The 553,078-nt window shown below is 41.2% G+C and overlaps 6 protein-coding genes across 11 annotated transcripts in view; 3 read left to right on the forward strand and 3 right to left on the reverse strand.

Annotated features, from left to right (window-relative positions):
• The first annotated feature begins 38,930 nt into the window (after positions 1-38,930).
• On the forward strand, positions 38,931-380,472 carry PHACTR3 (phosphatase and actin regulator 3). Of its 4 annotated transcripts, none has more exons than XM_058174777.1 (13): positions 38,931-39,047; positions 183,631-183,792; positions 190,981-191,058; positions 204,347-204,520; positions 216,161-216,367; positions 222,320-222,587; positions 227,024-227,271; positions 238,656-238,809; positions 356,067-356,122; positions 369,545-369,606; positions 374,461-374,601; positions 377,774-377,850; positions 379,888-380,472. In XM_058174777.1, exons 1-13 carry the CDS (start codon positions 38,939-38,941, stop codon positions 379,901-379,903), a joined length of 1,752 nt encoding a protein of 583 aa, XP_058030760.1. In that variant the 5' UTR covers positions 38,931-38,938; the 3' UTR covers positions 379,904-380,472. The 4 variants fall into 4 exon arrangements, with proteins under 4 accessions (XP_058030760.1, XP_058030763.1, XP_058030762.1 ...); XM_058174778.1 differs by lacking the exon at positions 38,931-39,047 and adding an exon at positions 78,203-78,282; XM_058174780.1 differs by lacking the exon at positions 204,347-204,520.
• Positions 380,473-388,461: 7,989 nt separating this feature from the next.
• LOC131196135 (synaptonemal complex protein 2-like) lies at positions 388,462-396,358 on the reverse strand. The gene is made up of 6 exons (XM_058178580.1): positions 395,971-396,358; positions 395,791-395,890; positions 394,822-394,880; positions 391,760-391,838; positions 389,500-389,556; positions 388,462-389,396 (listed from the first exon to the last, which is right to left on the reverse strand). The coding sequence occupies exons 1-6, from the start codon at positions 396,003-396,005 to the stop codon at positions 389,325-389,327; spliced, it is 402 nt and encodes a 133-aa protein (XP_058034563.1). The 5' UTR covers positions 396,006-396,358; the 3' UTR covers positions 388,462-389,324.
• On the reverse strand, positions 396,350-445,164 carry SYCP2 (synaptonemal complex protein 2). Its single transcript, XM_058176705.1, has 39 exons — positions 444,989-445,164; positions 441,045-441,100; positions 439,636-439,776; positions 437,692-437,824; positions 437,170-437,177; positions 436,968-437,051; positions 436,552-436,576; positions 436,309-436,394; positions 432,702-432,790; positions 431,286-431,320; positions 430,594-430,736; positions 430,463-430,515; positions 429,976-430,021; positions 426,631-426,726; positions 424,901-424,961; positions 423,929-424,077; positions 423,132-423,206; positions 422,182-422,340; positions 421,983-422,079; positions 420,542-420,714; positions 419,904-419,979; positions 419,730-419,790; positions 418,253-418,380; positions 416,590-416,969; positions 416,298-416,422; positions 414,581-414,614; positions 413,136-413,206; positions 412,989-413,046; positions 411,585-411,640; positions 411,280-411,328; positions 409,963-410,137; positions 406,743-406,807; positions 405,499-405,660; positions 403,227-403,428; positions 401,436-401,653; positions 400,409-400,588; positions 398,359-398,449; positions 397,719-397,862; positions 396,350-397,063 (listed from the first exon to the last, which is right to left on the reverse strand). Exons 2-39 carry the CDS (start codon positions 441,066-441,068, stop codon positions 396,426-396,428), a joined length of 4,590 nt encoding a protein of 1,529 aa, XP_058032688.1. The 5' UTR covers positions 441,069-441,100; positions 444,989-445,164; the 3' UTR covers positions 396,350-396,425.
• Positions 445,165-470,184: 25,020 nt separating this feature from the next.
• Positions 470,185-477,391, reverse strand: PPP1R3D (protein phosphatase 1 regulatory subunit 3D). The gene has a single exon (XM_058177982.1). The coding sequence runs from the start codon at positions 477,389-477,391 to the stop codon at positions 476,441-476,443; it is 951 nt and encodes a 316-aa protein (XP_058033965.1). The 3' UTR covers positions 470,185-476,440.
• Positions 477,392-484,897: 7,506 nt separating this feature from the next.
• Positions 484,898-495,651, forward strand: FAM217B (family with sequence similarity 217 member B). 3 transcript variants are annotated; one of them, XM_058178147.1, is made up of 4 exons: positions 484,898-485,349; positions 487,926-488,031; positions 488,132-488,214; positions 491,245-495,651. In XM_058178147.1, exons 1-4 carry the CDS (start codon positions 485,255-485,257, stop codon positions 492,404-492,406), a joined length of 1,446 nt encoding a protein of 481 aa, XP_058034130.1. In that variant the 5' UTR covers positions 484,898-485,254; the 3' UTR covers positions 492,407-495,651. The 3 variants fall into 3 exon arrangements, with proteins under 3 accessions (XP_058034130.1, XP_058034131.1, XP_058034129.1); XM_058178148.1 differs by having other exon boundaries at positions 484,898-485,344; XM_058178146.1 differs by lacking the exon at positions 484,898-485,349 and adding an exon at positions 485,496-485,997.
• Positions 495,652-525,856: 30,205 nt separating this feature from the next.
• LOC131195080 (cadherin-like protein 26) overlaps positions 525,857-553,078 on the forward strand; it is a gene marked incomplete at its 5' end in the record, with an annotated part of 34,200 nt that continues 6,978 nt past the window's right edge. The window contains 10 exons of the mRNA XM_058176706.1: positions 525,857-525,895; positions 529,059-529,206; positions 531,667-531,833; positions 535,516-535,644; positions 537,062-537,247; positions 537,569-537,825; positions 540,983-541,116; positions 544,220-544,441; positions 546,464-546,694; positions 551,259-551,383. Of these exons, the coding sequence (XP_058032689.1) occupies positions 525,857-525,895; positions 529,059-529,206; positions 531,667-531,833; positions 535,516-535,644; positions 537,062-537,247; positions 537,569-537,825; positions 540,983-541,116; positions 544,220-544,441; positions 546,464-546,694; positions 551,259-551,383 (1,638 nt within the window). The remainder of the gene's footprint in view (positions 525,896-529,058; positions 529,207-531,666; positions 531,834-535,515; positions 535,645-537,061; positions 537,248-537,568; positions 537,826-540,982; positions 541,117-544,219; positions 544,442-546,463; positions 546,695-551,258; positions 551,384-553,078) is intronic.

The following is a 553,078-nucleotide window of genomic DNA, read 5'->3' on the forward strand; positions in this document are numbered from 1 at the left end:
GAGAACTCTAGCATGAGAAAGCCTGTTGAAATCCATTGCTCTCCTTTATCTGCTGAAATGGCTCTGCAAATTTCATTCTGTATTAACATGGACATTAGGTAAAGCCTGAGATGTTCTTGTCCCTGCACCCAGTATGAGGATATTCTTATGGAAAGCAGGTGTATCAATGCATTACTTCTATTCTTGTGGACGACTAGAGTACCATCTCTCATTTATCACCCGTCCTCCAATAAATATAGTACAATGGACAATTTGGTCTAGTAGTTAAGGTGTTAGCTTAGAAACCAGGAGACTGAGTTCTAGTCCCACTTTAGGCATGAAATCTGGCTGGATAATCTTGGACCACCCCCTCCCTCTCTCTTAGTCCAACTCACCTCACAGCAGTGGTGAAATCCAATTTTTTTTACTACCGGTTCTGGGGGCGTGGCTTTGTGGGTGTAGCAGGGGAAGGATACTGCAAAATCTCCATTCCCACCCCACTTCAGGGGAAGGATACTGCAAAATCCCCATTCCCACTCCACTCTGGGGCCAGCCAGAGGTGGTATTTGCCAGTTCTCCAAACTAATCAAAATTTCCGCTACCGGTTCTCCGAACTGCTCAAAATTTCTGCTACCAGTTCTCCAGAACCTGTCAGAACCTGCTGGATTTCACCCCTGCCTCACAGGGTCATTATTGTGGGGAAAATAGGAGGAGGAAAGAGTATTACATACGTTTTCTGCCTGGAGTTATTTATAAAAATAATAAAGGTGTGATATAAATAAATAATATGTTTTAGAATGAAAGCCTAGAAAGTGTTTTTCTAGAACAACACCAAGAAAGTGTTTTTTTTAAAAATTGAAAACAGAGCTGCAGGGCATCCTTCTCACTAAACTTCAAAACATCCGTTGTACAGAACCCTCAACCAACCAACGTTCAACCATCCATTGCCAGGGAGAAGGAGGGGTCGGGAGAAAGAGGCCGTGTCAGCTCCTCCTCCTCCACCTGGCCTGCCTCTGGGACCTGGAGCGGAGCCAGAGAGGAAGGTCCTGCAGAGGGAAGCCCTGACGGCTCTTCCCCCTCACTCTCTGAGTCACTCTCTGCCAGGAGGCCCGTTTCAGGAGCTGAAGACACAACACTATGCTACAAAGCCCCTGACTACAACATCGCTCATGCGAACAAGTTAACCACACTGCTAACATGGGCTACCTCTTGCCCATATCCTCTCATCTTCCTGGGTGACCTTAATCTACCTTCTATTAACTGGATAAAAAATGAATGTACAACTGAACCCATCCATACTACCCTATGCAACGCTGTTACAAACCTTGGTCTAGAACAACTAGTAACTAACAATACAAGACTCAACAACTGCCTTGACCTCATCTTCTGCAACAACACAAACTCAATTTATGGACTACAAATAAAAGTACCCTTTTCCAACAGCGACCACAGCATGATAGACTTTTGTCTCAATATACGCCTTTACATAAATCGTCATAATAATGGTATTCCAAACTACAATTTCAAAAAGCCAACTATGACCTTATAAACTACGACCTCTCATTTCTTGACTGGCAAAATCTGTTCTCAACATGCATTACTGCAGAAGACCACTATAAAGTTTTCCTACTTGAAGTCAATAGAGTCATTAATCTTTACATACCAAAAACCACCACCAAAACCAGAAAAAACAAATTACCCATATCAATAAAAAAACTTCAATCCAAAAAAAAATCCCTCTGGAGAAGAAACAAAATTTATTTATTTATTTATTTATTATTTAAATTTATATACCGCCCTATCTCCCAAAGGACTCAGGGCGGTTCACAGGCATATAAAACATCAGTGTACAAAATTAAAATAATCTTTAAAAAACTTATTCCAGTGCCCTATCATTAAAAATAGAAATATAAATATTAAAATCAATTTAAAACCCCTATAAAATTTAAAATCTAAGCCAGTCCTGCACAGATGAATAAATGTGTCTTGAGCTCGCGACGGAAGGTTCGAAGGTCCGGAAGTTGACGGAGTCCTGGGGGGAGCTCGTTCCAGAGGGCGGGAGCCCCCACAGAGAAGGCCCTTCCCCTGGGCGCCGCCAGACGACACTGCCTAGCTGACGGCACCCTGAGGAGTCCCTCCCTGTGAGAGCGCACGGGTCGGTGAGAGGTATCTGGTCGCAGTAGGCGGTCCCGTAGATAACCCGGCCCTATGCCATGGAGCGCTTTAAAGGTGGTCACCAAAACCTTGAAGCGCACCCGGAAGGCCACAGGTAGCCAGTGGATGACCTCCACCCTGTTAAAGATCTTGGAGTTTTCATATCAAATGATCTAAGTGCCAAAGCCCACTGTAACTACATCGCAAAAAAGGCCTTAAAAGTTGTAAATCTAATCTTGCGTAGCTTCTTCTCCAAAAACACCACACTACTAACCAGCGCATATAAAACATTTGCTAGACCAATTGTTGAATACATCTCGATTGTTTGGAACCCATACCACATTTCTGACATCAATACAATTGAACGTGTCCAGAAATAATTTACAAGAAGAGTTCTCCACTTCTCTGAATACAACAAAATACCTTATGCCACCAGACTTGAAATCCTGGGTTTAGAAAATTTAGAACTACACCGTCTTCGACATGACCTGAGTTTAACTCATAGAATCATTAATTACAATTTCCTTCCTGTCAAAGACTACTTCAGCTTCAATTGCAACAATACACGAGCACACAATAGATTTAAGCTTAATGTTAACCGCTCCAATCTTGATTGCAGAAAATATGACCTCAGTAACAGTGTTGTTAATGCTTGGAATAAACTACCTGACTCTGTGGTCTCTTCCCAAAATCCCCAAAGCTTCAACCAAAAACTATCTACCATTGACCTCACCCCATTCGTAAGTGGACCATATGGGGCGTGCATAAGAGCACAAGCATGCCTACCGTTCCTGTCCTATTGTTTCCTTTCGTTATATCCAATTAATATAGTTATTACATACTCATATATATGCTTATATATTGTATAATTATTTCATGCTTATGCTTATATATACTATGTGACAAAATGAATAAATAAATAAAATAAATTTTACAATAGTCTTGGACCTAGGCTGGAGAAATCCAGATGGTGGCTAGTCAACAACAGAGACACAGAAATCTAGCTTTTCCCCACCACGTACCTGCTCTCATTTCAATCAATATTCTTCCATTTTCAGATTTGTCACCTGCCTCTCTCTCATTTTGGGAGACAGCACACCCTTCTCATCCTTGGTGGTATAATTTGGAAAAACAATCCCCGATCTTCCTTGAAGGAGTGGAGATTCTCTGTGGTAATTACACAACATCTTAGTTTCTATTAAACCGTTTTTCTGCATTTACACAAGGCAGCAATTCATAAACCATGAGCTGAGTCCACATAACACACAAAACATTAGCAATTATTCGGTTAGTGTGTTGGGTGAACATAAGCTGGTTTAATGTGCGAGGCAAATACTGATTTCATATGAGGATATTATGCACATCGAAATATAGTGTTTTTCCTATACACTGAAGCTAAAAATCACTGTATTCAGTGGGGTATTAATGATGCTTCTTATTCAAGAACAATTGTGCAAATAAATCAGAGATGTGACTTTTTTTCCCCCAGGAACTCCGGGCAGCAAACTGGAAAAATGTTCACAATTTAAAATGTCACTGGCTAAGAATCCCTCTGAGGATGGTTGTTGTTGTTGTTGTTGTTAGTATTATTATTATTATTATTATTTAAAAGAACGTCACTCGCATGAAAAAAACAAGGAAAAAAAAACCTCACCTCTGAACTAAAGTAAAAGTTATATAATTCAACATGAAACTCTGACTGGATGGAAATAAAGCTTTCATTTATTGTGTAGTCAAGAAGCTTAGCATTTCCCAATCAAAATCATAATACATAAATTAAACAGCATGAGAAAACAATAAAAGGCTTATCTAGGCATCAGTTTGCACCTGTTTGCTATAAAAAGCAGACACATATTTTAAAAAGATGTTTGAAGTTAAATGGAGATATGGTGCCTATTAGAGAAGAGTGCAGGTGTTCACATAATTCAGAAGAGAGAGAAGGAGGGAGGGAGGAGGAGGGGGAAAGAGAGAGAGAGAGAGAGAGAAGGAGAGGGAGAGGGAGAGGGAGAGAGAGATATCAGATTAAAACTTGCAGAGAAATGATCATCCAACCTCTGCTTCGAGCCACTGATTCTACTTTCAAACTATTTTTCTTATTAGGAAATGTCTAACCTTCAAGATAGATCAGATTAGGAATCCAATCTCTTGTAGATCACTACTGCTTTTATTGTAAAGCTATAGTTACAGAGTCTGAATGTATTTCCCCTCTCCCTCCCCTTTCAGAGACCTAAGGAGGGTTTTGTCTCAGATGTTTTCTCATGCTACAGTTCTGTCCCAGACTCAGGTTTCTTTTTATCTGAACGCTGCCTTGGTAGGGGCTCTTCTTCCGGTCCTCAAGATCATTCGCTCTACATCCATGATGGCGAACCTATGGCACACGTTGCCGCAGCTGGCACGCGGAGCCATATCTGAGGGCACGCAAGTGTTGCCCTAGCTCAGCTCCAGCGCGCATGTGTGTGCTGGCCAGTTGATTTTTAGGCTTTCCGGGCCCATTGGAAGTCAGGAAATGGGCTGTTTCCAGCCTCCGGAAGGCCTCCGGGGGGATGGGGAAGGGCATTTTCGCCCTCCCCAGGCTCCAAGAAATCCTCTGGAGCCTGGAGAGGGCAAAAAACAGGCCTACTTGGCCCACCATGGCATCGCGTGCCAAAAGCAGAGAGGAGCGTGGAGGGGGGCTTGCATGCACATGTGCAGAGGGTGGGGCACATTGAATTATGGGTGTGGACATGCATGTGACCCCCGTGCTCCCCCCGCTTTTGGCACACAAAGGCAAATAGTTAGCCATCACTGCTCTACATAAAGTGGTTTGAGTTGTCAGCTTTGGAAGCCGTACTAGGTCAAAGGCTTTCACACGCTGCCACTTTCTCTGGTGTGGGAAAGTAGTAGAGGGGGAGTGAGAGTACAAGGGGCTATTAGACATAACAACATTCTTCCTGCCGTTCAAGGTCAGGCTGGGCTCACATCTGGAGAAGGAGTGGCTGGAGTGATGCTTCGACATGGGACGGTTGACGATTTATTTATTTATTTATTTATTTATTTATTTATTTATTTATAATAATAATAATAATAATAATATTTTAATTTGTATACCGCCCTTCTCCCGAAGGACTCAGGGCGGTGAACAGGCAGATAAAATATAAATACACACAATAATTTAAAACAACCCTTAAAAAACTGATTTAAATGCCCAAAACGTTAAAAACATACTCCCCTGTAAAATAACACAATTTTAAAAACCCATCTAATAAAAATAAAAATCAGGCTAGTCCAGCCATATGAAATAAATAAGTTTTAAGTTCGCGGCGAAAGGTCTTAAGGTCAGGTAATTGTCGGAGTCCGAGGGGAAGTTCGTTCCACAGGGTCGGAGCTCCCACAGAGAAGGCCCTCCCCCTGGGGGCCGCCAGTCGACACTGTTTGGCTGACGGCACCCTGAGGAGTCCCTCTCTGTGGGAGCGTACCGGACGATGGGAGATAGAAGCCGGCAGTAGACGGTCCCGTAGATAGCCCGGTCCTAAGCCATGGAGCGCTTTAAAGGTGGTAACCAATACCTTGAAGCGCACCCGGAAAACCACAGGTAGCCAGTGCAGTCTGCGCAGGATAGGTGTTATGTGGGAGCTCCGAGACGCTCCCTCAATAACCCGCCCAGCCGCATTCTGAACTAGCTGAAGTCTCCGGTGCTCTTCAAGGGAGCCCCATGTAGAGAGCATTGCAGTAGTCCAGGCGAGGTAACAAGGGCATGAGTGACTGTGCATAAGGCATCCCGTCCAGGAAGGGACGCAACTGGCGGATCAGGCGAACCTGATAAAATGCTCTCCTGGAGACGGTCGCCAAATGGTCTTCAAAGGACCATCCAGGAGCACGCCCAAGTTGCGTACCTTCTCCATCGGGGCCAATGATTCACCCCCGACAGACAACCGCATCTGCAGCTAACTGTACCGAGGTGTCGGCATCCACAGCCACTCCGCCTTGGTGGGATTAAGTTTGGGCCTGTTCCTCCCCATCCAGACCCGACGGCTTCCAGACACCGGGACAACACTTCGACAGCTTCACTGGGGTGGCCCGGGGTGGAAAAGTACAGCTGGGTGTCATCAGCGTACAGTTGGTATCTCACCCCAAAGCCACTGATGATCTCACCCAGCGGCTTCATATAGATGTTGAACAGGAGGGGTGAGAGAATCGACCCCTGTGGCACCCCACACATGAGGCACCTTGGAGTCGATCTCTGCCCCCCTGTCAACACCGTCTGCGTCCGATCAGAGAGGTAGGAGGAGAACCACCGATAAACGGTGCCTCCCACTCCCAACCCCTCCAACCGGCGCAGCAGGATACCATGGTCGATGGTATCAAAAGCCGCTGAGAGGTCTAATAGGACCAGGGCAGAGGAGTAACCCCTATCCCTGGCCCTCCAGAGATCATCCACCAGCGCGACCAAAGCTGTCTCCGTACTGTATCCGGGCCGGAAGCCGGACTGGAACGGGTCTAGATAGACAGCTTCATCCAGGTACTGGGGTAGCTGACATGCCACCACACTCTCTACAACCTTCGCCGTAAAGCGAAGATTGGAGACTGGCCGGTAGTTCCCTAAAACAGCTGGGTCCAGGGAAGGCTTCTTGAGGAGGGGTCTCACCACAGCCTCTTTCAAGGCCGCGGGAAAGACCCCCTCCCGCAGAGAAGCATTTGTAATCCCTGAGCCAGCCTCGTGTCACCTCCTGAGTAGCCAGTACTAACCAGGAGGGGCACGGATCCAGTAAACATGTGGTGGCGTTCAGCCTGCCCAGCAACCTGTCCATGTCCTCGGGAGTCACAGGATCAAAGTCATCCCAAACCACCTCAACAAGACGGGCCTCGGAACCCTCGCCTGGATCTACCCAATTTTGATCCAATCCGTCCCGAAGCTGAACGATTTTGTCGTATAGATAACCGTTAAACTCCTCGGCACGCCCTTGTAGGGGGTCCTCCCGCCCCTCCTGTTGGAGGAGCGAGCGGGTCACCCGAAACAGGGCGGCCGGGCGGTTATCTGCCGACGCAATGAGGGAGGAAACGTAACCCTCATTGCCACTAGGTAGGTCCTACTATAGGACCTAACTAGTGTCCGGTCAGCCTCAGAGCGGCTGGATCTCCAGGCACTCTCTAGGCGTCTTCTCCGGGGCTTCATCTCCCTCAGCTCCTCGGAGAACCAAGGAGCTGGTTGAGACTGGCGCCGGGTCAGAGGCCGCAAAGGCACGACACGGTCCAAAGCTCCAGCCGCGGCCCGTTCCCAGGCCGCAACTAGCTCTTCAGTCGAGTCGTGGGACAGGTGTTCGGGAACCGGCCCAAGCCCCGCCAGGAACCTCCCCGGGTCCACCAGGCGCCTGGGACGGAACCAACGCATTGGTTCCGTCTCCCTGCGATGGTGGGTAGCGGTCAGAAAGTCTAGACGAAGGAGAAAATGATCTGACCATGACAAAGGTTCCACAACTAAATCATTTAAAACCAGATCATTAAACCACTGGCCAGAGATAAAAATCAGGTCTAGGGTACCTCCCCCGACGTGGGTAGGGCCGTCAATTAACTGAATCAGGTCCATGGCCGTCATGGAAGCCATGAACTCCTGAGCTGTCGAGGATGCTACGCCGCTGATGGCAAATTGAAATCCCCCATGACCAGCAGTCTGGGGGTCTCAACTGCCAACCCGGCCAGCAACTCCAACAACTCAGGCAGGGCTGTAGTCACGCAGCAAGGAGCCAGGTACGTGATCAACAAGCCCACCTGAGTTCTACGACCCCACTTCACGAAGAGGGATTCACACCCAGCTATCTGAGGCACAGTGGTCTCCTCGGCTCCAGACTCTCCTTGATGATAACCGCCATCCCTCCACCCCTACCCTGGGCCCTCGGCTGATGGAATGCTCGGTAGCCTGGTGGGCACATCTCCACTAGGGGAACCCCCCCTTCAGTGCCCAACCAGGTCTCCGTAACGCCCATAACGTCCGCGGTCCCTTCCTGAATAAGATCTGAAATCAGGGGGGCTTTATTAACCGCGGACCTGGCATTACATAACATCAGCCCGAGGCCCAGGTCCTGATTATCCTGGCCACTGGTCACGGGAAATTCCTGGGGGGCCGGAGCACGCAATCGCTCGTAAACAGCGAGGGCGAGCCCCCAAAACCTGATGTGGCCCCCCCCCTTCCGTCATATCTGCCTCTCCCACTTACCGTAATAATAGCTCGACCCTGACAAACTGGAACGACACCTCGCCATAACCCCAGGACCTATTAAGTTACCGCCACAACACATGGTGGACCTAGCCCCTTCCTGATGGGCCCATCCACCCCAGAACCAAACCCGTCAGTTTCCTCCCCTTAAAATTCCCTTAAAACTCCCTGGTAAAAACGATTAAAACAGTTCATTAAAATCCCTAAGCCTCCTAGATTTGATGCCAACTCTCGGGGTTCCAAAACCCGTCCTCGAGATGTGCCTCGATAGTGTGGAGGGCCAGACCTGCGAGAGAGGGAATCTCGAGGGCAAGAAGGTCCGCAGTTGAAAATCTTCGCATCAATAAAAATACAGCACAGTCAGCAATCCATCCAAGCCGGTCAAGATGGCAAAATGTCATTGCAGCAAGACTAGAGTCCCTGGCTGGCAAGATGGACAATGGACTTCCAGGATTCCGTGGGGCCGTTATTCTACCCCCAAACCCAAACGGCCCCACTTTCCCAGGTCCAGATGATAAGCCATTCTCCTCCAAGTCAGTCCGTACGGCCTTGGTGTTACAGTCACTCTGGGCCTTGATGTCAGAAAAGGGGGTCTAAAGAGGCCAGCCTCGCCTCAACTCCTCCTCGGGCGAACCTCCAGATGACACATCCGAGGCCCTCCGCTACCCGTCAGCGACCGATCTTCTCCTGTCTCCTCGTCTCTGGCAAATGATGGAGAAAAGTACTCAAAAGTTCTCAAACGTTGATAGAAAGTCCTCGGCCCCTGGGAGTAGGGGAGGCCGTCCGCCGCCGCTGCCACCGCCGGCGGGGGCCGAGGGCCAGGCGCAACCACCGCGCCATCACCCCAGCCATGGCCCACCAGAGGACAGAGGAACGCCGAGAAAACGCCAAGAGCCGAGGGAGGAAGTCCGCCAGGCCCTCTCCGGCATCGATGAAAAAAGTCTTAGCCCCTGGGGGAAGGCCGCCGCCGCCGCCGCCAGACCCGAAAGTCATACAGCGACCGCCACGGCCGCGGCCGCCACCCCCAGCAGGCCAAGGGAGACACCGAGGGAGCCGCCGGGCCGCCGGGGGGGCCACAGGGCCCCCGGCGCGCCGCCCGAGCCACCACAGGGCCGCCGAGCCCACCGCCAAACGACCGCAGCGCCGGGCGGGCGGGGGGAGGCACGGGGGCCGCCGCGGAACCCGCCGAAGCCCCCGAGCCCACCAGCTGTTCCGAGGCTCCGGAGGGAGCCGCTGAGGGAGCCGCCAAGCAGCTGAGCCCCCCACCGAGCGGCCGCTGAGGGAGCCGCCAAGCAGCTGAGCCCCCCACCGAGCGGGCACCGCCCCAAGCCGGCCGTGGAGGCATCGAGACGCCGCTGAAGCCGCCAAGCAGCTGAGCCCCCACCGAGCGGCCGCTGAGGGAGCCGCTGAGGGAGCCGCTGAGGGAGCCGCCAAGCCTCCGAGCCACCACAGGGCCGCCGAGACCGCCGAGCCTATCAGCTGTTCCGAGGCTCCGGTCCCGGCCAGCCCCAGCCCAAACGCCGCTTCAGATGTTCTCCCGGCAGGGTCCGGGACCGAGAGGGCCCAAAAACAGCCCCTCTCGGTCCCAGACCCCCGGAAAGGCCACCAACCGCACCGCCGAAGATCCTCAACGCGCCATCTTATTTATTTATTTATTTATTTATTTATTTATTATTCATACTTTTATACCGCCCTATCTCCCAAGGGACTCAGGGCGGTGTACAGCCATATAAAAACACATAAATATACAAAGTAAAACATTAATCTAAAAAACTTATTATATAGGCCGAATATTTAAAATAGAAATATAAATAATAAAACCCGATTTAAAACCAAATTTAAAATTTAAACATTTAAAATTTAAAAAATCTAGTCCAGTCCTGCGCAGATAAATAGATGTGTCTTAAGCTCGCGCGGAAGGTTCGAAGGTCAGGAAGTTGATGAAGTCCTGGGGGTGGGAGCCCCCACAGAAAAGGCCCTTCCCCTGGGCGTCGCCAGTCGGCACTGCCTGGCCGATGGCATCCTGAGGAGTCCCTCCCTGTGAGAGCGCACGGGCCGGTGGGAGGCATTCGGTGGCAGAAAACGGTCCCGTAAGTAACCCGGTCCTATGCCATGGAGCGCTTTGAAGATGCATGTGACCGGCAGAGGGGTCATGGGGGTGGAGATTTTGGAGTTTGTATTACTGAGGGAGGAACCCGAATCCCTAGTTTCGGTTTTCATCCAGCTGTGCCCATCTACCTATGCTCGTAATAGAACTTTGAAAGATGTTGGCTTCGGAGTCTTTTCTGCAGGAGGGGTTTTCTGGAACACTGACATGAGTTTTTACACATTCATTGGACTCTTATCTTGGTGTACCTTAAGATTATTATTCTATTTTCTGTACTGTGAGCACAGATTTTATCTGCCTTATATGGGACATACTTTCAAATATTTGAAGAGTATCATTTCCAGAGATATTTTCTAATCCTAGGTTGAAACATTGGGTTTTGTTTCTAGTCTGCTGATCATCCTTATTTCCTAGAACCTGTTCTAATTTGTCTGAATTCTCCTTAAATTGGGATGTTCAGGACAGGACACCATAGGACCTTGAGGTGAATTTTGACAAAATGCAATAATAAGTGGAATTATGATGTCCCATGACCTGAAAACTATACCTTTATTGGATACCGGCTAAAATTGCATATTTTGTGTCTCTTTCCTCAGTGAAGATTTCTGGATTTGCTCTCTTATTAAATCTCATGCTCTATTTTTAGATTTCTCCTAACCTAGCAAAATTGTTTTTGCAATTCATTTCTTTCTTCTGGGGATATTAACTATCCCAGTGTTTCTCAAATTTAGCAACTTTAAGACAAGTGGACTTCAACTCCCAGAATTAAAGTTGATGGCTGGGGAATTCTGGGAGTTGAAGTGAACTATCCTATCCAATTCTTTGCCATTTGTTGATTGGTTAAAAGTTTATTTTAAAAAATTTTTTTTTTTATTAAACAGTTTTAAAAAAAAAATAAAAACAAAAAAGAAATATTAACACTTTCTTCTTTTTAACAGTTTCATGTCGGTGATCAATACTTCTACATTTTCTCTCATCTTAATGTATCTTTTATACATATATTTCTAATATATCATATATATACATATATCACTATCATGTATTATATTATTCTGATTATTTTATTTATATATATACTTACATACGTGTACCCAATTTCCTTTCCACAATTTTTGTTTCTTCTTATTTGTTCTTATATTTCTACTCCTAATTTAGCCATTATTTAATCTTTTCTTGTCCCTTTCCCCTCCCTTTTCCTCCAACCATTTATACCATGGTATAGATGGTTAAACATTTATTCTGTCTTCCAACTCAAGTCATTAATACAAATATTCAGAGAAAAAGGCTAAACCTTGCTGGATAGCTTTCTCCAACTAGATGAGGAAATAGCTTTCTTGGAGTAAATAAAGTCTATTATGTATCATTTTAATTGTTATGCCACCCACCCCACATCTAACTAGCTTACTAAATATCATATGGCTGCAATCTTGACCTCTTTTTAACCACAGCTTGCAGACACCCATGATGATGGGGTTCCTGGTAGGTAGTAAACGAGAAAGAGATACTCTCTCTTGTGAATAATAAGTCTGGCGAGATTGATGTCAGGTACAAAACCAAAAATGATCCATGGTGATTCCACCAAGCTGAGCTCTTTATTGTTTCATACCTATAGACCAAATCTTGCCAGACTGAGCACTCTGCTATCTGCATCTACAGTACACTATCTACACACCCTACATCCATGATGGTGAACCTATGGCACAGGTGGCACACGGAGCCATATCTGAGAGCTTCTTCTTCTTCTTCTTCTTCTTCTTCTTCTTCTTCTTCTTCTTCTTCTTCTTCTTCTTCTTCTTCTTCTTCTTCTTCTTCTTCTTCTTCTTCTTCTTCTTCTTCTTCTTCTTAACATAACATAACAACAGAGTTGGAAGGGACCTTGGAGGCCTTCTAGTCCAACCCCCTGCCCAGGCAGGAAACCCTACACCATCTCAGTCAGATGGTTATCCAACATTTTCTTAAAAATTTCCAGTGTTGGAGCATTCACAACTTCTGCAGGCAAGTCGTTCCACTTATTAATTGTTCTAACTGTCAGGAAATTTCTCCTTAGTTCTAAGTTGCTTCTTTCTTTGATCAGTTTCCACCCATTGCTTCTTGTTCTACCCTCAGGTGCTTTGGAGAACAGCCCGACTCCCTCTTCTTTGTGGCAACCCCTGAGATACTGGAACACTGCTATTATGTCTCCCTAGTCCTTCTTTTATTAAACTAGACATACCCAGTTCCTGCAACCGTTCTTCATATGTTTTAGCCTCCAGTCCCCTAATCATCTTTGTTGCTCTTCTCTGCACTCTTTCTAGAGTCTCAACATCTTTTTTACATCGTGGCGACCAAAACTGGATGCAATATTCCAAGTGTGGCCTTACTAAGGCATTATAAAGTGGCACTAACACTTCACGTGATCTTGATTCTATCCCTCTGTTTATGCAGCCCAGAACTGTGTTGGCTTTTTTAGCAGCTGCTGCACACTGCTGGCTCATATCTAAATGGTTATCCACTAGGACTCCAAGATCCGTCTCACACGTACTACTATTGAGCAAGGTGCCACATATACGGTACCGGTGCATTTTGTGTTTTTTTTGCCTAAATGTAGAACCTTACTTTTTTCACTGTTGAATTTCATTTTGTTAGATAGCGCCCAATGTTCAAGTCTGTCAAGATCTTTCTGTAACTTGAGCCTATCTTCTGGAGTGTTGGCTATTCCTGCCAGCTTGGTGTCATCTACAAATTTGATGAGTTCCCCATCTATCCCCTCGTCCAAGTCATTGATGAAGATGTTGAAGAGTACTTCTTTTTTCTTCTTCTTCTTCTTCTTCTTCTTCTTCTTCTTCTTCTTCTTCTTCTTCTTCTTCTTCTTCTTCTTCTTCTTCTTCTTCTTCTTCTTCTTCTTCTTCTTCTTCTTCTTCTTCTTCTTCTCCTCCTCCTCCTCCTTCTCCTTCTTCTTTTTCTTCTTCTTCTTATTCCTCCCCCCCCCCTCCTCCTTCTTCTTCTGGATGAGAAGCAATATGTCTTCAAAGAAAAAACAAGAGAGTCCACTTGCCTCCTGAAAAAGCACCTTTGGGACAACCATGACCTCGATGACTGACGATCTCCATAGACACTCTGCAAGATTAATGCAATCATCTTGTGCAAGTTCTGTAGAACAAGTACTGAAATCTTATAAGATCTCATGACCTTATGAGACTTGATTATATTTCTTTCAGGAATCCAAACAATCTTACAAAGTTTGGTGGTGATGTTGTGATCTAGAAGTCTGCAAACACCTTGTGTATATATAACAAATTAATATTTAACGAAGTTTATAACTGAGGTATGTTATTAATATTATAATGGCTATTCATACCTACGTAGGTATACAGTTATTACATTCCCTCCACCTGTCTTGAAAGGTTTGAGGCAGGAATAAACTTGTGAGGAGGGAAGAAAGAGGGACATAGTTTAAATATCTGTAGGTATACTTTGTTTACTAATAACAAGATTAGGATATTGGCTTCTATCCCTATCAGGATCAGGGAGATAAATTCTCTTCTATTTGCTCTTCTATTTAATTTGATGAAAGAGACTTCCTTTAGACATTCTTTCAAAAGAGAAGAGAAATCTGGAGAAACTCTCATGCACTGGAGCGTGGCTGATTTTGCACTTACCTGTAGGTAAGGCCAAAGAATTTATATGAAACCTGGGTTTTATATAGAGCAGCAGAGTCCAACTTTGGCCTGGTTGGGGAATTCTTGGGAGTTGAAATTCACAAGTCTTAAAAATTACCAAGGTTAGACATTCCTGTTCTAAAGAATCACTTCTCCAGCAGCCCTCAAACTCCCTGGCTTAGACTTCCATTAAAACACAAAAGAAGGACATTCATGGGTCACTCGTCCCCCAATAACATCTGCAGCAAATTGTGATGCTGTCAAATGGAAGTATCCATAGAGAGGGTGCGGTGATAGTTTGGATAGCTATTTGCCTTGGCCGGTCTGAGAATACTTGCCCTGGGCAGTGGGTTGGACTGGAATGGCGTTTCTCAAACTTGGTCATTCTAAGATGTATGGACTACAACTCCCACCTCCTAGAGTTGCCATGGTTGAGAAACATTGGGCTGGTCGAATAGGGACATTTGTGATTGTGATGACGCTACATATTTTCATATTTGGTGGACTTGCAAGAAAATTAAGGCTTTTTGGATAAGAATTTGGTGGATTATTCAAAATGTACTGAAGAAGAAGATAAAGTTCCTGCCACAATTTTTCCTTTTGGGAATTATAACGGATTGTACAGGGATTGAGACTAAATTGATTCTGAATTTAAAAGCAGCAGCAAGACTGTTGATTGGATAATACTGGAAGAAAGAAGAGGTACCTACAATAGAAGAATGGATATTGAAAGTCATTAATTTGGCTGAGATGGCTAAAATCTCAGCTTTTTTAAAAGACAATACGCAGGAAAGATATTTAATTGAATGGAAAAAATGGATTGATTATCTACAAAACAGATATCAGATTAAGAAATATCAGATTGCCTTTGAATAATTAGGAAGTATTATTTTATGTAATGGGGAGGGGGTTGGGAGATGAAAAGATTTGGATGAGGTTAATTGGATTAGAAAGGAAAATTTTACTCTATGTTTGGTTTATGTATAACAATACCTTGTGATTGACCCGGGGAGCCGGGGGGGGGGGAGGGAGGGGGGAAGGGGGTTTTCTGGAAGGGAGGGAGAAAAAAAGGGGGGGAAATGTTTTTTTTTCTTAAAACCTTTTCAATAAAAAAAAAGAGAGAAACATTGGGCTGGAAGAGCTGTAAGATCTCTTCCTATTTTATAAGAAGTCAAGATGTCTTCGCATAGGTAGTCATGGCCACCATTTTGAATTTCTTGACTTCTCCCAGGTGAACATTCCAGTAAAATAATGACATGCATAAGATGAGGTCATAATACAAATGTATTTATTTATTCACTCAATTGCTATAGCTGCCCATCTCAAGCAAGTGATTCCATCTGTATATGTGATACAAGCAGGAAAGCTGCAGAATTTGCCTGAATACAGCCACGCCCTTCTCATCGTCTGTCCCCTCTCTTCCACCTGAGACCAAATGCAAGCCAGTATTTTAGACAGGGATGGATATGACCAGGGATGGGCTTCAAAAATTTTAGCAAGAGGTTCTTTTGCTAAAGGGTTCTCTCCCTCTTTCTTCCCTCCTCACAAGCCTGGTTGCTGGGTGGGTGTGGCCATGGTGGGCATGGCCTAGTCAGCCTCCTGCACCATGAGGGGGGGAGGTGTTTTTGCCCTCCCTGGGCTCCGGAGGCTTTCCTCAAGTCTCCGAGGGGTGAAAATGGCCTCCCCAGGCTCCAGAGGCCCTATGGAGGCCGGAAATTTTTGGCCTTCCCAAATTTCGAGTAGGCCCGTTTTTTGCCCTCCTCGAGCTTCCGTGCGCGCCCTGCACTTACCTGCATCCAAAATGGGCCATGTGGGGACTCTTGGGAGGGGCAGGGTGGGCGGGGCCAGCCAAGAGTAGGTTTTGGGGTTTCTGTGAACTGCACAGAATCTTAGATAGAAGTTCTTCCAAACCCCTGCGAACCCCCAGCATCCCACCCTTGGATATGACATTAAAGAATTGTAAATCTTGAGCTGAAATAAAATATGTTTATTTTCAGTAGCAGAATTCATTCAGTCATAGAAATCAGTGCCTTTCTACCACTCTTTCTAATTCCTCCAGTTTTCCTTCGTTCTTTTTTCAATGACAAATGAGTACAGTTCCAAATAAAGCAATGTTCTATTTGCTTTCTAAGAATGCACTGTATAAGATATATGGAGGCCAGTGGTATTCCTGGATGTAGGTGGTGCAGAACCTTCATGGGGAGTTTTCTATGAGATATTAAATCCAGAGGGTCAACTGCTAGGCCATTGCCCTGTTTGAAGTTCTAGATTTCATCTCAAGGAGTTAAGATTGCATGGAAGTCATTAGTCAGTTATGGATTTATGGTTAAACAATAGAATTGGATTGTAAATGTTGGCACAGTCTTCAAATGATTCTTTGTTAGCAAGTCTTAAAGATTTAATATTAAAGTCAGAAAAACTCATTTATTTAATGAGAAAATATTGTATTTATGAGATCAGCCTTGATCTCCTCCCTTCTGCATTCCCTGAGAGTCTTAACATTTGTTCTCAATAATCTCACAGCACAGATTTTGGAGTGAAGGGAGAGGCGCACAAAGGAAGTTTAAAAATGAAGAACAAACTCTGAGTCCTCCCACACACACACTTGAGTTTTGCAATGTCATTGAATGGACAGATTTAGATATATTGAAGTGTATTTTTTGGACAGGCTCAGCTTGACTCATGGTATCTTATGTGGAATAATGCACTTTGGCTGATAACAGAACAGCTTTACATTGTCTTCTCCTGGGATTTCTTTTTGACTTCCCAGACTAGGCTACTGCCTTGGAATTTCCTCTTGGTCTTTCAAGTTAGTTCTCACCAAGCCTGATCCTGCTTAGCTATTAGACTTAAACTGTTGCTACTGAAACATGCATTTCCCATGCCAAGATGGGAAATCTACACATATTTCCACAATCAAGATGGGTAGAAGTGAGAGGTCGTTGGTGCTCTCTGATCTTCCTTGTTTTCTTGGTGACATTTCATTACACAAACTAGGTAACATCACTAGCACTGTTTTCAAACCTGGAAACAAATATTCCTACAAATATTCTTCTTTACGGGCTAGAAGTGTTCAGTATTACGTTTGACTGAGGTTGAAATTTTGGGGTACTCTTACTATGGACATGTCCTCTGAAGTTCTAACACAGAGAACAGAAACAAGAAAAAAAATTACACAGAACAAAGTACAGAAGATGCAGAACACAAACAATCAGATGATTGTCTCACATTTTTGGAAACGAAAATAAAAATTACATATTAGGGCTTAAGCCAAATATTGAGGTTAACAATAAATTCTATTCAAGTTTTAACATAAGAATCCTACTGGGGCGTATTTTCTCATTTGACAGTCGTTTCTTTAGATTCTTAAAATTGGATGCTCTCACTACAACCTTTGAATAGTACATGACTCTGAGGTGTCATTTCCAATAATTGCAAGTTTTGTGGATGTCGGCATCTATTAATCACCCTGAAGTATGTAGACATATATTATAATAAAAGCATTTGAAAGAACAGCAGAGAGTTATCTTTTAAAACAGGAGTCTCCAACCTTGGTCCCTTTAAGACTTGTGGACTTCAACTCCCAGAGTCCCTCAGCCAGCAAAGCTGGCTGAGGAACTCTGAGAGTTGAAGTCCACAAGTCTTAAAGGAACCAAGGTTGGAGACCCCTGTTTTAAAAGATGGCGCCTCTGCCATTCTGATAAAGGTAAAGGTAAAGTTTCCCTCGCACATACGTGCTAGTCATTGCCGACTCTAGGGGGCGGTGCTCATCTCCGTTTCAAAGCCGAAGAGCCAGAGCTGTCCGAAGACGTCTCCGTGGTCATGTGGCCAGCATGACTAAATGCCAAAGGCACACGGAACGCTGTTACCTTCCCACCAAAGGTGGTCCCTATTTTTTCTACTTGCATTTTTATGTGCTTTCGAAACTGCTAGGTTGGCAGAAGCGGGAACAAGTAATGGGAGCTCGCCCTGTTACACAGCAGCACTAGGGATTCGAACCGCTGAGCTGCCGACCTTTCGATCGACAACCTCAATGTCCATTCTGATACATTCTCCCAATTGTCTATTTCATCCAGTGGTGGGATTCAGCTGGTTTCGGCTGATTTGGGACAGTTTGGGTCAGTTCAGGCCAGTTCGGGCCAACTGCTAGTTAAATTGCTGGCTGACCCCTTCCCTCCCTGCCCCTTCCAGGAGTCCCTACGCATCCCATTTACGCTCCCAGGAGGCTGCAGGAAGGCCTCCTAGGCCCAAAATGGGGCGCGGGGGTGCGGTGCACCCCTGCCTGGTTTCATTCCCAGGGGGGCGCAGGAGGCTGAATGCTGCCTGTCACACACCCCTGGCCACGCCCACTATGGCCACGCCCACCCAGTTGGTGATTAGGGCAGAGAACCAGTTGTTAAGTTATTTGAATCCCAGTACTGATTTCACCTCCTCTGGATTGAAAGTGCCAACTTTAAAACAAATGTCATGTGGTGTAGGACAGGGGTCTCCAACTTTGGCAACTTTAAGACTTGTGGACTCCAACAGGCTTAAAGTTGCCAAGGTTGGAGATCCCTGGTGTAGGATGTGTCAGCCTAGAACGCTTTTTATTGCTGGACAGAGGGGAGGCTTTTCTCTCTCTAGGTAGTCCTTGACCTATGACCCCAACTGGGATCAGAACTTCCATTGGTAACTTAAGTGAGTTGTGCCCCATTTTATGACCTTCTTGACATATTTGTTAAGAGAATCACGGCAGTTGTTAAGTGAATCACACAGTTATTAAGTGAATCTGGATTTCCCTACCGACTGCTTGTCAAAAGTTGGCTTGGAAAGTTGCAAATGGTGGTCACATGATCCTAGGATGCTGCCGGCACCCTTGTAAATACAGGCTGGTTCCCAAGTGCCTGAATTTTGATCACGTGAACTGTTTATTTATTTATTTATTTATTTATAATCCAATTTCTATACCGCCCTTCTCCCGAAGGACTCAGGACGGTTTACAGCCATATTAAAAACACAAAAGTACACATAATATAAATAACAAATTTAAAAACATTTAAAACGAATATATTAATTGGCCAATTTACTAAAACGGGCAAAACCGACATAAAACCCTTTAAAATTTAAAAACTATAATTAAAATATATTTAAAATACATTTAGGCTAGTCCCGCACGATTAAATAATAAAGTTTTTAATTCCCGCTTGAAGGTTCGGAGGTCAGGGATTTGTCGTAACTGTGGAGATGCTTTGATGATCATATGCGAAGAACCGTTTATAAGTCACTTTTTTCAGTGCTGTTGTAAATTTATATTTTAATTTATATTAAATTAAATTTATATTTTATTAATAAATTAATAATTTATTATTTATTATTAATTAATTATTAATTAATTATTAATATTAATTAAATAATTAAATATTTATTTATTTATTTATTATATATAAATAAATTATAATTTAAATAATTAAAAATAATTAATAATTAATAATTAATTAATTATTAATAAATTAATAATTTATTAAATTAAATTTATATTTATATTAAAGTAAATTTATATTTTAATGTTTTAAATTGTTTTAAATTTGGCCACCTATAATATGTTTTGTTTTAATTTCTTTTAATGTTTATACTGTGATTTTTACTTGGCTGTACACCGCCCTGAGTCCTTCGGGAGAAGGGCGGTATAAAAATTGAATAAAATAAATAAATAAATAAATAAATGAATGGTTTTAAGTCAAGGATTCCCTGTATTCTTTTTTTCAGCTACTATCTAATCAGGAGGTCAGAAAATTTAATAATCAGCTTTCTACAACAGTGTCCCGGCCTCCTGAGCAACCATCTCAGATGGATGTTATCGTGGCTGGTGGAGAGACATTATCTGCAGAAGATTTTTCTGTCTCAGGTACATTTGGCTGTTCTGGATTCCCCAGGCTGATAACCTCTTGGCAGCAACTATGAGGTTTCCTAAAACTTCCACATGTTATACTCTATTAGGTTCTGTAATCCTAACAACACTAAAGTAAAACATCCGCTTAGCTAAATTTTTGTGATTCACAATTAGGAGTACACCTCTGTATTGTTTTAATCTCTACCATGACAGCTGCGTGATGGGACACTTGCCTTGGGGTTTGTCTCCTGCTTTATTTGGCAGCTTTCTTGAAGTTGAAGGTGTATAATCCTCTCATATTCCTTCTGAAAGAAGGATAAAATCTATGATTGTGAATGTATTAACAGCGGCTAGAACTGTGTTTGCAAAAAATTGGAAAAATGAGAAAATACCAATGCAAGATGAAATTATTAAGAAAATAATGGAATGTGCAGAAATGAGTAACTGACATTTGAAATCAGAGAACAGGAAGATAAACAATATTATAAAATATGGGATTTATTTTATCAATGGCTAGATAAAAATATGTTAATGAAGTTTGATAGAGACGTTTATAATGTAAGAATTGTTGAAATATACAAAATATAACGTAATATTATTGGTTTGAATTAAGAAAAGGAAACGAATGATACAGATATAATCAATGTAAAATCTAGTACATTTTCTGTGAAGTTAGGGAAGAAATAGTTATAGTTAAACAAAATATTAATTGATTAAAATATTTGGACATATATTAGATTGGTAAAATGCAAAATAAGATAAATTATATATTATGAATATGGTGAAATTGCACAAAGGTTTTTGGAACCAACCAACTGATACGCTGTTTGTATTTTTATTGAAGATGTTTTTATGTATGTTTGTCTAGAAAAATAAAAAAATATTAAAAAAAGAAGAAGAATAAAATCTATTTTACTCCAAATGTTGTGATTGCTCTCTTGAAACCCGTACAAGATAGCAGTGCAAGTGGTTATGGAACACTGCCAGGGCAGAAAGGTATTATAGCCACCTTACAATTGTTGATCTCATCCAAGACACACTAAACCTTCAACTTATGTTAACAAAAAACACCATTGGTGTATTTCCCTCAATTGCTGTGCCCAAACAAATAAATCATGCTATTGGTTAGTGCATGATGGCCTGATTATAACAACAAGAGCCTTGGTGGTGCAGTGGTTAGAATGCAGTATTGTAGGCTAACTCTGCCTACTGCCAGGAATTCGATCCTGACTGGCTCAGGGTTGATTCAGCCTTCCATCCTTTTGAGGTTGGTAAAATGAAGATCCAGGTTGTTGGGGGAAATATGCTGTCTCTGTAAAATTCTTAGAGAGGGCTGTACAGCACTGTGAAGCAGTATATACCGTAGTTTTTGAAGTATAAGACACACTTTTTTCCCTCCTAAAAGAGGCTGAAAATTTGGGTGTGTCTTATACTCTGAATGTAACCCCATGCGGTGCCCAAAATGGCTACCCGGAACAGCTGCTCCCTACTCTAACCCCTTCCACACTTGGCCTGCTTTAGTCACTGGAGCTCCCTCCGACGATCAGCTGTGCTTTTGAAGGTTTTTTTCAGCCCCAACGTGAGCAAAGCGATCTTCCATCTTCCGTGCTTTGCCTGCTCTTCTAATTGTTGCTCCGTCCGATGATCAGCTGTGCTTTAGAAGCTGTTTTTTTAGCCCCAACCAACCCCAACCTCAAAACCAGTGAGCAAACTAATGTGCTGAAGCTGACCAGGCTAAGGACATTAGCCAGATGAATACCTGGTAGGCAGAATCCCCTCCCTATTTTCCTCCCCAAAAACTAGGGTGCCTCTTATACTCTGGTGCATCTTACACACCGAAAAATACGGTAAGTCTAAGTTCTATTGCTATAGACAGTCACTGATTTTAAATATTTATTTATCAAAATGCTCATATCTGGTGACCTGTAGCATAGAGGGAGTTGAGCTCTCCCACAAAATGCAATGTGCTTCATCTTTAACTGTACTGATAAAGGAGAATATTTGTAGCTCTGGGTTGACGTGAAAGGACCTTGGTGCTCTCTGAACATGCTTATTTTCTTGCAGACTGTTCATTACTCAAACTTGGCCCTCTCTAAGGCCTAAATGATGAGCACTGATGATGTTACCTAGTTTGGGTAATGAAACATCTGCAAGAAAACAAGCAAACTCAGAGAGCACCAAGGACCCATCAACTTTAACTGTCCATTTCCATTATAATCTAGTCTAATGTTTCATGAACTTACATCACATCAGTGTGAGGTCATTCTCTGAGGACATCTACAGTAATGAGATTGGTCTTTAAGAGAGAATTTAGGGGTCATAGTAGGTCAACTTTCGTTTCCTGTCTTCTCTCTTGAGAAATTACACTAGCATGCTACCCCTCCTATATGCCTTCTTTTTTATACACTTAAAATTGCTGTTTGACAATTTTGGATGTTGCAGTTCCATATTTAGTATAACTCCAACACATTTGGAGGTACAACAGTTTCAGGAGGACTGCTAAATCAAGTCTAGTTGAATTGCTCAGTTTTGAATTGCCGAATTGCTTAATTAACTATTTCCAAGTTGTAAAATCTAGAAGTCACAATATTAGTTATGAATCAGGAACAATTTCTTAAGGCCTAAATTATTATAATACAGGGATTGATTTTGGAGTGATTTAATCATATACATACACTCCATTCTATTGCTCTCCGCACGTATGATCCTTGCTTGAACTTGTAACTTGCTCTTAAGTCTCCAAGAGATGAAACAGATACAGCATCACTCAAAGAAGATTATCACGATCTTATCAATGTTTTGGGAGAAAGGCAGGACTTTGCCATTACCTTTTCTCAGTGGTGGGATTCAGCCAGTTCGCACCACTTCGGGAGAACCAGTTGTTAACTTTCTGAGCAGTTTGGCAAACTGGTTGTTGGAAGAAATCATTAGGGCAGAGGTTGTTAAATTACTTGAATTCTATTACTGCCTTTTCTGCCCATCCTGGCTACTTTGACATCACATAAATTGGAGAACGGGAGAATAGTTTGGTATAAAGATGAAGGCATCAGGCTAGAAACTAAGAATCTGTGAGTTCTAGTCCCGCCTTAGACCAGCTGGGTGATCTTGAGCCAGTCACTTTCTCTCAGCCCAGGGAAGGAAGCAGTGGCAAACCACGTCTGAAAAACCTTGCCAAAAAAACTGTGGGAACTTGTCCAGACAATCTCTGAGAATTAGACACCATTCAATGGAATAAAAAATCACACACACAATCACCTTTTTCTACTTGTTGCTTCTGACAATGAGTCTATAACAGTGGAAGTCTTGAAGGATCCCCGTTTACAGATTGTTGGAATATCTGTGTTGGTATGGTTTGGTTAAGAAAGTTGGCATGGCTCATGCAATCAATGGACACGTAAGGTCACATGGCTTCTATATAAAAAAATGAAAGCTTCCTTTGAACCGAGCTCAACTCTTATGACATAATGGATATTATTCAGCAACAATATGAAAGTAGATTACCATTGCCATCTAGTATATATTTATTGATTGCTCATCTGGCTTACATCTGTTCATCTGGCCTACATCAGAGTTGGACTAGATGATCTATAAGGTCCCTTCCAACTCTGTTAATCTGTTAAATGATATATGATATATGTTGAATAACTAAAGGGTACTATCAGCCGGTAAATTCTTTTTGAGGATTATCCATTGGTAGAGGTGGAGCATCTGTAATACAATTCCTAAAAAGTTAATGAAAGTTACTTCAATTTGATTAATCAGTGGGTACCACACTGAATTTTAATTGAATTTGAGGGATTTTTTGATTTGTGCACTAGCTATTATGTACTCTGGCAAATTCAAAAATCTCTTTCTATATTTTAAAAGGTTGTGTCAGGATATTTACTTGTTAAGGTAAACTAAAAACCAGGTAATTTTGCCTCCCAAGAGATGTGAGTTTCAGGGTTCCAAGTAACACCCCAATGAAAGAAAACTCAGAGGCTTCAGTTTCCTCAAAGTGAAACTGTTTTATTAGAGATGTCATATTGGCACATTTGGGAAAATCCAAATCTGAAAATTTCCAGGTTTTCTCCATGCAAAGGAAAGTCCAAGTCCCTGCCCAGCACCCACACGTCCATCACATGGTCCAATCAAACACCATCCCAACTGGAGATGCCTCCCAGTTCCAGCCTCCCAGGTGCAGGGCAAGATGTCCTTGACTCTCAGAGAAAGGAATGTTATTATGACTATATATATATATCTATATATATATATATATTTATTTATTTATTAATCGTATTTGTATACCGCCCTATCTCCCGAAGGACTCAGGGCGGTTAACAGGCACATAAAAACACATAAATACAGAGTAAAAACAATTAAAAAACTTATTCTAAAAGCCGAATATTTAAAACAATATAAAAATAAAACCCATTTAAAACCCATAAATTTAAAATCTATATCACCCTGGCTCCATACAATCCCCCCTACCAGTTTCCCACAGTAGGAAATGGGGCAGGCCTGAAAGCCCAACTAAAAAGATGGCTTCCAGGCCTGACAGTGAGAATAAGAAATTAGCTTCATGTGGAATAAGTGTTTTCTAAAATATCTAAAAAATAAAAGATTTTCACTTTCACGTTCCATGATCACTTGCAGTGATCATAAACTAATTATCAGTGCAACATTCATGTTTAAGGGATGTGATTAAGGTAGGAGCAACTCTGGGTATATTGAAATGGAGAACTAAAAGCTAATGATGTGTCATCCATCTTTCATTTATGTGTTTTCTCTGTTGAACACAAAGCCAGAAATAACACTGGGGAAACAACTGGGAATATTATAAGAATGTTTTCCAAGTTTGGGATATGATATCATTAGACCTCCCCATGAAACTACACGTGAGACCTGGAGATTTCATAACAACTGCAATATGATTTGGAATTGCTCTAATTCATAGTGGCGTGTATTTGTATAATCATTTTTTTCCTGTCTAAGGGTGACCTCTTGTGGTTATGCGGTTGTTTTAGTTTTCAGTCACTGAGATAACTTAGATTTCCCCCACCCAGTTCAAATGTGTGTGATCTCAGACATTTTCTGGACAAATCCCTATAGTTTTCTTGGCAAAGTTTTTCAGAAGTGGTTTGCCATTGCCTCCTACCTAGAGCCGAGAGAAAGTGACTGGCCCAAGGTCACCCATCTGGCTTTTGTGGCTAAGGTGGGACTTGAATTCACAATCTCCTGTTTGGTAGCTGATGCTTTAATCACTTAAACAGTATTAAAAAATCTGACCCCCAAACCAGTTTCTCTTTGCCTTCCTATTCCAGGAGCAGAATTTTATTTTTTATTTTTTTAATGAAAAATTTATTTTTCCACAACAAAAAAAGAAAAAAAATCATTCACATCAAACAATTTCAATATGCTGAAGGGGTATTTACATAACTTTAAAAGCATTTTTGTATTATCATCTATTATTTCCAGCATCAAAATTCTTCCATTCTCATCTGAATATATCAACTTTGCCCTAAGTGTCTCTTATATATATATGGCTATGCCTCTTTTCTTAAATTGTGGTAGTGAAGTAAATACTTTCCCTAATTTAGGTTGAATTAATATTTGTTCATGTTGTTTTTTAATAGGGACTTCCTGCAAACATATTATATCCAATTTCAATTTTTCTAATTTATGAAATGTTTTCCTCCTCTTGATAGCCGAATTTAATCCATTTATATTTATTAATATCCATTTTCTCTCTTCCATTTCTATACTTTGTAGTTAGGATTTATCGCTCTGGTAGATCTAAATTCTCGATGTGGCTTGACTTCAACCTCACCTCCCGCAGCACCACCCTCTTTTGCAAGCAGGGCTAGTAACTCTGACGAGCAGAATTTTATTAAGCAAGTTCTTAAATTCTCTATTTCAGGATATTTCCCTACTCACTGCTCAAGGAGGATTCAGTGAGGAGGCAAGTTTCTTGAAATAGAGTTCTCTTCTTCTATATGAGAGAATAGGTATGTGGTCTCTTCCAGTGCTCCAGCTACACCACCTTGCATTTGTTACTTAAAAAAATAACCTCGGATTACCTAAAAAATAATCTGGTTCTGATTTTAAAAGATGTTGAATTGTTTCTTATTTTCATGTAATCACTGTTACTTCAGACATTGGACAAAAATGATCTCAGAAGGATTAAAACCACATGAAACCACTCTGTCAAGGACCTTGGAGTACTCATATCAAATGATCTAAATGCGAAAGCCCACTGTAACAACATCGCCAAAAAGACATTAAAGATTATAAACCCAATCTTGCGTAGCTTCTTCTCTGTAATATTATACTACTAACCAGAGCATACAAAACATTTGCTAGACCAATTCTCAAATACAGCTCATCTGTCTGGAACCCGCACTGCATATCGGACATTAATACAATTGAACATGTCCAGAAATATTTCACAAGAAGAGTCCTCCACTCCTCCGCTCGCAACAAAATACCTTATGGCACCAGATTTGAAATTTTGGGCTTAGAAAATTTAGGACTATGTCGCCTTCGGCATGACCTGAGTATAACTCATAAAATCATCTGCTACAATGTCCTTCCTGTCGAAGACTACTTCAGCTTCAACCACAACAATACATAAGTACACAGTAGATATAAACTTAAGGTAAACTGCACCAAACTCGATTGCAGAAAATATGACTTCAGCAACAGAGTAGTCAATGCCTCTGTGGTTTCATCCCCAAACCCCCAAAATTTTAAACTTAGACTGTCTACTGTTGACCTCACCCCATTCCTAAGAGGTCTGTAAGGGGTGCGCATAAGAGCTCCAGTTTGCCTGTCGCCCCTGTCCTAATGTTCCCTTTAATTGTATTCATTTTATGTATTCAATTCATGCTTATACATATATATTATCTAATACATACTTGACAACAAACCAACCAACCAACTAACCAAACAAACAAACAAACAAACACACGAATAAATAATAAAATAAAAACATAGAAATTTAAAGGGCAGCAGTACTAGCACCACAATAAAGTACAATTTCAAAAAGCTCTAAAGAAAACAAATTGCTATCATGCTAAGAAAAAATAAAATGAAACTTCCAGCATGGGGAGTTTTCAGATGCTAGAATTAATTCAGACACATTTTGAACTTTAGTGTTGGCAAAGTCTCCTGGGAATCCCATAAACAAATCATCTCAAAAGTTCTCACTAGAGGTAAAAATGACCAGCTCAAATTATGCCTCTTTGCACTTTTGGAAGAAATATCCTTCTGGGTTCAGTTCCAAGTGGGAAAAAGACACTGGATTCGTGGAAGTTGCCTGGAAAGAAGGTTTATTGATGAACAAGATCACATGCCTTGAAGATCTTGGGCGAAAAGAGGGAAGAGATGCCGAGACTCCCTGGGTTTTATACCCTCTCTGGCTTTGAATTTCCTGGGGCAACAGGAAGAGTATCCTGGTTGGTTGCTGTCAGAGGTCATAGCTAGCTTTTTAAATTGTCTGTGTGTTTAGTTTGGTTGAATCTTGCTGGGTGGTGCAATGAAGGGCAATTAAATGGCTCTGCCTGAAGGAGGTAGATCTTTGTTATGTTGAATGGACTGGCTCAGGCCTTAATGACCCATTAACAAAAGCTGGGGGGCTGAGTTTCTGCCTCCTTTTTAGGGGAAATAATCTGTCCTTTTAATATTTCCTAAAATATCTCATTCTTCTAGGAGAGGGGTGGGTTTTAACTTCCTACAGCACACCTTCTGCAAAAATCCAGCTCTCTGGAAAAGACTCTTAATGCTGGGAAAGGTGGTAGGAAAGAGAAGAAGAGACTGGCCAACAGCAAGGTAGATGGACTCAGTTACATTGTTGGAAGACCTGAAAAACTAGGTTAGATCATTCTTGAGAGAAATCCATCTTTGTGGTCGCTAAACTCATAAACACATAAACTCGTTCTTCCAGAAACTATCATTTCAAACTATCATTAAACATCATGCTTCGCTTCTTACTACGGTACAGAGCCCCCGACTACGACATCGCACATGTGAACAAGTTAACTACACTACTAACATGGGCAGCCTCTTGCCCTTATCCTCTCATCTTTCTGGGTGACCTCAACCTACCACTTACTAATTGGAAAATAAATGAATGTACAACTGAACCCATCCATACAACCCTACACAATGCTGTTACAAATCTAGGTCTAGATCAACTAGTAACTAACAACACTAGACTCAACACTAGACTCAACCTCATCTTCTGCAACAGCTTAAACTCAATTTATGGACTACAAATAAAAGAACCCTTTTCCAACAGTGACCACAGCATAATAGACTTTTGTCTCAATATACGCCCCTACAAAAATCACCAAAATAATGGGATACCCAACTACAATTTCAAAAAAACAAACTATGATCTCATAGACACCGACCTCTCATCTCTTGATTGGCAAATTCTACTCCCTTTTATGACCTGTAATCCCTTAATTCAGGGTAGAGTTGGGGGGACTGGATGGAGATGAGCATTTACTGATTGGATGCCCTTCCTTACACCCCACAGAATTCACATTTGGGATATTAACTGAATCTTGGAAATAAAGATTAGGGCTATACAGAGCAGCTATTTTCCACCTCAAGACATGGTATCTATCTAGTTTAAAACTGGGGATCCATAACCCTTTTATGATTGGTGGACTTCAGCTCCCAGAATTCTGGGAGTTGAAGACCACAAATCATAAAAGGGCCATTGTTCCCCACTTCTGATCTAATTGGTTGATTGTGGGAATTGAGGTCCACACACTTTAAAGTTGCCAAGGTTGAGAAACACAATTTTTAAAGCAAAAAGCAAAAATAAAAAATAAAAAAATGGCACCCTCTTCATTTGATGGCCACCTGCCATATATCAGTGATGAATTTTTAGGTAAGTGATTTAAATCTAAGAGGGATGTTAGCCATTTAGAAGGAATTGGATATAAATTTGATCAAATGGAGAACACGATCAAAAGTAGCACAATGGGAATCAGCAGAGACAAATGTAATATTCTGCATTCAGAGAAAGCTAAAAAAGTAAAGTAAGAACATAGAATGAACATATTAATAACTATCCTCTTGCAGGGCTCAACTAAATTTGATAGGATTTGGATGAGAAAGAGCTGAATTACAAAATAGAAGATTTGGTTGAACATTGAAAGAAACATTTTGATTACACAAGTCAAACTTTTTCTAGAGGAAGTGATTTTTCAGCTATGTGTCTACATCTATATGTAGATGTGAACTGTTCTCACCATAGATGGTCCAGCTTCAATTTTTCATTTGTTTATTTAACTGCATTTGTAAACCACCCCACGCACTAAGGATTCAGAAAAGTGCACAAGAGTCCAAATATACAACATACAAAACCAGAAGCAAAATCAATGAAGCATATAATCATATAACCTTACGATCTCTGTATAAAAAAAGACTTTTCTTAACTTGATAGTTCTCAAATATAATAGATTGCAGGTCCCATTTGTTTATTTGTCTTTCTGAATGTTAAGGGATTTATTCTCCAAAACTTTTGAAAAATGAGTGCAGAGAAGAGCAACAAAGATGATTAAGGGACTGGAGGATAAAACATACAATTGGGTATGTCTAGTTCAATGAAAATAAGGACTAGGGGTGATATGATAGCAGTGTTCCAATATCTCAGGGGCTTCCACAAAGAAGAAGGGGCCAAGCTATTCTCCAAGGCACGTGTTCTATGTCCCGAAAGCAGGACAAAAAGCAATGGAGTGAAACTAATCAAGGACAGATTCAACCTAGAACTAAAGGGAAATTTCCTGATAGTGAGAACAATTAATCAGTGGAACGACTTGCTTCCAGAAGTTGTGGGTGTTCCAACACTGGATATTTTTAAAGAAGAGATTGGACAATCATTTTTCTAAAATGGTATATGATTTTCTGCTTTAGCAGGTGGCTGGACTAGAAGACCTTCAACATCCCTTCGAACTCTTGTTATTCTGTTATTGCATTGAGTTATAGAATGTTTAACTCTTTAAAATGTGCAGGAAAATCAATTCAACTATTCTCAAGATATGGGATTTCTTTCTTCTTTTTAAACACTGCTACCAACCTGCCTTCCATTGAGGACCTGTATACTGCACGAGTCAAAAAGAGGGCTGTGAAAATATTTACAGATCCCTTACATCCTGGACATAAACTCTTTCAACTCCTACCCTCAAAAAGACACCATAGAGCACTGCACACCAGAACAATTAGACACAAGGACAGTTTTTCCCTGAAGGCCATCACTCTGCTAAACAAATAATTCCCTCAACACTGTCAAACTATTTACTAAGTCTGCACTATTATTAATCTTCTCATCATTCCCATCACCCATCTCCTTCCACTTAGGACTGTAACTTGGTTGCTTGTATCCTTATGATTTATACTGATATTATTTCCTGTTTGCTTGTTTGTAGCCTATGACTATCATTAAGTGTTGTATCATTATGTGTTAAATTTGTACCCTATGACTATCATTAAGTGTTGTAAGTGTTGTACCTTGATGAAGGTATCTTTTCTTTTGTGTACACTGAGAGCATATGCACCAAGACAAATTCCTTGTGTGTCCAATCACACTTGGCCAATAAAAAATTCTATTTGCTTCCTTTTGGGAATTATAACGGATTGTACAGGGATTGAGACTAAACTGATTCTGAATTTAATAACAGCAGCAAGACTGTTGATTGGACAATACTGGAAGAAAGAAGAGGTACCTACAATAGAAGAATGGATACTGAAAGTCATTAATTTGGCTGAGATGGCTAAAATCTCAGCTTTTTTAAAAGACAATACGCAGGAAAGATATTTAATTGAATGGAAAAAATGGATTGATTATCTACAAAACAGATATCAGATTAAGAAATATCAGATTGCCTTTGAATAATTAGGAAGTATTATTTTATGTAATGGGGAGGGGGTTGGGAGATGAAAAGCTTTGGATGAGGTCAATTGGATTGGAAGGGAAAATTTTATTCTATGTTTGGTTTATGTATAACAATACCTTGTGATTGACCCGGGAAGCCGGGTGGGGGGGAAGGGAGGGGGGGGAAGGGGTTTTTTTGGGAGGGAGGGGGGAAAAAAGGGGGAAAATGTCTTTGTTTTTTTTAAAACTCTTTCAATAAAAAAAAAATTCTATTCGATTCTATTTAATACCATTATTATTTGTTTGCACTCTGCTGTACAGTAATGAGAATGCTATTGCTATTGTTGCTACCATTTTGGCAATCTTTCCTCTGGGCATTTTCCCTTTTCAAATGAAAAAAAAGGGGGAAATCAAGCAGCACAGAAGATTGGTTAGTGATATATACAGCTTGCTGAATCACCCAAATGAGAGGGCTTTACAATTTTGCTGATTCATAGAAAACAGCCAATTTGGGATGATTCATTCTTTGCTTTGATTTTGGAAGGAAACTGACGCCAATTGCAAACATGCTTTTCAATGTCTTTCATAATCTTCCCCTCCATTTTCAAAGCACATTGTTTGTACTTTTTGAAAGTGGTTTTTGAACATCCATGGATTCTGCTCTACTGCTGTGTATCCAGGTCACTGAAAAACAAAGATTTTTCTATCTTTACTTTAATTAGTATGTGGATAGACATAAATAGCACACAACACAAATCAAAATGAAATAGGCTGGAATACCAGACTTTAAGTTAAGCTACTTTCTATTAAAAGTTGTTTTTTTTAGCTAGTATTTTTTAAAAAAAATTCTCGTGGCTGTTTGGTAGATGTGTGTGTGTGTGTGTGTGTGTGTGTGTGTGTGTGTGTGTGTGTATTTTACACCAGTTACCCTGTATCACAGGAAAATGCATCCTGTAGTCCTCCAAAGTTTATTAAATTGCAACCTCTGGGCAGGTTGGCCGATGGTTAGAGATGCTGGAAGTTTTAGTTCAACAACATACTTTCAAACTATACTTTCAAACTATACTTTCAAAAATACTTTCAACTATGGACCTCACCCCATTCCTAAGAGGACCATAAGCGGCGTGCATAAGAGCACAAACGTGCCTACCGTTCCTGTCCTATTGTTTTTCTTTTCTTCTTCCTATATATATATATGCTTATACCTCCTAACATTTACTCATATATATGTTTATATACTATATAATCTTTTTGTATGATGTTATGACAAAATAAATAAATAAATAAAAATAAAATAAACATCTGGAAAGTTACAAATGTCTTCCCTCTGGGATAGCTCTGAGTGTGAATATTAAAGATTTAATCTTGAGGTAGAGCTTGATATAATAATGTGCTAACTATAGAATTTGACTTCAGGGGCATCCATGGAGAGGTGGGGATGGATATGTCAAAATCTACATGGTTGTGGTCATGGTGTCATGATCAATGCTCTGCTCCAAATTCACATACCAAAGGAGAGGGGCTTTCATTGCCTATGACAGTGATGGTTAACCTTTTTGGTGCTGAGTGCCCAAAGCGCGAATGCACACCCACGTGCCCAAACCCCCAAAATGCAATGTAAGCGCCCCGCGCATGCACCCTGCCCTATGCATGCACGATGTTCCCCCGCGCATGCGACCCAGCCCCCATGTGCATACGCCTCCCCACATGACCCATTTTGGCTTCTAGGCTGAAAAGGGGGTCCAGGGGGCATGCATGCGAACCCTCAAAATGCAATGCAAGCACCCCCCTTGCATGCGCCCCCCACATGTGCCCTGTCTCTAGTGCATGCATGCTCCCATCCCCCGCATGTGCCCCACACCTCCTGCATGCGTGGCAGAGACCCAAAGACCAGCTGGCCGGTGGGAGGTGTGCGTGGATGCGCGGTGCAGCTGGGCTGGGGCAACGGCTGGCGTTTCTACACAGAGGGCTCTGCATGCCACCTGCGGCACACGTGCCATAGGTTCACCATCATGGGTCTATGGAGTCATCCAGGTCATGGTTTGTTTTTTTAAATTTACATTTATATCCCGCCCTTCTCCGAAGACTCAGGGCGGCTTACAGTGTATAAGGCAATAGTCTCATTCTATTTGTATATTTACAAAGTCAACTTATTGCCCCCCCCAACAATCTGGGTCCTCATTTTACCTACCTTATAAAGGATGGAAGGCTGAGTCAACCTTGGGCCGGGCTTGAACCTGCAGTAATTGCAGGCTGCTGTGTTCTAATAACAGGCTTCTTACAGCCTGAGCTATCACGGCTTGTCCCAAAGGTGCTTTTTCAAAAAGCAACTGGACTTTCTTTGTTTTTCCTTGAAGACATTTCGCTTCTCATCGCAGAAGCTTCTCCTAAAACAACTACTGAAGAACAATCAGAACTAAAGAAGCTTCTGGGATGAGAGGCGAAAAGTCTTCAAGGAAAAACAAAGGCAGTCCAGTTACCTCTTGAAAAAGCACCTTTGCTTTAATTGCATCACCATACTTGTCATCTTGCAGATTTTTGACATATTCCATGTTTGAATCTTGCTCCTACTTATGACTGCTCCCAGATATTCCTTTAACTAAACCGATTGGACTGGGGGAGGAAATTAATTTTGCATGAACTGTATGAGTTTATGAAGCAAGCCTCAGAACTAGTGCTATTACTAATTTCCTCAATAAATAATAAAGGTAAAGATTTTCCTGTCAGTCATGTTCAACTGTAGGGCACGATGCTCATCTCTGTTTTTTGGCCAAGGGAACCAGTATTGTCCGAAGACAATTTTTGTGGTCATGTAGCCAGCATGACTATATGCCAAAGACCCATGGAATGCTGTTACCTTCCCACCGAAGTGGTACCTATTCATCTATTTGCATTTGCATGCTTTCGAACTGCTAGGTGGGCAGGAGCCGTGACAAGGAACTGGAGCTCGCCCCATTGCGCGCAGCTTCGGTCTGGAATCTGGGCCATCAGCTCTCCAGTTGACAAGCTCAGTGTCCTTAACCACTGAGCCCTCATGCTCATAATACATAAATGTATTATGTATAAATAATACATTTTGTTAATTCAGGTCTGGTCATCTCAAGAGGGCTTCACAAGAACCCATCCTCATGAAGTTCTGGCAGTACGCTGTCTCTATGTTGGCTCCCATACTGGAACCTACTTCCTTGAAAAAGTTGAATGGTTTTTCCTCCTACTCACATTCCAGATTATTAAAACTTCCTTATTTTTTAAAACTCCACTTGATTAGACTCTTGTATACAGTATGTCTTCCTCTGCACATTTTGCGCTAGATGATATTGGGAGTTTGGGGGCATTCGTTGTCTTGCCATTTCACTTCTTTGCATAGTCACTTCCCTATCAAATGATTGAACTGGTCAGTACATATGGTAAATAAGTAATAATAGTAACAGTATAAAAAAGTTGGAAGGGATCTTGGAGTTATACTAGTTCAGCCTCCTGCTCAAGCAAGAGGCCATATACCATTCCAAATCAATGGCTGTTCATTCTCTTTTTATAAACCTCTAGCATTGGAGCATCCATAAAAAGTTTTTTCTTATTTTATACACAAACAAACACATAATATGTCAGTCATTCTGTGTGTCATCTCAGTGTTTCTTCAGTGACTTCTTCTCCTTGTTACTCCTCCTATCTTCCTTTTTTACAACATCACTCCCATAATACAATATTTTTATTCTATCATTCTCATTAGAACTGCAGAAAAAATAATTGCTACCAACTTGCCTTCCATTGAGGACCTGTATACTGCACGAATCAAGAAGAGGGCCGTGAAAATATTTGCAGACCCCTCGCATCCTGGACATAAACTGTTTCAACTCCTACCCTCAAAACGACGCTATAGAGCACTGCACACCAGAACAACTAGACACAAGAACAGTTTTTTCCCGAAGGCCATCACTCTGCTAAACAAATAATTCCCTCAACACTGTCAGACTATTTACTGAATCTGCACTACTAATAATTGTTTCATAGTTCCCATCACCAATCTCTTTCCACTTATGACTGTATGACTATAACTTGTTGCTGGCAATCCTTATGATTTATATTGATATATTGATCATCAATTGTGTTGTAAATGTTATACCTTGATGAACGTATCTTTTCTTTTATGTACACTGAGAGCATATGCACCAAGACAAATTCCTTGTGTGTCCAATCACACTTGGCCAATAAAATTCTAATCTATTCTTATTTAATTATTACATTATTTATCTATAACTATTTTCTAACCCAGGGGTCTTCAACCTTGGTCCCTTTAAGACTTGTGGACTTCAACTCCCAGAGTTCCTCAGCCAGCTTTGCTGGCTGAGGGACTCTGGGAGCTGAAGTCCACAAATCTTAAAGGGACCAAGGTTGGAGACCCCTGTTCTAACCAATGATAAAATTGTCCCCATATCTTAAAATATTCTGTATCTTCTCTTTCTTTAATTATCAAAGTTAATCTGTTCATTTCTGCACAGTCTAAATTTTTTCTAATCACTACCCCTTCCGAAGGGGACCATCCACAACTTCTGAAAGCAAGCTGTTCCACTGGTTACGGTAATTGTTCTCACTGTCAGGAAATTCATCTTTAGTTCTAGGTTGCTTCTCTCCCTCCATTACTGCTTATCCTGCCCTCAGGTGCTTTGGCGAATACATTGACCCTATCGTCTCTGTAAATATTGGAAGATGCTATCATGACATCCCTAGACCTTCTTTCCATTTGACTAGACATGCCCGGTTCCTGCAACTTCATCTCAAGCCAGCTTTCTTAAAGTTCAACTATGAGCTTTTTCATGTTTTATGGTCAAGTCAGAAGCACTGGACACAGGTCCCTTCTTTGGCTTCCATCCTTTTGAAGCAGAATCGGGCTTGACCAGGCAACGAGCAAAAATGAAAAGGCAGTGGCAATTTTCATTTCACACAAAATCAAAAGGAGACAGTAGCACACAAGAAGCGAAGAAGGAGCCATTTGACTTATTATATTCCCCAAAGCACTACATTTCCCCTATATTTCTCCTCCCCTCCACCTAGATTTAATGTTGAAGGCTGTAATTGACTGTGTGGTGGCTGCAGGGAGGTTGTGTATGTGTGTGTGAGTTGAGTTTTTTATGTTGTGGATTTTAATGTTGTAAGCCACCCAGGAATTTGTGAGTTGGGTGGCCACATAAACAAATAAACAAACTCACATTTTTAAAAACAGGGGTCTCCAACCTTGGCTACTTTAAGCCTGGAGGACTTCAACTCCTGGGAGTTGAAGTCCGCCAGGCTTAAAGTTGCCAAGATTGGAGACCCCTGTTTTAAAAAATCCATAAAAGGTATCATTCTTTCGTTTGTTATTTGTACTATGTCATTCTATCATGAATCAACGCATAGTAAACAATCTTTCAAGAAGATGCTACCTCCAATCAATGCAGCTCTTTCTTCTTATCCTGGTGCAGATGGAAAGAAGAGACAAAGCTGTAGTTTGGTGGTCTTCACTGATTTGGTAATTCCAGGTGCCTTCAGCCATGACTGCTCTCATTGCTTATCAACGCCCAGGAAGGATAGAAACTGTAATCTGATGCATTTTGAGATTGCCAGATTAGGGGAAGATTGATTCAGTCAAAGAGTTTGAAATCAAGGTGTCCATCTTTTAGCTAATAGTAATATATGCCGCTCAGCTTTTTATCTGGGTGTTCAAGAAGAGGCAGAAACTCAAGGAGGAATGTACAGTGGGTGGAATGGCACGAAGCATTTAGGTGTGAGAGAGGGCAGAGCAAAGCCCTTTCAAAGACATACTATGTCCCCAGGGGTGAAACCCAGCAGGTTCTGACAGGTTCTGGAGAACCGGTAGCAGAAATATTTTTAATTTATTTTTATTACAATTTTTTTTCATAACAATTGTACATATTCAACAGAGCCGTGGCATTGTTGTATATTTCGAATCTACCTTCCATATAATTTCTATATACATTATACACATCTAATCATTAATAGCTTAATTTTCTATTTCTATTGATTGTCCATGTGTACCAAGTTTCCCAGACCGCATATATTCTGAATCTTCTTTTTCTTGTAGTTCTATGGTAAGCCTGTCCATTTCTGCGCAATCATATACTTTTTGGATAATCAGACTCTCTGGTGGTATATTGCTAAGTTACCAATATTGCGCGAATGCAATCCTTGCTGCAGTTCGAATGTGCAGTTCGAATGTGCAAAATCAAGTATCTTGTTGTTGTTTTTTAATCAAATTTTGTCTTAAATATTCCCAAAAGAAATGTTTCTGGATTCAGTTCAATTTGGCATTTTGTTATATCCTGTAACCATCCCTGTATCTTAATCCAGAACTTTTTTGCTTCGGGGCACGTCCATCAGGCACGAAAGAAGGTACCTTGATGCTGATTAATTTCCAGCCCTTTGGACTTAGATTCGGGTACATTTTGGTCAACCTATCTGGCGCTAGGTGCCAGTGGTAAAGCATTTTACATTGATTTTCTTTGTAAGCAGTAGATTTGGTTAATTTTAAATTTTTATTCCAGATTAATTCCCAATTATCTAAATCTATGTTGTGCCCTATATTCTTTGCCCATGCAATCATCAGGTAGCAGAAATTTTGAGCAGTTCGCAGAACTGGCAAATACCACCTCTGGCTGGTCCCAGAGTGGGGTGGGAATGGAGATTTTGCAGCATCCTTCCCCTTCCACACCCACCAAGCCACATCACGCCCAGCAAGCCACGCCACAGAACCGGTAGTAAATAATTAGGATTTTACCACTGCTATGTACTCAGTCTTTTCTTGAGATGAAAGAAAAAAAAAAGGGCTGTTTAGGTGATCTGAGATCTCCTTGTTTTCACCGTCCTTAAAACTTTCCTCCCTTTCCTCTGTTTCCAGGAATGGCTACATTTCACACAACAGGCGGAATCTGGGGGCTGAGCCCCTTTTCTGGGTTCGCCTCGAGCCCGTAAAACTAACCCCCGGTACCTCACCTTAACCACAACCTCAACCAGGCTTCACCTTAGCCCTAGTAGAATTTTGAGCAAGTTGCGCCAACGCTTGATCTTCACGGGACCTGAGTCGACCGGGAGGTGGTGGTGTGTGTGTACATATGTGTGTGTTGTGTGAACGGTTTCCCCGAGTCCAGGAATGCCTCCGCGGAGTCCTCTAAAGGGTTCGCCGCTCTCTCCGGGTCTGGCCTCCGGGAGCGCCATCACTCTCCGGCCCCTCCCTCCTTTGCCGGGGAAATGAAGAGGGGTAAGGACTTCCTTCACACACACACACACACACACACAGAGAGAGAGAGAGAGAGAGAGACGCGCGCACACAGACACACTCGCGCTCTGGTTGCCTCCCTCCCTCCCCCCTCCCTCCTCCTCCTCCTCCTCTCCTCCTCTTTGTGCAGTGCAGGTAAGCTCCGGGTCCTCCTCCTCCTCTCTCCCCCCTCCCCGTGATGTCACACCTACTCTCGCAGGGCATGATGGGAGAATCCCACCGCTTCCCAAGAGATGCGCTAAGAAGAGCGAAAGGCTAAGGCGATTCGCGGCAGAGCTTCCCCGATTCCTATTCGGCTGCTTCATTCCCCCCCCCTCCCCACTCACCTCCACACGCCCCCCCTCTCTTCTTCTTCCAGCCTGGCTGTGGTTCCCCTCGGCTGCGCGGGAGCCATGGGGGGCAGAAGGGGGATCCGCGCCTAGGGGGTGGCGGCGGTGCTCTGCCCAGCCTCTTTCTTCCTCCAGCCCCCCCTCCTCACCCTCCACCTGCTTTTCCCCTCACCTGCATCCCACCGAGGACCTGCCTTCCCTTGAACGGAGAGATGCCCGGGAAGAAACTTCTCCAGCTCCTTGAGCAGCAATAAAGAGCCGGGCGGGTCCCGGGGCTGTAGCCCCCCCCTCCCGCTTTACTGGATGGTGCCAGCCGAGGGCCGGGCAGGGCGCCGGCAGGAGGGGCTGCGAAGCCAGGATGCTCCGGCGGTTGGGGCTCCCGGGCTGAAAACGGGGCCCCTCTGCACCGCAGGCCCCCCTCCCGCCTGGTGACCTTGGATTTCATGCAGGCGCCCCCTCCCCCCGGCCTCTGAAGTCTGCTTGCCTCCCGCCCCCTTCCTCCAACCCCCCCTCCCCGCTCCCCCCCCCACCTCCCATGGCTGCCTCGGAAGAAGGGACCGGCTGCTTGTTCCCCAGAGGCCGGTCCCAGAGCGACCCCAGCATCCTCGCTGACTCCGCAGGCACTGGAGGCCAAGCGCGCCCAGGTAAAGCCGGGGGACACTTGGCGGGGCAAGGGGCCGCGGGCGGGCGGGGGGACTAAGGGTCGCGGGGGCTCCGGGAGATGGAAACGCGGGGGCGGCGGCGTGTTGGGACCGGGCCTATCTGCTGCCCCGCCGATCCCGGCAGCGGGAACCGGTCGGAAGAACATTTGGGATCCCCTTGGCTTGCTACCCGCAGCAGCTTCAGCAGCTTCAGCAGCAGCTCCGGGGCTGAGAAAGCGATGCAGTGCCTGAACTATAAATAAGGTGGCCTGGAAGGAAGGAAGGAAGGAAGGAAGGAAGGAAGGAAGGAGGCTCCGGTTAGGGCTTCGGAAGGCGGAAAGGTCGCCGGAAGCCGTGGGGAGGACGAGGCGAGGAAAGAGGGAAAAAAACCCCTCCAGAACCGCCTGGGGATTTCGGTCATCCCACACTGGGCCAAACCCATCCTCCTCTTTTGTCTGGCTTGTCCGAGGGGAAAGCCTCTGGTGCGGGTTTTGCTTGGGAAGCAGGGAGGCAGGGACTTTTGTCCAAGGAAGCCCAAGGGAGTTTTGACAGCTGGCCAGATTTCCGCCTCTTGCTGAACTGAATCAAGAACAGGGGTTTCCTTCCTTCCTTCCTTCCTTCCTTTCCTCCCACCTCTTCTCCCTTTCCCTCCCTCCCTGCCTTTCCCTCCCTCCCTTCCATCCTCTTCTCTCCTTCCTTCCTTCCCTCCCTCCTTCCTTCCCTCCTTCCTTCTTTCCCTCCCTCCCTCCCTCCCTCCTTCCTTCCTTCCTTCCTCCCTCCCTCCCTCCCTCCCTTTCCTCCCACCTCTTCTCCCTTTCCTCCTCCTTCCATCCTCTCCTTCCTTCCTTCCTTCCTTCCTTCCTCCTCCTCCTCTCCTCCTTCCTTCCTTCCTTCCTTCCTTCCCTCCCTCCTTCCTTCCCTCCTTCCTTCTTTCCCTCCCTCCCTCCCTCCTTCCTTCCTTCCTTCCTTCCCTTCCTCCCCCCCCTTCTCCCTTTCCTCCCTCCTTTCCTCCTCCTCCTTCCTTTCCTCCACCTCTTCTCCCTTTCCTCCTCCTTCCATCCTCTTCTCCTTCCTTCCTTCTCTCCCTCCCTCCCCCCTCCTTCCTTCCTTCCTTCCTTCCTTCCTTCCTTCCTTCCTTCCTCCCTCCCTCCCTCCCTCCTTCTTTCCTCCCTCCCTCCTCCCTCCTTCCTTCCTTCCTTCCTTCCTTCCTCCTCCCTCCTCCCTCCTTCTTTCCTCCTCCTCCCTCCTCCTTCCTTCCTTCCTTCCTTCCTTCCTTCCTTCCTTCCTTCCTTCCTTCCTTCCTTCCTCCTTCCTTCCCTCCTTCCTTCCTTCCTCCCTCCTCCCTCCCTCCCTCCTTCCTTCCTTCCTTCCTTCCTTTCCTCCCACCTCTTCTCCCTTTCCCTCCCTCCCTCCTTTCCTCCCTCCCTCCCTTCCTTTTCCTCCACCTCTTCTCCCTTTCCCTCCCTCCCTTCCATCCTCTTCTCTCCTTCCTTCCTTCCTCCCTCCCTCCCTCCTTTCCTTCCTTACTCCCTCTTCCCTCCTTCTCTTCCTTCCTTCCTTCCTTCCTTCCTCCCTCCCTCCCTCCCTCCCTCCCTCCTTCTTTTCCTCCCTCCCTTCCTCCCTCCCTCCCTCCCTCCCTCCTTCCTTCCTTCCTTCCTTCCTTCTTCCTTCCCTCCTTCCTTCCTTCCTTTCCCCCCCCTCCGCTGCCAATTCACAAGAGGCGATTTTAGGTGGCAAGATCTCTGCCGATCTAGCTGGTTTTAGAAAATGCCAGCCGTATTTGTTCAGCTTAATCAGCCCCATTTCTCACTCGTACCAACCTTCCACAAGGATGCTCAGGGCAAAAGGATAAGAGCTGCTTCCTTAGGAAAAAGGGGGCTCGGCTCCCCCAGCCTGCTGTGGCCTTCAGAGCCACAGCTTAATCACCGCCTTTAAAAATAGGAGCGCCTGAATAGGATTCCTGAATACTAAGGAAAAAGGGGCCGCAGCTGGGCAGATAGGCAGACATGGCTGGCTGCCTTAAATCTCCTGGCTGGATATCACATATTGCTACTTACCTAGGCAAATAATGAATGCCTCAATTTAAGGCAGGGCATTCTTGATTTACGGTGCAGCAGAAAAGGAGAGAGAAGAGGTCAAATAAAACAGAAGGGGATAAGCTATTGGCATGAGGTTTCCATGGAGACAAAGGAAGCAGAATCATAATTAAGCTACAATTTCCACTCTATCATCCACTCTGGTGTGTGTGTGGGGGGAACCACCCCACATAGCAAGAAAGTATAATCTTGAGTAGACAACTGTACCAGAGAATGGACCTTATGTACCCAAACAATGCTTTCTATTTGCAAGCCAGCGAGAATAATTATTTCACCCAGTGCCAGCTTTTCTCCTCTTTTGGAAAGATAAACCTGCTGCCTTTGAAAAAAGAGCCCGTTTAGTCCAGTGGTTGACACACCAAGCTAGTAACTGGGAGACGTGAGTTCTAATTCCACCTTAGGCATGAAAGCCAGTTGGGTGATTTTGGGCCGGTCACTTTCTCAGCCCCATCTCACAGGGGAAAATAGGAAGAAGGAGTATTAGGTACGTTGGCTGCCTTGACTTATTTATTACAACAATAATATAGACAGGATAAAATGCCCCAAGAATGACTCACCCACTTTAGCAAAGAAGCAACCACAGCGGTATGCCTGAATGGAAAGGGCAATCATGATGGGTCTTTGCTAGCCCAGCCGGTTTGAGTAATAGTACTCATTTCTTGGCATTTATGCAGTTTATTATTTATTTGGCTGGAAAATTGGCTTGCATGGCAGGAGACATTGAGGGGCAACTTGCTAGAAGGAACGGCTGGGAACCAAGCTGTTTTGGAGTCAGGAACTTGGTTAAAGGTTAATAGAGGCAAAGGCTGGGCAAGCAACCTGCATGTATAAGATTCTCCCCTCCCCCTCCATAAGCAAGCATAAAATGCTCTGAACCACAAATATCACAGCCGGATTACATTTTGTGTTGCAATCCTTGCTCCTACCACGTACTTTCCATTTTAATTTTTGGGAGTCTGATGGTTCTTTCTCTCTGATATAGATGGTTAATATCAAATTCTGACTGTTTAGATTGATGGCAAGATTCATTTATTATTTATTTATAGGGGTTTCTAGAATATTAGCTTCATATAGAGGGGGGGAAATAAAAGAAAAGTACTTTATAAATAACTTCTTCTTTGTTTTATGTTTTAAATGGCCTACCCTGAATTTCTTTATGCATATTTTCCCTTTGCTCGGCATTTCAACTCAATCTGTTCCTCCTTTGCAATATTGAAATATGAGCCCAAAAACCTGTTTTATGTCTGATTTGAACCAGTGAAACACTACTTCTCTTTTTTATTCCTGACAGTCTTCATGTTGGAGGTTTTTGCTTATTATATTTTGGTCCTTTATTGTGTCCTTTTGATAGCCTTGCATGCCAGAAGATGCAAATGTGTTAATAATGAATACTGACAGCTTTTAAGATCCATTTTCTACAATCAAATAATTTATGATCCTTGTTGCTATGGTTTTGTTTTTTTTAAAGAGAAACTAATGAAAGCAGCTTATGAATCTTTGTAGCTATGCTGGGATACTGAGTCATGGAAACAAAGAATGCTAGTAATCAAATATATTAAGGGTTTTTATTTTATTTTTTGGCTGTAAAGAGCAATAGGTTGTGAATAAGTGGGACCTTTGCAAGCTTAAGGTAGAAGAAATGCAGTCGCCAAACTTCAGTTTCATTTAGTTTTTTGCCAGTTTCCAGGTTATGGAAAACAAAGCTGCCATGTTTGCAAACTGAGTATCGTGATGTAGTGACACTTTCAGGGAATTGCGCTGCTACTTCAGAAAACATGTTGTCTGTCTAGAGTTAAAAAATAAAAACAAGGATCACCTTGGAATCAGCCCACCCCATCAAAAACAAATGCAAGCCTCTGAGGCGGCTTGACTTAAAGGGGTTGTCTTTTCTCCTTGAGCCAGAAACTTAATAGTATGGGTTATCTGTGGAGATTCTCAGTCATCCAGGTCATGGTTGTCTTAAATATGCTTTTTCTAAGCAACTGGACTGTGGTTTTTTTTTGAGGAAGAAGAATAAGAATAAGAAGAATAAGAAAACGTTTTGCTTCTCATCCAAGAGGCTTCATCAGTTCTGATGGTGGGGGATGAAAGGAGAGGTACTCCACCATCCAGTGTCAACTTCAGCATCTACCCTTCCATCCCCCTGGAACCATCGCAATTGATCAGGGGTGAAATCTACTTGCCTTCCCTACCAGTTCGGAAGTGCGTGCACACCACATGTGTGTGCGGACCCTCTGCACATGCGCAAACCCTTCTGCACATGCACAGATGGTAAAAAAACAGGTTACTTCCTGGTTAAAACCAGGACGAGCGGTTAAAAGCAACGACGAGCGGGCGGGTGGGCGGAACCTCGTACTGCGGCTGCTACCGGTTCTCCGAAACACCCGCCGCCATCGCTACCGGTTCACCTGAACCAGTCCGAACCGGTAGTATTTCACCCCTGCAACTGATGAAGCTTCTTGGATGAGAAGCAAAACATTTTCTTCTTCCTCAAGGAAAAAACAAACAAACCCAGATGCCTTTAGAAAAAGCACCTTTGAGTTAATAGTGTGGATGTTTTATGACTGAAGATGTGAAAGGTGAAAAAGCATTTTCATTTTCTCCAAGAAAGGCTATATTTTGCACAAAACATTTACAATAGCTTGAGCTCTTTATCCTTTTTAAAAGGAATGAATTAGAAGTCCTTAGCGGAGCACATAAAGCAATAAATTATTTCATAGTATAGCTTCTCCAATATGTTTTCCAAAGTGCTTCACTTTCTCAAAGCTGCCAACAAACAACAGGGAATTATGGGAACCGATGTCCTGCATATCTGCTAATGTGCCAGCCTCAGGAAGGTTACCATAAATTACATGGAATGAAAAAAAAATTATATGCGCCTACTTCAGAACTTGTAGGTAATAAAACATACATAAAATCAAATAGTTTAGTATGCAGTAGCAATAAATGTTCATCCGTCCATCAATATCTATCATGTCATTTTTTCCATAACCGATGCAATGCCCTCCTTGTATTACAGACTAAGAGTACAGTTTCCCGTCAAGATTCAGGCTTTATTCTGTAGCGATTTGACAGTGTTTAGAAGCTTAAAACAATGCTTGTATTCCCATTTATTCTAATATAATTTCAATAGAAGTCCCATAGAAGGTAATAAACGCAATCAATCAAATGCTAGCATGGTGAAGGCTGGATTTGTTTTATTTGGAAGGATGCCCACAGTAACCTCTAATGCTATTTTGTCAACATCAACTCATTATGGACTGGTTACATATTTGAGACCTGTCATCGTTTTTGATGCATTTTTGAAGCGTGGGACCCTAACAGAATACTTCTGCTTATGTCCAGCTCTAGAGTTGGGAGAGAGGAAGGAAGCATGGAACTGTCTGGCAAAATGATGGAACGGTTACAATATCTGTGCTTCTTTAATTTGGGAGACAACATAAGAAAGTGGCAGTGGTAAAATAACATTTTATACAGTTATGCATAATGGAAACAATGATTCTACCTCCTCCCTCTGGAATTTAGGGTGATTTGTTAATGGTTAAAATAGCTTTAGGGCAGGAAAAAATGGTTTACTGTCAGATTATACAGTACCATTCAATTTGATCGAATGCTATTTCTCTGCAGCTATGCGTACATACGGTATATGGAGGTTTTAATCATGTAAAGTAAGACAAGAAAACCCAACTAGCTATATTGGACGGCAGAATGTACAATGAAACACTATGAAAAACAACTGTCATTGTGTATATGAATTAGGAAGAATAACATGTGATGAAATTATTAAGGAAGTTCTTAATAATGGCTTCTGTAAAACTACTTTATTGCTGCTGAGTTTGCACTTACGTTTTACGATGGAGTCTTCTGAGTGATTGCAATAAGATATTCAAGTTTAGGTGTTACTAAATTCTTATTTCACATGACCAGTATAGGTTTGCTTTAAATTCTCATGATGTGTGAATTATATAACCTTAGGTTGAAAGACTGTTTTGTTTTTTTTTAGGGAAGATGCTGAGAAGAGAGTCTTCTTTTGGTCTTTTTCCAAACACGAGTTAAATATGTTCAATACATGACCAGTACATGTTTAATTTACTGATCGATACATAAAAAATAATAAAGAATTCTATATACCCTTAATTGTTAGAAATCGTAGCCATAACCCTAAAATGGCAAACTAGAAACAAACAGCACTTGGGGAAAAACAAGTACTAGATGTGTGAAAACAACAGTGGGATTTATTGATCATTATAGTTCAGGGCTGTCAAACTCCCGGCTGTTGTGGCCCGCCAGCTGCCATCGGAGCTGGTGGCAGACTTGGACGATGAGGAGGTTGGGGAGGTATAAACATAATTTGGATACATGAAAAGAGTAAGTAAAAAAGGAATATTACGACAGGGACGGTAGGCACGTGGGTGCTCTTATGCACGCCCCTTACAGACCTCTTAGGAATGGGGTGAGGTCAACAGTGGACAGTCTAAGGTTAAAGTTTTGGGGGTTTGGGGAAGAAATCACAAAGTCAGGTAGTGCATTCCAGGCATTGACCACTCTGTTGCTGAAGTTGTATTTTCTGCAATCAAGTTTGGAGTGGTTTACCTTGAGTTTGTATCTATTATTTGCTCGTGTATTGTTGCGGTTGAAGTTGAAGTAGTCATTGACAGGTAGGAGATTGTGGTAGATAATTTTATGTACTATGCTTAGGTCTGTGTAGTTCTAAATTGTCTAAGCCCAAAATTTGGAGTCTGGTGGCATAAGGCATTTTATTGCGAGCAGAGGAGTGGAGGTTGTTCTTGAAAATGATGCTTAGCTTGCCGAATGCCTTCCAACCACACTCAACACACCGTTCAATTTCCTTTATTGTATCACCTTTCAGTGAGATCCGTTGGCCAAGCTATATGTAGTGGTCTACCATGTCTGGTTTTTCTCTAGTTATAATTTTTCTTTCTTTCTTTGGTGAATTTATTAAACATAACCTGGCTCTTTTTCAGGTTTATTTTTAAGCCAAATAGTTCTTCTGCTTTGTGCAGCGCTCGTATGTGTCTTTGTAGCTCTTCTTGGTCTTCATTGTTTTTATAAATAACTTAAAGTGGTAACCATACAACAGCCCTGTGAGATGGAATGGTTGGCCCAGAGTCACCCAGTTGGTTTAGGTGATAGCTTTGACATTCACATCATTCTGACTTTGCGTCATAGTTTTGTTTTGTTTTTTTGCAATATTGGCAGCCTATTTCTCATCAACATTTAATGGGTAACCCTTTGGAGAAGAGCATTAGGTCAGTGTTGGAATTAATGCATTCCACGTAAGAAGGTCTGATTCAGGCCTTGTCCCCTCTAGTTGCTGGTGGGAAGTACCAAGCACCCACAGGAGAAAATATTTGTAGCTCAGAATTGAACTCTGGGGTCCTTGGTGTTCTCTGAACTTGATTCTTTTCTTGTAGATGTTTCATTACCAAATTAGAATACACCATCAGTGCTAGCCTGATTCGGTCAGAAAACAACCAAGCTCAGAGAGCTCCAAATAGCCCAAAGTACTAAGTATTACACATGATGCCAAGTGATTTGTCAGACCCAAAACCAAGTATGACACATGACAATTCTTCCAAACTGAGTTCTTTATTATATTAGACCTATAGACAAAATCTAGCCGGACTGTGAAACTCTACTATCTGTAGCTACAATATGCTTTGTGAACCATTAGGTCAGTGTTTCTCAATTGTGACAACTTGAAGAGATATGGACTTCAATTCCCAGAATTCTCCAGCCAGCACAGCTGGCTGGGAAATTCTGGGAGTTGAAGTCCACACCTCTTCAAGTTGTCACAATTGAGAAATTCTGCATTAGGTAGAGGCTGTCTTCACCCTCTTTCTCTGACACCATAACATCTGGACTGAGTTGCCTCCTACTCCTCTGGAATAATCATTTCATTACATGATTATTGTTAAAGCGAACAAACTGGTTTCAAGGTGGGAATAGGAGGTACATACCAGTGGTGGGATTCAAATATTTTTACTACCGGTTCTGTGGGCGTGGCTTGGTGGGTGTGGCTTAGTGGGCGTGGCAGGGGAAGGTTACTGCAAATTCCCCATTTCCTCCCAATCAGCTGGGAATCCGGAGGCAGATTGGGGCGGGGCCAGTCAGAGGTGGTATTTACCGGTTCTCCGAACTACTCAAAATTTCCGCTATCGGTTCTCCAGAACTGGTCAGAACCTGCTGAATACCAGCTCTGGTACATTCGGTTGGTGACAGAGTCTGCATTCTCTGTCAAGGGAGGACGATGGAATTATAGACGAGGCCTTACAGAATCTCTTTCTCCTATTGGGGAGTCTTAGCGAAGAGAACAGACAGGAAAAAGTGCTTCTAGGGCAGGGGTGTCCAAACTTGGCAACTTTAAGACTTGTGGACAGCAAAGCTGGCTGAGGGATTCTGGGAATCCTGAAGTCAACAAGTCTTAAAGTTGCCAAGTTTGGACACCCCTGTTCTAGGGAGTGTAAGCATTTTGGAAGCACCCATGTGTACAAAAGCTCCATACCTTACAAATGCTTAGGTGGTCTTCTTCTCCCCAAATCAAAATCGGGATGACCAGTTAACTTTTGTTTCTTCTATAAATACTAGCTCTTTGGGGGATTAGATTCATCCTGGCTGCTTTCTGCTATTATTTTATAACGTTCTAGCTACAAGCTAATGTCTGAGTGACAGAAACCACAGGTGATGAGTGCCTCTTCCTTCTCGTCTGTTGGAGGAAAGAGTTCTTAAGATAACCTGCTGTTTTCACTTCTCATTGCCAGCCCATTGGCTTTTATATATGGACCAAAGGGATCCTTCAGGTAGGAAAAAAATGGTACGGCCCAGCCTTTGTCTCATTAGGAATATCTCAAAGGCCCGAATGCATGAAATCAAGGCATGGTAACTTCAATGTTAATGTTAATAGTGGTCAAGATTATTATTATCCCCTTTGAGCAAGGGTTAATTCTTCTTTTGATTGTGGACCTGAAGCTGTGGTGGGTTTCAAAAAGTTTTACTACCAGTTCTGTGGGTGTGGCTTGGTGGGCGTGGCGTGGCTTGGTGGGCATGGCAGGGGAAAGATATTGTAAAATCTCCATTCCCTCCCCAATTTAGGAGAAGGTTACTGCAAAATCCCCATTTCCTCCTGGTCAGCTGGGACTTGGGTGGCGGAGAATAGATGGGGGCGGGGCCAGTCAGAATTTTTACTACCAGTTCTCTGAACTCCTCAAAATTTCCACTACTGGTTCTCCAGAACTGGTCAGAACCTGCTGAAACCCACCTCTGACCTGAAGCCCTGGAGAAGGGACATGAGTTGATTCCGTTACAGTACGGATAGTCCTCCACTAGGACTAGTTGCTTAGCCACCATTAAAAGTTAAGATGGACCTCCCCAGAGCTACTTATGACCCAGGTTCGAAATTCTGACAGATTTCCTCCCCATGATCGCGTGATTGCATTTTGGGCATTTGGCAACCACCCCGCATTTACAGCCATTTGTAGTGTCCCACAGTCACATGACCACAGTTTATGATGTTTTTGTACCGGAAACTAGCATTTACTTCCACGTTCCAGCAAAAAATGCCCCTTAAGGACAATGGATTTGCTTAATGACTGCTGCAAAAAATGTCATAAAAGTGAGTGACACATGGGGACCTGTTCAATGACTGGCGTGACTTACAAGCATAATTCAAGGTTTAATTATAGTGATAAGTCAAGGACTACCAGCACATTACATTGGTAGCTTGGTACACATTGTTAATTAATTCTGGGAAGTGCGATGAGTACCAAAAACGATGAGTATCGAACAAATTTTTCCATAAGGAATAATGTAGTGTGTCACAAAGCAGCCGACACTGACAAGTTCTAGCTTGTGCGTTGAGTATCAAACAAATGATGCGTACCGGGACAAAGTTTTTGCATCAAAATGCGTTGAGTACCAAATTTGATGAGTTTCAAAACAGTTGAGTACCAAGATACCACTCAGGGGTGGACTACTAGGGGTTCACAGGGGTTCAGGAGAACCTCTAGCTAAGATTCTGTGCAGTTCGGAGAATCCCCAAATCCCGCTCCTGGCTGGCCCCACCCACCCTGCCCCTCTCCTCCCTGGAGTCCCCATGCGGCCCATTTTGGATGCAGGTAGGTATAGGGCATGCGTGGAGGCTTTGGGAGGGAGAAAAACGGGCCCACCGGAAGTTCAGGAAGGCTGTAAACGGGCTTGTTTCCAGCCTCCAGAGGGCCTCCGGAGCCTGGGAAGCAGTTTTCACCCTCCTGGACGCTCGAGGAAAAGCCTCCGGAGCCCGCTATGGTGCAGGAGGCCAATTAGCCATGCCCACCATGGATTGAAGGAAAGAACAAGCTACCACATAGTAATGGTAAGGAGGTGTAGTAATCAGGATGTTGTTCTTGATGGAATAGTGGTTTCTGCAGCTGCTCAGTGATAGTTAATCCTTGATTCAAGCTGCATAGTGGCAACCTAATCTTGAGGTGACAGTGTTATCCTGAGGCACTGCAGAGGAATTATACCGAGGCAAATTACCACAAGATGACCTTTGTCTGACATTTTTCTAAGCAGTCACTCCATCTTGGCTATAATGATAGTTGTAGTGTTGCATCACAAGTTCAGTAAATGTATAGTGGCAGCATGTGGAAGCCTTTGGAAGGGTTTTCTGGAACCTTGACATATAATTTATCAAAGAGGTTAAAAACAAAAAGAAAAATCACCTTATGGTGAGTTTGCCCCATAAAGAAAAGAATGCAGGAAGTTCATCCTACAGATGGTTAGAAAACAGAAGCAGAAGTTAGTAAGTTTATAATTAAGAATGATTAATTATAAGCAATATTATTATTACTACTATTATTATTGGATTGCATTTGATTACAGATTAAATTGTATAGAATGATCAGGAGTGAAGATCATATTGTATATACAATGAAAATAATGGCTATAATTGAGGTGCATAATATGTGTATTCAAAAGAAATGGAAGTGTGATGCATAACAAAAGAAAATGTCTAATAAAAATTATATATATTATAATTCAAACACACACACACACACACACAAATGCAGGGAATTCATCCTTTAAGGAAACTTGGCTTAAGGTGTAATTGTTTTTAATGTCATTCGACTACCTGTATAAAGGAATGGTTCTCTTTAGTAGCTAACACAAGAATTCTGCCACAATGATAAAAAAATAAAACTAAAAAATAAAACACAAAGATATCATTTTTCTAAGGATAAATGGTTCTTTATCACCTTTCCCCACAATGCTTTTGGCAAATTAGCTCTAACAACTTTATTTCTTAGCATCTGGCAGGTCATTTGGTTCTTGGATCTGGCAGTCGCTTTGGTCAATGGCAGCCTTTTTCTTGTATTGAATTAATATTCTACAGAAGTTCTTTTAAAACAAAACCCCTTCATTGTGAAGTAGATGAACTTTCACAACTTCTGCTGTGTTTCAGTAAAAGATTCCTTAGGTCTTCTTTAAATCACGCTAATTTTTTGCTGTTTTCTTTATCTTATGGTATGTCTGTGACATAACTACTAATGCCCTGTATAATTTTGTTTGTGAAAGGCACCAGCAAGAGAGTGTATTAGAACTATGCCTTCCTAAATGGCTTCTCATAATGATCCTGTTAACTAGATTCAAGCAGCATGCTAAGCACTAAACTCAGGTTAACAAAACCCAATTGCAGTTATATAGACGGCATCCAATATCCCTTAGAGCCAGTTTGGTGTAGTGGTTAAGACACTAGGCTAGAAACCAGGCGACCATGAGTTCTAGCCCTGCTTTAGGTATGAAACACAGCTGGATGACTTTGGACAACTCACGCTCTCTCAGTTTAATCCACCTCATAGGGTTGTTGTTGGGGGGGGGGGAAATAGGAGAAAGAAAGAGTATTAGGTATATAAGCCTTCAGTTATTTATAAAAAAAATAATAAAGGTGGAATATAACCAAAAAAATAATCTTATGGCTAGATTTTGACCAGATCATATTATAGGCAAAGAAAGTGGATGCTTCACCATGAAAATGCTACATGAAGATGCGACATCAAAAAATAATGTTCCACATTTAGGGAGCGGCTCGAAGCTCCCATATAACATCTATCCTGCGCAGGCTGCACTGGCTTCCGGTTGCCTTCCGGGTGCAATTCAAGGTGTTGGTTCTCACCTTTAAAGCGCTCCATGGCTTAGGACCGGGTTACTTATGGGACCGCCTCCTGCTACCGGTGGCCTCCCATCGACCAGTGTGTTCCCACAGAGAGGGTCTCCATAGGGTGCTGTCGGCCAGACAATGTCGACTGGTGACCCCCAGGGGGAGGGCCTTCTCTGTGGGAGCTCCAGCCCTCTGGAACGAGCTACCCCCAGGGATACGCCAACTCCCTGACCTCCGGGCCTTCCGGTGTGAGTTGAAAACTCTTTTATTCCTTCGTGCAGGACTGGCCTAATAGTTTTAATGGGGATTTTAATAGTTTTTAGTATATTCAGCCCATCTAAATTAATCTTTTAAATCTGTTTTTAATTTTTGTATTTGTTGTTCTTAGTTGGCTGTAAACCGCCCTGAGTCCTTTGGGAGAAGGGCGGTATAGAAATTGAAATAATAAATAAATAAATAAATAAATAAATAAATAGACAAGAAAAATCAAATGCATAGGTATAGTATAGCTGGTACCTGGCTCAATAGTAGTTTGTGAGAGGGATCTTGGAGTCCTAGTGGACAATCACTTAAATATGAGCCAGCAGTGTGTTGCAGCTGCCACAAAAACCAAAGCAGTCCTAGACTGCATTAACAAAGGGATGGAATCAAGATCACATGAAGTGTTAATACCATTCACTAATGCCTTGGTACAGCCACACTTGGAATATTGCAACCAGTTTTTGGCCTCCATGATGTAAAAAAGATGTGGAGACTCTAGAAAGAGTGCAGAGAAGAGCAACAAAGATGATTAGGGGACTGGAGACTAAAACATATGAAGAACGGTTGCAGGAACTGGGTATGGCTAGTTTGATGAAAAGAAGGACTAGGGGTGACATGATAGCAGTGTTCCAATATCTCAGGGGTTGCCACAAAGAAGAGGGAGTCAAGCTATTCTTCAAAGCACCTGAGGGTAGAACAAGAAGCAATGGGTGGAAACTGATCAAGGAGAGAAACAACTTAGAACTAAGGAGAAATTTCCTGACAGTAAGAACAATTAATCAGTGGAATGACTCCCAGAAGTTGTGGGGGCTCTAATACTGGAAGGCTTTAAGAAGAAATTGGACAACCATTTGTCTGAAATGGTATTGGGTCTTGTGCTTGAGCAGGGAGCTGGACTAGAAGACTCCCAAGGTCCCTTCCAACTCTGTTATTCTGTTATCCGTTAAAAAGTTGTAAATCTCTGTGATGTGTTTTTGTGAAACTGACTGACTTTGGTTGAGACGGCTTTCCTTTGGGAGGCAAAAAAAACCTGGCTGACTAGGAGAGGTGAAGCAAAGAATGGCAGAAACCTCTTCTGAATTTCCAACCAAGCTCCAGTACCCATAATGAGATGTTTCTTTGTTGGAGCAAAGCATGTTATACGAGCACAGTAATTGTGCTTGGCTAATTTGGACCTGCGGTTTAACAGATTGCATCAGTGAAATTTCTAAATGTCCCAAGTTGTAAATGCAGAAGAAATTGCTCTCCAAATTGGTGGTTGAGTTCCTTAAAGGTCATGGAGGCATGGCTTTAGGAGAGAGGAAAAAAAATCAAAAGAAGTCTACAGTTTAGTTCTCAGCATCTTCATAAGTGACTGAGCTTAAATTTCAGGCAATTTCTTTCTTTCTTTCTTTCTTTCTTTCTTTCTTTCTTTCTTTCTTTCTTTCTTTCTTTCTTTCTGTCTGTCTATCTATCTATCTATCTATCTATCTATCTATCTATCTATCTATCTATCTATCTATCTATCTAGGTCTTGGCATATTCGGGTCTTTTTCTGTGTAAAGTTGAGAGAATCTTGGCGACATTTCGACAAGGTCTTACTCATCATCTTCAGGCTGGTGCTTGCGGCTTCGTGCTTGTGTGAGCAAAGCGTGGTCAGAGCTGCCGTCTCTCTGTAAATACTGGTGGGGAGGTGGGGAATGTTGCTGTAAGCGGGATGCTGCATCACAAAACCCAGGATGCTGCATCACAGCCATCTGCTCAAGACATCACATCACAGAACTCCAGAGGCCACAGCACCAAAGCTCAGGACATCATAACACAACCTACTACCCAGGATGTTACAGCACAAGACTCAGGAGGTCACATTTCCAGAACTCAGGACATTTCCAGGAAACCCATTACCACTACAGGAGGACACATTCCCAGAACTCAGGAAGTTTCCACACAGCCCATTAACCAGGTCGTTACAACACAAAAGACCACACCCACACAGGATGCTACAAAACAGCCGACCAATCTGCAAACACCCACTCCATCTACCAATCAAGATGCAACCACATAGCTAACCAACCCGCTTACAGCAACACTCCTCACCTCCCCACCAGTATTTATAGAGAGACAGCAGCTCCGACCACGCTTTGCTCGCACAAGCATGAAACCAAAAACACCAGCCTGAAAATGATGAGTGAGACCTTGTTGAAACATCGCCAGGATACTCTCAACCTTACATGGGAAAAGACCCGAATATGCCAAGACCTACATACCTATACCCATGAAAACCGATGAAAACACACACACACACACACACACACACACACACACACACACACACACACACATATATATATATATATATATATATATATATATATATATATATAAATATATATATATATGTAGGTCTTTGGTTATTCGGGTTTTCTCCCGCGTAAAATTGGAAGTGTCTTGGCGACTTTTCGACGAAATCTTATTCGTCATCTTCAGGCTTCAGCTTCGTGCTTCTGGGACAAGACACTTCCAATTTTACGTGGGAGAAAACCCGAATAACCAAAAACCTACACACACACACACACACACACACACACACACACACACACACACACATATGTATGTTGTGGGAGCTTTATCACTTGAGGCTTTCAAGAAGAGACTGGACAACCATTTGTCAGAAATGGTGCAGGGTCTCCTGCTTGAGCGGACTAGATCAGGGGTCTCTAACCTTGTCAACTTTAAGATTTGTGGACTTCAACTCCCAGAATTCCTCAGCCAGCTTTCCTGGCTGAGGAACTCTGGGAGTTGAAGTCCACAAGTCTTAAAGTTGACAAGGTTGGAGACCCTTGGACTCGATGACTTACAAGGCCCAACTCTGTTATTCTGTATTTTATTCTGTAAGTAACTTCAGAGTGGATCCCATCTTGTGGATTCCATATTTGAGCAGGGACTTAATTCTGTCTCTTCTTTGTTTCATTTGCAGCGACTGGATGCTGTCCCTTGATGGCTATCAAACAAATATATATTGCCAAAATAATGAAACCAGGCATTCCAAATCTGGTTTGCAAAACATATGGCACGATCACTAGATATGATATGCAGAGAGATATGAAACCTCTGTGGCTACCTGATAGTCATCTAATTCCTTGCATCCCAGGTCTAGTATGTCCAGAAAAACATTGAAAAGAGTTATTGGAACATCAGACCAATGTGATGTTATTTAATACCATCTAACATGTTATTTGCTAGTTAAAATGAGCTGCAGAGCATCTGCTTAAAATCAAGTGAAATTGAAACAACGAAGCCCCCTAAAGCTCGCTTGTTGCCCTGCAGGGAGGAAACTGCAATGAAGAAGCAATCTAAAACAGCAGGGAAAGAATTAAACACCCCCTTTCTGACACCTCGTGTTTGCTCTTACTCAAGATTGAACGTCTTAATTTTAAAAGATTGGACTATAGTTGCAGTCACCTTGCCAACCCGGCTTTATAACTGCATTAACATATTTTCCCGAGAATCAGACCCTGTCTTATATTTTTTTGAACCCCAAAATAAGCGCTTGGCCTTATTTTCAGGGAGATCTTATTATTTTGGGGCGTGTGGAGCAAGACGGGGCTCTTCTTGCGGTGTTACCTGATTTCCAGCTCTGTCTCCCTAACCCTAACCGGAGGAAATGCCGGGGATCGGCTGTGCATGCATTTAAATATTTTTGGGGAGGGGCTTATTTTCCGGGAGGGGGGGCTTATTTTAGCGCATGTGCTCAAAAGCCCGATTGGGCTTATTATCAGGGGCTGTATTTTCAGGGAAAGACGGTAGAAGAGAAAAAATTGTAACTTCTGGCTTTTTTTTTTTTAATTGAAAAAGTTTTAACAAACAAAAATATTTTCCCCCTTTCCCCCCCCAAACCCCCTTTCCCCCCTCCATTCACCCCCCAGCTTCCCAGGTCAATCACAAGGTATTGTTATACATAAACCAAACATAGTATAAAATTTTCCCTTCTAATCCAATTAACCTCATTCAAATCTTTTCATTTCCTAACACCCCCCATTATATAAAATAATACATCCTAATTATTCAAAGGCAATCTGATATCTCTTAATCTGATATCTGTTTTGTAAATAATCAATCCATTTTTTCCATTCAATTAAATATCTTTCCTGCGTATTGTCTTTCAAAAAGGCTGAGATTTTAGCCATCTCAGCCAAGTTAGTAACTTTCAATATCCATTCTTCTATTGTAGGTAACTCTTTTTTCTTCCAATATTGTCCAATCAACAGCCTTGCTGCTGTTATTAAGTTCAAAATCAATTTAATCTCAATCAATGTACAATCCGTTATAATTCCCAAAAGGAAAAGTTGCGTCAGGAACTTTAGTAACTTCTGGCTTTTTCACATATCCCTCCTGGAGAAATTCTTCCTATAAAGTCTTGTGTTTCTGCAAAAAATCTTGCATTTCGCTCAGCTCAGCTCTGACCTTGACCCAAGCAGCAAAGCGCCCAAAGTCATACACTGTGAGAGTCATTGGGATCAGCTGGGCTAAGAGCCCAGAAATCTTCTGGTTTGATCACAAAACTGCATGGAATGGTTCGGGGGGGTGGAACCCCCTCCCCCCAAGAAATCAGAAATGGTAGCTTGGACAGATTAAGCAGAAGCATTCCTTTGATCAGCAAAATATCTTGAAAAAATCGAAACTGTTTCTTTGAGTCATAGAATTGATATCTGATCTATATATCTGTAGGCAGGATAAGAAAATGTAACACGGGGTTTGTCTCCTGCTCTTTTAATACGGATTGCTATCTATCCATCCTTTTCTTTCTCCAAAATTTACAGTGGGGTTATTCTTAGAAACATACAGTTGAAAGTCACCTAAGAGATCATCAAGTCCAACTTTCGGCACACTGCAGGATTCATTATTACAACGTACCTGATAGATGGCTATCCAGCCTTTGTTTGAGAACTTCCAGTGAAGGGTAGAAACCACTCCATGGGGGTAACCTATCCCATTGTTTATCAGCTCTTACTGTTAAGAAGTTCATCCTAATGGGTCATTTCTCTTTACATCCTTTAAATTTCATCTCATTAGTAATAGTATTACCCTCTGGAGCAGGGGGTCTCCAACCCTGGCAACTTTAAGACTTGTGGACTTCAACTCCCAGAGTTTCTCAGCCAGCAAAGTTTAAGTCTTAAAGTTGCCAAGGTTGGAGGCACCCTGCTCTGGAGCATGTAAGAATAAATCTGAATCCTCTGCAACAGGGGTGTCAAACTCAAGGCCCGCGGGCCAGACCTGGATTGCGGTGTGCTTAAATCTGGCCCCTGGGGCCGGCCTGGAAATATCAAAGGACCGGCCTGCGGTGCCACTGTTGGCTAAAATGGGCCACGTGGCCCCGCGTGGCCCATTTTCAGCCTCCACAGCCTCCTGCAGCACTGCCGGCCAAAAATGGGCCACATAGAGGTCTCCTGAAGCCTCCGCTTGGCCCTTTTTCAGCCCATTTTTGGCCTATTTTCAGCCCGTTTTCAGCCTGCAGAGTGTTGCAGGAGGCCATGGAGAGTGAAAACAAGGTGCAGGGGAGGGCATGTGCAGCCCTCCATGCTCCATTTTGGTTGGTAAAGTGCTGAAGGATGCCTTTCAGGCTGAAAACAGGGCAGAGGGGGCTGTGCGCACCATCCATGCCCCATTTTGGCAGGCAGAGTGCTGCAGACGGTGTCTCCCCCTGCCATCTCCCCCACCCCCCCCGGCCTGCAGAGAAGAACTACAATGTTGTGGCTCCAACCCCCCCACCCCGGGCCTGGCCTCCTGCCAGAGAGTGACTCAGAGAGTGAGGGGGAAGGGCCATCAGGGCTCCCCTCCCCAGGTCTGGCCTCTCTGGCTCAGCTCCAGGAGCCAGAGGCAGGCCAGGTGGAGGAAATAACGAGGCCTCTGTCTCCTGTATCTCCCCTCAGCCCAGGCAATGCTCCCAGACCCAGCTGTGGACAATCAGTCCTGTTTAGATCCCAGGTTTCGTAGACAAGAGAGGCGGGAACCCAAGAAGCAGGGGTGGGCCAGGCCTAGAAAGTGCTGAGTCACGGGGTCACACCCCACAGGGTATAAAAGCAGGAGGGGCTGCTCCACTACTTTGTGATGGACAAATCAAACTGACTGGAGAAAACTTGAGCTGAACTATTTGACTGAGCATTTGGCTTGGAGTGCTGTTTGTTCCTGACTTCCTGGTTGACACGCCAGCATAAAGAAAGATAAAAGAAAACCTTGGCAGATCCTCGCTGGTTTGCTGCCAGAGCTGATAACTGCCGTGCACTAAATTGCCGGCAAATTGAGTCATTTCACGTGCCTCCCAGACTGAAGTGGGGGGACAGAATATACAATGCTGATCTGGCCCTCGAAGAAATCCAGTATGACATCTCTGCTCTACAACATGACAGCCCTTCCGATATCTCAAAGCAGCCATCATGTCTTCCCTCAACTGTCTCTTCTGCAAGTTAAACATACCTAGGATTTTTAACCATTCCTTGTAGGATTTTGATTTCCAGAACGTTGACTATCTTGGTAGCACTGCTCTGGATGTGCTCCATGTTAAAGTTGCCAGATCTGACACCAAGGAATCATAAAAGCAGCAAGGTTGCTGGAAGAACTCTAAAATATGTCCTTTCTTAGAGATGCTATTGGACCAAACCATTGTTCCAAGAAGTTCATAGTTGGAAAAAGAGGTTCCAAACTTAAATATAAGGGGTCCTTGGCAGTCTCTCAACTTGGTTGCTTTCTTGCAAACGTTTCATTATCCAAACTACGTAACATCATCAGTTCTAGTCATGTCACCTAGTTTGGGTAATAAAAAAGTCTACACTAGCACTGATGATGTTGCCTAGTTTGGGTAAAGAAATATCTGCAGGAAAGCTTGGGAAGCTTTTTCTCCGTTAATATTGTACTGCAAACCAGGGCATACAAAAACTTTGCTAGACCAATTCTTGAATACAGCTCGTCTGCCTGGAATCCGCACTGTATATCAGACATTAATACAACTGAGCGAGTCCAGAGATATTTCCCGAGAAGAGTCCTCCACTCTTTTGCTTGCAACAGAATATTTTGGGATTAGACAATTTAGAACTACGCCGCCTTCAGTCTGACCTAAGTGTAGTACACAAAATTATCTGCTACAATGTCCTACCTGTCAGTGACTACTTCAGCTTCAACCGCAACAATACACGAGCACACAATAGATATAAACTTAAGGTAAACCGCTCCAAACGCGATTGCAGAAAATATGACTTCAGCAACAGAGTGGTCAATGACTCTGTGGTTTCATCCCCAAACCCCCATAACTTTAATCTTAGACTGTCTACTGTTGACCTCGCCCCATTCCTAAGAGATCTGTAAGGGGCATGCATAACCGCACCAATGTGCCTACTGTCCCTGTCCTACTGTTTCCATTTATTTGTATCCTTATCCTGTATTCATAATCATGTTTATACTTATATATCTTATCTAATACGTGCTTGACGAAATAAATAAATGAAATGAAAATGAAAAGCAACCAAACTCAGAGAGCACCAAGGACCCCTCATTTCAACCCTGAGCTACAAATATTCTCCTTTATTGGTACAATCAAAATAATGTATCTCAAATACGAATGCACTTTCCATAGGGAAGATAATTCTTCTATAAAGTGTTGCCTTTCTCAAGATTGTTGGCACTCATTAACAGGATGATTATTATTGTTCGTTTGTGCCCCAGGGGACATCATTTATCCTATCTGTAATTACTTCTTGTAAAGTTCTAACATTGGTAATAGTATTTACTATCTACTCTTCTGTCAGCCTCCTTTTGGGATTGCCTTCTCTCTCCCCCACCCCAAACATCAGGATCTTCCCCAGTAACTCTCATCTTTGCGTTATATTTCCAAAGTATTTCAGTGTTAGGTTCATTATTCATGCTCCAAATGATGCCACAATTCAAAGAACACCATCTGGTTGCATGGATAAAAACATCATTTCATGCTGTTTCTGTATGAGTCCAAACTCAGCCTCTATGACCTTCATCCATTTTTTGCATCCTACTTCCAAAAGGATGTGAATTAGCCTTCAGGGACTTTAATGCTCAAGGTTTTCAAATAGTTGTCAAAGTCAAAATGCTCCTGATTGCCCTTTGAGCAGGATTCCTGACTTGCGCAGAGCCCACAACCACCTTCAGCCCAATGGATTTGCTGTTTTTCTTCATTCTGAACCTGGAGAGGAGAATCATTGAAATACACATCTCCTATTCATGATCGACAATTATAATTAAGGAGAGGAATGAGAACACAGGGTGTCTACAATTCTACTGCTTCATCTTGGAGTCCTAGTGGACAATCATTTAAATATGAGCCAGCAATGTGCTTCAGCTGCCAAAAAACCCAACACAGTTCTAGGCTGCATAAACAGAGGGATAGAATCAAGATAACATGAAGTGTTAATATCACGTTCATGCTCCAAATGATGCCACAATTCAAAGAACACCATCTGGTTGCATGGATAAAAACAGCATGAAATGATGTTTTGGTAAGGCCACATTTGGAATACTGCATCCAGTTTTTGGCCACCACGATATAAAAAAGATGTTGAGACTCTAGAAAGAGTCAGAGAAGCGCAACAAAGATGATTAGGGGACTGGAGGCTAAACATATGAAGAACAGTTGCAGGAACTGGGTATGTCTAGTTTAATGAAAAGAAGGACTAGGGGCTAAAAACGAATGAATATAGGTAGGTATAGCGGAGGGGCGGGTGGGAGGGCCCAACCGATGATCGGAGGGAACCAGTTTGCTCTCAACTCACCATCATTGCTACCGGCTTGCCTGAACCGGGGAGAACCGGTAGCAATCCACCACTGTCTAAAACATATGAAGAACGGTTGTAGGAACTGGGTATGTCTAGTTTAATGAAAAGAAGGACTAGGGGAGACATGATAGCAGTGTTCCGATATCTCAGCTGTCACAAAGAAGAGGGAGTCAAGCTATTCTCCAAAGCACCTGAAAGCTGGACAAGAAGCAACGGATAGAAACTAATCAAGTAGAGAAGCAACCTAGAACTAAGGAGAAATTTCCTAACAATGAGGGCAATTAGCCAGTGGAACAGCTCGCCTTTAGAAGTTGTGGGTGCTTCATTACTGGAGGTTTTTAAGAAGAGTCTAGACTGTCACTTGTCTCAAATGCTTGATCAGGGAGTTGGACTAGAAGACCTCCAAGGTCCATTCCAGCTCTATTCTGATCGATCGTATTTTTCATTTCTGTTGAGAATAAAACTCTTGGAAAACTTTGAGCTGAGGGAAAGCATACAAGAGTCCAAGCACGTATACAGGCCATCATTCAATATTAACAGTCGTCAAAGGGCAATGGTATGGCAGACGCATTGGTTGTTTTTCCATTGTCTGAAGTTTCTCTTTGCTGTGGTTTCAGTTGTTTCTACATCTGATAATGTAGATCCCAACTGAATTTTTTTAAAAAAAAAAATCCCTTTCTAGTGGCCAAAATAGCTCAGTGGTGGATTCAATTTTGGTGAGAATTGATGGGCTCCCTGTCCTGTTCCCCATGGATAAAGTCAAGCAAGCATGGGACAGTCATCTGTCAGAGATGGTTTAATTTGAATTACTGCTCTAAGCAGGGGGTTGGACTGAGGGCCTTAAATGGTCCCCTCTCAGCTCATGTTTCAAGGATTCTAAGTCCAACATTCAACATCTGGATTCCAGACACATTCTTCTCCCAGGCTCACACATGTTGATCTTTCCACATAAGAGAGATTCCAGTAGCCAGACTGCTGGTTTGGGAGGAGAAATTCCCTGGAAACTGCTTAATACAATTAAGTCAAAACTTCTCATTCCCTAGAGGCACCAGAGGATCCATGTTATTAGTCCTTCCTGTTTTAGAGGGGCTGGAAAAGACGTATAATTAATTTCTGAGACACATGAGATTGTATAATGGCAGTAATCTTAATGCTAAAGGTTCAGTATTAACAAAGGCAATTTAACTACATTGTGATATCATATATAGAAAATTTCACTTTGGAGCAAATGTGTCTTTGAACTCCACATTGTTACAGTGCTGGAAACTTTTCGTTTTTAACCTAACTGAAAGCAGAGATTTCCAAGAATACAGACTTTGAATCAAGATGCTGCTGTATGAATTCAACCTTCTAATAAATGCTTAATTTGAAAGAAAGCGACACTTTTCTTTTCTAATTGCCAAATATAGGTAGCCCCCAACTTACGATCACAATTAACCCCAAAATTTATGTTGTGAAGTGAGACCTTTCAGAAGTGAATTTTGCCCCATTTTATGACCTTTCTTGACACAGTTATAATAATAATAACAACAGAGTTGGAAGGGACCTTGGAGGCCTTCTAGTCCAACCCCCTGCCCAGGCAGGAAACCCTACACTACCTCAGACAGATGGTTATCCAACATTTTCTTAAAAATTCCCAGTGTTGGAGCATTCACAACTTCTGCAGGCAAGTTGTTCCACTTATTAGTTGTTCTAACTGTCAGGAAATTGATCCTTAGTTCTACGTTGCTTCTTTCCTTGATCAGTTTCCACCCATTGCTTCTTGTTCTACCCTCAGGTGCTTTGGAGAACAGCCCGACTCCAGTGGTGGGATTCAGTCAGTTTGCACCTATTCGGGAGAACCGGTTGTTAATTTTCAAAGCAGTTCGGAGAACCAGTTATTGGAAGAAATCTTATTTTGTTTTTTTTCCACTTTGCAGGGCTAATCCTGTAAGGAAGGCAGGAAGGAAACATTCTGGTGTTATTTCTAGTCTAATCTTTATTGCCCTCCTTACAGAAACTGCCTCTCTGGTTAACCCTTGTTACATTGTAACAGCTAAGGCGAAGCACCCATTGACGTGAGTGATGTTGAGTTGGCCACACCCACATGGTCACATGAGCACCGAGCCATACCCACCCAGCTGGTCATTAGGGCAGAGAACCAGTTGTTAAATTATTTGAATCCCACCACTGCCCGACTCCCTCTTCTTTATGGCAACCCCTGAGATATTGGAACACTGCTATCATGTCTCCCCTAGTCCTTCTTTTCCTTAAACTAGACACACCCAGTTCCTGCAACTGTTCTTCATATGTTTTAGCCTCCAGTTGTTAAGAGAATCACCACTCCAGTTGTTCAGTTAGTAATATAGTAAATCATGAAGAGTAGAGTCACGGTGAGGGTCAAGATGGCAGACTTGACTTCATGACTGAAGTCTTGCACTCTATTTACATAAGTTGCAGAATACACCGCAGCTTCTGAGATCTGGAAAAATGATCTTACAGTAGTGGCCAAAATTGTGGAAACCTTTTGGAAAAAGTGTATTTTAGAGGTTTGATGGCTAATAACACCAATTTTGGGGTGGGGTGGGGAGTTTCAAGATAATCATATCCCACTGCTGGAATGGCCTGGGAATAGCCCAGACCCAATTAAAAATTTATGGAGCCAACTAAAGAAACTTGTTAGTCAGAAGTGACCCAGCAATAAAACCCAGTTAATAGAAGCAATCATTCAATCTTGGTTTCACATTATAACAGCTGCAGAACTAAAAGACTTGGTTCACTCCATGGGAAGCCGTTGTAAGGCCATAATTCATGCTAAAGGTTACCCAACTAAGTATTAACTGACATGATAATTTTTGTATATCTCGTTTTATCTATGGTGGTAATTTTTGTATATCTCGTTTTTTCTATGTGTTTCACTTTTTTTCTTTATCCTGTAACTGCTATTCTAATAGCAAATCCTTCATAAAAGTTATTGCATTGCATTCTTGATTAAATTATCTTTCCATTGATATAAAATTTTATGGTACTACTCCCCCCCAAAAGTTGTGTTATTAGCTAGTTTTAGAAAATACACTTTTCCCCAAAAGTTTCCACAATTTTATTTATTTATTTATTTATTTTATTTTATTAAATTTCTATACCACCCTTCTCCCGAAGGACTCAGGGCGGTGTACAGCCAAAATAAAACACAGAATATATACAATTAAAAGAATTTAAAAAGAACTATTACTGTGCGGCCGATTATTAAAACATTTAAAAATTTAAAATATTATTAAAACCCCAATTTAAAAACAACTATTTATGCCAGTCCTGCTTGAATGAATAAATATGTTTTAAGCTCACGACGAAAGGTCCGAAGATCAGGCACTTGACGTAAGCAATTTTGGCTGCTACTGTACATATAAGGTAAACGCAAAGATGATTTACTGAAGAAGCCTGTTCGCATTTCTCTCCTTGATCATTTTGATAAATAACTCAAGGCAACTAGCATAATACTCCTTCCTCTTCCTATTTTCCCCACAACAATAACCCCTGTGAGGTGCTTTGGAATGAGAGAGATTATAATTAACTATGGAAGCATCTAAAATAATGTGAACAAGGAAAGCAATGCAGAAGGACGGATGAAACCTGACATCTCTTCAGCTATCAAATCCCTTCTCCTGCTCCGAGTAGAAAATTGAACAAAACTGTTCAAAGCTATATACAATACAAGTAGTCCTCACTCTACAGCAGTTCATTTAGTGACTGCTCAAAATTACCAGTGCACTGAAAAAAGTGACTTATGTCCACTTTATAACCTTTGTACCATCCTCATGATCAAAATTCAGATGTATGTCTCATTTTTGCAATCTTTTGACAAGCATCCAGTCCCACCTCCTGCATCCCCAAAATAATAAGACCCCTGATAATAAGGCCAAGCCATAATTTGGGGTGGGGGGGTGTCAGAAGAAAATAAGAGCCTGTCTTATTTTCGGGGAAACACGATAGAGCACTGATAATGTTAAGTAGTTTGGTACTCACCAAACTCAGACAGCACCAAGGGCCCCTCAGAACTTTCAAGTCCTAGATAATGGATGATTGGCTTTCCCTTGCAGAATGGTCATAGCCAGTTATGGAATTTGTTCCAGAAACCTAGTTTAAAACGTCTGGACTGAGGAAATTAGGTTGGAAAGAATGACAGACAAAATTCCTTCTTGATGGAGCTTTGACTGGATAAAAATACACACTGTTGGACTCAGAACAGAGCTGCCTTAATGCTACATCTGGTTTTGAGAAAGCCCTCAGATTTGCTCCCATGATAATCCATCGAAAAATATTTTTCTTTTTTTGCATTCCTAGCTGCAGGGCATCTACTTGAAGATAAAGTTCAGGATGCAAAGTTCACACAACATGATTAAAACCCTAACCCAATTAACCCTTGACTCTCTCGGTGAAAGTGCTGACCCAGATTATGTCCCTATGAATTTTTTTCTCTCCCCCCCCTTTTTTTTTTTGCTAAAAACAAAATAGGAAACTACAGTCTTCCAGCCTTCTTTGTAGGGAGGCTGAAAAAGTGGCCAACCAATGATTATGAGTGACCTTGGATGACCAATTGCTGGTACAGGGGTGGATATGGTAGCCGAGAAAAGGATTGACTGCATCAGTCATGTTGTGCAAGTCCAGCCGATGTAACACAGAATACAGAATAATGGAGTTGGAAAGGATCATGGAGGTATTCTAGTTCTCTTCAAACAGGAGACCCTACATCATTCTGGACAAATGGCTATCCAGTCTCTCTCCTGTGTTATCTTCTGGAGGCAAGCTGTTCCACTGGTTAATTGTTCCCATTATCAGAACATTGCTCCTTAGTTCTAGTTTGCTTCACTCGCTGGTTAGTTTCTCCTTGCTTAGTTTCTAGTTTACTTCTCTGCTTGTTTAGTTTTAATTTGGTTGTTGTGCTCCGCCAGCAGCCTGTGGAGGCTGGGGAGGACAATGGGTCAGTCCTGGAGTCAGGGGAAGGCCCAGATGAGGACTCTGCGTCAAAGGCAGAGATGGGACCAGGGCCATCTGGGAGCGATGCACGGACTCTGGAGGCTCCAGAAGGCAAGAGCAGCTAAAGCAAAAAGGATGACTCGGGAGTAAGGCCAGGAGATGATTGGCCCCTCCCATAAGACTTAAAAGAGAAGCAACGGCTCTTGGGTTCTTTGTAGAAAAGCAACATTGATTCCATTGCTTCTTGTCTCCTGTTTCTGAATTTTGTGGGGTTCTTGCCAAGAAAAGCCTTTGGCAGGGTGCCAAAGAAGACAAAGATTTGTGATAAGGCTGAAGGACTTTTTCTGAAGGATTTTGTTTTGGACTTAATTTGGACTAAGCTGAGAATGAAGTAATTCTCAGCTGTTCTAATAAAATATGTTTGTTTAGGACTGATTGTGTTTGGTAATAACTACCTGGGCCTGGGTCACAACATTGGTTTAGTTTAGTTCTGTGACTTTAACCTTGGTTCTTTCCCTCTTGCAGGCTGTTCACTGGGCCATAGCGATTAACACTGGACTTTGTGGTAACAAGAGATTGAGTTCATTAAGCTACTTTTCAGACCCAGTGGCAAAATGGGAAGACCATAGACCTTTTGGAGAGGAACATGTTCATAGAGAAGTTTTCAAAATTTGACCCATCTGTTCAATTTTAAGCATGAGTTTGAGAAAGAAACTTCAAGGAAAACATGAGTAGAATCCTTCAAGTCCACTGTTATTAGTGGTGTTTGAGGTCCTTCTCCTTGGTAGGTTAATTTAGAGCAGTGTTTTTCAACTTGGTAACTTGAAGACGCATGGTTTTCAAGTCTTAGGCTGGGGAATTCTGGAGTTGAAGCAGGGGTGAAATGTTCTTGATTCGGACCAGATCATCTGATCCGGTAGCGATGGCGGCGGGTGGTTCGGAGAACTGATAGCAGTCTTTTCTCCTTCCATTGGGAACTCAGATTCCCGCAACAGTGTTCCCTACTTCAGATTAAAGTGGCCTGTGATTCATGAAAGCTTAAGAAAGAATAAATTGATTTCTTATTTAAAATGCCTCGAAATTCATTGCTTTTACTGCCATGGCCATCCCTACAGAGCAGTGTTTCTCAGAGTTGGCAACTTTAAGATGTTTGGACTTCAACTCCCAGAATTCCCCTGGGGAAAAGTTTGCCAAGTTTGAGAAACAGTGCTGTAGAGATCCGATGTAAGACAGTTGTGATTTGTGCAGAGTGTTTTTATTTTTTTTTAAAAAAGCAGTGGTGTCTGTGGGCAGTTTCTGCTTTTGCTCTAAAAAAAATGGCATGAAAATAAATAGGATCCTTGATGGAAAAGCTTTTTGCCACGGAGACTTAGGGGAGGGGGCTTTTAAAAATGCATGGGGTATCTGATGAATGAAATAGTTTGATTTCATGCACCAATTGCACCCACAGCATTTGAAAAGCCAGTTGGCAAAATGAGGGCTAAGCATTTTGTTTACTGCTCTCTTTTAAGGAGCTGTAAAGTGTTTATGTTAATTATTAGTTAAGTAAATAGCACATTATTTCATCCTTGCCTATAGCTCTGAAAGGAGATACATCCAAGAGTTCTTGAATGTTGTGGCAGCTGCCAATGGATTTCCTATGTTTATTTATCTGCAACAGTTATTCCATTGTTTCTGACCAAATTGACAGCTTTGCAACATGCAATTAATATCTCAGATTAATAACCATGGACCCATGGAAAATGCCGGTTTTGGTACGGCTAAAATAGAGAGCATCAAATTACATGTTGCCTCAATCAAGTTTTAATAGGACGATCTTCAGTGCCCATTAAGCTCACTGATGGTTGATTTTGTCTTTCAGTTCTTTCTTTGGCTGCTTGTAATTCAAGTTGATTTATTGCACTTAATGCCTGTCCAATCTGTACGAGCCCTTGGGATCCCCTCATTTAACTACATGGAAGAAGTCAATAAGTCAAGTGTTTGCGATAACATAAATATTTAAGAGGGATGGTCTCGATCATGCCTTTGGAATACAGGCAGTTCCCACCGGACAGCCCGCTAAAACACTTGTACTCAGCACGACCGGTAGGAATGAACTGGGTTGCAATCAGATCCAGGAACAAATAAAGTGGAAATCTATGAAAGTTTCCCAATGTGGTTATTTTTGTTTTTGTTTATATATTTTTTATTTGTTTTCTTTTTACATACAATATGCGCTTAATGGACAGCATATTGTCAACTTGTTTACATAGTAATATTTATTAAGTTCCTAATTTCTACCTCTTTTATCCAGCCATTGATAAAACAAATCCCAAGTTCGAAAATATTCTGTGTCGTCTTTTTCTTTTATCTTCAGTGTTAGTCTGTCCATTTCTACAAAGTCCAATAATTTTTTAATTTTTTCTTCTGTAGCTGTTTCCTCGCTTTCCCAATGTTGTGCAAATACAATTCTTGCTGCTGTTAAAATATGCAATATCAAATATACATTCCCTTTATGATCATATTTTTCTGGTATTATTGTTGTGGTCTGTCAGCAGCCTACAGAGTTGGCAACGGAGTTGGACACGATGAGGCTGAGGTGAGGCCAGGGCCATCGGGAAGTGAGGTGTTGTGACTCCGGCCCCCGAGCCTGTCCTCATGGAGGAGGATGACTCTGAGAGTGATGAAGAGGAGCCGACAAGGCCTCCCTCTCCAGGACCTTCCTCTCTGGCACTGTCCCAGGTTCCAGCTGCAGGCCAGGAGGAGGAGCTGACAAGGCCTCCCTTTCCTGGACCATCCTCCTCCCTGGCAACGCCTCAGGTTCCAGCTGCGGAAGATCAATCTTGGATTGACCCGAGGCAGCGACGAAAAGATAAGCGTGCGCAGCAAAGGAAGAGATGTGGCAGGCCCAGAGATTGCTGAGTCACTGAGCCACACCCCACAGGGGATAGAAGCGGGTGGACTTGCCATCTGGCCCTTGTGACGGACAAAAAGCTACCAAGTGTGAACTGCAGATCGGTCATTTGGGAGTTAAAAGGCCTGGACTGTGCAAAGGATTTTTCTGTGAGCTCTTGGCAACGGATTTTGGACGCGTGGGCTTCTGTCTCCATAAGAGATAAGGAACTCGGAACTTGGCAGGCCTTTGCACTGTCGCTGCCAAGTCTGTCATCCACTACAGAAAGTCAGGTCTGTTGTAAATATAAAGGACTGTGGGACACGCGTCTCTGCATCTTCTCTGTGAGGTGGGAAGGGGGACAGAACATGAGGTGTGGATTCCCGAGCCTCCAGAGACTGATAGTAGTGAGGCAGAGAAACAGGAGGAACCTGTTCCTAATGCACGCATGAGAAGAGCTGCCAGAAGGCAAGAGCAGCTCAAGCAGAGAGGACAACTCAGGAGTAGGGCCAAGAGATGATTGGCCCCTCCCATGGCTTAAAACAGACCAGCACCGGTGTTTCAGCTTTGCCGGAAAACAACGTTTTAGCTGTGTCTTCTGCTCTGTCTTTTGCTTCGTATACTTCTTTGTTTTTGTGGCTTCTGGATGTTTGCCAGAAAGGGCCTTTGGCAGCTTGCCTAATTGGAATAAGGTTTGCTAGATAACTGAGGAATTTGTGTTGGGAGGCATTTGTTTTACTTTGAGTTGAATGACGCTGAGAATGAAGTAATTCCCAGCTGTTCGAAAAAAGTTTGTTTTTCCACGGACTAAGTTTATTACTACCTACTTGGGCCTGGGTCACAACAATTATGCCTAACAAAAATAATTCTGGTTTATGATCTGTATGCTGTGTTAATATTTTTTTCTAACCAAGTATGTACTTTCATCCAATTATTTTTTTTTGCTTTTCGGCATGTCCAGCACAGGTGATAGTATGTACCCTGTTTTTGATTACATTTGCAACATTTGACAGACATATTTTAAAACACTTTTGCTAGCCTCGCTGGTGGTAGGTGCCACCTATAAAACATTTTATACAAATTTTCTTTATATTTGGTTGCCATCCTCAATTTATAGTTTGTTTCCCAAAGTTTTTGCCAGGTATCTAGTTCTATATGATATCCAAAAATTTTGCCCATACTATCATTGTCTCTTTCACTTGTTCAACTTCTATTTTTAGGCTTAGTAACAAAACCTAACAAAGTTTTCACAATGGCAACATTGGGGTGGGACAGTGGTGAAATGTAAAATTTGTTACTACTGATTCTGTGGGTGTGGCTTGGTGGTGGTGGGGTAATGTGACTGGGTGGTAATCTGGGTCAGTCACCAAGAACAGATGCTGGAGCTCATCTTCAGGGAACTTTACCTGATGTGTCCTGATGATGGGCTCCAGCACAAGTCTCGGAACACTAAACTTAAATAATATTATAATATAAACTTAAATAATGTGCTGGCTGCCTCCAATTTGGCAGTTCAAATCTCACCAGACTCAAGGTTGACTCAGTCTTCCGTCCTTCCGAGGTGGGTAAAATGAGGGCCCAGATTGTTGGGGGCAATAGTCTGACTCTGTAAACTGGTTAGAGAGGGCTATGAAGCACTGTAAAGTGGTATATAAGTCTAAGTGCTATTGCTATTGCTATAAGCAACTGCACCTGCTGAAATGTCTGGTGGTCTCCAAGGGGAGCCCCAGGCAAGGCAAATCATGATAACCCAGTTAGGAAGTGACAGAGCCACGGAGTGACAGTTTTCAGAGCATGCAATTCTAGGGGAATCTGCATCTGGGATAGCAGCCAAAGTTGAGCCAAAGTTCTTCTGACCATGGCTTTCATTCGCTGCTCCAAAAGGAAAACTGGTGCTGTTCCAAATGCAGTAGGTTTCAGCATTAACAGCAACTCCCTCTTGGACTAGCTTGGTTGAGTCTGAGCTTGTTTCTCCCTATAACCCACAACCAGTGGTGGGATTCAGCCAGTTCGCACCACTTTGGGAGAACCGGTTGTTAACTTTCTGAGCAGTTTGGCAAACTGGTTGTTGGAAGAAATCATTAGGGCAGAGAACCGGTTGTTAAATTACTTGAATCCCACCACTGCCCACAGCCCCATCACGAGGTCAAGGTTTCCACTGCATCTCCCATTTAAGTTGTGATATTACACATATAACTAAGTGTCACTGGCACATTTTATCTATTAGATTTTTTATATTCCATTTTTGCTTTTATAAATAGCTCAAGGTGGTGAACATACTTAATACTCCTTCCTCCTCCTATTTTCCCCACAACAAAAACAACCGTGTGAGGTGGTTGGGTTGAAAGAGACACAGTCACACAGATGGCTTTCATGCCCAAGGCAGGATAGAATTCGTGGTCTGATTTCTAGGCTAGCATTTCACCCTGAATTAATGGATGATTTCACTCAGTGGTTTCATAAACATTGTAGGGGAAGGCTGAACTCTGGACACTATCTATCTATCATCTATCCATCCATATTTATCTATCTATCTATCTATCTATCTATCTATCTATCTATCTATCTATCTATCTATCTTCTCTCTCTCTCTCTCTCTCCATCCATCCCTATCTATCTATCTATCTATCTATCTATCTATCTATCTATCTATCTATCTATCCATCCATCTATCCATTCATCCATCCATATCTATCTATCTATCTATCTATCTATCTATCTATCTATCTATCTATCTATCTATCCATCCATCCATCCATCCATCCATCCATCCATCCATCCCTATCTATCTATCTATCTATCTATCTATCTATCTATCTATCTATCCATCCATCCATCCATCCATCCATCTCTATCTATCTATCTATCTATCTATCTATCCATCCATCCATCCATCTCTATCTATCTATCTATCTATCTATCTATCCATCCATCTATCCATTCATCCATCCATATCTATCTATCTATCTATCTATCTATCTATCTATCTATCTATCTATCTATCTATCTATCTATCTATCCATCCATCCATCCATCCATCCATCCATCCATCCATCCCTATCTATCTATCTATCTATCTATCTATCTATCTATCCATCCATCCATCCATCCATCCATCTCTATCTATCTATCTATCTATCTATCTATCTATCTATCCATCCATCCATCCATCTCTATCTATCTATCTATCTATCTATCTATCTATCTATCTATCTATCTATCTATCTATCCATCCATCCATCCATCCATCCATCTCTATCTATCTATCTATCTATCTATCTATCTATCTATCTATCTATCCATTCATCCATCCATATCTATCTATCTATCTATCTATCTATCTATCTATCTATCTATCTATCTATCTATCCATCCATCCATCCATCCATCCATCCATCCATCTATCTATCTATCTATCTATCTATCTATCTATCTATCTATCTATCTATTTATCTATCTATCTATCCATTCATCCATCCATACATATCTATCTATCTATCTATCTATCTATCTATCTATCTATCTATCTATCTATCCATCCATCCATCCATCCATCTCTATCTATCTATCTATCTATCTATCTATCTATCTATCTATCTATCTATCTATCCATCCATCCATCCATCCATCTCTATCTATCTATCTATCTATCTATCTATCTATCTATCTATCTATCTATCTATCTATCACCCATCCATCCATCCATCCATCCAGGTGGAAATATTTTTGTTTTCCTAAAATAGACTCATCTTTTGCATAGTTGGTGATTTACTTTAAACCAGATCACTTATCAGAAATAAAATTACACAAATTGGCCCCCCCAAACATTTTTACATGTGAAAATGATGTCGTTGCTAATAGACCTTTGTAAAACCATCCCTCAAATAACAGCCCAGGGAGAATGCCATTGAGCTGGAGCTTCTTTGATAAAATGAAAAGAATGGATAAATCTACAGGATGCTAAATTGGAGGTGACGGAGAAAATGATATTTCTGTAGTGCCCAAATCCCTCTAAATTTCTAGTCATGTGATCCTAAAAATAAACAGAGGCATTTTGTCTTCTCCTTGTGTTAAGAAGTATTTATGGCTGTCCATTTTGGAACCGCAGCTGAAAGTTATTTTGATCTGAGTCACAATGAAATTGGCCAATGTTTGTATCTAGCGTGGTGTGATTCTCTAACTAAATGTTACTGCTTTGAAACATAGCAAATAAAGAAGAAAAGTTCCTGTTTCCTCAACTTTCGGCATAATTGAGTGGTTGCCTTAGCATCTTACAATGTCTTTGTAGACATTTTTGAGGCTGATGCATTGGTCTATATTCATCATCATCTCAACAATCAAGTTCATGACTGATACTGGCAGGGAATGACAGAGAATCTAATCTAGAAATTATCTGGTTCAGTAAGATCGTTTACGGGCTCCTTACATGAACTTTAGCATAGGTTATGACCTCAAGTCCCTGTTCCCATTAGGTTCTATGCAGGGGTGTCAAGCTTGATTTCATTGTGGGCCTCATCAGGATTGTGTTTGACCTCAGGGGCGGGTGGGGCGGGCATGGTTAGGGAGGGTGTGGCCATCTTGACATCACTCATGTTGGGGGTGGGGCTGTGGCCCGAGTGCTCTCCCAGCGAAAATGGACTCCAGAGCTCTGTTTTTGACCAAAACGGCCTTCTGCAGCTTTCTGCCAGCAAAAACGGAGCTTGGGGGGGGGGCTTCATTTTTGCTGCAGAGGGCTGCAGGAAGTGGTCACGGCCAAAAATAGAGCTTGGGAGGGCTCTCCAGAGTGCAGTTTTCACTTGCAGAGGCACCACAGGCCGGACCTTCGCTGTTACCAGGGTAGCCCAGGGGTGGAATGCTCCCAGTTCGGACTGGCTCGCGCGATCCGGTAGCAATGGCGGCTGCTGGTTTGGAGGACCGGTAGCAAAAATCCCTGGCCCCGCCCCCCCACCTCTGCTGAGCTGCACCATCAGCAGAGGTTTTTCTTTTTTACTTTTAAAAGCCGGTTTTTCTTCAGCCGAAAACAGCCTTTAAAAGTAAAAAAAAGCTGAGATCTTTAAACTTAAAAAAAATTTTTTTTTAAAAGTCTCCTCTGGTGATCTCACCTGAGTTCCTCATCAGCAGAACCTTGTACTCTTACTTGTAGAAAACATGTTTTCTACAAGTAAGAGTCGAGATTCTAAGGGACTTACCTGATTACTGATGAACGCATGGCTTTTTTCCAAGCCAGAAAGCAGTTTCACTTTTAGCCCAGACAGAATCAATTGCTTAGCTAATCTATTTCCTCAGTGATCAACTAATCTGGCTGGCTTTGCTGGCTGAGGAACTCTGGTAATTGAAGTCCACAATAAAATAAAATAAAATAAAATAATAAAATAAAATATTTGTGCAGCTTTCTGAGATTTGGTGTGTTTTTGTAATGTTTCATTCTAACTACACAAACACACAAAATCTCAGAAAGCTGTATGTGGCATTTTGTGTGTGTGTTTTTTTTAATTTACATTTATATCCTGCCCTTCCCGCCCTTCTCCGAAGACTCAGGGCGGCTTACAGTGTATGTGTGTGTGTGTGTGTCAGTTGTGTTGTGTGTGTGTAAAGTGTGAAAGTTGGTTTTTGAGCTTTTTGTGGCTGTGTGAAGTGTGAAGCGCAGCTGCTTTTACATTGTGTGTGAGTCAGTTGTATTGTGTTGTGTTGTGTGTGTGTAAAGTGTGAAAGTTGGTTTTTGAGCTTTTTGTGGCTGTGTGAAGTGTGAAGCGCAGCTGCTTTTACATTGTGTGTGAGTCAGTTGTATTGTGTTGTGTTGTGTGTGTGTAAAGTGTGAAAGTTGGTTTTTGGTACCTCTTATTGTTTTTTATACTTTGTTTATTATTTTTATTATTTATTGTTATTGGCCATGCCCACCTAGCCATCTGACCACCAAGCCACGCCCATCAATTAAGCCATGCCCATAGAACCGGTAGGGAAAATTTTTAGATTTCACCCCTGGGGTAGCCCCATGGGCCAGATCTGGACCGTGGGCCTTGAGTTAGACACCCCTGTTCTACTGCATAATAGGAAAAGGGATTGGAGGCCATAGCATATTTGAGAGTTATAGTGTCAGTCAGTGGTGGGTTTCAAATTTTTTTTACTACCAGTTCTGTGGGCATGGCTTGGTGTATGTGGCAGGGGAAGGATACTGTAAAATCTCCATTCCCTTCCCACTCCAGGGGAAGGTTACTGCAAAATCCCCATTTCCTCCTAATCAGCTGGGACTTGGGAGGCAGAGAACAGATGGGGGTGGGGCCAGTCAGAGGTGGTATCTATCGGTTCTCCGAACTGCTCAAAATTTTCACTACCGGTTCTCCAGAACTGGTCAGAACCTGCTGAAACCCACCTCTGGTGTCAGTTATGCAGTACTTTCAATGAAGTTCCCGATTACTACTGGATTCCTTACAGCAAATGTCTACGATAGCCATCCTTTTCATAGGCACCTACAGTAGGGAAAAGTTGAAATATAAGTTGGAGTCTTTGGCCCTGAACACCAGGACTGGAGTTTTACAGCTCTAGAAGGACCTATTGATTACCATCATTGGGGTTGACAGGCACCCTGCAGAGATTGGCTGCTGCCAGTTCGCACCGGTTTGGGCAAACTGGTAGTTAAGATTCCGTGCAGTTCGGTGAACCGGCAAATCCCACCATTCACTGGCCCCACCCCTGCTCGTTTTCCAGCATGGTTTTTGGACCATTTTCAGGCTGTTTTTTTGGGCCATTTTCAGGCTATTTTGGGGGCAATTTCAAAATTGCCCCCAAAATTTTGTTTTCAGGCTGTTTTCAGATGGTTTGGGGACTGTTTTTGGCCTGAAAAACAGCCCCCCAAAACAGCCTGAAAATGGCAAAAAAAAAAAAAACACGACCAAAAAGATGCTGAAAAATGGGCAGGGGCGGGGCCATCCAGTGGTGGGATTAACCCCAATTGGCTGAATCCTACCTCTACCTTTGAGGCGAGTGGCTGGGAGGCAGGGCTGGGTGTGATGAGTGACATCACCCACCCAATCACATGACCAACCGGCCATGCCTACCCAGCCAGAGAACCAGTTGTTAAGTTATTCAAACTCCCACCACGGGCACCATGTATGACCATAACTCTTTGCTGTCTCTTGGTCTTGGGCGTTCCATGCCTGCAGAGGGACGGGAATGGTCTGGCCATGCATCCGAGCTCAATCCCAAGCCTTCTTATCTGCTCTTGCAAATGCATCTTTCTTAACTAAGCCTGGCCATTAACTGGTCACCCAGGGAGATGGCATCTGAGGAGACTCAGCATGTAGAATTGAGCTTGTAAAGGATAAATGAGCTCTGGGCGAGAGAAAGAGATTGCTTAGGCAATGTTTTTAGCATAGCTGTTACCAATCCCTTTTATTGTGTTCTTTTGGAGCAACTGAATTAAGGGACCAAGGACCTTCAAAAGCACATAATATTTTAAAAACTGTAAAATCTGTTCCTAGCTGCCTCTTTTGAATAGATGTTCTGAGCCAGCTGCTCCCAAGGTGCAGAATTTTAGAACTGTTTATAGGTAGCCTTCGACTTACAACCACAATCAAGTGCAACATTTCTATTGCTTAAGCAAGGAGGGGGGAGTACTACATAAGTAGGTTCCCCACCTTGAGTTATTTATAAAAGCAAAGGTGGTATAAGTGACTTTTGCCTCATTTCACCACCTTTTGCCATAGCTGTTAAGCGAATCACTACAGTTGTTAAAGCGAATCATACGGTCATTAAATGAATCTGCCTCCCGTATTTGACTTGGCTTGTTCAAAACAAACTGGGAAGGTTACAAACATCCCCAGAGAGTGCAACTCTCATCAATACATGCCAGTTGCCAAGCGTCCATGTTTTGATCACACGACTATGGGGATGTTGCAAGGGTCATACGTGTGAAACACGATCATAAGTCACTTTTTTCAATGTCATTGTAACTTTAAAGGTTTTCTAAACATGGTTGTGAGTGAAGGACTACCTGTAAAACAGGGTTCTATTTAAAATCAGCCTTACTCTCTTGATCAGATGATGGACCATGTAAAACAGGGGTGTCAAACTCGCAGCGTTACGGCGGCGTCACATGACGTATCATGACTTTCCCCCGCTTTCGCTAAACTGGGTGTGGGCATGGCCAGCACATGACGCATCCAGCCCATGGGCCTTGAGTTTGACAGCCCTGGTGTAAAAGAAAAAAAATTCTCCTAAAACAATTCTTGCAACCGGGAATAGATTTTTTTTTTCTTCCCCGTTCAAATTTTCTAGCCGTATTTTAGATTAGTCTCTTCTGCAGGAATCTCCAACCTGCTCGGATTGTCAAGTGCTCCGCTGAAGAGGCCTGAAGAATGTAGAACTCAGCTGGTTGGCTTGAGAAGGCCCCTGTATTTGCAGAGCCCAACCAGAAATACGAGCAAAACTACCTGCAGGATGCAAAAAAAAAAAAAAAAAAGAAAAGAAAGAAAGAAACAGGAGCTATTTCTAAACCCTTTTTCCAGTGTGCAAATAGTACAGGAAATTTCTCTTGGAAGAGAATAGCTTCCCCCGGACAAGAATGTGCTGTAAGGCCTGGCCAAGGCTAATTTTCCCAGCATTATGCAAACAAGTCCATTTAAAGGAGGGCGCTCAATAATGTTGCCGTTCCCTTGCAACGGTTTGGGATGTCAGCCGCCGTAACGTAAGGCCTTTGCGCTCGGCATACCAAGAAGTTGAGGACTCGGGTAAGCGTTGAACTTGCCTCGCTGACAAGCATCTCCAGTCGGGTGCCATAGGAGAAGTGCTCCCACGCTGTTCTGCATCAGAACAAGAACATTATTATTAATAGAGTGCCCGCAGCTCTTTAAAAAGGTAGCAGAGCCAAAAAAAAACAATTCCCAGCTGAGAGAGTTTACAGCTGAAAATTTTGACAGGGGTGTAAGAATAAGAGAGGAGGTAAGGAGAACAAAAGGGGTAGCTAAGAAACAAATGTAAGCCAATGCAGTTCCAGGACGTGACTCATGTTTTGTTTTGTTTTTTAAATAAAAAAAAGTTATTTTTGGTTTTCCCTTCTGCTGTCTCTGATGCCGTGAAAGATCCGATTAAAAACGCCCTTTTCCTTTCCCCAGGGGATAGGTCTGCTCAAATGCAACAGGATAGGTGTCTTCTCATCCTTTCTTAACCTCCGTATACCCGCCAGATGTGTTACTAGGATGTGGTGATGTGTAGGTCATTTTGGCAGCAATGTTTCGCTCAAAATCCAGTAAGATGCCTCAAAGCTTTGCTTCTTTGCAGATTTTCCAGTTTCCTCTTGTACTACGAGGGTTCAGTAAATTGCTTGATACTTAATGCACCAAAGCAGGGGGTCTGCAACCTTGGCAACTTTAAGCCTGGTGGACTTCAACTCCCAGAAGTCCCCAGCCAGCTTTGCAAAGCTGGCTGGGGAATTCTGGGAGTTGAAGTCCACCAGGCTTAAAGTTGCCAAGGTTGCAGACCCCTGCACCAGAGGACCAAAAACTAGTTCTGATTGAACCAGCTTCTCCTTGAGGGAATCAGGATGGTATGTCTACATGTTCCAAAAAAAATACACACTTTTTAGCGCTGGATCAACTCCTGTCAGAGTACAGATAGTCCTCAACTTACAATCATTCATTTAATATAAATAATCACTGAATAATGACTTATAAACGGTCCTTGGACTTACAACCATTGCAGCAATCACACAGTCATAGGATTAAAGTTTGGGTCTTGGAAACCAGCATGTATTTATGACAGTTGCAGTGTCCTGGAGTCATGTGATTTCCATTTGCAAACTTCCCAGCTGGCTTTCGACAGGCAAAGTCAGTGGGGAAGCTGGATTCATTTAATGACCTCATGAGTCACTTAACCGCCTGCACTAATTGACTTAACGGTGATGGTAGAAAAGGTTGCAGAATTGGACATGACTCGCTTAACAACTGCTTTACTTAGCTATAGAAATTCTGGTTCCAGTTGTGGTCATAAGCCGAGGATACCTGTAGAGATATCTGTACTTTGGCCTTTTTTCTTTTTCTTCTCCAGCAGCCCCTTCGCTTCTTAAAAAGATTCCTCCCCAAATTGAAGGATCTGCTGAATGGGCTGAGGCAGAGGAAGCAACAAGGAACAGGTAAAATTTGAGCAGAATTAAATTCTACAAGCCAGGTTCTCCTGCCCCAAATTCTGTAACTATTTCCCCTTTACCTCTGTTTCTTTCTGTTATACCCCAGATCATAGATCAGGCACCTTCTGTTTCCACAGAAACTATTTGGGAGAGCTAGAAACAGAGATGAGATAATCAATCCCTTTTAATTGCTTGCACATTGATTTGAATCAATTTTCCCTTTTTTTCCAATAACGTTCTTCCTCATTAAAAACATTCTTCTGTTGGAAAGATGTGAATTTAGCCGTACATGACACCTGCATCTTTCTCCTCTGTGCTTGAAATTAAAAACAAAACCAGGGCACTGAGATTGTTATGCAACTGCAGTTAGATTTCGTGTTATCGATTGATCAATTTTTATTATGGTCACAGAATGAAGTAATTTCCAACTGTTCGAATAAATTTTGTTTTTCCACGGACTAAGTTTATTACTACCTACTTGGGTCTGGGTCACAACAACCCCTATGATGGTGAACCTATGGCACACGTGCCTGAAGTGGCATGTGGAGCCCGTTCCTCTTCCGGGTTTCTGGCGCTCATGCGCATGCGACAATCAGCTGGCTGTTGTGTGTGTGGTAGTGCCAGAAACCGGAAGAGCTGGTCTTCTGTTTTTTGACGTAAGCATGCACGCCAGCCAGCTGATCGGCATGTGTGCATGCGTTGCAGTAACCGGAAGACTTGCTGGACGGTGCCAAGCATATGCTGGAAATCAAAAGTACCTTATTGGGTGTGCACATGCTCCCTGGGCAGCTCCTCCTCCTGCTTGCAGCCCTGACAGGCATGTGCGGGAAGTGGTCCCTTTTGGGCACTCGATGCCGAAAAGGTTCACCATCACTGCCCTGCTCCATTCCTTACCAATGGCTGTCCAATCTCTTCTTACAAACCTCCAATCATGGTGCACCCACAATTTCTAGAGGCAAGCCATTCCAATGATTAATTGTTCCCCTTCTTGTTATCTCTCCTATTCTTCAAGTATCTATGGAGATTCTCAATCATCCAGGTCGTGGTTGTCCCAAAGGTGCTTTTTCAAGAGGCAACTGAACTTTCTGGGGTTGTGGGTTTGTTTTTTTTTGAAGAGGTTTCGCTGAAGAGCTGAAGAAGCTTCTTGAATGAGAAGCGAAACGTCTTCAAAGAAAAACCATAAAGTCCAGTTGTCTCTTGAAAAAGCACCTTTGGGAATATTCTTCAAGTGCTATATAGAACAGGGCTCTCCAACCTTGGCAACTTTAAGACTTGTGGACAATTTAAAGACTTGTGAAGTTGAAGTCCACAAGTCTTAAAGTTGCCAAGTTTGGAGACCTCTCCTAGAGAATGCTGAGGATGTCTCATTGATCATGCTCCGTGGGTGATGTAACTCAGAGCCATTTGAGATGAATATCTGGAGCTATTCATTCCGTTGAACTTATCTTACAAGAGTGTTGTGAAAACAAAAGGAGGATTGAATGTTTCATTCTGATTTTCCTGTCTGCTGATGCAAGAGCGGTATAAAAATTTAATTAATAAATAATAAATAAATAAACTAGAGTTGGTCTCAAATTTAGAGAGGCATCTGAAATACTTGTACTATTTTTTGCTGTGCATCACAGGAATAGCTCCTCTTAATGTTTTGCTCTTCTAGCTGGCCCGATTTCACGTTTGAGTATTGCAATCCTACTCACATCTCTTAAAACGTTTCTGTTATCTCCCCATATTTTACCATCATCTACTCCAAAAATGGCACAGTATTGGCGTTTTACAGCTTCATGTGCTACTTGCAAAGCAAGAATGGCAAAGTTCTTCTAATGACCAGTTTCAATCCTTTTCAAATGGGTTGGTGAAACGGTGAATGATATATTCATTCTTTGGAGGGGAGGGGATAGGTAATCACCTATCAATGATTTTAGCTGGACTGCAGTGATCAAGTTGGGTGACCATATATATTTGATAAGAATATAGAGTGCAGTACTGCAGGCTACCTGACTGCCAGCAGCCTGAAATCTGGCAGTTCAAATCTCACCAGGCTCAAGGTTGACTCAGCCTTCCATCCTTCCAAGGTTGGTAAAATGAGGACCCAGACTGTGGGGGGCAATATGCTGACTCTGTAAACTGCTTAGAGAGGGTTGTATAGCTGTATCTAAGTCTAAGTGCTATTGATGTAAGTAAATGGAAATCAAGGTCTTGTTGACCACATTTTATCCATTTTCAGCCTTCTATGTACGGCCACAATTGAGCCCAAAATTTCCTTTACTAAGTGAGACAGTTGTTAAGTGAGTTTTTCCCTGTTTTAAGACCTTTCTTGCCACAGTTGTTAAGTGAATCACTGCAGCTGTTAAGTTAGTAACACATGGTTGTTAAGTGAATCTGGCTTCCCCAGTCATTTTACTTGTCAGCAGGTTGCAAAAGGTGATCAAATGACCCTGGGACACTGGAACCATCATAAATACATGCCAGTTGCCAAGTGTCTGAATTTTGATCATGATTGTTGCATCAATCATGCAATAATCATAAGTGTGAGAAATGGTCATAGGTCATTGCCTACGTACCTTTGAACGGTCACTAAACAAACTGTTGTAAGTTGAGCATTACCTGCATGAAAACCATACACCTTAAAAGCTGAAGGACAATACAATTCATGAACTCTAATGATGTATTGGTAGTTTACTGATCCCTGCAGTCTTCAGAGGGTCAAGATTTGGGGAAGTGACAGTATGACATATTGAAAAAGTGAAAGGCTCTAACAATAGCACAAAGGCCTCAATTACCTGGCAGTAGACAAATAACTCATCCATTCTGTTTCACTCTCTTGTTATTAATTAGCTCTCCTCTAACCAATGCATACAATCAATTAAGCCTCTGCGCAGATGTTCGCCTTTGTCTTCACATCCCATTAGCTGACAGTAAGTTTTCTTATTCTAATTAAACAGAGGAGCTGGGCTCTTTGCAGTTAAATGTGCTAAACAGACCTTGCTGAGTTTGCTTTGCCATTGTGTGGTTCATTTATTTATTTTGAAGATTTATATGCCTACCCATATTATAAAATATAACTCTGGGTGACTGACATACACTGAAATAACTCAACAAAAATAAAATAATCACCAACCGCCAAGGTGTCATGATACTCCCATCTGAATATATACATTTCCTTACACTATACACATACGTATGTTATGTTGTAGAATAGAATAAAATAACAGAGTTGGAAGGGACCAATATAGAATATATAGAATAACAGTATATGGAAGGGACCAATATAGAATATATAGAATAACAGAGTTGGAAGGGACCTTGGAGGTCTTCTAGAAATATACATTCTAGAATGTATATTTCTATATTTCTACATGTTTAGCAAATGCCTATAATATGTATACACTCCCATTTGAATACATTGCTGAGCTCAACACTCATCTGGATAGCATTATAAACTTTCTTTGCAACTCATGAGAAGCACTATTCCATTATTTGGTTCACAACGTGGTTTCCAAAGAATTCTCCTTCCCAGCTCTAGAAAAATAATAATAGACCATCATGGCTGCATTTGTACAATATTCATACATATATCAAGCAAAAACTTAGCAGATGTATTTGCAAAGCCAACTAAGCTTGGTTATGGTTTTGATGATTTCAGATCACCTGGTTATTTCAGTGTGTTATGGGGAAAAAAAGGATTGATTCAGTAAATACGTAGATTAAGCATGAATAATTGTAACTATTTTGCATGGAAGATGGGAACTGGGATTTAAGGATATGGTATATAAAGCATTTTCCTTCCAGTATCAGGAAACTATCTGCTATCAGCTTGAGATTGTGGGCATTGCTTTAAGATACTTTAGGTTTATTATAAATTGCTGATACTTCTAAGTTGTCTGTGATAGTATTATGGACCAAATTATAATTAGAATTCTTTACTGGCCAAGTGTGATTGGACACACAAGGAATTTGTCTTCGGTGCATAAGCTCTCAGTGTAAAAAACACATTCATCAAGAATCATAAGATACAACACTTATTGATAGTCATAGGATACTAAATAAGCAATTAAAATTATACTAGGAAACTAAATAAAACAATATAAATTGTAAAGATGCAAGCAAGAAGGTTATAGTCAAAAGTAGAAAAGGAGATAGATAATAGGAAGGATGACAAGAATAATAGTAATACAATCTTAGTAAAGAGTTTGACAGTTTTGTGGGAATTAAGTTGCTTAGCAGAGTGATGGCATGCGGGAAAAAGCTGTCCTTGTGTCTAGTTGTTCTGGTGTGCAGTGCTCTATAGCATCGTTGTTGTTTTTTTTTTACATTTATACCCCGCCCTTCTCCGAAGACTCAGGGCGGCTTACAGTGTATAAGGCAATAGTCTCATTCTATTTGTATATTTTTACAAAGTCAACTTATTGCCCCCCCAACAATCTGGGTCCTCATTTTACCTACCTTATAAAGGATGGAAGGCTGAGTCAACCTTGGGCCGGGCTCGAACCTGCAGTAATTGCAGGCTACTGTGTTCTTAATAACAGGCTTTACCAGCGTGAGCTAAACCGGCCTTGAAACCGGTTTTGAGGGTAGAAGTTGAAACAATTTATGTCCAGAATGTGAGGGGTCTTTTTCTGTGTAAGAAATGGTGTAATACTGAAAATATTCTGATGGAGTTCCATATGTTGGGTCAGCAACTTGTCCCTGATAAGACAAAAAAATAAAGTTGATTTGTAGACGGAGCTAGCAAAAGGAAGGGTGAGAAAAAGGAACTATCCATGGTACTGAACTTCTAGCTTCCAACCACTGATTTTCTGCACAACTTTAGATTCAACAGAATCAGTAGATGTTAAGTCCCTTTGTAGATACACCTTTGCATCTCCCTGGACTTTCTATTGTACATACTACAAATATCTCATTAACTGACATGAGATGTATTATAAATGTCCGAGGAAGAAATTATGTTAGAGATTGTCTCTCGTGTCATTTCTATGTTCAGCTGAATGTGTCATCTTAAATATTCCAATCTTATAACAGAGAGATTTTCTTTGCGATTGCTCTTAAATTCATCTTTGCCAGAACATTTTCCCATGCTATCTTATTGTGAAAGGATGAGCAAAAGCTTATTTTAGCTGTATATTTCCAAATGTGTTTGTTAAAAATGTTTTTGCTTTAGACAATTGCTGCTCTTGTAGATAAAGGGGATTATAAATCTAATAAATGCATGCAGAATATTTTTTTTTCAAGAATAAAACATACAATTCTATGGAAAAGTATAAGTTCCTTTTCAGACTGTCTGGATTTGTCTGTATTTTTGCCACTGAATGTTATTAGAGTTTTGTTTATCTTTTGTGATGTATCAAAAGAATTTTCAGAAATGCATCACCTTAGCTGTTGGAGCTTATTTCATCTATTTCATAATCCAAAAGGGAGAAAAATGTTCATTAAACATTAATGTATAATGGAGGAAAGACTCTACATAAAATGTTTTAAGGGGCTTTGGACAAGTTCATTAAGGACTTTTGTTGTTGTTGTTAGTTGCGAAGTCGTGTCCGACCCATCACGACCCCATGCACAATGTTCCTCCAGGCCTTGCTTTCCTCTGCCATCATCTGGAGTCCATTTAAACTCATGCCTACTGCTTCAGTGACTCCATCCAGCCACCTCATTCTCTGTCGTCCCCTTCTTCTTTTGCCCTCAATCTTTCCCAGCATTAGGCTCTTCTCCAGTGAGTCTTTCTTTCTCATTAGGTGGCCAAAGTATTTCAGTTTCACCTTCAGGATCTGGCCTTCTAAAGAGCAGTCAGGGTTGATCTCCTCTAGAACTGACTTGTTTGTTCGCCTTGCAATCCAAGGGACTTGCAGGAGTCTTCTCCAGCACCAGAGTTCAAAGGCCTCAATTCTTTGGCGCTCAACCTTTCTTATGGTCCAACCTTCACAGCCATATATTGCAACTGGGAAAACCATAGCCTTGACTATATACACTTTTGTTGACAAGGTGATGTCTCTGCTTTTTAGTACGCTGTCTAGATTTGCCATAGCTTTCCTCCCCAGAAGCAAGCGTCTTTTAATTTCTTGGCTGCAGTCCCCATCTGCATATTGGCTGTGTTTACATTGGTTGCAACGCCCTGGGGTCACATGATAATCATACTGAGTTGCGGTGGTGCAGTGGTTAGAGTGCAGTACTGCAGGCTACTTCTGCTGATCACTGGCTGTCTGCAATTTGGCAGTTCGAATCTCACCAGGTTCAAGATTGATTCAGCCTTCCATCCTTCTGAGGTGAGTAAAATGAGGACCCAGATTGTTGGGGGCAATAGGCTGACTCTGTAAAACCGCTTAGAGAGAGCTATAAAGCATTGTGAAGCGGTATATAAGTCTAAGTGCTATTGCTATTTGAAAACTTTTCATCCAGTTTCTGACAAGCAAAGGCAATTTGGGAAGCTGGATTCATTTAACAATGACATGATCCTCTTAAACCACTACAGTGATTTGCTTAACATCCATGGCAAAAAAAAAAGGTCATAAAATCAACCGTGACTCACTTAGCAACAAAAAGTCTGCTCCCTGTTGTGGTTGTAAATTGAGGACTGCCCTTATGCAGTGAAAGGAAGGTTTTGCTTATATGAATCTCATGACTAATTTAAGAAGCAAAATGGTGCTTCTTTCAATACTAGGCTGGTTATACAGCACTGGGGTATTGCATCAAATAACTCATTGTCCTTATTCATAGAACATGTATGTGTTAGTGGGTGTTTCTGCCTATCTGCCTTGCTTGGAGATCTGCCTATCTCCAAGCAAGTTAAAATACTATGACTATTTAAATAGTAGGCATGTAAAGTTTTCAGTGTACCTTGACTTTTATGTGTGTCATAAAATATCGGTTTCCCTCACACCTTTTTGGTTGCATATCAGAAAGAATTTGGGCAGCCTTAGTCTGTCTTGTATGGTTAAAAACCTTCAAGTCTGATTAGTTTTCTACCAATAAAGGCTGGATTAAATAAAACTTTTCTGTCTCTCCTTCTCTCCCCCCCTTTTTTTATTTCTTTGTTTCTCCATTTTTCTTGTTATAGAACAATGCAAATTATGACTGTGTTGCTAGCATTATGCAACTTGCAAAAGGTAACTCGCATGCAGGCAAACCAGAAAAACCAATATTTTTGAAAAATGACAGAATCCAGGAAAGCAACTCGTATTTCCAATAAAAACAAGAAATAAAAATGATATTTTAAATCCCCCTAAAAGCTAAGTAACCAAATACAGCCACTGAACTGACCAAGCTCAAAGATTGTACTTCCTCATATGAATTTATCCTACTATTCAGATAATTATTTCAGGGTCCATCATCTTACAGCTGTTACTTGTTCAAAAAAGTTTTTTTTTACAGCAACTGCAACATAAATTCTCTTTTCTTGTTTATTTGAAATAGGCTTTGGTATTTTCCCCCCCAAACTTGAACCCTTTTTTATAATTTCTAAAAATTGTAATTTCTAATTTTTCCACCAACATTGGCAAGTTTATTTCAGTTTTGTGCTTTGATGTTGTAAACTCTCTGAGTTATTTCTACTCTTTCCATTTGCATCTCTTTAGTTATATTATTCCCTGTCATGGGAATAAAGTTTTTAAAAGACTAGATTCACATGTATAAGGAAAAGAATTTAAGCCAAGCTTAGGCTCGATTGCACTTTTTCGTTCTTTTCTGTTGTTTTGTCAAATTCACAGATAATAAAAGTAATTTTACAGAGGCTTTAGCATTTAGATCATTTTAGTCCTTCAGATCAACAACAACACAGAGATAAAAGCAAAACATTGACAGCAGCATCCTAAATATTTGCCAGTATTAGCACATGCACAGTTGAATAAATCAACAAATAACACACAGTCCGTATTCAAAGGCTGAAGGCAGAGAGTGCCAGCTAAATGTAGGCAGCTGTTGTTTAATCTTACAAAACCAATTTGGCAAGAGTGCCTCCCAGCTCCCAGTGATTTGCACTACCATTCAGGACTACATTCATTTCCATAAATCACAATTAATCAAAAGCCACACATATAAAATCGGAAGGACAGTCTCCCATTGTGTGGGAAAACTCATTAAGTGCAGACCACTCGGAGGCTGGCAAGGACGATTTCCTGAGCTGCCATAGCAAGAAAAAAAGCCATGATCAGTGTACGTCTTGTTTCACAAGACGACATCAATAAAAAGATGAAGGTTAAGGCTGTTGATAGAGCATTCGCTCTGCCTGGACCAAGTCTGAAGTCCAGCCTTTGGCAGCATTAGGAAGAAGAATCATAGGTAGCCGGTGAGAGAAAAGTTCTTTCCCTGCACGCAAAACAGAAGAATGACTTCCAGCCCGAGTTTGGCAACAGAACAGAATATTTGTAGCTCATGATTGAACTGTGGGATCCTTGGTGCTTTCTGAGCTTGGTTGTTTCCTTGCAGACATTTCATGACCCAACTAGGTAACATCATCAGTGCATCACTATGAGCATCCTAGATCAGGGGTCTCCAACCTTGGCAACTTTAAGCCTGGAGGACTTCAACTCCCAGAATTCCCCAGCCAGCTTTGCTGGGAGTTGAAGTCCTCCAGGCTTAAAGTTGCCAAGGTTGGAGACCCCTGTCCTAGACCACGGGTCTCCAAACTTGATAACCTTGTGGACTTCAGCTCCCAGAATTCCCCATTCTGGGCTGGGGAATTCTGGGAGCTGAAGTCTATAAGTCTTAAAATGCAAGTGTGGGGATCTTTGTCCTAGATCAAGCCAACTCCAAAGAAGCCAGAAAATTCCTGGTGGCCTGGCATTCAAACAAATCGGCCATCAACAGACACGCAGAGATAGACAACATCTATATATCTCCCAAAATAAACAAAAATAAACAAAAACAGCAAAAGACCCCTTTGCCAGCAATCAACGCCCATGTGAGCAGAGATTAACACTAGACCAGAGATCAAAAGTAAATAATGCCCCAATCAAGGAACTATCAACATAGACAAACAAGCTAACAGTAAACAACAGCTTAATCAAAGAACCACCAAGGCTACTCCCACCAACACTCACAGGGCAAGCCACTAGTATATAAAAATAAGAGCAAAGCCCACTCCCTTCTAGCACTGATGATATTACCTGGTTTGGTAAAGAAATGTCTGAAAGAAAACAACCCAACTCAAAAACACCAAAGACCCCCAAGTTGGCAATGTTGAGTGGTGAATTCCATTTATATCTATATATTTATTTACATATGAAAATTTGAGACCACTCATCTCTTTACTGTATAACGTTCAACTGATGTCTGGTACTCCTTGGCTAAGCAGGAAAGGAAGCAACATCTGTGAAGAGATGGGGGAAAAAACAAACTATCTTCAGAAGGAAATATGAACAAATGCTGTTTCTCAAGAGAAGATATTAGTGCATTGTAGATTAGCAATTCCATCTTTTCCATCAAGGTTACTTTAGATGCTTACCTATGCAAAATAACAGATAATAAATGGATTTGCTATATTGAATCGTATAGATGGGAAGTGTTGTGGTCCGCCAGCAGCCTGCAGAGCTGGCAACAAAGTCAGACAGTGATGAGGCTGAGGAAGAACATGGGCCAGTCCTGGAGGCTGTCGAAGGCTGGATAAGGGCTCTGCGTCAGAGGCGAGGTGGGGCCAGGGCCATCAGGGAGTGATGTGCAGACTCCAGAGCCTCCACAGGCAGACAGTAGTGAGGCAGAGGAATCGGAGGAGCCTATTCCTAATGCATGCATGAGAAGAGCTGCCAGAAGGCAAGAGCAGCTAAACCAAAGAGGATGACTCGGGAATAGGGCCAAGAGATGACTGGCCCCTCCCATAAGGCTTAAAAGACCAGCAACGGTGTTTGGGCTCTTTGCCAGAAAACAACATTGATAGCTTTGTCTTGTTGCATTTGTTTCATATCGGCATCTTCTGAACTTTTGCCTTTGGCAGTTTGCCTGATTGGACCAAGGTTGGTGATAAGGCTGAGGAATTGTGTTGAGAGGAATTTGCTTTAATCTAGTTTGGACTATGCTGAGAATGAGTTAATTCTCAGCTGTTCTAATAAAGTTTGTTTATTTTTACACTGACTGAGTTTCCTACTACCTACTTGGGCCTGGGACGTAACAGGAAGGACCAGTTTGTCACTGTGGTGTTTTCTTTGCCCAACACACAATTAAACTGTGTCACTTAATATTATTGAATGTGATTATCGTTTTTGAAAAGCTTGTGAATCACTTGGTCTTATTTAGTTAGCCACTCCATAAAACAGAATGCTGGACTAGATGAGGTTTTAGCTTGATTCATGACTTCTTGTGATCTAACTTATTTACCATTCTTAAAAGAGGCATAGAAAGAAGAATCAGATAGACAAAGGACAAACTTAGTGATCCACAAAGATCAAGAAACAGACAAATGGGAGATTATGAAAAAGAAATCATCTTTTTTTGCTACGGAAGACTAAAATGATTACCTATGAACTATAACCCACCTGTTATGACTGGCTTCCATTAACATTCCTATTATTGACGAATGCCTTGCATTTCTGAATGTATTTCCATCTCTGTGTAGGTACTACAATATTTCCCGCTGAGTTGTAAAATAATAGATTGGCCTGCTTATTGTCTCTTGTTAGTATGCGCTCTGGGGCAGCAGCAGGAACCCATGTTAAATGAGCAGAACTGTCTTTCTCAGTTCCCATCACAGTTGGTCTCTGAATTAAGCATTGGCTTAATGAGGAAGAAGCTCTCACAAAAGTAGAGTTATCTAAAACCTCTTCCTTTCATTTTTGTCTAGACTCTTTGTCCTTTTCCATCATGAAGATATAGGAGAATTGCGTGCAGAAGTGTTTGGTTTGGGTATGTGTGTGTAATATAAAAAGTCATGATAATGCCACAACCATGTGATCAAAGCCTCACCTCTTTTGTATGTGCATCACAATTGTGACACTTAAAAAAAGGGCATGACTTCAACTGACCATCTCATAGATGCTCCTGGTTGCAGAACATCCTTGACAGAAGAATGAATCCTAGACCTACCATGAGTCCTGACTTACTTTTATAGTAAGTTTATTAAAAAAATAAATGGGTTTCCAATCAACAATCTCTACAAAGCAGATATGTAAGCCCTTCTAGGTAGACCAGATCAGAAAACAAACACCAGCAAAAATGCCAGAAGTTGATATACTGTGTTTCCCTGAAAATAAGACCGGGTCTTTTATTAATGTTTGCTCCAAAAGATGCATTAGGGTGTCAGGCCTGGAAGCCATATTACCTTGGTGCCTTCAGGATCCAGGCCTGCCACAATCCTACCGTGGGAAGTTGGGAGGGGGGATTGTATGAGTGAAGTAGAATTAGTCATAATAAAACTTTGCAGAGGAGTTCAAGACCATGGTGTCCGACAGCTGGGCTGAGAAGAAAATGGAGGTTGTCTTCTATACATGAAGGAACTGATTGGAGCAGTGGTGGACATATGGGAGAAGTGGGCAAGGTCTTGAATTTTCTTTTGGGTGAAGAAAACCCAGAAGCTCTCAAATTTGGGTTTTCCCAGATGTGCCAATATGACATCTTTAATAAAAGTTAGCTTTGAGGAATTGCAAGTCTCAGAGTTTGATTTCATTGGGGGTGTTACTTGGGCTTATTTTCTGTTTAGGTCTTACTTTTGGGGGAGTGTACTCATCTGGCTGACAATCTTAACTGGGGCTTATTTTGGGGTAGGGCTTATATTATGAACATCCTGAAAAATCATGCTAGGACTTATTTTCCAGTTGGGTCTTATTTGCATGGAAACAGGGTAGTTATATCTTAAAAGCCTGGCTGAGTTTTTCTTTCCCTCCCTCTTATACTTAGGAGAGTCAAGGGAAGTCGGTCTTGAGCTTTTTTCTCACCCCTTCCTGTCTTTCTGGGCTAAATTGATGCTTTTGTTACAAGTTGGTGCAAACTCGCTTCAAGGCTTTGCTTTCTCAAGTTAGTTTTTCATTTCAGCCATTCCTGGATGGCAGCTGTAACATAGCAGCCGAGAGTGAGCTGTGAATCAAGAGTTCCATTTCTCACAGCTCACCGCTATCTCCAGGCAAATGAACAAAATAATGTTGACTTATCCTAGTGGATTGCTACAGGAAAAGCTGAGACAGTGAGTGCAGGGTAAATGGTGAGAAACTGCTCTGTAAATCTTGCATTGTAAGCCACAACTAATCTGTGTATAAGTGTTAAGCCAGCTAAGATGCTAGTTAAGGAGTAAGAACTGAAATATAGAATAGAATAGAATTTATTGGCCAAGTGTGATTGAACACAGAAGGAATTTGTTTTGGTGCATATGCTCTCAGTGTACATAAAAGAAAAAAATACCTTCATCAAAGGTACAACATTTACAACATAAATGATGGTCATAGGTTGCAATTTAACCCTTAATGATAGCAACAAAAAGTTACAGTCATACAGTCATAAGTGGAAAGAGATTGGTGATGAAAACGATGAGAAGATTAATAGTAGTGTAGATTTAGTAAATAGTTTGACAGTGTTGAGGGAATTATTTGTTTAGCAGAGTGATGGTTTTAGGGAAAAAACTGTTCTTGTGTCTACTTGTTCTGGTGTGCTATGCTCTATAGCATCGTTTTGATGGTAGGAGTTGAAACAGTTTATGTCCAGGATGTGAGGGATATGTAAATATTTTCATGGCTCTCTTCTTGATTCGTGCAGTATACAGGTCCTCAATGGAAGGCAGGTTGGTAGGAATTATTTTTTCTGCAGTTCTAATGATCCTCTGAAGTCTGTGTCTTTCTTGTTGGGTTGCAGAACCAAACCAGACAGTTATAGAGATGCACAATTCATGAGAGACAACTTGAAAACTGGCATACAAGCTGCAGGTGTTGCATAGTGATACAGATGAACTACTTTTAACTGATTTTTAAAAGAAATTCCATCCGTCCAACTGTCTGTCTGTCTGTCTGTCTGTCTGTTTGTCTGTCTATCTATCTATCTATCTATCTATCTATCTATCTATCTATCTATCTATCTATCTCTCTCTCTCTCTCTCTCTCTCTCTCTCTCTATCTATCTATCTATCATCTCTTTCTCTTTATCACCTTCCCATTTTTATTATTTGTATAAATAATGTAAGGCAACAAATCTTCCTCCTCTTATTTTCCCCACAACAACCACCCTGTGATGTGGGTTGGACTGAGAGAGTGTGACTAGCCCAAAATCATACAGTTGGTTTTCATAGCCAAGGCAGGACTAGAACTTGCAATCGCCCAATGATTAACCAAAATCATTCCACCAATCGGCTTTCATGCCTAAAATGGGCTAGAACTCAGTCTCTTGGTTTCTAGCCTTAAGCACTCATCCAAAGATGCTTTAGCTTCTCTATTTATGCCTTGCCTGAGCTACAGTAGTAATAATACTTCAATCTCAGATGTTAAAAATACTTTTGCATACATAAAATTCCAGCTTTAATCTTCCAGAAATCCAGAGAGAATTGAGTCTGAGAATTGAAAAATTGAGTCCCAGAAAGAGGTTGCCCATCTGCGTAATATGTAATAATACATATTGGGAATCAATTCTATGCTAAAGTAACTTCATCTAGTTAGACCCATCCTTTACAGAGGGTGGCTAATCATTTGGTTCAAATCCAGTTTTATATGTTCAAGCGGCCTCAGAATTGCACTGTGCTTGCTCTCAATGAAATGGAATTTTTGAACCTACTTAAGGGACTTTTGAGCTGACCTTGGTACTGAAATTTTATTGAAAGGGTTAGAATAAATTACTTTCAAACTATAATTGAAAGTATGAGCTACATAATGCTGGGCATTATGCTGAGAGCACTTGATTTTTTATTAGCTGAAGTAGGCAATATTCTGGTCTAGAATTCTTTTTGAAGTGGTCAGTGATGGTTGCAGAGGAGAAAAACTTCAGAATTCAATATGCAAGTTTTAGTTTGGACAGCTAATTATAAAACTTGTAAATCTGTATTATTGTCCACCCATGTGAGTCTCTGGATAAAAGTGTGGTCAGGTATCACTGGGAATGTAATAACAAGCTTTTTTATATCCCTCAGTATGACACTCTTAGCTATATTGAATATGTGTGTATGTGTCTTCCTGCAATAATAATGAAATTATTAAATTTTAAATTAAATTAAATATTAAATTATTAAATTATAATCTTGCTTGGGCAGGGGGTTGGACTAGAAGGACTCCAAGGTCCCTTCCAACTCTGTTACTATTGTTGTTGTTGTTGTTGTTGTTGTTGTTGTTGTTGTTGTTGTTATTATTATTATTATTATTATTATTATTATTATTATTATTAAATTAGATATCCAGAGGTTAATATTTTTTCTACATGCCTTTTGGAAGAAAATAGCATCTCCACTTTCTCCCACCCTCTCTCTCCCCATCTCTCTCTCTCCCTCTGTGTATGTGCTTGTATGTGCACACATGTATAAAAGTAATACTTTTAGCTAATTTAAGTCCACGTATTTGTATTAAATTTGTATGAAATAATATCAACTAACCAGATAGGAATATATGTTTTATGCTAGTATGAAGACACAGCTCAGAGAACCTTCCAACAAATTTTGTTGGCTGGAAATGTAGAATGTATTGCTATTTATCCCCTGATCAAAGGAAGGTAACAAATGTTATTAAAACGCCTCTTATAAAGCACGTGAGAAGTGGTATCCCTTATATCCAAGGGTTCTTGTTGTGGCTGTGTAGTAATTCAATATGAACCCCTTGGCTGGTTTTTATCTCCATTTAACTTTACTGTTTACAGGATTCACATCTTCACAGTTCCCTTTTGATGCTTGCTTGGTGATCTGTAATAAGAAGTGAAAGCTTTCCATCAGCATCCAGACTGATGTGGGGATGGGAACAGCTGGTGAGCTAGGACAGATGTGCTTCTCCAGGCTGAAGGGGCAACCTAGCACATCAAGGTCAGGTTGGATGAACTGCTGTGGTACTAACCACAAACTGAGGAAAAAGGAGAAGCAGGAGGAGTTCAAGAGGCTAACATTGTTCTTCAGGTCCAAAATAGCACTCTAAAATGTATGTGCTATATCAGTGGTAGTCAACCTGGTCCCTACGGCCCACTAGTGGGCGTTCCAGCTTTCATGGTGGGTGGTAGGGGTTTTGTCTGATACTGAAGCACTTTCCTTTTTTAAAAAATTTAATTGACTTTTTTAAAAAAATTCATAGCATTATTTAAAAACATTTTCATTAGGTTTTCATAAAATTCCCCGTGACAATTTAAATTTCTGAAAATATACTATTTATATCGCCCGCGCATAAGTTTAGTTCACGTTACGTAAGTGAAACTAAATGGTGCTATAGGGAGACCGTAAACAAAAGACCCTCATCCCAGAATAGCTCGCGCATCTCCCCCCACACCACCCAGCTGTAACAGACAAGCAGAGCTGGTAGTCGGCACCCCACCCCCAAACCGAATCCACAATGCGCGAGAGGCATGCGGAGATGATGATATACGGTGCATTACTGTGGAGCTGGTGGGTGGTTAGAAAATGTTACTACTAACAGAGATACAAAAGTGGGTAGTAGGTATAAAAAAGTTGACTACCCCTGTGCTATATCAACATGGGAGGTACAGTTCCAGCCCATGTGGAAAACTGACACATTAATAAGATTCAGAATGTCAGTTTGGTGTAGTGGTTAAGGCACCAGGCTACTAATCGGGGTGACTGTGAATTCTAGTCCCATCTTAAGCATGAAGCCAGCTGGGTGACCAGTTGCTCTCTCTCAGCCCTGCAAAGGAGGCAATGGCCAAATTTGTGTCAAGAAAACGACAAGGAATTGTCCAGGCAGTTGCCAGGTCAAAGCTGACTTAAAGGCAACCCACCTCCCCAAATGGTACTCAGCCTCAGTGGTGAAATTAGAACCAGTTTACTACCGGTTCGCTGGCTGCGTATGCGTGCTGTGCACGCATGCACATTGCGCATGACGCACCAAATTCGAGGTGTGTGCATGCAATGCATGCCAAAAGGAGGCTTGCAGTAAGTAGAACAACGTGTGGGGGAGGGGTGGTCAGCTGTGGTGCGCAATCTTTTTTTTTACTTTTAAAAGTATTGCTTTTAAAAGTAAAACAAAGAGGCTCTGACTATCGTGCGGCTCAGCTGTGATCGTCAGAGCCTTTTTTTAACCTTTTAAAAGCGTTTTTTTAACAACCTCTTCGGCCGAAGAGGTTGTAGAAAAAACGCTTTTAAAAGTTAAAAGAAAAAGGCTCTGATGATCGCGCAGCTCAGCTGAGCATGGGAGAGGGTGGGTGGGTGCAGGGATTTTTGGTATCGGTTCTCCGAACCACCTGCTGCCATCGCTACCAGATCGGCTGATCCAGTCCGAGCTGGGAGCATTTCACTTCCTGCTCAGCCTGCACCTAATACTGTACTGGAGTTGATGTGTAGGTTCATTTTAGCAGCACATCAACAAAATATATGAATAGTGTTCATCCAAGCCTTCTACACAAAATTAACATAATGAAACCATAATTTAACTTAACCAAACTATATAAATAAGCTAGGCTGTATATCAAGGCCAAAAACAGGACCCAACAGTTAGACAGCTGCAAATAATGGCTGTATAGAACAGTGGATTAATGGAGCAATGGTAAACAGGTTTGGCATCCATAGTGAAACTTCCTTAGAAGAGCCAAAGGGAGATACTGTAATTTCTTTTTTAAGAAGTCACCATGGGGAAGAAGGCAACCATTTAACCACTTACTGATTTTTTTCCCCCTCTGGGCAAAAACCTAGAGGAAGAAGCAAAGAAAATCTTTGGCGTTACAGAATAAGATTCTTAGATTTGTAGAATTGGAAGGTGTGCGAGAGATCATCTAGCCCAACCTCCTGTTTTTCGGTAGATGGTTAGTTATTCAACTAACCAACTGAGCCTCTGTGGCTCAGACTGGTAAGACAGTCTGTTATTAACACAGCTGCCTGCAATTACTGCAGGTTCTAGTCCCACCAGGCCCAAGATTGACTCAGCCTTCCATCCTTTATAAGGTAGGTAAAATGAGGACCCAGATTGTTGGGGGCAATAAAAGTTGACTTTGTATATAATATACAAATGGATGAAGACTATTGATAACATAGTGTAAGCCGCCCGGAGTCTTCGGAGAAGGGCGGGATATAAATGCAAATAAAAAAAACCCTTGTTTGAAGTTCTTCAGGGAAGCCGATCGTTCCATTTCATTAAACAGAGATATTCTCAAAAATCTTTCTTACACCTGGGCATGAAAATGCATTGCTCATACCTAAATCAATATCATTGGGAGGCTGTCCTGGATACTCTTTTGACCCGAGAATTATGCCTGGCTGTATAACCCTTATGCATCGATCCGCATATCCATGTGTTGGAAAGTGTTTTGCTACTGCTCACATGTTAAAATGCATCTCTCTCCTCTCTCTCTTTCTCTCCCCCCTCTCTCCATGTGTTTTGCATGAACTGTGCATAATCTGAGTGGATGATCAGATAATAGAAACTTTCTTAATTATGAGGCATATTAATTCAAGGAAAAAATATTAGAATAGAATAGAATAGAATTTTTTTTTTGGCCAAGTGTGTTTGGACACACAAGGAATTTGTCTTGGTGCATATGCTGTGAGTGTACATAAAAGAAAAGATATCTTCATCAAGAATCATAAGGTACAACACTTAATGATAGGAATAGAATAGAATAGAATAGAATAGAATAGAATAGAATAGAATAGAATAGAATAGAATAGAATTCTTTATTGGCCAAGTGTGAGTGGACACACAAGGAATTTGTCTTGGTGCATATGCTCTCAGTGTACATAAAAGAAAAGATACCTTCATCAAGAATCATAAGGTACAACACTTAATGATGGGAATAGAATAGAATAGAATAGAATAGAATAGAATAGAATAGAATAGGATTCTTTATTGGCCAAGTGTGAGTGGACACACAAGGAATTTGTCTTTGTGCATATGCTGTGAGTGTACATAAAAGAAAAGATACTTTCATCAAGAATCATAAGGTACAATACTTAATGATAGGAATAGAAGAATAGAATAGAATAGAATAGAATAGAATAGAATAGCATAGCATAGCATAGCATAGCATAGCATAGCATAGCATAGCATAGCATAGAATTTTTTATTGGCCAATAAAAAACACAAGGAATTTGTCTTGGTGCATATGCTCTCAGTGTACATAAAAGTAAAGTTATGTTCATCGAGAATCATAAGGTACAACACTTAATGATAGTCATAGGGTACAAATAAGCAATCAGGAAACAAAAATATTACGCCTACAGTGAACTGCACCAAGATGGACCAAACCTTGTGGAAGTCAGGAGACATGTTTGAACAGAAGTCTCACTGGATCCAATCTGAGTTGGTCACCAGGATCAGAAGTTTAGTGTTCCAAGACTCGTGCTGGAGGCCATCATCAGGACACATCAGGTAAAGTTCCGTGAAGATGAGCTCCAGCATGAGTCTCAGAAGACTAAACATCTGTTCCTGGTGACTGACCCAGATTGGAACCTGCAACATGATCCTAGGATCAGTGGTGGGATTCAGCCAGTTCGCACCTATTCGGCAGAACCGGTTGTTAACTTTCTAAGCAGTTCAGAGAATCGGTTGTTGGAAGAAATCTTATTTTGTTTTTTTTCCCCACTTTAAAAGGCTAATCCTGTAAGGAAGGCAGGAAGGAAACATTCTGGTGTTGTTTCTAGCCTAATCTTTATTGCCCTCCTTACAGAAACTGCATCTCTGGTTAACCCTTATTACATTGTAACAGCTAAACTGAAGCACCCAATGACGTGAGTGACATTAAGTTGGCCACACCCACGCACCCACATGGTCACATGACCACCGAGCCACGCCTACCCAGCTGGTCATTAGGGCAGAGACCTGGTTGTTAAATTATTTGAATCCCACCACTGCCTAGGCTGATATTTGAAGGAGATCATTGAAAGCAAAGGATATTTGCCTTCATTTGTAGAGGTCGCACTGCTGAACCCATCGGAACCAAACATACCCCTCTTCTTTCCATTCCCTGCATGTGCCTTATCATTTCCTGATGCATGAGGAATGACTAGAAGCAGCAATTGCTAGCGGGCTTGCTCCTCCTTTGAGGGTAGGGGTCTCAACTGAAGCTAGTAATAGAAAGCATCCTCAGCTTACATCCATTTGTTTATCAACTGTTCAAAGTTACAGCGGCATTGAAAAATGTGACTTAAAAACAGTATCCGTACTTAACAATTGTAGCAGCATCGTTCCTACAGCTACGTGACCAAAATTCAGGTGCTCGGCATGTATCTTACAATGGTCGCCGCATCCTGGTGTCATGTGCAACCTTTCCAGCCAGCTTCTGATGAGCAAAGTCAATGGTGAAAAGGCTGGATTTGCTTAACTATTGTGTGATCGGCTTAAAAAACTGCAGTGTTTCCCTTAACAACCATGGCAAAAAAGTTGTAAACATTGGGCCTGGATCCACCTTTATTTATTTATTTATTTTTATTTATTTGTCAACAAATACAAGAAAATAAGTAACAGAGTAGACACAGACATGGACACATGAAAAACTTTTGGCACCAAAAAAAAAGAAGGATATAAATAGGCAAAACATAGCCATAAACACATAGAATGATTACATATAATTGGGAACAGTAGGACAGGAATGGTAGGCACGCTGGTGCGCTTATACACGCCCCTTTAGGGACCTCTTAAGAAACATGAAAGGTCCACGGTAGACAGTTTAAGGTAAAAGGCATGGGGGTTAGAGAGACTAACAACAGGATCAGGTAGATTGTTCCAGACATTTACTACTCTATTGCAAAGTCATATTTCCTACAATTAAGATTAGAGCGAATTACATTGAGTTTAAATCTATTGATGGCCCTTGTATTATTATGGTTGAAATTAAAGTATTCATTTACGTTGTTTTAGCAAAGGAAATTCTGGGTTCAATTGTGGCCAGAAGTTGAGGACTACCCGTAGATGGCTAGTAGTTTTTGGAGCAAGAAAGGGATTGACCGTTCCAAATGAGTCTTGCCTTAAGATGTCTTAAATCATAGTGCATGCTTTTATTCTACAGGCCTGCCTAGTGCTGAAAAAACATTGAAGTTAATTGAAAATTCCCAGGTGAATCTGTCTTTCTCCACAGGCAGAGGACTAACCACCTCCACTCTTATAAATTAGTGGGGAACGGAAAATCAGCTGACATGTTCTCTTCCTTGCCTAAATTGATCTGGCCCAGAAATGATTAAACAAGGCAATGTGTTCTTCTCTGATCACAGTGGACAATGTTTTGAAAACAAGACAGTAAATTCAGTGGCTCTGAAAATAGGCAAAACAGGCCAGTGAATAATTCCAGGAACAAAGTTACCTTATTACAGTAACAAGCTGAGGAATAATGAGACACGAATACGGTTCAATAACCATCAGCATCTCTGTAATTGATTGGACAAGTAATCCTGTTCATCACCTGCCACTCCAGTTTCTGTTTCCATGAAGTTCCGAGTCCCACATACAAGAAGTGAATAGTTTCTATTAAATTGATTTTATGAGATGTCAAAGACAGGTTCTTCTCCAATCTCATTTCTCTTACCTTTTAAGAGATGGTTTATAAAGGTTCTGCAGGTTGAATTTTAAACAATGATTGTCTTTATGTTATAAAAATCCGATGATCAATGCTCCAACTGATGAACCCCACCAAAGCAAGCACCTTCGAGACCTCCAAGCATGCAAAACTTTATTGAGTACCTCATTTTGGCACTGATGAAGGCAAAACCAGCTCTAATTAGTTCCCATGCTAACCCACATAGTTATGATATGGATTTTCTCTTCTCTTCTCCCTAACAGTGCAGGTCACATTGTCCAATTGAAGGTCATTGTTTTGTTATGAAAAACATCTCTGGTTTTGGCAGAGACCTGCCGATGTGTCCTTGGCTCTCATGGCTTTTCTGCTTGAAGTCTGAAGCTTGCATTCCATCTCACCTCCCCACCCCCGGTTCTTTGGTGATAATGTTTCAACGGCATAAATCTTGATAGGTAGTTGATTTACTTTCGAATCTCAGCTATTGAACCATGAATGCAGGGAGTCCTTAGTTCATAACCATTCATTTAGCAATCATTCAAAGCTGCAATGGCGCTGAAAAGAGTGACTTATGTCCGGTCCTCATATTTATGACCATCGCAATATGTCCTCATAATCGTGCAATTGAAATTCTGACGCTTGGCCACTGGCATGTATTTATAATTACAGTGTTGTGCGGTGATGTGATCACCATTTGTAACTTTTCCAGCTGGCTTCTGACAAAGTCAAATGGGGGAAGCTGGATTTGCTTAACAACCTCATGATTCACTTAATAACTCCAACGGTTTGCTTGACAACTAGCAAAAAAGGTCAGAAAACCAGAAGCGACTCACTTAATAAGCATCTTACAAGCAACAGAAATTATGGTTCCAACTGTGGTTGTAGGTCAAGGACTACCTGTATTTCTCTGCAAAACCCCAAAAGATATCACCTTCACAGTTTCTCAGAGGAATAAATTTCATTCATCCCACCTAGTTTCTTTGTTTTAAAATAGAGACAAAAATACATATCCCTAAATTAAGTTTATGTACGTTTATATGTATAAATTTTGTACCGGGCTGGGTTTCACTTACCTTTGCTACCGGTTTGCTCGCGCATGCATGATTGCTTTGCTTGTGCACAGGCCACTTCTGTGCATGCGCAGATCATATTTGATGATGTCCGGGTGGGTGGGCAGAGCCTCCCACTGCCGCTGCTATTGGTTTCCCTGAACCGGGGTGAACCGGTAGCAACCAACCACTGCCTTGTAATTTATAAGTCAGGGATGTCAAACTCGATTTCATTGAAGGCCACATCAGGGTTGTGTTTGATCTCGGGGGACTGGGTGGGTGTGGCCAGCTCGATTTCACTTGTGTCAGGGTGCTTATGATGGCATCCTATGAAGGATGTTGAGACCAGGGAGAGGGCCAAACCCTTGTCCTCCAGAAGAGCCTCACATCTTCTCACATCACACGGAGGACCCCTGGACGGTGGTGCAGGCTGACCGGGTGATGATCTACAACCTGTGGTTGGCAGAGTGCTGTAGGAGGCCATGGCAGCCGAACAGTCCCCCTGAGCTCCATTTTCAGCTGCCACGGCCTCCTACAGCACTCTTGCCAGCAAAAACAGAGCTTGGGAGGGCCGCGTGAGCCCCCTGAGGTCCGTTTTCATCTGTGACAGCCTCCTACAGCAGGGGTCTCCAACCTTGGCAACTTTATGACTTGTGGACTTCAACTCCCAGAATACCTGTCAGCTTGCCTCCGATCAGTGTTTAAGAAAATAAAGACCCAACTCCATCAGTTTGAAGAGATTGGTAATTTTTACTAAACATTTCAGATTGCAAACAAAGCTAAACCAGAACTGAAAGTATACTAAAAACACAGACGTCATATCCTCTCCTGAACCCTCCTCCCACTAGAGTTCAAACAGTCATAATCCAATGTTGTTTTCCTCCTTGGCCACGTGTAGTTTCACTTCCGATATTCTCCCTCTGTCAGTCTTCTGGATGGAATGCGAAGCAGGCAACTCCCATTACATTCACGCATTCAGCTTTGCTGGCTGAGGTATTCTGGGAGTTAAAGTCCACAAGTCATAAAGTTGCCAAGGTTGGAGACCCCTGTCCTACAGCACTCCTACAGCTGCCACCAGGTTGCATATCAGACCCTGGTTGGCCTAGGCCGGGCTGAGGCACCATGGGCTGCTCCTTTGCTGTTTCCAGGGTGGCCCCGTGGGTTAGATCTAAGCATCCCATGGGCCAGATTTGGCCCGCAGGCCTTACGTTTGACACCCCTGCTATAAGTGGGTTTGTGAATTGCTTGGATGAAAAAACCCTACACACATTCAATTACACAGCTACTAAAATCATTGGCCATGCAAATACAAATATAGCCAGGGAAATGGCTGAAGCCAGGGAAAGGATCCCTTGTTGGTAAACAGGAGTGATGATTTACCACCAGCTTCTCAAGTGTTTAGGAACCGAGCGCTTGGTAGCCCAAGGAAACCACAACCAATCACCAGCTGTCAACACAACAATCAACCAATAGGAAGGCATCACATAAATATGACTCACAGAATAGCTCAAAGAACATATTCCAGTAGAGAGAAGTTCCCTCAAGATGGGCTCCAGAATGAGTCCAGAAGTTCAAAAGGATAAATCTCTGGTCCTGGTGACTAACCCAAATTTGATCTTGCAAAAAAACTGCCTACCCATTTCGTGATGTGTAGTCTCAAAGTGACTAGTGAATTTTGATAAATTTAGTGCAAATTTAGAAAAATGTGTAACTCTCTAATGTAACTTCCAGTAAGCATATGAGAGCATATGCACCAAGACAAATTCCTTGTGTGTCCAATCACACCTGGCTAATAAAATTCTATTCTATTCTATTCTATTCTATTCTATTCTGTTCTGTTCTGTTCTGTTCTGTTCTGTTCTGTTCTGTTCTGTTCTGTTCTGTTCTATTTTATATTCTAAACGGGCAAACATCTTCACTCGTTTCAAGAACAAGGTATCTAATCTCTTCATGAAATGGCTAGGAGTTTTTGTCCACATATGACAGTGGCTAAGAGTATTAGTATATGGAGGAATATGGTTTTATTTTATTGAAATGTAATGAAAATGTATGCAATCACTGAGCAGGAGCTGATATGCTTCAGATCATAAAGTGGATGGTGTTTGCATGTAATCAGCAATTCTCTTAAACACAACAACATATCCACCGGACGTTTTACTCCTATTTAGGGATCGTAAAATGGATTATAAGCTAACCAATGAAACTTTTTATACCAATTAAAAGATCTCAGATCATATTAAAGGAAGCTGAATGTGTGAATTCAACCAATTTCATAGAATAAGGCCCCACAGGAAGGTCTCTGTAGTACATTTCAATCAATTCAGTTTCCCAAAGAAATACCGTAAGTGCATTTATATGTTTATGTATTGGTTTAGAACATTTATAAGAGGCCCAGTTCCAGATGGCTCAGGATGGCTTCCAAAAACACATTAATGAAACCCAACCAATAAAATCAACCCCAGCACTTAAAGTGTAAAATCAGCAACATAAAATTGTAAAACTGCCCCACAGCGTTTAATGCTTCACCATAACCAGAATGGATGTGACACGATACTGTTAGTTAAGACAAAGAGGTCATAAGGGGACATGTCAGTTTCCTCCAGCCTCTTCTCAAACTTCTCCAGCATTTCCGAAATCTGGAAGAGGCTTCTGGGTAGGTGTTGCTGTTACGCAGAAATCTTGTCTAGCTTTTGCGCAATAAAACAGAGATGAGTTCCAGAAAGGAGCAAATCCAAGCATCCGGTCTGCTTCTCTTTGCAGAAAGTCACTCCCCCTCCTAGAAGAATGAAATGTTAAAAAGGCAGAATATTATATTTCCCTAGATGAGGAATGGAGAAATGTGTTTTTTTAGAGGCAGGAAGCAGCTCCTCCCAAGCAGAAACTGAGGAGGCACCTTTTAGAAATGCAGATTTGGTGGATCCATTCAAGACAGGATATTTTGAAACTCCCTGCAGCAAAGTCTGAACAAAAGCAGAATGGTAGGATTAGAAACAAGCCCCCTCACTCAAGATCCAAAACAGGATGAAACCCATTAAGCCACAATAGGAATTGCCCAACACGCTTTCAGAATACAAGCCCCTTCATTCCATCACCCCAGAGCAGTTCAAATGTCAACCAAATTACCTCAGACAAGCACCTAGGACAGTGATAGTTAACCTTTTTGCCGTCGCATGCCAAAAGCAGGGGGGGGGGAAGCATGGGGGGGTCATGGGCGCGTGCCCAAAGCCATAATTCAATGCGCCCCAACCCCCGTGTATGCCCCCGTGCTCCCCCCGCTTTTGGTACGCAACGGCATGGTGGGATTGGAAGGACCGTTTTTCACCATCCCCTCCTCCATTTTTCTAGGAGCCTGAGGAGGGCAAAAACAGCCTTCCCCACCACCCTGGAGGGGCTTCGGAGTCTGGAAACGGTCTGTTTCCTGACTTCTGGTGGGCTCAGAAGGCCCGAAAATCAGTTGGCTGGCACGCTCATGCTAGGGCAACACCGATATGGTTCTGCGTGCCACCTGTGGCATGCGTGTCATAGGTTCGCCATCATGGACCTAGGATTTGCATTACCTGTTTTGCATGACCCCATAGGAATCTGACAACGGCCAAAGAATACATGTACTTGCACAGGAACAGGAAGCTCAGATACAAAGCCCAAAAGAAGGTATAAACCCCATCCCACTCTCAACTCCATTTTGTCAGCTGCCCAGAACCACAAACCCATGTGGTTCTGCTTCACCAATAAACCATCTTTCCAATCAGCCTCCATGTTCCCAGTTTTTTTCTCCTGGCTTGGAACTGAACCAGATGGATATTTCTACCAACATTTTTCAATCATAATATTGACTTGTAAATGACTTGTAAATGACTTTAACAGGAATACTTTTCCTGTACCTTAATTGAAGAAAATAACATTCATACTTGAGATGAGCAGAGCTCTAATTGTAGTATGATGGGTTAGTGGGGAAGAAAGTAAGGTTCTACATTTAGGCAAGAAAAACAAAATGCCGTATATGTGGTACCTTGCTCAATAGTAGTAACTGTGAGAGGGTTCTTGGAGTCTTAGTGGACAACCATTTAAATATGAGCCAGGAGTGTGCAGCAGCTGCCCAAAAAGCCAACACAGTTCTAGGCTGCATAAACAGAGGGATAGAATCAAGATCACATGAAGTGTTAATACCACTTTATAATGCCTCGGTAAGGCCACACTTGGAATACTGCATCCAGTTTTGGTTGCCATGATGTAAAAAAGATGTTGAGACTCTAGAAAGAGTGCAGAGAAGAGCAACAAAGATGATTAGGGGACTGGAGGCTAAAATATATGAAGAACGGTTGCAGGAACTCGGTATGTCTAGTTTAATGAAAAGAAGGACTGGGAGTGATATGATAGTACTGTTCCAATACCTCAGGGGCTGCCACAAGGAAGAGGGAGTCAAGTCCAAAACACTTGAGGGCAGGACAAGAAGCAATGGATGGAAACTAATCAAGGAGAGTAGCAACTTAGAACTAAGGAGAAATTTCCTGACAGTTAGAACAATTAATCAGTGGAACAATTTGCCTCCAGAAGTTGTGAATGCTCCAACACTGGAAGTTTTTAAGAAGAGGTTGCATAACCATTTGTCTGAAGTAGTGTAGGGTTTCCTGCCTAAGCAGTGGGTTTGGACTAGAAGACCTCCAAGGTCCCTTCCAATTCTGTTATTCTATTCTAATCATAATTGAAGTTTCTTTTCTTTTCTTTTTAAGGCAGATGGACAGATTTTCTAATTGGATCTTCTTAGCTCTGAAGTTCTGCAAGTGGCATAAGAATAATTCTGTCTAGTGGTTAAGACACCAGATTAGAAACCAGGAGACTGTGAGTTCTAGTCTCACTTAGGAATCAAACCTGGCGGGGTGACTTTGGCCACTCACCTCACAGGTTGTTGTTGTGGGGAAAATAGGAGGAGGAAGCACTGATGATGTTACCTAGTTGGGAAACGAAACATCTGGAATAAAAGAACCAAGTTTAGAGAGCACCAAGGACCTTACAGGAGGAAAGAGTATTATGTATGTTTGCCACCTTTGGTTATTTATAAAGGAGATATAAAAATCTAATAAATAATAATAAAATGGTTTTCTGTTTTTTCAAAATGGGTATCAGAGAGACTCTTTCACTGAAGCAAAAAAAAAAAAAGTTTACTTACAGCACCAGAAAATATCTAAAAAAGACGGGGATGCTATATTTATTTATTTATTTATTTAATCGTATTTATATACCGCCCTATCTCCCGAAGGACTCAGGGCGGTTTACAGGCACTTAAAAAACACATAAACACATAAATACAATATAAAAACAATTAAAAAACTTATTCTATAAGCCCGTTAATTAAAATATAAAAATAAAACCCAATTAAAACCCATAAATTTAAAATCTAGCTCAGTCCTGCACAATTAAATAAGTATGTTTTAAGCCTGCGGCGGAAGGTCCGAAGGTCCGGAAGCTGACGAAGTCCGGGGGGAGTTCGTTCCAGAGGGTGGGAGCCCCCACAGAGAAGGCCCTTCCCCTGGGCATCGCCAGACGACATTGCCTCGCTGACGGCACCCTGAGGAGACCCTCTCTATGAGAGCGCACGGGTTGGTGAGAGGTATTCGGTAGCAGTAGGCGGTCCCGTAAATATAGGCTATAGGCCCTCTATATAGAAATATGCAAATTGGGATACAGCAGCAAGCGATTTGATTGGATGTCAGGTGTCTGTGCCATAATGAGGGGGGGAGGGCGATGAAAAGACTTCAGTTTATTGAAATAGATGACCCAACCGTAGAACTTTAAGACATGCAGACTTCAATTCCCAGAATTCTTTGCTGGCTGAGGATTTCTGGGAAATGAAGTCCACTCATCTTAAAAATTTGCCAAAGTTGGGAAATCCTCAATTAGACCAAAGCAGTGCTCTTTCAACAACTGTGACTGTTGCTGTGCTATTTTGCCAGGTGTAACCATTAAATGGCCTCACTTCCCAGCACCGCATCTTGTTCCTAGTCTTTTAATCACTGTTCTTTATGTCTAAATGTTTCTCTGGTTCTGCTGACACTTTATTTTCCCTGAGAAAGTGCATTTGAGGCATGAGTAATGTGTTTGCTTTTGCTTGCTTTGACTAACATCATATTTTCTGTTGCAAATGCTTTATGATTGCATTCAGTCTGGCTTCTTCCTTCTTGCTTTTATAAATGGCTGAGCTCGGAAGAGATTGAGAATCTGACAATTTTATCTATTGATTAAGGTTTTTTGAACTGCCACAATCATACAACTCTCAGCAGGGTACTAAACAGAGATAAAACCATAAAGATCACAGGGCTTCCTTGGTAGGCGTGGCATTGCACGTGAACCTTCCCCCCCCCCCAGCCACCAAAAAGGGAGGATCTGATTACAGTAAACACAACTCTGATCATTTTAGAATAGAATAGAATAGAATAGAATAGAATAGAATAGAATAGAATAGAATAGAATAGAATTTTTTATTGGCCAAGTGTGATTGGACACACAAGGAATTTGTTTTGGTGCATATGCTCTCAGTGTACATAAAAGAAAAGAAAAAGAAAAAAAATACCTTCATCAAAGGTACAACATTTACAACACAAATGATGGTCATAGGTTGCAATTTAACCCTTAATGATAGCAACAAAAAGTTACAGTCATACAGTCATAAATGGAAAGAGATTGGTGATGAAAACGAGAAGATTAATAGTAGTGTAGATTTAGTAAATAGTTTGACAGTGTTGAGGGAATTATTTGTTTAGCAGAGTGATGGCCTTCGGGAAAAAACTGTTCTTGTGACTAGTTGTTCTGGTGTGCAGTGCTCTACAGCGTCGTTTTGATGGTAGGAGTTGAAACAGTTTATGTCCTGGATGTGAGGGATCTGTAAATATTTTCACAGTCCTCTTCTTGATTCATGCAGTATACAGGTCCTCAATGGAAGGCAGGTTGGTAGGAATTATTTTTTCTGCAGTTCTAATTATCCTCTGAAGTCTGTGTCTTTCTTGTTGGGTTGCAGAACCAAACCAGACAGTTATAGAGGTGCAAATGACAGACTCAATAATTCCTCTGTAGAACTGGATCAATTGAAAACATCAGTTCCTATGGCTGATTTTTGCGCCATCATATAACAATAACATGGAAAGGAATTTCGAAGTGGCATTGAGAATAAGGAAGATGTAAACAAGAGAGACTTGCAGAAAAGGTGAACATAATCCATAGAAAAAGGGAAACCTAAGAAAGACGTTCAAAGCAACCCTGCCTTGATTTGGTTTAGTATGTGTAGCAGTGTTTCTCAATTGTGTCAACTTTAACATATGTGGACTTCAACTCCCAGAATTCTTCCAGCCAGTAGAATTCTGGGAATTGAATTCTACACATCTTAAAGTTGCCACAATTGTGAAACATTGATATAAACCAGGGGTCTCCAACCTTGGCAACTTTTAGCCTGGTGGACTTCAACTCCCAGAATTCTTCCAGCCAGAAGAATTCTGGGAATTGAATTCTACACATCCTAAAGTTGCCACAATTGTGAAACATTGATATAAACCAGGGGTCTCCAACCTTGGCAACTTTAAGCTTGGCGGACTTCAACTCCCAGAATCCCCCAGCCAGCAAACTGGCTGGGGCATTCTGGGATTTGAAGTCCACCAGGTTTAAAGTTGTCAAGGTTGGAGACCCCTGATATAAACAATAGACAAAGACACTTGGTCATGCTGTCATGGTTTAGTTATTCCCCCTTACTACAATCAAGAACATTCCTGGATCCCTTGCCTGTTTCTTCCTTTAATTGTGGCATAATTAAAACTGAATTCAAACATTTTAAAATAACACTCAGAAAGCTAATTGGAGTAACGTAAAACACTCCTGTGGCATCGCATAATTAATTAAAAAAGCCCTATGGAAGCGCTGCATTTAACCTGCTCCTGGAAGGCGAGCAGATTTAGAAGTTATTTAGCTCACAGGGAAAGCTATCCCATAATATGGAACCATATTATGGAGAAACACCTCCTTTTAGCATTGCTTCTCCTCATTGCATTTGGGACTTAAATATTGTTTTCCTAGGATGTTGGACAGATCAATTCTTTAAGCGCGAGCTCAAAACTTTCTTCTTTCACCAAGCAGGGCTGGCCTAATGATTTTATTGAGGGTTTTTTAGTGGGGTTTTTAAGGGGTTTAATTCATTTTTAGAATTTTATATACTCATTTTAATTACTCAGCTTATTGAATTAGATTTTTAATTAATACTGAATTTTAAATTTTTGTGGTATTTATGTTTTATTCATGCTGTACACTGCCCTCAGTCCTCAGAGAAGGGCAGTATAAAAATGTGAAAAATAAATAAATAAATAAATAAATAAATAGTTGAAGAAGGTGATACTGAGGTTGCTTTGTCATCAAGTCGTCATCTACTTTTAACGACCCCATAATCCCTTGCGGGGTGGAGTCCTGCGGGCAACTGAATGGAGCTGAGTGTTTACTGGCCGGATGCCCTTCCTGTCGCCAATGTGGAGTTTTGCTCAGCAGATATATTCTCATTGTGCCCAGAGAGAGAAATATCTGCCTCTACCTAGGATTGAATTCACAGCTTCCTGATTGTGAGGCGAGAGCTCCACCTCTAGGTCACTTACTTTGTTAACAAGTCATAAGGGTTATAAAATTAGCCCTGCAATGTAGTCCAGACAGGAAATCAAAACCATGAGAATAACATTATAAATATTCCTCAATTTACAACCACTATTTTATTTTATTTTATTTTATTTTATTTTATTTTATTTTATTTTATTTTATTTTATTATTTTATTTTATTTTATTTTATTATTTTACTTTACTTTATTTTAGTTTACTTTAGCTTTGCTTCATCTCCTCTCCCCTCCCCTCCCCTCCCCTCTCCTCTCTTCTCCTCTCCCCTCCTTCCCTCCTTCCCTCCCCTCCCCTCTCCCCTCCCCTCCTCTCAGTAGGGTCCCTTCTCAGATGTTTTCTCTACCTCCATTCCTTCTATAGGCTGAGATTTCTCTGGTCTGACTGCTGTCTAGGCAAAGCTGGCTGAGGAACTCTGGAAGTTAAAGTCCACAAGTCTTAAAGTTGCCAAGGTTGGAGACCCCTGGTCTAAGCTGCGGGTTCTTCCTTCTTTCTCCCAAAGCTATTCTCCCAGATCACTGCATACGGTTTTTAATAACTTAAAAAAAAGTAAATTGAATTTAGAAGTCTATTGGCTGACACCCATAGAAGAGGTATTATATGCTTGTGATGTCTACAACCACTTAACACATAGGCTGATACAGTTTGAACAGATCAGTTTAGCATTCGAAAGTTATATTTTTTAAAAGGAGTTTGTGCAGCCTGAGTGCTCAGCATCTACATGGCTCCTAGAAACCTCTAGATGTGGTTAACAATTATTTGATCCAATTACTAAATACATGACTGGAGAAAAATTGCATTAATTATAATTAATTTCAACAGCGTGTGAATACAAATTTAATGAGTTTAAACTGAGGTTTCCTTCTTGTCCCAGTCACTGCTTTCTGCCCTACTCTTTAAAGCAGAGCCATGCTTTGGAAGAAGAAGAAAAAATTCCAAATTGTCAGATTTACCACTGAAGTAGAAAGTATGTAATAGGTTCCTATAAGATGTGATAGAGACTTTGCTAAATTGTTGTTTGCCTTCATTTTTCTTGGGTAGCTAATAAAGGATCTTGTAAACGATCAACTGTCACAGATGTCATTGCACTCAAAATTGTCAAACAGAATCACCACCATCACCATCACCATCACCGTCACCATCATCATCATCAAATCCTAGAGTTGAAAGGGATCTTAGAGACCATCTAGTCCAACCAGTTGCTTAGGGTAAGATCCTTTAGTGCAGGGGTGTCAAACTCTGGCCCGGGGGGATTCTTAGATCTGGCACTCGGGGCAGCCCTGGAAACAATGAAGGACTGGCTCATGGTACCCCTGCCAGTGAAAACGGAGCTCTGTTTTTACTGATAGAGGGTTGCAGGAGGCCGGCCCAGCTGAAAACTGAAAACTGAATATTATGCTATATCTTACCTTGTCTTATCTTATCTTATCTTATCTTATCTTACCTTACCTTACCTTACCTTACCTTACCTTACCTTACCTTATCTATCATCTGTCTGTCTGTCTGTCCATCTGTCTGTTGGTCTCTGTCTTTGTCTGTCTGTCTGTCTCTCTATCATCTGTCTGTCTGTCTATCTATCTATCTATCTATCTATCTATCTATCTATCTATCTATCTATCTATCTATCTATCTCTTTCTATCATCTGTCTGTCTGTCTGTCTGTCTCTCTCTGTCTCTCTCTATATCTATTTATCAACTATCTGTATCCATCCATCCATCCATCCATCCATCCATCCATCCATCCATCCATCATTTATCTGTCTGTCTATCTATCTATCTATCTATCTATCTATCTATCTATCTATCTATCTATCTATCTATCTATCATCTATCTATCTATCATCTATCTATCTACTATCTATCTACTATCTAACATCTATTTCTATCATGCTGCCCATCTCCTCTATAAGGTGACTCTGGGAAGCTTACAAGTTATAAACACGGTAGAAAATTAATTTAAATATTAAAACATTAAAACTACACAGCTTAAAAAAATATTCAACACTATTGCCTGTTAGCGATCAAAGAAATGATCATCCCATCCCATTTAGTTAATAGAGGCAGTGTGGTGTAGTGGTTAAAGTGGTGGCCTAGAAACCAGAAGATAATGAATTTTAATCCTTCCTTAGGCATGAAAGCCAATTGGGGCCAGTCACTCCCTCTCAGCCCAACCCACCTCACAGGATTGTTGTTGTGGGAAAAATAAGAGGAAGGACTATTTAAATAAGTTTTGCTACCTTGAGTTATATATAAAGTCATAAAACGTGGGATAAAAAAATTTAATAAGTAAATAAATAAAAATAATATCAGATACTATTCAGTCCTGCATGTAATTACCATTGCAGAGTTACCAGCAGATAAATGTACTGTTTCAATTACAGCACCAAAATACAAGATGTTCACATGGCTTTAGATCAGGGTATCAAACTCAAGGCCCAGGAGCTGGATCCGGCTCGTGGGGTATTTAGATCTGGCCCACAAGGAAACAACAAAGGACCTTCCCGCAGTGCTTCTGCCAGCAAAAATGGGCTCCTGAGCTCTTTTTTCGGCTGCCAAGCCTCTTGCAACCCTCTGCCAGTGAAAACGGAGCTCGGGAGGGCCACGTGTGGCCCTCCCGAGCTCCGTTTTCACTGGCAGAGGGTTGCAGGAGGCATTGGCAGCTAAAAACGTAGCTTGGAAGTCTGCTTTCACTGGCAGAGCGCTTGGGCCACCACAGACATCCCCGACATGAGTGACGTTGAGCTGGCCACGCCCCCTGCCCACCCACCCCAGGTCGAACACAACCCTGATGCAGCCCTCAATGAAATTGAATTTGACACCCCTGCCTTAGATTCAACCTGTTTGATTGAAATGTGGAAAATATTTGACATTTGGGGAGCCATTTCAGTTCAACTCTGGGGACAAAAACGGACTTACTATTTGATCTATAAAAAGCCCTACGAACCTGTTGTACTCTTCTTATTTCTGTTTCAAAAGATGCTTCCCTGGGACCGGAATTAGAAAGGAATTTCAGGTCAGGGGACAGCCACATTAATCACACAAAATAGCTATCCAAAAATAAGATGCTTTGCTAACCTCTTACCTCAATAGAAGTACATAGCAGTTCCCAATCCTGTTAAGGACCATAACATTAAAAAAAAAATGAAAGAGAAGAAAAAAAGGATCTCATTAGCAGGGACATTTTTTTGGTTAGGCAACCAGCATGGAGCCTCGATAACTGGTGAAATCTTATTTCTCAGCAGAACATTGAAGCATATTGATTAAGCTCAGAAAGTACAGCATGTCTATAGCAGCTCCTTCTAGCTTAGTGCCAGGTGATGCTTAGCAAAAGCACTTGACACCTTGAAGAAGATGGCATAATTCTTCTCTGATGCACTGGGGAAATAGGGACTGTTTAGGATAGGGTTCCTCACATTTAAGATGCATGGACTAAGCATGCTACCTGGGGAATTCTGGAAGTTGAAGCTGTCAGGCTCTGAAACCAAGAAGGATACATTGAGTTAACTCCAAAGCAGTTTCCATTATTGTTTCTCAACTATAGACAGAAGCAGTGATGAAATCTGAACCAGTTCAGTACTGGTTTGCTGGCTGCGCATGCGGGCTGCATGCCCAACACACGCTGCGCATGCGCAATGCACACCACACACCAAATGCGGTGTGCACCAAATGTGAGGTCCTCGTTTTACCCACCTCAGAAGGATGGAAGGCTGAGTCAACCTTGAACCTGGTGAGATTCGATCTGCCAAATTGCAGTCAGCTGGCAGTCAGCAGAAGTAGCCTGCAGTACTGCCACAGCTTCAGATACAGCTTAAGACACTGCAGGAATGCAAGAGTTGTTTTGATGGGCACCAGTTTCATTAGGGATAAAAAGCCAGATAGGTAATTTTGGGCCAATCACTAGGTGATGATGAGTTTTTTGTTTTTTTTAAATTTGCATTTATATCCCGCCCTTCTCCAAAGACTCAGGGCGGCTTACACTATGTTAAGCAATAGTCTTCATCCATTTGTATATTATATACAAAGTCAACTTATTGCCCCCAACAATCTGGGTCCTCATTTTACCTACCTTATAAAGGATGGAAGGCTGAGTCAACCTTGGGCCTGGTGGGACTAGAACCTGCAGTAATTGCAAGCAGCTGTGTTAATAACAGACTGTCTTAGCAGTCTGAGCCACCAGAGGCCAAGAGAGCCACCAGAGTTCTAATCCCATTTTAGGCATGAAAGCCAGCTCCATGATTTTGGGCCAGTCCTCCTCTCTCTCAGCCCGTTTCACTTCAGAGGGTTGTTGTTATGGGGAAAATAGGAGGAGTGGGAGGAGTATTGGTTATCTGTGCCTCCCTGAGTTATTTATAAAAATAATAAGAGGAGGGATAAAAAATAAATAAATAAACGGCACGGATCCACAGCTGTGGCACATATTTCTTGACATTTCTTTACAGTAGGCTGCTGCAGTTTGTTGCTGGTGACGGAAATAAAACGTCACTAGTTGAGAAGGGGACTCTAAATAAATTATATGGGAGAAATGGCGGTGATGCCTCTGCTGTATAAAATAGTAGAGTGAATTATAGTTTTGAAGTGGGTTTGGCATCAGCACTTAGATGACTCAGGGACTCTTCTATCACACTTCTTGTTTCCCTCCCATTTCCTTCTTTTCCATATCTAGGGCGGGGGAGGGAAATAGCAGAGGGAGAATATATTCTTCCAACCAGAACTAAAGATTTTATAGAAACATGGGTGGCGGTGAGGTATTCCTGGGTAGAAATTTTAGGAGGAATCACTTGACTTACAAGACTTTGTTTAGTGACCATTACAGCGACACCGAAAAAAGCGACCCATGACCGTGTTTCACACTTACGGCCATCATAGCATCTCCATGGTCATGTGATCCAAATTCAAATGCTTGGCAATTGACTTGTATTTATGATAGTTGCAGTGTCCCAGGATCATGAATTATCTGAGCCTAGGTGCCGCAGTGGTTAGAGTCAATGGTGGGTTTCAAATTTTTTTACTAAAATTAGTAAATTTTAATGTGGGTGTGGCTTGGTGGGCATGGCATGGCTTGGTGGGCGTGGCAGGGGAAGGATACTGTAAAATCTCCATTCCCTCCCCACTCAAGGAGAAGGATACTGCAAAATCCCCATTTCCCCCCAATCAGCTGGGACTTGGGAGGCAGAGAATAGATGGGTTGGGGCCAGTCAGAATTTTTACTACCAATTCTCTGAACTACTCAAAATTTCCGCTACCGGTTCTCCAGAACTAGTGAGAACCTGCTGAAACCTACCTCTGGTTAGAGTGCAGTACTGCAGGCTACTTCAGCTGACTGCTAGCTGCAGTTCTACAGTTCAAATCTCACCGGCTCCAGGTTGACTCAGCCTTCCATCAGTGGTGGGATTCAAAAATTTGTACTACCGGTTCTGTGGGCATGGCTTGGTGGGCATGGCAGGGGAAGGATACTGTAAAATCTCCATTCCCTCCCCACTCCAGGGGAAGATTACTGCAAAATCTCCATTTCCTCTGGATCAGCTGGGACTGGGGAGGCAAAGAATAGATGGGGGCGGGGCCAGTCAGAGGTGGTACTTACCGGTTCTCCGAACTACTCTAAATTTCTGCTACTGGTTCTCCAGAACTAGTCAGAATCTGCTGAACCTCTGCTTCCATCCTTCCGAGGTGGGTAAAATGAGGACCCAGATTGTTGGGGGCAATAGGCTGACTCTGTAAACCGCTTAGAGTAGGGGTCTCCAACCTTGGTCCCTTTAAGACTTGTGGACTTCAACTCCCAGAGTTCCTCAACCAGCAAAGCTGGCTGAGGAACTCTGGGAGTTGAAGTCCACAAGTCTTAAAGGGACCAAGGTTGGAGATCCCTGGCTTAGAGAGGGCTGTAAAAGCACTATGAAGTGGTATATAAGTCTAAGTGCTATTGCTATTGCTATCATGTGATCCCCTTTAGCGACAAGCAAAGCCAATGGGGCCTCTGTGGCTCAGACTGCTATTGCAGTCTGTTATTAACAGCAGCTGCTTGCAATTACTGCAGGTTCAAGTCCCACCAGGCCCAAGGTTGACTCAGCCTTCCATCCTTTATAAGGTAGGTAAAATGAGGACCCAGATTGTTGGGGGCAATAAGTTGACTTTGTATATAAATATACAAATAGGATGAAGACTATTGCTAACATAGTGTAAGCTGCCCTGAGTCTTCGGAGAAGGGCGGGATATAAATGCAAATTTTTTTAAAAAATGAGGAAGCCCAATTCACTTTAACAACCATGTTACTAACATAACAACTGTGGTAAGAAAGGTCGTCAGATGGGGTGCAACTCATTTAACAACCATCTTGCCTAGCATTGTGGTCGTAAGTCGAGGGCTATTTGTAATAGGTTTTCAAGAAAGAATACCTGGCTCTTAAGCATGATTGAAATCATCTTCCTGTTCATATTGCAACAGGCCCTTCACAGCTCTCCAAACTTCCTAGCTTAAATAGGAAGATGGTATAGCCATTGTCTGTCCAGAAAGTCAATAAAAGCTGTCTAGACTCCAGAGAATGCAATCAGGTTTTGAAAAGAAAACTGGCGGAAGGGCTTTTTAAACATTTATCCTATGGGAACTCACAAGGGAACAAAAGGTGAGTTTTTCTTTTTCTCCCTTCCCCCATCTCAACTCTGCTGTGTGTTGAAGGGTTATGCAAACGAAGATCCGTAAATGTTTGTTCAGGCTGAATGGTGACATTTCCACCAGGAGATATTAGACAAATAAAGCTCCGCCAAGTGCACTTTTATTTCAGACAATAGAGATGGTTAATGTCAAAATCATTCAAATGTATGCTGGGTTTTTTTTCTCTTTTTCCTTCCACCCTCTTTCCCTTTGCTGCTAGTTTATATTAGAGATTGACATGACAGTCATCCGTGTAAGGGAACATTTTTAAATAAAGTTTTTTCTCTTGGCTCTGGGCAGATTTAAGAATCAGAAGGACAAGAGGGAGGGAGATATTCCTCTATTGGTTCTTTCTAACAGAAGATACATGTGTATTCCGACGAATGAAGAAGAGCATCTTAACGTCAAACTATTTTAGTTTTTTTTTTGGCATTTTTTTTGAAACACTAATTAGAAACTCCAAAAAAATACAAAAGCAGAAAAAATACAAAAGCAGAATAAAACTATTACCTCATGGCTCCCACCGACCCGTACGCTCAACAGAGAGGGACTTCTCAGGGTGCCGTCCGCCAAACAATGTCGGCTGGCGGCCCCCAGGGGAAGATCCTTCTCTGTGGGGGCTCCTACCCTCTGGAACGAACTTCCCCCTGGTTTGCGCCAAATATCTGACCTTCGGACCTTCTGCCGCGAACTGAAAACACATTTATTTATTCGCGCGGGGCTGGCTTAAATTTTGTTGGTTTTTTAAATTTATATTATGAATTTTAATGGGTTTTTAGAATTTTAAACGTTTTTAAAGTCTTAGGCCAATTGTGTAATAAGTTTTTTAATTCTAATTTTAATTGTATATTGTATTGTTTGTTTTTATTTTGGCTGTACACTGCCCTGAGTCCTTCGGGAGAAGGGAGGTATAAAAATCTAATTAATAATAATAATAATAATAATAATAATAATAATAATAATAATAATAATAATAATAATAATAATAATAATAAAAAACTAGGCAAGACTACCCAAAAAACATGCATAAAAAAAATAAAACATATAAATTGTCCCTCCCTCCCTTAGTTGGTTGTTTATTAAATCTCTGTCTTTAATAAATCTTAATAAATCTATATGCTTACTCTTAACTGTATCCTAAGGTTATAGTAGCAACAGCCGGTTTTTAGTTGCTTATTTATATACCAAATTTAGAAACAGCTCATCTTTCCTCACAAAACTACTCTGTGGCTATGAAAACAAGACTTATTAGTTACAAATTGATGAATAGGGAAGTTAAGTGCATTATATAACATTTATTAAATATTTTACTTGTTTTATACAATGCCAAGTTTATACTTATAACTTACTTTGGGGCCTTTTGGCAGTAAATAAAATTGAATGGAAAATTTTATATCCCCCCTCTAGGACAGGGGTGTCAAACTGGCGGCCCGCAGGCTGGATGCGTCACTCGCAGGCCACGGCCACTCCAGCTCCACGAAGGGGAAAAATCATTGGTGAAATCCAAATTTTTTTACTACTGGTTCTGTGGGCGTGGCTTGGTGGGCGTGGTGTGGCTTGGTGGGTGTGGCAGGGAAGGATACTGCAAAATCTCCATTCCCACCCCACTCTGGGGCCAGCCAGAGGTGGTATTTGCTGGTTCTCTAAACTACTCAAAGATTTCTGCTACCGGTTCTCCGAACTACTCAAAATTTCTGCTACTAGTTCTCCAGAACCTGTCAGAACCTGCTGGATTTCACCCCTGGGAAAAATGTCGCGAAACATCATGTGATGACAACGTTACGCGGCGAGTTTGACACCTGTGCTATAGGACATTATTTCTCAATCTTGGCCATTTGAAGGGGTGTGGACTTCAACTACGAGAAATCACCAGTCAGCAGCTGTTGTGTACAGTGTTATATACAATGTTGTGGTCTGCTGGTGGCCTGCGGAGCTGGCAGCAGAGTCGGACAGTGAGGAGGTTTGGGAGGATCATGGACCAGTCCTGGAGTCTGGGGAAGGCTCAGATGAGGACTCTGCGTTGGAGGCAGAGAAAGGGCCATCTGGGAGGTATGTGCCAGAGTCGGACCTCAGCGAGCCTCCAGAGTCGGACCTCAGCGAGGCAGAGGAACAGGGGGAGCCTGGTCCCAGTGCGCGCATGTGCAGAGCTGCCAGAAGGCAAGAACAGTTAAAACAAAAGGGACGACTTGGGAGTAGGGCTTGGAGATGATTGGCCCCTCTCATAAGACTTAAAAGAGGAGCAAAGGCCTTTGCAGGAAGCAACGTTGTTAATTCTGTTCAGTTTAAAGTCTGAAGCTCTGTTTGATTCTGGACTCCGTGTGGCTTTGCCAATTAGGTCTTTGGCAGCGTGTCAAGGCAGATAAAGGTGGGTGATTATCAGCCTTATCCCGAAGGACTCTTTACGACAATTTGGGACTCATCTGTGAATGAACAGAATTCACAGCTGTTGCAATAAAAGAGGTTTTTGGGACTACTCATGTTTTTACTGACTCAGGAAGCCTAGGTCAGAACATACAGGTTGGGGAGAGAAACAGGAAAATTAAAATAGGCCCCCCCAAAATTAGATCATGTGCTTCTATACGGATGCCTGCAATTTAAGACCAATCTCAAGAGGGAAAGTTAAGCTGAAAATGTTAGTTAAAAGTATGATGAAGTCTGCCATACAGCCCTTCCTTTATCTAGTACTAACAGATGTGGGCTGCAAAAATCTGGATAATCATTAGATCTTTCTGATATCATTCCTGTGGCTTTCTATACTTTCTATAACTTCTCAGAGTTCCGAAGACCCGTAGGAGTTCCCTCTTATCCTACGCATAATAATTTTAATGGGGTCAACTCAGGATAGGGGAATTCTCAAGGGGGAGGGTAGCAATAGCACTTAGACTTGTATACCACTTCACAGTGCTTTCCAGTCTTCTCTAAGCGGTTTACAGAGTCAGCCTCTTTGCCCCCAACATTCTGGGTCCTCATTTTACCCACCTCAGAAGGATGGAAGGCCGAATCAACCTTGAGCTTGGTGAGATTTGACCTGCCAAACTGCTGGCAAGCGGTGATTAGCAGAAGTAGCCTGTAGTACTGCACTCTAACCACTGCGCCACTGCGGGTTTTACCGCGGGTACTCAACAAAGCCAAGATGGCAGCTTCAATGACATAGTTGCGGTCACAATCTTAAATTGACCCCACCCAGAAATCTTTAGTTCAGTAATAACCAGGAATGCAAGAATTGTATAAGTGGAGAATAAGATGTTTAGCTTATTTCTCTCAGTAAATAACTGAAAATAAGCCTTATCAGTCAGGCATGTATAGAACAATTACTGTTCCAAGACCAGATTGTCTTCAGAGACTCTGTTTTATGGCCTTTGTTTTTGCTTTTCCACCAATGGAACTATCTTTTATTTTAATTTTATTTTTTTTGGTTGAATTTAAGCATTGTTGGTTCATTGTGATGATCTTTATTTAAGAATATATTTATTGTTCTCTATTAAACCATTCTCAGCTCTTTGGGGAAGAACAATATTGATATAAAACAAGCCAATAAAACAGACTAGTAGTTCTCTACGTACCAAGAGAGGCACATATTTTATAGGAGGCCAACAAGATTCCAAATGAATTTTCTTTGAAGAGTGACCCCTAATAAAAACCAGTGTGGGTGGGGGGGGGAGGTCATACAAGATGCTTAATTAGGTTAAGTAAAAACATAGCAAATATATTTGCAGGACAGGCTAAGGCAAGGGGTGTCAAACTCGATTTCATAGAGGACCACATCAGGGTTGTGTTTAACCTCAAGAGGCCAGGGTGGGCATGGCCAGCTCGACATTACTCTAGTTGGGGGCACCTGTGGTGGCCTGAGTGCTCTGCCAGTGAAAACGGGCTCCCAAGCTCCATTTTTGACTGCGATACCCTCCTGCAACTCTCTGCCAGTGAAAACGGAGCTCGGGACAGCCGTGCATGGCCCTCTCAAGCTCTGTTTTTGCTGGCAGACACCACTGTGGACCTTCACTGTTTCCAAGGTGGCCCTGCAGGCCAGATCTAAGCACCCTGCGGGCTGGATCTGGCCCCCAGGCCTTGAGTTCGACACCCCTGCCTGAGCTAAGAAAAGGGTATTGTAATCTTGAGTAGGATTTGTATGTTTGTGCATATTGTGCAAACCCAACCATTTTGGTTCATTTGTGGGCCAATGAATTGTACAATTTGAGAAAATGAATTAATTCAATAACCATAATGCATTTGTATATAGAATAGAATAGAATTTTTATTGGCCAAGTGTGATTGGACACATAAGGAATTTGTCTTGGTGCATATGCTCTCAGTGTACATAAAAGAAAAGATACGTTCATCAAGGTACAACATTTACAACACAAATGATGGTCAATATATCAATATAAATCATAAGGATTGCCAGCAACAAAGTTACAGTCATACAGTCATAAGTGGAAAGAGATTGGTGATGAAAATGATGAGAAGATTAATAGTAGTGCAGATTTAGGAAATAGTTTGAGAGTGTTGAGGGAATTATTTGTTTAGCAGAGTGATGGCCTTCGGGAAAAAACTGTTCTTGTGTCTAGTTGTTCTGTTGTGCAGTGCTCTATGGCGTCGTTTTGAGGGTAGGAGTTGAAACAGTTTATGTCCTGGATGTGAGGGATCTGTAAATATTTTCAAAATATGATATTTTAATGAGATCGATGTCGGCTAGGTTTTCAGTTTCAGTTCTTTGTCATAAGCAACATTTCTGGCTAGTGGTCAGACTAGCCGTGATCGCAACCAATGTCCAGTTTAAACCAAGCATACTCATGTTGAGCATATGATAGATAGGCAGGCAGGCAGGCAGGCTGATAGACAGACACAATTGAATGGAACCACTTATAAATGATTAATGAAAGCAACGTTTAAAAGAATCAAATCATTTTTCATTGTTTCTGAATTAAATCAAGGTGTCTTCTCAGTTGATTTAGTTCTGATTAACATTCGGAGAAGAAACACGGGTCATTGCTGGCAGTCTAATATTTCATGAGATCAGGAAACGGTTCACTTCCAATGGATAAAGTTCTCTATGCTTGATATGTGGCTAATGTCTGGAATTGGTGGAATTTATTTATTTATTTTGTCACAACATCATACAAAAAGATTATATAGTATATAAACATATATATGAGTAAATATTAGGAGGTATAAGCATCAATATATATATAGGAAGAAGAAAAGAAAAACAATAGGACAGGAACGGTAGGCACGTTTGTGCACTTATGCACGCCCCTTATGGTCCTCTTAGGAATGGGATGATGGAATAGATAGATATGGAAAGAAGGAAAGATAATAGTCAGTGCAAGTTGCCTTTTTGTTGCTGTTGTTGTTGTTGTTGCCTACAGGCAATATGATGCCTAAATTCACAAAATAAACAAAACAATTATAGTGTTTATTGCTTTGCCCAAGATAGCATAGGGCAGAAACATGGTTTCGAACATAATACTCTAAAATGAAGACATTGGAGCTGTTTCGAGAAGATATATGCAGATTTGTCAGGGTATCTGACACATATTTTAAGCGGCTTATTTCCAATGATGCTCATTAGGATGGAAAATGTTGATGTGGGGGAAAAAAGTAGAGAAATGTTCTTGAGCACACAAGGCAAGAGTTATGAGTGGGTTTATCATTTGTTTATGTGGTTGCCCTTTGCCTGCCTGCCTTCATAAATTCATTATGAATAGTTTGCTAAGAGTCTCAAGTGCCCCATCTAGACAACTTCGAATTCTTCCAAATAAATAATTAATAGATTTTTTACAACAGAAGCTTATACAGAGAGCCTGCTTGGAAGCTGCCATGAACAGTGGATGCAATGGGGTCAAAATCCATTTCTTTTCTTCTTTTTTTTTAACATTATCCCTGGGATTTTCTTGATAAAGTTGATAATGTAGAAATATATATTTTAATAAGAATATGGAATCCAACTATTTCATGTAAGGCAACTGCAAAAGGAAAAAAAAAGCAAATGTACTTGTAGAACCTTATCAATAGATATATAATACGAAAACCAACAAATGTATAATATCAAAATCAACCCATTGGCTCCTCTCTGTTCTGTGTTAATGAAACCACCTCTACAAAAATTGCATCAAGTTCAGGATATTGCATTTTAGGGAAGATACTCATGAACAGGGACATGTCTGGGAAAGCAACCAAGTTAATAAGGGACTTGGGAGGAAAAACCTTATGCTTAGAACAGGGGTGTCAAACTCGATTTCATTGAGGGCCGCATCAGAGTTACGTTTGACCTGGGGGCGGGCAGTGGGGCGTGGTCAGAGTGGGTGTGACCAGCTCAACATCACTCGTGATCAGATGCCACTTTTGCTAGTAGTTTGTTTTGCTAGCCCTCTGCCAGCAAAAATGAAGCTCATGAGGGCCGCACACGGCTCCATTTTCAGCTGAGACAGCCTCCTCCATCCCTCTCACGCACGCCCCTCCTGACCTTCATTTTCACTGGCAGAGGCACCACGGGCTGGTCCTTCGCTGTTTCCAGGACAGCCCCATGAGCCAAATCTAAGCATCCTGCGGGCCAGATCCGGCCCACGGGCCTTGAGTTTGACACCCCTGGTTTAGAGGTATATGATAGTAATAGCAATAGCACTTAGACTTATATACCGCTTCACAGTGCTTTTACAGCCCTCTCTAAGCGGTTTACAGAGTCAACCTCTGGCCCCCAACAATCTGGGTCCTTATTTTACCCACCTCGGAAGGATAAAAGGTTGAGTCAACCTTGAGCCTGGTGAGATTCGATCTGCCAAACTGCTGGCAGCCGGTCATCAGCAGAAATAGCCTGCAGTACTGCACTTTAACCACTGTGCCACTGTGATATGTTATGTTATGATATGTTATGATATGTTTATCTTGGAGAAGAAAAGGTTGAGATCTCATCCAGGATGACAGTGAAGATGCTTATAGGGAAGAGGTGAAGGCTCTGGTGCAATAAAAGTAACCTGGTTCTAAATGTTAATAAAACGAAGGAGATCATTGTAGAGTTTAGTAAGAGCCAGCATAGTCATCCTCCACTCAGGATCAAGGATGCAGCTGTAGAGGTGGTCGACAGTATTATCTGGGGGTGCAGATATCTAACAATCTGAACTGGTCTCTCCACACATCATTCTTAGTGAAGCATGCAAACCAGCATTAGCATTTCCTGCATTGGATGAGGGGAGCACATCTTTCTTCTTCTGTCCTGACCACTTTTTACAAAGGCACGATTGAGAGAGTTTTCACAAACTGCATCACTGTTTGGTTTGGTGGCATCAGTGCCTCAGATAGAAAGTCCATACAGAGAGTGGTAAGGGCAGCTGAGAAGATTATAGGAGGCTCTCTTCCTGTTATTTAGGATACTGCTTATAAGTGCGAGGTGCTTAGAGCTTAAAGCATTGTTAGAGACCCCACTTCACGTCTGTTTCTGTTGCTCCCCTCTCCGAAGAGGTTTTGAAGTATTTCTATCAGGACTACCAGATCCTGTAACAGCTTTGTTCCCTATGCCATCCACCTGGTATACTCACAAGATTACTTTTTCTCGCCATGTACATGTATACACCCAAACTAGACTGTGTTGTTTCTCTGTGTCATATAATATATGTAGGTATATGAATAATTTTGAATTTATTTATTTATTCTGTCTTGGTTATGTTGTGTATATTGGAAGTGGTGACCCTTTGAAAGCTATATGCAACAAAATTTCATTTTAACGTATGCCGATTAGCGTACACTGAAAGTGACAATAAAGTTATTCTAAGAAATCTAAGTCTATATGAAGGCTCTCTTGAGGGGCTATTATCTAGACCAGCGGTCACCAACCAGTGGTCCATGGACCAAATTTTGGTGGTCCACAGAATAATTATTTGCATTTTTCATATTGCACTAAATCAGTGGTCTTCAAACTACGGCCCCTGGGCTGGATACATGCAATGAACGTTTGTGTTGCTGCAGAGTCTTCCCCTTTAGGGTCTTTTTGTGTAGGTTGGAGGGAGGCAGAAATTCTGACTTGGGGTCTGCTTCAACCTCCTGGTGCGGGGCTTTGGGTGAAGGCTGGAGGGAAGCGCTGCTGGTGGTGAAGAGCAGGAGGGCCCTGTTCTAGTTCCATGCCATGCATCATGGCCTGGAACTAGCTGACCATCTCAGCCCTCTGAGCCTCCAGGTGCTGGTACCTGGCCTTGTACTCCTGCAGGTCTTCCCTCTGTTTGGAAAGCCTATGCTCCTAGTCCTCAGTGAGGTGCTTCTGCTGAGCCTCCTTCTCGGTCAGATCCAATTTGAACTGAGCTGTTTTGTTAACTTTTTCTCATGGCAGCTGCTTAGCTCCAATAACTGCTTCCTATTGGGGAACTAAAGAGCCTGGGCAGGCCAGCAAGGAGGGGCTGGGAGGGGAGGGGCAAGTAGAGACCGGTGAGACACCCCTCAATTTGAGTGACATCGAGTTTACCACACCCACGGAGTACATGACCACCTAGCCATATCTACCCAGCCGGTCATTAAGCAGATTATTAGTGGTCCACGGGATTTAAAATTATGAATGTAGTAGTCCCTGAGGTCTGAAAGATTGGGGACCCCTGATCTAGACCAGGAGGTCAAATCTAGGCAGTATTAGGATGTGTGGACTTCAACTCTTAGAATTTCCCTGCCAGCAGAGCTGGCTGGGAAATTCCGAGAGCTGAAGTCTACATATGTTAAAGTTGTCAAAACTGAGAACCTCTGATCTAAACCAGTGTTTCTCAACCTTGACCGCTTTAAAATGTGGTTGGCCAGGGGATTTGGGGAGCTGAAGTCTCTACATCTTAAAGTTACTAAGGATGAGAAAAAAAAGATCGAGGCGATGGAAGAATTCTTCAGCATTAGTCTGGCGCGATGGCTTTAATCACACGGATGCAGAGTTTGGTGAGACATCAGAAAAATGTCCTAATGGTCAGGATTTTTCAAGTGGAACAGTCTGTCTCAGGAGGTAGTTGACTCTCTTTTGCTGGAGGTGTTTAAATAAAGTCTGGATGGACATCTGATTTGATTTGCTGTGTGCAGTATATATACTGAATAGCTGGATACCCGTGCTTTGCTTTATCGGGCTTGATAAATCGAAACTTACAGCTTGAAAATTAATGAGTAGTTACAATCGGCCTCTCCTTTCCCCTTCTCTCCCTCAGCCTTGCCCCACAGAACCCAACCCTATCCTATCCTATCCTATCCTATCCTTTCCTATCCTATCCTATCCTATCCTATCCTATCCTATCCTATCCTATCCTATCCTATCCTATCCTACCCTACCCTACCCTACCCTACCCTACCCTATTCCCTTTCTCTCCCACAGAAGGCTCCCCTATCCTATCCCTTCTTTCCTTCAGGCTTGTCCCACAAAAACGTCCCCTATCCTACCTCCTTCTCTCCCTCAGCCTTGCCCCACAGAAGACTCCTCTATTCTATCTCCTTCTCTCCCTCAGGCTTGCCCCACCAGTGTCCCCTATCCTATCCCCCTTCTCTCCCTCAGTTTAGTTTAGTTTAGTTTCTATACCACCCTTGCCCCACAGAAGGCTCCCCTATCCTATCCCCTTCTTTCCTTCAGGTTTGCCCCACAGAAGCATCCCCTATCCTACCTCCTTCTCTCCCTCAGCCTTGCCCCACAGAAGACACCTCTATCCTATACCTTCTCTCCCTCAGGCTTTCCCCACAGAAGGCTCCCCTATCCTATCCCCTTCTCTCCTTCAGGCTTGTTCCACAGAAGCATCCCCTATCCTAACCCCTGGTTGCTGCTGTGAAAGTAAAACTGAAAGTGAAACTCCTCTCCTCTGCTTGTGTTTTGCATTTGGAACAGATTTCTTTTCAGTTGGGGAGGGGGAGTAGAACTCCTTAGCATCAAAGCGTGTTAATCATAATATAGGAAATACTAATGCTCTGATGGTCATTTTGAAAAATCCTTTCTTAGTGAGCACCTAGAAGCCAAGAGGAACATACATGGCAAATTTCAAGTTTGTAGGCTTTATGGTTTTGGAGATTTTGTGATTACGGAGTGAGTGCTTTTCACTTTTATATATAGAGATGTGATTTGCACACTGAGCAATGGGTTGAGTTACATGATCTCCAAGTTACCTTACAATTTGTCAAATTAAGCAATTTTAAGATTAATCACTTAATTTTATTTTCCACTTGAATTATTCTAAGCCACTTGAATTAACACATTCCTTTTCAGGTAATTTTACAATTTAAGAAAGTAATTGCATTTGTGTTGTTATGAAAAGGACCTCTCAGATATCTCAATCAATCAGAACAGAGCTGGATGGGACCTTGGAGGTCTTCGAGTCCAGCTCCCTGCTCAGGCAGCTCCTCTGTATTGGATCTCAACTCTCCCTGCCCCTAGTTATCGTGTAAATTATGGAATCTGATGTCCAAGACATTTCATGAAAACAATATTAAGAAGAAAATGTTGCAGCTGAAAAAAACCAGAGTCTGACACGAACTCCTGGAAATAGAAATACATAGAATGTTAGGGTTGGAAGATGTCTTTGAAGTCCAACCCCTGTGCATTAAAATATCCTTAGCAGATGACCATTCAGCTTCTGTGAGAGACCTCCAGTAATTCTGTTTACAGACCTTCATGTGGCACTCTCTTCTACTGGCTAATAAATCATAATTATCTGAAAATTTCTTCTGGCCTCAACCTCCTCGCAGTTTTAACCCACAGTTTCTGGTTCTGCCCTCTGGTGCAACAGTGAAAAAATTTATTCCTACATCAAATAACCAGATATTTGAAGACTGCTATTTTATCTTTCCTCAGTTATCTCTTTTACAGCTTCATTGTTTGTCGATGTAACCTTTTTATATTGCTGTCCAGTCCCTAGAGGCTGATAATGGATAATAAGATATTGAAAAAGAAATAATCAATATTAACAACTGACATCTGGAGCACCGCTTGAACACCACTGGCAATGACAAAATTGCCACCAGTCAATTGCAAAAGGCAGCTTTTGCAATTACATCCTCCAATGATACATTTAATACCATCAAACAACAGCACTTGCCTATTCCTTAGGAAGGATTCAATAAGTGGATAAAAATGCCAAATCCAATTTAATATCTGTCTGACTACATCACCAACTATAATGTATATAGAGATTCTCTATATACTTCATATGACGTATATGATCCAGTACATGGTTGTCCCAAAGGTGTTTTTTCAAGAGGCAACTGGACTTTCTGGTTTTTCTTTAAAGACGTTTCCCTTCTCATCCAAGAAGCTTCTTCGGCTCTGAAGAAGAGCTGAAGAAGCTTCTTGGACGAGAAACGAAACATCTTCAAAGAAAAGCCAGAAAGTCCAGTTGCCTCTTGAAAAAACACCTTTGGGACACCAATCATCTTCATCATAAAAATTGCAAGCATACAATGCAACTGTCAAATGATTGTCATATCATCCCCCAAGTTGAGCAAAAAGAAAGAAAGAAGGAAGGAAGGAAGGAAGGAAGGAAGGAAGGAAGGAAGGAAGGAAGGAAGGAAGGAAAAACAGGTGTTTAAAACCTTATGAAAGGCTAGCAGAATTGGGGCCAATTAAATTTTCAGGGGTAATTATTCCAGAGGTGGTCACTGGCACAGAAAAAGTTCCTAGGCCCAGCCAAATGGCAGAGAAGGAACCTGGACGATGTACAACCTGGGTGTGGTACAGGACAATATAACTGGAGTCCCGTAAATAACCTGGTCTGGGCCATGTAGTTGGCGTCTTGTTGATATGTGTGAAATGGTCTAAGACTGAAAATGTTGCAGTCTGAAATGTAAAGCAATTAGAAGGAATCAGAGGCTGTCACTGCCACCCTGCCATTTATCTGCTTATGAAATAGGGACCCTTTGTTCATTATGTCTGAGTGTGCTTGGCAAATGTCACAGCTGAGAGCATTCGGTGAGCAAAATGCACGAAAATGTAACACAGCAATTTGGCATGGGAAGACAGACTCTGAGGGTGACAAAGACACAACAACAAAACATGAAATGAGATCATGATCACTGGGAAATGAAATTAACTCAACTGCTCAAAACCCAGAAATCGGTGGTGGTGGTAAAACAAAAAGAAAAAAGAAAAAAAAGGAGGAAATGAAGCAATTTTGGTATTTAAAGGAATAAAATTACCAGGCACGAAGATCAGGACCAGACATTTAGTTGCACTTCAAAGAATTATTACTCAAGAATGTAGTCAACTGAAATTCAATACTAAATTGGCAGCAGATGAGGGTTCATGGAATTCAACAGAGATTGGACGTACACCATTTGTGGCAACATAATGATTTTAAGCTGATGATGCACTTAACTCTGTTCCCACCCAGCTCTGCCTACTCTTCTTCTACAGAAATGACTCTACTGAATATTTCCCATGTCTCCATTTGCTCTCCCTGCTTTCATCTCACAATATTGGTACGTTATGCTGATAATGAAATCTCTGCCACACCCCCTGTGAATTTGGTCTACTTGGAATCACATTTCAAGTTTATGACGCATAGTTGGGTTGGAAATCTTCAGTGCTGGCTGGCTGAGAGCACTGACACCATTCCCCCCCACCCAAGTTCTACATAAGAAGTATTACATAGATCTTAAATTGGATTTTATTTTATTTAAAAAACCCTAATATTAAGGGCAAGCAGAGATGCACAAATGGGAATGCCTATGATGTTGATAACAGCCACAGTGGCGCAGTGGTTAGAGTGCAGTCCTGCAGGCTACTTCTGCTGACTGTTGGCTGCCTGCAGTTTGGCAGTTCAAATCTCACCAGGCTCAAGGTTGACGTAGCCTTCCATCCTTCCGAGATCAGTAAAATGAGGACCCAGATTGTTGGGGGCAATATGCTGACTCTGTAAACTGCTTAGAGAAGGCTGTAAAGCAATGTGAAGCGGTATATAAGTCTAAGTGCTATTGCTATTGCAACAGCGTCAAGTGACTTTATTATTATTATTTTTTAAAATTAATTATTCTAGAAAGATTTTGTTCTTTTAGGAATCTTCTAGAGTGCCTTCAGCTTCTTATTAGTCCTTGCGTTAGCCTAGAATAGAATAGAATAGAATAGAATAGAATAGAATAGAATAGAATAGAATAGAATAGAATTCTTTATTGGCCAAGTGTGATTGGACACACAAGGAATTTGTCTTTGGTGCATATGCTGTCAGCTTTGGAAGCCATACTAGGCCGAAGGCTTCCACACACTGCCACTTTCTCCTGTGTGGGAAAGTAGGAGAAGCGGGTGGTAGTATAAGGAGCTATTAGACATAATAACATTCTTCCTGCCGGTCAAGGTCCGGTTGAGCCCACATCTGGAGAAGGAGTAGCCAGAGTGATGTCTCGAGATGGGATGGTTGGAGATTGAAGTATGTGATCGGCAGAGGGATCATTTTGGAGTTTATATTACTGAGGGAGAAACCCGAATCCCCAGATTTGGATTTCATCCAACTGTGCCAATTTTCCTATGCTAGTAAAAGAACTTTGAAAGATGTTTGCTTCGGAGTCTTTTCTGCAGGAGGGGTTTTTCTGGAATTCTGATATATGCTCTCAGTGTACATAAAGAAAACATAAAATATATTCATCAAGAATCATAAGATGCAACACTTAGTGGTAGTCATAGGATACTAATAAGGAATCAAATCATACTAGGAAACAATAAAATAATATAAGGTGTAAAGATACAAGCAACATGGTTATAGCCATAAGTGGGAAGAGGTAGGTACTAGGAAGGATAAGAAGAAGAATAGCAATACAGTCTTATTTTATTTTATTTATTTTTTAAAAATAATTATTCTAGAAAGATTTCGTTCTTTTAGGAATCTTCTAGGGTGCCTTTAGCTTCTTATTAGTCCTTGGGCTAGCCTGATTTTTTATTTTCAGCATCAGGAACAAAGGCCAAATACTGGTTTTGTTCCCAAAGCAACCAAACAGTCCAACCAACCACTTTCATTTACTCAAAGTTGGGAAAAGTATTTTCTACCACGAGCATAGTGCAAAAGAGCTGAGAGCTGAACTATACTGAGTTCATGTAAATCAGTCACAGTGGGAGACCCCCAAATCTCACTTTATTGCAAGGATTTGTCACTTGTGCAAGGAAGGCACATTTTCAGTTGCTTACTGAAACAAGGCTCAGATCTGCCATCTTCCCCTTCAGGATGGAGAATACCGTTGTTAATTCTAAATCCACTGCTTAGCCTGTCATTAGTACGGTGGTGTAATAGAAAACTTTCTTCTTAAACTGAGGAGACAAGACAACGAAGGATTTGAGAAACAAGAATTAATTTATTATTTGCACAAATAGGACACAGACCCCCACTCACGTGGAAAACAAAGGTCTGAGCCTCGAGCAAGGCTCAAGCATAATCTTTTATACCTTTGGTTACAGATATCACATAAGAAAAAGAAGAAGTTATCCGAATTGGTTGTCACAGACAAAAGCCCATATATAGCTATTGGAACAGGTAACAAAGAACAGCATGTAGAAATATTCCTCAGCTTTACAGAAAGCTTGCAACACCACACCTCTGCCAAGCAATATACTTCCGCTTTTATGTGTCACGTCGACTTCTATCTCTAATACATCTTGTTATAATCCTAACAAATAAACATAAAGCACTTGTATTATAAAACATTGGGGTCCTGCTTCAGTGGTAGAGGTGTGGTGGCTCAGTGGCTTAATAATGCTAGAGATGGTTTTTACTCCAGTGGTTGAATCCCAGCATTACATGGTGGGGTGAGCTCCTATCACTTACCTTAGCTTCTGCCACCCAGGTGTTTGAAAGCATGTTATATGCAAGTAGATAAATAGATACCACTTTGGTGGAGAGACGAGCTGGTGCTTTGTGCAGATGGTTAGAATCTTGCTGGCACAGGACCTTCCCAGTTGCAATGCCTCTTTTGAGGTGGCTTCGGTGGAAGGAGAGGGCCCCAGATGAAGTTACAGAAAAGCCACTGGTCTTTCTTTCTGGTATGGAGCTAGCTCGCACCCTGTGATGCACCTTGGAAAGCACATGTGAGTGAACCAAGGAGGACTAGCAGTCTTATGCAGCCAAACAATTACTCTTTATTAGCATTGTAGTCTCCTGGCCAATGTAACACTGCCAATCAATCAATCAATCAATCAATCAGTCAGTCTATCAATCAAGGAAAGAAGGAAAGAAGGAAGGAAGGAAAGAAGGAAGGAGGAAGAAGGATTCCCTCCTTCCTGTATTAGCCTCTTGTTAAGCACATACCTTCAAATCCATATTTCTTCTTAGAGGTTATGAGGAACATCAACCCTCAGAAAATCATGTCTAACCTTACTTTGTAATAATTTATGAAATGCTGTTAATTCAAGAGTCGTGTCAGCCTTGAGACAGTGATGCATATTTGATAAAAACTCCTCTGAGTATTTAGTAGCTGCGACATCATATGCTACTGTAAATAAATGATGGGTCCTGTTGCGGGAATAAGGAGAAAAGAGGTGTAAATGGACATTCAGTAGGAGATTTAAAGTGCTCCTTTCTGTGGAATGGCATCCACAGGCTTAATCTGTTTTGGAAGTGCATATGAATTTGCTGTGTATGAAGAAAAGGGGCAGGGCTTGCATCATGTTGTTGTAACATGACTTACTGTCAGGCCTAGAAACCATCTTTTTCATTGGATCTTCTTGAACTATTTTTTTCTGAGGTTTTCTGTAGGTCTTTGGTTATTCGGGTTTTCTCCCACGTAAAATGGAAGTGTCTTGGCGACGTTTCGACAAAGTCTCATTTGTCATCTTCAGGCTTCAGCTTCGTGCTTCTGGGAGCAATGTGCAATGTGTGATTACAGCTGTTTCTTCCTTTTTAACTGCTAGTGGGAGTTTGAACTGATTGGGTGGGAGCTTGGCTGTGCTCTGATTGGATGGGGTTTTTTTGTGCTCTGATTGGAAGCCAAACAACAGCAATGCAGCTCACCAGCTCAAATCCCCCTGCAACTCAGACTAATCTGAGCACAACCAAGCCCCCACCCAAACAGGACTCACCCCCACCTGGACTTTCCTTTGGGTGGGGAAAACCTGGTAGCTTTCAGATTTGGGTTTTCCCAGATGTGCCAATATGACATCTCTAATAAAATGGAACTTTGAGGAAACTCAAGCCTCGGAGTCTTCTTTTGTTGGGGGTGTTACTTGGAACCCTGACATTTACATCTCTCTGACTCCCATTTTTCTCCCCTATACTTTCACCCATTGTTGCTCCTGGCCCATGAGGCAACTGGTCTTGGTAGTTGAGTGTAAATGGAAAATTTTGATGGAATGTAGTGAGCTGGATTTCCAGAAGGGAACAGGTGTGTTCCAGATGAATAAGAGGCAACTAAGTTTAGATAGCTTGTGTGGGAGAAAGAGGGTGAAGGCAGTCCCTCCCTAATAGTTCTCAAAGTTTATGCTTGATATACCATAGGTAATAGATTGCTTTAGTTTGGCAAGATTCTATAGATCTATAGATGTAAAAAAATATAGAAACCTGTTTGAAAGAACGGAACATCTTTCTTGGTTTTTGGAACATGATCTTAATCTTTCAAAATTGTAGCTACTGTACATCAGAATAGCAGAATAACAGAGTTAGAAGGGAGCTGGGAGATCTTTAGTCCAACTCTCTGCTCAAGCAGGAACCCCTATATCTGTATAAAGGAATAAAATCTGTTTCTATATCCCTATATTTGATTCTATATTGAATCTTTTTCTATACTGAAACTTTCCTAGCACAATTCACTGTGAAAGATTGCTGGTAGAGATTTTCTGATTCATTCAAAGAACTTGACAAAAATGACTAATTGGGCATTGCCACTCACCATGAAGATATGTCCCCATTGGCTCATAATTCCATCAGCACAGTTGAGAAAACTGGCTTAATTTATAAGTGATGCTGAAAGATATGTAACCAAGAGACAGTGTCAATCTTTGTTAGCCATTTTGAGTCCCGTTGGGAACGAAAAGGCAACAGGCATAAATTAAATAAAAATTAATACATAAAACAGGAATGATACCAATTCTGGTATTCCCTGTAGATGGTACACACCAATTAAGTGATATATCTGTGCAAGTCGTTCACTATTTGCAGCATCAGTTAATGAAGATTGACACTAGTCAGCATGGATAGTCCCCTATTTCCATCATCAAAGTGTCCAAATTCTCTATGTTTTTCCATGAAAGTGGGTAAACAGCCTTCCTTATGTGTATTCAACCCTCAGCTGCCTTGAATACACAAGAGTGCAACAGTGATATCACCGTTAGATTTAGTGAAACCCTAGCATTTTCAACCTCCATTTTAACTAGCAATAGCATGTAGACTTATATACTGCTTCATAGTGCTTTACAGCACTAAGTGATTTACAGAGTCAGCATATTGCCCCCAACAATAATATCTATCCGTTGGACCTGATGGACTTTGTGCTTACTTTTTAAAAAAACTCTCTAGTAATCTTGCAGAACCCCTAAGTATAATCTTTAATATAACTTTTACTACCAGTTCCCTTCCCAATCTCTGGTCACTAGCCACAGTCATTCCAGTTTTCAAAAAAGGCGACCCCAGCTTAGTTGATAATTATAGACCAATCTCCCTATGTTGCGTCGCCTGCAAGGTTATGGAATCCATCATCAACCAATCCATTACCTTGCACTTAGAAATACACAACCTTCTCTCAAATAAACAATTTGGCTTCAGAAAAAAATTATCATGCAATTTACAACTTCTCCACTGTAAAAACCTATGGACTACAAATCTTGATCTAGGTAAATCAATAGATGCAATATACATAGACTTCTGTAAAGCTTTTGACTCAGTAGTACATGATAAACTTCTCCTAAAATTAAAATCCTATGGCATTTCAGGACCCTTACACAACTGGATATCTGCTTTTCTGTCAAACAGACAACAAATAGTTAAAATTGGTAATGCTCTATCAAATCCTGTTCCTGTCAAGAGTGGTGTTCCTCAAGGTAGTGTTCTTGGACCTACTCTCTTTATAATATACATTAATGATCTTTGTAATCATATCTCAAGTAACTGTGTTCTCTTTGCTGATGATGTCAAACTTTTCAACACCACTGACAATACATCCACAATTCAAGAGGACCTTGATCATCTAACTGCTTGGTCTAAAATTTGGCAACTACAAATCTCAACCAGTAAATGCTCAGTCTTGCATATTGGAAGAAAGAACCCAATCACAAAGTACATGCTTGATGGACATTGCCTCGCAGATGACCCCCACCCTGTCAAAGACCTTGGAGTTTTTACATCTAACGATTTAAGTGCCAAAGCCCACTGCAACTATATAGCTAAGAAGGCTCTAAGAGTTGTTAACTTAATTTTACGTAGCTTCTTTTCAAAAAACACCACGCTACTGACCAGAGCATATAAAACATTTGTTAGGCCAATTCTTGATTACTGCTCTCCTGTCTGGAACCCATACCATATATCTGACATCAACACAGTTGAGCGTGTCCAAAGGTATTTTACGAGAAGAATTCTCCACTCCTCCGAAACCAATAAAATACCTTATTCCACCAGACTTGATATCCTGGGTCTAGAAAACTTGGAACTTCGTCGCCTTCGACAGGATCTGGGTTTAGCATATAAAATCATCCGTTGTAATGTCCTTCCTGTCAATGACTTTTTTAGTTTCAATAACAATATCACAAGAGCTACCAACAGATTTAAACTCAATGTCAACCGCTCCAGTTTAGATTGCAGAAAACACGATTTCTGTAACAGAATTGTATATGCTTGGAATGCATTACCTGACTCTGTGGTTTCTTCTCATAACCCCAAAGGCTTTACTCAAAAACTGTCCACGGTTGACCTCACCACTTTCCTAAGAGGACTCTAAGGGGCGTGCATAAGAGCACAAACGTGCCTACCGTTCCTGTCCTATTGTTTCTTCCCCTATGTATATATATGTTTATAGTACCTTGTTTCTCCTCATATATACGTTCATATATTATATAACCCTTTATGCAATGCTTATATATATTGTTATGACAAATAAATAAATAAATAAATAAAATAAACAATCTGGGGCCTCATTTTAACCACCTCAGAAGGATGGAAGGCTGAGTCAACCCTGAGCCAGTTGGAATCAAATTCCGGGAAGTCAGCAGTGAGCTAGCCTGCAATACTGCATTCTAACCACTGCGCCACCATAGTTCTTTGTAATGGAATAATAACCTCCATTAATCTTTTATAGGCAGCATATGCATCCTGTATCCTTCTACTCATTTAATTTGATGAAAAAAAAGAAAGAAAAGGAGACCAACTACTTTGAAAGTAAAAGGGTATTTGAATGAAATTCTGATATTATAGTGCAGTGCTTTGTAATTTATTCAGTAACAGTCACTTTATGATGTGGAATGATGCAGTGGTGAGTTTCAATTTTTTTTACTACTGGTTCTGTGGGCGTGGCTTGGTGGGCGTGACATTGCTTGGTGGGCATGGCTTGGAGGGCATGGCAGGGGAAGGATACTGTAAAATCTCCATTCCCACCCCACTCCAGGGGAAGGTTATTGCAAAATCCCCATTTCCTCCCGATCAGCTAGGACTCGGGAGGCAGAGAATAGATGGGGGTGGGGCCAGTAAGAATTTTTACTACCGGTTCTCCGAACTACTCAAAATTTCCGCTATCGGTTCTCCGGAACCCACCTCTGGTATAATGGAAGATTCTGAACATAAATCTACCAAGCTTCATCTGGTAATTTTGGCTATAATTATTTTAACTTCTATATCTAGACCTGTCTAATACTCTAGCTGCAGTCACGCTGCCAATCTGTCTCATATTCATATTACAAACTATTTCCCATTCATTGCTCAGACTGAGGAAATGACCTTTTCCTTAATCTTTGTATAACTTGGCAACTAAAAGGGCTTGCTGTGATGATCCTTTTAATAACTGAAGGTCACAAGAAAAGAAGGAAGAAAACTGGAATGTGAATCTGATCCTGGGTGTCTTGGTACAGGCAGATTGAAACAGCAGAGGCACAAAATGAATTGATTTTGTGCAGCAATATTGCAATAATAAGAGGATCCATTTGTAAGCCTGCAGGCCACTTGTTCTATTAAACTGAACTATTAAACTATTAAACTCTATTAAACTCTATTTCTATTAAACTCCTATGGAACGAATTATTACTATGCTGGTGTCAATCCCAATGTGTTTCATGGAACTTATCCCTAATTAAATATGTGCATTTAGAATTAATTTATTCACTGCATTGGGCCTTAGTGGTAAAAATGATAATTTCATGAAGATCCCAATTAACTTTTTTTAAAAAATTTGAATTTATATCCCGCCCTTCTCCGAAGACTCAGGGCGGCTTACACTGTGTTAAGCAATAGTCTTCATCCATTTGTATATTATATACAAAGTCAACTTTTATTGCCCCCAACAATCTGGGTCCTCATTTTACCTACCTTATAAAGGATGGAAGGCTGAGTCAACCTTGGGCCTGGTGGGACTTGAACTTGCAGTAATTGCAAGCAGCTGTGTTAATAACAGACAGACTTAGTCTGCTGAGCCACCAGAGGCCCCTATGGTAGACTGTCAACTTGGTTCAAAAAAATTCAAACAAAATTTGCACATGACACCAAGTTGACAGAAATAGCCAACACTCCGGAAGATAGGCTTAAGATACATCATGACCTTGACAGACTTGACAGACAGGCTCTATCTAACAAAATGAAATTCAATGGTAAAAAAAGTAAGGTTCTGCATTTAGGCAAGAAAAACCAAATGCACAGGTATAGTATAGGTGGTACCTTGCTCAATAATAGTAATCATGATAGGGATCCTGCAGTGGACAATCACTGAAATATGACCCAGCAGCCAATGCAGTCCTAGGCTGCATTAACAGAAGGATAGAATCAAGATCTATAATATGAGCTAGTTTAATGAAAAGACGGACTAGGAGTGACATGATAGCAGTGTTCCAATATCTAAGAGGCTGCCACAAAGAAGAGGGGTGGGTGGGTGTCAACCTATTCTCCAAAGTATTGAAGGCAGGACAAGAAGCAAGGGAGGAAAACTAATCAAGAAGAGAAGCAACCTAGAATTAACGAGAAATTCCCTGACAGAACAATTAAAATCAGTGGAATGACTTGCCTCCAGAAATTGTGGATGCTTCAAGTTCAACACTGGAAGTTTTAAAAAGAGATTAGACATCTATTTGTTTGATGTGGTATAGAGTTTCCTACCTGAGCAGGGGGTCAGACTAGAAGACCTCCAAGGTCCCTACCAACTCTGTTATTCTGTTCCAGAGGTTTGTAACCTTGAAAGTAATCAATCATGGAAGAATCAACTTTCTCCTTTCCAAGTCGTCTTAGCTTTTAACAAAGTAAAGTAAATATATAGCTTAACCATGACTACATAAAATGCTATAACATGGAACTTGTTACATCTTCATGAAATGATAATTCACTTGCTGAACTGTAGATTTAAAAGGAAAGGATGAAAACTTGTCATACTGAGTTCCTAATGACTTTTCAACATCTCAGTTTTATCAGTTTTCCTGTCTATTTCCTGGTGGTGTCCAATCCACGTATTAATCAAGTCTGATCCTGCTTAGCTTTTTTCAAAATGAGCCAGGGTTAAGCTAATTGAGCTGCGGTGGCGCAGTGGTTAGAGTGCAGTCCTGCAGGCTACCTTTGCTGACTGCTGGCTGCCTGCAATTTGGCAGTTCAAATCTCACCATGTTCAAGGTTGACTCAGCCTTCCATTCTTCCGAGGTGGGTAAAATGAGGACCCAGATTGTTGGAGGCAGTAGGCTGACTCTGTAAACCGCTTAGAGAGGGCTATAAAGCACTGTGAAGCAGTAGATAAGTCTTTTTTTAAAAAAAAAGTTTTTATTTTTTTAAACAAACAAACATATAAACAAACAATACATCCTTAATCACTCAGTGTTTCATCTGAGTACATATTTTGTATCTTCTACTCCCTCCTCCTTCATTTTCATATTATATTTCTATCATACCTTTATATTTTTATTTAGATTATTACATCATTCATCCCAAATTTAATTCATCAATTATCTATCTATCTATCTATCTATCTATCTATCTATCTATCTATCTATCTATCTATCTATCTATCTATCTATCTATCTATCTATCTATCTATCTATCTATCTATCTATCTATCTATCTATCTATCTCTTCTCTAACCATTGATATAATTGCCCCTACTTTAAAATACTCCGATTCTTCCTTTTCTTTAATTACCAATGTTAATCTATTCATTTCTGCACATTCCAATATTTTCTTAATTACTTCCCCCTCTAAATGGATTTTCTCTGCTTTCCAATTTTGCGCAAATACAATTCTCACTGCAGTTACAATATGTATAATCAAATAAGTATTCTCTTTACTATATTTCTCTAGTAAGATACCCTGTCAGCTTTGGAAGCCATACTAGGCCGAATGTTGCTGACATACCCAATAGGAACAGTTCAGGTTTTAAATCAATACATTGTTGTATTATTTCCTCTAGCCATGTTCTAATTTTAATCCAGCAGTTCCTTGCTTCTGGACATGTCCACCACATATGATAATACGATCCTGATATTTGATGGCATTTCTAGCATTTAGCTGATTTATCTTTAAACATTTTTGCCAATTTTTCAGGTGCCATGTGCCATCTATAGAACATTTTGTATTGATTTTCCTTATAGACTGTGGACATGGTTAATTCATAATTTCTTTCCCATATTTGCTGCCATTTGTCTAACTCAATTGTATATCCAAAATTCTTAGCCCATGCTATCATTGTTTCTTTTACCTGTTCTTCTTCTAGCTTAATAATCAGTAAGTAATCATATAATTTTTAAATCATTTTTTCATCTGTTCCTGTGAGTATCTCATCCAGCTCTATCATTTACAAGTAAAAACCTTATAGTTTAGCATCTTTTTCATATCTTGTTTGTATTTGTATATGCATATACCAATCTATTTCAATCCCTTGTTCTTCTATTTCTTGTTTCTTTTTCAATTCCCCTGTCGTGTCCCACTCCTCCGCTGACAGCCGGGTCAGGGAAATCCGAATCAGGCTTGCCTCTGCAGCTCTGCCCAAAGACCTAGCAAAGTCCTCAGAGCAGGCAGGAGACCAGAAAGTGACTTCAGCAAGATAAGTTCGACTTTGCCTGGCTCAGAGACTGCCAGAAAGCAGATCCTTTATATAGGCCATGGGGTGTGGCTCCATGACTCAGCACTCATTAAGGCCTGCCCCTCCCTTCCTTCTGTTGCCTCCGCCTATCCAATCTTCTGATGCGAGGGTCACTCCAATCAGCAGCTGTTGGAAATAAACCCTCCTCAGGCTCACTTGCTGTGGAGGAGGGGGAGGGGTCTAGCTGCTCCGTTTGCCTGGGCATGGAGTCAGGGCTGGGGCCGGGAGATGCTCCTTCTTCTGCAGTTTGTGTGGGCATGGAGCCAGGACTTGGGCCGGGAGGCATACATTCCTCAATGTTCGGGAGCAGGTAAGAAGGCCCCGGCTGCTCTGAGGGCAGGCAAGACACAACATCCCCCTTATCCATTAGTATATCTTTATATCTAAGAATAGTTCTCATATTAATAATATTTGGATGTATTAATACTTCCAAAGGCAGGGCTAGATGAATCAAAAGTTGGAATTAAGATTGCCGGGAGAAATATCAACAACCTCATCTATGCAGATGATACCACTCTAATGGCAGAAAGCGAAGAACTAAAAAGCCTCTTGATGCAGGTGAAGAAGGGGAGTGCAAAAGTTGGCCTGAAACTCAACATTAAGAAAACTAAGATAATGGCATCCGGCCCTCTCAATTCCTGGCAAATAGGTGGGGAAGAAATTGAGGTAGTGACAGATTTTATTTTCCTGGGCTTCAAGATCACCACAGATGGGGACTGCAGCCAAGAAATTAAAAGACGTTTGCTCCTGGGGAGGAAAGCTATGGCAAATCTAGACAGTGTACTAAAAAGCAGAGACATCACCCTGAAAACAAAAGTGTGTATAGTCAAGGCTATGGTTTTCCCACTTGCAATGTATGGCTGTGAAGGTTGGACCATAAGAAAGGCTGAGCACCAAAGAATTGAGGCCTTTGAACTCTGGTGCCGGAGATGACTCCTGAGAATCCCATGGACTGCAAGGTGAACAAACAAGTCAATCCTAGAGAAGTTCAACCCTGACTGCTCCTGAGAAGGCCAGATCCTGAAGATGAAACTGAAATACTTTGGCCGCCTAATGAGAAGGAAGGACTCACTGGAGATGAGCCTAATGCTGGGAAAAATTGAGAGGAAAAAAAGAAGGGGACGACAGAAAATGAGGTGGCTGGATGGAGTCACTGAAGCAGTAGGCGGAAGCTTAAATGGACTCCGGGGGACGACAGAGGACAGGAAGGCTGGAGGAATGTTGTCCATGAGGTTGCGATGGGTCGGACACGACTTCGCAACTAACAACAACAAACGCTTCCATTGTAGATAACCATATTGGTGTTTTCAAGTAATATTTATCTCTAACATTCAGTGTATAAGTCTAATTGCTTGTGCTAGTGCTCTTGTTAATCAAGCTTTGCATTGTATTGGGTTGGGATTAATTGAGCTTTGGGTTAACAAGGCTAAATTGTTCAAAATCTGGACAATCACGAAATGGCATTAATGTCTTAATTTTCTAAATTCTTTTCTTGCATCTAGTAGTTAGATCAGTTGCATCTAGTAGTTAGATCCAGTTGCATCTGGATGTTAGTTCCTAGTATTATAACAACAAACCATTCTCCTGATTTTCTAGTCTTTTAGGGAAAAAAAGGAGATTTCCCAGGATGGAATTGGAGAATGCAAGAATGGTATTTTTACATGGAATTGTTGGGTGTAATTGATGGAATTTCTGAGCCAATTTCTGATTACCTGAGGAAGTATTGCTATCATAAGTTATTACTGGTTTTAGGCAAGCTAGTTTTAAGTTAACATATTGCTGGCCTCCATACTTTCTTGAGCTAAAAAGCTGATAATAAAAATTTAATAAATAAATAAATAAATAAATAAATAAATAAATAAATAAATAAATAAATAAATAAATAAATAAAAAAAATAACTTGATTGTAGCTGGCTGATTATTATTATTTTTTGCATCCTGAAAAAAACAAAAACAAAATCCATGCATAATTCTAATTGCTCTTTCTGTTTCTCAGCATGGCTTCAAGTTATTTTTTAAATAAAATGTTTCACAGATTGAGGGATATTTGAAGTGGTGAAGCTTTACTTTCATGTCGTTTCTTGCTTTGCCAGTTTTAAATATATTGTGTCCCATTTCTGTCTCTATTTTTTTTTAAGCAGCATGAATATTCATGCAACTTTTCCCATAATACACATTTGGGTGTACACTACATATTTTCCAATAGATCGCTTTTTGAGATTATTTTTTCCAGCTGTGAATTGCATCGTAACATTCAGGAAAGTGTAGATTTCAGCAGATAACTGTATTTTGGATTGCGTATAAGCCTGTGAAATGGAAGTGCCGAAATTATAACGTGGACTGAACAAATTTCTCCCTACGGAGAGAATAACCAGGAGCAGACTCAGCGGCTTCACAGAACAGAGTAGAGTATTAAGACCATACTATGTTTTGTACTAAATTCCTAAACACTGACTTGCAAAAAAAAAAATCCCTTTCTCATCCCTTCAAGTTCTGATGCATATTTTTGGGTTGAAACCCAAAATGTTGCATTAATTCTGTTGAAAATTTCCCAGTGGTATAATAACTAATGTTGATTTTCTTTTCAAAGACAGTGGCTTTGTGTAATATTGTATGCTGTTGCTTTTGCGACTGAAATATTGTTTCAGAGCTGAGGAAAAAAGTCTCAAAGACTTGCTGATTTTGGCTGAATTACAAATGGGTCACTTTTTTTTTTTAACAGAAGTAGTTTCCCTTATTAGCCATCTGAAGTATTTCTATTGCTTCCACTGCTGTGGCTTTGAGGTTAGATATTTAGAATGTAAATATGCAGGTCAACATATCTGGACAAAATCCAGAGAACAAATATAGAAAGCAGAACCTGGTCCAAAACAATGTGAGGACAGGATTGAAAAAGGCAGGGGTAGACTGAAATAACCTAGAGGGAAAAAGAAAGGAATGTTCTAAGTAAAATGTTTAATAAACACTCTTCATAAATTCACATTTTTTGGTTCCTCTAGACCAGGGGTGGGGAAACATGGCCCTTTTATGACTCATGGACTTCCACTCCCAGAATTCCTCACCCAGCATGAATTCTGGGAGTGGACCAGAGGTGGGTTTCATCAGGTTCTGACCAGTTCTGGAGAACCGGTAGTGGAAATTTTGAGTAGTTCGGAGAACCGGGAGTAAAAATTATGACTGGCCCCATCCCCATCTATTCTCTGTCTCCCAATTCCAAGCTGATCGGGAGGAAATGGGGATTTTATAGTAACCTTCCCCTGGAGTGGGGTGGGAATGGAGATATTATAGTATCCTTCCCCTTTCACGCCCATCAAGCCACGCCCACCATGCAATGCCATGGCCACCAAGCCACACCCACAGAACCGGTAGTAAAAAATTTTGAAACCCACCACCGGAGTGGAAGTCCACAAGCATGGCTGGCTGAGGAATTCTGGGAGTGGAAGTCCACAAGTCATAAAAGGGCCATGGTTCGCCACTACTGCTGTAGACAGAAGGACATTCCATTGGATTTAAAAATATATCCCCAATTTATTGACACAATTAATTCTTCTTGCCCGCACATAGATTATCTTTTTATTGATTTTTCAGTGTTCTGAGTGTTGTAATTACTCAGGCCCAGATCCTCAGAGTTCTACCTGTTCTGACCTAGGTTCCCTTAACAAGCAGGAAGCAGGAATTGGTCGTGGCAAAACCTCTTTTATTTATTTGAATTACATTCATTCACCGTCAGCAAGGTTTGTCCAAACAGTTTTTCAAAGGAATATTTCTTAACACACTTTATCACGTTTGGCAAGCTGCAACATAACTTGTTTCCAACTGCAGTACAAGGCAAGAATCTCTCAGAGTCACAGAACGAATGAATTGTTTCCTGCAAAAGCCCACTCCCTGTTCGGTCCTCTTTTATTTCCTATGGGAGGGGCCAATCACCTCCAAGGTGTGGCTTTACTCCCGAGTCGACCCTACTTTCTGAGTTGTTCTTGTCTTCTGGCAGCTCTGCACATGCACACACTGGGAATGGGCTCCAGCTGTTCCTCTGCCTCGCTGCTGTCTAATTCCCTCTCTGTCTCCAACACAGAGCCCTTGTCCGAGCTTTCCCCAGCTCCCAGGACTGGCCCGAGTTCCTCCCCAACCTCCTCACTGTCCGACTCTGCTGCCAGCTCTGCTGGCTGCCGGCGGGCGACAACGTTGATCAAGACCACTTGATTGATCAAGTCTTGAGAAACTTCTGCTTGGATTTGATTCTTGCCCCATATGGCAAGTATAATAGATCTCTTTCTCTTGGTGTCTTACATACACCACACTTTAAGTTTGTACCTAATTGGTGAAGAAGGTCTCTGGAGAGCCTCAACATCCTTGCAGTGATATCCCATCCACTTACAAGAGGCTGTAGGGGCAGGACCTCTCTAGCAATTACCATAATAGTTGTTATTGGAAAGAATTGTAGCAATTATAAGAGAAGTGATAGGTTAATTAGTAGTAGGCACTACAACCGTTTTCACTGGGCTAGAAACAATGAAATTAAATGAAGTCTCCAAGCTATGTCTCTTGGCACATTTCTGCAAAACGCTGGGTACTGAAGAACAAAAGCAAAATTTCTATTTAAAAATAATAAAACAAGTGGATAGCTACAGCAGGCACTAGATTTTACCTGTCATGCCAGCTGGTGATGCCAGATCTGATTAAGTTTAAAAATGAGCTCAGAAACAACTTTTGAAATTTATCAGACATAATTGAATGTCAAGCCGAGCACAGCAGTTCCTTATTACAACTTGAAGAATGGAAGGCAGAGAGGAACAAGGGGGAGGAATTCTCCTTTGCACAATGGCGCTTGGATCTCCGAACGAAAGTGCAAATGCCACTTAACAATAGAGCCGTATATGAAAAAAGCAAAAGCAAAACAGGACACAATTTCTCCACTTTCCCTCCACGTATCAATATTGTGTTTGTTCTATTAATAGCAGATCCTGTTTCCTCTTCTTTGGTTGATTTGCCACTTGCTAAAGCTGAAGATTGGGAGGACGAGAGAGTCAAAAGGCAACCATCTGACTATAGCAGGGGTGTCAAACTCAAGGCCCGGGAGCTGGATCCAGTCCAGTGGTGGGATTCAGCCGGTTCGTGATGGTTCAGGCGAACTGGTAGTGAATTGGCTGCCTGCCCCCCTGCCCCTTACAGGAGTCTCCACGTGCCCCATTTTGGCTCCCAGGTAAGTGCAGGGAGGCCTCCTAGGCCAAAAAATGGGGCACGGGGAGGGGCAACACCCCCCAACGGCCCGTTTTTGCTCCCAGGGGGGTGCAGGAGGCCGAGTGCTCCCTGTCACACCCCCTGGCCATGCCCACCATGGCCACGCCCACCCAGCCAGTCATTAGGGCAGAATGAAACTACTGATCCAGCCCACGGGGTGCTTAAATCTGGCCCATGGGGCCACCCTGGAAACAGCAATGGACCGGCCCATGGTGCCTCTGCCAATGAAAACGGAGCTTGGGAGGGCCATGTGCAGCTCTTGCAAGCTCCGTTTTCACTGGCAGAGGGTTGCAGGAGGCAGTTGCAGTCAAAAATGGAGCTCGGGAACCTGTTTTCTCTGGCAGAGCACTCAGGCCACCACAGGCGCCCCCAACACAAGTGATGTCAATCTGGTCACGCCCATTCCTGGCCATGCCCATTCCAGGTCAAACACAATCTTGATGCAGCTCACAATAAATTAGAGTTTGACACCCTGGACTATCGACTTCAGTGAACAAGAATTGCAATGGAGCGGGAAAGGCACCTATCAGATTTGGGAAAATAAACACCCATTAGATTCTAAAATTTAGGGAGAAGGCAATTGTTTCTCCAAATTATAATCTCTCATTAAGATATATGAACCTTCTGCATCATGAAGCTAGTTTTGCATTCCATTTGTGCGTTGTATGGATCTGTGTTCACTTTTCTGGTTCTTTTCCATTTCCATTTTTAAAGTTTTTGTTTTTAATACATAAAGTTTTGCAGGCAGCCAGTTTGTTGTAGTGGTTAAGCTCCCAAGCTAGAAATTAAGAGAATACGTGTCATGCCCCTGTCACAGTCTGAATCCGAAGGGGAAGAGAAACAGCTGACAGAGAGGGAGAGAATAGATCCATTGGCTGTGGAAAAAATTGGGGAAGAGCAAAGTCAGGCTGGGCAAAGCAGGGGAGAGGTAGAACAAGGGAGAAGGGGTTCAGATGAAGACCAAGGCTTACCCCCTCCTCATCCTAGGCAGCACAGGGAGGAACGGAGAAGAGAGCAACGTGGGTTGTGTGGCTTATGAGGGAGGAAAGGGACCCGATCCTCTTTACAAGGCACAGGTGCTGATGGAGTTTAAAAGGAAAGGCAAATGGGAGGGGCTTTTGTCAGGAACAAACACTGAGTTTATCTGGTGTTTCTTTGAATCCTGGCATCATCCCAACTGGTTTGATTTATTGCCGTGCTACTTTACTTGTGGAATTCCTTTTTTGCTTGCCCTGCCAGATTAATTACCTTGTCTTGCCTTGTTGGATTTTTTGTTAGAAGTTTTCTGCTTATAACATTTGGGACTGAAGTATTGCCAGCCAAAGATTATTATAGGTTGATGGAAGAGCTCTCTTCAGACCGGAGAGTTGAAAGGGACATTGGGGGCACAGTTGGTGATAGTAAAGGGACTCATATCAGTTCTCTGGCTGTGTTGCCTTTGTGTTATGCCCTGGGTCATTACAATATGAGTTCAAGTTCTGCTTTAGGGCCAGAGGTGGTATTCAGCTGGTTCGGACCGGTTCGGGTGAACTGATAGTGGCGACCTGTGGGTGGGTCCCCCACCTGCCTGGCCACAATCCTGTGCTATATCGCTGTGGTTTTGATGCTACACGTATGTGTGGATGGTGCGCAAGAGCGAATTGCCCTGTTATTTGATGTCGCATGCATGTACGGACGGCACGTACCAGCAAATTGCTATGTTTTGTGATGCCACATACATGTGTGGATGGCGTGCATTTGTATTCACACTTCCAGTGCTGGGAAAACCGGTTGCTACAGTATGTGAAACTTACCTCTATTTAGGGCATAAAGACAGCATGTGACTCTGAGTGGTGAGCCCATCTTAAAATGAATTAAAAACAAATTTACATGTAAAATTAATATACACATTAGTCGAGGAAGATATCACAATCAATGGTCATGGACAAGATGGCACAAGCACAACCAGGAAAGGACATTCTTCACTTACTCAGAGCTCCAGGCCTGGGCACAGAGATGTGTCTTTAGGGTCTTATGAAAGGCCAGCAGGATTGGGACAATCCTGAATTCAAGAGGGAGACTTTCCATAGGGCAGGTGATGGGGCAGAAAAGGCAAACTTCTTAGCCCCCATGACCTGACAGTTTCTTGGTTTATAGGACCTGGAGCCTGTACGTTCTGCTGAACCAAACTGGTTAGATAGAAACAAGTGGGAGAAGATGTCCTTCAGGTAATTCAGTCCCAAGCCATGAAGGGCTTTAATGGTGAAAACCAGCATCTTGAATTGCACACAGAAGCATATTGGCAATCATTGCAGGCCATGGAGTAGTGGCATCATATATGCCAAGTAACCTATTACTAGTGCAGCTGAAGCTTCCAAATGCTCTTCAAGGCCAGTCCCACATAGAACACATTACAGTAGTCCAGATGGGAGATCCGAAGGCATGACTGATAGTGAGTTGGGATTACCAGTCAAGAAATAGGCAAGACTGGCTCTGTTTATTGCTGGTTTTATTGTAAACTGTTTCAGAAGCTTGAGTATAGGAAACAGTATTATAATATATTCATTAATCAGTAAGATAGAGGATGGATGGACGGACGGACGGACGGACAGACAGACAGACAGGTAGATAATGATAAATGCCAGTTGATTGATAGATAGATAGATAGATAGATAGATAGAGGGGTGGGCTGTTGGGGGTTCACAGGGGTTCGGGAGAACCGCTAGCTAAGATTCTGTGCAGTTCAGAGAACCCCCAAATCCTGATTGGCTCCACCCCACGCCTCCCAGGAGTCCCCACACGGCCCGTTTTGGATACAGGTAAGTGCAGGGCGCGCACGGAGGTTTGAGGGGGGTGAAAAATGTGCCTACTGGAAGTTTGGGAAGGCTAGAAACAGGCCCATTTCTGGCCTTCAGAGGGCCTCCGGAGCCTGGGGAGGCCTTTTTTGTCCTCCCAGAGGCTTGAGAAAAATCTTCGGAGCCCGGAGAGGGCAAAAATGCCCCCCGCCATGGTGCAGGAGGCCGACTAAGCCACACCCACCATGACCATGCCCACTGGGCAGAGAACCCCTTGCTAAAATTTTTGAAGCCACCCCTAGATAGATAGAGCTACACAGACTGACCGACCGACCCAAAATGCAAATCCTCAATAGATCACAAAGTACGTTTCTTCCACCCCCTTCCCTAGTCAATTTTGACAGGGGGAAAAAACCATGAACATAGATCAAGAAAGATGGCTTATGTTTCTGTTTTATTAGGCCTGGAAATGGCTTGGATCTGATGTTGACTGCCTGTAGATACACACTGTAGGCAAAGCATGACTTATGAGTGCTCCGATGACAGCAGCAAAATATGAATTTCATGGTGTCCTGCTTACTTGCACAAACTCCATGGATATTTCTGAAAGCCTTCGGGCTTTTAATAAACAAAGTAGACATGAAGCTCCAGACGACATTTCAATAAATAGCTTTCCCCCCTTCCATTTTTGCTTATCGGTTTGACTTTGTCGGTGTCATTGTAAGAACTGCTGCCAAATAGTTTAGGGATCTGTATTTTGATGACCAAGCAATTTCTACCTTTGGATCAAGGAATGGTGCTTTGATGTGAGAGGGATGAAATATGAGCAATGATTATTTTATCTCCTCTATATTGCCACTGATGCAGCTATGGTTGAAAATCTGGAATTTAGGATAGACAAATGCCTGGTGTTTTTTTTTCCCCCCCTCCCCTTCTACAACAGACAGCTTCGAACATGGACATGTGGTCCTGGGGCTTCTACTCAGATGGCTGTGACCTTAAAATAAGTTGGCATTTACTGCAGGGCAATTTCTGGCTCTCTGAGGCAGATTGTTCAGTGGGGAAAAAACACACCCCAAAAGACAGAAGTTTTATAAGATGATCATAAATAGCTACAGACTGAGGAAGTGCTGGTGGGCATCAGCAGACTTAACGGTCAGTTTGCAAAATTCAGAATATCAGCTTGTCACATAGCCCAGTACCTTTTAAAATGAAGATGGGGGTTTAATAACAGATTCTTGAAAGCCTGTCAAGAGTTTCTCCTGGCCCTCTTTTATAGAAAACAGGACCAAGGTAGGATTATTTTGAGTCTCTTTGTCACAAAAGCTAGTGCCTCCATTATGGAGCGTAATATACTTGAATTGTCTTTCTGAATCTATGTGCAGTTGCACTTGCAAACTATAATAAATGTGCAAGGTTCAGCATTCTGAAAATTGGAAGATGTATCAATTGAGAAGGTAATCCAGGAGTGCATAACCTATAGACCATGGGCCGCTTGCAGCCCATAGGCGCCATGGTGGCTCAGTGGTTAGAATGCAGTATTGCAGGCAAACTCTGCCAACAGTGTGATGTTTGATCCTGATTGGCTCAAGGTTGATTCAGTCTTCCATCCTTCCAAGGTTGGTGAATGGTTGTAAGTCAAAGCAATAGCTAGTGTTCTCCCTTTCTCTAAAAAATTAAAAAAAAGACACCACGTATTTTGAAAAAGTTTGACTAGCCCATAAAAACTGTCATCTCAGTTGCCAAAATGGTTGAATAAATCCTGTTCAAACAAAACTCGAATAGCCTTCTGCTTAGAACCGTGGTTTGTGAATAGCAGAACATGGCCTCAGAACAAGATTTTTCTTCATATGTCAAGATGCATGTTTCACACTTCAGTTAAATGATCTTATACAAAGAGGAAAAGTGTCTAATATACGTCAGAGCTTGATGAAGATGAGAGCTAGCAGCAGCTGAGGGGGAACGGAATCTTTTGCTGCTGAGGTGTTTTTCTTCCTCTTCTCTACTTAAAGACTATTCTATAAAGAGCAAACTATTTATTTTATTATTATTATTTATTCGATTTTTATACCGCCCTTCTCCCGAAGGACTCAGGGCGGTGTACAGCCAAGGTAAAACAAACGGTACAATATACAATTAAAATACAGATTAAAAAACTTATTATATAGTTGGCCTAAAAACTTTAAAATATATAAAACTAAAAAAAACCCTTAAAATTAATAGAAAATTTAAAACCAATAAAATTTAAGCCAGCCCCGCGCGAATAAATAGATGTGTTTTCAATTCGCGGCGGAAGGTCCGAAGGTCAGGTATTTGGCGTAAACCCGGGGGAAGTTCGTTCCAGAGGGTGGGAACCCCCACAGAGAAGGATCTTCCCCTGGGGGCCGCCAGCCGACATTGCTTGGCGGACGGCACCCTGAGAAGTCCCTCTCTGTGAGAGCGTACGGGTCGGTGGGAGGCATGAGGTAACAGCAGGCGGTCCCGTAAGTAGATTGTCTAGTAAGTAACTAGACAATTAGAATTCAAGTGCAACTAACGTATTTTTTTTAAATTAATTCAATATTTACACTTGATACACCAATCAGTCTGGATGGGTGAAGGGACTCATTAGGAGAGATTATGATTTTGAGATTTGGGTGAAAGGTTTGTTTAAAATCATTGACTCAGCATGGGGCAGGTGTGAAGTACTGTATTTTTCGGACTATAAGACACACTGGAGTATAAGATGCACCAAGAATTAGAAGAGGAAAACAAGAAAAAAATAGTTTTGGACCGCCGTGTGTCCGTTTTTTGCCATCCCCGGCCCCAAGGAGCACTCTGCAGGCCTCCCAAACCCTCTGTGCATCCTGTTTTTGCGAAAAACAGTGTGCGCAATGTGCGCAGAGGGTTCGGGAGGCCAACAGAGTGCTCCTGGGGGCTGGGGAGGGCAAAAACACGACGTGTAGTGGGTTGGGGAAAAAAGCCCCTATGTGTCACGTTTTTGTCTTCCCCAGCCCCCAAGAGCACTCTGCAGGCCTCCCAAACCATTTTGCAAAAAACAGGCCTGTTTTTGGTGAAAAGTGGGATGTGCGGGGCAGACCTTCAGGAGGCCAAAAATGGCTGTATTCGGTGCATAAGACACACCAACATTTCCACCCTTTTTTAGGGAGGGGAAAAGTGTGTATTATACTCCGAAAAATATGGTAGGTGTTTTCCATGTTTGGAATCATTTGAACAGAGACTGAAAATAAAATCACCAATTAAAAAGAATTCTATCACAGTCATGGGTTCTTTTTTAAAAATCATACTCAATTTGATTGACCAAGACTCAAAAATGCCACAGAAGCACTGGACTCTGGACAGGTCTTTTAAAAATATATATATATCTCCTTATAAGGATTGGGGAGATGTTTTTATTTTGGAAAAGCCAAGATGTAAAAATAAAATGTGAATCTCACAAATCTATATAAGAGCTGCACAATCATATATAAATCTATAAGAGCCATAGTGGCACAGTGTTTAGAATTGCAGTATTGCAGATGAACTCTGCCGACTGCCAACCGTTCGATCCTGACTGGCTCAAGGTTGACTCAGCCTTCCATCTTTCCGAGATCGGTAAAATGAGGACCCAGATTGTTGGGGGCAATAGGCTGACTCTGTTAACTGTTGACAGAGGGCTGGAAAGCACTGTGAGATGGTATATAAGTCTAAGTGCTATTGCTATATGTGAGTGCTTTCTATTGTTCCTATACAGGTGGTCCTTGATTTACAACAGTTCATTGGTCAGCGTTGTTTACTGACCATTCAAAGTTACAACAGCATAAACAAATGATGATAAATAGTGACTTATAAGCATTTTTTCACACTTACAACCTTTGCAGCATTCCCATGGTCACATGGTCAAAATTCAGATGCTTCGCAAGTGGTTCATATTTATGACGGTTGCAGTGTCCTGGGGTCATGTGATGTGCTTTTGTGACCTCCTGACAAGCAAAATCTTGGCTTGGCTTCCTGGGCTTGGCTTGGTGGGCATGGCTTGGTGGGCATGGCTTGGTGGGCATGGCAGGGGAAGGTTACTGAAAAATGCCCATTTCCTCCCGATCAGCTGGGACTTGGGAGGCAGAGAATAGATGGGGGTGGGGCCGCTCAGAATTTTTACTACCGGTTCTCTGAACTACTCAAAATGTCGTGTCCCACTCCCCATTCCGACGAATGAGTCAAGGAATTCCGTAACAAACTTGGCAACGAAGCCTCTGCAGCTTGCCAAGTTCCTTCGAGGTTTATCAGGGCAGGCAGGAGTCCAAATTGTGACTTCGGCAATAGGGTCCGGTATCAGCAAACTAGATAAGACTTTGCTTGACTCAAGGTTGGAATGCCAAAAGCAGGTCCTTTATATAGGCTGTGGGGTGTGGCTCCATGACTTAGCATTTATCCAGGCCTGCCCCTCCCTTCCTTCTGCTGGCATCGCCTCTCAGATCTCCAGAAGCGAGGATCCTCCCACTTTGAATTGTCTTCAGCTGGATCTGCTATCTGGGAAAGGGAGGGGTCAGAAGGAGTTGGCCCGAGCAATTCCAATACCTGGCTGGCTTCCTGCTCTGACAGCTGAGCCAAAGGAACACACACTGTATAAGTGAAATTTATTGGGCTACTCCTTTCACTCTGGAATCATCTCCGGGCATGGGGCCAGGGCCGGGGGCTGGAGGCATGACAGGCCGTTCATCTTCATTATCAGACTCGGAGTCTGATAACAGGCCTGATTGGAGACGGGAGGGGCCTGGCTGAGGAGAGGATGGAGGACGAGTCACAACACAAAATTTCCACTACCGGTTTTCTAGAACTGGTCAGAACCTGCTGAAACCCACCTCTGGTGCGCGGCCCCTTTGCATGAGCCATGTCCCACATCTGTGTACATCCCCCCGCACCTCCCCAGCTTGCACGCATGCTCCCCTGCCCTCCACGCATGCGCGGCAGAGACTCGAAGACCAGCTGGCCGGCGGGAGGTGCCCGCACGCACAGCGGAGCTGAACTGGGCCGATGGCTCGTGTGCCATCCGAGAGGGCGCTGCGTGCCACCTCTGGCACAAGTGCCATAGGTTCGCCATCATGGCTCTATATAGTATTACTAACAATGATTTCTTCTGACAAATCCTGCTCTGCCTTCTACCTTAATTTTTCTTTCCCTGGGATCCCAAAGGTGCTTTTTCAAAAGGCTCCTGGATTTTCTTTGTTTTGCTTGAGGAGGTTTTGCTTTTCAACCAAGAAGCTTCTTCAGTTCTTCAAAAGGAAGAGCTGGAAGTCAACACAGGTGCCTGCAGTTTTTCTAAGCAGCCTGCCTTTCCGCAACTACTGCAATTATATTGGGAGCAAAGGAATCTGTTTCACTGCCCAGCAGAGCTGTTGAACACAGTACTGGTAGTCCTTGACTTACAACAATTCATTTAGTGACCATTCAAAGTTACAACAGAACTGAAAAAAAATGACTTACGATGATTTTTCACAGTTAAGACTTTCGCAGCATCCCTGTGATCATGTGATCAAAATTCAGATGCTTGACAACTGGTTCATGCTTATGACGGTTATTGTGTTCCAAGGTCACATGACCTCCCCTCCCTTTTGCGAGCTTCTGACAAGCAAAGTCAATGGGGAAGCCAGATTCACTCAACAATTGGGTTACTAACGTATTCACTTAAAAACTGAGATAAGAAAGGTCGTAAAATGGGGGGAAAACCCACTTAGCAAATGTCTCACTTAACAGAAATTTTGAGCTCAATTGTGGTCATAAATTGAAGACTCCCTGTAGCACTATCGTTTTTAATTTTCCAAGGAAAAAATAATCTGTGGTTAAAAAACAAGCAACAGCTTTATTTTTTATAATCTATGAGGTAGGCAAAGATATAGTCTTTTAACTTAAGTTTCTTCCTTTAAAATACCCAATATTCTGACAGCAATATTACATTCCTTGTAGCCTAAGTCCTTCCTGTTACTTTTCATGACTATATCTAGTCATCTATCTATCTGTCTGTCTGTCTGTCTGTCTGTCTATCTACCTATCATCTAATTCATTCGTTCTGTGGAAATATCAAGGATGAAAAAGCAACCTCAGGTGAAATCTGGCAATTATTGATGGACTTGTAAGAAAAATGTCAAGACGACAATTGTTGGAGTGGAAATGTGTTCTTTATAGCAGACAGATAAATGGAAGATAACTGCTTGGTCGGTTCATCCATCCACAGTGTGTTGAATTGAAATGCTTTTGTAGAATGGAATGGAGTGGAGTGGAGTGGAGTGGAGTGGAGTAGAGTAGAGTAGAGTAGAGTGGAGTAGAATAGAGCTGGAAGGGATCTTGGAGGTCATCTAGTCCAGCCCCCTGCTCAAGCAGGAGAACCTATCCCATTTCAGACAAATGGTTCTTCTTAAAAACCTCCAGTGGATGGAGCGCCCACGATTTCTGAAGGCAATCTGTTCCATTGGTTAATTGTTCTCACTGTTAGGAAGTTTCTCCTTAATTTCAGCTTGCTTCTGTCTTTGATTAGTTTCTAACCATTGTTTCTTGTCCTGCCCTCTGGTGCTCTGAAAAATAAATTGACCCCCTCCCTCCTCTTTGTGGCAGCCTCTCAAATACTGGAATACTGCTATCTTGTGCCCCCTAGTCCTTCTTTTCTATAGACTAGCCATACCCAAAACCTGCAGCCATTTTTATGGTTTCATCTCCAGTTTTTTGATCATCTTAGTTGCTCTTCTCTTAATTTTTTCCAAAGTCTCAACATCTTTTTTGTAGTATCCTATTTTGAAGTATCCTATCCGGCAAACAATGCCGGCTGGCGACCCCCAGGGGGAGAGCCTTCTCTATGGGGGCACCTACCCTCTGGAATGAGTTTCCACCAGGACTTTGACAGCTTCCTGACCTCCGGACCTTTCGCCGCGAGCTGAAGACGTACTTATTCTTCCGTGCAGGGCTGGCATAAAACTATTAGTAATTTTAATTGGATTTTTTACGGTTCTAGTGTGTATTTTAACTAATGGGCCAAATTGAATAGTTTTTTTTAATGGGCTTTTTAACTGTATATTGTATGTTTTATTGTGTTTTTACCTGGCTGGAAACCGCCCTGAGTCCTTCGGGAGAAGGGCGGTATAGAAATTAAATCTATTCTATTCTATTCTATTCTATTCTATTCTATTCTATTCTATTCTATTCTATTCTAGTATGGTGACCAAAATTGGTTGCAGTATTCCAGGTGTGGTCCTACTAGGGTTTTGTAGAGTGATACAACATTGGATTGGTGTTCTAATTAATACTGTTGATTGAAATTCAGGAAAGATGCTGTTGAATTTGGAAAAAAGAGCAGAAAAGACCCTTCCAAAAACCGTCCTCCCTCTATTCCTGCTTCCCACTCACTGAGTCGACCTTGAGTGGAGAACCAGTATAAGTTAAGGCACCAGACTAGAAAGCAGGAGACTGAGAGTCCTAGTGGCATCTTAGTTAAGGCACCAGACTAGAAAGCAGGAGACTGAGAGTCCTAGTGGCATCTTAGCCATGAAAGCTGATTGGGTGACTTAGGCCCAATCAGCAGGATGACTAAAAGTTCTAGTGGCACCTTAGCCATGAAAGCCAGCCAGGTGACTTTGGGTCAGTCATTCTCTGTAAACCCAGCCCACCTCACAGAGTAGTTATTGTGGGGAACATAGGAAGAGGAAGGTGTGTTTGGATATGTTCATCACCTTGGGTTGTCTGCAGAAAATAATGTAGGTTGTTTCTAAAAATAATGTCCATCACTGACTTCTTCTGGGATTATTTTTTTTTCAACTTATCCATCTTGTCTATTAGATTTTAGTGGTTACCAATCATGTTTGTCATGCTAATCAATAATACTTTTTTGATAAGACAAAGGCTGTAAGATAACATTAGTTCTTGAGTTATGATGGGTTGCTTAGTAACCATTTGAAGTTATTACAAATCTGGAAAAAGCTACTTATAATACAAATGTGAAGTTCCGACGTTTGCTCCATCCCATGGTCATGTCTCTGCATGTTGGTCATTGGGCAACTGGCCCATATTTACAACTGCTTGCAGCATCCCACGCGTAAATAACCACAATTTTCAATATTTTTTCTGTAAGCTATTTACTTCTGGTTTCTAGGGTGGGAAAAAACACCCCATAGCAAACAATGGGTTTGTTTAATGACCATAGCATTTGCTTAACGACTATGGCATTGGCTTGATGACTGCCCTAGCAAAGATTGTAAAATTGGGTGCAGTCTTGTGATGACAGACTTAAGTCATGACGGTCCTGCTTTACGACCGTCATGACTTAACAACTGAAATTGTGGGCTTAATTACAGCACGTTGTAATTAATGTTGAGGACTACCCAGGAAATCCACCTAGTTTTCCTAGCCATAATACAGAAGTGGCTTGCCATTGCCTCCTTTCCAGATATTTTTCCAACTTCTCCATATAGCTTATAACCTTGAAACTTCTTGGTGGCCTCCAAGTTTTTATCTGATCCAACCTTGCATCATTTTTAAAAGATGAGCTAAAATTAGTTAGGGGTAGCCGCCATGAATCTGTGACAAATTCGTCCTGTCCTTCACCACATTAAAAAAAAAGCACAGTAATAATGAAGAACAAAGGGAAATTTTTGTACTATAATGTAAATTATAGACACTGGCAGACCATCCAGTCTGCAATGGCTCATCAGAGAGATGCTCCCCCATCGGAGAGGCTTCTGTCAAGGGCAGCTAAGCAGGCTGGGAAAATGGCGAATTCAAGAACACAAAGCTATCAAGCCCCATGCAATTTTCATGAGCATATGCACACTTGAATGAAAAGGCTTTAAAAAATTGAAGCCAGATGCAACGCTTTCTAGCACCAGATTCATAAATTAATAAAGGCCTGCCCACCCCCCTCCCCCTCCCCCTCCCCAGCAGCCTGCCTTTTTGGCTTGGTGCCCAATTTACATAAACTACGTTTTTGTAGTGTTTAAATCATCTTCACTGCTATTAAGTCTTGCTCCTATTGTAGGTTCTCTGGCTTTTGTCTTCAGCTAACAACACATGGCTGCCCAGAGTAGGGGGATGAAAAAGATAGTTGACTATGCTGCTTATAAGAACTGCATAAAGCAAGGGTCTCCAACCTTGGTCCCTTTAAGACTTGTGGACTTCAACTCCCAGAGTTCCTCAGCCAGCTTTGCTGGCTGAGGGACTCTGCGAGTTGAAGTCCACAAGTCTTAAAGAGACCAAGGTTGAAGACCCCTGGCATAAAGTAAAGTTTTTCGGCCAACAGACTGGTTGGGTTTAAATCAGGGCTCTCCAACCTTGGAAAACTTTAAGACTTGTGGACTTCAACTCCCAGAATTCCTCTGCCGGCAAAGCCAGCAAAGCCAAAGCAAAGCTGGCTGAGGAATTTTGGGAGTTGAAGTCCACAAGTCTCAAAGTGGCCAAGGTTGGAGACCCCTGGTTTAAATCAGTGTGGAATGGTGGTCAGGATTGGAGCTCAGAGAGCCTCAGCTGGGTAGATCGGATGAGCAACAGGCTGAATGAGGCAAGCCACAGCTACAGCAAGTTGGCCTGGAGGCTCCAGGTGAAGACCAGGAGCAGCTGCCATGGGTAAGCAATGAGGAGGAGGTAGAGTCCACACCTCTTCCTGAGCCAAAGACACATAGAGCAGAGAGAAGACAGGCACAACGCTGGTCAGCTAAACTACTCATGAGGAGGCAACCTTGTCTCTCATGAAGGACTGTGCTGGCGTTGCCTACTTAATCCGGCCTTGAACACTTGGGCGTTGCTGGAGACCAAACCAATTCTTGAATACAGCTCGCCTGTCTGGAACCCATACCTCATTTCGGACATTAATACAATTGAGCATGTCCAGAAATATTTTACAAGAAGAGTTCTCCATTCCTCTGACCACAACAAAATACCTTATGCCACCAGACTTGAAATCCTGGGTTTAGAAAATTTAGAACTCTGCCGCCTTCGGCATGACCTGAGTATAACTCATAAAATCATCTGCTACAATGTCCTTCCTGTCGAAGACTACTTCAGCTTCAATTGCAACAATACACGAGCACACAATAGATTTAAACTTAATGTGAACCGCTCCAATCTTGATTGTAGAAAATATGACTTCAGTAACAGAGTTGTTAATGCCTGGAATGCACTACCAGACTGTGTGGTCTCTTCCCAAAATCCCCGAAGCTTTAACCAAAAACTGTCTACTATTGACCTCACCCCATTCCTAAGAGGTCTGTAAGGGGCGTACATAAGAGCACCAATATACCTACCGTTCCTGTCCTAATGTTCCCTTTGATTGTATCCAATTTCGTATAGTTATTACATACATGCTTATATATATGCTTATATATCGTATAGTTATTTCATGCTTATGCTTATATATAATGTTGTGACAAATAAAATAAATAAAATAAAATAAATAAATAAACATGCCCAGTTCCATGCCTTGTGTGCTTATGTACCCTGACCCTTCAAATTGTGGACTGCTTTCCTGGACTTCGTGTATGCCTGTTGGACTCCGTTACTCAGTGACTCTTGCTGTACTGAGCTTGGAATTCAGACCTGTGCAACGGGGATGGTTTCTGAGGATCCACACCTGCAGAACTCTTGCCATGCATGTGTTCTGTCCCCCCTCGCCTCAGTCCGAGCGATGACTTAATTAGCCGGCACTATCAGCTCTGGCAGCAAACTAGCGAGCATCTGCCAAGTGTCTCTGTTACCTCTCTTGATGAGTCAACCAGGAACAAACAGTACTTCAGCTCTAGTTTAAGCAGTTGATTTGCTTGCCACGAAGGGGTATAGCAGCCTTTGCTGCTTTTATATCCTGTGGGGTGTGGTTCCATGACTCAGTACTTCCTAGGCCTGCCCCACCCTTGCTTCTGTTGTTCCCGCCTCTCCTGCCTATGAAACTTAGGGTCCAGCCAGGCCTGATTGCCATCAGCTGGGTCTGGAGGCGTGGCCTGCGGGGGGGGGAAAGATCAGGGGACGGAGGCCTCATTATCTCCTCCACCTGGCCTGCCTCTGGCTCCTGGAGCTGAGCCAGGGAAGCCAGTGTTCCCGAGGTAAGTCCTGATGGCCCTTCCCCCTCACTTTCCAAGTCACTTTCTGGAAGAGGGCCTGGCTCGGGGGGCGCAGACACAACAACATATGTGTGTATGTGGAGTGTGGCATCACATGGGCCTGGAAAGAAAGGGGGGAAAAAACCCGAAGAGGAATGGTGGGAGATGCTGAGTACTCAGCATACTGTTACTTAATTGACTCCCCCCCCCATTCCAAATGTTGTAGTACTTGAAATCTTGCAGGTTTAGTCGTGTTAAAACATAGCCCACTCAAAAACCTTCCAGCAGAACATTTTTAAGTAATTGTGGCTGTTTTCTTCTGAGCTGGAACAACAAGTCCTTCCCATCCCCTCCCCTCCCCTCCCCCAACCGTTTTGTACACACCCTTTACAACGGCGCTTGACTGTACCAGCGTTTTTCTCGGGCCTGGTGTAATTGTTCTGCTGTGGCTGTAATTTAGAACTGTTAATTGTAGAGTTTTAAACCATTCAAATTGTTGCAAGGAATGGCCAGCTTTACAAAAGACCCTGCATAGAGTCAGGCTTCATTGAATGGGAAACATCAGCACTTCTTTGTCTTTGTGAGCTCTGATAGGGGAGGATGGTGATTGCTTTCCTTGTTTGTTTGCCACCGTCTCTGCGCTGATTTTGATGAGGAAAAAATTGCATGGCCCCCATTATCTCCCTATTCATCCCCAGCTTGCTGTACTGGGGACCCTGTGCGGTTGATGGAATTCTCATCATGATTTGTTGAAGAATTGGAGAATGGTGGGGGCCTATAAAGACTACACAGAAAGAGGCTGCCGTTGGTCTATTTCAGATGGGGACAAAGACCAATCAGAATTGATACGGCATTCCCCTCCCCCTATGTTTGCATTGACCAAAGATCAGTACACACTAGGGGTGAAATCCAGCAGGTTCTGGAAAACCCGTAGCGGAAATTTTGACCAGTTCGGAGAATCGGTAGTGGAAGTTTTGAGTAGTTTGGAGAACCGGTAAACACCACCTCTGGCTGGCCCCAGAGTGGGGTGGGAATGGAAATTTTGCAATATCCTTGTCCCCAGGAGTTGGGAGGGAATGGGGATTTTGCAGTATCCTTCTCCTGCCACGCCCACCAAGCCACACCATGCTCACCAAACCACATCACGTCCACCAAGCCACACCCACAGAACCGGTAGTAAAAAAAATTGGATTTCACCACTGGTACGTACCTATCTAGGATGGTTGTCCCCTTCCATCATGCATGCAGGTTCAGGAGGGACACACATGTAGCAGTGGGGGAGGAAGAGGACACCTACATAGTCATCTAAATCAGCTGAATCAAAATTGTCAGCATTCCAAGTAACATATCCAAAGAAATCAGAACTCCAAGGCAGGAACATGTTCCTCAGAGAACATGTTTATGCATCATATCAGCTCAGCCACTGAAAACTAACTCTAAAGTTTCCCGCGGTTACCATGTAATTAAAAGAGCAAAAGTTTCCCTCCCTAGGTATCACAAGTCACATCGTCCAATTGCAGTTGGCCTCAACCACTTCTGCTCCTCCTCCTACTGCCACCTGTTGGGATGACCATGGGAGAGCTCTTTATTTTGTCCATGAGACGGTCTAGCTAGTTCCCACTCATTCTCCCCCCATAGCGTGTGGCAACTATGAAGTAGTACAAGTTGGCTTCAGCCAGGTTTGATTTAGAGTTGACATTAACTCTGCCAATCAATGGGGTGATAGATGTCACAGCCAGATCACTTTCACATTCCGTGTTTGCATGTCTGCACCACTATAGGGAGCTATGGTGGCACAGTGGTTAGAATTCAGCATTTTAGGCAAACTCTGTCCATAGTCTGGAGTTTGATCCTGATGGGCTCAAGGTTGACTCGGCCTTTCATCTTACCGAGGTTGATAAAATGAGGACCCAGATTGTTGGGGGCAATTTATAAGGTATGCTGACCTTATAAACTGCCCAGAGAGTGCTATAAAGCATTATGGAGCAGTATATATGTCTAAGTACTGAGCAGAGTGGTGGCCTAGAGCAGTGGTCACCAACCAGTGGTCCATGGACCACTGGTGGTTCACGAGAAAATTTTGGTGGACCACAGAAAATTATTTGCATTTTATATATTGCACAAAATACTATTTATCTTTTTAAAAAATTCATATTAGTGGTCCACAGGATTTAAAATTATGAATTTAGTGGTCCCCGAGGTCTGAAAGGTTGGAGACCCCTGGCCTAGAGGAGAGGATGCTTGCCTCCCACTTGAGATCCCAGTCAGAGAGAGATGTTTCTCTCTCAGGGCGCAAAGAGAAAATATCTGCTGCGAACTCCACGTAGGCATCAGGAAGGGCCTCCGGCATGTAAATGCTCAGCTCCACTCAGTCACCCTGACCTCACCCTGAAGCAAGGGATTGCAGGGTCATAAAAAAAGAAGTCTATGTGCTATTGCTATTGCTGTAAAGGAGAATTTGTGTAGTTCAATCTATTCCACAAAACTATGTATTTCTCTTTAGCCCTGGGCTCCTTTTCTATACTGCTATCTGTTGTTGTGTAGTATACCCATTTTCTTTTTTCTTTTTGGCTAACATCCTATTTGATTGTTGCCTGTATAAGAGCGTGAGAGACAGCTACCTCCGTCTTTATGCTAAATGAATGATTCATTGGGAAACACCCAGTGGTGGGATTCAGCCAGTTCGCACCTATTCAGGAGAACCGGTTGTTAACTTTCTAAGCAGTTCGGAGAACCGGTTGTTGGAATAAGAAAACTTATTGCACTTTACAGGGCTAATCCTATAAGGAAGGCAGGAAGGAAACATTCTGGTGGTGTTTCTAGCCTAATCTTTATTGCCCTGCATACAGAAATTGCCTCTCTGGTTAACCCTTAGTACATTGTAACAGCTAAGGCGAAGCGCCCATCGACGTGAGTGATGTTGAATTGGCGACGCCCACCGAGCCATGCCTACCCAGCTGGTCATTAAGGCAGAGAACCGGTTGTTAAATTATTTGAATCTCACCACTGGAAACACCCCCCCCCCCCATATCAAAACAACTTACCTTATGTGAGGCCAGAATTTAAAAACAACATTTAATACAGCACAGTGCTTGAGCCAAATGCTTCGGTTGAGATCGGCATATGTGGGACTGATAGGGGTAGATTGTAGGAGTGACACTGAAATATAATTTTATCATATTTTATTTATCCATATATTAAACTATTGTATTTTATTCCAATCACATTTTAAACTGTATATTTATTCCAATTCCATTTTAAATTGGGTTTTTTTATTGGATTTTTAGTAATAATTTGTGTTTGGAACTCTGCACTTTGATATGATCCATGTGCTAATGGGTCAATAAAGAAAACTAAACTAAACTTTTTTCTTTTTGGATTACGGAGTCTTGGGATCTCTATCTTGCTGATTTTTGACATGCCTCCCTCACTTCATAAACACTGCTGGTCAGGAAAATCCTGAGGAGGTCAAAAACGTCGAGAGGGCAGTTGCAGTGAAGGGTGGGCTTCAAAAATTTTAGCAAGGGGTTCTCTGCCCTGTTCCTGGGTGGGCCTGGCCATGGTGGCCTGGCCTAGTCGGCCTCCTGAACCACACCAGGACGGGGCCCTTTTTGCCCTCCCCGGGTTCTGGAGGCTTTCCTTGAGCCTCCGAGAGAGTGAAAACGGACTCCCCAGGCTCCAAAGGCTCTCTGGAGGTCGGAAACAGGCCTGTTTTCGGCCTTCCCGAACTTCAGGTAGGTCTTTTTTTCACTCTCCCCGAGCCTCCACGCATGCCCTGCACTTACCTTCATGCAAAATGGGCTGTGTGGGACTCCTGGGAGGGGCAGGGTGGGACCAGTCAGGAGTGGGATTTGGAGGTTCTCCGAACTGCACAGAATCTGAGCTAGAGGTTCTCACGAAGCCCTGCGAACCCCCGGCAGCCCATCCCTGGTTCCAGTCATGTGAAGTCATGCCCAATTGATTGCATAGTGGCAGTGGCCATTTTGATTTTTTCCCCTCTCCATGGCTCTCTGCTGCCCATTCCTCATTTATTTATTTATTTATTTATTACATTTTTATACCGCCCTTTTCCCGAAGGACTCAGGGCGGTGTACAGCCAAAATACATCCAGACCATGTAGCTTTTCTGACAGATAATGAAATGTTTTTGAGATAAAGGAGTCTGTTATAAAACCATACCAAGTTCACCTTTCATAAGCCTGGACATCACAATGTGGTGGAGAAAATTAACAAACAAAATGGAGAGATACAACCTAGAGTTAAGGAGAAATTTCCTGACAATGAGAACAATTAATCGGTGGAACAGTTTGCCTCCAGAAGTTGTGGGTGCTCCATCACTGGAGGTTTTCAAGAAGAAATTGGATAAACTTTTGTCTGAAATAGTTTAGGGTCTCCTGCTTAAGAAGACCTCCAAGGTCCCTTCCAATTCTATTATTCCGTTATTCTGTTTCTACTCTATTATTCCATTCCATTCCATTCCATTTTCCTCCCTGTCCTTTGGACATGACCCGGGTCAAACTCAGTTCATCTCTTTCGCAAAAAGAAAAGAGACCAAATTCATGGCCCAGAACTGAATTTTATGGTATCTCATCTCACGCCATTGCTGAGCAATGATTTTTCATGCAATCCAGCCCACAGCAAATTAATTTCCTAATTGCAATATCACAGGATACTTAGTTAAAGGTTTTCCTGAAATCCAACTACTTCATCTACAGCTTTTCCGTTATCTACTAAGAAATTATGCCTGATCGAAAAGGAGATAGTCTGACAAAGTTTGTTCTTGAGAAACCCATGCTGACTTCTAATAATTACTGCTTTGTTTTCAAACTGTTTATAGATTGAATTTGTGATTATCTCCCATAGAATCTTCTCAGGTATCAGCATGCAGCTGACTGGCCTGTAATTTCTTTCACCCCCCATTTTCCCCACCAATCTTGTCCTCATCTGCCTATCCATCCATTGTTCAGGATTAAGATAATACATAAAGGTTCATTAAGAATAGCACAATAACTTCAGGATTGTTGTTGTTAGTTGCGAAATCATGTCCAACCCATCATGACCCCATGGACAACGTTCGTCCAGGCCTTTCTGTACCATACTCTGGAGTCCATTTAAGCTCATATCTACTGCTTCAGTGACTCTATCCAGCTACCTCATTCTCTGTCGTCCCCTTTTTCTTTTAATAATAATAATAATAACAACAACAACAACAACAACAACAACAACAATAATAATAATAATAATAATAATAATAATAATAATAATAATATTTTAATTTGTATACTGCCCTTCTCCCGAAGGACTCAGGGCTGTGCACAGCCAGAATAAAATACAAAGAGAACAGTACATATAATATTAAGAACACCCCTTAAAAAACTTATTCAATTGGCCAAAAATTTAAAATACAGTAACACCCTATAAAAATTTACAAAAATTTAAAACCCATAAAAGCAAATTAAAAATTTTAAAATCAAGCCAGTCCAGCTAAACGGAATAAATAGGTTTTAAGTTCGCGGCGAAAGGTCCGAAGGTCGGATAGTTGACGAAGTTTTGCCCTCACTCATTCCCAGAATTAGGCTCTTCTCCAGTGTGTCCTTCTTTCTCATTAAGTGGCCAAAGTATTTGAGTTTCATCTCAGGATCTGGCCTTCTCAAGAGCAGTCAGAGTTGAACTCCTCTAGGACTGACCGGTTTGATCACCTTGCAATCCAAGGGACTCGCAGGAGTCTTCTCCAGCACCAGAGTTCAAAGGCCCCAATTCTTTGGCGCTCAGCCTTTCTTATGGTCCAACTTTCACAGCCATACATTGCAATCCTTCAGGATGCTAGGAGGCAATTCATTGGCTTTGGAGTTTCAAATTGTTTCATAGTAAATAGAGATTAGAAGCACATATTTCTATTATACTTCATTTATAATATTGTTCTTCACAATTGCTTGGTGGAGCACGTGTGTCCTTTTCTGTGAAGACCAAGCAAAAATTTCCTGTTCACCTCTTAGCATTTTGCCATCTTCACTGATATATGGATTTTTTTTTTCTCTTTCTCTTGTTTTAAATTATACAAATAAGTCCTTTTTGTTATTCTTCCATCTATCAGTCTTCTGAGCTTTCCCATAAAAGTGATTGCTTTCACTCTATTGAGAACTTGGCTCTAGCTCAAGAGCTTTGATTCTTTAGGGCTTGAAGGCAGTGTTCCAGTTACATACTAATACCCAGCTTTTACATGGACAACAATATTTATTTATTTATTTGTCACTTTTCTAGAATAGAATAAAATTAGAATAGCATTTTTTTTATTGTGTGATTGGACACAAAAGGAATTTGTCTTGGTGCATACGCTCTCAGTGTATATAAAAGGAAAGATACGTCCATCAAGAATCATAAGGTACAATACTCAATGATAGTCATAGGGTATAAATAAGTAATCAGGAAACAATATCAATATAAAATCATAAGGATACAAACAACAAAGTTACAGTTATACTGTCATAAGTGGAAGGAGATGGGTGATGGGAACGATGAGAAGATTAATAGTAGTGCAGATTCAGTAAATAGTTTGACAGTGTTGAGGGAATTATTTGTTTAGCAGAGTGATGGCATTCGGGAAAAAACTGTTCTTGTGTCTAGTTGTTCTGGTGTGCAGTGCTCTATAGCATCGTTTTGAGGGAAGGAGTTGAAACAGTTTATGTCCAGGATGCGAGGGGTCTGTAAATATTTTCACGGCCCTCTTCTTGATTCGTGCAGTATACAGGTCCTCAATGGAAGGCAGGTTGATAGCAACTGTTTTTTCTGCAGTTCTAATGATCCTCTGAAGTCTGTGTCTGTCTTGTTGGGTTGCAGAACCAAACCAGACAGTTATAGAGGTGCAGATGACAGACTCAATAATTCCTCTGTAGAACTGGATCAGCAGCTCCTTGGGCAGTTTGAGCTTTCTGGCGCAGAAAGAAAGAACATTCTACAGTATCCATCTCACCTAAATGACTGTTAATTTATGTCTTGTGGGGCAGAACTGTCAAATTATTTAGCAAATAAAACGTAGTCTCCATTATTTGGAAATACGACTTCCAATTATGAAGTTTAAGTTTCAAAGTTAAAGATCATTACATAAGTCTTGCTACAAGATTAGCTATTCTATTAGGATGGTTTCAGAGGTTTGGAAAGCAACAGAAGAATAAATGTAGGACTTAAATAAATGAATATTTTATTATGGTCACCGACCCGAATTGCAAACAAAAATACATTAAAAATAAAATTGAAATAAAAACAAAACTAGATAAAATATCACTGGTGGTAGGTTTGTCAGTGGATAATAAAAGTTTAATTTTACAGCCAGAATAACAAAATTTAGCTACATTCAAGGAGACTGAAATATAGTGATCTGATAACAACTCTGCATAAAAAAGACCAGAAATTCCGGAATGTTTTACGAGTTAAGAAATGCGGTGGGTCCTTCAGTCCTTATAGGAGTTGTAATTCAGCAGGACATGAACTGTTGTTTCAACAGCAACGTGTCCCCCAAGGACACAGTCTCAGTTTATATGCATTTTTTGATCTCACCTTTCCCAAACAGCGGTGGGGGAGTGTTGAAGTGTGCTAAAGTCAGTGCTCTTCAGAATTTGGAAACATTTATGTAGTATAAGTATCTCAGTTTGTAAAAAGGAAACATTAAAAAAAATGTTCTTAGGTAGAGAAGGCTGATCCTGTTGGGTTTCCAAGTCTTTGATATATTGTTTAAAAGAATAACTGAATAACAGTTGAAAGGGACCTTGGAGGTCTTCTAGTCCAAACTCCTGCTGAAGCAGGATACCCTATCCCAGTGATGGTTAATCTTTTCCGGACTGAGTGCCCAGAGTGCATGCCCGAACCCCCAAAATGCAATGTGCGTGTGACCCCCTAGATGCATCCTGCCCCACACATGCATGCATGGCCCCACATATGTGCACATGCATCTGCATGTGTTCCACCCCCCCCACATGCGCGGCAGAGCCCTGAAGAGCAGCTGGCTAGTGGGAGGCATACGTGCATGCACAGCGGGGCTGAACTGGGGTGATGGCTCGCGTGCCATAGGTTCGCCATCACGGCCCTATACACTTCCAAACAAGTGGATGTCCACTCTTCTTAAAAGCTTCCAGTGATGAAGCACCCACAACTTCTGAAGGGAAGCTGTTCCACTGGTTAATTGTCCTCATTGTTAGGAAGTTTCTCTTTAATTCCAGGTTGCTTCTCTCCTTGATTAGTTTCCATCCATTGTTTCTTCTCCTGCCCTCAGGTGCTTTGGAAAATAAATTGACTCCCTTCTCTTTGTGGCAACCTCTCAAATAGTAAGATTACTGCTATCATTTCCCCCCTAGTCCTTCTTTTCTCTAGGCTAGCCAAACCCAAATCCTGCAACCGTTCTTCATATCTAGGCCTTTAATCACCTTAGCTGCTCTTCTTTGCACTTTTTCCAAAGTCTCAACATCCTTTTTGTAATGTGGTGACCAAAACTGGAAACTAAATCAAGGAGAGAAGCAACCTGGGATGAAGGAGAAACTTCCTAACACTGAGGACAATTAACCAGTGGAACAAGTTGCCTTCAGAAGTTGTGGGAGCTTCATCACTGGTGTCCAGTGTTTAATTACTTGGTCCATTGATTGAAGGGTTATGAATGCCAGTTCCAGTTTTTCCTAGCTATAGTGTTTGAGATTGTTGTTACCCATACTGTCTGACATAGGTCTGTAAGTAATAAGAATGAATAATGCACCGCTCCAATCCTTGTGAGAGATATACCTCGAATTTTGTTTTTGTTTTTCCCCCCCTAAATACATGTTGAGAAGATTGCATTTTAAAAGAACAGGCTTACAAAAGGAAGCATCATAAATATTGTCGGCTCTTCCCCACCCTCCCCCAATTTCCTAAGGGACCGATTGAATTTGTTGCCTCATTTGGTTTATTTTAGTTTGCTTGTCTGCAGTTTGTCTGTAGATCATTTACCGCGGTGGCTGAATTAATTGACGGCTGCTTTTCTCTCTTATTTTCCATAAGCTGGCTCAGGGTGGACGGCAATTTTTAGAGCGTTTTGTTAAAGACGTATTGAAAGCTGGACATATACTTCTAATAAACTATTGGCCCCCTGTTGCCTACTCTCCAATTGTATCGGGTTTAATAGGTACTCTTTTTCCTGCTGTGTGTTGCTCCATAGCTAAATTTAACTTATTGTTCAGTTATGAAAGAAAACCCCTAACATATTCTAAGCCCTGTGGAGAAATTGCAAGTTCAAATAGTCCACATTTGCGGGGCTTGAAAATTCATGAGTGTCATTAAAAAAAACGAAAAGAAGGAAAAGGGACCCGGGTTCACCAAAGACCGAAACCAGCTTTTGGAGTAGCAATATCTTTCTTGGCTACAACCACCTTCGGCAGCTCTACCGTCAATCTATACAATTACAAAATGGAAAAGGGATCAAGTTAGAGGAGAAACTGTGTGTCTTTCATAGCCTACTGCTCTGGCAGCTGCTGCCTGGACTTGGCTGGCAGGTAACCGGGGAAATAATGGCGATAGAAGGTTGCTGTTTTTCCTTTGGCAATCCAAGGCTTCATTGTAGAGCTGCTAGTTATATGTGAAGTGAGACAGAGAATAAGCATTGTCTTCTTCTCCAGATCATTTTTTTTTGTTCACTTGGGATGGTTAGCAGTGGCATGGTTAAAATCCTTTCAGAAGGGCCAAGGATGATATTTATCTTATTGTTTAGGTTCTGTGAGGTCCTTGGTGCCCCCTAGGCTTAGTTGTTTTGGTTCTGTTTCTAGTTTAGAATAGACTAGAATAACAGAGTTGGAAAGGACCTTGGAGGTCTTCTAGTCCAACCCCTTTCTTAGGCAGGAAACCCTATATACCATTTCAGACAAATAGTTATCCAATATCTTCTTAAAAACTTCCAGTGTTGGAGCAACCACAACTTCAGGAGGGAAATCGTTTCACTGACTAATTGTGTTAACTGTCAGGAAATTTCTTCTTAGTTCTAGGTTGCTTCTCTCCTTGATTAGTTTCCATCCATTGCTTCTTGTCCTGCCCTCAGGTGCTTTGGAGAATAGCTTGACCCCATCTTGTTTGTGGCAGCCTCTGAGATATCGGAACACTGATTTGTGATTGGTTAACAGCCTGTAAGGTGAGGATAAACATTGCAACCGTGGCCTGTTCCCCAGAGTGATGGAAAAACACAAACCATAAAGAGGTTTTATGTCTGGGTCTGGTTTTCATTTCCTTTTTTAAAAAAAATCTTTCTAAATTTCGGAAACAAACATTAAAATGCAAACAAAAAAGATAAAAGGGAATATCAGGCAAATTAAATTAAAATTAAATTAAATTTAATTAAATTTAAATTTAATAAAAAATAAAAAAATAAAAAATAAAAATAAATTTTTTATTTTATTAAAAATAAAAAAAATTAAAAAGAGACCAAAAATACATCAAACAAACATATAACAAAGGTGAACTCCAACATTTTTCAGATCATAATAAGGATACAACAACCTACAGGTTTAAATGAATAATCAATGCTTTAAATACCTTAAAAATATTAATAATCTACATTCTAAAAAAAATCCTGAGGAAAAAATTATAATACATTGTTCCCTTAATTTTAATCTAACACATAATAAATTGCCAAGTATGAATAGCTATATATTTGAAAAAGCCATAATATTTCTGCAGTCAAGTTAGATCTAGTCCTTAAATTCCAAAGTCAAAAGTTTGTTTTTCTCCTTGTCCTATAAAAAATCAATGGAATTTGGAATTTGGTCTCCAAGTCACAAGAAATCTAGTCAAATTATTGTCTCTAAGCAAAGCAATTTGACCATCTCAGCCAGATCTTTTGGTTTCGATGTCCATTTTTCTATTGTGGGTATACTGTATCAGAAGTGGGTTTCAGCAGGTTCTGACCAGTTCTGGAGAACCGGTAGCGGAAATTTTGAGTAGTTCAGAGAACCGGTAGTAAAATTCTGACAGGCCTCGCCCCCGTCTATTCTCTGTCTCCCAAGTCCCAGCTGATCAGGAGGAAGTGGGGATTTTGCAGTAACCTTCCCTTGGATTGGGAAGGGAATGGAGATTTTACAGTACCCTTCCCCTGCCACGCCCACTAAGCCACGCCCATCAGGTCATGCCACCCCACCAAGCCACACCCACAGAACTGGTAGTAAAAAAATTGAAATTTTGTACTGTATATCCTTCTTTCCATCTTTTCTTCCCACCTGTTTAACTGCCATTCCCAAAATAAAAACTTCAGGTTTCCATTTCACTGGTCTTTTTCTTTGAGTTCAATCCCAGTGAGGAATGTAGCTTTTTTTTAAAGAGCGTCTTTGTTCATATATGACATTTTGCCTAATATGTAGCTGGAGATAATAAGCACTGTTGACTCCCTTGACTTAGGATAGTTGTCTACTGGGGTGATGTCTATTTTTAGTGTTCTTCCTCTATTTGTTTCTCAGAGATAAGGGAGGATGCTGTTTCTTAAAAATAAACATGGAATTTAAGTAACAGACAACTTGCGTATGGGATATTCTTAGCAATAATGAAACCCTTTCATGGCAGAATTTGACAGTTTTAGTGGGGTTGGCTTTTAACATCATAACATCACACTCAGAAGTCCTACTACATTATGCATCACCAGGCCCTATATTCTAGCTCTGGCAATTGTTCTTTGCTGACTTTGGTCTCACCTCTTCTGAACTCTTTAGTCTGTAGATGTGTAATATCTTTGGGTTCTTGGCCCTGGAAATCCACTCTCCACCCTGTCATAGCTGTAGGACATATGACTGATCCTCATATGTTTTATATGTTTTTCCCTCTTCAAAACTCTTCCCAAATAGATTCGGAAAAGGATTTGATAAAGGACTGTATGATAAAATGGGAACAGAATATTCAGGAACCAATAATGTTGGTAACATGGGAGAAAATCTGGGTTAGAAATGTTAAGTTTACACAAGCACAGAATCTAAGGGAAAATTTTTATAAGATGTTTTATAGATGGCACTTAGATCCCAAAAAATTATCATGTATGTATCCTGATATCCAAGCAAAATGTTGGAGATGTGACTGTGATGACGCTACATATTTTCATATTTGGTGGACTTGCAAGAAAATCAAGGCCTTTTGGATAAGAATTTGGTGGATTATTCAAAATGTCCTGAAGTTCCTGCCACAATTTTTCCTTTTGGGAATTATAACGGATTTTACAGTGACTGAGATTAAATTGATTTTGAACTTAATAACAGTAGCAAGGCTGTTGATTGGACAATATTGGAAGAAAAAAGAGTTACCTACAATAGAAGAATGGATATTGAAAGTTACTAACTTGGCTGAGATGGTTAAAATCTCAGCCTTTTTGAAAGACAATACGCAGGAAAGATATTTAATTGAATGGAAAAAATGGATTGATTATTTACAAAACAGATATCAGATTAAGAGATATCAGATTGCCTTTGAATAATTAGGATGTATTATTTTATATAATGGGGTTAGGAAATGAAAAGACTTGGATGAGATTAATTGGATTAGAAGGGAAAATTTTATTCTATGTTTGGTTTATGTATAACAATACCTTGTGATTGACCTGGAAAGCCGGGGGTGAAGGAAGGGGAAGGGGTTTTGAGGGGGGGAGGGGGGGGAAAGGGGGAAAAATGTTTTTGTTTGTTAAAACTTTTTCAATTAAAAAACAAACAAACTCTTCCCAACTCTCTACCTATAGATAGAGAGTTAGGAAGAGTTTTGAAGAGGGAAAAACATACAAAACATATGAGGATCAGTGGCTATCAGCCTTAGTGGCAGTGTGATAATCTTCGAAGGCCATCTGTTAGGGGATTAATCCTCCTTGTGCTTTGGTTGGCCACCATGAGAACAGATTGCTGGACCAGATGGGCCTGATTGAGAAGGGCTCTTCTTATGGTGGTGTTGGCTCCCAGCTTGACTGGCTTCAGGAAGAGTTTGGACCAATCATGGAAGTCATGAGAATCAGTGGTTATCAGCTTTGATGACCATGTGAGTGCTTCTGAAGGCCATCTGGTGGGAGTCTACTGAGTTTCCTCATGCAGTTGGTTGGCTTAAAGGAGAAAAGGCTGCTAGGCTGTTGGACCAGAGATCCAGTCCATCAGGGCATGTTCTTATGTTATTAAACTTAGTTTAGAAGATGCTTTTCCATTGCTATCTTTTGGAATAGCCTTTCCCCAGACTTTTGAATGGTAGCCTCACTGCCAACCTCTATGTAGAAAGTTAAGATGGACCTGTTCCACAGAGCTTTTAATGTGTAAAAATTGTTGGTTTGGTTCAGTTATGTAAGACTGATAGAATAGAATAGAATTTTTTATTGGCCAAGTGTGATTGGACACACAAGGAGTTTGTCTTTGGTGCATATGCTCTCACTGTACATAAAAAGACAAGATACACTCGTCAAGAATCACAAGGTACAACACCCAGTGACAGTCATACAGTACAATAAGCAATCAAATCATACTAGGAAACAATCCTAGTATGGCTTTTTAATTTTTTTTATTGATACTGGAATCTATGAACTTCCAGGAGTCTTCTTGGACAGGGATTGTGTGTGTGTGTGTGTGTGTGTGTGTGTGTGTGTGTGTGATTTTTCTCTATGTATATAATTACTTGGACATACATTTTTACAAGACCAAAATTCTTACTTTGAAATCCAGTGCTTCCTGACAATTTGATTGATGGAAAAATTGACTCCAAATTGACAGAAAAACAAGTGTGAACAGGAAGATCTGGATCCATCAATCTAAACTAATAACTGGCTTTCTCAGGTCAGATAATCTTTGCAGCAACAGGCGTATGTTTCTGCAGCAGAAAAGTTAGTGTCTTTTGTGGTCTAAGAGTTCAAGTTGGGAATTCGATTCATCTGAAATAATCCTGGAGTTGTTCAGAAAGCTCACCTTGTCATCAAGGTGCCCATGTCTCCTCTTTTGTCATCGAGCACAAAAATATCTATTGCCCATAAATCTGGCAGGCAAGGATTCCTGCTGTCGTGAATGAGAGAGACAGCACAAAACAGATGGGCTTAGTGAGATGAGTTTGTTTCTGAAAAAGTAGACACCAAAATAATATTGGCTCTGTGCCTCTTTCTAGTTGACTGTTTGGTTTGGCACAGATCTCTCAACATTACTCTCTAATTTGTGGCCAAGTCATCAGTAGAATAATTGTTGATTATTCAACAATTTATTAACTCCGCCACCTTTGGCATGACCTGAGTATAACTCATAAAATCATCTGCTGCAATGTCCTTCTTGTCGAAGACTACTTCAGCTTCAACCACAACAATACATGAGCATACAATAGATTTAAACTTGAAGTGAACCGCTCCAGTCTTGATTGTAGAAAATATGACTTCAGTAACAGAGTTGTTAATGCCTGGAATGCACTACCTGACTCTGTGGTCTCTTCCCAAAATCCCCAAAGCTTTAACCAAAGACTATCTACTGTTGACCTCACCCTATTCCTAAGAGGTCTGTAAGGGGCGTGCATAAGAGCACAAGCGTGCCTACCGTTCCTGTCCTAATGTTCCCTTTGATTGTATCCAATTCGTATGGTTATTTCATGCTTATATATATTGTTGTGTTTGACAAATAAATAAATACAAATAAAATGTGAATAATCTTATGATCTCATATCTTAAGCAGTGTTTCTTCAGCTTGGCATGCTGGCTGGGGAATTCTGGGAGTTGAAGTCTTAAAATTGCCAAGGTTGAGAACACTATCGCTGTAATACAGGGGCACATCGGTCTGCTCTTAAGTGAAAACTTTCCTCTAGAGCTTCTATCCAGTGGTAGACATATACCATGTCTTATCAGCAGAAACCCAGAATTTTCTGCCTTTTTGCTATTCTCTATTGGTGGTTTGGAGTTTTGCAGACTGGAAATGGTACAGAAAAACAAAGGAAGACAGACAAAAAGAGCTACTCAGGAGTAATGATTAGGGAGCCATTTTAGTGAAATAGTTAAGGTGCTGGCCTAGAAACCAGGAGATTGTGAATTCTAGGTTGTTAAGTGCCAGGGAAATCAGAAGATCCAGGCAGTTCAAATGGATATAAAGATTTATTTTCAAGCTTCAGCTCTCTACAAGAATCTGACTTACTAACAGTCCAAGAAAATTGGTGGTAGATAAGAGTTACAAGAATTCAAAGTGGGTTGGACTTAAGTCTCTTGGGTATGAAGGAACTCATGACTGATGACGCATGTGACTCCTCTTGTGGACTTATCCTGATCATCTCCTACATAGGCATGAAATCTGGCTGAATGACTTTGGGTCAGTCATTCTCTCATTGCAATAGAGTGAAAAAAATAGGAGGCAGGAATATTAGTTATGTTCACTGCCTTGAGTTATATTCATTCTAGGATTGGATTCTCAGTTAATTGCATTCCTAAGAGCTCAGTGATTCCTCACCACCACCCCTTGCCCCCTTGCACATTAGATCTGGCTTTCAGAATGTGGGTATTCCAGGGCAGGGGTCTCCAACCTTGGCAACTTTGAGCCTGGTGGACTTCAACTCCCAGAGTTCCCCAGCCAGCTGGCTGGGGAATTCTGGGAGTTGAAGTCCAACAGGCTCAAAGTTGCCAAGGTTGGAGACCCCTGTTCCAGGGAATAGAACTGTATTCTCTACATTCTCAGGTGAGACATTCTACAGAAACATGTAGAACACCAGAAGGAAACATAAATACACCTCAAATCACATTACTTTATTCTTATTTTGTTCCTTTCTTTTGAGTAAGATAGCTATTCCCCGCCTCTCCCAGACCTCTAAACCTCTAAACAGTTGCTCCTCACAAGGAAACCACATGATAGCAACCTCCAGATAACTCTTATCTTGTGATCTCCTTGTGAGGAGCCACTGTTTGGAGCACTTGTGGGTGATCCCAAGTCCTCTCTTTGTCCAGAGTGGAATTATTAAAGAGCTGGTCTATTCACCAGCTCTGCATTCCATTTCAGTTGTTGGTTCCACTTTTTATGGAGTTGTCTTTGGTCTGCCATTTCTTTCCTGGAAGTCTGCTTGATCAGATATTAGAGGTTATGGCCAGGGGATCCCTTACACAGCCACACTGGAATAGCAGCTGTGGCCCTTTTCAGAATGACATGCCTGGACAATAGAGACTTCTGCCTTCGCTACTAATGAACCTGGATGACTGTAACACATTCTAATTGGTGCTGCCCTTGATGACTACTTGGAAGCTGCAATTAGTTTTAAATAGTGATACTCGCTTGTTCGCCAGAGAGCTGTTACAGCACATTAACAATCAAGTTGGGTCATGGCACTTGCTGCCAGGGGATTTCCAACGATAATTTGAAGTGCTTAATAGAACTCAAAATAACTTTGAAGGCCATTCAGGGCTCAGGTCATGAATATTTAAAGGACCATCGTTTCTAGTCTAGTCTCTTCTGTGCATTTAATCCAGGGGTCCCCAAACCTTTCAGCTTATCTAACCCTTCATGAAGTTTGACATTGTTCACTGACATCCGCCCCAAATATTTATTAAATGAAAATAATAAATACTTTAGCTAAGAGTAGAGTAGAGTAAAGTAGAGTAGAGTAGAGTAGAGAACTTTATTTGGTCAAGTGTGATTAGACACACAAGGAATTTGTCTGATGCAGTACTACTACTACTACTACTACTACTACATAAACTCCTTGGATATACTGATAGACCTTTATGGGTCCATATTGACCAGTTTGGGAAAGCCTGATTTAAATCAAGAAGGAATGCTTTGGAGTCATATCAGGGTTTAGGAGTCTGGAGACAAGTCTTAATTAGAGCCTAGATTCTATATCTTTATTAAATTGAGATTCGTGTGATCGTTTTTCTTTATTTGTGTCAGGAGCACCTACAAATTGTGCTCCTTATTTATTTGTGTCAGGAGCACCTACAAATACACATATCACATTCAACACTGAGCAAATAAAGTAGGTATAAAACAGGTCATAGAAATATAGCACATGTAAAAATATGTGGAATAAATGGGCTTAAAACTAAATGGCATTCACCAAATACCGGGCCATGTCGACAGCATTTTCTCATGCCAGCCATGAGGTCTTCCGCTTTACATGTTGAAGGACATCATACACACCACAGCATGTGTGAGATGGATTGTTCTCCTCTACATTCACACAGAGTATCTGGGCTATGATGTGATGATAGATGATATGATATGTGTTGTGGTCCACCAGCAGACTGCGGAGCTGGCAACGGAATCGGACAGCGATAAGGCTGAGGAAGAACATGGGCCAGTCCTGGAGGCTGGGGAAGGCCCGGATGAGGGCTCTGCGTCAGAGGCAGAGGTGAGGCCAGGGCCATCAGGGAGTGATGTGCGGACTCCGGAGCCTCCAGAGGCTGACGGTAGTGAGGCATAGGAAGAGGAGGAGCCTGTTCCTAACACACGCATGAGAAGAGCTGCCAGAAGGCAAGAGCAGCTAAAGCAAAGATGATGACTCGGGAGTAGGGCCAAGAGATGATTTAAACCCATAAGGTTTAAAAGAGCAGCAACAGCGTTTGGGCTCTTTGCTGGAAAACATTTATTTCTTGTCGACGTCTTCTGCTTTTGAACTTTTTCCAAGAAAAGCCTTTGGCAGTTTGCCTAATTAGACCAAGGTTGGTGATAAGACTGAAGACTTGTGTTATGAAGAATTTGCTTTGATTTAGTTTGGACGATGCTGAGAATGAGCTAATTCTCAGCTGTTCTAATAAAATCTGTTTGTTTTTTAATTGATTGCGTTTAATAATACCTACCTGGGCCTGGGTCACAACAATATGTATATAAAAATTTTCTGGTGAGATAAGGAATGGCTCCACTTTCATGGCTTTGTTCAAGGCTGTGAAGATAGTACCGTTTGTGGGGGTGTTACTATTTACTCATGTTATTTTTTATCCACGTTAATTTACATCTGGTTTTAGGTATTTAAAGTGGGTTAATTTTAAGGGACCATGCTGAGCATGATTTATCTGTTCCAAGCCGTCCAGAGTTTCCACACTAGGGCAACATTTAAATTCTATCATTAACTTTGCTTTCAGGGAAAGTCCTAGCTTCTTTGAAACATCACATGCCAGGATAAAGCATGAGACATACACAAGCATGAGGATGCATATATAATATGGTTGGAAGGGACCTTGGAGGTCTTCTAGTCCAACCCCCTGCCCAGGCAGGAAACCCTACACCATTTCAGACAAATGGCTATCCAACATTTTCTTAAAAATGTCCAGTGTTGGAGCATTCACAGCTTTTGGAGGCAAGTTGTTCCACTGATTAATTGTTCTAACTGTCAGGAAATTTCTCCTTAGTTCAAAGTTGCTTCTCTCCTTGATTAGTTTCACCCATTGCTTCTTGTTCTATCCTCAGGTGCTTTGGAGAATAGCTTGACTTCTTTGTGGCCCCTGAGATATTGAAACACTGCTATTATGTCTCCCCTAGTCCTTCTTTTCATTAAACTAGACATACCGAGTTCCTGCAACCGTTCCTCATATGTTTTAGTCTCCAGTCCCCTAATCATCTTTGTTGCTCTTCTCTACACTCTTTCTAGAGTCTCAATATCTTTTTTACATACAAGTATTTATTTATACAGGGGACGCGGTGGCTCAGGGGCTAGGATGTTGAGCTTGTCAATCCAAAGGTCGGCAGCTCGGCGGTTCAAATCCCAAGTGCTGCCGTGTAACGGTGAGCTCCCGTTACTTGTCCCAGCTTCTGCCAATCTAGCGGTTTCGAAAGCACGTAAAAATGCAAGTAGAAAAAATAGGGACCACCTTTGGTGGGAAGGTAACAGCGTTCTGTGCACCTTTGCCATTTAGTCATGCCAGCCACATGACCACGGAGACGTCTTCGGACAGCGCTGGCTCTTCGGCTTTGAAACGGAGATGAACACCGCCCCCTAGAGTCAGTCTTCGCAAATGTGTGAAGGGAACCTTTACCTTTTACCTTATTTATTTAGACAAGTATTTAACATACTTACAATGTGTAGTCAACAGGAAGCTTGTCCTCATGAGCATTTTGATAGCGAACATCCTGAAGTCGCACAATAAAAGGAATTATTGCCATGAGAGGCACTAGAATTTTCCCTGGGACCACAGAAGTGAGTGATTGAAACTATTTTCCCAAGCAACTACTCCTAAATTTGCCAAAGAAAGCTAGCAAACACGAGAGCAAATCAAAATAGGCAAGGCAACAGATTGAATTTAATAAATAAATAAATAATGAGAAGTAATTGATGACTTACCTTGATTGAACACTTGCAGTGTGAGGGAGAGAGAAACAGGGATGTTAGTGCTTGCAATTCCTCCTTACTGCAAAGAAAGGCAATCATTTCTTAGCTGGGCACTACAAATTTATTTGTTTGTTTATTTTCGGGCCTTCCAAGGAGACGTATTCCGGGATGCAAAGACATTAGCCTACCTCCTTGTATAAAAATAATAACATAAACTCAATTCTGTCATTGACGTTTATGGGTACATATTGATCAATTTGGGAAAGCTTGAACAGAAAACAGGCTATAGAACTAGAAGTAAAAAAAAATCATCTATCTATCTATCTTCCATCCAGCCATCGTCCGTCCGTCTGTCTGTCTGTCTATCTATCTATCTATCTATCTATCTATCTATCTATCTATCTATCTATCTATCTATCATCTTCTATTGTCATCTATCATCTATCTATCAAATCTGTTAATCTCTTTCAGTTGAGTTGCCCAGAATAGAGGGTGAAAGCTTAGAGCAGTCAGCTGAGCCACCTTTTTGAATTATTTTTGACTGAGTCATACTTTTCGAAGACTCAACATCTAATTTTTTTTCTTGAAAGTGTCATGGAGACAAAGCTTGCAACCTGCTGTCCTCAAATCAAACTGCTCTCTGTTTTTCTTTTAAATTTAATGGGGTCACATCTCCTTCTGCTCATGATTTTGACAGGTTCATTATTCAGGAAATTGTTTTTGCACTTGTATAACACCAGTTAATTTCTCTGTTGCATCATGAAGTTATTAGTCAGGAAGCAAAGACGGGTAATGCTGAGGCTAATCTAGGAGGCAGCATTCTAAGAAATTGTAGATATCCCCCCCACCTCACCCATCCATGCATGTATCCATCCATCTGCAAGGTAATATGGTGTATATAAAAAAGGCATGTCCAGTTTTTCCTTCTTCAGTATGAGGCTGTTATCATATCATCATTCTGCCTCATTCATAGTGCTTCACAGGACCTTCAGATATTATCACCTATTTGTAACCCTCCTGTGTTTGGCCATCGTGCCTTCCATCTTTTTCCATTTTAAGGAGATTAACTAACCATGGAAAAAAATATATACCGTGCCTTTGAGTGACTATGCCAGAAGCTCACAGGCAGCAAACCAGTCAGTTTGTCCTAGTCAAACTCAAGGTCTGGGGGGGGGGGCAGATTTGGCCCTGGAAAAAGCAAAGGACTGGCCGTAGTGCCTCTGCCAGTGAAAATGGAACTCGGGAGGGCCACATGCGGCCCTCACGAGCTCTGTTTTCACTGGCAGAGGGTTTCAGGAGGCTGTTGCAGCCGAAAATGGAGCTCAGGAGCCTGTTTTCACTGGCAGAGCACTCAGGCCACCACAGGCGCCCCGACACAAGGCATGAAAGTTGGGCCAGTCCCTCTCTCTCAGCCCATGATGTCCACAAGACTTGGACAATAAGTCAATTCCTGTCACAACCAATAGATTAACACTAAATTGAATTTAAAAAATAATCCTAGCACTTGTGGGAAAAACTCTTAAGAAAAAACATGTATCCCAAGAATATCCCATCTCTGAGTGACTTATCCCATCTAGAACATAAGATGGACAACAGATAAATTGAATAATAATGGGTGAAGCTGGATTTACTTAACTCCATGATTTGCTTAACAATCATGGCAAAAAAAAGGCCATATTAAACAGCTTCTTTGCTTAGCAACAGAAATTTTGGTCCCAATTGTGGTCGTAAGTTGAGGACTATCTGTATTGCACCACAGACAATCAAAAAGATTGCGATTCTTTAATGGAAAGCAGGGATCATATAGGTTCATCCACTCCAGAAAGGAAGCTGTCTCATTGCCCAGGGAGGCCCCTTCTTCCATGAGCTCTACTGAAGAGAAAACAAACATTTTTCAACCATCAATTCATTCCCTTACTTTAAGCCAGAGAACAATATGTCCTATCCTAACAGGTTTTCACACAAATGAGAGGAGACCCAATTACCAAGCTGATTTCTGAAGACATCCTGGCAAGCTGTTAATCTTTGAAATTCATGAATCCATAATTCTACAATACAAATTTGCCTTAAGCATCACACCAAGCGCTTTTCTGAAGCACCACAGACTCCAAATGACCTGGTTCCAGATGGGGGCATTCTATGTTCCATGGGGGCATTCCATGTTCCAGATGGGGGGCATTCCATGCAAATGTGAGCATGTGCGCCTTCTGCACAGGGCCTTCCATGCATGTGCAGAGCACCAAAAATGGGATGTGATTACGTCCAGGTGGAGCCTCCCGCCGGCGCTGCTACTGGTTCGCCTGAACTGATAGAACCGGCTGAATACCACCACTGGTTAGTGGGCCACAAAGAAGATCCCACCTCTGAGTGACGTATCCTACCTAGAACACAAGATGGACAGCAAATAAATTGAATAATAATAATTAATAATGTTCTGGGTATGACCCTATAGAGAAGTCTATGGAGATTCTCAGTCATCCAGGTCATAGTTGTCCCAAAGATCCTTTGCCAAGAGGCAACTGGACTTTCTTTGTTTTTCCTGAAAAGACACTCACTTCTTATTCAAGAAGCTTTTTCAAAGTCCATAGAAGTTTCTTGGATGAGAAGCGAAACGTCTTCAAGGGAAAACAAAGAAAGTCCCGTTGCCTCTTGACAAATCATCTGTCAGTTTTGGAAGATGCAATTTCTTTTTTGCTTCTTAACTGCCACATATTTTATCTGGGGAAGTTGGGCGGGGGTTGTTGTTGGAGCAGTAGAAAATTAGTCATAACAACATTCTGTATTCAAGGACTTTTGTCTGCATCTGATGGAGACTGCCTAAAGATTGTATCCAGTTGAGTGGGAAGAGTTGATTGGACAATGTGATGAACTTGTGGGTGTGGGGCAGGGCTGTGAACTGACAGCTGGATGTAGAAAACCTGGAAGCTTTCAGATTCAGGTTTTCCCAGCTGTGCCAACATGACATCTCTAATAAATTGGAACTTTGAGGAACCTCAAGCTGCAGAGCTTTATTTCATTGGGGGGGGGGTTCCTTGGAACCCTGACAGCATCTCTGTGATCCTATAGAGAGGTTTTTGTACATCCCTAGTCACAACTCTGACTTTCTCTAGCTTGACTATAATATGCTTTTCTAAAAAAAAAAAAAATCATTTTTGACCCACAGAGCACGGGTAATTTTGAAATGGCTGTAGCTATTGGGTGGAGATTTTGTTCAGCTGCAGCAGTAACAACTTATTTGTAAGGAGATGTTACATTTGAACTTGTGTTTCTTTACACATATTTTTAAATATCTGCTATCCAGGGGTGGTATTCACTTACCTTCACTACTGGTTTGCAAATGTGAGCACATTTGCCTTCCGCACATTATGTCCGGATGGGTGGGCGGAGCCACCCACAGCCACTGCTACCGGTTTACCCAAACCGGCTGAATACCACCACTGCTTCTATCCTAATGTTGTGTCTAGACTTGTATGAAATTTAGCTTAATATATCAGAGTTATGCTACTCTTGGACTGAATTATCTACCCTGCAAAAGTGACTTCTGTTTTTCTATCACGTTACATCACAAAGGCTTTGGATTGGTTTGAAATGTTTTGGTATTTTTCCTTTTCTTTTGCTCTTTGCCAAATTACATAAGATGCAGTTCTGTGTTTTTGTTTCTCCTGTTCTGCATCTCTATCCTGTGGCAACCTCGCTGGTTTCTTGATCTGGGGAAAAAAAAAAACCTAAATGAAAAAAAAAATCTTTCTGTGTCTTTTTTTCCATGATGCACTCTTTTATTAATCCATTTTCAAACAAACATAAAAAGGATCAATCACCAAAGAGAATGGAAAAAAAGAAATTACACAAGAAGAAAACACAAAAAAGAGAAAAGAAAAAAACAAACCAAAAATGTCTGTAATTGCAACTTTCTTCTGATGCCATGTGCTGGGATTTTATTAAAGTTTGGAAGCCCACAAGATGTACTGTGACAGGAAGGACATACACACAGGCACATAGCCGCCTCTATATTTTAATTATGGTAAGAGTAGGTTTTATGTCAGATATGATGCTCAGCTGAAGTGTTTTTAGGTTTTGTATTGCATATACTATATTTTTCGGAGTTTAAGACGCACCTTTCCCCCCCCCCTAAAAGGGGTTGAAAATTTGGGTGCATCTTATACACTGAATGTAGCCCCCTCCCACTCACTGGCCCTCAGCCTTTGTCCTCTGCCTCCCAGCAATTTACCTCCTTGCAGCAAGCAGCTAGAAAAAACAGCCCATTTCAGCTTCAGCACAGCCTAATTAGCACAAGTTGAATTTCGGTTGGATCGGCCTCCAGACGACTCTCAGCTGTTTCAGGCTGCAGGGATTGCTATTGCCTATTGCTGCGCGGGCCTCTGCTGCTTGCTGCAAGGAGGTAAATTGCTGGGAGCAGATTTTTTTTTTCTTGTGTTAATCAAGTTATGCTGAAAACGTAAATGAAAGTAAAGCAGGCTATTTACTGTTTGATGCAATGAGGCAAAATTGCTAGGTGGCAGAGGCAGAGGTAGACTTCTTTTTCATATATTCCTCACCAAAAAAGGTAGGTGCGTCTTATAGTCTGGAGCATCTTATACTCCGAAAAATACAGTAGTTCATGTAGTTTTGCTAGTTTTTACTATAAGCTGCTTAGAGTCACATGTGTGAGATGAATGGCTATTCAAATAAAATCAATCAATCAATCAGTATATTTTGCTTCTCTTTAACAATACTGCCCCAGAATTTTCTTGTCTGAAAATTTCTTTTCAACCTTTCGAGGGAAATTGACTGAAAATGGTCATTCCTTTTCAACGTTATTTACTGAACATTGATTCAGAGGGTCATGCATGCTGCAATCACCTTATGTTTGGACTACTGTAATGCGCTTTATAGGGAGAGGCCCTTGAAGGTCACATAGAACAGGGATTTGCCAACTTTATGACTTGGGGACTTCCAACTCCCAGAATTCCTCAGCCAGCAAGTTGTAAAGTTGCCAAGGTTCGAGACCCTTGACTTAAAAGCTACAACAGACCAGAACGCAACTGTGAACAATAATGGGCATGTCTCAATATGCCCATGTGACATCAGTGCATCTAGGTTGCCAGTTAACTTTTAAGTGTGATCCAAGTTGCTAGTTATCATCCATAAAGCTTTCATGGCATAGAGTCCTGAGGGCTATTCCTCCAAAGAGTTCTGCTTGTCCTATATAATTGGAGAGAATGGGCATATTATGGGTCCCATCAATCCATCAATATCACTGTCAGAACTTGGGAAGTGCACCTTTTGTGCCACAACATCTGCCCCCTGGAACAGGATTCCTCCAGAGATCTATAGGTGCTTCTGTTCCGACAGTGTTATAACCTGGCTCTTTCTCCAGGCCTTGGGTTTAGGGGTGGTGAGCTGCCAATCCCATTAGGTAGGGCAGAGCATAAAATCCACACTGCAGGATGGCTAAAACTACTTCTATTGAGATTGGCTCAGAGGTGAAATCTACTTGCCTTCCTTATCAGTTCGGAAGTGCATGTGCCACGTGGAGACCTTTTGTGCATGCGCAAATCCTTCTGCGCATGCGCAAATCCTTCTGCGCATGCGCAGAAGCTAAAAAGCACATTATTTTCTGGTTAAAACCAGGAAGTAATGACACCCAGGCAGGTGGCCAGAGCTTCACTCCGACATCGCTACTGGATCGCTGAACTACCGGTCACGATCGCTACTGGATCATGTGATCCGGTCCGATCTGATCCAGGAGCATTTCACCCCTGGATTGGCTATAATTATAAAAAATTGCAAGTCTGGTTGACTCTTCTTTGTCCTTCTTCTTATACTTCAGTAAATTAGGGAGGTGTCTGCCTGAAAATAACATTTTCAAATGTTATTTTGTTCTGCACTTTAAAAAATCCTTCAGCTCCTTTCCCCTAGGAAACAGTTTCTGTTAAGATCATCTTCCTTACCCTCCACCCAAGCCTTTGATAAGATTTTATGTTAGTTTAAATGTTTCTCTTGCAGATGTACAGTACATTGTTCTTTTCCTTGTTTAATGTCCTTCTACTGTGTCTGGAATTTTTTATGGATTTGGGCATCCTTCCAAACTTGATGGACAGATAGCTGCCAAATAAAATGTTGACATGGAATTCTATTATATATTATACTAATAGAATTCTATTCTAGCCCAAGAAAGGGTTAAACCCAGTGGTGGGCTTCAAAATTTTTAGCGAGGGGTTATCTGCCCAGTTGCTAAGTGGGCGTGGCCATGGTGTGCATGGCCTAGTCCGCCTCCTGCACCATACCAGGGGAGGAACGTTTGCCCTCTCCTGGCTCTGGAGGCTTTCCTCGAGTCTCTGGGAGGGTGAAAACAGGCTCCGGAGGCCCTCTGGAGGCTGAAAATGGCCCTGTTTCTGGCTTTCCTGAACTTCTAGTAGGCCCATTTTTCACCCTCCCCAAGCCTCTGTGCACGCCCTGCACTTACCTGCATCGAAAAGAGGCCACATGGGGACTCCTGGGAGGGGAGGGGGTAGGGTGGGCGGGGCCAGCCAGAAGTGGGATTTGGGGGTTCTCCAAACTGCACAGAATCTTAGCTAGAGGTTTTCCCGAACCCCTGCGAACCCCCAGCAGCCCACCCCTTGGTCAAACCCCTTTCATGCTTCCATATCATGTGGTGTCCCCTGGGAAGTAGGGTTGGTTTTTCATAGAGGGGGACCAATTGGGACTTTAGTAGAGAACCAGAGATAGATTGCGGGGTGTGACTGTTATTGACAGGGGAAAATAAATGTTCCCATTAATACCAAATGAGCTATTTTTACTTGTTAAATGAAATTAGGAGTTAACTCTAGCTTTCTTCTTCTTCTTCTTCCTTTCCTTTGTGTGTTCTGACATTAAAATCCAATTAAGCATTATTTTTCTGCAAAACGACAAAAAAACAACAACCCCTGACACCAACCGATCCTTCGCAATATCAAGCCTAACTAATTGTACTTCAATCTCTTCAAGATGTTTTCCTTTCCTCCACCACTAAAATTGTTTTCTCTCTCCCCCCACCTCCACTTCTCAGAGGAAATGGATCAATCCCCCGCAGTGCGTTCTGAATATCTGGTCTCAGGGATCCGAACTCCTCCTGTCCGAAGGAATAGCAAGCTAGCCACGTTGGGCAGGATTTTCAAACCATGGAAGTGGAGGAAAAAGAAGAACGAGAAACTGAAGCAGTCATCTACAGGTAAGTGGGAGGCACATCACCTGTATGGCAGAGCAAAGTTAATGGCAGGACTTCCTTATAAGTGGGCAGCTGGGAGGCAGATTGTTGTGTATGCCAGCACCATACATTTACATACTTGTTTTCAAGTGTGGCCAAAATAGAAAGGATTCTCTAGGTTTCCAAATACAGCTGTCCTGAGAATTGTGGATTTTATTCTTTAAAGAGCAAATTTCAAAGGCCGGTGCCTTAATGGAAACTACATGGGAAGTAGTTGATACAATTCCAGAAGTGCAGTTGAAGAAACATTTTGGAAGTCTAGGATCGTAAAGAGTCTAGTCTAGTCCCCATGATAATGGGAATTTAATCAATTCCCATGATAGTTGAAAGAGGAAAAAAGCATGTGTGTTACACAGACACAGAGAGAGTGGGGGGGAGAGGGGGAGAGGATAGATGATAATAGATTGGAGAGATGATAGGTAGAAAGAGATAGATAGATAGATAGATAGATAGATAGATAGATAGATAGATAGATAGATAGATAGATAGGGATAGGGATAGAGATAGATAGATAGAGAGAGAGAGAGAGAGAGAGATGATAGATACAGTATATAGAGATAGAAAGAGATGATAGATAGGGAGATAGAGAGATATAGGGATGATAGATGATGATAGATAGAGATAGAGAGATAGAGAGATAGAGAATAGAATAGAATAGAATTTTTATTGGCCAAGTATGATTGGACACATAAGGAATTTGTCTTGGTGCATATGGTCTCAGTGTACATAAAAGAAAAGATACCTTCATCAAGGTACAATACTTACAATACTTAATGATAGTCATAGGCTACAAATAAGCAATCAGGGAACAATATCAGTATAAATTGTAAGGATACAAGCAACAAAGTTACAGTCATAAGTGGAAGGAAATGGGTGATGGGAACAATGAGAAGATTAATAGTAGTGCAGATTTAATAAATAGTTTGACAGTATTGAGGGAATATGGATGAGATAAAGATGGATGGATGGATGATAGAGATAGAGATAGATATGTAAAAGAGAGATAGAGATAATAGAGAGAGAGAAATAGAGATGGATGGATGGTTGGATAGATAGATAGATAGAGATAGAAAGATAGATAGATAGATAGATAGATAGATAGATAGATAGATAGGGATAGGGATAGGGATAGGGATAGATAGAGAGAGAGAGAGAGAGAGAGAGATGATAGATACAGTATATAGAGATAGAAAGAGATGATAGATAGGGAGATAGAGAGATATAGGGATGATAGATGATGATAGATAGAGATAGAGAGATAGAGAGATAGAGAATAGAATAGAATAGAATTTTTATTGGCCAAGTATGATTGGACACATAAGGAATTTGTCTTGGTGCATATGGTCTCAGTGTACATAAAAGAAAAGATACCTTCATCAAGGTACAATACTTACAATACTTAATGATAGTCATAGGCTACAAATAAGCAATCAGGGAACAATATCAGTATAAATTGTAAGGATACAAGCAACAAAGTTACAGTCATAAGTGGAAGGAAATGGGTGATGGGAACAATGAGAAGATTAATAGTAGTGCAGATTTAATAAATAGTTTGACAGTATTGAGGGAATATGGATGAGATAAAGATGGATGGATGGATGATAGAGATAGAGAGATAGATATGTAAAAAGAGAGAGATAGAGATAATAGAGAGAGAGAAATAGAGATGGATGGATGGTTGGATAGATAGATAGATAGATAGATAGATAGATAGATAGATAGATAGATAGATAGATAGATGATGGATAGATATTGAGAGGTATTATAATTCATCTTTTCTTCATATATAATTTGTTTTCAAGTTCAACACAGAACAACCAAGGAATTGTTGGGTTAGTTGAGTACCTCTACATAATAATTCTTATTAGGAAATCTCATCCTTTCTATTATTCTTTTTCTTGTCATCCCACTCAATTTCAAGTGCGACTACAGCGTTTGCTTTTTCCCCCATTTCTTCTGTGTGACAAGGGATTGCCAAATGCGAACGAGTGGGCTACTCAGCTTGTATGTTAAAGTTCCACCACTTCAGTACAAAATAAGATTAATGTATAGGTACAGAATAAGATCAATGGTCCTGGTTGCTTTTCAATCTGTTAGATGGCCTCCTCTGGTTCAAAACAACTCTAGAAAGGAATCTAAGATAAACATCCCCCAATTATTTTGGGGATTCAGAATGTTGCCTTCAGCCATGTGGCCTTCAGCCATGCTCAGCTTCATTGATAAAATTCATCAACCTTAATTTTGTAAAGATTCACAGCTTATATTACAAAGGTTGGTAACTGCTCTACTGTGTATTATGGTAGCCCACTAGATTGACCTTTAGCAGATCAGACATTTTGAAGGCTGCATCTTAATATAGCTTTATTTGCTACATTTCTTCACAATTCTGCAACATTCAGCAAAAATATGTTTTTGGGAAGTGCCTTATATTAGGATAAACTAAGTCATGCAATGTTATCAACTCCAACTATCAGCAGCTCTTTGAGTTTCTGAAAGATCCCTAACCCACAATTTGCTTTTAAACCAAGAAACCTAAGCTGGTGAGACAATATTTCGGAGCCAGTGATCTGGTAGGAATATTGTGAACATTTCATTGGACACTTTCCCAACATGGACATCATCAGAGGAGGTTCACCTGTTCACAAATGGCTGCCATCATGAATGTAAAGGTGTGCAGAATATTCATTTACGAGAATGCAGATTCCTATGCTCGTTTCTGGGTGATTCATTTTTATCTCAGCATGCTTTCTCTTTCTCTTTCTCTTTCTCTTTCTCTTTCTCTTTCTCTTTCTCTTTCTCTCTCTCTCTCTCTCTCTTCCTCTTCCTCTTTCTGGGCAGATACACACTCATCTAAACAAGATTGGGCAACATTTGTTTGTGTTTTATTTTGGAAAAATGTCCGAAGCCTACATGGAGTCATTTCTAACAGAGTTGGTTCTAAAAGCTGGTGCTTTGCTCCATAGCCTACCAACTTTCCATTTTTAATAATTAATTACAGGTATTTATTTATTTATTTATTTATTTATTTATTTTTATACTTTTATACCGCACCATCTCCCGTAGGACTCAGGGCAGTTCACAGACATATTAAAATACAACAATAATAAATAAGCAATTTAAAACCCAATTAAAACAAAATATTTCAATCGCCAAATGACTAAAACGGTAAAAACCGGTTAAAACCCATTAAAATTAACTAAAATATTTTATTCTTAGGCTAGTCCAGCTCGTTGAAATAATAAAGTCTTCAGTTCACGCCTGAAGGTCCGGAGGTCTGGGAGTTGCCGTAACCCTGGAGGAAGCTCGTTCCACAGGGCCGGTGCTGCCACAGAGAAGGCCCTCCCCCTGGGGGTCGCCAACCTGCATTGCTTGGTCGACGGCACCCGGAGGAGGCCCGCTCTGTGGGAGCGCACCGGTCGTTGGGAGGCTATCGGCGGCAGGAGGCGGTCTCGTAGATACCCCGGTCCTAAGCCATGGAGCGCTTTAAAGATGATGACCAAAACCTTGAATTGCACCCGGAAGGCTACCGGCAGCCAGTGTAGGCCGCGCAGGATAGGTGTTATATGGGAGCAACGCGGTGCTCCCTCTATCACCCGCGCGGCCGCATTCTGGACTAACTGGAGCCTCCTGGTGCTCTTCAAGGGGAGCCCCATGTAGAGAGCATTGCAATAGTCCAGGCGGGAAGTGACGAGGGCATGAGTGACCATGCGTAAGGCATCCCGGTCAAGGAAGGGGCGCAACTGGCGACTCAGGTAAACCTGATAAAATGCTATGGTAATAGAGACATTCTACCAGGTGGCATATAAATACAGTAAAATTTAGTATAAGTAAATTGATCCAGACAATACACTGCTTAATAAGCATTTATGTATTTTAAAGAAGAAGAAAAAAGTATAAATAACATTTTTAAAAAATACAGTAAAACAAGTGAGTAATAAAATAGGGGAAAGCCAGGTTGCTGTACTGATCACAGCAAGTTAGAAACATAAAGACTATGAGATCTAGTCCTGCCTGAGGCATGAAGCCAACTGAATGACATTGGGCCAGTCAGATTCTCTCATAATATGAAGAAGGCGGCCATGGCAAGCATTTCACAAAAAATACTAAGAAAATCATTCAGACTTGAGGTGCTTTTTCCAAGAGGAAACTGGACTTTCTGGTTTTTTCTTTCAAGACGTTTTGCTTCACATCCAAGAAGCTTCTTCAGTTCTGACTGGATGGTGGGGAATGGAAGGATTTATACTGCTCCTTGTGGAACACAAACTCCAAAAGCTGAAACCACTTCTTCTACCAACAGAAGCATTGGAACAGGTCACAGAATTTATAAAGAAGGCACAACTAACAACACAACACAACACAACACAACACAACAAGAGCATGTCTTCAAAGAAAACCCAGAAAGTCCAGTTGCCTCTTGAAAAAGCATCTTTGGACAACTATGACCTGGATGACTGAGAATCTCCATAGACATCAACCAGGCTTGTTCATGTAGTTGCTAGGAGTCAAAACTGACTCGAAAACCAAAAGAATCTGCTGACGGAGATATGTCTGCAAGCACACAGACATATCTGGTACCTGAGGGTTGTTGTGGTCCCTCTCTGTATGCATTTGACTCTATTAGCCCAGGAGTTTTGTCATTCTAGATTTCAGAAACACTCCCTCCATCAGAGAAATTAATACAGGTAATCCTCGACTTATCACCATAATTGAGCCCAGAATTTATTGTTGAAAGTTATGGCAGCCATTAAGTGGGTTGCCATGTAGTCAAGCCCCATTTTATGACCTTATGTGGTGATCATTAAGCAAATGCTGCCATCGTTAAGGGAGCCATGGTGTCGCAGTGGTTAGAATGCAGTACAGCAGCTAATTCTGTTGATTGCCGACTGCCAGCAGTTTGGCAGTTCCATCTTAACCAGCTCAAGGTTGACTCCTCCTTCATATCTTTTCTCCTTCTCAAAAACTTTTCATCTCCATTTCCATATCTGCCCATTTCTGTATCTCTCCATCTATCTGTCTCCATCTATTTCGATCTCTATCTCTATCATCTCTGTCTCTAATATTTCTCTTTCTCTCTCTCCATTTCTCTTTCTCCGTCTCTCTTTCTCTCTCTCTGTTTCTGTCTCTCTGTCTCTCTCTCTGCCTTATTTATCTAATCTATCATATATCTGTTGGTCATCTATCCATTCTCTTTGTGTCTCCATCAACATCAACATCATCTCTCTCTCTCTTTCTCTTTGTCTCTCTCTCTTTCTCTCTCTTGTGTGATCCTGTCATAATGGTTTGTAATTTATGTTTTTTATATTTGTAATGATATTAATGAGGAAGAATCACATATAGCCTAACTCGCTCTGGAATGAACAGCTTCACCTGGGCCAGCAAAGTAAAAGATCAGTGTTCCTACAGAGAATTTAGGGCCCATCAGTACTTTATTATGTGCCTCTATGGCAAACTACAAACCAAACTGAGATTTCCTGCTTGCAGTTTAGTCTTTACTAAACTTCTCTCAGCAAGACCTGTTGGTTCCCGTATCCCTCTTTCATCATCCTTCCTATTTTAGTGTAAGGAAGCTATCACCTGCTACCCCAAAATGCTCACCAATGAGCCCTTGGAAATCTATTGGGTTCTCCTAAACTTCTGTAAGGTCTCCACATGTATGTTTTTCTGGTATTGACTGCACCACTGAGCATAGTTGTGCTTCAACACATGGAGACAACTGTAGGACACTCTGCATTTTAGAAATCCCACAGGGCTATGATATGATCTCATGCTTACTATATGCTCACTATATATTATTTGAAGTTGGAGTCATCCTATTATCTCTTGGTCAAGCTAAAAAACTATGACAGGAGGTGGGAAAACCAGTGCCCCCAGAGTGGGGTTTTAAACAGCTGGAATAGTTTTTAGTGATGGGCAGAGAATAAGTGGTATATTAATTATTTTAGCTGAGCTATAAAACCAAGAATTTCCCACGGTGGTGACACAGAAAGGGGCCAGCTTTGGGCTAAGGAAAGTAGCTACTTGCCTGGGGTACCAATGCTGCCTCTCCTTCTGAATCATTCTAAAACTGCCAATCTTTACATTGGTGGGATGTGATACCATCACTCAAGGTACTCAAGGGATGCCATAGGTACCTGACCTGGCACTGAACACAGATAGACAACTTGAGCATCTGCTAATTCCCTAAAATCTTTGGTATGGTCCTTAGATATTTCAAAATTGGTCTAATGGTTAAGGTTTGATCTAGTTTAGTTTAATGGTTAGGGTTAGTTTGGTTTAATGGTTAAGGCACCAGGCTAGAAATCAAGAAATTATGAATTCAAGACCCACTTAGCCAAGAAAGGCAGCTGGAGAGAGAGAGAGAGTTATTCTCTCTCAGCCCAATTCACAGGGCTGTTGTTGTGAGGAAAATAGGAAGAGGAGGAAGATGTGTTGGATAGGTTCGCTGTCTTGAGTTATTTGTAAAAACAATAAAGGTGGGATATAGATAAATAAAATCTGTTTTCAAGTTGCAATTAATAATGTGAGAAAAGAAGAAAATGGTTAAAGCATGATTGAGGAATAATTGCAGTGACTATATTTCATTTTAATTATATTTAAATGTAAATGAAATCAAACTTAATTTTTGCCCTACTCCTATTCCACATTTTGGCCTAGGAGAACAGTGTTGGTTCAATTTGACTATAGAAAGCAAAATGTTTGACTTGATTAATATAACCAGTTTGGTGTAATGCTTAAAGTCAACTGGGAAAAACTGGATTTGTATCCTAGTTTCCTGGACTTTCCTGACCTGACTTGCTTCAAATGTAATTTCTGCCCCCTTCAGCCAATGTTAACATGCTGGTTGTAGGTGGTACTATCCAATTTTGTCTGAAAGATGCAGGTTTAAAAAATGACTGCTAGCTCTAAATGATTGCAATAGTCCCCTGAACTGCTTGATGAAGAATGGAATACAAAAATTAGGAATCATTGATATAGTTTGCATAAAACAGAGGGGGAGGGGAAATGACTTTTACTGGTTGGTCTTCCATTCACTATGCCATATTTCAAGCTGGACATCCTTCATTCATTCATGCAGTCTCCTTTGACGATTCATTTCCATTGACTGTCAACTCTGATGTTCCATGTTGATCATACTCACCCCCCTTTTTGCAGTGTTAGAGAAGAAGACATCCACAAGGCAAAGCCGGGACGAGCTAATTAAGAAAGGCCTCCTGGAAATTATGGAACAAGGCAAGTGAAAGCGGTCTTTGTGGTATTGTATCCCCCTCCTTCCTCTTAGAACCTGGAGAGAACTTTGCTGTTAAATAATGATGCTAGATGGCTTAGCGCACGCAGAGAGGGTCCAGAAAAGGGCATCAGGAATGCGGAGCTGATTCAATATAGTGTGTTGCCTGAGGCGAAGGAAGAGAAATGGCACTCGCTAAAATTCCATTATACAGTTGTTGGTCATGCTGCAGTTGAATTTTATTTCATTTCCTGCACTAAACAGAAGGCTAACCTCAATGGCTTCCTTGCCCCAATTCTATGATTCATAGAATTCTGTGAAGCCGCCCAGAGTTGCTTCAATAGCACGTATAAATTTAAGAAATAAAGACAATAAATGTTTCAGTATTCTATGAGTCTGTTGTCTTTGAGAGTAGGGTCTTAACTGTGATACTCATACATACTCTTCATCTCATTTACACTGTCCAGGATCTGCTACATCAGACCGTTGCCCTATTCTGCTTAAGGGTTTGGAGAAATTGCCGTAGCCCTCTTTAAATTAAAGGGAAAGGTGGAGTGAAGCAGGAAGAGATGGATGTGGATAATATGTTGCATGCTTTGGAGAGAGAAAAGAGAAACACTTCTCCCTCCCTCCCTCCCTCCCTCTTTCTCTCTCTCTCTCTCTCTCTCTCTGTCTCTCTCTCGTTATCCTACAAGATTACACAGGGAGAAATTGAGGATGAGTCAAAGGAAGTGGAGTGCATAGTGAAACTAGAGAATTCGGGTTCAGAAAATACAGTGGTAGCTGCCAACTCCATTAACTTTAAAAATGGAATAGACAAATTTTATGGAGGATAGGATAATAAAGCTCTATGCAATCCTAATGGCTATATATTACTTCTTTATCACAAACAGTATTGGCTTCTGCTTGCCATCTTAAATGATTATCCTTTTTTTATGTTCATAATGAAGGTGTAAAGGTGTCCAGTTTATCCTCTCCCGCTTTTACTACCCCCTTGCTCCTCTCCCCCCCCCCCGGTAACAGAACCTTCTTCATACTGGGACTCTCTAGATTTGATAGAATCACAGTGCTTGCCATCTTTTGCTAGGAGAGTTTTGGGAACCCAATATTGAATTGATTGAAACAAGCGATGGGTTCCAGATTCCGTCTGAAGCTGACAGTGGGAATTGAAGGACACGATTTCACTCTGTTGGGATAATATTTGGAGCCTCATTTTTCTACACTCCAATCTTTGTCCATCCTGCCCATGTTGTGTTGCATTGTCAACTTGCACCCCAAGGATTCACTTCCATTGCAGTCCTGCCTTTCTCAACCTTCCATGTTCTGGATATTTTAATTCTCTCCTGGAAATCTTTTTTTTCCCTTCAAATATGGCTAGCAACCCTTGATTAAGGGACGTGGTGGCTCATTGGCTAAGATGCTGAGCTTGTCAGTCGAAGGGTCGGCAGTTCAGCAGTTCGAATCTCTAGTGCTGCATAACGGGGTGAGCTCCCGTTACTTGTCCCAGCTTCTGCAACCTAGCAGTTCGAAAGCACATAAAAAAAATGCAAGTAGAAAAATAGGGACCACCTTTGGTGGGAAGATAACAGCGTTCCGTGTGCCTTTGGCTTTTAGTCATGCCAGCCACATGACAACAGAGACGTCTTCAGGCAGTGTTGTCTCTTCGGCTTTGAAATGGAGATGAACACTGCCCCCTAGAGTCAGGAATGACTAGCACATATGTACAAGGGGAACCTTTACCTTTACCTTTAACCCTTGATTATTATTTTTCTACAGAAAGGCCCCTTAATTTTGTAAAACCCCAAACACCTTTATAACCTGGGAGATCTATTCCAGATTCACCTCCTGGTCGTATATGATAATAAATAAATCTCCATTTTGAAAGAATACCAAATGCATGGTGCATTATATAAACCTGACAAATGAGGTCAAAATCAGTTGGACAAGCTTATTAGTGCTTTGAATGCAGGTATAATATACAAGCAGTTTTAGAAAGGATGTTTCTTTCCTACTTTCTTGAAGTCACTGGTTGTGCTGTACTGTAACTGGACAATTCTAAAATTCTGTCATCTCATAATGAAGGATCAGAAGTGGAATATTAGCAAATGTTTCTTTGAAGGAGGCTTTGTTGGGCCTGGTAGATATCTTTTGTTTCAAATTAGACTGCCTCTGGTTCCGTAATAAAAAGTGGGATGAGATGGGGGAGAAAACTCTAGTCCCTTCACCATCTTTACGCCCTTGGCAATTCCCTATATTTATGTTTGTGTCTTCCTCTCCACCACCAATTGTCCAGTTGTCATTTTGGGTGTAGGTAATGTGGACGAATTGTTGCTTCCATCTGACGTCTGAACAAGGCTCCCCAGCACGTCTACCAATTTGTGCTGTTTTGTGTCTTTTAGCTCTGTGGTTGTCATTGCATTTGTGTGATGTTAAAGCTAAAAAAAGGGAAAAGGATACGTGGCCATAAAGGAAGGAGATAAACGACTCTAGGAAGGAGGCCAAAGACAGTTAACATCAATTCATTTTTATGGCTGACATTGCAGTGAAAAATCTTGTCCCATGTTGGCTACACAATAGCCAACATGGGACAATGTCACCCCTGGAGGGGTGATGACATCAGACAAAAGTTTTTCCAGTCCTTCTTTGCTTAGGATGGCAAGATAACAATAGCACTTAGAATTATATACAGCTTCACAGTGCTTTCCAGCCCTCTCTAAGCAGTTTACAGAGTCAGCCTATTGCCCCCAACAATCTGAGTCCTCATTTTACCCACCTCGGAAGGATGGAAGACTGAGTCAACCTTGAGCCTGGTGAGATTTGAACTGCCAAATTGCAGGCAGCCGGCAGGCAGCAGAAGTAGCCTGCAGGACTGCATTCTAACCACTGCGCCACCACGGCTCATAATGTCTTGCCTTGAGTTACATCCCCTCCTACTCCTGTATGGTTTCTAGGAAGTTTTTTTTTTTTTTTGTATTTATATCCCGCCCTTCTCCGAAGACTCAGGGCGGCTTACACTATGTCAAGCAATAGTCTTCATCCATTTGTATACTATATACAAAGTCAACTTATTGCCCCCCAACAATCTGGGTCCTCATTTTACCTACCTTATAAAGGATGGAAGGCTGAGTCAACCTTGGGCCTGGTGGGACTTGAACCTGCAATATTGCAAGCAGTTGCTGTTAATAATAGGCTGCATTAGCCTGTTGCGCCACCAGAGGCCCAGTTTGATCTGTGTGTAAACTTGAGATGCATTTCTATAAAGCTGCCCAAGAATATAGGTAGTACTTAACTTGTGTCCACAATTGAGCCCAACATTTCTGTTGCTAAACGAGACATTTGTTAAGTGAGTTTTGTCCCAGTTTACGACATTTCATCAGTGCAGTTATTATGTTAGTAACATGACTGTTAAATGAATCCGGTTTCCCCATTGACTTTGCTTGTCATAAGGCCGCAAATGGTGATCATGTGACCCCACAATACTGCAACTGTCATAAATATGATCCAGTTGCCACAAGCATCTGCAATTTTGATCATGTGACCACAGAGAAGCTTCAATGGTGTGAAAAATGGTCATGCCACTTTTTTCAGTGCCGTTGTCACTTCGGTCATTAAATGACCTGTTGTAAGTCGAGGACTTACCTGTGCCTGTTTTTTTAGGTATCAAATACCCTGTTTTGGGCTACCAAACTAAACTAGATGAGATGTTATGCATCGGTTCATTCAGGATCAAGATAAGATTTGGTTTTAGGACAGAACAGCTTTTGTGGATGGCTGCTTTAAATATCTGGGATATTGCTTGGACAATATATTAGGTTCCCAGGAAAAAAATATTTGTCTTTAATGGTAGTGACTGAATCTCTAAGAGCTGGGGTTACCCCAAAGCAACAAGCAGTCTAATACCAAACAACAAATACTGTGTGACCTAAGGTCTGATAGGTCTTGTTGTTGTTATCACTGCCAGAGACTACTGCGGTTATCGTATTGAAATTATCTATTGTCATACAGGCAGGAGAAGGCAAATAGTTGTTTGTCAAGAGCAGACTTTTTTAGCCATGTTAGCCAAGAGAATAGGTGCCTGGGGGGGTCTCAGGAGTTCATTTTGCAGTTTTAGTGATGTTAGCCCCTTTTTAAAATTCACCTGCAGTGTCTCTTTTAATAACTAGTCATAAACCGGTTCCGATTAAAGCAAGATAGGCAGCAATTACATCCTAACCTTTGCCAATTAAATTCTACTTTAATGCAATAATTTGGGTCTTTCAGATTTGCAATATTATGCCAAGCAGCGTACATTAAACCTTGAAGCCTCTTGAGTTTCTTTCCTATCACACTGACTTATGCAATTATCTAAAGAAGTAGCCCCCCCCTCCATCCCCTTTCTCCCTAACTTCCAGTTGGATCCCAGTTCTAATGAGGGTATTGTTGTAATAAGTGGATCATAGGAGCCATTGACCCATCAGCTTTAAATATCAATGCTTTGCCCCTTGCACTAACCAGATATTAAGTGGAGATTGAACATCACTGATACCTAATTTTGATATTTGTACTGTATGTATTTTGATGGTTGGGTGTGCCTTGAGGAATGTAACTCAAAAGAAGAACCAGTGAATTCTACATTTAAATCTGCCTTTTAAACAATGCTTAAAGGACATAGTGTGCTCCTTGTATTTTGTAACATCTTAGCTATTTAATGAATCCTGAAAAAGACAATGATACTCAAATGCAGGATGGAACAGATTCTGATCGCCATATCCTTCAACAGTTTAGATCAGAGGTCTTCAACCTTGGCAACTTTAAGCCTGGAGGACTTCAACTCCCAGAATTCCCCAACCAGCAAAGCTGGCTGGGGAATTATAGGAGATGAAGTCTACCAGGCTTAAAGTTGTCAAGGCTGGAGACCCCTAGTTTAGATTGTCTCAAGAGGTGGAGCTTTGGGAAAAGAAGTATGGTTTAGCAGGGACAAAGAAGAGAAAGATATCAAATCCACATGGGAATTGGTCATGTGAAAAGGATCTTGAAAGGGAAGTTGACAACAATGTTCTGGTCAGACCCTATCTAGATCCTACTGGCTGCTACCGAGTTCTGGGATAGCATCCTTTAAATCAGAATAATAGAGTTGGAAGGGACCTTGAAGGTCTTCAAGTCCAATCTTCTGCTCAAGCAAGAGATCCTATACTATTTCAGACAAATGGCTGTCCAGTCTGTTCTTAAAAGCCTCCAGTGATGGAGCACCCACAACTTCTGAAAGCAAGCGGTTCCACTAGTTTGTTGTTTCCATTATCAGGAAATTTCTCCATAGTTCTAGGTTGGTTTTCTCCTTGATTAGTTTTCATCATTTCTTGTCTTACTTCTGGTGCTTTGGAAAATAGGTTGACTCCCTCTTCTTTCTGGCAGACCCTCAAATGTTGAAACATTGCTCTCATGTCACCTCTAATCTTTCTTTTCACTAGACTAGACAAACCCAATTCCTGCAGCCATTCTTCATATGTTTTATCAATTCAGACAGGTTGGAATAGATGTGAAAAGGGGAACAAGGATGATCTGGAAGGATCCTGGTAACTCATACAAAGAATGCTTGAGGGAACTGGGGATCTTTAGTCATGAAAAAAGACAGCTGACTGGAACATATGATAGTATTCTTGAAATACTTGAAGGATGCTGGGCAGAAAAACATCAAGAATTCTTTTTTAACATTCCAGAGTGCAGAGTGAATAATAGACTTTAGTTACCAAAAGGAATTTTTGCTTACACAATGTGTAATTCAACTTTGGAACTTGCTACCATAAGATGTTGTGCTGGCTACCAACTTTGCTGCCTTCAAAAAAGGGTTGGACTGATCTATGGAAATCATGAGGCTCAATAACTATTAGCCTTCATGGTAGTGTGACTGCCTCTGAAGACTTAGTCTTCTGCTGTAAGGCTAGTAGACTTCCCTGGGCAATTGGTTGGCCACTGAGGGAACAGACTGTTGGTCTAGATAGGTCATAGGTCTGATGCAGCTGGTTACTGCTCATGTTCTTGTGTTCCTAAAGGGCAACTTTGATTGAGTGTTAGGGGGGAAAAAACTTCACCAGCTGGAATAAGGAAGAGAGCTACTGGCCTGATTTATTTGGTACAGAGAAGTTATGAAGTAGCCAAAACAAAACTGCATTCCACTGAGATGCGAGTAATTGTGTGGCGGCTGGAAAAGGAATGGAAAGAAGAGCAGCCACAAATAATTAAACTTAATTGAATAAACGTAAACCTTAAACTTCCCAAAATCCTGGAATTTCCCCTTAAACTTTCCAAATCCTGGAATTGGGTGTATGTCAAAAAAAGTCAAGATGGTTGCTCAAGACAGTGCAATTGACACTTCACTTCATTTATTCTGACAGATTGATTGCATTGTTGTGGCTACCCTTTTGATATTTCTGACTCAACTCTGCAGACACCCCTGAGCCTTCTCTCCCCCCCCCCCCGCAAAATCTCCCTCTCTAATAATGTATTTATTGTTATATTGATATCCTGTTTGTTTCTTTTAGGAGTGGAAGACGGCATACCTAGCATTCCTTCCTCTCATTCTTGCCCCCAAACACACACACACCCGTGAGGTTGATCAGGCTGAGAGATACTGATTGTCCCCAAAAGAAGCACTTCCATTTATACCTGAGGAAAGGATGTAGCTTCTTTAAAGGGCCAGCAGATTACCTTTAGCCTGCCCAGGGGTGGGCTTCAAAAATTTCAGCAAGGGGCTCTCTGCCCAGTTGCTAGGTGGGCGTGGCCATGGTGGGTGTGGCCTAGTCGGCCTCCTGCACCATGGGGGGGCGCGTTTTTGCTCTCCCAGGGCTCCAGAGGCTTTCTTCAAGCCTCCGGGAGGGTGAAAAGGCCTCCCCAAGTTTCTGGCCTTCCCAAACTTCCAGTAGACCCGTTTTTCACCCTCCCCGAGCCTCCGTGTGCACCTATTTTTTTTATTTTTTATTTATTTGTCACACAGTATATATAAGCATAAGCATGAAATAACTATACAATATATAAGCATATATATAAGCATGAATATGTAATAACTATATTAATTGGATATAATGAAAGGAAACAATAGGACAGGAATGGTAGGCATGCTTGTGCTCTTATGCACGCCTCTTACAGACCTCTTAGGAATGCGGTGAGGTCAATAGTAGATAGTCTTTGGTTAAAGCTTTGGGGATTTTGGGAAGAGACCACAGAGTCAGGTAGTGTATTCCAAATATTAACAACTCTGTTACTGAAGTCATATTTTCTGCAATCAAGATTGGAGCGGTTCACATTAAGCTTAAATCTATTGTGTGCTCATATATTGTTGCAATTGAAGCTGAAGTAGTCTTCAACAGGAAGGACATTGTAATGGATGATTGTATGAGTTAAACTCAAGTCATGTCGCAGGCAGTGGAGTTCTAAGTTGTCTAAACCCAGGATTTCAAGCACCTACATCCAAAACAGGCCGCATGGGGACTCCTAGGAGGGGAGGGGATGGGTGGGCAGGGCCAGCCAGGAGTGGGATTTGTGGGTTTTCTGAAATGCACGGAATCTTAGTTAGAGGTTCTCCCGAACCCCTCGAACCCCCAGCAGCCCACCTCTGAATTTACCTTTAAAAGCAGCTGCATCGTTATTTTCCAACTTACAGAGAAAGCTGAAAATATCAGAACCTTCCATCTGAATCCTCTTCAAATCCCCTTGATCGGGATGCCTTGTGCACAGTCACTCATGCGCTCGTTACCTCCCGCTTGGATTATTGTAATGCTCTCTACATGGGGCTCCCCTTGAGGTGCACCCGGAGGCTTCAGTTAGTTCAGAATGCAGCTGCGCGGGTGATAGAGGGAGCTTCACGTAGCTCCCACGTAACATCACTCCTGCACAGACTGCACTGGCTACCTGTGGTCTCCCGGGTGCACTTTAAGGTTTTGGTTACTGCCTTTAAAGCGCTCCATGGCTTAGGGCCTGGGTACTTATGGGACCGCCTGCTGTTACCTCATGCCTCCCACCGACCCGTACACTCACACAGAGAGGGACTTCTAAGGGTGCCGTCCGCCAAGCAATGTTGGCTGGCGGCCCCCAGGGGTAGATCCTTCTCTGTGGTGGCTCCTACCCTCTGGAACGAGCTTCCCCCGGGCTTACGCCAAATACCTGACCTTCGGACCTTCCGCCGCAAATTAAAAACACACTTATTTATTCGCGCGGGGCTGGCTTAAATTTTATTGGTTTTAAATTTTTACTAGTAATTTTTAGTAGGTTTTAGTTTTTATGTTCCAAAGTTTTAGGCCAATTATGTAATAAGTTTTTTAATTCGTATTTTAATTGTATATTACATTGTTTGTTTTACCTGGCTGTACACTGCCCTGAGTCCTTCGGGAGAAGGGCGGTATAAAAATTGAATAAATAATAATAATAATAATAATAAAAACTATGCACAGCCCTTCACTTTTTACTTTTTTTTTTAATTATCGCCTTTTTTTGGACTGGGGGATCGGATTTAAACGGTATCAGATAATCCAGCCGTCCAATTCAATAACTGGCATTCCTGAGTCTTTTTAACCAAAATTATCACCGGTTCCACCTGCACATGGCTAGAACTGAGGGGCAACACTTTGCATGCAAAGTACATCAGGAACTTTCCTCCATCAAGACTTCGGCCGTTTTTCTCTTAAGCCCAGGCAGCATTTTACTGATGCAGCTTCCCTCTGACCCTCTGCAAAGTGGGTGGATTTTTTGCCCCCTTATAGGGGTTGGTTTCAGTTCTTCAAGTGGAGGTTTCATCAAAATGCCTGGATTGAATAGAGCTGAGAGAGAGAGAGAGAGAGAGAGAGCCGCTGCACAATGTGAGAGGCGGGTAATATGCCCATGATTATTCATGGGTTGGCTTTCCAATTCTTTCCCTCCTCCTTCCCACGGTATCATAGCAACCGTGGTGCTGCAAAACCTATTTTAAGAACAGCAACTTTCACTGAACGTGCCTATAAGGTAGAGTGGGCGAACTCAGCCTGTAAAAACTGTGCACTGGGAAACTGTGTGGCAAGCAAGCCAGATTTTCTCCTTCTTCTTCGATGGTCCTTATATTGCCAGCAGCGATTCTGAGGTGAATTTGGAGTCCCTTAATGCCAGGGCAAAAGGGATGTGGTGGCTCAGTGGCTAAGATGCTGAGCTTGTCGATCGAAAGGTCGGCAGTTCAGCGGTTCGAATCCCTAGTGCCGCGTAATGGGGTGAGCTCCCGTTACTTGTCCCAGCTTCTGCCAACCTAGCAGTTTGAAAGCACGTAACAAATGCAAGTAGAAAAATAGGGATCACCTTTGATGGGAAGGTAACAGCGTTCTGTGCGCCTTTGGCATTGAGTCATGCCGGCCACATGACCACGGAGACGTCTTCGGACAGCTCTGGCTCTTCAGCTTTGAAATGGAGATGAGCACTGCCCCCTAGAGTCGGGAACAACTAGCACATATGTGTGAGGGGAACCTTTACCTAATGCCAGGGCATAAACATTGATTCCTGAATAGCAATTTCTTTAAATTGATTTAAAAGGACTTGCTGTTCAGAAAACCATGTTTATGTTCAGTTCTCCAGAAATTCTAGCTGAAATAATAACAAGGGTGAAAGAATCTTGCATCAAAGTTTGCTGAAAAATCCCATTGTGTCCTATATTCATATAGACTTTAGAAATTGAGCTGGATTTGCTGGAAAAATTATTATTTTTTAAAAAAAGAATCTGATCAGCCAGAGTAAAAACTTTTGAGCAGGAATCTCAGGGATGGAGAAATCTAACTAGAGACCTATATTTCCTAATTGAATTTGCTAAAGCTTGGGTCACAGAGGTCAGCTTGTTATATTTGAGGAAAGAAAGGAGAAGGAAATAGGTGCCAAATCCATTCAGAAAAACATATGATTAATCCAAAATAAGAAAAGGATCAACAACCCTCAAGAGGTTGCTTCCTTTAGCCCAGTAAATATTTACCTCATAGAACATAGAACCACAGAGTTGGAAGGAACCTGCGAGTTCATCTAGTCCAACCCTCTGCATGAGCAGTAGACCCAATGCCATTATGGACGAATGGCTGCCCAGTCTCTTCTTAAGAGCATCCAGTGATGGAGCATCCACAACTTCTGAAGTCAAGCCATTCCACTGATTAATTGTTCTCACCATTAGGAAATTTCTCTTTAGTTCCAGGTTACTTCTCTCCTTGATTAGTTTCCATCTATTGGCTCTTGTCTTGCCTTCTGGTGCTTTGGGGCAAAATAGTTTGCCCCCCCCCTCTTTGTGGCAACCCCTCAAATATTGGAACACTCCTAAGAGATTCATTACAATCAATGTCTAATATTGATTCCCAGAAGGGCACCTGCGTAAGAATATGATATTTGGGAAATTTGTGAGCAGCACACAACATTCTAATTTGAATTTTGACAAAAGTTCCATGAGAGATGTTTCTCTTCTTTCACATTTGAAATATTATTTAACATTTAAAATGCACAAAAGAATAATGTTAAGAAAATTTGGGAAGCTCATTCTGGATGGACCCAGGGATAATTCCACCTGTCAGTATATTAAATTCTTCATGAATTATTGGGTCTTCCAGTATTTTTTAAGTACCATACGTAACTGCAGAAATGAATGTATCACCCACATGCTACTTTTAATAGTGCTAAAAGTAAGCCTTTTTATTCTTAGTTTATATACACAAATACAGATGTTTCTACTGTCCGTACAGAAAGGTTAATCTTATTAGCATCACATATCTTAGCTTCACGGCTTTGTGGAAACGCCAAATTTCACTTTAATTGTTGCCCAAGAAGGAAGGAACAATAGCTATTATAGGGAGCTGTCCCAGGTGCTGACAGGTAATTTGTTATTAACAAACAACTAACTCATCCATATCATTGCATATGCTTTACTAATGCAAATAACATTGACTTAAACTTGTAAAAACAGACACAAAGTATTTTCCATGGGTTCAGGATACATTTTTACAGGTGAATGATTATCTTTAATCCAGTAATCAGAACCTAAAACCCTACAAATACTAAAATTTGCAAATAATAAAAGAAACAATTGAGTTAACAAACTAGTTTAACCACTCCTGTTCTTTCTGTAATTCTTTGACAATTCTAGATATTTTTTAAAGCTGTGGTTTCCTAGACAATCACTTTTCCTTTATGTAGCCCTTTCTTCTGTGAAAGAAGCCAGATCTTTATGACTTAAAATTTACCAGGAAGATAGATGGCAATGCAGTTCTTACATTTAAGATAAGGACATATCTGTTAGGTAATTATTTACAAATTATCACCATGCTTATCAAATCTCAGTGTATCAGAAAGCCCGTGTCATCTAGAACACACAAAGAGAACTCACAACGCCCCCCCTCCAGCACATGTGATAATTAGGTGTCACGGTCTGGAAATCATTTTTTTTTTAATAGCACAACTGCAGCCTCTAAAAATGCAGAGTTCCTTATGTCTCTCCCAAGCCCCTCAAATAACAATAAAACGGCAAGCCTGTGCTAATAGTTGAAGCGGTACATTCTGATCGAGATGGATTCTACTGGGGAATAGGAAAAGGGGCAGATAAAGACAGAAATTTGTCTGAGTGAGGAGAAAAATTGCTTGAAAATTTGGTCCCCTTGAAGCAGCACATAATTTTGGTTAGGAGTACTTTGTGTTTATCAGATGGGCTCTTGGAGTTGAAATCTTGCTTCCGGTTTTTGTTTGTTTGTTTGTTTGTGCCTCTCAATGTAGACAGCAAAACTTTGGTTTTTGCTCTTTGTCACATTAGTAGCATATAATAAAGTGTTGGAGAGCTGTTTGGTTGGTTTTTTTCCCCCCTCTTCCCCTCTTTTAATAACCTCTTCCGCTGAATTTTGCATGCCGCAACTCCCAAAAACAGAACTGAATTCAGAGCAAATACTAGTAGAATAAAATCCTTCTTGGTGAAGTGTGGGCATTTTTGCTAGAGATGATGAGACTGATTGTCCCACACATTTGGAAGGCTTCCCCCCACCCAGCACAATAAACAGAGCCTGATTGTATGTTGGTCTATTTTAGAAGGAGCTCTACTATCTCTCAAGTGATAGCTCCCAAGGAAATGAAGGTCCTTGGAGCTCTCTGAGCTTGGCTGATTTTTTTTTTTTTTTTACAGATGTTTCATTACCCAAACTAGGTAACATCAAGTTATCAATACAAAACAAGCTAACAGTAAACAATCCGACCAAAGAACTTCCAAGACCACTCCCACCAACACTGACAAAGAAAGCCAATAGAACAGGGTCCATGGGCTGGATGCGTCATGCACTGGCCATGCCCACCCCCAGTTTAGCGAAGGGGGAAAAAGTCATGATACATCACACGATGACAACGTGACGTTGTGAGTTTGACACCCGTGCACTGTGATATAAATTGAGAACTTGGACTTAGACTTATATAATGCTTTAGAGTGCTTTCCAGCCCTCTCTAAGCGGTTTTACAGAGTCAACATATTGCCCCCCCCCAACAATCTGGGCCCTCATTTTACCAACCTCGGAAGGATGGAAGGCTGAATCAACCTTGAGCCTGGTGAGATTCGAACTGCCAAATCGCAAGCAGCCAGCAATCAGCAGAAGTAGCCTGCAGTACTGTCACTGTGCCACCACGGCTTCAGATACGGCTTAAGGCACTGCAGGAATGCAAGTGTTGTTTTGATGGGCACCAATTTCATTAGGGATAAAAAGCCAGATAGGTAATTTTGGGCCAATCACTAGGCGATGATGAGTTCTAGTCCCATTTAGGCATGAAAGCCAGCTCCGTGATTTTGGGCCAGTCCTCCTCTCTCTCAGCCCATCTCACTTCAGAGAGTTATTGTTGTGGAGAAAATAGGAGGGGGGAGGAGTCATTATATTGCCCCCCAACAATCTGGCTCCTCATTTTACCCACCTCGGAAGGATTGAAGGCTGAGTCAACCTTGAGCCTAGTGAGATTCGATCTGCCAAATTGCAGGCAACCGGCAGTCAGTAGCCTGCAGTACTGCCCTCTAACCACAGCGCCACTGTGGCTCAAACCACATTCCTTGTTAGCACTGATGATGTCACCTAGTTTGGGTAATGAAACATCTGCAAGGACACAAGCAAGCTCAGAGAGCAGCAAGGACCCCTCATTGCAACCCTGAGCTAGAAATCTTCTCCTCTATGTTTCCAAGGAAGTCCGAGTGTTTTCCCTTAAAATCTTCTCTCAAGGGAAGCTCCCTTCTGATTCAACATTATAGTGTGGAACATGAGCTTAAGCCATCATGAATGGTTGAACTAATGCCAGAATATCATGGTATCCTAGATTCTGAAGGGAAAACATGCACTGCTGATGGTGCCACCATGCTGAGTGACCCTTCATCCCCCCCATGCCAGGCATTCACCTCAGAAGAGACGCAACAGGAACATAGATCAGCCACCACCAAGGCCACCTCACTTGGCGAGGAGCTGCATTCAGAAGACCTGAGAGAAGATTCAGGTATCGGCCTTTCCTTTCCACGGAGCTTCAGCTGAGTCACTTTAAGGCCACGAGAGGGTTGCAGTAGGGAATGATCCAAGCCAGGGGCCCCCAAATTTGGCGGCTTTAAGACTTGTGGACTTCAACTCCCAGAATTCTCCAGCCAGCATAGCTATGCTGGTTGGAGAATTCTGGGAGTTGAAGTCCACAAGTCTTAAAGCTGCCAAGTTTGCAAAACCTCTGATCCAAGCTCTTTGCAAAGACTGTGGAAGATGTTTTATTCTTGGTTAGGAATCAGTAATAAAACAACTTCAGCTGATTTAAGAGCACCGTTAAACCACCAACACAAGTGACTATTGTGGTGGGGGGGAGGGAATTTAAAGAAACTTTTCTCAATTGATGTTAGGATCTAGTAGTGACCTGAAAGGGGAACTGCATTTGACTCTGCAATTTATAATAAATAAAGTTAGGTTTGAATTAAATATAATAAAGAACTGTGCTTCCTTTGCCTTATAAGCACGTGACTAGAATTTGCTTGTAAGAGTAAGGATGGTGTCTAGGTTCGAACCATTATCAAGCTGGTAATATTTTAGAATAGAATAGAATTTTTTTATTGGCCAAGTGTGATTGGACACACAAGGAATTTGTCTTGGTGCATATGCTCTCAGTTTTAAATTTTAATTTTAAATTCCATGTTATTGCTGATTGTTTTAATGTGCTGAAGTTGTTTTATTATTAAGACAATAGGAGTTAGTTCAACATGCTCGCTTTAGAATAAGGCTTCATGCAAGTGTGCAACAGAGGTGGGTTTCAGCAGGTTCTGGAGAACCGGTAGTGGAAATTTTGGGTAGTTTGGAGAACTGGTAGTAAAAATAGTAAAAATTCTGACTGGCCCCACCCCCATCTATTCTCTGCCTCCCAAATCCCAGCTATTCAGGAGGAAATGGGGATTTTGCAATATCCTTCCCCTGGAGTGAGGTGGGAATGGAGATTTTACAGTATCCTTCCCCTGCCACATCCACCAATCCATGCCACGCCCACCAAGCCATGCCCACAGAACCGGTAGTAAAAAAAATTGAAACCCACCACTGGCTTGCAGGTATGTAAATGAAGGCACCATGCTTTCCTGGAGATTTTACTTATAAAATAATTTTCCTTGCATGACACTAGATATAATTTTATTGCCAATTCTAACCAAGGTGTAGAATTTTAGAGGTAGGGATACTCAGAGGTTTCTTGGAGTTATTTCTGCTTGGCATAAGTGATCACATGGATAATATAGACAGGATCTTCCCATCACGGTCTCAAGGGCTGCACAGGCCAACCGATGGGATCAAGTCCCAAGCTTGTTTATACGAAGATGGTGATTGGTTGAATCAATAGTTTTAATTAGGATGTCTGCCATAGTAAGTACATTTGCCAAATCAAGGGAAGATTGCTAAAATTATAGACATAGGAAAGAGTCATCTGTTGATACCTCAGTGTGGAAATTAAAGTTGCCATCTCCTTGCAGTTGCTAGCAGATTATGCACAAATCTTCAGCCCTGTATTTCTGACCTTCTAGGTCAGAGGTGGGGGACGATGACCCCTTTATGACTTGTGGACTTCAACTCCCAGAATTCCTGAGCCAGCATAGCTAGCTGAGGATTTCTGGGAGTTGAAGTCCACAAGTCATAAAAGGGCCAGTGTTCCCTACTCCTGTCAGAAATTTCCTGACAGTTAGAACAATCAATAAGTGGAACAACTTGCCTCCAGAAGTTGTGAATGCTCCAACACTGGAAATTTTTAAGAAAATGTTGGATAACCATTTGTCTGAAATGGTCCAGGGTTTCCTGCCTGGGCAGGGGGTTGGACTAGAAGACCTCCAAGGTCTCTTCCAACTCTGTTATTATATTATTATATTATTTATTTTATTTATTTATTTATTTTATTTGATTTTTATACCGCCCTTCTCCCGAAGGACTCAGGGCGGTGTACAGGCATAATAAAACCGACAATACAATATACAAGTTTAAAATACGATTTAAAAAACTTATTTTAAATTAGCCCAATAATTAAAATTTACCATACTAAGAAAACCCCGTTTAAAATTAATAAATTTAAACATTAAAATCCCAATTTAAGCCAGCCCTGCGCGGATAAAAAGATGAGTCTTGAGTTCGCGACGAAATGTCCGAAGGTCGGGTATTTGGCGAAACCCGGGAAGTTCGTTCCAGAGTGTGGGAGCCCCACAGAAGGCCCTTCCCTGAGGGCCGCCAGCCGACATTGTTTGGCGGACGGCACCCTGAGAAGTCCCTCTCTATGGGAGCGACGGGTCGGTGGGAGGCGTGTGGTAACAGCAGGCGGTCCCGTAAGTACCCAGGTCCTAAGCCATGGAGCGATTTAAAGGTCATAACCAACACCTTAAAGTGCACCCGAAGGCCACAGGCAGCCAGTGCAGTCTGTGCAGGAGCGGTGTTACATGGGAGCTACGCGTAGCTCCTCTATAACCCGTGCAGCTGCATTCTGACTAACTGAAGCCTCCGAGCGCACTTCAAGGGAGCCCCATGTAGAGAGCATTACAGTAATCCAAGCGAGAGGTAACGAGCGATGAGTGACTGTGCATAAGGCATCCCGATCAAGGAAGGCGCAACTGCGAACCAGGCGAACCTGGTGGAAGGCCCTCCTGGAGACGGCCGTCAAATGGTCTTCAAACGACAGCCGATCATCCAGGAGGACACCCAAGTTGCGCACCTATCCTTTGGGGCCAGTAACTCGCCTCCAACAGCCAGCCGCGGCTGCAGCTGACTGAATCGGGTGCCGCATCCACAGCCACTCCGCCTTGGAGGATTAAGCTTGAGCCTGTTTCTCCCCATCCAGACCCGTACAGCTTCCAAACACCGGGACAGCACTTGACAACTTCATTGGGGTGGTCTGGGGTGGAAAAGTACAGCTGAGTGTCGTCAGCATACTGCTGGTATCTCACCCGAAACCACTGATGATCTCACCCAACGGCTTCATGTAGATGTTGAACAGCAGGGCGAGAGAATCGACCCCTCTGGGACCCCACAAGTGAGGCCCCTCGCGGTCGACCTGTGCCCCCCTGTCAACACCGTCTGCGACCGGGCAGAGAGATAGGAGGTGAACCACCAATATACGGTGCCTCCCACTCCCAATCCCCAACCGCGCAGCAGGATACCATGATCGATGGTATCGAACGCCGCTGAGAGGTCTAATAGGACCAGGGCAGAGGAATATCCCCTGTCCCTGGCCCTCCAGAGATCATCCACCAATGCGACCAAAGCTGTCTCCGTGCTGTATCCGGGTCGGAAGCCGGACTGGAACGGGTCTAGATAGACATCTTCATCCAGGTGTTGGGGCAGCTGTCGCCACGGCATTTTCTACAACCTTCGCAACAAAGCGAGGGTTGGAGACTGGACGATAATTACCCAAAATAGCTGGGTCCAAAGAGGGCTTCTTAAGGAGGGGTCTCTATTATATTATATTATATTATATTATATTATATTATATTATATTATATTATATTATATTATATTATATTATATTATATTATATTATATTATATTATATTATATTATATTATATTATATTATATTATATTATATTATAATATTATATTATTATTATATTATATTACATTACATTACATTACATTACATTACATTACATTATATTATATTATATTATATTATATTCTTCTAGATGGTGCTAAACCAGGGGTCAAACTTGTGGCCCATGGGCCAGATGTGTCACACACTGGCCACACCACACAAACCCCCATTTAGCAAAGGGGGAAAAAGTCACAATACGTCATGTGACGACAACATGTCATCACGAGTTTGACACCCCTGTGCTAAACTATCAAGCTCTGTTTGTGTAATTCATTGATTAATCAGATGCTATCTTGTTTATTTATACAGTATTGTGTTTTTATCTTGTTATTTGGATATTGTGAGCCACCCACAATCAGTCTGGAGTTGGGTGGTGCCAAAATCTAATCAAATAAATAATTAAGCAATGAATGGCCAGAATTTTTTTTTTTTTTTTGTTTACATTTATACCCCGCCCTTCTCCGAAGACTCAGGGCGGCTTACAATGTATAGGGCAATAGTCTCATTCTATTTGTATATATTTACAAAGTCAACTTATTGCCCCCCCAACAATCTGGGTCCTCATTTTACCTACCTTATAAAGGATGGAAGGCTGAGTCAACCTTGGGCCGGGCTCGAACCTGCAGTAATTGCAGGCTTTGTGTTCTTAATAACAGGCCTTACCAGGCAGAGCTAAACCGGCCCTTCTAGATGGTTTAAGATTGGTCAGACTTGCAATTCAGCTGCATGTGGATTTTTTGTTTTTCCATACTTTTCTGGCAGATTAAGGAGTATAAAAAATATCCAGTAACTGTTTCAGGTGTAGCTGCCCATTTATATGACTGATGAATAATAGCTGCATAAAACTTCCTGTTAAAAGAAAGATTTCTTTTCTTTTAAAAATATCCACCAGCATGAAAAAATATATCCTGAGTTATTTCTTTTCAACTATTTGCCACTTAAAAGCAGTAATCCTTTTGAGTTTTTTTTTTAAAGGTAGTGTTAAGAAATATAACCCTAAATATAAATATTAAAAAGGACAGTCTGCAACCACTGAATGTCATGGAAGAATAAACCAGGGTTGGCAATAAACTTTTATCATTGAAAGTATCATATTTATTTAACTACTTGTATGTAAAGTTTTGCCACTAAAGTCCCTTCCCTACTCCTAAGCAGCCCATGATAAAAGAAAAGAAATAAAGAAATTGATTTAAAGTCAAATAAAGAACAACGTGGCTTTTTTAAAAAAATAAAGCAAAGTCAACAGAGGGAGACCAGAGTGGCAAATCCAAGTAAAAGGTCCATGAAATAAGGTCATAATAACTCTCAGAAAAGTCAATATGCTAAAATTTGGAAATGTGGCTTCAGAAAGAAGGATTTTATAGCAATGACCCAGAGAAGCAGCAAAGGAGAATAAAGGGAAAGAGATTGGACTATGGTATCAAATCACTGATCCTTTGTGCGTGAACTTCTACTGTATATTTTAAAGATTTTTTTTTAAAAGAAAAGGTAAACTTATCAACTTTCTGAAAAAAGGGCTGCTGGGTAAATTTTCAGAACTAACCAGAGAGTCTTCAAAACCCATATTTTTCTCCTGATTAGTAGGCAGAGCAAACCAGTAGATACCACTGTTTGCCTTATACACAAAGAAGGCTGTGATATTGGATGCCCAAAAGGATAGTTTAATGCTTGATTGATTGGGTTTACATTGAATTGTGCTGGTGAAAGATTTCCACTTCCTTGACATTTCTCTTCCCTTGTCAATTCTGTGTCAATACATTGACTTATCTACTCCAAGTTTTTTCTTAAAAAATATCATTTGTATCTATTTCTGCACTCCCTTGTCATTTATCTTTAGTAACATTCCATAAAATTGTTTTCAAAAGACAACTAAGTCTATGGAGATTCTCAGTTATGGTTGTCCCAAAGGTGCTTTTTTTTCAAGAGGCAACTTGACTTTCTGATTTTCCTTTGAAGACGTTTCACTTCTCATCCAAGAAGCTTCTTCAGCTCTGACTGGGTGGTGAAGAATGGAAGGATTTATTTCCAGGGCATGAGGGCTGGTAGCTTGGTAGCACAAAAGGAAAGCCCTTTCCTCCTTCCCTAGCAATTTTGTCTTCAGTGGGATGGAAAAAGAAGAAAAAGATAATAATTTCTTATACAATGTAAATTGTAAGCCTGGATTTCAGGGATGGAATTAATTTCAGTGAAATTCAATGAAATTAATCACTACAAGCTGGAAAGCATCTTAAGAATTTCTGTATGTTTCATTGAAGGGATGGAAATAGCAATAAATGTAAGATAGGATGATGGGGAATGGTGGAATTTGATGTTGTTAATCGTTACTGGAATTCTGTCTTGTTTGAAGCCATCCTAGAACAGACGGAAAAGCTATATAGTCTTGGCCAAAATTGTGGAAACCTTTTGGGAAAAGTTTATTTTTGAGGTTTGATGGCTAATAACACCACTTTTTTTTTTTTGGAGTTTCAAGATAATCATATTCCACTGCTGGAATGGCCTGGGAATAGCCCAGACCCTAACCCAGTTGAAAATCTATGGAGCCGACTAAAGAAACTTGTTAGTCAGAAGTGACCCAGCAATAAAACCCAGTTAATAGAAGCAATCATTCAAACTTGGTTTCACATTATAACACCTGCAGAACTAAAAGACTTGGTTCACTCCATGGGAAGACGTTATAAGGCCGTCATTCATGCTAAAGGTTACCCAACTAAATATTAACTGACATGGTGACAATTTTTGTATATCTTGTTTTTCTGTGGTGATAATTTTTGCGTATCTTGTTTTTTTCTACGGGTTTACTTTTCTTCTTTATACTGTAACTACTATTCTAATAGCAAATCCTTCATAAAAGTTATTGCATTACATTCTTGATTAAATTATCTTTCCATTGATATAATTTTATGGTACTACTCCAAAAAAAAAGGGTGTTATTAGCTGGTTTTAGACGCTTCAAGAAGCTTCATCAGTTGTCTTCTTCATCCAAGAAGAAGCTTCATCAGTTGTCTTCTTCTTCCTTCCTTCTTCTTCCTCAACCCCCACCCCCTTCAGCTATGGGGATTGACATGATATGGAAATAGACTGGAGATCAGTGAAAGAATTTAAGGACCTGAACTGTAAAAAGGGAAACATGAATCTGACAACATAGTTCTGTGTGAGATGTGATTAAAAAGCTCCTGACAACCCTGGCAATCATCTCAACAGAGGCACAATAAGTGATTTTATGAAGTAGTGTCAAAAGACTGACAATTGGACTGTATGTCTGTAACATCTGTGTGTTTTGACACACACAGCCATATATTTTCCCTTCACAAATAATGCATGTGATTTGCACTGTACATTGCTCCAGTGTAGATACACTAAGAGGCTCAGTGTATGTGGCTCAGGAGCTAAGACAGCTGAGCTTGTCGATCGAAAGGTTGGCAGTTCGGCGGTTCGAATCCCTAGTGCTGCTGTGTAACGGGTGAGCTCCCGTTACTAGTCCCAGCTTCTGCCAACCTAGCAGTTTCGAAAGCACGTAAAAATGCAAGTAGAAAAAATAGGGACCACCTTTGGTGGGAAGGTAACAGTATTCCGTACGCCTTTGGCGTTGAGTCATGCCGGCCACATGACCACGGAGACGTCTTCGGACAGCGCTGGCTCTTCGGAGATGAGCACCGCCCCCTAGAGTCGGCAACGACTAGCACGTATGTGTGAGGGGAACCTTTACCTTTCTTTACCTTTTAAATACACTAAGATATGCTCAGAGTAGATACACCATCATTAAACATAAAATATTCATATTTGGAGGGAATCAGGGTGTATTGCAACAAAAGCTAGTTTTCATAAAACTATACATTTTATGCTTTCTTAGAAGACAGAAAATATATGAGTATCAATGCACATATCTTACTGGAAAGGATTTTGAAAAATGGTGAGTAGCAAATAGCTTTTGTAATATCCCTACAATATTCTCACAAAAAGAAATGTAAAGAAAAACCTTAAAACAGAGGTCTCCAACCTTTGCAACTTTAAGCCTGGCGGACTTCAACTCCCAGAAAGAAATTCTGGGAGTTGAAGTCCTCCATGGTTAAATTACCAAGGTTGGAGATCCCTGCCTTAAAACATTTGTTCCCTGCATTAGCTGCCCTCTAGTGGCTAAGCTAAAAAGCATCTGAATTGCTTCAATAGTGCATTCTTTGTTTTAATTTTTATCATATTGTGTTCAGGACAGTCCAACTCATTTCCTGAAGTTTAACTATCATGGATTATTCACTTACCCAGTAGATTTTTGAAAGCTATCTGAGTTCAAAAAGACTCTGGGTGGCTTACAAGATATAAAATTTAAATCACTCCCCCTCTCTCTCAATGGGATTTTTCCAAGGCAGAAAATAAATGAAAAACAAAAACTAGAATGCAAGAAATGTCATGAAGAAATACAGAATTAAAATTAAAAATCCAGAAAATGTATTTGAAAATCAAGCAATTGAAAATCAACACCTGCTCTTTTCTCATTTACATACAGACATACATATAAACAAGCAATTCTGAAGACAAATGTAAATATTTTTGAACTTTCTGAAAGGCCTACTTGGGGATAGTTCATCCTGGAGAATCTCTGTCTAAATAGTCATTGAGTGTCAAAACCAACTTGATACTAATGGAGTGGAGTGGAGTGGAGTGGAGTGGAGTGAAGTAGAATAGAATAGAAAAGAAAAGAAAAGAAAAGAAAAGAAAATATGGAACGGAACGGAACAGAACAGAAAAGAAAAGAAAATATGGAATGGAATGGAACGAAATGGAACGGAACAGAATTATATCAATTATATCAATAATACATAAATCATTCAATCACTTGATTTGTTGGGGCTTATACTCTGCTGCTGTTACTAGAATTCTGTGGCTAGACAACCAGTGGCATATTTTTATGGCTGGCTGGAATAAAGTTAAAAAGAATTTTGGGCCAGGGTTGAAGTGGTATTACCAAAATGGCTGTATTTCTTTTATTTTAAATGAATTAAGTTTCCTTAGTTCCTTCCCTAACTTCCAAGGCAGTTAGACTCCTGTGTGAATTTTCTTCAGAGTAAGCTCCATGAAAAACTCCCTCTCTTCCTCCCTCTTTCCCTCCTTCCCTCCCTCCCTCCCTCCCTCTCTCTCTCTCTCTCTCTCTCTCTCTCTCTTTCTCTCTCTAAATATATATAGCCTTCTAGTGGCCGTTAGTGAATATAATCACTGTAATACTTTAATGTTTAAGGTGGCTTATATTTTTTAGGTTGCTCATCCCAATATTATAGCTTCTAAGGATTGTGCTGTTCCATTTCATTCATATAAAATATAAAGAGCACCATTATTTACATGTTTACCTGCTAGAGCAGATATAAAATGATAGCACCCAAATTTCTCATTTGAATTGTGACTAAATACAAACACTGCAGGCAGTGATAAGAGAAATGGGAACTGTAGTCCAAATCAGGTGGAGCAGGGATATTTAGTTGTGTATTTCTGTTTTAGGATTGCTTTTGGATCTCTGCTCTTTTGTTTCTGTACTAACTCTACTGGGGTCAGTAGGTTTTTTAATTCCAAATTCGTGTCCATTCTTCATATAGTGGTCCTTTCTGACATTTCTGTTAATGGACCAGGACAAAGCAAACCCAAAACACCATTAGCGCTTTCCATGTGTCTTGTAGGTCCATTTTCATTGATTAAATGAATAAGTTAAGATTAACACGTGCCACTGTTAATACTCCTTTTTCTCAGTCCACTGACTACAGTTGCTAAAAACTGGCAAGAAAGGTTCAATTATTTTTGAGGTGAGAAATACAAGGAAGCTATACCAGATGTCATCAGAAAGAGCCTTGATAAAACAATTTTCTGAACAACAACTCCTAAAATATAACTCTACTCATTGCTAGGCTTGATCTACTTTGTACCAATATTTTGGGCACTGTGTCCTCAAGGCCCTACACAGCAGTGGGTTTCACATATTCTTACCACTGGTTCGCTGTGTGTACGCTCACACACTCGCTTCATGTGCGTGTGTGTCTTCAGTGCATGTGCCCAGCCTTCCGTGCATGCGCTTTGCTCGTGTATATGCCTTCCATGCATGCGCCTGGCCTTGAAAACATGGCTAAATAGGACAGCATTATGCCGGGGCAAGGAGGGGCACCCACAGTCCCTGCTACTGGTTCGCCCGAACTGGTGCGAACCAGCTGAATACCACTTCTGGTCCTACAAATGTTAAATGTAATTGCTAAACAATCAATGTTCCTCCATCCCAAAACAGTCATTGAAATCATTTCAAGATCTTATGCTTGGAGAAGAAAGATATGGAACACAAGAATAGGTACCTCATACTCCACAGATCAAAGCACGCGGTGGCTCAGGGGCTAAGACACTGAGCTTGTTAATTGAAAAGTCGGCAGTTCAGCAGTTCGAATCCCTAGTGCCGCGTAACAGGGTGAGCTCCCATTACTTGTCCCAGCTTCTGCCAAACTAGCAGTTCGAAAGCAGGTAAAAAATGCAAGTAGAAAAACAGGGACCACCTTTGGTGGGAAGGTAACAGTGTTCTGTGCGCCTTTGGCATTTAGTCCTGCCGGCCACATGACCACGGAGACGTCTTCGGACAGTGCTGGCTCTTCAGCTTTGAAACGGAGATGAGCACCGCCCCCTAGAGTCGGGAACGACTAGAACGTATGTGCGAGGGGAACTTTTACCTTTATCTTTACTCCACAGATATTAATGGTGCTCCTCCATTCCATTCTCCCCAGAAACTCTTGAGAATTCCCCCAGAAATATCCTATCTCTCCAATCATTGCAGGGATCTTAAATTCTGCCTCGTCACACATTTGTTTTTTTACTGACTAGACCAGGGGTCTGCAAACTTGGCTCTTTTAAGACTTGTGGACTTCAACTCCCAGAGTTCCTCAGCCAGCTTTGCTCTGGAAGTTGAAGTCCACAAGTCTTAAAAGAGCCAAGTTTGCAGACCCCTGGACTAGACTTGAACTGACTTCCTTCCAGGGTGGAAATATGCTGGTCTTCAAAAGATTGCAATGAAATGTGACTTTGGTTTTTTTCTATGTGAAACTCAAACCTAATCTATATTTGCTCAGATACAAATTCATTTCATTTCAGGTTGGCTTAATCAAAAAAAAAAATATACCATTCCGTTCAGATATAATTGTTCAATCCTTGATAATTGTGTTTAAAGCAATGAAATTCTGTCATCTCCAAAGCAACCTTCAGCTTTGAATAGAGCAGTTACTGACACTTTCTCTTCTTTTGTATTGTTCTTATAATTAGAACTAAACTATTTTTTAAAAAGTGTCATTTTTTATGATAATAGATCCACTCCTTTCAGTATATATTAAGAGAATGTTCAAACACTCATGTTTGAATAAGGGCAGTTAATCAGCATCTTTTGAGCATTTAAGATCATGGCTCCTTTGTAGTTTTATATTGTCATTTTACCTATTGCATTTTAGAAGTTTAGGAGGGGTATGGTGGTTCAGCTAAAATAGTAGATAGGATTTATTTTTTTTTGCATTTAATAATGCCATCCTTAACTTTCTCTCAGGAGCTCAACCTTTGAGGCATATACTGTGTTATCCTCTTACACTCAGGAGCAATTCTGGCTGTAGTAAAATGAATACTAGAGTCTGCTGTCCACTAACATCTGATATCACTGGGATCCATATTTTTTTCCAAACAGTAGGGCTGGCTCTAAAGCCCACCACACGTTCTTCAAAGCATTGGAACACATTTTCCAGAAGAGAGGAGGGAGGAAGAGAATTGAGATATTTTGTGTTGTAAATAAAGCCCCTTCAGCTCTACCCTTTTCCTTAAAAGAGAGTTGTGTGGTAAAGCTATGGGTCATTTTTTATCTACAATCCAGGCTGCCTGGTTCCTGGAATGATCTGTTGGCCACAGGTGGACACAGTGAGTTCTTTGTTGCGTGCTATACCACCACACCTATATTTCCGTCTCTCTCCTTCTTGCCCTACCCCTTCCCCTTCCCCTTGTGCTGTTGTTATGGTGTATTTCATGTCCCATTGCCTATGATCCTGTCTCCTCTCAGCCAAGAAGACATCAGCATCCACAGATGAACGGGAAAATGCCAGCCTGCCAACCTCTGAAGAGACCCCACAAGCCTTACTACTTTTGGGATCCATCGAGTCCCCCCAGAAACAGATGGAAAGGAACACAGCCCAGATCCCTAACCCTCCTTCCTCACTTCCAGTTCCACCACCTAAGATTGTACCCAAAGTCTCGAAGATTGTACCAGGTGAGTCTCATTCAGCCAAAGGGAGCTGTCTTTTATTAGAAAGAAGACTGACCAGCCATGGAGTCATGAAGGTGGGAGAAGACCACAGATGACCTATGAGAAGCGTAGTCCCATAGTTTAAAGAAACTGCTTGTCTCCATGTAGTGTGTGACGGGGTGAAATCTAAAAATTTCCCCTACTGATTCTGTGGGCATGGCTTAATTGGTGGGTGTGGCTTGGTGGTCAGGTGACTGAATGAGCATGGCCAATAACAATAAATAATAAAAATAATAAAGTATACAAAACTTGGGGGTGCCCCAGTCTACCTTCTTTAAAAATAGAGGCACTGGTCTACTAGCCACCTACAGTGCTGATCAGCTGTAGTGTGGCCCTTTGAAGCGCCGCGGCAGTCGTTTAAGGCCGTTTGCTGCTATATCACCATCGAGAGCTTCAGGGACAGAGAAGAGGAACAGCGAGGCGTGGGCAGTGGGGGGGGAGGGATTTTTGCTACCAGTTCTCCGAACTACCTGCCCCCATTGCTGCTGGATTGCGTGATCCGGTCTGAACCGGGAGCATTTCACCCCTGGTGTGTGAGGCGTACCTTATAATGAACATAGCTCATATGTCTGTAATGGTGCTGGTTCTGGTGGTATCTTTTACCACAGCAATTCTACCTGCAGTTCAATAATTTTCTAGACTTAGAGCATGTTTAAAAACTGACAAGTTTGAGAACTGGCATTTGGTTGATAACATACAGTGGCATTTGACAGCGGAAATCATTTCAAGGACCAAACAGATGAGAGATGAAAGCGCTGTTATGACGAAATCCAAGTTCACTAAAGGTAAAGGTAAAGGTTCCCCTCACACATACGTGCTAGTCATTCCTGACCCCAGGGGGCGGTGCTCATCTCCGTTTCAATGCCGAAGAGCCACCGCTGTCCAAAGACGTCTCCGTGGTCATGTGGCCAGCATGACTCAATGCCAAAGGCGCACGGAATGCTGTTACCTTCCCACCAAAGATGGTCCCTATTTTTTCTACTTACATTTTTTTATGTGCTTTCGAACTGCTAGGTTGGCAGAAGCTGGGACAAGTAACAGGAGCTCACCCCGTTACACGGCAGCACTAGGGATTCAAACCGCTGAACTGCTGACCTTTCGATCGACAAGCTCAGCGTCTTAGCCCATGAGCTACGGTGTCAAATTCACTACTAAATCCCAATTCAGATTTCATATTAAAAAATGCACAGTTAACCAAATCTCTATAGCAACGTTCATGGAGGCCAGAAGTAATTTAGGTAGTCTAAGACAGGGGTCTCCAATCTTTAAGACTTGTGGACTTCAAAGCTGGCTGAGGAACTCTGGGAGTTGAACTCCACAAGTCTTAAAGTTGCCAAGGTTGAAGACCCCTGGTCTAAGATATGCTTATATATTGTCCTGTTTCTCAGGAAAGTTGGAGAACTTGTTTTTGATAGAGAAAGAGAAATGGATTGGGAAGTTGGAAGATCTCTGGGAGAGCTTATATGTTTTCTTATCAGGATGAAATCATTATAAGTATCACTGGATTCTCTGACACTGTGATAATTCTTAGGCTGTATATGTTCAAGCTGACTCTTGGGTCAACCAACCAAACGTTTCTCTGATGGAATTATTTTGCTTCTTCTCTTATGCTCATTCTAATTCTAATCTTTGACCTCCCAGCATCAAAACAAATGGAAACTTCAGGACTTCTCACTGTAAATTCAAACTCTGAATTTAAGTGCTGTGTGCCATATAACTATATACATGTATTTGTTGTTGTTAGTTGCAAAATCATCCCAATTGACAATGTTCCTCCAGGCCTTCCTGTCCTCTACCATCCCCCGGAGTCCATTTAAGCTCACACTGACTGTTTCAGTGACTCCATCCAGCCACTTCGTTCTCTGTTGTCCCTTTCTTCTCTTGCCCTCAATTGTTCCCAGCATTGGGCTCTTCTCCAGTGAGTCTTTCCTTCTCATTATGTAGCCAAAGTATTTGATATAGACATGTAATTAGAGCTGCAGAAAAAATAATTGCTACCAACTTGCCTTCCATTGAGGACCTGTATACTGCATGAATCAAGAAGAGGGCCGTGAAAATATTTGCAGATCCCTCGCATCCTGGACATAAACTGTTTCAACTCCTATCCTCAAAACGACGCTATAGAGCACCAATCACCAATCTCTTTCCACTTATGACTGTATGACTATAACTTGTTGCTGGCAATCCTTATGATTTATATTGATATATTGATCATCAATTGTGTTGTAAATGTTGTACCTTGTTGAACGTATCTTTTCTTTTATGTACACTGAGAGCATATGCACCAAGACAAATTCCTTGTGTGTCCAATCACACTTGGCCAATAAAAATTCTATTCTATTCTATTCTATTCTATTCTATTCTATTCTATTCTATTCTATTCTATTCTATTCTATTCTATTCTATTCTATAGCCTTGCAAAGAGGACGATTTCTACATGTAGATAGATACAGATTTAGAAGCAGGTGCTAAATAGAAATACAGTATTGTTCAGTTTAAAACTACCATGGGGAACAATATACCTAGGCAACTAGATTTACTCCTTTTAATTCTGCTTTCCAAATGCTATTTGCTTTCCCTACTTTAAGTTATCTTTAAATTAGACCCTAAGGGAATCTTCAAACACCTATTGCCACTACAACTGAGTCCGTCCACCATGCTGCTGACTGTCTTCTTCTCTTTCTTTTCACCTTTCGCAACCTTAGAGCCTTTTTTCCAGTATTCCAACCTTTTTCGGAAAGCTGGGTCTGTTGTGACCCAGGCCCAAGTAGGTAGTAGGAAATTCAGTCAGTGTAAAAACAAACAAACTTTATTAAAACAGCTGAGAATTACTTCATTCTCAGCTTAGTCCAACTAAATTAAAGTAAATTTCTCCCAACACAATTCCTCAGTCCTATCACCAAACTTGGTCCAATTAGGCAAACTGACAAAGACCTTTCTTGGCAAAAACTCAGAAGACACCGATACGAAACAAATGCAACAAGACAAAGCTATCAACATTGTTTTCCGGCAAAGAATCCAAATGCCGTTGCTGGTCTTTTAAGCCTTATGGGAGGGACTAATCATCTCTTGGCCCTACTCCTGAGTCATCCTCTTTGCTTTAGCTGCTCTTGCCTTCTGGCAGTTCTTCTCATGTGTGCATTAGGAACAGGCTCTTCCTGTTCCTCTGCCTCACTACTGTCTGCCACTGGAGGCTCTGGAGTCTGTACCTCATTCCCCAATGGCTCTGCCCCCACTTCTACCTCCGATGCAGAGCCCTCAGCCGGGCCTTCCCCAGCCTCCAGAACTGGCCCATGTTCTTCCTCAGCCTCATTGCTGTCTGATTCTGTTGCCAGCTCTGCAGGCTGCTGGCGGATCACAACAGGGTCTTTGCACAATGTGTCTGAAGTAAGATAATTTGAGCCTGTCCATTTGTGTCTCAAGTGAGAATTCTGGGTTGATTTTCTGATCATCCATTGTTTTGTTTTCTTGGCCATCCATGGTGGTCTCCGAAGTCTTCTCCAACACCAAAGTTTAAAGAACTTCGTAAAGCCCCATTCATAAATCTCAGTAAAAAGTAAGAGTTATCTGAGAAGACATCATAGGGTTGCCGTCTGAAGTTATTTATTATTTATTTATTTATTTTGTCACAACAATATATGTAGGTATCATACAAAAATATTATATAGTATATAAACACATATATGAGTAAATATAAGGAGGTATAAGCATATATATATATATATATATATAGGAAGAAGAAAAGAAAAACAATAGGACAGGAACGGTAGGCACATTTGTGCGCTTATGCACGCCCCTTATGGTCCTCTTAGGAATGGGGTGAGGTCAATAGTAGAAAGTTTTAGGTTAAAGCTTTTAGGATTATGGGAAGAGACCACAGAGTCAGGTAAAGTATTCCAAGCACTGATGATTCTGTTACAGAAGTCATATTTTCTGCAATCTAGATTAAAGCGGTTGACATTAAGTTTAAATCTATTAGTTGTTCTAGTATTATTGCAATTAAAGCTGAAGTAGTCGTTAACAGGAAGGACATTACAATAGATGATTCTGTGAGTTAAACTTAGGTCTTGTCTTAAACTTAGTTCTCTATTTAAACTTAGTTCTCTATTTAAACTTAGTTCTCTATTTAAACTTCCTGTCTCACCGGTATCCAGAAGTAGCTGGCAGAAATCTACAATTTTTCATCTCCTTGCACCTCAAACAGAAGCATACTGCTTTTTCCCCCCTAGGCTTGTTTTAAGGGGTATTGAATTGAATATCCTGTGAAATAGACTATTTAATAAACCCTAAGCCTGAAGCTCTAGCATACATGAAATGCTTTCGATTTCACTCATATGGTAATACGTAGCCCTCTGCGTTCAATCAGAATCCATATTTATGAAGACATTCATCACGGTGCATATTTTAGAAATGATATCGGGGTTATGCCAATATACCTCCAAAGTAAATAACAGCAAGGATTCACCTAGGGGGGCTGCACAGATCTCTGTTGGAGATTTAACTTCAATGAAGGTTTGAGCAAAGCCACCCCCTCAAATTGGCTTCATGATGCAATACAGGGTCTTCATTTCTAAGAGCAAATGAAAATTTTCCCTTTCCCGCTGTTGCAGATGCTGGGAGAAGCACCTGCAAACTGAGAGGGTGGCTTGGCTGCCTGCGTTACAAAGATTCGATGAAAAGTTATTCCTGTGGTCAGTTGGTCAGCTGTAGTTCCTTAGGGACAGAAGTATCTAGAGCAGGGGTCTCCAACTTTGTCAACTTTAAGACTTGTGGACTTCAACTCCCAGAGTTCCTCAGCCTGATCTGGAGGAGAGTTTTTTTTAAAAAAGGCAAGAAGGCAGCTGCAATCATACGACTGAAGTCCCTCCCCGCTTTTTTGCATGCATCGCATGTGAAATGGACAAAGGTCTTTGCACAATTGCTATCAGGCCCAAAAAAGCCAAGAATGACACCGGGAGTGACTTCTGAGTAAGTCCTTTATTGTTATTCACCTACGAATAGAAATATTGCCAGACTAAAGCAATTCTCTGCAATAGATATACTCTGTGAATTGCTAGAGTGGGGCGGTGGCCTAGAGATGGAGTGCTCGCCTCACCATCAAGAGGTTGTGAGTTCGATCCTAGGTAGAGGCAGATATTTCTTTCTCTGGGAACAATGAGAATATATCTGCCGAACAAAACTCCACATTGGCGCCAGGAAAGGCATCCGGCTAGTAAACACTCTGCTAGCTCCGTTCAGTTGCCCAGACTCCAATCCTCGCAAGGGATTATGGGATTGTTAAAAGGAGATGATGATACTATGTGAATTGCTAGGGAGGGCCTGACCGTGCTTCTTCCTGCCCACCAGAGATTCTTTGCTTTCAGGGAAATAACCCCTCCCTCCTGCAACTCTGGACTTGCAACTGCCCTCTTGCCTTTTTTTTTTTTTTTAAACTGCCCTCCCAATAGAGAAGGAGGGCAAGCAGTGGTGAAATGTAAAATTTGTTACTACCGGTTCTGTGGGCGCGGCTTGGTGGGGAAGGGGGTAATGTGACTGGGTGGGCGTGGCCAACTTTTTTTTTTACTTTTAAAAGCATTTTTTCGGACGAAGAAAAAATGCTTTTAAAAGTAAAAAAACAACAACCCTCTGATGATCGTGCAGCTCAGGTGGGCATTGGGGAGGGGCAGGGATTTTTGCTACTGCCATTGCTACCAGATCAGGCAATCCAAACCACCCACTGCCATAGCTACCGGATCAGGTGATCCGGTCCTAACCAGGAGCATTTCACCCCCCAAGGGCATGGAAATTTCTGCGATTTGCCCTTTGGAAGGAGTCAGTTAAAGAGCAGCGGCACAGATGTCTTTTCCCTGGGTAGAATGAATGGAAACCTGCCATTTGCATCCTGCCACGAGTGACCTTTTCTGATTTTCTTTCCAGCTGCAGGAAGTGAAGCCGATGAGACAGCCTTGAAATCTCCCCCATCCACGATCTTGAAAAACTACGTAATTGTTGGCTCCTCCCAACACTCAGGACAAGCTGTTCCCTTCCAGTCCTCAGGACCGAAAGTCTCCGATCCCCACCTCAGAGGGCAGCATACGACGCCGACTGGATCCCCTCACCTGGCTGCCATCCACCTACCTTTACCTCCTAGTCGAGTCATTGAGGAACTTCACAGAGCCTTGGCCACGAAACATCGGCAGGATAGGTAAAACGCCTGCAAATCTCTATGAAGCAAACCTCCTAAGACAGGGGTCTCCAACCTTGGCAACTAAGCCTGGTGGACTTCAACTCCCAGAATCCCCCAGCCAGCAAAGCTTAAATCCACCAGGCTTAAAGTTGCCAAGGTTGGAGACCCCTGTCCTAAGAAGCAACCGTGGCAATAGATATCCCTTAGCTCAAATTCATCTTTCACATTGGCCCAAATCATTCTCCCTGCACTTGCACAGCTATAATATCTGATACAAATCTTAAGAATGACACAATTCGTTCTTATCAACAACAAAGCAACAAAGATGATTAGGGGACTGGAGGCTAAAACATATGAAAAACGGTTGCAGGAACTGGGTATGTCTAGTTTAATAAAAAGAAGGACTAGGGGAGACATGATAGCAGTGTTCCAATATCTCAGGGGTTGCCACAAAGAAGAGGGAGTCGGGCTGTTCTCCAAAGCACCTGAAGGCATGACAAAAAGCAATGGGTGGAAACTGATCAAGGAAAGAAGCAACTTAGAACTAAGGAGAAATTTCCTGACAGTTAGAACAATTAATCAGTGGAACAACTTGCCTGCAGAAGTTGTGAATGCTCCAACACTGGAAATTTTTAAGAAAATGTTGGATAACCATCTGACTGAGATGGTGTAGGGTTTCCTGCCTGGGCAGGGGGTTGGACTAGAAGGCCTCCAAGGTCCCTTCCAACTCTGTTGTTATGTTATGTTATGTTATGTTATGTTATGTTATGTTATGTTATGTTATGTTATGTTATGTTATGTTATGTTATGTTATGTTATGTTATGTTATGTTATGTTATTGATGTCTAATCAAGGAGAGAAGCAACCTAGAACGAAGGAGGAATTTCCTGACAGTTAGAACAATTAATAAGTGGAACAACTTGCCTTCAGAAGTTGTGAATGCTCCAACACTAGGGGCTTTCAAGAAGAGACCGGACAGCCACTTGTCTGGACTGGTATAGGATTTCCTGCTAGAGCAGGAGGTTTGGCTAGAAGACCTTTAAAGTCCCTTCCCAATTCTGTTATTCTGTTGCAATGAATCAATGGAACAGCTGGCCACCTAGAACCCTGATGGCGAACCTATGACAGGTGTGCCACAGGTGACATGCGAAGCCTTCTCTGTGGGCACGCGAGATGTCATCCAGCTCAGTTATACCCCACGTGCACACACGCCTCCCACCGGCCAACTGATTTTTGGTTCTCTGCCATGCAGGTGTGGGGGGCAGGGCTCATGTGGGAGATGCATGTGCATGCCCGGGGAAGGGGGATCATGCGCACATATGTGGGGGGTCATGTGTGCATGTGCGGGGGGTGGGGGAGCATGGGGCGGCAGCATGCCTCTCCCCCACAGCCCATTTTTGATGCCAGGGAGGCCTGCTTGGCCCAAAATGGGGTGGAGGGGCACCTACGCATGTGCAGGGGTGTGGGGGGAATGCAGGGGGTGTCATGCATGCATGTGGAAGGAGCGCAGGGGATCACACACACATTGCATTACAGGTGCAGGCACGCACACACACTGTTGTGCGCACACACACGCACACTTTTGGCACATGATAACGAACAGGCATCACTGTCCTAGAATCATGTGTTCTTCATCGCTGGAAGTTTTCAGGAAAAGATTGGACAGTCATTTGTGCAGGATGATATGGTCTCCTGCCTTGAGCTCGGGGTTGGACTAGAAGACCTCCAAGGTCCCTTCCAGCCCTATGATCTATGATTCAGAGGCTTACCAAGTGGCAAGCTGGTTTCTATAGTAGAAGAGTTGTCAGGCCCAAAACCTAGACAGCAAAATTCAGTTGAGTCTGAGCCTTTATTTGCTTACTCCTAATGGACAGAATAGAATAGAATAGAATAGAATAGAATAGAGGCGCAGTGGCTCAGGGGCTAGGACGTTGAGCTTGTTGATCGAAAGGTCGGCAGCTCAGTGGTTCAAATCCCTAATGCTGCCGTGTAACCGGGTGAGCTCCCGTTACTTGTCCCAGCTTCTGCCAACCTAGCAGTTTCGAAAGCATGTAAAAATGCAAGTAGAAAAAATAGGGACCACCTTTGGTGGGAAAGTAACAGCGTTCCGTGCACCTTTGGCGTTGAGTCATGCCGGCCACATGACCACGGAGACGTCTTGGACAGCGCTGGCTCTTCGGCTTTGTAACGGAGATGAGCACCGCCCCCTGGAGTTGGCAACGACTAGCACGTATGTGCGAGGGGAAGCTTTACCTTTACCTTTTAATGGACAGAATCTTGCCAAACTAAAGCGATAACCTTTTAACTTACTAGACATGTCCTGAGAGATTTTAGGGTGTGGCTACCCTAAAGGAGATTATTTATAGCTCAGGGTTGAATTGTGGGGGTCCTTGGCGCTAGCATTGGTTGTTTTCTTGCAGGCATTTCATTACCTGACTAGGTAACATCATCATGTTATCTAGTCAGGTAATGAAATGTCTTCAAGAAAACAACGAAGCTCAGAGAGTACCAAGGAGCCCCACAGTACCTGACCCTCTTCCCCCTTTCCTTATCCAACTCAGGGATACACAATCTCTTCATCTGGGCTCCTTCCTGGGAAAATTCTTCGTTGCCAAAACTCTCCCTCACTGTTCTTCCAGGTGTGCATTCCATCACATGAGCAGACCAACCTACCCACCTCACAATATTGTAGCTGTGTTAATACCGAAGTTTTGAAGCAGGCCTGAATACTACAATCTTGCTGTTCTTTCTCCAACAAGGAAGTCAAGCAAACAGCATAAAAGTGACTTGGATAGAATCATGTAGGCCATACTGGATATGGGACAGAAGTGGGTTTCAGCAGGTTCTGACCAGTTCTGAACTGGTAGTGGAACTTCTGAGTAGTTTGGAGAACCAGTAGTAAAAATTCTGACTGGCCCTGCCCCCATCTATTCTCTGCCTCTCAAGTCCCAGCTGATTGGGAAGAAATGGGGATTTTGCAGTAACCTTCCCCTGGATTGGAGAGGGAATGGAGGTTTTACAGTATTCTTCCCCTGGAGTGGGGTGGGAATGGAGATTTTACAGTTTCCTTCCCCTGACATGCCCACCAAGCCACGCCGACCAAGCCATGCTATGCCCACCAAGTCACACCCACAGAACCGGTAGTAAAAAAATTTGAAACCCACCACTGATATGGGAGAGAAATGTGTTCAATTCACATTTTTTTTTGTATGCAGATGTGCTGAAGTCTTGCTTCCCGGACCAGAAGCACATCGGTGTGCCTTTACTTTGTATTTTTCAGAAACGCACGGTGCAGTTGACGATGGGAAAGTCTGCGTGACTTTTGTGTAACAAAAGGAAAATGTGTACAACAGGGTGGGCATTAGAGGGAAACCTGCAGAAAACTAGATTATATAAGGAAAAGAAAGTCTGTTAGGAGATGTGAAATGTTAAGTGAATCTCTACGGTTGTTAAGTGAATCATACAGTCATTAAGCAAATTTGCTTCCCCCATTGGCTTTGTCAGAAGCCAGCTGGGAAGGAGACAAATGTATGAAAATGTGATCAGATGTTTGTGAGGATGGTTTTGTGGCTGAAGGTACACACTGATGGAAACCAGGAAAGGAAATACTTAACACCTGAACAAAACCAAAATTGAACATTCTGCATTAGAACCATAGTAGTACAGCTAGTCCTTGACTTGTGATCACAATGGAGCCCAAAATTTCTGTCGTTAGGTGAGATATTTGTTAAGTGAGCTTTGCCCCATTTTACGACCTTTTTTTGCCACACTTGTTAAGTGAATCACTGCAATTGATGAGTTAGTAACCTGGTTGTTAAGTGAAGTTTCCCCACTGATTTTGCTTGCGAGAAGGTCACAAAAGGTGATCACATGACCTTGGGACACAGCAACGGTCATAAATATGAACCAGTTGCCAAGCATCTAAATTTTGTTCACACGATTATGGGGAGGCTGCAATGGTCGTAACGGTGAAAAACGGTCGTAAGTCACTTTTTTCAGTGCCATTCTAACTTTGAATGATCACTAAATGAACTGTTGTAAGTCGAGGACTACTTGCCGAAATCAGCAAAAACCTCAGACGCAACCCTAGAAAATGCTTAGGTGGCTAACTCATATTTTGTGATAGCGTGCTTCCTTTTTATTTTGTTATTTTCCATAAAGTGATAAATGATCAGAATTTGTATGTTTCATTTCAATTAAGGTTTATATTAGAAACACACATGCTGTTCTTCGGAAAGGTCAGCCTGGTATGCCATGTTAGCATATTTCAAATCCATCACTGTCATCTTGTACCTTCATCTTGTGGTAGTTATACGGAGCTCAGCTTCCCCATCTTGAACGCTGAAATCTCCTGCCACCTACGCCACAGCTCCCTGCCTTGTGCTTGGGGAGAGCATGTTGCAAGCATTGATCCCTGGTCTGAAACCCAATGTTGTTTGCCCTTTTGTCTCCAGCTTTCATGGAAGAGAAAACAAAGCGTCTCCCAAAAAACGAATGGAGATCCGTTTGTCCAGAACATCCAGCACTGAACACGGCAAAGAGAAGGATGGTACAATGAGCTACAACAGCGATCCAGAAAGCAAATGGAATTCTGTTAAGGAGTCAGATGAGAACAAAGAAAACCTGATCATGGACTCAGAAATCAAGGATGATTCGGTTTTCTATGAGGACGAAGAAGTTTTGAATGATTCCATAATTTCTGGTAAGAAAAACCCCTTTATCAACCTTATATCAGCCTTCCATCTGTCTGAGGTCAGTAAAATGAAGAGCCAGATTGTTGGGGGCAATGTGCTGACTCTGTAAGCTGCTTAGAGAGGGCTGTAAAACATTGTGAAGTGGTATATAAGTCTAAGTGCTTGTTCTATTCTATTCTATTCTATTCTATTCTATTCTATTCTATTCTATTCTATTCTATTCTATTCTATTGCCGTGGTGGCGCAATGGTTAGAATGCAGTATTGCAGGCTAACTCGGCTCACTGCCAGCCATTCGATCCTGACTGGCTCAAGGTTGACTCAGCCTCCCATCCTTCTGAGGTTGGTAAAATGAGGAGCCAGATTGTTGGGGGCCATGTGCTGACTCTGTAAGCCGCTTAGAGAGGGCTGTAAAACATTGTGAAGCGGTATATAAGTCTAAGTGCTTATTCTATTCTATTCTATTCTATTCTATTCTATTCTATTCTAGTCTAGTCTAGTCTAGTCTACTCTACTCTACTCTACTCTACTCTACTCTACTCTACTCTATTGCCATGGTGGCGCAGTGGTTAGAATGCAGTATTGTAGACTAACCCAGGTCACTGCCAGCAGTTCGATCCTGACTGGCTCAAGGTTGACTCAGCCTTCCATCCTTCTGAGGTTGGTGAAATGAGGAGCCAGATTGTTGGGGGCCATGTGCTGACTCTGTAAACTGCTTAGAAAGGGCTGTACAGCGCTGTGAAGCAGTATATAAGTCTAATTGCTAAACTGCTAAATAAATAAAAACTGACCCTGAAAGAGTGGTCCAAGAGGATGTCTCCTTGTGTTGGGTTTGTGGGGTTTTCCGAGCTTGGTTGTTTTCCTACAGGCATTTTGTTACTAGAAATATCAACCATGCTCAGAGAACATCAAGAGTTTGACAGTTCACCCTGAGCTACCTACAGAAGGATCGGTCATGCATATGTTGTTCTTAATTCCTGAAGGCTGTTGTCTTATGGATGCTGCTGTCCAATCCCGAATCATTGTTCTGCCTTTTTTCTTTGAGGTTTTATTTTGTTGGATCCCATTTCCTGTGTCATCTCTATTTTCTTCTCCAGCCGTGGCTTACCTGGCTTTTTCTCACTTTCATTTCAGACTTTCTTTCTCCTGGACAATAGTTGCATTTGGTTCTTTGGATTATATAAAATACCATAGTGATAGTCCTTGAAGAATGAAATAGTCTCTTTCTTTTCTGCCCTGTATTAGTTCTGGGTAGGACAGGTCCCTCTGTGTTGATTCCTTACTCTGGCACCTCTGTCTTCTTATGTTTTGCTGCCATCCCTTGGAGTCGCCTTTGAACTGCATCTCCGATAAGCGATTTTAAATTCACTACCTGGCTAATAGACATTCGTTCAAATGTCTTTTTGTAATCTCCTTTGCAACCTGAGGATGTAGCAAAGCTTTAAATAATCTATCTACTGTGTGTTTTCCCGAAAATAAGAACCTGTCTTATATTTTTTTGAGCCCTGAAATAAGTGCTTGGCCTTATTCAGTGGTTAAATAAGAACCAGTTTTCTACCGGTTCGCTGGCTGCGCATGTGTGCAGTGCACAGCAAAAGGAGGCATGCGGTAAGTAGAACAGCGCATGGGGGGGTGATCAGCTGTGGTGCACAATCTTTTTTTTTTACTTTTAAAAGCATTTTTTTACAACCTATTCGGCTGAAGAGGTTGTAGAAAAAATGCTTTTAAAAGTAAAAAAAAAGACTCTGAAGATCGCGCGGCTCAGCCATGATCTTCACAGCCTTTTTTTACCTTTTAAAAGCATTTTTTACAACCTATTCAGCCAAATAGATTGTAAAAAAAAGCTTCTAAAAGTTAAAAAAAATACTCTGATGATTGCGTGGCTCAGCTGGGCATGGGCGGGGGGCGCAGGGATTTTTGCTAACGGTTCTCCAAACCACATGCTGCCATTGCTACCGGATCAGCCAATCCGGTCTGAACCGGGCGCATTTCACCCCTGGCCTTATTGCCATGCGCTCAAAAGCCCAATTGGGCTTATTAGCAGGGGATGTCTTATTTTGGGGGAAACAGGATCATCATCAGGAAAGTCAGGGAGTTGAAGTCCACAAGTCTTCAGGTTGCCAAGGTTGGAGACCCTTGGTTTAAAGGATTCTATTCAGTCTCATCTTGTTTGACCATTTTTTGTTTGTTTGTGATGTCAGGGTTCCAAGTAATACACCCATAGCAAACAGGACTCCGAGGCAAGTTGGTTCCTCAAATAATAGTTTTATTGGACATATCATATTGGCACAAGCTGGTGAAAACCGACTGAATATTTCCACGGTTTTCACCTAATTAAAAGTAAAACTTTCTCCCCTTTCCCAAACAATCAGTCACATGGTCCAATCAGGGTCCCATTTGGTTGCCTGGTAACATTGCTGCTCCTCTCTCCAGCCACCTGTGGGAATGTCCTTGGTTCCCAGGAGAAAATACTTTGTTTTAGAATAGAATAGAATAGAATAGAATTTTATTGGCCAAGTGTGATTGGACACACAAGGAATTTGTCTTGGTGCATATGCTCTCAGTGTACATAAAAGAAAAGATACGTTCATCAAGGTACAACATTTACAACACAATTGATGATCAATATATCAATATAAATCATAAGGATTGCCAGCAACAAGTTATAGTCATACAGTCATAAGTGGAAAGAGATTGGTGATGGGAACTATGAAACGATTAATAGTAGTGCAGATTCAGTAAATAGTCTGACAGTGTTGAGGGAATTTTGGCTACAAACCCCAACTATCTCTATTCCCCCCACCCTATCCCTCATCTCCAGTGTGGCAACACTGAAGTCTCAAACTGTCCTCGGTCAGGTCAGCTTCAGAGTTGACATGTGATACCTGAGTTGCCTTCTTGTGATTTCCATTATGCCCTGGAGCTCTAATTCTTGCTTAGCGATCTTTCAGCGTTAAGTCCAATCATTTTTCTGATGTTCACATGTGAGGAAGCTCCTTTTCTCTCACTGGGATTTCTTCCACCAGGAACAATCCAAACTTAATTTCTATTTTTGGAATAAGAGCAAACGTGGACAGTCACTTTTTTTTAAAATTCCTTCAACCCTACATCTCCAGCTAACCGTTTGGTATTTCATATGGGTGCTTCATTCACTCTTGAAAGGGCAATGAGCAAAATTTCCTTCCAAGTTCTTTTTCTCGTCTTCCATTTTTCTCACCCATTAATGTTCATTCTGTTTTGATAATTACCTACCTGTTGCTTTCTCGTTCTTTTTGTTTTCTTTTGTTTTTCCTTTCTTTGTTGTTTATTTTTGCCTTCTGGTTCAGCAACATTTGAAGAGAAGATCGTGCATTTTGCGGACATAGGCGCATAAGTAGACTTTAGCCTAATTTCAAAAAGTGCACAGCAGTGTTGACCTCAGGAAACAAAAACCAGTGCTTACTGCAGGAGAAAGGCAGGCAGAGTTAGAGGGTGGAGTTAAACACATCATCAGTTTAGAGTCCTTGGCAAGAGAGCCATGTCCATCCCACTTGAATGCTGTTGATCCTTGTCTAGGCGCCAATTTAGTGCTGACCATTAGTTGGCTAGAGTTTTTTTGTATAGACATGAGCAATACACCTTTCTGAGCTACAACTCAACCAATGGTCCTGATCAGTGGTGGGATTCAGCTGGTTCGGGCGAACCGGTAGTTAAATTGCTGCCCTCCTCTCCCCGCCGCTTCCAGGAGTCCCCACGCGCCCCATTTTGTCTCCCATGTAAATGTAGGGAGGCCTACTAGGCCCAAAACAGGGTGTAGGGGTGTGTGTGTGGTGCCCCTGTGGCCAATTTTTGCTCCCAGGAGGCTTCAGGGAGGCCTCCTAGGCCCAAAACGGGGTAGCGTTTTTGCTCTCAAGAGATTACAGGGAGGCCTATTAGATCGAAAATGGGGTATGGGGAGGAAGTGCATTCCCCTCCCCCCCCGTGGCCTGTTTTTGCTCCCAGGGGGATACAGGAAGCTGAATGCTGCCTGTCATACCCCCTGGCCACTCCCACAATGGCCACGCCCATCCAGCCAGTCATTAGGGCAGAGAACTGGTTGTTAAATTATTTGAATCCCACCACTGGTCCTGATCCTTTGTGCCTGACACTTTCCTACCCAAAAAAAACCCTCTATCTGAGTAGGAAGGAAGGAAGGAAAGAGACGTAAGAAAGGAGGAAGAGCAGTAAAAAAGAATACAAACAGGCCTTAGCCTTCAGTTAGAACAGAAGAAGCTTCTTAAATGACTAGTGAAATGTTTTCAAAAGAAAAACCAAGAAAGTCCAGTTGCCTTTTGGGGGAAAAAAAAACACCTTTGGAATATACTGCCGCTTAGAAAGCAGCCCCAGCAGATAGCAAGCAATCTGCTTAAGACAATAAATGTAAACCTGTTGGAAATTTATCAGGATCAATGATTATATGAGAGCTACATTTTTTAAACCACCCACCCGACCAAGAATTGTTTCAATGAACCCTGCAAAACTATACAGAAATGGTCAAGGGATCTGTTTAATTTAGTGGTAAATATCAATACATCTTTTTTTTAATTGTACGTATGGGCTTCCTGTTGATTATTTCAGCTAAGAAACCCAAGCTTTCATTGTCAAACCACAGAGGTCACAAAGGAGGTATTTTTTTTATTTTATTTACATTTATATCCCGCCCTTCTCCGAAGACTCAGGGCGGCTTACATTGTGTAAGGCAATAGTCTCATTCTATTTGTATATACAAAGTTAACTTATTGCCCCCCCAACAATCTGGGTCCTCATTTTACTTACCTTATAAAGGATGGAAAGCTGAGTCAACCTTGGGCCTGGTGGGACTCGAGCCTGCAGTAATTGCAAGCAGCTGTGTTTAATAACAGGCTTGTTACAGCCTGAGCCACACCGCGGCTATCATTGAGTAATGATACCTCCATACCGTGTTTCCCTGAAAATATGACCTACTCTGAAAGTAAGTCCTAGCTTGATTTTTACATGTGCACCCAATATAATCCCTACCCCCAAAATAAGCCCTAATTTGGACCCCGCCCACTCAATGGTACATGAGTAAAAATTGCAGCCTGGCCTTGCACACGTCTGCCCATATCTTCTGCAGCTGGCAAGGCTTTCCTGAAGGCCTCTGCAGCTGATAACAGCTTCAGATCAGTCCAGAGCTCTGTTATCGGCTGCAGAGGCCTTCAGGAAAGGTCTTGCAGGCCTTGCAGAAGAAGTTCCTGAAGGCCTTTGACAGCAAAAAGGAGCCCCGGGGCGATGAGTGCAAGAGAGTTGAGTCAGTGGACGACATCCCCCCTCCCCCACTAAAAATAAGACCTGGTGCAATTATATTATTCAATGGTAGCAAGAATTGGATATGTCTAGTCTAGAGAAAAGAAGGACTGGAGTGACATGACAGCAGCGTTCCAATATTTGAGGATATTCTCCACAAAGAAGAAGGAGTCAACTGTTTTCCGAAGCACCAGAAGGCAAGACAAAAAAACAATGCATAGAAACTAATCAAGGAGAGAAGCAACCTAGAACTAAGGAGAAATTTCATAACAGTGAGAACAATTAACCAGTGGAATGGCTTGCCTTCAGCAGTTATGGGTGCTCCGTCACTGGAGGCTTTTAATAAGAGACTGGACAGCCACTTGTCTGGAATGGTATAGGGTCTCCTGCTTGAGAAGGGGTTTGGACTAGAACAGGGGTCTCCAACCTTAGCCACTTTAAGCCTGGAGGACTTCAACTCCCAGAATTCCCCAGCCAGCAAAGCTGGCTGGGGAATTCTGGGAGCTGAAGTCCACCAGGCTTAAAATGGCCAAGGTTGGAGACCCCTGGGCTAGAAGACCTACAAGGTTCCTTCTAATTCTGTTATTCTATTAGAAGTAGTCCTCAACTTACAACAGTTCATTTAGTGATTGTTCAAAGTTACAATGGCACTGAAAAATGTGACTTATGACTGCTTTTCATAGTTAAGACCTTTGCAGCATCCCCATGATCATATGATCATATGATCAGGGCTGGGAAGTGGCTCAACAGGCTAATGCAGTCTGTTATTAACACACAGCTGCCTGCAATTACAATTACTGCAGGCTCGAGTCCCACCAGGCCCAAGGTTGACTCAGCCTTCCATCCTTTATAAGGTAGGTAAAATGAGGACCCAGATTGTTGCGGGGAGGCAATACAAGTTGACTTTGTATATAATATGCAAATAGATGAGACTATTGCCTTACAAAATGTAAGCCGCCCTGAGTCTTCGGAGAAGGGCGGGATATAAATGTAAATAAATAAATAAATAAATAAAAATGAGGACCCAGATTGTTGGGGGGGCAATACAAGTTGACTTTGTATATAATATACAAATGGATGAGACTATTGCCTTATACAATGTAAGCCGCCCTGAGTCTTTGGAGAAGGGCGGGATATAAATTCAAATTTTAAAAAAAACACCGCCCTGAGTCTTCGGAGAAGGGCGGTATAAAAATATAAATAATAAATAATAAAAAATAAAAAATTCAGATGCTTGGCCCCTAGTTCGTATTTACGACCTTTGCTGTGTCCCAGGGTCATGAGATCCCCTTTTGCAACCTTCTGACATGCAAAGTCCATGAGGAAGCAAGGTTCACTTAACAACCAATGTACTAACTTATCAACTGCAGGGATTCCCTTAACAGCTATGGCAAGGAAAGTCATAAAATGGGGCGAAGCTCACTTCACAGAAATGTTGGGCTTCATTGCGGTCGTAAGTCAAGGACTACCTTGCTGTAAAAATATCCCAATAAAAAAACCAAAGATGAAACCACAAGCAATACATTTTACTTTAAGATTCAGAGGTTTACTTCATGAGCAATTTGGAATATGAATAGCCATCACAACGCAACCTACATTAACAACCCATTGCAATGAGGTCCAGAGACAATAGCTAGGTCCAGCAAGGAATAGCTACAGCTAGTGGCCCTGAACTCATCCCAAGACATTCTTTTTATACTTTTCTGCACGCATTTCACAACTTACTTTCTTGTTCTGTCTTACTGACAGACTGTTGTGACCCAGGCCCAAATAGGTATTATTAGACGTAACCAGTTCCAAAACAAATAGACTTTATTAGAACAGCTGAGAATTAAACTCATTCTCAGCATAGTCCAAACTAATTCAAAAGCAATTCTTCATAACACAATTCTTCAGTCTTATCACCAACCTTGGTCTAATTAGGCAAGCTGCCAAAGGCTTTTCTTGGCAAAAGTTCAGAAGCAGAAGACGCCAACAAGAAATAAATGCAACAAGACAGGAAACAAGTCTATCAACATTGTTTTCCAACAAAGAGCCCAAGAATCATTGCTGGTCTTTTAAACCATTTATGGGAGGGGCCAATCATCTCTTGGCCCTACTCCCAAGTCGTCCTCTTTGCTTTAGCTGCTCTTGCCTTCTGGCAGCTCTTCTCATGCGTGCATTAGGAACAGGCTCCTCCTGTTCCTCTGCCTCTCTATTGTCAGTCTCTGGAGGCTCCGGAGTCTGCACATCACTCCCCGATGGCCCTGGCCCCATCTCTGCCTCTGATGCAGGGCCCTCATCCAGGCCTTCAGGACTGGCCCACGTTCTTCCTCAGCCTCATCACTGTCCGACTCCATTGCCAACTCCGCAGGCTGCTGGTGAACCACAAAACAGACAGTTTCCACATATACCCGTGTATAACTCAAACCTCTATCCACCGGCTACTTTCAATTCTCTATTTCTCACAGTTTCAACATTCTGATTCCAAATATATTTCAAAACCACGTACTTTGCAAAATCCCATTTCACAGCAGCAGCTCAGCAGGATTACAAGTAGTTCTGATACACTTTGGGGGCTGGAATAGCTCAGGCTGTTAAGAAGCCTGTTATTAGAACACAGTAGCCTGCAATTACTGCAGGTTCAAGCCCGGCCCAGGGTTGACTCAGCCTTCCATCCTTTATAAGGTAGGTAAAATGAGGACCCAGATTGTTGGGGGGGGGCAATAAGTTGACTTTGTAAAAAATATACAAATAGAATGAGACTATTGCCTTATACACTGTAAGCCGCCCTGAGTCTTCGGAGAAGGGCGGGATATAAATGTAAAATAAAAAAAAACAAAACAAAAAAAAACTTTGAAATCTTTCTATCTAAAACTTTGGTTCATGTAGCTTTTTAGGGCCTAGTATCCTTCCGAGACCTATATAATCAAACCCCAGCTTTCCTCTTCTCACAACCTATAGTCTGTTATTCTGCTGTGTTTCCTGTAGGAGGAATATTTTTTATTTTGGGCACTGGGTGGCGCTAGGTTCATTGAACAATGGACGAGTAAGCTCAATTGGTATTTTAAATGAGTGATGTAAAGATGTGGGATTCCTATGAGTCTATCTAGAAACATTTTTTTCCAGTGAATTTCTTTCTCAGTGTTTGTGTATGTATCTCTATATCTAAAACAGAGTCTTGGCCCTCTTGTGTTTAGTAGTCATATTGATTATCGGGCTACTAATCTAATTGCAATTATGGGGATAGTAATTGGAACAACTACAAAATCCTTGGAGCAACTCACAACATTTCTCTTTTACCCATTCTAGCTTTATTTCCAATTTCCCTTTTTTCCCTAGCAAATTCATCCATCCTTCCTTCCACAGGTGGAAAAACTAATATGGATTGATTTTTTTCAAAGTTTTTCTTGAAATGAGCTCAGTTCTCAATGATTTGGTAATAATATGGAACAGGGGTCTCCAACCTTGGCAACTTTAAGACTTGTGGATTTCAACTTCCAGAATTCCTCACCCAGCAAAACTTCTGGGTGAAATCCCCAAGTCTTAAAGTTGCCAAGGGAATTCTGGGAGTTGAAGTCCACAAGTCTTAAAGTAGCCAAGGTTGGAGATCCCTGATATGGAAAGGAACCTAAGGGCTTCTGTGGTATCATGGTGAAAAAAGTTGTATTTCTGTTGGGAAAAATCCAAGATGGAGCACACCATCGACTGTGGAAATTTCCTCTGTCTCATCAAACCAGTCATTGTCTTTCTCACCCTAATATTTTTGATAATGCATAATCCTTTTGTTTTGGAAATAAATCATCTTAGCTGGGATGTATCATAAAATGATCCCATCCTTTTTAAACAACAGAAATTCACATAGCGGAACGAAGGAAGAAATTAGGTGAATCATTCAATACACAACCAAAAATTACTTACCAAATTTGCTTTAAGCTCACCCAATGCTCTCAGGCATTATGAAATGTAGAACTTATTCTACGATAAGTTTGCATGAGATTGCTGTCAAAAAAATAAAAGAGGAGTTATTAACCTGCAAACATAACATAACATAATAGCAGAGTTGGAAGGGACCTTGGAGGTTTTCTAGTCCAACCCCCTGCCCAGGCAGGAAACTCTACACCATTTTAGACAAATGGCTATCCAACATTTTCTTAAAAATTTCCAGTGTTGGAGCATTCACAACTTCTGCAGGCAATTTGTTCCACTGATTAATTGTTCTAACTGTCAGGAAATTTCTCCTTAGTTCTAAGTTGCTTCTCTCCTTGATTAGTTTCTACCCATTGCTTCTTGTTCTACCCTCCAATCCAGAAAAGTTCAGCTACGGATTTTGAAAATATTCCCCGAGTTGAGAGTGATTCAAAAGTTTTTTTGTTTTTTTTTTACAAAATGTACGTTAGGTTTTATATAGAAGGATTGTTCCTGAAAAAGTATAACCTGATTTGAAGTATGGTGGGCCACGTACAGAAATTCTATGAATCATTGAGGCTTCAGATCTGCATTCTGGCATTAATAGAAGTAGTCCTTGATTTACAATTATTCGTTTGACAATATTTGAAATTACAATGGCAATGAAAAAAAGAAAAGAAAGACATGACCCGTTGTCATATTTACAACTATCCCCACATTCACATGATCAAAATTCAGGCATCTGGCTACCAGCAACTATTTAGAATGGTTACAGCCTTCTATGATCACCATTTGTGACCTTTCCAGTTGACTTCTGACAAATGGAATAGAAAGAATGGAATAGCAATAGCACTTAGACTTATATACCACTTTACAATGCTTTTTACAGCAGTCTCAGAGCAGTTTACAGAGTCAGCCTATTGCCCCCAACAATCTGGGTCCTCATTTTACCCACCTCAGAAGGATGGAAGGCTGAAACCAACCTTGAGCCTGGTGAGATTCGATCTGCCAAATTGCAGTCAGGAGAAGTAGCATGCAATACTGCACTTTAGCCACTGTGCCACCGAGGCCAGTTAAGGAATGGAATGAAATGGAATGGAATGGAATGGACTAGATTAGACTAGACTAGACTAGACTACCATGTTTTCCTGAAAATAAGGCCCTGTCTTATATTTTTTTGAACCCCGAAATAAGGGCTTGGCCTTATTTTCGGGGGGATGGGTGTCTTATTATTTTAGAGGTGCAGGAGGCACCAGGTGGCCTGCGTACTCACAGCTGGGAGTCTGGAATGGAATGGAATAGAATAGAATAGAATAGAATCATAACTTTATTGTCACTTTGAATGTACACTAATTGGCATACATTAAAATGAAATTTCATTGCATACAGCTCTCAAAGGGTCATTACCTCTTATGTTAACTATGACAGAATAAATAATAAATAAATAAGTAAATAAATAAATACAAAATTATGCATATTCCCACTTATATTATATGAAACAGAGAAACAACATAATCTAGTTCGGATGTACACATGCACATGGCAAGAAAAACAAATCTTGCAAGTTTACCAGGCGGATGGCTTATGAAACAAAGCTGTTACAGAATCTGGTAGTCCTGCTAGAAATACTTTGAAACCTCCTCCCAGAGGGGAGCAACAGAAGCAGACCAGGAAGTGGGGTCTCTAACAATGCTTTGAGCTCTAAGCACATCGCGCTTATAAGCAGTAACGGAAAGCGGGCTTCCTATAATCTTCTCGGCTGTCCTTACCACTCTCTGTATGGACTTTCTACCTGAGGCACTGCTGCCACCAAATCAAACAGTGATGCAGTTTGTTAAAACGCTCTTAATCGTGCCTCTGTAAAAAGTGGTGAGGACAGAAAGATGTGGACATGGACAGATGGAGGAAGCCAAATTCGTTTAATGATCACATGATTCACTTAACAATTGTAGTGGTTCACTTAACAACCATGGCAGAAAGGTTGTAAAATCATGTGCAGCTGAACATCTGCCTTGCTTAGCAATGGAACTTCTGGTCCCACCTCATAAGTCAAGGACTAACTGTATCTCCTTTGTGATTAACCCCAATTCTTCCTATATGGACCCATTGGCAGAAGATATTTCTAGTATCTGCATCTTGTATTTATTAATCACACGATAACTCTGCTATTTTAGGGCTCGTCTCCTTGACACGTTCCCATTGTCTTTCATTGCACGCTCCAGGTACGTTGCCAAGAAAATGCAAGAAAGAGCTTCTGGCAGTGAAGCTGCGGAACAGGCCAAGCAAACAGGAGTTGGAAGATAGGAACATTTTCCCAAGAAGGACTGATGAAGAGAGGCAGGAGATCCGGCAACAAATAGAAATGAAGTTATCCAAGTAAGTCTAGTTACAATAAGACAAGAGGTGGGAAGTGGGGCTGGTGAGAGAAATATTTACTGCTTTTTTGAGTGGTAAACTTGGCAATTCAGATATTGGGGCTCCAAAGAGAAGGGCAAAACTGTTCATCATTTGATAAAAGTTATCAAACTTGGCAACTTTAGGACTTCAACAAAAAAAAAAGCAACTAATGGAGAAGTTAGACGTTCAAATAGTGAAGAAAGTTGAAATATTTGGGTATTCAATTAACTTCAAGGTGCATAACGATGAAGGAAGATAACTATTACAAACTGAGAAATCAAATTGTAATAGCCTTGGAGAAATGGAAAAATCTGCAGTTATCACTAATGGGAAGAATAGTGTTAATTAAAATGAATATACTACCAAGAATCTTGCTGGGTTTTTTTTCCAAACAATACTGATAAAGTTGGAGAAAAAAATATTTTGAGAATTTGAACAAAATGATGTGGAAATATGTATGGCAAGGGAAAAAGCAAGAATTAAACTTAAACTCCTTCAAGATTCTAGAATTAGAGGCGGGTTTGGACTACCAAATTGGGAACTATACCATCAAGCAGCGACGTTAATCTGGGTTAAAGAATGGATTTTATTGAGAAATACAAGAATGTTGACTCTGGAAGGACATGATTTGCAATTAGGGTGGCATGCTTTTCTTTGGTATGGAAAAAATAGGATACATGGGTATTTTCAGAGACATTACATAAGGAATGGTTTGCTAACAACATGGGAAAGAGTGAAAGAAAGACATTATATGAAGATACCAACGTGCCTTTCAACAATAGAAGCTTTGACACATCCAAATATGATTAACATGAAAAATATTGTGAGATATAAGGATATTTTAACAGAGAAGGGGGAACTAAAATAGAAACAAGAACTAGGGAAAAAAGGGATTGAGACAGATTGGTATACACAACTGCAAATATAATCAAGATATGATAAAGATTTGAAACAGTATGGTTTTAATTTGAAAAAATCAGAATTGGACAAGATATTGATTGGGACAGATGAAAAAATGTTTAAGAAATTGTATAATTACTTATTGCAAATCAGATTAAAAGAGGAAGAAGTAAAAGAGACAATGATAGCATGGGCAAAAAACTTTGGTTTTACGATAGAACTAGAAAGATGGCAACAACTATGGGAAAGGATTATAAATTAACAATGGAAACTGCATATAAAGAAAATTTATATAAAATGTTTTATAGATGGCATACGTCACCAGAAAGATTAGCAAAAATGTTTAAGGATAAATCAGCTAAATGTTGAGAATGTTTTCAATTGCCAGGATCATATGTGGTGGACATGTACGGAAGCAAAAAATTATTGGGTTAGAACACAGGCATGGTTAGAGGAAATGTTGCACCAACATATAGAGTTAAAACCAGAGTCATTTTTATTGGGTATATTACCGGAGAAATATAGCAAAGAAGATGCATATTTGATTATTCATATAATAACAGCGGCGAGAATTGTATTTGCACAAAAGTGGAAGACAGAAAAAATCCCATCAGAAGTAGAGGTAATAAAGAAGATTTTAGAATGTGCAGAAATGAATAGGTTAACATTGAAAATTAAAGATAAAGAGGAATAGGTGTATTTCAAGACATGGGGACGATTTTATGTATGGTTAGAAAAGAAATATGAATGAAAGATTATAGAGAAATAAATTAGATAAGGTATAAGTAAATGAGAGAGAAGACAAAAAAGAAATAGAAACCCAGAAAACACCTGTGTAAATGGAAAAGGGGAAAGGGAGGGGGGAGAAGAAAATGTTATTATATAAAAGTACATTTATGATGATATGTGTGACTTTAGTAAAATGAAAAAGTAATTGAAAAGAAAGTAAAAATCAGGATTGCTCCAGACCACTTTGGAAAATACTAAATTGAAAATGAATACAACAATAGAGAGAGAATGGAGAGGGATAGAGGAGAGAAGAAAGGCAGAAGAAAGAGGGAAAGAAGAAAGGAAAAAGGAGAAGAAGAAAAAGAAAAAGAAAAAGGGGAAACAAGAATAGGAGAGAAGGTTAGAAGGAAGGAAGAAGGGAGGTGTGGGGGAAAGGAAGGGGAAGTAGAGAAGAAGGAGCGGAGGAAAGAAGAAAGTAGAATAGTAAAGAAGAAGGGAGGGAGGGAAAGTAAAGAGAGGAGAGGGAGAAGAAAGATTGTTGTAAAACAAAGGAAGATGAAATGGTAGAAGAGCAACCCTGAATATACTTAAATTGTTTAGAATGAAGATTGTATTAGTATGAAAGTTAAAAGAAAATATGTATGTTAGATAAGAAATTGTACATTTAAGATATGTTTATGAGGGGGGAAAAACTTTTTCAAAAAAAAAAAGACTTGTTGACTTCAACTCTCAGTATTTCCCAGCTAGTATGTCTAGCTGGGGAATTCTGGGAGTTGAAGTCCACAAGTCTGAAAATTGCCAAGTTTGGAGACCTAATTTAGAATGAAGAGCTTATTAAATTCTCCACAAATGAACCATTGAACATCAATGGTTTTCCCAGCTTCAGGACCTTCAGTTGCTATACTGTTGTGCAGTAGGCTCATGAAGGATGGGCAGAATTGAACTGTGGTAAAAATAAAAACGTCATGTTTTGGGTTGTTGGAATTTCACTTTCTTACTGAAAATTTGTAAAAGGGTTGACTGTGTGAACTGGTTCTCAGCTGTTGCAGACATAACCCGCCTATCCTTGGGGTTGACCAGTATCTATTGGAAAGTTGTGACTGGATGGTGTGGGGATGGAAGCAGAGGTGGTATTTAGCCAGTTTGGACCAGTTTGCCCAAACCAGTAGCGGAATTGTTGGTGGGCCCATCCCACCCCGGCCTAGCTTTATGCCATCCTATTTAGGCACATTTTTGAGGCAGGGCGCATGCGCGGAAGGCAGACACTCACGTGAACAAAGCGAGTGTGCGCACGGGGGGCAAACCGATAGTAACATAATGTGAAACATACCGCTGGATGGAAGGATAGATTCTGACAGTTGAGACTGGATGGTAAACCATGTTTGAGACAACTATGACCTGGATGACTGAGAATCTCCATAGAGCAAGGGTCTCCAACCTTGGCAACTTGAAGACTTGTGGACTTCAACTCCCAGAGTTCCTCAGCCAGCTTTGCTGGCTGAGGAACTCTGGGAGTTGAAGTCCACAAGTCTTCAAGTTGCCAAGGTTGGAGACCCCTGCCATAGAGAAAGTGCAAGGCATCTGCCTCTGGTATAAATGTTCATCCAATTGTACTTTAAAGAAATAATTTCCATATATATTTCACGTCTGCTGTGACATTACCATGTGCAATAGTCCCAAAGGTGCTTTTTCAAGAGGCAACTGGACTTGAAGACATTTCGCTTCTCATGCAAAAAGCTTCTTCAGCTCTAATTAAGAAATGGCCTCAATGACTTCTAAAAAGAATGCAAATGACCAGCTTTCTCCAAGGAGTATAAATTATTCCATTCCCTACCAACCAGTCACAGCTGAAGAAGCTTCTTGGATGAGAAGCGAAATGTCTTCAAAGAAAAACAAAGAAGGTCTAGTTGCTTCCTGAAAAAGTCCCTTTGGGGCAACCATGACCTAGATCAGGGGTCTGCAAACTTGACTCTTTTAAGACTTGTGGACTTCAACTCCCAGAGTTCCTCAGCCAGCCAAGCCAAGCCAGCCAAGCTGGCTGAAGAACTCTGGGAGTTGAAGTCCACAAGTCTTAAAAGAGCCAAGTTTGCAGACCCCTGACCTAGATGACTGAGAATCTCCATAGACATGTGCAATATTATTTAATGCCACTGCACTGAAAATTATTTTAAAATGTAATATGTAATTTTAAATGGAATTTATTCTGGTACATTTGAAACTAGAAACAATATAAATCCCAACTCCAGCAAAAATTACAACCCCAACTCTTTTTTTTTTTACTCTTTAACTGTTCACTTTTTTTTCATAGGACACTTTCTTTAATGTTTCCATATATATAAATGAATTCAATTGCAAGGATGTTGTATGGCATGGAGTGGGTCCATGTTTGTAATGGAAAACGTTTTTCTAGATTTTAGGGCTCACATTTTGGCTTGAAATTTATTTTTATTTTTATTTATTTATTTTGTTGAGTACATATTAGATAATAGATATAAGTATAAGCTTGAATTGAATACATAAAATGAATACAATTAAAAGGAACATTAGGACAGGGACGGTAGGCACTTGGGTGCTCTTATGCATGCCCCTTACAGATCTCTTAGGAATGGGGTGAGGTCAACAGTAGACAGTCTAAGGTTAAAGTTTTGGGGGTTTGGGGAACAAACCACAGAGTCAGGTAGTGCATTCCAGGCATTAACCACTCTGTTGCTGAAGTCATATTTTCTGCAATCGAGTTTGGAGTTTTTAGTTTGTATCTATTGTGTGCTTGTGTATTGTTGTGGTTGAAGCTAAAGTAGTCATTGGCAGGTAGGACATTGTAGCAGATGATTTTATGAGCTATGTTTAGGTCATACTGAAGATGGCGTAGTTCTAAATTTTCTAAGCCCAGAATTTCAAGTCTGGTGGCATAAGGTATTTTGTTGCGAGCAGAGGAGTGGAGGATTGTATTAATATCTGATATGCAGTGCGGGTTCCAGACAGATGAGCTGTATTCAAGAATTGGTTTAGCAAATGTTTTGTATGCTCTGGTTAATAGTGTAATATTACCGGAGAAGAAGCTATGTAAGATTAGGTGTACAACCCTTAATTCCTTTTTGACGATGTTGTTACAGTGGGCATTGGCACTTAGATCATTTGATATGAGTACTCCAAGGTCCTTGACAGAGTGAGGGTCAGTCTTAGAGTCTTAGAGTGCAGTACTGCAGGCTACTTCTGCTGCCTGCCGGCTGCCTGCAATTTGGCAGTTCGAATCTCACCAGGTTCAAGTTTGACTCAGCCGTCCATCCTTCCGAGGTCGGTAAAAGGAGGACCCAGATTGTTGGGGGCAATAGGCTGACTCTGTAAACTGCTTAGAGATGGCTGTAAAGCACTGTGAAGTGATATATAGGTCTAAGTGCTCTTCCTATTGCTATAATCCCCCATTAGGTTTTTTTTTTGAACTAACCTCTAAGACATGCTAAATGGATACTTTTCTATCGATATAAGTTTAGTACTTATTAATATTTTTTTTAAAAATCCACGCAGAACACCCTTTCAGCAAATCGGATGCTGTGGAGTATTTTGTAGGACAATTGTTCTTAATCCTCAATTTCAGTTCATATAGCAGGATCTCTTCTGCTCTAGCAATCCTCTTTCGCCATCTGCTTGGCCTCATTCAGGTTCCGTGCCATGGGTGATGTGATTTAGAAAGCTGAAAATATTAATCCACAAATATTTTGCTGTTTAGGCTTGGGAAACCTTTGGAGGGAATGCAGCTGCTATCGGTAGGAAGCAAAGATGTTATCAAAATAAGAAAATATGTTACCAATAAAGGCGAATATGTGTAGCTCAGGGTTGAAATGAGAGGTCCTTGGTGCTCTCTGAGCTTGCTTGTTTTCTTGCAGATATTTCATTGCCGTAACTCAGGGGTCTGCAAACTTGGCTCTTTTAAGACTTGTGGACTTCAATCCCAGAGTTCCTCAGCCAGCAAAGCTGGGAGTTGAAGTCCACAAGTCTTAAAAGAGCCAAGTTTGCAGACCCCTGCCCTAACTAGATAACATCATCAGTGCTAGTAAGGAGTGCTGTTTGCTGTCAGTTTCTATTCTGGTGTCTTGCCTGTGTGTGCGTGTCTTGGTAATTGGTAAGGAATGAATTCCTTTCTTAATTCTCGCAATTCCCTTAACGGTCAGTTGGCCAGATTCCTGTAGAGAGCTTAAACTTGCAATAAATCTTTATACTTATCTGAATTGCCTGAATCTCCTGATTTCCACAGTGGTCGACTTTAATCTGGCCAAGTGACATTTAAGGGAAATACGTGGGACTTAAGAAAGGAATTTAAGGTGGGCTGGACTTAGATATCTTGCGGGCGCGCAGGGACTGGTGACTTATGGCTTATTATCCAGTGTATTTAATTTTTTGGCCGAATACAATGCACTGTTGTTTATTTAGGAAACCAGAGTTAAACAACCCATAGTTTAACATGACATGTAAAAAGTGTGCTACTGAGTCCCAATGTATTAAATTTGGCCCCACAAGGTTTAAGAGTCTTTATACTTATCTGAATTGCCTGAATCTCCTGATTTCCACAGTGGTCGACTTTAATCTGGCCAAGTGACATTTAAGGGAAATATATGGGACTTAAGAAAGGAATTTAAGGTGGGCTGGACTTAGATATCTTGCAGGCGCGCAGGGACTCGTGACTTATGGCTTATTATCCAGTGTATTTAATTTTTTGGCCGAATACAATACACTGTTGTTTATTTAGGAAATCAGAGTTAAACATGTTTAACATGACATGTAAAAAGTGTGCTACTGAGTCCCAATGTATTAAATTTGGCTCCACAAGGTTTAAGAGTCTTTGAGAATATGATGATCTTTTGCAAACTGATTCCTTTCCATGTGTTGAATTGAACCCCTTCTTTAGCAAGCATGATCATTGCCAAGGCTCACACGTTATGGAAGCTATACACAACACAGGTGTGTGTAAATAGGAAAGCTAAGTTCAAAATGATAATTCCATTCATCTTTAGCAATGACTTGATTCAAGTTGTTCAGTTGATAGAAACTTTGTGTATCACCACGAATAGTTTAACCAGCTTTAATGAATTGTAATTTTTCCATTAATGGTTTGGATAACCTGGACCCAAGGAAATAACACATGGCTTCTAAACTTGTCTTCTAGCCATCTGCAATGCCATCTGTGGTGCTGATTTAATTTTAACATGCTTCAACTTTTTCAGTGTGCTCATATTTATTTTTGAATCAATGAATGGAAGTTTTTCCTAACATGGACAAAGATGGAATTATGACTGATAAGCTTTCCCAAACTGAGTAGGCTTTCCAGTCAGTGTTTGGCCAATTCTTTGGCCTCAAAATGAACAGTTCCTTAATTCATAGGCCAACACAGTTCTAGGCTGCATAAACAGAGGGATAGAATCAAGATCACGCGAAGTGTTAATACCACTTTACAATGCCTTAGTAAGACCACACTTGGAATACTGCATTCAGTTTTGGTCGCCACGATGTAAAAAAAATGTGGAGACTCTAGAAAGAGTGCAGAGAAGAGCAACAAAGATGATTAGGGGACTGGAGGCTAAACCATATAAAGAATGGTTGCAGGAACTGGGTATGTTTAGTCTGATGAAAAGAAGGACTAGGGGTGACATGATAGCAGTATTCAAATATCTCAGGGGCTGCCACAAAGAAGAGGGAGTCAACTTATTTTCCAAAGCACCTGAGCGTAGAACAAGAATCGAGGAGAGCAGCAACTGAGAACAAATGAGAAATTTCCTGACAGTTAGAACAATTAATCAGTGGAACAACTTGCCTCCAGAAGTTGTGAATGCTCCAACACTGGAGGTTTTTAAAAAGAGATTGGATAACCATTTGTCTGAAGTGGTGTAAGGTTTCCTGCTTGGGCAGGGGGTTGGACTAGAAGACCTCCAAGGTCCCTTCCAACTCTGTTATTCTATTCTATTCTATTCTATTCTGTTCTGTTCTGTTCTGTTCTGTTCTGTTCTATTTGTATGAGAATGCTACGTTCAAACAACACTGCATCCTTAATCCTAGTTTAGTCAATTAACTCAGTTTTCTGCTACTTGGGGTGCCTTTTCACAACCCACTATGCTAGAATGTTGTGAGCTTGTTTGTTCTTCCGTGTCTTTTATGAACACAATAAATGGAAAGCACCTATACAAGGGGAAGATAGATATAGGATAGATATAACATATCTTATAATAAGGTCACAGAAGGTGAATACACGATCCTGGGACCAGTCGTGGGCTGCTGCCGGTTCGGACTGGTTCGGGTGAACCGGTAGTTCCGACAATCAGCTGGCCCCGCCTGCCCATCCCTGCTTTATCCTGTCCTATATTTCCTTCTTTCTGGCTTAACTGATTCACGCAGCACAGCTGATTTCCATGCCTCCACTGTTCAATTTACCAGGGGTGCCTTAGAAGGTAAGCAGATGAGCTTCAAATTGCTGTATTTTTAATGCTGCGCGCTGGCGCAAAGCGTACGAAAGCACGTGCTCTCAGAACCGGTTGTTAAACCGATTGCAGCCCACTGCTGCCTGCGACACTGCAACCATCATAAATATGAGTCAGGCGTCAAGCATCTGAATTTTGATCAGGTGACCAGTGGAGAAGCTGCAACGGTCGTGTGAAAAACAGTCGTAAATCACATTTTTTAGTGTCACTGTAACTTCGAACGGTCACTCAATGAACTGTTGTAGGTTGAAGAGCACCTGTATTCTCTTCTCCTTGTGAGATCTTGAATAGCAAAAGAAACCTTAAACTTTAAACTTTTGTTTCATGGTCTGTAGAATATGCATTCAGAACAATGAAGTATTTGCTTTGGTTCCCCTGGTTTTTCTTTGCTTTGTGTATATTTACACACATACACACATGCTCTACAATAATCTTTCATCGTGAATAATATTATGTAAAGCAGGGGTCTCCAACCTTGGTCACTTTAAGATTTGTGGACTTTAACTCCCAAAGCTTTGCTGGCTGAGGAACTTTGGAAATTGAAGTCCACAAATCTTAAAGTGGCCAAGGTTGGAGACCCTTGACATAAAGGATACCAATAGCAGCAAAAAATAAGCTAAATAAATTAAAGGCATTCATTATGTCTCTTCATGCCTATCTACTCTTGTAAGCCGTCCTTGCTTCCACCCAACCCATTCACAATTTCATCCACTGCTTTTTGTTTTTAAACTTCTAACCTCATTTCCGAGATCTCAATGCTATCCAACCGTGACCCTCTCAATCTTCCCCTTCCTCTTGACCCATGTTCTCTTCCTTCCTTTATTTATTTTCCAATCCAATCCTTTCTATTTGACAAAACAATCTTGACATGTTTATTTTGTACTGTCACTCACAGTCAACATTCATTCATCACCCATTCATTCTTGCTGCTATCTCTTCTTGATTTCTGGATTTACTGCAATTTTTTAAAAAATATCTCACTCCTACTGAATTCAACCTATTATATATATATGAATATCAGAAGTGGGTTTCAGCAGGTTCTGACCAGTTCTGGAGAACCGGTAGTGGAAATTTTGAGTAGTTCGGAGAACCGGTAGTAAAAATTCTGACTGGCCCCGCTCCCATCTATTCTCTGCCTCCCCAGTCCCAGCTGATCAGGAGGAAATGGGGATTTTGTAGTAACCTTTCCCTGGAGTGGAAAGCCAGATTCACTTAACAACCGGGTTACTAACTTATCAAATTCAGTGATTCACTTAACAACTGTGGCAAGAATTTTAGTAAAATGTTGCTATCTCATTTAGCAACAGAAATTTTGTGCTCAATTGGGGTTGTAAATCAAGGCTATTACTACCTGCAGTAGCCCCAATTTTTTAATTGAAGTTGATCGCTACTGTGAATTTATTCTATGGTTGTTACTATACTGATGCCATTGTAAAACTACTTTTAATGTTGCAATAACTTGCATGATGTGAATGTTTTATTGTATTATTCTACACCCCTTTTAAATTAGACTTTTTAGATAACGGTGGAATCATAATCTGGCAAACTAAGAAAGAACTATAATAGAAACAGAGCAGAGGTGGGTTTCAGCAGGTTCTGACCAGTTCTGGAGAACCGGTAGCGGAATTTTTGAGTAGTTTGGAGAACTGGTAGTAAAAATTCTGACTGGCCCCGCCCCCATCTATTCTCTGCCTCCCAAGTCCCAGCAGATGGGGAAGAAATGGGGATTTTGCAGTAACCTTCCCCTGAATTGGGGAGGGAATGTAGATTTTACAGTATCCTTCCCCTGCCACGCCCACCAAGCCACACCCACCAAGCCACACCCACAGAACTGGTAGTAAAAATTTTTGAAACCCACCACTGAAGCAGAGATATTCAGAAAGCCATACAACACTCCCTTGCTTTCTTCCTGGCTATTGCTCAAGCAAATCATAAACTCCTGAGCTGCAAACCAAATAGCCAGTGTTGAAGTGCAGATGGGACACAATTGGCTAAGCTCATTCGTTTGCCATCCTTAACCTTTGGCAGTAGTGACTTCAGAAAGGTCATGCTTCCCGGGAATATCAGAAAGGTAAATCCTTCCTTGATTAAATGAGCTTCAAATTAGCATTTCTGAAGTAGGCTCTGGAGGGAAGAAAAAGAGAATAAAATACAAATAAAACTATTGATTTCAGTTGTTTGGATCATGAGATAAGGTTTTGGTGCAGAATTATGTTTAAAAAAAAAACGTGGCACGTCAAGACATTTGTGGTAGCTCTTAGGTATGTTACTTCCTAAGTTGTAGGAATGAAACCTAAAACACTCGGTGCCAAAGAAATGTAGTGAATGGTTTATGCTAGTCAGCTTCATAAATACAACTGATTGACCATTGTGTTACAAGATGCTGGACCAAAGAAAATCTTGACCTGATCTAACAGGCCTTTCCTTCTATCCCTATGAAATCATCCAGTTTCTTTGCAGAAGATCACTTGGCAAAGGCACAGTTTACTCATGACTAGAAGGCAAGGGCAGTGGTGGCTTGCTACCAGTTCCCCCCAGTTCGGGAGAGCTGGTAGTGGAGATGTTGATGTGAGAGCGAACCGGTTCTCTCTGACCATCATCTGGGCCTCCCACCCACCCCTGCGCTATACCTACCTTTATTCCTTCGTTTTTAGCCCAGCTGAAACGCTTGGCAGAGTGGATTGCCATGCCTCAGCTGTTCCGGAATTCAATGTGCTTGCGCTTTGCGCCGATCACCCGCAAAGCCCATGCGCGAAGCGAATTGGCTGTCAAGGGTGTCAAACTCAAGGCCCATGGGCCAGATCCAGCCCATGGTGTGCTTAGATCTGGCCTGCGGAGCCACCCTGGAAACAGCAAAGGACCGGTTCACGGTGCCTCTGCCAGCAAAAACGGAGCTCAGGAGGGCCATGTGCCCCCGTCCCCCAAGCTCTGTTTTCGCTGGCAGAAGGCTAGCAAAACAAACTAAAAACAAAACTAAAGGAGAAAAGTTTTCTCTTTTGCATTTGAGCATCCAAGGAGGGACAGGTAAGGAGAAAGGGAAAGAGGAAAGCAAAAGAAGGGAAGAGAAGAAAGGAAGAGAGCAAGGAAGGAAAAATAAGGAAAGAGGGGAAGGAAGAAGAAAGGCGAATGAAGAGGGAAGGAAAAAGAAGGGAAGGAAGGAAGGAAGGAAGGAAGGAAGGAAGGAAGGAAGGAAGGAAGGAAGGAAGGAAGGGGATTATAATGAGAGTGAGGGAGTGTCTGAGAGAAGTCCTGCATTAGCACTTGGCCAGCACAGGTGCCCCCAACATGAATGACATCGAGCTGGCCACACTCGACCTGACCATGCTCATGCAAGCACGTCTACCCAGGCCCCCGAGGTCAAACACAATCCTGATGCGTCCCTCAATGAAATTGAGCTTGACACCTCTGCCATAGGGCATCCTCAATGTACGACCACAATGGACCACAATGGAGCCCAAAATATATGCTGCAAAACAGTTGTTTAGTGAGTTTTGATCTTTACAGCAAAGTCAATGGGGAAGCCAGATTCACTGAACAACCAGGTCACTAACTTATCAACAGCAGCGGTTCACTTAACAACTGGGGCAAGAAAGGTGGTAAAATGGGGCAAAAACTGACTGAACGAATGTCTCGCTTCACGACAGAAGTTTGGAGCTCAATTGTGGTCATAGGTCAAGGACTCCCTGTACAGATGCATATATTCTCCGTTATGCATAGTATACTGTTTGCTTGCAAACGTCCTGTCAGCGTTCCAGAACCCCCCCCCCCTCCTGCAGAAAAGATTCCGAAGCAAACATCTTTCGAAGTTCTTTTACTAGTATAGGTAAACTGGCACAACTGGGGAAACTCCGAATCTGGGGATCCGGATTTTCCCTCAGTAAGGCAAACTCCAAAATCACCACCCCCTTGGCCCCTCTGCTGATCACATGCTCCAATCGCCAACCATCCCATCTCGAGACATCACTCCGACCACTCCTTCTCCAGATGTAGGCTCGGCCTGACCTTGACCAGCAGGAAGAATGTTATTATGTCTAATGTCCCCTTCTACCAAATCCTGCCTCCTACTTTCCCACACATGGGAAAGTGGCAGCGCAGAATAGAATAGAATAGAATTTTTATTGGCCAAGTGTGATTGGACACACAAGGAATTTGTCTTGGTGCATATGCTCTCAGTGTACATAAAAGAAAAGATACGTTCATCAAGCCTCCAGGCCTAGTATGGCTTCTGAAGCTGACACGTCCGTCTGCTCCAAAAAGGCCTCCACACAGTCGTGGGATTCAAATAATTTAACAACCGGTTCTCTGCCTTAATGATTTCTTCCAACAACCAGTTCACCAAACTGCTCAGAAAGTTAACAACTGGTTCTCCCGAAGTGGTGCGAAGTGGCTGAATCCCACCACTGCCTCCACACCATGGACACCTGCCACTAGCAGGAAAAAAAAAGAAATTAAAATACAATCCTTCTCCCCTTACCTCTGATTTACGCCGTAGAGCAAGTGTTTTACATGGATAATTGCTGTCTGCTCCAAGGAGGGGAGGAAAACAAATCACACTTCCCAGACGTAACATTTTCTCAGCGACCCCCATCACGTAGCTCCGTTCCTTACACTGCAAATTGTTTGGCGAGTGAAAGGAAAGCCGGCTGCACAGCTCATCTGTAATGGGCAAAGCCATAGGGGGGAAATGATCTTTTAACTTGCTCATTAGAGCACCGAGCTAAATTTGGTTACATTTGCAAATATGAATATTTTAGCGGTGGTTCACGGAGGGAAGAAGACATCGATGCTGGGGCCTCCCACGCCTGGCTTGCCCGATCGAAGTGTTGGAGGCTAATTGAAAAAGCATTGCAGAGATGCTCCCTGCAGCTTATTAAATATTTAAAATGTGCACTTCATATGCACCAAGACAAATTCCTTGTATGTCCAATCACACTTGGCCAATAAACAACTCTATTCTACTCTATTCTATTGTATCTCCAAAGAATACTTACGTTCTAAAACTCCTAGTACTAGTCTTCCCATATTTTGAAGAATTATAAAGAGCCATTGTAGGCGATACCAAACATCTTAAATCCTTAAGATACATATATTTTTGCCTTGGATTGCATCCATAGCGAAGTTCCCTATATTACTGGCACAATAGTAAAACAGAATAAACAGAATGAAACAGAATAACAGAGTTGGAAGGGACCTTGTAGGTCATCTAGTCCAACCCCTGGCCCAAGCAGGAGATCCTACACCATTTCTGACAGATGGCGGTCCAGTCTCTTCTTGAAAGCTTGCAGTGATAAAACTCTCACAACTTCTGAAGGCAACTTCTGTTCCATGGGTTGATTGTTCTCACTGTCAGAAAATTTCTCCTTCTTTCTAGGTTGAATCGCTTCCTTCTCTGGCCTTCGGGCACTTTGGAAAATAAATTGACCATCTCCTCTCTGTGACAGCCCCTCAAATATTGGAAAACTGCTATCATATCTCCCCTGGTCCTTCTCTTCATAGACCAGCCATGCCCAGTTCCTGTAACCATTCTTCATATATTTTAGTTTCCAGTCCCCTAATCCTCTTTGTTGCTCTTCTCTGCACTCTTTTTAGAACAGGGGTATCAAACTCACATCATCACCGCATTGTCACATCAGAGGTGGGTTTCAGCAGGTTCTGACCAGTTCTGGAGAACCGGTAGCGGAAATTTTGAGTAGTTGGGAGAACCGGTAGTAAAAATTCTGACTGGCCCCATCCCCATCTATTCTGTGCCTCCAGAGTCAGAGCTGATCGGGAGGAAATGGGGATTTTGTAGTAACCTTCCCCTGGAGTGGGATGGAAATGGAGATTTTACAGTATCCTTCCCCTGCCACGCTCACCAAACTACACCTGCAGAACCAGTAGTATAAATTTTTGAAACCCACCACTGTGTCGTGTGACATATTACAACTTCTCCCCCCCCCCTTTGCTAAACTGGGCATGGGTGAGGCCAGTGCGTGACGCATCCGACCCACAGGCCATGAGTTTGACAGCCCTGTTCTAGAGTCTCACCATCTTTTTATAGTGTGGTGCCAAAAGTAGATGCAGTATTTTAGGTGTTGTCTTACTGAGGCTTTATAGAGTGGTACCTCACATGATCTTGATTGAATCCCTGTTAAACAAAAGGGAAGGAAGCTACATTCTTTCCTGATTGTATGTTGAAGCTTTGTTTCCTTCTATATGCAAGGAAGATGAACATCACTTTATTGTGTCCTGAAAGTGCCATGAAGCTGGTATAAAGGTTGATTAGGAATTGGTCCATTTGCCTCAAAGAACACTCCCTGCAAAGGCAGTTTGGGAATGTAGGATAGATGTTTTCCTACAGTTGTGGAATCCAAAATTGACATGCAAATGCAATGAGAGAAGAAAGGGGGTTGAAGACTTAGAAGCAATCAGCACCTGCTTTTCATGACACTCCATTGGCCATCTGGGAGGGAGAGGTAGCTGGCTTAGTTGATAGAAAGAACACAGCAGTGGCATGAAGCTAGTTCAAAGGTCTGAAAGCCAGGGTGAGTGGCCATATTGACTACCATATTTATGTATTGCAGAAGTCTAGTTGCAATTGCATGGCTGTTATTCATTCGCTACTTAGTCAAGGTCAAGCAATCTGCTACAGCACTTTAAAAATGAATCCAAGAGCTACATCTTCCTTTACAAAAACTCTTTAAAAATTCCAGCTACCATCTAGATCTGAAGCATCCATCCATCCATCCATCCATCCATCCATCCATCCACCCACCCACCCACCCACCCACCCACCCACCCACCCACCCATCCATCCATCCATCCATCCATCCATCCATCCATCCATCCATCCATCCATCCATCCACCCACCCACCCATCCACCTATCCACCCATCCATCCATCCATCCATCCATCCATCCATCCATCCATCCATCCATCCATCCATCCATCTATCTATCTATCTATCTATCTATCTATCTATCTCTATCTAGATTGTACAAAGTTGCCTAGCTCACTTTTTTGTCTTGACTGGCAATATTTGTTATCTGCTTCTTTTAACTGATACGGGGGGTGGCGGGGGGCAAAGACTGATTCCGGAACCTTCAGCATAAAAAATATGAGATAGGAGATTTAATTGAGGGAGTGTGTCATTTGTATTCAGGAGTCTCTATATCTCTATCTACTATCTATATGTCTATCTATCATCTATCTAGATAGATAGAGATATAGAGACTCCTGAATACAAATGACACATTCCCTATCTCCATGATAGAGATAGATGATAATCTATCTCTGTCATCCATCAACCTCTATCATCCATCCATCCATCTATCTATCCATCTTCCATTCTCTCTGTCTCTCCCTCCCTCCCATATTTATAAACTTGCCTCCCAAATTCAAGGAAAAGGAGAACTGATCTTATTCCTGGGAATGAAGTCTTTCAAAGGGAATGGGGCCACCACCAAGAAGGCCTGTCACCTGGCATGTCATGTGACACACGCAAAATGGCAGTGGGGATCCTCAGTAGACTCTCTCTAGGTGGGCAAATTCTTTCTTGACAAGGTGTTGCCTGATAAAACATGGTGCAATGCCATGAAGGGTTTTAAAAGTGATGGCTAGCATTTTGGACTGGGCCCAGTTACTTACAGCCAGCCAGCAGTTTCAGGATTAGTGAATTCTACTCTGATATGGTTGCTCTATCAGGAGCCTTTCTGCTGTGTTTTGAACCAGCTGTAGCTTCTGAGTAATCGCCAAAGGCAGCCTCACACAGAGCAGAGTAAGCGTTCGGTACATGAATCACCATTGACAGTACATCTTGACCGAGATAGGAGTGAAGGCAAAGCTGAACAAAGGCCCCCTTGGAGGAGGTCTTCCATTTGCTGTTTCAACAGGAACTGTGAAACCAGAAAGTCCTTCAGCTCATACCCTGAATGAGTTGGAACACTAGCTCCATTCAAGAGTGACTGCCAGGACCACTGTTAGAGAAATGCTTTGTGGTTTACTGACTGAGTTTAAATTAGTTACTTAGTTTATTATTGGTTTAGTTTACTGAGGGAAATAGGGGTTTTTATTGTAATCCTTCGTCCTTCTCTCTAATGTTCTCACCTTTGGTTGGAGTTCTCGAGGAGGTTTCCAGCATACTTGGAGGATAAGAAGGAAGTGTTTTGGAGAGATCTTTGTGTCAGCTTTGGAAGCCATACTAGGCCTGGAGGCTTCCGCGCTGCCACTTTCCCATGTGTGGGAAAGTAGGAAGGGGGATTTGGTAGAGGGGCCCATTAGACGTAATAACATTCTTCCTCCCAATCAAGGTCAGGCCGAACCTGGATCTGGAGAAGGAGTGGCCGGAGTGATGTCTCGAGATGGGACGGTTGGCGATTGGAGCATGTGATCGGCAGAGGGGCCAAGGGGGTGGTGATTTTGGAGTTTGTCTTACTGAGGAAAATCCCGGATCCCCAGATTCGTAGTTTCCCTAGTTGTGCCAGTTTACCTATACTAGTAAAAGAACTTTGAAAGATGTTTGCTTCAGAGTCTTTTCAGCAGGAGCGGGTTTTCTGGAACGCTGACATTTTGGTGAATTCATCCCTCTCTAATAGTAAGACTCTTTCTAATTGCAGTTCAGACTCAAAAGATTAAAAAAATTTCACACCTTTTAGCGAAGTTGGAAGTTCTTTAGGTATCACACTGTTTCTGAAGGAAGACCGAAGCCACATGTAATGGGCTTTTTGTTCTTCTAGCTCATCTGAAATAGATCTGCTTTCCTTCTTTTCTTGGAAGATGCCAACTAATCACATACTGAGAAGTACTGCAGTTCCCAGTATGAAGCAATATAAACATTCTATTTAAAAAGAGATGAATATATAGAAAAATAAGAATTGCCAGATTCTTCTCATGCTGTACACATCATGACTACCCCCAAGTCATTCATAAGCTAGATTGTTAGGCAAAAATTACAGTGTTACTTTTTAGTTCCAAAATGTCAGAGTGCGCACAGTGTGGCTATTTTGAGATAACCCAGGAACAAATACAGTAAACAGAGATTTGTCTTTCAAATACTGGTTTATCTACAAGGAATATATACATACACGTACTAGGCAAAGTCAGACAATCAATCATCAACTATAGCACAAAAGCAGACACTGAGAGAGGGATGCCCTCACAGGGCCTCTTTTATATATACAGCCTCTTAAAGTCGTATCAGCCCAAAAACCTTGCTGACTCATTCCCTGCCTTATATCATTATAGCAGCTGGTCAGCTCTTAAAGTATTTCCCTGACACAAAATGTCATTTGCTAGAATTATGGAATATCAAGTACGTGTAGTCCTCGATTTACAACAATTCCTTTAGTGAATGTTCAAAGTTGCAACAACACTGAAAAAAGTTACTTATCACTGATTTTCACACTTACAACCATTGCAGCATCCCCCATGGTCGCATGATCAAAATTCAGACTCTTGGCAACTGATTCATATTTATGACGGTTGCAGTGTCCCGGAGTCATGTGATCATCTTTTGTGACTTTAATACATTTTACATTTAACAACCGTGTTACTACCTTAACAACTGCAGTGGTTCGCTTAACAACGCTGACATGAAGGGTTGTAAAACAGGGCAAAATTAACAAGTGTCTTTGGAGAAGGGCGGTATATAAATTTAAATAATAAATAAATAATAAATAAGTGTCTCACTTAGCAACAAAAATATTGAGCTCAATTGTCACGGCAAGTCGAGGGCTACCTGTTATCTGGATGATCTATTCTTTTGGAGAGAAATAGAATTATTCCTGTAAAGAATAAGAGCCTTGGTGACTCCATAGCTATGCCTCTCATGACCTAAGCTAAACCTAAGCTATGTAAGGCATTAAGATAAGGAAATATGTATGATGTCTTTTCTGAGAAAACAAAGCCATAAACTTGGTTAGTACATTCTGAGTTGGGTCAGGCTGGCCAAGGCTGATCGAAGTTCATCTAATAGTAGGAAAGATGCTGACATGTTCCAATTAATTGTTTAATTAAGGACACGTGGAAAGGGGATATCGAATTGGGGAATATGTTGCTGAATAAGCCAAAGCCTTTATGCAACATCCGATAAACAGTGATAAGAGAAGGCGTTTGGGGTGTTTTAATTGTTTTGCTGATTGTTCTAAAATGTATTTAAACCAGTGGTGGGTTTCACATTTTTTTACTACCGGTTCTGTGGGGGTGGCATGGCTTGGTGGGCGTGGCTTGGTGGGCGTGGCAGGGGAAGGATGCTGTAAAATCTCCATTCTCACCCCACTCCAGGGGAAGGATACTGTAAAATCTCCATTCCCTCCCCAATCCAGGGGAAGGTTACTGAAAAATCTCCATTTCCTCCCAATCAGCTGGGACTCAGGAGGCAGAGAATAGATGGGGGGGGGCAGTCAGAATTTTTACTACCAGTTCTCCGAACTACTCAAAATTTCCACTACCGGTTCTCCAGAACTGGTCAGAACCTGCTGAAACTCACTTCTGATTTAAACCATGTATTAAGACCTGTAAGATGTTCTCTCTCTTTCGTGAGAGAACCCTTTTGCAAAAGCTTATGAGATATATGACTCTGTAATAAATCTGCTTTTTAATTGTTCATGATCTCTGCACTTTCTATGAGATTGGTTTTTTTTAAAAAAAATCTCACACCTTTACATAAAGAAAAAAAAACCCACCATTGTTGCTCGATCTCAAAGACTCTTCAATTTGCTCCTCAACCTGGAAAAGTTACACTGAAGAGGGGTGACAATGTGGAAGATCTCATTTTTAAATACTGAATTATCTAAACGTTTCCTTGCTGCAGGAGCAGGCAACTATGTGGAGCTCCTGAGCACATCTGGAATTTTGAGAGCAAGTTCCAAGGACTCTCACCAAATGGCTGTCATGTGTTGGGAAGAGAGCTCAAGAGGGGAAATAACATCATAACTACGTAGTATGATGGACAGCAGGGCCGGCGCAACGTGTAACATGCTCACACTGGTGCAATAGAACTTGGTGTTTTGTTAATATGATTTATCGGGCTAGGGATTTTTTGTCTTCACTGTGAGTTGAATTGTTTTGGGGGGGTGCACTGAGGGAGCTCAACCAATCTCATTGTACATATGTTGTGCACTGACAGTTAAGTATAGTAACAAATTAGCCTAAGAGGGCAAAGTCTGACTCCACCTGAATGCCCTTGAATCTTATTTGGTTTTTCCCAAGTGAAAGTTGCCAGTGTGAGGAGATTCCTGTATTATAGGCAGAGAACAATAAAGTAGGTAGCTTGAACTCTACATAGCTGAAGGGTCTGGTTCTTTGTGTTTGATGCTGTGGGACCTTAGCTGTTCACAGAATGATTGTCGTGGTAAGACATGATCAGTATGAAAATATCCATTTTCAAAACTGAGCCCATGACGTAACCATTAGCTACAGTCTGCAGGAACTTTGAACTTCCATAGAGCAAAACTAAAACTATTGGTCTTCTACTCTGACCAACCAGTTCAGCCTTTCCTGATGCAAAATGAAGCAGATACACTTGATATACTTATGTGTACAACCAATAGTGGGTTTCAAATCTTGTCGCTACTGGTTTGCTCGTGGATGCTTGCGTGCTCACTCATGCACAATGCTTCTGCACATTGTCGTGTCCCACTCCTCCGCTGACGGCCGGGTCAGGGAAATCCGAATCAGGCATGCCTCTGCAGCTCTGCCAAAGTCCTAGCAAAGTTCTCAAGGCGGGCAGGAGACCAGAAAGTGACTTCAGCAAGATAAGGTAGACTTTGCCTGACTCAGAGAATGCCAGAAAGCAGATCCTTTATATAGGCCATGGGGTGTGGCTCCATGACTCAGCACTTATCCAGGTCTGCCCCTCCCTTCCTTCTGTTGACGCCACCTATCAATTCTCCTGAAGCGAGGGTCACTCCAGTCTGCAGCTGTTGGTAATTGACCTTCCTCAGGCTCACATGCTGTGGGGGAGGGGGAGGGGTCTAGTTGCTCCGTTTGCCTGGGCATGGAGCCAGGGCTGGGGGCTGGAGGCACTTCTTCCTCTTCGGCTTGCCTGGGCATGGAGCCAGGGCTGGGGGCTGGAGGCACTTCTTCTTCTTCGGCCTGTCTGGGCATGGAGCCAGGACTGGGGCCGGGAGGCATGCTAGGACATTCCTCAGCGTTCAGAAGCAGATAAGACGGGCCCGGATGCGGGGAAAGCGGACGAGGCACAACACACATGTGTAGAGATGTCCAGGTGGGTGGGCAGAGGCTCCCGCTGCCGCCGCTACCAGTTCACCCGACCTGGGACAAACCAGTAGCAACCCACCACTGTGTACAACCCAATGTTGAAAGTCTGCTTTTTTAAAGCAATCTGACCAAAAAACACAGAACAAGGAACAATACAAAATAAAGGGAATATCACTGAAATTAAAAAAGTGCAAGTAGATGGAAAAATGCCATTGCTCAGAATGTGGCTGGTGAAACCATACCGTTGAGTGATGTAGGTTGTAAAATTGATAGGGAATTTCTGCAGACGGCTGAGAAGACATCCTACTTTGCAAGCTGTTCGGAAGCCATGCTGTTTTGAATAACACCACGCATGGAAATTGATGAAAGTCAAGGTGGCAATCATGGTATAGTGATGATAGTGGTGGTTAGAATAACAGAATAATAGAGTTGGAAGGGACCTTGAAGGTCTTCTAGTCCAACCCCCCCTATTCAAGCAGAAGACCCTATACCAATTGAGACAAATAGTTGTCTAATCTCTTCTCAAAAACCTCCAGTGATGGAGCACCCACAACTTCTGGAGGCAGGCTGTTCCACTGGTTAATTGTTCTTACTGACAGGTAATTTTTCCTTAATTCTTATATATAATATAATATAATATAATATAATATAATATAATATAATATAATATAATATAATATAATATAATATAATATAATATAATATAATATAATATAATATAATATAATATAATATAATATAATATAATATAATATAATATAATATAATATAATATAATATAATATAATATAATATAATATAATATAATATATAATATAATATAATATAATATAATATAATATAATATAATATAATATAACAACAGAGTTGGAAGGGACCTTGGAGGCCTTCTAGTCCAACCCCCTGCCCAGGCAGGAAACCCTACATCATCTCAGTCAGATGGTTATCCAACATTTTCTTAAAAATTTCCAGTGTTGGAGCATTCACAACTTTTGTAGGCAAGTCGTTCTTGTTTGGTTCTCTCCTTAATTAGTTAACAACCATTGTTTTTTGTCCTACCTTCAGGTGCTTTGGAGAAGAGGCTGACCTCTTCTTCTCTGTGATAGCCCCTCAAATAATAGTTTTTCTCATATCACAGCTAGTCCTTCTCTTCATTAGACTAGACATACCCAGTTCCTGCAACTGTTCTTCACAGTGGTAGAATGCTGCCAGTTTAACAACTGGTTCAGTGAGCGCATGTGCCTAAGGCGCTTGCACCCAGCACTGAAAATGGAGCATTTAGAACCTTAGCTGCTTACTTTCCAAGTCAGCAACAGTAAGTAGAACAGCGAGTGGGGGGATCCAATTGATTGTTGGAGCTACCGGTTTGCCTGAACCGGTCTGAACCGACTGAATACCACCTCTGGTTCTTCATATGTTATAGCACCTGGCCCCCTAATCATCTTTGCATATCTTTTTTGCACTCTTTCTAGAGTCTCAACATCTTTTTTATATCATGGTGACCAAAAATGGATCCAATGAGACCTAAAATACAGATCATGTGTTAAGAAATTGAAGGCAGAAAAATTTCAGCCATGCTGGATCTGGGATGAGGATTGAAGTCCAAGTGTTTCTCCCATCTGGCTCACCAAAAGTCTAACAATTCCTTTTTGGTTTTTGTCCATTTACCTCTTGCGTTACAAGCAAGACCAGCAGAGTGCATCCATAAACACCAGCTAGCAGTCAGGAGACATGATGAAAAAGTTCTTAATCTCACATCACATGGTTAGATTCAACCATAGTTTCAACTGGGAAATTATTAGCATTTTAGATCAAGCTTAATAAAAAGCTTTTAAAAGCTTTTTTTTACAACCTCTTTGGCCAAGAGGTTTTTTTAAAAAAAACAGCCTCTGATGATTGCCCGGCTCAGCTGGGCATGGGGGGGGCAGGGATTTTTGCTGCCGGTTCTCCGAACCACCCGCCACCATTGCTACCAGATCGGGCAATCCAGTCCGAACCAGGAGCATTTCACCCCTGCATTGGACTATATGTTTCTGCATTTCTGCTAAAGCTTGACATAATCACCGGGAATCAGATTTGTCAAGCTGCAAATAACTAGTTTATTTTGAATAGATTCTAATAGTTAATTCATATGCAAAGATAATTTGCTGTGGAGAATAAATTTGTGGGTTTGCATGTTAGAGTATTGCACTTCCTAGAACAGGGGTCTCCAACCTTGGTCCCTTTAAGACTTGTGGACTTCAACTCCCAAAGTTCCTCAGCCAGCTTTGCTTTGCTGGCTGAGGGATTCTGGGAGTTGAAGTCCACAAGTCTTAAAGGGACCAAGGTTGGAGATCCCTGTCCTAGAACAAGCAAGGCAAAATAATAATTCCCCTGTAGAAAGCAAGCTTGCCAGGAAGGGCAGGGAGATTTTGATGTAGAACAGTATATCCAACCTTGCCCACTTTAAGACGTGTGGACCTTCAACTCCTAGAATTCTCCAGCCAGCATGCTGTCTGAAGAATTCTGGGAATTAGAACAGAATAGAATGAGTTGGAAGGGACCTTGGATGTCTATGACTATTGTTGTATTACATTGAAAGCTTACGCACTAGAAACAAATTCCTTGTGTGTCTAATCACACTGGGCCAATAAAGAATTCTATTCTATTCTATTCTATTCTATTCTATTCTATTCTATTCTATTCTATTCTATTCTATTCTATTCTATTCTATTCTATTCTATTCTATTCCAGCCCTCTGCTCAAGCAGGAGAAACTATACCATTTCAGATAAGTGACTGTCTAAACGAGGGGTCTCCAACCTTGGCCACTTTAAGCCTGGCGGACCTCAGCTCCCAGAATTCCACAGCCAGCAAATTCCAGGTTGCTTCTCTTCTTGATTAGTTTCTAACCATTATTTCTTGTCCTGCCCTCTGGTGCTTTGGAGAATAATTTGAGCTCCTCTTTTTTATGGCAACCCCTCAAATACTAGAAATTTAGAATTTAGAATTTAGAATACCAGAGTTGGAAGGGATTTTGGAGGCCTTCTAGTCCAACCCCTGCCTAGGCAGGAAACCCTACACCACTTCAGACAAATGATTATCCAACATCTTCTTAAAAACTTCCAGTGTTGGAGCATTCACAACTTCTGGAGGCAAGTTGTTCCACTCATTAATTGTTCTAACTGTCAGGAAATTTCTCCTTAATTCTAAGTTGCTTCTGTTCTTGATTAGTTTCCACCCATTGCTTCTTATTCTACCCTCAGATGCTTTGGAGAATAGCTTGACTCCCTCTTCTTTGTGGCAGTCCCTGAGATATTGGAACACTTCTATCATGTCTTTTTTTCTCTGGTCTAGCCAAACCCAAATCCTGCAGCCGTTCTTCATATGTTTTAGTCTCCAGGCCTTTGATCATCTTAGTTGTTCTTCTCTGAACTTTTTCCCAAAGTCTCAACATCTTTTTTGTAGTATGGTGACCAAAATTGGTTGCAGTACTCCTGTTGTGGTCTTACTGGGCTTTTATAACTAATACTTCATGTGATCTTGAATTGAAAGTCCACACATCTTAAAGTGGGCAAGGTTGGGAAGCCCTCATATCAAGACAGATTCACAGGTAAGTTATTAACACATATGCTAAAATGCTGCAGTTTCTGGAAGGCTGGGTCATGCCATATGCTTTAATAGCAGGTCAGTCAGCTCCGAGAGAAAACTTGCTGTCCCTTTAGATTTTTCCAGAAACTGAAATGACAGCAGCAAGTTTTAAATGTAAGCAACAACCGGTTAGAGTTAAGTGTAGGTCATTCAGTCATAAGGACTGGCCTATATCCAGTAATTGCTGATTACAGCAGAGAAGGAGTTATTCTTTCATCATCTGCACTAAATACATGCTGTCTTTTATTGATTTTATTTTTCAGTAGGACACAGCAGGCTCTGGTCATTCCATGAAACAGCTAGTGCTGAGGTGACCTCACATGCAATTGTCACAGGCACATGTTCATATTGAAAAAGCTGCACTCTTTGTACATTCAAAAGCTACTTTGAGTCACTAACACGCCCATTAGAATAGAATAGAATAGAATAGAATTTTATTGGCCAAGTGTGATTGGACACACAAGGAATTTGTCTTGGTGCCTATGCTCTCAGTGTACATAAAAGAAAAAATACGTTCATCAAGGTACAACATTTACAACACAATTGATGGTCAATATATCAATATAAATCATATGGATTGCCAGCAACAAGTTATAGTCATACAGTCATAAGTGGAAAGAGATTGACGATGGGAACTATGAAACGATTAATAGTAGTGCAGATTCAGTAAATAGTCTGACAGTGTTGAGGGAATTATTTGTTTAGCAGAGTGATGGCCTCGAAAAACTGTTCTTGTGTCTAGTTGTTCTGGTGTGCAGTGCTCTATAGCGTCGTTTTGAGGGTAGGAGTTGAAACAGTTTATGTCCAGGATGCGAGGGATCTGCAAATATTTTCACGGCTCTCTTCTTGATTCGTGCAGTATACAGGTCCTCAATGGCAGGCAAGTTGGTAGCAATTATTTTTTCTGCAGTTCTAATTATCCTCTGAAGTCTGTGTTTTTCTTGTTGGGTTGCAGAAATTACAAAGGCTACAAATATTTACAGAGAGACCGATATTCTTCTGATACTCATGGTTTTGTCTTCCATCTTCCAAAGTTTTAAACATTTTACTGGTAATCCTCGATTTACAACCTTTTATTTAGTGACCCTTCGGAGTTACAGTGACACTGTAAAAAAGTGATTTATGACCATTTTTCACACTTATGGCTATTGCACCATTCCCAGGATCATGTGATCAAAATCTGGATGCTTGGCAACTGCTTCGTATTTATGACGGTTGGAGTGTCCCCGGCTCATGGGATCCCTTTTTGCGACCTTTGGACAAGCAAAGTCAGTGAGGAAGCCAGATTCGCTCTATAAATGTGTTACTACTTAACAACTGCAGTGATTCACTTAACAACTGTGGCAAGAAAGGTCGTAAAATGGAGCAAAGCTTGCTTAACAGCTGTCTCACCATTAAGCAACAGAAATGTTGGACTCAATTGTGGTCGTACATTGAGGACACCTATATGTATTTTTTTGTTTGTTTGTGTGTACGTCTATATCCTGTCTTTATTACTTATACAAATAACTCAAGGTGGCAGACATATTCAAAATACCTTTCTCTCCCTATTTTTCCCGCAGTAACAACCCTGTGAGATGGGTTGGCACAGAGAGAGAGAGAGACAGAGAGAGACAGAAACACACAGACACAGAGACAAAGAGACAGAGACAGACAGACACACACACAGAGAGAGACAGACAGACACACACACACACTCACACAGAGACAGAGAGACAGAGACAGAGAGACAGAGACAGAGAGACACAGAGAGAGAGAGACAGAGACACACACATACAGAGAGACAGAGAGAGACAGAGAGACAGAGACAGAGAGAGAGATACAGAGAGAGACACACACACAGAGAGAGACAGAGAGACAGAGACAGAGAGACAGACACACACAGAGAGAGAGAGACAGAGACACACACATACAGAGAGAGAGAGAGAGAGACAGAGACACACACAGAGAGAGACAGAGACACACACATACAGAGAGAGAGAGACAGAGACAGAGAGAGACAGAGACACACACATACAGAGAGAGAGAGAGAGAGAGAGAGAGAGACAGACACAGAGAGAGAGAGAGACAGAGACACACACACACACACACATATAGAGAGAGAGACAGAGACAGAGAGACAGAGACACACACAGAGAGAGAGAGAGAGAGGGAGAGGGAGACAATATGACTGGGCCAAAGTCTCCAGCTGGCTTTCCTGGCTGAAGCAGAACTTGAACTCACAACCTCCCACTTTCTAGTCTAGTTCCTTAACCACTAGAACAAACTGGACCAAATATGGTCAGGCATTGAAGCATTGCCCTAAAAGTGTATATGAGGCAAACTTTTCATACAGCGAACGAATCTCACTTTCCCCCCAAAATTGGATAGCGAGCGCCAATGCAATTTCTCTGCTGGACAGTCTGATGTGGAGGCATTTGTCAGTTTTAAACTTCGTGGATTAGTCATAGGAAATGTTATGATGTATTCCCAGCCATGTAATGTCATGCTGTTTTTATTCCAGGGAAATGTGCCACCAAACAACTTTTTTTATGTTTTTACACGTGGCACAGACCAAACGCTTTGTCTCCTGCCATCCATCTCTTTCAGGAGACTAAAAATGATGCCTGGGAGTGCATGCATGGATGAAAAAAAAAGGTGATGTTCATCTGAGATACCACTGGATTTTTTAACACATTAACCTTTTGGCTTTGTTCTATGAAATATTTTGTACAGTTGAGTTCTGCATTTGAATTCTCAATACAGTTGACTTCTGAAGTCAAGCAGGTTCATCAGTTGTAATTTACCACCAGTAAATTGTTGGCAGAATGAATGAGCTTTTTCATTCACTCCGATTTAAAAAAATCTCCTGAGAATATCTTTTCTCCATTGGTCATTTCAAAGATGCATTATAAAAAGCGATGTAGGAACAGAATAGAGTAGAGCAGAGCAAAGTAAAGTAGAGTAGAGTAGAGTAGAGTAGAGTAGACTCGACTCGACTCGACTCGACTCGACTAGAATTCTTTATTGGCCAAGTGTGATTGGACACACAAGGAATTTGTCTTTGGTGCATAAGCTCTCAGTGTACATAAAAAATACATTAATCATGAACTGAAGAAAATTGAAAAGGTGCTTGGTAAAATATTGTAACGGAGAGTATAGGTCCATGGTGAACCTATGGCAGAGAGTGCTCTCTGTGGGAACTTGCGCAGTCGCCAGCTGCTTTTCTGGTTTCCTACATGCACATGCGTGCCAACCAGCTGGCCTTCATAAGTGCCGGAGTCCCAGAAAATGCCCTGAAAATGGTGAAAAACCAGGCTATTTTTGGGGCCGTTTCCTGGGCCTTTTCCAGGCCATTTTCCATGCCACTTTCAGGCCATTTTCCAGGCTGTTTTCCAGGCCCGAAAAACAGCCTGACAGCCCAAAAATGGCCTGAAAACGGCCCAGAAAACAGCCCCAAAAATGCTGGCATGCGTGTGCCAGCCAGCTGGTCTTCTGATGCACTGGCGCGCGCGCACACACACACACACACACACACACACACACACACGTGTTCCGGTTTGGACACTCGGTCCCGAAAAGGTTTGCCATCACTGACCTAGAGAGATGAGGATGGTTGGATAGAATAACTTTCATCATTAATTGTCCTCTTGAATGGATGGAAAGTTCATGTAAATAAACTGAAAATTCTTGACCATTGCTTTGGGAGTTCACAGATTGCCCAGAGAGACCAAAGAAGGGCAAGCAAGGGTACATTTTCAGGGAAATGATTGGGAATTCTGTGAAAATTGTGAAGTCCTGAGTGAAATGTTCCGAATCTCAACATAATCCTGATATCAGCAATGTCCACAGGAAGGATTAAAAAAAATACATCAAGATGATATCAAAGTTGAAGCCATACCATTTTGTATCTGGAAACAACATAGTTGCACATGCAGTAGGGTTGGGCTTCAATGGAGCTGCCGCATCTGCCATTTTGACTTTTTGGACCATCTGTCAAACTGCAGAATCGTATTGACCATCAATTGGATCTGCTTAGGTCATCCTTCCTCAACCCAGAATCTTCCAATGTCTTATTGATATTTTTAGTAATAAAAATAAAAAGCAATAAAATAATAAATACAATTATTTAGTTTTATTCATCGTTTGTATTATGCGTTTTGAAAATAATTCGCTGCTCTGATGTTTTATATTTTGATACACATGTTGTATGTGGGTTTTTTTTGTGTGAATTGTATGCATTAATGCTGTATTCTGTTACTCCATTCAAAATAAATAAACATTTTTAGAATTCTGATAACTACAAACATTTTGGTAGGGAAGGGGTGCCTTTGAGGCAGTTTTGACTTATGGCGACTGCCTGGACAAGTCCCTGCAGGGTTTTTTTTGGTAAGATTTCAGAAGTAGTTTGCCATTGCCTCCTTCCTAGGACTGAGAAAGAGTGTCTGGCCCAAGATCTCCAACTGGCTTTATGCCTAAAGCGGGACTAGGATTCACTCTGTCTTTATTCTGTTGCCTTAAGTACTACATTAAACTGGATCTCACATCTCATCCAATCTCATTGTACACATGTTGTGCATTGACAATAAAGGTTTGAATTTGAATTTATCTTTTATGCTATCAAATAAATGTACAATTATTCCAAGGTATATAGTATGCTGGCATCCCAGTGTGAAGAGGTTTCTTCTTGCAAGAAGTAGGAGGACACAGTGGTGGGATTCAGCCGGTTCTGCCCAGTTTGGGCGAACCGGTAGCACCAACTGCGGTAGGCTCTGTCCACCCACCCAGATGTAATGCCGTCCTATTTAGCCACGTTTTAGAGGCTGTGTGCACGTGTGGATGGCGTGTGCGCGAGCAAAGAACATGCGCAGAAGGCTGAGCACGTGTGCTCCCATTGCGAACCGGTAGTAAAGGTAAATAGAACTCAGCCCTGGACCCTACATTTAACACATCTAAATTATGATGACCCAAAGTGTCACCTAAATAGTTTGATCTCATTCAGGAAAACATTTATTAGATTTTACTTTCAGCTCCACCAAGGGATACGATGTTGGGTCTTGATAGTAAACCTGCAAGCCTGTTCTAGCCAACCCAAGCTTGGTGTCCTCCCAGAGGTGGGATCTACTTACCTTCCCTACCGGTTCGCAAATGGGAGCGCACGTGCTCGGGCTTCTGTGCATGCTTTTTGCTCACATGCGCGCCATCTGTGCATGCACACAGCGTCTAAAACGTGGCTAAATAGGACGCCATTGTGTCCAGGTAGGTGGGCAGAGCCTACCGCAGTTGGTGCTACAGGTTCATCCGAACCAGACATAACCAGCTGAATCCCACCACTGTGTCCTCCTATTTCTTGAAAGAAAAGGCCTCTTCACACTGGGATGCCAGCACAATATATACCTTGGAGAAATTGTACGTTTATTTGATGGCATAAAAGTTTTCAGTTCCCTTATAGTTATCTCTGTGGGGAAAGATTAAGGACTGTGCTTGGGAAGAAAGAAGATAAAAGCAGACTGAGCAACTTAGCAGCGTTCTCTATTGCCCAATTTAGAGAGCATCTCTGGTGTTGAATCGGTGAAGATTTTTTTTTATTAGAGTCACATTCCAATGCATCCATATGATATCTGGCTGAACAAGGCTCATTTCTGACATCGCATCTGGAGAAGCTACAGAAATATGGTCAGGGACATCCTAAAAAAAAAAATATCAAGGAATTCTTCATCCTTTCTGGCATTCCTTTGCAGGATACTCCTTGTCTCTTCCGTGTGGTACCATCTCTGTTTCCTTAGAAAAGAATCCGGAAAGCTGTTGCCATAGCAATGTGGTTTTTTTCTCTCTCTCCTTTATTCCCTTCCAGCTATCTTGCAATGGGGGGCTTCTCTCTTTCAAGCATTTTTCTTGTCTCCTCTTAAATGAATTCATCCATGCCTGATGCCTGAGGCCCTCACACTTTTTTTGGTAGTAATCTATTGTCTGCGAGCTGAGCGTTGCCCTTCTTCTAAAGAATCCTGGTGTTCTGTGTAAACCTTTCATTATACTTCCTGAGTGCAGATAATGAACCCTCCATGGCATTAAATAGCATTAAATGAATTGAGGCTTTTGTGACAAGAAAAACCAAGGAGACGTTAGTAATTACTATTATTTACTGTAAGTGCTGCTCGGCATTCTGAGCTTGTGCTACACTGCCGTGAACGTCTTTATGTCTCCATGAACAACACTAAAACCCTTGGGGAGTTAAAAATGGTGTCTTCTCCCTCCCTTCTCTCCAGAAGAGAGATGATGAGGGTGACGGGAGGGAGGAAGAAACAAGACCATTTGATTAGTTCTTGAGAATAGCTAACAATAGAAGTGTCAGAGAGGGAGAGTTGCTTCTAAAGGAGAGCATGTCCACCTTGCAAGCCAACATCTTCCATTGTCATTTCTCTGATTTCTATATAGTTGCTTCTTCCACTTCGTGTTCTGTTCACTTGTTCAAGGATTTGCATAAAGAGACATGATGCGTTAAGTGTATATCAACCCCAATGTCTAGACATTCACTTATATCTGTTTACATCTCTTAGAAAATTATGCCCTCTCCCCAAATCTTTCTGAAGGAACAATTTGTCATTCCCTACCCTGGATTTTCCTGACTGGGGCTAAGGAAAGTTGTGTTGGGAGAAATATCCATCTGGTTCTGTTCCAAGTTTGGAAACATGGAGGCTGATTGGAAAGATGGCTTAATGATGAAGCAGAACCACATGGATGGTCCTGGGCAGCTGACCACACGGAGTTGAGAGGGGGTTGTTTTATACCTTTTCTTGGGGTTTGAACTTGAGCTTCTTGTTCCTGTACAAGAACATGTATTCTATTGGCTGTTGTCAGACTCCCATGGGGCTATGCAGTGGTCATAGTTGAGGTTGTCTGAGCTCCCAGATTTGGTTGATGCTTGGCTGATGCAATGTCCTTAGGAGATTGTGCCATGTGATGAGCTCTGTTCCTAGACGGGTTAATCCTATTATGTCCTAATCCCATCACCCTGGAGTTGAAGGTCTTTTGTTTTGTAGATAGGTTGGCCCAGTCCTTCTTAATGGGCACCAAATATCTACTGGGGGCAGGGAGCTGCTCTCTGTCTTTAAAACATGTTTCTTCTTTTATCATCCAGGGAAATGTAGTATTCTGCCTTTTTAATATGTCCCAAAATATTTCATTCTTCTAGAAGAGGGGTGGGTGCTAACTTTGTACAGTTGAAAGCTAACAACACCATTTTCTCCCCTATCTGATTATAGGAGAATGTATTGTTATAGTTCAAGATTAAAAGTTGTAGCTGTAGGTGGGTAACTATTTGATATTTCATGCTCCCCATTGAAGTTTTGATTTAGCTAGTGAATTAATTACAAGTTGGTTGTAATTGTAAAGAGATAATTTTCTCTCTTTTACCTGTTATATTATTTGTCTGAAGTTGTGCTTTCCAAACTTTTTCCTTCATTATCCAAAAAATCTTATCCAAAAGAACTTTGAGGACTGAGAGTAAATCTGTTCCTTCAACACTGCTGTAACTTTGAATGGTCGCAGAATGAAGGATTGGTGATCTTGAGAATTACCTGTTTTATAAAAAAAATGATGTCATAGGATGAACTTGAATTATCATTGGTGATTTCATCAATATTCAACTTATTTTGGGAGATATTCAAATATGTCTTAGTCAGAGTTGGAATTCAGCTGGTTTGGACCGGTTCGGGCGAACTGGTAGCAGAGATCATGGGTAGGCCTGCTCACCTACCCTAATGTTATGTAGTCCTATTTAGCCACATTTTTAAGGCCGGGACATATGTGGAAGGTGTGCACGTGAGCAAAGCGCATGTGTAGAAGGTCAGGCGAATCCGTGGAAAGTGTGCATGCATCCGAAGTGAGCGTGTGCACTTGCCACAAACAGGTGGTAAAAATAAGTCAAACCCACCACTGATTGTAGTACACCGCCCTGAGTCCTTCGGGAGAAGGGCGGTATAAAAATCTAAATAAATAAATAAAAATAAATAAATAAATGTGGCAATCTTTACCTTGATTTAAATGACCCTGTTATGATAGGCCAGTGTTGGCGAACCTTTCACATTCTTGCGTGACGGCCTGCATGCCGGAAGTGGCAGGCGAAACCGTCCCATGCCAAATGCATGGCCTCGTCAGCTCCTGTGTCAAGATCTTCAGACACCTCCGTCTGAAGGAGGGAAGGGAGGTCCTCCTGCGTTCATCGGAATGGCTTCGAGCTTCAGTAATTTCTCCCTCTCTGGTGGGAGGGAAGGTGAATTTAGGCTGAGCTAAAGGCTCTCGAGGTGGGTGAGCTGAGCTTATACGAGGCCTCACTTCCAAACGCTCAAAAGTTTCCGGGAGGTCTAATAGGGACTGGGATTTCAGGGGGTTTCTCAGGTCCAAATCCAGTGACTCTCCGGATTCTCTGGGTTTTACTGTCCTCCATCAAGGTTGAGAAGAGGGAGGGGGCTCTCCATTCCGCCCCGGGGAAATGTTTTCTCCCGAACGACAGCTTACCCATGAATCGGAGTCTTTGGGCCGTGCACCAAGCTGACAAGCAGGCTCTACCACTTCGGGTTTTTGAGTCATATCTTCCGATGGGAAGTAGGTGATTTCGACTAAGTCCTCAGATTCCAACCTCTGTGCTACTTCCACGCTTTCAGCTTGCTGCCCTTCCATCTTCGCTGGGTCTTTGCACCGCTGTGGAGGTTGCGGAGGCTGGGGCCCAGCACCCCCCTAACGGGCCCCCTCCGAGCGGAGGAGAGGGTACCGTTAAGCAAAAGAAAGTTAAGAGTTTTGGAATAATGTCAAGGTTCCAGAAAAACCTCTTCTGCATAAAAAAAACTCAGAAGCCATTGTCTTTCAGAGTTCTTTACTAGCATGAGGAAACTGGCACACGATGAGTGAAATTCCAAAACTGAACTTCCGGATTCTTTTCCCAGTTATACAAACCCCAAGAGTCCCACCCCACTAACCCCTTTGCTGGTCACATGGTCCCACGTTCTCCCAGTTCATTCGAATATCTTCTCGCCACTCCTCCTGCAGATGTGAACACCATCCGACCTTGACCGCTTGAAGAATGTTACCATACCCCTCAACCCCCCTTCTTCCCCTCAGGGGAAAAATGTGGCAGCGTCTGGAACCCTAAAGTCTAGTATGGTTTCCAGGCCTGACATCCTGTTGCATTCGTGTGCTCAAATGTGCCCCGGCCAGTTGGCCATCGCGCACGGGGTGCAAGCGACCACGGAAGTGTGGTGATCCATCATGCATGCATGCAACGCCAACCCGAAAGGCTGGGTGCTGGCTTGCACATGCGTGATGGATCGCCGCACTTCTGGGGTTTGCCAGCACCCCGCGTGTGACAGCCAGCTGGCTTTTGAGCGCAAAAATGCGATGAGGAGCCGGCGAGGCCACGCATTTGGCACGGGACGGTTTCGCGTGCCACTTCTGGCACATGTGCCATAGGTTCGCCAACACTGTGATAGGCAACAGGTTTATGGGTCTTTTCTTTAAAAAAAACCCTGCTTTTATCCAATTTTGGGAAGCACTGGTCTAGAGAAACATAGGGAGGAAATATTTCCCAATGCTGCACACAAAATGGCATGTGATTATTCCTTTAAGATTTGATTTGGCTTTGATAGGAAATTGTTTACAAACTACAATATTGTTCCTGGAAGAGCAAGTTGTAGTCTTCAAGGATGATGGTAACCATCCTTACATAAACTCTGTGCTATTTAGAGTATATAAAAACCTTGCTGTTTCTTTATCGAAATACTGCAATCATTCCAGTAAACTTTAAAAGCCCATCCGTCATGGTGTGCAGTGGGATTTCTTCAAATTTCCCAGGTGAAATATATGTGACAGAAGATAGGGTTTTTTTCCCCCTCAGTAGAGCCACAGAAAATTAGAGTAATTTGTAACAACCCAGAAAAATGACTTTCTATCCATAAAGAAATCTTTCAGATTTACATTCAGTCCTTTAGGACATGTCAACGTAGGTTTGGCATTTTGCCACAGCTAAGCATTAAGATAGCTGGTCCCACCCACCCACCCCCCTCCCGCCGCAATCTTTCACTTAATTGTGGTACTATTCCTCCAAGACAAGTCAAATGTTTGAAATGCAGGGAGAATGGAGAAAGAAGATGATTTCATCGTAACTGTCATCTTAACTTGTTGTGGTCTGCCAGCGACCTGCGGAGCTTAATGCCCTTAAATGACCTTAATGCCAAAGCTCACTTCAACTACATAGGAAAAAAGGCCTTAAGAGTTGTAAACCTAATTTTATGCAGCTTCTTTTCTAAAAACTCTACACTACTAACTAGAGCATACAAAATATTTGCTAGACCTATTCTTGAATACAGCTCATCCGTCTGGAACCCATACCACATCTCTGACATAAATACAATAGAAAGAGTCCAGAAATATTTTACTAGAAGAGTTCTTCACTCCTCCGAAAACAACAAAATACCTTATACCGACAGACTCAAAATCCTGGGATTAGAAAACTTACAACTCCGTCGACTTCGACATGACCTGTGCTTAACACACAAAATCATCTATTGCAATATCCTTCCTGTAAACGACTACTTCAGCTTCAATCACAATATTACAAGAGCAAAAAATAGATTCAAGCTAAATGTCAACCGCTTCAAACTTGATTGTAGAAAATATGACTTCTGTAACAGAGTTGTTAATGCTTGGAACTCATTACCTGACTCCATAGTCTCTACTCAAAATCCCAAAATCTTCAACCAAAAACTGTCTACTATTGACCTCACCCCATTCCTAAGAGGGCTATAAGGGGTGTGCATAAGAGCACAAAAGTGCCTACCGTTCCTGTCCTATTGTTCCCTTCATTATATCAAATTGATATAGTTGATGCATATTTTTTACATATATATATATTTTCTTCAAGACATGCTGTTTTATCTATGACAATTGTTTGTGTATACTGTTGTGACAAAAATAAATAAATAAAAAAAAAATAAATAAATAAAAAACAGTGAGGTTGCTGGGGAGGACCATGGGCCAGTCCTGGAATCTGGCGAAGGCTCGAATGAGGGCTCTGCATCGGAGGCAGAGAAAGGACCATCTGGGAGGTACGTGCTGCCTCCGGAGCCTCCGGAGTCGAACATCAGCAAGGCAGAGGAACAGAGGGAGCCTGTTCCCAGTCCGCACGTGCGCAGAACTACCAGAAGGCAAGAACAGTTAAAACAAAAGGGATGACTCAGGAGTAGGGCTGGGAGATGATTGGCCCCTCCCATAAGACTTAAAAGAGGAGCAAAGGCACGTGGGCCTTTGCAGGAAGCAACCTTTGTTCATTCGGTTCATCTTAAAACCTGAAGCTCTGTTTGATTCTGGACTCCGCGTGGCTTTGCCCATTAGGTCTTTGGCAGCATGTCAAGGGAGATAAAGGTGGGTGATTATCCCGAAGGACTTCTCCCGAAGGACTTTTTGCAACTAATTAGGACTCATCTGTGAATGAACAGAATTCATAGCTGTTGCAATAAAAGAGGTTTTGCGGACTTCTCGTGTGTTTTAATGACTCAGCAAGCCTAGATCAGAACATAACCCTTTCTATTTCTTTAAGTCTCCTGTTGCTCACCCCTGTTCAACTGTATGGTGGATTTTGAGGCCAGGCTTGGCAACGTGTGCTCATTGACTTCATGGCAAGTACGGCAACCACCCAAAGGCAACTACGATGTTCCATTCTTTAAAATTGTTAAATGTCTCCATCAGCATCAGAAGTGCAGGCAAGAGGAGCAAGTAATGATATGTACGCTACCAGGTTGTTGAGCAAAACAGATCATGCCAGACTAATCTTATCGCATTCTTTGACAAAATGACAAAATTAGTAGACCAGAGGAATGCTGTCGATATAATTTACTTGGACTTCAGTAAAGCATTTGATAAAGTAGACCATAACCTACTACTAGATAAAGTAGGAAAATGTGGGTTAGACAGCACCACCACCAGATGGATTCGTAACTGGCTGACCAACCGCACTCAATGTGTAGTCCTCAACGGAACTACATCCACATGGAGGAAGTATGCAGTGAGTACCCCAAGGCTCTGTTTTAGGCCCAGTACTCTTCAACATCTTCATCAATGACTTGGACGAGGGATAGATGGGGAACTCATCAAATTTGCAGATGACACCAAGCTGACAGGAATAGCCAACACTCCAGAAGATAGGCTCAAGTTACAGAAAGATCTTGACAGACTTGAACGTTGGGCGCTATCTAACAAAATGAAATTCAACAGTGAAAAAGTAAGGTTCTACATTTAGGCCAAAAACAAAATGCACCAGTACCGTATATGTGGTACCTTGCTCAATAGTAGTACCTGTGAGAGGGATCTTGGAGTCCTAGTGGATAACCATTTAGATATGAGCCAGCAGTGTGCAGCAGCTGTTAAAAAGCCAACACAGTTCTGGGCTGCATAAACAGAGGATAGAATCAAGATCACGTGAAGTGTTAGTACCACTTTATAATGCCTTGGTAAGGCCACACTTGGAATATTGCATCCAGTTTTGGTCGCCACGATGTAAAAAGATGTTGAGACTCTAGAAAGAGTGCAGAGAAGAGCAACAAAGATGATTAGGGACTGGAGGATAAAACATATGAAGAACGGTTGCAGGAACTGGGTATGTCTAGTTTAACAAAAGAAGGACTAGGGGAGACATGATAGCTGTGTTCCAATATCTCAGGGGCTGCCACAAAGAAGAGGGAGTCAGGCTGTTCTCCAAAGCACCTGAGGGTAGAACAAGAAGCAATGGGTGGAAACTGATCAAAGAAAGAAGCAACTTAGAACTAAGGAGAAATTTCCTGACAGTTAAAACAAAAGGGATGACTCAGGAGTAGGGCTGGGAGATGATTGGCCCCTCCCATAAGACTTAAAAGAGGAGCAAAGGCACGTGGGCCTTTGCAGGAAGCAACCTTTGTTCATTCGGTTCATCTTAAAACCTGAAGCTCTGTTTGATTCTGGACTCCGCGTGGCTTTGCCCATTAGGTCTTTGGCAGCATGTCAAGGGAGATGAAGGTGGGTGATTATCCCGAAGGACTTCTCCCGAAGGACTTTTTGCAACTAATTAGGACTCATCTGTGAATGAACAGAATTAACAGCTGTTGCAATAAAAGAGGTTTTGCAGACTTCTCATGTGTTTTAATGACTCAGCAAGCCTAGATCAGAACATAACCCTTTCTATTTCTTTAAGTCTCCTGTTGCTCACCCCTGTTCAACTGTATGGTGGATTTTGAGGCCAGGCTTGGCAACGTGTGCTCATTGACTTCATGGCAAGTACGGCAACCACCCAAAGGCAACTACGATGTTCCATTCTTTAAAATTGTTAAATGTCTCCATCAGCATCAGAAGTGCAGGCAAGAGGAGCAAGTAATGATATGTACGCTACCAGGTTGTTGAGCAAAACAGATCATGCCAGACTAATCTTATCGCATTCTTTGACAAAATGACAAAATTAGTAGACCAGAGGAATGCTGTCGATATAATTTACTTGGACTTCAGTAAAGCATTTGATAAAGTAGACCATAACCTACTACTAGATAAAGTAGGAAAATGTGGGTTAGACAGCACCACCACCAGATGGATTCGTAACTGGCTGACCAACCGCACTCAATGTGTAGTCCTCAACGGAACTACATCCACATGGAGGGAAGTATGCAGTGGAGTACCCCAAGGCTCTGTTTTAGGCCCAGTACTCTTCAACATCTTCATCAATGACTTGGACGAGGGGATAGATGGGGAACTCATCAAATTTGCAGATGACACCAAGCTGGCAGGAATAGCCAACACTCCAGAAGATAGGCTCAAGTTACAGAAAGATCTTGACAGACTTGAACATTGGGCGCTATCTAACAAAATGAAATTCAACAGTGAAAAAAGTAAGGTTCTACATTTAGGCCAAAAACAAAATGCACCAGTACCGTATATGTGGTACCTTGCTCAATAGTAGTACCTGTGAGAGGGATCTTGGAGTCCTAGTGGATAACCATTTAGATATGAGCCAGCAGTGCAGCAGCTGTTAAAAAGCCAACACAGTTCTGGGCTGCATAAACAGAGGATAGAATCAAGATCACGTGAAGTGTTAGTGCCACTTTATAATGCCTTGGTAAGGCCACACTTGGAATATTGCATCCAGTTTTGGTCGCCACGATGTAAAAAAGATGTTGAGACTCTAGAAAGAGTGCAGAGAAGAGCAACAAAGATGATGAGGGCACTGGAGGATAAAACATATGAAGAACGGTTGCAGGAACTGGGTATGTCTAGTTTAACAAAAAGAAGGACTAGGGGAGACATGATAGCTGTGTTCCAATATCTTAGGGGCTGCCACAAAGAAGAGAGAGTCAGGCTGTTCACCAAAGCACCTGAGGGTAGAACAAGAAGCAATGGGTGGAAACTGGTCAAAGAAAGAAGCAACTTAGAACTAAGGAGAAATTTCCTGACAGTTAGAACAATTAATCAGTGGAACGACTTGCCTTCAGAAGTTGTGAATGCTCCAACACTGGAAATTTTTAAGAAAATGTTGGATAACCATCTGACTGAGATGGTGTAGGGTTTCCTGCCTGGGCAGGGGGTTGGACTAGAAGGCCTCCAAGGTCCCTTCCAACTCTGATGTTATGTTATGTTATGTTAAATGACATGACATACGTATCTGAACGAGACACCAGGATGTGTGACCAGCACAAATTGTACAATCATACCATTTGCGTGAATGCTTCACTGAGGTTTGATAAGGAAGCCTATAAGTGATTCAAATTTTGTAAGAGTGTCTGACTTCTTGCAACATTTTAAGTGGGAGGATCAGGATAATGATGATGATGATGATGATGATGATTGCTCTTGTTGTTTTGGATCATGTAGCTTTATGCAAAATTGTTCCGGCTTCTATAATTTGGCACCTGAAGACATTGTCTAGCTATCTTCAGCTGCCAAGATTAACAGAGTTGGAAGGGACCTTGTAGGTCATTTAGTCCAACCCCCACCCCCAAGCCGGAGACCCTACACCATCTCTGACAAATGGCAGTCAATCTCTTCTTGAAGCCTCCAGTGATGAAACTCTCACAACTTCCAAAGACAAGCTGTTCCATTGGTTGATTGTTCTCACTGTCAGAAAATTTCTCCTTATTTCTAGATTGAATCTCTCCTTGATCAATTTTCATCCAGTCCTGGTTTGTAGGGTGACAACTATGGGTACAGTAGTCCTTGGCTTACAACTATCCAGTTAGTGACTGTTCTACTGATTTCAGGGAAGGGCGGAGAGAAGAATTTTAACCCTCTTCCTCAGGAAGGACCATTTGTGTTATGTCAAAGATCATACTGGTCATTTGTAAGAAAAATTATGCATGCTGATTATATATTATAATCATTATTATATGATTATATATTAATGAATAATTCTTCTAACCTTGTATAGAGCGGTTTTGTAAGCCTAGTAAACACTGAGGAAATCCATGAGTCGAACACTCCTTCAGTTTCAGAATTGATTGCGTGATTAAAAATACAATTTTGCCCATGTTCTCTCAGAAATAAGCTGCATTGTGTTCAACAAAGATTATCTCCTTGCCCGAAAGATTATCTCCTTATCAGATTATCTCCTTATCAGATATTATCAGAAAGCAGAAAGCAATTGGATCTCCGGAATAATGCCATAGTCACCTCATGTTAGACCTTCTTTGGTGACACGAGGCTTCCGATTTTGTTTTAGATTATTTTAACATACACCATGTTGTAAAACAAAGCATTAGAGACTGTAGTTCCAAGAATGCTTTGGGGCTCAGTATACTCAGAAGAAATTCTTAAGAAACAAAAATGACAGAGGGCTGTAGCTTCATGCTTTGTCTGCCCAGAAAACAAGACAATCTGAGGTAGCAAAGAGGAGCCTATAAATTTGGGATGAGGCAAATCTGTATTTTTTTCTTCCTGTTCTGCTAAATGGGTGGCTTGTGATCATTTGGCAGCCATTTTCCAAGAGTACTGAAAACATGCATTCCCAATTCCAGACATGCGTGCTAGCGCAAAGTGATTGGAGACTGTTGATATATACAGAAATAATATACCTGGGGCTGCCCTTGAAGATTATTCGGAAGTTTCAGTTAGTTCAGAATGCATTGGCCTAAACAGGCCACTTTTGCACAAGCCTAGACTTATCCATGTGTCACTTAAGCTTCACTGGCTGCCAGTCTACTTCTAGGTACAGTTTGTCATGGCTCCATCGTAACCCGGTTCAGAGGAGGAGGAGTTACAACTGGGACTGTCCGACAGGGATGGCATGTCTCCATTGGCAAGTTTGGAGAGGCCAGGGATTGAGGTCAATGTCCCAGGCCACTCAGGCATTGGGAAAGGGAGTTAACCAGATGGAGAGCTGCCTGCTTTCCTAGACACAGGGGAGGATTGGCTGCTGACAGGCCATGATACTGATAGGCAGGGGATCTCCTCTGACGAGGAACAGCTGCCTCCTCCACTGATCCAAGGGCAAGGAGAGCAGAGGGGAGGTGTCAGCCTCCGATCACCAATCTTCACTGCTAATTGTCTATTTTATATTTTAGTAGATTATTTAGTTTGTTACCATGTCTAAAGGTAAAGGTAAAGGTAAAGGTTCCACTCGCACTTATGTGCTAGTCATTGCTGATTCTAGGGGGCGGTGCTCATCTCCGTTACAAAGCCGAAGAGCCAGCGCTGTCCAAAGACGTCTCCGTGGTCATGTGGCCAGCATGACTCAACGCCAAAGACGCACGGAACACTGTTACCTTCCCACCAAAGGTGGTCCCTATTTTTTCTACTTGCATTTTTATGTGCTTTCGAAACTGCTAGGTTGGCAGAAGCTGGGACTAGTAATGGGAGCTCACTCCATTACACGGCAGCACTAGGGATTCGAACCGCCGAACTGCTGACCTTTCGATTGACATGCTCAGCTGTCTTAGCCTCTGAGCCACCATGTCTAGTGTTAATTAATTCAATGTTTTATGCTGTATTTCTGCTTTACATGATAAATAGGGTGAGGGATAAATAGGGATAAATAGGGATAAATAGGGTGAAGAGCGTCAGCTGACGATTAATGGAAAGGAGGAGTAAGGGATTCAAACCAGCATGATGGCTAGAGGTGCGGAACCATCAACAAACCCTGCGTTCCAGGCATTCCAAGCAGAAGAAGATCATCAGAAGGAGTTTACCACGTGGTCCATGAGGGGATTGGCATTGGCCCAGATCTGCCTGACCCTTGGGGGGGGGAGGGACTAATGAAAGGAAATGTGTCTGTCAGCCATTTCTGCTTCAGTTCTAGCTTTTCTACGATTGCATTCAGATGTATTCAGTAAAAATACTTTTCTTTATTTTCAAATGAAGTCAAGGTGTTTCTTTCCTGAATTAATCGGAGGCAGTCTGACAGGAGGCAAGCCCAGAGAAGATCTGCAAGGCTACTCAGGAGGAGGTCACTTCACCCCTCCTCACAAGGAACACCTGGGATGGAGTAATGTTGGGTTCAATTTTGGTGGTACATTAAGGGCTACCTGTACTGCATTAACCATCAGCCATCCTCAGCATTTGTTCATAGCTACCACCCCCACCTTCTAGCTATAGGGCAACTTAATTTGGGTAGATGCAGGTGACTAACCTGACAATTGTCACACATCACTGAAAAGGAGCAAATTCTATGCACTCACACCACTGTCATGAGTTGTGTAGTTAAATATGACAAACAGTTAAAACTGTACATCGGACTTCATGTCTGAATGGAATAATTGATCCTGCCTGCCCATTACATCTTGGACACAATTTAAGGACCTGGTATTGATCCTTCAAGCCCCAATGGTTTAGGACCTGACTATCCCAGACAAGGCTACACAAGGAATAATGGATGGAAACTGAACAAGGAGATCCAACCTAGAAATAAGGAGAATTTTTCTGACAGTGAGAACAACCAACCAATGGGACAGCTTGCCTTCATTAATTGTGGGAGCTTCATCCCTGGAAGCTTTCAAGAAGAGACTGGCCATCTGTCAGAAATGTCTCCTGCTTGGGCGGAGGAGATGACATACAATGTCCCTTCCAACTCTGTTAATCCATGGGGGAGAAGCCGTGGGGATTTAGTCTTTGCCAGGAATAATTGTTTGCTTTGGCTTATTCTCCCCCAGACTTTGACTCATGCCTGTTGCTGTTTTCCTTGCCTTGCTTTGAACATTGTGCTTCGCCTTTTGTCTTGGACCTTGCCCTTGACTTGTGGCCTGCATCTGGCTTTTGCTACACTCTGCCTTTCGAACTTCTTCTTGCCTGGCACTTGTGCCTTGTCCTGAAGATTGCCATTGTCTTATGCCTGGACCCTACCTTGTGGACTGGACTTGGAACCTCGGGCCTTGCCCTATGAGTGTGCTCCTACTCTGTGGGCTGTCTTTGTACTATAGGGGCTGTGGTTTGAGGGACTGTGTGATTGTCTTCAGGGTAGCATGGGGGTGGAGACTTACTAGTCATTGAAGGGCCATTTGCTGGACCTTTGGTTGAAAGAAATAAAGGACTCTCTAGAGGCCTGCCTTGCCTTGACCACCCGGGTCATAACACAATTCAAGATGCTGGTAATCATCTTTAAAGCCTTGCATGACTTGGGGCCAGGTTCTTTGAAGGACAACCTCTTCCTTGTTACCAGGGGTAGGATTCAGGCGGTTCAGACAAACCAGTATTTGTGACCTGCGGGTGCGCCTGCCCACCCACCCCGATGCTATGTCATCCTATTTAGCTGCATTTTTTAAGCTGCATGGGCTCACATTTTTGGTGCTGGGGCGAACCAATTGTTAAATTATGTGAAGCCCACCTGTGTTTCTTACATATTCCCCGACTCAGGACATGTATGTTATGGGTTTCATTAACTAGGGATTTCCATCTGGTGGGACCACAAGAAAGGGCTTTCTGAGTGGTGGCCCCTTCTTCATGGAACATCATTCCCCCACAAGGTAGAGTGGATCCCCCCAGTGTGCTGCTTTTCTGAAAGGCCTTAAAAACATGGTTTTGTCAGAAAGCTTGAGGAACACAAATTGATCAGATAGTTGTTGTTGCTATGGAGGGAGTGGGGTTATTGGTTTTTTATATTTATTTATTTATTTATTTTTCAAGAACGTGCTAGGTAATATATATAAGTATAAGCATGAATTGAATGCATAAAAGAGATACAAATAGAGGAAACATTAGGACAGGGACGGTAGGCACATTGGTGTGCTTATGCACGCCCCTTACAGACCTCTTAGGAATGGGGTGAGGTCAATAGTAGATAGTCTTTGGTTAAAGCTTTGGGGATTTTGGGAAGAAACCACAGAGTCAGGTAGTGCATTCCAGGCATTGACCATTCTGTTGCTGAAGTTGTATTTTCTGCAATCGCGTTTGGAGCGGTTTACCTTAAGTATGTATCTATTGTGTGCTTGTGTATTGTTGTGGTTGAAGCTGAAGTAGTATTGACAGGTAGGACATTGTAGCAGATAATTTTATGAACTATGCTTAGGTCATACCGAAGGCGGCGTAGTTCTAAGTTTTCTAAGTCCAGAATTCCAAGTCTGGTGGCATAAGGTATTTTGTTGCGAACAGAGGAGTGGACAACTCTTCTTGTGAAATATTTCTGGACATGTTCAATCGTATTAATGTCCGATATGCAATGCGGGTTCCAGACTGATGAGCTGTATTCGAGAATTGGTCTAGCAAATGTTTTGTAAGCTCTGGTTAGTTGTGTGAGATTCGCGAAGAAGAAGCTACGCATGATTAGGTTTACAACTCTTAATACTTTTTGGTGATGCTGTAAGTTGCCCAGAATCATCTATGTATGAGTTGGATGGCTATATAAATTGGCTTAATAAATAAAGTTTGGAGTTTGTAAAGACAGCCTACCCAGCTCCTTATCCCACACAATAGTCATTGATCGTGTGAGACTGGTCAGGCATTAACAGTAATTGTGTGTTTTGCAGTATATATGTGTAGCTTTGGCTACAGACTGCTGAAATGGTCCAGGTCCAGGGTCCTTGAGTTGCTCAGACTGCTAAGACAGTCTGTTATTAACAGCAGCTGCTTGCAATTACTGCAGGTTCAAGCCCCACCAGGCCCAAGGTTGACTCAGCCTTCCATCCTTTATAAGGTAGGTAAAATGAGGACCCAGATTGTTGGGGGCAATAAGTTGACTTTGTATATAATATACAAATGGATGAAGACTATTGCTTGACATAGTGTAAGCTGCCCTGAGTCTTCGGAGAAGGGCGGGATATAAATGCAAATAATAAAAAAAGGTGAGAGGAATAGCATCTATTATGTGAATGTGCCCTAAGAGTTCCTCCAAACAGTAGAATTGCATGCTCTCCATCAACCTTAAACTGCCTAATTTCTTCTCATCTTTGTGACAATGGTGAATGCAAATTGGCTCCCAGGAGGGCTCCAGGGAAGCAAAGGCAGTTGATCTCTGTCACTGCTTATCAGTACCTTCGACATGACAAGTACCATTCTTAGCTCTGAAAAAGTCATCCCAGGGCCAAACCTATTGCTTCCTTGGCTAAAAATACCCAGAGGAGATAGCAGATTGGATAGTAAAATTCTATTTTTTTTTTCAATCACGTAGTTGCATGTTTAAAGAACAAGTCACCTTAAGAAAAATCGTCCCTGCTCACTAAAAATACTCCTACCTGATTGACAGTTTGGGATGGCACCAAGACTTCCACAGATACATTTAGGTATTTATAGCATGGTAACAATTTTTACCTGTGTGTGGCTAAATGCCTACCTCTCATGGCATGGAGTACAAATCATCATAGTTCTGCAGCCTAATCTTCCAAATAGTAAGAGCTCCTATGTGGTCAAACATTACTCCAGGTTTTGCTTTCTTTCCAATAACACCACTGGGGATGTTCATTGTGTGACGTTTTTTAGCGCAGTGCAATTTGATATTTCATACAAGGTAAACCTAGGAGGTGTTTCAGACCTGGACCTGCTGCATTGAAGGATGCTGCACATGGAATGAGACAATTCACTGTTGTGACCAAGGCCCAAGCAGTCGTGAAATCCATTTTTTTTTACTACCGGTTCTGTGGTCATGGATTGTTGAGCATGGTGTGGCTTGATAGATGTGGCCTGGTGGGCGTGGCAGGGGAAGGATATTGCAAAACATCCATTTCCACCCCACCCTGGGGTCAGCCAGAGGTGGTATTTGCCGGTTCTCCAAACTACTCAAAATTTCCGCTACCGGTTCTCCAGAACCTGTCAGAACCTGCTGGATTTCACTCCTGAGCCTAAATAGTGGTTACCAAACACAATTCAGTCCTGAACAAACTTACTTTATTAGAACAGCTGAGAATTAATTCATTCTCAGCTTAGTACAAAAACAAAATTCTTAATAACCAGTCCCTCAGTCTTATCACCAGCCTTTGATGTCTTTGGCAACCTGCCAAAGGCTTTTCTTGGCAAAACCCCCACAAGTTCAAGAGATGACACGAAGCAATGGAATCAATGTTGCTTTTCTACAAAGAATCCAATGGCTCGTTGCTGCTCTTTTAAGCCTTATGGGAGTGGCCAATCATCTTCTGGCCTTACTTCCGAGTCATCCTTTTTGCTGTCAGCCTGTGGAGGCTCTGGAGTCTGCTCATTGCCCCCAGATGGCCCGGGTCCCAATCTCTGCCTCTGATGCAGAGCCCTTGTCCGGGCCTTCCCCTGACTCCAGGACTGGCCCATTGTCCTCCCCAACTTCCTCACTGTCCAACTCCACTGCCAGGTCTGGAGGACCACAACAACTTGCTGTGACCAACTCACCATGGCCAACTCACCTTGGCCAATTCTCCATGGCCAACTTGTGATGGCCAACTCACCACAGGACAACTTGCCATGAACATCTCACTGCAAGACAACTCACTGCAGGATTCACATAGTTCCTTTTATTTTTGTTGACCATGTTTTCGTCAAAATTATTCTATCTCTTGTATCAAAGAAAACCCATTCCTATAACTATCAGCTTTTGCCTTGAGGACGAGACAGAGCTAGGGCCAATGGAAGAATGACCGGAGGAGTAAGATGAGGCCGTCCTGGGTCCCTTGGCCCTGGATAGGGTTGCCAACAAGGGAGAAGGGGTGCAGGATGATCAGGTGAGGGTGGAGGACAGGGCAGACAGTGGAGCAGAAGAGCGATGGAGCTACGGCAATGAGCAATTACCTCCTCCCGATCCCTGAGCACGAAGAATGGAGAGGAGGCGGGATCAGCACAGGGCAACCCAACGACCCGGGAGGAGGGCGCCCCACCCCTTTTCACAAGGCTTACTTGGAGAATGAGATTTAAAGAGATGCTGTTGGGTGGGGTGTTTGTCGAGAACAAGCATTGAATCTGTGGAGCCTCATGTGCAGTTGCCGACATCTGGATTTTGCTGTGCTTCGTGTGCCTTGCTCAGTTTGCCTTCCTCACTAGACTTATTGCCTTGGTTGCTACCTTGCTAACTGCTAGCTGCTCTACTCACAGCCAGAGGCTGTCGCAGGTACATGTGAGAGTTTTGCTCCAGGACTTGCAGTAAACATGGGGACTTTGGGGGAAAGTTGGAAAAATATAGAGGAGTTAGAACTGTTCTCTGGCTGTGCTGCTTTCATGCCTCGCCCTGGGTCATCACAAAGTGGCTAAAAGAAAGTAAATCACCTAGATAGATAGTGGTTCCCTAAGATAGATAGATAGATAGATCGATCAGTTGTGAGTAATTTAATTGTGATTCAGGATGCTAATGTGGCATACATAACTGAGAACTGGATGGGCATGGAGGTTGGGCTTCCCTCTCAGAAATATACCAACCTATTTACAATGTCAGGGAAAAGGGGAATGAGGCGGCTATTGCCATCTATGAGTCATAGAGAGCTGTGAGACACTCTGCTCTGCAGAACAGTTGGGGTTATCCATCCATCTATCTATCTATCTATCTATCTATCTATCTATCTATCTATCTATCTATCTATCTATCTATCTATCTATCTATCTATCTATCTATCTACCTACCTACCTACCTACCTACCTACCTACCATGTCTTCCCAAAAATAAGACCTTCCCATATAATAAGCCCAATCGGGCTTTTGAGTGCATGTGCTAAAATAAGCCCTCCCTGAAAATAAACCCTCCCCAAAAGTATTTAAATGCATGCGCAGCTGGTTCCCGCCATTTCCTCTGGTTAGGATTAGGGAGACAGAGCTGGAAATCAGGTAAGACAGCAAGAGGAGCTTCGTCTTGCTCCATGCACCCCAAAATAATAAGACCTCCCCGAAAATAAGGCCCAGCCTTTGACCCAGCCAAAATATTAGACAGGGTCTTATTTTCAGGGAAAGACAGTATCTATCTATCTATCCTTGTGTGAATCAATTTGCCACGGATATAAATACTTCTGTTATGTATCTGGTGACTCCTTAGCCATTCCTAGAATTTAGAAAAGGAGTAACCCCCCCTTGGGTTGATAGGTTGGTGGAGGGTGGTACTTGACTTAATAGTTTTGAGAGGATTTATTTATTTATTTATTCATTCATTCATTCATTCATTCATTCATTCATTCATTCATTCATGCATCAATGTCTGCCCATCTCAGAATTATAGTAGCAAAGCGAAGAACAGAAGCTAAAAGAACAAAATAATAATAATAATAATAATATCACTATAGTAAAATTATGCTGCTTGAGGACATAATCAAACCCATTCCATAAAAATACCATCAATAGACCCACCCAACCTCTGGAGCCCATTTTATGCTTTATTTTAGGGCATGCATAGGAGGCATTCTTTGTTTAGTATCTCAAAATAATCAGAAAGGCTTCTTAATGGAAATGTCCCTGAGGCTTTAGTTGACACAGTTGACACACAAGTTATGTAAAAGTTATGCGTGGTATTAGAGAGAGTATTGATCAGGCAAAATTGGATTTAAATATTTGCAGAGCTGCAAAATGGCTTTCTGTAGGGCTGAGTACTCTCCTTTTCTTTCAGGCTACGTTCATCAGGGAATTCTCTTTGTACCACCACAAGGGTTGTGAATTTCCATAAATTACTATAATCATCTTAAATATATGTAGTATAGAACAGGGGTCTCCAGAATTGGCAATTTTAAGACTTGTGGACTTTGGCCTTCAGAATTCCTCAGCTACCATGAAGTCCACAAATCTTAAAGTTGCCAAGTTTGGAAACCCCTGGTGCAGGAAACTAACAAGCTATCCCCAATGTGTGGGCAGCCCATTATCTGGACCAGGGGTCTCCAACCTTGGCAACTTTAAGCCTGGAGGACTTCAACTCCCTGAATTCCCCAGCCAGCAAAGCTGTGAGTTTTAAGAGTTGAAGTCCTCCAGGCTTAAAGTTGCCAAGGTTGGAGACCCCCGATCTGGATTGTTTCTAAATGTCCTGCAAATTCTCCAACTTGCACAGCTGTGATTGAGAATTCTGGGGACTGAAATCTGCACATCTGGAGGCAATCCAGGTTGGAGAACTGAAATAGAAGGGGTGATTTTCATTTCCAGCTTTGAACACATATTGGACCACTCATTAAATTTGGCATTTGCTTTGTTTGAGTGTGACCAGAAAATGGGATGGAGATAATTCCATAATTAAATTAGAAATGCACGATATAAATTAGAAGTAGCCATCCTCAGAATGGGGTTTCCTTATGCCACCTACTCACCAGCCTGATGCGCTGTTTAAAACAACTGGAAGGAGGCCAGATTTGAGAGCTATTTATACTGAATATTATGTCAATATGGCTGTGCTAAAACTCATGGACATTGTACTTTATTCTCAAGGAGAGATGCTCATCTTTTATTCAGGGCTTAGTGGTGGACTTCAAGGTTATTCTGGAGGGGGGTGGGGAAATTTAGAACATTGAGAATTCAATCCAGAATTGCTTGGGGGGAAAAAATTGATTATCATCCAATTTGCTTTGCATCTGAGTTCGGTCTTTGTTCTCTCACTTTGGGTTCTTTGAGAAGCTGCTGTTTTGAAGTACATTCATTCAGTACTCATATGCACGTACTCATCAGTATACAAGGAGTAATATCCTATACACCAGTGGTCTCCAACCGGTGGGCCAGTGAGGAGGGGAGAGGGGAACTAGGCTGCGCAAATAGCAGGCTGATGGGCCAGCACACACACAGCTCGTGCAGCAGGGGTGAAATTCACTTACCTTCCCTACCAGTTTGCAAATGTGCGTGCGCCGCGCACACCGTCATCTGTGCCTGCGCAAAGCCTTCTGAGCAGGCGCAGAGGCTGAAAATCATCGTAAAAAAAAGCGATGTCATGACATCTGCCTGGGTGGGCAGAGCCTCCCACAGCCGCCGCTACCAGAGCAGATGGAACCGGCTGAATTTCATCCCTATTGTGCAGCCTGTTTGCAAATAGGCCACGGCCCAGGAGTGGGCCTTGGCCTGGGGATTGGGACCCCTGCTATACATGTAATCCTCAAATTACAACTAGTCATTTTTCAACCTTTTTAAGTTATAATGGCCCATAAAGCACCCCAATTGTTATAAATATAAATATCTCTCCACAGTATTGGGAATATCAGGTAGATGAGCTTTACAACTGGTTGTGGTATTCTTTATTCATATGATCATGATTTTCAATGATTTATTATTATTTTTTGCCAATTTTCCAACAAAATTCACCCATTCAAATGAGTAGGTTTGCTTAATGTTCACCATGGAAAAAAAAGTGCCAAAAATTTACTTCTGGTCATGTGGGTGCCTTGACTTATGACTTATCATGAATTATGACTAGATTTCCGGTTCCAATTATGGTCATAAGTTTAGGGTTAGCTGTAAAGTGGGGCTGTGATGGCTCAGCGGTTAAAGGAAGTGCAGGACCTATTTCACAGACAAAAGCCAGGAAAAGCGCCAGGCCCAGACAAGATAACTCCTTCTTGCTTAAAAGTCTGTGCTGACCAATTGGCCCCCATCTTCACCCATATTTTCAATAAATCACTAGAGATGTGCTATGTTCCTTCTTGCTTCAAACGCTCTACCATCATCCCAGTGCCGAAGAAGCCCACCATCAAGGAACTAAATGACTACAGACCAGTTGCTCTAACATCTGTAGTCATGAAAACCTTTGAAAGGCTAGTGCTTTCCTACCTGAAAACCATCACGAATCCGCTTTTAGACCCCTTGCAATTTGCATACCGAGCAAATAGATCAACAGATGATGCTGTTAATATGGCTCTGCACTACATCCTACAACATCTTGAGTCTCCAAAGACCTATGCAAGGGTCCTTTTTGTAGACTTTAGTTCAGCATTCAATACCATCATTCCAGACATTCTTCTAACTAAGCTAAACCAGCTACAGGTACCGGAACAGACTTGTAAGTGGATCACAAGCTTCCTAACAAACAGGAAGCAGCAGGTGAAGCTAAGCAAGATCACATCAAATACCTGTACAATTAGCACAGGCCCGCCCAAGGCTGTGTGCTCTCGCCACTTCTCTTCTGTCTGTATACCAATGACTGCATCTCCAATGATCCGTTTGTTAAGCTACTGAAGTTGGCAGATGACACGACAGTGATTGGTCTCATTCGAGACAATGACGAATCCGATATAGACGAGAGGTCGAACGACTAGCCTTGTGGTGCAACCAAAACAATCTGGAACTGAACACACTCAAAACCGTAGAAATGGTGGTAGATTTTAGGAAAACCCTTCCATACTTCCACCTCTCACAATACTTGACAACACAGTATCAACAGAAGAAACCTTCAAATTTCTGGGTTCTATCATATCGCAAGATCTCAAATGGACAGCTAACATCAAAACATCATTAAAAAGGACAACAAAGAATGTTCTTTCTGCCAACTCAGTAAGCTCAAACTGCCCAAGGAGCTGCTGATCCAGTTCTACAGAGGAATTATTGAGTCTGTCATTTGCACCTCTATAACTGTCTGGTTCGGTTCTGCAACCCAACAAGAAAAACACAGACTTCAGAGGATAATTAGAACTGCAGAAAAATAATTGCTACCAACTTGCCTTCCATTGAGGACCTGTATACTGCACGAATCAAGAAGAGGGCCGTGAAAATATTTGCAGATCCCTCGCATCCTGGACATAAACTGTTTCAACTCCTACCCTCAAACGACGCTATAGAGCACTGCACACCAGAACAACTAGACACAAGAACAGTTTTTCCGAAGGCCATCACTCTGCTAAACAAATAATTCCTCAACACTGTCAGACTATTTACTGAATCTGCACTACTATTAATCGTTTCATAGTTCCCATCACCAATCTCTTTCCACTTATGACTGTATGACTATAACTTGTTGCTGGCAATCCTTATGATTTATATTGATATATTGATCATCAATTGTGTTGTAAATGTTGTACCTTGATGAACGTATCTTTTCTTTTATGTACACTGAGAGCATATGCACCAAGACAAATTCCTTGTGTGTCCAATCACACTTGGCCAATAAAAAATTCTATTCTATTCTATTCTATTCTTGTCTGCTGGAAAGCTGACAGCCTGGGTTCAAGATCCAGGTGCCGCCTAATGGAGTGAGCTCCCGTTCTTTGCTCCAGCTCCTGCCCACCTAGCATTTTGAAAGCAAGTAAATTGAAATAGATAAATAGGTACCACTTCAGTAGGAAGGCAACAGCATTCCATGAACCTTTGACATCTAGCCATACTGCCTTCTCCTTCTCCTTCTCTCATAATCCCTTGCAGGGTGGAGTCTGGGCAACTGAATGGAGCTGAGTGTTTACTGACCAGATGCCCTTCATGTCGCCAATGCGGAGTTTTGTTCAGCAGATATATTCTAATTATGTCCAGAAAGAGAAATATCTACCTCTACCTAGGCTCAAACTCACAGCCTCTTGATTGTGGGGCGAGGCCACCACAGCACTCAGCCATGTTGATGACATGATCATGGAAAATGTTCTTGGCCAATGCTAGCTCCCTTGGCCAACACTAGCTCCCTTGATCAAGAAATGGAGATGAGCACCATGCCTAGAGTTGAACACAGCTGGACAGGGAAACATTATTTTTACCTTACCTTAAGGTAAGGTACTTAAGTTACTGAACGGTCACTTTCAGTCTGCTGCACACTGTGCCAAGTCCTCAAACTCTATACTGATAATTTAGCAGGAGGCACCTTAATTTAATTTGGGGAAATGCCTCATTGACACATAGGGGGATTGTGCTCATTAGTGACCCACTGGAAGCACACAATAGACTGGAAATAACCAAGATCTATTGCGATAGCTGAGACCTGAGGGAGAACGTGCTTTGGCATTATTGAAAAACAGTCTTTAGAAACTGAAAATGCCTTAAGGTAAGGGTTAAAACCACCTTGAAATCCAGTGACTCATTTTGACTCATTATAACTAGCTGTTTCCTTGAAAATATTGGGAAGGGCTTGGTCATCATTTTCCATACGGATCCTTTTGGGACTTCCTAGTCTCGCCTAAAGCCCTATGAGTTTTTGATGATTTTTCTTCCAAGAACTAACTAGATCCCATCTGCCTTAAGTGTCAACTCTGAAGCTAGCCATATTGGAGACTTCAGCATTGCCACAATTGAGATGAGGGCTAGGGATGGGGGGGAATAGAGACAGCTGGGGATTTGTAGCCAAAACAACATACTTTCCCCTCAAGGACATTCCAACAACTGGCTGAAGAAAGGCAGAGTGATGTTACCAAGCAACTGGACAGCACCCTGATTGGACCCTGTGACTGATTGTTTGGGAAAAGGGGGAACACTTTTACTTTTAATTAGGTGAAAACCATGGGAACCTTTAGAATTGGTTTTCACCAGTATGTGCCAATATGATATATCCAACAAAACTATTCTTTGAGGAAACTACCTGCCTCAGAGTTCTGTTTGCTACGGGTGTATTACTTGGAACCAGGGGTGAAATGAAAAATTGGGATATTACTGGTTCTGTGGGTGTGGCTTGGTGGTGGTGGAGTAATGTGACTGGGTGGGCGTGGCCATTTTTTTTCTTTTAAAAGCATTTTTTTCTACAACCTTTTCGGCCAAAATGCCTTTAAAAGGATCCTCTGACAATCCCAGCTGAGTTGCCTGATCGTCAGAGGCTTTTCTTTTCTTTTAAAAGCATTTTTTTTGCCTTTAAAAGAAAAAAAAGCCTCTGATGATCACACGGCTCAGCTGGGATCATCAGCAGCTTTTAAAAGCATTTTTTTCTACAACCTCTTTGGCTAAAGAGGTTGTAAAAATGCTTTTAAAAGCCTCTGATGATCCCAGCTGAGCTGCGCGATCATCAGATGCTTTTTTTTTTTACTTTTAAAAGCAATTTTTTGGCTGAATAAAAAATGCTTTTAAGCATAAAAAAAACCCTCTGATGATCATGCGGCTCAGCTGGGCATTGGGGGGGGGGCAGGGATTTTTGCTACCTGTTCTCCAAAACACCCGCCACCATTGCTACCGGATTGGGTGATCCGGTCCGGACCGGGAGCATTTCACCCCTGCTTGGAAGCCTGAAATTAAGCTTTATAAGCCCAGCTATGTTCCACTACTCTGCCCTATTAAAGTTATTAGCATCAATGATTATCTGGAAAGTCTCCATAAACTCCATAAACTGAAGCAATGGAGCTTATGAAGCACAACCTTCTAGCCAAATTGTTTTCCCTGTTTGTATTTATACTTTACAAAGCACTGTGTTCAATTTTTTTCTTTTTTAATAAAAAATATTCTTGCTCAGTGATAGAATCTAAAAGGTATGATACAGTTGGGGAAAAGGAAGAGGAAAGGTAGAGAAAAATATTTTACTTGTGTGCAGATATGTGAGGCTTTTGTTATTTATTAATAGATGTTTATTCCATTTTATTTTGGTCAACTCAAGGTGATATATTTATATAATGCTCCTATTTCTCGTTTCTCTAGAACAGCCACGTTGTAATATAGGTTGCACTGAAGGAGAATGACTGGCCCAAAGTCACCCAGCTGGCTTTGATGTCTAAGGGTGGACTAGAACTCACAGTCTTATAGTTTCTGGCCCAGCACCCTAACCACTGCACCAAACTACCCTCTGCAATTACTAAGTTCTTAGCATGATTATCTCTATTCAGATAGTAGATGGGTTCTTGGTAGAGACGATTTATATCACCTTTTATGAGATGAAATGTTGACGTAGATCAGGAGTTGGCAACCTTAAACACTCAAAGAGCCACAAAGGCCCTAATGGGAAGCTCCCCCCTTTCATTTCTGGAGCTGACCGGAAGTCCGGTTTCCCCACCATAGAGTCTCCTTCTAGCGTGGCATTCTTTTTCTTCTGCCGACCAGAAGTCCGGTTCCCCCACCATAGAGTCCCCTCCTAGTGCTGGGTCCTTTTTCCTCTACCTGTCCTAAGTGAACGCCCTATCAATTGTGGAGCTGACTGGTGACAGGGAGCCGCAGCAGAGGGATGAAAGAGCCACATGAGGCTCCAGAGCTGCGGGTTGCTGACTCCTGACCTACATGAACCTACAAGACAAATTTCTGATGCTGGGAGAGCTTGGTTAGGCTTCTGAGCATCATTGGACTAACTAAAAGATAATATTTCGGTTTATGAAGAGTCTTCCTTGAATTTAGTCTGTATGAGCAGCAATTAGTTTCTACGGGCTAAAACTAGAGCCCAGCCATAGGTTAAGTTCATATATTATACAAAGCTTAATATAGCTTAGGTGGTGGGGGTGTTTTTTTGGCTATGTGCAATATGTAAATCCAGCCTCTAAATCTTGCAAATCCCATTTTATAATTTGGCATGAATGAACTGCTGTGATTTACTTAACAAGCTGTTTGTGGTTAAAACGAAGCAGAAGCAGAGTGAATCCAGTTCTTCCTATCTTGCGGGTTGATTCATGCAACTGCTAGGCTAAAGTACGGCTTCCTCGTCGGTGGCTCATGTATGGTGTGAACTTAGTGAGTGGAGCCAGATTATCAATCAGTCTGTTCTCTGAATCCAGGCAACTAAGCTGGGTATAGAAAACTGTGATTAAACACAGGCTAACATGTTCTGTCAAAACGACTTTTTATTATTTACATCCCTTTTAAGCAGCTTTGTACAAAGTAGCCTAGCTCACCATTTTTTTGCGTGTCTTGACTGGCAATATTTGTTAGCTGCTTCTTTTAACTGAAGATAGGGGGCAAGGATTCTGAAACTTTCTGCATACAAAATATCAGTTAGGAGATTTAATTGAGGGAGTGTGTCATTTGTATTTGGGAATCTCTCTCTCTCTCTCTCTCTCTCTCTCTCTCTCTCTCTCTCTCTATGATCTATTTCTATCTACCCGTATCTATCATATCTCTCTTTGTCTCTGTTGCTGTCTCTCTCTCTCTCTCTCTCTCTTTTTCTCTCTGTCTCTTTCTCATCTCTCTCTATCTCTATCTGTCTGTCTGTCTGTCTGTCTGTCTGTCTCTAATTTACAGACCACCCATCTCATTCACAGAACAACTCTGGGCAGAGTTACTAATTTCAGAAAGCTGGCTGGATGACTTTGGGCCAGTCACTTTCTTTCAGCACAACCCACTTCACGAGGTTTTTGTTGTGGGGAAAATAAGAGGAGAAAGGAATATTAGGCATGTTAGCTGCCTTGAGTTACTTATAAATAACAATAAAGGCTGGATTTTAAAATCAGTACTTAGTACTCAGTACTCATCATTAATTGGAACTGAGAGGTGCGACGTGGACAAAAAAATGACAAGTACCAAACAAACCATGTAATTAAACACATGACTCTTTGTTTTGGCTGGAAAGGGTAGCGAGTCACGAAACAGCTGACCCCGACAAGTTCTAGCTTGCCTGTCGAATATCAAACAAAAGAGAGACTCCTAGTTTACATCACTCTATAGAAAGGGTCTCCAACTCTTCCACTCATTGACCCCTTCATGAAATTTCAAATTGTTCATTGACAGCCCCCCATTTATTAACTGAAAATAATCTAATAAATTCTACCTTAAAATGATCTAGTGAATATTCATAATATCATGAATAATAACAATGACAATAATAACAAACAATGGCATGACCAAAGAATCAGCAAAGCAAGAAATACCGTTTGCCTGCAGGCGCGAATTGGTGGAACCATAACAGAGAGAAAGTCATAGAAAACGAAGAAGTTCGGAGATTTATACTAGAGATGTAAAATATTTGATTGTGAATATTATTACAGCAGCTAGGATTGTGTTTGCTAAAAATTGGAAAAATGAGAAATTACCTTCGCAAGAAGGAAGATGATGGAATGTGCAGAGATGAGTAAATTGACATTTGAAATTAGAGCTCAAGAAGACAAACAATATGGGACTTATTCTACAATTGGTTAGAAGGGAAAATATGTTAGAATAAGATATTGAAGACACATGTACGAAAGAGATGTTTATTTTGAATTTGCACAAAAAGATTTGTAAACACCCCGTCAGCACAATGTAATGGTTTGATGTGAATATTTTTGTTTTGTTTTGTTGTGGAGAATAAAAAATTTTCTTAAAAAAGAAAAGAAAATGAAGAAGTTAAATTGCTCTGGGATTTTAGAATTCAAACAGATGGACACCTGCCACATTGCACCCCAGACTTAACAATTGTCAATAAGGAAGACAAAAACATCTGGATAGTAGACATAGCAATTTTCTAAAACTAGTTAATAATGCCACTTTTTTTTTAGTACTATCATAAAATTATATATCAATGGAAAGATAATTTAATCAAGAATGTAATTCATTAACTTTTATGAAAGATTTGCTATTAGAACAGCAGTTACAGTATAAAGAAGAAAAGTGAAACACGTAGAAAAAATGAAATATACAAAAACTATCATCATGTCAGTTAATACTTAGTTGGGTAATCTTTAGCATGAATTATGGCCTTACAACGTCTTCTCATGGAGTGAACCATGTCTTTGAGCTCTGCAGCTCTTATAATGTGAAACCATGATTGAATGATTGCTTCCATTAACTGGGTTTTATTGCTGGGTCGCTTCTGACTAACATGTTTCTTTAGTCGGTTCCATAGATTTTCAATTGGGTTAAGGTCTGGGCTATTCCCAGGCCATTCCAGCAGTGGAATATGATTATCTTGAAACTCCAAAAAAAAAAAAAAAAGTAGCAATTAGCCATCAGACCTCAAAAATATACTTTTTCAAAATGGTTTCCACAATTTTTGCCACTACTGTTAACTAAATACAAAGACTTGCAAAGAGAAATGGAATTACTATGGAAAAAGAAAGCAAAGATAGTACCAAAAGTAACAGGTGCCTTGGGTGAATATCGAAACATCTGGAGCACCATTTGAACACCATCTGCACTGAAAAATTCACCATCAGTCAATTGGAAAAGTCATCTTTACTTGTAACAGCTAACATCCTGTAATCTTTAACACCATCAAACAACAACATCTGCCTATTTGAGCTGGACCTTGGAAAGGACTTGATAGATGGATAAAAATGCCGAATCCAGTCTAAATATCTGGCTGGCTGCATGATCAACCATTATAATGAATAGTCCCATCGAACCTTGGGAATCAGTATTTACCATTTGAGAGAATGGTGGTCTACCCTACGGTTTCCTAGGCAACCCACACTGGAAAAGCTTAGAGGGAAGAGTTTCCTTAAAAGGTCCAGCCCAAAAGTTTCCATCCTTGAAATTTTGAGACTGGGAAGCCAAAAAGATCGGAGACTACTGGAGAACGGATTCTACAGTGGCAGAGAGAAAAAATCATGCACCGACATTGTCTATCTTGTGATTAGAGCTCCACACAATGTCTTTAAAGAAAATTCCTCAAAGGTATTTTCTAAAATAAGTTTTCTTTCTTCTAATTCAACAAGAAGTTGTAGAAGAACAGAAAAGGAGGCATCAGTCCAATTGAAGTCCATAAACTAGCTGTGGGAGGGGAACAGACTCCACAGAAAGTGGAGTTAAGCCTGTTATCAGTTTGGAGTCATTGAGTAGTTCAGGAGTGTCAAACTCGATTTCATTGAGGGCCGCATCAGGGTTATGTTTGACCTTAGGGGAGGCATCGCCTGTGGTGGGGGGGACATAACCAGCTCGACATCTCTCATGTCAGCGCATGTGGTGGCCCAAGCACTCTGCCAGAGAAAATAGGTTCCCGAGTTCTGTTTTTGGCTGCAAAAGCTTCCTGGAACCCTCTGCCAGGGAAAATGGAATTTGGGAGGGCTGCCTGCGGGTCCCCCGAGCTCCATTTTCACTGGCAGAGGCACTGCAGATCAGTTCTTCGCTGTTTCCAGGACAGCCCCATGGGCCAGATCTAAGCACCCCACGGGTCGGTTACAGCCCTCTGGGCCTTCAGTTTGATACCCCGGTCTAAATTAATGCCAGGTGCAAATAAACAGGATCATTCATTGAATTTAAAGCATAGAAGAATTTATTACTGCTACCTCTACACAAGAATCTAGTCAACTAATAGAAAAAGTTAAAGTTGCGCTAGATCGAGGGGTCAAACTCAATTTTATTGAGGGCTGCTTCAGGATTGTGTTTGACCCAGGGAGGCCAGGGTGCGCGTGGTCAGGGTGGGCGTGGCCAGCTCGACGCCACTCATATCAGGGGCACCTGTGGTGGCCCGAGAGCTCTGCCAGCTAAAATGAGCTTCTGAGCTCCATTTTCGGCTGCCACAGCCTCTTGCAAACCTTTGCCAGTGAACATGGAGCTCAGGAGGGCCGCATGCAGCCCTCCCGAGCTCCGTTTTCACTGGCAGAAGCACTCTGGGCTGGTCCTTCGCTGTTTTCAGGGTCTAAGATCTAAGTAACCCCCGGGCCGGATCTGGCCCCCCGGGCCTTGAGTTTGACACCCCTGCGCTAGATAATGGTCAACAGAATTCATGGGGGGCGGGGTGGACTCTTGTGACAACACAATGATTCCAAACTGGTGCTCCATTTAACTTCACCTTCCAGCTGAATTTGCTCTTCTCCTAGTTCAGCAATTTAAGCAGGAACGTTCCTCTCTCAAATACAGAAAGGATTGCTCCACATATGTTAAAATTAATTAAGCGACATTCATTTCCATCAGAAACAGAGACTCCCCAAAGTCTAGATTTAAAAATTCCCTGATTGCGTTAATTGGTCAGCTCTGAAAATACAGTGGGAGGGTGGATTAGAAAAAGGTTTCTGTGACAAAATGTCTAGTTTTAGAGCTCTGTTGCATTTTCTCATTTCCCATAGAGTCCTGCAGGATTAGCCTTGCTTCTCATTAAGGCTTCCATGCCTGAATCCTATTTCCTCTTTAGGAAAAAGGCTGCTGCTGGATTGCTGTTATCCTGCAAAAGTGGGTCAGTCTGAAATGTGCAGGGTTTCTATGCAAAAGAAGTGGCATGATGGGAATAAAAGGATATAGCATGATGAAATTTGAAGTAGAGAACTATTTTTCTTAATGTAACAGTAAACCTGTTTCTGGAAAGTGTCCTTTTGATCTGTTTGATCAGGTAAGGAAGAATCACATAGCTTAATGCTCTTGGGCACAACAACATAATTACTCCCTTTTTATGACCCTGTAGTCCATATTTAGGGTTGAGTTTGGGAAACCGGATGGATCGGAGCATTTACTGGCTGGATACCCTTCCTGACGCCTATGAGGAGTACACAGCAGATATTTTTCCTTTGAGCCCTAGGCGAGAAGCATCTGCCACTACCTAGAATTGAGCTCTCAACCTTCCAAGTGGGAGATGAGTGTCTTTACCACTAGGCCACCATACCCCTCTGTGCACAACAACATAATTAATATTAAAAATCCACAAAGTGCAGAGAATCCCCAATTCATAAGGAATACCAGAAAGTGTTTGATTTTGTCCAAATTTTGTCCCCAGAGTAATCTTGTCCAGCTTGATGCTTGCATCCAGAGTGTGATTTGGAAAAGCAGAGATCTATTATTCCATAAACTAGAATATCTGAAATACAAGTGACAATACACTTTTTCCCCAATTAAGTGGGATTAATGCTGCAGGAACGCTAGATCTTTGTTTATAAAATTGCCTAATTGCATAAAAATAGTCATAAGAATTTTGGGTCACATTTCTTTTCCAAAAGCGTTTTTCAATGTAGTTACAATAAAGTTGCTTTGGAATAGTGTGAGGGAAGTTCCAGCAATAGAAGCCATTATAGCAATAAACACTTATTCTACACTTCAGAGCAGTGGTGGGTTTCAAATTTTTTTACTACCGGTTCTGTGGGCTTGGCTTGGTGGGTGTGGCATAGCTTGGTGGGCGTGGCAGGAGAAGTATACTGTAAAATCTCCATTCCCACCCCACTCCAGGGGAAGGATACTGTAAAATCCCCATTTCCTCCCGATCAGCTGGGACTTGGGAGGCAGAGAATAGATGGGAGGGGGGCAGAGGTGGTATTCAGCAGCTTCTGACCAGTTCTGGAGAACTGGTAGTGGAAATTTTGAGTAGTTCAGAGAACCGGTAAATACCGCCTTTGACTGGCCCCATCTATTCTCTGCCTCCCAAGTCCCAGCTGAGCGGGAGGAAATGGGGATTTTGCAGTAACCTTCCCCTGGAGTGGGGAGGGAATGGAGATTTTACAGTATTCTTCCCCTGGAGTGGGGAGGGAATGGAGATTTTATAGTATCCTTCCCCTGCCACGCCCACCAAGCCACACCCACCAAGCCATGCCATGCCCACAAAACTGGTAGTAAAAAAATTTGAATCCCACCACTGGGTGGGGCCAGTCAAAGGTCAGTTGGAATAAAAGTCAGTTGGAATAAATTAGGAGAAGGGCAGATGAGATGATTAGAAGGTAAAAAGGATTATAGGTCTTATGAAGAAAAAGAGAATGAGTTGGATGTTTGTCCTTGCAGAAAGACACATGAAGAGGATAGCAGTCAGAAAATACCTGAAAGGAATATAGACTGAAGAAGTTTACAGCCAATTTATGGAATAATAGATTTAAAGTATAGGAAAACTGAATGTTAATAAATATGCTAGCAGGACGTTTAGTTCAATAGTAGAACCTGTTACTCAGAGATATCACAATGTGTTTTTTGAATAGAATAACCGAGTTGGAAGGCACCTTGAGGTCTTCTAGTCCAACCCCCTGCTTAGGCAGGAAACCCTATACCATTTCAGACAAAGGCTGTTCAGTCTCTTAAAAACTTCCAGAGTTGGAGCATTTACAACTTCTGTAGGCAAGTTGTTCCACTGATTAATTCTTCTAACTGTCAGGAAATTTCTCCTTAGTTCTAGGTTGCTTCTCTCCTTGATTAGTTTCCACCCATTGCTTCTTGTCCTGCCCTCAGATGCTTTGGAGAATAGCTTGACTCCCTCTTCTTTGTGGCAGCCCCTGAGATATCGTAACACTGCTATCATGTCACCCCTAGTCCTTCTTTTCATCAAACTAGACAGACTCAGTTCCAGCAACCATTCTTTATATGTTTTAGCCTCCAGTCCCCTAATCATCTTTGTTACTCTTCTCTGCACTCTTTCTAGAGTCTCAACATCTTTTTTGGAAGCTAGAAGCTGCATCTTTAAGATATTTGAAGTTGGATTCCTATATTGACTAGAGAGACTAAATAATCTCTTCCAACTGTAGTAGCATACTGTATTTCTTCATGTCCTTCTCAATTCTCCTTAGGTCAATTTTCATTTTGACTTTGTCAACCAACTAATATGAGAGGCTTAGGCAATATATGATACAGGCAAGCTTTATTGTTTCCTTTAATTAGAAAAGGATGGGTTGAGTTTTTGCTCTGTCCATTTTCTGTCAATTAGTCACATTTTTTTATGATTATGAAAATGTCTGACCTTTAAGAGTTCTCTGTGATGACCTCATGTTGAATAGAATTTATTTCCTTGGGGTACATAATATTTATTTATTTATTTCACTTTCCATAGAAGAGATCAAAAGGACCAAGACCCTTAGGATTATAAATATGCCTCTGGTGACACAGGGAGAGGAAATCAAAGGACCTGAAATGTCAAGAGATTTACTAAATATGCTCCACTTTTGACTGCTGCTGGAAGAAGTAATTTCAGTGTATAAGGAATTACTCAGAGTGGAAATTCCTCCTCCAGAATTACTCTATAAATATTCCCCCCAGCACACCCAATTCTTGTAAACAAGCTTGGATTTTCCTTGGTTGCTGCTCCTCAGCTTTTCCTCATTCCTCTTTTAAATAATTCCACCTCTTTATATATCATTGAGAAGAGACAAAGGATCACAAGATCGCTTCCATCATTCTCAGTGCAGCCTTGTCTGGTTCAGATTTATTGGAATGTAGGACGAAGCTACATACAAAAGAAAGGCTGAGCACCAAAGAATTGAGGCCTTTGAACTCTGGCGCTGGAGAAGACTCCTGCGAGTCCCTTGGACTGCAAAGGGATCAAACTGGTCAATCCTAGAGGAGATCAACCCTGACTTCTCTTGAGAAAGCCAGATCCTGAAGATGAAACTCAAATACTTTGGCCACCTAATGAGAAAGAAGGACTCACTGGAGAAAAGCCTAATGCTTTTTTTTAGAAATTCAAGTAAATGAGGGCAGATATGATATTGTTGCCCTTACGGAAACTTGGTGGGATGAAACTGACAATGGAACATACAGCTAGAGGGATATAAATTATTTAAAAGAAATAGACCAAATAAAAGAGGAGGTGGAGTTGCACTATATATAAGAAATAACTACATCTCTACAGAAATAGAGCACAACAATGATGAAAATTATCTTGAATGCATTTGGGTCAATATTAAAGGGAGGGAAAATGATATTGCCATAGGCATATACTATAGGCCACCCAACCAAACAGAGGAAGTAGATGAACTTTTTGCTAGTCAGCTAACTAAGGTATGTAGGAAGCACATTGCAGTAGTAATGGGGGATTTTAACTACCCTGACATCAACTGGGAGACAAACTCTGCACCAAGTGGAAGATCCAACAGGTTCCTAACAAACCTAGCAGACAACTTCATTTCCCAAAAAGTAGAGAAGGGAACAAGAGGATCAGCCATATTGGACTTAATTCTCACTAACAGAGATGAAATGATAGAAGGTGTTGAAGCTATAGGAATCTTGGGGGCAAGTGATCACGCAATATTGGAATTCAACATTATGCAAACACAAGTAGTAGAACAAAGTCAAACTAGAGTCTTGGACTTCAAGAGAGCTAATTTCAATAAACTCAGAGAGAGCTTGAGAAGGATTCCATGGATGAGAATCTTCAAGGGGAAAACAACTCAAGAAGCTTGGGAAATTTTGAAAAGTGAGATTATAAAAGCGCAGTCTAGCACAATACCAATGAGGAAGAAAAATAATAGATCTCAAAAGAAACCAGCATGGATGCATAAAGAACTATCTGACAAATTGAAAGACAAAAAGGACACATATAAAAAGTGGAAAGAGGGGCAAATAACTAAGGCAGAATATCAGCAAATAGTCCGAGCCTGTAAAGATGAAGTGAGGAAAGCTAAGGCTCACAATGAACAAAGGCTAGCGACAAAAGTAAAAAATAACAAAAAAAGCTTCTTCCAACATGTTAAAAACAAGAAAAAAGTCAAGGAAACAATTGGCTCATTCCTGGGAGAAAGTGGCAAGAAGGTGACAAGCAACAGGGAGAAAGCAGATCTGCTTAACTCATTTTTTGCATCTGTCTTTACACAAAAGGAAAAAACAATCCAACCTAGGACCGGATGGATTACACACCAGGGTTCTGAAGGAACTGGCAGACGAAATCTCAGAACCACTGAACTATATCTTTCAAAGTTCCTGGAGCACAGGGGAACTGCCAGAGAACTGGAAAAGAGCTGATATAGTTCCCATCTTCAAAAAAGGAAAAAAAAACAGATCCAGGAAACTACAGACCTATCAGCCTAACCTCAATACCAGGGAAGATTCTGGAAAAGATAATCAAGCAACGAATCATCGAACACCTAGAAGCAAACAAAATAATAACCAAAAGCCAACATGGGTTTGTCAAAAACAGATCATGCCAGACTAATCTTATTGCATTCTTTGACAAAGTGACAAAATTAGTGGACCAGAGGAATGCTGTCGATATAATTTACTTGGACTTCAGTAAAGCATTTGATAAAGTAGACCATAACCTACTACTAGATAAAGTAGGAAAATGTGGGTTAGACAGCACCACCACCAGATGGATTCGTAACTGGCTGACCAACTGCACTCAACGTGTAGTCCTCAATGGAACTAAATCCACATGGAGGGAAGTATGCAGTGGAGTACCCCAAGGTTCTGTTTTAGGCCCAGTACTCTTCAACATCTTCATCAATGACTTGGATGAGGGGATAGATGCGGAACTCATCAAATTTGCAGATGACACCAAGCTGGCAGGAATAGCCAATAGGCTCAAGATACAGAAAGATATTGACAGACTTGAATATTGGGCACTATCTAACAAAATGAAATTCAACAGTGAAAAAAGTAAGGTTCTACATTTAGGCCAAAAAAACAAAATGCACAGGTACCGGATATGTGGTACCTTGCTCAATAGTAGTAACTGTGAGAGGGATCTTGGAGTCCTAGTGGACAACCATTTAGATATGAGCCAGCAGTGTGCAGCAGCTGCTAAAAAAGCCAACACAGTTCTGGGCTGCATAAACAGAGGAATAGGATCAAGATCACGTGAAGTGTTAGTGCCACTTTATAATGCCTTGGTAAGGCCACACTTGGAATATTGCATTTAGTTTTGGTCGCCACGATGTAAAAAGGATGTTGAGACTCTAGAAAGAGTGCAGAGAAGAGCAACGAAGATGATTAGGGGACTGGAGGCTAAAACATATGAAGAACGGTTGCAGGAACTCGGTATGCCTAGTTTAATGAAAAGAAGGATTAGGGGAGACATGATAGCAGTGTTCCAATATCTCAGGGGTTGCCACAAAGAAGAGGGAGTCAAAGTATTCTCCAAAGCACCTGAGGGTAGAACAAGAAGCAATGGGTAGAAACTAATCAAGGAGAGAAGCAACCTAGAACTAAGGAGAAATTTCCTGACAGTTAGAACAATTAATCAGTGGAACAACTTGCCTGCAGAAGTTGTAAGTGCTCCAACACTGGAAATTTTTAAGAAAATGTTGGATAGCCATTTGTCTGAAATGGTGTAGGGTTTCCTGCCTGGGCAGGGGGTTGGACTAGAAGACCTCCAAGGTCCCTTCCGACTCTGATATTATTATTATTATTATTATGATGATGATGATGATGATGATGATGATGATGATGATGATGATGATGATGATGATGATGCTGGGAAAGATTGAGGGCAAAAGAAGAAGGGGACGACAGAGAATGAGGGCCGGATGGAGTCATTGAAGCAGTAGGTGTGAACTTAAATGGACTCCAGAGGATGGTAGAGGACAGGAAGGCCTGCAGGAACATCGTTAGGAAATGGCTATTTGCCTAACTAGTTGGTCAGGCAATATAGAAACCAACTATGTATGTTTGCAGTAAGAAAGGTACTCTGCTCAATAGTCCACAACATTTGGTTATGAGACTAGATTACCCTTAACAAACATTGTTCATTGGGTCATGATGGGTCGGACATGACTTTGCAACTAACAACAACAACAAAGGATGAAGCTGGCTAAGAGTTATGGTTAATTTCAGCTGAACATGATGCAATCTAGATCCCATCAGTAAAACAGCGCCATCTTGAAGAACTTCAGAGATGGACCATCTCTGTGGCTGTCATTTTCCCTGTAGAATAGGGGTATCCAACCCTGGCAACTTTAAGATTTTGGACTTCAACTCCCAGAATCCTGGGAGTTGATTTTGAAGTTGAAGTCTATAGGCCTTAAAGCTGCCAAGATTGGACACCTCTGCTGTAGAACATCATTTTCCTTGACATTGCATGTCCCTGTTATGCTTCCTTACTGCTTTAAAAATGTAACTCTTCCAGCAGACCTGGGATAGAATGGAATATTTATTTATTTTTATTTATTTTATTTGTTTGTCAAAAATGTACAAGATAACAAGTATAGGTATGAACATAAACGTGAACAAAGGAAGTAAATACAGATAAATGGGGACAGCACGACAGAGACGGTAGGCACGCTGGTGAGTTTAGGCATGCTCCCTTAAGAATGGGGTGAGGTCCATGATAGACAGTTTGAGATTGAAGCTGTGAGGGTTTGAGGCTGTAACAACAAAGTCGGATAGAGCATTCCAGGTATTGACCACTCTGTTGCTGAAGTTGTATTTTCTGCAATCAAGTTTGGAGCTGTTTACCTTGAATTTGTATCGGGGTGAAATGCTCCTGGTTCGGACCAGATCGCCCAATCCGGTAGCGATGGCAGCGGGTGGTTCGGAGAACCGATAGCAAAAATCCCTGGCCCTCCACCCCAGCTGAGCCGTGCGATCATCAGAGGTTTGGGGTTTTTTAACTTTTAAAAGCATTTTTTCCTTCGGCCGAAAAAATGCTTTTAAAAGTAAAAGTAAAAAAAAAAGCCTCTGATGATCGCGCAGCTCTTTAACCCTTTAAAAGCATTTTTTCTACAATGTCTTCGGCCAAAGAGGTTGTAAAAAAAAAGTTTTTAAAAGGCTCCTCTGGCAATCCCAGCTGAGTTGCTATCGCCAGAACCTTTTAAAAGCATTTTTTTACAACCTCTCCAGCCAAAGAGGTTTTAGAAAAAATGCTTTTAAAAGGTTCTGATGATCAGGCAACTCAGCTGGGATTGTCAGAACCCTTTAAAAGCATGTTTTCTACAAGCTCTTTGGCTGAAGAGGTTGTAGAAAAAAGGCTTTTAAAAGTAAAAAAAAAAGTTGGCCATGCCCACCCAGTCACATTACCACCACCCCCCACCAAACCACGCCCACAGAACCGGTAGTAACAAATTTTACATTTCACCCCTGGTTTGTATCGATTGTTTGCCCATGTATTATTGTGGTTGAAGCTGAAGAAGTCTCTGACAGGCAAGACAGACAATTTTGTGTACTATGCTTAGATCGGACCGCAGGCGACGCAATTCCAGATTGTCCAAGCCCAAAATTTGAAGCCTGGAGGCATAGGGAATTCTATTGTGAGTAGAGGAGTGGAGTACTGTTCTCGTGAAATACCTCTGAACCTGCTCAATCGTGTTAATGTCCGATATGATCCATTCCCTGAAAGTGGATTTCTGTCTTAGATCTGTGACTTGAGTTTGATTGTCCTTCTCATCTATGGAGATTCTTAGTCATCTAGGTCATGGTTGTCCCAATGCTGTTGGACCATCTTTGTTTTTCCTTGAAGACGAGCACTGAAGAAGCTCCTTGAATGAGAAGCGAAACGTCTCCAAGGAAAAACAAAGAAAGTCCAGTTGCCTTTGGAGGTGGGAGCACATTTGGGATTGTCCTCCTTGTTGTCTATTTTCTTATTTTTGTTGTGATCGTCTTGTTTTTCATTCTAATGTGTGAGATGGCTGGAATTATTTTGGTGAGTGAAATGATATAAAAGTGGAATAGAATAGAATAGAATAGAATAGAATAGAATAACAGAGTTGGAAGGGACCTTGGAGGTCTTCTAGTCCAACCCCCTGCTTAGGCTTCAGCACTTCAGATAAATGGTTTTCCCATATCTTCTTAAAAACATCCAGCATTGGAACTTTCACAACTTCTGGAAGCAGGTTGTTCCATTGATTAATTGTTCTAACAGTCAGGAAATTTCTCCTTAATTCTAAGTTGCTTCTCTCCTTGATTAGTTTCCACCCATTGCTTCTTGACCTACCCCCAGGTGCTTTGGAGAATAGCTTGATTCTCTCTTCTTTGTGGCAACCCCTGAGATATTGGAACACTGCTATCATGTCTCCCCTAGTCCTTCTTTTCATTAAACTAGACATACCCAGTTCCTGCAACTGTTCTTCATATGTTTAGCCTCCAGTCCCCTAATCTTCATTGTTGCTCTTCTCTGCACTCTTTCTAAGGTCTCCACATCTTTTTTCCATTGTGGTGACCAAAACTGAATGCAGTATTCCAAGTGTGGCCTTACCAAGGCATTATCAAGTGGTATGAATATTGCACGTGATCGTATTAACAATTCACATGATCATTGAATAATTTGGTTGATTAAAATGCGATAGAGTATAAGATCTCTTATGAACCTGGCCCCCAATAAATAAATAATAAATATTCAGTAAATAAGCAAATGTTGCAATAAATGCTTCAGAACTGTTAGACAGAAGAAGGATTTGTTAGCAGTTTCATCATTTGGGTGAAAAATGGTGAAGTTCTTTCATTCTGAGCTTTTGTAAGCAGATGAAAATAATGTGCTTGACTCTTTCAGCCAGGGGTCTCTAACCTTGGTCCTTTTAAGACTTGTGGACTTCAACTCCCAGAGTCCCTCAGCCAGCAAAGCTGGTTGAGGAACTCTGGGAGTTGGAGTCCACAAGTCTTAAAGGGACCAAGGTTGGAGACCCATCGACTAGAGCTCAGAATCTGAATTTTGGGGACTTATTTGTAGAGTAGACCAGGAATCCAGGGAAGCTTGAACATGTCACAGGTGGCGGGCGGGATATATCTTTTTTAATTTTCTGTAGCAATTCCTGAGAGAGAGCCATCTTGATTTTAGAAATAATTTTACAGTGGAATCAAAAATACCAAGTAAAACTTTAATGGCCCAGAAGGAAATTTCACCATCCTAAATATGTTTTCTTTGAATCTGTTCTTTGTGTTTCTGGAAAAGTGGCATTTTCCGACTCTTAAGTGCACATTAGTTCTCATTCTAGCATAAATGTTTATTGTGGCCCAGTCAAAATGACAACCAGTTTCCGATTGCTCATCATTCTTTTGTCTTCCAAGTACCCATCGGCATGTTGCTGCATTTGCTGAGTTCCGTTTACACAAATCCTCCAGTTGTACTTAAAATGTGAGCATCGATGCACGAAACCAGCATCCAAGAAGCATTTTTTTTTTTATCAGTAGCAATTTCTATAGTCACTTATACTTGAGATTAATTGGTTTAGGCTCAAGGCCAGCGACAGACATTTCTGCATTTTCAGAGAAAAGCTAAAAATAATTACCTATTTCCAAATTGGGAGCGCAAGTTTATTTAATGGCAAAGAATTGTCAATGTGTCCTCTTTTCAGCTGCACGTATAAACATGTCCAGATGGATGCAAGAATGAAGAAACTTTTCCGCCCAGAAGTGTGGCATATGCACCGCAGATTCAAGCATGGTATTTCACGTACATAGAGAATTAATAAAGATGGGAGCAAATACTTCGAAGAAGCACAAACAGTAGTGGCCAAAATTGTGGAAACATTTTGGGAAAAGTGTATTTTTGAGGTTTGATGGCTAATAACACCATTTATTTATTTATTTATTTATTTATTTATTTATTTATTTATTTATTTATTTATTTATTTATTTATTTATTTATTTATTTATTTATTTATTTATTTATTTGGAGTTTCAAGATAATCTTATTCCACTGCTGGAATGGCCTGGGAATAGCCCAGACCTTAACCCTATTGAAAATCTATGGAGCCGACTAAAGAAACATGTTAGTCAGAAGCGACCCAGCAATAAAACCCAGTTAATGGAAGCAATCATTCAATCATGGTTTCACATTATAAGAGCTGCAGAGCTCAAAGACATGGTTCACTCCATGAGTAGACGTTGTAAGGCCATAATTCATGCTAAAGATTACCCAACTAAGTATTAACTGACATGGTGATAATTTTTGTATATCTCGTTTTTTCTACGTGTTTCACTTTTCTTCTTTATACTGTAACTGCTGTTCTAATAGCAAATCTTTCATAAAAGTTATTGCATTACATTCTTGATTAAATTATCTTTCCATTGCTATATAATTTTATGGTACTACTCCCCCGAAAAGGTGGTGTTATTAGCTAGTTTTTCCCAAAAGGTTTCCACAGTTTTGGCCACTACTGTATATCCTAAATTAGAGTGTTGACATGGACAAAAACAAAATTAATTATGTGTATTTCTATTTATTAGAATTTAGGCTGCTATACTATTTCTGAGAGTTCTAACATAGATTACACCGGGAAATTAGTATTTGGTAATTATGGAGGATTTATCCATATCCGATGGATGGCAAATTTTATCTGTCTGCAAAAAGATAACAAACAAAAAAAAAAGACACGTGTCAATTTACTAAAGATGGTTCTTTAGTATCTCTTCCATCTTCAAAAATTAGCTTCCTTCCTTCATGGTGATCTCCAGACTATATGTGTCATTTTACTCTTTTATATGACTTTGTTTGGTTTTACACATCAGAGAGACAGAGTGTTCTTTGACAGAGAGCTGGGCATAAGATGATGGTAAGGTGAGGACTTCTGTAATTGTCTTCTTCTAAATTTTACAGTAATAAAGGTGATCTGTTGCCTGGCATCTTTGATAGCCCTCGAGATAGGCCCACTCAACAATCAGGCACAGCGGTAAGAATTCTAAGAATGTTCTTTATTACTGTCAGATAAAATAATAAAAATCTTGAGCCTTTCTACTACTACTTATATCACCCAAAATCAGTACAGCATTATGCTGAGTTTCTTTCTCATCTATTCTTCTTTCCCAGCAATCTTTTCTGAACATCCTTATCCAGTAATGAATCTCTTCCCCATTTACAGGGCGAAGTCTATATTTCATCACAATATTTTACCTTTTGTAAGCAAGTGTTCTGCTTCAGATCAGACCTTTTTTTAAAAAAAAAACTGATCAACATGACTGTGAGTGTTGCACTTGAGCGTCATTGAACATGATGTTCCATTTCATGGTTAACAGTCTTGGACTTATTATTACCTGAACAGAATGTTGAAGTAAAGATAAGTAAAATAATCCAGAATGTAAATGAAGCTCTAAAATTTCATTTAGTTTTCTTCCTAGCAAATTGATCATGGATTTGCACAACACAACCTGAATATTATGAACTGTGAATGGAGCTGTACTTATTGTCATGTACTAATCACTACAAGGAGAAATAGGGACTGAATGACTGAAGTCTATTTCTGAAATAAATGAACACGCTGGATGTTCTCATTTCATCCTACATCTATTTTTCATCTTGAGAGATTTAACCTGGCCCCCAGATTTCACATCAAGCAAGCTCAGGAGCAAATGTGAGAATTGTCCTTCAGGCAAAACTTCTGACAGAATTTCAAATGAAGGATTTTGATTTCACACATCCTAGAAAGAAGCGAACAAAGAATGAAAGAATGAATGGCGCATCTTACTAGGGATGTTTTGATTAAGTCCTTAAAGACAGACAATCATTTCCTCCAGAAATTTACTTAGATTAGTAAATCATTTTTATCACCCCCAAACGAATGACCTTGAGTTCAGGGTTTCCACACCATCTGTGTTTTTAAAAAGATTGTGGGGCGAGGAAGAGTTTTTTTTAATTAAAGGGAAGACTGTGATAAACCACTGAAATAGATGAGTATAAGAATAAGTGTTAAAATGATGAAGTGCTTGTCGGGTACAGGTATAATCATCATTCTAAAATATCTGTAGGTAATCACGAAAGTTTGTTCTTTGTCAATTCATAGCATGTGATTAGGTTGTATAAGTGAACCAGTTTGCTCTAGTGGGTAAGGTGCTAGCTTAGAAACCCGGAGGTGATGAGTTCTAGACTCACCTTGGGCATGAAAGTCACCCGAGAGTGGCTTTGGGCCAATCAGCAGGAGACGGTGAGTTCTAGTCTTGCCTTAGACATGAAATCCAGCTGGGTGATTTTGCACAAGTCACTCTCTCGCAGTTCAACCCATTCCATAATTCCCTTAAATAGGTATGTTTGTCACCTTGAGTTATTTCTAGAAATGATAAAGACAAAATGGAAACAAATAAATAAAGTAAAAAAAATGTGATGAAGCAGACTTTATGGCTAAGCATGTGAGCAAGCCTTCAAGTAGTTGACACGTCAAATTTTGTGGCGGTCAAAGTATTTGAACTGGTGGACAATTTGGAGTTTTGAGTTAATACTTTTTATTTTGTCAGCAAATGGTTGTCTTGGTAGAGGGCTTGAGATTTTTCAGAAATGCTGCCATGGCGCAACATGCCCATTTTGTTGTTGTTGTTGTTGTTAGTTACGAAGTTGTATCCGACCCATTGCGAACCCATGGACAATGTTCCTCCAGGCCTTCCTGTCCTCTACCCTGCTCTGGAGTCCATTTAAGCTCATGCCGACTGCTTCAGTGACTCCATCCAGCCACCTCATTCTCTGTCGTCCCCTTCTTTTTTGCCCTCAATCTTTCCCAGCATTAGGCTCTTCTCCAGTGAGTCCTTCCTTCTCATTAGGTGGCCAAAGTATTTCAGTTTCATCTTCAGGATCTGGCCTTCTAAGGAGCAGTCAGGGTTGATCTCCTCTAGGACTGACCTGTTTGATCACCTTGCAGTCCAAGGGACTTGCAAGAATCTTCTCCAGCACCAGAGTTCAAAGGCTTCAATTCTTTGGCGCTCAGCCTTTCCTATGGTTCAACTTTCAGAGCCATACATTACAGCTGGGAAAACCAGAGCCTTGACTATACACACTTTTGTTGGCAGGGTGCCCATTTACAAAATATCAATTGATGAGAAAGTAAATGGGCATGATTATTTTCTGCCAATCCTTCCCAGGATGTTCTGTATCATCCGGTTTACATTTCTCCTTTTCTCTGGCAACTGCACATCCTTTTGAACCAACACTGAGTTGCAGCTATCCCCTGTTTTTATTTCCAAAGACTGCTTCGCCTTTGGGTCCCAGATGTATTTCTGGAAATTCAGATAATGCCAGGGATTGCTTTGCTTTGCATCATGTCCATCTCCCCTAAAACAATAACAACATAACAATGTTTAAGAAGAAAGCAAGTGCTGGGGGCTTGTGGATATCCAGGAAAGTGTCCATGGTCACTGAGCTTGGTTGTTTTCTTGCAAATGTTCCATTACCAAATTAGGTAACATCATCAGATCTAGCACTGATGATGTTACCTAGTTTGGTAATGAAAAGTCTGTAAGAAAACAACCAAGCTCACAGAGGACCAAGGACTCTACAACAAGGTGTCCATGGACACCAAGGACTCCACAGTTCAACCCTGAACTACAAAGATTCTCTTCTGTCGGACACCTTGTTGCTTGCCTTTCACTAGTTGCTTCCTTCTGGTTTTTCGCGCTCCATCATAGAGTCGTGAAGTTTGCAGTTGCTTATGGTCTTTGCAATGGTGATGCTTTTGACAAGATCAGGACAAGTTGGAGCAGGAGCTTGTAATGCTGAGAGGCCAGAAACTTCCCTATGATAAGAGGTAGGTTCTTGATCCAACCTGGCTGGATTCCAACCTGCTCCGTGTCGGAGCAGAGTCTGCACCCACTTGGCATGTGGCTGCCTGTTCTTAAAATGCTGCCAAATCCAAAAGACGCTCCTGGCTCACATAGCAAGTGGCTCTCATGCCAGAGACGTGGTTATGCGGGGTCTCCTCAGCATTAGTTCCTTACTTCCATTCACTTTCCTCTCGTTCACTTTGATGATCTCTTTCGGTCTCCCCATTTTCTTTTCTTTTGCCCTACTCCCCATCATTCTCACTACAGGCTTTTCTGGCTGAAAGTCACAGAGAAATATCACAGGGCTGTGCCCAACTGAACAAGATCATCCAACCTACGTGGAATGTAGTATACGTCGGAGAATGAACGAAGCAGTAGAACTACTACTTAGTTCATGAACTAACCAAGTAGGGTAAAGAAAATGTGAGACTGTTCTGGTGGGACAAAGAAGAGAAAGATCCATTCTTATTTTCTAGATGATTTATGTATTTGATTTAATTCAACTCCTGCCTCTAATTCAGGAACTTGGTGTCTATAATGCTTCTCCCTTTGACCCTCTGAGATAGGTTGAGCTGAAATAGAGTTGCCATGCTAGTCATAATGGTGCAATTAGGTTTTCAAGCACAGCATATGATTTTGGGGCACTAGATAATGTATATGTTAAATAGTGTAAGGGTAGTTTGAATCTATGGGAAATCAAAGGCTTTAGATGTTGAAGAGTAATCCATCTGCATCATCTTCTACACAGGTGGTTCTGGGCAGCACCATTTTTTGAGAGGAAAACCCAGGAGAATCTGCTTCATTAAAGTTGAACAGAATGTTCAGAAGGGGTTTATGGAAAGACGTATGAACAGCAAAACTACAATGTCATCATCCAGTTCCTAGTGTAGGTTATCCACTGAAATAACCACAGTAGCCTCAGTCTATATGAACACTCACATCATTCATTGGTTGACTAATTCATTATCCGTAATGATGCATAGAACAGAACAGAATAGAATACAACAGAACAGAACAGAACAGAATATAATTTTTTATTGGCCATGTGTGATTGGACACACAAGGAATTTGTCTTGGTGCATATGCTTTCAGTGTACATAAAAGAAAAGATATGTTCATCAAGAATCATAAGGTACAACACTTAATGATAGTCATAGGTACAATAAGCAATCAGGAAACCATCAATATCAATAAAAATCGTAAGGATACAAGCAACAAAGTTACAGTCATACAGTCATAAGTGGAAGGAGATGGGTGGTGGGAATGATGAGAAGGTTAATAATAGTGCAGACTTAGTACGTAGTTTGCCAGTGTTGAGGGAATTATTTGTTTAGCAGAGTGATGGCCTTTGGGAAAAAACTGTTCTTGTGTCTAGTTGTTCTGGTGTGCAGTGCTCTATAGCGTCGTTTTGAGGGTAGGAGTTGAAACAGTTTGTGTCCAGGATGTGAGGGGTCTGTAAATATTTTCACAGCCCTCTTTTTGATTCGTGCAGTATAAAGGTCCTCAATGGAAGGCAGGTTGGTAGCCATTGCTTTTTCTGCAGTTCTAATTATCCTCTGAAGTCTGTGTCTGTCTTGTTCGGTTGCAGAACTGGAAACCAAACCCCACAATTTTCCAGCTTTCTGGTCCATTCCTTGTTATCTTGTGATCTTCCAGAAGGCAGCCTTGAACTGTACTAAAGTAAATCATTGGACTAGGCGAGAATAGACAGGAACCTATTTTTCTCCTTGTTGCCCTGGTAACAGGCCTATCAATAGGATTTGAGAGAGACCCGGGAAACAAAGGGAGGCAGAGGCGATTGCATGCAAGCAGGGAAATCCCTGGATCAAGAAAAGAAAGGCAGCGTGGGTGGAGAAAGCATTTTAAGATCTCCACGTTGCTAGGGAGACACTTGCAGCAAGTTGCCTGTGATCTTAGCAGAAACAGGGATGTGGGTTTGCATTTCAGGGGTGAAATGCTCCTGGTTTGGACCGGATCGGCCGATCCAGTAGCAATGGCGGCAGGTGGTTCGGAGAACCGGTAGCAAAAATCCCTGCCCCCACCCCCATGCCCAGCTGAGCCACGCGATCGTCAGAGCCTTTTTTTCTTTTTTCTTTTTTCTTTACTTTTAAAAGCATTTTTTAAAACAACCTCTTCGGCTGAAGAGGTTGTAAAAAATGCTTTTAAAGGGTTAAAATGAGGCTCTGACGACCCCAGCTGAGGTGCCTGATATCAGAAGCTTTTTTTAAATTTTATTTTAAAAGCATTTTTTAAAAGGTAAAAAAGCTGAAGCCTGCTAGGCAAAAAATGAGGGGTGTAGGCAAAAAAGGAGGGGTGGGGAGTTAGTTTGAGAGAGAGAGAGAGAGAGAGAGAGAGAGAGAGAGAGAGAGAGAGAAAGAAAGAAAGAAAGAAAGAAAGAAAGAAAGAAAGAAAGAAAGAAAGAAAGAAAGAAAGAAAGAAAGAAAGAAAGAAAGAAAGAAAGAAAGAAAGAAAGAAAGAAAGAGGGAGAGAGGGAGGAAAAAGGAGAGGAAGGAAGGACTACAAATCTGTCACTTCAGAGGATAATCCAGGGCTGGAAGGGACCTGGAGATCATCTAGTCCAACCCTATTCCAGCAGGACATTGTTAATGGGTTTTTGTCTTTTGATCCCCCAATCACATAGCCATGCCCACCCAGTCACATGACCCCACCAAACCATGCCCACCATGCCACGCCCACAGAACGGGTAGGAAAGAAATTTAGATTTCACCACTGATTTGGTCCATGTCAGGTTCTGTGAATTCCTTCTGGCTTTTTTTTTTTTTAATTAAATCAGAGTCACATTACTGGTAACAGGCTTTTGCTAAAAAAAGAGGAACATGATAGTTTTCCCAGGGGGAAAAAAAAAGTCTCCAGTTTTGGGCAGGATGGAGACAACTAGACCAAGGAGAAATTGAGAGAGTAAGTGCTGGTTTAGCAGCAACCAGAACACGATCACATTCTCTTTGGGAAGATGTGTCATGTTCTTTGCACATAAAGGCCGCCCATCTGGTCAATATCACAATTTCTTCCAATCCTTTACCAGCTGCCAGGAGAATATTATGATTAATTCAATCAAGATCACATGAAGTGTTAGTACCAGTTTATAATGCTTTGGTGAAACCACACTTCGAATATTGCATCCAGTTTTGGTCACCATGCTATAAAAAAAAAATGTGGAGACTCTAGAACCATGATGGCGAACCTGTGGCATTCATGTGGCACGTGTAGCTGTATCAGTGGGCATGCGAGCTCAGCTCTGGCGCATATGTGTGTGCCAGCCACCTGATTTTTGAGCCTTCTGGTCCCGCCAGAAGTAGGGAAACAGGCTGTTTCCTGCCTCCGGAGGGCCTCGGAAGGTAGTGGGGAAGGCCATTGTCATGTCCCACTCCTCTGCTGACGGCCGGGTCAGGGAAATCCGAATCAGGTGTGCCTCTGCAGCTCTGCCAAAGTCCTAGCAAAGTCCTCAGGGCAGGCAGGAGACCAGAAAGTGACTTCAGCAAGATATGTTTAGACTTTGCCTGACTCAGAGAATGCCAGAAAGCAGATCCTTTATATAGGCCATGGGGTGTGGCTCCATGACTCAGCACTTATCCAGGCCTGCCCCTCCCTTCCTTCTGTTGCCTCCGCCTATCAAGTCTTCTGACGCGAGGGTCACTCCAGTCGGCAGCTGTTGGTAATTGACCTCCCTCAGGCTCACATGCTGTGGAGGAGGGGGAGGGGTCTAGTTGCTCCGTTTGCCTGGGCATGGAGCCAGAGCTGGGGGCTGGAGGTATTTCTTCCTCTTCAGCCTGTCTGGGCATGGAGCCAGGGCTGGGGCCGGGAGGCATACTAGAACATTCCTCCGTGTTCGGAAGCAGATAAGAAGGCCCCGGCTGAGGTGAGATCGGACGAGACACAACAGCCATTTTCACCCTCCCCAGACTCCTAAAAAGGCTCTGGAGCCATGTGTGAGAGAAAAACGGGTCTACCGGGCCATCACGTGCCAGGAGCGGGGGAGCCGCGCACGGATGCACAGGGGCGGGACACATAGAATTATGGGTGTGGGCACACACGCGTGCAATCTCTACCCCCACCCCCACCTCCTGGCACGCAATGGAAAAAAGGTTAGCCATCACTGCTCTAAAAAGAGTGCAGAGAAGTGTAACAAAGATGATTAGGGGGCTGGTGACTAAAACACATGAAGAACGGCTGTAGGAATTGGGTGTGTTTAATCTAGTGAAAAGAGGGACTAGGGGTGACATGATAGCAGTCTACCAATATTTGACGGGCTGACAAAAAGAAGAGGGGGTTAAACTTCCCCCAAACACCTAAAGGCAGGACGAGAAGCAATGAATGGAAACTAATCAAGGAGAGAATCAATCTAGACCTAAGGAGTTTACGTGGGAGCCACGAGCTGCGCGGGTGATAGAGGGAGCCCCTCATGGCTCCCACGTAACACCTCTCCTGCGCAGACTGCACTGGCTGCCTGTGGCCTTCCGGGTGCGCTTAAAGGTTTTGGTAATTATCTTCAAAGCGCTGCATGGCATAGGGCCGGGCTACTTACGGGACCGTCTGCTGCCACCGATTGCCTCTCACCGACCCATGCGCTCTCATAGGGAGGGACTCCTCAGGGTGCCGTCGGCCAGGCAGTGCCGACTGGCGACACCCAGGGGAAGGGCCTTTTCTGTGGGGGCTCCCACCCTCTGGAACGAACTTCCCCCAGGACTTCGCCAACTTCCTGACCTTCGAACCTTCCGCCGCGAGCTTAAGACACATCTATTTATTTGCGCAGGACTGGACTAGGATTTTTAAATTTTTAAATTTTATATTTGGTTTTAAATGGGGTTTTATTGTTTATATTTCTATTTTAAACATTTGGCCTATTGAATAAGTTTTTTAAATCAATGTTTTATTCTGTATATATTTATGTTTTTATCTGGCTGTAAACCGCCCTGAGTCCCTAGGGAGATAGGGCGGTATAAAAATATGAACAAATAAATAAATAAATAAATAAGGAGAACTTTCCTAACAGAACAATTAACCAGAGGAATGGCTTGCCTCCAGAAATTGTGGGTGCTCCATCATTGGAGACTTTTAAGAAGAGATTGAACAGCCATTTATCTGAAATGGTATAGCTTCCTACTTGAGCAGGGGTTGGACTAGAAGACCTCCAAGGTCCCTTCCAACTTTGTTATTCTGTTAACTGGAGATAAAAGGACGAGAAGGCTCACCACTCCAGATTCCAGTGAAAAGACCATGCCTTTTTTTGAAAACTTTTGCAGGCATCCAAAGTATAGAAGTATGGAGCAGATTTAAGCATTGTTTTCCTCCTTCTAGTGCCTGTCTTTATTATCTTACTAGCAAATATTGTAGAGCAAACAATAAAACACAATTGTTTCCTACTGACAAACTCCCACACTTACAGCTATTGTTAGGGCTGTGAGTGATTCTGTGTCAGCGAAGAAAAAACACCGCCAATGGCCCAGAGTAGAATCACTGTGAAAGTGTGAATTTTTAAAGAAGACCCTTTTTAACTCAGTTGTAAAAAAAAATAAATTAGTGAATGAGATTCATCTCTTAGATTATTCACTAGTACGAATTAAATTTCATTACAAATAGTTCTTAAATTTCTTCATGTCCTTCCCAATGCTTCGCAGTGCTTCTGGAAAGTGGCCCAAAATAAAATCTGGTCAGTAGATGGATAAATATTTCACAACCTTGCCAAGAGTCAATAGTGACCAGATGGCACTTCCTCCAATCAATCAAAGCAATTTCTATGGAGATTCTCAGTCATCCAGGTCATGGTTGTCCCAAAGGTGCTTTTTTTCAAGTGGCAACTGGACTTTCTGGGTTTTCTTTGAAGACGTTTCACTTCTCATCCAAGAAGCTTCTTCAGCTCTGATTTCCCTTCTTCCTCATGCCCTGGAAATAAATCCTTCCATTCCCCACCACCCAGTCAGAGCTGAAGAAGCTTCTTGGATGAGAAGCGAAACAGCTTCAAAGAAAAACCAGAAAGTCCAGTTCCCTCTTGAGAAAAAGCACCTTTGGGACAATCAAAGCAATGTACTATCAGAGAAGGCTGGATGGATAGATGAGAAATTGATGCAAACCGCCATTGTGACAATCCAATTTGACAGAGTTTTAGCAGTTTGATCTCTCTTCTTTGTTTATTGAACTGGACCAAATCATACAATTCTGTGGATAGGCAGGTCTTCTGTGCATGAAAGCAAGCTTTTGTTTAATCCAAGCTGTATCAGCTAAGAGACAGAGGTTCTCCTGGGAGAAAACAGATGAAACAAAAGTGGATGAGAGAGACTGATAGAAACTTCATCTCAAACTGGCTCTAGTAAAATAGAGAAAAAGGAACAGGTTGTATTTGCTTTCTCCTATTTTAAGAATAGTTGCAAGTGGTATCGTGTATTTTCTACTTCCATTTATGAGTCCAGCAGTCGCCCACTTTAATATCTCCTATTGCAATTAAATGTTAGTTTTCCTTTAAACGACCAATATTTTACTCACAGCAAGGTGTCATTTTCTCTTCCTTTCCTCCAGTAATGGGCGAGAGAGGAAAATTGTCTGATTCTTAATCATGCTGGTTCAGTTGTTTTGCTTTTAGTATTGGGAACATTAGGTACTTGTCGGTTCCAGCACTTTGGAATTTAGATGTTCTTGTGTTGTATTCTAGTGCAAAATGAATTAATCTCCTAGTTATCCCCAAGCTGGGATGGTTTAGCCAGTTGTGCCTTCAAGTTTAGGTTTCTGAAGGAAAAGGAGAGACACCAATATCTATATAATACATAATAGAATAGAATAGAATAGAATAGAATAGAATAGAATAGAATAGAATAACAGAGTTGGAAGGGACCTTGGAGGTCTTCTAGTCCAACCCCCTGCTTAGGCAGGAAACCCTACACCACTTCAGACAAATGGTTATCCAACATCTTTTTTAAAACTTCCAGTGTTGGAGCATCCGCAACTTCTGGAGGCAAGTTGTTCCACTGATTAATTGTTCTCAGGAAATTTCTCCTTAGTTCTAAATTGCTTCTCTCCTTGATTAGTTTCCACCCATTGCTTCTTGTCCTGCTCTCAGGTGCTCTGGAGATACTGGAACGCTGCTATCATGTCACTCCTAGTCCTTCTTTTCATCAGATTAAAGGTAAAGGTAAAGGTTTCCCTTGCACATACATGCTAGTCATTCCCGACTCTAGGGGGCGGTGCTCATCTCCGTTTCAAAGCCGAAGAGCCAGCGCTGTCAGAAGACGTCTCCATGGTCATGTAGCTGGCATGACTCAACGGCAATGGCACACGGAACACTGTTACCTTCCCACCAATGGTGGTCCCTATTTTTCTACTTGCATTTTTTTTTACGTGCTTTCGAACTGCTAGCTTGGCAGAAGCTGGGACAAGTAACGGGAGCTCACCCCATTACGCAGCACTAGGGATTCAAACCGCTGAACTGCCAACCTTTCGATCAACAAGCTCAGCATCTTACCCACTAAGCCACCTTAGCCCTTTTTTCATCAGACTAGACATATCCAGTTCCTGCAGCCATTCATATGTTTTAGCCTCCAGTTCCCTAATCATCTTTGTTGCTCTTCTCTGCACACTTTCTAGAGTCTCAACAACTTTTTTTACATTGTGGCGACCAAAACTGAATGCAGTATTCCAAGTGTGGCCTTACCAAGGCATTATAAAGTGGTATTAACACTTCACGTGATCTTGATTCTATCCTCCTGTTTACGCAGCCTAGAACTGTGTTGGCTTTTTTGGCAGCTGCTGCATACTGCTGGCTCATATTTAAATGGTTGTCCACTAGTGCATGAGGCCACTTTGTACCCTTCTTCTTTTGATGGTGTGCCCATAGTTATCTGTCTTTGGGAGAAGAGAGGATTCATTGGAAAAGACCTGATGTTGGGAAAAATTGAAGGCAAAAGGAGAAGGAGACAGCAGAGAATGAGATGGTTATATAGTGTCATTGACGCAGTGAACATGAATTTGGGCAAACTCTGGGAAATAGTGGAGGACAAGGGGGCCTGGTATGCTATGGTCCATGGGGTTGCAAAGAGTTGTACACAACATAGTGATTGAACAACAACAACAAATGAATGTCAGGGTCCCGACAGATGCCCTAATTAAATCATGAGTCTCGAGCCAAGCTTCAAAAGAAATCCAGTTATTTATTAGGAGCTTCATCTCGGCATGATCCCAAGTGAAGCCTGCTCTAACCCCATGTAATTTGTGCTCCAGTCATGACCTTGTTCCCTCCCCCTCAATCACATTCGCCAATGGAGCAATTTTACAGGTTGTAGAGATCACTCCCCTCCGGCCATTGTGGGTAATCCTGGGAGACAACCTTGAGAGAGAGAAGTCTGAAATGTGCATCTGTCTTTGGCTGCCATGCTGTTTCATTGGTTTCCCATCCCCCTTGCCTCTGGCAGCTCAAGAGCAGGCCAGGGATGCTTTGCGAGTTGACAATGAAATGGAAATGAATACAGCTTTCCAGGAGGAACTCTGAAGACTGGAATAAGAGATTGTAGGGAATCTCACTTCACTATTCTTTCCAGATCATTTCTTCCTGTAAAGGTTAAGACGAGTGACATTTACACTACTATTTCTAATTGGGTAAAGAGGTGACTTGGCATATCTACTCCCTACAGACGTCTTAAGAAGTTGTCAAAGAAGTAAATGAGAAAAGATGGGGATGGGAGATATTTTGAATAAGCACTGATGATGTTAGTTGGGCAGTGAAATGTTTGTAAGCAAACAACCAAGCTCAGAGAGCACGAAGAGTTCACGGTAAGTAGAACGCTTGTGAGAAGAAAGAGTTGGTGTCCCTTTGCAAATGAGCTCTGGAACAAACTCTCCTGCACACTCTTTTAAACCAGTGGTTTGCTGAATGTGAAAAGTTGGAATGTATCATTTTCAAGCTTAGGGGAAACTGAGGGTCAGTAGTATCAATAGAAGAGTATCTGTAGGTCAGGGTTGAACTGTAGAGTTCTTGATGCTCTCTGAACTTGGCTGCTTACCTGCAGACTGATGACATTACCTAGTAGGGTAATGAAACATCTACAAACAAACAACCGAGTTCAGGGAACACCAAGAAATCCTTGGATCAATGGCATAATATGGAAGGTCCTTATCCAACATTAAGAGCCTTGTGCAGATTCCTGGGGAGTTGTTGGCCAATCAAAGTAACAGAGTTGGAAGGGACCTTGGAGGTCTTCTAGCTCAAGCAGGAAACCCTATACCCGTGACGGCGAACCTATGGCACGCGTGCCCAAAGTGGCATGCGAAGCCATGTCATCCGGCACACGCAGCCTTGCCCGTTTGTCTTCCAGGTTTCAGGCATGCATGCGTGTGCGATGATCAGCTGTCCTTCACACATGTGGCAGTGCCGAAAACTCGTGTGCGCATGCGTGCTGGCCAGCTGATTGACGGGTGCGCATCAGTGGTGGGTTGCTCCCGGTTCTGTCTGGTTCTTGAGAACCGGTAGTAAAAACGGCAGGAGGCTCTGCCCACCTGCCCTAACATCACATTTGGTGAGCTGTGCCTGCGCAGAAGCTTCTGCGCACGCTCAGAAGCACGTGCGCGCTCCTGTTGTGAACCAGTAGTAAAGGTAAGTAGAACCCACCCCTGGGGCACATGTGTGCCAGAACCCAGAAATTTGGCTTTTTTGAAGAGTGATCCCTTTGTGTGCGCAGAAGTGCCGAAAACTGGCCTGCGCATGTGTGCTGGCCAGCTACTCGTTGGGCACGCATGTGTGCTAGAACCTGGAAGCTCCAGTTTTTCTGGAGCGCAGCTCTGATCAGCGCATGCATGCACGCGATGGTGCTAAAAAGGTTTAGCACTCGGTGCTAAAAAGGTTCACCATCACTGCTTTATACCATTTCTATTTTACCTATATTACCATATCAATATCAGTAATACATAGACAGAATGGTAGAAGCTTTTTTTGGATCATCTCAGCCTTTGTTAGACCTCCTATGCCATGATCCAAGAATTATTTTTACCTTTCCTTTAGGATATTTGCGCAGCTATGCTATTTTGTTCTTTCTTCTTCTTTAAATCAGTTCTTGCCTAGAGCCTAGGACAAAGGGAATATTGAAAGCTGGGTTTTCATTTAATCTGACAGTTGGCTAGGATTTGGCCCATTGCATCAACTTTAGAATAGTCTGTATAATTCTATGGACCAGGGGTCTCCAACCTTGGCAACTTGAAGACTTGTGGACTTCAACTCCCAGAATTCCTCAGCCAGCAAGCTAGAAGGCCTCCTGCACCAACGTGGAAGACAAAATGGGTGGTCTGGGGGTTGGGGCATATGCACATGGGGACTGGGTTGCATGCATGGGGATGCTCACGCATGCACAGGGTGGGGTGCATGCGCGGGGTGCTTGCATTGCATTTTGGGGCTTTGGGCACATGCGTGTGCATTCGTGCACACACATGCACGCTTTGGGCACTCAGCACCAAAAAGGTTGACCATCACTGGTATAGGGTCTCCTGCCAGAGCAGGGGGCTGTACTAGAAGACCTCCAAGGTCACTTCCAGCTCTGACTTCTCCTGTCGTGTCCTTTCCTATCCTATCCTATCCTATCCTATCCTATCCTATCCTATCCTATCCACAACAACCACAGACAAGACTATACTGTTTGAAAACCATGTCATTGTGGCCTGTTACTATAAATGGGAACCAATAAAGCAGGGCTACTTAAAAGGAATGCTTGGAACAAATGGTGGGAATATAGATCTGGAAAAGTAGATGAAAACAAGCAGGTAAGAATATTGCGGGATTTCCAGATACAGAACTGATGATGCCGTGGCTTATAACACATCAGATTTAAACTGTGATTGAAAGGAAGAAAGTGTGGACAATTAATGTGGCAATACTAGGGGACAGCAGACTAGAAGACAAAGAATTGGAGAAGGGCACAAAATATAAGGTCTGAAAATCGAAGATGAAAGATTATAACATAACCTGATTGTGGCAGTTCCTGTGGTTATTGGCCCACTGGGTGCCACACCAGAACACCTTGGGTCAGTGGTGAAATCCATTTTTTTTACTACCGGTTCTGTGGGCGTGGCTTGGTGGGCATGGCAGGGGAAGGATATTGCAAAAATCTCCATTCCCACCCACTCTGGGGCCAGCCAGAGGTGGTATTTGCCAGTTCTCCGAACTACTCAAAATTTCTGCTACAGGTTCTCTGAACTGCTCAACATTTCTACTACCGGTTTTCCAGAACCTGCTGGATTTCACCCCTGCCTTGAGTGCCACTTAGAAAATCTGTGCATTGACAAAATTTCCATCTGAGAAATAGAAGAGGCCACATTGCTTGGATCCGCACGCTGATACATTATCCTAGGGATATTTTTAGGAAGATGTGTATGCAGGCCAACACCAGCTAAAAAACTGGCAACTATGATTTCAGAGTATTCTTAATAATTTAAGAATTGAGAAGATGGCAACGGACAGCAAAGAGACTGAAGAAACAGTGAACTACTTAGCTGTGCAAAGAAGATTGCACAGACTGATGAAGAACAACAGCACAACAAAGTAGCCACAATGGTGCATCGGAATATCTGCAAGAAATACCATTTCCCTGCAACTGATGGGTCTACAAATAGACAAAGTAATAGAAAATGAAGAAGCTAAAGTACTCTGGGACCTTAGAATTCCAACAGTCTAGCATCAAGCATAACACCAGATTTAGCAACAAAAGAAGTCTGACAGAAAGTCTCGTTAGTTGACATTGCTGTACCTGAAGACAGAGGAAGAGAAGAGAAAGAACTTGAATCACAAAATACAAAGAACTGCAAATAGAAGTTGAATGACTGTGACAAAGTAAAGCCAAGGTAGTAACAATAGATGCCTCGAGTGCAATCCCCAAACATCTGGAGTATCACCTGAATATCACTGGCATTGACAAGTTCTTTATCAGTCAACTCCAAGCTTTACTTGGAACAGCTTATAGCTTGCAGCGACATCTATAATATTAAACAACAGCATCTGCCTATCCTAGGCCTTTCAGAAAGACTATATATATATATATATATATATACATATATACATATATACATATATACATATATACACATATACACATATACACATATACACATACACACACACACACACACACACACACACACACACACACACACACACACACACATATATATATATATATATATAGATAGATAGATAGATAGATAGATAGATAGATAGATAGATAGATAGATAGATATAGATATATATAGATATATATATATATATGTTTTCTGGGGTTTTCACTGGTGTTTGATAGGTCTTGTTGGCTCCGTGATTGGAAGTGTCTTGACGTCTCATTCGTCATCTTCAGGCTTGCGTGTGGGAGGACGGCTGCTCCCAGCAGGCTGAAGCCTGAAGATGACGAATGAGACTTCAAAACGGACACTTTATATATATATATATATATATATATATATATATATATATATATATATATATATAGAGAGAGAGAGAGAGAGAGAGAGAGAGAGAGAGAGAGAGAGAGAGAGAGTGTGTGTAGATAGATAGATAGATAGATAGATAGATAGATAGATAGATAGATAGATAGATAGATAGATAGATAGATAGATAGATAAAAATGACAAATGTCTAAACTTCTGGCTAACTGTGTGACCAACACCACCACCACCACCAACAGCACCACCAATAATAACAACTGGACTTTGGCTGAACTAGAAAACTTGGACCGGAAAACGCAGAAACTTTTGAATATGTACCACGCTTTACATCCACGAAGTGACATCAACAGGTTTTACCTGCCAAGAAAAATAGGGGGCAGAGGATTATTGCAAATCCATCAAATTATAGAAGAAGAAAAATGAAGTTTGAATGATTATGTGAACCAAAGTACAGAACAATTGCTGCAGGCTGTGAAAACAGAACAGAGAACAAGGCTATATAAGGAAAAACAGCTGGATGACAGATTAAATAGATGGAAATCCAAAGCTTTGCATGGACAGCACTTGAAAAACATTGAAGGAAAATGTGATGACAACTTTACATGGGCATGGCTTAAGATGGGAACCATCAAGAAAGAAATGGAAGGTTTAATACTCGCTGCTCAAGAACAAGCACTACAAACTAATGCCATGAAAGCAAAGATACAAAAATCCACTGACAATCCAAACTGCCGACTTTGCAACAACAAAGTCAAAACTGTTTCACATTTAATATGTGAATGCAGCAAAATAGCACAAACTGATTACAAAACTAGATACGACCAAGTTGCTAAATTAATCCACTGGTCATTATGTAAAAAATATGACTTGCCTGTATCCAAAAAGTCATGGGAACATAAAGTGGAAAAAGTTATAGAAAATGAGAAGGTGAAGATCTTGTGGGACTTTCGAATACAGACGGATCGTCACTTGGAACACAACACGCTAGATATCACAGTTGTGCAAAACCAAAATGTGCAATTTATTGACATTGCGGTACCAGGAGATGCCAGAGTCGAAGAAAAAGAACTGGAAAAAAAATCATGAAATATCCTGACCTGGCCATCGAAACTACGCGATTATGAATGAAACATGTCACAGTGATACCCATTGTCATCGGGGCACTTGGTACCGTGTCCAAGAATTTTATAAGATACATCAACAAATAGAATAGAATAGAATAGAATAGAATAGAATAGAATAGAATAGAATAGAATAGAATAGAATAGAATAGAATTTTTTGGCCAAGTGTGATTGGACACACAAGGAATTTGTCTTGGTGCATATGCTCTCAGTGTACATAAAAGAAAAGATACGTTCATCAAGGTACAACATTTACAACACAATTGATGATCAATATATCAATATAAATCATAAGGATTGCCAGCAACAAGTTATAGTCATACAGTCATAAGTGGAAAGAGATTGGTGATGGGAACTATGAAACGATTAATAGTAGTGCAGATTCAGTAAATAGTCTGACAGTGTTGAGGGAATTATTTGTTTAGCAGAGTGATGGCCTTCGGAAAAACTGTTCTTGTGTCTAGTTGTTCTGGTGTGCAGTGCTCTATAGCGCTTTTGAGGGTAGGAGTTGAAACAGTTTATGTCCAGGATGCGAGGATCTGCAAATATTTTCATGGCCCTCTTCTTGATTCGTGCAGTATACAGGTCCTCAATGGAAGGCAGTTGGTAGCAATTATTTTTCTGCAGTTCTAATTATCCTCTGAAGTCTGTGTTTTTCTTGTTGGGTTGCAGAACCGAACCAGACAGTTATAGAGGTGCAAATGACAGACTCAATAATTCCTCTGTAGAATTGGATCAGCAGCTCCTTGGGCAGTTTGAGCTTACTGAGTTGGCTCAGAAAGAACATTCTTTGTTGTCCTTTTAATGATGTTTTGATGTTAGCTGTCCATTTGAGATCTTGCGATATGATAGAACCCAGAAATTTGAAGGTTTCTACTGTTGATACTTGTGTTGTCAAGTATTGTGAGAGGTGGAAGTATGGAAGGGTTTTTCCTAAAGTCTACCACCATTTCTACGGTTTTGAGTGTGTTCAGTTCCAGATTGTTTTGGTTGCACCACAAGGCTAGTCGCTCGACCTCTCGCCTATATGCGGATTCGTCATTGTCTCGAATGAGACCAATCACTGTTGTGTCATCTGCGAACTTCAGTAGCTTAACAATTGCTGCAGGCTGTGAAAACAGAACAGAGAACAAGGCTATATAAGGAAAAACAGCTGGATGACAGATTAAATAGATGGAAATCCAAAGCTTTGCATGGACAGCACTTGAAAAACATTGAAGGAAAATGTGATGACAACTTTACATGGGCATGGCTTAAGATGGGAACCATCAAGAAAGAAACGGAAGGTTTAATACTCGCTGCTCAAGAACAAGCACTACAAACTAATGCCATGAAAGCAAAGATACAAAAATCCACTGACAATCCAAACTGCCGACTTTGCAACAACAAAGTCAAAACTGTTTCACATTTAATATGTGAATGCAGCAAAATAGCACAAACTGATTACAAAGCTAGACACGACTGAGTTGCTAAATTAATCCACTGGTCATTATGTAAAAAATACGACTTGCCTGTATCCAAAACGTCATGGGAACATAAAGTGAAAAAAGTTATAGAAAATGAGAAGGTGAAGATCTTGTGGGACTTTCGAATACAGATGGATTGTCACTTGGAACACAACACGCCAGATATCACAGTTGTGGAAAACCAAAACATACAATTTTTTGACATTGCGGTACCAGGAGATGCCAGAGTCGAAGAAAAAGAACTGGAAAAATAATCACAAAATATCGTGACCTGGCCATCGAAACTACGCGATTATGAATGAAACATGTCACAGTGATACCCACTGTCATCGGGGCACTTGGTACCATGCCCAAGAATTTTATAAGATACATCAACAAATAGAATAGAATAGAATAGAATAGAATAGAATAGAATAGAATAGAATAGAATAGAATAGAATAGAATAGAATTTTTTTGGCCAAGTGTGATTGGACACACAAGGAATTTGGCTTGGTGCATATGCTCTCAGTGTACATAAAAGAAAAGATACGTTCATCAAGGTACAACATTTACAACACAATTGATGATCAATATATCAATATAAATCATAAGGATTGCCAGCAACAAGTTATAGTCATACAGTCATAAGTGGAAAGAGATTGGTGATGGGAACTATGAAACGATTAATAGTAGTGCAGATTCAGTAAATAGTCTGACAGTGTTGAGGGAATTATTTGTTTAGCAGAGTGATGGCCTTCGGGAAAAAACTGTTCTTGTGTCTAGTTGTTCTGGTGTGCAGTGCTCTATAGCGTCGTTTTGAGGGTAGGAGTTGAAACAGTTTATGTCCAGGATGCGAGGGATCTGCAAATATTTTCATGGCCCTCTTCTTGATTCGTGCAGTATACAGGTCCTCAATGGAAGGCAAGTTGGTAGCAATTATTTTTTCTGCAGTTCTAATTATCCTCTGAAGTCTGTGTTTTTCTTGTTGGGTTGCAGAACCGAACCAGACAGTTATAGAGGTGCAAATGACAGACTCAATAATTCCTCTGTAGAATTGGATCAGCAGCTCCTTGGGCAGTTTGAGCTTACTGAGTTGGCGCAGAAAGAACATTCTTTGTTGTCCTTTTTTAATGATGTTTTTGATGTTAGCTGTCCATTTGAGATCTTGCGATATGATAGAACCCAGAAATTTGAAGGTTTCTACTGTTGATACTGTGTTGTCAAGTATTGTGAGAGGTGGAAGTATGGAAGGGTTTTTCCTAAAGTCTACCACCATTTCTACGGTTTTGAGTGTGTTCAGTTCCAGATTGTTTTGGTTGCACCACAAGGCTAGTCGTTCGACCTCTCGTCTATATGCGGATTCGTCATTGTCTCGAATGAGACCAATCACTGTTGTGTCATCTGCGAACTTCAGTAGCTTAACAAATGGATCATTGGAGATGCAGTCATTGGTATACAGAGAGAAGAGAAGTGGGGAGAGCACACAGCCTTGGGGCACCCCTGTGCTAATTGTACAGGTATTTGATGTGATCTTGCTTAGCTTCACCTGCTGCTTCCTGTTTGTTAGGAAGCTTGTGATCCACTTACAAGTCTGTTCCGGTACCTGTAGCTGGTTTAGCTTAGTTAGAAGAATGTCTGGAATGATGGTATTGAATGCTGAACTAAAGTCTACAAAAAGGACCCTTGCATAGGTCTTTGGAGACTCAAGATGTTGTAGGATGTAGTGCAGAGCCATATTAACAGCATCATCTGTTGATCTATTTGCTCGGTATGCAAATTGCAAGGGGTCTAAGAGCGGATTCGTGATGGTTTTCAGGTAGGAAAGCACTAGCCTTTCAAAGGTTTTCATGACTACAGATGTTAGAGCAACTGGTCTGTAGTCATTCAGTTCCTTGATGGTGGGCTTCTTCGGCACTGGGATGATGGTAGAGCGTTTGAAGCAAGAAGGAACATAGCACATCTCTAGTGATTTATTGAAAATATGGGTGAAGATGGGGGCCAATTGGTCAGCACAGACTTTTAAGCAAGAAGGAGTTATCTTGTCTGGGCCTGGAGCTTTTCCTGGCTTTTCCTGGCTGGTTATTCCAGCTTCCTGCAATAACATCAACAGAACTGCAAAAAACTACGCTACTTGGAACATCGTACATCAAGAAGGTACTTGGTTGATACCTAGGATGCTGGCAGCAACCCGTATCAACTATTAGCACCAATCAATGCTATTTGTGATTTATTTTTGAATGTTCAGTTGACTTTCATTTTTAATGACCAAAGTAAATAATAATAATAATAGTAGTAGTAGTAGTTCAACTCCAGATTTTATTTTATTTTTTATTTACATTTATATCCCGCCCTTGTCCGAAGACTCAGGGCAGCTTATATTGTGTAAGGCAATAATCTCATTCTATTTGTATATTTATATACAAAGTCAACTTATTGCCCCCCCAACAATCTGGGTCCTCATTTTACCTACCTTATAAAGGATGGAAGGCTGAGTCAACCTTGGGCCTGGTGGGACTCGAGCCTGCAGTAATTGCAGGCAGCTGTGTTTAATAACAGGCTATCTTACAGCCTGAGCCACACCGCGGCTGACTTCATTGATGCATCTGTGTTACATTCTTGACAACAGTATATTTTCTATTGGCATCCTTCAGTCTCAAAAGACTATGGTATCATGCTCTGGAAACAGCATCTAGTCTGGCTAAAAAGGCCAATTTGAGAGTGGCAATCCCTTCCACACTGAGGGCAGATACAATCTGTCCCCTGCCCAGCCCCCAGATTTTGCTGGTTCCGGGACTGCCTCCTTGCCTCAGCCGGCTGAACAAATTCTTGACAACAGTATAAGAAGATTGGTTTCCCACTGCCTTCTTCCAGGACACTTTTACAATTTGTGTGGTTCTGAAAAATACAGAAATTGGACACAGATAACCCAAGAAATCCATACCTTAAGTTCCAGGTATGTAGCAAACGGAAACTTACGGCTCCAGACAGTGACCATTTCAGGATAGTTAGAGCTAAGTCCAGACATTTTACTGCCAGAAGCAAAGGACAATATTATACACACACACACACACACACACACACACACACACACACACACACACACACCGCTTACCCAAACCGTCTAGACCTGTAATTGAATCTTCCTTCAACAATGGAGTGGAATAGCATCTCATATTCTCCCTGATGGCAGAAGGTACATTTAGGAGGCGGCATCACAGACGTAGAACACAGTGCTTGGTGTTCCAATGGAGCAATTCCTAGGCGTTGAACACACGATCTTCTGTGCGCTACCAAGTTTGCCACCTAAGACAATAACCTTGTCTTGCTAAATGACAAGACTACCTTAGAGTACACAGAGTAAACAAAACAAGAATCTGTATTTGAATGGTACAGCAAATCTCTTTAAGCTGTGGTCCTGGCTGAGAAGGCACACAGGCCCCATTTTAAGCAGCGAAATGTCCTTGATTCATTTTGTTCATTTTCCTGAGCCATAAATTGACCATTCCCTTTGGTATTCTTCAGTGTATTACTGCACAGGTTGTACAGAATCATTGTGTTCTTCCAGGCATCTTTCCTCCTTGCTGCCCTTTTGGTTATCACTCTTCGGTCGACTATTTTCCAGATGCAGCCAATCTTCTTTCCTTCTGCCCTCATATGTTGACCTTAAGGCGAAATTGACATTTTGGCGGCTGGACCTTTTATGGAATGTCCTCCAAAGCAGGGGTCTCCAATCTTGGCAACTTTAAATCTTGTGGACTTCAACTCCCAGAGTTCCTCAGCCAGTTTTGCTGGCTGAGGAACTCTGGGAGTTGAAGTCCACAAGTCTTAAAGTTGTCAAGGTTGGAGACCCCTGCTCCAAAGCATTCCTCTTGTCAATTCCCATGTTGCCTCAGGAATTCTGGGAGTTGAAGTCCACACATCTTGAAGAGACATTAGTCTACTGATCAACCTGGCCTTAGTAGACATCTGCTCTGGGTTAAATAGGCGGGGGATTATTTTCATTCCCCTCTAAGAATCTACCACCTATTGAAGCAGTCTCAAATTAGTGCCAGATCCAACTCCAGTGTAGTTCTTCTCCATCTCTGTGCTGGCAGGATGCTTTAATTAGTAATTCCACTGATTGAGCACAAAACACATAAAGACAAAAGAAATGTTCTGCCAATAAAGTGTCAGGCCTTCTTCAAACACTAATCTAGCCTCAAACTTGCAATTCGTCAAAGAACAGTAGGATGTGAACCTTTACAGAGATGACCTTGGCTGATTTTGAATAAAGCTAAATGGGGTAAGACTAGATAGCTTTTTGTGGTGGTAAAATTTACTCTCCCCATACACATGGAAGCTGCTTTCACTATCACCCCAAAACATATGAAGAACGGTTATATGAACTGGGCATGGCTAGTCTAGTGAAGAGAAGGACCACGGGAGACATGATAGCAGTCTTCCAATATTTGGGGGGCTGCCACAGAGAGGAGAGGGCCAAGCTGTTTTCCAAAGCACCTGAAGGCCAGACAAGGAATAATGGATGGAAACTGACTAAGGAGATTTTCAACATAGAAATGAGGAGGAACTTTCTAACAGTAAGAACAATCAACCAATGGAACAGAAGTTGCCTTCGGAAGTTGTGGGAGCTTCATCAGTTGAGACTTTCAAGAAAAGATTGGACTGCCATTTGTCAGAAATGGGTCTCCTGCTTGAGCGTGGGGGTGGACTAGATCAGGGGTCTCCAACCTTGGTCCCTTTAAGACTTGTGGACTTCAACTCCCAGAGTCCCTCAGCCAGCAAAGTCCACAAGTCTTAAAGGGACCAAGGTTGGAGATCCCTGGACTAGATGATCTATAAGGTCCCTTCCAACTCTGTTAATCTGTTAAATTCAGATGAATTACTTAAAGTGCCCTTATAAGAAAACATTTACACAAAGATGAATTGAAAACTCAGTCAGGAAAGTGCAGTAGATCAAATTGTTTCTAAGCACTGATCATATTTCAAAGATAGTACGGTTAGCATGCTGATAGGTAGGAAGGAATCAACAATGATAGAGTCCAATGGACGAGTTTATCTAAAATATTCCAAAATTTCCACTGCTTCTGCCTTTTTCTTTGCAATATAGTGGACCAAAGTTATAAAAACCTGGACTGTGCTTTTGCTTGTGGCCACTCAGCAGAGTATCAAACATTTTCTGGGTGTCCAGTGTTACAGTGAATTACTGCTTGTGTGCATGAAAATAAAAGTATGTTGTATCTTCAAAGGGATTTGGTGGCTTTAGGTGAGCCAAAGCTTGGAAGGGTGACATTGAGGAATTTTCTGGCTTGTAGCAGGGGTGAAATGCTACTGGTTCGCTCTGGTTCGGGTGAATCAGTAGTTTAAAAAAGCTACTGGTTCCTCCGAACTGGTATTTCTGACAATCAGCTGTGCAGCAGGGTTTAGCTTTGCTAGAAAGCAGGAAATCCTGCTTTCTAGCAAAGCTAAATCACATGCCACAGCTGATCCCCCTTCACTGTTCTACTTACCTTCCCATGCCTCCTTTTGGTGCATGCTGCGCGCACGTGCATGTGCAATACACACCAAAAGGAGGCTTGGGAAGGTAACCAGACCAGCAAGGGGGGAGGGGATGGGATCAGCTGTGCAGCGCAGTTTAGCTTTGCTAGAAAGGAAGAAATCCTGCTTTCTAGCAAAGCTAAATCGCATGCCACAGCTGATCCCACCCTTGCTTCTACTTACCTTCCCAAACCTCCTATTGGCATGTGGCTGCCTGTTCTGTCTGGCTCAAGCGAGCGGTAGCACCGGTGGTGCGTGGTTTGGCGAACTGGTAGCAAACCGGTTTGGATTTCACCACTGGGTTGTAGACTCGGTTAGAAGTGAATCCTGAATGCAGCAACAACAGGGACTGATAGCTATCTCCATGCCATGGAAATATGAATGCTCCATTGGGTATCAGGCATCTCCCTTCTTGACCACATCACAAATGACACCATTCCACAGCATTTTGGTGTGTCACCAATAACAGGGAAGATGAGAGAAGGCCGGCTCCACTGGTATGGACATGTCCAGAAAGCAGCACCTTCCACCATTGCCAAGACTGCCTCACAACTAGACGTCAATGGCTGGTGACCTTGCGGGCATCCAAAACAGAGTTGGCGAGACACAGTGATGAAATGCTGCCTGTTCTGTCTGGCTCAAGCAAGCCGGTAGCACCGGTGGTGCGTGGTTTGGCGAACCGGTAGCAGGGGCAGCCCGGATGTCATTACTTCCTGGTTTTAACCCTTTGCGCATGTGCAAAGCCTTTGTTGTGTCTTGCCCGCCCTCAGAGCAGCCGGGGCCTTCTTACCTGCTCCCGAACACTGAGGAATGTATGCCTCCCGGTCCCAGTCCTGGCTCCATGCCCACACAAACTGCAGAAGAAGGAGAATCTCCCTGCCCCAGCCCTGACTCCATGCCCAGGCAAACGGAGCAGCTAGACCCCTCCCCCTCCTCCACAGCATGTGAGCCTGAGGAGGGTTTATTACCAACAGCTGATTGGTGTGACCCTCGCATCAGAAGATTGGATAGGCGGAGGCAACAGAGGGAAGGGAGGGGCAGGCCTTAATGAGTGCTGAGTCATGGAGCCACACCCCATGGCCTATATAAAGGATCTACTTTCTGGCAGTCTCTGAGTCAGGCAAAAGTCGAACTTATCTTGCTGAAGTCACTTACTGGTCTCCTGCCTGCTCTGAGGACTTTGCTAGGACTTTGGGCAGAGCTGCAGAGGCAAGCCTGATTCGGATTTCCCTAATCCAGCCGTCAGCGGAGGAGTGGGACACGACAGCCTTCTGCATGCGCTGAGAGTCAAAAATTGGGCATGACGATGGTGCATGTGCAACCGGAGCACACTTCCGAACTGGTAGGGAAGGTAAATAGATTTCACTCCTGGCGAGACACCATCTACAGAGACATGCAAGCCATGGGCCTGTCCCCCGGAGTCTCAGCTGACCGTGCCAAATGGCATTCAATGATCCAAAAAGTAGACCCTGCATCTATGGGAATACGCTAGGAAGAAGAAGAAGTAGACTAGGTTGGAAGTAAAAAAAAACAAAAAACAGAAGAAAGCAATGGTAAAGCAGATTTGCATGGTTGTCAGTAGAACAATGCAGACACACCTGAGTCAATTGGGACTTAAAAGAGAAACTTTAAAATATGAACTAACCACATCCTGTCAATGAACCACATTCAGCAGATCCAGGTATACTGGGAAGAAAGGCCAAAGCCAGTCTCAGCCCCTTTTAAACATCCCGCACTGGTCATGTCCCGCCCAATGGCTGAACGGCTCCGTTGATTGGATGCCTGGCCGCTCTCTCCCTCCTCGCCTGATAGCCTCAGCTGCCACGTCATCTGCCAAATCCTGGAAGTAAAGTAACTCTTTGTGATGCCCAGCCCTCATCTCCCTCTATTCCCGGCCACCAGTGTGATGATCCCCTCCCAATGCTTCCCAAACACAGATCCCTGCACCCCTCGAACAAGTCTTCAATCATTCCTCCTTTTGGATCTTTGATTAGGGGCTGCTCCCATGATCCAGACCCCTGTAGTGTCATGTGTCAAGCCGGAGCTGGGCTCAACAGCCAGATCCTTGAAGCACCTCAATAGAGCATGCACTTCCCATTTGTATACATGCAGAACCTTCCTGCAGGATGTGTTGCCCATAATAGTACAACGTAAAGAGGAAAGGTGCACATGTCTCAATGATTCAGAATCTGATGTGTTTTCACTCCAGGGTTCCTAATAGAAAGCATGGAAATAACCTCCCTGACAGATGGTGTACAATATTCCAAGAATACAGATGCCAATTTAAGATCTGGGGTTTTTCCCCCTCTTGGTGAACAGCCTTGGCATGTAATCCCCATGGAGGAAAGGTTGCAAAAACGATGCATCTGTAATTCAATCGCTGCTCTTCCGTGCAGTCCCATGATAACTGCTCGGTTATTCTGTTTTCCTCAGGATTAAAAAGTGAGGTTTATGCAAGTGGATGAATGAATCTGTTTCAAGAACCACTCTTGATCCTCTCCCCAGAAAGTTGTTTTCTGCAATATATGCTGTATGTTTCCTGAATTTAGGAGTCCCATTTCTCCTAACTTCTCTAAATTCAAGACTTAACTTTGGTAAAGAATGTTGCTGATTATTTGTACGCCCTTGAAATCTGAGATTTAGGTTGTTCTGACCCAGGTTGCGTAGGCAAATGTAAACAACAAAGTCTTTTATTGTACCACTAAACAATGACAGACAGCCCTCCAGGGTTGCTGGTAAACCTCCACTCCACTTTTCCCTACAAAATAACCACCAACAGTCAATGTGACCCAATCCCACCAGGTGGGTCCAGAACCAAGCCCCCAAATAGGAAGAAAGCAGGGGTGGGCTGCTGGGGGTTCGCAGGGGTTTGGGCGAACCTCTAGCTAAGATGCTGTGCAGTTCAGAGAACCCCCAATTCCCACTCCTGGCCTCCCAGGTCCAGCCTTCCAGGTGCAGGGCAAGATGTCCTTGACTCTCAGAGAAAGGAATGTTATTATGACTATATATATCAGCCCTGGCTCCACACAATTCCCCCCTCCAAGTTTCCCACAGTAGTAAATGTCGCGGGCCTAAAGGCCCAACGAAAAAGATGGCTTGCAGGAACTTTATTGAATATTGCTAGAACTGCCCCGTATTCACAGGGCATATGGTATCTTTGGATTTAGAGTTGTTGCTTTCTGGAAATTCTAGTTGTTATTCTTTAAAAGAGCCTTCAGGGTTATTGTAAAAAAAATATAGTGTATTGGACTTGCAGTGTACCTTCATTCTGATGCCCTGGAGGCCGATATAGGCCATAAGGACCGTACCCTTGGGCTTTGTTAGTTATTCGGGGGCATAGAAGACACACAATACTAGCATAATAAAAAAATATGCCTTTGCAACAGTAAATCTCCATCGTCCCAAATAAAACTCTCATGATATCTCCTCCTTTTCTCTATTTTATCTCCCTTAATATTTGGGATCCAAGCTGCCTTTTTCCTATGCTGAAATAATAACCATAATTATAAACAGTAACAAGGGTATCTTCAGTGCTTAAAAAGCCACAGGTGTGTAGGATGCCATTAATGCAATCATCCCATTATGCATCTCAATCTTATATATTTATCCTATATATAGTTGCAGTTAGACTTATCTTGATGCTAAAAATTTAAAAGAACAAAGAAAAGAAAAAAGCTTTATTGTGCTGCTAACTGAGCTTCTGCAATTAATCTCATCAACTCAAGGCATTACCTTAAAGAGATTGGATAATATATTATTCTACCTTACAAGGTTATCACTCTAATCTATATAAACAATTCAATACGAATCAAACTTTTCACATTATTTGTTCTTACAAGCTGGGTGTTTTTGGTTTTGTTTTTAAAACCTGTCCGCAGTCTGGAGTTCAATCCTGACGGGCTTGAGGTTGACTCAGCCTTCCATCCAGTGGTGGGTTTCATTTTTTTTTACTACCAGTTCTGTGGGTGTGGCTTGGTGGGTGTGGCTTGGCTTGGGGGCGTGGCTTGGGGGCATTGCAGGGGAAGAATACTGTAAAATTTCCATTCCCACCCCACTCCAGGGGAAGGATACTGCAAAATCCCCATTTCCTTTCAATCAGCTGGGACTTGGGAGGCAGAGAATAGATGGGGGCTGGGGCCAGTCAGAATTTTTACTACCGGTTCTCCAAACTACTCAAAATTTCCACTACCGGTTCTTTAGAACTGGTCTGAACCTGCTGAAACCCACCTCTGCTTCCATCCTTCTGAAGTTGGCAAAACGAGGAGCTGGATTGTTGGGGGAAAGATGCTGACTCTGTAAACCACTTAGATAATGCCGTAAAGCACTATGGAGCTCTAAGTCTAAATACTAAGCGCTATTGCTATTGCTCTATGCATGCCACCATAAACTTAAAACCTTAGTTCTGATTGGTATCCTCCAGTGACAACCATGCAAATCAGTGGTGGGTTTCAAATTTTTTTACTACCGGTTCTGTGGGTGTGGCTTGGTGGGCATGGCTTGGTGGCTGTGGTACGGGTAGGATACTGTAAAATCCCCATTTCCTCCCAATCAGCTGGGACTTGGGAGGCAGAGAATAGATGGAGGCAGGGCCAGTCAGAATTTTTACTACCGGTTCTCCGAACTGTTCAAAATTTCTGCTAACGATTCTCCGGAACTGGTCAGAACCTGCTGAAACCTTGATGAACGTATCTTTTCTTTTATGTACACTGAGAGCATATGCACCAAGACAAATTCCTTGTGTGTCCAATCACACTTGGCCAATAAAATTCTATTCTATTCTATTCTATTCTAAACCCACGTCTAATGCAAATGGGAATGAGTTTGTCTCTTTTTTGATCACAGTGGCTGGGCAGAATCCCACTCACCTTTTCTGTAGTGCATCTTTGGTCCAATAAGGGACCAAAGATGCACTGCTTCTTTCTCTAAAACTCTGGGCTGAGGGAGAGAAAATTGCTATAGGAAATTAAGCAGTCCTCCAATATTTGAGAGGTTGTCACACAAAAGAAGGGGGTTAACCTATTCTCCAAAGCACCTGAAGCCAGGACAAGAAGTAACGGACAGACGTTTGTCAAAGAGAGATGCAACCTAGAACTAAGGAGAAATCTTCTGACAGTGAGAACAAATTAATTAGTGAAGTTTTGGGTGCTCCATCACTGGAGGTTTTTAGGAGACTGGACAGCTACTTGTCTGAAATGGCCTAGCATCTTCTGATTGAACAGGGGGTTGGACTAGAAGACCTTCAAGGTCCCTTCCAAGTCTTGTTATTCTGTTATTTGTTGATGGCCCAATTGCCCATAGTGACAGCTTAGTGAAATGGTGAGATAGCTAAGTTAGGATTTTGCACTCTATCTGGAAAAGCACAAAAGCGTACGAACGGTTTTCTACAAAGGAGCGTCAAGCTGAAACTTCAGGAGTTTAGTCCTTTGTGCAGTTTCATCCCCCATCAGATGTTCTTGAAATTGTGAAATTATTTTCTGAGAAGAGTAAATGTAACCGCTCCCTCAGAATATCACCATTTTTAAAAATAATGACTCTCCTGAATGGCTCATTTTGAGGAGGACTTTGTGAAATTTAGATAGCTGAGATTAGCATGCCCACTGCTATTAGGATCTCTATTCTAGGGTGTGTGTGTGTTTTTCTGCCAAGAAAATATAGTCTGAGCATCCATTTAGGGAGGTCTTTCTGGAAACCAGTTTCACTATTAATGCTTCCTGAGGTTCTTTCATTAGAAGAAGATTTAGATCAAATTATCAAAAGGTTGATTTTATTCAGCACCTGAAGTCCTGGACATTTTGCCACCCTGAGCCCATAATTAGGTGATGTTTCCCTCATTATCTTTTCCCATCCATAAAAAATGAGTTTTTGGAACAGAAATGATTAAAGGGGTGGGGGAAGCACTTCCTCATGAGTAAAATTGTAGCAATTATGTCTTATTAGTCTGGAGTGAAAACAAATAAGGGAAAGCACAAGAATAATAAATAAATCATGCACGACATGGAAATGATTTTCAAAGGCATTTTTCTTCCCCTCTCACAACTCAGGACCGTCTATAGAATAGAATAGAATAGAATAGAATAGAATAGAATAGAATAGAATAGAATAGAATAGAATAGAATGTAGGGTAGAGTAGAGTAGAGTAGAGTAGAGTAGAGTAGAGTAGAGTAGAGTAGAGTAGAATAGAATAGAATAGAATAGAATAGAATAGAATAGAATAGAATAGAATAGAATAGAATAGAATAGAATTTTATTAGCCAAGCGTGATTGGACACACAAGGAATTTGTCTTAGGTGTATATGCGCTCAGTGTACATAAGGAGAATAAAATACATTCATCAAGAACAAAAAGATACAAGACTTAGTGATAGTGTTACTAATAAGCTATCAAATCGTACTAGGAAACAAATAAAAACAATATAATTGAAAGATAAAAGCAACATGGTTATAGTAATAAGTGGGAAGAGATAGATACTAGTAAGGAAGAGAATAATAATACTAATACAGTCTTAGTAAATTATTTAACAGTGTTGTGGGAATTAGTTGTTAAGCAGAGTGATGGCACTCAGGAAAAACTGACTTCGTGTCTAGTTGTTTTGGTGTGCAGTGCAGTATATAGCATCTTTTTGAAGGTAGGAGTTGAAACAATTTATGTCCATGATACGTGGAGTCTGTAGATATTTTCACAGCCCTCTTTTTGACTCGTGCAGTATACAGATCCTCAATGGAAGGCAGGCTGGTAGCAATTGTTTTTTCTGCAGTTCTAATTATCTGTTGACGTCTGTGTTTATCTTGTTTGGTTGCAGAGCCAAACCAGAAACTACGTGCAGGAAAATTCAAGGCCAATAAAATTTACAAGTTAAATTAATTGTTTTTAAAAGTAGTGGTATCCAGAGATATCTAAGTAATAGAGAAAAGGGAGGGGGGAATTATGATGAAAACCGTGTTGGACTTCAAGCTCTGCTCCTTTTGTAGATGCATGGTGACACCACACCCATGAATAACAAGGGCAGAACTGTTTTGTGATGCTGCTGGTGTCATTTTGACAAAAGCCTTGGATTTTGCCCATGCCCCTGGTAGTGACCATCAATTTAGATTGCTTTAAAAGAGAGTTAGACAAACTCATGGAGGACTGAGTTATCAAATACTTCTTGTTTTAGCACTGTGTCTCTCGTGAATCACAGATAACAAACCAGTTGGTGGGGAACCATAAAGGACTATCAGCGTTCTGTTCCATGAGTATCTTTGATTGCATTTTGTGAAACAGCAATCTAAGCTAGAAAGGCTGTTGATCTGCTCTTCATTTTTAGTATTTGCAGGCAAAAGGAAGTTTATTCATTAAAATGAATAACATTGACCCCCCCCCAAAAAAAATAAACAATCCTTATGGGCATCCATAGATCGTGGATTCATAGGACTGGGAGGGACCTCAGCAGTCTTCTAGTCCAATCCCATGCTCATGGAAGGAGACTGTCAGCTTTGGAAGTCATATTAGGCCGGAAGCTTCCATGCTCCACTTTCTCATTTGTGGCAAACTAGGAAGGAGGATTTAGTAGAGGGGTTGTCTTTAGACATAATAGCATTCTTCCTGTTGGTTGAGGTCAGGCTGATCCTGCATCTGGAGGAGGAGTGGTCGGAGTGCTGTCTTGAGATGGGATGGTTGGCGATTGGAGCATGTGATCAACTGAGGAGTGAGGGGATGGTTTTGGGGGTTTTGATTTACTGAGGGGAAACCCAGACCTGTCAGATTCGGGTTTTACCAGATGTGCCAGTTTACCTATCCTAGTAAATAGAACTTTGAAAGATACTTGCTTCAGAGTTTTTACTTGGGGTTGCAGTTTTTTTCTGGAACGCTGACAGAGACTTTATACCATCCTGGTCAAATTGTTGAAAATAATGGTATGTGCTGAAATGAGTAAATTGACATTTGAAATAAGAGAACAGGAAGAAAAGCAATACTATATGATATGGGATATATTTTATCAATGGCTAGAAGGGAAGATATGTTAGTAAAGATTAGATTAAAAATACTATTAATTGAAATATTAATATGAATGGTGTAGAACAATAGAATTAATGATGTTACCAGATAAAATATTCACCAGCGGATATGCATATGGAATGAGAAAAATAAAGGTAATAGCCATAGGTTAATTTAAAGTTCTGGATACAAGAGGGCGAAATTTAGATAAATTAAGGATATTTGTAAATTGTGAAGGCACAAGAGATTTGTAACCACCCCACCGATACACAATATTGGGATTGAAAATGTTTTCATGTTTATGTGTCTTGTTTTAAAAGAAAATTTAAAAAAAATGTATATATAAAAAAATTGTTGCCCAGATTTTTCTTGAAAACCTCCAGCGATGGAGCACTCACAATTCCAGGAGGCAAGCTATTCCACTGAACTTTCTGTTTTTTTCTTTGAAGACGTTTCACTTCTCATCTGATGAGCTGAAGAAACTGCTTTGATGAGAAGCGAGACATCTTCAAAGAAAAACCAGGAACTCCAGTTGCCTCTTGAAAAAACACCTTTGGGACAACCAAGACCTGGATGACTGAGAATCTCCACGGGCATTTATTCCAATTGTTCACACTGTCAGAAAATTTCTCCTTAGTGCTAGGTTGGCTTTGCCCTCTGATGCTTTGAGAATAAGTTGATACCTTCTTTGCTGTGATAGCCCCTCAAGTACTGGATGCCAGCTATCATGTCCTTCTCTTCAATATGCTAATTAGAACTGCAGAAAAAATAATTGCTACCAACTTGCCTTCCATTGAGGACCTGTATACTGCACGAATCAAGAAGAGGGCCGTGAAAATATTTACAGATCCCTCACATCCTGGACATAAACTGTTTCAACTCCTACCCTCAAAACGACGCTATAGAGCACTGCACACCTGAACAACTAGACACAAGAACAGTTTTTTCCCGAAGGCCATCACTCTGCTAAACAAATAATTCCCTCAACACTGTCAGACTATTTACTGAATCTGCACTACTATTAATCGTTTCATAGTTCCCATCACCAATCTCTTTCCACTTATGACTGTATGACTATAACTTGTTGCTGGCAATCCTTATGATTTATATTGATATATTGATCATCAATTGTGTTGTAAATGTTGTACCTTGATGAACGTATCTTTTCTTTTATGTACACTGAGAGCATATGCACCAAGACAAATTCCTTGTGTGTCCAATCACACTTGGCCAATAAAATTCTATTCTATTCTATTCTATTCTATTAACATATGATATAGTTTCCAGGTCCTTTGTCATATTTGTTGCCCATTCCTACACACTTTCTAGGGCAGTGATGGCTAACCATATTGCCGTCGTGTGCCAAAAGTGTGGGGAGCAGGGTGGTGGTGGTCACGCACACGCATGCCCATACCCATAATTCAATTTTTATTTTTTTTATTTATTTATTTATTAAACTTATATACCGCACCATCTCCCATAGGACTCAGGGCGGTTCACAGGCATATTAAAACAATATAAAACAATATAATAAATAGACTTAAAACCCAGATTAAAACTAAATATTATCAAGGCCTGATCACTAAAACAATAAGAACCAATAAAACCCCCATTAAAATTTGTTTAAAACATTTTTATTCTTAGGCTAGTCACCTGTGCATGTGCGCACAAACCTCCCCCTGCACCCCATTTTGGGCCTAGCAGACCTCCCTGAAGCCTCTGGAGGCCGGAAATGGCCCATTTCCAGACTTCCAGTGGGCCTGGCATGCCCGTTTTTATCCTCCCCAGGCTTCAGAAACTTTCTTGGAGCCTGGGGAGGGCAAAAACAACCTCCCCCACCCCTCTGGAGGCCCTCCGGAGGCAAAAAATGCCCTCCCAGAGCCTCTGCACAAGCCCTATACTTATCTGACATCCAAAACAGGCCACATGGAGACTCCTGGGAGGGGAGAAGTAGCGTGTGTGGGGCCAGCCAAAAATCAGCTGGCCAGCACGTTCATGCGTGCTGGAGCTGAGCTAGGGCAACGGCTCGCATGCCTGCTGATATGGCTCCGCGTGCCACCTGTGACATGCATGCCACAGGTTCACCATCACAGTTCTAGGGTCTCTGCATCATTTTTGTATTGTAGTGACCAAACCTGGACACAGTATTCCAAGTGTGGCCTCACTAGTGCTGTGCAGTTAGTATGACTTTTAATGATTTTGACGCTATCTTTCTGTTGATGCAGCCTAGGATTGCTTTGGCTTTTTTGGCAGCTTAATCATTTCCCCATCTATCTTTTCCATGCAATTTTATGGCAGTTTCCCATCTAAATTCTCACTTGGTGCTATCCTAGAATAACCAAGCTTGAGCCAAGCCTGCCACTTGGTATAGATCAGGAGTCAGTAACCTGTGGCTCTTTCACTCCTCTGCTGCGGCTCCCTGTCACTCAAAATATGCGCCACAACCGCCAATGTGCAACACCCACCAGCACTCGATTTATTGAGCTTTTCAACCCCCCGATAGACCAACCATGGATAAATCCAAGAAAAGAAAAGTTTCAGAATAAAACAATGTTTAATTCAACTACATATGCTAGTTTGTGGCTGCTCAAGAAATAGTCTTGAAGGGTTTTGTGGCTCCTGGTGTTTTCTTTTCTGTGGGAAACGGGTTCAAATGGCTCTTTGAGTGTTTAAGGTTGCACATCCCTGGTATAGATAATATAGGAGGTAGGTCTATGAGACTGAGTAGAAGGTGCATTATTTCACAGTAGCAAGAAACCATGACTTGTTCACAAGGTACTTAACATATTTGTGGAAGTAATCCATTTTCTGGGTTTGTACAGTATTTCAAATCATTAAAAAGGTGAAATTGGCTGGGCTAGTTTGATTTAACTAAGCCATAACGACCAACCAAGGGTAAAAGTAACCTAGCTTAGGTTTTTAATTTAATTTAAGAAAACTGCACAAACACCATCAAAGGTTGAGCAGGTAACCTTTGGCTTTACTGTGCAAAATTATAACAGGACATTTTAGCTAGCTTGGGAAGATTCTGATTGAATTTCACGTGAACTGAAGCATTCTGATTTAGAAGCATAAGAGACCCTCTTGCAGTCCAGATTCCCATAATTCAATGTTGCTGATCTGTCTATTGGTGACTTCTCAATGTCAGAAAATAGATGTTGCTTCCCCCTGTCTGGCTTCAACCTGATACTTTCTATATGTAAATCCAATACTTTTGTCTGACCTTCTCAGAATAATTTGGCAATGCGCCATCACCTCTTTCCATATGACCAAGCACGCACATGGATCGCACCTTGCCTGCGCTAGTTTTCCATCATGTTATGCAAGAGGATTTTTTTTTAGAAGACTGGGCTGATATCGAGCGAATTGTCTCCAACTCCCAGTAAGCCGCAGCACATGGACAGCATGCCATGTGAAAACAGCTGTCAGGTGGTATAATGCTAAACATCTTCCACGTTTCATCAATAGCTCGTGTGTAATTCGTCTTTTAAGACTCATTGATTTCGAAGGTACTGGTTTCCTAGTGGGCGTACAGGTTACAGACACTGTGGGAATCCATGTACTGTAGTCCTTAATTTGATGCCATTAGACAGTATAATTAGAGGGAACTCATCTGTTTCGGTATATACAACAAAATACAACAAAATACCTTATGCCACCAGACTTGAAATCTTGGGTTTAGAAAACTTAGAACTCCGCTGCCTTCGACAGGACCTGTGTTTAACTCATAGAATCATCTATTGCAATGTCCTTCCTGTTAAAGACTACTTCAGCTTCAATCACAACAATACAAGAGCAAACAATAGATTTAAACTTAATGTTAACCGCTTCAATCTTGATTGCAGAAAATATGACTTCTGTAACAGAGTTGTTAATGCTTGGAACACACTACCTGACTCTGTGGTCTCTTCTCAAAATCCCCAAAGTTTTAACCAAAAGCTGTCTACTATTGACCTCACCCCATTCCTAAGAGGTCCGTAAGGGGCGTGCATAAGAGCACAAACGTGCCTACCGTTCCTGTCCTATTGTTTTCTTTCATTATATCCAATCAATATAGTTATTGCATACTTATGCTTATATATATATGCTTATATATTATATAGTTACTTTCATGCTTATGCTTATATATACTGTTGTGACAAAATAAATAAATAAATAAAAATTTCTGAAGCAAGATGGGTCCACTTCCTAGTCTCTCCACAAAGGCTCACTGGGTTAAAGAATGCATCATTGCGTCACAGGTTTGTTTATCATTCCTCCTCATCTAGAATTGTTCTGTCCAATTATTTCAATCCAGAACGTCTTCTAAGCCTTATTAATTCCTTTAACGAGTGGAAGAAACAGCCCTCTGAGAAGCATTGACCTTTAGATTGAAAGGCATACCATAATCACACTCACATGCCTATTGTGGTCAGAACAGGACAACTCGCTGTGGCCAACTTACCCCAGGACAACTTGCCACAGGACAATTCAACAATTCAATTTAATTATTCAATTTTTTAAAAAAAAATTCAATTTTTGTCATTCGCCTTCCATTCTATGCCTCCTTTCTTTCATGATTCTATTCCACCATTTCTTTGATATTAGTGTACCTTTTCTCCAGAAGTGAGATTCACATAATTTACTTACCGGTTCACCCAGCACCGAAAATATGAGCGTGTGTGTGCGCTCGCTTTGCTCGCGCACGCCACCTCCGTGCATATGTACGGCCTTCCGTGCATGAGCTTTGCTCACATGCGCAGCTTCAACGCATGCACACGCCTTGAAAACGTGGTTAAATAGGACATAGGCATGGCGCTGGGGCAGGTGAGCAGCTATTCTCACCAGCAGGCCTCTACTACCGGTTCGCCTGAACTGGTCGGAACCAGTTCTTGTCCCACAGCAAATTGTCCCACAGCAAATTGTCCCACAGCAAATTGTCCCATGACGAGTTTACCGATGCCCTGATCAAAAGCACCGCATGCTATAAAGTTTTTTTTCAAGCCAAAAGGGAATTTTAGCCCAAATTCGATTGAAATAGCATCAATTGCACTTGTGAATGATCTCTGAGAGGAACAGAATTATGCATCCATAGTTGCTTGACTTCTTAGCAGCCTTTGATACCATTGATCAAGGTATCCTTCTAGAGCAGGGGCCTCCAACCTTGGCAACTTTAAGCCTGGCGGACTTCAACTCCCAGAATTCCCCAGCCAGCAAAGCTGGCTGGGGAATTCTGGGAGTTGAAGTCCACCAGGCTTAAAGTTCCCAAGGTTGGAGACCCCTGTTCTAGAGTGAGAGTTAAGTGTGGGAGCCATAAAGTAGATCTGGGGTAAGTTCCATTCAGTGTTATAGGAGGGGAGAGTTGTTGCTCGCAGTTGCTGCTTTGTGGTGTGCCTCAGGCTTCAACATTCTCTCCATTTTTTGTTTCCCGTTTATATGAAACCCCTGAATGAACTCATCCTATGGCACGAAATGAGGCTATCATAGCAAGCAGATAATAGTCTGTTGTCCCAAAGGTGCTTTTTCAAAAGGCAACTGGACTTTGCTTTTCCTTGGAGATGTTTTGCTTCTCAGCCGAGCAGCTTCTTCAGTTCTTCAGTCCTGGATGACTGAGAATCTCCATAAGCATAATATTCAGTTGAATATCTTCCCTGGCTGAGCTGACTAATGATGCCATGAAGGTCTTGACTCAGTGTCTGGAGGCTGTTGGGTCTGGATGAGGAAAATTCACCTCCAGGACTGGTAATGTTCCATCTTTAGTTCTACAGTACGTGGGATAGCGTTACTGTACCAGGCCTGTCAAACTGGCAGCCAGTGCTGTAGCTTGAACTAGACTGAACTATTTGGAGGGCCTTCTGGACTCAGGTCCAGGATATTAAAAGGCTTTAAATCCAGGATATTTAAAGGCTTGCCTTTCTCCAAAGGTCCTGCTCCATTCTTTTCACTCTGACAGGAGGGAGATGTTTGGGTCTCATCCATCAAAGAATGTCATCTGGGAGGACCCAGGAAGCATATCTTTCCTGCCATGATACCTGCGTCTGGAACACCTTACCACCTGAGCTCCGATCAATCCCAAACCTGCTGGCTTTCTGGAAAGCATTGAAAACCTAGCTATTTACCCAGCTGTGGGGGATTGTGAAGCCCAGCTGTATTTATATTACATGATATTGCTTTTATTTTTGGCTGCCATTTTTCCTTTGAATTATAAGTTTTATAATGTGTGTTTCATGGTTTTGTACTGTGGTTTCCATTTCAATTTTGTTTGCCCCCAGAGTTGTTGTAGTGAGAAAGAAAGAAAGAAAGAAAGAAAGAAGGAAGGAAGGAAGGAGAGAGAAAGAGAAAAAAGAAAGAAAAAGAAAAAAGAGGGGGAAGAAAAAGAAAGAAAAAGAGAAAGAAAGAAAGAAAGAAAGAAAGAAAGAAAGAAAGAAAGAAAGAAAGAAGTGGAAGTGGGAAGCAAATATAAGATTATAGCTGCTACATTTCTTCTTGTGTTTTTTTATTAACCAAAATAGACATCAGATTTAAAAAAAACCATAATTAGCCTTGTTCTTTTTCTTAAAAAGAAAAAAAAACAGTTCTGTAACTATGTTTTTCTACCTGGCGCTTTCAGGAGTTTTTAAAATAGCATTCTTTGTAGTTCTTTCCTGTCAGAGAACATACTGATCTCAAAGAAAAAGTATGTGATGGTCAGGAATAGTGAGAATATTTCTCCCCGCTGTGCTTTTTTTTTTTTTTTGTCTTTCTTTCATATGCTGTCTCTTTTCTGATTTTGATGCCTTATTTAAAAAAAAAAAAAGAATCTGAGGTACGGACATCTTGTTCTACACTGAATGTTAAATAGTTCAGGGACAGTCCTTTGATTTCTGAGCTTAGAAAATAATTTGCACAGAACAAAATTAACAGGTTTAATTCTTGTGTGTCACTGCATGTGGGGGAGGACACACGTACAATCAAAGTATGATAGTACAATATTTGGAATTCACTCATGAAAAAAAGGTTTCTGCCATTCTGTATTCCGCATGGAATGGTTAATCACAAATATATACAAAACAGTGGACTTGATTGTTTGTTAATAAATACTTACATTTAATGTATGCATCTTTTAAAAAATGAATAATAATAATAACAACAACAACTACAACAACAACTGGAAGAGAGAGAACAAATCATTTTGGGATTAAGTACATGCACCCATCCTCTGCTGTATTGCTGAGGAAAATCTCTTCTGAGATATTTTGGGTGCTATAACTAATTTTCCCATCAGTGACAACAGATTTTGGGAGGGGATCTTTGAGACAGTCTTGTTCAACCTATTTCCCAGTATCATCTAGCTGTGCAATATAACTGCAAAAAAAAACCCTAATTGTAATTTTTGTTTTCGCCAACCAAGCTGTAGTTCCTAAATCATGGGAAGGGACCATGCCACTCAATTCTGCCTGGTCTAGCCCTAGCTTGAGTTTTATGTCAGTTTTGGAGCCCACGCTTTATAATGGATTCAAACGAACTCGAACTGGTTCAAAGAAGAGCAAAAAAGAATGATTAGGAGACAAGGAATGGGATTGAAGGAACTGGATGCGCCTGAGAAAAGATTGAGGGAGGATATATTCTTCGAATATTTAAAAGGCACAAGGTCAGGTAGAACCTTCTCTCGCTAATTTAGGTTTAGTGTGCAGGACCCAAGATTAGGGGGGGAAAAAAACCTTCCTAACAATAAGAGCAGAGAAGCAGTGGTGCCAATTATTCAGAAAGGTGGATGATCCTCTGAACACGTCCTTCACCAGATGCGTTCAATCAAAAGCCCTCTGTTGGGTGAAGTTCAATTTAGATCAGGGGTATCAAACTCACGGCCCGCGGCCCAGATGCATCATGCGCTGGCCACGCCCCCGCCCGGTTCAACGAAGGAGAAAAAAGTCACGATACGTCACGTGACGACACTGTGACGACGCAAATTTGACACCCCCGATTTAGATTCTTCCACTGAGCTGAGAGACTTCAGTGGCCTTTTCCAGGTCTGTGCTTTTTTTAATTTTTTTTTAATTAGATGTTTATATATTTATTCAATGTTTTTAATCCCACCTTTATTACTTTATAAGTAACTCACGGTGGCAAACATACAGAATAACAGAGTTCGAAAGGACCTTGGAGGTCTTCATAAATAAAAAAAAATACTTAAAACACCTTTCTCTTCCTATTTTCCTCACAAAAGTAACCTTGTGGGATGAGCTGGACTGAGAGAGAGGAACTATCCCAAAGTCGCCCAGCTGGCTTTCCTGCCTGAGGTGGGACTAAAAATCACCACCTCCTGTCTTTTAGCCTAACGCCTTAATCGCTAGACCCAATATTGGTTCATTCATAACATTGGTATAGCCCAGTGGTGGGATTCAGCCGGTTTGAGCCGGTTCAAGTGAACCAGTTGTTAAATTGTTGGTTGGCCCTGCCCCTTCCTGCTCTGCCCATTCCAGGAGTCCCCATGCGCCCTGTTTTGGCTCCCAGGTAAGTGCAGAGAGGTCTACTAGGCCCAAAATGGGGCACGGGGGGGCGGTGCACCTCCCACCCTGCGGCCCATTTTTGCTCCCAGGGGGGTGCAGGAGGGAGAGTGCTGCCTGTCACATCTGCTGGCCACGCCTACCATGGCCACGCCCACCCAGCCGATCATTAGGGCAGAGAACTGGTTATTAAATTATTTGAATCCCACCCCTGGTATAGCCCAATACATTTTGGAAACTGCGCCCATAATTTAAACATTTGTTTGTATGCATGCATATTTTACTGAGGTCTGTTGGAATAACTGTGATTCTGGGTTTAGCATATCTAGACTTGTTGATAAATTTGAAATCCGGTTGTGCCAAAGGGGATTCACGGGGAATATACCCTGAGGTGTGTGGGCAGATATCTTTATTTTCCAAGGAGGAAGGGAGCTTAAATTTTGTTTCTGTTATTTTTTTTCCCCCAAGAATTTTTCCAGGCACTGAAATAAGATTATGACAAATATCTCTAGGATGTTTCCGTGGGTGTTGCATAAAATTGAGCTTGGGTATAAAATGTGTGTTTATGAAATACGAGGCTTACTGTATGTAGAAACACCAAACCTTCCTCCTCAGAAGAGATTAGGACATGGCTTCCCTTTCTCCACCTTGAGATGGAGGATGAGATGAGAGATACCAGCTCCCTTCTCTCACCCCCATCCCGTTTACGTAACATTTGTAATCTAATAAAGCTTCTGGGAAAATCCCTACAGAGGACAGTGACTTGTTTTCAAATGGATTAGAATCGGGAAAACGTGACTAGAAAGTCTGGTGATCCTTCGATTTGGAGATCAGCTTTGCCAGAAGTCAGTATATGTTGGAGAGCTGGTGTCTCTTTCTGCTCTGGGGATAGTGGTGGGTTCTTTCCAGTTTAACAACCGGTTCGGCGATTGTGCGCTTTGTGTGCGCCCGTGCCAGATATGCGCTGTGCATGTGTGCACAATTCAACAGTTCTTTCACGTTAGTGCTAGGGAATTAAAACAGCCGAGGCGCGGCAATCCGTTCTGCCACGCTAATCAGCTGCGAAGATAAAGGTAAGTCAAGCGCAGGGGTGGCAGGCGGGCCCAGCTAATCGTTGGAGTGAGCCGGTTTGTCCAAACCGGTCCGAACCGGTAGAATCCTACCCCTGCCTGGGGATTGAATTCTGGGCCATTGGAGGAGAAGGGAGGCTCCCCATTTCTTTGGAACATATTGCTGGTATTCCCAGAACCCAATACAGGAAGTTTGTGCCTTACGACCGCAATTAAGCCCAAAATTTCTGTTAAGTGAGACCTTTGTTAAGTGAGTTTGGCCCCATTTTACGACCTTTCTTGCCGCAGTTGTTAAGTGAATCCCTGCAAATTCATGAGATAATCACCTGGTTGTTAAGGGAATCTGGCTTCCTCAGTAACTTTGCTTGTGAGAAGCTCTCAAAAAGAGGATCGCATGAGCCCCAGGACACAGCAACCGTCATAAATATGAACCAGTTGCCAAGCATCTGAATTTTGATCACATGATCATGGGAATGCTAAGGTCATTTGTGTGAAAAACAGCCATAAGTCACATTTTTTCAGTAATGTTGTAACTTTGAATGGTCACGAAACGAACTGTTGTAAGTGGAGTCCATTCGTATAGCATTCAAAGTATGGTTTGCTAACCTGGGTTAAATTTTTTAACAGTGTAGGTATGTAAAGCCCTTACAGGTGGATAGTTGATATTTGAGAAGTTGTGTCAGTTTAATAACCAGCTTGAACATGTGAAGGTGGCACTAAAACCAATTCTTATTCCTTGGGAAACGAGGCAATCTCTGAATTGCCATCAAAGGTCACTTAGCTGCTCCAAGATTTGTTTATTTTGATCCCACCTTCACTATTTTTATAAATAACTCTAGGCAGCAAACCAATCTAATATTCCTTCCTCCTCCTATTTTCCCCACAACAACCCTGTGAGGTAGACTGGACTGAGCGAGAGTGAATAGCTCAAGATCGCCTATGTGCTTTCATGCCTAAGGAGGGGCTAGAAGTCAAAGTCTCCTGGTGATTGGCCCAAACTCACCCAGTCAGCTGTCATACGTAAGGTGGGACTAGAACTAACAGTCTCCTGGTGATTGGCTCAAAGTCATCCAGTCAGCTGTCATGCCTAAGGCAGGACTAGAAATAACAGTCTCCTGGTGATTGGCCCACAGTAGTGCCCTTATTGTAGTGCCCTTATCCCATCATTCCCACCAATCAAGCAGGGATAAAATCCAACAGGTTCTGACCGATTCTGGAGAATCGGTAGTGGAAATTTTGAGTAGTGTGGAGAACCAGCAAATACCACATCTGGCTGGCTCCAGAGTGGGTTGGGAATTGAGATTTTGCAATATCCTTCCCCCAGGAGTGGGGTCAGAATGTGGATTTTGCAGTATCCTTCCCCTGCCACGCCCAACAAGCCATGCCCACCAAGCCACACCACACCCACCAAGCCACACCCACAGAACCGGTAGTAAAAAAATTTGGATTTCACCACTGCAGTGAAGTGAGGTAGTGCTATTGGTGAGAAGGAGTAAAATGAAGTGGTAGTATTATTAACAATTTGTCAAAGTCCCATTGACCAGAATTGGACAAGGATTACCAGTAATTGCTTTTAAGGGTTGACTTGCATGTGTGAATGGAAGGTCCTAGATTTAACAAATATGACTGGGTTTTCTTTTTACTACCACTAGGTACTTTTGAGGAAATTTTCATTTTTTAAAAATTCTGATTTGGGGGTACACAATGATTTGGCTTTGGGGGAACTTTGAAATGTCCAGGCATATAACTGTCTTGGGGTTCTTCAGATTCCTTGATAGGAACAAAATAGCAAGTTCATTTTTCCTACATGAAGTTTGATCTTATTTCTGCATCACGTTGCATTTTTTCCCCCTGTGCGTCAGCAGGAAAACCCAAATGTATATTAGCATGCATTTCTTTTAATTTTATATCATTGTCTATGCACGCTTCCTGATAGGCAATTTCTGTAAGTGATTTTATCTAATAGAAGGCTTTTTAATACACCTATTTCCCCTGAATTGACTTTTTCTGATGATATACTCATTTTTGAGCTGAGACTTTGGTGAAAAATGCAGATTTCAGCACAATTCAATGTTCCAGTTTGTTCCTAGGTTTGGAAATGTGGATGGAGTATATATGTGTGTGTTTGTGTACGTACAGTGTGTGTATGTACGGTATGTATGTGTGTGTGTGTATACCCAATATGGGAGGGAGCATACTGCTTCCCTTTCGCCTTTCAACTCCAATCCAGGAACCCTCAGGCAGTCCCTTTCACGACAAACTATTTTGTACCAAGTTTTTGTTTTGCTAATAAAGAAATAAAGGGAGACCAGTATAGATCTATTTCAAGCTATTTGAAGCTAGCTGATGATAGCTAAATAGCTTGAAATAGATCTATACTAGTCTCCCTTTATTTCTTTATCAGCAAAACACAAATTTGGTAATATATATATATTACACACACACACACACACACACACACACACACACACACACACACACAGAGAGAGAGAGTATGAGTGTATATTATATCTATCTATCTATCTATCTATCTATCTATCTATCTATCTATCTATCTATCTATCTATCTATCTATCTATATGCTCACTTTGCTCACATAAGAACAAAGCCAAAGCCTGAAGATGATGAGTGAGATCTCATCGAAACGTTGCCTAAATATTTCCAATCTTACACGGGAAAAGACCCGAACTTACCAAAACCTGTTATACGCATACCTGTGAAACCTACGAAAATAAATATATATAGTTGTTCGGCGAAAACCCGAACAACCAAAGACCTACATACAAACACCCGTGAAAACCTCAGAAAACCTCAGAAAACAAATATATATACACATTGCTCCCAGAAGCACGAAGCACGAAGCTGAAGCCTGAAGATGACGAATGAGACTTCGTCGAAACGTCACCAAGACACTTCCAATTTTACGCGGGAGAAAACCTGAATAACCAAAGACCTACATATATATATATGTAGGTCTTGGCATATTCGGGTCTTTTCCCGTGTAAGATTGAGAGTATCTTGGCGACGTTTCGATGAGGTCTCACTCGTCATCTTCAGGTTGGTGCTTTCGGCTCCATGCTTGTGCTTGCATACTTATACCCGTGAAAACCTATGAAAACATACACAGACACACAGACACACACACACACACACACACACACACACACACACACACTTTCCATATAATTCCATAATGATGGGAACTTGCTCTTTTGAGTAGAGGTTAACAACCTGTAACACATGAACAACATTTACATCCACAGGGCACCCCAAAACTTTGCTGCTAATTGTCAAGATAAAGATGACAATATCATCACAAGGCTTAATTCCCTTAATTAGTTAATTAATCCTCTTAATTTCCTTAATTAGATACGTTGATCTACTTTATTTATAAAAATAATAAAGACAGACTGAAAAATAAGTACCCAGTAGCTTTTTTAAATTAAATTAAATTAAACATAAGTAAATGAAAATTAACATAGGCCCCTCAAATTGCACTAATGTTCTTAACCTAGCCTCTTAAGAGAGCATCTGTATGAAAACAAACAAGCTCAGAGAAGACCAAAAGCCCAAACTCAAAAGTTTTCTTCTCAAGGGTCCTTGAGTGGCTCAGACTGTTAAGACAGTCTGTTATTAACAGCAGCTGCTTGCAATTACTGCAGGTTCAAGTCCCACCAGGCCCAAGGTTGACTCAGCCTTCCATCCTTTATAAGGTAGGTAAAATGAGGACCCAGATTGTTGGGGGCAATAAGTTGACTTTGTATATAATATACAACTGGATGAAGACTATTGCTTGACATAGTGTAAGCCGCCCTGAGTCTTCGGAGAAGGGCGGGATATAAATTCAAATAAAATAATAATAATAATAATAATAATAAGGGGGTTATGGGATAATAAATTCCCAATTGGGGAAGACTTGGTTCAAACTTCCTTATGCTGAATTGCTGATCTTCAGGATAGATCACATATTGGGCTAGGATGGAGGGCTAGTGTTTTTTTTTTTTTTACTGTTTTCTGGATTACATGTATTCCTTGATTTACAACTGTTCATTTCGTGGCCGTCTGAAGTTACAATGGCACTGATAAAAAGTGACTTATGACCGTTTTTCACACTTAATGGGCCACGGCAGCATCCCCATGGCCAGGCGATCCAAATTCAGACGCTTGGCAACTGGCTCGTGCTCATGAACAACTAGACACAAGAACAGTTTTTCCCCGAAGGCCATCACTCTGCTAAACAAATAATTCCATCAACACTGTCAAACTATTTACTAAATCTGCACTACTATTAATCTTCTCATAGTTCCCATCACCCATCTCTTTCCACTTATGACTGTATGACTATAACTTGTTGCTGGCAATCCTTATGATTTATATTGATATATTGACCATCAATTGTGTTGTAAATGTTGTACCTTGATGAAGGTATCTTTTCTTTTATGTACACTGAGAGCATAAGCACCAAGACAAATTCCTTGTGTGTCCAATCACACTTGGCCAATAAAAATTCTATTCTATTCTATTCTATTCTATTCTATTCTATTCTATTCTGTTCTGTTCTGTTCTGTTCTGTTCTGTTCTGCTCTGCTCTGCTCTGCTCTGCTCTGCTCTGCTCTACTCTACTCTACTCTACTCCACTCCACTCCACTCCACTCCACTCCACTCCACTCCACTCCACTCCATTCCATTCCATTCCATTCCATTCCATTCCACTCCACTCCACTCCACTCCACTCCACTCCACTCCACTCCACTCCACTCCACTCTACTCTACTCCATTCCATTCCATTCCATTCCATTCCATTCCATTCCATTCCATTCCATTCCATTCCATTCCATTCCATTCCACTCCACTCCACTCCACTCTACTCTACTCTACTCTACTCTACTCTACTCTACTCTACTCTACTCTATTCCATTTCATTTCATTCCATTCCATTCCATTCCATTCCATTCCATTCTATTCTATTCTATTCTATTCTATTCTATTCTATTCTATTCTATTCTATTCTATTCTATTCTATTCTATTCTATTCCCACCTAGTAACCCTTCCAACTTCCCCTTTTGTTTTTATCAGCATTAGCAGAATTTGTTTGCTTATCAGATAAAGGAAAGATTTCATCCATTTGCTTGAAAACCAATGTCCCTTTTTTTTTTTTTTTTGGCACACCAGCAAACCAACCTAAGCTTTTGGTCAATTTCATGCCTTTTTTCTTTGCCTCCTTCCCTCTTTTATTTCTCTTCTTCTCTATTCCACTGTTCATTTTATATATTTAGTGTTTCCTAGGCTGCAGTTTAAACCCCTACCCATTAACCCCCATAAAAGCCTCTGCCAGGACAGAAGATGGTCTTGTGAGATTACAGATTAGATATTACAGAGCCTCTCCCTGGGATTGGGGGAGGAGGGATGGGCTGGAGTCTCATTGGGGATTCAGGATCCAATCACAATGGCTGTGATCATCTGATCCCGCAGAGGCAATCGGGAGGCTCTAGTAAAAGGAGAGGCATTACAAACACTACAAGTAGATGCTTCGTGATGCTGTGTGCTGCTCCACACAGAGACACACACTCTCTCTCACAGGCGCAGCTATTATATGCAGCGCATTAGCAGGCATCGCTGCCACATTTTCTGATCAAGGAACCACCTGCTCACACAATCCGAATTATCTTCTGCCAAAGGGCAATGCTGTCCTGACATATCTCACGGGGGATAACTAAATAAGGAAACAACCCACAGCAGACAAAACTGGCAGGGGGAAAAAAAACAACAACGTATTTTTATTCATTTTTATTTTTTAAAAAGAAAAGATGAACAGAAGTTCCTCCTGATGCTTGATGCCACATTCCCAGTTTTTATTTTTTTCTGCCAAGAGTCAGGGAAATATATGGGTCAGTGAAGCCAACTACAGAAATAGCTATCCTCTGTTTAGCTATCCTCTTGCTTACATTTGGGATGAAACAGAGAAAGTTCTCTAAGGGTAGACCGAGTGCCTTTGATTCCGGCTCATGACCTAACTCTTAAAAGCCAACTCTGATTGGTCTCAGGACAAACTGGACTTGAGCAACTGGAAAAAAAAAAGAAAGAAAGAAGGAAAGAAAGAAAAAGAAGATCTGACAAACCAAATCCAAGAGACAATGGTTCAAAACGTCATCTTGATTTTCTTTCGCAGGCGATTGAGCCAAAGACCAGCTGTTGAGGAGCTTGAAAGACGAAATATCTTGAAACGTGAGTATTGGAATGCTTTCTCTGATGAGCAACTTGTTTAATTGTTTTGTGTGTGGATCATGGAGTGCTCTCCTCTAGAAGGAGAAAGTATGCCTAGGCATTTACTACTAAGCAGAAACTTTCCCCTATCTAAACGTGTTGGGCTCAGAAAATCATATTAATTCTTAGAGTAGCTCTGCAGTCATTAAGAAAACTGACAGTATAGTAATGTAAATATTCATGGGAATACAGTATACAGATCTAAAATGTGCTGAAGTCTTTGTTCTCTTTGCTCTCAGAAGAGTCATGTGAACTATTTCACGATTATTCCCATTCTGCTTGTTGTTGAGGCCAAGTGAGAGCTCACTTGGAGGAGAACACTCACTGAGTCTGGCAGAGTTTTGGAGCCGTGTCTGTACTTATTAGCTTCTGACCTAGTGTACCAGTAACCAAATTTAGATTGTAGGTATTTTAAGAAGGAAAATTAAAGATGACTGGAGATTCTTACTATTAAAAGTACAATGTGTGCTGCTTTCCAGGCAGAAGAAAGATCAGATTATTTGCAGAATGCTGTAACCTTGCTAGGCAACACAAATTCTAATTAAGCCACGAAGAGGTAGATTTCACTGCCATCACTGTGTAAGTTCTGCAGCAATGTCATCACTTTTCATCCAACTTTATTTCACCAACTGCATCAATATTTCACTAACTGCACATTTGCTCAGGGCTTCAGACATTATGCCTTCTAGTCAGCACCAGACAATTATAGAGTCCTTGAACTTTTTCAGAAGTTTTTCAGTATCTCACAGCACCCTTCATCAGGTGAAGTGGTAATAGTCCTAGCAGCTGCATTCATTCAACATGCTAAGCTTGGTAATGGGGGGGAAACAGCTCTGCTCACATCACTCTGTATGGCTCAGTGTATTTACAAATTCAGGAAAATGGGCTGATTTAGTATCCAGGTTAAGAAATGCAGCCAGTGAGTCAGCCATCTGATTTATGCTTTTTCAAGTCACATGCTATCCAAAGATTAAGGCCAATGCAATTCCCCTTCATCTCCAATGCAGAGAGCACAAGCTCAGATATTTTACAAAGAGGAAGATATATATAATATATATATATAAGGGAAGATTGCAATCCTAAAGTCAATTTCTTGCAAACAACTTCCATGGATTTAAGCAGGACTCTCTCCTATACAAACTTGTATCAGATTGGACTGGGCATGATTTGGCCAAAGCCTATTGCTGAGTTCATGCAGCTGCCTGGCATGGACTCTCTTTTCTCTGCCATAGCCCTTGTGCAATCGATTCGAATAGCTATGCCTCAGCCCCCCTATTTGCAATATAAGGACTGCAATAGAATCATTCTACCATGAAGTTATTCAAAAGGTCATTAGGAAAAATGCATTTTGAAAACTCCAAATATGAGAGTGTCTTTTTGGGGTGGTCTTTGCCCGTAATGACCCTTTCCAGAAGGATCCCCAGCTTCCAGAATTCACATCTGTTGCAGTCTTAGCACATCTGGGCTGAGAATATGCATAAATGAAACTATGTTCCAGCCAAATGGAGTATAGTTATGCTCCATAGATTCCCATGAAGGAGAGTCAACTGTGGCATGGAATTTGTCACGTGTTATTTACCTTGTGCATTCAAAGTGTGCAATGAGACCCAGATTCAAGAACAGCTGACTGGGTAACTCTGAAATGGCCAGTGGCTGCACTCACCCATTACATTACTTAAACAGATTGGATCAGTTGCATTCATGCTTGCTAAAGTTGTTCCTCACTGGCCTTTTTAATGTCTTAATATGTTGGGCAGCCTCTTTGGTTTCCTAGTTTAATTTACTGGGCAAATCAAGAAAATGGATCAATTTAAAAAGCAACTAAAGTTATGCTATTGAACCAAGATAGTCTTTCTTAGCTAGCATGCCTCACAGATTTGTAGAATAAAATTGGAGGAGAAAGTACTGTGTACATCATCTTGAGTTCTTGAAGAAAGGCAAGATGGATGGATGGATGGAAGGAAGGAAGGAAGGAAGGAAGGAAGGAAGGAAGGAAGGAAGGAAGGAAGGAAGGAAGGAAGGAAGGACATTTGAGAGAGATTAAGATAGTAGTGATGTATAGTGACCTTATCAACACATGCAAACACACACACACCCCAAAAATTGTTAGTAATCTTCACACTTGAATATCTCTATATAGAAATGTGTGCAACTGATGTCTAATCCAGAGAGGACTGGCAAATGTGAAAAGGAGTTCTATATCCAACATTATTATCCTTTTATTATGAGCTGTGGTGGCGCAGTGGTCAGAGTGCAGTACTGCAGGCTACTTCTGCTGCCTGCTGGCTGCCTGCAATTTGGCAGTTTGAATCTCACCAGGCTGAAGGTGACTCAGACTTCCATCCTTCCGAGAGGGGTAAAATGAGGACCCAGATTGTTGGGGGCAAGAGGCTGACTCTGTAAAACCGTGCAGAGAGGGCTGCAAAGTACTATGAAGCGGTATATAAGTCTAAGTGCCATTACTGTTATCACACTTTCAGCAAGATAAAGCATTGGTAGATGCCTCCTCCTGTGAAGGGATGGCCCTCTAGAACCAGAAAGAACCTTTATCACATATCCAGTACTCTTCTTATAATGAGCTGGACACAGGCAGTGAAGTCAGAGGCCTGGCCTGAACTGACAGCAAGACGAGCAGAATCAAAAGTGAGAGACTATCCTCCACCCTGGATGATGATCATTTTGCAACATCAGTTACAGTGGCTGCTCAACTGGGGCTTCCCTGGAATTGCTACTCCTGTGGGAAAACGCCTGATGGATTTAATTGACTTCCGTGTTTCAAATGAAACTCCCAATCTCTGTGTGTCAGATGTGCCACCAAGCAGATGGCCATGCCTATACATCAAGAAAGCACGTTGAAAGCTTGACTAGGTGGCTCGGTGGCTAAGCTTGTTGATCAGAAAGGTTGGCAGTTCGGCGGTTTGAAACCCTAGTATGGGTCTCCTGCCTGAGCAGGGGGTTGGACTAGATGACCTCCAAGGTCCCTTCCAACTCTGTTACTGTAACTGTAGCTGTTCGAAAAGTTAGCTCTACAAAAGCAGGGCTGAGGAGTGCTTCCGCCTATAGGTTATCATAAGCCTGGACTAGGTTTGACAGCAAGCCGATAGGTAATATCTCCTGTAAATTCCTTGAATCAGGAATATGATTTTCGATCAGAGAGCAAGGTTTTGCTTTTGTCATGGGCTGCATTTGTGTGCACAAATGTCTTGGAGCCGTAATGGTTGCCCATAGCTACCTTTCCATAAGCCAATGCAAAATTTGCTCCATGAATGTTTGAGCTGTCAGTGTTTTGTCCTGCTGCTTATGTGATAACGATAGCAGGTGAAAAACACTTGAATTATGAGAAAAGGTTTTTTTTTTTACTTACTTTATTTTGATATGGTCCATGTTTTTGTTCATAAGGCAAACTTAGTCTATTCACTCAAAAGAAGTGGCATGGGGCAGAGCTTCTTCTGCATTTCACTCAGGGGTCTCCAACCAGGCTCAGGACCAAAGGAGGATCAAGGCAAAACGATATCTGGGACCTCCTCAGGAACAAAATATGGGTGGACAATTCCTCTGCAACTTCCTAGAGATGAACTAATATTCCATACTGGTAAATTAAGATCCGGCAGTGGTCCAACCTCAGTCTTCCTCTAGAAATCTCCAGCATCTGTTTGGATCTATAGTCCAGGGGTCTCCATCCTTGGCAACTTTAAGCTTGGCAGACTTCAACTCGCAGAATTCTGGGAATTGAAGTCCACCAGTTTAAAGTTGCCAAGGTTGGAGACCAATGGTGAAATCCAATTTTTTTTACTACCGGTTCTGTGGGCGTGGCTTGGTGGGTGTGGCAGGGGAAGGATACTGCAAAATCTCCATTCCCACCCCACTCCAGGGGAAGGATACTACAAAATCCCCATTCCCTCCCCACTCCTGGGGGAAGGATATTGCCAGCCAGAGGTGATATTTGCCGGTTCTCTGAACTACTCAAAATTTCTGCTACCAGTTCTCCAGAACCTGTCAGAACCTGCAGGATTTTACCCCTGTTGGAGACCCCTGCTATAGTCCATATAAGCTGGTTGGCCAGGCTTAGAACAAGCAGTAGAAGGCTACAACAAATTGCAGAAATTACAGATAAGTTAAGTTGGGGTATCTTCATTCATCAGGTGCCTTTAGAACAGGGATAAAATAGGTTTTTTGAGGGGTTTTTTTAACTTCCAGGAATTTGTTCTGGAAGATATTTCTGTACAGGGAGTGAAATATATTTCTGGACAGGGAAGGGAAGGTATTGGACAGGTGGCCATGCAGTGATTGTTCTTTAAGCATGGCTAAAATCTACTCTGATGCAGTACTATGTATGGGAGTTGAGCTGAAAAAATACTGGTAAGGAGAAGATAGAAACCAAAGATGAATTGATGGATGGATGGATTGATGGATGGACAGATAGCTAGATAGGGGGGAGAGAGAGAGAGAGAGAGAGGGAGGGAGGGAGGGAGGGAGGGAGGGAGAGAAACATAGATAGATAGATAGATGATAGCTATAGATAGATAGATAGATAGATAGATAGATAGATAGATAGATAGATAGATAGATAGATATGATAAAGATAGATAGATAATAGATCGATAGATATAGATAGATAGATGATAGATAAATGATAGATAGACAGAGAGAAACATAGTTAGATGAGAGAGGGAGAGGGAGAGAGAAACATAGATAGATGATAGATAGATAGATAGATAGATAGATAGATAGATAGATAGATAGATAGATAGATATAGATGATAGATATAGATAGATGATAGATAGATGATAGATAGATAAATGATAAAGAGAGAGAGAAACATAGATAGATGAGAGATGAGAGAGAGAGAGAGATGATAGATATAGATAGATGATAGATGATAGATAGATGAGAGAGAGAGAGAGAGAAAGAGAGAGAGAGAGAGAGATGGGATGATAAATGAGTTTTAAATCACATGTCTGTCTGATAGAGTTGCTTAAGCTTATGTCTGTGACATATACTCAGTCATGTTGGATGTTCTGGGTTTGCTGATATCAAAAGCATTTTTTATATCTTAAACATGAGGACCATTAGCAGCCACGTCAGCATATACTCCTAGCAAGCATATTGCTTTCCTGGCTGTGCTCGGAAGTGACACCAGCCTTTCCAGCAGATAGATGTGAAAATTATTCTGACTATATTCCGCATGATTAACAATCCATCAGGCAGGACTGAGCTCACCTATCCACTTAATCCTCCTTGCACAGGTCTGCTTCCCAACTGTTCAGAATAGTATCACTGGTTTAGTTGGCAATAAATAAATAAATAAAAACCAGAAACACCCCCCACCCCCTGTCAGCCTGATTCAAAGGGCGGCAGGGAGAATGGCAGCCTGGGTTTTGAAGCCCTTGCTTTCAATGCAAAGCTATTCTCATTGATCAGTTAATAATAACTTATTATAATAATAATTATAATAATATATTATATATAAAATAATATATTATAATAATAACTTATTATTATTATAAGTTAATAATAATATTTATTAACAGATAAGTTAATAATTTATTTAATAAATAAATAAATTCCTATTGTTTCCTTTCATTATATCCAATTAATATAGTTATTACATACTTATGCTTATATAAGCATATATCTGGATTACTGCAATGCTCTCTACATGGGGCTCCCCTTGAAGAGCACCCGGAGGCTCCAGTTGGTCCAGAATGTGGCTGCGCGGGTGATAGAGGGAGCCCCTCTTGGCTCCCATGTGACACCTCTCCTGCGCAGACTGCACTGGCTACCTGTGGCCTTTCGGGTGCGCTTCAAGGTTTTGGTAACTATCTTCAAAGCGCTCCATGGCATAGGGCCGGGTTACCTACGGGACCGTCTGCTGCCACCGATTGCCTCCCACCGACCCGTGCGCTCTCACAGGGAGGGAGTCCTCAGGGTGCCGTCAGCCAGGCAGTGCCGACTGACGACACCCAGGGGAAGGGCCTTTTCTGTGGGGGCCCCCACCCTCTGGAACGAACTTCCCCCAGGACTTCGCCAACTTCCTGACCTTCGAACCTTTCGCCGTGAGCTTAAGACACATCTATTTATTTGCGCAGGACTGGACTAGAATTTTAAATTTTAAATTTGGTTTTAATGGGGTTTTATTATTTTATCGCAATTTTTAATATTCGGCCTTATTTAATAAGTGTTTTAATCGGTGTTTTATTTTGTATTTATATGTATGTTTTTATTAGGCTGTAAACCGCCCTGAGTCCCCGGGAAGATAGGGTGGTATAAAAATGCGATTAAATAAATAAATAAATAAATAAATAAATAAATAAATAAATAAATAAATAAATAAATAAATAAATAAATATATGCTTATATATTGTATAGTTATTTCATGCTTATGCTTATATATACTGTGTGACTAAATAAATAAATAAATAAATAAATAAATAAATAAATAAATAAATAAATAAATAAATAAAGTTGCAGATCATGCAATGGTGCAGAAAAGACTTTGCGATTCCCACTGCTAAGCAGTAGCTGGTGGGGTTAATGCACAAAAGCTAAAAAAAAACCAAACACACACACACAACCGCCCTCTTTTGCATAGCTTGAAATGCAGATCGATATATTGGATTAAATAGGATTAAATAGCAGCTTTCTAGCAACAAAGGGATGCCGCGCCGACTCATCATTTTATCCGCCGCATCAAATGGTCTTGTTTAAATGAAGGTGATGTCCAAGTTATCCAAAGTTAACCTCAAATCCCCCCCCCCCACACACACACCTTTCTTTTTCTAGCGTCCTATGCCAGGGTCATTTCCCCACCTCCATTATTTTTCTTTCTTTTCTAGTCAGTGACAATGGTTCTAGTCGGGCAAACCCCAAATCTTTTTTTTTTTTTGTTTACATTTATATCCCGCCCTTCTCCGAAGACTCAGGGCGGCTTACAGTGTGTAAGGCAATAGTCTCATTCTATTTGTATATTTACAAAGTCAACTTATTGCCCCCCCAACAATCTGGGTCCTCATTTTACCTACCTTATAAAGGATGGAAGGCTGAGTCAACCTTGGGCCTGGTGGGACTAGAACCTGCAGTAATTGCAGGCAGCTGTGTTTTAATAACAGGCTTCTTACAGCCTGAGCCACACAGCGGCCCTTGAAATAACCTTCAGGCTTATAGTTTAGCTTAGTGATTCTCAGCCTTTGGACTCGCCAGCTGTGCTGTTCAAAGCACCTTGGTGCTGCTTTTCTCTCACGAAGAGCCTTTTCAGGTTTACAAGAAATCGTTTGTAATCAATCACATTTCTCTGAGATGGGTGGCATATAAATATGATAAATAGAGATATGGGAGAGAGGGGGAGAAGGAGGGAGGGAGATTTGGGGATACTTATGGTAAATTTGACAATTATTTTTACTGCTGCAACTTTACCGTAATGAAAGCTAACTAGGGCTGAACCAGCATTTGTCACTGTGAGACCCGCCTTCTCCTACTCCAGCTAACAGGCCTGAAATATTACCTTGTTCTGCCCCTAAAGCACAAACTTTTTCCAGGATCGCACCAGTCCTGGTTCCAGCCAACATTTTCAGCTCCTTTTGCCTTAATGCTCCCCACAGGAGAATGCCCATTTTGTGTCATACTGGCCTGAGAAGGCCCCTTCTTCTTCTTCTTCTTCTTCTTCTTCTTCTTCTTCTTCTTCTTCTTCTTCTTCTTCTTCTTCTTCTTCTTCTTCTTCTTCTTCTTCTTCTTCTTCTTCTTCTTCTTCTTCTTCTTCTTCTTCCTCTTCCTCTTCCTCTTCCTCTTCCTCTTTCTCCTCCTCCTCTTCCTCTTCCTCCTCCTGGAGGTGTATTACTGCTAGTATTGACAAATATTGTTCCACCTGATGGTTTTCCAAATCTGAATCCCCCTTTAGAGCAGGGGTCTCCAACCTTGGTCCCTTTAAGACTTGTGGACTTCAACTCCCAGAGTTCCTCAGCCAGCTTTGCTGGCTGAGGGACTCTGGGAGTTGAAGTCCACAAGTCTTAAAGGGACCAAGGTTGGAGACCCCTGCGTTAGAGGGAGTGTCCTCCATCTCACTATAGGTCAGCCCTTCGAAGTAGCGCAGGCAGAAAACCAAATGCATAAATACCAACACTAACTTTATTGTTAACAACAACGGAATGAAAGCTCTTGTCCCTTCCCTTGCTTTTACTTTCCAAAGAATTAGGGAAGGTGCCTTCTGAGATGTTTTTCTACCCCCCCCCCACACCCCTGGTCCTTCCTCTGGGTTCAGTTTTGTCTTGTCTAGGCTGTGTCTCTTTCTCATATCTCCCAAGGTAATTCTTACAACCCCATGGTCATTGTACGAGCTACTTTAGCCAGGGAGATGTCCACAATAGCAGTGGTACCATACAAACCCCAAGGGTGGTTTTGGGAAGAAAGAGAGAGTGGTTTGGTTTTGTTGTCCTGTCCCACCAGGCTTCCTTTTTACTGAGTCTTTCAGTGTTGTAAGCTAATTTAGAAACCTTGTCGAGAGCAAAGGGTGTAAATAACACTCGTGCATTTGGCACTTCAGAGCCGAAGAAATTGTCTCATTAAGATGACAGGCCTGCAGCCAGAAACTTAATTATTAATAGGTGGAAGAGCAGACTGCTATTACGGGGCTTATTCATTTTCCTGGCAGTGGTGTAACTTTATGATACTATAAATCCTTCTTACACGGGGCACAAGTTGGTCACATTGGGTCTTCAGGGAAGAACAAATGATCAGCCCATCACCCAAGGGCAAGAAGACCCCCTAAAGCAGGAGGGGTGGCTTCTTCCCTGGGGAGAAAATGTCATCCAGATCAGATCATATGGGATGGATGCATAGTGGACTAATCTCACATAAGCAACACACTTTATAACGCTGGTGGCGTTATATGGTGCCATGGAAACCTGCTGGATTTGCTAAAGCCATTATTAAAAGCATTTACTATGGCAGTGCAGCCCTTTGGATCTGATTCTCCCAAAGTGCCACGAAGCACACAAGAACATACTGTATAGGTGACACCTGCTTGGCCTTAAAGCACCTGCATCTTTGCAATCTTTGGAAAAGACATGAGCATTTTAAGAAAGCTAAGCAGATGCTACCTGTGACTCCTGCATGCCCTGAAGCACCTTTAAAATATCGGATGCAAAGTACTACAAGCCTATTATTTATATGCTTCTGAAACCAAATGGATATTAATTCAGGGAAACACCACTAATGTATGAACCAGGTATGAAAAAGAGATGACCTAATTTTCTTTTGAATGGACACGAAGCCTCTTCGTGTCTCTTTATTGGTCAGAATGCTGTCCAATAGCAATAGCAATCACCCTTAGACTTATATATCACTTCCTAGTGCTTTACAGCCCTCTCTAAGCGGTTTACAAAGTCAGCATATTTCTCCCAACAATCTGGATCCGCATTTTACCCAACTCGGAAGGATGGAAGGCTGAGTCAACCTTGAGCTGGGTCAGGATCGAACTCCTGACTGTGGGAATGCAGAGTTAGCCTGCAATACTGCATTCTAACCACTGCACCACCACAAGATGATCAAACAATACAGGGTGGAATGGACGGGTTCAGGATGCAAATGAAATTAAGTGTAGATGAGATTCAATTTAGACTGCCTTTGATCATGCTTCTCCTTCTCATAGGTTACATTTGATTTAGACCAGGGCTGTCCAAACTCGGCAACTTTAAGACTTGTGGACTTCAACTCCCAGAATTCCTCAGCCAGCAAACCCTGATTTAGACTATCTTTAATCATCTATTCCACCTCATAAAACATTACAAGTTGCTAGCAATTTGGGGGAGGACTTTGGGGCAGTACCCACTTGTTGTGTTTGTGTAGACACTGGACCTTGGAAGTCCTAAAAGGGGTGTATATATTAGTTTCCTCAACATTTTCAACCAGCTCATACACATCTGGGATTGGTACTTATTTCAGGACGCTCATGAATATTCCTATTATGCAAAATTAAGACTGCTTCCTTGACAGTTTTTCCATAACAGCTGAGGTAGGGATTTCCATTCCTATGCTATCCCCCTCGCTCCCTCCTCCTTCTGTTCGTAACCAGCAGTTCCGGCTAAATTAGAATTTAATTATTAGGTCTGTGCAGCTATCGCATTCAAGAGCAACTGGGAGATCCTAGTTGAAATCTACCCTCAGTCACGGAAGCTCCCTCTGCTCCCTGAGCAAAACCTATAAAAAACCTTTTTAAAATTTATTTATTTATTTATTTATTTATTCATTCATATTTTTATACCGCCCTATCTCCCTAGGGACTCAGGGCGGTGTACAGCCATATAAAAACAACATAAATATACAAAGTAAAACATTAATCTAAAAAACTTATTAAATAGGCCAAATATTTAAAATAGACATATAAATAATAAAACCCAATTTAAAACCAAATCTAAAATTTAAACAATTAAAATTTAAAAATCTAGTCCAGTCCTGCGCAAATAAATAGATGTGTCTTAAGCTCGCGGCGGAAGGTCCGAAGGTCAGGAAGTTGGCGAAGTCCTGGGGGAAGCTCGTTCCAGAGGGTGGGAGCCCCCACAGAAAAGGCCCTTCTCCTGGGCGTCGCCAGTCGGCACTGCCTAGCTGACGGCACCCTGAGGAGTCCCTCCCTGTGAGAGCGCACGGGCCGGTGGGAGGCATTCGGAGGCAGCAGACAGTCCCGTAAGTAACCCGGCCCTATGCCATGGAGCGCTTTAAAGATCATTACCAAAACCTTGAAGCGCACCCGGAAAACCACAGGCAGCCAGTGCAGTCTGCACAGGAGAGGTGTTACATGGGAGCCACGAGGGGCTCCCTCTATCACCCGCGCAGCCGCATTCTGAACTACCTGGAGTCTCCAGGTGCTCCTCAAGGGGAGCCCCATGTAGAGAGCATTGCAGTAGTCCAGACGAGATGTCACGAGAGCATGAGTGACCGTGCATAAGGCATCCCGGTCTAGAAAGGGGCGCAACTGGCGAACCAGGCGAACCTGGTGAAAAGCTCTCCTGGAGACGGCCGTCAAATGAGGCTAAAAAGGCTATTTCATTGCCTTAAGCTCTTGAACAAAGTGCAGAATATACATCTAACAAAGAAAAATGCATAGCAAGTCATATCCAGAAAGGTGCTTTAATGAATGCCGGAGCAAAAGTTGTAGCATCTAGAACTCTTCAAAGCAGCTACCTCTTTTCCTTGGACGATGTTCTTGGCCTTTGCAGCTGCCACGTGATCTTGGAAAACAAGGAGGCAGCTGTAAATAGCTGTTTACCAGTGCTACATGTTCATCCTGAAACATCTCTTAGAAATACAATCTGATTTCAATAATTATTTTAATTAATGAAATTTTATTGTTTCTCAAATGCAATTTGTAGGTAACAAGATGCTCGGGAGATACATTGCTTCCATTTTATCATCGCTGGTGGCATGTATTCCTGCTTTTTAAAAAACATAGCTGAGGCTACCTAAGCCGAAACCACATCTTTGCTGAAGCCTCTAATTCATATTCAAGGCTGAGCTTTGGCTGCTCATTGTCAAGTCTGCAAAGATTTCAGTCTCTCTCCGGTTACGATGCGCCTGAAAGCAGCTACTATCCTTCCTTCCATAAATAGCACCACGTGGCTGCCTCTGTTCTGAGAGTTTGGGAGGGAGCAAATATAGAGATCTGGACTCTAAAAATACCTTCTCTTCCTCCCCCCCCCAGACTTCCTTCAAGCACTATTTTTTAATGCTTGTTAACCAATTGATGGATGCAGAAATTGTGCTTTTGATTTAATGTAGAAAATGCCCTCTAGTGGACTGGTGTGACAATGTGCAATGCAGATTTGTTCCACAATCCTTCCTTCCTTCCTCCTTTTCCTTCCCCCCTCCTTATATTCCCCTTCCTTCCTTCCTTCCCTCCCCCCTCCTTATATTCCCCTTCCTTTCTTTCCCCGCTTCCTATATTCCCCCTTCTTCCTTCCTTTCCTTCCCCCCTCCTTGTATTCCCCTTCCTTCCTTTCTCCCTTTTCCTTCTCCCTCCCTATAGTCCCCTTCCTTCCTTCCTTCCTTCCTTCCTTCCTCCCTTCCCTCCTTTCCCCTCTCCTTATATTCCCCTTTTCCTTTCTTCCCCTTCCTATATTCCCTTCCTTCCTTTCCTTCCCCTCTTTGTATTCCCCTTCCTTTCCTTCCCCTTCCTGTATTCCTTCCTTCCTTCCTTCCCCTCCATCCTTCCCTTCCTTCCTTCCTCCCTTCCTCCTTTCCCCACTCCTTATATTCCCCTTCTTTCCTTTCTTTCCCCTTCCTATATTCCCTTCCTTCCTTCCTTTGCTTCCCCTCCTTGTATTCCCTTTCCTTTTCCTTCCCTTCCTTCCTTCCTCCTTTTCCTTCCCCTCCTCCATCCCTCCCTTCCTTCCTTCCTCCTTCCTCCTTTCCCCTCCTTATATTCCCCTTCTTTCCTTTCTTTCCCCTTCCCCTTCCTTCCTTCCTTCCTTCCTTCCTTCCTTCCTTCCTTCCTTCCTTCCTTTCCTTCCTTCCTTCCTTCCTTCCTTCCTTCCTTCCTTCCTTCCTTCCTTCTTCTAAAATGGTTTTAAAAACCTGCATTTTTTTTCCAGGTCACACGTGCATAGCTTAATTTAGCAACAGGCAGCCCTTGATAGAGAGAATCCATGAACTCATATCTGAAGACTAAGGATATATTTCACGTAGCGTTCCAGCAGCTGCAGCCGTGCTTATTTTTAGCCTCACTGTGTGAAAATGATCAAGCTTGAATACTAACAGTTTCCGTGTATAAAAAGGGTAGGGATTTAACAGAGAGTATCTCTTTAAGACACAATTTCATTTATAGACAAGGAATCCCTTCTTCCCCCGCCCTCTCTGCCAAATGTAGGAAGAATCTATAATAAGATTGGCATCATCAGAATATTAGAAGGCAAAGGAATGCGTGGGCGTAGATTGCTGGCTATTGTTATAAATTAATCAACAAAATTACAGGAGCCTAGCCGAGTAAATGTACAAGGAACGTGTGTTCCCTGAAGCAGCTTCTCTACAATGTTCCAGCTTGTAAGGGCAGCACGGATGACTCAGAGAGAGATGTGGCATCACAAAACGATCATTTAGACTTCTAAAAGTCTATCGATTTTCCCTCTGAAAACACTCCTCATTGTCCTGATGGAGGAACGGGGTTGGCTGATCCACATTTGTTGAAGTCCGGTTTAATTGGCCACCAGCGAGGAGAGCTGACACTGGCATCCGCGAAAACCCTCACGCTTAAAGGAGTGTGGGATGCTCCTGGCAGAATACCAAACCAACTGAGCCGTGTAAAACGCTGGTGGTGAAAAGAAAAAAAAAAAAAAGACAGGGGCAGCAAAAGTTGGTCTTGATGAGGAAAGTCATCTCTCTCTTCATATTTTCTGCAGAAAGGAATGATCAAACGGAACAAGAGGAAAGGAGAGAGATCAAGCAGAGGCTGACGAGAAAGGTAAGATCCCTCTACATCTTCTCCGTCTCGACCAAATATTTAAACACATAGTTACCGTGATGCTGTGCTGCAAGCCAGACGGATTTGCTCACCAGTGCTATCTGAGCTAATTGAATCCGTTGACTAGCAGTGGGACGATGCTTTGGGGAGGGGGGGGGTTTGTCCTGCAACTTTTTCTCACCTCTTGATAACACCTTTGAGAGAATTATACCGATATTTTGGATACAGTCCAAGAATAAGCATCATTAAGTCCTACCCTTTGCTGGACAGTGATTTACCATTTACATTTAGCTTAATAAGGAATGTGTGAGTTGGCTAATACCTCGGAGGACAAATTCAAACTTTTCTTGGCAGGCTTGGTAATTGAGCCAAACCAGAGCAAGTGTATTGTTGTCTGGGTAAGCAAAATGAAACACATCGATAAAGGAGACCTGGCTGGGCAAAAGAGTGCATGAGAAGGTTCTTGGAAATGTATTGGATCATCATCTAAATACGAGAAAGCAGTGTGATGCAGCAGCTAAAAAAGCCAATGCAGTCTTAGTCTACACGAATAGATGCATTGCATTCAAAGCACAGGAGGGAATAGTGTCGCAATACTCTCTACTCTACCCCTACACAACACTTGGAATGTTGGAATGCAGTTGTGGCATTACGGGGGGGGGGATATGGAGTTAGTTCAGAGGAGACCTACCATCATACTAAGGAAACTGGAAACCAAACCTTACGAAGAGTTAGGTGTGTTTAGCTTTGCAAATTAGATGGCTAAGATGCATGTAAAAGGCTATGTAAGAGGGAGTTCTTGCTAGACAAGAATCAATGGGTTGAAATGAAAGAAAATCAGATTCATGTTGAATAGCAAGAGGAAAGTCCTGATTGTAAGAATTCTAAGCAGCAGAATGGTTTAGCTGGAGCTAATGGTTGATTCCATCTCTCCTTAAGTTTTCAAATAGAGCTGGATGATTATTTGTCAGGAACCATTTGATGAATGATTACTCTGAACTGGACTAAATGACCTGTAAGGTTATCTCATAAATCTATCAGTTCTGTGATTTTATGAAAATCACGCAGGGATTATGTCTCATCAACTTGGATTTGAGATTCAGTTAGAAGATATGCTGAATGTATCACAATTCCTCCCACCAAAATCTCAACACACACAGTTAAAAATGGGACTAGGTATTTATTTAGAAGGGACAAGGTCCTAATAGAAGCAATTGGAATTACTGCTGACCCAAAAGTTTCTGATAATCGGCCACATTACATCTCTCTATGCCAGTAACAAGAAGTGCTGCCTAAGGAAAATTCTCAGAAAGGGATTCATTTGTTCGGTCATTCGTTCCCCAAGAGAATGCACAAATCTTTTGTGGAAGTTCTAAATATAGTCTGGTATTAAAAATACATTGCAAAAGCTCCTACAAGTTTCTCTCATCAATGTACCTTCAGACTCTATGAATAGAAAAGTACTGTATAGATGAGGATGAAATTTTCTGTCATTTCATCAAAGTTTCTCATGTAGGATTTTCAAACACTCCCAGAGGTTGAGTGACTGAATGAGTGGAAAGTAGTACTATCTCACCTGCCAACGAATGTACATTGTGTGTTTCTTTGTTCTTGGGCATCCATTCTTGTACTGGTCTTGTTCGCAGGGAATTTCACAGTTATTGTCTGTTTGATTATAGGAAATTATTGCAACCAGCAAAGCTGCTGGTTATCAGGAAGTGCCTAGCAACCCATTAGTTGCTCTATTTATTACTCCCCTTAAGGGAGAGAATATCTGTATATAGGTAGTCCTCAATTTATGACTGGTTGCTTAGCAACCATTTCGGGCGGGGGTTGGACTAGAAGACCTCCAAGGTCCCTTCCTGCCCTATTCTGTTTCTATGAACCCTGAAAAAGTACTTACTTGGATTCGAATCTCCTATGGTGGGAGCTACCCTGTGGTTAGGATTGTATTTTGAGCACTTAGCAACCAGCCTGCATTTATGGCTGCCGTGGTCATGATTTATATTTTTGCCAAAAACCGGCACTTACTTAAATACATTTGCTGGTTTCCAGTAAAAAAACACCCATGGGGAACAAAGAGTTTGCTTAACAACCATAGCATTTGCTTAATGACCATGCCGTTTGCTTAACAACTGCTGCAAGAACGGTTGTCAGATTGGATGTGGTCATGTGATGACCTTCTTAATCCAATTTACCCAATTTACAATCCTAATTGCATCTCAGTTATAGTCATAAATCAAGGATTACCTGTAGTCCTTTAGTAAAGTAGCGGGCAGTATAGGTAGTCCTCGACTTACAACCACAATTGAGCCCCAAAATTTCTGTTGTTAAGTGAAACTTTTGTTGAGTGTATTTTGCCTCATTTTATGACCTTTCTTGCCACAGTTATTAAGTGAATCCCTTCAGGGGTTAAGTTAGTAACACGGTTGTTAAGTGAATCTGGCTTTCCCCATTGATTTTGCTCATCAGAAGACTGCAAAAATTAATCACATGACCCCGGGACACTGCAACCGTCATGGGTCAGTTGTCAAGTGTCTGGATTTTGATCGTGTGACCACAGGGATGCTGCAATGGGTGTGTGAAAAATAGTCATAAGTCATTTTTTTCAACGCCATTGTAACGTTGAATGGTCACTAAACAAACTGTTGTAAGTCGAGGACTACCTGTACAGATTCCAGCAAGAGGAATGACAAACAGAAGTGCGCCATGAAGGGAAGGCAACTCAGTTTCATTACCTTGAAATCAATCAATCTATCTATCTATCTATCCATCCATCCATCCACCTACCTACCATCTATCCATCTCTCTCTCCCTACCTATCCTTCTATATTTACCTACCTACCTACCATCTATCTATCATCTATCCATTCATCTCTCTACCTATCTATCCATCTCTACCTACCTATCCATATCTATCTATCTATCTATCTATCTATCTATCTATCTATCTATCTATCTATCTATCTATCTATCCATCCATCATGTCTATTATCTATCCATCCACCCACCATGTCTGTCTGTCTATCATCTATCTAACCATCCACCTACCTACCATCTATCCATCTCTCTCTCCCTACCTATCCATCTATATTTACCTACCTACCTACTATCTATCATCTATCCATCCATCTCTCTACCTATCTATCCATCTCTACCTACCTATCCATATCTATCTATCTATCTATCTATCTATCTATCTATCTATCTATCTATCTATCTATCTATCTATCTATCTATCTATCTATCCATCCATCCATCCTGTCTATTATCTATCCATCCACCCACCCACCATGTCTGTCTGTCTGTCTGTCTGTCTGTCTGTCTGTCTGTCTGTCTGTCTGTCTGTCTATCTATCTATCTATCTATCTATCTATCTATCTATCTATCTATCTATCTATTTCTTGCCTTTATTATTTTTACAAATAACTCAAGGCAGCGAACACACACAATGCTCCTTCCTCCTCCTATTTTCCCCACAACTCTGTGAGGTCAATTGGGCTAAAAGAGAATGACTAGCCCAAAGTCACCCAGCAGCTTTCTAGCTTGGTGCTTTAACCCCTAGACCAAGTTGTCTTTTTCCTGCAATGTTTCCTCAGAAAAGATTGAGATGGTTTTCAAAGCAAACGTGGAGCAACAGGCTTACTTCATGCTTACAAAGGAAGGGTCTTCCTTCTTGACCTGCAAACCCAACTGTGAGGGACTTTTTGAATGAACCTTCATGGTAATGAAGGATCCCTCCAAAGATGTGCCTGGTCTTAGCTCCAAGCACTCATTTTCTCTCACTGCTGCCAGGAGCTGAGTGAACAAGCTGGCAGAAGAAAGGGGGAAAGATTGTAAGAACATTGAAGATAGCTGTAAACAATTTTTGGCATGTCTAGCTCCTACAGGTATTCAGAGCTTTTCTACCGCAGAGTTTCATGGCATGTTTTGCCATCTAGGGCCAAGAACACACTGGCATGCACGTTAGACGCAAGAAAGATGATAACACGGATCTATAAAAATGACATCACCTAACCTCCTATAGCCACATTTATCATAGAAATGGCACCCAGAGCGCCACCCGCACATGCTGAAATGGGGATGGGCACATTCCCAACACAAAGTTATAGAATGACAATGCATGGCATGTTTTTGAATGCCAGTCCATCAGAGCGTAAGAAATGTTTTGTGAGATTAGTCCATCTGGTCGGGTATTCTGTGTGACCTAATGGTCAACCTGATGTAAGTTGGAAGTATAGGTTTTTCCTGTTTATAGTTTTCCTAGATTGCATTTCAAAATATATGTTGAGGTGTGCCTTCTGGGAACTCATCTCTAACTTGAGAAATTATGCACCTAGTATAATATATAAAGAAGGGGCCTGTCAGAAGTAGATACGTTTTCAAGGTACTAAATGCAACATTAAAAAGGAAAAGAAGTTTCTTAGGAGACCCAGAGTTTACAACTGAGCCGTGGTGGCAAAGTGGTTAGAATGCAGTATTGCAGCACTAATTCTGCCGACTGCCAGCAGTTCGATCCGGACTGGCTCAAAGTTAATTCAGTCTTCCATCCTTCCGAGGTGGGTAAAATGAGGAGCCAGATTGTTGGGGGCCATATGCCAACTCTGTAAACCGCTTAGAGAGGGCTATAAAGCACTGTGGAGTGGTATATAAATCTAAGTGCTATTCCTATTACAAGAGTAATTGTAAGGTAGCCCAAGGAGCATCTACATTTTGATCATGAATGAACAAGTGCATCAACCTTCTTACATTCCTATATGTGATCCAAAGAAAGGAATTGTAGGCATTTCTGTGAATATTCTCCACCCAAGTCTCTTTACAGTTTTCACATTGCATGAATTTTTCCTCCCAAAGCTTAATCAACGACCTACGGTTGATGAATTAAGAGACAGAAAAATCCTCATCCGATTCAGCGATTATGTGGAGGTGGCAAAAGCACAGGATTACGACCGACGAGCAGACAAGCCATGGACCAGGCTTTCAGCAGCAGACAAGGTACTGAAGTGTTTCGGTTTTTTATGGCGATATGCCTGCCAAAGGTGTAATGTGCCATCCTTCTCTTTCATGCCAGATTATACAGGTAGTCCTCGACCTACGACTGTGATAGAACCTCCCCATGACAGTCGTAAGTCATCATAGTTACAAAGCAGATCATCATGGGACTGACCCAATCTAAGGATCTCTTTTACAAAAACTGTAAATCGTAGTTGCATGATCATGGGATGCTGCAAACGGCCGTAAATGTGAGCCGGTTGACAAGCATCCAAATGCAATCATGTGACTAGGGTGGGGGAGCTGTCATAACTTCAGAACCGGATCGTAAGTACCTTTGGGGCTGGACCATTGTAACCTCAAATGGTCACTACGTGAGCAGTTGGAAGTCAAGGACTACCTGCAGATTAAACCAAAGCCACAGAAATATTAAGTTGTAAGAAGCTATTTAGTTCCTTGGGTGCAACCTCCCAGCTCCGAACATACATCCAAAGGAAAACATCCCCAATGGAAGCTTGTATGGCCTCTACTTCAATACATCCAATTTGGGTTGCTGGTTCTACAGTGGGACTGGTATCAACAGATTAACAGAGATGGAAGGGACTTTGGAGGTCTTCTAGTCCAGCCCCCTATACCATTTCAGACAAATGGTTGTCCAATCTCTTCTTCAAATCCTCCAGTGTTGGAATGTTCACAACTTCTGGAGGCAAGTTTTTCCATTGACTAATTTTATTTATTATTTATTTATTTATTTATTTATTTATTTATTTATTTATTTATTTATTTATTTATTTATTTATTTGTTTATTTGTTTATTTATTTGTTTGTATTTCTATACCGCCCTATCTCCCTAAGGACTCAGGGCGGTGTACAGCCATATAAAAACACACAAATATACAAAATAAAACATTCATCTAAAAAACTTATTATAAAGGCCAAATATTTAAAATAAGATATAAATAATAAAACCCAATTTAAAACCAAAGTTAAAATTTAGTCATTTAAAAATTTAAAACCCTAGTCCAGTCCTGCGCAAATGAATAGATGTGTCTTAAGCTCGCGGCGGAAGGTCCGAAGGTCAGGAAGTTGACGAAGTCCTGGGGGAACCTTGTTCCAGAGGGTGGGAGCCCCCACAGAAAAGGCCCTTCCTCTGGGCGTTGCCAGTCGGCACTGCCTGGCCGACGGCACCCTGAGGAGTCCCTCTCTGTGAGAGCGCACGGGTCGGTGGGAGGCATTCGGTGGCAGCAGACGGTCCCGTAAGTAACCCGGCCCTATGCCATGGAGCGCTTTGAAGATCATTACCAAAACCTTGAAGCGCACCCGGAAAACCACAGGCAGCCAGTGCAGTCTGCGCAGGAGAGGTGTTACATGGGAGCCACGAGGGGCTCCCTCTATCACCCGCGCAGCTGCATTCTGAACTACCTGGAGTCTCCGGGTGCTCCTCAAGGGGAGCCCCATGTAGAGAGCATTGCAGTAGTCCAACCGAGATGTCACGAGAGCATGAGTGACCGTGCACAAGGCATCCCGGTCTAGAAAGGGGCTCAACTGGCGAACCAGGCGAACCTGGTAAAAGGCTCTCCTGGAGACGGCCGTCAAATGGTCTTCAAAAGACAGCCGTCCATCCAGGAGAACGCCCAAATTGCGCACCCTCTTTAATTGTTCTCACTGTCAAAAAAATTATCCTAGGTTGGTTCTTTCCTTGATTAGTTGCCATCCATTGCTTCTTATCCATCCACTAGTTTCTATCCACTGCTTATGAGCCGTGGTGACGCAATGGTTAGAATGCAGTACTGCACGCTACTTCTGCTGCCTGCCAGCTGCCTGCAATTTGGCAGTTCAAATCTCACCAGGCTCAAGGTTGACTCAGCCTTCCATCCTTCTGAGGTGGGTAAAATGAGGACCCAGATTGTTGGGGGCAATAGTCTGACTCTGTAAACCACTTACAGAAGGCTGTAAAAGCATTGTGAAGCAGTATATTAGCCATAAGTGCTATTGCTATTCTGCATTCAGGTGCTTTACAAAATAGGTTGACCTCCTCTTCTTTGGGGCAGCCAATCAAATATTGGAACACTACTATTCTGTGAGCCCTAGTCATTTTTATTGAACTATGCATACCCATTTCCTGCAACAGTTCTTCGTTTTAACCTCATCTCTAATCATCTTTGTTGCTGTTCTCTGCACTATTTCTAAAGTGTTTACAGCCACACATATCAACAAATAATTTTCTAAATGATTAGAAAGTTTTTCCATCAGAGGAAACAAAGAATAAAGTACTCTACTATGATACCACTGAATGCCTCTCCCCACTTAGGGGGGTAGAGATTCAGTGTTTCCTGTGCCTTATTGTTTTCTCCAGTAGTTTTGAGTAGGTGGTGCTTCATGACAGTTTATATTTCCATTTAAGGTTTTGCCAGATACCTTGCTTACATTGAGAAATGAATCTTTGAAATAGATTTTCCTTCTATGTGCTAAAATGAAAAATCACTGCAGCAAAGCTGCTCATATAAGAATAGTACGATGGGTCAATTGAGAATATATTTGCACATTTTGGCCATGTGCCATCAAGCTGGAGGTAGATCCAAAAAGAGACATATTGATCTTTATTTAGCATGATAAGGTATGATGTTGTAATTCACTTATTTATTATGGTTTATTAAGAATATTTATATGGCCTCTCGACTTAGACCATGCCTTAGATAATCAGGGAGTGATCATTTTTGAGAGTCTCCTAGCCACAAGTGGGGCTGTCAATCCCTGATGTTTTGTTTTTGAACAATAAAGTTTAGATACAATTTTTCTCAACTTTGGCAACTTGAAGATGTGCAGACTTCAACTCCAGGAATTCTCCAGCCAGCACCCAACTACTTTGGGCTAGAAGTAAAGTCCTGCTGATTGCCCTTTACCTGTTCACACATGGCAGTCCCACAATTTGATTTGTTCAGTATGGTGGAAAAACAGAACCTATTAAGGAGCTATTTCATGGACGCCTCCACTTATGTTGCCACCCACTGACAGGGATGTGGATGAGACTTCAATGAACTGTTCAATTGGAAGGGCTTATGATTCTTTATTGAGAAGGATAAGATGTCATTTCAGTTAAATTTTAAGCTGTGCCTTTTCTTACCAGTTTTAAAAGATTACGGTAATTCACCTTGTTTCTGTTTGAATTTTCCAGGCAGCCATTCGTAAAGAGCTAAATGAATACAAAAGTAATGAAATGGAGGTGCATGCATCAAGCAAGCATTTGACAAGGTCAGTTGCCCAGATAATATGTATTCATCCATTGAATATCAGTCTGTCTATCTAATCTCTATATATTTATCATCTAGCTATCATCTCTATCTACCTATCTATCAATATCTATCTACCTACCTAATCTATCTACCTACCAATATCTCTCTGTCTCTCTCTCCCCCTCTCATCTATTTCTATCTACAAAACCTGCAGAATGTTCTACTCTACTGCAGCACTCTTCCAGAACTTGGAACAGTTGCTAGGGTTCAATCTGGGTCAGTCAACAGGACCAGAGGTTGCCTTTTGAACTTGTGCTGCAGCCCATCCTCAAGGGTCATCTCTCTCACCAGAATTTGAGAGTATTTCACATTCTCACCTTCTGGTTAAGAAAGTTCTCTGGAGATTGGCTCCAGCACAAATATGAAAGCTCAGAAGACTGGTGCCCCGGTCCAGTTTGGATCCTTCAACATTATGCTGGGGATGCATGTTAGCCTTAATTTGTGAGTTGCTGAGGTGTCCAAGGTGGTTGAAATGAAACTGATCTGCTTTTTATCCCAAACTAACCATCAATTTACTTGGTAATTCTCTAAGCATAAGCATTCAGGTTGGTCAAATAATAAAAAATACATTGCTGTTAGGCAAAGAACAGGATCAACAACAAATTCAGTAAACATTCAGCATAATTTGAGTGAGCACAGAGCATTTTTAAACAAAAGATAACTTATGGTGTACACAGAAATGCTAATTTAGTAGTCTATATCGATTTGCCTATGGGGGAAATTAAAAAAAAAAGTGGAGGAAATCTAGCTGCTTGCTAAGATTTCAGATCAGGCCCATAAATATGATGACGTTCAGCAGTGAGAATTACAAAAAGTAGCTCCAGTAATTATTCTCTTGAAACATGTTCATAGATTTTTTGATTTTAACCAATTTGTGAATATAATCTACTGATCAATTTCCTCACCTGAGCAAAATTGATCAAAGAATGTCTTGAAATTCTTCGGATGCTATGTACTGTTTGCTTGGCATAGGAAGATTGGCAATAATCACAGTCAGAATTGCTACCAAAGTCCAGTCTAAACTGAAAAGCGAAAGGAATTTAGAGATTTCAGCTCAGGTGAAACATTTAACTTTAAGGCACTCAGCTAAAATTAGTGGCATTTCTTTGGACAGAAGCCATTTAATTCTTAAACTGTTATCAAGTATCACCAAAATCAAAATTCAGTAGAAATGTAAGGGCTCCTCCTTAACTTTAAAATTTTGAAGATAAACATTTTGATTTGACTACCAATAGGTGGGTATTCATCAGGGGCCAAATCTACTTACCTTCCCTACCAATTCGAAAGTGCGTGCACGCACCATTGTCATGACCGATTTTAGACCCCCTGCGCATGTGCAAAGCCTTCTGTGCATGCGCAGAGGGTCAAAAACAGGTTGCTTCCTAGTTAAAACCAGGAAGTAATGACGTCCAGGCGGATGGGCGGAGCCTCACACTGCTGCCACTACTGTTTCACCAAACCATGTGCTGCCACTGCTACCAGTTCGAGTGAACCAGTAGCATTTCACCCCTGGTATTTAGGTAGGTAACTAACTCAGGATGTAAAACTCAATTTCACTGAGGGCCACATCGGGGTTGTGTTTGACCTTGGGCTGGGGAGCTGAAGTGGGTGTGGCTAAGATGGGTGTGGCCAGCTCAACATCACTCATGTTGGGGGTGCCTGTGGTGACCCAAGCACTTTGCCAGTGAAAACAGGCTCCCAAGCTGTTTTCAGCTGCGACTGCCTCCTGCAATCCTCTGGTAGCGAAAACAGAGTTTGGCCCTCCCAAGCTCCATTTTCATTGGCCAAGGGTCAGTCCTTTGCTGTTTCCAGGGTGGCCCTGCAGGCCAGATCTAAGCACCCCGCGAGCCAGATCTGTCCTTTGGGCCTTGAGTTTGACACCCCTGAACTAACTCATCCTTAGGTCTTTGTGTACTGCCTTTTCTTACATGAAATTGTTTTTTGTGATAGAACTTCTAAACAATAGTCACTGATGTCTTCTCCTTTTAACTTCTAGATTCCACAGGCCATAGAGATTTTCTTCTGCGAAGAATTTGTCTACTTTTTTGATATCCACTACTGAACACGCATCAGGGAAAACATGAAGGCCTTTCTCTGAAGTTCAGTCTATGAGAAGCTGATGTTTCAGATTCTGGAAAGACTGCAGATTCTATCTCTGTAGCTCATATTTAAAGCGATCTAATCCGATGAAGGCCGTCACCTTGGAGCCGCAACCCTCAAGGTGTGGGAGAATTCACTGACAATATTGAACTCATCCAAAAGGAAATGACTGCATTCCTTTGCTACTTGTTTTAAACTGAATTGCTGCATATCTTGAGAAAGGAGATGTTGTGCATGTACAGGCTCTACCATTCCAAGGCCTCCGACATAATGGACACGGCGCACACCATCATTCAGTATTATCATGGTGACGAGACATTGGGAACTTATCACGATTAGTTTGTACAAAACACTTAAGTTCATGTTCTACGAAGTTATTTACTATATTGTTTCTTTTCTTTTTTATATATATATATAATGTCTAACAAAACACTTTTTTTTTGAACTCCCGTTCATTTTTTTTGTTAATTAAATGATTACTTACTGCAGAAAACAATTCCGCAAACTTCCATGTTTTATGAGATTTAGCATCGGAATTTAAAGGAACATGGGAAAATTTGATTTCTTCTCTCTCCCTCAAGCAAGTTTTATATTAGTGGCTTCCGTTTTCCCGAAGGAAGGTTCAAGTGTAGGACTGCAAAAATAGATGGCATTGGGTCAATTTTTATTGTGGTAACTGAGAAGTTGAACTAGTTTGGTAGTTGAAGGGTGAGGACCTATTTTAGGCTACTATTATTCAAAAGGACAGGATTAAAATGCAGAATATCTGTATGTGTGAAATGGTTGCAATTTGTTTGTTTCCACAACAGCCTACCTAAATGGAGAAAGAAGAGCTTTGGAAGTAAATGAGTAAAAAAAAAATAGAACAAGGATGTCACACTCGCATCGTCACATTGTCATTACGTGACCTATTGTGAGTTTTTCCCCTTCATTAAAATGGGGGTGGACATGGCCAGCACGTGACACATCTGGCCCACAGGCCGCAAGTTTCACACTCCTGAAATAGAACATCTGAATCCTGATGTAAGATAGTTTCCACAATAGGCACAACCACAACTGCTTGGGTATATGGGTATCTGTTAAATGCAGTTGTTCACCCAATGATTTCAGATCACTTCCCATCAATACTTTTAGGTACGTCTTGCAAGAGTAAAATCAATGGACAAAAATATATAATGTTGCAAACAGAGTGTTAGGCACATGTCTAATTTCTTCCGTGAGAATTACAAGTCCTCCAGTTGCAGACAAAATGCAAAGAGCAGCTGAATAAAAACATGGTATGGAAAATGCAGACCTATACAATCATTAATCCATTCAGGCAGACATAATGCATGAGGCATAAATAGCAGCCAGCTAAAAATTACTAACCTCATAAGCAGCTCACTTTTGGAAGACCTAAAAAATCAGGTTAAGGATAGATCATCACGGGGGAAAAATGGCCTATGGCAGGGGACTCCAACCTTGGCAACTTGAAGACTTGTGGATTTCAACTCCCAGAATTCTGGGATTTGAAGTCCACAAGTCTTCAAGTTGCCAAGGTTAGAGACCCCTGGCCTATGGGGTCGCTAAAAGTTGAAAACAAGCTGAAGGAACATAATCAATCAACCAATCCATCCATCCATCAATCACAAACAGCTAGCCTAGATAGATAACCATGTGACAGCATCTGATCGATCACAGGTAGTGCAAACCTGAGTTGAGGCATTAAAAATGATGTCAGAGCAAAGAATAAAACACACAGTAAACTCATGCCACACAGTGAAATTCCCGACAGGACTAACACTGTCTCTCTCCAACGCACTGCTGAGTGAATTATTAATATATGCACTGAGTCTGGTTTATGCATGCTTAAAAATATTCTGGTTTTTGCATTATGCAAGATGTTATTCTTAAATATGTTGCAGTTTATACGCGTGAGTAATCCCCACTCCTAAAATTGGGAGGATGATTATGCTGAAAAGTTTTTCAAAGGTCTATTATCCTTAAAGTCTTGGGCTTCAGTTTCATACATATTGAACAGCTTGCTTTCCTTTTCCATAATTCATTTTAACTGGGAGAACTTTTGGGCAGAAGAGATCCCTATGGATTACTGTTTACTGAAACCAGAGTTGACCAAATCATAATGAGCTGCTATCTCAATATGAAGTCACAATATCTCCAGAATCTGTACAATATATATACAATCATTCAGAAATTCTTCAAAAAGAGACACATGCACCAGTGCAGGTAAGACTCAGCCTATGAGATGGGGAGCATGAGGTACAATCTGGAAGATATTTTCACTTGCCTCTTCTATTCTAATTTTCGGTTTCAAGGAAGTTGAACACAACAAAGAAAGGGGGGGGGAGGAAAGCTTTGGATCCAGTGGAACCAGTGATTGACAAGTCAGCTCTCCAATCAGAATTTGCAATTGCACCATCACTGATCATTTCATTCAGTGAACGGATAAGAGATGATACCTGGATGAGAAAAGTCCTCAGCTTTTTGTACCAACTCATTATCTCCTTTGTGCCAAAAGTTTTTTTGCTGAGTCTTTTGTCATCTCTTCTATAGGTGAAACAGGCAGGGCCCTCGACCATTTCTCATCCAACTTAAATTTGAGACTCATCATCATCTCAGTAGTTATCCTATGAACTTGCTAGAGTTGTTTTCAAACTGTAGTGCCCAGAACTAAACACAGGCCTCTAAAAAGAATTTGATCAGGGCAGAATTGAGAGTTTTGAAAATTATTAATTTTTTTAAGATTACTGAAACAAACAAAATATTAAAAAGTTGTATTTATGTAGTTACTTACCAAGCACATCTAAACTATATTAAAGTAGCCAAAATAGCTTTACAATCCCCAAGGCGTGTCGCAACTTTTGAGTAGCCCTAATGTTTGGAAAAATTGAAAGTTAAAAAATTTGACACACCCTATAAGTGATCACCCAACTCCAGTGGCCTCTGGATAGCATAAAGAACTGGTCTCTTTTAGCACCTGCTTCATAATGCTGGCTCATGTCTAACATGGAATTGACAGGTTTACCCAGATCCATCAGAACACTTTTAGCAGTTATGGAGAATCTTTTTGAGCCCCGAAACTCGAAGACTAGCCCTCTCTGTGGGCAGGTGCGCCATTGCCACCTGGTGTTTGGGTTTCTGGCATGCTTGCCAGCCAGCTAGTCTTTGCACGTGCTGGAGCACCGGAAACCCAAAGACTAGGTGGCTGGTGTGTGCATGCACACACCAGCCATCTGGTCTTTGGGTTTCCAGGGCTCCAGCACGCGTGCCCAGAGAGGACTCTGCGTGCCACCTCTGACATGTGTGCCATAGGTTCACCATCACAGACTTATAGGCATTCAGAAAAAACATCACCATTTTACCTGTTCCCTTTAACTACTCCCCTCTCCTCTTTTTCACAATCATTCTTCACCACCCTCATTGTGTAGCTTGACACGTTCTCTCCTGAAAGTGAGTACAGGTAGGTAATTTTTTTTTTAAAAAAATCAGAATGTAGCTTAACTGCTCTTCCCCAAATTATGCTTTCTATAAAATTTGTTCTGCCCAATTCACATGAATGCATTTAACTTTCATAAATCTCGGGTTATTCCCCATGCTTGATTGGGGATTAGGCTTTACTGTTTTCTGAATTTTGCCCAGGCTTTGATCAGCTTGTAATGTATGGCCATACATATGGCCGTATTTCCAAATCTGAGGAGCTCTCTCGAGGGACTGATTTCAACTCCCGGAGTTTTACAACATGCTACTACTGATAATACTATCAGTATTAAGTCTATGCAATAGAAAGTTCCCCACTTGAGAAAGTTGCTCTAGGACAGGGCTGTCAAACTTGCGGCCTGCAAGCCGGATGCGTCACGCGCTGGCCACGCTCAGTTTAGCGAAGGGGAAAAAGGTCCCAATATGTCATGTACCGCCTCTGTGATGACATGAGTTTGACACCCCTACTCCAGAATGATCTGATTTGGATTTAATGTTTTGGTTGGCCAGTCTATACATGCTTAGAAATTTGTAATTTCTCCAGTGTTGCAGTCGCATTTCTTGTCCCAAAGGTGCTTTTTCAGGAGGCAAGTGGACTTTTTTCTTTTGAAGATGTTTCGCTTCTCATCCAAGAAGCTTCTTCAGCTCTGATAGGATAGTGGGGAATTGAAGGATTGATATTCCTTGCAGACAATTGATAATTTGCATCCTTTTAGAGGGTTATTGAAGCACTTGGAGGTTATCTGTGTCCTCAGGGTCATCTGAGTAGTGCTCCTGGTTCCTATAGTTTGCAATTTTTCCACTGGAAATCCATTCCTACTCCCACACCATTCAAAGGGTGTTCATCCCAAATTGTATAGCTAAAAATCTATAGAGATTCTCAGTCATCCAGGTCATGGTTGTCGCAAAGGTGCTTTTTCAGAATGCACCTGGACTTTTGCTTCGGAACCAACAGCACTACTCAGGTGACCCTGAGGACACAGATAAACCACCAAGTACTTCAATGACCCTCTAAAAGGATGCAAATGACCAGCTGCCTGCAAGGAACATAAATCCTTCCATTCCCCACTATCCTGTCAGAGCTGAAGAAGCTTCTTGGATGAGAAGTGAAACATCAAGAAAAAACAAGAAAGTCCAGTTGCCTCCTGAAAAAGCACCTTTGGGACAACCATGACCTGTGTGACTGAGAATCTCTACAGACTTTTAGTCACATTTCTTATTCTAGGATGAGAAATTGAAAAGGCTGCCTTAACTGCTGATTCGTGCAATCTAACCCCACAATATATAAAAATAATATATTTATGACACATATTACTGCATGAAGGGGATCACTGTTCAGCTATTTTCCAAGCTCCAATCTGCTTTGACCATATCAATCACCTTTAGCAGAATGAAGATGTAAAGAAAGACCTGGATTTAGAGCAACCTAGGAGAAATTTCCTGACAATGAGAACAATTAATTAGTGGAACGATTTGCCTCCAGAAGTTGCAAGTGCTCCATCGCTGGAGGTTTTTAAGAAGAGATTGGAAAACCATTTGTCTGAAATTGTATAGGGCAGGGGTCTCCAACCTTGATCCCTTTAAGACTTATGGACTTCAACTCCCAGAGTCCCTCAGCCAGCAAAGCTGGCTGGGGGACTCTGGGAGTTGGAGTCCACAAGTCTTAAAGGGACCAAGGTTGGAGACCCCTGGTATAGGGTCTCTTGCTTAAGCAGGGGTGGGAATAGAAGACCTCCAGGGTCTCTTCCAATTCTATTATTCTGTTAGTCACCCACCTGCTGTGTCAGAGATGCATACATTAACTCTACGTATAAAGCTGCAGAAGCTGGAGGTAAGGCTTTTGGTGGATGTGTGCATTTTCACTTATAGACTCTTGTAGGACTAAGAGATGTGCGTGACAGATTTTCATATTAGTCCCTTAAATAAGAAAAGAAAATGCCTGCAATCTCATCTCCTATCCCTTGAAGTTCTTTCTAACAAATTGAGTTGGTTTCAATCAAAATTCAGGAGGACCACCTAGTGGGAATAAAAAGTACTGCAGAAAGAGTTTTCAATGTCAATTGCATCCTACTCAGCTCCATTGGATGAAATCATAGAAAGTCTAATTTCAGGTTAGCCATTAGGGTGTAAAACGATTAAAGAATTTTGAGTTGAATGAGTATCTTCCTTTAAAAATATGATTCATCCATTAAGGTTAAACTTTCAATAAAAATACAGCTCATTGTTGGAAAAAAAAGGAAATGTTTAATATTTTAGCTCCTTAATTTAGAAATTCAGAATACCTTAGTTCTCATTGCTGCCATTAAATTCATAAAACCTTAACTCTCAATCCTGTCCATCCAATTACATTGTCAGAAAAAAATGGTTCTCTTAATTTATCTTTTGACTCTTAAGTTGATTAATCTTGATCAATTGTATTAAAAGTTCTCATCCCTATTAGATTATGAATTACATAGAAACAATTCTACAGATGATTTCTAGATTTGGAGAAATAAAACCACAACAGCAGAGGGGCAGATTTAATATCTCTGTCAGTTTCAATTGTTACTTGTTAATGTAGTAGCTATGGGCTCACCTGATTTAGCTTGCAAACACCAGAAAAGAATATTTGTACCTCAGGGTTACCTAGTTTGAGTATTAAAATGTCTGCAAGAAAACAACCAACCTCAGCACCAAGGACTCCTTGCATAATACTGCATAGATATCTTCTAAATGGCAGCAGACTTTGCAAACAAGTTCTCAAGCTAGTATGAACCATCAATTTTTGCTGCAGGATTCTTCTGTTAACCTTTGAGTGTACAAGAATGGAGTCCCGTCCCAAATCCCCCCATTTCTAACTACATAAATAGGGTTGGATTCAAACTTAGTTGCACTTGGAATCAGTAAAGCAGAAATGGCTTCAGCTCACTCTTCTCATTGATTTCAATGGAAGATAATTGCAAGATAGCTTGGATTCAATGCACAATACCTTCGATGGAGTATCAGAACATGACCCAGAAAACCAAAATCTGACAGGATGGAAAATGGATAGCTCCAGAGAATATTGAACACATTGAACACTGATAATGGCTATTCCATAAAGGGCAACAGTAAGAATACAGAATCAACAAAAATCTGAGAAGCCTAGCATGATTCAAGGATTCAAGCCTGAGGGGGCTGCTACCCAAAAAACAAAATCCTAATATGGTAATTTCGTCTTGGTAAATCAGCAAGGGGAACTTGATACCCTAAAATGTTTATTTGCTTATTTATTTTTCATATTTTAACCCTAATATATATTATTTATTTATGACATTTATTTGCTGGCCATCTCACGATTCAGGCAACCCTGAGGGGCTTTAAAAAGGTAAAATTAGAAATAAACCCCAGAAGATAATGTCATCAATGGGAACAACAACCAACTACCTTCCTCCAGCCACAGACATAGGAAGTAGACAAAAGGCCTCTCAGCTACCCCAATACAGGGCTTGGGGAATAGCTATGTTTTTCATTCTCCTTCAAAGCTTGTTCAGGTGAGCAACATGCAAATTTTCAGAGGGGTGCTGTTAAAAAAGAGCAAGAGCTAAAACCGAGAAGACTCGTCTCCTGGGTCCTGCTAGATGACATTGCTCAATCGATGGGACCAGGGGCAAGCCAACTCTGATACATCTGATAGGGCAGGCAGAACCAGGCAGAGACAATCCTTATGCTAGGGCTTATGAAACGTAGGGCTTAAAGGTGACAAGCGGCAGCTTGAATTGCACCTGGAAGGTAACTGAAAAATTAATGCATTGCATAGAATGTGGGTGTTACATTGGTATGAGCTATAACTTCCAAGTGTTTTTTATTTAAAGAGACCCTCGGCTAGAATACATTTCACTAGCCCATCCATGAGATGACCAGTACATAAATGACTGTATGAGGGAAAGGGCACAACTGGCATACAACATGGACTTACTTATATGAAGGTTTTCCTGATCACAGTTTCTACCAGCTGTTCGAGCAGGAACTAGGGATCAAGGAGGACTCGCATTATGCACCAGGCTTGAACAGGAGAGTGGAGGATCTCCAGAATGATGAAGTTCAAACACATACAGCCACTCAACCTTGACAGGGTTTCTTCTGAACTTGTTTCTCCCATCCAATCTGCTTGCCGTTGGCTCAGGAAGATACCATGATCAAAGTATTGAAAAGAAATGAAGAACATCCAGGATGGTTGCACTTTTGCTATCCAGGCACCGATACAGGTCATCAGCAAGAGTAATCAGTGCCTTTTCCATACTACGCCACAGGCTGAAAACCCCATACCTCACACCAATGGTTTGTGTAGGTAGAAACACCCAAATTATAATTATATAAATATATTTGAGCAATATGTGAAGAGTATAATAAACTATGTTTATAAAAGAAAAGTGGTAATTTGGATCATTATGTCAGGTCTCTATTTTACCTATTTGCCTATAGGCTTAAAAATTGTCTTTATTTTCAGTGTTTATCCAAAGAAAAATCTATTAGACTTTCATTACTCTGTTACTATGCCATGCAAATGGGAATTATATTGTAAGCAAAATCATTAACTTTAAGACTCCTGGCAGATATTGTCTTTTTTCCTGAAACCGGATTTAGTAGTTTTTTTAAAAAAGTGGAAAAAGTGGAAGAACATGTACTTCAATGAACTCATATACTTCATGGTTATACTTATAACCATGAAAATGTGACTTCCTATGAAAATACAATATGTAGAAAATTTATCTCTATAAAATTACATTAGTATTACATAAGAAGGAAGATTTAAGCCATCATTTCACTATCTACTCAGAGTAATACATTAAATTAAATGTATCCCCAAATATAGATTTCTTTATACAACTGCCTCAAATGACAGAGGAAAAATTACCACCAATTTTTCTTTACCAACCTTTTGTTAAAAAAAATACTTTAATCTTCTAAAATACAATTTTCTATCATTTTAAAAATACACTCACAATACAGGTGAAGGATAGAGTTACAATTTTAGACCAGCAATTTCAGTTAAAACTATTATGGCAAAGAACTTGGAAAAAAACCTTCATAAAACCTTTAAATTTATTTTTTTAATCTCTAAAGATTTCTAATTATTATATACTTAGTATATTGCTAGTTTTAATGGTAAAATTATGAAAATATTAAATGTATCTGATGAACCTGCATATTGAATTTAGATTTACTCTCTGTTAAAGAAATTCAGTAAAACCAATAAGTCAAAACACAACAAATGTATTCATTATATGATAAGTTTTATCTAGTAATTCCTCCAGGACAATAGTCCTGAGAACATAGAACAGATCAAATTATCTCCTTCCTATTGGTTATTTCTGAGATTTTAAAAGGACAACCTCAGAAACTACAAAAGAAGACATGGAGTGGCTGGACATTGTGCAGGATAAAGAGGAACATTAAAACTTCTGAAGGATTTAATGGACATCGGTCCCACATTATGTCCCAAACATAATGGCAAAAAAACAGTTTACTTTATAAGTTACTGGTCAGGAAACTGAATTTCTCAGAATATACAGAATTGGATTTTAGATTGCCTTTTGTAAATTAGATCCAAGTCATCTAAAGTTATTTATGACTAAGTTCTATGAATGCCAGTTGTAGTTAGATGGCCATTGTATATTAGGAATATCTCTAATATTGCATTTAAATAAAATTTAAAAAATTAATAAAATCCTTACCTTGAATGAGTTACAATAACTGAATTTTTTTCATCAAAATTGTTTGCTCTTTATAATTATGTCTAACTAATAATGTCCCAGAAGTTAGTTTACTGGTCACATTAAAATGCAGTATAAATATATACAGTTTCATTTTTTCGCATTTACATTCTAAATTATATTACAACTTTCTATCTTCTGCCATAAAGAGTGATTGCAATCCTTTGCGAACATTAAGCAATTCTTCTTCATGCTGTGATAAAAAAATAAACAAATTTATTTAAAAAAATAATTTCCCAAAAACTCTGTTTAAAGTTACATAATGAATACAGAATTGAATAGATAACAATATTTACCATTTCCTTAAGAAATTTATCTTGAATCCCATTAATATCTTCTTTCAAAAAATGTACCTAAAATGCATCCAAAATAATTATTTACTTTGAAGCAAACTTGAATCTATAATTGATAGTAAGGGTAAATTAATGGCTTTACAATGCTTCCAACACACAGTCATTTCAGAATTCTATGTTGGTATAACACAACTTCTAGGCTGCAACTTATCACTACTCTGTAACAGAGTTTCAAGAGGCATAGTCACTTTTTTTAAAGGTACAGAGCTAGCCCTCTTCTTTCATTTCCTTTTTAGTTCCCAAATCCACATTTTCTATGTTTCCAAAAATTCAAACAGAAACCTTTGAGGGAGATGGGTGGTTCAGAAATGTGATAAACAAAACAAAAAAAAGTGGTAATATGTCTCCATATTTGTAAGCAATCCCTGTTTTTCAACAATTGTTCTGACTTTGCTTGTAAGACTAAACTACTAATTATCTTGTCTACTGATTGTAGGGGGGAAAATGAGAACAGTAATAGACATATAAATTCCTCCAGGGCGGACATTTAACTAAAATTCTGTATTGGCAGTGATTCAGAGACCCGAAAAGATCATGGCAGAACTATTTACTGATAGTCAAAGCTGATTCAAAAAAAACTATGGTAACTGAACAGAGAAACAGCAGTTAGCACACACTGTGATTGGGAAATTATGCTCACAGATGCCAACAATATGCTTGCTGAATCATATTCCACCTGTGGGACTACCCTAAACACTATATATATAATTAAGCACAGGTTGAAAGCACAAAAAGGTGAGTACCACTAGTTATGAGGCAGGAAAGGTTTCATTTTTTATGCTCCAGAATATTGAAGGAAGGGAGGGGAGGCTGCATTGACTCACAAGGAAAGTTTAACATTCATACTAGGTTTGCAACATAAATCCTAATAATTGGTACAAGCAGTAGAACATTCACACCATATTAACTTTTTTGGGTAGTAGCTATTTCAATTTGCAGATTTTTTTTGGTATATTGAAAGTAGGTGTTAGAAACAGTATGTTTAGATGAGAAGTGTATTTTAAATGAACTGTACTTTTGACAAGCATATAAAAACTTGCTTATTCAAGTTAATTTCTTCCTTGTTTTATCAATGAAACCCTAAGTACTTATTTTGTGCTAGCTAATGATAAGGACCTTCCTGCTCTGATCCCAATTAGATCATTATTTCCCTCTTTTGCATTAACCCAAGATTTTCAAACTCCCGGCCCATGGGCCAGATGTGTCATACACTGGCCACGTCCCTGCCCAGTTTAGCGAAAGGGAAAAATTCCACCATGTGACGCCACCATGACGATGTGAATTTGACACCCCTGTCTTAACCAGCTGTTTGCTAGATGTTTTACAAACTAGGTAATCCTCACTAATATATAACCTTCCCTTGCTGGTGCCTTAAATATGCACCTGATTTATTCTGAAGGCAGGAAGAGGAGAAAAAAAAGAGAAAGGCTATTCAATTTGCCCCCAAAACTCATCCCATTGTGGTTAGATTTGCTATGGCTGACCTTTCTTGCTACTCCCCATGTCTATAAGAACTGATTGGGAAAAGAACTTTGCTGTATAAATATAAAGAAGTGATTACTAAATGTATGCGGATTTTGTTCATTCTGACTTCTGAACTGGAGTTCTTCGCTCCTCCAAAAATAGCAAAATACCTTATACCACCAGGCTTGAAATCCTGGGATTAGAAAACTTACAACTCCGTCGACTTCGACATGACCTGTGTTTAACACACAAAATCATCTATTGCAATATCCTTCCTATAAAAGACTACTTCAGCTTCAATCGCAATATTACAAGAGCAAAAAATAGATTCAAGCTTAATGTCAACCACTTCAAACTTGATTGTAGAAAATATGACTTCTGTAACAGAGTTATTAATGCTTAGAACTCATTACCTGACTCCATAGTCTCTACTCAAAATCCCAAAATCTTCAACCAAAAACTGTCTACTATTGACCTCACCCCATTCCTAATAGGACTATAAGGGGCGTGCATAAGAGCACAAAAGTGCCTACCGTTCCTGTCCTATTGTTCCCTTTATTATATCAAATTAATATAGGTGATGCATATTTTTTTACTTATATATATATATATTTCTTCATGATATGTTGTTTTATTTATGACAATGTTTGTGTATACTGTTGTGACAAAATGAAATTAAAAAAAACTGAACTGAATTGAATTATGATCACCTCAGCCAGCCACAAGGAGAAATACATACCTGAGACAGAAAAATATTTTCCTCTTGATCAGCAGTATGGTAAATGTTCTTCTCAAATGAAGTTCTAAGATTCTGAAGTCTAAGAAGGCATAGATCAAACCAATATTTGAGTTATTTGCTTTGACATACAGAAAAATATTCATAATTAAAAATACTTGTTTCCGTTTTATTATAGTTAAACTTATAGTCACAAGAATGCAGCCCTTCTGGATTAAGGACAGCTGCTTCAGCAACCTGTTATTACTATGAGCGAAATAAATGCTCAGAGAAATGGGAGCATATCAGCAAAACAGAAACCTGAAAGGAATGTGTGTTAATCAAACAGACACATAGAGGTCTTGAATTGTCACAGTAAACTATCAACATTTACATGGCAACCTATTGATATATTTTTTTCTAAGACTTTCTTGAAGATAATTAACTTTTCTTTCTTGAAGATAATAACAGTAGAAGGTGGGGCGTAACTTGAGGATTGTATGCATGCTTACATCACTTATTACTTATGCATCATTTTCTCTCAAAATTCTTTGGAGGAAATTCCTCCATTGGGCACAACTAAATGTAAATACTAAAATGAGTCTTGTTTGGCTTTCAATCTTCATTTTGAGTCCACACCACTGACAGCCAATAAAATATCTCTGGAAATATTTTTCAACAAGAAATAAAGACAATAGGTGCTCTCTGCTGATTCCTATCTGCCAAATAGTATTCAGTGGCACATTGGCTATAAACATTTGACGGTAACACTTAAGCACTATGGATTATATTATCCAAATAAAAGGTTAACAGTTGTCATTGCAATTTATGGCAGTAAATTCCATACATGATTGGCTTTGGTTTAATTATATTGTGAATCAATGTCAACAAGTGAGCTGAAATTGTAGGATTATGAAAAGAAAAATTTTCTTAAATAAGAGATAACTACTGGAAGTACCATGGCTGGCTTATGCCATACTTTATCAACTTTGATTTTAAGACATTATTATTACATTTTAAGCCTCCTAAATAATGTACATTAATGATTTTTAAAAGTATAATTATAACTATAACTATACTGATAACAGAATGTCTGTCAGGTTTCCAAGTGATAAAACCAATTCAAAAAAGAAATAGGCAAAGTCCATCTTCCAAAACAAATTTCTTTTTATTTATAGGTAGGCATCAAATTGGGAAAGACTGCCGTGATTCCAGATCTGACACAAACCGGAATTACACCACATAATATTGAAACTTAGAAACATCCCACAAAAGTTACATTCCCCAATAAAAGCAAAATCAATATTGCCTGATGCCATCAAACTTCACCTTCAGCTCTCAGCAGGAACAGCCTTCGTTGCAGAGGTGGGTTTCAGCAGGTTCTGACCAGTTCTGGAGAACCGGTAGCAGAAATTTTTAGTAGTTAGGAGAACTGGTAAATACCACCTCTGAAAGGCCCCGCCCCCATCTATTCTCTGCCTCCTGAGTCCCAGCTGATTGGGAGGAAACGAGGATTTTGCAGTAACCTTCTTCTAGCGTGGGGAGGGAATGGAGATTTTACAGTATCCTTCCCCTGGAGTGGGGTGGAAATGGAGATTTTACAGTATCCTTCCCCTGCCACGCCCACCAACTCACACTCACAGAACCGGTAGCAAATTTTTTGAAACCCACCACTGCTCCGTTCCCATGGAAAAGAAGATCACCTAGCCAAAATAATCTATCTATCTATAATCTATCTATAATCTATATAATCTATCTATAATCTATCTATCTATATAATATAATCTATATAATCTATCTATAATCAAGAGTGGCGTTCCTCAAGGCAGCGTCCTTGGACCAATACTCTTTATACTATACATTAATGATCTTTGTGACCACATCTCAAGTAATTGTGTTCTCTTTGCTGATGATGTCAAACTATTTAACACCACAGACAATACTTCTATCATTCAAAACGACCTTGATCATCTATCCGCTTGGTCTAAAAATTGGCAGCTCCAAATTTCAACCAGCAAATGCTCAGTCTTACATATAGGAAAAAAGAACCCAAAAACTAAGTACATACTAGATGGACATTACCTTACAGATGACCCCCATCCCGTTAAAGATCTTGGAGTTTTCATGTCAAATGATCTAAGTGCCAAAGCCCACTGCAACTACATAGCAAAAAAAGCTCTAAGAGTTGTAAACCTAATTTTGCGTAGCTTCTTTTCCAAAAACACCACACTACTAACCAGAGCATATAAAACATTTGCTAGACCAATTCTAGAATACAGCTCACCTGTTTGGAACCCTCACCACATCTCTGACATCAATACAATTGAACGTGTCCAGAAATATTTTACAAGAAGAGTTCTCCATTCCTCTGAAAACAACAAAATACCTTATCCCACCAGACTTGAAATCCTAGGCTTAGAAAACTTGGAACTCCGTCGCCTTCGACAAGACCTAAGTTTAACTCACAGAATCATCTATTGTAATGTCCTTCCTGTCAAAGACTACTTCAGCTTTAATTGCAATAATACAAGGGCAACCAATAGATTTAAACTTAATGTTAACCGCTTTAATCTAGATTGCAGAAAATATGACTTCTGTAACAGAATCATCAGTGCTTGGAATACTTTACCTGACTCTGTGGTCTCTTCCCATAATCCTAAAAGCTTTAACCAAAAACTTTCTACTATTGACCTCACCCCATTCCTAAGAGGACCATAAGGGGCGTGCATAAGCGCACAAACGTGCCTACCGTTCCTGTCCTATTGTTTTTCTTTTCTTCTTCCCATATATATATATATATATATGCTCATACCTCCTAATATTTACTCATATATATGTTTATATGCTATATAATCTTTTTGTATGATGTTGTGACAAAATAAATAAATAAATAAATAAATCTCACTATTTATTCTCTCCTCCCACCTTAAGAATGTGGCGAGCCAAAAAAAAAACCCATTACAAAACAGAGAAAAAGAGAAGGAATAAATGAGTATAATATGAAGCTAATTAAAATGGCTACACAAATGCCAATTTCGGGTTCGACAATATCTTTGTTGTACTATAATAAAAGGAAATATACTAACCTCTGCTGCTCATTCTTGTTGTAAGTGCTAAATGTTTCAAAATGCTTCTTTGAAAAATTCTAAAAATAGTCAACGTGAAATACAAATTTGAATTTCATTAGTCTTCATAAACCAAAATATAACTTTACTGCAAGCTGTAATATAATGTTACTTTTACCAACTGTGATCATTTCATGGTCTATTTTAATCACTTGCTTACAAGAATTTCTGCTTAGGCCCATAAATTTTCAGATAACATAATGAAGTCAGCATGGATTGCCATTTTTATTGAGCAGCTCAGACTTGGTAAAATGTGCAGTGAAGTAAGAGATATAGTGAATCATGGTCATATTCAATCTCAAAGGATGATGTCATTCTTTAAAAAAAAACAACTGACTCCAGTCTTGGAAATTTTAATCCAGATATTCATACTGAGGCTTTTGAGTTGTACCAAATAAAAAATGGGCCAGTGTTGATCTTTCCTTAAAAAAGAAAAAAAAAGAAAATAGTACTAGCAGTTACAAGTTAGTACTGCCACTGGAAAGCATTTTGTCTCTTTCCTATTTAAAAGCAGGTCACTTCCAAGCAGTGGTTGGGGAAACAAAGCTATGGAGCAATTTACTACTGCTGGAATGGTTTAGTACAATTAGTTCAGTAGTGGGTTGTTCCTGGTTCTGTCCGGTTCTTTAAAACTGGTAGTAAAAGTGGCGGGAGACTCCGCTCACCCGCCCGGACATCATAACTGACAATCTGCGCATGCGCAGAAACACGCACGCTCCCGTTGCGAACCGGTAGTAAAGGTAAGTAGAATCCACCCCTGAATTAGTTGCAAAATTTAGTCTGTGACATCAAAGCTAACTTTAGAAGGTGGCTAGTATGTTTCCCTTTTTTGTACCAATTCAAATAATATATTTCCCTTTAATATTTTTAAAAAGACATTAAATATAATGTTCAAGTAATTTAATATTTTTGTAAAGGAAAATAACATACTGAAAAATCTTTTTCAATATTTCTCAATATTTGTGAATCTCTTTCAAAACTTTCAAGCTCTTTCAGGAGGCAGGAATGAAGATTTTCCAGCTGTCTGGATCTAGAAAAATACAAGCAAAAGTTAAATATACATCATATATAATAATAACATGAAACTCTGGGAATTCATTCTATACAAACCTGTGCTTATGTAATTCTCTTCCCATTGTGTTCATATGCTGGTGAGTTGTTTTCAGTGACTGTTTTGCAAAACAGTCAATTTTCTTTGATCGGCTCTAAAAATACAAAGGTTACATGATTACTTTCAAGCTGAGCATGGATTGAAATAAAAAAAAGTTTTTAAAAATTATGAAATCATACTGGTATCATGTCCATGTAACCTAAAAGTTGCAAATTATCAATCATCCTGAAATAGTTTTTTCAGAATATACCATATATTTGTCTGAACTGGGTTTCCTGCCTAAGCCGGGGGGAGGGGGGGGGCTGGACTTGAAGACCTCCAAGGTCCCTTCCAACTCTGTTATTCTATTCTATTCTATTCTATTCTATTCTATTCTATTCTATTCTATTCTATTCTATTCTATTCTATTCTATTCTGAGAGAGCGAGAGAAAGCACATATATACATGGCAGTAATCATTTTAAAGAGTATAGAAAAACAAACCAGAAAACATCTAGTAAAATAAAAACTACTGATTTTTTAAATATTCTTGCTATAGAAAAGTCTGTGAGCAAAAATAATAAATTCAAGTTTCTGTAATATTCTGAATAGACATGGAAATATGACCTTACAATGAGATTATAAAGAATAACTTTTATAAAAGAGAATGGATGCTTGTTACACACACACACACACACACACACACGCATGTACAACAGTGGTGGGCGGCCCCTGGTTTGCAAGAACTGGTAGTAAAAGCGGCAGGAGGCTCCGCCCATCGACCTGGATGTCATCATAGGCGATCTGTGCATGCGTAGAAGCTTGGCGCGCACGCTCATTTTGCTCACGCACATGATCCCGTTGCGAACCAGTAGTAAAGGTAAGTAGAACCCACCCCGATGCACAAACATGTTCATCATTACCAGCACATTTGAGACAAAGACAGTATACACTAAATATGTATCTCCAAGAAACATATTCACCTGTATTTTCCTAGCATATTCCTTATGAAGCGTCTGACAAATCATACCTACATTTGAACAGTCTGCATCCCAGCCTTCCCCATCAAAAAGAGATAGCTCATTGACAGAAAAAGTAGATAAGCTTTCAGATACTGAAAAAGAATATTTTAAAATTTAGATGTTGTTTACTCAACTGAATTATCCTTTTAGTACTAATATGCCCTACAAGTCTTAACACAGCTTCTTCAAAGAATATTTCCCTAATAATCAATGGCTTAAGCAATTTTCTCCTAAGTGTTGGGAGGAAATGGACAGAAAAGCAGGAAATCACTGCCTCTTTGGACCATTTTAGCTGGTTACCAGAGGGCTTTATTCTATGAACAAAAAAATAATTACAGTTTCCTATAGAATAAATACTAATATATAGAGCTCATACTATTTTTGAACTACAAGTTGAGAAAAATAAGTTCATGTGAAACCATTATTGATGATTCCCTTATTCCAAGTAACTTCCTATTATTTTCATTTTGAGATAACAGATAATAAAATAAAATTTTCTATTAAACTGCAAAATTATCCTTTATGGGGTATCTGCAAATAAATAAATAAATACCCAAGTAGTCTGAAGTTTATTGACTCTAGCAAATCTAAAATGAAATCAGAAGAGCTTGTAGACTGGTAGCATGGTCTTCTCAAATGAAAAAGTAACTTAAACTGATGTAAATTAACAGGTGTATTATATGGCTTATGTCTTCTGTCGTTTCTTACTCCAATGAGTTCTACAGCTCAATTTAAGCATCAGCTCACCTCTGTAAGTGCTATCATCTGCTTTGAATAACTTTCTAGGGAGAAGCTTTATTTTCCTTTCCTCCCTCCTGATTTCTTCTTCATCTGAATAATTTTCTGTATCTTCCTGATACAGTCGTTTGAAATTAGGATGTATTGTAGGTCCTTTAATAAGATTATATTTAAACACGTTATAAACAACAGTATGTACTGCTATGTACAGGTCAGACATCCTAAAGAACATGTCTCCAAATAATGTGCAAACATGTCAGGAAAACTGCCACTGATTTTTTTTATCTTCTTAGTAATGAAAAGTCTACTAGAAATTATGTGGCAATACAACAAGAAGTATTTGGGAAGGGAAGTGAATGGGCCATATTAGGACAAGAACCAGTCTCCATGGATAATGCAGTGATTAGCAATAATGAATTAAAGAAAATTGGGGGAAGGAGAACTTCTATTTTATTCATTTATTTACTAATCAGATTTATACAATGTCCATCTCACTTTCTAAACGACTCTGGGCAGTTTACAATTTTAGTAAAAGAGACTGTATTTTAAAATAACTGGCCCGCAAATGGCCTGGAATGTAGAGATTTTCATTCTCTGTATAAGTTAAATTGTGGAATATCTGTATTTATAATTGTTTATGAAACTATACCAGATTCATGTACATGGGTAAGACATTCTTCATGTTGTAATTCTTCTCTGCTTCTGCAAGGTGTGGTTAATTGAGATGGAGGTAAAGAAGCCTAAAAATAAAGATATATTAACCAACCTAAACATTTGTAAGAGGATCAGTTTGTAAATTGAGCTAATACTAATTCAAACCTTTCTTTTAAAAAAATATTAATAAAGGAATATAAAAAGTATTATCAAAAAGAACAGGGCTTATTTAATATTAATTTTCTGGAGTGCTGTTAATGAAGATATACAGTCCAGCTAAAGGTTAAACATTATTAATAGTAGAAAATCAAACATGGATATCTTATTTCCAATATATTTTTAAAGAATCCTGCTATGATATTCTAGCTTATGTATAACCAGGGCTTACATTACTGAGTTATGGTCTGTGATTCTAGAGACGTTATAAGTAATTTAAAAATGATAAACCTACTGAAGATGGTACAAAATTGTTAAACCACGAATATCAGGTATATACTGTACCTCTGTGATGGCGAACCTATGGCACATGTGCCAGAGGTCGCGCGCAGCGCCCTTTCTGATGGCACGCAAGCTGTTGCCCCAGTTCAGCTGCACTTTGCATGTGCGCATGCCTCCCACTGGCCAGCTGGTCTTTGGGTCTCTGCCAGGCATGCGCAGGGGCGAGGCGCGTGCGGGGGGGCACATGCACATGGGAGCCATGTGTGCATGCATGGGGGGCAGGGTGCGTGTGGAGACCCGCGCGTGTATGCACGAGGGGCGGGGCACAAGCAGGGAGCTGTGCGTGCATTACATTTTGTATGTTCGGGTGTGAGCTTTGGGCACTCAGTTTGGAAAAGATTAGCCATCACTGCTGTACCTCCATCTCTAGTAATCACTTCAGTGTTTACTGAAGAAGACTTCAGGAGAACCCCAAAAATACATCTATGATTCTTTAGGGAAAATATAATCTTGCTTAAAATTGAACTGTATCTCCACCACCCAGATCATTCCAGGGTTTAAGCATCCACCAGTTTGCCTTCAACCATCCAATACTTCGCTCCTGATACCAATTCAAAATTTCAAAGTTTCTCTGGGATATGGTGAAGGAAAAATAAGAGCAGTTCATCATGTACTTACTAATAACACTGCAGCCCAAACCTACAGATCTGAAAGTTAAAAACTATGACATTTTGAAATACAGAGAGGAAGAACATTCTGCAGAGCCCAAAGGCAGGTTCCTAAGCTCTAGCATTTCTCTAATGCTTATTCCATTCTTCGTTTTATCAAACAATTATGTTCTTCCTGAACTCATTGCTTCTCGCTTATTGGTATATTGATGAAGTTGGCATATCTGAAGCATTTTCTTTTGCAAAAATATTTATAGCAAAATGAACCCATTACACAATCTTGATTGTTTTCCTGAACAAATGTTCTGTTTCCCAGCATGCAGTGCTTGATTAATTGTGTCTGTCCTACACTACTGAAAATATCTTGATCATTGGATATGGACACATGTATATTTTCACACAAGTGCGAATATGGACATAGAAATTTGGTAATATCTGCTGAAAATTCCTTGTACAAAGTACAGAAATCAAGGAAATGAGCAACTGTTAAATGGATATCCAAGACATGGCATTACTACTAATAGCCTGTACATCAAAGTGATATAGGTATATCCCATACCTTGAAAAAACTCATCTGAAATAGACTTTTTCTCTTTCATAATTTAGATTCTTCTTATATAAATGTATACCTCTGTAAGATTTTATTCTAAACTGGGTTCCTAATAATTTGACATTCGTAAAAATATGCTTTTACATTTCAAAGATAAAGAGCAAATCATTCTTTTTATGTAAAACAAAGCAATATATAAAAGGCAAGTAGGATGCTTTTTTTTATAAAAGAGCAATTCTGGATTGGCTTTTTCCATTTAGTTAGAAATGCAATAAACTATTAAACTAGAAACACATTTAAACTGAACTAAAGTTAGTAACAACAACAGAATTATATTAGATAAAACCAACTTATCAAAAAAGATCAAGATTATCTTGACAATATTATACCTCTCTTCTACTGTTCATGATATTTTCAGATATATCTTCCATTTCTGTATGAAATGATTTATTTAAAAAGCCCCTTGTAACACTCACTGCTTCATCAGCGTCACAGATTTTGTCCTTAGCGATTTCTGAATTGTTATAATTGATAAATGTTTTTTTTCTATTGAAGGGGCTAACACTGGACTACAATAAAAACATAGTTAATAGTAGTGAGTACACAACCATATAAATTTAATAATATTCTTTAAGAAACAACAGATATGTTTAAGGTTGCAATCCTATCCATTATTTTCAGCATATAAAGTCTTACTGAAATATTACATTGCAAACCTGAAATTCTAAATACATTCACTCTGCAATTAAGCTTGATTGTTCTGTAAAAACTTCATAGAAATACGAACTCCCAGTATGATTAATTGCACACTGCAATTCCAATATTCTTAATTATCACCATCCAAATTATCTATGAAGAACAGAAGCTGAAATGAAAATGTAGGCTCTTCTACATTGATTCTAAATTCATTTAAACTTTATCAAAGATAAAAAGTAATTTTAGTGCCCTTATTCTCAATTCCAAGGGAAGTTCAGATGGCTTCTGTACTCTCTTCTTTTAAAAATTAGCTGAAAACATTCACATTTACTTAACATTTATAGAATAACAACTGTTCCAGGATCAGAGTGGGGTAGACCCACCCCCATTATTTGCAAAAAGTTTTTTATATTTTATCCAAAATAAACTTTTAATAATTGTATTTATTCTTTATAAACATTGTTCAGTTTATTGGGATGGTTTTTATACAAAGGTATTTTGTTATTCTTCTCTTTATTTATGTGGTTTATATACCACCTCGATTTGGCCAAATTCTAGGAAGACCCCTCTGGGCCATTCTGGGTTTATAGTATCAGTGCAGAAGATTGGAAGCTTTAAATTAATATTTGAATTAATATTAATATTAAATTAATAATTTAATAAATTAAATTAAACTCATGGAGTGGAAAACTCATTTTAAAATAGTTTGTAAATATTTACCAAAGAAAGCGGACTTATCCCAGGTGAGAGATCTTCAGTTTCAGGAAGATCCTTCAATAGTTCAGTTTCTGAATTAATTTTTCCCATAGTAAAATCTTCTTTCATATTCTCTAAGGATTTGTCCTTTTCAGGTGTTAATTCTTCAAGATAGGACGATAAGGATGACCTTCTCACTGATATATGCTCTTCAGTAGATTCTTCTGTATGTTTCTCATAACCTTAACAAATTCCATAAACAGATTTCAAAACATTGGCTACATGTTGTTGCAACATTGAATCAACCTTAACAATATGAGAGCCTCAGATGTGTATTCCCCTCTCTGGCACAGCCCAGATCAGAAGCTTCTGCTTTAGATGTGTCATTGAAATCCCCCATTTCTTTGTTTGTTAAAAATAGCTAATTTCATGAAGGTCAAAATAGATGATTAAACCGGAAGAAACTGATTGAATCCATTTCTGACCTACCCAACGCCTTTTTTAAAATTTAAGATGTATCACAATCAATCCTCCAGCTTTAAAAATCATACCAAGTTAAATAAATCATACCAAGTTACAACTAATCTAAAACAGAAGTGAAACTGCAAATTTCTGTTGGAAAGGGAGCAGACAGACATAAACACAAATTGCTGTATTCCCTGAAACACTAAACTATGAACAATTCAAATGAGGAAACAACATGTGAAAAATAAAACTATAAAGTTGCCTTGTATTGTACAGTACATTAGTCCCTGAAGCTGAGTACTCTGAAAACAAAAAGCTTTCCTACTTTCCAATACATTTTTCATGAGAAATGCTGTGCTGCTGAGCTTTAGTTCTCTACAATAATGTTACAATGCACAATACATTACAGTATTTTAGGAACTAATTCCCAGTTTTTTGCTATAGGCTATGATCAGGGGTGAAATGCTCCCAATTTGGACCGGATGGCGGTGGGTGATTTGGAGAACTGGTAGCAAAAATGCCCCCCCTCCCAATGCCCAGCTGAGCTGTGCGATCATCAGAGGTAGTTTTTTTTTTAGTTTGAAAAGCATTTTTTGTTTGGCCGAAAAAATGCTTTTAAAAGTAAAAAAAAAGCCTCTGATGATTGCATGGCTCAGCTGGGATCATCAGAACCCTTTAAAAGCATTTTTTTCTACAACCTCTTCACCCATCCAATCACATTACCCCCACCACCAAGCCACGCCCACAGAACCGGTAGTAACAATTTTTACATTTCACCACTGGCTATGATATATCTGAGAAAATACAATAAAACTCCTTTTTACAACTCTGTAAACCCATAATTTGGGGTAGAGTTGGGGTGACTGGATGAAGCTGAGCATTTACTGCCCGGATGCCCTTCCTGATGCAGGTTTTCTTATGCCTGTAATTGGGAATCACGGTTTTTTTTAAAAAAAACAAAACCAGTGTGTCTTGCATTAAAAAAAGGATACTATTTTAGTTATAGTTTTGGATCAGGCCTGTTGGATATTAATATATAGTATATATAGATAATATCAAAAAAGTGGTTATCTATAGCTTTATGGATAATTGTAAATATACCTGATTGCATGAGCAGGCTCTTCCCTGCAGCTACAGACATTGCCAACTAGAGTGATAAGGCATTTATAGCTAACCGTAGGTCAAGACATCTGAACATAGTACTGGAAAAATATTATAGCAAAATTGCTGGAGTTTATTGAGCTGACCTGATATCAAAAAATTGTTAACTGGTGAAAAATCTCAATTACATAAATTTAAGTTAAGACTGTCCTACTATAGTTAAACATAACAACAAAACATAAATCTTACATCTCATTATCTCAGAGAAAGGTGGACTCCCAGATGAAGGAGATGATGGTAATTCCATTTGCTTTTTTATCATGTCATCTTTTGCTTTAGTAGATCTTTCGGGCTGATTTATCAATTTTCCTCTGACTGTCTCACTGGCAATTGTATGTTGTAACTTGGATTGATTAGCAGCTCTAGATTTTGCTGTGATTTTATGTTCTGGCTAGAGATACAAAAACTTATCAGACATAGTTTCACTGCACACTAATTACTGTAAACTGCGCATTTTAGAAAGAAGCAAAATAGTATTTTATATGTTATTTTTTTAAAAAATCGTTTCACTTTCAAAATGGAAGCTCTAAGTGGAAACGTGAGTAAATCGTTTACTGTGCTAAAATCATGTTTCTTCTTATGAGCCTCGGTGGCACAGTGGTTAGAGTGCAGTACTGCTGGCTGCCTGCAGTTTGGCAGTTCAAATCCCACCAGGTTCAAGATTGACCCAGCCTTCCATTCTTCCAAGGTGGGTAAAACGAGGACCCAAATTGTTGGGGGCAATATGCTGACTCTGTAAACCGCTTAGAGAGGGCTATAAAGCACTGTGAAGCTGTATTTATGTCTAAGTGCCATTGCTACTAATTTTTTCCTCAGCTTACTTTCCTTCTTGGATGCTTATAAGTCTTGTATTTTCATTACTCTTTTAGTACTAAAATTACTCATAAGCATTTGTAGACCTATCTTATCGAGTAATTTTTTCTTCTTCAAATCATTACTTGTGATTTGTCTCATATTTGTTGATAAAATTAAAACATGAGTCTGTTGACTTAGTGAATTTGCTTAGTTTTATGATATCAAATGAGCTCCTCTCTCCTTTCTTTTGACTAGACGACTTCCAAGGTCCCTCCCAATTCTGTTATTCTGTACTCTTTCCTTCACCTCATTCAGTTTTGTTTCCCACCCTATTCTCTTATCATGGCATTTACCCTTTCTTCATATTTCATCTCCACTCTGGTTTGTCTTTTCTATGCCAGCTCCAACTTCTGTATAACTCTCATCATGCTTTGTGTTTGGAATAACAATAGATTCCATGACTTACATCCAGAATAACATAGTCATGACCTGCTGCCTGTGAAACATCAGCAGCGGCATAGCAAGGATACATACAGTCCTTGACTTACGATCAGTCATTTAGTGACCATTCGAAGTTACAATGAACTCCCCTCCCAATGTACTTACAACCTAGCACTAGTTAGGACTAGCAGTGATGATGTTACTTAGTTTGCAAATGAAACGTTTGCAAGAAAACAAGCAAGCTCAGAGAGCACCAAGGACCCCTCACTTACGACCTGGTTGTGAAGTTCTGATAGTTGTCCCCCCCCCCAACAGTCACATGACCACATTTTGGGTGCTCGGCAACCAGCCTGTTTTTACAGCCCTTTGCAGCAACCTGTGTCATCTGACCATGATTTTTGCTGAAAACTAGTGCTTATTTCCAGGGTTTGTTCCCCCCCCCAAAAAAAATGCCTCATAGCAAACAATGGGTTTGCTTAATGATTGTGGTGTTTGCTATAACGACTGTGAATTCACTTAATGACCATAGCAATTTGCTTAAGGGCTGCTGCTGCTAAAAAAAAGTAGTAAAATTGGGTTGGACACATGATGACTTGCTTACGAGCCTTATGACTTATGACTATATTGAGCAAATCATAGGTCAAGGACAACCTGTACTACAGGAATCCTTGCAGTGATGGATTTTTCACTTAATTGCTGGATTTTTTTTCCTCATTGCAGGAATTGGAAACAGCCCACACCATCTTATGATTACAAGTCTCCTCCCAGGAAATTACAAAATTGCTCTTTTTAATAGTTAAGAACAGAGAATGCCCTATATTTTCCAAGAATTATGCTGCTTAAGTTGAATTCATAAAAAGATTTTGGGTTTTGATAACATTGTAATTGAACTTATTAAAACCAGCTGAGATAATGGTTTTGTAAAACCTTATATTATTTTTAAAACTATTTAAAAATTATGTAAAACTTTTTTTCTTTGAATCATAGCGTACATTTATTCCACTTTTTCTTCTGTAAAATTTGTATTTTACGGCATCATTATTTTTGCTTCTGTTTTACCTAGAATTTGATTTTCAAAAGAATGGAATGGTATTTAACAAATACCATTCCATTCTTTTGAAAATCAAATTCTAGGTAAAACAGAAGCAAAAATAATGATGCCGTAAAATACAAATTCCAGGAACATATACTTTTAGTAAAGGTACAATAAAATACAAAAGCTTACACGTTCATTTGAAGTGTTCCTCTTATTCAGATATTCAGAAATTTCCTCTTCACTCTCTATCCCTGAGCTTGAGAGTTCTTTGTAACATTTTTTGGCTAGTGCTGCTTTTCTGAGGTTTTTTGATCTAGTCTGTAGTGTTCTTTCCCCATCACCGTTATCATTCTGATTTTTAGAAATAGGTACTTAAAAAAATACTTTGCACACTGTTGTTAATATTAAAGTTAGATCTTTTTTTTAATTGTTTAGCATGTCTCATAGCTATTTACAATGTAAAATTCAATACAGAGATTGACTTCAGAGACTGTATGTTAGCAATCCCTGTCTTGTGCAGTCTAGTGAAAGAACACTGTTATTTATTATATCTCAACTAGACAAGCTTGGAGGAGAATAGGAACGCCTATAGAGCAGGGGTCTCCAACCTTGGTCCCTTTAAGACTTGTGGACTCCAACTCCCAGAGTTCCTCCACCAGCTTTGGAGACCCCTGCTATAGAGGATGGTAGTTCAGAAAAGGCCAAGTTAAGTACATTGGATGATCATAGCTTGTTGGGAAATTTCCATGTCTAATTCATCACAAGAAGGGACAAACTGGTCAAAAAGGGATTGCTAATTAGGTACAGGTAGTCCTCAAGTTACAACAATTCATTTAGGGACTGTTCAAAGTTACAACAGCACTGAAAAAGATGTCCGTTTTTCACATTTACAACCATTACAGCATCTCTATGATCACATTCAAACACTTGGCAACATATTTATGACAGTGCCCTGGGGTCATACAATCACTTTTTGCACCCTTCTAATGCACAAAGTCAATGGAAAAGCCAAATTCACTTAGCATCTGTATTACTAACGTAACAACTGCAGTGATTCACTTAACAACTGGAGCAAGAAAGATCGTAAAATGGAGCAAAACTTAACAAATGTTTCGCTTAACAACATAAATTTGGGGCTCAATTGAGGTCATAAGTTGAGGACTACCTGTATAACCTCAATATAATCATCCCTACCAGCTTAATACAATAGGCTTCAAAGTATTTCTTTACCACATTAGAAAACAAAGGACAATCCATCAAGGCAAGAATAGCAAATTAGAAAGACTGAAAAAAAACTGCTAAGATTGGTTTATTCCATTCCAATCTGCTAAACAGATTGAACAGTCTTTTTAAAAAAACAATCTGATCATTTAACCCCTTCAGTGTGGAAAACAGTTTCAATGCTTGTAAACAAGAACAATTGAAAGAGTCACCTTATTACTTCTGCTTTTCGTGGGTGGAGATATTTCCCTCATCCCTGGTGATATAGAGAATTTATCTAAAAATTCAAAGTTAATGACAAAACAAGCCCAAGATTAATTATATCCTATTACCATGATCAAAACAATTATCATTCAATTTTCACTGCTTCTGATCATCTCAATAAAGAAATTACCAAGGCATTTGAAACAGAGTTTAGAATTACACAATCAATCCACAATTACACAAAGATGGTTGAAGAATAATGGGTGTAACTGGAAGGCTACTAGCATAAGACATTACTGGTATTTATTGCCTGTATTTAGTCTTTTTTTAAGCTGTGGTGGCTGCCTAGAGCTGCTGTTGAAAGATATAAATGGAAAGAATGAATAAATAAGTAAATAAAAGTAAATAAAATAAAATGAATTAGAAATAGATTTGAGGGACCACTTCTATCCAGTTATATCTACTCAGCCCACAGCAGCAGGAAGGCAGGGTATGATGCAGGTTCCATCTGGGGAGAAAGCAGTATTATGTATGGTCACCCTTGAGGTATTTATAAAGTAATAGAATACAAATATAATAAAGAAACCTAAGAATAAATTAAGGGAGTACACCTAATGGAACCTAGAAGGTCCTTCTCTGTAGTGACTCCTTCCCTTTGGAACATCTTTTCCTTAGAAATAAGAGTGGCCACCTTTTTGTTACTTTTCTGGAAGTCACTGACAAGGGGAGGGGGGCCTGGGGTTTTAGTCTTAATTTGTAATGTTGTATACTGCCTGGAGACACTGTGTGTGAGTTGGACAGCCCTATAAATCTATTTTCTATTTGTTTATTTATTATCTATGTATTTGATTTGTGTGCCGCCCATCTTGCCTAGAGGTGACTCTGGGCCAAATAAATAAACCCTTTATTAAAAGTTATCTCAGACTGAAGTCTACCTTCACCTTCTTGAAGATACAAGACTCTCCAGAAATTATTAGATGGTATCTAATATGGGGTCAAGATATGGGATGGGGTAGGAATGATGAACGGTAGAAGATACTCCTAGAAAAAACGTCAAGCAATTCTGTACAGCAGCCTAAGATGCTTGTCTCCTGTGTTGCTCTTAAACTAACTTCAGAAATTCCAGTCCAGATTGCAGTGATTTGGCAACAGGATGAAGAAGTACTCAATCTGGACTATGGCCACCTCAGTACTTGGCTGCTTGTCTTTCAAATATGTGCACTGCTGCTCAGATAAAACCAAAACTGCAGAAATGTTGATTATAAATGCTGGATAGTAAAAGTGAGGCCCTGCCACACTTTCTGTACTTTTCTAGGGTAGGGAGTTTGAAAGATTTTTCTTATTTAAAATAAATTAAAGCTTAATGAGGGCAGGAGGTTTGCTTGATTTTGTTTGAATGTATGTTTTTCCTGTGGCAAAAAGGAGGCCAGGCATTTTTGGTGACTGTGGCTGGAGGAGAAAGCTGGAAGCTGCAAAAAGTTGCTCAAGGCCAACATGCCATCTTGGAATGTCAAATATCTAACTGTGTCTTCAGGACAAGTGCTGGAGCTGGAGAAAATATTTTATGGGCATGTGAAATATTTACATATTTTCTCAATGACGTCAAACTAGATATTTGTTGGTAACTAAAATAACAAGATGCAAAAATCAAGGGACATATAAAAATACAGTTAAGATAAAATGTTTTAATGTTTTCTTATTGGAATGTAGTGTGCTAGAATGTAATTTAGGTATACAAAGCATGCTATACTCAGCAGCAAAAGTGTAACCTCAGTATAAGAGTAGGGATGTTTTGGACATATTCAGTGCATTCGTATCTCTAGTTCTGTGTATTTGCACGAGTAGTGGAAGAACAAAAAACAAAGCAGAAACAGTTTGCAAAAGGATTAGGAAATACAGAAGATTCTTTTTAAAATGCAATTTGAAAAATAAGCTATATTTTAAAAGTACTTTTATACTTTTAGAGAAAATGAAGCATATATTCTGATTAGAAATGACAAGAAGAAATAGCATATCCAATTCCAGAAATGAATCAGAGATGCTTTATGCACAATAAACTGAAAATCTGAACAAAAACCTTGCATTTTTCTCTGCATGTATAATACAAATAAATAATTTAAGGCCAATCCTCATTGTGAATATCACTAAACTCAGCAGAGCTTACTTTTGAATATGTATTTAGCAGGCAAATATAAAGCTTTTCTATTTTGTTTAAGTCCAACAATTTCTAGGTCTATTTTTTATTAAAAAATCCAACCAGAAATGGATAATTGTAGGGAGATAACAGTGTTTGGCTAAGTGGCTAAGACGCTGAGCTTGATCGAAAGATTGGCAGTTCAGCGGTTTGAATCCCTAGTGCCGTGTAATGGGGTGAGCTCCCGTTTCTTGTCCCAGCTTCTGCCAACCTAACAGTTTGAAAGCATGTAACAAATGCAAGTAGAAAAATAGGGACCACCTTTGGTGGGAAAGTAACAGTGTTCCATGCACCTCTGGTGTTTAGTCATGCCAGCCACATGACCACAGAGACATCGTTGGACAGCGCTGGCTCTTTGGCTTTGAAACGGAGATGAGCACTGCCCCCTAGAGTCGGGAATGACTAGCACAGTGATGGAGAACCTTTTAGATACCGAATGTCCAAACTGCGCGTGTGCATGCCCAAATTGAAAGATGCACGAGCAAACGTGCGTATGTGTGGACATGCGCGCATGCATAGCAGAGACCCAAAGACCAGCTGGCCGGTGGGAGATGAGGCATCCCAACACCGGCAGCGTGGCAAGAGGTAAGATCTTTTTCTTTCATGAGCTTCTGTTTCATCGCTTGCAGGGAAACAGAAACTCACAAAAGAAACTCCACCGAGACCTGACCTGGGGCGACAGCGCATGTGCCAGCAGAAATGGCTCCGTGTGCCACCTCTGGCACACATGCCATAGGTTTGCCATCACAGGACTAGCACATATGTGCGAGGGGAACCTTTACCTTTTAACAGTGTTTGACCTATACCAAAAGTTAATATTATCAATTGTGTATAAGTGTGTTGTGTAAGGATGAACATTAGTTGGACTGTATTCTGCCTAGCAAACTTCCTGCTTGGAAACTTGAGGGAGCATTCCTACCAAGATTCTGGAATTCATTTAAATACCAATATTTGAATTGACCCCAAGAGAACTGTATTTTAATTACAAAAAAAATAATCTGATTTATAGGCTTTGTAATAAATAAACATCTTGCCTGGTTTCAGAGTTTTGGACTTCCTTGGTTTTCTGGCTCTGCCATAATTTACGAGCTGAGGTCTAGGCTTTCTATTTGATTCCCTTAACCAGCTAATATCTGTGTTGGTATCATCACCTCTATATTCGGTGTCTGTGTCACTAAAAAGATGCTTGTAGTTTCTATTTGTCCTGCCCTATGGAACAAAAAAAAATCATGTTTTTTTAAAAATAAGTATTTTTATTTTATTTTAAAAGAACTTTTATTTTTTTATAGAACTGCAAAACACTTTTCTGATTAGATATGACCAAAAAACAAAACAAAAAAACCCTCAACCACCAGGCCATTTTATCTACTAGTATATTTTAAAAGCAATTACTGTTTAATTGAATGGTCTGTTAAAATATTGTAACCTATCCCATACCATGCATATAAATGAAAATCTAGATCTTAATTTTTAATTTAATTAAAATTTTTTTTTAATTAAATTAAATTCAAGCTGATGCATTTTCTCAAATGTCAAAGATACAAGTTCTTCAAAGACTTAAATCTTCATTAGCATATTCTACTTGGAAACCAGTACAATCCTGTAAAAACCAGTATTAAATTTATGTAAATTAATTATAATTGAGATCTTACTAGACACAATTCTACTAACCTAATTAACTTTGTGATTTGTCTAGCTGCTATCAAGGAGATTTAACACAACACAGGTTTAACATCCCCAATATATAGTATTTTAAATTAAAGCAAGTGAGATTCAACTGAATAAAAAATTTAAAAGGCAATAAAAAAAATCTCAAGATTTTATTTTGCAGTTTTACATTGTAAAATTGCGGTATTTCCTCTCCTCATGCCAATGTCTGTATAGCTGTCCATCTTGCAACAGCAACCTATAATATAGCATTAAAAGCACAATCCAAACTAGCAATCATACTAAATATACATAATAGCAGCTAAGGGAAACTATTACTTTAAATAAACATCCTTGTGAGGGCGAAGGTTCGTTCTGAGCTTGTGGGTTCATTTCCAAACGTTTCGTTACCAGGCTAAGAAACATTTGCAGTGGAGTTTAGGAGACATCAGTGTCAGTGTTCTGTTTACAAGGACTTCAGGTGTGGGTGTGTCAAGAGAGGGTCTTCTGATGGATCAGCTGTGAGTCATCAGTGAGTCTTGTGATGGGTCTTGTGATCACCGGAAACCAACCAACAAGCTCGGAGAACGAACCTTTACCCTTATATATATATAATTTATATAGCCTGAGCTATAAATATCGCCAACATCCTTGTATTTACAAAATACAACTTTTACTAAAATTACGTTCCTTTTAAAAAATACCTTCTTTTCCTGCTTCTTTTGGGTTACGCTTGTTTCATTTTTCTGAGTCCTAAAACAAATAAAAACATTCTTATTGTAGTAATTAGAATAGAAATAAATCATTCATTTGGTTAATCGTTAACAAATCGTTAATTTTTTATTTACTTGCATATGTGGAAAACAACCATTTTCCACAACTAAAGCACGTATCACATATCATCTAGATTTTTTTCCTCTGCCAAACCAACGCAAAACATGTATTTAGAGTATTGCCATTATCTAAGCTCTTATTTACAAGTTTTTCTGCTGATAGAAAGGATACTTACATTTTCTTTGGGAGTACACCAGTAGCTTCTAAATTAATAAGATTTAATTCCTGGACCTAAATAAACAGCACAAGCATTACAGTTCCATTTGTAGCTGATTTTTCTGCCTATTTGTAAAGCTTTGTCAAGTAAACAAACCATTCTTCCTATTTTTTTCAATGAAAATTGTATACATTTTTATAATTGTATATCTGTAATTTTTATAAAAACTCTTTTTACAAAAGATAATTGGTACTTTTTAAAAATGACCTCAGTATCACGTATTGTTTTAAAATCTTTATTTTCTTTACAAATACTATTTGTTTTTATTGTTCTATGAGCATGACAATACATAAGGTTTTGATACTGATTACAATTTCAAAATAAATGTATCTTAGTGTGTCAGTATTTTTTAGTGGTGGGATACAACAAACAATAGAATGCAAGGATCAGCAAAGTTATTACAAGCAGTCCTCAACTTATGACCACAATTGGGGCCAGAATTTCTATTGTTAAGCAAGACAATTGTTAAAGTGAGTCACACTCAGTTTTATATTTTTTGTTGTGGTTGTTAAGTGAATCACTGCAGTTGTTAAGGGAATCCAGCTTCCCTTATTGAATTTGTTTGTTGGGAAGCTGGCTGAGAAGGTCACAAATGGCTATTATGTGATCCAGGATGTTGCAACCGTTGTAAATACAGGCAGGTTGTGAAGTACCTGAATTTTGATCATATGACGGTGGGGATGGTGTCTTAGGTGCAAGGAGACCAGTCGTAAGTCACTTTTTTCAGTGCCATTGTAACTTTGAACTGTTACTAAATGAATAATAGTAAATTAAGAACTATCTGTATAGAAGATCTAGCCCAATTTCCTGCTCAGTGCTTCAGCATTCTTAAATGGCTATCTAGCCCTATGTTTTTCAACCTTTGTAAGATGGGTGGACTTTGTTAGCTGGGGAATGCTGTGTGTTGAAGTCCACACATCTTAAAGTTATCAAGGTTGAAAAACACTAACCTCTCCAGTAAAGTTGAGTCCATTGAATATTGATTTGCAAATCTCTAGGCTTGTGTTCTTAGCTTGCATACAACTGCGGGAACATGCTCAAGTAAAACTGGACTAGGCTAAGCTTGTGATAACACTGACCAAAATGCACCAAAACTAACTAGAAGTATCCTTACTATTAGTAAGGAAAACTTCATATGACATGGAGATGACTAATTCTAATAACTTTGTCTATTCTTTCCTTCTTTTATAAGAAATACCAGTAGCTACAGCAGAGTACAGTTTTAATGTAAGCCAAGAGAAGGGTGAAACTGCTATAGAATCAAACTATATTTTGGAGTGAATTAATAAGCATAAATTCCAAATAATAAGTAATGTTGTTGAATATAATTATTGACATATTAATATGCTATAATTTTCTTACTCCAAGCTTTATTGTAGGTTCATCAAATCCACTTTGATTAAAGTCATAGACATCATCCCTATCAAAGGAGATAAAACTTTGTTTAGTGTTTTCTTTTCATCTCATCTCTCAAATGGCTAGATTTGTATTAGATTACTGTTTGCTTACACAGATTGTTCATTAGTATTGTTGTGTAGTGTAGTTCGGAGATTTCCAGTCCTTCTATTCTGTCTTTTTTTCTAGGCATAAAAAGGTTATTACGCAAGGAGATGCATAACGCGCCAATGCTACCCCTTTTTCTGAAGTTTTTTTCCCCAATTTGTTTAAATAAAACTTCTAGATCACTCAGCCAAACAATAAAGGGCAAAGGGAGCAGTTAAATCCATTCAAGTTCATAATCAGTACATCTCCTCTTTGATGTTTACCTAATGCTTAATTTTAAAACAAAAACATTCTTCTAGCAGCTTTTCTGTAAGATCTAACACCTTACTTACTTAGCAACATCAAGTAACAGATTATGGTAAGTGCAAAGCAATTACTGGTGGTGTTGGGTTTTTTTGCTGATGTTTTTCCTTGCACATAAGAATGATTACTGACATTTTTTTAAAAAATGATCTCCGAGTCTCCCATGGCAAAGTTCTGTTTTGCCAATTATTGAGCTGTGAGGAGTCTTCTTATGTCTAGTCATGGGTTCAGCTCCTGCTCTCCTCCCGGCTCTGCCTTATCCCATTCAGTCTTAGTTGGTGATGACCTATGACATGCATATCACTGCTGACATGGCATGGCATTTTTGGTGATACACCAGACCTCCAGACTCTCTGGAAGTCCTGTGAAGGGGCCCTGCTAGGAGGACCCTCTGAAAGGCTTCTGGAGACATGCAAAAGCAAGTGAGATCAGGCCATACTTTCCTGCTCTTTTCAGAGGTTGCAAGGCCACACAAGAGCATTCTCTGAGGTTTGCAGACCTTGTGTGACCTGGAACTACCTCCTAATGACATTTTTTAAAAAAATATTTACTATTATGCAGGTTCCTCATTTATTTAATAATAAATTTAAGTAATTTAATGTAATATAATTCATTACTCTTTATTGTTTGGTGTGTGTGTATGAGAGAGAGGGTGGGGGTGGGAGGGAGAGAGAGTAACGTAATATAATTCATTACTCTTTATTGTTTGGTGTGGGTGTGTGTATGAGAGAGGGGTGGGTAGAGTGGGAGGGAGAGAGAGAGAGACAGCCAGCAAAGTCAAGTTAGACAACTTCTGAATTTCTGAGCAGCCTAGTAATAAAATATTAAACAGCAGCCTAGATTGGTGTTTTCCAGCCTTGGGAACTTTAAAATGTATGGACTTCAGCTCCCAGAATTCTCCAGCCAGCATTCACCAACCAGAATTCTGAGAGTTAAATCCATATATTATAAAGATGCCAAGGTTGAGAAATACTGGCCTAGACATGACAATCAGTTCAATTAGAAAACTTGAAAAAATGCCACTATAAATGTCACTCTTGAAACAAAACCATTTATTTGGTTCAGAGTCCAAACATATTTAACCTATCGTGCCTAAAAATAAATACCTAAAACCATTTTCAGACAAATTTGTAAAGGAAAAAAAATACCTTATCATCGCTACAAATTTTATTTAACGACACGCTGTAAGAAAAATGGATGGAATACAGATCAATACCAAGCTAGAAATCTTCATTTGGAAATAAAGTTGTATTTAAATAACGATCTTAAGTAATATAATTAAACGCTGAAATACGTTCCTTAAAAAGGTTTCAAGAACAGCCAGGTTAGCCTGCTGCGTGAAAAAATAAGAAAGAGTTGTATGCACATATTATGGCATAAATGAACTTATGAAATGGTGAACTATAGTCTATGCTTGGAGGTGCTTTGGATTGACCAACTTTGGCTCTCCAATGGCTCTAGTACAGGGGTGTCAAATTTGATTTCATTGAGGGTTGCATCAAGGTTGTGTTTGACCTCAGGGGGCCAGGGTGAGGGTGGCTAGTTCGATGTCACTTGTGTCGGGGGTGCCTGTGTTGGCCTGAGCACTCTGTCATCGAAAACAGGCTCCCAAGCTCCATTTTCAGCTGCAACGGCCTCCTGCAACCCTCTGCCAGTAAAAACAGAGCTTGGGAGAGCCGCATGCGGGAGGCCTTGGCAGCCAAAAACAGAGTTTGGGAGCCCATTTTCACAGGCAGAAGCACCGCAGGTCAATCCTCCACTGTTTCCAGGGCGGCCCCATGGCCAGATCTAAGTACCCTGCAGGCGGATCCGGGACCCGGGCCTTGAGTTTGACACACCTGCTGTACTACTTCAGTACCAGCTTCAGGCTGTCCTAGAGCAAAGAGCCCTAACAGCTTTTTAGCTCAGGCACCAGTTCAGGTGCTTTTACTAGGTTCCAGCTTTTCTTTTTTAACCAGATGTCACTGGGGAAAAGAAATCTGTGAACTAATACAGAGAGCCTTCAATTTACAACCACGATTTGAATTGGAAGTTTCTCTGCTAAGTAACACAGTTTTTAAGTCAATCGTGCCCAATTTTATAACCATTTTGTGACCAGTTGTCAAGCAAATCCAGCTTCCCCTACTGACTTTGCTTGTCGAAAGCCCTATGGGAAGATCACAAATTACAATCATGTGACCCAGGATGCTGCAACTATTATGAATGCCTGCCAAGCACCCCAATTTGATCCTGTGACCACAGGGATGCTGCAATAGTTGGAAGCGCAAGGACCAGTCATAAGTCACTATTTTCATTATAGTATTGCCATAAGCAATTTTCTACTAGATGTTTTCTACTAGATATTAATAGTAGTAAAGATGTGGTGATCATTTACTTTTAAAAAATTAATTCTATTTTGCATTTGATTATTTCAGTATATTTTATTAGTATTTTCAGGCATCAGAGAATGAAACAGCTCCAAATTTTTAAACTTCAAAATATGATAATTAACATTTGTTTTTAAAAATGTGACATTATTCATAACTGAAATATAACCTTATAACTGTATTACTCTTATGTAAAAGAGTCATCTGTAAGATGGGTGGCATGTAAATTTAATAAATAAAATAAATAAATCTAGTAACACACAAAAAATGAAAGACTGGGAAAAATTACAGAATCACTAAAATTTTGTTCTGTTTCATGATAATATTAGAAAATTTTTAAAGAGATAAAAATAAGCTTAAGAAAATGTAGAAAACTACATTAAGAAAACTAAAAAAAGATAAAAATAGATCTATTGCAAAACTATTTACTTTTTAACATATAGTATCTATCTACATTTCAGTTACATAAAAAGAATATATATATATATATATACAATACCTCCTATCAGAAAATGATTGGCACAATTTTGCTGTATTTTTTATACCATCCTTTTCTTTATATCTTTTGCCGATTTTGTTTATTAACATTTCTGCTGCTTCAATCACATCTTTTGATTTTGTTTTCTGAAAAGAAGAAATAAGAAAAATTCAATACAGTGGTGTCCTTAATGTTATCTGTTCTTATTAGGGTTACCTAATGTATCAATAATATAAGAAATAGTTAATAAACTAAAAGCAATCACTATTTTGATTTACTGTATGACTAGAAAAGCAATGCTGAGGTTGTTTACCTTCTCATAATTTATTTGATCGGTTTTCTTATTAGCAGTCTCTTTTGCAGGAGGTGATATATTCAATCTAATATCATGATCATTCATTTCAGAGATTGATTTAGAGTGCCTTGAAGTTATTAGAGAACTATTATTCTTTTTGGTAGCAGGAAGTGATATTTCAGATGTATTGGAAACACTCTTTCTGCTTTTACTTTTTGGTATTTTCTCATCCAAATGCTTAAAACTGTTTTGTGAATCTGGTATTTTATTAGTTTTGCTGTGTTGCTCCTCTATGAATTTGCCACTGCAATGCTGTTTTTTTCTTAAGTCGGAAGACGTCATTTCAAATATTGAAGCAAAAGCTCTTTGCTTAGCAGCTCTGTCACTTAGATTAGCAGCTAATAGAAAACCAAAAACAAAAGTTTAAAATTAAGTAAAGTGTTATAAACTACCATACTTATTCAAAAGGAGGTCAACTCAGAATTTCATGTTTTTACAAACACAAAAATTACACAGCTTGTCAATTTAGGGCTGCCAACTCCAGGTAAAACCATTTCTAGGGATTTCCCCCAATATGTTTGCACGTATTTCACATTTGTATGCCTGTTTGTATATAGAGATATTGGTTTGAAGCCACATTCTTAAAAGGGCAATTCTAGGATAAATTAATAAATATTAGTTAGATTAGTGATTTCTGCTTAAAATTAATTGCCTGTAAAAAAGGCATCCAATCTTAGAAATTATTTGATCTTCTATAAGCACACCACTGTGTGTCTCTCATTCACAGGCCATATTTCCTGTTTTCAGAATAGAATTTAGACTAGAATTTTTTTATTGGCCAAGTGTGATTGGACACACAAGGAATTTGTCTTGGTGCATATGCTCTCAGAGAGGAGGAGGAGCAGGAGGAGGAGATCCTGAGATCTATCCTAAGCTATGGGTACATGCAAAGCAATAACTTCCTCTCAACCCAACCTACCTCACAGGTATGTTAAGGAGGGAAAATAGGTCTTGTCCCACACTCAGATATTAAGTACAAATTAAATAAAAATAGTAAAGAGGAAAATAGGATGCGGGTGAAGTGAGGAGAAGGGTAGGAAAGCTAAAGTGGAGAACAGAACTAGATGGAGAAATGGAGAGGAGGCAAGGAAAAGAGATAAATGGGTCATAATGGGTAAGAGGGAGAAAGGAGAGAAACCTTTTCATAATTGGCAGAAAGAAGTAATTTTCCCACTGAGCAGGTGGAATAAATTCTTCTCTTATTAAATCATGCTGGTGGTTGCTGTAAGCTTGGATAGATTAAACATTCCTAGACTGACTGTGGAGGAGAGGGATTCTTTGCTTAAGTGTTGACTTTTAACTTTTTTATATTAAGGCCTAAAGTGTTTGTCCTCTACATGAGGTTATGCCTCAGCAGCGAGGCAGGAGAAATGGAGTAGGAGAAACATGGACAATCATGAACACAATGGATTGGACAATCATATTAGAGTCCTAACTGACAATGAGTCAAAAATGGCTATCCTTTTCAAGAGTTATCTGCTTTTTTATATAACAAACAGATACACAAACACACATATAGAAAGACACACACAAACACACAGTTAAAGTTAACTATTTTCTTTCTAAATTCTTTATTTGGATAATTGTGAAAAAAAACTAATATAACTTTGATAGACTTAACCTTGATATGCTATACTTTCTGAGGCAGTAATCTTCTGACATTGAGTTATTATTGTTTCAGGTATCCAGCACTTAGTTTTTTTCTGAGTTTTAATTTCAGCAACAAAATTGTTTGAAAGGCCAGGAAACCTAAAAAAAAAAGCACACATATTTTATCAACTTTTTAATATGTTTATAATTTGACTTATGTGATTATTTCAAATATAAAATGCATTTTGTTTAAAAAATTAGCCAAATTGTGCAACTACTTGCAGCATTTGGATGCTTATATGTATCCAAATGTATTTCCCCCTACAAAGGGGTGGGGGAGTTAATTAGTTTCCCCAATGTTTACTGCAATGCTAATTCACATTTCTTGATACTCACTTTTCTGCTTTTTATTCAATCAAAATTGTAACCATTCTGAATACCAAGCTACTGTTTATCATCTATCTACATTCAAATTACTGACTAATCAGATCTGTATACAATGTTGCCTTTCCGCATTTTGTATACTCTAAAACTCAACCTTCCTTGCAATCATCCTAATAGTATGCTATCAAGAGTAATGATTTTTCTAAATCAATAGACAAATGAATAGAGATACACCTGTAGAAAACACCTCAACTCCATGCATGTTTTTTGGAGAAAAGAAAGCTAGAATGTTTTTGTTTCTTTACTTTGGAGGAAGTAAATAAAGGCACTAGTATTCTCAATGCCCTTTAAATTAGACAAGTAATGAACATGACACTCTGCAGGCTTGAAGTGGAGACAGTTGGTACTGATTTGCTTGCATTTTTGGTGTTTAACTATTATCCAGCTTGAGCTGAGCAATGATTGGCTGAAGGCGCTGCCTGCAATATCATGGATGCAAATATAAAGATAACCATGCTAAACAAACTTTCCTTTGCATCAGTGCATGGTGGAAAAAAGTCATAACAACAATTGCTTAGACCCACCAGATAATCAAGCACTAAAACCTTTCCTGAATGCTACCAGAGTTGACACTAACCTGATTCAGTGGAACATTTTGGCCAAGGAAAGGGGTAGCAACAGAAAAGACAGGCCTTCATGGTCCCTGATGACAACAAACCCTTCCTGATTATAGTTTATTGGATAGGCAAAAACTGTTGTAATAAGATGGCTATGCAAGTTTCCAGGTTCGAAATCTGGGGTTCAGAGTTCAATAATCTTTAATATTTGTTTTAATATTTAATATTAATATACTGTCTCTAAAACAAGAAATAAAGAAGTAATGATAAAAAGTTGGCACACACTGTTTTCTAGTCCTATATAGGAACAACTACAAAGCTGAAAACCCCTCCTTTCTAATGTCCACTTGTTGAGAAATCAGAAGTAAGATAAAAGATTATTAGTTATATTCTTGAAGTATATATGTGGAAAATCTCTACCAACATGAAATTAAGAACAGAATGTGTTGCTCAAATTAGGCATATTAGCATATATATTTCTCATCTATAATTATTTGCAGTACTTACAATGATTTGTCACTTTTGCGTATTGGTGGTTGGGAATCAGGAACAATATCACTTAACTCATCTATGTGGAACATATATATATTAAATTAGACATGAAATGCAATCCTATGATTTTCTAGAACAACATGAAAACTATTTTAAAGGGTGTCTATTGAAATACGTTGAACAATTTACCTAATTTTTGCTTTCCATTAATATATAGGTCATCCTCACTGTGGATCATATTTTTCATTTTCTCAGCTGGAACTTGCTATATATATATACATAATAAATCACAAATATTATTAAGATGCATATTTATTTATATTACTTTCTACATCAATTAGTTAAGTACAGGATACAAAAAACATATCCCTGATTAAAAGTTAATTTTATATTTTCTAATAATATGTCATATTTGGCACTCTGTTATAAATTATTTTTCAAAGCAACTTCAACATCCTCTTACGTGTACTTTCCAAGCAATCTGTTGGAAGATTAAGCTGTCCTCTAACTTTTTCCTATATAAAGCTTGTTCTTTCTCTTCTTACAATTATTCTACTTCACTTTTGTTTCTTTCACGTCTTCTCTTTTTCATTATTATTTAATTATTATTTTCCTGAGATCCACTTTACCAAATTGATTATCAAAAATATTGTACTTCAAATACAGAATTTAACTGCCTTGTATACTTCATTAATTCTCATTTTTTTTAAAAAAAGCACAATTTATTCTTTGGGGGAATATGTAGCTTTTAACCAAACCTTTAGAGGTTAGAAAATATCCATGTATTTTTCAGATTTAAATTTGTTGTACAAATCTAAAGTAGTTACCTTCTGAACAGAATTATTCCTATTGAGAGCCTTGGTTGCAGAAAGTGGAGGTGCACAATTATCTTCTCGGCCAGCCTTCATAGCCCTTGTCTCAGGTACTGAGAAAATTTCATTTCTTTCCACTAAGCTCATCATCTGAAGAGGGGTTTTAATCTTTCCTTTTCGTGGAGTTGCTGGGAAGGAACCCATAGTTCATTTCTTTTAATGCAACTTGTATTGCCACTTCCACGAAAATTACAGTAAATGAATTCACTGTTTCGTGGAAAAGAATTGCTCAAGGTGTCCTTCAGATTTACAGTGGATTAACCAATTTTCATCACCCTGATATCCTGCCTCTTAAGAACCCATACAAGATTTTGATAAACCAAATGTCAGTGGAAGTTAAGATGGATTAAGTTAAGATACTGCACCCAGCAGAGGAAGATTATAGAACAGTCTGGATGTAAACAAAATGCATTCTTGATGTTTGCATTAAAACATAGGGTGTTGCTCTTCTCCAGAATCTATCACTGCTAGTAGATAAGAAAATCCCAGAGTAAAATTGTTTCCACAGAACTTGATTTCTAGAAATGCTACTTGACTGTGATTTTCTTTTGTCTCTTGATGGCTGTGTGACATTTAGAAACTCCCCTGCCAGCTCCCTTTATCTGGTGTAAGGCAATAAATGAATCCATTTATTGTGAAAACTTCCCAGCTATTTGAATATGGTCTGTAAGGGGCATGCATAAGGGCATCAACGTGCCTACCGTTCCTATCCTAATGTTCCCTTTGATTGTATTCAATTTCATATAGTTATTACATACTTATGGTTATATATATGTTTATATATCGTATAGTTATTTCATGCTTATGCTTATATATAATGTTGTGACAAATAAAATAAATAAATAAAATAAATAAATAAAAACTTCCACTGCTTATTCAGATTTCTGTTACCATAGGACACAGGAGGAAATATTCCCTTTTAGGGATTATAGAACTCATACTATTTCCATGGAGGCTTAATTCTCTATTTCTTCATTAGAACCACCACCAACTAGTCTCCTGTTACATATAAAAATTTTGTCAAGTCTAGGGCTGGAGAAGGAAGACAGAAAAATGATTCATCTCAGCCTATCAGGTAAGTGTTTCCGGGCTATTTGGTTTTCACTGAATAACGGGAACATAATCTATCAACTCACTAGGCCTTAAATAATACCACTTATGATACTCATGCTAATAGCTCTATGTACAGGGTTTCGTAGAGTAAAAAAAAATAATTACAAAATTTGAAGTGATTTTATGAGGTCAACTTGACCAACCCACAAAGTCACTAAACATCATTTCTAGAGGCCAATGATAGCTATTGACCCATGATGAGAGAGGAACATTTTTTAAAAATAATAAAATACATTAACAACATACTGAATTAAGGCACAATACAATATGTCATTTAACTTACAAGTACTAATTGAAGGAAATGGACTCTGCACAGAAAACCTGGAAGTGGATGACACAATCATTGATGCCTCAGACATTTTCCTTTTACCAGGGGTGGTCTTGAAATAAAATGAGAAATATAATTTAACCCAGCATTCAAACATTTAATCAAATATCACAAAACAAGAATTCTTCTTTTCTATTTGAAAGCTTAAAACTACCTTGGATTGACCTGTTTGGAAGTCCATCTCAATTGTTTTTTTACTTAGATTTATCTCTGCCTGGGGATATTGATGTTGAGAGAAACAACTATTTTTTTCTTGCTGTAATTTACATTCTTTCTCTTTCAAAGGTGACATCTGACTTTCCGGTATAAGAACCTAGTCATTTCAAATATTAAAAAATCCCATTATTACTATTCAAATATTAAAAATCCCATTTTTTCAAATATTAAAAAATCCCATTATTACTATTCTTTCCAATAAGACTAAACTCCAGCCAGCAATGAGGATATTTATATTATAAGGTAGTTGGGCTTTTCTAAATATTTTGAAAGCCTAGCCTTGATCCATAAAATTTTAAGGACACTAATTCGTGACTCCTTTATTCTGGTTATTCCATGCAATACATCCCCCCCTCCCACAATGGTACTGATAATTGTCAGAACCATTTTAGATCGGAAAACTATGGGATGACTGGTCAACTGTTTGATTTATTGACCAGTAGATGGCAGGAAAGAGAGAGGAAGGGGGTAAGTGGGCTATATAAACCTCCCATCAGCTTGCATGGTACCGCCTCTCCTTTTATTCTAACAAAGCTGCAGATGCTATACGTTCACTTTTAAACAAAATTCCCCATTAATTTTATATGACATTAATATAATAATGCTTAGAAGTATTATGGTTCAGATTAATTATCCTGTAATTTCCAATTGTTAAAAATTAACTTCACTGTTTTAACAGAGAGAGCCTACATATTGGGATCCAATTGTTTGATGAATAGGGGTGGGATTAATTTTCTAAATTAATGGGTGGTTTTTATGAAAGGCACGTTGACAAAAAATAATAAAATTTACTGTATACTATCTGTAGCTTCAAAATTTGCATTTCATATGTATTGCCCAGATTAAACACATGTATGAAATATTTATTATCGTAACTGAAATATTTACCTGTGATCCACTTTCATCAAAAACTACATGAACCGTTGTTTTTGCAACTGACACAGTATTTTTCCTTGTAAACCCCTGAAGCAATATATGGGCAAAAAAGGAAGGCGTTACATTAAAAGTTCATATTCCTTCTAGCTTAGTTTACTTTTCTTTACATGTCATATTATGATAAAATGTGATTCATTCATTTTGATGCTTTCTCTTTCACTTAAGAAACAAATCCTCCAGATGGCAAACATTTAAAAAATATTTTTTTCAATTCTTTCATTTTCATCTTCCTTGAAAGTAACACTGCAAATTCAGTATTTTTTTAAAAAAGCAACAACTAGATGTGAAGAGTGTATGTGTGCATGTACACATGCATGCACACCTCTAAGTCAGTGGTCGACTCTTGTCAACTACCTGGATAAATCCCTGCAATTTTTTAAAATCACCTAGATCACCTAGCTGGCCTTGTGCCTAAGGCAGGACCAAAACTCACAATCTCTCAGTTTCTAGTCTGATGCCTTAAGAAGAACACCAAACTGGCTCTCTAGATGAGAAGTATTTATGATATTATTTGACATGGTAATTCAAAACCCAGGAATATTATAGAATTTATTGATTTTAAAAATGTGAACAAATGTGTATCGGATTCTTTATTTATTTTATGATTGTTGTTATTATTCAGGCAATAACTGCTGGAATTATGTTATCTTCAACTGCATAGATACAGACAAGAATAACCAACTACAAATATAATAGTAAACAGTGGTTAGTAATTTTTATTCCACAAGAGAAAAAGAAAACGATATTACCTGATATTTTGTTGCATCATAAACTTTTCTTACTGCATCCGTAATTTCCAATGCAGAATCAAAATGCAAGATTATTTTCTCACCTTCCTGGGCACCAATAGACATTGGGTTGTTTAGATGTACCATTAACAATTTCTCTTTTTCTTTTTCTACACAGAAATGAAACATATCAGAATAACAGAATAACAAGAGTTAGAAGGGACCTTGGAGATCTTCTAGTCCAACCCCCTACTTAGGCAGGAAACCCTACACCATTTCAGACAAATGGCTATCCAACATTTTCTTAAAAATTTCCAATGTTGGAGCATTCACAACTTCTGCAGGCAAGTCGTTCCACTTATTAATGGTTCTAACTGTCAGGAAATTTCTCCTTAGTTCTAAGTTGCTTCTTTCCATGATCAGTTTCCACCCATTGCTTCTTGTTCTACCCTCAGGTGCTTTGGAGAACAGCCCGACTCCCTCTTCTTTGGGGCAACCCCTGAGATATTGGAACACTGCTATCATGTCTCCCATAGTCCTTCTTTTTATTAAACTAGACATACCCAGTTCCTGCAACCGTTCTTCATATGTTTTAGCCTCCAGTCCCCTAATCATCTTTGTTGCTCTTCTCTGCACTCTTTCTAGAGTCTCAACATCTTTTTTACATCGTGGCGACCAAAACTGGATGCAATATTCCAAGTGTGGCCTTACCAAGGCATTATAAAGTGGCACTAACACTTCACATAATCTTGATTCTATCCCTCTTTTTATGCAGCCCAGAACTTGACTCCCTCTTCTTTGTGGAAAGCTCTATGGTAACATATTCTTTAGTATTAAATAGTTGTTTATTTGGAAGTACCGTATTTCCTTTGCAAACATTACAAAAACACACCAATAAAATAGTAAGTTTTTCTGAAATAGAAATAGCCGTTTTAAATATCATACTTATCCTTAACATTCTGAAAATAAGAAATACATTAAAACCTCAAGTACCTTCGATTATATAGGTCTTAACATCTTCTTCTGGTATGCACACAGTTTCCCACTGTTGACCCTAGAAGTTAAATTTATGAAAAAAGTAAGGAAGTGCAATATTGTTTACTGTTATAGATTACAGCTGAAGATTTGGTGAAATATTTCCAAAATATAGTTCTTCAGGATGCCAACTGTTTGTCAGTAGTTTGTGTTAAAGATATTAATTTTTGTCTCTGGTACATGTTTTCTTTCCCAACAGGTCAAAACAAGAATGTGGATTTGATAATAATTTTACCGAAGGAAATTTTAGGTAAACATAAGATATATTTTTTATGTACACATAATCTTACAGTTTAAAATAACAACAATTATGAAACTGTTCTTCATCCTTCTTTTGTGTTCCCAGACAATATGGAACTTAGATGAGCAGGCAGTTGCTTTTGAAAAGGAACAAATGTTTTGCCTGTGAATCAAGGGCTTTTTCGTATTATGAGCAGTAAAATGGAATTAAACAGCTAAGTAGATTAATCATAATGGCAGTATGTGAGACCAAATTAAATAGTCACATGTAAATGCTCTGGCATGCCAACAGAGTGAAAAAAAGATTTCCAAATCCTATATGTGGCACTTAAGATCAGGGGAAAAGAACTCTTTTGGAGACTATCTAGATCCCATTGTCAGCAATATGGACTCTGTGGTTTAGGAGGACTTTAATAACACCAGCCAAACTAAGCAGAAAACATTTCCAGAGGAATCAAGAAACCATTAGAATGTATTTGCCTGAAAAATTTATTTTAATTTCCATTCCATCCTTACAAATTGGGAAAGCTGCTTAAATATTCAGTCTCAGCAGCCGATTATCTCCTCATGTCGCTCTGCTAAATATTAGATCAGTCATTTAAGTGTGTCCTACCCAACCCTGAAAATCAAATCCTAAATATGCTGTCAGTGGTTACCACGACTTGAACAAAATAGAACAGGTTCATCATATACATGAAAGTCCCACTGGATCACACATCCAGGAATCATCAACAATAAAACTTAGATTACAGATGTCATGCTAGTAAAATGACTGCTGGATAATGGAACGCCTAAGCAACAGCAATGGAAAGGGACTGATCTTCATCAGGAAGAGGGGGAGCATATATGTATAATGTACTATAAAGCTTAATAATTATTTAATTTGAAAGAAAATATGCATCTGCAAAAAACACTGAGAAATGGGGTTGATATTTTTTACCATGTATACTTTAAAAACCATGGATTCTTTTTTATGTTTTAAAGATAATAATCATAATAATCATAATAATCATAACAACAACAACAGAGTTGGAAGGGACCTTGGAGGTCTTCTAGTCCAACCCCCTGCCCAGGCAGGAAACCCTACACCATTTCAGACAAATGGCTATCCAACATTTTCTTAAAAATTTCCAGTGTTGGAGCATTTACAACTTCTGCAGGCAAGTTGTTCCACTGATTAATTGTTCTAACTGTCAGGAAATTTCTCCTTAGTTCTAAGTTGCATCTCTCCTTGATTAGTTTCCACCCATTGCTTCTTGTTCTATGATGATTATATTAAAACTTGATGCAGCATAGGAGGGAGGGAGAGAGGAAAGGAAGGAGGGAAGGAGAGAGGGAAGGAAAGAAGGAAGGAGCAAGCTTTTTTAACATCTGACTTTCACAATAAATTATTCTGATTCTGTTACAATGTAAAAAAAGTTGGATTCAATAAAGAAAATTTAACCTACTTCATCATCTGCAGCAACATAGAAGGATATACTTTTACTACCAACGTTAAAGTCAATCCAACATTCTTCAAGGTTTTCATCTGCTGGCATTTGTAGCTATAATAGAATCAGATTTTTTAAAAAAAGAACCATTATAAACTTTTTATAACATTTTGCAATGTTTTCATCTTAATAATTATGGGTTATCATGCCAAGGGTAAGTTGATGACAGTGTATTCACTCTTCTTGTGGAACAGCTTCAATGCTTTATTTTAGTATTTAAACTTCAGTTTTGTTTGAAAATAGGAGCTGTGATTTAATATTGGTTTCAAACGCTAATTAAATCACAAGGTCAGAACATAACGCATAAAGCAATTTATGGACTACAAATAAAAGAACCTTTTCCAAAAGTGACCATAGCACAATTGACTTTTGTCTCAATATATGCCCTTACAAAAATCACTATAATGGGATACCCAACTACAACAAAAGCCAACTATTATCTCATAGAAACCGACCTCTCATCTCTTGATTGGCAAATTCTACTCTCTGACTGTATCACTGCCGAAGACCATTATAACATTTTCTTGCTCGAAATCAATAGTTATTAAACTATATGTACCACTAATCACCACCAAAACCAAGAAAAACAAATTACCTGTATCAATAAGAAAGCTCCAATCAAAAAGAAAATCCCTCTGGCGAAAAAACAAAACTGGCTATGTAGCTAACTTTAAAAGCCGATACAAAAATATATGCCACCAAATAAAGACTGAATGCACCAATTACCATATCAAACAAGAAGAAAACCTTCTGCGCATGAAATCCAACCACACCTTCTACAATTTTGTAGACAACAAACTTAAAGACTCGAGATCCATCCCACCCCTAAAAGGATCTAACAGTAACGAATGCAATGATGACGCAGTTAAAGCAAACCTCTTTAACACATTGTTCAGCTCAGTCTTTGTAAACAGCAGTGGTTCATGTCCAACATTCCCTAGTTGTACCACTAATAACTACAACGATCTAACACAAATAGATTTCACAGAAGATAACATTGAAAAGGCACTATCTAGACTAAAACCATCTGTATCTATTGGACCTGACGGACTCTACTTCTTAAAAAAGCTTTCCACTGCTATAGCAGAACTCCTAAGCATAATCTTTGAAAAATCTTTCAGGACCAGTTTCCTACCCAACCTATGGTCACTAGCCACGGTCATCCCTATCTTCAAAAAGGGAGCCTAGTTGCAAATTACAGACCAATCTATTTATGCTGTGTCACCTGCACAGTCATGAAATCAATCATCATCCATTACCCTCCACCTAAAAAACAAGCAATCTACTCTCTAATAAACAATCTGGTTTCAGAAAAAGATTATCCAGTAATCTACAACTTCTACATTGCAAAAACATATGGACTACAAATCTTGATCAGGGCAAAGCAATAGATGCAATTTACATAGACTTCTGTAAAGCCTTTGTTTCAGTGGTACATGACAAACTACTTCTAAAACTAAAATCCAATGGCATCTCCGGACCCCTCCATAATTGGATAACTGTGTTCCTGTCAAACAGACAACAAGTGGTCAAAATAGGGAGCGCCCTATCAAATCCTGCATCTGTTAATAGCGGTGTCCCCCAAGGTAGTGTTCTAGGACCAACACTCTTCATACTATATACATAAATGACCTTTGTGATCATATTATAAGTAACTGCGTTTTCTTCGCTGATGATGTAAAACTATTTAACACCACCAATAATGCTGCTACCCTTCAAAAAGACCTTGATTTTGGATTGGAATGGTCAAAAAATTGGCAACTCCAAATCTCAACCAACAAATGCTCTGTCTTACACATTGGCAAAAGGAATCAGAACACAAAATACAAGCTGAGTGGACATGACCTTCTAGATGACCCACACTCTGTCAAGGATCTTGGAGTACTCATATCAAATGATCTAAGTGCCAAAGCCCACTGTAACAACATCGCCAAAAAGGCATTAAAGGTTATAAACTTAATCTTGTGTAGCTTCTTGTCTGGTAATATTACACTACTAACCAAAGCATACAAAACATTTGCTAGAACAATTCTCGAATACAGCTTATCTGCCTGCAACTGCACTGCATATCAGACATTAATACAATTGAACATGTCCAAAAATATTTCACAAGAAGAGTCCTCCACTCCTCCGCTTGCAACAAAATGCCTTATGCCACCAGACTTGAAATTTTGGGCTTAGAAAATTTAGAACTACACCACCTTTGATATGACCTCAGCATAGCTCATAAAACCATCTGCTACAATGTCCTACCTGTCAATGACTACTTCAGCTTCAACCACAACAATACACGAGCACACAATAGATACAAACTTAAAAGTGAACCGCTCCAAACTCCATTGCAGAAAATATGACTTCAGCAAGAGTAGTCAATGCCTGGAATGTACTACCTGACTCTCTGGTTTTATCCCAAAACCCCAAAAATTTTAAACTTAGACTGGCTACTGTTGACCTCACCCCATTCCTAAGAGATCTGTAAGGAGCATGCATAAGAGCACCAGTGTGCCTACTGTCCCTGTCCTAATATTCCCTTTAATTGTATTCATTTTATGTATTCGATTCATGCTTATACTAATATATATATTATCTATTACGTACTCAACAAATAAATAAATAAAATAAAAAATAAAAAGCACAAAGGACCAGGACTTGAAAGAAGGTGAGAAAGGATATGGAGTTAATCGCTATTCTCAGTTTAGCTAAGCAGCTAATTTCTATCCTAAAATAGCTTATGTCTGAACAGGCTCTCTATGCTGTGCTGATGTCTGCATTCAAATGACTAATTCTGATATTAGTTTAACATTCTGTTCCCATTTCTAAATCAAAACTCTTTGAATTATTACCAGTCAAATGCAAAATTCCCAAATTCAAATAAAGGTAAAGGTAAAGGTTCCCCTCGCACATACGTGCTAGTCGTTGCCAACTCTAGGGGGCGGTGTCATCTCCGTTTCAAAGCCAAAGAGCCAATGCTGTCCGAAGATGTCTCCGTGGTCATGTGGCCAGCATGACTCAACACCAAAGGCGCACGGAATGCTGTTACCTTCCCACCAAGGTGGTCCCTATTTTTTCTACTTGCATTTTTACGTGCTTTCGAAACTGCTAGGTTGGCAGAAGCTGGGAAGAGTAACAGGAGCTCACCCCATTACGCGGCACTAGGGATTCGAACTGCTGAGCTGCCGACCTTTCGATCGACAAGCTCAACGTCCTAGCCCCTGTGCCACCGCGTCCCTACCAAATTCAAATAAAGCATCATAAAGTTTCAAATAATATATTTTGAAACATAGTCAAAAGAAAAGAACTTACCTCATGTTTACCAAGGGCAGCTGATAAACAAGGATAGGTAAATACCCTGAAAGAGAATACAGTATTTTCATAATAAAAGTAGTTTAATTGCTTCATTCTTCATCTCTACTCAGAAAAATAGAATTCCTATTTCCATTTATCCTTTTCCTTGGGGGAAAAATGTTAAAACATACACTAGTGATAAAAACACTCATGATTTTCCCTCCATAAGATATATTGAGTACTTATTATGTAATTAGCTTTATCCCAGCTTTTGCCTTACAATAGGACATACCCTCAAAACATTGATGAGATAAAATTTAATGAGATGCACTAATTAAGTTTCATTAACAGCTAATGCTACGTCTGGATTGCTGATGTTGGCAAACATGAATAACAACTTCAAAGAATAATCTTGTGACTCTTTTTTCAATTTATGAAAAGTCATGCTTATTTAGGGTGTATATTCTGTAATTAGAAATCTGTATTTGGTTAATGTTATGCATACCTTCTTTTGTCTCCAAGCATGCCATTAACTTGGTTAAGGAACTTCCTGCAGTCCTGTTTAAAGAGAAAAGTAGTATAAACCCTTTGACAATTTTCCTATTTTGAAAGAATCAGTATTTGAATATGACTTACTGTTTCAAACTCAGAATCTTTAATTTGTTTAAATGCACTGCTGACAAAATCCATTGGAAACCACTGGATTGCCAGCTCTCTTCTTTGTTTTTCTGATGTCATTCTGCATAATGCTTCAGTAATGGCAACTTGAAGATCATAGTCTATAATACATATGGTAGAAGCATTACCATAAATTTTTTTGATAGTAATTAACTGTTACTGCCTGAATATGAACCATATATACACATTCACAAACAATACTTAGAGTATAATTCGTTGTATATATCTGAAGTACTCAATGTAGTGTTCATAGGTATGAATATTGTCAGGAAATTGTTATTTGCCTAACTAGTTGGCCAGGCAATATATAAACTAACTATGTATGTTTGTGGAAAGGCATGATATTGCTTTAAGGCTGTGCTGCATCATGCAAGCATCCTGATTGGTTGAGCTCTGTAGCCAATGTATAAAAGGACTACTAAATTATGGCTTGTGGGGAATCTACAGGGACGCTACAGCATTGTAACCTGATGACATGCTGAAACTGTATATTTGAGCTTTATGATTGTTGCTTGATCATGGCTAGTTACTGATTCCTCAAGATACTGACTGTTGTGTATTGAACTGAACCGAACTGAAATACATACGCTTAAAATTAAACAGCTCTGGATAACATTAATACATTTGTTGAAATCATAATCTGTGCTTACCCCCAGCATCCAAAATTCTTTTCCCCATATCACTCCTGTCAAACAAATACTGTGATTCAGTTTGACTGGCATTTTAAACATTACATGTATTGTAAAATTATGCCTGTTTATCCAATTTATAGGCCACCCATTGACTCTGGACAACATACAATTGAAAGTAAAAAAAAAAAAAAGCAAAGGATAAGAAACAGACCAGAGGCAGTTTGAAGAAAACATATAAACCCAAAACTCCATCCAATAGGGACTCAACCATTACCCTGCCCAAAGCCTGGAAGAAGAGTCAGGTCTTTAATAACTTCTTGAAAGTCATCAGATTGGACACCAACCAATTCTCAAACGGTTTAGTATTTTCAATCTAAAATTCCAGATGATGCCCAGAACTAAGAACAATCGAGGCACGAAGCATTGTTATGTTTTTAAGAATTATTTCTCAAAAATCAACATGTATCCAAACATATTTGCATGTATTGTTTTTGTTAATAATGATTTGTTCTTAGCTTTTGATTCTATAAAAAAGTACAAATAAGAAATATTTGATATAATAATAACTATTGATATGATTTAATAAACATTATTTTCAATAGTTTCTATATTTTATTTATTATTGGGTATGCATCCTACATCTCCCTTCTTTTATATTTGCTTCTTCCCATGGACCAATCTCTCCTTTTCAGAGCATTTAAGGTTAGGATTGAAGTTATAGAGACAGACCAATCTCTCCTTTTCAGAGCATTTAAGGTTAGGATTGAAGTTATAGAGAGAGACTTTTCTGTTAACCAGGACAATTTAGCTATGGTATGATTTTGTTCCAAAGGGACATATCATTAAAAGTATTTATAAGTTCTATTTCTTCAGGAAAGGAATTCCTATTTATTATTGGATTGTGTCAAATTAATATATAGGGATTACAGAAATATTCTTACAACACCTAGTTATTCAAGCTCTCTTGTCCGAAGGAGGCATTTAAATTGATAAACGGCCTGTGTCTTATTCACAGAGTCAAAAGCTACTGGTGTTCTTGCTGACACAATATTATAATAAAAATATTCCATCTTTAAAGTATCATCTGAAACAAGTGAGATGAAAATTTGAAGAAGACTCCCCAAATGCAATCTTTGGTTCATCTATGAGAAGGTTTTGGAAAGTACAATGGGATAGCCATAAACCAATTTAAACTTGTATAAGTTGTGGCTTATTCAAAACACTGCATATTATTCATAATTAACAGAACTATCATATTTACATCAGTTTTTTAAGATTAACTTTAAAATGTTTAACTTTGAACAAATTCTGCTTAAACATAAATGAAATGATCTCAACATGAAATAACATTATCCTAACTAGATTTTAGGTTTCCACAAGGGACCCCAGGGTTATATTAAAGTTAAATGTGAACATTATATTAAAGTTAATTACATGACTTGTAGCATTTCCTTTGTAGAAATTGTTTTCTTTCTAATATCTCGAGGCATAGCAATAAGCATGGTGTTCAGTTTTCTTACTGCCTAAAGATAATAAAAAGAGGTAACTGAATATTAAGCATACTTTAAAGACTCAGTATAATGCCCCAAACATCTTTAATTACCTACGTAATGTAATGAAGGTTTTAGTTTTAATTATTATGCCTCTCAAGAGTTAGCTGTGCTACATACAGTTATATTTTCTAGCATAAAAAAGGCAATTAATGGAGCAAAGGGAAGACCTTCCCTTACAAGGGAAGTAAATTTTGACACAATCACAGTGATCATCTAAACAAATGTATTGAAAAATAAACCATGGAATCAGAATCAATGGTTGCCAGAATAAATGCTGAGCAGGAGGTAGTATCAAGCCTAAGGTTTAGTTCTGTGGGGTTTCTCAGAGTTCAACATTCTTACTTCTATTTAATATTTACAAGTGGTGAAGTATGCAACTGTATGAAGTCAGGTATCATCAAATATACAGATAGTTATCGACTTACAACAGTTCATTTAGTGACAATTCAAAGTTCAAATGGCATTGAAAAAAGGGACTTATGACCGTTTTTCATAGTTACAAGCTTTGCAGTATCCCCATGATCACGTGATCAAAATTCAGATGCTTGGCAACTGACTCATTGTTATGACAGTTGCAGTGTCCCGGAGTCATGTGATCATCAACCTTCCAACAAGCAAAGTCAATGGGGAAGCCAGATTCACTGAACCACCAGGTTACCAACTTATCAACTGCAGTGATTCAGTTAACAACCATGACAAGAAAAGTCGTAAAATGGGGCAAAGCTCACTTAACAAATGTCTCACTTAACATAAATTTTTGGCTCAGTTGTGGTCGTAAGTCAAATACTAGCTGTATTGATAACACCCAGTCTTGGCCCCTGGCTTTACCAAGTGCTACCATCAAGATTCTGTCATAGCATCAAGAGATTGTTGAGGTCTGGATGGGAAGAAACAGCCTGAGACTCAACCCTAGTAGGACTGAGCAGTGGGGAGTGCAGGGTTTTCCAGGGACTCTCCTGCTTTAGTTTCTGAGTAGCACTGCAATTTTTTTCCTTGTTTATTTTATTTTTATTTATTTTTGTCACAACAATATACATAAGCATCACACAAAATGGTTATATAGTGTATAAACATATATATGAGGAAATATGAGGAAGTATAAGCATATATGTATAAGAATTTAAAAAAAAACAGGACAGGAACGGTAGGCACGTTTGTGCTCTTATGCACGCCCCTTATAGCCCTCTTAGGAATTGGGTGAGGTCAACAGTAGAAAGTTTTTGGTTAAAGCTTTTGGGATTATGAGAAGAGATTCTCTACATGTAACCTATGTTTTGAAAGTCCTCCCAGCCCTGTAGTTCTGCTCAAAGTAATTGTTAGAAGGGTCTTCACAGAATGAACTTCTGTACCAGTTGGGCTTATTCCTGGACAGGCAGAGCCTTCTATCACTGTCACTTAGGCTCTGTTATTTGGATTACTGTAATACACTTTATTTAGAACTGCCCTCAAGACCACTCAGAAACTACAGCTAGTATATAATGCAACAGCACAAACAGTGTTATGGCCCACCAACTGCCAGAGGAACTGGAGGCAGACTCGGATGATGAGGTGGTTAGGGAGGAACTTGGGCCAGTCCTGGAGTCTGGGGAAGGCTCTGATGGATGTGTCAGAAGCAGAGATAGAGCCAGGGCTGTCTGACATTTTCCACTGCCTTCGGAGTTGGAGTTAAGTGGGAGAGGAGAACAGCTGGGGCCTGTTCCAGATGCGTGTATGCGCAGAGCTGTCAGGAGAGAAAAACTGAGGAACAGGGGCTGACGCAGGAAGAAATGCACACATGGACACTGAATGGTCCCTCCCTGACTGTAGAATAAACAGAAGCAAAAGGAGAGTGGTGGTTGCAGGAGACAACAGTTTGCATTTCTTTTGGAAGATTTGCTTATTGTGGTTCGTGCCTCAGACTTTTTGCCAGGAATTATTTTACAGTTTTGTGACTGGAAGCTCTCGGCCTGGCAATTATCCAAGGACTGATAAGATCTGTTATTGCAATTAACCCTTGGAAGGATTATTGCCTGGACTTTTCTGTGTGTGAATACCATGAATTCACAGTAGCTAAATAAAAAGATTTTTTTTGGGACAAGGAGTCTGTTTCTTGGTTCTGCTAAGGCTGGGTCAGAACAGTTATGGGCACATCTGGTACACATGTATGACACCTCTATTTGCAAGTTGTGCCGGATGCCAGTTGGTTGAATTCCAGGTGTAATTCAAGGTGCTGAGAGTATCTGTAAGAGTCCTTTGTGGCTCAGGACATAAATATTTGGAGGCAATCTTTCTTTCATTGTTTCTGTATACTGTTTAAGATCACAAAAGGAGTCTCAATTAATAAAACAACGGTACCTTATAGGCACACCATCTCTGTTGTCATGCCTGCCATCAGGGACAGCATTTCTCCATATGACCTCAACTCTGCTATCATTCAGAAGGCCTGAAAAGCTGGCTCTTCTAGTAAACACTTGCCCAGAGCAATATTGTGAACTTAGTGCAGAGTAATGCAATTTCTGTCTTCGCTGTATATGAAGGTTTTGTCTTTTTGTTTGTTTCTTGTTATTATGATCCGCTTGTTAAACTCTGTTTATTACCTTAAACTGCTCTGCAATCGGGCAGCCGTAGATATTGGACAAATAAATACATGTATGTAATGCAATAGCATTATTTTGTTTCTTTTTATCCTAGTTTTCTTATTTTTTATAAATAACTCAAGGTGATACATGATAAAATACAAATAGTTTCAAATGATGCACAGCTAGTCCTCCTCTTACAACCACAATTGAGCCTGGAATTTTGGTTGTAAGTCATGAGGTTGTAAGTTCAGTCATCATGAGACCAGACTTGAATTTATGACCATTTTTATGATAGTTGTTAAGTGAATTTATGACCATTTTTATGATGGTTGTAGTCATTAAGCGACTCATAGGATCATAAGTCAAAAATCCAATTTAACCAAGTGGATTTTTTTGCTGGAAGAGAAAAAAAAGTTGCAAATTGGGATCATGTGATTGTGGGACATTGTAATTGGTTATAAATACAAGCTTGCTTGCCAAATGCCTGAAACACAATCATGGGACTGCTGACGTGATTCAACAATCACAACTTCAAGGATGTGTCATAAGTAACTTTTTTCAAGTCTGTCATAACTTCAAACAATTAAGTGACTGCTTGTAAGCCGAGAACTACCTATAATACACAGGGTGTTCAGAAAGATGAGTATCTAGACACTGGAATTTATAGAAAGAAACAAATAGGTAAATAAAGTACATTACTGAATATATCTGTACGGTTAATTTAAATCAACACAGTAGGGTTTTTAAAAAAATAAACAGATTTCCTCTTTTTTTAATATTTAGAAGTGAAGCTTGAGTACTAAATATATGTGTGTAAAATCCTATTCAAATATCTGAAATACAGAAAATTAATATTGCTATTAAAACATAGCAAGATAGCTGATTCAAAGTTTAAAAGCCAAGAAAGATAATATTAAAAAGAATTCTTACCTCCTGCTGAATATAAATACTAATTCTTTTATCAGCAGCAAGAGCACTTATTCGCAATAAAAAATTTTCAAGTGTCTGAATTTTACCTAGATGAAAATATAATGCATTATTTACAGAATCACATAATTTAACTTCCAAGGCATTCACAATCACTGATGTAAATGATATCCAAGACAAAATAGCTGCATTTAAATTACAAAATGTTATGTCAAAAACTATATCATACTTGATTTTCAAACATACCTTCACTGCTGGTATCATGTGCTATCTACAATTAAAATAAACAACATATTAAAATTGCTCTGCACACAGAAAGTAATAATATTACTGTAGTCCTGGATAGCACATACTACATTGTTTCAGATTTTTTTTTCCAAAAAACAATAAATAATGCATTCCTTTCAATATACATAAATGGGACCTATTCTTTTTGAGATTAATGTAAAATGAATTCCTAAGTGTTATAATCATCTGCATATGGTAAGAATTGAAATTAAATACATACTTTAAGTTGTTGTTTAGTAAATCTCAGCCCATCTTATTCTAGGCATATCAATGAGGAAAAATAAAGCCAAATATGGAAAAAAAACTTTTCAAAGCAATGTGAATATTAAATTTATCACATAATTTGTGAAAGAATATATATGGGATATATTTACCATTAGGACATCAAAGAAATCTTCAAAGAGAGTAGTATATGCTTCATTACATTCACTGTCTTTTTTCCCCAAAATCTCTTTGGCCTTTTCAAACCAATTAACCATGTATACAAAGAAAATAAAAATTGAACAATTACTATGGTTATTTGTTTATTTATGCAAAAAAAACAATTGCAGAATAAGATTAATAATAATGTTAAACCTGGGGAACTGGGGAGAGGGATGAGGGTAGAGGATGGAGTGATGGTTAATGTACAGGGATTATTGAAGATGTATAAATATAATTAATGTAGGGTTGGGTCTGCCCAGCTACCATTTTAGAATGGTGGGGAGGGAGAAAGGAGGAGAGAGTAGGAGGTAGGAAAGAGGAGAAGAGGGGGAGAAGAGGGAGAAGAGGAAGAAAGAGTAGAAGAGGGAGAAGGAAGGTGTAGGGTGGAGGGAGGAGAGGATGTAGATAAGAGAAGGGGAGGAAGGCCTGGAAAGTAGAAGAAGGTAGAAGAGGGAAGAGAGTTAAAAGGAGGGGGTGGTGACTGGGCAAGCCCGACTAATTGTATATGACTGTACATTGGATGAGTTGTTGGATATGAATGTAAAAATAAAACTTTTTTATAAAATAATAATAATAATAATGTTAAACCACTAAGCAGTCAAACATACGCAGATATCAAACCTAGGCAAATCTGCTATCCAGTTAGTCTTAGAATTATTTTCCAATATTATATACTTATCTTTTGAATAAGACCATATTCAATCATGGCTGGAAACCCAACTTCACCTAATATGTTAATATTTTTGCCATGGTTCTGAAGAGTATTCAACAAAGTTGAAACATTGTTAATGTCTTCACTGTCAAGTTGCTGAAATTTTTAAAAAGTGCACATAAAGAAAATCAAGATTTGTTTCAGTTTTATGCAAAAATCCGTATTTAATACAATAACAAAATGTGGCATCTGAATTTTATAGTACTATTTTAACAAATTTAACAAATAAATGCACATCATTAGCAAGTTTGTTGTCAAATCTGCAGAAAGTTATTCTATTTAAATTTATACCATGCAGAGATTGTGTCAGTTGTTTATTTGGGAATTTATTAAAAACAGAATTTAACAAGGAATGCCTAAAGTGCCATATAACTGTATGTGAGTTTTGAAATTTTGTGAATATCAAAATTGCATTACAGATTGCCATAATAAAACTATCTTGTTTTCATTCAGAGCACCATCTTTAGAAAAAACAAAAAAAGGAAGGAAAAAGGCATAGGGAATGTGAACAGAGAGGGAATACAGGTAGTCCTTGACTAACAATAGTTTGCTTACTGACCATTCAAAGTTCCAATGGCTCTAAAAAGTTATTTATGACCATTTTTCACACTTATGATAGTTGCAACATCCCCAAGGTCATGTGATCAAAATTCAGACACTTGGCAAGTGGCTTCATTTAGAAACAAAAATTTTGGGCCCAATCGTGATCATAAATCGAGGACTACCTGTATTTATTTTCCCTTCATCCTGCTTTGCTGGAATGCTAGAAATTGTTCAGGTCAGGTAACAAATATGTCTGCTTTAATGACTTGGGAAGAGATGCATTATATGCACTTCTGCACATTGCAAAACATACCTTTAAAAGAATTTGCACAGCCCTGAGTTTTCCTGGTGGTGACAGAACAGAACAGAATAACAGAGTTGGAAGAGACCTTGGAGGTCTTCTAGTCTAACCCCCTGCTCAGGCAGGAAACCCTATACCATTTCAGACAAATAGTTGTCCAATCTCTTCTTAAAAACATCCAATGTTAGAGAATTCACAACTTCTGGAGGCAAGTCATTCCACTGATTAATAGTTCTAACTGTCAGGAAATTTCTCCTTAGTTATAAGTTGCTTCTCTCCTTGATTAGTTTCCATCCATTGCTTCTTGTCCTGCCCTCAGGTGTTTTGGAGAATAGCGTGATCCCGTTCTTTGTGGCAACCCATTAGATATTGGAACACTATCATGTCTCCCCTAGTCCTTCTTTTCATTAAACTAGTCTCTGGTTTAAGTGTCAACTAAGTCTGAAACTGTTTAGCTTTTTGAAAATAAGCAATATTGACTGGGTAAGCCGCTTAATTAACTGAAGGCCACTAACTACTTACGGATCTTGAAGAAGCAGATTATTGACATTTATGACATCTGTGGTTGGAGAAAACCCTGTGGATACCACAAATAGCCAAGAAAACAAATAGATAAACAAATCAGCCCAGAGTTCTCATTTAAAACTCCAATGACTGGGCTCCAATGACCATATTTCGGACACATTGTGCAGAGACCTTGAAAGGTCTATAATGCTTTGAAAGTTGGAATGAGAAGATGTCCAGCAACAAAGTGGAAGGTTACAGTTACAACAGAAATGGGCATACTGTTGGAAGACCTCAAGGACCAGGTTAGAGACCAATTGTCCTGGAGAAATCTATTATGATTGCTACAAGTCAATGCCAACATAATAGCCACATAATCAGTCCAACAATCAATCACTGCCACCTAGTAATCATAAAAATGTACTGCATGCTTTTCATCTCCAAGGTTTGATGTTGCATTTATAATACTATGAATAATTTTAAAAGTTAAAACTATTTAAACTATATTTTATATAAATCCCCATCTTAATTTATACAATTCAAAAAAGAATTTCATCACCTGGCATATAAGCTTGTCTAATTTGTTGAGAAACTGCTTGCTGCATTTATGGGACATATCATCAGAAAAATGTGTTTGCTGAAACTGTTGCAATGCGTGAAAATCATGTTTTCTTATAGCTTCATCTACACACTTTTCAAGCTGTCAAAAATAACATACATATTATTTTAGTACACCATTTAACAATAATTTCTATTACGATATATCTTATTTATAACTGGGGCACAGATGGAAAAATAAGCGATTTAAAGTGGTTAACTATAAAAACATATATTGCAAGTTTGTTGACAAAACTGCATGTTAAAACAATTGACAACCAACGATACCAAATCATTTTTTTCCCTTCCATTCAGTTGGGTCCATTTCTCAGAAACTGCCTGGATTAGTCCCTGCAGTTTTCTTGCCAAGGGTTTCCTGAGGTGATTTGCCATTGCCTCCTTCTTAGGGCTCAGTCAAACTGACTAGCCCAAGGTCACCCAGCTGGCTTTGTGCCTAAAATGAAACTAGAACCTTATACCTTAACCACTACTCTCAATCTAGACCAGGATTCCTCAACTCCCGGTCCATGGACCAGCATTGGGTCATGGGAGGCCGGAAACCCACGCCGTGCAAACCAAGCCCCATCTATGGGATGCAGGCAGCATGCGAAACTACCTTCCCTCCTCCTATCTGTGGAAAAACCTCTCTCCATGGAACCAGTCTCTGGTACCCAAAAGGTTGGGGCCACTGTTCATCTAGGCCATAGTAATATACTAACTCTGCCAGAAGGCCTCTCCAGTTGGAGATCAGATTCAAGACATGGCACATGATCAGAGAAGCAGAATAGATCTCATTTGGTGTACAGTCCACTTAAACAGGTCTATTGAATAACTCATAAGTTTTGGTGCCATGGGGTTTTAATATTCAGAATGGGGCAATCTAAATTTCAATTGCCTTCATGACAACTATGGGTCTTTCTCAATATAACATTGAGTCAAGGCATTTCATAGAACCTGTTTTGGATTTGGTAAAGATGGAAAGGCCTAAGAAATGGAAATTAATCTGTATCTTTTTCTTTCTACTTCTGATGACAGAGGCATGAGACCATTTCAAATATTCTATCTTCTGCAACTAATGGGAGAAACCAAATAAGTTCTAGATGGTAAAACAAACAAATTTAATATAATTCATAGTCTTGGGCCTGGACTGACCATTGAAAACAATGACTGTGTGTGAGAGGAATGAACATATCCATATAGATTTCTTGATACATATGATACAATGATACAAAAATGGTTGCTATTTCTTTTCTCCAGGATTTCATTTTAATTCCAGACTATCCTGGAATTAGTTATGTGCTGGGGCATAATTATAACTTTAAAATATCAATTACTATACTATATTACGTAATAATGCTAAAATCTAGATACCTGTCCTTCACGCCTAACAGGCATTTTGGCTGTTTCATATACTTAAGCAATATAATCTAAAATGAAAGAAAAAAATTAATGAATGTTATATATTTACATTTTTATCTGCACAGTTATGTTTAATGTAGAAAAGTAGGGTAATTTATTAATCTGTTTTTTTTTTTCATTTAAAATGCTCTGTTAAAACAATCAAGAATTTGTTTGTATCAAATCTCTAAACATCTGCTTTACGTCACTATGTATTCATTAGTATTTAGTAACCATTTTTCCTCCTGAAGAAAATTTGTATACCATATGTGGTTACTGAAAGCTGACACTCAACTGATGGCACATAATCAAAAGCAAACTATTCCTTCATACTGTAGTAAGGTAAAGATAGAAACTATCCAGCTATTTTGAGAAGCCATCTTTATTAAGCTTTTTCCTCATCCATTAGCCATCCAGAAACTATTTCATCATGCTACATACATAGCATAGACTAGAAGCAGGGCTATAGTTATTCAATTAAAAAACCAAAATATATGGGGTTTTTTTCCTGAAACGCTTTCATCCCATTTACCTTAATAGAAAAAAAAAGTCTAGCTAAATTTCAATTATTATTTTATTTTTCAATAAGTGTCCTAAATAAAAAAAAAAATGTTATGGCTGGCCATCAAAAGAATTATATGAAAATATAATAAAGTTATATAGCATTAGGATTTTATGCCTGAATTATTTGTGTTTCCTATTCTATCCTATTTCATTTTATATAATTTTCTTATACACAAAAACATTAACAAAAAGCTTCATTTTTATTATTGTACTTCTAAGCCATATTTGCAATTCAGAAGAAACTTTAAAACAAAACAAAATCAGAACTTAAATGATATTGATACAATAGATATTTTTTACCAGACCTGGAATGACTATTGAATACACTATTTGCTAGATAAAGCACATTTTTATTAATAAATTTACAGAATGTAAATTTTGAAATAATTGTGAATAATAACTCCTCAATTTTGCCTTCTGAATTTGCACAGTACTAGCTAGGAATATAAAGAAACAAAACAACTGTATTCACTCCTTTGTGATAGCCATGTTTATTTATTTACTGCATTTGTTAATCACCCCTATTTTAAAATTTTGGATAACATACAACTGAGTAAACAAAACATATGCAAATACTAATCAAATAATTATGCAATAAAAATATAAATGTGTTACAGAATTCCCAAGCACCAATCAGTTTAAGTCTGTTGAAAAACAGAAGTTTATATTGTTTTTGTGAATACCAGAATGGAAAGCGCCCTCCAAGTCTTTGGAAGCAACATATAACATTAAGACCAGCATGGAGAAAGTCAGTTTATACTTCAGTGTGTCATGCAAATTTAGAAAACTGGATTTACCATGATTATGTTAAACAACAAGTACACTACCAACTATATTCAGTAAATAGACTGCAAAATGTCTTAAAAAGAATTCTCAAATTACACTAACTTAATAATTATTGAATCAGCCTATGTGGATATTGCTTTACAATAGGGGTGGGGGATGATGGTCTGTGGACGTCAATTCCCAGAATTTCTGAGTCAGCATTCTGGCAGTTGAAGTCCACAAGTCATAGTGTCATTGTTCCCCACTTCTGCTTTACACCTACATAAATGTATCATATTCTGAATGAGTGTGATATGCAAACCTGGTTCTTAAACTTTAGAATCCTGAAAGTATCTTTGGGGTTCCAGTTCTCCTAGATACGTAATACTGCATAAGTAATTTTGGTCATCTGTAGGATTCAAGCAATGTGTTTTTCTTCATGCTGAATATGACTCTGAGAGCCATACACATCATGCACTCACAACTAAACATATGGCTGTACTCAGGATCTTCTTCTGAAGAAAGGAAAGTTGATCATAGTATCTGATTCTGTATCTTTTGCTTGATAAAGTTGGTTTGGAATTTATCAATGCTTAATTTTGGCTACAATCCATAGCTACCAAATCCTGAATCTACCACAAACCATGTAGCTTAAAAAAGAACTAAAACTAAGTATTTAAGCGCAAGAAATCTTCTTTTGGTCCTATCGAAATATAATAATAACATGCTCGGCAACCTTTATTTCTGTAACTTATTTATACTTCAAGCTCTGCATTTATTGGAATAGCTTCCATTAACAATTAAAACAACAGTAACTATCAAAACAATTCTTTATTACACAATAAAAGGAAACCATTACATTGATCATACAGTAAATGCCATCAAGTAGTTGAAAAAATGCAAACCTTAATGCTATGTGAATGAACTAAAATGGATTAAACTCAGTAAATTATTTTTTAAAAATGGATACTGCATTTTAAAACACTTGCATTATTTTGCAACATGCAATTCTATTCTCTCAAAGTTCTCTACTGAGCTTATCACCTCCAAGCACAGCTTGTTTTCCCTGAAAAGTTGAATCTGAAAGGCCAAGATGGTAAGTGGAACTACATGATAAAAATCCCATTTTGTAGGTGAACTGGCATCACATATGCACAGAGACAGGATTCAATTCTGTCCACCATCTTTGCCCCCCCTCCCCGTGCAGCTGCTTCAAATGACAGAATATTTACCTACTTCATTTTGTCACAATATGACAACAGAAAGCACCTACAAAGAGCCTCAAAAACATTATTGTACAATGACACTGATTCACGCCTGACAAGTTTGGAAACTGAAAGTACTGTTTTGTAGAACAATCCAGTCTTTTTAAAAATCTTTTATTGTATGTTTAGAATATGAAAGGGGTTTGATGGCTTTCTCCTGAAATAAGGTCCAGGTTGGGTTAATAAAACAAATTACAAAACTCAGCTATGCAAACCAGTGAATAGGTTTAACACAACATACTAAACAAGGAATATCCAGACCATGTTAGCTTTTTGTGAAGTAAGCCTGCAATAGAAAACATCTGCTGTCTGTTTCAAGATATTCAAAACAAAATGTGAGCTTGTGAGGAAAATAATTAATTTAAGGAGATGGAAGTTGAAAGACAGGAAGAAACTAGTAAAAGAATATGCTTGCTTTTAGGTTAATACCTAAGATTAAGGCTGATATTTTTGTAGTTTTAGACCATTCATGCTAGGATAGGCAAGCTAATGTCCCCCAGAAATTTTGGACCTCAACATTAACCATCGGTGTAATGGTCAATGGTAATGGATGACCAGATCTAAATACGTTATTGACTGAGATGATAACAATAGTGAATTATAGGGCTCTGCATACTTGAAAGATAATTCAATCTAACACAGCAAGTGCAATATTGGCTTGTGCAAGGTTTGATGCCTGCAGACTCTAGTGAATTACTTCCTTCAATAAGAATTCATAATTCAATGAGAAAAATCACCAAGGATGACAGGTCTTATTGCCAGACCAAAGCCTGCGTAGTGCTATACAAAGTAAAGGTTTCCTTACTAAGCTCCAATCTTGGGGCCATAAGCATTGTTTTGCACAACAATGCAAAAAGTCAACCCCAACCGCTTCTTCAAAGATACTCTATTCCCAGTAAGTCTCCAGCAATGTGATTCCAAATCCCAGGTCCCATTGACCGTGCTTAGCTTTTTCAGATCACTTCCCTCTGCTGTTGATTGTCAAACCCTATAAATCCTTAAGAAGAAAACAGCATTAGAAGAAAATATATATATTAGGCAGAATATTCCATATACGCCACAGTAAAGAAGTGGAAAGAGGTAGGAGCGCATTGGGAATAAGCAGAGTAGGGTCAAAAAAGTCAAAATGGCAGCCACGATCATGCCTCACACAACGAAAAGGTCGGAAGGGGCGATCGCATCGTGGAAGCCGCGTCATCTTGACTTTTCTACCGTGCCCTGCGGATTCCTCCACCCTCTCTAATCGTTTCTTATTCCTGAGGCGGTTTTGGAAGGCCAATCGGGCCCTATTACTGACGAAACCCCGCTAAGGAATGCTATTACCATCGCGGAAGGGCACGCGAGGCAGCACGTGAAAAGCACGGAACCCTCACTCAGGTTCCCTCACAAGCTCCGCCACCATTCGCGCGGGGGCCGGCAAGAACGTCGAGAGGCGCCACTTCTTTCCTCAGCCAATCAACGCGGAGCGAAGCGTTTTTGCCCCAATCGCTGCTTTCGTGGCTAACCGGAGCCAATCACGAGGGAGATAGGCGCCTGAAAGGTGGGTGGCGGGGTGGGAAAGCGGCTCTTTGTACCTTTGCCTCCACTCGCTTTCCCCGCCTTCGGAGCCGGTTCGGCCAATCAGATGGCGACTAGGGGTGGGGGGGGGCGAGTAACGGTTTTGAATTGTCAACGACGTCCGCTGCTGTTTCTTTGTCTCTTTGAGGGGGAGACGGCGCCTTTTTTTTTTCACCTCACACAGTTCGAGCTAAAAGTCCTCACGACTATATAACGAAGTGGCGCAAATTCTCACAAATGTACAGTCTCTCACTCGCATCTCTTGAGCCGCGCGCTCAAGAGATTCCGAGGATTTCCTGTGGACTCTGGAGTGATTACTTCGCTCCGTTCCCTCCCTTGACTTTCCCTATTAATGGAATGGAATGGAACGGATGGGAATAGAATAGAATAGAACAGAATAGAATAGAATAGAATAGAATAGAATAGAATAGAATAGACTTGGAGGTCTTCTAGACCAGTCCCCTGCTCAAGCAGGAGACCCTTTACCATCTCAGACAAGTGACCAGTCTCTCTTAAAAACCTGGCAAACTGTTCCACTGGTTAATTGTCCTCACTGAATTGAGTTTCTCCTCAATTCCAGGTTGTTTCTCTCTCTGATTAATTTTCAACCATGATTTCTTGTCCTGCCCTCTGGTGCTTTGGAGAATAATTTGACCCCTTCTTCTTTGTGGCAGCCCCTCAAATACTGGAATATTGCTATCATGCTACCCCTAGTTCTTCTTTTCTTTAGACTGGCCAAACCCAAATCCTGCAGCTGTTTCTCATTTTTTTTTTATTGAAAGAGTTTTAAAAAACAAAAACATTTTCCCCCTTTTCCCCCCTCCCTCCCAAAAAAAAAAAAACAACCCTTCCCCCCTCCCCCCCCCCCCCGGCTTCCCGGGTCAATCACAAGGTATTGTTATACATAAACCAAACATAGAATAAAATTTTCCCTTCCAATCCAAATAACCACATCCAAAGCTTTTCATCTCCCAACCCCCTCCCCATTACATAAAATAACTTTCTAATTATTCAAAGGCAATCTGATATTTCTTAATCTGATATCTATTTTGTAGATAATCAATCCATTTTTTCCATTCAATTAAATATCTTTCCTGCGTACACAGCTTCCATGCTGGGATCCTGGCTTTTACTTTGAGACTTGCTCTTCTTTACGCTTAAGGGCTCCTCTTGTCACCCTTTGCTCTTGTGGTTCCTCTAATACTGGCAGCAATAAAGGCTCTTGGATCACCACGCCTTCTTGAATCTCTTGAAGTTTTTCTATCACTTCTATTTCGACTTTCAAAACTGTAGAAAGAAAATCCTTTGCCTTTAAAACAGTGTCAATTCTATATCTCCTTCCTTGATAGAATACTGTCAGTCCAACTGGCACCTCCCATCTGAATTGAATCTGATGTTTTTTAAGTTCTTGTGTAAAAAAAGCAAATTCCTTCCTATCTCTTAACATCTTTGAAGGAATCTCTTTCAACACCTTCAGCTCCTGTTCTCCAATTTTTAAAGTTGTCTGATATGAAACTTGCAGAATCTGATTTCTCATAGTCCTTTTCACAAAATAAACCACAATGTCCCGAGGAAGCTTTCTCTGTCTTGCAATCCAGGAATTAACTCTATATATTTTATCAATTTGGTAAGCTACCTCTTGGGGTTCCACTTCAATAAATTCAGCCAATGCTTCTGATATAATTTTTCTTAAGTCTTCTCCTCGCTCTTCTTGCATACCACGAATTCTAAGAGCTCCTTCCATAAGTTTATATTGTAATATCACAACCTGATCTTCATTTTGATCCACTTTTTTCTGAACACCTTTCATTTTGTCTTCTAAATGCTTATTTGACTGAGAGATCTGTTGCATTTCCACTTCCAATCCCTCAATTTTTTTTACTCAGTCCTTGAACTGCCATAAGAATATCTTCTCTTATTTTTGCATTAAAATTCTCCATCATCTCTTTTTGCCTATCTTCAGAAAGTTTTAATTGTTCTTTCAATATTTCCTCAAGACTTGGTTCAGATCCCCTTCTTCCAGAAGGCTTTAAAGGTTTAGCTGCCATTCTGTCTTCAAAAGAATCAGGAATTCAAACTTAATAACTTTCCTTCCCTCCTTTCAGTATAAAAAAACTCCGTTTGTAACAATCCACAAATAACACTACTTTATCGTACTAAAAAATTTTTACTTTCACTTTCAGACGCCATTTTAAAAGTCAATTAATCAAAGACAAAGAAAGGTTTCAAGTTTCAAAAAGGGAGTCGGTACTTGCCGTGCTGATTCTACATCAAAGATCGAACGCTTGTGAAATTCCCGTCTGCTTAGAAAATCAATCAATTTAATAAGTCCTTTTGAGCAGAAGCGACTTTCCCACTCCTTTTTCCTGATAAAAACAGGAGCGTGTTGAAGTTGGAGGGAGTGGAATTCGGTGGGGTCATAAATCCAGGAAAATTCGCTCTTAAGAGCAAACCCCCTGTCAGACCTGCCACTTTCCCACAACTCTGATAACCTTCTTTCGCCCAGAAGGTATGCTAAGCTCAGTGAACAGTGATTTTTTTTCTGTTTCACTGACTTTTACAATCTTCTAACACGGAGTGCTCTGTTAGAGCACCCAGCAGGAGGGTGACGTCACTGGAGCCGTCCTGTTTCTCATGTTTAGTCTCCAAGTCTTTGATCCATTTTAGTTGCTCTTCTCTGAACTTTTTTCCAAAGTCCCAACTTCTTTTTTGTAGCATGGTGACCAAAGTTGGTTGCAGTATTCCAGGTGTTACATAGGGTTTTGTAAAACGATACTAACACTTCACGTGATCTTGATTCTATGCCTCTGTTTATAGAACCCAGCTTTTTTATTAGCTTTTTTGGTGCTGCTGCACAGTGCTGGCTCATATTCAAGTGATCATCCACTAAGACTCCAAGGTCCCTATCACAGTTACTGTTTTTGAGCCAGGTCTCGCCTAATCTGTTCTTATACCTTTGATTTTTCCTGCCTAAATGTAAAGCTTTGCTTTTCTCCACATTAAAATTCATTTTATTGGATAGGGCCAATTGTTCAAGTTTGTCAAGATCTTTTTTGAGTTTGTCTTCTGGGGTGGCAAGGTTTTTCGCTAACCGGCTTCAAAAGATGGGAGTGTCAATCCTGGGCTTAAACCAAGAATCTGAATCAATATTTGAGGCAACATGAAGCAGCAAGATACACTAGTTGCTCTCCCCAACAAATGACTGAATATAGGTTTAATCCACAAAATTCACACAATGGACTAAGCAATTCATTCAATTTGCATGGTTTTGGTTTTCACGTGTTGTGTCAACTCGGTCAACTCGATGATTGACACACCAACCTCTTATTCACATTGGGGGGTTTTAAGTTGCTGTATTGTTTTTACATTGAACTTTAGGCTTTATTTTAGTATTTTAATAGAAGAGAGATCTTTATTGGCCAAGTGTGATTGGGCACACAAGGAATCATCTCCGGTATATAAGCTCTCTGTACATACAAACAAGTGATAAATCATGATCATAATCGTAAAATACAATCATCATAAATTATAAGATGTGTCATTTAGTTATAGTCATAGGATACTAAATAAGCAATCAATATAAATCATAATAGGATACTTAATAAAAGCAACATAAATCATAGAGGCAAACAAGAAAGTTTTAGTCATAAGAAGCTAAGGAAATAGAAACAATGAGAAGGGTAATACAGCCCTACTAGGTAGTTTGACAAACCAGGGCATAAGACAGTGTTGTGAGAATTAGTTGTTCCCACAACTAATTATTAAATATCAAAGTTGATAATAGTATTTTGCATCCATGCTTCCTTTTGAAGCTTAGGAAACATCAAAGCCATTTCCTTTGATGTACAAAAACTACACTTTAAAAGGGACTCTCAATCAAACAATAAAACAGTATTCTGAAGTCCTTGAATGTTGCAATATTAAGATAAAAGTGAATCTGGGTTGCAAATGAGGAGATGCAATATATTTTAAGGGCGCCTGTCTTTTCTCATGTCTAACAAAATAATGCTTTTATTGCACAACAGTGGCTTTTATTTGATTTGTTGCTTTCTGAAATATCACATATATCAGATGTATGTAATCATTTATTTCTATACTCTACACAACCCATCCTAATAAGTGCTTTTTGCTTTGCTGGAAATACACTTAGTTTGTATTGTCAGTATGGAGAGTTTGATACATGTTAAACTAAATTTTAGTTAAACAGAGCCCCTTCTTGAGGGAAACAGGCAGTGTAGAAACATGAAATATAAATAAAGGTTCCCCTCGCACATATGTGCTATTTGTTCCTGACTCTAGGGGGCAGTGCTCATCTCCGTTTCAAAGCTGAAGAGCCAGAACTGTCCAAAGACGTCTCCGTGGTCATGTGGCCAGCATGACTAAATGCCTTTGGTGCACAGAATGTTGTTACCTTCCCACCGAAGGTGGTCCCTATTTTTCTACTTACATTTTTTACGTGCTTTTGAACTGCTAGGTTGGCAGAAGCTGGGACAATAATGGGAGCTCACCCCGTTACGTGGCACTAGGGATTTCAACTGCTGAACTGCCGACCTTTCAGTCGACAAGCTCAGTGTCTTAGCCACTGAGCCACTGCGTCCCTATGAAATATAAATAAATATAATTACATTAATGCCATTTTTATTTATTCAATAAACCATACTAGTTTTAATTGTATAAGCTGTATAAAGTCCTGTAAGTGAGATGGGTGGCCATATACATTGAATAAATTTTTAAAACATTACGTTTTATACCTCTTGTGAACCCAGCCACTATTTCATAGGATTTCTAATGGGGTTTCTAAAATATTCTTGAGTGCAACTTCCTAAGCTGCTTCATACAACTCATTACAGGCATATTTAGTCTTTAAGAGATGCTGGTTTGGATAGATGATATAGCACTCATTTCTTACCTCCTATTTTTATGAAGTATTTATTTTAGATTTATTTTTTTACACTGCATAACTCTGAATGGTTCACAGATTAAAAACATAAATAAAAATACAACAATAGAAACCAAGCAAGAAAAAAAAAGCAGCCCCATGCTATCTAGAAGTGATTTCAACCAACCTTGTCAAAGGCTTGAGTCAAGAGCCAGCAGAGTGGGGGCCACCGAAACCTCAGAGGGAACTTCATTCAGTGCTGCAAGAGAAGATACATTTCCAAGGTCCCAATAGATGACATTTTTTTAATCAAAGGAACTCAGAGCGTGCTAACCTTGCTACATCAAATTGGGCAAGCAGTTACTATGGGAGAAAGTTTTTATTCACATATTTATAAATGTGTACATATATATATATATAATGGACTTAGGTTTGCTCAATCCAGAAAAACTATCAAGAAGAATTTTTCTTTTCTTTTCTACTGTAAATGTGGCATTGTACTGATGCAAAATGCAAGCATTGTATGCAAATTTTGAGACAATTATTTTCACCCAGTTAGGATCAGAGAAAAGATTTTCAGGAAGGCAGAGCTTTTGACCAGAGTGGGAAGTTATATATTTATCATAGATGGATGGATGGATAGCTAACCAGATAAATATCTCTCAGAGAAAGGCAGTGGCAAACCACTTGTATTGCTGTCCAGAAAAATATATACAGATCTGCCCACATACTTTAGTCATCTGAGTTAAATTACAGCCAGATTTAAATAATTGGCAGAGTGGGGAAGTGTTCTGTAAATCAATGAAATCCTTATTGCCATTATTTTTGAAAAATGTGTTTCATTTACTACATTTTCTAAAAACACAAAGGAAATACGGTTTAGTAATAACAAACATTTAAAAGTGAAATATAAATAAATACTGTTTGTAATCTTGGATAATTAGCATGAACAGCTTGTCAATAAGTCATTCGGAAATTTTCAAGATGTGAAAAACTAATAATATTAACATTTTTTTAAAAAGGCAATAAAAAGGAATCATAAAATTATACAGTAGCTTCAGGAAATAATTTAAGACATCCACCACCAGATGGCTCTGCTACCTAAGAAAATTAATTTACAGTACAACAAAATTAATTTTTATTAGATCATGGATTAGAAATAGATATTACAGAATGGCAAAAAAAAGTCATTCCTCTTTATTTTGTTTTGTCAGTCTAAATCTAAAATTCAGGTACCATACTTCAGGAAGGATGCTGATAAACGTGAATAATCCAGAGGAAGCAATCAAGAGTGAAAAAGATCTATGCTTGGTGGTATATTCAGGGAAATACCAGGGAAACTAGAAAAGATTTGGAAAAAATGTGAAAATGAAAACTCCCCAAATAATTATAGAATAGTAGAAAAAACTCAGATAACAACAAATGGAAATATAAAAGAAACAATTGATATGAACTAACTTGGAAAATGTGGTACTTTCAGGCTTGCAAAGTTTCTTTTAATTTTACCTTGCAATAAAGTAAAATTAGTTCTTCTGGTCATGTTTGTTCTACTTGGGAAGGCTATAATTAATCTTGCAAGTCTGAAGATACAAATCACATGCCATTTCCTTTACAATCTGGGATGCTGGGGGGGCGGGCGTCCCTTCTGAGCTCTTGCTGTGCCCATTACGCAGCTGTGAGCTATGTGGTATCTTCTCTGACTATTCCCTAATCTTTCCCCAGAACATTCCTAGAGACATAGCATTGGATGGAATCCTGCATTAGGTGAGGATTTGGACTAGAGAATTTGCAAACTCCCTTCCAACCTTCTACGATTCTTTCAGGGGTGGATTTCTACCAGTTCACTCCCGTTCAGGCGAATCAGTGCTGGTGGTGGGAGGCTCCGCCCTCCCACTCAGATGTCATCAAAAACACTCTGAGCATGCACAGAAGCTTCTGTGCATGTGCAGAAGTGCCACACGCTCGCAAAGAGAGTGCATGTGCCTGCACGCTACCAATAGCGAACCAGTAGCGCCGGGATTTGAATCCCATCTCATTCTTTCAGAAAAATACATTGAGCTGATTTTTTTATAAAGGCAAAACAAGATATGTCTATTCAGAAATAAATCCTACTGTGTCCAATACAGCAGAGTCCCGGGTCACGGACTGGAATTGGGCCATGCAAGTGAGTGAAGCTTCATCTGCAGATTGGGAAGATCTATGTAGCACATGAAACCACACACACACACCCGGTCAGAACCAGTTTCCTGTGGAACCAGTTTCTGGTGTCCAAAAAGGTCAGGGACCACTGCAATAAAGCATACTCCCATGAAAATGTCTATACCAGCGGTCAGCAACTGGAGCTCTGGAGCCACATGTGGCTCTTTCATCCTTCTGCTGCGGCTCCCTGTTGCTGGTTGGCTCCACAATTGATAGGGATTTTGGTTAGGACAGGTAGAGGAAAAGGGATGCTGCGTTAGGAGGAGACTCTATGGTGGGGAAACTGACTTCTGGTCAGCAGAGGAAAAAGGACAGATGACCTTGGGATATAGCAGCGGTCATAAATATGAACCAGTTACCAAGCATCTGAATTTTGATCACATGATTTTGAAAATGCTGCCAAGGTCGTAACTGTGAAAAATGGTCATAAGGTCACTTTTTCAGTGCTGTTGTAATTTTGAATAGTCACTAAACGAACTATTGTAAGCCTAGGACAACCTGTACAAAGATTTGGACTGATTCAATTCTAAGACATCTTTCTCATCACATTCATTCTTATCTAGAGAGAGAGAATATGCATTCATCTTGATTAAATATTGTAATACAAAGTGAAGTTGGCAACAATGAATATCCTAATGATGTGCATAATTTATCTTTAATACTGATTACCTCAGTACAATTATAGTTGAGCAATCCAGTGTCAGTTATTATTGGAACTAGCTAAAATAAGCATCACAATTATTGGAGGGGATGCCTTAAGCATATGCATCCACATCTGTCTTAGTTTAAAATAAATGTGTGATCAGGGATAAAAGAGATGGGAGAACTATCTGCATTTGCAGTTAATAATTAGTACAATTTTCAAAATAATTATTCCTCAGCTTCAAATATTCCCAGGGAACTCCTGAGGCACACAAAAGGGATCTTGGCAAATGTGCGTAAGATCCAATCAGTACTTTCCATACCCCTGCTCTAAGAGGTATTTTTCTCCTGCAGTTCACTTTGGAATAGGAATAAAAGATAAAGGTAAAGGTTCCTTTCGCACATACGTGCTAGTCGTTGCTGACTCTAGGGGGCGGTGCTCATCTCTGTTTCAAAGCTGAAGAGCCAGCGTTGTCCGAAGACGTCTCCGTGGTCATGTGGCTGGCATGACTAAATGCCTTTGGTGCATGGAACGCTGTTACCTTCCCACCAAGGTGGTCCCTATTTTTTCTACTTGCATTTTTACATGCTTTCGAAACTGCTAGGTTGGCAGAAGCTGGGACAAGTAATGGGAGCTCACCCCGTTACACGGCAGCACTAGGGATTCGAACCGCTGAGCTGCCGACCTTTCGATCGACAAATAGGAATAGGGTAGATCAAATCAGGTGTTTCCAGAATAATATGCGTGACATTACTGTGGGCCAGTGGTGAAATCTAATTTTTTTACTACTGATTCTGTGGACGGGGCGTGGCGTGGTGTGGTTTGGTGGGTGTGGTTTGGTTTGGTGGGTGTGGCAGAGGAAGGATACTGCAAAATCCCCATTCCCTCCCCACCCTTGTAGGAAAGATTGCAAAATCTCCATTCCCACCCCACTCTGGGGCCAGCCAGAGGTGGTATTTGCCGATTCTCTGAACTGCTCAAAATTTCCGCTACCGGTTCTCCAGAACCTGTCAGAACCTGTTGGATTTCACCCCTGCTGTGGAGACAATAATGGCTGGTAGCCCTGTACGCTCCCAAGGAAAAGTAGTTCTATGATCTGTGGTGGATAATATATTTGGAAAGCCGTCCTGCAGTGGCAGCATCTTGCTGAGATCCCAAAACTCATTCTAAATACATACTGTATAAAGATATTCGCAGTGACATTCATGTATTTTTCAGTACTGCAGGATTCAATCAGAGTCAGTCACTGGGACCAGAGGTTTAGTCTTTGAAGCTTTCAGACTTGTGCTAAAGCCCATCCTCAAGGAACTTCTCTCACTCCAGAATGCCATTCCAGAATGATCATCCTAAACATGTTTTTTTTCAAGAGGCAACTGGACTTTCTGATTTCTCTTTGAAGATGTTTCACTTGTCATCCAAGAAGCTTCTTCAGCTTTGACTGGATGGTGGGGAATGGAAGGATTTATACTCCCTGAAGAAAGCTGGTCATTTGCATTCTTTTAGCAAGTTGTTGAGGCCACCTGGAGGTTTATCTCTATCATCAGGGTTACCTGAGTGATACAAATGGGTGTCGAACCTTCTTGGAACTGTTGAAAGGACTGTGTTGTAGACTGGAGATAGATGATATCATATCTCTCCCCCTCTGTTGAGAGAGGGCTGTTCAATTTTGTCATAGATGGCTTCTTTGACCCCTCTTTCAAACTAGAGGTACTGTCTGTTCAAAATGTGGACTTTGCTGTCTTCAAAAGAGTGGTCTTTGTCTTCTAAATCAGGGCACTCCAACCTTGATCCCTTTAAGACTTGTGGACTTCAACTCCCAGAGTCCCTCAGCCAGGAAAGCTGGCTGAGGAACTCTGGGAATTGAAGTCCACAAGTTTTAAAGGGACCAAGGTTGGAGACCCCTGATCTGATTCACAACCACTCACTAAATCTTTGTGCAAGAGCAGGGGTCTCCAACCTTGGTCCCTTTAAGACTTGTGGACTTCAACTCCCAGAGTCCCTCAGCCAGGAAAGCTGGCTGAGGAACTCTGGGAGTTGAAGTGCACAAGTCTTAAAGGGACCAAGGTTGGAGACCCCTGTTCTAAATGCAGATGGACTGCTGAAACTGGTCCTGATGGATTTATTCTCTTATGTTGTGCCATGCATTTATGAAATGGTTGTTTTGTTTCCCCAATGTACAGATCTGCACATGGCTCACTGCATTGTAGTGCATATATCACATTGTTCAGTTTCTGTCCGAGTGTTGTATCCTTGGGGTTGGACAAGCTTCTGCCTTAGTGTATTCTTGGGTTTGAATTGTTCACGTATGTTGTGTTGGGTGAAGATTCTTCTGAGCTTTTCCGAAGAATTCCTGAAACATATGGAATGTCAACATTGCTTTGTTTATTGTTCTTTTCATTGTCTGTTATGGAGGAGCTCCTGTAGGGTCTTTTTTGAGATTTGATGAAAGCCCAGTTGGAATAGCCACACATTCTGAGTCAGGGATGAAATGCTCCCGGTTCGGACCAGACTGGCTGATCTGGTAGCGATGGCGGTGGGTGGTTTGGAGAACCGATAGCAAAAATCCCTCGCCCCCTGCCCGTGCCCATCCAATCGCCCGGTCGCCCACTTGGCCACTTCTTTCTGGCTCCCTCGCTTTTCCCGCCTGAATGGTAGGAATAGGTTGTAAAAAATGCTTTCCAAATGTTAAAAAAAGGGTCTGACAATCACAGCTGAGCCGCGCAATTGTCAGAGCCTTTTTTTTACTTGTAAAAGCATTTTTTACAACCTATTCGGCCGATATTCCCCGATATTGGGGATGCTCGACTGCCATTTCAGAAAGAAAAGGAGAGAGGAGTAGAAGGAGGGAGGAAAGTAGGTAGGAAAGAGTAGAGAAGGAGGAGGGGAATAAGAAGGTTAAATAGGGTAAGAAGGGAGGAGTGGAGAAGGAGGAGAGGAAGTAGTAAAGCGAAGGAGATGAAGGATGTGAAAGTAGTAGAGGGAAGAGAGGGAGGTTGTGAAGAAAGGAAGTGGCAATCGGGCAGGCCTGAATCAGTAATAAATAAAAATTAATGATTAATGATGGATAATAGTTTGTACATAAATATGATGTTGGAAAATGGAAATAAAAATTATTTATAAAAAAAATGCTTTTAAAAGTAAAAAAAAAAAGATCGCGCACCACAGCTGATCACACACACACACACCCTGCGCGCTGTACTACTTACCCCATGCCTCCTTTTGGATGCACTGCGTGTGCACCTTACATTTGGTGCGTGGTGCACAGTGTGCATGAATGCACGCAGCGTGCATTTACCGCACAGTGTGCATGCACAGCCAGCGAACCAGTAGTAAACCGGTTCAGATTTCACCACTGTTCTGAGGGCTTCCTTGATGTGTTTTTTTTCTTTCCCATTTTTGTTGGTAGGCAGGCCTTCAGCTCGGTGACATAAGGTTCTGATGACTCCCATTTTGTGATCCAATGGGTGGTGAGAATCAAAATGTAAATATTGATCTGTGTGTAGGGGCGTTTCTGTACACTTCAGTGTGTCGTGTCCCACTCCTCCGCTGACGGCCGGGTCAGGGAAATCCAAATCAGGCGTGCCTCTGCAGCTCTGCCAAAGTCCTAGCAAAGTTCTCAAGGCAGGCAGGAGACCAGAAAGTGACTTCAGCAAGATAAGGTAGACTTTGCCTGACTCAGAGAATGCCAGAAAGCAGATCCTTTATATAGGCCATGGGGTGTGGCTCCATGACTCAGCACTTATCCAGGCCTGCCCCTCCTTTCCTTTTGCTGATGCCGCCTATCAATTCTCCTGAAGCGAGGGTCACTCCAGTCTGCAGCTGTTGGTAATTGACCTTCCTCAGGCTCACATGCTGTGGGGGAGGGGGAGGGGTCTAGTTGCTCCGTTTGCCTGGGCATGGAGCCAGGGCTGGGGCTGGGAGGCATGCTAGGACATTCCTCAGCGTTCGGAAGCAAATAAGACGGGCCCAGCTGCGGGGAAAGCGGACGAGGCACAACACAGTGTTAAGGCTTCTGTCTTCCTTAATGTGTACTGCACAGTCCAGGAAGGCTAGACTATTTTCCTTAAAATGATATTCTGGAGAGATAAAATTTCCCTGAGGATGGGCTTCGGTATGAATCCGAAAACTTAGAAGATTAAACCTCGGCTCCTGGCGACCGACTTAGATTGAATCCCGCAACATTATCCTGGACATGCCTTCATTCATTTTCATACTGTATAACACCTTGAGTATTAAACAGCCCCAAATGAACTCCAGTGGACCTAAATCAGATTTGATGATATTGTATGCTAGAACTTCTCTTTTAAGCTTTGTCATTGCTGCTTATTTCAAAATCCTTGAAACCATATATCAGTATGGCTTGGTAGTTTGAAACACTTTGTTGATTTTTGGAGTGATTCAGATTGGGTGTTTATTTATTCAACAGTTCAGAATTCCATCTGTTGCTTCTAGGTAGACATGCAGGCATTACAGAATACCTTCTTGTTAAATTCATCCAAGTCATGTTTGTTCCAAAAGCGCTTTTCCAAAAAGGCAATTGGACTTTCTAGGTTTTTTCCTTGAAAATGTTTTGCTTGTTGTCCAAGAAGCTTCAGTTAGAACTGAAGAAACTTCTTGGATGAGAAGCAAAATGTTTTCAAGGGAAAAACCCAAGGAAGTTCAGTTGCCTTTTGGAAAAACATCTTTGTGACTACTGACTAATATTTATTTCCATATACTGAATAATATACTATATATCAACAAAAATAAAAAAAAATCATACTTGCCTTAAATGGATGAATAGTAAAGCATTCACGTCCCTCAACCTTTTTTTTTCTTGGTTATCAACTTGTAACCTATTCATCTATTCATTTTCTGCACACAATGAGTTAATTACTCATTCTGCAGTCTTTTGCAGAGATAGCAAAAAGAAAATATATGATTTCTGATGGTTATAGGCACCACAGAGCAATTTGAGAAATACTCCATCCAACAAGCTCTCACATTTAGGGTAATTTATCACTGTCAGAGGGTAGATATCACCAGGATAGAAGCTGTCACTGCAGTAATTATTCCACAGTACAATTGTTTTTTTATATGAATATATCTGTCAATCATTAGCTAGATTGACTCCCCCCACCCTCCAGACAAATGGAGAATTGTCCATCATTAAGGATCTTAAATACTCCAACAGATGAACCAGATAGCATAACATTTATCTAGTTTACAATGTTTATAAACTCCTGCAGTCATGGAACACTAAGCGGCATACAAGTATTTTGTTTATTTATTAAATGTATATGTCACGCATCTCGCTGTTGGAGTGACTCTTGAGCAATTCAAGTATACGTGGAAGTTGGAATATTTTTGAAATTATGAAATGTAGCCTACAGTCACATTTCTTGGATATCTCACAACCATTATCCAGGCCTGATTTTAGTCAGCTTCCCAGGCCAGGCAATGCCATTCAGAAGTTGCCAGTTAACAAGGAAAAATGTTAAATGTTAAAAAACACACAAATAATACACATAATTTAAAAAGATGTGTTCTCTTTGTTAAGCTTACTCTGACATTTTTTTTTGTATCTCTTTTTTTTATCAGACTAATTAATTGATCAAGGGACACCAGCAGTGGTGGGATTCAAAATTTTTTACTATTGGTTCTGTGGGCATGGCTTGGTGGGCGTGGCAGGGGAAGGATACTGTAAAATCTCCATTCCCTCCCCACTCCAGGGGAAGGTTACTGCAAAATCCCCATTTCCTCCAGATCAGCTGGAACTCGGGAGGCAGAGAATAGATGGGGCGGCGCCAGTCAGAGATGGTATTTACCGGTTCTCCGAACTACTCAAAATTTCCGCTACCGGTTCTCCAGAACTGGTCAGAACCTGCTGAATACCACCTCTGGACATCACAGATGCAATACATCCTGATCTTAGTAAAGCATTTGAAAAGCCTCTTGCTACATTCTTGTGGATAAATTGTATATATTTATGCATTAGAGGTTATTGCAGTCCAGTCAATTTGCAACACTTGGAACAACTGCACATCAAAATGGTTATAAATGGTTCCACTACAACCTGAACAGAACTACTGAGTGGGGTCCCCAGTTCATCGCCTATGACCTACTATGCTTTTTTAATATTTATAAATAAAGGATAAATTCTAAAGGATAGAATGGAAGGGAGTTATCTAATGTGAAGTTGACAATGTGCTAGAATAGGCATGTCTAACCTTTTGGCTTGCCAGAGCCATAATGAGTGAAGAGGAATGATCTTGGATGCCTATAAAATATATACAGTAGTTAATGTATGTATATGTATGTGCATATGTATAAATAATGATCTTGTGGAGCTGCATCACAAGCTGTTCAGGGCCTCATGGGTTAGACACACCTGCGCTAGAGGAATTGCTTAGAACACAAAGCAGCCTTGAACATTGAGTCAAGTGCCATTCAATGGTTAATCATAGTGAATATTTCCTTAGGCCTGTAATAGTCTGGGAAGCTGGTAGGGCACCACAAGTAGGAGAGAAGTGGGATTTCATTTCGTCAATTCATAGTTTGAAAACTGAATAGGGGCATGTAACAAACAAACAAATAAATAACCCAAATCTGAAAGGATGGGATCAGGAAGTTTAAAACTTAGCACTTCCTTGAGGGTAAGCCAAGAATCAATGGAAGAGAAGAGAGTGAGGGTTTGTGTGTGTGTGTATGTGTGTGTGTGTTTGTGTGTGTGTGTGTGTGTGTGTGAGTGTGTGTGAGAGAGAGAGAGAGAGAGAGAGACAGAGAGACAGAAAGTGTCAAGCTTAAAAAATGAAGTTTGTTTATTTATCTCCTTCATTATTTTTTTTACAAAGAACTCAAAGCATCAAACACAACCTTCCTCCTCCTCTTTTCTCTCAAAGCAACAACTTTGTGAGGTGGGTTGGGAGGGAGGGAGGGACAGACAGAGACAGACAGACAGACTGGCCCAAGGTCACTCAGTTTGCTTTCCTGCCAAAGGCAGAATTGGAATACACAATTTCCAACTTTCTAGCCTTTTGCTTTAACATGACTGGTCCAAATTGGCTTTCCATGTCTGTGAAATCAACTAAAAGAATTGAACAGTCTACTTCCAGAATTGGGGGGGGGGCTGCTCCATCACTGGAGATTTGATTGGATGAAAAGGTTGGGTGTCTTTTTATCCTTAGCAGCAGCGTTTCTAAAATTTAGCAGCACTGCTGAGCCAAAAGCAAGCAATGCGATGCAGCAGCTAAAAGCCAAGAGGTTGCATTGCTTACCGAAAGCAACGAGAGTCTAGGTTACGGGAGTTGGTTGTTCTATAGTACTCTGTGCTAATTATGTAGATCCTTGAAGAACTGTCTCTTCTGGAATTTTAAAAAGAAGCTGGAAGGACAACAGGGATCTGGAACTCAAGCACTAGGAATGATTGAAAGAGCTGAGCAAAATGAAAGACTAGGGAAATAGGGTGATAATTTATAAATATTTACGATGGTCACAGCTAAGAGATGGGTGACCATGCGGAGCTGCTCTTGAAAATCAGGGTAGGACTAGAACAAACATGTTGAAATTAAAGGAAAGAGATTTTTGGTCTCGTATTAGGAGGAATTTCCCGACATAGCTGTGAACTGGATCAGTCTGCCACAAATAGAAATATACTCTTATTTCCTGGAAGTTTTCAAGTGACCTGTGTTACTCGTATTGCAACATGCCTTATTTTATGATTTCTCCAATTATGGAAAAAGCTTGCGCTACAGCTTGAAACCGAATGTTTAGCAGAATAACTTATCATGCTGCACATCTGTACACTGCGCACGTCTGCAGCATTACTGCCATAACACAGTACTGTAAACTATTATTGCACATATTTACAGCACTGTAAAATGGAAAATAAATACGGCTGTAAAAGAATCGGCTCCTCTCACTTCTAGGAACGCTTAGAAACAGACAGTAATAATGGAGAGAAGAGAGCAAGGAAATAAAAATGTTGTTTTGGGAAATTAAAAACACTCAGATATTCTCTCACACTCCTGCGTAACGTAAGCGATCTTGAAGTGTTTTACAAAGGTTACCGCATCTGGGATGCATACATTTGAAAAGAAGATGACAAGATACTTTCTTGCATCTCTTTGCTGCTGCCTAATTGTTGTGCAGCTTTTGGCAGCCCAGCTCTGGTAGTTAAAATTGTTTTATAGGTCTATTTTGTTTTATTGTTGCCTTCCAGAACTTGGTGTGTCCAGATTGGGAACATGATGACCTACCAGCAGGGATAGATAACATTCCTATTTTAGAAATTGTGATCTCCACAGATCGGCAGGACAGCAGGTTTATACCCATATGTTCTGTGACTATTCAGAACTACAGCAGTGCTAAAAAAAAATGGACATACAACTCAAAATCAAAATACAAATCCCTGAAGTTCTGCCATCAACACCAAGGGAACCATATGATTGCAATCCAGGTGCTTGGGCCTGGCTTGCAATTATGTCATTGCATGGCGCTGCGATCACATTCACCCTTAGTGACCTTCCTTGCCAGTTTCCCACAAGCAAAGTCAATAGAGAAGTCAGCAGGGAAAGTGTTGTGGCTCCAGCCCCCGAACCTGGCTCCATGCCCGAAAGTGACTCCGAGAGTGAGGGGGAAGGGCCGGTAAGGCTTACCTCAGAAGCACCGATTCCTTTGGCCCGGCTCCAGGAACCAGAACCAGGCCAGTCGGAGGACATAATGAGGCTGACATCCCCTGATTCCTCCCTTCCTCAAGCTACGCCTTCAGACGCAGCTGATAATCATACTAATCAAGACTGGATCGACCCACGCTTCAGAAGATTAGAGAGGCGGCGTCATCAAAGGGAAGGGTGGGGCAGGAGTCCCACCCCACAGGATATATAAGGAGCTTTGGGACTGCTCTCAGTTCCACGGGAAGCAAATTAGCTGAACCGTGTCGAAGTGAGCTGAAGTCTTAATCTGTCTGAACTTTTTGGCAGGCAGCTGCGTTTTCTCGGCCAGGACTGATAGGAGCCGTAAACCCACTAGCTGTAGGCCAGCTCGTTACTCCAGAGTGAGGATGGAGACAGAACAGAAGGTTGCAAATTTATGGCGCTTTGATTTTTAAATAAAACACAGAAGGGCAAGAAAGTGGTTGGAAGAAAGGTCCACCTGGGTTCAGTTCCAAGTGGGGAGAAAGATACTGGAAACATGGAAGCTGATTGGAAAGATGGTTTAATGGTGAAGCAGAACCACCAAGCACGTGTGATTCTGGGTAGCTGACCACATGGAGTGGAGATAGAGAGGTATTTATACCCTCTCTTCGACTTGAGCTTCCTGTTCCTGTGGCAAGGGCATGTATTCTATTGGCTGTAGTCAGACTCCCATGTGGAGTCATGTTTGTCCAAATCAAGTTTGGTGGAACCTTGGGCTGATTCAATGTCCCCAGGTGATTTCGTAATGCAGTGAGCCCTGCTGTTAGATGGGTAGAGGGCTAATCCTATCATGCCCTGAGGGGTCATGTCTTAATCCCATCACCCTGGAGCTGGAGGACTTTTGTCTTGTAGATAGGCTGGCCCAGTCTTAATGTGCACCAAATATCTGCTAGGGGCAAGGAGCTGCAGGGAGCTGCTCTTTGTCTTTAAAAAGATGTTTCTTCTTTTCTCATCCAGGGAAATACAATATTCTGCCTTTTTAATATTTCCTAGAATATTTCATTCTTCTAGGAGAGAGGCAGGTGCTAACTTTCTACACAGTTATGAACTAAGTCTCTGGAAGAAATATATCTATACAATATACTTTATATCTATCTATCTATCTATCTATCTATCTATCTATCTATCTATCTATCTATCTATCTATCTATCTATCTATCTATTATCCTTATCTATATATTTGTAATAATCTTGATATAAATGGAGAAAGCATTTTCAATATTACCATTTCCCCTAAAATAAGACATCCCCTGATAATAAGCCCAATCAGGCTTTTGAGCACATGCGCTAAAATAAGCCCCCCCTCAAAAAATATGCCCTCCTCGAAAATATTTAAACGTGTGCCACAGCTGGTCCCTGCCATTTCCTCTGGTTAGGGTTAGGGTTAGGGAGACAGAGCTGGAAATCAAGTAAGACGGCAAGAGGAGCCCCGTCTTGCTCCACGCACCCCAAAATAAAAAGACCTCCCTGAAAATAAGGCCAATTGCTTATTTCGGGGTTCAAAAAAATATAAGACAGTGTGTTATTTTGGGGAAAACACGGTAGTCAACCCAGAAAATAGAACATTGGGTTGGTTGTCACTTACTATGCTATCTTCTCTCTTTCATTTCAGATGCAGAAATGATCCCTAATGCAGAACCATTTTTATTGGATAAGAACATGTCATGTTTGGTACAGCTTGCATTAAACCACAGTGTTTTTTTTCTTCCCTAGTCCTTCATCTGCTGCATGTATCCCTCGAGTTCCAGATAACATACAGGAAATAGCACTACTTGATGGTAACAGACTAACAATATGATTCTTATGGTTCTAATTTTCCCATTCTACAGACTAAAATATATTCCAAATTGCCCCCTGAACAAACATAAACAAGGCAATACTGAAATCATTAGTTTGTAATGGGCATGTAATCGCTCAACCATTTGTTTCATATTTTCCAAATTCACATATCAAACTTTCTGCAAGCATCCTGCAGTATCTGAAAAGGCAGAAAACTCAGCAATCTGTCTGCGGAGATTTCTCAGTCATCCAGGTCATAGTTGTCTCAAAGGTGCTTTTTTCTTCAAAAGAAAACTGGATTGTTTTTTCTTGAGGAAGAAGAAAACATTTCGCTTCTCATCCAAGTGTTGTGACCTAGGCCCAAGTAGTTATTACCAGACACAATCACTCCTAAACAAACATATTTTATTAGAACAGCTGAGAATTACTTCATTCTCAGCTTAGTCCAAATTAATTCCAAAACAAATCCTTCAGAAAAAGTCCTTCAGCCTTATCACAAATCTTATCACCCTGCCAAAGACTTTTCTTGGCAAAGCCTCACGAAGTTCAGAAACAAGAGATGCCGACTAGAAATAAATGTAGCAAAGTTGCTTTCCTACAAAGAGCCCAAGAGCCGTTGCTGCTCTTTTAAGCCTTATGAGAGGGACCAATCATCAGGCCTTACTCCCGAGTCGTCCTTTTTGCTTTAACTGCTCTTGCCTTCTGGCAGCTCTTCACATGCGTGCACTAGGAACAGCTCCTCCTGTTCCTCTGCCTCTTTACTGTCCACCTCTGGAAGCTCAGGAGTCCGTGCACGCTCCCAGATGGCCTTGGCCCCATCTCTGCCTCCAACGCAGAGCCCTTGTCCAGGCCTTCCCCTGACTCCAGGACTGGCCTATTGTCCTCCCCAGCCTCCTCACTGTCCAACTCCACTGCCAGCTCCGCAGACTGCTGGTGGACCTTAACATTAAGAAGCTTCATCAGTTCTGATGGGGGGGAGGAGGGAGAGGGATTGAAGGATAGGTACTGACAGTTGAGAGTGGATGGTGGGAGGATGGAAGGATAGGTTGGGATAAGATGATGGGGGGAGCCTTTCATTCTGCCATCCCCCCCCCCCAATCCTATCAGAACCTATCCTTCCATTCCCTTTCCCATCATCAGAACTGATGAAGCTTCTTGGATGAGAAGCAAAATGTTTTCTTCTTCTTTCTCAGGGGAAAAAAAAGTCCAGTTGCCTTTTAAAGAAAAAAAAGCACCTTTGAGACTCAGCGATCTACGTCTATTTCAAAGGGGCACCCTGGAAAAGACAGTTAATTATAAAAACATTACAAACAAAAGATACTGAAAGGATTAGAGCATGTACAGAATGTACCTAACTCAACTTTTGATACTCCTTGCTGCTGAGTGAAGCTCCATTGTGACCTATTGCTCTATCTGCATAGATAAAGCCTCCAGGCTGCCAAGTAGCCTAGCAAAGTAACTTGTGAAATGCAAACGCTTTGTGGCGAAGGTTGTAGGGAGTATGGTGGCATGGCAGCTTCCCCAGTACCTGGATGAAGCTGTCTATCTAGACCCGTTCCAGTCCGGCTTCCGGTCCGGATATAGTACGGAGACAGCTTTGGTCACGTTGGTGGATGACCTCTGGAGGGCCAGGGATAGGGGTTGTTCCTCTGCCCTGGTCCTGTTAGATCTCTCAGCGGCTTTTGATACCATCGACCATGGTATCCTGCTGCACCGGTTGGAGAGTTTGCGAGTGGGAGGCACCGTTTATCGGTGGTTCTCCTCCTATCTCTCTGACCGGTCGCAGAGGTGTTGACAGGAGGGCAGAGATCGACCACGAGGCGCCTTACTTGTGGGGTGCCTCAGGGGTCGATTCTCTCCCCTCTCCTGTTCAACATCTATATGAAGCCATTGGGCGAGGTCATCAGTGGCTTCGGAGTGAGTTACCAGCTGTACGCTGACGATACGCAGCTGTACTTTTCCACCCCGGGCCACCCCAACGAAGCTGTCGAAGTGCTATCCCGGTGCCTGGAAGCCGTACGGGTCTGGATGGGGAGAAACAGACTCAAGCTCAATCCCTCCAAGACGGAGTGGCTGTGGATGCCGGCACCCCGGCACAGTCAGCTGCAACCGCAGCTGACTGTTGGGGGCGAGTCATTGGCCCCAACAGAAAGGGTGCGCAACTTGGGCGTTCTCCTGGATGGACGGCTGTCGTTTGAAGACCATTTGGCGGCCGTCTCCAGGAGAGCTTTTTACCAGGTCCGCCTGGTTCGCCAGTTGTGCCCTTTCCTTGACCGGGATGCCTTATGCATGGTCACTCACGCTCTTGTCACTTCTCGTCTGGATTATTGCAATGCTCTCTACATGGGGCTACCCCTGAAGTGCACTCGGAGGCTTCAGTTAGTTCAGAATGCAGCTGCGTGGGTGATTGAGGGAGCCACACATTGCTCCCGTGTAACACCGCTTCTGCGCAGTCTGCACTGGCTACCTGTAGTCTTCCGGGTGCGCTTCAAGGTGTTGGTTACCACCTTTAAACCGCTCCATGGCTTAGGGCCCGGGTACTTACGGGACTGCCTGCTGTTACCTTATGCCTCCCACCGACCTGTACGCTCACACAGAGAGGGTCTTCTCAGGGTGCCGTCCGCCAAGCAATGTCGGCTGGCGGCCCCCAGTGGAAGGGCCTTCTCTGTTGGAGCACCTACCCTCTGGAATGAACTTCCCCCTGGTTTGCGTCAATTACCTGACCTTCGGACCATTCGCGTGAATTGAAAACGCACTTGTTTATCCAAGCGGGACTGGCTTAATTTTTAAACTTTTTGAATTTTAATAATTTTAATTGGGGTATTTTTATGAATTTTATGGGTCAAATTTGACGGTTTTAAATTTTCGGCCATTTATAGAATATGTTATTTTAACTTTTGTCTTAATTTGTATATTGTACTGTTTTTATTCTGGCTGTACACCGCCCTGAGTCCTTCGGGAGAAGGGCGGTATAAAAATCTAAATAATAAATAAAATAAATAATAAAATATGTATTCTCAGCAACCTAATGTGAGATAGCACCCCCTAACACAACCCTGGGGTATATGCCAGAAAACGTATTCTTTTCCCCTTCTGGGGTCCTTTGTTTTCAGAGCGCTAACAAAATCATGAGGTTTTAATGAACTAATGGATATGAAATTATGCTTCTAACACTTTGACGATGTGTGCAAGCGGTGTAAACTATAAGAAGTTCGAGAAAAAGTTTTTGCGCGCGGCAGCTTCGGCTTCTTTTCTCTCTCTCTCAGCTTGCTCTGATTAAGGTGGGAGATAAAAGGTCGCCCAGTTTTGCTTTGGCCAAAAATAAAGCTGAATATCAGATTGCCTCGTGTTCAGAGTTTCATTGGATTTATCAGATTCTCAGCTGCACTCAAAAACCTTACAATACCATGCATGGTATATGCTACCCATTAAAAAAAAGTTAATTATGCAATAGATTTTTTTTTTAAAAAAACTGTTTGCAGTATATCCAGATATACAGCTGTAGTTTATTCTTATACAGTATTATAAATGGCAATAACATATTCTTTCCAATAACAGCATCTCTTAAAAACAGAGCCACAAAGATCTTTTACTGATATGTTAGACACAATCGGTTTCCAAAAGAATACAGCATTTTAAATACAGCGTGGCATTAAAAGTGCTTTTAAAATGGCAAGGCATCAATGAAACATGAAAAGGCTATATCAGTTGCCCTGAGAATAGTACTAAATACAAAATGGTGACAGAACAGCCTTCATGCCATGAAATTAATTGCTTCAGGGTAAATGCCTGCAGGATTGAATGACTGACAGTAGTGAGGCAGAGGAACAGAAGGAGCCTGTTCCTAATGCACGCATGAGAAGAGCTGTCAGAAGGCAAGAGCAGCTCAAGCAAAGAGGATGACTCAGGAGTAGGGCTGAGAGATGATTGGCCCCTCCCATAAGGCTTAAAGGACCGGCAACGGCATTTGGGCTTTGCCGGAAAACAACGTTGATAGCTTCGTTTTCTTACATTTATTTTGTATCGGTGTCTTCTGAACTTTTGCCAAGAAAGGCATTTAGAAGTTTGCCTAATTAGACCAAGGCTGGTGATAGGACTGAGGAATTTGTGTTGGGAGGAATTTGCTTTAATTTAGTTGAACTACACTGAGAATGAAGTAATTCTCAGCTGTTTGAATAAAGTTTGTTTGTTTTTACACTGACTGAGTTTCCTACTACCTACTGGGGCCTGGGTCACAACACTGCCCATGATGACAGTGGCATTCCCCCAAAACTTAGGCACACTGTTTAATATAGGTTAAGGGGAGGGGAAAAAAAAGAACCACTCACCGGCTGTTTTTGCACTATTACTATTAAGATGCTTTAACAATTTCCTGTTAAACAGTTTCCTGTTTCCTCGTGAAACTACTTACTGGAACACAGCAGCAGTTTTGCAGTGCAGTATTAAAGGTCTCAGTTTAAGGTCCCTTTATTACATATTTAAGTGGCTCTTCTCCTGTCCCAACCAGCTACTCCAGTAGAGATGACACATCCTTTCAAGAATCCTTTCTTAGCCTCTTGCAATATGGCTGACCTTTAGCCTCCAGACGTCAGTCTTTTGACATTTGACAGCATCCTGCCAGATTCATACGTCTAATGATAACAGCAATGCAGTCCCTCCGAAGGGCTTTTAGCATTCTTTTTACACAGCAATCTTCTCAATGAAGTTACATTTTCAGTATTTTCCCTCAGTTTGTTTTTCTTTCCTCCCTTATGAAAAGTAAAAAATAATAATTTTTTTTTACATTGTTGGCTCATTGCAATAAGTCCATCCCTCACATCCAGGACATAAACTGTTTCAACTCCTACCCTCAAAACGACGCTATAGAGCACTGCACTCCAGAACAACTAGACACAAGAACATTTTTTCCCGAAGGCCATCACTCTGCTAAACAAATAATTCCATCAACACTGTCAAACTATTTACTAAATCTGCACTACTATTAATCTTCTCATTGTTCCCATCACCAATCTCTTTCCACTTATGACTGTATGACTGTAACTTTGTTGCTGGCAATCCTTATGATTTATATTGGACTAGAATTTCAAATTTTAAATTTGGTTTTATTATCTTATTGTAATTTTTAATATTCGGCCTTATTTAATAAGTTTTTTAATTGGTGTTTTATTTTGTATTTATATGTATGTTTTTATTAGGCTGTAAACTGCCCTGAGTCCCTTGGGAGATAGGGCGGTATAAAAATGCGATTAAATAAATAAATAAATAAATAAATATTGATATATTGACCATCATTTGTGTTGTAAATGTTGTACCTTGATGAAGGTATCTTTTCTTTTATGTACACTGAGCGCATATGCACCAAGACAAATTCCTTGTGTGTCCAATCACACTTGGCCAATAAAAAATTCTATTCTATTCTATTCTATTCTATTCTATTCTATTCTATTCTATTCTATTCTATTCTATTCTATTCTATTCTATTAAAGATCCGTGCCCACTGAATGTATTAAGTCCATTCCTGAGCCATGTACATTATTGAACAAAAGCACCCGGAATTTTGCAAATGACTTCTTATACTAGTATAGCAATCCGGTGCCCTTAATGTGTGGACTGCAGTTCCCAATTGTGACCGGGGTTTTTTTTTCTGGTGGAACAATCCCCCCCATTATCTATGCTCACAAGATGCTCAGATGGCTAAGACTCTGAGCTTGTCGATCGAAAGATCGGCAGTTCAGCGGTTCGAATCCCTAGTGCCGCATAACGAGGTGAGCTCCCGTTACTTGTCCCAGCTTCTGCCAACCTAGCCATTCGAAAACTTGTAAAAAATGCAAGTAGAAATATAGGGACCACCTTTGGTGGGAAGGTAATAATGTTCCATTTGCCTTTGGCGTTTAGTCATGCCAGCCACATGACCACGGAGACGTCTTCGGACAGCTCTGGCTCTTCGGCTTTGAAACGGAGATGAACACCGCCCCCTAGAGTCGGGAACAACTAGCACATATGTGCGAGGGGAGCCTTTACCTTTATGCTCACAGTGGAGAGATTGATGATACAGGAAGTCCTCGGCTTGGGACCACAACTGAAACCCCAAATTTCTGTTGCTAAGCATGACATTTGTTAAGTGAATTTTCTCCCAGTTTATGACCTTGCTTGTTCAGTGAATCCCTGAAGCTGTTCAGTTGTTCATCGTTTAAAACGGTGAAACTGGCTTCCCCATTGATTTTACTTGTCAGAAGGTTGCAAAAGGTGATCACATGACCCCAGAACGCTGCAACTGTCATGGATACAAGTCAGTTGCCAGGTGTCTGAATTTTGATCATGTGATCACCGGGATACTGCAATGGTTGTTAGTGGTGAAAAATGTCAGTTTTTTCAATGCCATTGTAACTTCGAATGGTCACTAAACAAACGGTTGTAAATCGAGAACTACCTGTACTATCGAATCTTTACATCCCAAGTGAGACTAGCAATTATTCCTTAAGAAATCATATAGAACTCACACTCAAGTACCTTAACCACTTTCTTTTTGTGCCTTTGAATTAGTCTTGATGCCTGGCACTTGCCTGGACAAGTCCCTGCTTTGTCTTGGCAATGTTTTCAAAAGTGCCATTGCCATTGTCTTTTTCCTAGGGCCCAAGGTCACCCACCTGGCATCCGTGGTGGCTCAGGCTGTAAGATAGCCTGTTATTAAAACACAGCAGCCTGCAATTACTGCAGGTTCAAGTCCCACCAGGCCCAAGGTTGACTCAGCCTTCCATCCTTTATAAGGTAGGTAAAATGAGGACCCAGATTGTTGGGGGGCAGCAATAAGTTGACTTTGTAAATATACAAATATAATGAGACTATTTCCTTACACACTGTAAGCCGCCCTGAGTCTTCGGAGAAGGGCGGGATATAAATGTAAATAAAAAAAAACAACTGACAGTCTTTCGACTTCTCGCTTGAGTGCCTTTAACCACTACACCAAATTGGCTCTTAGGTAATTGCTTAACAGTAATTAAATGACCAAATAGTGACAACATTTACCTGGCATAAAAGTCCATAGAGATTCTTAAGTCATCCAGGTCATGGCTATACCAAAGGTGCTTTTTCAGGAGGCAACTGGACATTCTTGTTCAGCTGAAGAAGCTTCTTGGATGAGAAGCAAAACGTCTTCAAAAGAAAACAACAACAACAAGAAAGTCGAGTTGTCTCCTGAAAAAAGCACCTTTGGGACATTTACTTGGCATACATTGATTCTGAATGCATCTTTCCTTTGCTATACCCATGCCTTGGAGTTAAAGTTTTGGAAACTTTCCAGTAATCCATACTTAAAATGTGGTAAATATTTAAAACGGTCTTCAGCCATAAATTCATATCCGAAGCTGTTGCCTTTGAGAGTCGAGCAGTACAAAAATATAATAAACAAAATCTCGTTTGCTTGGGCTGGGATAATTGTTCAGGTTCTTGTTTCGGGACACAGGAAAGATTAATATTAAAAATAAATGGAACATGTATTTTTTTCCCTGAGTTTGCACTGCAGAGGAGGAAAAATAATCTCCAAATGTCCTTCTGTACTTCTTTTTTTTTTTTTTAATTTCTCCCCAGGTCTTTGGTATGTTACCCTTCTTTTTTTGTGAATTTCAGAGAGGCCTTTTTGCAACAGCTCTTAAATGAAATCTCTGTATTCCTCAATAATATAACTCTAAGTACAGAGCACTTGGGAATAAACCAGGGTGACCATGACCTTCATGCCAAGCTGATGAGATTTCACTTCCAGAGGCTGGTAGGACATCGTTGGATGTAGAATGCTGGACCAAAAAACACTTGGCCTTGATTCAGTAAGGCAAGCGATAGATTTTTATTTGCATCACTAGTCTAGTGTTACAGTTTTGGATCCTGCTTAATATTTCTCTGTCCCGATGAGCTGGAAGGTAAACGGATCTGCTACAAGGAACAGTACATCTCCAGAGTTCAGGATATTTATAACTCAAAGAGACCCAGGACTGGTTCTGACACCGACATAAAAGGATGAAAAGAGGCTAAAGAAAGTGAAAGCAGTTTTTTGGGAAAAACAAAAGTGATAAGAAGCCTCGAATGCAGGTAGCCCTCAATTTAAAACCACTCGGAACCAGAATTTCCATTGCTAAGCAAGGCGGTTTTCAAGTACATGCTGCACCCAATTTTACAACCTTTTTTTGTGATTATTGATTTGCTGAGTTGTTAAGTAAATCATATGGTTATTAAGCAAATAATCAACTTCCCCTATTGACTTTGTTTGTTGGAAGCTGGATGGAAAGATCACAAATGGCCATCATGTGATCCAAGGATATTACAACTGTTGGTTGCCAATCACATGTTGGTTGCCAATCACCCGAAGTTTGATTACATGGCTGTGGGGAATGCTACAATGATCATAAGTATGAGAAGCGGACTTCAATCACTTTTTTCCACTTCTGTTGTAACTTCAGTCACTAAATGAATGGTTGTAAGTCAAAGACTACCTATATTGTCTCCAGAAGCAGCAGTATGTGGTATATATATATTTTCCAAATATATATACCACATGGAAAATTTCAAGTCCATTGTGCTACCTATTATGAAAGGACGGAAAATATACATACAGCATACATTACACACAGACATATATATAAAATCTGACACCTAAATGGATGTAATTATATAACACCTTTGGAAAAATATGCCTCCTTATCTGCCTACCCATCACTTTTCTTTATTTCATTATTAAAATACTGTGATTCCAAAAAAAATAATTTCTGTTTGCTTTCTAGAAGCTGGTAACTGGAAATACTGTAGCACGTTTAGTCATTCTGTAATAATCATTAGTGTCACACTTCTAAAACACAATGATATATATGGACTTAACTTATTTATACAATTAGAATTTTAAAACTATATTAATTTTCAACATGGGCTGCGAAGCGTATTTGTCTCAAAAAGATCCAAATCTGTATATAAAATACAGAGTGAATTACAGTACTTAATTCTTTTTGTTTGGTTTCCTGATTCTGACAAATGTCCAAAAGAATTCTTATAAAGCAAGTCTACTAGATAGAATACTCAAAAGGGGCAAATATGGCAACATGAATCACAAAAAAGGAAAGAGACCAAATTGTTAAGGAATTACAGATCATCAGTGCAACCCAAATGAATGTTGCAGAAAATAAGATTTTCCTCATTAAAATTATATCGACTTTTTATGCCTAACTTTTTACATTCTACAGATTCAGATGCTGGCAGATAAATTGGGGCTGCTTGAGTACTGACAACAATCCACAAACTGCTTATCTCAAACAATTCTGAATAAAAGCTTAGGACAAATTTGTTTGGAGTTGTATTCCTTTAATTGCCAGGCATGATGAACAAATTATGGCCGTTTTAATCCTTCTGATTTAGAAGATATAGGATTGAGCAAGGCTGGTCCATAGGCTGCAAATTCAGATTACATTTTTCTTGCGATTTTGGGACTATAGCTGTACTACAACATACCATAAACTTTTTTATTTTATAGCATTAAAAATAAAGATAAAAAGAATTCTACACAATGCCTTTTCTGAAGTGAAATGGATTGTTTAGAAAAGTAGAGTGTACAAAATTATTCATCTCCAAAAATGAGTCTCGAAACTGCAACGACCTGTCCTAGCAATCACATATCACTGACCTGTCCCTTATATCTTCCAAGATACATTATGGCTAAAAGTCTCAGGTCTCTCAGTCAGGAAAGGTAATGGTAAGGACATGATGATGGAGGAAAAAAACAAAACAATGTCAAGAAAAAGAAATGACTTCTGTAGGAATCAATGGCTACCCTGGCCATTTTCACTCTTCCCCAAAACAACTAATTAACTTTTTATAACAGCATTTCACAATTGAAATGGATGAATTTCAACTCCCAGAATTCCCCGGGCTTTAAGGGAATTGAAATCCCTCCATCTTAAAGTTGCCAAGGCTGAGAAACACTGTTTTATAGTTACTGGCATTTATATTAGGCTATTGAGGGAAGGGGGGGGTCACCTCAAAAATGTGTTCTTTATAATTTTATGAAACCTGCCTTCCACCGACCTAAGGAACTAAGTTCGAAAAACAAATTTGCTGCACCCGTATTTGTAATGAACTCCACATACTAGATATTTGTTTGAAACACCCAGCCTCTTTTCTATCTGTTTGATAAACAAGAGATCTAAATACACTTCTTGGCTTGGTCACCCATAAAGAAAATAGATTTTTCCATTACCCACTATTCAGGCATTTCAAAGGAACTTCCCCACTCAAAAGAATGGCCCCTTGAGACGACATCTTGCATAGAAGTTCCCATTAGCAGATACAGGGCTGACATGAGTTTCTACTCTGGAACTGGGATCCCTTCCAGCTCCTATGAGATACAAAGCATGCTGGCCGGAATGTACTGCGATATAGCAGCCCGAAGGTTATTCAAGGCACAGCATCAGTCCAAAATGCAGGAAATCAGAAACCAAAGTATATTAGTCTTCCTTAGATCATGAGCAAACAAAGCGGAAAAAACTCCAAGCCATACGCTTGGGGAGGGGAGAGGATGAAGATGGGAGAATATAATTTGCACCTAGAAGGGAAGGGGAGGAAACTCTGCTGGGAAATCTTGTATAAACAACCATATATATATAACCATTGGTCTGATGTGGTATAGGGTTTCCTGCCAAAGCAGGGGGTTGGACTAGAAGACCTCCAAGGTCCCTTCCAACTCTGTTATTCTATATCCTGGACGATCTATTGAAGCCACTGAATGGACGATGCCAGAGCGAAAAGCAGATGTAGTCAGAACCCCAAATGGATGGGATCATCTATTTCAGGGCTCTCCAAAGTTGGCAAATTTTAAGACTTGTGGACTTCAACGCCTAGAATTCCTTGACCAGCCATGCTGGCTGGGGGAATTCTGGAGATCGAAGTCCACAGGTCTTAAAGTTGCCAACTTTGGAGACCTCCTTGATCTATTTCCTTAACCTCTCAAATATGCTTTCCTTCTGATACTTTGGTTCTTCCTTGTCAAGTAGTAATCCAACAGGAAAGGCAAGTGGGTTCTTATTTGAACCGATCTCTTTTGGCAAGTTTTGAAATTAATCTGGGGGGGTCTGCAAGAAATTAATTTGAAAGCCATACATGGAGTAGAGCCGCTATGCCTATCTGCCCCATTTTAAGAGATTGATCTATGGTAGGTGAACCCAGTCTAAAGTTGCTTGCTACAGAATTCCAAAATCATGCCGTTAAAAAAAAGGCAGGGAAGAGATTAAGAACAGAAAGACATTGTACTTCACTGCACAAGGTGATTCATCCTGAACTAATGAATTTAAACTAGAACTCTGATTTTAGAAGTCTATACTTTTCAGGTTCAATGGCAATCACGAGTTCATTTCTCATCAGCTGTTTGTACACATAATGATTCTTTGCTTACTATACACAACCCCCACTCATTTGCCACATCACCAGGAGCTCTTCCCAAGAAGAATGAATAAATAGAAGCATTCCTTAGAGACTTAATGGCATATGCAGACATCTCAATCCAGGGCAGTGACAGCAATCTCCCAAACATGTACATGCATGCAAATGGTGACAGAAACAACACGGAACTCAATCCTTAACTGCACCTGTAGCTGTATCCCAGGAGTTGGTAATGCTTGACATCAAAAGTGCCAACATCTCATACAATCTGTAGAAATCTAACACATTTCAGTGTTGTTTTGATCTGAAGCTAGGTGGTTACTGTAACGCCCAAGGCTGGTAAAATATATCCCATATTAATTCTATATGCAAAGAAGCATTCTCATTTCTTCTCAAAAGAAAATCCTTGCACTCAAGTTGTCAACAAATCAAACAGTCTCATATGTTAAAAAAGTGTGATTCAGAATGACCTGTTAACTATAGTAAAAAAAAAGTAAAAATGCCTGTGACTCTTAATAGATGAATAGATAGATAGATAGATAGATAGATAGATAGATAGATAGATAGATAGATAAGATATCTATCTGTCTGTCTGTCTGTCTGTCTGTCTGTCTGTCTGTCTGTCTATCTATCTAACTATCTATCTATCTATCTATCTATCTATCTATCTATCTATCTATCTATCTATCTATCTATCTATCTATCTATCTATCTATCTATCTATCTATCTATCTATCTATAGATACACCCATGAAGTTTTCTACCAGTAGGCACAAAAAATAAGTGGTTTCTTGATGCCTGCTTCTTACATTGGTATTCCACTCTAGCCATGGCTTCCTTAAAAACCAATGTAAGAAAATCTAAGACTGGCTGCAGTCTACATAGTCTAAATCAAACATCCCTGCAATTAGGTTATACTGTAGTTCATTAAACTATAGTCGCATGAACTGACTTTGACTCTGACCTGGAAGGCTAAAATAAAATAAAAAAGTGAAATTCCCCAAAAAGCAAAACTGTATTTCCTCTTCTAATAACAAAAAGTCCTCTGAAACAGGAGTATTAAGGGATTAAAGCCAAATGTATAAGAACACTTGTCATATAAACTGCAGTGTAAATTTTCATTTTTATTTCAATAGTTACATTTTGTCCTCCCACCCCCCTTGCAACCCTGCAGCATTTGACCAGTGCAGAAAACTGTAACATTTTTTTCCTACTAGAAATTAACAGAAATATGCTTATGTTCCACCAAAGAGAAGTTTTGTGAAAAGTGCAAAAAGTGAAGTGCAAAACTAGAGAGCATCATGTACTGTATGCTTCAAAATACTGCATAATCAGAACATTCTAGGTATTGATCAAAGAGATAAAATACATTAGCTTCCTTCTATTGACTGCACCTTTTGGCTATGATTCCCACACATTTCAAGTGAATTTCGTGCAAATCACTGCAAATTAAGGCCCCTTTTATCCTTATCTTCCTCAGAAAAACAACGGCTTCTCAAAATTGCTTTTGTGGAGGTCGCTTGTTATTTCTTTTATTCTGAAGGATCTTTGCCACAGTCGGAAGAGTTTCTTTGGTGCCTCAGCGTGAAGAAAAAACGGTCAAACGAGCGCAGAACCCTTTTATTTTGCTCTTAAATGAAATGAATCCAGCTCTCTTCACATTCTCTGGGCATCTTAAGCGGATGGTTCCTACAAGTGAGGGTGTAATTCTTGTCCTGATTGTTATCCCAGTGTTCCTGTCCGTTGGCTCGGTATAAGATTGCAAACTCAATTACTGAGCTAAGCTGAAGAAGGAAGGGGGGCATAGGAAGGAAGAAGGTGAAAACGTCCACTTGGGTTTTACCATCTTGATCAGCAACACTGCTCTGCCACTGAGCGTTTATTTCATGCTGGCTCTTCCAGTGATTAAAAGTATAACGCACAGCCACCTGCTTCTCAAAGGATAAATTAATCACTCTGATTGTGCCATTCAGGCCCAGATCTGAGCTTGACACTCGTTCCAAACATACCCGCTGCTGCTGCAGGCGGCTGAGGAAGTCGTCACCATCTCCCGGCTGCTGGAAGTCAGGTACCAGGCACTGCATGGGGAATTCCAGGTCCAGCCTGCTGCAACAGAGATCCGAATTAATGGACAGCCGAGAAAGAACATGAAGCGGGATGGATGGGTCTTCCCCGGCTTGGAAGACTTTCACTTCCGCCAGCTCCAGGCCCAAGGCATCTGCAAACCTGACGCGGTTCTTACGGGTTTTGCAACCCGGAACCCGGCAGGGAGTCATCCCACTACGCTTTCTCTCTGGGGAACTGGGCAAGGACCTGGCCCGCCGGCGCATGATGGGTCGGAGTTGCGGGTCACAACTTGTAACCGTGGTGCTCTGAGGAACTCTACACTCGGCTTTCTCGTGAAAGGAAGTCAATTGGCTGGCGCTGCTGCTGCTATGCAGCGGTTGACAACTCTTTTTCCCCACAAACTGGGTTTCTTCGTCCTGGACCATGTTCTGATACAGATCAGAGAGACAGTTGGAAATCCGCCGGGGAGGTCTCAGCACCCTTTGACCCTGAGGGCAAACAGTTTGAGTGGACATCGCTGCTGCCGCCGCCGCCAGAAACCGTCTTTTGCTGAGACGTGCAGGAGAAGGATCAGGTCAGCGAGGAAGGAAAGAAGCACTGAGTGAAAAGCCCGAACGATGGTTTCCCACAGTCCTTGTCCGATCCGTGTGTAAGGCTATGGCAGAACCGACTGAAAGAATCTGCTGCAGGCTTGGGTCAAACACTGTAGGATCCGGAACAATGGTGCAGAGCGTTGGGTGTCTCCAAGCTATCACACAAGCTGCAGGGGGACTCGAGGCTATCTGTGACAATGCTGGAAGCCTGGGTGTTGTCCCCTAAACTGGCCACCGACTGCAGGCTGTCCAGCTGGACACTGGAAGTCTCAAGACTGTCCCCGAGGCTGAAGATGGACCGGAAATTAGCCGGGTAAAACCGCAAAGAGTCCCTGTTGTCCCAAAGATTATTAAGGCTGTCCTGGAGAAAACTAACCGGGCTTTCTTGCCGCTGGGCAAAAGATTCAAGGCTGTCGCTTTGGATGCTGGAAGAAGACTCTGGAAGGCTGCCCAGACTGGAAGATGCCTGGAGTTGGCTGGGCTGGAGGAGAGAGAGGGAATCGAGGCTGCTGGGCAAGCTGGAAGGAGTCTGGAGGCCGTCCCTGGGAGCTTGGAGGCTGTCAGCTTGAACGGTGCTGATGACAGTGGTGGAAGAAGAGGCGCTCAAGCTGGGGCACGAACTAGCGATGGGGTCTGTAATGGGAGACCCTGGACTCGACATCCAGCCCAGTCCTGGGGTTGCTGTTGTTGTTTTGTCCCCAAGGGTGGACGGGGCTGGTTTCTTCTGCGGCGAGTCCCTCTTCAGTTCCAGGCGTGCCGGAGCAACAAGCAGCACCGAGAAGGGAGCGGCGGGCGAGCAACCGGCGGCTTCCGATCTTTTTGCTCACTGGGTGCAGATCAGCTGACGTGCAAAAAAAAAAAGAGAGATTGAGGAAGGGAGGAAAAAAAAAAAAAAGCAAGCTGCTGCAACCGGAGGACTACGTGCACGCCCGCTGTGACGTCACGGGCTGCCGCCAACCCCCTCGCCGTAGTGCTGCAGCCGCTTAGTTACAGTTAACCTCCTTGTGCGTCGTCGCTTTTAATCCGTCATACCTGCGCCCCGCCTGCGCGCAAGCGGGAAGGAAGCCCATCGCGCCCTTTGGCTTGCCCGCACTACCTGGAGGGATCTGATGCAAAGAAAGAGGCGGAGCTGTTATGGGTTACGAAAGGTCACCAAAAAGAAAAAAGAAAAAAGGAAGCTGATTGAAGAAAGTCAAGAAAACTGACTTTTATTTTATTAGCAGACTGATGCAGTTTGAAGCAGGGGTCTCCAACCTTGGCAACTTTAAGACTTGTGGACTTCAACTCCCAGAGTTCCTCAGCCAGCTTTGCTGTCTCTGGGAGTTGAAGTCCACAAATCTTAAAGTTGCCAAGGTTGGAGACCCCTGGTTTCAAACATGCTTACTGACCTAAAAGTTAGCTTTTTAATTCCAAGGAGTTAAATAAACAGGGCCTCTGGTGGCGCAACAGGCTAATGCAGTTTATTATTAACAGCAACTGCTTGCAATATTGCAGGTTCAAGTCCCACCAGGCCCAAGGTTGACTCAGCCTTCCATCCTTTATAAGGTAGGTAAAATGAGGACCCAGATTGTTGGGGGGCAACAAGTTGACTTTGTATATAGTATAAAATGGATGAAGACTATTGCTTGACATAGTGTAAGCCGCCCTGAGTCTTCAGAGAAGGGCGGGATATAAATGCAAAAAAAAAAAAAATGCTTTGAAGTGAGCTGCCTTCATACTTTCTCATTTCTCTGGTTTCTTTAACGGATAGACATCCTAAACTTCTTTGCCAAGTATCTTTTCCCAACTGATTTCTTAAAAAGCAGCACTGTTTTAAACTGGGATTAACATATTCAGATTAACGGCTTCAAGTCGGGCTCCAGTTTGTGCGACTCTGCCTCACTAGCTCCCTTCAATTAGCATACAATAATTAGATTTTAAGGTGGTGGCAGAGAATTTCACATGGAGAAAGTAAATCATGTAATCTGCCACGTTTTGCTGTTCATTTTGTCATTTATTTTCCCCCACCCCACCTCTTGCAAGAGACAGAAGCAAAAATGTGTTTTACCATTATTACCCCCAAAGGCTGGGAATTCCTGTGCAATGCAGAAGATATTTCAGAAGTCTACTACACCAATATTCCCCAGCCTGGAGCCCATTGTGTCCTTAAATATAAATCCCTAAATATGGCCATGTGGGTTGAGAATGAAGAAAGCTGTAGTCCAGCCCATTTTAAAGACAGTTGGTTGTGGATGGCTGCTTAAAATATGGTTCCTATTTTTTTATGGATGAAAGGAAGGCCTCTTGGAGGTTTTTCTGATTGCTTAAATTGAATGGAAAGTGCCTCCTAGAACATAGCTGCCAGGCTCCTGCATCCTGGTCAAAAGGAGAGAAGGAAACGCATTGGAAAAATGGTCATACAAAAGGCATGTGGGATATGCCACACTGGCAGGGTTGGGGAAAGAAGGACTGCATTGGAAACATCAGAGTTTGGTAGCTGGTGAGATACAGTACTCTGTGACTTGCTGAGGTGGAGAAGGGACAATTCTGGAGACCTATGATTTTGGCTTTTTCCCTGTTCTCCCCCCACCCCACAAACCATTAACCATAAAAACCTTATTTAGCTCTATGTGCTGATCAAGACAGCACCGTTCTGCTCCGTGCACAGACCCAAATACTTGAAACACATTTAGGTTCCAACACAAACCACCTAAACATTGATATTCCACGCACAGAATATTTTTGAATACTCGTTTACCTTAGTGCTCAGGAAAGAACATTCTAATGATTATTCTTACATAGCAAGGACTGGAATTCCAACCTCTGGACCAGAGGTGGGTTTCAGCAGGTTCTGACCAGTTCTGGAGAACCGGTAGCAGAAATTTTGAGTAGTTCGGAGACCCGGGAGTAAAAATTCTGACTGGCATCACCCCCATCTATTCTCTGCCTCCCAAGTCCCAGCTGATCAGGAGGAAATGGAGATTTTGCAGTATTCTTCCCCTGGATTGGGGAGGGAATGGAGATTTTACAGTATTCTTCCCCTACCATGCCCACCAAGCCATGCCACACCCACAGAAATGGTAGTAAAAAATTTTTAAACCCACCACTGCTCTGGACTGTATAATTGCATCTCCAGGTCCCCTTCTTGAAGGCTCCTTCCTATCCGCCAAGACCCATGGTTAATTCCTTTACAATCTGGTTAGTTTACAGTTTAGCCCAGGGCATGATGAACTCAACCAATTTAGGCAGAAAGAGGCAAATCAGAAGAGTAAATCTCTGGTCCCGGTGACCGACCCAAATTCAATCTTGCATCTTTATTCTGGAGCATGTATATTTGCCTTCATACGAAAAAGAGGCATCTTAAGAGCAACCTAGTACAAGCTATAAGGACCGCAGACAGTTGTCTCACAAATGGCCTCATCTACACATGACATCACTCCCCCCAGCAAGAAACCACGATTAACATGATTACAGTGCTTGACTTGAACTTGGGAGATCCAGGTTTAAGTTCATCCTTGAAAGCCAAATCTGGCCCTAGGTTCTACCTTAGTTTACCTTCCTAATAAGCAACTGAGTCGGAAGTTCATTTAAAAGCAGTTTATTAGGGTACTCTGATAAAGTGTTATCACTCTATGAAAAAGGAGAGAACCTCCAGCCCGATATTTCACTCTTTTACAATTAACAAAGAAAATGCTAGATGAAAATTGATTGGACAGGGTAAAAATAAGCTTCCCTTTGCATAGGAAATCAGGTTGTTGTTGTTAGTTGTGAAGTCATGTCCGATCCATCGCGACCCCATGGACAATGTTCCTCCAGGCCTTCCTGTCCACTACCATCCCCTGGAGTCCATTTAAGCTCACACCGACTGCTTCAGTGATTCCATCCAGCCACCTCATTCTCTGTCCCCTTCTTCTTTTGCCCTCAATCTTTCCCAGCATTAGGCTCTTCTCCAGTGAGTCCTTCCTTCTCATTAAGTGGCCAAAGTATTTGAGTTTCATCTTCAGGATCTGGCCTTCTAAAGAGCAGTCAGGGTTGATCTCAAACACGTTACATAGTTGCATCCCATAATATCACATACCTTCATTAAAATGAGGTCTGACCACAGAAGGGGCATAATTGTCAGGAAAAAGGTTGTTTGGAGTTCACAGAGATAAACCAGGCCCCAATTTGTACTAACAACCTTTTTTTTATCTGGAGCTAGTCTCCAGCTTGTTTATCTAGGAATGTCAAAAGCAAATGAACCTGAGCCATCATTTTAAAAGAGAGTCAATAAATTAAAATACAAAGTAACCATAGAATAGAATAACAGAGTTGGAAGGAACCTTGGAGGTCTTACAGTCCGACCCGTTTAGGCAGGAAACCCTACACCACTTCAGACAAATGGTTATCCAACATCTTCTTAAAAACTCCCAGTGTTGGAGCATTTACAACTTCTGCAGGCAAGTTGTTCCACTTATTAATTGTTTTCACTGTCAGGAAATTTCTCCTTAGTTCTGTTGGAAGAAATATCCATCTGGGTTCAGTTCCAAGTGGGGACAAAGACACTGGAAACATGGAGGCTGCTTGGAAAGATGGTTTAATGGTGGTCAGGATCACATGGCTTGAGTTCCTGAACAGAAAAGGGCCTGAGATCCTGTGTGCTCCCTGGTTTTATGATTTTTCTGAGCTTTGACCTTTCTGGGGCACAGGAAGAGTATCCTGATTGGTTGTCAGACTCCCAGGGGGTGGGGGTCTTAGCTAGCCTTGCTGGCTGTCTCTCAAGCTTGCTTGAGCCTTGCCATGTGGTGAGTTTCAGTTGTATTGTGTTGCAAATCATGGGGGGATTGAGTGAGCTTGGTTGAAGCCTTAATTGCCCATTGACAAAGGTGGGGAGAATGAGTGAGCTTAGCTGAGGCTTTTACTGGCCCATTGACAAAGGTGGGGGGGAGTCAGGAAGTTGCAGGGAGCTCCTTTGTCTTTAAAATATGTTTCTCCATTTCTCATCCAGGAAGGTATAATATTCTGCTTTTTAAAATATTTCCTAGAATATTTCATTCTTCTAGGAGGGGGGTGGGTGCTAAATTCCTACAGTTCTAAGTTGCTTCTTTCCTTGATTAGTTTCCACCCATTGCTTCTTGTTCTATCCTCAGGTGCTTTGGAGCAGAGATCTCCAACCTTGTCAACTTTAAGACTTGTGGACTCCAACTCCCACAAGTCTTAAAGTTGCTAAGGTTGGAGACCCCCTGCTTTGGAGAATAGCTTGACTCCCACTTCTTTCTGGCAGCCCCTGTTGTTAGTTAACTAACGATGTTAGTTAACAAAATTACAAAACCCGTGTCATTTCCATTCCCCCCTCCCCCATCCTGGCTTGCAAAGTTCCCTGGGTGACAAGTTAGTCATTCTCAGCCCCAACAAGGTCGTTTTATTACAGGTAGAGGCGGTGGCGGTGGGGGGTGTTAGAAACATGGAGCATTGTCCCCAGGCTGCCTGGCTGGCTACGTAATGCTCGGCTCCTTGGGTAAACCATGGTTAAGCGAATGAAGGCTTAGCAGCAGAGACCTCGCACGTTCCACCCCCCCCCCTCCACCCCAACCCGCTGGGGGCGACGCGAGCCTCCCCCGCCGCCCACAATGCTTTGCGGGCGACAAGGCTGAGTTTCCCCGTGGGGACGGGGACGGGAGGTCGCGCGCGCTTCTCGGGGGGGCTTCTCGGCTGGCCCGGCTTGGCGAGGGGCCGGCAGGTAGAGTTGGATGACGCGGACGGGCGATCACCCGGAGCCGACGCTGTGGCTGAAGCTGCTCTGATGATGCCCGCCGATACAACGCAGCTCCCGGTGCGGAGGAATGAAACCGCTCGGAGAAGCGGGCCAGGGGTGATCTCAAACACGTTACATAGTTGCATCCCATAATATCACATACCTTCATTAAAATGAGGTCTGACCTCAGAAGGGGCATAATTGTCAGGAAAAAGGTTGTTTGGAGTTCACAGAGATAAACCAGGCCCCAATTTGTACTAACAACCTTTTTTTTATCTGGAGCTAGTCTCCAGCTTGTTTATCTAGGAATGTCAAAAGCAAATGAACCTGAGCCATCATTTTAAAGAGAGTCAATAAATTAAAATACAAAGTAACCATAGAATAGAATAACAGAGTTGGAAGGAACCTTGGAGGTCTTACAGTCCGACCCGTTTAGGCAGGAAACCCTACACCACTTCAGACAAATGGTTATCCAACATCTTCTTAAAAACTCCCAGTGTTGGAGCATTTACAACTTCTGCAGGCAAGTTGTTCCACTTATTAATTGTTTTCACTGTCAGGAAATTTCTCCTTAGTTCTGTTGGAAGAAATATCCATCTGGGTTCAGTTCCAAGTGGGGACAAAGACACTGGAAACATGGAGGCTGCTTGGAAAGATGGTTTAATGGTGGTCAGGATCACATGGCTTGAGTTCCTGAACAGAAAAGGGCCTGAGATCCTGTGTGCTCCCTGGTTTTATGATTTTTCTGAGCTTTGACCTTTCTGGGGCACAGGAAGAGTATCCTGATTGGTTGTCAGACTCCCAGGGGGTGGGGGTCTTAGCTAGCCTTGCTGGCTGTCTCTCAAGCTTGCTTGAGCCTTGCCATGTGGTGAGTTTCAGTTGTATTGTGTTGCAAATCATGGGGGGATTGAGTGAGCTTGGTTGAAGCCTTAATTGCCCATTGACAAAGGTGGGGAGAATGAGTGAGCTTAGCTGAGGCTTTTACTGGCCCATTGACAAAGGTGGGGGGGAGTCAGGAAGTTGCAGGGAGCTCCTTTGTCTTTAAAATATGTTTCTCCATTTCTCATCCAGGAAGGTATAATATTCTGCTTTTTAAAATATTTCCTAGAATATTTCATTCTTCTAGGAGGGGGGTGGGTGCTAAATTCCTACAGTTCTAAGTTGCTTCTTTCCTTGATTAGTTTCCACCCATTGCTTCTTGTTCTATCCTCAGGTGCTTTGGAGCAGAGATCTCCAACCTTGTCAACTTTAAGACTTGTGGACTCCAACTCCCACAAGTCTTAAAGTTGCTAAGGTTGGAGACCCCCTGCTTTGGAGAATAGCTTGACTCCCACTTCTTTCTGGCAGCCCCTGTTGTTAGTTAACTAACGATGTTAGTTAACAAAATTACAAAACCCGTGTCATTTCCATTCCCCCCTCCCCCATCCTGGCTTGCAAAGTTCCCTGGGTGACAAGTTAGTCATTCTCAGCCCCAACAAGGTCGTTTTATTACAGGTAGAGGCGGTGGGGGTGGGGGGTGTTAGAAACATGGAGCATTGTCCCCAGGCTGCCTGGCTGGCTACGTAATGCTCGGCTCCTTGGGTAAACCATGGTTAAGCGAATGAAGGCTTAGCAGCAGAGACCTTGCGCGTTCCACCCCCCCCAACCCCAAACCGCTGGGGGCGACGCGAGCCTCCCCCGCCGCCCACAATGCTTTGCGGGCGACAAGGCTGAGCTTCCCCGTGGGGACGGGGACGGGAGGTCGCGCGCGTGTCTCGGGGGGGGGGGCTTCTCGGCTGGCCCCGCTTGGCGAGGGGCCGGCAGGTAGAGTTGGATGACGCGGACGGGCGATCACCCGGAGCCGACGCTGTGGCTGAAGCTGCTCTGATGATGCCCGCCGATACAACGCAGCTCCCGGTGCGGAGGAATGAAGCCGCTCGGAGAAGCGGGCCAGGGGTTGCAGCGGCTCTATAAGATGCGGCGAGGGGCTTCCCCCTGATTTGGGCTGCCTCGCTTCCAACGACCCGGAGGAAAAAAAAGAAAAAAAAAACCTAAATCGCATTTTTCTCTCCCCCCCTCCCCCCCCACTTATAATGGGACCGGGCATCGGAGGTTATCCCGTCTCCCTGCACAGAGGGAGCCTGCAAAAGCTGGTTCATGAAACCCACGAAGGGAGCGGAATGGTAACGTAAGGATGCCTCGTTTTGGAAAGATGCATGCAGGTGGCTGGCTTGTGTTTTCCCCGAAGTTGGGGGGTGGGGGGGTCGAAAATTGTCAGTCCAGTTTCCCCTTTAGCAGCCCTTTTTCTAGGGTTTTCTTTCGATGCTTGCAGTCCAGGCTCTTTTTAATCGCTGAGCATAAGAGAATTTTTGCTAAGGGATGGATGTCGTTTCCTCTCTTTCCCCTTCCTCCAATGCTAGTTATTTTGAGAGAAAGTCTCTATTCTACAGAAACCTTGTTAGTATTGGGAGGGGGGAATAGTGAGAAAAACAAGCCACAGGTACCTTGTCTTTATATTACTGGATAAACTGCCAGATGAGGTTTTAAGGTCTAAAAGCGGTTTTGCTATGTTGAATATCGCAAAAAACAACATTTTCTGGGATACCAACAAAGGCATCAATGCTCATGCTTCCCAGGTAATCCCAGTGGCTAATATTTACAGCAATCTTCTTCAATGTTGGCAAGTTTTAAAATCTGTGGACTTACACGCCCAGAATTCCCCAGCCAGCCTGGACACCTATGTTTCTGAATCCAGCTTCTTCCAAGTTGCTGGATTGCAATTCCTGGAATTGGAGGCTATACAGCTTGGAATTCTGGAAGTTGAAGTCTCAGAAAGGTGAGAGATTCATCTTTTTACCCTTGCAAACCTTCACGAGAATATAAGTTAAACTAAAAAAGTATTAATCTTCTGGTCAGGCTTGACTTATAAACATATACTTGAGATATTATTATTATTTTGCTTAATATGGATGTGGATTGTCTTCACTTTTCCCAACCTAGTCTATATTTCTGGTATTTCCTAATGATCTCCCCTCCAAGCACAGATCAACCTTGACCGGACTTAGATTTCTGAACAAGCCAAGTGGCATCTGCTGCAAAACAGTACTTAAACAACTCCTTAAGTTTTCCTTCATGTCCTTCCTTGATATTTTATGAGGAAAGCAGTTGGATATATGAATCCCAAGTGCAACAGGTTTCCTAGCAGAAATTACACACTAGAAAGAGTTGTTGTTCATTGCGAAGTAGTGCCTGACCCATCGTGACCCCATGGACAACGTTCCTCCAGGCCTTCCTGTCCTCTACCATCCTCCAGAATCCATTTAAGCTCACGCTGACTGCTTCAGTGATTCCATCCAACCACCTCATTCTCTGCCTGTCGTCTTCTTTTTCCCTCAACCTTTCCCAGCATTAGAAATCAACAAGAAAGAGAATTAGGTCCAAAACCAATTAGATCTGGATGATGATGATAAACTTGTATAGCACTTGATTATCAGTGACTCTGAGTGACTCACAACAATGAAACAAAATAATTGCAATAAAATCAATAAAACACAAAAAAATAAATACAGGTTGTTCTTGATGTATGGCCACAAATTAAGGCCAAATTTTGGTTGTAAGTTGTTGCAGTTGTTAAGCGGGCCACCACTTGACCATGCCTGATTTTACAACCATTTTATGATGGCTAAGAGAATCAGTTGGTCATTCAGTGAATCCAGCTTATCCAATGGGTTTTTTTCCCTAATGGAATTCTGATAGATGACTTTAATTCAAGGAATGAGGAGTGTGCCAATCTTGCAGGATCCAAATTTCCAGGCAGATAGATGTCAACTAACAAAGCCCTATGCCTTGTACAGTAGTTCCTGAGTTATTGATTTCTTACAGATTATTCAGTCAAAGATTGGCTTCTTTCCATGAGCTGATTAGTGTCCCAGTTACAGGTTTCTACTTTTAAAATATATTATGGTACAACAGATTGCATAGGAGATTGTTCAGAGACTTGACAATACTAACCTTCTTTCCTTGTCTAGTTTAATGAAAAGAAGGAGTAGGGATGAGATGATAGCAGTGATCCAATATCTCAGAGGCTGCCACAAAGAAGGGGGAGTCAAGCTATTCTCCAAAGCACCTGAGGGCAGGACAAGAAGCAATGGATGGAAACTAATCAAGGAGAGAATCAACTTAGAACTAAGGAGAAATTTCCTGAGAGTTAGAACAATTAATCAGTGGAACAATTCGCCTCCAGAAGTTGTGAATGCTCCAACACTGGAAGTTTTAAAGAAGAGACTGAATAACCATTTGTTTGAAATGATACAGGGTTTCTTGCCTCAGCAGGGGTTTGGACTAGAAGACCTCCAAGGTCCCTTCCAACTCTTGAGATTCTAAATTCCTTTAGTCTCTTTTTAATGTCAGATATTTATTTATTTGATTGGGGAGGGAGAGAGACCTTGATCGAATCATGCATTAGAAAATGCAAGTATTATAAATGTAAATGTTTTATCATCACCGTCCTATCAATGTCCACCCATTTAATTCACATGGATACACATTTCACAGGAAAGAAAGAGGAATGGCTTCGCTTCAATGAAAATGCCATATATTACTTTCTTAATAAGCTTGTCTATGAGAATAATCACCAGAAAAAAATTAGATTTCTAAGGCAAAAGAACAATATACGTATAAACTTGTCCTGTTAAAATAAAGGTGTAATTTTTGTTCCCCATGTAACATCCATCTTTGACAAAATTCCTCTTTTTAATCAATTAGTTCCAGTGGAGGAAAGAACCACTCAAGCACAAAAGAATTAAAGAAATCAACGTTGCTGAAACCTTTCAAGAGGCCAGTGAAAAACACATCTGCTATTGCAGAAAAGGTCAGGCCACTTATATTTTTACTGAATGCAAATTATCCTTAGATGCTCATGTCTTCCCTACCACTGCAATTACAATTAAACATTAATTTGTTTCTTTTAGGCTCCCGTAGAGGCTACAGACAGACAGATAACAGCTCAATACAAAGAGAAAAAGCAAGATTATGAAGAGCATCAACCAAACAGGTGAAGTTCTTTTTAATATGGTTGCACTTTTGGAATAAGAAGTAGATTTGTTTTTCACAGGGAGTTGGGAATGGATAAAGGGAGATACAATAATCTTAAAAATACAATAATACAATAATCAATGGGTGGAAATGGGTGGAAACTAATCAAGGAGAGAAGCAACTTAGAACTAAGGAGAAATTTCCTGACAGTTAGAACAATTTATCAGTAGAATAACTTGCCTGCAGAAGTTGTGAATGCTCCAACACTGGAAGTTTTTAAGAAGATGTTGAATAACCATTTCTCTGAAGTGGTGTAGGATTTCCTACCTAGGCAGGGAGTAGGACTAGAAGACCTCCAAGATCCCTTCCAACTCTGTTGTTCTAAATTTTAAAAAAGGATGGGATATGAAAGTTTAATCGAGGTACTGATCAGTTGAAAATACAGCCTCCATGACCACTGGGTAATATCCTTTTCAGTTCTGGTCAGATGGTGCCAATTTCCTGGCATTGATTTCCTTAAGGATTAGTACTGAAAAGACTTTGATTGCCTTGAACAGTGATGTATACTGATATAATGATCATCACAATGAAAATAGATGCCATCAGATGAGAGAACTCCTTAATTCTTCTGGATAAGAGTTCAGAGCACTGGGTGACATTCTTACCTTGAGCGTTGATTCCAGAACATGGCACTAAACATCTTGGCACAGATGCTTCGGACTATAAGACACACCTACCGTTTTTGGTAAAATAAGAAAATAGGAATAGAATAGAATAGGAAAATAAGAAAAATAAATCTGCCTCTGCCTCCCAGCAATTTTGCCTCGTTGCAGTAAACAACCTGCTTTATTTTCATTTTTGTTTTCAGCATAGCTTGATTCGCACAAGAAAAAAAAACTGCTCCCAGCAATTTACCTCCTTGCAGCAAGCAGCAGAGGCCCGCACAAAACAGACCCGTTCCAGTCCAGCTTTCGGTCCGGATATAGTATGGAGACAGCTTTGGTCACGTTGGTGGATGACCTCTGGAGGGCAAGGGACAGGGGTTGTTCCTCTGCTCTTGTCCTATTAGATCTCTCAGCGGCTTTTGATACCATCGACCATGGTATCTTGCTGCACCGGTTGGAGAGTTTGGAAGTAGGCACCGTTTATCGGTAGTTCTCCTCCTATCTCTCTGACTGGTCGCAGACGGTGTTGACGATGTTGACAGGGGGGCAGAGATTGACCACGAGGCGCCTTACTTGTGGGGTGCCACAGGGGTCGATTCTCTCGCCTCTCCTGTTCAACATCTATATGAAGCCGTTGGGCGAGGTCATCAGTGGCTTTGGGGTGAGATACCAACTGTACGCTGACGACACGCAGCTGTACTTTTCCACCCCGGGCCACCCCAACGAAGCTGTCGAAGTGCTGTCCCGGTGCTTGGAAGCCGTACGGGTCTGGATGGGGAGAAACAGGCTCAAGCTCAATCCCTCCAAGACGGAGTGGCTGTGGATGCCGGCACCCCGGTACAGCCAGCTGCAACCACAGCTGACTGTTGGGGGCGAGTCATTGGCCCCAATGGAAAGGGTGTGCAACTTGGGTGTTCTCCTGGATGGACGGCTGTCATTTGAAGACCACCTGATGGCCGTCTCCAGGAGAGCTTTTTACCAGGTTCGCTTGGTTCGCCAGTTGCGCCCCTTCCTTGACCGGGATGCCTTATGCACAGTCACTCGTGCTCTTGTCACCTCTCGCTTGGATTATTGCAATGCTCTCTACATGGGGCTCCCCTTGAAGTGCACTCGGAGGCTTCAGTTAGTTCAGAATGCAGCTGCGCGGGTGATAGAGGGAGCCGCACGCGGCTCCCATGTAACACCGCTCCTGCGCAGGCTGCACTGGCTGCCTGTGGTCTTTCGGGTGCACTTTAAGGTTCTGGTTACTACCTTTAAAGCGCTCCATGGCTTAGGGCCTGGGTACTTACGGGACCGCCTGCTGTTACCTCACGCCTCCCACCAACCCGTACGCTCGCACAGAGAGGGACTTCTCAGGGTGCCGTCCGCCAAGCAATGTCGGCTGGCGGCCCCTAGGGGAAGATGTGGGGGCTCTGTGGGGGCTCCTGCCCTCTGGAACGAACTCCCCCCTAGTTTGCGTCAATTGCCTGACCTTCGGACCTTCCGCCGCGAGCTGAAAACGCATTTATTTATCTGAGCGGGACTGGCTTAAATTTTTTAAATTCTTAATTTTTAATTTTAAATATTAATATATATTAATTTTAACTGGGGTTGTAATTTATATGAATTTTAAGGGTTTTTAGGTTAAACATTTTAAATTTTGGCCAATTATATAATAAGTTTTTTAATTCTCTGTTTTAATTGTACACTGTTCTTGTTTTATATTGGCTGTACACCGCCCTGAGTCCTTCGGGAGAAGGGCGGTATAAAAATCTAATAAATAAATAAATAAGTTAGTTAGTTAGTTAGTTAGTTAGTTAGTTAGTTAGTTAGTTAGTTGAGAGTCAGGAGGCCGATCCAACAATCAACTTGTGCTAATTAGGCTATGCTGAAGCTGAAATGATCTGTTTCTTCTTGCTGCTTGCTGCAAGGAGGTAAATTGCTGGGAGACAGAGGCCAAAGGGTGGGCCAGTGGGTGGGCAGGGCTACATTCGGTGTATAAGACACACCCAAATTTTCACCCCCTTTTAGGGGGGAAAAGGGTGCGTCTTATACTCTGAAAAATACAGTAGGTAGAACATCACCAAGTAGGCACTGATGAAGTTGCCTGGTTTGGGTAATAAAACTTCTGGAAGGAAATGAACAAGCTCAGAGAGCATCAAAAACCCCTTATGTTTGTTGATATCAATGGCTTACTCATCTGTTGGTACGTTTTGTGTTTTCTCTTTTTTCTATTTCGTAATGTTAGGCTCCCGAGCGTCTTAGAGTGAAGTCAGAAAGATTGTTTTAGGATCTTTTTAAAGCTGACATGAGTATTTTTTCTTTCTCTTTTTAAGGAAACACTTGTACTAGCTTGTACTAACAAACACTTGTACTAATGCAAACCCTTATACTTCCTCACACAGGGTGCCCAAGTCGAAAAGAGAACTTCTCTTTAGAAAAAGCCATGAGGCCGGAGACAACAAAATTCTTCTTGCATTTAAAGATGTCTCGTGGAGTCCTTCCAGCGGGACAGAAGATACAACGATTCAGAGGTTTTATTGCGGACAAAAAGGCAATTTGGAAAGAGACTCTGGAGAGAAGGTGGAGGAAGCTGGCCCCAGCGGTCTTTCCTGTCAAGATACTACCACCAAGGCAATGTTTCTGGACTTCGGATCTTTGCAAATGATGAAAGAGGAAGACTCTGAGGAAGACGATGCCAGCGACCTTTCCGATTCCGAAAGAATTCCTATCCCTCCATCGCCTTGCACGCCGCCGGAGCTCAATCTGCGAGCGGAAGAGATCGACCCTGTTTGCTTTGAATACCACTTTGAGACGCAACGGAAGCAACCGGACTACCATTACCCGGATTTTCTCCCACCACCTTTTAACACCTGGGACTTGAAAGGGTTGGCTGTGTTCATCAACACCGAGTGCAAATCAGAACCCAGGCCGGAACCGACTGGATTTCTTGAAAAATACGTGGATCGTCTTTTGGAGTTGGAATGGCTGCAAATGCAAACCGTACAAGCCGAGAAAGGAAAGGTAACCAAAGCTCGGGCTCAGACTGCTCCTAGCGTCCTCCGGTCCTTGAAAAGTTCCGGCAAAAGCAAGTTATTGCACAGCCCTTCAGCAAATAAACAATTGACTCTCCCTGGAAACTTTCCAAGACTCCCCAATGCAGGTCTCAAAAAAGACTTCCATGGGGAAAAAACCAACCAGGTGACATCCCTTGAGAGTCCGTTGAAGGCCACTGGACCCATCCAGGGCTCATCAGTTCATCAGAGGAGACCATCTGAAGCAAAGAATGAGACCAAAAAGCGGCCTGCCCTCAAGCAGCATTTGGCCAGTATGCCTTCTTTTGAGATCCAGGAATCCTCCATGATCCATGGAGCTGGTAACATGAGACCTCCCAAGCCATCTTCTTCATTCCATGGGTCCACTGTCCCCCTTAAGGGGTTGCCAGCCCACATAGGCCCAAATCCCAAGAATGGAAAGACGAATAATTATACTCCTCCCAAAAAAGCCTCAGCAGATACCAAGCTAAAAACAAACGGCCTGAAACAAACACGGTGCAAATTTAAATAATGCCGGGATAAGGTTTGTTGCTTTGGTACAGCAAGGTCTGGCGGCCATTTTCCTTGTTGCAGGAAGAATCCAGAATGGTGGTTCTTTAACTTTGAGGTGGACATTCATAGGGAGATGCCGTCGTGTCCTCGACTTCTGATCCTATGTTGTCATTGGTCCTGAAGACAATAATTCTGATTCATCTCTGCTTCAACTACACTATTGGACATGTAGGTATTCTCGCCCTTGTGATGTTTGCAATTACAAGACTCCACAGTGTGAGATCTTTGGTCTTCCTGGGATTCCTTCCATAAGCATGTAACAACAAAGCATGCTCACAGCCCATATACTCATGGCCTCTCTTTTTTAAAAGTCGTGATGTATGGCCAGCCATTTTCTTTTCTCCTGTGGTAAATTTTTGCAGTTTTTTTTTTTAATTTATAGGGAATTATCACCTTTAAAGTTCATTCTGGTATGATGTACTACTTGTATGACATGATGGGTCACACTAAATATTGAGTGGTAAAAGTTGTGGGAATGAACATGAATTAACTTCATTGGTTACAGTGCAGTTGCTCCTGCCTAAGGATTAGGGTAGCAGTATCTAACCTTGGCAACTTTAAGAATTGTGGATTTCAAATCCCAGAATTCCCCTACAGGGGTGGCTGGGGAATTCTGAGAGTTGAAGTCCTCAGTTGTCTCAAAGGTGCTTTTTTGAAAGGCAACTGGACTGTTTTTTTCCCTTAAGGAAGAAAACATTTCGCTTCTATCCAAGAAGCTTCATTGATTCTGGCAGGATGGTGGGGTAATGGAAGGATTAGTTCTGATAGGATGGGGTGTGTGCGTGTTTGGAAGGATCATATTGCTTTGCAGTCATCTGGTTGTTAACACTCTCCCTGGGAGCTCTTGAGGCCACTTGGGGGTTTATCTGAGAATTCTGCACTGAGAATCTCCACAGACAAGTCCGTAGTTCTTAAAGTTCCTAAGTTTAGCCCCAAACCAACCAGTGTTTTCTTGAGTACTCTCTGCAAGTCAAATCGGTCTACTCTTATCAAAAGATTTATCTCTTTCTCATAATGTCCATAGTCGATATGATCCTAGACAGTCTCTCTAAATCAGAGTTCTTTCAACCTGGCAATACCCAGATATGTGGACTTCAGTTCCCAAAATTCTCACCAATGGCCGTGCTGGCTAAGGAATTCTGGCATTTGAAGTCCAGGCACCAAGAGATTGCCAAGGTGCTGGAAATTTTCTGTCTCTGTGATTGTTTTGGTTGTCCTAACAGAAAGTTGGAGTAGAAAAGACGCAGGTGTGTACAGCTGTAAACCTGTTTTACCGATTGCACTTTTATCTGGAAAAGATGCCATAAAGGCAGGATAACCAGAAAGATAAATAAATGCCTCCCAGCTGCTTTGTGGCTACAGGAAGGTATAAAAAGTTATTCCTATATGGTACATTGACAGCATGCAAAAGAGAATCAAAAGTGAGGGGGAAAAAAGACAGCTGAATTGCTTCTGCCATTAAAATAGGAATTTTCACCAAGAAAAGTATAAAAGGAAATTTGATTAGATTTTTCTTTTTTTGTAATGAACCGTTTCACTTTATTTTATTTTAAGTCTCGTACTTAAGGAAGATTGGCCTGCTCCTTTCCATACCTGCAAAAACACATTGAATATTATATTCTGAAAACTGGACATAACTCTGTGCTAGTCGTTTGTCAGTAATTGCCAATAAAAAGAGCAGGGAAGAAGAGACTGTTACAATCTTATAAATACTGGTAATTTTTTAACTGAGTGTTATTGAAGGGGGATTCAGCTCACAACTTCTGCTTTTTTTGGGTAGCAACCCTGCTCTTACCATAACGGCTAGTTTGATCATTATAATGAATTAATTCTGTCATCTTTACTTTACTATTTCAAAGCATTTGAAACACTTAAAAGCGGTTCAAAAACAGAATGAAATCCAAGGTCCTTGCTGCTCTCTGAGCTTGGTGGTTTTCTTGCACACGTTTCATTACCCAAACTCTGTAACATCATGAGTCATTTTAGCCCTGAGCTACAACTATTCTCCTTTAAAGTGAAATACATCACCCCGTTTCTGTAGGTGGCTGTATCGATAAGGCCCAATTTGAAGATCTCTGGATCTTCCAAAAGTTTCAATGTTTTGTAAGAACTTTGGGTAAGAAATCTGTAGTTTTGGACACAGTAAATCCAATTCAGAAGTACTATTTGATAGTAGTGGGAAATTTCAGAGAATGCCAGGTTGTGCAAATAAAAACTGCCCCCTTCTTATAAGGTTTTATGTAGCAGTGTGGAGCAGCCAAAACTTTTATCCCCTGGATTACACTATTTTGTACTTGGTAAGCAGAATACAATGACATACAAGTAATCAAGGCATTTTCCTATCCCCCTTCACTGAATCATTCAGCTGATGCAATTCTCCAGGGGTTTTTTTGGAAGTTATGATTTATGTGCAGAGTTAATTGAGATATACATGTAATTAAATTGACTTCATGGTTTATACTGTGGTTTTATCCCCCCCACTGTCTTTATCCAACCATAGCAGTGTAAACTTAGAAATCATGGTATTTGATTGTAAAAGCAAATTAAAAAAAAAGGGTTTGAATTAATTTTAATGTATAAGTAGTCCTCAACTTACAGCCGTTCATTTAGCAACTGTTCAAAGTTACAATGGCACTGAGAAAATGACTTATAACTGGTCGTTGCACTTACGATCATTGTAGCATCACCCATGGGGCCACGTGATCAAAATTTGGTTGCTTGGCAATCGGATGTATTTACAATGGTTGCAGCATCCTTTGCAACCTCCCCAGACGGCTTCCAATAAACATGTGGGAAACCGGATTTGCTTAACAACCATGTGACTCACTTAACAACTGCAGTGATTTTCTTAAGTTGCAAGAAAAGCTCATAAAATCAGGCCCAACGCACTTAAACAACCACCTTGCTTAACAGGAGAAATTCTGGTTCCCAATTGTGGTCGTAAGTTGAGGACTAGCTGTACTTGATTTTTGGTACCTCAAAAATGATTGAAAACTATGCTGTTCTTTTAAACTTCATGGATGCTTTCGGCCAGATTTAAACTTAATTCTGTTATTGAGAGATCAAGTAAGGCATCATTGTTCAAAAGTCACATCATGTCGTTGTGATGATCAAAATGTTCTACGTGCACAAGCATGCGTGGTCAGAATTTCTGAGTTTTCTCTGAAAAAAAAAATGAATAAATACTTTGTTCAGAACTTTGCAATCAGCCCTGGTCAGATTTTTTTTTTTTAAAAAAAAGCCACATTACTTATTATCTTTATAGAACTTGCAGATTAGTTGTATGAAATACATTTGTGGGGTTTGCTACAGCTAAAATGGCTATGATTTTCCCAGTTGCAATGTATTTATTTATTTATTTTATTTATTTATTTATTTATTTGTCATAACAATATATACAAGCGTTACATAAAAGGTTATAAATATATGAACGTATATATGAGGAGAAATGAGGTACTAAAAACGTGTATATACATAGGGAAAGAAACAGTAGGACAGGAACGGTAGGCACGTTTGTGCTCTTATGCACGCCCCTTTAGAGTCCTCTTAGGAAAGTGGTGAGGTCAACCGTGGACAGTTTTTGAGTGAAACCTTTGGGGTTATGAGAAGAAACCACAGAGTCAGGTAATGCATTCCAAGTATATACAATTCTGTTACAGAAATCGTGTTTTCTGCAATCTAAACTGGAACGGTTGACATTGAGTTTGAATCTGTTTGTAGCTCTTGTGATATTGTTATTGAAACTAAAAAAGTCATTGACAGGAAGGACATTACAACGGATGATTTGAATGTATGGCTGTGAAAGTGGACCATAAGAAAGGCTGAGCGCCAAAGAATTGAGGCCTTTGAATTCTGGTACTGGAGAAGGCTCCTGCAAGTCCCTTGGACTGCAAAGCAATCGAACCAATCAGTCCTAGAGGAGATCAACTCTGACTGCTCCTTAGAAGGCCAGATCCTGAAGATGAAACTGAAATACTTTGGCCATTTAATGAGAAGGAAGGATTCACTGCAGAAGAGCCTAATGCTGGGAAAGATTGAGGGCAAAAGAAGAAGGGGACAACAGAGAATGAGGTGGCTGGATGGAGTCACTGAAGCAGTAGGCGTGAGTTTAAATGGACTCCAGAGGATGGTAGAGGACAGGAAGGCCTGGAGTAACATTGTCCATGGGGTTGCAATGGGTCGGACACGACTTTGCAACTAACAACAATAACAACTAGAGCTAAAATATAATATGACATATGTCCACATATCCAGTTTTCTCCCCCGTGAGCAGACCCTAGTTAGGATACTGTGTCCAGTTTTGGCCACCAGAAAGGATTGTGACAATGTTCAGAGGAAGCCACCGAGAAGGATCTACAAACCAAGCCGTATGAGGAAAAGTTAAAAGATCTGAGCATGTCTGACTAATAGAAAAAAAACCACTAGGGAGATAATGATGGCAGTCTTCAAATGGCTGAAGAGTTGACCCATCAAAGAGAGACTGAATCTCTTCTATGGCTCCAGAGAGCAATAAATGTAAAGTGAAGCACAATAAATTAAACCAGGCCTGATATGATTGAATGTACTGAGGTTGGCGGTTTTCCTGCAGACATTTTATTACTAAATTAGGTAACATCATCAGTGCCAGAAAGGAGTGGAGTTTGCTCTTATTTTTATATTCTAGTGGATTCTCCTTTTGGTGGGAGTGTTCTTAGTGGGTCCTTGGTTAGGCTGTTGTTTACTGTTGATTTGTTTCTCAGCATTGGTAGTTCTTAACCTGTGTTTCTCAACCTTGGCTACTTGAAGATGTGTGGACTTCAATTCCCAGAATTCCCCAGCCAGCATGGGAATTATGGGCATGCTGAAAATGGTAGCCATTTCCAGGAGGCTGTTGCATGGCCTAGGGATAAACCATTCTGTTTGCTTCCTTATGTTATGACCCAGACCCAAGTAGGTAGTAGGAAACTACTCAGTCAATGTAAAAGCAAACAAACTTTATTTGAACAGCTGAGAATTACTTCATTCTTAGCATAGTTCAACTAAATTAGAGCAAATTCCTCCCAACACAAATTCCTCATTCCTATTGCCAACCTTGGTCCAATTAGGCAAACTGCCAAAGGCCTTTCTTGGCAAATGTTCAGAAGACACTGATACAAAATAAATGCAACAAGACAAAGCTATCAACATTGTTTTCCGGCAAACCCCAAATGCCATTGCTGGTCTTTTCAGCCTTATGGGAGGGGCCAATCATCTCTTGGCCCTACTCCCAAGTTGTCCTCTTTGCTTGAGCTGCTCTTGCCTTCTGGCAGCTCTTCTCATGCATGCATTAGGAACAGGCTCCTCTTTCTCCTCTGCCTCACTACTGTCAGCCTGTGGAAGCTCTGGAGTCCACACCTCACTCCCCAATGACCCTAGCCCCACCTCAGCCTCTGACGCAAAGCCCTCATCCGGGCCTTCCCCAGTCTCCAGGACTGGCCCACTCTCTTCCTCAGCCTCATCGCTGTCCGACTCCATTGCCATCTTCGCAGGCTGCTGGCGGACCACAACATCTTAGCATGGTCTGCACAGCATTGCAGAAAGCTCCAGAGATCTTCAAAAGGTAAATGCATGATGGTTGACGGGAAGAGGAGGAGATCCAAGTCTTGTGGGGATCTGATGGGAGGAGGAGGAAGACCTGCAGGGACCTGGCGGGGGTGGAAACGGGACCAAGGTTTTTGGGGGATCTCCAGATATGGGAAGCAAAGCACAGGGTGTCCCAGGGGGTGGGGGAAGACTTAGGAGACTCATGACATTTCCCCATCCCTGAGGCACCTTGTGCTCTGCTTAATAACCTCCATGTTCATTTAATGACCATACAGGGAAAGCATGGCATGGGTTGTCAAGCAGGGGTGTCCCCCTTAACGGACATTACACCTGGCAACCATAATGGGCATACTCTTTTATGGTCATAGGTCAAGGAAATGTAAATGTCTTCAAGCCAATTTCCCACAATAAAGAGATACGGGCATTTTATGCAGAAAAGCAGCAATAACATTGAAGAACACTGAAGAGCAGATAAAATCTGGCAGCCTTGAAAGTATCACAGTTTTAATCACCTCTTTCTGGCCAGTTTGGCGAGTTGCCTTGTGACCGTTTTTGTCTGTCTTGGCAGCCCCTTTATGCCAGGATCCTGAATACAAACCAGGATCTAAATGCCTTTCAAAGGAACCCAACATTTGGAGTCTGTTTGGTTCATTCATTGTTTCCATTTCCTTGGAATTTAAGGACAACACTAAATAGAATAAACTCTGAATAAACGCTTCTAGCACCCATGCCTCGTTTCCATCTTGCCATGTTTCAGATCTGTAAAAACAATTCTAAGTAGAATAATAAATTCCCTGGGAATTTAAGGATGTCTGGTTCGTTCATCCTTTCTATTTCCTTAGAATATAAGTACAAGTCTAAACAGAATAAACCCAGGATAAAGACACACAAACCTCATTTACCAGGTACTTCCTACCATGACCTACACTCTTTATACTTTACATAAATGACCTTTGCGATCCTATTATAAGCAACTGTGTTCTCTTTGCGAATGACGTTAAACTATTCAACACCACTGACAATGCTACTGCTCTACAAAAAGACCTTGACTATGTATCAGAATGGTCAAACCATGGGGAGCTGCAAATCTCAACCAACAAATGCTCTGTCTTACACATTGGCAAAAAAAAATCAAAACACAAAATACAAGCTGGACAGATACGACTTAACAGACAACCTTCACTCTGTCAAAGACCTTGGAGTACTCAACTCAAATGATCTAAATGCCAGAGCTCACTGTAACGGCATTACTAAAAAAGCATTAAGAGTTGTTAACCTAATCTTGCGTAGTTTCTTCTCTGGTAATATTGAACTGCAAACTAGGGCATACAAAACTTTTGCCAGACCAATTCTTAAATACAGCTCATCTGTCTGGAACCCGCACTGCATATCAGATATTAATACAATTGAACAAGTCCAGAGATATTTCACAAGAAGAGTCCTCCACTCCTCTGCTCGCAACAAAATACCTTATGCCACCAGACTCGAAATTTTGGGCTTAGATAACTTAGAACTTCGCTGTTTTCGGTCCGACCTAAGCATAGTACATAAAATCATCTGCTACAATATCCTACCAACCAATGAATACTTCAGCTTCAACCAAAACAATACAAGAGCACACAATAGATACAAACTCATTTGTAAACCGATCCAAACTAAACTGCAGAAAATATGACTTCAGTAACAGAGCTATCAACACCTGGAATGACTCTGTGGTTTCTTTCCCAAATCCCCAAAACTTTTACCTTAAACTGTCCACTGTAAACCTCACCCCATTCCTAAGAAGTCTGTAAGGGGCGTGCATAAGCGTACCAATGTGCCTACCGTCCCTGTCCTAATGTTTTCTTTTATTAGTATCCTTTACATATATTTATAATTATGTTTACACTTGTATCTGTCATAAAATACATGCTTGACAAAAATAAATAAAAATAAATAAACCCTGTAAATGTTTACTTTTTGAAAAAATTTCCACCGCTATCCTTCACTGCCAAACGCTGTAGTAATGAGACCCTTACTAGAGTATTTCTGGTGATGACTATGTAGTTGGAACATATCAGTCCACTTAAGCCACCACCTCAAAATTTGGGGACATTTCATCAAAATCTACCTAGCAATTCTGACCAGAGTGAGAATGACTGCTTTCCAAATTGCCACCTTCAACCATTGCTTTGGGAAGGCTGTATCAGACTGACAAGTATGATATTGTGTTAATAAAATGTGGGCGGTGATAAGGTCCCTGAACTTGTGTTGCCAATAACACGTGGCCAAAATAGCAATATGGTTTTCTGCTAGCTCTCAGTAGAAGATACCAGATACTGTGATTGCAAATTTTATCTTTAGAGACGAATTACACATTCACCGTTTTACAAACATAGAAAGAGTATATCACACAAAGCCACAATTTTGGAACCTAACCTTTCTTAAAGAAGCCGCATAAAACATTAGGCCGCTGAAGTGGTGGGGAACATCAGCCTTCTCATAAGTAAATTGTAGCTCCTGAGTGTAAGGGCCTATAGATTCAGGGCTAGTAGGTTTAAAGGTTGCTCAGTCCAAGGTGCAACTGAGAAGGGGAGTGTCAGCAGAAATTTCCCTTATCAAATCCTGTATAAACAGATTCCACCATTTTTCTCTGCTGCCTGCGACTCAAGTGATTTTTCAGGTACAGAATGGATCTCCTTCATCAGATTGGAAAGCCTTACTTTAGAAGAAAGGAAGGGGCCAAAGGTCTCTAAAAAAGGGACTGGTCTTTATAGCAACACTCATTGAGTTTGCAGGTGCAAAAAGAGCATAAAAAAACCACAAACTGTTAGATAAATACATTTAAATAAATTGCTTTTCAATTCTTAGTTTGCCTGCTCATCAGCCAAAGACTGTGTATTTATTTTCAAGTCCTCATCTTGAATGCTTAAAGAGTCCAGGAAGAATAAACCACAGCAAGTTTGGAGTCCAGTGTTGGATTTCTATTTCTTCCAGAAAGTTCACCCACCTCTCTGTCTAAGAGGGGCTTTGCCACAGCCACAAATAAGACCCCCACATTGGCAATGTAGGCAAACGCAACCCCTGCTTTCTTCTTTAGCCCTAGTATATTCTTCTTCTTCTTCTTGTGCCATATACGTCATCGGATGTTGGCGAGCATGTTGGTGATCCAGTATGTAGCTCCCCTCAATTATGTAAAGCTGGGGTGTCCAACCTTGCAACCTTGGCAATTATATATCTATATCTCTATATCCCCCGCCCCGGTCATCTATTTCTATGTTCCATCTCTCTCTCTCTCTCTCCTATCATACATCTATCTATCTATCTATCTATCTATCTATCTATCTATCTATCTATCTATCTATCTATCTATCTATCTCCTATCATCTATATCTATCTCCCAGGAGCACCTATCATCCCTCTCTCTCTCTCTCTCTCTCTCTCTCTCTCTCTCTCTCTCTCTCTCTCTCTCTCCTATCATCCATCCATCCATCTATCTATCTATCTATCTATCTATCTATCTATCTATCTATCTATCTCCTATCATCTATATCTATCTCCCAGGAGCACCTATCATCCATCTATCTATCTATCTGTCTGTCTGTCTGTCTGTCTATCTATCTATCTATCTATCTATCTATCTATCTATCTATCTATCTATCTATCATCTATATCTATCTCCCAGGAGCACCTATCATCTATCTATCTATCTATCTATCTATCTATCTATCTATCTATCTATCTATCTATCTATCTATCTATCTATCTATCTATCTAAAAATGAAAAAAACCTCAAAACATTAAAAAAGAAAAGGTGCATTAAAAAACCCCCACCAATGCATATACACACATTATGTCTCCTACAGGAGTTGAATACTGATTAATACATTACTACAACATTGGTTCCCAATCCCACCCCTTGCAAAACACTTTCCCCTCCCACCCCCCACCCCCCAAAAAAGAAAGTTTGAAACCTTGGCAATTTTTAAGTCTTTAAGAATTCTGGGAGTTGAAGTTCCATATGTCTTAAGATTGCCAAGTAGGTTGATGTAAAACACACCCTCTTCCAACCTAGGAAAGCAAGTCTCCTTCAGCCAAGCACATCTGTTAACGTCATGGTCATGCCCAGGTAGTATTCTGGGCAACAATAACAGAAGAACAGAACAGAAGTATTCTTGGCCATTATAACTAATGTACTTGCTTTAGAAGATAACTTTGACTTCCCAATCTAGTCTCCAACCCTGTGGATTCCTGGGGGGGTGGGGGGGCGGTTTGTCTCTCATCCAAGTACTAAATTGGCTATATGCCCAGACAGATTGGGGGGGGGCTTCTAACCACGTGGAGATATGAGGTGGCTAAGCCAATGAAGGACATGCAAATAAGTATTTAAAGCAGAAGTTAGAATAGAATAGAATAGAATAGAATAGAATAGAATAGAATAGAATAGAATAGAATAGAATAGAATAGAATAGAATTCTTTATTGGCTTGAATTCTTTATTGGCTAAGTGTGATTGGACACATAAGGAATTTGTTTTGGTGCATATGCTCTCAATGTACATAAAAGGAAAGATAGGTACCTGAATGATAAAGGGTAGCTATGTAACAGTATGGAAAGGCATTCCGCAGGTGTTCCATAATCCTCTTGCTTTCAAGACGAACTACAAGAAGTTATCCTGCAAACTTTTGCTAACCTTTCTCTCCTGTTGAGACAGTTTTTAGGCGTCCTCTTGCTTTTTAACATCCGGGTAAAGTAAATAAACCGTAGCTGATATCAAGGCAATAAGGTGAGAGGGCGGGGTGGAGCTAAGCACGATCCTTCATCCCTGGAAGCAGTTATTTTCTCTTCTGTTTTTTTTTTTAAATCCCAGCGCACCTTCGGGGACTCTCCAGTCGAGCGCGCTGCCCCGGATAGCATCCGCCAGCCTCTCTCGGGGAGAAAGACGGCGGGATTGTCCTCTGAGGCTCTCTTAAGAGACCGTCGGGAGCCTCGGCAGCCAGCCAAAGCCGAGCTGGAACCACGATGCCCCGGCGCAAATGGGGATCTGGAGCCGCGCGGTTTCTTCTGGCGGTATGGAAGGGGGAAGGGATGGGGAGGCGGGGTGGGGAGGGGAGGGAAACAGAGACCTACTCCTGCAGCTGGACCCTTTGAATCCAGGGCTTGCCCACCGGTTGTGTTACGGGCAGCACCAGCACCTATAGGGAGTTTCCCTGTGGGACACTGTGAGACTGTTCTAACTTTCTCTTCCAGGCAAAGTCCCAGCTAGCTGCAGGTGGCTTCACCTCTTTCGCTTCGTGAGCTTTTGACCTTGGCAACTTTGGGGTGAGAGGTTTTGACCTTCTTCTTGCCCAGTTGCCGTTTCTATTTTACCTCTGCCCCCCTCCCATGATCTAACTTAGTTTGCCCTTAGTTTCGTGGAGGACAAAGCTGGCAAATTGGGACGCTGGGATGAGGATGACGGTGATCAAAATAGGATTTGTAGACTTAACAGAATAACCGAGTTGGAAGGGACCTTAGAGGTCTTCTAGTCCAGCTCCCTGCTCAGGAAACCCTGTATCATTTCAGATACATGGTTGCCCATTTCTTTATGCAGAAAAATCTTCTTCAAGTATTAAGGAAATTCATCTTACAAGATCAGCCAAGTTAGCAGTTGTAAGGTGGTGACTGGAAAATGGATAACAGCAACTGAGTTTGTGTGATGTCTAGGTTCATCAGACTTGACCCCCAATTCATGGAGAAACTTCACGCTTTTAGCAAAACTCAAAGCCTGCTATAAATGATTTGAGATACATTCAGTTATGGCTACCTGACAGATCATCTCACAGATTCTCTACATTTAGTGATAACTCTATCGCCCCAGGAAGTTCTTTCAGAGGTGTTTTTTTTTTTGGATCTCATCTGGGTTGGAGTAGCAACGTTTCAAAAATTGCACTCTCCATGATAATTTCCTCCCCCAGATCTCTGGAGAGGTACAGCCTTCAATTTATCTAAAGGCAAGTGAAAAAGGACACTGGACAGTGTGGCTCATTAGGGGTTTTCTGGGCCTTTCTCTAGCAAGGGAAACTTGTGCAAAATATTTCAAAGTATTTATTTGTTTACGGTATTCAGATGCCGCTCAGTATCAGAAAAGTGGCTTATATTAACAATAAAGTAAAGTAGAGCAAAAGAAGAGAAACACATGTATGTCAGCCTAGAATCCTTGTTGCTTTGTAAAAGTTGTTTGTTTACATGCAGATATTTCATTACTCAGTGCTGGTGAATTTGAGATTTGCTCCCTGTTTATATACAATAGCTTGCTTTGATGATGTTACTGGAGGTTTGGTCTTCCTAGTAGTTCCTTGATTGTGGCATTTTTTTTCTGCTTGTTTGTCTGGTATTGATCCATGCTTATCTGAGTGTTGGCTGCTGGAGGGGATGTGTTCAAAGTCTTTTTGCTTTCTTCCTTGATTTTTTAATTGTCTCTTTTTGAATGGGGTGTAAATGTGACTTATCTCTATGTGTCTCTGTAAACTGGATTGCTCAGTTTCCAGGAATTCCCTGGTGTTTTTGTATTAGCTTGGATGCTCAGTTTCCCAAATTTGAAGCTATGGCTGAGTTTTTTCATGTGTTGTGAGATTAAGGGGTTTTCTTGTCTTTTGACTGCTAGCTGCCTTTAGACCTTATGTAGATGACTTTTCTTCTTGGGCTATTGTATATTTAGGTTTATTTAAGATGTTTTGGAGGGCTGACTTGGTTTATATGCTATGGTGACATTGCATGGTTATAATAGTCTGTTAGCTTTTTCTGAAATATTCTTCATGCATTGAAATGTTATCCTTTTCCTAGCTTTCCTGGCTTATATTGGTTATCCTGGAATGGGTCAGACCAGGGTGGGATTCAGCCTATTCGAGACCGGTTTGGGTGAACCGGTAGCTCCGATGATCAGCTGAGAGTGAACTGGTTCGCTCCGACAATCAGGTGGGCCTGCCTGCCTGCCCCTGCGCTATACTGACCTATATTTCCTTTGTTTGAAGCCCAGCTGATATGTGTGGCAGAGCAGATTGCCGCGCCTCACCTGTTTTACTCACAGGGGCTGCAGTAGAAGGCAAGTTTTAGAGCTGTTTTCAAATGCACAGTGCAAAGCGCGCGCTCAACGAACCGGTTGCTACACTGGTTGAATTCCCCCACTGGGTCAAGCTCATTTTGATAAAGCTGCATGGGTATCAACTTGTTTTGAATATATTGTATAGGCAATCTGCCTTCTGTTCTGGTGTTCTGGTTTATTGCACTTTGTGTGTATTCATTTGAATAACATTCTTCACAGTTCCTCTTTTTGGAGGTTGGCTACTTTGGCTACTTTAGTATGTGGATTGATGGTTTTTGTTTTTGTTTTGTTTTTTTGCTAAAATTTGTTGTTGTTATTGTTAGTTGCGAAGTCGTGTCCGACTCATCGCGACCCCATGGACAACATTCCTCTAGGCCTTCCTGTCCTCTACCATCCTCTGGAGTCCATTTAAACTCATGCCTACTGCTTCAGTGACTCCATCCAGCCACCTTGTTCTCTGTCGTCCCCTTCTTCTTTTGCCCTCAATCTTTCCCAGTATTAGGCTCTTCTCCAGTGAGTCCTTCCTTCTCATTAGGTGGCCAAAGTATTTCAGTTTCATCTTCAGGATCTGGCCTTCTAAAGAGCAGTCAGGTTTTATCTCCTCTAGGTCTGACTTGTTTGTTCGCCTTGCAGTCCAAGGGACTCGCAGGAGTCTTCTCCAGCACCAGGGTTCAAAGGCCTCAATTCTTTGGCACTCAGCCTTTCTTATGGTCCAACCTTCACAGCCATACATTGCAACTGGGAAAACCATAGCCTTGACTATACACACTTTTGTTTTTTTGACTAAACATGACTATACATGTTTTGTTTTTTTGCTAAACTTGTGTTTCTAATTTCCTACTGTTTCCTCGGCTGCTAAAGATAACTCAGGGAGAATAGTGTGTTGTTTTCTTCTTTCCTTGTGAATGTTATTTCTTGAAGGTGTTGTAGATTGTTTCATTTCTCTTCTCTAGTTGTTCATTTTTTCTTATGATGAAAGTGTTATCTACATACTGAAACCATACTTTTGGTTGTATGTCTGAGAATCAGGGGTGAAATCCAGTAGGTTCTGACAGGTTCTGAAGAACCAGTAGTGGAAATTTTGAGCAGTTCAGAGAACTGGTAGCGGAAATTTTGAGTAGTCCGGCAAATACCACCTCTGGCTGGCCCCAGAGTGGGGTGGGAATGGAGGTTTTTCAGTATCCTTCCCCTGCCATGCTCACCAGGCCACGCTCACCAAACCACACCATGCCCACCAAGCCACGCCCCCAGAACCGGTAGTAAAAAAAATTGGATTTTACCACTGGTGAGAATACTTTAGTTCAGGGGTCTCCAACCTTGTCAACTTTAAGACTTTAAGAGTTGAAGTCCACAAGTCTTAAAGTTGACAAGGTTGGAGACCCCTGCTTTAGTTTCTAGACTCTGCATTGCAGTCTCTGATGAGTCCTGTAAGTGGTGATCTTTTGTTTGTTTGTTTGTTTGTTTATTTATTTATTTACTGGTCAAACACAATAGTATATATAAGTATAAGCATGAAATAACCATACGAATTGGATACAATCAAAGGGAACTGTAATGTATTACTGTAAGTTTTGGCGGGAGTTTTAGGCGGGAAGTATCTCGCTTCTGATTGGATACAGCCTCTGGCTGAAGTGTATATAAGGAGAGGTTTTTCTCCAGAGTTTTGCTGGGTCACACTATATTAAAGAGCTGTTGTCACTAACCTGGTCTCCTGCCTCGTCAATACCCAAACATAACATTGGCGACGAAGGTGGGATGTTGAGGCAGAGCACCAGAACAGAGCTGAACTCACTACGAGAATCAAACCCAGCAAGGTGACGGCGAATGCAGCGATGACCGGCTACACGCCACCCACTCCGTTTGACCCTGCCCAGGAGACATGGGGAATATATATGACCCGTTTGAAAGTTTCCTGGAGGCAAGCGAGCTACAGGAGTCTCCGACAACCGCAAACGGGCTTACTTCATAAGCCACTGTGGGTCCGCAGTCATCGCCGTCGCAGAAGCCCTAGCGGAGCCAACACCGCTACACTCCGTGTCGTGGCAGACCCTTCAGACCCTCCTGAAGAATCACTACGCACCAGCCCCGTCCGTCGTTCGGATGCGAGTTTGGGGGCGCAGGCAACAAGAAGGCGAGTCTATCAGCGACTACATGGCAGCCCTGAGACAAGCCTCCAAGCATTGCGAGTACCGCGATCTGGACGAAGAGCTGCTGGAACAACTTATACGGGGGGTCAGAGACATCCGTTTGAGGAGACGGTTGCTAGCCAAGAGCAACCTGACATTGGCAAACGCTCTGGACGAAGCCAGAGCCCATGAGATGTCCAACCATGCAGCAGACACCTTACAAAGCGACTCACGCCGATGGCGGGCGCAAAGCGAGCACAGTCCACCACGAAGAAACCTATCGTGAGTCAACCAGCGAAGAGGAGGAAGAAGTCCACTACACGGAAAATCGACAAGGAAGACCGGAGGAATGCGGAAGTTGCGGGCGACATCAGCGCCAAAGATGTAAGTTCAGGGCGCCATTTGCGGCGGTGTGAAAGGAAGGGCACCTGGCTCAAGTCTGCGAGCACCCCAACCTTCCCGAAAATTCAAATCGGCCAATCAGGCTCTGAGTCAGAGATGCAAACCCCACATTCCGCGAAATTTCAAACCAGCCAATCAGAGCGAGATCGGCGAGGCGACCAGCGATTGGCCAGGAAAGAAAGAGCGCGAAGTCAAACCGAATGACTGTTACCATAGACCACGCAGCTACCCGCATCGAAGAAAAGATCTTCACAAACCCGACAATTGAAGGCGTACCGTGCCGACTGGAAGTAGACACAGGATCAGCTATCACAATCATGTCCTGGGACACTTTTGTGAAAGCCTTGCCGACATCGCAAAGCGCAAGCTACAGAAACAACGGCTCCGGGTGCAGGATTACCAGGGCAACCGCATCCCTGTTCGAGGACAACGACCGTCGAGGTCAAGCACGGGACATACGAAAGACCCTGCCCATCACGTTAGTCGAGGAACCTTGCCAAGCTTGCTGGGGCTAGACTGGTTCAGGCGTTGGGAATGGGGTGACTGGCGTCCACGGACGGATGCAACCTGCAAACGCCCTAATGGAGGAATTCGCAGGCGTATTCGAGGACCGTTTAGGCAAGTACAAGGGACCCCTATCTCCTTCAATTTAGACCCCAAATAGCTCCCATTAGGTTAAAGGCAAGGAGGTTCCTTTTGCACTCAAACCTAAAATCGACAAAGAGTTAGATAAATTAGTCAGCCAGGGATACTAGTGCCAGTTGACCATGCCAAATGGGAGACGCCAATCGTCACCCTATAAAACCAGACGGGTCCATAAGAATTTGCGCTGATTACAAGGCTACCTTGAACAAAGCATTGCAAAAGCGCCTACCCAGTTCCAGTAGTGCAACACTTATTGCACTCACTAGGGCACGGACAAGTTTTCGCCAAATTAGACTTGGCACAAGCGTACCAACAGCTACCCGTAGATGCTAGCACAGCTGAAGCCCAGACCATTGTAACGCACGGGGTGCCTTTAAGTGCACCCGGTTACAGTTCGGGTGAGTGTGGCCCGGGCTATTCAAAATTTGATGGGCGGCTCCTACAAGGGTTACCGAGTCGTACCCTATTCGATGATGTGTTGGTATCAGGGAAGATTTAAGAGAACTGGGAAGCGATTAAGGAAAGTTTTGGCCATTTTAGGTCGGCAGGATTAAAAGTCAAAGCAAGCAAGTGTCAGATAGGGGTCGAATCTGTTGAATTTTGGGCTATAGAATAGACAAAAGGATTCACCCACTGAGAGCAAAGTCAAGGCGATAAAGAGAGCCCCAGCACCCAAAAACAAGACAGAACTCCAGGCTTTCCTGGGTCTGGTAAACTTTTACGCCGTGTTTTTAAAAGACAAGGCAACCGTTGCTGAACCGCTGCATAAATTGCTTGGAAAAAACACTGCTTGGTCGTGGGGGAAGTCAGAGAATAGGGCATTTGAGGCAGTAAAAAGTTTGCTATCAAGCGATAGCCTGTTAATACAATACAACAACAGACTGCCGTTAGTATTGGTTTGTGATCGTCCCCTATGGAGTAGGAGCTGTACTTAGCCACAGACTCCCAAACGGCACTGAAGCCCCTATAGCGTTCTATTCACGAACAATGTCCCGGCTGAGAGGAATTACAGCCAGCTAGATAGGGAGGCTCTCGCAATAGTGTCAGGGGTGAAAAAATTTCACGAATACGTTTTTGGGAGAGACTTTGAAATTATCACTGACCACAGACCGCTATTGGGATTACTGGCTGGCGACCGCCCAACGCCAGTGGCACTATCACCCCGGCTGACCAGATGGACTATTTTTCTGGCCGCCTACTCTTACAAACTGCAGCATCGACCTGGAAAAGAGCTGGGGCATGCGGACGCATTGAGCAGATGGCCATTGCCCCGGGGAATCGAGGACCCTACTCCGGCACCCCGTTCTACTAATTGACTCTTGGGACTCTGGCCCAGTCACATCGCAGGAAGTGGCTCGGGCCTCCTACCGACGTTGTTTTAAGAACTGTAATCGGTTGGGTTCAAAGGGATGGCCGCTGTGAGCGACCGTTTAGAGAGTTTGTAAAGAAAAGAGGGGAATTGTCTGTGCAAGGGGGGTGCCTGCTCTGGGGGGATAGGGTGGTAGTTCCAGAGAAGCTGAGAAAAAAAGTCCTGGAACTACTGCATGAGGGTCACCCAGGAATTGTAAGGATGAAGGGGCTAGCCAGGAGCTATGTTTGGTGGCCCCTAATGGACAGGGAAATCGGTGACAGGGTTGGCCGATGCCAGGTATGTCAGGAATCCAGACCACTACCACCTACGGCCCCAGTGTTGGAGTGGGAGAAACCCCAAGGCCCTTGGTCCCGCATACACATTGATTTTGCCGGCCCCTTCCACGGCCAAACATTTCTAATTGTGGTGGATGCATTCTCCAAATGGCTGGAGATCATCTTAATGAAATCCACAACCGCGGGAGCTGTCATTGCAGCACTAAAACACCTTTTCGCCACGCACGGGCTACCGGACACCCTCGTGTCCGATAACGGCCCACAGTTCACCGCAGCATTATTTGAAGGGTACCTGGCTGAAGAGGGCATCCGACATGCCCTCTCAGCGCCGTTCCACCCTGCGTCGAACGGCCTTGCTGAACGTTTTGTTCGGAGTGCGAAAGAAGCGCTATCACGAAGCGGCCCCGGCGATTGGCAGGCACAGATCGACGCATTCCTAACCGTCCAACACAGGACCCCCTGTGTGGCCACCGGCCGCAGCCCAGCCGAGCTATTAATGGGACGGAAGCTACGGTGCCCGCTAGACCGGCTACACCCGAACTACGTGCAGGACGGGTTCAAAACAAAACCAGATAGAATCCGAATTAAACATAGGAGACTCAGTGTGGGCACATAATTACAGCGACGGCCCAAGCTGGAAGAGGGGATAGTCATAGACAAACGGGCCCCAAATCTTATCTAGTGGAAATAGACGATGGCAGAGTTTGGGCGCCACATAGATCAATTAAGAAACAGATTGAGCGATAAGGCAGAATTAGGCGAGACCAGCCCTGACTATGATTTAATTAACCCCACAGCTGACTGGAGCAGAGAACAGACAGAAAGCGTAGAACCAAACAGAGACTTATCTGAGTCAGGCGAGGTCCAGCGACACCCTCAGGTCCCTCTAGAGGACAGCAGGTCCGAGCCGGCGAATAATCCAGGGCCGGATGGCCGGGAGGAGGAGCTCAGAGGAACGAAAAGCCCCTCCGGCAAGCTCGACTCAACTCCAGAAAGTGAACTGCGAGGTCCGGGAGACTCAGGAGACGCCGCACGTAGCTGCCGGACTACGTAGAGAAGTAATATGCAAATATTGGCAAAGTGCCTTCTGGGAGGGGAGGAGTGTAATGTATTACTGTAAGTTTTGGCGGGAGTTTTAGGCGGGAAGTATCTCGCTTCTGATTGGATACAGCCTCTGGCTGAAGTGTATATAAGGAGAGGTTTTTCTCCAGAGTTTTGCTGGGTCACACTATATTAAAGAGCTGTTGTCACTAACCTGGTCTCCTGCCTCGTCAATACCCAAACATAACAGGAACATTAGGACAGGAACGGTAGGCATGCTGGTGCTCTTATGCACGCCCCTTACAGACCTCTTAGGAATGGGGTGAGGTCAATAGTAGATAGTCATTGGTTAAAGCTTTGGGGATTTTGGGAAGAGACCACAGAGTCAGGTAGTGCATTCCAGGCATTAACAACTCTGTTACTGAAGTCATATTTTCTACAATCAAGATTGGAGTGGTTTACATTAAGTTTAAATCTATTGTGTGCTCATGTATTGTTGTGATTGAAGGTGAAGTAGTTTTCGACAGGAAGGACATTGTAGCAGATGATTTTATGAGTTATACTCGGGTCATGCCGAAGGCGGGGGAGTTCTAAATTTTCTAAACCCAGGATTTCAAGTCTGGTGGCATAAGGTATTTTGTTGTGAACAGAGGAGTGGAGAACTCTTCTTGTTTCTGGACACGCTCAATTGTATTAATGTCCGAAATGAGGTGTGGGTTCCAGACAGGCGAGCTGTATTCGAGAATTGGTCTAGCAAATGTTTTGTATGCTCTGGTTAGTAGTGTAATCTTTCTGGAGAAGAAGTTATGCTAGGCTGGGGTCTCCTTTTTTGAAGACAGGGATGACCGTAGCTAGTGACCATAGTTTGGGAAGGGAGCTGGTCCTGAAAGATTTTTCAAAGATTATGCTTAGGGGTTTTGCTATAACAGTGGAAAGCTTTTTTAAGAAGTATGCACATAGACCATCAGGTCCAATAGATAGAGATGGCTTCAGTCTGCGAAGGGCCTTTTCAACATTATCTTCTGTGAAATCTATTTGTGTTAGATCGTTGTAATCATTGTTGGTATGACTGGGGAATTTTGGGTATGAGCCACTACTGTTAACAAAGACTGAGCCGAAGAATGTGTTAAAGAGGTTTGCTTTAACTGTTTCATCATTACATTCTTTACCATTAGATCCTTTTAGGGGTGGGATGGATCTCGAGTCTTTGATTTTTTACAAAATTATAGGAAGCACGATTGGATTTTGTGTGCAGAAGGTCTTCTTGTTTGATATGGTAATTGGTGCATTCAGTCTTTATTTGGTGGCATATATTTTTGTAGCGGTTTTTAAAGTTGGCTACATAGCCAGTTTTGTTTTTTCGCCAGAGGGATTTTTTGTTGGATTGGAGTTTTTTTATTGAAATGGGTAGTTTGTTTTTCCTGATTTTGGTGGTGGTTTGTGGTATGTATAGTTTAATGACTCTACTGACTTCAAGTAGGAAAACGCTATAGTGGTCTTCAGCAGTGATACAGTTAGAGAATAGAATTTGCCAGTCAAGAGATGAGAAGTCGGTGTCTATAAGATCATAATTGGCTTTTTTGAAATTGTAGTTTGGTATACCATTATTATGGAGATTATTGTAAAGGCGTATATTGAGACAAAAGTCTATCATGCTGTGGTCACTATTGGAAAAGGGTTCTTTTATTTGTAGTCCATAAATTGAGTTGGCGTTGTTGCAGAAGATGAGGTCAAGGCAATTGTTGAGTCTTGTATTGTTAGTTACTAGTTGGTCAAGACCTAGATTTATAACAGCATTGTACAGGGTAGTATGGATGGGTTCAGTTGTACATTTCTTTGTTATCCAATTAATAAGAGGTAGGTTGAGGTCACCCAGGAAGATGAGAGGATAAGGGCAAGAGGCAGCCCATGTTAGTAGTGCGGTTAATATGTTCGCATGTACAATGTCGTAGTTGGGGGCTCTGTAGCATAGCAAGAAGTGAAGTGTGATGTTAAGGGACAGTTCACAGACAATCGTTTCTGGAAGAGTGAGTTTATGTGCAACCTGAATATTTTTTAGATTCAGTGACTTTTTGTAAAAGATAGCCACTCCACCTCCCCTACGGGTTTCGTGATCAGACCGGAAAATATGATATTCTCTGTCTGAAATGATGGAGTCTGGGAGGGATGAGTTCAGCCATGTTTTGCACAGAAAAATTTGTATGGGGCAAATAACTAAGGCAGAATATCAGCAAATAGTCCGAGCCTGTAAAGATGAAGTGAGGAAAGCTAAGGCTCACAATGAACAAAGGCTAGCGACAAAAGTAAAAAATAACAAAAAAAGCTTCTTCCAACATGTTAAAAACAAGAAAAAAGTCAAGGAAAAAATTGGCCCATTGCTGGGAGAAAGTGGCAAGAAGATGACAAGCAAGAGGGAGAAAGCAGATCTACTTAACTCATATTTTGCATCTGTCTTTACACAAAAGGAAAAAACAATCCAACCTATCAAAAACAGCACCACAAAAAACAGATTAGGAACACAAGTAAAATAGGGAAGAAAATGGTAAATGAACACCTGTCTACCCTAGACGAATTCAAATCATCAGAACTGGATGGATTACACCCCAAGGTTCTGAAGAAATTGGCAGACGAGATCTCAGAACCACTGAACTATATCTTTCAAAGATCCTGGAGCACAGGGGAATTGCCAGAGGACTGGAAAAGAGCTGATGTAGTTCCTATCTTCAAAAAAGGGGGGGAAAAAACAGATCCAGGAAACTAGAGACCTATCAGCCTGACCTCAATATCAGGGAAGATTCTGGAAAAGATAATCAAGCAACGAATCACCGAACACCTAGAAGCAAACAAAGTAATAACCAAAAGCCAACATGGGTTTGTCAAAAACAGATCATGCCAGACTAATCTTATTGCATTCTTTGACAAAGTGACAAAATTAGTAGACCAGAGGAATGCTGTTGATATAATTTATTTGGACTTTAGTAAAGCATCTGATAAAGTAGACCATAACCTACTACTAGATAAAGTAGAAAAATGTGGGTTAGACAGCACCACCACCAGATGGATTCGTAATTGGCTGACCAACCACACTCAACGTGTAGTCCTCAATGGAACTACATCCACATGGAGAGAAGTATGCAGTGGAATACCCCAAGACTCTGTTTTAGGCCCAGTACTCTTCAACATCTTCATCAATGACTTGGACAAAGGGATAGATGGGGAACTCATCAAATTTGCAGATGACACCAAGCTGGCAGGAATAGCCAACACTCCAGAAGATAGGCTCAAGTTACAGAAGGATCTTGACAGACTTGAACATTGGGCGCTATCTAACAAAATGAAATTCAACAGTGAAAAAAGTAAGGTTCTACATTTAGGCAAAAAAAAAAAAAATGCACAGGTACCGTATATGTGGTACCTTGCTCAATAGTAGTACCTGTGAGAGGGATCTTGGAGTCCTAGTGGACAACCATTTAGATATGAGCCAGCAGTGTGCAGCAGCTGCTAAAAAAGCCAACACAGTTCTGGGCTGCATAAACAGAGGGATAGAATCAAGATCACGTGAAGTGTTAGTGCCACTTTATAATGCCTTGGTAAGGCCACACTTGGAATACTGCATTCAGTTTTGGTCGCCACGATGTAAAAAAGATGCTGAGACTCTAGAAAGAGTGCAGAGAAGAGCAACAAAGATGATTAGGGGACTGGAGGCTAAAACATATGAAGAACGGTTGCAGGAACTGGGTATGTCTAGTTTAATAAAAAGAAGGACTAGGGGAGACGTGATAGTGTTCAAATATCTCAGGGGTTGCCCCAAAGAAGAGGGAGTCGGGCTGTTCTCCAAAGCACCTGAGGGTAGAACAAGAAGCAATGGGTGGAAACTGATCAAGGAAAGAAGCAACTTAGAACTAAGGAGAAATTTCCTGACAGTTAGAACAATTAATAAGTGGAACGACTTGCCTGCAGAAGTTGTGAATGCTCCAACACTGGAAATTTTTAAGAAAATGTTGGATAACCATCTGTCTGAGATGGTGTAGGGTTTCCTGCCTGGGCAGGGGGTTGGACTAGAAGGCCTCCAAGGTCCCTTCCAACTCTGTTGTTGTTGTTGTTGTTGTTGTTGTTGTTGTTGTTGTTGTTGTTATTATTATTATTATTATTATTATTATTATTATTATTATTATTATTATTATTATTATTATTATTATTATTATTATTATTATTATTATTATATAATGTCGAATGTACCAGTATTTAACAAGAGGAGAAATTCAGGCATTTTATTTACAATGCTTCTTGCATTTATCTATTTGCATTTAAGTTCTGTAGTGGTTGGTATAGAGGAGATAAGGTACCTAGTTTTGGATGACGGATGGTTGAAAGTTCTGTATGATGGATGGTTGGATGTTTTGGGTGATGGGGGGTTGGGTTTTGGGTAATTGATTGTAGGTTTTTCTTTTAATGCAGTCAGCATGGTAATCAATGTATAAGTTGGATTCACCTTCGTCTTGCGGTCGTTTGAGTTCTGTGGGGAGTTCGCAGGAGCGTATCCGTTGCAGCAATGATAGATCAGGCCTTGATCTAAGTTTGCTGTGGGTGGGGTTGGTTCTGGAAATTGAGTTTATAGCATAAATGAACTTTCATTTGCTGGTCTCATTTATACAGATGACTCTACAGAATCTAGGCGCCACTGAGCCATCACTGTTTTTGTATTCTGGTCCATCTCTGGAGACTTCGATTATTTCATCAGAGGAGATGGTGGCTGAATTATAATTTTTAATGATGTTATGAACCTTTGTGATATCTGGTTCACTGGTGTTATCTAATCCAAATAATATAGCATTTTGACGTTTTTGTTCTCTCTCAATGGTATCTTTACTAGTATGGCTACGTTGTTTGGTTGGTTGGCAGATATTTGTGGTTTAGGTTATGGATTAGGTAGTGTTTGTTGGATTGGGTGTTCTCATGGGTGTTCCTCTGATTTGTTGATATATTTAGTATATTGTATGCCCAGATATACGGGAATACGTTTACCCCACTAAGCCTATACCTAGGTATGCACTGATTAACACTGAACAAATACACAGAAAATAATACCCTAATCAATGAACAATCAAGGAGCAAATCCCACCCTCACAAGGCCTGAGAATGACTGTAGTTGGGTAACGAAATATCTGCAAAGTAACCAAACTAAGAGAGCACCAACATCTTCACATAACCAAGATGTCTCCCTCCCCCAGTCCAATTACAAGCCATGTACTAGCTATCAAGATGCCCAGAAAACCAGCTTAGACAGCTGTCCCCACAGCCTCAAAATCTTTTTGGAACAGCCATGCCTTGGTAGCTTTCCTAAGAGCCAAGGAGCCTGGTGCTGACTTGGCCTTGGGAGGAGCATTATTCCTAAGGAGAGGGGCAGTTACTGAACACTACTGTATTATGATCCCTGATGATGTGAATGTCGTGTCCCACTCCTCCGCTGACGGCCGGGTCAGGGAAATCCGAATCAGGTGTGCCTCTGCAGCTCTGCCAAAGTCCTAGCAAAGTCCTCAGGGCAGGCAGGAGACCAGAAAGTGACTTCAGCAAGATATGTTTAGACTTTGCCTGACTCAGAGAATGCCAGAAAGCAGATCCTTTATATAGGCCATGGGGTGTGGCTCCATGACTCAGCACTTATCCAGGCCTGCCCCTCCCTTCCTTCTGTTGCCTCCGCCTATCAAGTCTTCTGACTCGAGGGTCACTCCAGTCGGCAGCTGTTGGTAATTGACCTTCCTCAGGCTCACATGCTGTGGAGGAGGGGGAGGGGTCTAGTTGCTCCGTTTGCCTGGGCATGGAGCCAGAGCTGGGGGCTGGAGGTATTTCTTCCTCTTCAGCCTGTCTGGGCATGGAGCCAGGGCTGGGGCCGGGAGGCATACTAGAACATTCCTCCATGTTCGGAAGCAGATAAGAAGACCCCGGCTGAGGTGAGATTGGACGAGACACAACAGTGAATCCCTCAAAAGCAGGAAGCTTTTCTCACCATGTTTTGGTAGACAGGGTGAATCTGCCTCGGAGAAGATGGTTCTGCAGATACCCAGTTCTTGTGCTATGTAGGGATTTCAAAGTGGCAACCAAGATGAAGATTCTGAATCATCCAGATCAGGGTTGTCCCAAAGGTGCTTTTCCAAAAGGCAATTGGACTGTCTGTCTTGGTTTTTCTTTTTCCCTTTGAAAACATTTCACTTCTCATCCAAGAAGCTTCTTCAGTTTTGAGGTCCTTCAGAGAACTAAAGAAGCTTCTTGGATGAGAAGCGATTAGTTTCAAAGAAAAAAAGAAAGTCTAGTTTCTTTTGGGCAATGCACCAGGGGTGCTATTCAGCAGGTTCTGACAGGTTCTGGAGAACCGGTAGAGGAAATTTTGAGTAGTTCGGACAATTAGCAAATGCCACCTCTGGCTGGCCCCAGAGTGGGGAGGGAATGGGGATTTTGCAGTGTTCTTCCCCTAGAGTGGGCTTGGAATGGAGATTTTGCAGTATCCTTCCCCTGGCATACCCACCAAGCCACACCACACTCATCAAGCCATGCCCACTTAACCGGTAATAAAAATATTTGAATTCCACCATTGCAAAGCACCCTTGGAATAGAGTCACCCAGCTTTGTGGAGTCTACTGCATGGGGCAGATCTCTACCTTTTCCCATGAATATGAAGTCTGGTTCGGGCTTCCAAACCTAGCTGTATCTCCATATTGATGCTTTCCTGAAACCTCGGACTATTGGCCACTCCTTAGTCATTTTTGGCTAGGGAATGATGGGAGTTGCAATCCAAGTCCCAGCGAATAAATAACAATACAACGTTGAACTTTTCACTTTCTGTTTCATGGCAAGGCAAACATTTAATCTTTATAAATGACCTTGACTTTCACTCAACTGCAAAAAAAGAAAAAGAAAAAAAAAGACTTTTACCAAACCACACAAATTTGCAAGTTAGCAAATTTGGCAAATTATAACTACAATCTGCACCTCAGTTGTTTATGATTTCTTTTTTGCAGCTAACAAAGTATCAGTTTCTTTTCGTATTCACAGTCTAAAGTACATTCACCTCTTCCTGTTAAGTTCAAACAACAGTTACTCATTTATTAAAAAAGTGACATCATTGATCTTTCTGTTTAACCACTATTTAACCAGCACAAATCAAAGAACAAATATACAGTATTACTTTACCAGTATTTAGAATAAGTCAGTACAGTTAGTGTTTGATTTACCATCATTTATTTAGTGACCATTCAAAGTTACATTAGCACTGAAAAAAGTCATTTATGTGGTACTCACACTTATGACGATCATAGCATTCCCACAGTCACATGATCAAAATTTGGATGCTTGGCAACTGGCCTGTATTTTCAACACTTATAGCATCCCAGGATCATGTGATCATCAGCTGCAACTCCCCAGCTGGTTTTTGACAACCAATGTTAATGGGGGAAGAAGCTGGATTTTCTTATTTATAGAGTGAGTCACTTAATAGCTGCAATGATTTGCTTAACAATCGTGGCAAAAAAATAAATAAATTGTAAAGTCAAATGCAACTCACTTAAACAACCATCTTGCTCAGCCATGAAAATCCTGGTCCTAGTTATGGTTGTAAATCCAGGATTACTTGTAGGATTAAAAAGAAATAAATGGTGCCTACAACAAAACAGTCAGTCTAACAGTCAGTCTATTAAATAGAATAATAAAAGGGTAACCTACCTAGTGGCAATGAGGGAAGCGAGGTGTTCCTACGCCTCCACCCTCATTGCGTCGGCAGATAACCGCCCGGCCGCCCTGTTTCGGGTCACCCGCTCTCTCCTACATCAGGAGGTGCGGGATGACCCTTTGCAGGGACGAGCCGAGGAGTTTAGCGGTTATCTATACGATAAAATCGCTCAGCTGAGGGACGGTCTGGATCGAATTTGGGATGATCCAAGCGAGGGAGAGGAGGCACGTCTTGTTGAGTCCATTTGGGATGAGTTTGACCCTGTGGCTCCCGAGGACGTGGACAGGTTGTTGGGGAGGCTTCACGGCACGACATGTTTACTGGACCCGTGCCCTTCCTGGCTGGTACTGGCCACTCAGGAGGTGACACAAGGCTGGCTCCAGAGGATTATCAACGCTTCTTTGTTGGAAGGGTTTTCCTGCCGCCTTGAAAGAGGCGGTGGTGAGACCCTCCTTAAGAAGCCTCCTGGACCCAGCTGTTTTGGGTAATTATCGTCCAGTCTCCAACCTTCGCTTTGTTGCGAAGGTTGTAGAAAAGCTGGTGCGACAGCTACCTCAATACCTGGATGAAGGCGTCTATCTAGACCTGCTCCAGTCCGGCTTCCGACCCGGATACAGCACGGAGACAGCTTTGGTCGCATTGGTGGATGATCTCTGGAGGGCTCGGGACAGGGTTATTCCTCTGCCCTGGTCCTATTAGACCTCTCAGCGGCTCGATACCATCGACCATGGTATCTTGCTGCGCGGTTGGGGGATTGGGAGTGGGAGGCACCGTATATCGGTGGTTCTCCTCCTATCTCTCTGACCGGTCGCAGACGGTGTTGACAGGGGGCAGAGGTCGACCGCGAGTGGCCTCACTTGTGGGGTCCCTCAGGGGTCGATTCTCTCGCCCCTTCTGTTCAACATCTACATGAAGCCGTTGGGTGAGATCATCAGTGGTTTCGGGGTGAGATACCAGCAGTACGCTGATGACACCCAGCTGTACTTTTCCACCCCGGACCACCCCAATGAAGTTGTTGAAGTGCTGTCCCGGTGTTTGGAAGCCGTACGGGTCTGGATGGGGAGAAACAGGCTCAAGCTTAATCCCTCCAAGACGGAGTGGCTGTGGATGCCGGCACCCCGATTCAGTCAGCTGCAGCCGCAGCTGGCTGTTGGAGGCGAGTTATTGGCCCCAAAGGATAGGGTGCGCAACTTAGGTGTCCTCCTGGACGATCGGCTGTCGTTTGAAGATCATTTGACGGCCGTCTCCAGGGGGGCCTTCCACCAGGTTCGCCTGGTCCGGCAGTTGCGCCCCTTCCTTGATCGGGATGCCTTATGCACGGTCACTCATGCTCGTTACCTCTCGCTTGGATTACTGTAATGCTCTCTACATGGGGCTCCCCTTGAAGTGCGCTCGGAGGCTTCAGTTAGTCCAGAATGCAGCTGCGCGGGTTATAGAGGGAGCTACACGTAGCTCCCATGTAACACCGATCCTGCGCAGGCTGCACTGGCTGCCTGTGGCTTTCCGAGTGCACTTTAAGGTGTTGGTTATGACCTTTAAAGCGCTCCATGGCTTAGGACCTGGGTACTTACGGGACCGCCTGCTGCTACCACATGCCTCCCACCGACCCGTACGCTCCCATAGAGAGGGACTTCTCAGGGTGCCGTCCGCCAAACAATGCCGGCTGGCGGCCCCCAGGGGAAGGGCCTTCTCTGTGGGGGCGCCCACACTCTGGAATGAGCTTCCCCCGGGTTTACGTCAAATACCTGACCTCCGGACATTTCGTCGCGAACTAAAAACACATCTTTTTATCCGCACGGGGCTGGCTTAAATTAGTTTTAAGGGGTAATTTTATTAATTTTAAATGGGGTTTTTAGTATGGAAAATTTTTTAATCTCAGGCTAATTTAATAAGTTTTTAAATGGTATTTTAATCTGTATATTGTGTTGTTTTATTTTTGCCTGTACACCGCCCTGAGTCCTTCGGGAGAAGGGCGGTATAAAAATAAAATAAAATAAATAAATAAATAAATAAATAAACCTTAAAAATGAAACCAAAATGAATAGGAAAGAAATTAAGATAATTATCAGCTGATAAAAATGAACTAAGCAGAATATATTGATTTATGTTTCCATTTTTATTTTTGATCACCTCAAGACAGATACGTAGTCAATGCTTCCGTCTTCTGTTTTCCACATAAGAACCACCCTGTGAGGTGAATTGGGCTGACAGAAAATGACTGGCCTGTCAGCCAGCTGGCTTTCTGGCTTAAGGGAGACCTAAAACTCCTAGCAGCATAGTCTCTTTACTGTAGGAGATGACCAAGCTGAGCCCTAGAGTGGGGTCAAATGCATCATCAGTTTGGTGTCTCTCTGTCCCCATAAGAGACCTAAGTCCAGTCCCCTTTGAAGTCCGTTGACTCTTATCTGGCGCCAATTCGCCTTGAACATAAGTAGTTCAGATTCTTGTGTATAACTCTATCTTGGTTCCTGACTTCTTGGTTCTGTCGTATATCGAATTATTTCTTTGTTTAGGATTGTGAGCTTCACTTATGACTAGAGAATATGAATGGAGATTATAAATAAGAGAGCCAGTTCAGTCTAGTGGTTAAGGCACCAGGCTAGAAAGCAGGAGACTGTGAGATCTAATCTTGCCTTAGTCACGAAAGTCAGTTAGGTGACTTTGGGCCAGTCACCAGGAGGTTGTGAATTCTAGTTCCACCTTAGCCATGAAAGTCATAGCTAAGATGGGACGAGAATGGGTGACCTTGGGCCAGTCAATCTCTCTCAGCCCAACTAAACTCACAGAGTTGTTGTGGGGAAAATAGGAGAAAGAGTGTTAGTTATGTTCACCACCTTGAGTTATTTGTAAAAAATAAAGGTGGGATACAAATAAATAAATAAATAAACTGGCATCTAATAAACTTCACAGGAATGTAATGTAACAATTGACAAGGTAATATAGTCAAACACTAGGCAATTTGGTTTATAGGTTTATATCTGCATCCTCATATAACATTTAGCTAAGATTTTAACCATTATTTAAACATCATGGTACTACATGGTAACATGGTTTAAATCCTTTTGCTTTACTAATAGTGTGAGTTCTACTATGGTTATGTAGCAATGAGGAGATTATCTTCTTTTCAAAAAAGCTAAAATTTTCTGGATTAGTTTCACTAAGGAGACTCAGTTGAAAAGATAAATAAATTATACACTTTGTGGCTTGTATGGACTGGCCTGTTTATTGTCTCATGATAGGTCTTGGTGTCAGACCCATCTTCGCTACAATAGCATTCTTACTTTACTTCTTTTTCCTGTCCATTAAGGTTCTTGTCATCCACAACTTCCATTATACCCTGGGCAGCTTCACGGGATATAATCAGGTGGGTACACCATCAAATCCTTCAGTGAAGCAGATTCATTTAAAAGGTAAAATGAAATTTATAGTAAAATTATGTTTTATTATTGTTCCTCTGAATTGAAATACTCAGTGTTATCTGGAGCAGGCATCTCCAACCTTGGCAACTTTAAGCCTGGAGGACTTCAACTCCCAGAATTCCCCAGCCAGCAAAGCTGGCTGGGGAATTCTGGGAATTGAAGTCCACCGGGCTTAAAATTGCCAAGGTTGGAGACCCCTGGTCTGGAGCAAAATATGGATTAGATTCACCCAAAGGTGGACCTAATCTGAAAGTTGAGTCAATGAAGTGCAATTTTCTCAAACAAGTAGACATATTAGGACAAAGTCATGGCTCGCATCCCATGACATTCAGAATCACCTGAGTGCTGAATGATCACAGCAATGAATCTGTACCTGTATGTTGATAAGCTTGAGCAAATTTTAAGTCTGTGATTTTCACACAACCCTCCAAATTCTGCTCCAATGCCTGTAGACAACAGAACAGAAGAGAAAGAACTGAGAAAGATAACAAAATACAAAGCCCTCCAAGTAGAAATACTGTAGAACGACTGTGGCAAAAGAAACCAAAGACAGTACCAATAGTCATAGGTGCCTTGGGTGCCATCCCAAAACAACTGGAGCACCACTTGAATACCATCAGCATTGACAAATTCACCACCAGTCAATTGCAAAAGGCAGCTTTAACGTGGAATGACTTACACACTGCAATGACAGCTTTAACACTATCAAACAACAGCATCTGCCTATCTCTGGTCCTTGGGCAGGCCTGGCTAGGTGGATAAAAATGCCAAATACAGTCTGAACGTCTGATATATATATCTAGCAACCTCCAAATCAATTGAGCCTGATTATTATTATGATTTGTCATACAGTCAGTCAGATGTTCATAGTGCATTTGGCATTTTATCCACTTATCCATGTCTACATATCTCTCCCTTCCTCTCTCCCTCCCTCCCTCCCTATCATCCATCTATCTATCTATCTATCTATCTGTCTGTCTGTCTGTCTGCCTGCCTGCCTGCCTGCCTGCCTGCCTGCCTGCCTGCCTGCCTGCCTACCTACCTACCTACCTACCTATCATCTATCTATCCACTCATAATATCAATAGCAGGTACTCAATTCACCTCACACCTCTATTGTGCAACATTATTTTTTTAAAAATGGGCAGAACATTTGCAATACCATCCTTCATCTATATTGGGGGATGTCATTGGTCATATTTTCCTATTGACCATGGAGATCATTTTAAAATTGCTTTCCCCCATCAGAATTCAAAATTGTGTCCCTCCTCCCCTTTTTTTTTAATCTTAGGAGGTGGTTGTACCTGGTTGATGTTTTTAAGGCTTCAATGTGTGAAGGGACATTGGATTTGGACTATAGGTCACAAAGAGATCCCATGGTTAGACTAAGCAGGGCAGTCAAAACCTATCCTAAAGGGCTTCTGTACTGTTGCCTAGAAAACCACATGGATTATGTGTCCAATGAGTCAAATTCAACTTGAAGGAGGCTATATACCTGCCTTTGTTTGATGACTCCAATTGTGTATATCATTTAGAGAAGAGCTTCCCAACCCCCACTGCCGGGCCACTGCCCGTTTAGAACTGGGCTTCACTTGCGCATGCAGCGGGCGGGCAAGCATGTGTCCAGCTTCATTTGTGTGAGCCGCTTACCCACCAGTCACGTGGAACCATCCCCTCTCCCCCACAGCAATTGGCAAGGCTGGAATAGAATAGAATAGAATTTTATAGAATAGAATTTTATTGGCCAAGTGTGATTGGACACACAAGGAATTTGTCTTGGTGCATATGCTCTCAGTGTACATAAAAGAAAAGATACGTTCATCAAGGTACAACATTTACAACACAATTGATGATCAATATATCAATATAAATCATAAGGATTGCCAGCAACAAGTTATAGTCATACAGTCATAAGTGGAAAGAGATTGGTGATGGGAACTATGAAACGATTAATAGTAGTGCAGATTCAGTAAATAGTCTGACAGTGTTGAGGGAATTATTTGTTTAGCAGAGTGATGGCCTTCGGGAAAAAACTGTTCTTGTGTCTAGTTGTTCTGGTGTGCAGTGCTCTATAGCGTCGTTTTGAGGGTAGGAGTTGAAACAGTTTATGTCCAGGATGCGAGGGATCTGCAAATATTTTCACGGCCCTCTTCTTGATTCGTGCAGTATACAGGTCCTCAATGGAAGGCAAGTTGGTAGCAATTATTTTTTCTGCAGTTCTAATTATCCTCTGAAGTCTGTGTTTTTCTTGTTGGGTTGCAGAACCGAACCAGACAGTTATAGAGGTGCAAATGACAGACTCAATAATTCCTCTGTAGAATTGGATCAGCAGCTCCTTGGGCAGTTTGAGCTTACTGCCCAAGGTTGGAGACCACTGATTTAGAGTCTGTGTTGAAAAAGTTATTGCATATCGGTGTAGAACCCTGACTGCTCTTTAGAAGGCCAGATCCTGAAGATGAAACTCAAATACTTTGGCCACCTAATGAGAAGGAAGGACTCACTGGAGAAGAACTTAATGCTGGGAAAGATTGAAGGCAAAAGAAGAAGGGGACAACAGAGAATGAGGTGGCTGGATGGAGTCACTGAAGCAGTAGGCATGAGCTTAAATGGACTCCAGAGGATGGTAGAGGACAGGAAGGCCTGAAGCAACATTGTCCATGGGGTCGCGATGGTCAGACATGACTTCGCAACTAACAGCAACATTGGTGTAGAAATGAATCTTAGTTTTTCTGTCTAATTCAATACTACGGACACTGACTGATAGAATCTCTGCAGCATTGCAGGCAGAATCCTCTCCATTTTTACCCAGAGATGCTGAGAACTATTCTGAAACCTTCTACATGGCCTGCAGACCTTCTGTCTAAGAGTAGCAATTGCTTGTCCTCAACTGCTGATCTCAAACAGCTTTCAGCATGCTTCAGGACATGATCTAAAGATCTTCTGCTCAGGAATTTCGATTGCAGAAAGGCATGTCATAATAATTGAATCCTTTCATTCACAGCATCCACTCAACAGTCTTCATTCTTCACCATTGAAGAAATGGACCAAAAATTTCTCTGTCATTATAGAAGAAAAAGTTGAATCCATAGAACTGATTGGACGGGTAACCACAAAAATGTTGACTATTTGTTTGTTTGTTTGCTTGCTTGCTTTCTTATTTTACTTATTTATTTTGATTGATTGTTTGATTCATTCATTCATTCATTCATTCATTCATTCATTCATTCATTCATTCATTCATTCAATGGATTTATAGGACCATTGAACTCAAACAACGTAACTCTGGGTAGTTTACAACTTATGCTTAGTTGTGTTGATCATCATCATCTAATGTTGCTACTTCACACTACTGCTAAGAACTGATAGTTCCATGATTCCCAATCTTTCAACCCTACCCTTTTTTGTTGAATCTATGTGCTTGCTTTATTTGAGGATTTTCTTTTAAGTAAAGGATTTTCTTTTAAGTAAAGTATTAGAGACGATAAAGACACTGCTGGAAATCAATGAAGAGAGTTGAAATAATGCATGACCAAGTTAGAGGAAATTTATTCCTGCAAAACCTGGTAATGATGATGGCCAGTAACTTGCATGGTATAATGTGTAAGAGGATTAAACAAATGCAAATAATTGGAAACCTTACTCAGATATTGCAATCTGTTTTTTTTTTTTAGGTTTTAAATGATGTAGCTCAGAAGGGACCTGTCAGTTATTCAATGCATGTGGATAAAAATCCAAACGTGACAGTGTTTTCTATTAAAGACACCTGTGGAGATGTATATGTGCATCATCCCATCGATCGAGAGAAGACGCCTTCTTTTTCAGTATATATTTACTTATTTTGCACCTTCATTAAACAGAGAAAAAGTCCCGGTGAAACAAATCCCAATGAATGCAACTTTCTTTTGAACCCATCACAACATCCCCGTCAAGTTGGGCCAAAGAATTCCAAAAAACAAGGAGGGATTAGTCACAGATACTGCTGAGTGTAGGATCGGTCCATAAAGTGGAAGCTATGATTGAGAAGTCGTGCTAGCTTGCCCATAGCTTTCCACATCTTACACCATATACCTGGGAAGAAGCAGGGTCCTTCAAAGACCTTCTCACAGTAACTGAAACAGGATAAACAGCTTAGACCAGGGATGTCAAACTCAAGGCCTGCGGGGGGTGGGGGTGGATCCAGCCCATGGGGCGCTTAGATATGGCCCATGGGACTGCCCTGGAAGGACTGGCCCGCAGTGCCTCTGCAAATGAAAATGGAGCTCGGGAGAGGGTTGCAGGAAGCCGTCCCAGCCAAAAACGGTGCTCGGGAGCCCCTTTTTCACTGGCAGAGCACTCCGACCACCACAGGCGCCCCCAACACGAGTGATGTCGAGCTGGCCACACCCACCCCGGCCCCTCAAGGACAAAACAACCCTGATGTAGCCCTCATTGAAATCGAATTTGACATCCCTGGGATAGACAGATTCTTCTTCTGTCCAGTGTGTTGCCTGATACAAACTGGCAACCATAAATTGGTTTAGGTAAGGCTTTAAAGCAGGGGCAACTTTAAGACCTGTGGACTTCAGCTATGCTGGCTGGGGAATTCTGGGAGTTGAAATCCCCAAGACTTAAGGCAGGGATCAGCATGATTTGAGCCTAGAAATCTATTAATAATCAGTGAAACAACCTTAAAGTAAATATTCTTCTGCACTGAGGGGGAACAGACAACACACAGGCCACTGTGTGGCAGCCCAGATTGTCTGGGTTAGAATAGCCAACTGAGTGACAAGTACAGGCTGGGTTACTTTTGCCAGGTTATTTTGGTCTACGTAGAGCCATAAACTGAATTGCCAGCCAAAGCTGAGTGAAGATTTTGCTGCCCTTGGGCTCCATCTGCTGTTTGTATGATGATACAAAAGACTACATCCTAATAAACGATTGGCTCACTCAGCCTACTTTCTAGCTACCAATTAAGTATTACAGCCTCATGATCTGGCTTACACTCTTTATATTGTCCATCCTGAACTGCAAAAAAGCACACCCATGCTAACCATACTCTGGTTCATTTCATAGTACTTATTCCTTTCGCAGCTAATCTGTTAAATTAGATTTTTTTAAAAAAACCCTAACAAAGATAGTAGGCACAGTTACAGAATAACTGAGTCTGTGACTTTTAATAACCTTAGGAGGCAAATTGAAGATGCTAGATTATAGAAGAAAATATTTACATTGAAACATGGAATGCTTGGATATTAGTAAAATATCAAGTAATCCATCAAATTTGCCCTTTGAGATTTTTAAAAAATGTATTTAAATTTTATTTCTTGATGTTTGTCAGCTGATGGACATGGTAAGGCCACACTTGGAACACTGCATCCAGTTTTGGTCGCCACAATGTAAAAAAGATGTGGAGACTCTAGAAAGAGGGTGGAGAAGAGCAACAAAGATGATTAGGGGACTGGAGGCTAAAACATATGAAGAACCTCTGGTGGCTCAGAGGGCCTCTGGTGGCTCAGCAGACTAAGTCTGTTATTAACACAGCTGCTTTCAGTTACTGCAAATTTAAGTCCCACCAGGCCCAAGGTTGACTCAGCCTTCCATCCTTTATAAGGTAGGTAAAATGAGGACCCAGATTGTTGGGGCAATAAAGCTGATTTTGTATATAATATACAAATGGATGAAGATTATTGCTTAACACAGTGTAAGCCGCCCTGAGTCTTCGGAGAAGGGTGGGATATAAATTCAAATAATAATAATAAAAAAACCGTTACAGGAACTGGGTATGTCTGGTTTACTGAAAAGAAGGACTAGGGGAGACATAATAGCAGTGTTTCAATATCTCAGGGGCCACAAAGAAGTCAAGCTATTCTCCAAAGCACCTGAGGATAGAACAAGAAGCAATGGGTGAAACTAATCAAGGAGAGAAGCAACTTTGAACTAAGGAGAAATTTCCTGACAGTTAGAACAATTAATCAGTGGAACAACTTGCCTCCAAAAATTGTGAATACTCCAACACTGGAAGTTTTTAAGAAGATGTTGGATAACCATTTGTCTGAAGTGGTGTAGGGTTTCCTGCCTAGGCAGGGGATTGGACTAGGAGACCTCCAAGGTCCTTTCCAATTTTGTTATTCTAGACAGTGGACGTGTTTATCCCAATCATGTTTAAATTCAGTTACTGATGATTGACCCATTACCTCAGTTGGAAGTTGGTTCCATACCGCCACTATTTTTTTCCATGTGAAGTAATACTTCCTAACATTACTTTTGAACTTGCCTCGTGTCACCCCAAGTCCTTCTTTTCACTAGACTAGACATACCCAGTTCCCACAACTGTTTTAGCCTCCAGCTCCCTAATCACCCTTGTTGCTCTTCACTGCACTCTTTTCTTCTTTTCTTTTCTTTTCTTTTTCTTTACAAGTATTGTAGCTTAATATATCTGGAGGCCTAGCACAGTTTTTAAAAACCCAGAAAATCTCTTTCACAACAGAACTCAGCCCTGCTTGACAAATCCTGGTCATCAATATGGATTAATGACTCTCCTATCTGTAATATTAAGGGATGTGGTGGCTTAGTGGCTAAGACACTCTGCTTGTCGATTGAAAGGTCGGCAATTCAGCAGTTCGAATCCCTAGTTCCGTGTAATGGGGTGAGCTCCCGTTACTTGTCCCAACTTCTGCCAACCTAGCAGTTCAAAAGCACATAAAAAATGCAAGTAGAAAAATAGGCACCACCTTTGGTGGGAAGGTAACCGCGTTCCGTGCGCCTTTGGCATTTAGTCATGCCGGCCACATGACCATGGAGAACTCTTTGGATAGTGCTGGCTCTTCGGGTTTGAAACGGAGATGAGCACCGCCCCCTAAAGTCGGGAACGACTAGAGCATATGTGCGAGGGGAACCTTATCTGTAATATTAAGTAGGATTTCCAGCAATCAAAACATTACATAATGTCATTTTGCTTTGTCGTATAATTGAACCTGATTTCCTCATTGGTTATCTATTGTTCAGCTCACTTTTGATGTTCGTGACAGAACTAACAATGAAAAGCTAGCAAATTCCTTGAATGTCATCATTCATATCCAGGATATAAATGACAATGCACCTCAGTTTTCCCAACGGGAATTCAATATCACCATCAAAGGAAATTACCACAAAGGTGAGTAGCCTTTAAATTTTGGGCAACATCAGATAAGATTGCACTTGGTAGATTCCTGCCCTTTTTTCTTCTTCTTTCTTTTTCTCGCCAGCTAAGTAGAAAAAGAGATCCATTCCTACATAAAAGAAACATTTCTCTTCTAATTACATTGTGTGCATTTTAATAGGGAGCTAATAGGGGTTTTTCTAGAGGTTTTCAAACATTTTCAATTTCTGGGATTTTTCACTGTCAAAAGTAAATTTAAAGTCCCTTCTGCTGAAATCTATATTTCTCCCTATTTTTTTCCAGCTACAAATGACACAATAATGCAACAATCCGTACTGTAAGCCACACGGAAAATATCCATTGAATGCATTATTTGGATGCACTCTTCAAGATGCATCTAATTTCCTTCCAAAATTAACCAAGGGAAATAACCTTTCCACAACCAACTACGGGTCAGTTTTGGTACTGCAACTGAAATAATTACCGATATACTCTCCGCTTATCATCCCTGCATAACAGAATAACCCCTCTGATAGCAAACTATCCAAAAAACAACTATTATTGAGTGTTCAATATAGTGATTATTTCTAAAAGAATTGTTAGCAGTATTGTAAGGATTATAATTTATCCTCTTCTGTTATTGTACTTAATGTTCAGACACACAGCCCTTTTTTACATAGTAATGTGTTTTTATTTTAGACTTAATTAGTTAGATACTTGATACCTTATCTGTATATGTTCAATGTTGGCATTTTCATGTAATAAACTCTATTTATTTGCATGCCTTCAAATCAGTGTTTACACCTGGTGACTGCCTGGACTAGTCCCTACAGCAGTGGTTCTCAACCTTTATAGTGCTGCGACCCCTTTAATACAATTCCCCACAATGTGGCGACCCCTTTAATACAATTCCTCACAATGTGGTGACCCCAACCGTAAAATTATTTTCGTTTTGAATTTATCGCGCCTGAAGCCGTATTGGCTAGAGATCTGAATTGCTTGCGATTGCCTTGAGGACGGAGGCATTAAAGCGGAGACTCCTCCTCTATTAAGTTTATCGCGCTTGAAGCCAGGCTAGCGATTGGGAGTGAATGCAGCTGGCTTGAGAGGGAGACATCAGAGCAAAGATTACTCTCTTTTTTAATTCATCGCTCCTGAAGCCGAATTCGGCTAGCGATTTGAAAAGCCTGCAGCTGGCTTGTGGAGTTAACCATTGGAGCACGATTCTTCGACTCGCAAGTATACTTCCCATATTTCCGATGGTCTTAGGCGACCCCTGGCAAATCGTCATTCGACCCCCAATGGGGTCGCGACCCACTGGTTGAGAACCGCTGCCCTACAGTTTCCTTGGCCAGGTTTTTTGGAAGTGGTGTTCTTCCCAGGGCTGAGGGAGGGGAACTGACCCAAGACCACCCAGCTGACTTTGTGCCTAAGGTGGGACTAGAACTCACGGTCTCCCAGTTTCTATTCTGATGCTGTCACCACTATACGAAACCAGTTCTCTTATGGTCTATATCAGGCAGTGGTGGGATTCAGCCAGTTCGCACTACTTCAGGAGAACCGGTTGTTAACTTTCTGAGCAGTTTGGTGAACTGGTTGTTGGAAGAAATCATTAGGGCAGAGAACCGGTTGTTAAATTATTTAAATCCCACCACTGATATCAAACTGGATTTCTTCAAGGGCCAGATCAGCATTATAATTCCCTGTGGGCTGGGGGGGGGAGATGGGATGGACACCTCCTGCAGCACCCTGCTGCTGAAACAGGGAATGGGGGCTGTGCGCCCTCCCCCCCCACTCCTCCGCACCCCGTGTTTGCTAGCAAAGGAATCGCCAGCCTGTCTTTTGCTATTTATAGGTTGGCCCCACAGGCCACATTTAAGCATCTTGCGGGCTGGATCTGTCCCACGGGCCTTGAGTTTGACACCCCTGGTCTAGATGAAGTCAAAATCCAAGAGTACGTTTTCCTTTAGGTGGGAAAATTCATACGGTGGTCTTTTCTAGACAGAAACCCTATGTGTTGTGTAGGTTATACCTTTAATATAATAATAACAGAGTTGGAAGGGACCTTGGAGGTCTTCTAGTCCAACCCCCTGCCTAGGCAGGAAACCCTACACCACTTCAGACAAATGGTTATCCAACATCTTCTTAAAAATTTCCAGTGTTGGAGGCAGTCACAGCTTCTGGAGGCAAGTTGTTCCACTGATTAATTGTTCTAACTGTCAGGAAATTTCTCCTTAGTTCTAAGTTGCTTCTCTCCTTGATTAGTTTCCATCCATTGCTTCTTGTTCTACCCTCAGGGGCTTTGGAGAATAGCTTGACTCCCTCTTCTTTGTGGTAGCCCCTGAGATATTGGAACACTGCTATCATATCTCCCCTAGTCCTTCTTTGTAATGGACACTAATGAAAACATTTTCTCTCCAGACTCCGTTTAAATTTATGATATTGCTCTAATGTGCTTCAATTTTTCTATTATAGATCAACACTTTTACAGAATGACAGCATTTGACTCAGACCAAAAAGGCACTGCAAATTCTGAAGTGGTATATCTTCTGATTTCACAGACGCCTCAACTAAAGTTGCCTCTTTTCAAGATTGATTCCTCTAGTGGCTCCATGAGCATTACGCAATGCTTGGATTACGAGGTACTGTCCTTAGAAATAAAGTTTGTCCTTGGAACACAAAGTTTGTCCTTAGAAACAAAGTTATAATTAGTTGTGTGAGTTCTGTGTCTTGCCATCCACATGGTCCAGTAAAATGATCCACTAAAATTTGATTGTTGATTTTGTCTTTTAGTCTAGTATCTAACATTAACCCACCACCTTAAGATAAATGTTCATCTTAAATCTTTCGAGTGTTGTGGATGAGCAATTTAATGTAATAATAAGTTAAAGGATAGAAATTATATCTGGTGCCAGAAAAATGGCTAAATTTATTTGTTAGCAATTCAAAGAGTTAACTAGATCCATTTTCTCCTAGCTGACACAACATGACTACTGAGTTGGAAGGGTGAAATAAGAAGTTAAAATCAATGTTTGGCACATACATCTTGCAGAATAAGTGACTAGAAATGAGTATAGATTTTTTGTTGTAACGAGCTTACAAAATTATACACAATAATACAGCACAATCACTTCAGTTTTCACTGAATTCAGTATTCACCAATAAAATGGTGCTCCAGCTAAATTTTAACTTGTGGCTATAGAATATTAATGCAGATACAGGACATATAGACAGAATGCATGAAATACATACGTTGTTACATGAATTAAAGTGATGCTTAGCTGTTTGAAGGAATAGAGACTGTATGTATCCCAAAGGTGCTTTTTCAAGAGGCAAATGGGCTTTCTGGTTTGGTTTTTTTTTTGAAGACGTTTTGCTTCTCATCCAAGAAATTTCTTCAGCTCTGACTGGATGGTGGGGAATGGAAGGATTTATACTCCTTGCAAATAGCTGCTCATTTGCATTCTTTTATCGAGTCGTTAATGTCACCTGGAGGTTTATCTATGTCATCAGGGTCACCTGAGTAGTGCACATGGGTCTGGAGCCTTCTTGGTACTGCTGAAAAGACTGTGTTGTAGATTGGAGATAGATGACGTGTATCCCTCCCCTGTTGTGGTCCGTCAGCAGCCTACGGAGCTGGCAACGGAGTCGGACAGCGATGAGGCTGAGGTGAGGCCAGGGCCATCAGGAAGTGAGATGCGGACTCCAGAGGCTGATAATAGTGAGGCAGAGGAACAGGAGGAGCCTGTTCCTACTGCACGCATGAGAAGAGCTGCCAGAAGGCAAGAGCAGCTGAAGCAGAGAGGACAACTCGGGAATAGGGCCAAGAAATGATTGGCCCCTCCCATAAGGCTTAAAACAGACCAGCATTGGTGTTTCAGCTTTGCTGGAAAACAACTTTGTAGCTGCGTCTTCTGCTCCATCTTCTGCTTTGTGTACGTCTGTGTTTTTGTGCCTTCTGGACTTTTGCCAGGAAGGGCTTTTGGCAGTTTGTCTAATTGGACTAAGGTTTGTAAGATAACTGAGGAATTTGTGTTGGGAGGCATTTGTTTTACTTTGAGTTGAACAACACTGGGAATGAAGTAATTCCCAGCTGTTCGAATAAAGTTTGTTTTTCCACTGACTAAATTTATTACTACGTACTTGGGTCTGGGTCACAACATCCCCCTCTGTTGAGAGAAGACAGTTCAGTTTTGACACAGATGGCCTCTTTGAACTCTCCTTCAAACCAGCTGGTCCTTTCAACAGTTCCAAGAAGGCTCCACACCTATTTGCACCACTCAGGTAACTCTGATGGCACAGATAAACCTCCAGGTGACTGTTGTGACCCAGACCCCAGTAGATAGTAGGAAACACAGTCCGTGAAAAAACAAACAAACTTTATTCTAACAGCTGAGAACTAATTCATTCCCAGCATCGTTAAACAAAAATTAAAACAAATTCCTCCCAACACAAATTTCTCAGTCCTATCGCAAACCTTGGTCCAATTAGGCAAACTGCCAAAGGCCTTTCTTGGCAAGCATTCAGAAGTCACAATAATAAATGCAAGATGTACACAAAGCAGAAGACGAAGCTATCAACCTTGTTTTCCGGCAAAGCCCACTGGTCTGTTTTAAGTCTTATGGGAGGGGCCAATCATCTCTTAGCCCTACCCCCGAGTTGTCCTTTTTGCTTGAGCTACTCTTGCCTTCCAGCAGCTCTTTTCATGCGTACATTAGGAAGAGGCTCCTCCTATTCCTCTGCCTCACTACTATCAGTCTCTGGAGGCTCTGGAGTCCCCATCTGACTCCCCGATGGCCTCACCTCAGCCTCATCACTGTCTGACTCCATTGCCAGCTCCACAGGCTGCTGGTGGACCACAACAGTGACCTTAACACCTTATTAAAAGAATGCAAATGACTAGCTGTGTACAAGGAGTATAAATCCTTCCATTCCTCACCATCCAGTCAGAGCTGAAGAAGCTTCTTGGATGAGAAGCGAAATGTCTTCAAAGAAAAACCAGAAAGTCCGGTTGCCTCTTGAAAAAACACCTTTGGGAAATCCATGACCTGGATGACTGAGAATTTGTGTTGGGAGGCATTCGTTTTACTTTGAGTTGAACAATGTTGGGAATGAAGTAATTCCCAGCTGTTCGAATAAAGTTTGTTTTTCCACGGACTAAGTTTATTACTACCTACTTGGGTCTGGGTCACAACATCCCCCTCTGTTGAAAGAAGACTGTTCAATTTTGACATAGATGGCCTTTTTGAACCTTCCTTCAAACCAGCTGGTCCTTTCAACAGTTCCAAGAAGGCTCCACACCTATTTGCACCACTCAGGTAACCCTGATGATACAGATAAACCTCCAGGTGACTGTTGTGAGCCGGGCCCAAGTAGGTAAGTAGGAAACTCAGTCCGTGAAAAAACAAACAAACTTTATTCAAACAGCTGAGAATTACTTCATTCCCAGCATCGTTCAACAAAAATTAAAACAAATTCCTCCCAACACAAGTTCCTCAGTCCTATCGCAAACCTTGGTCCAATTAGGCAAACTGCCAAAGGCCTTTCTTGGCAAACGTTCACAAGCCACAAAAATAAGATGTAGACGAAGCAGAAGACGAAGCTACCAACATTGTTTTCTGGTAAAGCCCAAATGCTGTTACTGGTCTGTTTTAAGCCTTATGGGAGGGGCCAATCATCTCTTGGCCCTATTCCCAAATTGTCCTTTTTGCTTGAGCTGCTCTTGCCTTCTGGCAGCTCTTCTCATGCATACATTAGGAACAGGCTCCTCCTGTTCCTCTGCCTCACTACTATCAGTCTCTGGAGGCTCTGGAGTCCACACCTCACTCCCTGATAGCCTTGGCCTCACCTCAGCCTCATCGCTGTCCGACTCGGTTGCCAGCTCTGCAGGCTGCTGGCGGACCACAATAGTGACCTTAACAACCTGCTAAAAGAATGCAAATGACCTGCTGTCTGCAAGGAGTATAAGTCCTTCCATTCCCCACCATCCAGTCAGAGCTGAAGAAGCTTCTTGGATGAGAAGTGAAATGTCTTCAAAGAAAAACCAGAATATCCAGTTGCCTCTTGAAAAAACACCTTTGGGACAACCATGACCTGGATGACTGAGAATTTCCACAGACAGAGACTGTATGTATTAAACTCGGGTATCTCTTGCAGTCCACTTAATTGTGTTCTTATATCTTGCCATTATTTGGAGGATACATTTTTAGATAGGGATAACAAAATCAATCTTCTAATTTTTTAAAAGTCCCAAAGGATAATGGTAATGTCAAATTTATTTTGATTTTAAAAAAGACCCTGTTTTTAAATTTTACTGTCTTTAAGGCCAATAGGAAATTCAGAGTTCTGATCATGGCTTCAGATCTTGGATCTCCACCCATGTCATCAACTGCAACAGTCAATATTGATGTGGAAGATTCGAATAACAATTTGCCTGTATTCACCCAAAAATATGTAAGATGTTTCAGATAACTACTAATGGTGTGAGAGAATTTATGCTGGACCCAGCCACAAAGAGTAAAAACTATCTTCTTTTAACTCACATTTTCAAGCTCACAGAACAAGATTTATATAGCATGGTTTCCTTTCCTGATGTGATTCCTTTTGTGATGAATAAAAGAACCTGCATTTTTTGAGAGGCTGCTGAAATGCAATTACAAGAGTTGTGGCCAATATGGCCATTGATGGAGGATCCAGGGATCTATAGTTCAGCAATATTTACAGCAATATCGTGGTCGCCATGATGTAAAAAAGATGTTGAGACTCTAGAAAGAGTGCAGAGAAGAGCAACAAAGATGATTAGGGGACTGGAGGCTAAAACATATGAAGAACGGTTGCAGGAACTGGGTATGTCTAGTTTAATAAAAAGAAGGACTAGGGGAGACATGATAGCAGTGTTCCAATATCTCAGGGGTTGCCACAAAGAAGAGGGAGTCGAGCTGTTCTCCAAAGGACCTGAGGGTAGAACAAGAAGCAATGGGTGGAAACTGATCAAAGAAAGAAGCAACTTAGAACTAAGGAGAAATTTCCTGACAGTTAGAACAATTAATAAGTGCCTGCAGAAGTTGTGAATGCTCCAACACTGGAAATTTTTAAGAAAATGTTGGATAACCATCTGACTGAGATGGTGTAGGGTTTCCTGCCTGGGCAGGGGGTTGGACTAGAAGGCCTCCAAGGTCCCTTCCAACTCTGTTGTTATATATTATATATAATATTTGGAATTTAATATTTGCAATATATTTATATATTGCCCACCTTGATATGCTATACTGTATGATTGGGGTGAAAAAAAAATAAAGGTTATAGTCCTAATGTTGTTCCCACAAACAGTATATGGCAGGAGTGTCCAAACCTGGCAATTTTAAGACTTGTGGATTTCAACTCCCAGAATTCCTCAGCCAGCTGGCTGAGGAATTCTAGGAGTTGAAGTCCACAAGTCTTAAAGTTGCCAAGTTTGGACACCCCTGGTATATGGGAGTACCCTACTTGCTATGGCCATATTCTATGACATCATTAATGACTTATAGTTCCAACTACAAAGGTATACAACATGGAGATTCTCTTGATTTTTCTTCATGGGGAACAGAACGATGGTCCTGTTCCCCCCTCCTTAAGTACATGGTTTTCCTGGGTCAGAAGACTCCACAGTAACTATTTAATTTAGAAAGAAATTTCACAATTTATTTGTATCAGGGAAGAATAGTAGGAATGTTACTGGAATGGAGGTACTTCACTTTTTGCCTTTAGTCATTTCAAGCTCCATGTACCTTCTGCCTGCATGACCCAACTTTTGTCTCTTAGTCACGCTATTGCAAGACAGACAAAATGCCAGAAATTATGTGTCAGAGAACTCTTTTTTGTGTCTTACAAGTATCATGCAGATATTCCAGAAGGCACATCCGGAATCAACGTCCTTCGTCTCAAAGTGGAAGACAAAGATAGTCCTAATACACGTGCTTGGAAAGCCAAGTATACCATAAGAACAGGAAACGAAAAAGGAAACTTCGTTGTTTTTACGGATTCTGTAACTAATGAAGGCGTTTTACAGGTTGCCAAGGTAAGGCAGGCTGGCAAAGATAGAAGTAAGATTTCTAGAATCTAGAATTGGCTATGCTGACTATGGATGAGGAAGCTGCAATGCCAATTTTCTAGAACAGGGGTCTCCAACGTTGGCAACTTTAAGACCTGTAGACTTCAACTCCCAGAGTTCCTCACCCAGCTTTGCTGGCTGAGGAACTCTGGGATTTGAAGTTCACAGGTCTTAAAGTTGCCAAGCTTGGAGACCCCTGCTCTAGAAGACATCAGATTTGGGAAGAAGCTAGAGGAAACCAGAATTTATTAATGGAAACTTTTGTGGTTTTGTTTTTTCTTTTTTCAGCCTTTGGTCTATGGTAGCCTTTCCGTGAGGAGACTTGTCATTGTTGTGGAGAATGAATTGCCCTTCTTTTTATGTGAAGGTGGCCTTCAGCCCCCATTTTCTGAAGTCTCAGTCAGCATTAATATCACCATTCGAAACTATGCCCCTCAATTCATTCCCCCATTACTTCATTTTAAATACCAAGAAGGGGTCAAGGGCGGTACTAAACTTGTGAAATATATAGCTCATGATTCAGGCACAGCACAAGATAAAATCAGGTAAGTGCTTATGGCTGGGGTTCCTTTGTGAATGTTATTGGAGGATTTTTGCTTCCTTACAGTTCTTCCTTAGAAAAAGCTTCTTCTAGACCAGGGATGGCCCATTTACAGCATGTGAACTTTAACTCCTCTGAATATAACATAACTCTGAATATAACAAAATACCTTATACCACCAGACTTGATATCTTGGGTTTAGAAAACTTAGAACTCCACCGCCTTTGAAAGGATCTGTGTTTAACTCATAGAATCATCTATTGCAATGTCCTTCCTGTTGAGGATTACTTCAGCTTCAATCACAACAATACAAGAGCAAACAATAGATTTAAACGTAATGTTAACCACTTCAATCTTGATTGCAGGAAATATGACTTCAGTAACAGAGTTATTAATGCTTGGAACACACTACCAGACTCTGTGGTCTCTTCTCAAAGTCCCCAAAGCTTTAACCAAAAACTGTCTACTGTTGACCTCACCCCATTCCTAAGAGGTCTGTAAGGGGTGTGCATAAGAGCACAAATGTGCCTACCATTCCTGTCCTACTGTTTCCTTTCATTAATCCAATTTATATAGTTATTTCATACTTACACTCATATATATGCTTATATACTATATAGTTACTTCATGCTTATGCTTATATATACTGTTGTGACAAAATAAATAAACACATAAATAAATAAATAAAAATAAATAAAACCAGTCATACTGGTTCAGGAATTCTGGGAGTTGAAGTCCACTGTTTGTAAAGGGGTTGTTGTCCCCTATTCGGGTTTGAGCCTGGTGCCGAGGTCAATGAAGAACACCAGACACGAGGTGCGGGTTTCGACTGCTTTTTATTGGGGTATCCCAAGGAAAAGGGCTCCTGGCCAAAATGCCAAGAACAAAGGATTAAGAAAGCTTTATACATTTTCACTAAAGGAGAAGGTGGGACAAGGCGGGTTAATAAGAAATATCATCTAATGAACATTTTAGTAATAATTCTACAATTTGTTCTATTGGTCTCTAGCTCTTCCTATTCCTAAACCTTGGCTAATGAATGCCCCAGCAGTTATCTAATACACATTTAAACCGCTTGGTCTAAAACTTGGCAACTCCAAATCTCAATCAACAAATGCTCAGTCTTACATATTGGAAAAAAGAACCCAAACACTAAGTACATACTCGATGGACATTACCTTACAGATGACCCCCATCCCGTTAAAGACCTTGGAGTTTTCATGTCAAATGATCTAAGTGCCAAAGCCCACTGCAACTACATAGCAAAAAAAGCTCTAAGAGTTGTAAACCTAATCTTACGTAGCTTCTTTTCCAAAAACACTACACTACTAACCAGAGCATATAAAACATTTGCTAGACCAATTCTAGAATACGGCTCGCCTGTTTGGAACCCTCACCACATCTCTGACATCAATACAATTGAACGTGTCCAGAAATATTTTACAAGAAGAGTTCTCCACTCCTCTGAAAACAATAAAATACCTTATCCCACCAGACTTGAAATCCTAGGCTTAGAAAACTTGGAACTCCGTCGCCTTCGACAAGACCTAAGTTTAATTCACAGAATCATCTATTGTAATGTCCTTCCTGTTAAAGACTTTAGCTTTAATTGCAATAATACAAGAGCAACCAATAGATTTAAACTTAATGTCATCCGCTTTAATCTAGATTGCAAAAAATATGACTTCTGTAACAGAATCATCAGTGCTTGGAATACTTTACCTGACTCTGTGGTCTCTTCCTATAATCCTAAAAGCTTTAACCAAAAACTTTCTACTATTGACCTCACCCCATTCCTAAGAGGACCATAAGGGGCGTGCATAAGCGCACAAATGTGCCTACCGTTCCTGTCCTATTGTTTTTCTTTTCTTCTTCCTATATATTTATATGCTTATACCTCCTAATATTTACTCATATATATGTTTATATACTATATAATCTTTTCGTATGATGTTGTGACAAAATAAATAAATAAATAAACGTTTTATTTGCTCCAAGCCATCTCTATTCCCAACTTTTAGCTGAGGTCTGCAAGTTGCCTCTTTGTTACTTTTATCAGCTTGCTAACTACCCAGAATTGTTACAAGCTTTATACATAAATATTTCCTGTGGATAAGCATTCTTTGTTCTTGCCAGACAGACTCCACAATTACAGGCTTCTTGATTTACTTTCAAGTGTGTGCCATGACTTGGCTTTATTTTAGAAGACAGCCCATCAGGGTGATAGTTGTTTCATGTAGTTTAATTAAAAGCCATCATTGAGCCATCATAAACTACAACAGGAACAGGAAATGCGTCACAGGAACAATAGAGATGACTCCTAGAGTTACAGGAAACAACTACACTAGAGAGGAATGATATAGCTGTATCTAAGTTAGATTTAACACCTGTAACAATAGTTGTCCACCTCTGTTCTGGACCATATCCTTTTCAGAGTAGTAGCCAAGCAGAACCTGGGCACTAAAAATGATTTTTCCCCCCCTGTAAGCTTCACCAGACTTTTTTACTTTTAGACAGAGAAACCGTTACTATCATCATTTTTTTTCTTTATAAAACATGAAAACGAAGTGCAAGATTTTGGGTCTTCAAGTCAAATCTATGTGGGCCTAGTAATTTAAAAGCTGATAAAAATACTAAATTAGGACAAGTTTACCTTGTAAGTTTGGGAAAAAATTAAAGATGCTGCTTAACTTAATTGAAAAATCTCAGATTTTGACCAGGAAATATTACAACCTAGCCTGGAATCCATCCACTAAACCTCATTGTATGGGAAATGATTTCTTATAATTATGCAGTACAGATGAACACACTTCACCTGCTCAAATAACCTTTCATTTGTTCTTTAAAAATTTCAGGATTAATCTCTGACACTAAAGATAGAAAATGATAATAGGCTAAATTTATTAAATTACTTTGTGAAACTAACTAGGCTGCAGTTGTCTTCTCTAATCTGTCAATCTCCAAATGTATTTGAACCACAGTTCCACAAATCACCAGCCAACATGGTATTTTTAAAGATGTATACAAAACTCTAGGCTGTGGAACATTGGCCAGGATACTTAACTTCTAGTCGGGCGGAGGATAGGAGCCAAACTCTGTCTGGCTTACACAACTATCCATTAAGTTTATCATTCATATTTAAAACATTTGCTTGTTTGAAGATACAAAATTGGGTTCGATCCAAGTGGTTGGCTGAAGATCAGTGAATATTATGGAATCGTGACAATAGCAAAAACTCTTGGCAGAGAATATCTATTTATGAATAAAACCATTCTGATTCACGCCATTGATGATGGTAAGTTCCTCCTTTCTTCTCAGTCTGTGAGTTCTTGAGGATGGGCAAAGTCAAAGCTTGGCAAACAGTCAAAGTCATCTCTATCTAATACACTTTCAGAATTTGTTCTTTGTATGTGATGTAAAAGCTGGATAGTTTCTTTTCAGGCATTAACTTTTCTAATCGTGGTGCTAGGATTGATATGTTTCTTAGGGTCCGTGAAGCAAGACAGCATGGAGCATATGGTTAGATTGCCAAAGATGATAGAAGTTACATTCTGTGCTCTGAGATTGTGAACACTTTTAACTGCAAGATTTAATTACTGTATTTTTCGGAGTATAAGACACTCTAGACTATAAGACGCACCTACCTTTTTTGGTGAGGAAAACGAGAAAAAGAAATCTGCCTTTGCCTCCCAGCAATTTTGCCTTTTTGCCGCAAACAGCAAACAGCCTGCTTTACTTTCATTTTCATTTTCAGCATAGCTTGATTAGCAGAAGGAAAAAAAAAACCTTCTCCCAGCAATTTACCTCCTTGCAGCAAGCAGCAGAGGCCCGCGCAGCTGAGGGTTGGGACAATCAACTTGTGCTAATCAGGCTGTGCTAAAGCTGAAAAGAGCTTTTTCTTCTTGCTGCTTGCTACAAGGAGGTAAATTGCTGGTAGACAGAGACCAAAGGGTGGGTAGATAGGGCTACATTCTGTGTATAAGATGCACCTAAATTTTCACCCTCTTATACTCCGAAAAATACGGTACCTTGTAGAGGAAAATAGGGACAAATTGACCAAGAACTGAGATCTCCATCATTGGCAAAGCTAGTTATGCTGTTGAGGTGTTCATCCAGTGCCTGGAAGCTATGTGCATCCATAGGGAGAACAACCATCTTCAACAAAATGAGTAGCTGTGGGGTATTACACCCTAGTAAGAGGAGGTACACAATTTCAGAATCCTTGTACAGTCATGGTTCCTGCTTAAAGAGGTGGGCTTTGGCCGACATCTGTCTTATGCATCAGTTGTGCCTGTTTCTAGATCAGGAGGCTCTACTCGTAATCATTCATTACTTAGTTGCAACCCCATTGGATAACAGCAATCCGTTCTACCTGGGGCTGCCCTTCAAATACATTTCGAAACTTCAACTGGTCCCAAATGCACAGTTCTGGGCACATCACAGTTCATGTATACCAGTGGTCCCCAACCTTTGTGGCTTGGCGGCCTGGTGGTGGTGGGAAGAAGGGAACTGGACCAATCAAGTGGTGGGCTGGCACACAACACCTATGCATATATGCACATATTCACACACACACACACACACACACACACACACACACACACACACACACACACACGAATATGCACATATTCGGTAACAGAGTGGTCAATGCCTAGAACGCACTACTGGACTCTGTAGTTTCTTCCCCAAACCCCCAAAACTTTAAGCTTAAACTGTCTACTTTTGACCTCACCTCATTCCTAAGAGGTCTGTAAGGGACGTGCATAAGTGCACCTGGGTGCCTACTGTCCCTGTCTTAATATTCCTTTTTACTTACTCTTTTCATGTCTCCAAATTAGGTTTATACTTTTACCTGTTATTTTATATATGATTGACAAAATAAATAAATAAAAATAAATAAAAGGCATGCATACAGCTCAACTTGCTTGAACAGCAGGCAACAGCTAGGGCCTGATAGTGGACCACGGACCCATGGTCTATACTATATTGATGTTGTACATAGTTTCACCAGCTCCTAATCTGCTTCCAGATGGAATTCAAAGTGCTGGTTATCACCTTTAAAATCCTTTATGGCAGAGAGCCATGTTATACTCCTCTCTTCAAGGTTTTCTGTCCCCCACTAGAACTGACAGGGCAAGATCATGGCATATCATCTGGTCGGTTTTAGGAGACATGCCATCTTTGCTGTGGCATCCACCCTATCTAAAAAGCTACCCCCAAATTCTGAAAGACCCTGTAGCTGTACTGGAAGGCTGTGAAGACCTGAGTCTTCCCCCTGGGCTGGAATACTGGCTTATCCCAGTATAGGTGTGATTTCTGTTGTGAGCCTATTAAAAGGTGCCTTGATTATGACATTATTTTAATTGCTCTTATATTTTGTTGATAGACATTTTGTGTATGTGTCTGGGTGCATGAAAGATTGTCGTTGGCAGTTCAGGGTGATGTTGCGTATGTAAGAAAGGTGACCATGCATATTTCAAAAATAACTAAAATAAAATCTACTATTAAATTCTGGAGCACACTGTGTTTTTTCAGATCATGTTCTGGTCTGTTATGTGAGGTGTTGTGTGTATGGCAGGAAAAAAACCTATTTGATTTAGTTGGATTTATATTTATTTCATTAACTGAAATATAATTAATGCAATGCGTCTTAATAATTCAACTGTTTCCTTATTTTACTGTATTGCAAACTTGATGGCAACTTGCAGCTGCTTCTAGAGTTTGGGGGAGCTGCATACAAACCATACATCTTGTTGTGACCCAGGCCCAAGTAGGTAGTAATAAACTTAGTCCATGTAAAAACAAACTTTATTTGAACAGCTGGGAATTACTTCATTCCCAGTGTCATTCAACTCAAAGTAAAACAAATGCCTCCCAACACAAATTCCTCAGTTATCTTGCAAACCTTGGTCCAGTTAGGCAAACTGCCAAAGGCCCTTCCTGGCAAATGCCCAGAAGCCACAAAAACAAAGATGTAGATGAAGCAGAAGACGCAGCTACAACACTGTTTTCCAGCAAAGCTCAAACGCTGGTGCTGGTCTGTTTTAAGCCTTATGGGAGGGACCAATCATCTCTTGGCCCTACTTCCAAGTTGTTCTCTCTGCTTGAGCTGCTCTTACCTTCTGACAGCTCTTCTCATGCATGTATTAGGAACAGGCTCCTCCTGTTCCTCTGCCTCACTAGTATCAGTTTCTGGAGGCTCTGAAGTCTGCACCTCACTTCCTGATGGCCTGGCCTCACCTCAGCCCCATCACTGTCTGACTCCGTTGCCAGCTCCATAGGCTGCTGATGGACCACAACACATCTAAACTATATGGTCTTCTCTTAGTTTGAAGGCTCCTTCCCACTTCCATACACGGTTTCTTAAAATTAAAATACTTCTTTTCTTTCCCCAGGTATTCCACCATTAACTGGCACAGGTACCATCCAACTTTACATCAGTCCTTCAAAACTGATTGCAGTACAAAACTTGATGATATGTAAGGAAAAAGGACTGGGTCCTTTCCATATAACATCTAAAGTCGAAGATTACAGTCCATATGCAGGATCTTTAACATTCCAATTGGAAGATGCTTTGGAGGGTACTCAAAACCTCTGGAGATTGGGAGAGAGCTCTGGTAAATGGCTACTCATTGGGAATTGGGAATTGCCACATCCTTTGATTTCACCTCTAGAGAAGATTTCTCCTGGGAATGGAGAAGAATCATTGAAGATCGTCAGCCCTTCAAGGCAGGCCAGGTCAAAAAACAAACATCAGTTGCTCTCTCTGAACGTATGGGATGGACAGAAATGTTAGGGAATTCTTCTGACAACCAAGGGCTACCTAGGTGATAAATAACAGATTGTTTTTTATTACACTGGACATCAGAGCCACAGTGGCGGAGTGGTTAGAATGCAGTACTGCAAGCTAACTCTGCCCACTGCCAGGAGTTCAATTCTGACCAGCTCAAGGTTGACTCAGCCTCCCATCTTTCCGAGGTCGGTAAAATGAGGACCCAGATTATTGGGGGCAAGATGCTGAGTTTGTCAACTGCTTAGTGAGAGCTGCAAAGCACTATGGGGTGGTATAGAAGTCTAAGTGCTATTACTATTGCTATCAACACTATTTTTCAGCTAGACCCACAATTTTGTTTCCCATATGAGTCTTTGTTTGATTTTGATCAGGAAGGTAGAGTTTAAAAAAAAGGTAAACATCAGTTCTTCTTTCTCTGTCGACTTCGTACTGGTTATCAGGTAGAGGGACAGTTGCTGTATAGACATATTTCTGAGCTGAGGAACCCATGACTATTCCACAATGCTCCCTGACTACTCAGAATATGATAAAGAAATGTCCACCAGAAACTTGTGAACTTGTAAAATCACAGAACAGTATACCAACCTTCCGTGTTCTTGCACATGGAACTGAAATTTCACAAGAAATGGATATTTGCTGGCAATTTCAGCTTCTTTTGTATCTCCATGTGACATTAGGTGATGGATCTCATGATATTCCTTTTTACATCTTAAGAGGATCCTGGCACTCGATTATACATGGTCCTCTTTTGGGCATTTAATTTCCTTTAGACTCTAAGGAGTTCCCAGAGGAACTAAGGAGTAGTTAGTAAGATCACACTTGGAATACTGCATTCAGTTTAGGTCACCCCATTATAAAAAAAGATTTTGAGACTCTGGAAAAAGTTTAGCGAAGAGCAACAAAGATGATTAGGAGCTTGGAGACAAAAACATATGATGAATGGTGTCATGAATTGGGTAAGATTAATCTACTGAAAAGAAGCACCAGGAGAAACATGATAGTAATGTTCCAATATTTAAGAGTCTGCCACAAAGAAGGTGGGGGGGGGGAGGTTTAACCTATTTTCCAAAGGACCAGATGGAACTTATCAAAGAAACCTAGAAGTTTCTCCAACCTAGTGCTAAGGAGAAATTTCCTGATGATTAGAACAATTAACCAAAGGAACATCTTGCCTTCAGAAGTGGTGGGTGCTCCATTACTGGAGACTTTTAAGAAGAGACTGGATACCTACCACTCTGAATTGGTATGGAGTCTCCTGCTAGAGCAGGGCGTTGAACTAGAACAGGGGTCTCCAACCTTGGAACTTTAAGACTTGTTGACTTCAACTTCCAGAATTCCTCAGCCAGCAAAGCTGGCTGAGGAACTCTGGGAGTTGAAGTCCACAAGACTTAAAGTTGCCAAGGTTGGAGACCCCTGGACTAGAAGATCTCTCATCTGCCTTTCAGCTCTGATATTCTATGATTCTATGAGTGTTCAAAATATGAAGGAAGGGATGGGTCCCTGGGATGAAACACTTTAAAGATTAATGCAGGGTACAATTTTTAATAATGTTCATTCCTTTTTTTTTTTTTTGCTATTACATTAGCAGTCCCATTAAAGGCTTCTAAGCAGTGGGTGTTAGAATTCATCTTTTCAGAAGTATTCAAAGCAGGCTGGATGGCTAATCCAACTTGTATGAGTTTTATTAAAAAACTTAACCAGCTCCGAACATTTAAAGTATTCTTACTCCTGTGGGTAGCACACCTCAAGCTGCTAGTCTTTATGGCAATATTGGTGCAATAATCTTAGCAAGGATGTGATAGTTGGAGAGTGATGGATGTTTTTGTTCCTTTCCTCTGTTTTGTAGGTAACTCGGTTCAACTTTTTATGCTGAAAAATCTCTCCCATGGCGATTACTTGGTGCCTCTCCTTATACGAGACTTACAAGGGGTTTTTAGGCAACAGACTCTGAATGTCCAAGTATGCTCTTGTCTAGATGGGATCAACTGTGACACAAATGTGGCCATAGCGAAGCCCAGCACTCTATCGTCGGAAGGAGTAATTGGCATAATTGTGACTTTATTTCTGTTACTGATATGTGAGTAATGTGTTTATCTATTGCTCAGTAGAAAACCCTGTGCCATTTTGTAATTGTTGTGTATTATGCATCTACTGTGAATAGGTTCTTTAACTCAAAATCCTACCTTTAACTTTTCTGAAAGACCTGAATAATAATAATCTCTCTTCTGAGTGTCAGCCAGAGGTGGGTTTCAGCAGGTTCTGACCAGTTCTGGAGAACCGGTAGCGGAAATTTTGAGTAGTTCGGAGAACCGGTAGTAAAAATTCTGACTGGCCATCTATTCTCTGCCTCCCAAGTCCCAGCTGATTGGGAGGAAATGGGGATTTTGCAATAACCTTCCCCTGGATTGTGAAGGGAATGGAGATTTTACAGTATCCTTCCCCTGCCACACCCACCAAGCCACACCCACAGAACCAGTAGTAAAAAAATTTGAAACCCACCACTAGTGTCAGCACCTGGGGAGGGCTGCTCCAAGTTCTCCCTTGCTCATCTTAGCCAGCACCTTTGAGTTATGATGCTTTGGTTATAGAATAACTCTCTGAAGTAAGTGTGTCTTACCTAAAAATGAATGTTTGGAAATCTGTTAATGATATAGTTAAACCTATGGCTGCTTCAAGTACAAAATAAGTACCAATTTTTATGAATTCAGGATTATTGCGATTGAATTAATACCTTGAAGTGTCATGCTACTCACTTTCTTTAGAGCCCACCAAACTAGAACAACTAATTAGGACTACTAGATCTGGTCAATAAAAGTTCAGATGGTCACTAGATGGAAGGCAAAACAGTCTTTGGCACATGTTTGTGACCATCCAAAGGTTATTTTGATTTATGTAGTTCACCGTAAGCTAAACAACCCTCAAAGCTTTCTAATAACAGGCTCCTTACAGCCCGGCCGAAGGTTGACTCAGCCTTCCATCCTTTATAAGGTAGGTAAAATGAGGACCCAGATTGTTGGGGGGGGGCAATAAGTTGACTTTGTAAAAATATACAAATAGAATGAGACTATTGCCTTATACACTGTAAGCCGCCCTGAGTCTTCGGAGAAGGGCGGGATATAAATGTAAATAAATTTAAAAAAAAAAGCTTTCATTTGCATTTTGGTTCACAGTGAATTCCAAATAGGATCTCTGATAATCTGTTTTCTTAAAACTCTAGATAAAACCAGAATAATCTTGACTTGTTATCCTAATGTGTGGGAGAGCAGTAAGGCAGAAATCATGGTTTGCACATTCCCATTGTGAGGAATGATCAGATCACATCCACCATCAAATTTAATCTCAGTCAGTCAGATTCCAGGGGAATTGTAGCATGGGTGCTATTCAGCAGGTTCTGACAGGTTCTGGAGAACTGGTAGCGGAAATTTTGAGTAGTTCAGAGAACTGGCAAATACCACCTCTGGATGACCCCAGAGTGGGGTGGGAATGGAGATTTTGCCGTATCCATCCCCCTGGAGTGGGGAGGGAATAGGGATTTTGCAGTATCCTTCCCCTGGAGTGGGGTGGGAATGGAGATTTTGCAGTATCCATCAAGCTACACCATGCCTACCAAGCCATGCCCACAGAACTGGTAGTAAAAAAATTTGAATCCCACCACTGAATTATAATCATTATAATGTGTAAACTGGAACCCGTTACATATTTGATTATAGTTTATTTTTAAGCTCTAATCTTATATTTAATTTATTTGTTGAGTACATAATAGATAATATATATAAGTATAAGCATGAATTGAATACATAAAATGAATACAATTAAAGGGAACATTAGGACAGGGACGGTAGGCACGCTGGTGCTCTTATGCATGCCCCTTACAGACCTCTTAGGAATGGGGTGAGGTCAACAGGAGGCAGTCTAAGGTTAAAATTTTGGGGGTTTTGGGATGAAACCACAGAGTCAGGAAGTGCATTCCAGGCATGGACCACTCTGTTGCAGAAGTCATATTTTCTGCAATCGAGTTTGGTTTACCAACATTCGTATCCAATATTATTCTTAGAATCATTTTGTAGGCTGGCTTTGAGTTGTTGCAGAGCTATAAAGAGGTAGCATGAGATATTAAATAGATCTTGTCTGAGTTTACATAATTGTAAACCAGAAGTTTTAAAACCTGGCTTTTTGAGCAAACAGTAATGATCTTGATTAAAGTTTACATAATTCTAGTACAATAGATGAACAGAGTGGATTGATATTCATGTAAAGATAAAACTAAACCAGCATACTTATGGCTTAACCCAGGCTTGTATATGGATTGTCATGTGACATAGGGATGTAATTTTGAAGCTAGCCAGGATGAGCAAATATTGATGTTCCACAACTTGGTTTACTGATTCTAAAGGAACCAAGATCCAGATATCATTTTCTATACAACTGATCAAGATTAATGGAACCCATCTTTATTATTTTCCTTAATCAACGTTAACTGGATTCTTTCCAGTTAGGTGAAAATACAGAACTTTGTGAAAGTTTCTTCTGCCTAGTATGGATATAAAGTCCATAACTGTGCAGAGAGACTTAATTTGATACATGTTTTCTACTTGATTCTCACAAGCTCACTCCAATGACACCATCGGTTTTATTTTTTTTATTTATTTATTTGATTTTTATACCGCCCTTCTCCCGAAGGACTCAGGGCGGTGTACAGGCAGAATAAAACGAACAATACAAAATACAATTAAAACGGAATTTAAAAAACTTATTTAAATTAGCCTGAAAATTTAAAAATTTACCATACACTAAAAAAACCCTTTTAAAATTAATAAAATTTAACATTTAAAATTCAATTTAAGCCAGCCCCGCGCGGATAAAAAGGTGTGTCTTCAGTTCGCGGCGGAAAGTCCGAAGGTCAGGTATTTGGCGTAAACCTGGGGGAAGCTCGTTCCAGAGTGTGGGAGCCCCACAGAAGGCCCTTCCTGGGGCCCCCAGCCGACATTGTTTGGCGGACGGCACCCTGAGAAGTCCCTCTCTGTGAGAGCGTACGGGTCGGTGGGAGGCATGTGGTAACAGCAGGCGGTCCCGTAACTACCCAGGCCCTAAGCCATGGAGCGCTTTAAAGGTCGTAACCAACACCTTAAAGTGCACTCGAAAGGCCACAGGTAGCCAGTGCAGTCTGCGCAGGATCGGTGTTACATGGGAGCTACGCGTAGCTCCCTCTATCACCCGCGCAGCTGCATTCTGGAGTAACTGAAGCCTCCGAGTGCACTTCAGGGGGAGCCCCATGTAGAGAGCATTACAATAATCCAAGCGAGAGGTAACAAGCGCATGAGTGACTGTGCACAAGGCATCCCGATCAAGGAAGGGGCGCAACTGCCGAACCAGGTGAACCTGGTGGAAGGCCCTCCTGGAGACGGCCATCAAATGATCTTCAAACGACAGCCGATCATCCAGGAGGACACCCAAGTTGCACACCCTGTCCTTTGGGGCCAATAACTCGCCTCCAACAGTCAACCGCGGCTGCAGTTGACTGAATCGGGATGCCGGCATCCACAGCCACTCCGTCTTGGAGGGATTAAGCTTGAGCCTGTTTCTCCCCATCCAGACCCGTACGGCTTCCAAACACCGGGACAGCACTTCAACAACTTCATTGGGGTGGCCTGGGGTGGAAAAGTACATGTTCATGAGAAATGCTATCACACCATGGTCAATACAATCACTGCAATTCCAATACTTGTTCCCATACTGAAGTTGGTATTCTTTGCTCATTGGGTAGGATTGTTTCATGGATCACATTAAATCACAGTTTGTTCAGCTGGTTTGCTGGATAACCCATAAATGGCTGACTCCAACTTTTATGTTGGGCCTTAACCTATGGCTTAGAAATTACAGAGTCTGGGTTCACCATACATATTAGTCCAAAACAAATAAACCATATTATTGTGAAAATTTTACTCAAAATAGATCAAGAATACAGTTAAACGGCTCTCCAGCCTTCTTTGTTGGCAGTTTCATTATAATGTTTAGTAGACCAGATTGTTGTTTTATATCCTTGGAATGAACTTTCTGAACTGTCTGAGAATCATCTGTTATGTTATTGGCTGATTATAGATCATAAACCAAGTAAATATTGTACATGAGCTGTGTGTGCTTACACCATGCTATGTAAAAGCAACTATTTTCTCTTTCCTGGATGAAACCACTGAAAAGGGCCGTCAACCTAAACATGCTGTGTTACCCTTGTATGAAATGGTTTGATCCACCATTCTTCCATAGTTTCAAGGACTAGCAATCAAAAGGCAGCTATTCTGCCTTCCCCGCCCTCCATTCCCATATGTATATTTATGGTAAGAAAAAGAATTAGAAGAAAGGGCAGGAAAGCAAAGGAATGGCCCAAGAAAAAACTTCAGCTGAAACTATCCTACTAGACCAGGGGTCTCCAACTTTAAGACTTGTGGACTTCAACTCCCAGAGTTCCTCAGCCAGCAAAGCTGAAGTTGAAGTCCACAAGTCTTAAAGTTGCCAACGTTGGAGACCCCTGTACTAGACAGAGATTCATCTAAAATGTGGACAGCTAATAAGAAAAAAGTGCTCGAGAAAGATGTTGTGGAAAGTTGGTGACAATCTTCATTTTCCCCTTTCCTTTTATGTAGTGGGCCTGAGTATTCTGTTATTGTGTTTCTGCTTCGCTAAAGTGAAGAAAAAGCCTATATTCATTCCATATGAACTAGGCAACCAGTCCCTGATTGACTACAAGGAGGAGAGTGAACCTGTTTTGGTGAGAAATAATATCATTGGCTACTATCTGTGATATTTCAGGGTCAGGTCCTAGATTTCTAGCATAAGCCTGTGCATGGTAACTCTAAAGCAAAAGTCTCCAACCTTGGTCCCTTTAAGACTTGTGGACTTCAACTCCCAGAGTCCCTCAGCCAGCAAAGTTGAGCTGAGGAACTCTGGGAGTTGAAGTCCACAAGTCTTAAAGGGACGAAGGTTGGAGACCCTTGCTCTAAAGGAGGTTTCACTGAGTTCATCAGAACTTATGCCAAAGCAAGTATTAGTTCAAGTCTTCCAGATGTTAATGTTTTGTCAATTGCCACTATCCAAAGACACTTTCTTTTAGAATAGAATAGAATAGAATTTTTTATTGGCCAAGTGTGATTGGACACACAAGGAATTTGTCTTGGTGCATATGCTCTCAGTGTACACAAAAGAAAAGATACGTTGATCAAGGTACAACATTTACAACACAATTGATGATCAATATATCAATATAAATCATAAGGATTGCCAGCAACAAGTTATAGTCATACAGTCATAAGTGGAAAGAGATTGGTGATGGGAACTATGAAACGATTAATAGTAGTGCAGATTCAGTAAATAGTCTGACAGTGTTGAAGGAATTATTTGTTTAGCAGAGTGATGGCCTTCGGGGAAAAACTGTTCTTGTGTCTAGTTGTTCTGGTGTGCAGTGCTCTATAGCGTCGTTTTGAGGGTAGGAGTTGAAAGAGTTTATGTCCAGGATGCGAGGGATCTGCAAATATTTTCACGGCCCTCTTCTTGATTCGTGCAGTATATAGGTCCTCAATGGAAGGCAGGTTGGTAGCAATTATTTTTTCTTTTTTTGCTTTTTCTTTGTCACTTTTAGAATGCAGCTGGCCTGGGGAACCATGCAACACCACCCTCAGTGTATAAAAGCAGTTTTAACGAAAAGCAAATAATTAAAGTAATTGGAATAAAGTGTCACACTTCCTTCAGATGATCCAACAGAGATTATCCAAAATAAGGGGTGATGCACAGCAGCCAGAATGAATTAAGTGGGGTGATTTCATATTGATGCTCTTGTAACAATATTACTAGTAAGGAAAGGGATAGTTGCATCACAGCTATATTTGATTTGAATAATCTAAGACCTAAGATGGCGCCGACGAAGGCTGCCTCGGTGAAATGCTCTCTAATTGTTTCTTTATTTCTAATTGTTCTCTGTGACTCACTACGGATTTCCTACTCACGAGACCATCTGCTAAAAATTAAGGAACATTTCTTTAAGGAGCAGCTTTCTTTAATCTCACCCCCGCCTGTCTTTACAAACACGGAGGAGATTCTAACACAGGAGGAGGCAATTCCCACGGAGCCATGGATTACTAAAAAAACCAAACGACGGAAACGAAGGAAACGAGGTAAAAGATCTGGGATCTTAATCAAGCTAAGAACTCGCACTAAAACTCCTCTGCCTTCAATTTTCCTAACAAATATACGCTCACTTGCAAATAAGATGGATGAAATACTCCTCTTAAACAAATACTATTCTGATTTTCGCAATTCAGCAGTCCTATGCTTCTCTGAAACCTGGTTAAATGAATCAATTGAAAATAGCAGCCTGAACATTCCAGGATTTCAAATTGAACGATCAGACAGGATTCCAGAAACATCTGGTAAAAAGAAAGGAGGAGGCTTATGCCTATATATTAATTCA

This window comes from Ahaetulla prasina, chromosome 3 (genome assembly GCF_028640845.1).
Source record: "Ahaetulla prasina isolate Xishuangbanna chromosome 3, ASM2864084v1, whole genome shotgun sequence".
NCBI classification, from domain to species: domain Eukaryota; kingdom Metazoa; phylum Chordata; class Lepidosauria; order Squamata; family Colubridae; genus Ahaetulla; species Ahaetulla prasina.

Bases quoted from the DNA above. Each gene is read 5' to 3' on its own strand.
- PPP1R3D (XM_058177982.1), bottom strand. From the start codon at position 477,391: ATGTCCACTCAAACTGTTTGCCCTCAGGGTCAAAGGGTGCTGAGACCT.
- FAM217B (XM_058178146.1), top strand. From the start codon at position 485,729: ATGTTGAATATCGCAAAAAACAACATTTTCTGGGATACCAACAAAGGC. The intron at 485,998-487,925 runs GTGAGAGATTCA...TTAATCAATTAG, and splicing joins GAAGTTGAAGTCTCAGAAAG to TTCCAGTGGAGGAAAGAACC. The intron at 488,215-491,244 runs GTGAAGTTCTTT...TTCCTCACACAG, and splicing joins GAAGAGCATCAACCAAACAG to GGTGCCCAAGTCGAAAAGAG.
- PHACTR3 (XM_058174777.1), top strand. From the start codon at position 38,939: ATGGCTGCCTCGGAAGAAGGGACCGGCTGCTTGTTCCCCAGAGGCCGG. The intron at 191,059-204,346 runs GCAAGTGAAAGC...ATGGTATCCTAG, and splicing joins CCTGGAAATTATGGAACAAG to ATTCTGAAGGGAAAACATGC. The intron at 222,588-227,023 runs GTAAAACGCCTG...TTTTGTCTCCAG, and splicing joins ACGAAACATCGGCAGGATAG to CTTTCATGGAAGAGAAAACA.
- LOC131196135 (XM_058178580.1), bottom strand. From the start codon at position 396,005: ATGAACACAATGGGAAGAGAATTACATAAGCACAG. The intron at 395,891-395,970 runs GTTTGTATAGAA...GTATTTTTCTAG, and splicing joins AGAGAATTACATAAGCACAG to ATCCAGACAGCTGGAAAATC. The intron at 394,881-395,790 runs GTATGTTATTTT...GACTATTTTTAG, and splicing joins ATATTGAAAAAGATTTTTCA to AATTTTTCAAAGAAGCATTT.
- SYCP2 (XM_058176705.1), bottom strand. From the start codon at position 441,068: ATGCCTGTTAGGCGTGAAGGACAG. The intron at 423,207-423,928 runs GTAATATCGTTT...ATATTGCTTCAG, and splicing joins ATGATGCAACAAAATATCAG to GGGTTTACAAGGAAAAATAC. The intron at 416,970-418,252 runs GTTAAGTCTATC...GTTTTCTATTAG, and splicing joins AGAAAGTATAGCATATCAAG to CTGCTAATCTAAGTGACAGA.